This window comes from Mesoplodon densirostris, chromosome 3, assembly GCF_025265405.1.
Source record: "Mesoplodon densirostris isolate mMesDen1 chromosome 3, mMesDen1 primary haplotype, whole genome shotgun sequence".
In the NCBI taxonomy this organism is placed as follows: Eukaryota; Metazoa; Chordata; class Mammalia; order Artiodactyla; family Ziphiidae; genus Mesoplodon; species Mesoplodon densirostris.
Window position 1 is genome coordinate 61,762,928 of NC_082663.1, and position 576,716 is coordinate 62,339,643.

General features: G+C 42.0%; 6 protein-coding genes across 6 annotated transcripts; 5 read left to right on the top strand and 1 right to left on the bottom strand.

Moving 5' to 3' along the window:
- The first annotated feature begins 22,423 nt into the window (after positions 1–22,423).
- On the top strand, positions 22,424–318,652 carry IQGAP2 (IQ motif containing GTPase activating protein 2). Its single transcript, XM_060093062.1, has 36 exons — positions 22,424–22,741; positions 71,488–71,587; positions 171,961–172,117; positions 180,656–180,733; positions 184,402–184,478; positions 197,801–197,868; positions 198,194–198,307; positions 199,101–199,279; positions 201,749–201,836; positions 213,427–213,590; positions 216,632–216,792; positions 221,546–221,670; positions 229,461–229,624; positions 243,435–243,525; positions 249,047–249,214; positions 254,375–254,517; positions 256,584–256,754; positions 262,824–262,907; positions 264,033–264,104; positions 264,788–264,857; positions 268,460–268,668; positions 277,040–277,189; positions 280,474–280,637; positions 283,045–283,269; positions 284,502–284,642; positions 284,994–285,078; positions 285,714–285,946; positions 288,214–288,346; positions 295,418–295,520; positions 296,048–296,189; positions 306,629–306,716; positions 308,652–308,864; positions 310,668–310,828; positions 312,401–312,538; positions 313,607–313,715; positions 317,780–318,652. The coding sequence occupies exons 1-36, from the start codon at positions 22,696–22,698 to the stop codon at positions 317,891–317,893; spliced, it is 4,728 nt and encodes a 1,575-aa protein (XP_059949045.1). The 5' UTR covers positions 22,424–22,695; the 3' UTR covers positions 317,894–318,652.
- F2RL2 (coagulation factor II thrombin receptor like 2) lies at positions 232,158–239,675 on the bottom strand. The gene is made up of 2 exons (XM_060093063.1): positions 239,492–239,675; positions 232,158–235,238 (listed from the first exon to the last, which is right to left on the bottom strand). The coding sequence occupies exons 1-2, from the start codon at positions 239,562–239,564 to the stop codon at positions 234,166–234,168; spliced, it is 1,146 nt and encodes a 381-aa protein (XP_059949046.1). The 5' UTR covers positions 239,565–239,675; the 3' UTR covers positions 232,158–234,165.
- Positions 318,653–329,697: 11,045 nt separating the features above from the next.
- F2R (coagulation factor II thrombin receptor) lies at positions 329,698–350,219 on the top strand. Its single transcript, XM_060091764.1, has 2 exons — positions 329,698–329,994; positions 348,234–350,219. Exons 1-2 carry the CDS (start codon positions 329,907–329,909, stop codon positions 349,427–349,429), a joined length of 1,284 nt encoding a protein of 427 aa, XP_059947747.1. The 5' UTR covers positions 329,698–329,906; the 3' UTR covers positions 349,430–350,219.
- A 69,341-nt stretch (positions 350,220–419,560) lies between these two features.
- Positions 419,561–434,128, top strand: F2RL1 (F2R like trypsin receptor 1). The gene is made up of 2 exons (XM_060091765.1): positions 419,561–419,769; positions 430,662–434,128. Exons 1-2 carry the CDS (start codon positions 419,688–419,690, stop codon positions 431,771–431,773), a joined length of 1,194 nt encoding a protein of 397 aa, XP_059947748.1. The 5' UTR covers positions 419,561–419,687; the 3' UTR covers positions 431,774–434,128.
- A 25,951-nt stretch (positions 434,129–460,079) lies between these two features.
- Positions 460,080–462,458, top strand: S100Z (S100 calcium binding protein Z; the record flags this gene model as incomplete). Its single annotated transcript, XM_060094364.1, has 2 exons — positions 460,080–460,247; positions 462,287–462,458. Coding segments are annotated over 2 exons (339 nt in total), but the record flags the coding sequence as incomplete, so codon positions are not given.
- A 38,993-nt stretch (positions 462,459–501,451) lies between these two features.
- On the top strand, positions 501,452–515,075 carry CRHBP (corticotropin releasing hormone binding protein). The gene is made up of 7 exons (XM_060091766.1): positions 501,452–501,701; positions 502,062–502,155; positions 502,421–502,578; positions 504,025–504,235; positions 505,943–506,091; positions 510,536–510,653; positions 514,538–515,075. The coding sequence occupies exons 1-7, from the start codon at positions 501,621–501,623 to the stop codon at positions 514,693–514,695; spliced, it is 969 nt and encodes a 322-aa protein (XP_059947749.1). The 5' UTR covers positions 501,452–501,620; the 3' UTR covers positions 514,696–515,075.
- The last annotated feature ends 61,641 nt before the right edge of the window (positions 515,076–576,716 follow it).

Consider the following 576,716-nt stretch of genomic DNA (forward strand, 5'->3'; position numbering starts at 1 on the left):
GATGGAGAAGAACACAGCAAGATAGGGGTACACGGAGTTCCTGGAGCAGGGGTATGTGTGCTGATTTCAAATCAGATGTTTGGGAAGGTCCACGTGAGAGAGTGACGTTTGTGTCATTAAGGACACAAAGAAAATGAGGATTCCAAGAAGGAACCCACGCAGGGCCCTGGCAGACATGACAAGCCTTCCACAGACGTGGCTGTGATACTTGGTATTGGCGTGGTCAGCACCTAGAGTCACAGGGAAGCCAGGCCCTCTAGGACCTCACAGATGAGAGGGAGAAGCCTCCTTAAGGTACATAGTGCAAATGTATGATGCTTGGTTGAGTCCAAGAAGGAACAGAGCCCGGGGGGTATTTCAGAAGGGAACCTGAGTGCTGGCACCCATGCTCTGTCTGCTCCTGTCCCTGCTGTCCCAAAGCCTTACCAAGGGAGAAAGGATGCCGTGGACTTCCAATTAAGAATGGTCTAATTCAATGGGCCTTAACCTTTAGGCTGCGTCAGAATCACCTGCAGGGCTTGTTAAAACGTTCAGGTTGCAGGGCCCATCCCTAGTGGTTCTGATTCAGTAGGTTCAGGTGAGGGACCCAGTGATTGCATTTCTACCACTTCCCCAGGTGATCCTGATGCTGCTGGTCCATGTTCCAGGCTTTGAGCGCCTCTGCTCTCAATTACACTCTTATGACTTACTCTCAGCCCCGGCAATTTTGCCAGTGGCCTGCCTCCTCTTCTATTTTTCCTTCAAAGCCCAGCTTAGAGCCACTTCCTGGAGGAAACCTTCCCTGACGTCCCAAGGCAAAGCCCTTGGTGCCCTCCTCTGAGTATTTTCCCCTTAGGTTTTCGTGTCTAATTACTGCACTCACACCTTTTGGACTGTAAGCACCTGAGGACAACTTCTCCATTCCTACTACCAGGTATGTGTTCAACAAAACTTTCTAAAGTCCCGTCATGTGTTTCCCTGATGTTTATGAAAGGAAGGCTGTGCCGGGAAAGAATTTCAACTTGCTCCTGCCGCCCCGCCCGGGCTTCCCTCACCATCGAAACCCCGTCTCACCCGAGCTCCCTCTTTGCCCTGAACTTCCTGGTTCCAGCCGGTCCAGGCCCGCAGTTGAAACGACATCTGGCCATCAAGGAAGTTGAAATTCTTTCTCTGACAAATGCAGTTTGAAGTTTTAAGAGGGCTGTTTTATTCAGAGACTCAAATACACACAATCAGGCACCAGAATGGCAAAGTACGCACAGCTTGGCCAGGGGGTTGGGATACTCAGTGAGTGACCTTGGGCAGATCACTGGCCCCTTCATGTGTCAAAGGAGGGAGCTGGATTGAATGATTTCTCGGGTCCTTTCCAGCTCTCAAATTCCGAGATTACAGAATCTGAGTTCGTCTAGATGTTAAGCAAAGATAGCCAGACTTCCAGCAAGAGAGTGCCAAGTCTGTTGGGAAATTTGTCCTTCTTACAAGCTGTTTTGTAGTTTTATCTCTGCATGTGGAGTCATAGGAACTCCCTAAAGATTCCACGTGACAGACAGATCAAGGTAGGTGCAGGAGCAAGCTGTGGAACTAAATTGTAACACAGAAATGTACATAGATGGGGGTTTAAATCTTAGCATCACCACTGTGCGACTTTCAGCCAATTCTTTAACTTCTCTGAGCCTCGGTTTCCTCACCTGTAAAAAGAGAGCAAAAACAGTATCCACCTTAGGATTACTACGGGAATTAAGAGAAAATAATTAACAGCAAGGTTTGCACAGAGGCTAGGTCAGCAGGTATTAGCTCTCAGGGGCTTCCTCTGGATTGTTTCAGTCCATCTCTGCTGTCAGTTTGGCCCCTAAATGGGGAAAATATTGTGTTCTAAACCCCAAAGTCCTTCTGATGAGCTTCTGGTTACTCCTCATGGCCTTGCTGGGTCACTCATTCATTCAATTTATATTTATTGAGCTTTCCCCAAGTGAGCTTTTCTTGAAAGGCAAGAAGAATTGGCCCAGCTGGGTGGTGGAAGAGTTGACGATTCTGGGGAGAGAGGGAAATGAGTCTGGAAAAGTGAACAGGATCGTGTCACCAAAGGTCTGTGTCCCACCGTATGGACTTTAGTCTTAAACTTAGGACTTAGCCGAGGCACTGCAGGGTTTATGCAGGGGAATGGCAGGAGAAGCTTTCTATTTGTAAAGATCACGCTGGCTGTCATGTAGAGAACTGATGAGTGGAAGGTGGGGGAGGGTGGCAAAACTAGAAAAGTAGAGAACCATCCAGACATCACTGCCCTGATCCCACAGGATGATGGCTGAAGGTGGTGACAGAGGAGAGGTGTGGAGGAATTTGAGAGGTGTTCACAGTGTGCCATGTACAGCATGGCAATGAATTGGATGACAAATTGACAGAGAAGGAGGGATCAAAAATGATGCCTACAGGGCTTCCCTGGTGGCACAGTGGTTGAGAGTCCGCCTGCTGATGCAGGGGACACGGGTTCATGCCCCGGTCCGGGAAGATCCCACATGCCACGGAGCGGCTGGGCCCACGAGCCATGGCCGCTGAGCCTGTGTGTCTGGAGCCTGTGCTCCGCAACGGGAGAGGCCACAACAGTGAGAGGCCCGCGTACCGCAAAAAAAAAAATGATGCCTACATTTCTGGCCTGGGCACCCAAATGGATGCTGTTGTCATTACTGAGGTGGTGGACACAGGACAGAAGGGGCAGATTTGGGGTGGGGTGAGGGATGAAATCAGTTTTAGGAGACTTAGGGCATATGAAGCTGAGCGGAAGAACTGTTAAAGGTGGGGCTTACCTGACCCTATTCACAGATCACTGAGAAAGAACTACTAGAGGAAAAGGTTAAGGACGGGGAAGAAAAAGGGCCAGTGATCAGTGCTTCCAGAAAGCTCTGGAAGAGACCGAAAGGCATGCAACCTCGTGCGTGGTGGGAGGATGAGCCTTAGACAGGAGTGAGGCCCACCTCAGCTCTTGGGATGGAAGGAAGGAGGCAGCCACAGGGGTGCTCCAGGCCCCTGGGAGTCCTGCTCTTCCTCTCGCCCAGTGGTTTCTGACGCATTCAGTTGGTCCTCACTGTGTCCCTCAGCCAGCTCGTGAAGTGGTTCTATGAGTGGGGCCAACAGTACTTCATGAACCACCTTGAGCAAATAGGTGGCCTTGCATAAGTGACTCTCTGTGCTTCAGGTTTCTCGTCTGTAAAATGGAGCTGGACAACCTCAGAGGGTGGTCGTGAGGATTGCATGAAACTGTGTGTGAACGTGCTTGGGTGCTCAGAATAGCGCCCAGCCTATAGGATGCTCTTCACAATGGAAGCCAGTCCTCCCAGGCTTTGGATGTGTGCTGACAGACCCAGGGTTTACCTGGAGTGTTCCAGGCATCCTTCTGGTCAGAGGCCGGCTTCCTGTTTCCTCCCCTCTCCCCTCTCCATTAAATTCCTATTTCCAATTTTTGGTTCATTTGCAAAATCAAAGAAAACAAAGAAGCTGTGTGGTCTAGTGTGGGAATTCTCCAAGCTGCTCAGAACTTAAAAAAAATTCCTGGCCAATAATCAGAATCTCTGGGATTTAGGGATTTAGGGCCATGGAATTTGTATTTTGAACACTGGTCTGATGAAAAGAGCACAAAATTTGTAGTGAGTAAAACTAGATTTTAGTCCTGGCTCTGTATGTAAGAGGGTGACCTTGGGCACCTCTCTGAGCTTTCATTTCCTCCTCTATAAAGTGCAAAAAGTAAAACCTGTTCATAGAGTTGCTATAAAGATCATATAAGCTAGCATAAAGCCCTCAGAGAGCAGTCCAGTGCTATGTGGGTGTGTATGATGGTCTCCTTGTCTGAACTGGGAGCTGCCAGCCCAGGTGCGATTTGATGACTGAGCCCTCAGAAGCCCCCAGGGAGATGGTTTCCCAGAATCTGCCACCATAACAGCTTGACATGACAAACAAGAATGTTCTAACACATATTATTAGTTTTTCTACCATATATTATTAATAATGCTATTGTTACTAATAATTGCTCCTGTTAGGCGCTCACGGTGTGCCACCCACCTTGCTAGGGTTTATCTACACATTATCGCATTTAATCCTCACCACCACCTTATGAGCTGGTACTGTTATTATCCCCTGTGTACGTGAGAAAACAGATACTGAGACTGAAATTACTCACAGTGAAGGCTGGAATCACAGTGTGAATTTTAACCGCCAGCCTCACTAGCTCCCAGATGAGTACCTAATGGGTGTTCCTCTAGCCCAGCCCCTGTTCTATCCCACCCCACCCCAAAATAACTGAAACACGTGCATTCACTTCTCTCACGTAGTTGACTTTTTTTTTTGCGGTACGTGGGCCTCTCACTGTTGTGGCCTCTCCCGTTGCGGAGCACAGGCTCCGGACGCGCAGGCTCAGCGGCCATGGCTCACGGGCCCAGCCGCTCCGCGGCATGTGGGATCTTCCCGGACCGGGGCACAAACCCGCATCCCCTGCATCGGCAGGCGGACTCTCAACCACTGCGCCACCAGGGAAGCCCATGTAGTTGACTTTTAAACAGAGGGATTTAGGTGGGGGCCAGGGGCTGGATTGCTTTGCTTTTCGCATCATCTGATTCCCAGGAGCTTTCAGGAGAGGGACTGGGGCAGGAGGGTCTGACTACATGCCTCAGACCACCCGACACACACACACAACGTGGGGCCCATGTCTGCCTGCCCAGCAGAGCCCCTTCAGCTTCCCGCCTCTATCCGCAAGGCCTGCTCCTCAACCTAGGAGAACTTCCTGGAAATCAAACACCCTCCAGGAAGCAATGTCATCTTTCATGGCTGCAAAATTTCTCAGTGCCCTGGCTTCACAGGGGAGCAAACTGGCTTGATGGTGGAGCTCATGGAGGAGAGAGATGGGGACGTGCCCAGCCACCCGGACTTTGTACAGTCCCATTTTGAACCTGTCCACTTAAATCTCTTTTTACTGATAAGCACATGCACTGAAGCAAGCCGCTCCAATGGCCTGCTTCCAGCAAAGCAGAAGGTGGGGGGGAGCTGGGCTGCAGGGTGCAGTGGCCATGGGGCGGCTGCCAGAGAAATGCTGCTCAACATTGACCTCAAGGTTTAACCCTCTCCGCCCTGATGCCAAGGTGTAGCAGGAGCCACTTGGCCTGCCCTGGAAAAAGAGCCCCTCAGCCAGAGCCAGAAGTCCTCTGTGATGGTTCTCTCCTGGCTCACCATGCTGGTGGATACTGCCCCAGAAATTTCCCTTTATCCATGAAAAAAAACTATTTTTTTAAGTTGAAAAGAGAAGAACCAAATAAAGTTTTTACAAAGTAATTAGCTATATTCAAGTCTTGTAATAACCTATAACAGAAAAGAATCTGAAAAAGAACAGATACATCTATGTATCACCGAATCACTTTGCTGTACGCCTGAAACATTGTAAATCAACTATGCTTCAATTAAAAAAAAAAGATTACTTCATTACTAAGTATGGAATTTATTTTATTTAGTTTATTTTTTGTAAAAATTTGGGCTACATATTAAAGGAAAAAGAGTAAAATAAAAATAAAAACTAATTAGAAAAGCCTCTTAGGGCAGGTAAATGTGCAATTTTCTTATATGCAAATTAGGATGAGTTGTACAAAAGCAGGTTCGTTTACATATATGTCCTCATACAGCTTGCTAAGAGCTTTGCCTGCACTATCTCCTGTGAAGTGGGTTTTGCTTGACAGATGATGGTGCAGGGACTTGCCCAGTGTCACAAGGCTACACTCGCTTAACTGTTTTTCCAGACTTGTGCTATCTTGGCAAATATGGGGAAGGCTTGTGACTCTGATAAGCATCCGCTTCTGCTGGGAAATGTGCCTAAAAGGAATGCCTCAGAACAGTGGAAACTATCTGCTTTCTTTACCTGAATTCATTTATTCACTCATTCATTCAACAAGTATGAATTGAGCGCTTACACTATGTGTCAGCATGTTCTAGATGTTAGAAATAAGATGTAGCTCCTGTCAGGCCAAACACTAGACTGACATTGTGTAGAAGCTAAAACGTTATAAATGCCAGATTCAGCAAAACCTTCCCTGATGGATTTCATTTTCTCTTCATCATAGAAACTCATAGCACTGGTTTTCACTAAGAAATGTCCTTATTCCTACCATTTTCTGGCCTTGCTTTGGCAAACATTTATTTTGTTATCAATCCTTTCCAAAACCCACGCCTTCTTAACCCAGGTAGACTACAAACTCTTTGAGAGCAGAGGTATTGCACTTAGCCACTCAGTAAATAGGCTCTGATGTCCTGCAAATCATTTCTGGCACCTAATAATTTCCCTATAGAATCAAAATGTTCACACTTGGACTTCCCTGGTGGCGCAGTGGTTAAGAATCCACCTGCCAACGCAGGGTACACGGGTTTAATCCCTGGTCCAGGAAGATCCCGCATGCCGCGGAGCAACTAAGCCCAGCGTCACAACTACTGAGCCTGAGCTCTAGAGCCTGCGAGCCACAATTCCTGAGCCCGTGTGCCACAACTACTGAATCCCGTGCGCCTAGAGCCCGTGCTCTGCAACAAGAGAAGCCACCACAATGAGAAGTCTGCGCTCCGCAACAAAGAGTAGCCCCCGCTCGCCGCAACTAGAGAAAGCCCGCCCGCAGCAACGAAGGCCCAACGCAGCCAGAAAAAAAAAAAAAAAGTTCACGCTTAAGCAAATCATCAATTTTATTTTTAAGCATTGAGTTACATTCTGTCAGTTCTCCTATCACTTTTTTTTCTCCTGGATCTAAATCTGGACTGTGAATCCATGTGTGTGAGTGATAATAAATGATAAAACTTGAAATTAAGCTCTTTAAGTTTCCTGCTCCTGTAGGCCTAGGGACATTACAGATGTTTGCCAGGGACGCATTAGCTTTAGGAACTTGCTTCCAAATTCTGTGTTCATTTTCTCTCCCTCACTTGCCTCCCGCACTTCCTTCTCTTGCAGTCTCCCACATCGCAGTGTGATTTCTCCAAGTTCATACAGTGCCCTCTGGGCTGTGAACAAAGACTGGGGGACTCTGAGGGCGGTCATTGCCCCCTGCCTCTTGTTCCTGAGCGTTCCCAGGCCACTGCCATGTTCTTGTTTAAACCCAAGACTTGTTAAGTACTTCCTAAAGCTAGATGTTTGGAGAAGGAGAAGGAAAATCTGTCGGAACTAGACGAGCTGCCCGTCTGATGATCATAGTACAGAACCAATCTAGGGCCAGCCACGGGGGAGGGGGAAAGGCTGGGGCAAAACTGTAAATAAAGCAGCTCCTCTTCCTCGCCGGGCTGTGGGAGGGGAGACCCTGCCTGTCCTCACCTCGGCCACCCTCCAGCCTCGTGTGACCTTGGCACTGTACCTGCAGGACAAGGAGGCTGTGTGTTTCCCTAAGCAGTGCCTGGCACTTTGCCAGGAGGCCCAGCACCCCACTGGCCTCACAGGTGGCTCTGATGGGCTCAGTGCCCAATTCCCAGCCGAGGCAGACCTAGAGGGAGGGTCCTTGGCGAGAACCTCTGGAGATGGATATGGGGGTGCGGAGGCCTCCTCTCCTTTTCTGGGGGGATGTAACTGCTCCACCACCCTACCACCTAATTACAGCGTTCCAGTCTTGGGTGGGTCCCACTCTCAAGAAAGGACAGCAAACCCCTAGGCTGACATGACAGGCAGCTCACCTGTACACAAATCTCTCCACCTGGCCTGTCCCCCAGCCTAAATTTCACACTATGTACTCTTTCCAGTAGGTCCAGGAAAAACAGACGATGAGAAAATGAACGAGTGCCGTTGGAGAATGTGAGATGTAAGCATTGCATTAACTGGCCTGTAAGACTGTCCAGTTTGCTGATGCCACCTGGGAGCAGGCAGGGCTTTGAGAGACGGAGCAGGATCGGCAGGGTGAGTCTGAATGCAGGGGTGGGTCAGGAGATTCTTCAGCACCAAGTACTCACGACACTGTGGTGGGAAGAAAGAAAGGGGAGGAAGAGGTGGTGAGGCCGGAGCAAGCAGGGCCGTAGCTCTGGCTCAGCTGGGGGTTTGTGCCCCAGGTGAAGAGGCAGTGGCTGACTGCCGCCAGCCCGTGGCTGCTGCATGGGAATATGGGCCCCACTGGCCAGATTTGGGGGTTTTGAATTTTTATTTTAGGAGATGGGAGAAACCGACTGGCTTTTTTATATGCCAGCAACTAATTTAATAATTTTTAAACACTCGTGGGCCTGTACCGTACAAGCGAAATGAAATATCTGTGGGCCCCGTTTGGCTACCAGGGAAAAGTGAAGGAGGAGACTGCCCCGGGCCATATCTGCTTCCACGGCTGCTAAAACCCCACTGCTTGCCAGCCCTGACGCATATTATTTAACCAGCTTTTTTTTTTTTTTTTTTTTTTTTGCGGTACGCGGGCCTCTCACTGTTGTGGCCTCTCCCGTTGCGGAGCACAGGCTCCGGACGCGCAGGCCCAGCGGCCATGGCTCACGGGCCCAGCCGCTCCGCAGCATGTGGGATCCTCCCGGACCAGGGCACGAACCCGCGTCCCCCGCATCGGCAGGTGGACTCCCAACCACCGCGCCACCAGGGAGGCCCTAACCAGCCTTTCTTAATAATCAAACCCTTTCAAGCTGAGAGCCACGCACGGTACTGTCAGCCTCTTTACACCTCAGCTCCATAGCCTGACCTTGAAAACAATTCAATCCATTCTTTTCTCTTTTCCCTCTTCTTCCAGCTCAAACAAAACTAAACCACAAAGCTTCCCCAGGAAAGTTTCTCTGGAGAGGGAGCACTTAATTCTGGAGGAGACCTTTGCCTCCCAGATAGTCAAGAATGTTCCAGGCGGATCCCCAAGCCAGCAGTGTTTTGAACTTGGACAAAAGCCCTGAAGGAGCCTAGGCAAAGTATCTAGCCTAACTGATTTCCTTCTTTTGGTCATTAAGAAAAACTATTATACTGGGAGGGGCGAGGGGGGGTGTTGGGGGGAGTGGTATGCACAAAACCAAGAATGTCAGATCATTCATCTTCCAGACACCTTGTGCCTCCGTTTCCTCATCCATAATATTAGTGGAACAGGCCTCAGGCACTGGCAGTGGACTGGCGGTGGCGAGGCCAAGGTCTCCTAACAGCCTCCTACTTAGAGCACTTTCCTCTGTGGAGCTCAGGCAGGCCCTCTGGCAACAAGGTGAAATGGGTAACATTTGAATTCCTCAAGCTTCATGGCACCTCCAGTTACCTGATGCCCTGTAGTTGAACTCTGGATGCCCAGGGACACTTGAGTAAAAAATCCTGGTATTTTACTATGCGATACAGCAAGGTATGTGTCTATATACATAAAAAGCTAGAGAATATTATGGACATATGGACATCACTTATACCAAACTACATGAGGAATTTTTGCCCTTCTGTCTTTCTATAAAGGTTCAGAATGTACTAACCCTTGACTTTACAGACCACATCCAGCACTTCATGCTGAATGTCATTAAGTGTTCAGTGTTTGGAACTCTGTGCTCATCCTGACTTGGAAGCAAGTTTATTTATTCAGCATAAAAGGAAGTATTTGAACTCACAGAGTGTGATTCCCTGAAACTTTTCAAAGCAGCAAGACTGGATAGACAACTTTTAGGATAATAAGACATATTTCTCTGTTCTGAATACCCCTTTGCTCTCTTAACTAGACAAGTCTAGCTATATAGGAGCTCAACAATAAAAAGGACATGAATTTTAGCTAATATGGGTAATATATTTAGATGATAAAAATGAGCCTTTTCTTGCCTAAAATTCCCTTCTTCCTTCAGCTATTTAGTTGTGTTTTGGGGAGGTTTTTTCTGATTGGTTTTTTTTTTTTTTTTGGCCACATTGGGTCTTCGTTTGCTGCACACGGGCTTTCTCTAGTTGCGGCGAGCGGGGTCTACTCTTCGGTGCGGTGTGCAGGCTTCTCATTGTGGTGGCTTCTCTTGTTGCAGAGCACGGGCTCTAGGCGTGCGGGCTTCAGTAGTTGTGGCTCACGGGCTTAGTTGCTCCGCAGCATGTGGGATCTTCCCAGACCAGGGCTCGAACCCGTGTCCCCTGCATTGGTAGGCAGATTCTTAACCACTGCGCCACCAGGGAAGTCCCAGCTATTTAGTTTTGAACCATTCTTTTGTGAAACAAAACATGTAAACAACGTTTTTATGAATATCACAATTTTGCCTGGGTGGATAGAATAACTTTCCCCATCCCATTCTTAGTGCTTTGCCTGGGTTATTTAGACCTAGCTGGCCTTTTGGAATGACAGATTTGCATAAAAATTATAGCGAGAGGCAAATGGAACTGTACGTTGCTGATGGTCACAGCATATGGTTTCTATTCCTTTCTATCCCTCCTCAATGTTTAGCATGGTATCTGCCACAAAAGACGTGTCAGAGAGATTGTCAAGTATGCTGGAGAAATGAACAAGAGAAAAGTCTGGCAACTGCTTTAAGTACGGGATACATGAGAATTAGAATCAAACAACAGGCGAGCTGACAGGCTGTCTGTGAGCTGAACCCCCAGCTAGTCCAGCTCCGGGTGAGTCCTTCCTGCCTCTCACCCAAGTTTCATTTGCTGCAGTAGGGCTTCTTTCACAGATACTATTGCCAAGGCACAGTTTTGTCACGGTTCCCAACTCATTTTCCCCTCTCTAAGTGAGTATCGGGCTCTCCTGCTCCTGTGCTAAGAAGCTGAATGAATCTCTTAAAGTTCCCATCCTGACATGTGTTCCCCAAAACAGGTAACCATGCTGATCGCTTCTCTTTGGATTCTCCCCTAATACTTACAGCTTTGCAGAAATCACTTAAAAGCTGTTAATGGAGGAAGGACGTCGCACAGTGAATTCCATCAGAGCTCTCTTCTTCTAGGCCAGTAAGTGGAAAGCAGAAAGAAGGAAGCCAGTAAGCATCACACTCTGCCCTGAGAGAGTGTTTGGTTGATGCTCCACTCACCTCAACGACTCCCATGATGCCTATGTTTTAAAAATTTATTTATTTATTTAGTTTTCCTCTTCTGGGGCACAACCCATCATTCTTCTACCTTTATTTATGCAGCTTGCGTTTTTCCTGACCCCTCTCTTTTGCCCTGGTCCCTAGACATTGGAGCCATTAGAACGTTGTTGTTGTAACTTTTGCCCCCTATTGTAGTTCCTGGAGCTGGAGCCACTGCATGATGACCCGCTGTTACCACAAGGCTTTTCTCCAGCTGGATTCTCACCACCAGGTCCTGTCCACAACGGGCAGCTCTTAGGAAAGACAAATCCATAACTTTGCTTTGTTTCATGAGACTATTTCTGGCCGTTGAACTGGTTGGTTGGTTGGAATGAATGACCTTTTGCATTGAAAGCCAAGAGGCTCCACAGGGTTTTTCCTTCTCAGGGATGTCACGGTTGCCTCTCTATCTCTCTCTCTCTCTGAATTCCCTGCTAATGTTATATATACTTCTGTGATGCTACTGCTCTGAATGAGAGATATCGCAATGCAATTACTTATTAATTTACATATAGGTCCTCTGCCAAGGTTTAGCTCTCTGCCAAAACCAGGTGCTGTTTAAATGTATGGTCATTTGTCAAATACGGGATTTTACTTAACTTTCCCTTCACAATAGGGTTTGTTGGCATCAAAGACCCAGAGGGAGGCAAGAAATTGATTTTAGGACCCCAGTTCGAGGGAGGCAAGTGATGAGGATGCACCAAGAAATTAATTTTGGAGAGAATGGAGATTGAAGTTAATCATCCATTGATATGACACACGTATATTGGGTTCCTACTATGTGCAAAGCACTGGGTGTACGAGCAGTGAATAAAACTGGAGAGCTGTTAAACTAGAACAGATGATTTTTTTTAAAGAGCTCCAAGTCTTAGAGACCCAAAAAGTTTTTGAGGAAAGAATGAAAATTACCTGAAAATATTACTTTTATATAACAGCTCTTCTCTTTCCTTTTCCTTTTTTTTTTTTTTTCATATTTTAAAATAGAACTCTTATCACAGGCATCAGTGAAGCCTGATAGAGGCATCATAGGAGAAGAATCAATGCCAGTGCCCTCCTGGTGTAGATTACAGAGGAGGAGGAGAGGGGAAGTGTGACCTCTTCCCTTTGTGGGCCCTTGGCCACTAAATCCTGGGGATTTTTTTAAGGGACTGAACAACTTAATCAAGGGATATCAACAAGAGTAAAATTCCAAAACCTAATTTTTGAGGCCAAATATTAATACTATAAAACTGACTGAGAGCCTGCCACAGAATGAAAAAGTCATTGAGGTTTAAAAGTGTTATTTGTAAATTTGTTTACAAACCAATTAGTGCAAAAATCAGAAATAAAATCAAAATCAGCTAGGATTTTCTGGCCCATGGGAAGTTTAGCATCCTAGGTACCTCTTTGGTAATCTTGAAATGGATTTGCATGTGAATTGGGGGTAGATTTTCAAAATTTTGGTGAAAGGTTTTGTTGCTTATTGAAAAGGACTCTTCACCTAATGGACAGATCCTCTGTATAGCATTTACAGCTAAATGCTTTCCTTCTTTTTTGCAAGAGCACCTCATATAATTTCAATGAAACATTATTTTAAGGCTCCAGTTTATACTAATTAACAGATTTTCCAAGCAGATATAAACTCCAGACATTCAAAAGAGTTTAATTCACCACATTTAAAAGACACTTGAAGTTAACCTTATAGTTTGCAGAAGATAAATTCCTACCTCTGTCTATTTTGTTTAATTTTAATTCCTGGAATTTCCTCAGTTCTTTCTAGAGACTGCAGAATCCACTCGCAAAGTGAAAACAATTTAAGTTCATTTTAAGATAATTTAAATAAACGTTACTAGACAACGTGTAACACTTGGAGTGGGAAGAAGAGCTGAGAGTTTTGTGAAACCTCACAATAAACATTAAGGGTTTAAAATGACAGAACATTAAGCAGCGTTTTTTGTAGTGACTGTCCTGCCTTCCCACCCTCCCCCACTGGACCCTGTGGCTGATCAGCGGGAGGTTCCTGCCTTAAGCTTTAACAACACCATCCTTACTCTGCATATGTGGTCTTTGTTCACAGTAAATTCTCCCTACACTACAGAAGATGTGATCTGGTAAAATAACAACTGTGACACTCCAACATGCTTAGATTACGGACATTTTAGGGAAATGAAAAGAAGGTGCAATGAGCTGACTGTGTCCTTCCCCTCCAACACCCCAAATTCATTAGTTGGAGCCCAGTGTGATGGTGTGACACTATTTGGAGGCAGGGCCTTTAGGAGGAAATTAGGGTTAGATTAGGTGGGGCTCTCATGATGGGATTAATGCCCTTATGAAAAGAAAAGAAAGCAAAACCACAGGAAATCTCTCTCTCTCTCTCCCCACCTCCTCTCCCCCTTCTCCCTCCCTCTCCCCATCCCTGCCTCTCCCTCCCCTTCCCAGCATGCATGCATCAAGGGAGGGCCACATGAGGACCTAATAAGAAGATGGCCATCTGTCAACCAGCAAGAGGGCCGTAGTCATCAGGAACCGAATCAGCTGGCACCTTGATCTTGAACTTCCCCAGCCTCCAGAATCGTGAGAAACAGATGTCTGTTGTTTAAACCTCCCAGTCTATGGTATTTTATTAGAGCAGCCAGAGCTGACTGATTTCAGAAGCCTTCACAAGCCAGCTGGTTTTACTGACATGGCTTAGAAACTGTAGAGATCAAATGATAATCTTCATGTGTAGTAGGCAGACCCTATTTGTTGATGTCATCACTTGCCCAGACCCAAATAGATTTCTACTGTGATTGTCTTCATTGAACACCTATTGTATGTTAGACAAAGGTCAAATTCCAACTCCGTGAAAGCGCTCAATTTTTAGACTTTCAAAGTCTCTAGGAAGAAAATCCTAGCTTGGAATTAAACACATGAAAAATCAGCAGACTTTCAACAGCTATAACTTTCCACACTGCTATCTTCGACCCTCTGGGGTTACTTCTTTTATTTACTATCTGGGAACTAAAGTAGAAATCTGGGTACTCCAAGTGCTAACATTTTTTTTTTTTTTTTTTTTTTTTAGTCAGGAGAACAATAGAAACATAAATAGCAACTAAAGTAGTATTTGCTAAAGGCTCAAAGGAGCCATTGATACAGGATATTTGACACAGGAATTTAGAGGAGGAAAAAATGAAGCTAAATTGCAAGAAGTAAAAAATCAGCACAGGACTAGCCATTGACACAGCCCAGGTGAGAGATTGCACGGGAGTGGAGTGGTACTGGTGATGATGAGAACAAAGAAGAATGAAGAGACATTAACAAACAACAGAGATATTCACACACACACACACAAAACAACAAAAAACCAACCACCAAATCTTAGTGGCTGACTGGATGCTGAGGCATGATCCTGGAGGAATCCAGAAAGATTGAGATCGAAACCTCAAAAATCTAAGTGAGGGGCTTCCCTGGTGGCGCACTGGTTGAGAATCCACCTGCCAATGCAGGGACATGGGTTCGATCCCTAGTCCGGGAAGTTCCCACATTCCATGGAGCAACTAAGCCCGTGTGCCACAACTACTGAAGCTCTTGTGCCTAGAGCTTGTGCTCTGCAACAAGAGAAGCACCGCAACTAGAAGCCTGCGCAATGCAACGAAGAGTAGCCCTGGCTCACTGCAGCTAGAGAAAGCCTGCGCGCAGCAACGAAGACCCAATGCAGCCAAAAATAAATAAAGAAAATAAAGAAATGTATTTTGTTAAAAAGTCTAAGTGATTGGAAATGTTTGTATTAACAGAGTATGGCAGTCAGAGGAAAGATCCATTGGTAGATGGGAGAGATGTGGAATTGGTGGGTTCTGATTTTTTACCTGTTGAGTTTGAGGTGACAGTTGTATTTATAGTATGACAAAAGGCAGGCACTGGTGATATTGCCTCCCTTGCTATGGTATTCCTTGGTTCTCTATTGGTTTTTACACTTGGCCTCAGGCTGACCAGATCCAGATGTAAAGTTAACCCTTAACAAGCTGAGTAACTGACCTTTAGCAGCTGGTTGGCTACCGCCCCCAAAAAAGTTTTAAAATGGAGGGGACCCCACCAAAATATTTAAGCAGTGCTTTGTGAAAGTGTGGCAATTTCTGTTTACACAACAGACCAGACCTAGGGGCTACCCTCCCCCTATTCATGAAGTGAAGAGCTATCCCTTGTTGAGTTTTAACAGGAGAGCCAGGAGTCACTAACCAGTCCCCAAATAGAGAAGCTGGTCATCAGGAAATGGGTCCCAACAGCCCCTTAGGGGGCAGCTGAGTTTTGGGGTAGAAGCCACAATCCCTTCCCCAGATAGTAAGCATCTTTCTAGAAAGATTTGTATGTTTGCATATTCAGATTGCCACCATCAGTGTGTTTATCTCAGTGAGACTTTTTTTTTTTTTTTGGGGGGGGTAGGAGTTTATTAATTAATTTATTTATTTTTGCTGTGTTGCGTCTTCGTTTCTGTGCGAGGGCTTTCTCTAGTTGTGGCAAGCGGGGGCCATTCTTCATCGCGGTGCACAGGCCTCTCACTATCGCGGCCTCTCTTGCAGAGCACAGGCTCCAGACGTGCAGGCTCAGTAGTTGTGGCTCACGGGCCTAGTTGCTCCGCGGCATGTGGGATCCTCCCAGACATGGGCTCAAACCTGTGTCCCCTGCGTTAGCAGGCAGACTCTCAACCACTGCGCCACCAGGGAAGCCCGAGACTTTGTTTTGAAATAATGTAGATTTGCCTTAGTCAAGAAAATTAAATGAATCTGAATTTAAAAAACTGGTAGGGCTTCCCTGGTGGTGCAGTGGTTGAGAGTCCGCCTGCCGATGCAGGGGACACGGGTTTGTGCCCTGGTCCGGAAAGATCCCACATGCCGCAGAGCGGCTGGGCCTGTGAGCCATGGCTGCTGAGCCTGCGCGTCTGGAGCTTGTGCTCCGCAACGGGAGAGGCCACAACAATGAGAGGCCTGCGTACCGCAAAAAAAATAAAATAAAATAAAATAAAATAAATAAATAAATAACTGGTAAACCAACAAAAATATTACTTCTATTTGACTATAATAACAGAATGCTTGTTTCTTTTTTAAAAATATTTTGAAAAGCATTCCAGAGAGAGAGAGATTTTAACGTTTTAATTAATTAATTTATTTATGGCTGCATCAGGTCTTTGTTGCTGTGTGCAGGCTTTCTCTAGTTGTGGCAAGCAGGGGCTACTCTTTGTTGCAGTGCGCGGGCTTCTCATTGCAGTGGCTTTTCTCGTTGCAGAGCATGGGCTCTAGGCTGGTGGGCTTCAGTAGTTGTGGCACGCAGGCTCAGTAGTTGTGGCTCATGGGCTCTAGAGCGCAGGCTTCAGTAGTTGTGGCGCACAGGCTTAGTTGCTCCGCAGCATGTGGGATCTTCCCGGACCAGGGCTCGAACCCGTGTGCCCTGCATTGGCAGGCGGATTCTTAACCACTGTGCCATCAGGGAAGTCCCCAACAGCCGTTTCTGAGGTGCCATGAGCAAAAGCAGGGTACTGTGCATGATCCCTGCACGCTGCACCACCGAGGGGGTGGGCAGATCACCCAAGCCACCCTTTTCCACCTGACCCACCAATCCTCCCCTACCCTCACCCCATTTAAAGGAACTAGACCACCTTCCTCAGAGAGCGAGCAAGGGCACCGGTTTGTTGTTCTCGCTCTCTCCTGCTGCAGCACCAGGTCCCAACAAAACCTTGCCTGAATTTCTCATATTGCTTCTTATCAATTTCTATTGATTAAATAATCCAAGAGCCCATGTTGGTAACATAATGGGTGTCTTCATTTTCATTCTCTGATAGTCAAGCTTCTTTCAAAATATCCAACCTCTCCAAGGTCAGCTAGAAATTCATTTGCCTCTCATCTGCCAGTCAAGACAATGTTCCAGAAGCGGGTATAGGAGTCAGGCAAAGAAAATTAAAGCTAGGATTAAGCGCTACTGCTAAAGACAGATCAATCTGAGATAAGATAAAACATATTTGAAGTCATAGTTAATGGGAAATCATGAAGAATTTTAAAAAATGGATTCAAGACAACTTTACAGATATGTGGTAGAGCCCTTAGCCCTTTCAGATCTTATCTGAAAACCAACAGGGAATTGCAGGGGATTATTAGGAAAACTATAAGCAGAAATACTTCCTGGGCGCAAACTGGACCCCCAGGTCCCTAGTTCTTTGTGATGTCAGATAGATGATGGGGCTTCCCTGGTGGCGCAGTGGTTGAGAGTCCGCCTGCCGATGCAGGGGACGTGGGTTCGTGCCCCGGTCCGGGAGGATCCCACATGCCGCGGAGCGGCTGGGCCCGTGAGCCATGGCCGCTGAGCCTGCGCGTCCGGAGCCTGTGCCCCGCAACGGGAGAGGCCACAACAGTAAGAGGCCCGCGTACCGCAAAAAAAAAAAAAAAAAAAACAAAAAACAAATAGATGATGGTAATTTGGGGGCATTTATAGCAGTTCCTTTAGCATTCGCCTGGGAAAAGGGAACATGCATTTAGTAGAAGGTGACATGTTGAAATGTGCAGTTCAACTTATTAGCCTGAAACAGGAGACGGGTTTTTGTGCTGGGAGAAAAGTTTGGATTCAGGTAAATTCAGCGCTGCCCTTTACTGTACTACCTATGAGACTTTTTGAGTCGGTTTCTTCACTGTTAAATAAGAATAACCAGGGGCTTCCCTGGTGGCACAGTGGTTGAGAGTCTGCCTGCCGATGCAGGGGACACGGGTTCGTGCCCCGGTCCGGGAAGATCCCACATGCTGCGGAGCAGCTAGGCCCATGAGCCATGGCCGCTGGGCCCGTGCATCTGGAGTCTGTGCTCTGCAACGGGAGAGGCCACAGCAATGAGAGGCCCGTGTACCACAAAAAAAAAAAAAAAAAAGAATAACCAGAAGTTCTTCACAGAGTTGTTACAGATTGAAAGTTGCAACTATTCCTAGTATAGTGCCTCCTATATACCTGTATTTAGTAAATTCGTGATTATAACAAAATAATTAAGCAGCTACTATATTCCAGGCATTGCTGCAAGTCCTGGCACACAGCAGTGAAGATTTAGACCAAGTCCCAGCTCTCAGAAAGCTCATGTTCTACAGGGAGATGACAAACAATAAACAAATAATCCAGTGTATGTTATGTTAGATGATAAATGCAATTGAGAAAGTTAATGCAGAGTAAAGGGGATAAAAAGTGAAGGGGGCCACCTAGAATCAATGCTGCTTTCTCTTCCTCCTCATTTCCAGGCTACCCTGGGGATCATCTTCTCAGAATTACTGAAGTTCTAACTTTCTTAAACTGTGAAATGGAAAAAATAATAGTGGAACTGTGCATGGCTTTATTTTTTTAATAAAATTAAAGTTCAGTCTCTCCAAACTTTGATTTGTTTAGAATTTTAGAGCAAAGAGAAAAAGGCAAGATTGCCAAGAAGGCTTACCGATTTAACATTGATAAAATATTTGAAAGTTGTCCAAAACTATAGGCTTTAGTGAAGTGGAAAAGGACTTCACTGAAAAAAAAAATTTATGTATATAAAAACAAAAACATGTACCGTAGAAAAAGCAATGGGCAGAGGCACTCAGGAGACATGGAATATCGCTAAGGCTCTATTCTTCCTTAGCTGTGGAAATCATGCAACTTCTCTGTGCCTCTTTGTTTCCCTGGCCATAAAATGATGTGTAGAGGCCACCAGTTCTACAGTTATCCTCTACCCTGACATTACTACCTGACTTTTGTTTTTGAGAACTGAAACACTGACTGTTACATTTCTTTCTGCTGATTCTTTTGTATTTTAAGCTGAGGTTGGACTGTAAGGATTCCCTTTTTAGGTACAGAGTTCTCCTTGGCAATAAAATGCAGATCCCACTCCTGCTCAGCATCACTCTTTTTCTGGGACAGGGAATGAGTTAGAAAATGTTAACAACCCAAAGTCTCCTAGGACTTTGAAAAAGGCTTTAATGATTTCTTTCCTTTTTTTTTCTGTGGTATGCGGGCCTCTCACTGTTGCGGCCTCTCCCGTTGCGGAGCACGGGCTCCGGACGCGCAGGCTCAGGCTCAGCGACCATGGCTCACAGGCCCAGCCGCTCCGCGGCATGTGGGATCCTCCCGGACCGGGGCACGAACCCGTGTCCCCTGCATCGGCAGGCGGACTCTCAACCACTGCGCCACCAGGAAAGCCCCTCCTTTCATTTCTTCATGCCTCACTTCTTTGGGTGATGCTTTGAAAGCACATTGGTCACTATTGTGGTAAAAATGTTAAAATGATCAATAACATGATATTATTGGAAAATGACCAAATCATTTCAAAGGTGAATGGAATGGTGCATGCCAAGATCTTTACTCAAACATACTTTTAAAATCCTGTTTGATGCTCTTGATATGAATAATCTCTTATTGTTATAAAAACAAAATTGTGTTTTGTCAAACACCTCATTTCAAGTAGTTAGAAGGAGAGAGACCTCTGAAAACAATCATTTTAAAAATAATACTGCTTTAAAAATTGTTTTACCAGGTCTAGTAGTTTTCCAGTGTCATCTTTTGTTTTACATTAACCAAAAAAACACTTCTTGCTTTATTAAAAAGACATTTTTCACTAGATGGTGTCAGTTTTTGTTTTAATATTCCTGCAAGCACAGTCAGATGGCAAAGTAAGCTGGCACATTGCCTTGTATTTATTTGAATCACCCTCCAATGTCCAACCCTAAGAGAAAAATAGCCCAAAATTCTGCAGACAAGTTTCTTTTCTGAGATTCTGCAAAGAAGTGATCTGTGAGATAGTAGTTACCCAGTGAATGCAAACTGAAATCCCAAAGATTCATTTCAGCACTTGCAAAATAAATCAGGAGCATTTGCTTTTACAATTTCTTCTTAGCGTTAAGTTCTCCATAGAAACATTAGCCATGACAGAGCTTTAAAACCTCCCCAGAGCCTTCAGAGAAGAGCTGACCGGCTGGAACATGAACTTAGAACTACTCTCCTGCAGACCACCTATTTTTGCTTTAACCTTCACTTTCTACCATTAACAGATATTTACTCTATTTATTACATTTGGTGATATCTATATGTGTGGATGGCACCAACTTGTTTGTAGTAAAACTACCCCTTTATCACACTGGCGTCAATCAACCTCACTGAAGCTCTCCTTACTTCCCTCTTCTGCTTCTGCCAGAGCCCCTTCCACCAGGTATCAGCACCTCCCAGCTGCCCCACTCCGTCCTATAACCTGCTGCAAGAGTCCCCTTCCCTACACTCCCTTGCATCATGCAGCTCCCGTACCCCAAACCTTTGAGCTCTCAAATGCTTCTGTGATAATATCCCGTCCTCTTTGCCCATATTCAGTGTCCTCCATGATCTGATACCAGCTTCAAATCTCCCACCCTCAGCCAACCTCATGCCCCACCCCATTGTCCCTTGTCCTTGCCTGTCCTCCAGGAGTAGACATTCTCCTTCCAACTCTTCTTCAAGGTCTACCTCAAACCGTATGTTCAAACCCTATCACCTTCCTTGACCATTCCAGTTTACAGTGACTTTCCTAACACCTCTAAATATATAGACTACGCACTTTTTCTTTTTTCTTTTTTTTTTGTCTACACCGTGCAGCATGTGGGATCTTAGTTCCCTCACCAGGGATCAAACCCTGGCCCCTGCAGTGGAAGCTCAGAGTCCTAACCACTGGACCACTAGAGAATTCCCTAGACTACCCACTTATTTGGTTCCTAAATCATACACTCATACTGAAAATTGATATGTGTGAGCCTTAATTGTAGTACTTAATACATGGAATCATCGAGGTGAAATGAACTTGAGATATCTGATTCAACATGTCCGGAAACACAGGAAATTCCCCTTGAACATGCCCCTGTCTGGGTGAACACTGACTGACAGTGTGCTGTGCCTCAAAATGTGGCCATTTCACCTTTGAACTGCTCTTATAAAAAGAGGCATCTGCTTATTTATTTTTGGCTGTGTTGGGTCTTTGCTGCTGCGCGCGGGCTTTCTCTAGTTGTGGCGAGCGGGGGCTACGAGGGCTACTCTTCCTTGCGGTGAGCGAGCTTCTCATTGCTGTGGCTTCTCTTGTTGCAGAGCATGGGCTCTAGGTGCACGAGCTTTAGTAGTTGTGGCACGTGGGCTCAGTAGCTGTGGCTCGCGGGCTCTAGTGCGCAGGCTCAATTGTTGTGGCGCATGGGCTTAGCTGCTCCGCGGCATGGGGGAATCTTCCCAGACCAGGGCTCAAACCCGTGTCCCCTGCATTGGCAGGCGGATTCTTAACCACTGCGCCACCAGGGAAGCCCGAGGCATTTGCTTTTTAAGGGAGAAAAGCCCCACTCAGCCCATTCCAACCAGGGGAGTGGAATAGAAACTCCTTGCTCTCCCATCGGAAGACACTTCCCTGAGTCCAGCTGAGATGCCTCGTGTTTATTTTCTAACATTACAGGGGAACTTGTTAGAAATGCAGATTCGTGAGCCCCAGTCCAGACCCAACTGAACTGGAAACTCTGAGGGTGGGCCCCCAGAATCTGAGTTTCAACAAGTTTGAGAAGGACTGCAGCTCCCACGTGAAATGGAAACCAGCTGGCCACCCTCTATCTTTGCCGACTACAAAATGGTTAGTGTCACTACGCCGCCTTTTCTCCAACGAAATCATCTCTTATAACTCCAATTATTTTATTTAGCCAGCCAATTATTTTATTTAGCAACCCACACATTCCACATTTGACAAGCAGGTGAGGACACGGGTTTAGAAGAGTCCACATTCCTCCAGATCTTATCATTCTGAGGCACAAAGCGAAAAATAGCTCCAGGTGACTGCATGAAAACAAAACAACCCCCCCCCCCCCGCCCCGAAATCTTTAAAAACTGCCACAGGTAGTTTAATTTCCTTAAAAGCTAAGCCGGAAAAGGTTTTTGTGGTGTGCGACCCCAGCTGGGCTGGGCGACGGTTCTGTACTTGGGGGAGGGGAGCGGGCCCAAGGTGATCGAGGATGACTCGCAGTTGTGTTTTGAGTGGTTGCTCGGCGAGTGTTTATCTTGTCCCTCCAGCAAACACACACTCTCAGTTTCTGGTCATGAAAGGGGAACCCTGTATTTTGTAGACGAGGAGTCACAGAAGCAACGTTCGAGGGGAAAAAAAAGAAAAAAAAAAAAAGCCAAGGCGAATCTCCCCAGAGGAAAAGGAACCGCGCGCTGTTTGTCCTTCTGTAACTGAGCAACACCCTGGGCGGCTGGGGCTGGCTGTGTCTTCTGCGGTTTTTCTTGCTCTTCTCCGCAGAGGTTCACTTCCACCCTCTAAACGCTCCACAAGTGAAAAAGCAGGCGGGGCGGCCGCGGGCCCCAGTGGCAGGGGATCCCGGCCCAGGGCCCGTGCAGCCCTTTCCTCCAGCCGCGGGGCCGGACAGGGGCGGGTCCAGGCGGCCGGGCGCTGCGCCCCGCGCGCGGTAGAGGGCGCTGCGCCGCGGCGCGCGCTCTCACCGCGGTGGATAACGGGGCCGGGCTGTAGGAGAAAGGAAACCTGCCCGGGAGGCGGCGGCGGCGGCCCGGAGCGAGCGACGGAGGAGAGTTCACTTTTGCTCCGGTGTCAGCGCGCGGCGGCGGCAGCGGGCGCTGACGAGGGAGCACCGAGCGAGCGGGGCGCCCATCTCGGGGCGGCCAGGGGAGGGCCGCGAGAGGCCGGATACGAGCGCGCCGGCTGGGCGCGGAGCGGCGAGCCTGGCCAGCGAGGGGAGCCGCGGGGGGCGCGCCGCGTGCGGGCCCCCGGAACCGCGCAGGATGCCCCACGAGGAGCAGCCGTCCCGGCAGAGACCCCACTACGGCTGTAAGTGCGCCGGGCGCGCGGGGTTCCACCGGCCTTGGGGAGCTCTCTCCCTAAGGGAGGGTTGGAGAAACCGAGGGAGCCGGGTGCGCGCCGCGGAGGAACCGGAGGGCAGCGGCTGGGTGGCTGGCAAAGTTGGGAGCTGGAGTTGCAAAGGCTAGTGAGCGGCGTCCTCCCGCTCTCCCCACAAATTCCTAATCCCCAGCTGGCACCCCTATCCTCTACCCCGCACACCCCACCGTGGCGCGAGGCAGAGCTGGGTCTGCGCCCTGGGACACACCAAGTTGGGTGTTTAAGGGTATCAGGTGAGGAGCCCTCGGAGCTCCTGGACGTTGCCGGCTCGGGCCAGGGGGTGGCGTAAGGGACCCTTTTCTTCCAACTCAGAAGGGGAGGAAAGTTTGTTTGCTGCGGCTGCAGGTGGGCTCCGCAAGTAGTGTGCCCGCGCATTCTGCTAGTAGCAACGTCGGCTTTCCTGGAAGGGGTGGCGTCTCCTCCTACCCCGCTCCCTCGGGCTTCACCTGGGTCGCAAGAGCCAGTTCGGGCCCCACAGGTGGGAGTCCTTTCCGGCTGGAGCTGAAAGGGGCACCTCGCCCATCCCCCCCGTGCGGCGCGCGGGAGGATTGCAGCCGGGACAGGACGCGGCGCTGGGCTCCCCGGGATCCGGTTGGAGCCGCGTGACTTGAATGAGGTAGTGTCGATTACCCAGCCAGGGTCTACCCTCGGAAAGAGGTTGCTTTGGCGGATCTTGAGTGGATAGAGCCAGATTAGAACCAACCACGTGGCTTCATGTGCAGAGTTCAGAGTCTTTACCAAACATGTGTCAGGAAGTATTTCCTTTAAAACAGACAGAAAGTTGGCACGCTCTCTCAACAGGTTTGGCCCTGTCAGTGATCCCTGTGGCGGATCACAGGTTAATCTTTTGCCCAGGCTGGCCTTGGTGGCAGGGGTACCAGGTTTGGGTTAAGATGGTGAACCCTGCTGCATGTTTTGTGGTTTTGGCTGGTTGTGAGGGCCACAGGCTTGCCTAATAAATGGGAGTAGTCAACGTGCTCACCCTCCCTTTCCTCTCCGCAAGTCTTGGAATGAAGCATCAGAGATGAGAAGTTAGTTTTCCCAGGTGACCTTTTCTGTGTCAGCCAGTGAGGAGGCAGCCTGAGGAGTCAGCTGCAGCCTCTGTACTCTAGGGAAATGCGTTTAACACGTAACCCGGCCCTGCCCTTTGCAGCCTTAGTTTGCACTTTGCCTAACCACACAGAGGACAGGGTTCCCTGCGGTGGGATGTGCTCATCCAGAGTGGTGTCAACCATCTTCAGATAGGTGAAAGTCCTTTATGTGTCAGGCTCCCAGAATGTATGGTAGCTTCACTGTGTCAAATTATAAGATGGCCACAATGTGTAGAAACTAGGCGAGTATGAGTTTAAAAATGCGTTTTGATATCACATTTTAAACCATGATCTGTTTGGTGTGTCGTCCCTCACTAGTTCAGTGTGCTGGGCAAACTTACGGTGCATGCAGTGCATTAATGTGGCATTTCCATCTGTTTCCCTGCATGAGCATCTGTGATGGCGCTTGGTTTTCATTGAATGCACCTGTAGTTTTAGAGCGCTCTTAGAAGCGGCAGTCTAGGAGATTCAGATCCCACAAACATGAAGAGCATTGCACATCGGCACATAGCCACTTTTTTTTGGAAATTCTCGTCCAACTTTTCTCACGAGTCTGGTGTAATAGGTGATGTGCCATCTTGTTGGAAGTTATTTTGTGAGATGTTACTATAGAACAAAGATGAAATATTAGCTCACTAATGTAATTCTGCAGAGAAGATATGGAGAAAGGAAAAGGGTGAAGCTGCTATACTAATTTAGACGTGAGTAGAATATTATATTACAACCAGAGTATCTTTCTACAATCAAAACTAAATTTAATTGAAAGTTATGCATAGGTATGATTTGCAAAATCATTTTTGTGCTGTTGTAACAGACTGTGATGTATTTGCCAAAGGAATTCTGAAAACACGTTGCCACCATGATCTGTCAAAAGTTTTGTTCCAGTTACTTGAGAGTTAAAAAGACCAGCGATAGCAAAGAGGGGCTTTGTGAGGAGACTCGGATGATTTCACTCATCACTGATGATCCAGTCAGCATTTAAGTGGCTCCTGTGGGTCAGTAATCAATATGTCTGTGGCAGGAATTGTGGTTTTCTACCCTCTGCAAAACTTCTTTCCTTTCATGAGAAACGTTGTAAATGATGTGTTTCACTATTTGCTTCTCTTTAAAAGTGTAGCATAAGCCCAGCATGGGTGTGTTTATGTGTGTGTTGCAGGGGAAGGTTCTGGCTGATGCTCAGAGCTTTTGACTGATGCTCTGGTCTGCATGGTGAGATTTCTGAATCACCTGGTAACTGGTGTGTTTCGGTGGTCAACACGACTAAGCCTCTTATCCCTTTCCCAGTACTAGAAATTTAAGTTCTGAACTGTTAAATTCAGGTGTGTAAAACAGGATTGAATACATCTGTGTTTAGGGCAGCTTGGCTCTAACGGTCTATCAGTGCTTTCCTTTGAAGGCAGAGGGATGTATGCAGTGTTGCCCTGCAATGCTGTCTGTAATAGACAGAGTCAAGTCCCTCCTACATGTAGGAATGTTTTGGTTGAGCTTTTCAAAAGGTTCTTTCAGGTCACCAGCTAAAGTGTTATTTTAGTATGCTTTTTACTTTAATTACACATGCCCTTAGCCCAAATGACTTGTTTGGGAGAGTTTAAGCTTGTAATATCCAGTTTGTTGGAGAGTTGAGTGTTGTTTAAGGTGTTAGCGAACCCCTTTTTTCCTCTAGGGAACCATTGGTTTGCTTTTGCCGCCCACCTTCCACTCCATAAGCTTTTCAGCAGCTTATTTTATTTAAAAGGCTAGTATCCAGGCGGATCTAATGCTTACCAAGTCTTCATGGTAATCAAAAGAGAAACAAAGGCCACTCAACTTCTGATCTGAGTCAGGTAAGTCCTACAGGTTAGGCACTTAAGCGTGGGGTGTGGAATATAAGTTGGTGAATTTACCAAGTGCTTGTGTGTTTCATGTGCTGTTGTTATCACCTGCTTGTTATGACCTCTGAGAGGGCCAGGGGTTTTCCCAAAGCTGAAACCCCCGATACTGTCTCAAAACCACACAGCTAGCTGGTGACAGAGGGAGTTTGGAAGCCAGTGCTGTAAGACCCTGAAGCCTTTTCTCACTGGCTGTTGCCATTTGCATCTCTTGACTCATCAAACGGGGCTTCGCTCCTCCTTTCTCTCTGTTTCAGGTGTTTGTCCTGATTTTATCAAACTGCAGAAACCTGTAGCTGTTTGGATAGTGTGCTCTTTTAAAAGAAGATGGGTGGTATTCTCTCGAGTTTATTTTGCTTTTTTACCCCTAAGGAAAAGTATCAAAGAATACATGGGCTTTTTATAGAGTACATCTAGGCTTCATTAAAACATTCTGTGTGTATGTAGAGACATCCCATCTCATTGTGAGGCACTGGAATGAAAGAAAGGCTTTTCCATAATATAGCTGCATGCTCCAATGATTCCAAATAGGATAATTTGTAAAACACACTTTATTACATATACTGGCCATGCCTTAGAGTCTAGGGTTGATGAGAAATCAAGCGGAAGTTTGCAGTGGGTTGACTGACCAGTGAGCCGAGGCTTTTTCACTTTAGTGTTCCATTTCATTTTTCTCCCTTGAAAGGCAGAATGGCGTCAGTGAAGTGGCAAAAGCTTTGGTGTTGAGTAGATCCTAGTTTAAATCCTGACTTGGCCATTAACTGCCTGAGTAGCCTTGGGGTTTTCTCTTATACCTTGAAGGATGGTGTTTTCCATTCCTGTGACTGGCTGGTGTGGTTCCTGGCACAGTGCTAAACACATTGTAGTGACGTCAATCAATTGAGCACCTAACGTGTACAGCACATTGCGGATGAAGGAAAAATGACTGAGATGGTTACAGCTTTACAGCTTATGAGAGAATCTGGAAGATGAAGAGTAATGCCTATACTTTTACTAGTGTACTTCCAAGTTCTGTGGAAGTGAAGACATGAGAGTGACGGATTTGGGTGGGGAAATGTGAAGGCTTCATGAAGGTTGTGACCACGGCCTGGAGGGAGGTCAGAGGGAAAACTGAAAGGCGGTCCCCGTGTATTTGTTGCATGGGTATTTTGGTGGGGATGATGCTTAGGAGGTGTGGATAGGTGCTGTGGAAGGGAGGTGTAGCCAGAGGGGAATTTATCATGGAATCCTTTATTTGTAGGCAACAAAAGGCAGAGCTGTCCTAAGAGTAGCTTAATCTAGTCTCTCACTGAAGTATCTTGCTCTTCTTTTTTTAAACTTTTCATTAGATTTTATTGGCAAGTGACCTGATGGAGTGGCAAGAGTGGGTGTGCTTGGAATGCATGGGGTTGAAAAGGGCAGGAGGGTGGGTGAGGTTTGGGGATGTGTGCATCGGGGGGTGCCCTCTCTCTCACTGCTCAGAGGACCCTTCACCATGCTTCTAGGTTGGGGAATTATTTTTACTGCCAGGTTGGTCAGATAGTTCCACTTGGGATGGGCTAGAAGTAAATCATGATGATGCTTCTGGAACTGGTGGTATCCTACAAATACAAAGAGAGGTAGGTCTGGACCCTCACCAGATCCTAACAGACTCCAGCCAGGGAGACAGACAACTAACTCCAAACCGTTTCAGAACATAAATTCTCTGAAAACAGGTTAAAAAAAGAAAAGGTGTAGTTACAGCAGGGCAAGGATCTTGACAACGAAATTATCTGGAGGGTAGGGTTTCCTCTCCCTCTTTTTTCCCTCATACTCTCCATTACTTAATGGCAATTTTGACTTCTCAAATTTCACTGGCGATTTAGGGCAGTCACAGGAGAACATCTCAGTTGGGTTGAAAGTGGCTAATGCCGAGTTTCCAGTTCATTAGCAGGTCCTCAGATTGGACTACATTCTCACTGGACACTCCCTTAACTTTACAATCATGGGTTGTGCATGGCCCTTTTTTCCAAGGTGACCAAAGGCACTGACAGCTGTTTCTCCGGTCAGTGCAGTGGCTGTCCTGGAGCAGCAAGGGCTGTAGAGCATCACCTGGGAACCTGTTGGAAAGGCGAATTCCCTGCCCCACCCAGACCTCCTGAGACTGGCGGTGTGTGTGGGTGGGGTCCTACAAGGGCTTCTGATGCACTGCCCTAGTGCAAGGGTGAAAAAGCATTCCTAATACACAGATTACCCTCTCCACAGTGCTTGCAAGTTTTTGTCATGTAAGTAAAAACACGTGAGCACGTTACCAAATGCTTTATTTACAGTATGCCTTGTGTGTTTGATTTGAGCGCACACATGCATGGCATACAAAACCCGGCATTGATTTCTGTACAGGTTTGTGTTTATTTTATAGGATCTGTTTCGGTATGGCATTAAGGTTGCTTTTCTCCCTCTGGGAAACAAATGTGATTTAGAAGATAAAGTGCCAAATCTCCACTAACTAGGGGTTAAGTGACATCAACTCCCCAAGGATCTCTAGGGGGAGGTGGTGCTCTTTGGAGCCACTGGGAAGGCTGAGTGAGCTGGGGAACCTGTTTGTGGAATGAGGAAGGTCCCAATCCTGGCCATTCTGGACTTTAATCCTTGCAGGGCGGGGCCTGGACGATAAGGGTTGAAAGTTGTCTCTTCCCTCCATTTTTTTTATCCAGGACAACTTAAAGTGTTCTTCATTCATTCACAACTTTGAGAGCAGTTGAGTATGTTAGCAGAGATACTATTTGATAGGAATTAGTGCACCTAGGTCATGCCCACATTACAGAAAACTACTGATCTGTTTGTTTTTCTGTTGATTAAAGATAGGAGGACATTCCTCTGATTTCCGCCCCCCCCCCCCCCCCCGCTTAGGATCCCCAAAGAGGACTTTTAATTGTTCTGCTTTTTCCATTACTCCTGAATCTCTAAAGAAAGACATTTTTATATCATTTTTTGCACATTAAGGCAGATTCGTTCCTGATAATTTTGGCTCACTTCTCATTTTATTGCCAATACGAACGCAATCTTACATAACGTTAAGGCAGATCCTTAGTCATCTTCATATAAATGGACTTGATTTGCATGTGATTGAAGCAACAGATGTTTGAAATACATAAGTAATGCTTAGGTTCAGTACCTAGCTGGTAACCTGGAACCCAGGTACCTAGAAGACACTCAGTCAATATTTGCTGTTGTGACAGATTTTGCTTAAAGTGTCAGCACTGCACTGTTGGTCTGAATGAGGAACTTGTTTCTATTATCTGTCAAATTGAAGATAATCTCAAGAGTTTGACTGCCAGGCAAATATTTAATGTTGAGTTAACTTTGATTTCACCCTCTGTGGAACCTAGGCAAGTTATTTTAATTTCTCTGTGCCTCCGTTGCCACCCCTCTAAAGTGCAGATGGGAGTGCATGCTCAGAGGGTTAAATGATTCAATGCACATTCAGAATGAGTCTCCACAGTGCCCGCACTTGACTGGTGGGGGAGGGGTGGCAGTGGTATTGCCCTCATCTCTGCTGCCCCTTGCTTGTCTCCCCACCTCCTTGCCCTCTTCTCACTTTAACAGAAAGTGGATTTAAAATCTTGGCCCGGGCTTCCCTGGTGGCGCAGTGGTTGAGAGTCCGCCTGCCGATGCAGGGGACGCGCGTTCGTGCCCCAGTCCGGGAAGATCCCACATGCCGCGGAGCGGCTGGGCCCGTGAGCCATGGCCGCTGAGCCTGCGCGTCCGGAGCCTGTGCTCCGCAACGGGAGAGGCCACAACAGTGAGAGGCCCGCGTACAGCAAAAAAAAAAAAAAATCTTGGCCCCATATATATTTTTTTTGTTTTTTAAGTTGAGATATAATTGACATAAACATCCCATGCTTTCTTGAACGTATATACTCAACGGGAAGATAGTTATCTATATGGAAGTGGAGTCAGTCTATCAGTTTGGGTGGAGATCAAATTCTTGTTCATGTATACTTAAAAAAAAAACAAAACTAACGTGTTCTTTTGACTGTTAACAAATAAAGTTGGATGGTGGGTTGGATTTCTGCGCTGCATTGTTTTATCATCTTAAAAGTGGTTGCGGAATTGTCACTAGCATACCTGAGTGAGGAATTATTCTGCACTTACTAAGCAACCTGTTGTCTCATTTCAGGGTTAAGTTGATCATAGCTGCTGAGGCTGGTTTGAAAGCCCAAGGGTTCATGACACTATTGAGATAGGAAGGAGCTGCTTGAAATAAGTGTTAATCTTCATGCCTAATTCGGATTGTGGGGTTTGGCTTCGATGAGAGGGTCGTCCAGCCTTCTGGTCAACCTAGTACTGTGGGGATTTAGAAGGGGGTTGAGCAAGAGGAGGAGGAAGTGTGCTGGGTTCATTTGACATCCCTCAGGCCTTACTGCCTCTAGAAAGATAGTGAAACTTTAGGTTCATGGGCCAGTGAAGCTCAACTTAGAGGAATAATTGGGATATTGGAGCCATTGGATGTAGAGAATCTTGGCTGCTTCTTGTGTCCCCACGTTCAGTACTCATCCATTCTGCTCTTCCCCCTTTCTTCTACCCGGGTTTTGTTTTGTTTTGTTTTGTTTGTTCCAGCAAGTTTCATCCAAATGTTTCCTATCGACACTTCTCCTCCTCGCCTCCCCCAGAAGGGAGCATTGGGATCAGCCAGACTTGGCTGGTTCCTACCTGGGTCCCTGGGTATGTCGGTCGCTTCCACATTCTTTGCCTCGGCCCTGGGCTGACCAGGCAGGCTTCGCAGGGTTGGGGTAAGGGACCCGGCGAGATGTCAGTCACATCATCAGCCTCACGGAATATGAGTCCTCCGTTCACCTACCCCCTAAACTCTGCTCGCCCCGTATCAAATGCAGAGCCTTGCTCATATTGCACTCTTAGGAAGTTTTTCCGAGAAATGGCCATTACATAGCTAACACAAATAGGCTCTCACTTTCGTTCTGTTTCTACTAATGATTTTTATTTTCCAAAGGAAAAAAATATTCATTTAAAAAGAATGAGGCCTTCTTTCTAGATTAAAATTATCCAGTGCTGAAAATTACCTGAAATCTATACCATACTGCCTTAATCCTTGTCCATTTTTGTTTCCTTTATGCTTTTTTTAGGCCTCTTCCCTCTCCCTCCCTCAGTTTTTTTTTTTTTAAAGATTGAGGTGTAATATTTAAAGTCATAAAATTTAAAATATAAAAAAAAATAAAGAGAATGAATAAAGATACAGTTATCTGTCCATGAGAACCAGGGACACATGAGTCCTTTCCTTGCTTTGGCACTGATTCTGGGGACAGTTTCAGAGCTTTCCTCCTCAGTTCTGCAATAGAATATATGCTGTTGTCAGTTTGAATTGGCCAACAGTTTGGAGGATTGTGCTTACGTATTATTCTTCAAAGTAGACTCTGGTTGTTAAATTTGCACATTTGATTAGGTGAACTCTGAGAAAGAAATGGAACTTATTATGTGCTTCTGTGTAGTAGTTTTGAAATCGCTGAAAATGTGTACCTTTGATCTGTTGAGTAGGACAGACAAAATCCAGCAACCAAACAGGGAAGATAGACTTAACCTATGTACTCATGAATATCTCTAGAAGGTTATGCAAACATCTTTTTAGAGGTTACCTTTGGGGAGAGAGACTGAGGGCAAGGGTGAGAATATTATTTGAATTGTTTTTACCATGTATTACCTTTCAAAAAATAAAGCAAATGTGTTTTGAAAAATATTGTACTACATTGGGACTTCCCTGGTGGCACAGTGGTTAAGAATCTGCCTGCCAATGCAGGGGACATGGGTTTGACCCCTGGTCTGAAAAGATCCCCTGTGCCGCGGAGCAACTAAGCCCGTGCGCCACAACTACAGAGCCTGTGCTCTAGAGCCCGTGAGCCACAACTACTGAGCCCACGTGCCACAGCTACTGAAGCCCATGCGCCTAGAGCCCGTGCTCCGCAACAAGAGAAGCCACTGCAATGAGAAACCTGCGCACCACAACGAAGAGTAACCCCCACTCACCACAGCTAGAGAAAGCCTGCGTGCAGCAACAAAGACCCAACGCAGCCAAAAATAAATTAATTAAAAAAAACAAATATTGTACTACATTGGGACTTCCCTGGTGGTGCAGTGGTTAAGAATCTGCCTGCCAATGCCGGGGACATGGGTTCGAGCCCTGGTCCAGGAAGATCCCACATGCCGTGGAGCAGCAAAGCCCACGCGCCACAACTACTGAGCCTGCACTCTAGAGCTTGCGAGCCACAACTGCTGAGCCCACGTGCCACAACTCCTGAGCCCATGTTCCACAACTACTAAAGCCCGTGCTCCTAGAGCCTGCGCTCTGCAACAAGTGAAGCCACCCCAACAAGAAGCCTGTGCACCGCAATGAAGAGTAGCCCCCCACTCACCGCAACTAGAGAAAGCCCACGCACAGCAGCAAAGACCCAACACAGCCAAAAATAAATAAATAAATAATAAAAAATAAATTTATTAAAAATTGTACTACATTGGTGACTCTGAGAATAACATGGATAAAATAGAACAGCAATAAAATCCATGAGGGTCACAACTGTGTCTTTTGGTCACTGCTGTATCCCCAGTGTCTGGCATATAAGTCATTCAACATGTCAGCAGTAGTTCTTTCTAGGTAATGAGATAATGGGTGAACTTAAACAAAAAGTGTGTTTTCTTCTTCTCCAAAGTTTCTACTATAAAAATGTTTTTGTTTTGTTTTTTCAGACAAAGAAAAAAGACACTTTATTAATTTTATGTGCATAATACATTCTTTAGTTATTTTTTTAAAAACATCTTTATTGGAGTATAATTGCTTTACAATGGTGTGTTAGTTTCTGCTGTATAACAAAGTGAATCAGCTATACATATACATATACATATATCCCCACATCTCCTCCCTCTTGCGTCTCCCTCCCACCCTCCCTATCTCACCCCTCTAGGTGGTCACAAAACACCGAGCTGATCTCCCTGTGCTATGCGGCTGCTTCCTACTAGCTATCTATTTTACATTTGGTAGTGTATATATGTCCATGCCACTCTCTCACTTCGTCCCAGCTTACCCTTCCCCCTTCCCGTATCCTCAGGTCCCTTCTCTAGTAGGTCTATATCTTTATTCCCATCTAGCCCCTAGGTTCTTCAGAACTTTTTTTTTCTTTTTATATTATATATATGTGTGTTAGCATACGGTATTTGTTTTTCCCTTTCTGACTTACTTCACTCTGTATGACAGACTCTAGGTCCATCCACCTCACTACAGATAACTCAATTTCGTTTCTTTTTATGGCTGAGTAATACTCCATTGTATATATGTGCCGCATCTTCTTTATCCATTCATCTGTTGATGGACACTTAGGTTGCTTCCATGTCCTGGCTATCGTAAATAGAGCTGCAGTGAACATTTTGGTACATGACTCTTTTTGTATTATGGTTTTCTCAGGATATATGCCCAGTAGTGGGATTGCTGCATCGTATGGTAGTTCTATTTTTAGAGTTTTAAGGAACCTCCATACTGTTCTCCATAGTGGCTGTATCAATTTACATTCCCACCAACAGTGCAAGAGTGTTCCCTTTTCTCCACACCCTCTCCAGCATTTATTGTTTGTAGATTTTTTGATGATGGCCATTCTGACTGGTGTGAGATGATATCTCATTGTAGTTTTGATTTGCATTTCTCTAAAGATTAGTGATGTTGAGCACCATGTGTTTGTTGGCAATCTGTATATCTTCTTTGGGGAAATGTCTGTTTAGGTCTTCGCCCATTTTTGGATTAGGTTGTTTGTTTTTTTGATTTTGAGCTGCCTGAGGTGCTTGTAAATTTTGGAGATCAATCCTTTGTCTGTTGCTTCAAAAATGTTTTTATACTTAGAAAAGTTAGAACAGTTACCCTTTGCTACTCAAGATACAAAGTTATTGTTAGCTATGAACTTTGCCTTGAAAAAATTAGAGTCTGAAAAACAGGTCTGTTATTATGGGAAGGATTCAGTGGAGATCTAATTTTCTAGGGGGTGTGTGTGTGTGTGTGTGTGTGTGTGTGTGTGTACATGTGCACATGCTTGTGTGCGAGACAGAGATTGAAAGGCTAAAGTGTTGAGAGGTCCAGGATGCTCTAGTTGTTAAGCTGTTGTAGTTGGGATCGAGATGATGAGAGGTTGGATGAAAACCATAAAGATAAGCAAGGTGAAGTAGGGAGCGGTGATAGGCAAAAATCCCAGGTGGGCAGTAGCTAATCAAAGTTTTTAAAATTTGTGAAGGGAAAGTGTGTGGAAGCCGACTTGTAAAAGGCAATGAATCAAGAAATAGTGTTCAGGGCTTCCCTGGTGGCGCAGTGGTTGAGAGTCCGCCTGCCGATGCAGGGGACACAGGTTCATGCCCCGGTCCGGGAAGATCCCACATGCCATGGAGCGGCTGGGCCCGTGAGCCATGGCCTCTGAGCCTGCGCGTCCGGAGCCTGTGCTCCGCAACGGGAGAGGCCACAACAGTGAGAGGCCCGTGTACCGCAAAAAAAAAAAAAAAAAAAAAAAGAAATAGTGTTCACAGTGAAATAAAGGTGGTTGACATAAAAGCAGGGAATTATTCTCCTGACTCAGCAGAACTCTCAAGAGCCTTACCGAGGTAGACCACTCATTATTTTTTTTATTCAACAAGACGTGCTGGGTGCTGTGTGTATGATGGAAGTTACCCGGGGCTTGCAGACTAAATGCCTTCGGGTAAAGTGTGAGCAGAGCCTCATATAAGATGGATAAGAAACTTCGGAGTGTTCCTGAGCTGGAGATGGCATTTGCTACTTTCACCTCTCAAATTGGGAGGAAAACATTTGTGAACAGTGCACAGACGGAGCAAGATGAGTCTCCTCCTTGGAAGCTGCCATCATCCCCTGAGTTATGTTGTAAAACTGAGGTAGCTGGAATGGAAGTATTGTCACCCTGGAGGGATGAGAGTCATGGGGCACTGTGATGGCAAGGGCAGTGGCTAGCATCTGAGGGCTTAGGTGGAGGTGCCACTAACTGTATGGCATGGGGTGTGGCTTCTCTGAGCTTCCGTCTACACATTTGACAAGTGGGTTTATGTTTACCTCAAAAGGGGTGTGAGGTACGGGAGATGCTCTGAAAACTGTTCAAGTGTTATATATGGGGGGTGTGGGGTAATTTAGCTGCTTACGTGAATACCTCTTTCAGGTAGTCTTATTAGTGTTGAAAAGGGCTCATCACTCCATCGCCTACCTCAAAGGCAGTGCCACTTCAGTTTTATGACCTAGGCTGTTTTTGGACCCATGTTTGAAATGAGGCTTTTTTCCCCCCCTTCCTTCTCCAGTTTGAAAAGCAAAATTTTCGCTTTGGGTAGCAATATGTTTGAGATATAAATTTTCTAAATCTTAGTGTATAATCTTTGGCCAGATTCTTCCTTATCTATCTGAACATTTGTCTTACTAGGCAGTGTAAATAATGAAAACATAAGGGAATAGTAGGTGCCTCAAAGTTGAAAAGACATTTCAAGAGTGTCTTTGAGACCTCTGCTATAGGAGAATATTTCTTAAAGGGAAACTCTTTTATGAGACATGGGAAATCTACAATGGGGGGGCATAAAGCTTGGGACCCACTTGTTTCCTAGTCTGTTGATAGAGCTCATTTCCTTACAAAGTTGAAATGTTGTGGCTTATTTTTAAGAAAAGTAAGGGAAGGGTGGAAGGTAGGGCAGCTGGGATCATTTGGGACTGAAGAAATTTCCCAGGGCCGCTGGGTATCAACAGTGGGCCACCCTCTTAGGTTAATTGCACATCTTTGGCTGTTATACACGCCGTAATATCACATCTCGGTTTAGAGCTCTTTTAATTCCTAGTTGTCAACCTGACCGCCCATTATAATCTCCAGGGGAGCTTCACAAGGAAAACACTTGATTCCCTGGATCCCAGCCTCCAGATGTTCTGTTTATTTGTTTTGGGGTAGAGCTCTGGCATAAACATTTTTATTTTGTTTTATTTTTATTTTTTTTTTTACTTAAAATACTTTGGAGCCCTCAAAACCACAAAGAATGATACTTTGAATGTCCATGCCTTTCACTTAGCTTCACCAGCTGTTAACATCCTGCTGCACCGTTGCATCTGCAGAGACTCTGACAGCTTAGCCCTAAATACTTCACGCGTCTCACAGGCCAACAACAAGGATATTCTCCTCCACAACCCCATCTTCCGTACCACTGGTACCATGCATTCAGGTCTACCATCCACTTTTAAATTCTACACTAAGATTTTCCTCAGCTGTACTTTATAGCCATTTTTTTGGATCCAGCGTCCAGTCAAGCTTCTCACATTGCCTTTGGCTGTTATGCCCCCCTCAGTCTTGCCCAGGCTGGAACAGTGCTTCCACTCCCTTTTAATTCAGTGACATTGAATCCCCTAAGAAGCCCAGGTGCATTTCTTGGCATGAAAGCCTCATGAGTGACAACGTTTCCTCTCAGTACATCACATCAGAAGTCCACCATGTCCAACGTGGTACTACCAGAGATGAATAGATATTTTTAAAAATCTCCATAGGAGATTACAGTGTGCAGCCAAGGTTTGAAATTCATTGAATTAATTAAAACCCCTTTCTCTGTGTGTACATATGTTTGTCATAAAGTACAGAACATAAAGTTTACCATTTTAACCATTCTTTTTTTTTTTTTTTTTTTTGCGGTACGCGGGCCTCTCACTGTTGTGGCCTCTCCCGTTGCGGAGCACAGGCTCCGGACTCGCAGGCTCAGCGGCCGTGGCTCACGGGCCCAGCCGCTCCGCAGCATGTGGGATCTTCCCGGACCGGGGCACGAACTCGTGTCCCCTGCATCGGCAGGTGGACTCTCAACTACTGCACCACCGGGGAAGCCCTATTTTAACCATTCTTAAGTGTAAGTGCAGTAGCGTTAAGTGCGTTCACATTTTTGTGCAACCATCACCACCATCCATCTCCGGAACTTTTTCATCTTCTCGAACTGACACTGTATCCATTCAACAGTAACTCCCCATTCCCCCCTCCTGCCATTGCCTGCAACCCACCCTTCTTTCTCTGTCTTTCTCTGATTTTGACTACCCTAGATACATCATATGAGTGGAGTCATACGGTATTTGTCCTTTTGTGACTGGCTTGTTTCACTTAGCTCAGTGTCCTCAAGATTCATCCAAGTTGTACCATATATTAGAATTTCCTTCCATTTTAAGGCTGAATAATATTCTCTTGTACATATATACCATAGTTTGTTTATTCGTCTGTTGATGGACAGCCTGGGTAGTTTCCCTTTGGGATCTTGCAAATAATACTGCTATGAACATAGGTGTACAAGTATATACCTATGAACAAAAGTTTACTTCTTTTGCATGTATACCCAGACATGGGATTGCTCGATTGTATGGTAATTCTATGTTTAATTTGGAGGGAATTGCCCCACATCTCTCCCTTTTCAGTTAAGTGAATTGAAGCCTCAGAAGAATAAAATATCTTTGAGTTCAAGGGAGAACTCAGAATGCAGGCCTCTGGGCTCCTGTTCAGATTACCACCACAAGGGTATGTGTGGATCCATCTCTTCTTCATAGGGGATAAAGACCAATGTCTAGATGTGGCAAGATTTACTTCTTTGCAACCCCGGGTGGGATGCAGACAAGGGTTAGCATGTAGCATTTCATTTACATTATGCCATACAATCCTATATAGTGTCCTATATAGTATTACTCCATAGACAAGAGGTTGCCTTTGGACTCTGTAAGTAGTGCAGAGGGAGGTAACTGGTTGCCTCTCTGGGGTGTATAGGATTTTTTTATATATATAAATTTATTTACTTTATTTATTTACTTTTGGCTGCATTGGGTCTTTGTTTCTGCTCGCAGGCTTTCTCTAGTTGTGGCGAGCCGGGTCTACTCTTCGTTGTTGTCCACGGGCTTCTCATTGCGGTGGCTTCTCTTGTTGCGGAGCACGGGCTCTAGGCTCACAGGCTTCAGTAGTTGTGGCGCGTGGGCTCAGTAGTTGTGGCTCGCGGGCTCTAGAGCGCAGGCTCAGTAGTTGTGACTCATGGGCTTAGTTGCTCCGTGGCATGTGGGATCTTCCCGGACCAGGGATCAAACCCATGTCCCCTGCATTGACAGGCAGATTCTTAACCACTGTGCCACCAGGGAAGTCCTGGGTATATAGGATTTTAAAAATAGAGTATTGTTTTCATTTGTTAAGCTGGCTTCTCCAAATACAGTTAACCCTTGAAAACGTGTGTTTGAACTGCTCAGGTCCACTTGTATGTTTTTCAGTAGTAAATATTACAGTACTACATTATCCTCGGTTGGTTGACTCCATGGAAATGGAGGGACCGCCTGTAAGTTACATATGGATTTTTGACTGCAGAGGGTCGATGCCTCTGACTCCCATGTTCAAGGATCAACTGTATTAGCTGTGTGACCTGGGGCAAAATCATAACTTCCCTGATTCATGCTGTTCAACTGTAAAATGGGGATAATAATAGTAGTTAGAACTGAATGAGTTAATCTACATAAAAATGCTGTGTTTAGTACTGAGAAGGCCCTCAGTGCAAGCTATTAATATATCTCTCATCAATTTCAATGATGCTAGTTAGATAATTCCAATCATCCTTGGAAGTATTATTTGGAATGCTGATATTTTTAAAATGAGTTATTGAGTTGTACTAGACTTGGTGTCTCCATCTGGCTGTCTTGTGGCTGGCAGACAGAGGCTTCTAACATGGTGACTTTTACCCAGAGCAGAAGGTGGCAGGACCCTGTTGAGAGCAAGGGCTCTAGAACAACTGTGGACTGAAAGTAAGGGGAAGCCATTTCCTAAGGGTGAGTGTTGGTCATTTTTATACACTGCTGGGGCCATGGAGTCCAGAGTAAGAAAGTGTGTTTGGAGGATTCTGGCTTCACTGTCCCTGGCTTAAGTGGAGCCAGGACTAGACAGCCTGCTGTTTTGGAAGGCTGGTCATCCTTCGGCTCCCTGGTTGGAAATGAGCATTACAAGATCAGCAGTCTAGTTCCGTGTGACCAGGTTGTTGTCTCTTAATGATTAGTTTGGAATGCGTGCTGAGTATCACTTGTGGAGTTCCTAGGATTATTTAACAAGAGGGTTAGGGTTAGGCTCTGCAGAATAGCCTAGAAGTATTGAAACTGGGACAGTCCTATTTCACTGGAGGATCCTGATCTTAACCCTGGTCTCTGGTTGCTGTGCACAGCCCTGGGAGAGACATCCCATGGTTTTTCGTGCCTGCTCTGAGGGGACAGGACCACGAGAGGTGGGCATTGTGCACACAATTCTAAGAAGAAGGGACTGGTGTCTACCTTTTTCTGTCAGTTTTAACCTCTGATGATGCTGATAATAACAAACATATAGTGCTTATAGGTGCCAGGCGCAGCTCTGAGCACTTTCTATGAATCACCCAGTTTAATCCTTATGACAACGTTCTGAGGTTGGTAATATTATCCCCATTTTACAGATGGGAAAACTGAGGTACAGAGAGGTTAAGTAACTGCCCAAGGGCCTACAGCTAGTAAGTGGCAGCGTTAGGATTTGAACCCAGGCAGTGTAACTGCAGACATCGTGCCTGCTGTACCTGTTGGATACAAGTTAAAAAGTCAGTTTTGTGTACTTAGTACTATGGCTTCTGGGTAAAGCATTTTAGCCATTGTACTAGTTTCCTTTTGTAACAAATTAAAACAAGCTGTGTGGCTTAATGTAAGAGACATTTATTCTCTCACATTCTCTAGGCTAGAAGTCCAAAATCAAGGTGTTGGCTGGGCTACACTCTCTCTGAAGGCTCTGCTGGGAGGTCCTTCCCTGCCTCTTCCTGGCTTATGCTTGTTCCTGGTAGTCCTTAGAGCTCCTTGGCTTTTAGGTGTATCAGTCCAATATCTGCCTCTGTGGTCACATGGTGTTATCCCTGGGTGTTTTTTCTTCTTATAAGTCATTGTGTTAGGGGCCACCCTAATCTGTTGTGACTTCATTTTAATTTATTGCATCTGCAAAGACCCCATTTCCAAATAAGTTCACATTGTGAGATTCCGGGCAGACATGAATTTGGGGGGGGATACTGTGCAATGCAGTAGAGCCATTAAATGTGGGCAAAGGAAGAATTTCAGACATCTGAATTTTTTAGCACAGTGACTTTAGCTAGTCATGAACAGTGATGTGTAGGGAATTCCCTGGCGGTCTAATGGTTAGGATTCACTGCTGTGGTCCCAGGTTCAGTCCCTGGTCGGGGAACTAAGATCCCACAAGCATGGCATGGCCAAAACAAAACAAAGCAAACAGAAAAGTAAACAAACAAAAAAACAGTGATGCATATGGCCAGGGAGAGGCAGTGAGTTAGTGGGGTTGGCTAGTGCCTGCTCTCAAGTCCATGCTTGGTCATCACCAAAGCTGAGATATCATCACGAAAACAGATGAAAGAAGGATACGTGTAGAAGCAGCGGAGATCAAAGAAAGGATTTGGAAGCCTCAGAAGGCGGTGGTGCCTGGATGGGCACTACCTAGTGAGAGAAAGACAGCAGTAATCACAGCCCTGTTAGGAGCCAGAACCACATGATGATAATTTAAATTCTCTCTCAGTGACTTAAAATCTATTCAGCACATTCTGAATAAGAGAACTGGGAAGTGTGTGGTTCTTCTCAGAGATGTTTCTGTCAAGTTCACTTGGCAGTGCATGCAGGTTTAGCCAACAGTTAAGCAGAAAATAGGCTCGTTTAGAAGTCCTTTGATCAGGCTGGATGGCTGAAACATACATTGTTTCCAACATAATTTTTATGGCAACAGGACTTTCTGCCATAAACCCGTAACAAGTTTACAAATATCCACTTTCTGTTTTTTGCTGTGACTGATAAAATGTCGGAAGTACAAATGTGGAGCTTATCTGTAGACTTCGTGAAGGGCTTACACATTGTTTTTGGTGTATTTATATCCCTCTGCCTTCATCGTTCTTGTCCACTTTATGTTTCCTTTACCTAATTTCATTTCTTTGTATTTATACATTCCCCCCACATATCTATCTTTGTTAACCTGCTCAAATACTTTTAGGGAGAAAATGAGATGTAAGTGAAGTGGTCAGTTGACAAATGAGCCCCTTGGGCTAGTCTCTGCTCTCAGAGAGCTGACCTTCTGATGGGGGAGATGGCACAGTGTCTCAGAGCCCTGGTTCTCTCACTTACTACCATTCAGCTCTGGTTTCCCCTCCTGCAGAATGAAGGGATGAAGTAGTGGTACCTATCTGATGGCATCATGAGAACGAAAGGGGATGCAAATGTAAAGCACTTAGCACAGTACCTGGCACGTAGAGCGTGCTCAGTGGGTGGAGAAAGGAGCATTCCAGAAGAGGAGATAGTGTGAACTGAAGCCCGGGATTGATATGCCTCAATCCCATGCATGCAGGGCTGATTAGAGGGAAGGAGAGCAGAGTGGATGGCGTGTCTTGACAGCCACGAAGGCAAGGATTCTTAGACACTGAAGAGGCACGGACATTCGGACCGTTTTCGCTTCTTCCTCCTGAGCATTCCTTCTCATCTACAGTGACTCCAAGCCCGTGCCTGCCTTGCTATTTCTTCCCCTGTATTTGATCCATCTGGAACTTGTCCTAGCTTAGGGCAAGCCTCTTGACTGATTCCAGCAGAATTCCAGGAGAGGTTTGAAACTCATAACCCTGGTGACCAAGACTATTTTGAGAGATGGATCCTTCATTAAAATTTTATTGCTTCAGTTTCCTTTTTCTTCTCCATCCTCTTTATTTACTACCTTCTGTTACACATAAACTTTTGAAGTCTGAATAGCAGACAGCTGTTAATGTTGCCATTGGAGAACCACAGAAAACTTAAACTAGTTTTGAATGATGTGGAGAAGTGCTTATAAAATAAAGTGAGAGGGCTTCCCTGGTGGCGCAGTGGTTGAGAGTCCGCCTGCCGATGCAGGGGACACGGGTTCGTGCCCTGGTCTGGGAAGATCCCACAGTCCGTGGAGCAGCTGGTCCCGTGAGCCATGGCCACTGAGCCTGTGCGTCCGGAGCCTGTGCTCCGTAACGGGAGAGGCCACAACAGTGAGAGGCCCGTGTACCACAAAAAATAAATAAATAAAGTGAGAAAGCAGGATACACTGTGGTGAATTTAGAACTTAACTCTTGTGGGGGAAAGGACTGGAAGGAGGTACATCACACTGTTAACAGTTGTTTTAAGTAGAACTATGTTTCCTACTCCATAGTTTTCATTTCTCTTAGAGAGACCTGTAATCATTAAAAATGGGGGGGACCCCACCCACATTAGTTTTCATATTACTGCTTCTGTTTGTGAGATAAGAAATTCTTCCCCACGTAGAAACTGTTGGTGTGATGAAGTGAATTGCCAGTGAATCAGCTTGCTGGCCTGGCTTTTCTGCTCCCTTTTTCCCAAGCCTATGGGCTTCATCCAGCCATTTAGACCTTGTGGGTCAGTGCTTGTGTGCCACATGGAAACGTGTGCTGGTGTCAGGAGTTGGAGGATGGAATGAATTGGAATTAGAAGTTGTTGTGTAACTCACCTCATGGGTCAGATTGAGAGCAGGTTTTCCCATGGTCTGTGCCAATAAACTCACTGTTGAGACCCTCGAGTCACAAGATGAGAGTGTGTGTGCCCAGTTCTGAGTTTCCCTTCATCGGCGTCCAGTCATTTCCAGTGGGCAGAATTTCGGTCAGCTGGCGCATCACCAGCAAGGGCCAAATTAAGCATAATTGCACATGAGCTTAACTTTCAGGTCTGTGGCTTACTGTGCTCTGCAGAAGCATGCCAGGCCTGGAGCTTTGTTCTCCCTGGGAATAGCATGCCCAGAAGAAAGGTTACAGTATAATTCATCATCCAAACCTAGATACCTTTATGGGAGAAGAGGAATTCTAGTAATTATGCCAAGGCAACCATGTCAGCTGGGCCATTTCTGGGCACACGGGGACGTATGGTCCCCTGCCCAGTAGGATGGCTCTTTCTCTGTTCTGTGAAATGAACTTCGGTTTCCTAGACAGAGTCTTCACAGCAACCTTTGGAGGAGAGGGGAAGACAAAACTGTTGGAGAGGATGCCGGGGCATTCTAGAAAAGGGGAAGCAGTGTTCCTTTTCAGGAAAGTTGAGCTAAAAATAGAGCCCTGCCATTCAGCAGTGGCTTGGGTGCTTCAAATGCTGGGGTCCGTGCCATTGTTTCTTTTCTTTGCATTCCTGGTGAGTCCTGGCTCCTTTTCCTCTGTCATAAAGGAACCAGTCTGTGTGCTGACTCGTCTGGGATGCAGCCCCTTTAATACACGGAGGAGCTGGACCAGAAGATCACTAAGCCCCTTCCTGCTCTCACAGCCTGTGATTTTATAATAGGTGATCTCAGGCCTGCACTGCATGGGTAATGAGCAGGGGACAGGCACAGGGCCCGGCTCCTCATCCCTGGCTGTCACACACTCAGGCCAGCTCCTGTTGGAGGCAGGGGTGGAAAACCATTGAGTGAGGGGAGTACAGGCCTTTGACTGGGGAGTGGGTTTCTTGGTGGGGTGAACAGTAGGTGATGGGGGCACTGAGAGGGAAGAGGAAACGACACTGTAGATAATTCGATAGGTCAGGGCTTCTCAGCCTCAGTACTTCCAACATTTTTTTTTTTTTTTCTTTTTTGCGGTACGCGGGTCTCTCACTGCTGTGGCTTCTCCCGTTGAGGAGCACAGGCTCCGGACGCGCAGGCCCAGCGGCCATGGCTCACGGGCCCAGCCGCTCCGCGGCATGTGGGATCTTCCCGGACCGGGGCACGAACCCGTGTCCCCTGCATCGGCAGGCGGACTCTCAACCACGGCGCCACCAGGGAAGCCCTACTTTCAACATTTTTGACTGGATAATTCTTGGTTGTGGGGAGCTGTTCTGTGCATTGTAGGATGTTTAGTGGCATCCCCCACACGCTATATGCCAGGAGTGTTCCCAGTCACTTGTGACAACCCCAGATGTCTCCAGACATTGCCAGATGTCCCCCGTTGAGAATCATTACCATAGGTAAAGAAACGGAACTGTTTTATGGATGTTTCTTTTTGCATTGCTGCGTTTTGTTCTAGCCAAGCTCCAACTTAAGCTTTTGTAATACCATTTACTGGCCCAATTAGTGTTTGTGATGATAGGTAGTGATTTAAACGAAATAGCCTCACTTCCATGCTCCCAGATTTGGCTCTGAAATAAAGTGAGCTGAGCTCTCCCCCCTCCAACCCCTTTCACGAGTTCATGAATAATGAGGTCTTTCTGTTGGAAATGGGATTATGCTTTTTTCCCACCATTTAAAACAATTTTTTTCCGAAATTTCTACCATGACTAGTGTAACAGGTTTTTATACTGGCGAAAACATTACGTTTTAAATGAGGGTTCTCCAGCTCAGCACTTCTCACACTCTTCTGTGCATGTGCGTCCTCTGAGGATGGAGTAAACTGGGGATTCAGGCGGGCCGGGCTGGGCCTGAGATTCTGCGGTCTCACAAGCTCCCAGGTGATGCCCTCATGGCTGGTCTGCAGACCACACTGAGTAGTGAGGCTCTAATGAGCACCAACTCTTGACAGTTAAAGAAGGATGGGCAGATAGGTCCAGGAAGTTGACAGAACACTCTGAGCGGGGGCAGCCTAAGGCTTTTGGCGATCTGTTATCGAGGGGCTGCCCACAGACCTTTCTGTGCAAGAGATGTGATTGCCTGAGCCCATCTGTAGCCTTACAGGCTATCAGCCAGCAGGAGGACCAAGCCTTGCAGCCTCTTACCTGATGCTGTAAGAAGCAATTTAACAGGACAGCCCGAGACAGATGGCTGCACCCCCTGAATCCACACTGGAGGGGCAAGCCAGATCCAGAAAGGGAGCAGGTGGGGCTGCGGTAGACTCTGAGCTCTTTGCTGGCTCCCTGAATTTGGATTGAGCAGAGAGAGTCGCACAGGAGAACAGCCCCTCAGAAGGGCTTTGCCATAACTTCCCAGGTGCTCAGCTCGGCAGGGAGGACCGGCAGCCGGGCACATGCTCTCCTAGCACGGGAGGCTCTCCTGGGGTATTGGGCGACGTGAAGTGCAGTTGGTGCTGCTCGTGTTACCCTGAAACCATTGTTTCTGCAGGTCTGCTGGGACCAGGCAAGGCAGTGGGAGTGGGAGGTGGTATTGGACACTCTGGGAAGTGAGTAAAGCATTTCAAACTGGTGATGCAAAGGCAGGTACAGAGCCCAGGCCACCCGCTGTTCTGTGTCAGGAGTGGGATTTGGCTATCACTCTGCAAGTACAGACTGTCTTTACATGGCTTATTAATCCAACTGACTTTAAAAAATTATAGAAGTAATAAATTATCCTAGCAAAGAAACCTGAAACGTAAAGAAAAAGGCAAAATAATCTTTAATCTCATTACCCAAATACAACCATTGTGAGAGCATTTAGGCATTTTTCTTTCTCGTTTTTTTTTTTTTTTTTTTTTTGCTGTACGCGGGCCTCTCACTGTTGTGGCCTCTCCCGTTGCGGAGCACAGGCTCCGGACGCGCAGGTTCAGCGGCCATGGCTCACGGGCCTAGCCACTCCACGGCACATGGGATCTTCCTGGACCAGGGCACGAACCCGTGTCCCCTGCATCGGCAGGCGGACTCCCAACCACTGCGCCACCAGGGGAGCCCTCTTTCTAGTTTTTATTCCCCTTCTATATCTGTGTTTATTTTTTATTTGTTAAAATAAGAATTATGTTATTTGATGTGATATTAAAATCAGTTAACATTTCTGCTGAAGGGTATTAAAGTAAATTTGTGCTATTCATAATTTTTTAAACTAGAAGAATGCCAATCTATGAAAGTCTTTGTAGGAGAATTTAATTAAATGAGTTCTTATGCTCTCCGGAAGTCCAGAGATCCTGACTAAATCTTAAACCCCAAGTTTACTGGGGATTTGCATCTGAATATCTTTGCTCCAGCTGAATGAACAGTCTCTCTCTCTCTCTCTTTCTCTGTCTCCCTCCCCCCACCCCCCACAATTTTGGTGGTATAGCGTTTTTAACACATTTTTTAGTTCTTTCACAGCATCGCTCTAGGAAGAGAGAGTAACTTTCTCTAGTTTATATGTGAGGACAGGAGAGTTACAGTGATTTAAAGAGTAATTCAAGGCCCTAGTCCAGACCTCAATGTCTTTGCACTTGTCTTTATAGCAAGCAGTAATAGAATAATAAGATTTGGGATGAGAGAAGGGTCACCCACCTGAGTTAGACAGGCAGACCTACGTATACTGACATATTTATATAGTGCTCAATAACAAATCACCCCAAAACTTTGTAGAGTAAAACCACCACCATCTTATTATACTTACAGATTCTCTGAGATGGGAATTCAGACAGGGAACAGTGGGGATGTCTTGTCTCAGCTCCATTTACTAGACCAATCAATGAGCTTCAGTGAAAATCTCAACCTTCTGGGGGCAAGAACCACCTGGAAGTTTCTTCCTTCACATCTATGGTACCTGGGCTGGGATGACTGCAAGGCTGGACTCAGCACCTACAGGTAGACTCTCCTGGGAGTGGCTTGAGCTGCTCCCAGCATGGTGGCTGGCTTCCAAGAGGGAGGGTTCCATGAGATGGAGAGGAAACTGCGTGGACTTGTATAACCCAGAGTTGCAAGTCGGACAGCATCACTTCTGCCTGCCTCTATTGGTCAAAGCCGTTGCGAGCCTGCCCAGATTCAAGGGGGTGGAACACAGACCCCACCTCTTAACTGAAGAAATCAGAATGTATAGCCAATTAAAAACCACAACAACTATTTAGCCAGCACTACACCATGGCACTGATTAATAGAAAATTAACTTCCGTAGGAGTCAGCAAATCTGTATTAAAAAATGGGTTCATTGTAAACGGGAAAAAAAAGATGAGCTGTGTATATTGTGAAGAATTAATGAAAATAAGTGGAGTAGAAAAATTGAAATTAACCTAAGTACCTGGCAATTGGGGAGTGGCTTAAATAAACTAAAAACTATTTGTATTAGAAATACTGTGCAGCTTTTAAAAAGAACAAGGTAGCTCTCTATGGAATGACATGGCAATATGTCCATCTATTAAGTGAAAATTATTTACAGAAAAACATGTATTCAATGATCCATTGATATTTTAATATAACATATATATATATGTAAAAATTTAGGAAACAGTCTTACAGGAATTGCACCAAACTGTTGATGGGGGTTTCTAATGGGGATGAGAGTAGGACTTAGTTGGGTGTTAGCAGGAAGGAGAACTCACTTGTTACTCTCTATAATTCTATGATGTTTAAAATCTTAAATAAATATTCCTATATTCTTAGGGGTTGCTATGTGAGGCTTTAACTTTTAAGCTATATGAAACTTTACTTGGTAAACATCTGTAAGTTGGGAGAGGGAATTGCTTTCTTCCTGGACCTGCTTTCTTACCTTCCTTATATTGATGTTTTATTATCTGAACAGCTACAGCAGGTGTGGTATTTGCACAAGTGGGCACTAGTCTGCTTAGCATGCACTGTAGTTACTAGAGAGGTTTGAGAAAACCAGTCTTTTCATTGTTGATTTGTTTTGCTTTTTTTCTTTTCTCTTGACTGAGAAGTCTCCTCGGTTACTGCACAGTTCCTGAAATGTGTAGTGATTCCAAGTGACCTTTGTATAATGGCTTTAGTAGAAATTAAGAGTAGACATACTCATGTTGAGTTGAAACATTTAAGCTTCTATTATCTACCAAATGGAATTAACTATATTCATATAATCAAATTGGGGAAATTCAGTAGCATTAGAAAAGATTTATGGCTTTAATGGGATTTAAACCGATCTATATCTGAGCCAATATTCTGAGCTGGGTGTTTTTGGAGCATCACACACCTCTCAAGCTAATAGAACAAGGATGGAGAGCCAGGTCTATATTTTAAAGGGATAAGCCCTCTACTTATTTCCTGTGTTGTACAGCAACCCAGTCATACCTCAACAATGGTATTATTTCAAATAGTATCATAATGAGAGCTAGTAAGAGTGACTTACCCTGTGCCAGTGACTGAGCTGGGCTCTGGCCTGGCGGTGAATTATGTAGATCCTTCCTGCCCTTATGGCATTTACCACTGATAGAGACATCAAAGAAGTGATTAGGAGAGGATTGGCTCACAACACCTTTGGGCCGGGTGTTGATCCATCATGCTCAGTACCCTGGGAAGCAGACTATTATGGCAGCCATGTAGGCTCCCTTGCCCTCTGGCTTTGGGGAGATAAGTTAGGGTGTTTATTTGCTTTGCGCTCTCTCCTTCCCTAGGTTGTGGATTAGAGGTGGTGCCAGGTTCCTCTGCTGAAAGCCACAGTTCCTGTTGGGTGGCCCTCTCCTACTGCTGTTGTTGCAGCTAATTTCTTGCTACAATTACTCCCTCCTCTTTTTTTTTTTTGCGGTATGCGGGCCTCTCACTGTTGTGGCCTCTCCCGTTGCGGAGCACAGGCTCCGGACGCACAAGCTCAGCGACCATGGCTCATGGGCCCAGCCGCTCCGCGGCACGTGGGATCTTCCCAAACCGGGACACGAACCCGTGTCCCCTGCATCGGCAGGCAGATTCTCAACCACTGTGCCACCAGGGAAGCCCTACTCCCTCCTCTTGCCCCTTCATACACAGGGGCGGTGATGGCTCTCTGCTGTTGCTAGATCCCAGGTACCCTGCCATCCTTGCTAGTTTCCTGCAACTTGTTCATGCCTTTGCAAATAATGTTTTTATTAAACTCTTTACAGCTACCTGTTTGAGTACCATGTCTTCCTTCCTGTAGCCTGACTAATTAGATAACATCCCACTTTGCAAATGAGGGAGTTGGAGCTTAGAGATTAGTGATGATCAGAATCCAGTCTATTTTACGTCAAATCCTGATTCTTAAACTCAGTGCTTTACTGTTTGCCTACAGTGACTGGGAGATTCTTATTGTCATCCTCAAACTGAGGAGAAACCTGAGGGGAAAAAAGTCTGTTAGATAAAACTATGGAGTTATGAGGTTAAAAACCTAACTCTTGGGCTTCCCTGGTGGCGCAGTGGTTGGGAGTCCGCCTGCCGATGCAGGGGACGCGGGTTCATGCCCCGGTCCGGGAAGATCCCACATGCCGCGGAGCGGCTGGGCCCGTGAGCCATGGCCGCTGAGCCTGCATGTCCAGAGTCTGTGCTCTGCAACGGGAGAGGCCACAACAGTGGGAGGCCTGCGTACCGCAAAAAAAAAAAAAAAAAAAAAAAAAAACCTAACTCTTACACATTTAAATAAATGACATCTTTAGCTCCTAGTTTCTCATTACTTTCCTTTGGAATTGCTATCAGAGTCATGTTCTCACTCAGGAAGGAAAACTAATTTAATGGAAGCAGTAACACCTTCAATTGGCCACCTTATTTCTGTAGCTTGGCTCAAGTTGACTACCAGTTGTTTGCAAACATCTTTGAGGACCAAGTTTCAGGGTATTTCAAAGAAATAGGTAGTTGAGTTGAAGGACATTCCTAAAGAGGCATCTAAAAATGGGCTCAGTAATGACAGCCAAGTTGGAATGAACATAGAGCTTCTCAGGTGGTTGTTTTGAAGGACAGAGTATTGATTCTGTGTGTGATCCCTTGACTCACAAATACCAGAACATAATCATGTTACCTGAGTCTCATCTCGGTGTGTCCTGACTCTGTATTCATTTCCTTGACCTGCAGAGGACCTCGAGGCTGACTAGGATGACCAGGCTCAAGGGCAAGCCCCCCTTTATTGCCTTAAACCAGAGCTGTCTTTGAGGCAACACAGCCTAATGGTTGCGAGCTGGGTCCTCGGGCCAGACTCATTGGTGCCAATCCAAGTTCCACAAATGACCACTCTGTGCCTTGGTTTTCTCACTGATGAGTGGAAATGGTAGTACCTACCTCTCACAGCTCTTGTGAGGGTTAAATTCTGTGAAGGGCTTAGGAGAATGTCTAGCACAATTATATGAGCTCAGTCGTGGTTAGTATGTTTTTATCACTGTGGTCATCATCACCATCATCTTCTTCATCTTCACAGTCTGGGACTCTCATTGATTTCTTCCTCCCTTTGTGTAATCATTCTTATGTAGGTCTTGTCCGGCACATTTCAGTAAACTTGTTTTTTCCTGGAAAGAATACAGAAATTAATTCCCTGAAGTGCCTACTTTTGACAGGGTTGTGTCCAAGTCATGGAATATGAGGAAAAGACCAAAGGAGGAAGAAGGGATTAAAAACCTGGTGGGAGGGCTTCCCTGGTGGCGCAGTGGTTGAGAGTCCGCCTGCCGATGCAGGGGACAAGGGTTTGAGCCCCGGTCCGGGAAGATCCCACGTGCCGCAGAGCGGCTGGGCCCGTGAGCCATGGCCGCTGAGCCTGCACGTCCGGAGCCTGTGCTCCTCAACAGGAGAGGCCACAACGGTGAGAGGCCCACGTACCACAAAACAAAACAAAACAAAACAAAACAAAAAAAACCTGGTGGGAAAGGGAGCATGCTGGGAAGAGAAGGTACCACTCTAAGAATGCCACTTCTTACAAAGCCAGTACTTGGGACCCGGTGGGTCTCAGATGCATGTTTGGGTTGGTTTCTACTGGTTCAGTTGTTAACTAGCCAGGTACCCTTTGCCCTTCAGTCACTAACTTTTGTGCCTCTGTGTCTTCACTTGCAAAGTGTGGTTAATACTTGTTGCTTCCCTACCTTCTGGTTAACTTTGTGGACCGAACTGTTTCAGACAGATGCAAGTGAACTGTTGCATCCCTCTTGCACCTCACTAAAAGAAAGCAAGAATGAGAATCCCCTGTGTGCCAGAAAGACGGAGGGCATTCAGAGCCTGAGTGTTGAAGGGTGGTACATGTGGAATGAAGTTCAGGCCTAGGAGAAGTAGGGAAATGGCACTCAGCTCTCCCTGCATTAACGCCAGGAATCCAGAAGAGTGGTTCTACCCATGAAATAGGGAGTAGAAAAACCCTACCCATTGGCTAGGGAATGGCCAGGGGAGGAAGGGAAGGAACTGGCAAAAAACTGGGCCCCAAAGCCTGCATTACTCATAGATGAAGTTGTTGAATTCTTATCTGTGTGATCTGAGCCCCTCCGGTTGAGCCATGGACACAAAGTCGTCTAAAGCCAGTGGAGAAGACTAAGGGAGCTATAAAAGGGATTGGACTGTAAGGCTTTCCTTGATGATATATGTACTCTGTTTCTCACATTTTCTCTAGGGGCAGTTGTTAATTGTCTTCATCCCACCCTTCTGGTGAAAATAAAAACCTATGGTATGATTTATTAGAAGAAGTCTTTCTTAACATCCAACAGTCTGACCTCACTTCCTTGAATGAAAATGGTATAACAGTAAAACTGGGCTATAACATTTATAGTCTTTGTCATAATACAGACCTATGGATTGACTTAACCCCCTGAATAGCTCTAGTAGTGAGTAAGTAAACTGTGTGCATGCTGTATGTGTGTAATGGGGAGGGGAAGGAATGTGAATCCTTTCTCACACAAAGTAAACGGACCGAGTGGTGCAATTTTTGCATCACAGGGCAAGTCTGAGAACACACCTGGCCACTCCTGCTACCTTCACTTAAGATGAAGAGTTTTAACGTTGTGTGTAAACATCTCCCTACCCAAGTCACTACTGAACTGTAGCCCCTCTTTCTTCTTTCTCCTAAACTTAAAATCGTCTAACAATATGATTACGGGAATAAAGACCAAATTCATGCTACTTGAATCTAAAGAGACATACAATGGAAGATTAAATAAACCATGTCCTGGCTGAACTTTTTTTCTGGAAGGGGCTGTACAACGAGTGTGTCACCATTTATAGTGAGAAAACATACACAAGGTAATCATTTCCAGAGTTTTAAATCATCTCGTTATAGAACCTCATTTCAGTATAATAGTTATATGACTGGAAGCAGAGGTTTCTGTGGTAAAGAACTCTAAAGTTCAGCTTTGTCCTATTGTGTATATACGAGGGGACAGAACCGTATGTGGAAGAGCATGGGTTCTAGAACCACACACCTGAATCTGGCTTGCCTGGCCCCAGGGCCTTGGGCAAGTCCCCAGCTCTCTGAGCCTTGTTTTCCTTCCATGTAAATTAGGTCCTCTGTCTAACAGAGTTGTTAAGATCAGTAACTACATGTCAGGCTACTAGCACAAAGCCTGGTAAATCACTGCAGGACTCAGTATTCCATATCTGAAATACACCCAGGGCTTTGTCATAGAGCAGGTGATCAGCTGTAGACTCGATGGCTGGAGGTTTAGCACTTTGGGCAAACTCTAGTTTTAGAAGATGCTTGTATAAAATTTTAATCCTTTCTTGACATGTTAAAAAAATTTTTTTCTGGTCACTTTGATGTTTTTTTTCGCTTATATGTTGGTTTATCAAATATAGGTGTGGGATTGAATATAAAATCCACAAACAGATATAAACAAATGAGAAAGGAGGCTCTCTCTTACAGTAGACGACCTCAAAATATTGATAGCAGGGCTTCCCTGGTGGCGCAGTGGTTGAGGGTCCGCCTGCCGATGCAGGGGACGTGGGTTCGTGCCCCTGTCTGGGAGGATCCCACATGCCGTGGAGTGGCTGGGCCCGTGAGCCATGGCCGCTGAGTCTGCACGACCGGAGCCTGTGCTCTGCAACGGGAGAGGCCACAACAGTGAGAGGCCCGCGTAAGGCAAAAAAAAAAAAAAAAAAAAAAAATTATTGATAGCAGGAATAATGGAGTTAGAAAATCCTCAACAGATGCTAACACTGGTGGAGAAAGTTTTATGAGGAAAGGATATTTATCAGTACATAGTCACAAAGTGTCTCCCCCCAAATCACTTACTTATTACAAAGGAAAAAACAGTTAAGTGTTTAGTGGAGAAAGCTGGCATACATCATCTTCACCAAGTGATTGAAGGTAACATCACCCATATTGAGACAAACCAACCTCACATGCCTCCTGATTTGAGGCTGTGAAAAGCGTACAACTTGTTTTGCTGTGTGTTTAAGTGCAAAAGGTGCATAACCTGAATTGAATCATGAGGAAACATCAGATGAATCTAAACTGGTGGACATTCTACAGAATTAATGGTCTGTAATCCCCCCAAACATGAGATCAACAAAGACAAGGGCTGATAACAGTTCCAGATTAAAGGGGGCTAGAGAGACATAGCAGCAAAATGCATGGGACAAAGAGAAAGCTGTAAAAGACATTATTGGGACAGGTGGTGAGACTTGAATATAGACTGGGGATTGGACAGTAGTGTATCAGTATTAAATTTCCTGATTCAGATAGGTATACCAAGTTCATGTAATAGAATGCCCTTGTTCTTAAGAACTATACACAGAATTAAATATACTGAGAAGGAAGGTAGAGAAGCTGTAGCCCTAGGCCAGAGGGGTTCATGTTTGACATGACGTCCTCAGCTCTCTGGTCTGCTTTACTCTTGTCCCACTGTGGTATTGAGAGAGGTGTGCAGAATGCTGACAGTAAGGGAAAGGCATTTTCCTTGAGCAGAGGTGAAATACTGCGTACATTGTGAACGTCTCATACTTCATTACCTTTGGATGGATGAGTAACAGTGTGTGAAGAACTGGTGGGGGGACTTCCCTGGTGGCACAGTGGTTAAGAATCTGCCTGCCAATTCAGGGGACTTGGGTTCGAGCCAGGGTCCGGGAAGATCCCACATGCCACGGAGCAACTAAGCCCGTGCGCCACAACTACTGAGCCTGCGCTCTAGAGCCTGCGAGCCACAACTACTGAGCCTACGTGCCACAGCTACTGAAGCCCGTGCACCTAGAGCCCGTGCTCCACAAGAGAAGCCACTGCAACGAGAAGTCCACACACCGCAAAGAAGAGTAGCCTCCGCTCGCCGCAACTAGAGAAAGCCCGCGTGCAGCAGTGAAGACCCAGCACAGCCAAAAAAAAAAACAAAAACAAAAAACAAAAAAACCTGGTGGGAACTCTAGGAGCAGTGTTTGAGACCTGGATGTGATTGTTATTGACCTTATTAAGTACTTTATTTAGATCTTTATTTTTTTTTTAAACAACGTCCAAGTGGATGCAATTAGGACAAGAGCGTTTTAAATTTTTGAAAGTGTTTTTCTATAAATTAAGCTAATCCTAAACCATTAATACTGTTAAGGAGAAGATAGATTTTAAAGTACTCCTATTGGGCAGATAAGGAAGTAAAACCCAGAGAGGATTAAGTGACTTGCTCAAGGTGGTTTCTCCCAGACCTTGAACCTTCAACTGTATGACCTGGAAGTGGGTTCTTTCATAGATCATCAGTTCTATGTACTTTCTAGAAATAAAAGAAAGTATAAATACAAGAAATACAAGAAAGAAAACATCTCTTCTCTGCTCTAGTTTAGCAGTAGTTCTTGTCTTGAAAAGAAAATTAGACCCGAGAGATACCTTTTCTAATTTGAAATGCTTTGGTTCTATGAAATGGGTTGAAGAGGCTCAATTCGATTCAAGATCTGTGTCTGGTGAGCCCTCTAGATATTTCTGAATTCATCACTGCGAGGCCTAAGGGGTCCCGTGTCTTTAGGACTCTCCCAACGGTCTGTGACCAATAGGGTCTGCTGTTCTGTGCCTGTGTGAATTGATGGGTGAGTCCCCCGAGCCCAGCTGTCTGTCTTGCTGAGAAGCAGCGGAGCGCTGCTTAAGGGCGAGGTGAGGGAGCTGGAATGCCAGCCTGTGTGTCTCAGCTCTGCTGCTTGCCAGCTGTGGACGCTGGGCAAGGGTAATGATGATGACAATAATAATAACAGAACCTACCTCATAGGGCTGTGGATATTAAATGAGTTAACATTTGCAAAGAAGTGAGAACAGTGCCTGGCATATAGAAAGTGCTGTGTAAGCATTTGTTTTCAAATGTGATAAAATATACATACCATAAATCTACCATTTTAACCATTTGTAAGTGTACAGTTCTGTTATTAAGCACATTCATATTGTTGTGCAGCCATTGCCACCACCCATCTCCAGACCTTTTTCAGCTTCCCATTCAGTTTGGGAAACACTGTCCCCGTTCACCACTAGCTCTGCTTTCTCCCCTCTCTGCAGCCCCTGACAGTCACCATTCCACTTCTCGTCTCTATGACTTTGGTACCTACTCTATCTACCTCTACTCTAGATACCTTGGCTCATGCCAAGTACTTATTAAGAACCAAAGAACTTTGGGGTTTACACGCTGGAGTGTGTACAGAACAGGTTTGCTCAGTTTTATATAGAAAATTGGTGTAAACCTACCTTCCAAGAGCTATACTATACAGCTTGAATGTAGAACAGGCTTGGAGCATCCAGATGAACACGAGATGTGGGAAACAAGATGGAATGAGAAAGTTCTGGTTTCTCTTTGCCCAGCATTTTTTCCTCTTGACGTGCTTCCCTACTTCATGAGCACAATGACAGTGGGTGCTGTGCGCACCGATGCGTTAAGGGGGTCAGGTCACTGTGGATTACAGCGAGGGGTGGTGATACGGGGCTTAGCCAGACTCCAGCGCTGTGGGAATAGCGGGTGGAGGGCCTTGGACGAGATGCTTCCTGGGAATGACACCTCCCAGCTGGTTCTCAAAGCCAGCTGCACGCGTGCAGCCAAGCGTGAGCTGAGCTGGCGTCGACGCGGGGAGCTGTCCGGGGAGGCTGTCCTGCTGCCTGAGCCCTTCGCGCTGTGACACCCGGCGCCCTCAGGGTACACATGGCACATCTGCCTGGAATGCCAGTTTTACAAGTTTGGAGGCGGGGACTCCTTATATTTTAATACTGAACCACAGATCAGATGTGGAGTAGAATGCAACATGGATGATTCTTTTTAAGAGTGAATCTGAAATTAGACAATTCATGCTTATTGGGCTTTGAGTTGTGCCCCTACATGCTTCTCTTCACCCCCAATTCTTTCTGTGTGTTTACTCTCTTCTGCATTTAGGGTTATTTTTCTACAGAAGAGCTCATTAAATATGCAGTGTGGGAAGCCTAGGTTTGTGTGGAGGTCAAGAGAGGGCTCAGAAGGGTGGGCTTGCCTCTCCTGCAAAGCTGTGTTCTCCACCTGTCAGCTGTGATCTGGGACACGTGATTTAGCTGTCCCAAGTTTCCATTTCCACATCTGTAAAATGGGAATAATACCAGTGTCACAGGATCGCTGTGGGTTAAACACAGTAATACTAGTGCCGGGGAAAACTGTGTCGTGGAAGTACTCTGGTGGCCATGGAAATGTGGGTGTTTAGAAGCCAAAGCCTCACAGCGGCTTCTCCCAGACCCTCTGCTTGTCCCTCTCCCAAGTCATTTGTGTAGCAAGGCTTCTGTGTGCTGTGACTCTCAGGCTTCTTTCTTTTCCTTCTGGACCTCTTTTCTCTGCCCTTCATCCACCACCACCCCTGCTCCCCTTTCAGATGCCTCTTTTTCTTCCCAATGTGATATCAAGCGGGAGGGAAGGCTGGATTAGGGGCGGGTCTGGAGCTGCCCAAGACCATTCCAAAGGAGCCCACCTCGGAGGGCAAACAGCCATGTGGTGTGCTGCTTAAGGCTCTGACGTGTGGAGGCATCGGGATGGCAGTGGATGGAGCCCTAGGAGAGGGCATGGGGCAACAAGGATTTTGAAGAGCAGATCTACGGCTGTTTCTTTCTTTCTTTTTTTTTAATTGAAGTATAGTTGATTTACAATGTTGTGTTAATTACTGCTATACAGCAGAGTGATTCAGTTATACATATATATATATATATATATATATATATATATATATATACACACACACACACATATATATACACATTCTTTTCTTTACTATTTTTTTCCATTATGGTGGATCACAGGATATTGAATATAGCTCCCTGGGCTATACAGAAGGATCTTGTTGTGTATCCGTTCTCTATAAAATAGCTTAGCTCTGCTAACCCCTACCTCCCACTCCATCCCTCCCCCAACTCCCTCCCCCTTGGCAGCCACCAGTCTGTTCTCTATGTCTGTGATTCTGTTTCTGTTTCATAGATAGGTTCATTTGTGAAATATTTTAGATTCCACATATAAGTGATAGCATATGGTATTTGTCTTTCTCTGACTTACTTCACTTAGTATGGTGATCTCTAGTTGCATCCATATGGCTGCAAATGACATTATTTCATTCTTTTTTTTATGACCGAGTAGTATTCCATTGTATATATGTATCACATCTTCTTCATCCATTCATCTGTCAGTGGACATTTAGGTTGTTACCATGACTTGCCTATTGTGAATAGTGCTGCTATGAACATAGGGGTGCATGTATCTTTTTGAATTATAGTTTTGTCTGGATATATGCCCAGGAGTGGGATTGCTGGATCATATGATAATTCTATTTTTAGTTTTCTGAGGAACCTCCGTATTGTTTTCCACAGTGGCTGCACCAACTTACATTCCCACCAACAGTGTAGGAGGGTTCCCTTTTCTCCACATAGGGCTGTTTCTTGAATCTCCATCCCCGCTTCCCGTGGATGCAACTTTGCACATGTTCCAAGAAAAAACAAATCCTTGTTGACTCTGAATCCTGATGAATGGTAAAATAAGGAACTTGGTTTGAGTATTTAAATTAATAGTAAGTACAGTAATTTATGTCCCTGATTCAACAACTGATGCCAAATGCACTATATATGGAACGACATAGGAGATTATGTGTGTTATCAGGTAGATGTGCCAGGTTAACTTTGTTGAAAGAGCTTTTATTAATAGAATCAAACTCTGCCCAGCTCCTTAATGATGAGCTATCATCTGATCTTCCCACTGTCATCACATCAACTACACGGCTCAGAAACAGCTATACAACGTCCTGGTTCCTCTCAAGAAGTTCAGAGACTTGGAAGGGTGGGGAGGGGAGGAGTGGAGACTTGGAGGGCTGAGGAATGGGACAGGAGACAGAGTGCAAAGGTGCATCTTGAAAGTGCACATACAAAAAAAAAAAAAAAAAAATCTCATTTGGGGCTTCCCTGGCGGCGCAGTGGTTGAGAGTCTGCCTGCCGATGCAGGGGACACGGGTTCGTGCCCCGGTCCGGGAAGATCCCACATGCCGCGGAGCAGCTGGGCCCTTGAGCCATGGCCGCTGGGCCTGCGCGTCCGGAGCCTGTGCTCCACAACGGGAGAGGCCACAACAGTGAGAGGCCCATGTACCGCAAAAAAAAAAAAAAAAAAGAAAGTGCACATGCAACTTCTTCATGCTTCTTGTCTTCTCTAGTTGTGTTTCCCACCCAACTTTCTCTTCCCTCCCTCAAAACCTGACTTCAAACTCAATCTAGAAAACTGTGTCTGAGTAATCCTATCATTGAATACTCTCTTCTCTTCCCCTTGGCTTTTTTGTCCTTTGTCCTGTCATTAGTTGGCCCTTTTTCCAAAGGTTTTCTAAAATTTTCTCCAATGTTAAATGTTTTCTGTTAGATCATAAACTGTTAAGGGCACAGAATCCTTTCTCCCGCCTCATCCCATCTCTTCCCTCCACCCCTGACGTGTGCTGTGACTATTTAACTGCTAGTTAGAGATTTTGCTACTTACCAAAAGAAACACATTCTGTTGTTGTTGTATTTATTGGTTTTAATTATAAGCCACTTGGAAGGCATTTTAGGACTCTGCATCTCCATAACTGTCTGCCAGCATTTTGCACCTAACAGATCAATTGTATGAATAAGTTTCCATCCTCACTTGGCTTCATAAACGTGGGTGTGTCTGCTGCACAGATGCTAGCAGGGCTCTCCTCTCTGGAGTAGAAACAATGGCTTAGTTCTGAAATTGTATTCAGGTCTTCTAAGGAACTAGTGCTGATACCCAGTTTGGCTTTCTCCTCTCATCTACATCGGACCAGTGGTGCAAGGGGATTTACATATAGTACCATGGTCCAGTCCCCAGGCAGAAAAGAAATGCCAGGGGAGATCAGTTATTCATCTAAGTCCAAAGCAGAAGAGCATGAATTATGTTTAAGGTGGCTGCTGTCCTGGCTGCTCTATAAAGTTTTTTGAGCTTTGGACTAAAGAATTCTAATTTCTAAAAACTTTGGTGTTTTTCATTGTGTTTATAAATGCATCTATTTTTCTAAATTTGGGACCCTGTACTTTCTATGAGCAGTAGTTCTGCGTGTTAGAACAAAAAGCACACAACAAGCCAAAACCAAAATGTTTTCAGCTTTGTTGCCCAAGTGGGGTGAATTCTTTCCCACAAGAGAGCCGTTCCCAGGGTATTTTATCCACTTTCCAAGTAGTTTACAAAATCACAGTTTGTATACATTCTCTTCAGCCTGCAGACTCGATGTTCACTTCGCCCACTCTTGCCAACTCAACTCCCTTCCCGCATCGGCCATTCCAGTTCCTCCTGCCGCTCCCTGTATTGTTGACCGAGAAGAATAAAAATATGTTTGCTCTAATATAATAGGGTACCTCCAAAAGTTCAGTAAAAACTAAACAGAAGCCAAGAGTTGGTTTTAAATACAAACCAGCTCTGTAATCTATGCGCTCTGGGACCTTGAGCAAAACACTTACCCTATTTTAGCCTTGGTCAAGTGGAGGTAATAATACTTGTCCATCTCTCTGATGGGGCTGTGGCAGTCATATGATCTAATTGATGTGGTGGCACTTTATAAATGTCGATGAATTCTATGAGGCCAAAAGCTGGTTGGAGTCCTGCTCTTTGATGTTGGTGTCATCTGCAGCATTTTATGATTTCTCACAAATCCAGTATCCCACAAACCCTAAATCAGCTGACGCTGATTTTCATATTCTGTTTAAAAGCCAGAGACGCTTCTTGCTCATTAAAACTAGCCTAAACTGCTTTAGTCCAAAGTCAAGTTGAAATGAATTCTGTAGCCATGACTATATTGCCAACATACCTCCATTTGCATAGTATGATCCATCGGAGAGCTGAAGTTTTGGCGTGCTTTAAAAATTGACTGTCCTGGGCTTCCCTCGTGGCTCAGTGGTTAAGAATCCGCCTGCCAATGCAGGGGACACGGGTTTGAGCCCTGGTCTGGGAGGATCCCACGTGCCACGGAGCAACTAAGTCCATGCGCCACAACGACTGAGCCTGCGCTCTAGAGCCCACGTGCCGCAACTACTGAGCCCGCGTGCCACAACTACTGAAGCCCGTGCGCCTAGAGCCTGTTTTCTGCAACAAGAGAAGCCACCACAATGAGAAGACTGCACACCACAACGAAAGAGTAGCCCCCGCTCACCGCAACTAGAGAAAGCCCGCGCACAGCAACGAAGACCCAACGCAGCCATAAACAAACAAACAAACAAATAAATAAATAAATTTATTTTTTTAAAAACTGACTGTCCTGAATCATGTGTTCATTTACACTCACTAACAAACAGCATATGCTTGCATTAATAGTACCCTTCTGTTCTACATCCTAGCCTTCTGAGTCTGTTTTATTAAAGTCCTCTTCTAAATACACGTTTAAAGTCAGCTCCTCGTGTACCCCTACAATAGTGGGATGCCTCCATGTTGTTTCCTCGTTAATTACACAAACTTGTCTTTATGGACATTGGCCCGGGGGTTGCCTTTCTGGCGCAGAGCCATGTGCAGTTTCCACGTCCACCATCTGAAGTCACAAAATGAGTTGGCTGCTCTCTGTTGGCTTCCTTTTTCTTCCCCTGTACCAGGCTCTTCTTCATCCTTTTCGTCCTGTTGCCAAATTGTGCTCTTGTAAAGCATACCCGTGTTTTTCTTCTAGTTCAGCCTTGTAAGGTTTCACGTCACATAGGTCTGCCGCAGCCTCCTCTTTGTTCTCCAGCTTAGGTCCTCGTCTGTTCATTCCCTTTCACTGACCTCCATCCCTACCTCTTCTCTCTCGTGAGCTTAGCACACCTTCCAACAGAGTGTGGTGCCATTAATCATCTTCCTCTCCGCTGTCTTTGAACTTCTGTGTGTGTGTGTGTGTGTGTGTGTGTTTTACACAATAAAACTGACTAAATATCATGAATTTTAATGCCTGTGATTCTTTTCTAGAAGTTCAAATGGGTCAATTAGTTGCATGAAAGGTATCTTTCTCAATGAAACTGACATTAAGGTTTATTCCTCATCATATTTTAAACATCTTTCTGTAACTGAACATAAAAAAAATTTAATCCTTTCTTATTTCTGATATAATTACAGTAGTACACATCAGTGGTATAGAGCAGCGGTCCCCAACCTTTCTGGCACCAGGGACCGGTTTCACGGAAGACAGTTTTTCCACGGACGGGGGTTGGGGGGGAGGGGGGGAGGGGTGCGGGGGATGGTTCAGGTGGTAATGTGAGTGATGGGGAGCAGCAGATGAAGCTTCGCTTGCTTGCCGGCTGCTCACCTCCTGCTGTGTGGCCTGGTTCCTAACAGGCCGCAGACCGGTACTGGTGCACAGCCCAGGAGTTGGGGACCCCTGGTATAGATATTTGGAAAATGTGTAGGAATCAAAGTTAAGGAAAAAACTCCAGAGCCCTCCTTTTGGAAACAAGTGCTTTAACGTTCTAGCATTTCCTTTTAGGCTTTTTTCCCCCTTGATTGGAGTGCATATGATATACTCTTATATAATTATTATAGCAATATACACACATATATATATAAAATATGTATACGTGTGTGGAATTAAAATTGTGGTGCTTTTTAAAATTTATATAGCTTCAAATACATTCAATTTGCAAATTATATGGGAGATAGATGCTAAAGCAGCTAAGGGAGGGAAAAATTGAGTATAATCAATTATCCTTGGAAAAACTAGCTGATTATTGTCTTTACTATACATGTTTATGTTTTATATCTTATAACTAATTTAATGATTATATTAGAATTTATTAAATAATTAGAAATATATATGATTTTAAAATATTTTAAAAAAATAGTCATACAACAGCTTCATAGGGTAGATGGCATTATTCCCATTTTTCAGATGAGGAAACTGTCTAGTTAACTCTTTTATAAATAAATAAATATTTATTTATTTATTTGGCTGCATTGGGTCTTAGTTGCGGCGCGTGGGCTTCTCTCTTTCTCTCTATTTGTTGCATGCAGGCTTAGTAATTGTGGTGCACAGGCTCCGGAGTGCATGGGCTCAGTAGTTGCAGCTCACGGGCTCTCTAGTTGTGACATGTAGGCTCTAGAGTGTGGGCTTAGTTGCCCCATAGCATGTGGGACCTTAGTTCCCCAACCAGGGATCGAACCGTGTGCCCTGCATTGGAAGGCAGATTCTTCACCAGTTGACCACCAGGGAAGTGCCTAGTTAACTCTTTCATAACTGAATGTGCCAGTGTTATAGGCACCCAAAACCACTGCTCTTTTGTCTCAGCGCCCCTTTCCCTTTTTTAAAAATCAGGTATCTTTGTCAGTTTAGGCAGAAATTCACCTTTGGGGGGAAAAGAGAGGAAGTAGAATGGGGGAGGGTGCCTCAGATAAAATATGGTAAATTTTCTCAAATGCGTTCTCAGCATTTATTGACCATATGACCTTGTGTATGACGTGATGTATCCTGTAAGTAGCATCATTTAGTTTTTTGTTTTGATCTTGTTTCAACTCTTGCATTCCTGATAGGGTCTAACTTGGCAGTACTGAATATTATCTTAATATTTTTTCCTTCGTTGGACTACATTTGACGTTTCTGCATCTCTAAGAAATAAGCCTGTAATTTTACTGTCTATACTTTCTCAAGATAATAGCACTAATTGATGTGGTTTCCAGTAGGAAACATAAAGTCACAGAAATCTATCTGCTGATTAATGAGATATCAGTGATACCATTAACAACACCCCCAGAAGAGCCCAATGGCCGCGGGGCCAGTCATCAGACATTTGCATGCAGGGAGGCGGCAGGACTTGGGGAGGGTGGAAAGATCAGACCTTTGGAGTCAGAGTTCTTTCAGATCCCAATTCTGCCCCTGAATGGCCATTAAGATCTTAGAATTGCCTAAACCTAAATGACCGAACCTCTCTGAGTTTCTTTCCCACCAGAAAAGGGGAGATTCAAATTCCTGTCTTAAAGGGGGATAAGCGATAATAGATGTAAAGTATCTGGCAGGTAGTAAGTGATCATTATCTGTTAATCCTTTCTGCCTGCTACGTTTCATGCACTGTCACAAAGTGCTCGTGTGAATGAGAGAAAGACAACATAGGCATCTGAAATGCAGAGAAGACTCACAACCAAGAGGCTGTTTTGTTTTCTTGCACTTACCTTTGAACTATTTGTGGGTTATTATTTCTTTTCTCCTAATAGTCAAGGAAAACTTAGGCCAAGCTGCCCTATTCTATTGTCTTCTAAGACTCCCAGCTTTGTGGCAATACCCTCTGATATTCTGGGTTATTTGGAGTAGTTTCAGGGGACAGGGACAGGGTATTACCAGTGACTTGCTACTTCTTGAGAACAGCCCAGGAACTGTCATTACATAACCTGCTAAGTCTGTTTAACAGTTGTAAAATAGCATCATTCCCATGAAGTGTTAAAGTTTAGGTAAACATCTATGTCCTTAAAATATTCATTATCTGTAGAAAACAGGGAGAATCATTTTAGGACTGGTTGTAAATAATTTGGAGCATTTTTGCACTGAGCATCTTAAGCACAAAAAGTTGATAGCCAAGTGAGATGAGTTGAATTTCTTTCCCTTCCTTTAAAAATAGTAGAAGCTCATCCAGACTAAAGATTTTTATAATTCCTTCTGTAATTTTAACTCTTGGGGTTAAAAAGTCTTAAATTGGCCTTGGAAACTTGACACTCCATTCTTCCTTACTGAGATCTGTGTGGGGTGACAAAGTGTGTAGGAGCAGGCAGTGAGCAAATGGAATTTTCCCTGTGCCGACTTGGTAGCAAAAGAGATGGTTTTTGTCCCCAAAATGTTTTATTTGCAATTATAATTGACTACAGAATCCCAAATCTGAGAATCATTCCTTTTAATTCTTCTCCCAAATTGAGCAAAGTCCCTGACAGACCCCTCCCTCCCATCCCAGACTTCAGGTTGGCCCACCTTTGTATATGGGCCTTAACATCTACATGGTCTGCTTTGAGTTTCCAGATTACTAAAAAAAAAGAGACATTCTTGTTCACATTTGCCCAGTGGCCCCAAATTAATTTTACCCCCATGTGTGAGATGTAGAAGTGAGGTCCTGTTCTGAAAAGGTGTCCTGGGTTTTGAGATCCAGCCTTGTTAGAAACAGATGGCATCTTAGGCGCTCAAGTATGATCACATTCTTGGGGGGAAAGTTTGGGACCTTTTGTATCAAAGTGGGATCAAAGAACTCCTTTTCATATGTGGATCTTAAAGCTATGTACATTTAAATCATGTTTGCAGAAAGGGGTAAACTTTTCACAAAGCCTGAAATGTTTCTCGTTTTTTCTGAGTAGTTACAACAAAGAAGCTATCTAACTCTTCTGGGCCTTAATAACCTCACTTGAAAAAGGACATTGGTAGCTAATGCTTGTAAGGAAGCTGTGTAGTTGGTTGGTTACCCTTCTTTCCCCACCTAGGAAATTCTCTTTCTGATGCTGAACTTGAAGATTTAGGGCTTTAGAGGAGGTGGCCACAGTCCCTTAATGCCATATGTAACCTGAATATTCTCTGAAGTTGTGTGTTGATAACTCTGGAGAGTTCTTAGAAATGTATGATGGGGGAGAATTTCCAGGGAAGGTGTGGAGGGCAAGCTTCAAATTCAGTTCTCCTTCCCTTGGGATCTGGACAGTATGGCTGTATTACCATCAGGGCTTGGAATTAGTTGGACTAAATTTAGGAAGGACATAGCACCTCTGCCCGTCAAGCACAAAGATGAGCACGCCAATCAGCAGACTTTACTGAGCACCTACTATTTACCTGGCACTTTGTAGGGATGTGGAGATGGATGAGCTGTGAGCCCATGCACTCAGTGTCTTATAATTTCCATGGCTTGATGAAACCTTCAATGTCTTTAACAGGTGGAATGCAATCTCTATTGTTGTTTCATATTCTTTAGGGTGCCTGGGAATACGTTTTGGGTTGCTAAGGACTTCAACCCCAGGTTTGCCTATTTTTCAAAAGAAAATTCAGTTTAGGGAAGTTTGATCATGTGGTCCTTTAAGGCTTAAAGATTAAGTAGCTGCGAAATGCTTCAGGAAGCTGGTAGGAAGCCAGAATATATCACGGGTCAGTTTACTGAGTATCAGCTTACTGGAAATCTTGGACTTGGGGTTCTCTCATTTTTTGTATCCTACCCCTGTAACCTGCCCCAGTTTTAGGGTTTTGGAATCAGTTCTCTTCCTTGGGGTATACATCTCTGGTAACCATAAGTTCTGAGAGGGAGGAGATACCCATCTAGGTGTAAAGGCAGTCTGAACTCTTACAAGATGGTTCAGTACATGTTTGAATTGAATGACCTACCTGAGGATATTCAGGGTTCCTTACAGAAATTTTGAGTTACACAAAACAACAATGTGTCCATAAAATGCTAAACTATGGCATGTTTCTATGAATTGATGATTCACGTTATATTCTTAACCTGCTTTTTCTTAAGTAATACCGTTTTATAAAATGGAGATTCCCAACCCTGGTGTTGTGATTCTTGCCAACCTTCCCTCCAGTATATCCCTACTTACCTAAGAATCCTGTAAATATGCCAATGTTTTAGTTGTTTAACTCTAATAAAACCTTCATGAGGGACTTAGTGTGTCATCCTTGTCACCTGTGTCCAGTCCCTAGAACAGACTGGCACAAAGCAGCCACTGTAATATTTGTTGAACAAATGAATACATTTTAATACAAAGGAGATGGTGTCCTTGGTGTCCTTGTGTGAAGGGAGCTAGTAGAGTAGCTGAAGTGAACAAGTGACCACGCCAACTCCTTCATGAATAAGGTAGGTCTTGGGCTATTTTCCTGGTGGATTTTGTGGATGTCCTTTGAAAAATGATCTCCTTAGGTTCCTTCTGTCTCTAACCTTATAGTTCTATTTCAAAACCTTTTCTACAGACTCATTCTGTTCCTTAAACCTCTGAATAAACCCTATAATGCAATGTCCACAGAATGTGATTGCTTTACCATCTTTTAGCCAATGTCAGCTAACATAACAGAAAGTGTTTTGTGAGTCGCTAATACTTCAGGAAGTTGTTCTCCACAACGAACGTCCTCGTGTTTCTTAGGGTTCAAGGCAGCAAGTAAAGATGAACTTTAGAGGAAGTCTCAGTTAATCAGTTTGCTTTAAAATAAAAACAACTCTGAAGGCACTTCAGTGATCTTCCCTTGGGCTTGGCAGTGACAAGCGCCTTCCGCAGCTCATTCAGATTCAGCAGCAGCATGGCACTGGGCAAAGAGCAGGGGCTGAGGTGCTGAGGGACCTCAGTTCCAGCCCTGGCTCTGCCATTGACCCAGCAGTAACTGTAGGTGGGCCCTTCCCCTTGCATGACCCCCTTCTCCTCAATTGTAAGAAAGAGTTAGTTGCTATCTTCCAGGGAGTTGATGAAAAGCACTCAATAACATGGAAAAGTGCTTCATAGGCGATAAAGTCATGCTTAAGTGTATTCTTTTATCAGCTCCGTGATGGCTTTTTTTTTTTTTTTTTTGCGGTACGCGGGCCTCTCACTGTTGTGGCCTCTCCCGTTGCGGAGCACAGGCTCCGGACGCACAGGCTCAGCGGCCATGGCTCACGGGTTTTTTTTTTGTTTGTTTTTTTCTTTTTTTTTCTTTTTGCGGTACGCGGGCCTCTCACTGTTGTGGCCTCTCCCGTTGCGGAGCACAGGCTCCGGATGCGCAGGCCCAGCGGCCATGGCTCACGGGCCCAGCCGCTCCGCGGCATGTGGGATCTTCCCGGACCGGGGCACGAACCCGCGTCCCCCGCACCGGCAGGCGGACTCCCAACCGCTGCGCCACCAGGGAGGCCCCGTGATGGCTTTTTAAATGGCAGTGTCATCCATGCCAGTGGCTCTTATTAGAAGTTGCTAATTAGTAAATATTGAGTAACGCAGAAATATTTGCAGGCAACCTCTGTGGCCCAGAGGGATCTGCTTTCGTCATGGTTAAGACATTCTCACACTCGGAACCTTGGCTTACACTTTGACAATAGGTTATGAAGGAAGGAAGGTGAGACTGAAGTGTGTGTGGTCTCAAGGGCAGTAGCCAGGTATGTGGTCCAGTGGGCTGGGTCAGGAGGGAAGGAAGGGATATGTAAAAAGAAGCCCCATGAGGGAAAACATTTTTTGGTTTGTTCACTGCCCCGTCCCTGGTGCTTTGACTCATGCCTGGCTCATAGAATCTGTGAATTGAATCTGAGTCGAGTAAAGTCTACAGAATGGCGCTGTATTTGCTCCATCAATGACCACGTCCTTTATTCAGTGTAAATAGGCAAATAAAACTACCTCCCCGTAGATACTTTAAAGCCCATTTATTACTCTTTCCTGATAAAAGATTATATGTTCATCACATATTTGAATGGAGCATGCAGCCTGTGCAGGGAAGTGTGCTGCACACCGTGAGGACACAGATATGTCTTCTAGGAGTTTACTGTTAAACGAAGAAGTATAGGAGGTACTGGTACCAAACTCAAGGTTTGTGTGCCCCACGCACAGTGAGGCCAAACAAACCGAAACGTGGGAGTTTGGAGCAGAGAAGGGTTTATTGCAGGACCAAGCAAGGAGAACAGGTGGCTCGTGCTCACAACCCCCAAACTCTCTGATGGTTTTCGGGGAGAAGTTCTTATAGGCAGAATTGGGGGTGAGGGCTGCAGAGTGTGTGGCTTTCTTCTTCTTCTGGTGGTGAGGTAACAGGGTGGTGCTCTAGGAATCTTGTGCTCAGCCTGAAGTTACCATCCTCCACCTGGGTGGGGGCCTTAGTTCCTGTAGAAGAACTCAAAGATATATATGTTTTTAAATTTATTTATTTTATTTTTAAATTTTATTTATTTATTGTTTCTGGCTGTGTTGGGTCTCCGTTGCTGCGTGCGGGCTTTCTCTAGTTGAGGCGAGTGGGGGCAACTCTTCGTTGCGGTGCGTGGGTTTCTCATTGCGGTGGCTTCTCTTGTTGTGGAACACAGGCTCTAGGCACGGGCTTCAGTAGTTGTGCCATGTGGGCTCAGTAGTTGTGGCTCACAGACTGTAGAGCCAGGCTCAGTGAACTCAAAGGTATTGTTATATATATTCCTTGAGGAGGAACCGGGACCCTGCCCATCGCTGCACTAGAGTTTCTTTTCTGCTCCTTCTTTGTTTCTGCATTCCGTCCCTTCCCTTATTAGTAACTGTTTGAGTCTGTCCTTTGGTACTCAGGGAAGGTCTAGGAGGCTAAAATTTTTTTCCTGCAAACAAGGAACAGGGGACCCGGAAAGGATTTGTATCCGGGAGGCTCCCACAGGGTCCTGTCCGGTTTCAGTACCAGGAGAGAGGACAGTGTGAACAGGAATAGTCAGGGGAGACTTTGGGAAGGAAGTGGCCCTTGAGTTGAGCCTTAAAGATAGGTAGAGGGGCTTCCCTGGTGGCACAGGGGTTAAGAATCTGCCTGCCAATGCAGGGGACATGGATTCAAGCCCTGGTCCGGGAAGATCCCACATGCCACGGAGCAACTAAGCCCACGAACCACAACTACTGAGCCCGCATGCCACAACTACTGAAGCCTGCGCACCTAGAGCCCGTGCTCCGCAACAAGAGAGGCCACCACAATGAGAAGCCCGCACACTGCAACGAAGAGTAGCCCCCGCTCGCCGCAACTAGAGAAAGCCTGCGAGCAACCAATGCAGCCAGAAATAAGTAAATTAATTAAATAAATAAATTTATAAAAAAACAAGACAGAATTCCATCAGCTATGGCCAAAACGTTGCAGTGGCGATATAAAGCTTTGTGGGGAGAGTGTGTTTTAATTCAAATGTTAAGTCAGATCTTCTCTTTGGACAGGGTGATGTCAGAGTTTGAGGGCCCCCAGCAGCTCTGGGCTGGCAGGATGCTGCATGGCTTGTGGAGGCAGTTGGGGGGCAGAGGCCTGGGGGCCAGCGCTGCTGGTGCTTCCGTCTCCTTCTGGGTGGGCTGGTTGAGGCTGGAAGGAAGCAGCAGCCAAGAAGGAAGGTGGCAGTGAGAGTGACCCCACCTTTACCTCTGAGGAGGGCAAAATGACCAGGTGGACTCCGACTAAGAGTTTTCTATTGCTTGCAAGCTTTAACATGCTGAAGGCACCATAAAATGAAAATATTCTGTCAGAAATGGGAGGCAGTCTTTAGACTGAAATTAAAATGAGAAGCTGGTAGTCATGGGGGGTCCTGGGGGTTAACTGTTAGGAACAATGGAGATGGAGGATTAGCTGATGCTATGCGGGCATGCTGGGAATCTTCTAAGAAAACCCAGGATGAGAAGATCATAATTTCAAAGTATATTCATGGCAGGATGATGGTTAGCTCATTACTAAAGATTCACTGGAAGATAATTGTTGAGCACATATTTGAGTGCCCTCTCCATGCAAGGAACCACATAAAAGATGAAGCGAAAGAGTCGTTTCCTCTAAAGAATCCCCAGTCTGGAGAGGGAGATGTGACCCAGTTACAGTGGGGGCTTCCACGATGAGTGATATAATAGAAATGTGGACCAAGGCGCTGAGGACTGGGGATGGATTCGGACTTCGAGATCCACAGAAGTTTGCTCAAGAAGATACAGAGGTGTCACACACAGGCGAGACAGTGGCTTTCTAGACAGAGAGATGGTGGAGAGCAGAAGAACTCCAACTTAAAAGGGAGTGGTTTGGGCCTGGAACGTGGTGCTGCCAGGAAGGGTGGCTGAACTGTAGGCTTCAGGTAGGGGAGGGGAGAGAACGTGTTTTCTTCCTGAACTTTGTTCTGTAAGACGTGGGGATCCATCGAAGGTTTGGGGAGGAAGAATAGCATCAGTAGGACTGTATGTTAGAAAGATGCTTCTGGGGACAGTGAGGAGAATGGGTGGAGGAGGGGTGGCGACTGGAGGGCTGTTTGAGGACTGTCGCAAGAGTCCAGGGGAGAGATGCCAAAGGCCTGGGGTCTCCGAGTGGAGGTGCAGAGGAGGGTTGTTCGAGAGCTTCAGTACTTTTCCTAAATCTGAAAGCTCTCTTCTAAAGTTAAATCAGATTCAATTTGTTAAAAAAAAAAAAAAAAAAAAGAAAAGAAAGATGCTTTTGACAAATACGAATCTTTGTTGAGCCCTCTTGGTGTCGTTGGTGTAGGCTGAGGTCTCCCCGTTTTAAGGAATTGAGCCACAAGGAAACTTGGGAGTCGTTGGGCGGGGTGGGAATAGGGAAAAGGATAGTGATCCGTGTGGAAACTCCTGCTCCTTTGGCCCTGCTTTTGTTGTATACCAGCCTGTCCTAGTGCTCTTCCAGCCTCTCCTGCTGCTGCTTTTTCTTCCTCCCCCATAAACAAAGACATTTCCCAAAGTGCTGTACTTGCTTTTTCCATCCCATCCCAGTACTGCTAGCTTTAATGTTTCTGCTCTTCACTTGGGCAAATGGCCTCTCAGCCTGTTTGCTCAGAGGGTAAAGTGGGATAGATTATGCACCTGCCTCAGAGAGAGTTGTGAGACTTGAATGAAACACTGCATAGAAAACGCTGCCTAACCCTTGAAGGAAAGTAACTACTCAATAAATAAGCATCTAGTACATATTTCCATGCTTACGGTATTCCGTCATTTTTTATATTGACATAAATTTAATCTCCCCTTTCTTTTGAGTTCTTTGAGGGTTTGGTATTTTTTTTTTCGATCTTAAGTGTCGAGCACTGTACTTGCCCAGTAAGAGTTCAAAATGTTACTTCCTTTTGTCTGCCAGATTGATATTTCATATTCCTCATCAGTAGGGCATGGGGTTGGCCTTTCCTAGGGATGGATGGATGACCTTCACATCCTTTTCTCCTCTGCTTGGGACCAGGGGTCCCATTTATGGAATGGCTGACTGGAGCTGGCGGCTGGGGAACAAAAGAGCAAACACGGACGGTCCTGCCCCTCATGGCCACAGCCTTGCTGCCTGCACACATTGTCTTCGTTAGATGAGTAATCTAACAAATGAGAAACCACATTCATTTTACGACCATCAGAATGAAAGTTCAGAACTGAACAGGAAAAAGGGGGCCTTTGCATGAGGGAGGAGTGTTGTCGTGTAAATAGGCAGCTGAGAGTTGGCTGATGTGACTGTTGGCGGCTGTGGGGTACTGTTGAGCCCGCAGGCAGAGGAAGTGCAATCAGGAAACGGGGAAGCTGTACTCTACAGAAAAGCAAGGCTGAAGCATGGCAGTTTATAAACTAGGCTTGTGTTGGAATAAAGGTGTGGGCTTGGAGACTCTGCTCACTGGCTGTCCCCATGGCTTTTTTCTTTTGGATACCTGTTGACCAGGGAAAGTTAGCCTTGTAAAGACCAAGAGATAAATGAGGGAGGAACTTTAGTGACTTTGTCATCTGTAAAGTAGGATTTGGGTTGGATGAGAAACCTTAATTCCTTCTAGGAGTGTTAAAACACAGGTCCTTGTAGATTCTTTGTTCAACCCCAGAATTTCTAGGATGGTCCAAGCTGAGCCATTGGACCAATTCTACAAGCTTATTGAGCAAAGTTGTTGCTGGTAGACTGTCCTCTAATTGACTTGAGGCTGTCTGAATCCTGTGGCATCATGTCTGTGAAATCTGATTGCTATTCTCCTTCTATTATTTCATGTCAACTTGTACTTCAGTATTGCATTTTCTGTTAGAAATAATATAATATTGTAAAATCCAACAGCAAATCTCTTTCTGCGCTTGATGTTTCAATACCTCCATCTCTCATTATTCGGTGTTGAGCTGCATATGCGTTTTTCCTAGTTGGTCGTCTCATTATTTGATGAACACTGCCCTTAACAAGTCATGTGATGTTATCCTCTATTTCTAGCTATTGTGGACGATGAAAGACTCTCGGCAGAGGAGATGGATGAGAGGAGGCGGCAGAATATCGCGTATGAATATTTGTGCCACCTGGAGGAAGCCAAAAGGTAAGATTCAAACTTAGTCTATTTGTGCACCTTCTCTAGGAGATGAGCTTTGGAGTACTGTATTTTTAATAACTCATTTGCAGCCTTTTTGGTAGTAAGGTAATGGGAGAAGAACCACCTGTGTTTTGTAAATGGCAGAACTGAGAAAAAGTGGCTACCACAGCCATGGTCAAGGCACTAGGGAGGCAACTGTTCCTTTTTCTTCCTCAGAGCCTCCTAGGAAATCTCTAGGCAAATTGCAGATTATTTCAGAATTTCTCATCTCTCTGGCACGGATGTGGGGAAGCAGCAGAGACTTAAATCAACTTCCTTTTCCTCCAGAGCCTCCTTATATCTTTTCCCCAACTCTACCCCAATGATTATAATTATTACTACTCTTATTAATTAATGTATAATTATATATTCCTATATACCCAGTAGAAAAATAGCATTTCAGACTGAAGTCCATCGTTCACTAAACTGGTTTATGACAGCAATCTCCTTTTCAACCCATGGTTGTGCGACCACTTAGGATATGTTGTCTCTAAAATCACACTGACTCTTTCAGACTTTGTAGATTACAAGTCAATGTTGGGTTCTCCAAGGAGAAAGTGAAGATAAAGTATTTGCACTTAGGCCTCGGTATCAGGGGAATCAGAACTTTGTCCTTTGCTGGGTGCATACTGCAGTGCCCATATGCCATGGGTTAGATTCTGATTTAATGCTTTGTGCTGTGATCAAGCAACAGTATTGTTTCATGGACAGATATGTTCCAGCTCTTTCATCTCTGTAGAAAATAAACATTGAGTTAATGGTCATTGGTGTTAATTATCTCTGATCACTGATAAATAGCTACCTACAGAGCTAGAAGAATGAGGTTTCTAATCACTGTTTTGTAGAAGAACATTCAGTGACACATGCACTAATTTGGCCTCAAAATTGCTTAAATGGGGGTTTTCCAAGGTTGTTTAATGTTTTAACAGAGCCTTGTAGCTCTAAGCTCTAAAAGCTCAGTTTTTAAGGTTATTTAATGTGTCTGGAAGTTGACAGTTAGGTTGCAAGCCACTGAAGACTCACTGTCAGTCTAAGATTATTAAAAACATGCTTTTAGTCAAATTGTGGCTAAAGTTAGATAGGGAGAGGGATTCACAGACATTCAAAATAGACATGCTGGACTTCCCTGGTGGCGCAGTGGTTGGGAATCCACCTGCCAATGCAGGAGACACAGGTTCGAGCCCTGGTCCAGGAAGATCCCACATGCTGTGGAGCAACTAAGCCCGTGCACCACAACTACTGAGCCTGTGCTCTAGAGCCCACAAGCCACAACTACGGAGCCCACGTGCCACAACTATTGAGCCCGCACACCTAGACCCTGTGCTCCACAAGAGAAGCCACCGCAATGAGAAGCCTGCGCACTGCAACGAAGAATGGCCCCATTCTCTGCAACTAGAGAAAGCCCACGCGCAGCAACGAAGACCCAATGCAGCCAAAAATAAATAAATAAATAAGTTTACTTAAAAAAAATCAAAATAAACATGCTTTCAATGAAAAAGTTTAAGGAGAGTTAGTGGAAACTTCCTCCTGACACGCACTTTGCGTTCTAAGTTTTTGCCTCCTGGGTTCTACAAGTGGGGATCAGTGTCACACGGAGGGGAAGATGTGTGAGCGGGAGTTAGTAGACTGAATTTCCTGGCCTTAGGTCCACCAATTCTGAGCTCTGTGACCTTGGACAGGTCACTTAACTTGTCAGAACTTCAGTTTTGTCTCCCCTGTAAGGGATGATAAAGATATTACCACTACCTGCCCTACTTACTTCATGGATTTTTTTTTGTTTTTTCTTCTAAAAATCAACTAAGAAGGTGTAAGTGTTCTGTGAACTATAGTACCAGTCAACTGTATGGTGATAACATAAGTCATAGTTTTCTTCTGAATGTATCAAGATAGCTTTGAAGCTTGTCATCAAGAATTCTGTAGTTAAATTTTGATTTCAAAAAGTCAACGTAATGGACTTCCCTGGTGGTGCAGTGGTTAAGAATCTGCCTGCCAATGCAGGGGACATGGGTTCGAGCCCTGGTCTGTGAAGATCCCACATGCCACGGAGCAACTAAGCCTGCGTGCCACAACTACTGAAGCTCGCGTGCTAGAGCCCGTGCTCTACAACAAGAGAAGCCACCGCAGTGAGAAGCCCATGCACCGCCACGAAGAGTAGCCTCTGCTCACAGCAACTAGAGAAAGCCCGCACACAGCAACAAAGACCCAATGCAGCCAAAAATAAATAAATAAATTTATTTATTTTTTTAAAAGACAAAGTTTAAAGGGAAAAAAGGTCAACGTAACAATTAGCCCAAGTTCTTTGAAGAAAGTTTCCTTAGGAATAGTTTTGTTGAAAGAATAGATTGTAAAATACACAGCTTTTCCTCTAGGATTGTTTTCATAAATTTATCTTACAAGGAGAGGTTAAATGTAATATGTATTTATGAATCTTTTATTAATATCTGAACACTTGTTATGACTTTCAGGGAAGCTGTTTTTTGGTTATGGAGTATTTAAAAATTGCGTGGCTATTAATAGATATGTTTGCTATGATTTCAGAAAGCATAGTATACAGAATTCGATGGTCCTGAACTCAGGAAATAAATGAAGGGGGGAGTTAGTATTCAAAAAGTTATTTATTTGAAAGGGTTTATTGCCTGATTCTTTTACAATGTTAATGCCTTAGGAATTTATCATACCGGGTTTATTATAGTGCATGCACGTGTGTGTTCATGTGAGTGTAGTTGCCTTAGAATATTGAATTTCTACTGAATGGTACACTTAGAATGTGAAAGTTTAGCTAGGAACTGTTTCTTGTTTAAAGTTTCTTGTTTAAGCTGATCAAAGTCAGTTGAACTGACTTTGGTGCACTTCAAGTAGAGATGTATTGGGTCTGTCTTTGTGCCTCTATTTTTTCTTTCCAAGGGTGAGAACTGGAAGGATACCTAGCCTATATGTCCTGTAACTCAAAATTTTTTAAAATTCAGAATTGTAAGAGTCCAGTGTATCTTTAATTTTGGTTTTATTTCTTTCAAGATTCTGTGATCATTAATCTCAGACCATTTAAAGGTTGCTTCATTCAGAGGAGGATATCACTACCAACACTATAGAAATAAAAAGGATGTTGATGGAATGCTATGAACAGTTATATGCCAACAGATTAGTTAACCTAGATGAAATGTACAGATTCCTAGAAAGACACAAACTACTAAAACTGACTCAAGAAGAAATTTAAAAAACTGAATAGGTGTAAAACAAGTAAAAAAGATTGAGTCAATACTCAAAAAACTTCCCACTCTTCCAAAAAATGTAAGAGGAGAGAACACTTCCTAACTCATTCTGTTGAGACCAGTATTACTCTGATACCAAAACTAAAGGTACCTCAAGAAAACTACAGACCAGTATCCCTTATGAATACAAATACAAAAATCCTCAACAAACTCAAACTGAGTTCAGCAACATCTAAAAAGGTTTGTATACCATCAAGTGGGATTTATCCCAGCCATGCAAGCTTAGTTTAATCTAAAAATCATTCAATCGAGACAATTCAGTGGGGAAGAAAAAGTCTTTTCAACAAATGATGCTGAGACAACTGGATATATACATGCATAAAAATGAATTTGGATCCCTACCTCATACCATATACAAAAATTATCTTAAAATGGTTGTGTTAATCTAAATGTATGAATCACAACTGTAAACCTCTTAGAAGAAAACACAGCAGTAAATCTTTGTGACCTTGGGTTAGGCAGTGTTTTTGAGACTTGACACCAAAAGCACAAGCCAAAAAAAGAAAACTAGATAAATTAGACATCATGAACATTAAACCTTTTTTATTCAAAGGGATGCCATTAAGAAATTGAAAAGACAGCTCATGTAATGGGGGAAAATATTTGCAAATCATATATTTGATAAGAGACTTGTATTCAGAATATATAAAGAACTCTTACAACGCACCATAAAAAGTAAATAGCCTAATTTAAAAATGGGCAAAGTTTCAGGGCTTCCCTGGTGGCGCAGTGTTTGAGAATCCGCCTGCCGATGCAGGGGACACGGGTTCGTGCCCCGGTCCGGGAAGACCCCACATGCCGCGGAGTGGCCGGGCCCGTGAGCCATGGCCACTGAGCCTGCACGTCCGGAGCCTGTGCTCCGCAACGGGAGAGGTCACAGCAGTGAGAGGCCCGCGTAACGGAAAAAAAAAAAATGGGCAAAGTTTCTAAATAGACATTTTTCCAAATAAGATACACAAATGAACCATAAGAACAGGAGAGGTTGCTTAACATCAGTCATAAGGGAAATACAAATCAAAACCACAGTGAGATACCGTTTCATGCTAGGATAGCTATATTCAAAAAGAATGACAATCACAAGTTTTTAAGGATGTAGAGAGATTGGAACCCTCATACATTGCTGGTTGGATTGTAAAATGGTGGAGCTACTTTGTAAAACAGTCTGGTAGCTCCTCAAAAAATTAAATACAGAGTTACTATATGATCCAACAATTCCACCACTAGGTATATCCCCAAGAAAATTGAAAACCTATGTCCACACAAAAATCTGCACACAAATGTTCATTGAAGTGTTATTCATTAGAGCAAAAAGTGGAAACAACTCAAATGTCCGCCTACTGATGAATGGATAAACAGTGTGTGATATAGCCATATAATGAAACATTATTCAGCTATAAAAAAGTATTAGCAAATCAGATTTAATAATGTATAAAAAGAACTATATAAATCACAACCAAGTGGAATTTATCGCAGGTTTGCAAGGCTGGTTCAACATTTGAAGATCAGTTAATGTGCTTCATCACATCAACAGTCTAAATAAGAAAAAATCATGATTATATCATTAGGTGCAGAAAAAGCATTTGACAAAATTCAATACCTATTCATGATAAAAATTCTTAGTAAAGTAGGAATATAGGGAAACATCCTGAACTTGAGAAAGACTATTTACAAAAACCCTACAGCTAACATCATACTTCCTGGTGAGAAACTTGAAACGTTCCCACTAAGATCAGGTACAAGCCAAAGGTATTCCCCCTCATCACTCCTTTTCAATATTATAGTGGAAGTTTTAGCTAATGCAATAAAACAAGAAAGGGAAATAGAAGATATACAGATTGGAAAGGAAGATAAAATCTATCTTTGTTTGCAGATGACATGATCGACAATATAGAAAACCTGAAAGAATTAAAAAAAAAAAAAACCTGGAACTAATAAGCAATTATAACATGCTTGCAGGATACAAGGTTAACATACAAGTCAATTGCTTTCCTATGTACCAGCAACGAACAAGTGGAATTTAAAAGTAAAATACATTACCATTTACATTAGCATCCCGCAAAATGAAATACTTAGGTATAAATTTAACAAAATGTATACAAGATCTATATGAGGAAAACCACAAAACTCTGATGAATGAAATCAAAGAACTAAATAAACAGATATTCCATATTCATGGATAGGAAGACTAAATATTGTCAAGATAATTCTTCCCAGCTTGATCTGTTGCCTCAATGCAATCCCAATCAAAATTCCAGAAAGTTATTTTGTGGATATTAACAACTGGATTTTAAAGTTTATATGGAGAAGCAAAAGACCTAGAATAGCCAACACAATATTGAAGGAGAACAAAGTTGGAGGAATGACACTACCCAACTTCAAACTTAATATAAAGCTACAGTAATCAAGACATTGTGGTACTGGTGAAAAAATGGACAAATAGATCAGTGGGACAGAATAGAGAGCATAGAAATAGACCCCTGTAGATACAGTCAGTTGAACTTTGACAAAGGAGCAAAGCAATACAATGGAGCAAAGATGGTCTTTTTCAACAAATGGTGCTGGAACAACTGGGCATCCACATGCAATGAAATCTAGACACAGACTTTACACCCTTCACAAAAACTGACTCAAGTGGATCAGATCAACATGTAAAATTCAAAACTATAAAACTCTCAGAGGCTAATGATAAAGGAGAAAACCCTAGATGAACTTGAGTATGGCAATGGCTTTATTTATTTATTTATTCATTCATTCATGCATGCATGCTGCATAGGGTCTTAGTTGTGACGTGTAGGATCTTTAGTTGTGGCATGCGAACTTTTAGTTGCAGCATGAATGTGGGATCTAGATCCCCGACCAGGGATCGAACCCTGGCCCCCTGCATTGGGAGCACGGAGTCTTACCCACTGGACCACAAGGGAAGTCCCTGGCAATGGCTTTTAAGATATAGCACCAATGTCATGATCCATGAAAGAAAGAATTGGTGAGCTGGACTTCATTACGTTTAAAAGTTTCTGCTCTGCAATAGACAATGTCAAGAGAATGAGAAGACAAGCCACAGACTGGGAGAAAGTATTTGCAAAAGGCACACTGATAAAGGAATGTTATCCAAGATACATGAAGAACTCTTAAGACCCAACAGTCAGAAAACAACCTGATTAATATATGGGCCAAAGACCTTAACAGACACCTCACCAAAGAAGATATATAGATGGCAAATAAGCATAGGAAAAGATGCTCCACATCATAGGTCATCAGGGACATGCAAAATAAAACAACAACAAAACACCACTACACACCCACCAGAATGGCCAAAATCTGAACACTGACAACACCAAATGCTGACGAGGATGTGGAGCAACAGAACTCTCATTTGTTGCTTGTGGAAATGCAAAATTGTACAGTCACTTTGGGATATAGTTCTACAGTTTCTTACAAAACTAAACGCATTCTTACCATATGACCCAGCAATTGTGCTCCTTCTATTTACCCAGTGGAGTGAAGGCTATGTCCACACAAAAAGCTACATATGGATGTTTATAGAAACTTTTTTCATAACAGCCAAAACTTGGAAGCAATCAAGATGTCCTTCAGTAGATGAATGAATAAATGAACTTTGGTACATCCAGACAATGGACTATTATTCAGCACTAAAAAGAAATAAACTATCAAGCCATAAAAAACCACAGAGGAACCTTAAATTCATATTATGATGTGAAAAGAGCCTATCTGAAAAAGCTACATATTATATGATTCCAAGTATTTGGTATTCTGGAAAAGGTAAAACTGTGGAGACAGTAAAAGTATCAGTGGTTGCTGGGAGATGGATGAGTATAGAGGCACAGAGAATTTTTTAGGGCAGTAAGAATACTCTGTAAGATACCACAGTGATAGATAAATGTCATGATATATTTGTCCAAACCCATAGAATATATAGAAACAAGAGTGAACTGTAATGTAACTGTGGACTTTGGGTGATTGATACATCAATGTAGGTTCATCAGTTAAAACAAATGTTCCACAGTGGTGCGGGATGTTGATAATGGGAGAGACTGTGCATGTCTTTGGGGGCAGGAGGTATATGGGAAGCCTCAGTACCTTCCCCTCAATTTTGTTGTGAACCTAAAACTGCTCTAAAAAAAATAATCTTAAAAAACACAGGATGAAGTACTGATACATACTTACAACATGGGTGGATCTTGAAAATACGCTGAATGAAGGAAGCTAGACACAAAAGGCCACACATATTGTTATGATTCCATTTATATGAAATGCCCAGAATAGGCAAATCCATAGAGACAGAAGTAGATTTGTGGTTGCCTAGGGCTGGTGGGATTGGGGGGTTGGGAAGTGATGCTAATGGTATGAGTTTCTTTTTGCTGGGACCAAAATCTTCTAAAATTGATTATGGTGATGATTGCACAACTCTCTGAATATACTAAAAACCACTGAATTGTACACTGGAAAGAGTCATTGTATATATATCTCATTAAAGCTGTTATTAAAGAAAAGTTCCTTTGCTCAGCCTGGCTTGGAGAGGTCCTTCGTAAAGCTGTTGAATATGATTAAATGGTGTTTAGCAGATAAAATGCATATAGAAGGTACTCCAAACATACATGAGATGTCTAAACACCGTTTACCAATTTTTTTGTGAGCATCCACCGTGTGGATACAGGCACAATAGGGTCACTTTGGGAGATGGAGACCATACAACTAATAATTCTGGGCTCAAAAAAGCTCACTGCTATGAGGTTAAAGCTTTTACTCATGAGTTTAAAATTCCTTCCTTCACTTTTGTTTGCTTTATTAATCTCTCTGTATGTGTGTGCATGGGTATCTCCTTGTATCTAACCCACCATCCTCCTAAATCTCTCTCATGTATTCACCTCTCTATTCCACCATCAATCTACTGCAGGCTTCCAACATCACTTGCTAGATTGCTATAGTGGTCTCTGACTGGTTTCCCCACACCTCTGGTTGCTTTAGTCCTTTATCAGATGAATCTTTTCAAAATTCTGATTGGTTCAAAATCTTCCAGTGGTTTCTCAATACTCAGGATAAAAACCAAACTGCTTTAGGGACTCATAGGTTTCGCGTAGTCCAGTCCTTCCAGCCTCTCCAGTTGCATCATGTGCCCCATTCCCTATTGCTCTGTCTTCCAGCCACGTTGACCCCTTTTCATTTCCATGTTTTCTCCTACACGGGATGTTTGCATGTGCTGCTTCCCTTTCCTCATTATTGAGTGAGACTCTGCTCTGTCTTCAGATGGAAGCTCACTTTTTTCAGAGAATCCTTCTCTGACATCACCATCTGGGTCAAATACCCCAATTATAAGGTATCCGTGACATCGTGTCTCCCCCATATTTGAATGAATTACTTAATGCCCAGCATTGAATTTTTGTTACTAATGAGGATTGGTTGTATTCTGTTTCCTGTATGTTTTAGTTCTCCTGGGGTTAACAAGTAGGATATGAATTAGATTCATGGTAGACAGGATTCTAGATGATTTGGTTAGACTGTCAGCCTGGATGTCAAATTTGATATTTGTCTTGATGGAAGATTCTATATTATAGTCAGATGTGACCCACTGACCCACTGTCTAGTAGTTCTAGACAACTTAATGCCACTACAGTAAACTAGAAGATACCCAGAAAAGAGTATAGAGTATTTTTCAATGAATGAAGAGAGGAAGAGGTAGCTTGTGTATTTCAGCTGTGGCTGAAATTATTGCTCACAGTTTATAAAATGATGAAGTCTGTGCATAAAGACTTCTTAATTAAGTCTCAAAACACTAATATTAATGGCAATGAAGGAAAAATGAAAAACGCATATTTTTAGGGCATATCTCAAAAAAGAGAGATAACTGCTTTACAAAGTGGCTCTTCACCCTAGGAGGTGTGTTTCTCTACAGGCTAAAGGGTTTAGATGATGTCATGGAGAGCTAATCATAATGGTGGCAGGAGGGCAGAGGATGTCTGGCATATATATTCGTTATCCATGACTGTGTTTAGTCTCAAACTTAGTGACTTAAGCCACAGATTTTTTGTTTGTTTGTTTTATTTTTCTTTGTTTTTTTTTTTAACATCTTTATTGGAGTATAAATTGCTTTACAATGGTGTGCTAGTTTCTGCTTTACAGCAAAGTGAATCAGCTGTACATATACATATATCCCCATATCTCCTCCCTCTTGTGTCTCCCTCCAACCCTCCCTATCCCACCCCTCTAGGTGGTCACAAAGCACCGAGCCGATCTCCCTTCTGAGGGTCAGGAATCTGTGCAGAGCTTCCTGGGTCCCCTGGTTCTGGGTCTCTCACAAAGCTGCAGTCCTCTTGAGATTCAGGCAGGGCAGATCTGCTTCCGGAAGCGCACTTGGTGTTGGCAGCTAGACTTTGGGACTGAGGACCTAGTCCTCCTCGGCAGTTGGCCAGAGGCTTCCTTTGACATATGGGCCCTCCCTAGGGCAGCTCACACCGTGGCAGCTGGCTTCCATCAGGGTGAGCAAGCCCAAGAGCAAGAAAGGGCATGTACGGCAGAAGCCAGTCTTGTTGTAGCCTGTTCTCAAAAATGACATCCCGTAGTTTGCTGTATTTTATTCATTAGAATCAAGTTACTAAATCTGTCTTGTGTTCAAGGGGAAAGGATTACACAAAGGCATGAATTTAAGAAGGTGAGGATCACTGAGGGCCACCTTAGAAGCTGCCTTCTGCAGGGTGTGTACATAGCCTTTTGAAATTGACCCCAGAAAGGGTCAGTTTGTGTGTGTTTGGGGGGTATAGACTTTATTACTGTCAAAAACCAAACCAGGAATTAGATGATGACTTGGTCTAAATGATGATGGTACTAAGTTATTTATGCCTTGATGTTTTTGAATTGTGAGCCATTTTAAACTAAGTTGTTCCTTCCTCTACCATATTAAATAATACTAAATGGATTAAGTTTTCTTTTCAGGTAGGCCCTGAAAGCCAACTTGATAGCTTCTTTGCAGTGCGAATTTTGCTGAAATGAGGCAAACAAGTCTGCAATTTATATGGACTTTGAAAGTTCTCTCTGATGCCGGAAATCTCGCTGTTTAAATGAAAGGAGTTGCCTTTCCAAAAGAATTAATACTGCTGAGTAGATTTCATATTAATCTCTGCAAAATATATTTAAATATTGAAAATAAGTCTATTTTAAGAACTTCAGTTCTTCAGTTTTTTAGGACCACTGTGCAGAATTGAAGAAAGTGGGTTCTCTTTGGGGATTGAGGAAGGAAATCCAGCTGGAGCTGTTATGAAGGTCAGGGAATGGGAGAGGGAATCTTGGCAAGAAATGGAGAGGGAGTTTGCAAATTGCAGTTGAGCAAATAGTTATGAATGGGGTTGCTATTGTGTTTCCCAAGGAAAGTTCCTGAAATATGATATTTGTTTTTTAAGGAAAGAGAAAATGCATACAGATCTTTTGCTGTGCTTACTTTTTCTGTCTTACCTCTGAAAATAAACAAAGCGAAAAAGCCTTCCCTTGGTGATGGGCTTGTTTAGAAATATTATCTTCAAAGAGCTCTTTATGTGAGCCAAGCTGTTCTTTGTATTAGCGAGTCTGGGACAGTTTTGTATGTGCCCTGGAAAGGAAACAAAACACGGGTGTGATTCCTTTTGTGTCAATGCTTACAACTCAGATACCAAAAGGACACCTCATTGATTAGATCAAGCCTCAAGCTCTGGCCTTACCCAGTAGTGAGTTAGAGAATCAGCTTTGAAAGGAGAAATGTTACAAATGTTTAAGCAAGGGAGAGCCTGGTGTGTAGGATTGCTTAACTCTGAATATTTATGATTACATACTTTAAGAAAAGGAATCTATGGACTGGAGAATGCTTTAGAGAATCCTCTGGATTTCCTCTGCACTTTTGGACCTCACTGTCTTTATTCCTAGGGATGCTGCCCATGGCTGTGTTCATATACAATGCTAATAGAAATTTGGAATTGGAAGGGAAATATCTTTCTTGGTAATCAACTTACTGAGAGACATGTTGCTGCTGTATACAGAACATTAATGAAGTTTTAAGGAATTCCTAACTGCATTTTCAAACCATAAATAGCTTTCATGTTTCTATGGTAATTCTTCATTTCCCCCTTCTTCCTTGTTCTCTCCCTGACTCTGCCCTCACTTCTGCCATCCAGGGGGACAAGATGAAGGGCGGGATTGCTCCGTGCAGCTGCTGGCAGGCTGGTGGGGCAGGGGGCGCAGCTGAGTTGAGAGCAGGGGCCCTTCTCAGGGTCTGGCTCCTCCAAGGGGAGGGCCTGCCGCCGAGGACTGGTCTGTTTGGGGCTGCCTTCTAACCGGCTGGCCTCGGGAGTCATAGGCCAGAGAGACACAGGACCTTTTTTGGCAGGCCAGGGCTCGACCCAGCAAGGCACATCCCAACGGTAGGGAGAGGGAGTAACCTGTGAGAAGAAGGTTATGGGCGTAGCCTGGGTGAGGGTGAGGCTCAGTAGGCTGTCTCAGTGGAACCAGAGGAGATAGGGTACCAGCCAGCCCTGCCTGCCGGGGTGTGGTGCTTGTGGCTGAAGCCTCAGGGGCTGCCATCCAGCTGGGCAGTGACCTGGGATTGTGGAGCGGGAGTGGGAGGCACAGACATTAAGGTTATAAAGGGAGAAGCCATAGGGTTTGACAAGGGACTGGATTTAGGGAACAGAGGACACTGGGAGGTCAAATGCCTTGGGGCAGATCTAGACTCAGCGGGATTATCAGCCAAGCCTGGGGGGTTGGGACACAGGGTTGGGAGACTTTTGTTTTTAATTTCACAGATTTTGAGTTCTAACCTTGGGTTTATGTTGGATAAGTGCCAGTCAGGTGTGAACTGACAGATGAAAGCATAACTTCTCAGAGCGCTGATATTTTTAAATACAATTAATCAATATGAATCTTTTCTAGCCAAGGAGAATTTGAGCGACTGACATTTGATCCCAGAGTTCACATTTGTTTCTCAGGCTTTTTGAAGCTGGAGAGCTGGGAGGTGTTTGGAATTTTCCATGGTCTCCAACATTCTTTACTACAGGGGTTATCACGCTGAGTGTCCAGTCACCAGGCGTGGTGCCCGGAGCAATCAACTTACACAGGCTTATCCCCATTTTATAGGTGGAGAAACTGAGTCCTGGAAAAACTTAAGTAACTTTTCTAAGGTCACGGTTAACTGGCAACATAAACTGTATTCCAACTCAGTCTGTCTGACTTCAAAACCTGTGTGCTTAAAGGCTAACACTGTCTGACTTCTTTATTTCTTCATGTGTTTTGATCATATCTTAAGTTCAAAACCTTGGTTTGGGTTGTCTTGGTTTCTAGGTTCTATGTGGACTAGCTTTGTTCTCATTCTTTTTTTTTTTTCGTTTTTGGTCATGCCGCACAGCATTGTTCTTATTCTTGATGAGTTTTCAGTTCTTGAGTTTTGGTAGAATTAGCAAAATATAGCCATACATTGTCTTTCTGTTTCTCTTTTTCTGTCTCTTTTTTTCCTTTTTCTGTTGCTTACTTGTTTGTTTTGTTTTAACTGTGACTTCTACTAACAGTTTGTTCTGGGAGGAATTTACCTTGTATTCTCCCTCCCTCCCTCGCTTTCTTCTCTCCGGTCTCTTTTCTATCAGTCTTCTTAAAGTTTTAGTAGGAATTTGCACTTTTCAGTGATGCAGATTTTATTCTCTTCTCACTCAAGATAGTTTTGGTGCATCTTTCTTCTGGGTTGTGACTGGATTCTACATGCAACTCATCGCTTGTCTTTTTGGTTCTGCCACTGTTATGACTGGTTTGAAAGAATGCTTTGCTTTTTTGTTGAAACATCAAAAGGTATGAAGAGCAAACACTGCTGAGGTCTCTTCCTTCCTGTATGAATCTCACCACCAGATGCTGCCTCATGCTGTGATGCTTAAAAGTCATAGAACAGTGTCATCATTCAAGGCATAGAGGGACTCCAAGCAAGGCTGGTGGAGGAAAATATTGGTACAAGCTTGTTACACAGTGATTTTTTTTCTTGTCTCTCATTTGTAGGATGGTCTTTCACTGGCTTTTTGGTCTGAACATTTTTGCTTTCCTCTAAGAGTGCAAATCCTTACTTGGTATATGGGGACATTGAGGCACAGAGAAGTTCATCAACTTCATTCAATGGTAGAGTTAGTGGCAGATTTGGGATTAGGATAAAGGTCTCCTGGCTGTTGATAACTTTTCTCCCATGGTTCTAAGTCATGCTGATCAGAAAAATTATTAGTAGAAAGCTCAGTGGTGAAAATACACAGAAATAAAAATGAATATTAAGCTTATTGTTTGGTAAATTCATTTTGTTTGCTTTTAGTGAAACATTGAATTATTAGGGTGGGGGAGTTAGCCATTTGTACATTTTTGTCATATATCTTCCATTTTTGCTAAGAAATTCGAACCCATTTGGTGCTAGAAGAAGAATTCAAGAATTCACAGTTCTTGTCATTTCCATACTCTCCTCATTCAGTCTTACTTGGCTTAAGTGTTCATTGATTTTTTTTTCTTCAAATAATTTGTAATATCCAGCTGTTCCTGTCTCTGGTATTCCACAGGGCAAAAGTTGAGGCAGCTCCATCATCTGAGTGAGAGGATGACTTTGGACAGTGATTCTCAAATTCAGTTACCACCTGCATAAGGGTCACAGGGGTGCGTGTGTAAATGCAGGCTTCTGGGGTTTGCTCCAGACCCTGCAAATCCATCTCTAGGGCCCTGGAGTCTGCATTTTAACACATCACTCAGGTAACCTATAATGGAAAAGGATCTGAAAAAGAATATATGTACATATAGATGTGTGTATATATAACTGAATCACTCTGTGGTACACCTGAAACATTGTAAATCAACTATCCTTCAATAAATAAATAAACAAACAAATAAATAAAAATTCTCCACCACAGATTAAAAAAACCACATCACTCAGGTAAAGGTTGATGCACACTGAGGTTTGAGAGTTACACTCTCATCTCTGACTGATGCCACCTCAGCAGCTCCAGCTTTCCCACCCCTGCTCAGATGAAAAGAACATGGACATCTCTTCCTCTGTGATGAGATGGGAAGAGGAAGGGTATTGAGGGTAGTCATCTGCTGATGTAAGAAGGAGAAGGATAGGAGAATGGAGAAATGAAAACAGTTGCTGTAGAGAAAGTGATCGTGCATCAGCCAGGGTTGGATAGAAAGCTTGGGCAGTTTTGAAGAGCCAACTAAAGTTCTCAGTTTTCCTCATAGAGCCAGTCAGCATGTTCCTGTGAATTTTTCCAAGCTGAGAGAAGATGAACGGGGTAACTAGGCTCAGGGATTGGCACGTTGGTTCTGAGAAAGTCATAGAAACAGGGACCCCAGGGACTTCCTTGGCGGTCCGGTGGTTAGGACTCCGTGCTTCTGTTGCAGGGGGCATGGGTTCGATCCCTGGTCAGGGAACTAAGATCCTGCATGCTATGAGGTATGGCCCCCCCAAAAAAAAGAAAGAAAGAAACAGGGACCCCAGGGTGTTCGTGTGAGCATCATTGACATTGGGTAGCCTTGAGGTCCCAATGCAACAAGGAGGCTCGTGAAGCCAGTATGGGTAAGATGGAGGGCAGTAGCAAGAGTCAAGGAACTAGCTCTGATGAGGGTGAAGGTCAGGACCTAAAAGAATAAGGAAGTGGAGAAGTAGGTAAACAGAAAGCTACAGCCAGAGGTTTGGAAGCCTAGATCTTAAAGGTGGAGTATTCCTGGGTAGTGATAAGCTCCAAGGTGTGGTGGGGCTTGTGTGCAGTGTGAGTAGAATGGAGGTGAAATCTTTAGATGGAGGAGGAAATCTCTGAACTGTGCTTTTGGGTATTCCCAAGATCGTCCACCTTTTTTTTTTTTTTAATTAATTAATTTGTTTTTATTTTTGGCTGTGTTGGGGTCTTCGTTTCAGTGCGCAGGCTTCTCATTGCAGTGGCTTCTCTTGCTGTGGAGCACAGGCTCTAGGTACGTAGGCTTCAGTAGTTGTGGCACACGGGCTCAGTAGTTGTGGCTCGCGGGCTCTAGAGCACAGGCTCAGTAGTTGTGGCGCACAGGCTTAGTTTCTCCGCGGCATTTGGGATCTTCCCAGACCAGGGCTCGAACCTGTGTCTCCGGCAATGGCAGGCGGATTCTTAACCACTGTGCCCACCAGGGAAGCCCTCATCCACCTTCTTGAAGCCTCCAAACAGAGGTGGGCATGGGAGGTACACAGTGATTATGGCAAGAAAGGAAAGTTGTGGATCAGGATGGAGAAGAGTGACACGGTTGGGGCATGAGACAGGAGTGAGGTACAGGGAGACATCTTGGAACAGAGGTGATAGGACATGGCCTGGAAGAAAGTTCAATGGGAATGGTGATGAATGACCCTCCCTTCTTTGGTCCTGCGAGTTAAGGAAATTTGGGGAACCATCATCCCTGGTTTATGAGAGGTGGTATCGTGAAGGAAAAGCCAGATTGCCATTAAAACAAGTAGGTGGGGAAAGTGTAAACAAAAAGTTGAGACTAGAGGAGAATTACATTTTTATAACAGGTCAAGAGTTCCAGAGACACATCTGAAGGAATGTGTATAAATTAGATTAGAATAGATTGGGGGGGGTGTATAAAGAGGACTGCTTCGTAGGACTCAGTGAGACAAATGACTTACCTGAAACAGTGCTTATGGGTCAGCGTTTCTCTTGGCATTAAGCAGGAGACTGAAACCAACACAAAAACAAGTTCAGCTTTATTTAACTATGGTAGGGGCCCATTAGAGATCCTCTGTTGCTGATTTATTAATAATTCACTACTTGTGACATACACTTTAAGAAATGACTTTAACACCTTGTGACCCGGAGTAAAACAGTTTTACATCATGACCCCAGATACCCGTGTGAGATGATGTGCAGAAGTGTGCATGTCTGTCTAACTAAACAACAGAGATTCACAGAACAACCCTTAACCATCGGTATATACAACACACCCTGACATTTACTGTTCTGTTCTAATTCATTTTTTCAGAAAATGCTGATTGTGATCCACTGTGTTTGTCTCATGACACGAGCAGGGTTCACCCTGCAGCTGGACCAACATGCTTACACTTATCTTGAGCCTGGTTTGGTAACTATGAGGTTTGGTAACTATGGGCATCTCTTGGATGAAGAACACTGATCTTCTTTGTGTAGATCACACCTACAGCTTATTGTATTAATATGATTAGGGAGAAGCCGGGAAGTCTGATGAAGGTCTTTCCTGCTTAAAACCTTTCCTGGCTCTGTAGTACCCATGGAGTCGATGGGTACCTCCTGAGGCTGGCTCAGTGGCCCACACTTGTCTGACCCTTTGGAGACCTTCCCGTGGTGAGTCCTTCCCTCCTGGGTTTTGCCTTGGGTCCTTGTTTTGCTCCCATTGAACTCATTATAGTTGATGGTGACTTTTACCACCTGTTGTCCTTTGCTAGCCATCAGGAAGCTCCTTGAGGAAGATGTTCTTACTCCCAGTAGCCCTAATGCTTTGTACAGGGCCTGGCACAGAGCGGGTGAGGTTGGTTTACCTGTGTGAATGATGTAGTCATCTCAGGAGTCCCACGTTGGGATTCTTATCCAGTGTGATTTGGCATAGAGGAGCCTTGTGAGGGGCGCTGATTCTCTCCGTTAAATAGCTCTTGCTGGTAATTGATGATTTTCACTTCTGAATTGTATGGGTCCCTTTGGGGAACACAGACTAGCTGACCGTGCTTGGGCATTTTATTGTGGAGATGGTGGTCCCCACATGGTGGCACTCATGTGCGATATACACTGTTATCCACAGTTGTTCAGTGGTGCACGTGCCACACCGCTCACCGTTCTGGATTCTCTAGGACTGGGTGCTGCTCACCCTTCCATTTCCATGGGGCAGTTTTTCTAGTGGCTGCTGTGCACGTCGGATAATGGAATAGGAGTTTTAAAGGCCCTCTGTGTAGATAGAGCCCCCTGCCCCCACTCCTAACAATGCATTCTGCACAAATGGATTGAAATAGGCTTTTTGTGGATCAGCACTGCCTACAGTCTAAAACACACCAACAGGGCAGACTCAAGGATGAATTAGCAAAGGTTCAGCAAACATAAATGATAGATGGGGAGGCTCGGAAGTCCAGCAGCTGTGTCAGACAATAACATAAATTCATTTATGTGGTGTGGAGCTGTGTGTTGGTTTTGAGAAACTGATAGATGAAATAAGGACTAGTTGGAGCGTTATCGTCTTATTCCTGACGTGCCTGCCAGGCTGGATATAGGCAGAACAAAGGGGAAGCAGGCCCAGTTGGGGCTGGGAGGGGGAGGGGTGCAGGAGTGGCAGGGTTTCTAGTAGCCACATTAAAAAATCGACAGAGGGCTTCCCTGGTGGCGCAGTGGTTGAGAGTCCGCCTGCCAGTGGAGGGGACACGGGTTCGTGCCCCGGTCCGGGAGGATCCCACATGCCGCAGAGCGGCTGGGCCCGTGAGGCATGGCGGCTGAGCCTGTGCTCCGCAACGGGAGAGCCACAACAGTGAGAGGCCCGCGTACCGCAAAAAAAAAAAAAAAAAAAATTGACAGAAACAGGTGAAAGTAACTTTACTATATTTTATTTAACCCAAGTATATATAAAATATCATTTCAATATATTAATCAATGTACAACCAATACTGAAGTATATTATTGTCTTTTTTTTTTTTTTTCCCCCACATCTCAATTCAGACTAGCTGCACATTACATGTTCAGTGGACACATGGCCTAGGGGCCACCGCATTGGACAGGACAGGCTCTATACGCTTGGTGCTTTAGTCCACGGAGCTGGGGGCTCTGAAGGAACTTCTGACTATGCCAAGCGAAGATGAACAAGGGTGCAGAGATGTGTTTTGTGTACACTGGAAGCAAAGTAAAGGTTTCAGAGGGTAGAAACGGAGAATTCACCAGTGAAGCAGACTTGACATTTTTCTCCCTTAATTTCCTTCCCAAATTCACATTTATTTTTTTAATTGAAGTATAGTTGCTGTAAAATATAAGTTACAGGTGTACAATATAGTGATTCACAATTTTTAATGGTTATATTCCATTTATAGTTATTACAAAATACTGGCTATATTCCCTGTGTTGTACAGTATATCCTTGTAACTTATTTTATACATAAATGGATTGTACTTCTTAATCCCCTACCCCTCTCTTGCCTCTCCCCCCTTCCCCATCCCCACTGGTGACCGCTAGTTTGTTCTCTTTCGTTGTATTTTTTAGGTTCCACATGTAAGTGAGATCATACAGTATTTGTCTTCCTCTGTCTGACTTATTTCACTCAGCATAATATCCTCCAAGTCCCTCCATGTTGTTGCAAGCCCATATTCACATTTAGAACAGAAACGAACTTGCTAAGATACTTATAGGAATACCAAGTGGCGTGCAATGAATTCTCCCTTTCTTGTGTTTTTAGCCCCAGTGCACCTGCCTCACCTTTGCCCAGGACGAGTGGATAATACCATGACACCTGTGGTGGGGAGAGGTTGTGGAGGGAGAAGGGTGATTTCATCTTCTGCCTCTGATGGTCTCTTATTTTGTCCATGATGTTAAGATGGATGCTGATAAGGTGGTGATTGGAAAGTCACCTGTGGGTCAGCAGGCCTCTCTGGGGGAAGCAAATCCATGGTACTTTTGTCCTGGTCTCTTACTTAATGAAGGACTTAATGATGGACTGTAACAAAATTGGCCACCTTATTTTTAGACTCAAGAGTTAAATTAAGACCTGTCCACAGTGCTTAATATTACACGGGTGGTGATGGAGGGAGGAGGTGGAGAGTAAAACAAGCACTCGGAAGAAGGAAATAGGCCCAATATGGACACTTTAGTACCTGGGACTAGAAACAAAGTCTCTACTGTTGCAAAGGCCAGGAAGGATGCTCCCTCTCTATCCAGGCCAACATTTTCTTTTTTTTTTTTTTTTGCTGTACGCGGGCCTCTCACTGCTGTGGCCTCTCCCGTTGCGGAGCACAGGCTCCGGACACACAGGCTCCGCGGCCATGGCTCGCGGGCCCAGCCGCTCCGCGGCATGTGGGATCTTCCGGGATCGGGGCACGAACCCGTGTCCCCTGCATCGGCAGGCGGACTCTCAACCACTGCGCCACCATGGAAGCCCCAGGCCAACATTTTCTGAATTTTTTTTTTTAACAGGACAATTCATTGTGTACAGCTGCGGAAGCAACAGAAAATGCAGTCTCTTAGCTGTCAGAGCAGCATTATCTAAATAAAATTAGCAGGCTCAGTGTTTAATTTGGCCTTGACTGAAAGTCAGGTGTGGCGGTGACATGCTGACTTTGTTCTTCTCAAACAGTGTATAAACCAGAGTTGATTGCTTTTCCCTAGTCCTGGTTCTCGTAGCATCTGAGTGACCTTGAGCAAAGCACAGTCTCAATGTCTCAGCTTCCTTATTTGTGAAATGGGTCCAGGATACCGGTCACACCTACATCATAGTGTTACAAAGGGAAAAGCAGGCTGAAAGTCAAGCACTGTATTGGTGTAAATCATAAAGTGTTGAAACATGGAACAAAATACTGCTTAAACGCCATTGTTTATTACAAAAACATTTTCAGGAGTAGGAACAGCTGTGAATCAGGCATACCAACTTAGTCAAAGAATGTGTGCCTTCAGCTGCTTTTTATTGATGTTGTTTGCACATTTATTTCCTGTCTAGCATAAATAGAGGTGGAGTAGGTTTATGTGGGGAAGAATGAATATGTCTGGACAGCCTCGCCGTGGAATCTTCCTTCTGTAAACAGTATTTTCAGTATAACATACAGGCCCCTCTTTTATATCAGAGGGAGACTAGGAAATTGCTTTTTAAACCTGGAAATGCACATCTGGTGAATGACACCTTTTCACAGTAAAGCACCCATTGAGGAAAATACTTTGACCAATGTTGGCAGAGCAAATCCAGTTTTTAAACATCATCCTTAGCAGAAATATCATCTCCTTCAGCTGGAAAAATAAGGTGGTTAGAAAGTGTTGAGCCTTTCACCTGCCACCTCGGGCAGGGCTGGGAGTTAGCCGCCATCTCTTATAGGTAACGGGCAGCAGAGAAACTGGACTTCTTCAGGTCAGGTGCATATGAAAGGCTGCATGTTTTCTCCTTGTCACCCGGAGCACTGCAGCAGGACGGTACCTCTTCTGAAATCAAGCTCATTTAGGCTCACCTCCGCTCGCCCACTCCCCTGTAGATCAATGATACGTGTGCACCTCTCTTCCCGGGCCCCGGTCTTAATATCCTGTCCCCTTATGCTTGTCCTAATGCCTCTTCTCCCCACCCCCGACCCCTACCCCACACCAGCCAAGCAGAATTGAGGGGTTGAACAGAGGACTCCAAATAGGTAACTCCTTAGCCCCTCAGAGGCCCACCGGGAGGAGCCACAGGATGGACAACGATCAAGGGGAAAATAATAAAAGCTCTTCTATTCTCCTGAGAAACCTTCTAGAACTAGGTGTGGTGGTTATGTCCTTAAAGTAACTGAGGGCTGCAGTGTAGATAGAGGGGAGAAGCCTGCCTGACTCTGGAGTGTTAGGGGTGCAAGTTCTTTGAGGGCAGAGGCTGTCTCACTGGTCATGGTTACTTCTCCTGTCGCTCCATTGGACACCTGGTTTCCAGCAGGTTCTTGTCAAAGATGTGGTGGTTAAAATGACTCCCAGCTCGGACTCCAGATGTTCTGTTGGTTGCTTTCTTGGTTTAAAACCTAAGTTTCAGCTAAGCCTCAAAAGAGGCAAACTAAAACTTCAAACAACCCAAAATGGAACATGTAATTTCATGTGCTATAAAGGCTTAAGGGGGTTGCGTCACCCAGGTGCCAACATTGTCCTTGGTTTATAGGAATAATCTAGCCCAGCTGCCATTACAGATGTGGGAGGGGCAGGTGTGAAGGTCGCTCTGGAAATCCCCTCAGGTGGGGAGGGGTGTCTAGAGCGCTAACTGGTCTCTGTCCATTTGTTTGATGCTTTCCTTCCCAGTTCTGAGCTCTGCACGTTCATTCCCTTCCAGAGCATTCCCCCATGTCCGGGTACGGGCAGGCATCAGAAGAGGGAGGGAATTCTCTTCTGCCCCACCCTGTGAAGCAGTGGCTCAATGTGTCAGGCTTATAAAGTACTCTTCATTTTTTTTGCAATACGCGGGCCTCTCACTGTTGTGGCCTCTCCCGTTGCGAAGCACAGGCTCCGGATGCGTGGGCTCAGCAGCCATGGCTCACGGGCCCAGCCACTCCGTGGCACATGGGATCTTCCCAGGGCACAAACCCATGTCCCCTGCATCAGCAGGCTGACTCCCAACCACTGTGCCACCAGGGAAGCCCCAAAGTACTCTTAATTTTTAAAAATTGTTTTGATCTCTGCTTTCCCTTTAGCCTTCTAAGGTAGGGTGCTGATGGTCAAAGGGGCAAGAAAACCAAAGTAACTTTCAGAGCCCAGTTCAGAACCCAGTTCTCCAGATGATGATGTTTCCTATGTAAGTATCTTTTTGTAGAACATTTTGAGCTCTTTTGATATGTAAAGATTTATTAAATAACATACACACGTAGACACGTACAGCAAAACCCTATCTGTAATAACTTTGAAATGCTTTTACGTTAGTGATAGGTTCTGATTCCCTGTGGTGTAGTAAGGAAAGACTCTTCTTTTTGCTACATTTTAGTTGCATTGGGGAGTAAGCAAATATTCGAGTTTTCCCTGTTTTTTAGTGAAAACTGCCTAGTATTAGCATTTGCATGGGTTAGTTCTTAAAGCCCTTAGTAGGGTCCTAGTGTTTGGGGTTTTTATAGAAATCAATTCTCTGTGTAGTGCAAGCGCCCACTGGGGGGTTGAACGTGTTTCTAGTCATAGGAGAAATGGGCAGAGTTGGGTGTCAGAGCAGCTCTGGGCGGTCCCTTAACACCGAGCACCTCCCTATCCTCTTCGGCCAGGCGCTCCTGCTCGGCCCTGGACGTGTCTCCGGTGAGACAGCAAGTGTATACTATCGGGCACCTCCTGTTCTCTGTAGCTTCTGGATTGGGGCGTGCGAGGGGCTCATCTTTTCCAGGTGCGTTTTAGATATTCGACATACTTAAAGTACATTTTAACCTTGAATCTTAATTTTGAGTTTCTCACAGCCTAGCAGGAAGATTGTCCGTGATTCTCCCAGGATATACACTTTTTCTGGTTTTAATCTTTGGTGATACAGTATTTTTGTGACAATTTGGTCCTTAATATTTAGACTCACCTTTTTTTTCCTCCCCTTAAAAATCTAGCTAAGGCCAAATTAGTGAGGGTTGCTATGGTAACTTTGGAGAAGTTGAGAATGTGTACTAATGCAAAGACCGATATGCTTGAAGGGTACATTGCTTTTAAATGTAGAGGAAGAATTAGCTTTGGAATAAAGATATTCAGCTGAATCTTCATGGAAAAAGTTGACACCAACTAAAAATACAAAAGGTCTGTGGTTTGAATAGCTTATCATGGGAATTTTTAGCCATCTTTTAAATAAAATAAATCTCATGGTTATGACATGTTCGTCCGATACAGGGATAGCATCAGTTTAGATTCTGCTCAGGTCCCTAAAACATGGATTTACAATTCTGCCCAATTTATCCCCCTCCCTCCGTAGGATTTTACCCGTAAAAGACTAGCTTACCTTAGTTATGTTTCAGGCTTATATCAATATACTGCTTTATGTTGAGATAAACTCATATTTTCCCCCCTGAAACATCAATTTCAGCCCCTGTGGCTCAATTTTCAGAATATTAGATGCTTCTGTTTATCTTTGACTAGCTTTTGCTGAACACCTATCAAGTGATTAGGTGGAATTTTCCTAAATGAATATTTGCCAAATATCTGAAATTTTGATGGGTTACTGGTCTTGCAGCACAGAGAAGTATTACAATTCAGTTATTTTTGTTTTTAAACAGGCATTCCCTTAGTAGAATGAATGTTATCACAGCCTCAAAAGTGACAAACACCCATTTAAAAGAAGCTGATGATATATTTGAATATCATATAAAAGATGACTGAATTTAAACTTCCTCCAAAGTTTACTATTTGGCCAGTGTAACTATCCTTACAAGCTGTTATAAGTGATAAGTGAGCTGTTGCCTGCTGTTCATTGTTTTTCCTTCTCATACCTGTCTTAAGCACATTTTCTCACTATCAGGCTAATAATCATTTAACCTGGAAGCTGTCTGGAATATAAGATGTTTAATTTTTTAATTAGTCACCAGATTTTTATCTTACTGATAAAACACTGTTCCAGGCACCATGAATACAGTGGTGCTATTCTTATTTACCATGACTGGTATGTGTGTGTGTGTCTGTGTGTCTGTGTGTATTGGTATATAGTATTGTCAGGTGGAAGGCGGGGCAGTTAGTCTGTCTCGAAGACAAAGGTTTAACTTTTTAATATCATTTATTAATTAGGGTGGTCTTTTATTTATATACGTGTATGTAAATCTGAATGTGAGGATGTTGTACGTGGGCCGTTGAAGGGTTAGAATTGCTAGACTCTATCACGTGGCAGTTTCCCACCTCCCACTTCTCCACGCCCACTCCGGCCGCCCACATGGCACTGCGTGTGGCACTCAGGCAAGTGGGTGCTCTTTCTGTGCAGCGGGGTTGGAGAGTGGAGGACGGGATCTCTCCCTTCTGTAGTGTCAGAAAGAATCTCATGTCCTTAGTATACTCTGTATACGATTGCAGACTAGTTGAAGGGAAATTCAGTGAAAATCTTGATTTCCTCCTCCTCTTTGTGAGTTTTGTTGAGGTAAGCAAGGAGATAAGGAAGCAACTTAGAATGGGGATGGGGCAGTGAGGATATTTTTACAATAATGAACATTTTGCGGTTATATGGTATGTACCTGTGATGGCTGGAAACCTTACAGCTATCTTGGCTGGAAACTGTGTCCTTGATTCTGAGTAGCGTCATGCTCATCTGAAAACTAGAGTATTGTTACTGAACAAGGGGACAAAGAGATATTAGGTAGGCAGTTAGCTATGCCTGACTGCGCTGTACCTCCAGGCAGATGCTGGGTGTTCTGTGCGTAGCACACACAGCCCATCTCACTGTGAACAGTTGACCAGATTATTTAAATGAAGGGAAGGTCGGGCTTCCCTGGTGGCGCAGTGGTTGAGGGTCCGCCTACTGATACAGGGGACACGGGCTCGTGCCCCGGTCCAGGAAGATCCCACATGCCGCGGGGCGGCTGGGCCCGTAAGCCGTGGCCGCTGGGCCTGCGCGTCCGGAGCCTGTGCTCCGCAACGGGAGAGGCCGTGGCAGTGAGAGGCCCGCGTACCGCCAAAAAAAAAAAAAAAAAAAAAGAAGGGAAGGTCGAAGGTGCCAAGTTAGCATGTAAAGCGAGGCCTAAACTAGTCTGAAGACTAACAAGAGCAGCGTGTTTTCATTGAAAAGTGTGTGTTTTTGAAATCTGACTAGTACTCGGTAGTTTAAAAATTAATGGCCAGTAAGCGTAGGGACATACTTGGTGAGCCATTCACATAACTGGCTTCCTTATAATGGAAAAACGGAGCATGCCCAGACTCTTGGATGTAATAACTGCTGGTTGTAAAGAGCTTTATGGTTCATTTAGTCCTCAGAGAACCCCGTGGGGTAATACAAGTGGCTCTTGAGTTAGTTTATGTTCTTACAACAAAAGAGGGATCATCTAGCTCCCCAGCACTGGTTTATATGCCTGACTTTGTTCTCTGTTAAATTATTACCAATCCAGCCTTCTCATCTGTCTGTCAAATATGTCAGTCAAAACAGTCATCAGCTGGAAATATAGACATGAGTGTGCTATGTGATCCCTGAGCCGTCAGCATTCACTTGGCTGCTGATCTGTGAAACAAGCATAAAATTTGCCTTCATGGAGATATTGGGAAGGTAAAGAGAGAATTTAGGGAAGACGTGTGCTAGAGATGACAATAATTTACAACTATTTATTAACTTCACTGTGTATCTTTGGGGTGAATTTTACTTTAAACTTGTTTAAAAATTTTTTTGAATAATGTTGTAAATCATTGTAATGTTGTAAATAATGTTATAAACCAGTATGGGTGCACAGTAGGCTGAATAATGGCTCTCAAAGATATCAGGTCCTAATTCCTGGAACCTCTACATGTCCTGATATTCAGAAGAAGGGTCTTGGCTGTGACTAAACATGATTAAATTAAGGATGTTGAGACGAGAGATTTTCCTGGATTATTTGGGTCAGCCCTAAATGCAATCACAAGTATCCTATAAGGGAGACAGAAAGAGGAGATAGCAGCCATGCACAGAGGAGGGGACTCAGGTGATGTGGTCATAAGAATCTTGGTTATTCATAGTTCCCTTCTTTTCCAGAATTAAATGTATTTGACTTGGAGCTCTCAGAAAGTCCAGGATTGTCCCTTGTATATGAGGGCTGGGAATGGGGGACACCTGGGTTGGGGTTCTGGCGGGGGGCATGTTTGCCAGTCACTGGGTCCGTCTGTTCCCTACTCTGTCCTGTTGAGGGGGCGGCATCATGTGACTTCCTCGAGAACAGAAAACCCGAAGCTGAACTGAAACAGTGGTTTAGAAAACATGTTCAAACACTCCATCACATGGAACGTGTCCAACACTTTCAAACTTCAAAATGATGGCGCCATACTGGGGAGTCCCGAGTCGAGAGGGGTGAAAACTGTACCAGGAATTCAGGGTTCGGTGGAGTTACAAGGAGGCAGGAGTCCAGCCTCACATCGGGGCTCACCCTTCTCTAGCCACACGCCCTTGAATGATGACCAAACCTCTAATCTGTTTCCTAACTGAGGTGGGGAATAACGCCCATGTCACAGGACTGCTGTGAGGACTGGAAGTAACCATGGGTATGAAGACTGTGCTCACAGTTTGCACACGTTTTCCCCAGGGACTTGGTGTCTAATGCTTGTCAGTTCCTAATCCCATTTAAATTGTTACAAATGTGAGGTGAAAGGAAGGAGAAATTCTTGTGAGTAATGAGTTGACTCTTCAGTATCAAGCTATCCATGAGGCTAGTCACTGGTGTCTATCAATCACAGCTAAGGTCAACCCTTTACTCTTCTATAGACAGAGCATTCTTTTTAAGAATTAATGACTGATAACCTCTGGGGTGTGGGGAGGGAAGGGAGGGAATCTAAAGGCGTGCCTATCTCTTAAGATTGGCCTAAGGTGGTAGAGTAGGATCTAACTTAATAATCGCCCTACAAAGGAATCTCTGATTCTGAATCACAATAAACTAAAAGGTCAGCTTTCTGGAAGAAAATTTTGCTGGTCTGAAAACATTCCAATTTAGGGAAAGGGAAGAGAAACAGATTCAGTAATTCATCTTCCTGGGATTCATCCTATTTGTATAAAAGTCATTCTGGGGAACAGTGTGATGAGGTTTTACCTCCATAAGGGAGGTGTGAAGGGACAAGGTACAGGTTGCCTCAGAGGAAGAGGTTGTAGGTTTGCCCTTTCCCTGTTGTGTCAGACTAATCCGTCAGCCTATATTAGTAAGATTAGCCATCTGTTAGCTTCAAAAGCAGAGGCAGAAGTCTCTGCTTCCAGATTCTCTTTTCTTCAATAAATTTATTCATTTAATTTATTTATTTTTGGCTGTGTTGGGTCTTCGTTGCTGTGCGTGGGCTTTCTCTAATTGCGGCGAGCGGGGTTTACACTCTTTGTTGCAGTGCGCGGGTGGGCTTCTCATTGCGGTGGCTTCCCTTGTGGAGCACGGGCTGTAGGCATGCAGGCTTCAGTAGTTGCGGCATACAGGCTCAATAGTTGTGGCTCGCAGGCTCTAGAGCGCAGGCTCAGTAGTTGTGGCGCATGGGCTTAGATGCTCTGCGGCATGTGGGATCTTCCCGGACCAGGAATCGAACCCGTTTCCCCTGCATTGGCAGGTGGATTCTCAACCACTGTGCCACCAGGGAAGCCCCTCCAGATTCTCTTGGTGTGTGGGTTTGGGAAGGACAGCTGGGAACTAATAAATAGCACATACCTCACAAGGCCAGGCACTCAGCTAGGCTTTTACAGCCACTGTGACATCCAGTCCCAGCAGTCCTGTGACGTAGGCGTCATTCCACACTTCAGTTAGGAACTGATGTTAAGAGGTTCTGTAATCGTTCAGGGTCACATGACTAGACAAGAGTGACCCCTGAGACGTGAGGCCGTGCTTCCATCTCCTTGCTCTTCCACGGTGTCCTAAGCTCCTTTACAGCTTGGGCCTGACTGATACAGCTTCATCCCCGCTCCATCTTTGCCTCTTAGTGGCAGACTTGCAAGAAACCCACGTCTGAACAGTTTGACCTCTGGATAAGCTGTCCTGGAGAAGAAAGGCGCCTTCGTTCCAAACATCATACACAGTCCTCCCTGGGAGTGGCACCTGCTTCTGTGTTTGCTGGTTTAAACTGTACAGTTTTATCTACTAGCCCTCACTCTTGTTTTCTGCCACTTTCCAGGTCAGGAAGTAACTTTTAGTAGGAAAATGTCTTTTGCCAGTTGAGATGTCCTTTCACCTTTCTCTCTGGCCTCTTCCGTGTACAATTTCTGAAGATAACACTCTGCCTTGAGAAAATTTGGTTGAGCCCGTTAGGGGTTGAATCAAGCTACTGTTTCCAGAAGGATTATTTCTCAGCCCTATATCTCATGGCTCTTATCACCCCCGCTCCCATCCACATGCACACAGTCCACAGACGCACCACACATATACCCAAAGCTCTGCCACGCCACCTTCAAGATGAGTCACGGTGGAACGAGACTTGGTTAACCGGGCTGCAGGGACACTTCTTAGCTCTTCACATCCCATGTGAAGGCAGCTTTGTTGGCATCCCACCTTGGTCTTTCAACTGTGCGCCTCAAACTTGAGAGGGCTGCTTGGAAGTAACAGTGCACTCTAAGCAGTGTTTTTCATTGAAATGTAAATTCCCTTACACCCATTCTCTCTCTTGTAGAATTCCCAGGAAGAAAACAGGTTTTATGTTACAAGCGTTGAGGAGAAAAATTTTCTCCTCACATCTCTTTTTTTAAATATATAAGAAGATTGAAGATGATTGATTTAGGCAGCTCTGGTCCACTATAAAGTTTTGTATCTCTAACGACAATATAAAATATTGTCAGGAATTTTACCGTTATGGGATTGTTAGTAATTTAAGGGAGGAAAGATGACTTTGTACCTGGCTTTAATTCCTGAATTAATAAGCTACCATCACCCTGGAATGCCAATTTTCTTTTCAGTATCCACCTGTGAACTACATGAAAACATCGATCAAATAGTGATTTAACTCTTAAAATAACATAAATGCTGTGGGACTTAATGTCCTGCATTTGGAGTGCTTTTAGGGAGCATTATTAGGATTTGTAAGCAGTGAGGTGGACATGAAAGGTTCAATAATAACTGCATAAGACGTCAAAGCACCGCTCAAGTGACCAAAAATCTGGCCTCAAGCATAAAAAAGGCTGTAAGATAAAAGCTGTTTTGTTGTTGTTGTTATAATAGCCAACAGGCACTGTATATATTTTATGTCCTTTTAAAACTTTCCTACTGAATACTACTTTATTCCTCTTCTGACTTTCAAACCGGCCATTCCGTTTTAAAAATAGTATCAGATCTGTGTGGCAGAAAATATTTAAGATGCATGGATTACATTAAGAAGGCTCTGGGACCAAGGACTGAACAGCCTGGGGCATTTTCTTTAAATATGTTAGAAGTATATTCCTTAGCAGCCCTGAAAGGAAAAAATCCAGTAAAAGGAATATGACATTTAGAATACATAGCATTTGAGATTTTTATCTTTTACGTTTTCAGACCTTGGGTTTCTCCATTGGAAAGTTTTGATGGCATTATCACATATTTATGTAGTAGTGAGTATGGCGTGATTAGTATGTGCTTTAAAATGGTCTCACTTCCTTTACTTGCGCCAAGTTTGCCTTCTCTCTCGTGTGTTGTTCTTTCCGTGTAGCATGTCATATTTGTATAGACATGAGGAAACCATTCATGTTGTTTTGCTGCTTCCCTGAATGGTCAGCACTGAATCTGTATGTGTGTTTTAATTGTTTGCTAAATCTCGAAAAGTTTTGTTAGATGGTATATAATGGGAGAGACTAGGAAAGATGAGGGTTTTTTTCATATTTCCTTTGTGAAAAAGTTTGAAACAATACAGTTTCTGTGAGTTGTGTGAAATGTTACAGTTTTCTAGAGCTTTTCATCTCTTTGACAGGATGTGCGTGATCGTGTCTTACGATGTCGCTCATCTTTCCTTAACTGGGCTCCTTGTTTCCTGACAGGCACTTGAGCCTGGATGAGTCCGTCATTTATTCCGTCCCTTTCCTACTCTCTCCATGCCTCCTACCTTCAGGCGAAGTGAGCCAGCTCCTGGTGTTCTCTGCCTAAGTTGTGTGCCTCTGAATGCACTCTTCCCTGTGCTTGGAATATCCCTCCTGTGCCTTCTTATAACACTAACTCTGACATGTCCCTTAGGACATTTGAGCTGGGCCCTGGCCTCCAGAAGTTCACCCTGGTTTTCCCTTCCCACCTCCTCTTCGACCCCTAGAACACCCGATGCACTTTTTTTTTCTTTTAATTAATAGTAATCTTTTATTTATTTATTTTTATATTTATTTTTGGCTGTGTTGGGTCTTCGTCTCTGTGCGAGGGCTTTCTCTAGTTGCGACGAGCGGGGGCTACTCTTCATCGCGGTGCGCGGGCCTGTCACTATCGCGGCCTCTCTTGTTGCGGAGCACAGGCTCCAGACGCGCAGGCTCAGTAGTTGCAGCTCACGGGCCCAGTTGCCCCGCGGCTTGTGGGATCTTCCCAGACAAGGGCTCGAACCCGTGTCCCCTGCATTAGCAGGCAGATTCTCAACCACTGCGCCACCAGGGAAGCCCCCGATGCACTTTTGTCATCCTCCCTGACCTGGGCAGTCGCTGTCAGCTTGTGCCCGGCCATCCTTCCCCACTCCCGTGGCCCCGCAAACACACACAGAGCAAAGTCTGCAATAAGACGCAGCCCCATTCATCCCCTTAGTAACAACCTCACAAGAGCAGGTTGTTGATAAATACCCACCGTGGGAATCTGTTGAGGCTGCGAAAAGGGATTCAGAGAAATCTGAAATGTGTTTGGGAGTGAGGCCTTTGCTGTGCTGTGAGCATCGGGCCTCTAAAGTCAGGGGTCAGGGTAGTGTGACCCTGGGGACTGTGTTCAGGCTTGCTCTCACCTGCGTGTGAGGCTTGGGAGTGGCTCCTGCCTCCTGTCTTGTCCCCAGGGGGCAGGGTGGGAGCTGTCACCTTGTGGCAGAGGTCTGAGTGTGAAAGGGTGGTACTGGGATATTGCCTTGGATGAATAGGACTTTTTTAAGCTGGGGGGTGGGGGAGGAGAGGGAGGTGCACAAGGAAAAGATTAGCATTGAGAAAGGGCAAGGTATTTGGGCCAAAGGTTGCAGCAGAGATTTCCTGTTCTGGAATTAGTAGTGGGAGGGAAGGTGGCAAGGTTTGCAAGAAGGCAGTTCTAGAGAGCCTTGACTGCTAGGCTGACACGTTTCCGGGTTATCCTGCTGCACAGAGGTGTGTGTGTGAAGGTTTTGGATTTTGCAGTTTTAGTGATGAAAGGGGAGGGAGACTGTGGGCAGGGAAGGAGGCTCTTAAAATAGTCTAGGCAGGAGGCATCCCAGCCCAAGAAAACACCCGTCCACGCTCCACTCAGTCCACAAAACTGAGTCCTGTGTGGCGGGCAATGGGGATTCAAAGGTAAGTAAAGTAGGGTCCCTTCCCATGAAAAAGGTGTAAAAACCAAACCGTCTTAGTTGTCACGTGGGTAGTGAGAAAATGGCAGCCTAAAGGAGAATGCATGGGAGGTGATTCGGTTTCAGTTAACCGACAGGAGCTGCAGCCAGGCTGCAGGATGCTAAGATCACCAATGGCAGACTTGCCCTTTGTTCACTACAAAATAAAAATAATACCCTCTGTGTGCTGCCGTAGTATCTTCTGCCAGAAGTCTTCCTGGTGGTATCAGCTGTGGTCACTTTTAGCTGGTCTCTCCTCTTCTTCATCTCTTGCCACCCCCGCCCCCATACTATGTTCTCAACCTGGCAGCCACGATGATCCTTTGCAATTACAAGTCAGATCCTGTTATTCTCTGCCCCCAAAACCCACAGTGGCTCCCATCTCACTCAGATAAAAGCCAGAGTCCTTACAGTTGTCCACATGGCAGCCCATCCATTACCCCTCTGGTCTCATCGCCGCCTACGCTGCTCATTCCCCTCTGGCCACACTGGCTTCCTTGCCGCCCAGATGCTCCCCTTGAGGCCTTGCCCCTGCATGTCTCCAAGGCTAACCTCTCACCCTCTTGAAGTCTGCTCAGAGGTCACCTGACCATCCCACTGAAAGGTGCAGCCTATCCCCAAACCCCACCCTTGGCTCTCTCCATCCCCCTGACCCTACCCTACCTTCTTCTGTCCATGACACGAATTGTCTTCAAAGACGATACATCATTTATTATTGTTTTTATTATTCATTGTTTCTTGTCAGACCCTTCTCCACTCTTCTCCCCTGCCCCCCTTTAAAGGCAGGGATCTGCATCTGTTTTGTTAACTGATATATCGCAAATGCTTAGAACAGTGCCTGGTACAAAGTAGAAGCTAGTAAATATTTGTAGAATGCATTGTGCTCTATCTGCTGTTACTCATAGGCCTAGTTAACTTTCTTTTTCCTATTAAATAGGTTTTGGCTATGAGGAGGAATAGTTGACGCTGTCACAGCCTAAATTCTCTAGATGTTTTACCCAATTTTTGTTTGTCTTCAAATGACCCATTTTCTCTGAGATTTGTAGAGCAAAATTTTATGAAATACATACAATAATTCGAGAAGAAAATTTGAAAGCATCTTTTCAGATAAAAGAAATTTACTCCACAAAATCACGTTGTACCATAGACGATGTGTGATCGGCAAGGCTGAAATGAACTTCACTAGAAAAATCCAGCAGTGCTAGCAAATAAGCTCCTCCATTCCTCTGGCGTACGTTCCCTGGTTGCATTTCAGTGATTCCTGACACCAGTGATGAGTTCTCCCTCATACGTTTTAGGGAATATTTCAGTTACCCCTACAATTGTGTATGCCCCTTAACATTCATTTCATTACCTCTTTTTTTTTTTTTTAAACCTCTTAATTCTGGAACTAAACACACACACACACACACACACAAATGAAAAATAAACACATGCTAGCATACATGATGGGGAAATAATAATTGCATAAAAGGACCACAAGAGTTGTAGGGTTTTTGTTTTGTTTTGTTTTGGTCAGCTAACCTGTTTTTCTCCTATGCACACACATATTGACACACTCATACATACTTACTCTCCTCCTCCATCAAAAAAAAAACCTATTGAAAGGGGGCTTCCCTGGGGGTGCAGTGGTTGAGAATCTGCCTGCCAGTGCAGGGCACACGGGTTCGAGCCCTGGTCTGGGAAGATCCCACATGCCACGGAGCAACTAGCCCTGTGAGCCACAATTACTGAGCCTGCGCGTCTGGAGCCTGTGCTCCGCAACAAGAGAGGCCGCGATAGTGAGAGGCCCGCGCACCACGATGAGGAGTGGCCCCCACTTGCCGCAACTAGAGAAAGCCCTCGCACAGAAACGAAGACCCAACACAGCCATAAATAAATAAATAAAAATTAAAATATTCACAGCTTTAAAAAAAAAAACCTATTGAAGGAAATTCAAGAAATCATAATAGAGAACTTGGAGATGTGCAAAATTTTGGAAAGCTTTTAATTAGATAGTCTGACAGTTAACTTTCAAAGGTGAGTTGAGACCTCTTTAGATTTCCAGCTGGAAAGGTTCCATGAAGATGGTGAAAGTGGGGTTTTTTCCCCTCATAAATTGGAGTGTTTCTTGTTTCTAAGTGCTGTTTTTATACCTTATTGTATAACTCATTTCTCAAAGGGATAATGTATATCCAGGGGCAAAGATTGGTTTTGGGGAGGTCAAAAAATCTTTTTATATATAAAGAACAGATATACACGCAGTATGTAAATAAATATGCAGTCTAGCTATGGTATTAAAATTTCATGGGAGGGCAATGAGGAGGAAAAATCTATAAAGTTTCTGGGGGTAGGTGCAGTAATGAAAATATGGTTGTTGTTACACTGGGCTAACCTATCCTCAGAGGCACCAGCCTAGGGCCTGAATGTTCTGTTCCGGACTTCGTGCTTTTGCATGGGGAGAAAAAAAGTTGTTTTCGTAGTTGAGTAGTGAGCTGTGTCCAAGGGCCTGAGTCTGTTAGGCGGAGCACACGCTGATCCATTTGATCTATCAGGCGCTTTATGGTTGAAGGGACTGAATTGCTCAGGTTACCTTGCATCCTGGAGGACTGAGGGGAGGATTTGCTGAGGTCCCAAGGACTAGTAAGCAGGAGCAGAGTTGGGGATGTGAAAGGTATTGGAAATGTCTGGCGTGAGTTACGTTCCCTAGAAGCAGCACGTTCTTTGTTTTTTACTCTAGGCCTTAATTCAGCTCCCTTTGATCTCTTATGATTCTTCCCCTTTTGGTTTCTTCTTCTTACTCACTGGTGTTCTCCCCATTGCCATTTCAGAGTCCTGGGAGAGAGTCTAGACAACTAAATCCTGCATCCTCATTTGAGCAGAGCTGAAGGCAGCCCTGGGGCAGCTGCTGTGTCAGCCGTTGTTAGGTACTGGAGGGTGTCACACATGATTCGGCCATAGCTACCTGTGCCTGAGGAATTTCCTGAGGCCACTTCTCTGAGGGCTGTGGTGAGAATTCCCTGTGAACACAGCTTCTGGAGGGTGAGGTAGGCATCCTAAGGCTTCGCCTGCCTGATACTAGGCTTAAGTAACTGGCGTTGAGTGTTTAACCTAAGTGATCATCACTAAAGATTTTCCACTGGGGTTCCTTTCAGCATCTACTTGGACACAGAATTTGAAAGCTTGTCTTCTGAAAGCTTGTCTAATGGCTTAATATCAAGAAAGGAAAACTTTGCCCAGACTTTCAGTCTCAGAGATGACACTGACAGCTCAAATGGTCTCTCTCATGAGATGGATGGTTGTGTGAACCTTGAGGGAAGAGGCCATTGTCTTCACCTCTGTTTTTTCAGCACTTAACAGTGTCTGACACATGGGAAATTTCCAGTAAACTGCGTGACCTGTCAGGTGGTCTTGCACATGGAAGAGATGATTGGTAAATCTGAAAATTCAAAATCATCAAAGAGCAAATGCCACAAGCTTCTGTTTTATCTCAGGTCAGGAGAGTCCTCATCTTAAACTTTAGTTCTGCACCTTGATATTTATGGGGTTGCTTTTTTTTTTTTTTTTTTTTTTTTGCGGTACGCGGGCCTCTCACTGTTGTGGCCTCTCCCGTTGCGGACCACAGGCTCCGGACGCGCAGGCTCAGTGGCCATGACTCACGGGCCCAGCCACTCCGCGGCATGTGGGATCCTCCTGGACCGGGGCACGAATCCGTGTCCCCCGCATCGGCAGGCGGACTCCCAACCACTGCGCCACCAGGGAAGCCCTATGGGGTTGCTTTTTAAGAAAATGTTGTTGTTGTGGTTGTTTTAATTTCTGAGCATCAATTATGAAAGAAAAGATAGAGTAGAGGGAAAATTGCCACATATAAGACAAATATTAATCTCCTTAATATATAATATAAAGAGCCTTTTTCAAATAAATAAGGAAAGAACATTCATTGGAGCATTCTTTTTGGCCTACTTTAATAGATATTTCACATTCTAAAAAAAGTAAGCATATGAAACACTTTAAAATTCATTAATCAAAGAAAGGCAAATTATAAAAGCATCCTGTTTTACCTATCAGACTGACAAGAATTAAAACATTCATCACCACTGCTAGGGTTAAGGGAAACAGACAATCATACCTCTTATGTAGGAGTATAAATAATATATAACCTTTTGGGAGGATGTTTTGGCGACAAATATTTTTATGAGTCAGCAAATTCCTTCACAAGAATGTTTATTGCCACATTGTTTACAAAAGTGAAAAATTATAAGCAACCTGCATGACTTGGAATAAGTGACTAAGTGTTGTAAACAGAAATGATGGATTTCTGGATTTTGGGTCATTAAAAATTAAGTTTGTGAAGTCTAATGATATTGTGTAACTGAAATAGAATCATACCAAATAATATCTTCAGCATATGTGTTGTATTCAGAAAAATGTATATGAATTTTCTTTTTTTTTTTGCTGTATGCGGGCCTCTCACTGCTGTGGCCTCTCCCGTCGCGGAGCACAGGCTCCAGACATGCAGGCTCAGTGGCCATGGCTCACGGGCCCAGCCACTCCGCGGCATGTGGGGTCTTCCCGGACCGGGGCTCGAACCCGTGTCCCCTGCATCGGCAGGCAGACTCCCAACCACTGCGCCACCAGGGAAGCCCCTATGAATTTTCTTAATTATATTTATTGCTGTATCAAAAGTTATAGTTCTTTATACTTTTCAAAAGTTATTGAACTTTTATAAGTCAGTATCACTTCCATAATCGGAAAAAATATTTAATAATACAAAGCATAGTATATGGAAGTGTTAGCAAGTCTTAGTTACTTAATAGAATATGCATCACTAAAATGCCTTACTGATGACTTTTCTTTTAAAGGTCCTGCCCAGTGATTAAACAAGGAAAAGCAGTTTGATAAAATGCCCTTAATGTTAACATACACTGTTTTACAGGTTATTAAAATGTAAACAAATAGAGGCAGCATGGAACATTAGAAGAAGCAAGGACTTCTCAGTTAGATTGTCCTGGGTTGGGATCATGGCCGTATAGCTGCGGGACCTTGGGTGTTGGACCTGAAGTTTTCTCACCTATGAAATGAGTATCTTAATTGTCCCTGTCCTCCTAGGACTGCTGTGGGGAACAGTGAGGGTAGTGTGTATGAAGCACTTAGCACCGCGTGTGACTCAGTGCATGGTTGGCCCTTGTTAGGAGGAGAAACCTCTCAGGAGGGGGATAGTGTTTGCTTTAAGAGAACCAGATTTGAAAACCACTAATTAGAAAGTGCTTACTCACTCTAGAAAGAATGACTATTGTAATGGTGTATTAGTTTTCTATTATCCAAAGTTAACGGCTTAAAATAGCACTCATTTATCATCTAACAGTTTCTGTGGGTCGGAAGTCCAGCCGTGGCTTAACTGGGTCCTCTACTTAGGGTTTCTGGAGGCTGCCATCAAGATGGTGACTGAGGCCGAGTTCTCATAGGGGCGCTCAACTAGGGAAGCATCTACTTCCCTGCTCATGTGGTTGTTGGCAGCATTCAGTCTCCTGGGGATGTGGGATTCATGGCAGCTTGCTTCTTTAAAGCCAGCAGAGGGAAGAGAAAGGAAGATAAGCACAAATATGCTAGCAAGATGCACTCTTTTTTTTTTTGGCTGCATCGTGTCTTAGCTGCACACACAGGATCTTCATTGAGGCATGCGGGATCTTTCGTTGTGACGCGCCAGCTCTTCGCTCTTCACTGCGGCGCTCGGGCTTCTCTCTAGTTGTGGCGTGTAGGTTTTCTCTCTCTAGCTGTGGCATGTGGGCTCCAGAGCACGTGGGCTCTGTAGTTTGCAGCACACGGGCTCTCTCATTGAGGCGCGCAAGCTCAGCTGTGGTGGCACGCGGGCTTAGTTGATGTGCGGCATGTGGCATCTTAGTTCCCCAACCAGGGATCTAACCCGCGTCCTGTGCATCGGAAGGCGGATTCTTTAACACTGGACCACCAGGCAAGTCCCAAGATGCAGTCTTTTTTTTTTTTTTTTGGCGGTACGCGGGCCTCTCACTGTTGTGGCCTCTCCCGCCGCGGAGCACAGGCTCCGGACGCGCAGGCTCAGCGGCCATGGCTCACGGGCCCAGCCGCTCCGCGGCATGTGGAATCCTCCCGGACCGGGGCACGAACCCGCGTCCCCTGCATCGGCAGGCGGACCCTCAAACACTGCGCCACCAGGGAAGTCTTTTATAATGCAGTGTAATCACGGGGATGACAGTCTGTCACCTTTGCCTTATTCTATTGGTTAGAAGCAAATCACAGGTCCTGCTTGCGCTCATGGGGAGATTACTCTAAAGTATGAACACCAGGAGGGGGGATCATGTGGAGGGGTCTGTTGGCTATGAATGGTATTCACATTCATGTGTGTTGTGTGTCAAACTCAGAAACAAATGTACTAGTTTAGGAAATGGTTTGGTTCAGGAAGATACTGGCTTCTATCTTAATAACATTGATTGGAAAGCAAGATGAGGTTACACTGTGCTTGTTTAAGATGAACTGTTAAAGGCCGATAGTGCTGCCTTCTGCAGTTTGGAGCTTGAGGACACGGCTCTCTTCCTTGTAAACCTGGTTATCTGAGATCTTCCAACCTGGGAAGCTTTTCGGGGACTCAAGACTCACTATTTTGTAAGTAATGGGTAATGGAAATATCACTTCAAAGGTGATTTTTTTCATCTCTTCTAAAATGTAGTACTTCTTTCTTTTATTATTTGTGCAGTCTTCATAAGAAGTACTCATTTCAGTGAAAATAAACATCGCTTTGTCTCACCCAGATTCATTGTTGAGCTTTCAAATTTCGTTTGTTCTTAGATTGAAAAAAGCCATTTGTTTTGCTTTAACTTGGCATTTTCATATGAGAAGCGTGTTGCTCTGTTCTCTGCTGGCCCCCCCTCCTTATACTACCTCAGAGTTTCTATGATTAGTCAGCTCTCCTCTATATAGAAAAATGTCGATGAATAATGCTGAGAATTTTATGGGTATCATAAAAGCCCTGGGCTTCCCTGGTGGCGCAGTGGTTGAGAGTCCGCCTGCCAATGCAGGGGACATGGGTTCGTGCCCCGGTCCGGGAGAATCCCACATGCCATGGAGCGGCTGGGCCCGTGAGCCGTGGCCGCTGAGCCTGCGCGTCCGGAGCCTGTGCTCCACAACGGGAGAGGCCACAGCAGTGAGAGGCCCGTGTACCGCAAAAAAAAAAAAAAAAAAAAAAAAGCCCTAATGCCAGTGAGATTGCTGTTAGAGATGAGTATACTCAAATGCAAGATTGTAATGTTTTGGAGGTACACTCGTAATCCCGAAGACAAGGAAGGGTGATTGATCACACCCTTGACCAAGAGATAAGAAGCTCTGATGAATATCGGAACTTTTTTCTTGCTGTGAGCAGACATTCCAACCCCCATATGACAGTACTTCTAGTGGCTGCAAGTTGGAGACTCTGGAATATTTTATAACTTCTACTTACTCAGCATATCCTGAGTTGCTGACTGACCAACCTTAACGAGGTATTGTTAAGTCATGGGCCATCTCACAGTGTGGACCTCCTGTATGAGGAAAAACCAAACCTCGCAACTCTTACCAAAGAGACCATGTAGTCCTGACCATACACATTCTGGTTGTACGTGGTGTACGTATTCGAATTCAGAATGGAGAGATGCTTCAGCATTCTCTTGGGCCAGCTGTTTGCCAGAAGAACCGTGGATTGGATAAACAGGTATCTATACATTCCCATTTCTCTTAATGCCACATATTTGCTTAATAACTTTTCTGAGTGTTTTCGTATCTCTTCGTGATTGAATGAATGCATCCAAGTTGTGGAGATGAAGCAAATGGTCGATCCATTTGACAGATGAGGAAACTAAGGCCCAAGGACTTGATTTGCCAGGATGGTGTTACAGGAAGAGCCAAGGCTTCCTTGTTCCAAACCTCAGACACCTTTTATTAACCAACAGTGGTAAAGAGCACAGTTTGAATCCCACCTCTTCCACATTCTGACTTTGTAACCTTGGGCTATTACTAAACTTCAAAGCCTCCGTTTTCTCATGAAGGTAGGACCACCATCTCATAGGTTTTTTTTAGGGTTAAATGACAATTTATGCATTGTCCTGAAACCTAGTAAGCACTCAGTAAGTGGCAGTTATTGATATTTATGTTGGATTTGACACACTCCTCTTATTCTCACAATTTTGATGTTTGTTGGGCTTACCTGGTGTACCTCCTTCAAGCCCCCTGGATCTGGGTATTTGAAATCAGTGAAAGAGAGAACGTTGGTGAATTCTGAAGGTTACACTGGGAGTTGCTTGATCTCTGGGGTCCTAGGTCATACCCCCAAACAGGAGAGTTGTTGTGATATGGGATGAGAAGCTCTGAAGGCAAGATGATGAGCGGAGAAGAGCAGAAAAAGAGGATGGTGGCTTTCTTTTTATTATTAGGTTGAAATATAATGGATATAATAACATATTAGCTTCAAGTGTACAACTTAGTGATTTCATATTTTTATACATTATACTCCATTTAAAGTTACTACACAATAATGGCTATATTCCCTGTGCTGTGCAATATATCCTTGTTGCTTATCTCTTTTATACATAGTAGTCTTATACATAACTAGGGGGGTGGCTTTTGGGCAAACTCTAGGATTTGCTGTTTAGATATATTAGCAATTTGTTTAAAGAAAAATGGAGTAGGAATGGGTTTTAGTGTGGCATCAAAAAAAAGATGTGAATTCTGACCATGTGCCAGGGAACTTAGATTCTAATTTGCCACTAGTATGGGTAGCACAGTCATTATTGTGCTAACACAAGGAGACATCTCTCCTTACCCACTCTCAAAATCCACCTCGTGACACCGACAAATATCCCACTGTGATGAAGGCCGTAGCCTTTTCTGTGTATGCACAGGAACATTTCTCTTGGAACTTAAGCATCTGGGCCCTCACCTTGGCCCTCTGTCTTTGAATCAGAGAGAAGCTTTACCCCTTGATTTCTAAGCAGATGTACTCTTAAACCACATTAAAAGCATCATTGCCCTGTATCTGGATCTTCTCTTGTTTTCCTCATTCAAAAACAAAACAACCCCTTTAAGAGGAAAGATCCCTTTCCCTTCTTGCATGAGATCTGAGACATGTTGCAGAAAATAAAATTCTCTTGAGCTCTTTAAAATTTTAATACCATAGTATGTTATCTGTGCTGTCTTTTAAAAGCATGGCATCACACATGTACACACGCTCACCGGCATTTGATGAAAGGCTACAATTTCAAGATAAGACAGTATCAAGATATACAAAACAGTCTGCTTTCTAATGTAACTGAACTCATGGACAAGTTGATTAAACTTTCTAAGTTACCTGTAACGTGGGAATAAGAAGAGCTGCCTCACAGAATTGTTACTGAGACATTAAACTCACAGTAACAACTCAAATGTTAATTTCCTTAAAAAAAAAAAAAAAAAAAAAGCCAGGCGCCCTTGCTTTACTTTCTTCTGTTGCATGCCCCCACTTCCTAAATGTGGACAGCTTCTAATTAATTGAAGGTGACTGCAGATGCTGGTTAGAGTGGCTGCATTCGCTCACCTGGTGAGCAGTGGCCTGAGAAATGACGTGCCTTCTTCAAGTAGCTCGACTGTGTCTCTAGCCGAGGACTTGTCAGTGTAGCATTGTCATAACAAAACATTTTTTCTTATTATAGAAAGCTTAGAAAATGTAGACATGCATACAAAAGAAATTTCATTTACAACCTTACCTTATAGAAATAATACACTTTGATGTCTTCACCGCCTCTTTTTTTTTTAACTAGGTATTTTTGTGTGAAACACATCTTGCCCACAAAAGTACATAGAACATACGTGCACAGCTTAAGGAATATTAAATATGTGGGTGCCCATCACCCAGTTGAAGAGCTAGGACACTGCCAGTAACTTTGAACCCCTCTGTGCCTGAATCTTGATTTATTTCATTTTCCAAAATCAAGTAAATTCTATTCATGTAGTTTCATACTGTGTTCTTGTTCCTGCTTTATCGTAAGCATTTTCCTACGTTGTTATCATTTTAGGTTGCTTTCTTCTCTTTGGAGCTTAAAGTTATCAGAGATCACGGACTAGCCTTACCCTAATGATAATTGCTGCTGGCTAATATATGCCAGGCACCCTGCCTTAAATATTCATCTTATTTAATTTTACAGCACCCTATGAGCTGCCGTAGTTCCTCATTTTACTGATGGGGGAAACTGAGTTTCAGAATGTTTAAGTAAATCCCAAGGTAAGAGAATCAATGGAACTGAGCCCAAGTCTCTTGCCAGGTTCCTTGCCATTTCCAGCCCTGCCAGGCTGCCTTCTGGGCTCTATATTGGAAGTGCAATGCACGTTTAAGGAATTGGTCATTAAGCGTAGTATTTCTGCCTGATTCTAAGCAGGAATAACACAGATGAGTAGGCTCTAGATTTTAGATGGTGTGGTGCCAGAAAAAAAAAAAATAGAAACCAGGGCAAACTTCAACAAGAAAGGTGGATAAAAGAGGAGAACTTCTTGATAATCTGAACGGTAGTGCATGTAAAAGGTCTGCTTTTCTTTGGAGGTGCCTGTGGTGTTGGGTTGTCTGGTCATCGCCCCTCCTCCCATGCCACCCCCCACGCTGCAGCGGAGCTTTTATGTGCCGAGTAGCCCTCCTGCTGCGTTTTCTCCAGCGTGTATCTGTAATTATGGTGTGACCTGTGAGGGAGCTCGCCTCCTTTGCTTTGCCCATGGAGACGTCGCCCTGTCAAGTCTCAAAGGATGCAGTGGTTGCTATGGTTGCTGTGGCAGCGACAGTGTCGAGCTTGAAGTCTCAAAGTCGACTCGAAAGTCGGGCTGCTTCTGGGTAGAAAGAGCAGAGGCTCCATTTGGCAGAGATCCAGTTGCTTATTATACTCTGTAGGTGCAGCCGCTGTGCCATCCTTGGTTGTATGCCGTGAACTCCGAAGATGTGTATAGAAATAGAACGTGAATAAAAGGCTGTGTGTGTGTGTAGGCAAAAAAGCATTTTTCCCAGTAAATTACTTAGTTCTTGGCGTGGCAGTGTGGCTCTTGCTACATTTAGTGAGGCAGCCGTGGTTCAGCCCAACAAAGCGGTCATTTATGTAAACATCGCCTTCAGGTTTGCTACAGTGTCTTTTTGAGGTATGGAAATTCACTGCCTGGGACCAGTGAACAGCAAAACACTATTAGGATTTTTTCAAGTGGCCGTTAATGCCGACAGCCACCATCACTTGCTGAGAACAACAAAGAATTGGGGGAAGGCAGTCACCACTTGTATATATGTTTGAATTCTCACACTGTAGGTGTCCAGCCTAAGTGATGCTGTAATCAGGTTTAGTTCAGTTCATCATGCTTGAATTAAAACAGGCTTTTTCAAAACTTTGATTGAAACATAAAAATAGTTTATTAGGCCCTGACTTCGTGTCTAAGTAGGAAGTAAGTTGTTTTATTTTTAAAAGTTGGAGAATTTCAGAACACTTTCTTAGGAGAGGTTACTCAAATAGGATAAACCTAATGTGAAGTTCAGATTGACTTCTATTGCTTACTTTGTGAAACTTTTTTATTTTCTTATTTAAAAGTTTTTCCTTCATTTTATTGTGGTACAGGTTAACTTTTGATGCCATACCTTCCTATGTTGGCATGGAGTCTTAGTAAGTGAGGAGCGTCTCAAGGGTTGCTTTTGTTTCTAGCTAGACTGGTATTCTTTCATGGGGGGGCAGGCATTCTTCTGTTGATTGGTGCTTGTTGGAGGTAATTGCCTAGAATCTTGCGTCCCACAGGTGTGATTCAATTGCCAGGTTCTTTCTAAATGCCCTCCCAACGCTGCTGAATCCCTGAACGATCGGGGCTGGCACTGACTTCGGCAGTGGCCTTGACGTTTAGAGCGTGGTGTGACGACAGAGGAGCGTGCCTCACCAAAACCACGTCAGCATAATGTTCAGGCGTCAGGCTGAGTGCGTTCCTCCCAGCCCGTCCTCCCCATCCTTCCCTCCCCTCAGCCTGTGCCACTGTCTTCCGTTGGACAAGTCTTATCCTGGTGATGGGGGCAGGCTCAGCTGCGTGCCTTCGAAGTGTGCAAGGGCGAGGGAACTAGTTACTGTATCTCTCCACTGCTTGGGTCACCCACTCCTGAGGTCCTTTTTGCCGTCCTAATCTTCGTTACGACTACTGTTCTGCTGCCACTCTGCCCCCATTTGCACGCCTCTCTGTGTAGTCAACATTTAAATATTGAAAGTCTCAAGCCTCAGTGCTAGACTTACCTCTTTCCTCAACCTGTACTTTCTCTTTGTGGTATAAATGGTTGTGGGTGAGATTTCCTGATGACTCTCGAATGTAAATCTCCAGCCCAGGCCACTTCTCAGACCCGGATCTGTCACTGAACAGTCAGCACTCTGGGCCTCCGGGTACTGTTTCAAATGTTCGGATCGAAACCCATGGCTTTGAAACAGCCCTCAACTAAAACCTTCCAGCAACAAAGTCACAGGTTTGGTCTCCTCCGTGTCAGCTTCACATGGAAAACCACCGTCGTCCACTCCACTGCACAGCCGGGAGTCCCCACTTCTCTGTCTCCCTCACCCTTATCTCTTCAGTAGTGTCCACGTTCTATCCGTTCTGACTCATAAATCCCTATCCTTAATATGGCTCTAAAGACCCATTGTGATCTGTTTCTTGCCCCCCTCACTCATCTCCAGCATACCCTCCCCCCGCCCCTCCAGCCATACTGGTCTGGCTCTGTCCCTTGGGTGGACCCATCCCACCTTAGAGACCTCACACAAGCCCCCAGTCGCTAAAGTGCCCTCTTCCTGGCTACTGCCCACCATCCTTCTGATTGCACGTTAAGGGCCGGGTCCTTAGAGGAACCTTCCCTTGACACTCACCTGAGGCCCGCCTCCACAGTGTGAGTTCTTAGGGTCTGCGTGGCTCCCTCAAAAGAGATTTAGTCCCATAAGAATAAGGACCGTGTCCTTGCTTAAGGCATATGCTCAGTGCCTAGAGCAGGGCCTGGCTAAAGGTAAGCACTTGACAAGTACTTGGTTAGGGAATGAATGAATGCCCGCCCCTGTGCCAAACAATTTACATACGTCATCTCATTTTGTCCTCAAAACAGTGCTCAAATAGCTTAAGGAGCTTGCCAAGGCCACTCTGGAAGCAAGACACAGTGGGGAGTCACCCAAGTACAAGCTCTTTGTGCTCCCATCACTGGCTTTCTTGAGGAGGAAATGGTAGGTACCGCTGTTAGATTTTATTAATAACAGATTTGTGATGATAAAAGGACAAAGTAGCAGGGCTTTTTCTCACAGGGAAACTGAGGGGAGTGGGTTGAAGAGATGTGCTGATCTCCTTAGGGCAGTTTGTTGGTTTTTGTTTTTGTTTTTGTTTTGGCGACACTGCACAGCTTGTGGGATCTTAGTTCCCTGACCAGGGATTGAACCTTTCTGTATACAGACTTCTTCCTTCACGAGCTAAAGTCTTGCTTCCTTGCGCACATGGCGGATGATACTGCCTCATAACCACCGTGTGTGCAAGTTCTTCCAAGTTAAAATATTTAATAAAGCTAGATTGACAGCTCTTAACGTTAACCCCAGGTTCCCATGAAAGAGCATCAGATTAGCCCAGGTGTCCGTCCTATTTGATTTTTGTTGTTGTAAGAGGTGAGAAACATAGGGCCACGGAGGCCCACCATCATGTGGTGGCAGGCAGACATCTCCCGAGAAGGAGCTGCAGAAGCTGATGCCGGGAGGTCCCTCTGACTGGACTATGTCCCGAAGGGAAGGCAACATGGAAGTCATGGAGAGGCGTTGAGAAGCTGCTGCTGTGAGCTAAGGGTGCAGAATGGTCAGGGCTGGCGTGAGAGCAGCAGTACAGAAGTACAGGTATCTGAGCAACAGTATAAAGGCAGGTCAAGGCTTGGGGTTTGTCTACATGTGGGTATGAGAGAAAGGGAGCCAGATTTGTGGCTTGAACCAGGTGAAGAGGATGTTATCTTTCACTGAGAAGGCACAAAAGAAGAATAACAAGTTTAAGAGATAGAAAAAAAAAATAGAAAAAAAAATTCCACTTAAATAATAAGCTTGTGAAACTGTAGAATTGGATCAGCATATTTTGCTGTCAGACCTCTAAGTGACATTCCAAGTTCATTTTCAGTTGCTTCCTGAGGTGGTCCGTCCTCCAGAGTCACACTGGTTTATTCCTGATCTCTGGACTTGTAACTTTTGGTCAAAGTGCTTTCAGTTTCTTTCCTCTGTACCATTTTAGTTTTTAGCTTTTTAGACCCTGTGTAGTCACTCAAGAAATATTTATGGACCACCTGTTATGTTCCAAGCACTGTGCTGGACCCAATTTTGTTTCCATCTCTTGTAAACATTTCCTCACCCTTGCCCCTCTGTTCAGCAGCCCTCACACTTTTGCCAGGACCTGTCATTAGTTATGTAATGTGGTCTTGACTATGTGCAGATCCTTATTATTCAGTTAAACATGAAGTGAGCACAGCACAAGCAATGTACTAGGCTGGGAAGTTTAAGAATAGACACATTCAGTGCCTTGCGGTCTGTTTATACTACCAGCAACCAGACAGGAGTGGGCAGATTACTGGTGTGAAGTCAGCAAGTATCCAAAGTTTTCTGTGATCTGCTAAAGTGCTACAGGTTTTCAGGTTCCTGGACACGTCTGAGGTCTTCATATATTCTTGTCCCTAAGGAAATAAACTAAGAGACCTAGTGTTTGGGCAGGAGGAAGGACTGGTTTATTTCCTCTTTCTCAGTCACTTTTTCACCTTACCGCTTATCTAAGTACATCTAATTGACTGCCGGTAAATTTCTTGTTCCCAACATGTGAAAGCATTTAGCACTTAGCAATTTAAAATTGCTACTATCAAAAAAAAAAAAATGATACTATCTTTCCCCAGAAAGTAGTGGCAGGTATTTAGCTCAAGCATGAAGTTAGTGGAAAAAACATTGACCATCAAGCACACATCTATCTGCCCTATTTGGATTTGACCCAGTAGTTAAGACCTCTGGATTCTACAATAGACACAAACAGTGGTCTCCAGAATGAAAAGTGAAGAGAAAATATTAGAACATCTCTTTAAAATTTATTGCTTCTTAAAAGTTTCTTTTAGACAAAAACATAGACAATATTTTGGAACTGATAAATGATTATAGCAAGGCTGTAGCATACAAGGTTAATATACGAAAGTCAATTGCTTTCCTTGTATACCAGCAATGAACAAGTGGGATTTGAAATTAAAAACACAGTATCATTTACATTAGCATCCCCTCAAATGAAGTACTTAGGTATAAATCTAACAATATGTCCAAGATCTATATAAGGAAAACTACAAAACTCTGATGAACTAAATCAAAGAATTAAATAAATGGAGAGAGATTGCACGTTCATGGACAGGGAGACTCAATATCGTCAAGATGTCAGTTTTTCCCAACTTGATCTACATAGAGTCAGTGCAATCCAAATCAAGTCCAAGAAAGTTATTTTGTGGGTATCGTCAGCCGAATTCTAAAGTTTATACGGAGAAGCAAAAGACCTAGAATAGCCAAAACACAATATTGAAGGAGAACAAAGTTGGAGGACTGACACTACCCAACTTCACACTTACTGTAAAGCTACAGTAATCAAGACAGTGTGGCACTGGTGAAAGAACAGACAGATAAATCAATGGAACCAGAGCAGAGAGCCCAGAAATAGACCCCCATAAACATAGTCAACTGATCTCTGATAAAAGAGCAATGCAATACAATGGAGCAAACATGGTCTTTTCTATAAATGATGCTGGGACAACTGAACATCCACATGCAAAAAATGAATCTAGACACAGACCTTACACCCCTCACAAAAATTAACTCCAGTGCATCACACTTATATGTAAAATGATAAAACTCCTAGAAAATAACAGGAAAAAATCTAGATGACCTTGGGTTTGGTGATGACATTTTAGATACAGCACCAAAGGCATGATTCATGGAAAAAATAATAAGCTGGACTTCATTAAAATTAAAAGTTTCTACTCTGCGAAAGACAATGGCAAAAGAGTGAGAAAACAAGCCGTAGACTGGGGGAAAATGTTTGCAAAAGACATACCTGATAAAGGACTGTCATCCAAAATATATAAAGAACTCTTTAGACCCAGCAATAAGAAAAAAATGCCGGGACTTCCCTGGTGGTCCAGTGGTTAAGACTTCACCTTCTAATATAGGGGGTGTGGGTTCGATACCTGGCCAGGGAGCTAAGATCCCACATGCCTGCACACCAAAAAACCAAAACATAATACATAAACAATATTGTAACAAACTCAATAAAGACTTTAGAACTGGTCCACATCAAAAAAAAAAAAAAAAAAAGAAAAAAATGCCATAAACAGGCCAAAGACCTTAACAAACACCTCATCAAAGAAGATATATAGAAAGCAAATAAAGATATGAACAGATATTCCACATTATATGTCATCAGGGAATTACACATTAAAACAAGGAGATAACACTACACACATATTAGAAGGGCCCAAATCGAGAACACGGACAACACTAAATGCTGGCAGGGATGTGGAGCAACAGGAACTATCATTCATTGCTGGTGGGACGTCAAAATGGTTCAGCCACTTTAGAAGACACTTTGACAGTTTCTTACAAGACTAAACGTACATTTACCATACAATCCAGCTGTTCCACTCCTTGGTATATTTACCTAAAGGAGTTAACAGCTTATGTCTACACAGAAACTTTCACGCAGATATTTACAGAGCTTTATTCATAACTGCCAAGACTTGGAAGCAACCAAGATGTCAGTAGGTGAATGTGTAAATGAAGTGTAGTACTTCCAAACAATGGAATATTTTTTAATGCTGAAAAGAAATTAGCTATCAAGCTATGAAAATACATGGAAGAAAAAAAGAAAAAGACATGGAAGAAACTTAAAACTTACATATTACTAAGTGAAGGAAACCAGTCTGAAAAGGCTACATACTGTACGATTCCAACTATATGACATTCTGGTGAAGGCAAAATTCTGGAGGCACTGAAAAGATCAGTGTGATTGCCAGGAGTTAGGGCAGGTAAGGAGAGGTGAATAGATGGAGCACAGAGGATTTTTAGGGTGGTGAAAATACTTTATATGATACTATAGTGGTGGGTACATGTCATTATACATTTATCCAAACTCATAGAATGTACAATACCTAGAATGAACCCTAATGTAAACTGTGGATTTTTGGTGATAGTGATGTGCCAACGTAAGGCTATTGATTGTAACAAATGTACCACTCTGGTGGGGGAATGTTTGTACTGGGGGAGACTGCATGTGTTGGAACAGGGGAGATATATATAGGAAATCTCTGTGTCTTCTGTGCTGCTCTAAAAATAGTCTTTTTTTAAAAAATCAAGACAATATTAGTATACAGCAACAAGAGCAAACACTTATGTTGTTCTTTCTGTGTGTCAGGCACTGTTCTGAGCTCTTTACATATATTAGTTAATCCTAATAAAAGCCTTATGATCTCCATTTTACAGATATGGAAACAGGTGGAGAGATGTTTAATTACTTGCTAAAGCAGCCGTTAACCCTGTGCTGTAAATCACTTTGCTAAGCTGTAGTGTACATATATAATTTGTAAGTAAGTGTACTAAGGATACTTTTACTAGTAAGAGTATATGATCAGGAAGGTTTAGAGACCATTGTTTGAGGAGGTCAGATGCAGAATGAATAAGTGACCTTTCTTCATTGCTACTGACAAGCATCACCAAACAGTGGGGTTTGCCTGTGAACAGGATTTGGGAAGGGGGTAGGCTCTTCTTTTTTAGAGGAAGGGTCTTAACCATTACTGGATTATTAGGAGACAAAGAGAGGTAGGGAGGAGAGTGGAGAAAAAAACAGGTTCGATTATACATGTAAGATATTATCAAAATAAACCTTGGATGTGTCTGGTGTTTGAGAAATCACACAAAGGTCCAAACTGACCTGGAGAAGGAATGAAGGAAGAATGGCAGAGCACACAAGGGAAGGGGTACCCTGAGCACCAGTTTGTATTAGGATGGAAACAGGGCAGGGATTGAAGAAAGGGAAGACTGCATTGTGTGCCGATGCAGGGTGGACTTCAGAGCTCCTCCAAAAGCTACAGACCAAGTCCTAGAACTGAAGAAAGATCAAGTGGGATACATACAAATTCACAGGAAAGAAACTAAAAGCTTCTTAGTTACATGGACAAAGAACAGGCCAGTTCACAGAAAATTAATAAGCGTCCAACATGCTTAGATCTACAAAATGACTTCAAGCCAGTAAGATGCCTTTTGTACCTGTTAATTTAATAAAACAAAACACAAACAGAAAGCCTCCACCTGCACCTCTGCTTTAAGTGTCCCGATCCCCTTGCAGTTGTGGGGAACTCTTTTGATAAACAGTTTAGTTGCGTGTGTATATACACATGTGTATTTTAAAATATATGTAAAACGCCTTAATGTTTCTCTTTTTTTTTTTTTTTTTGATGTGGACCTTTTTTTTAAAAGTCTTTATTGAATTTGTTACAATATTGCTTCTGTTTTATGTTCTGTTTTTTTGGCCGTGTGGCATGTGGGATCTTAGCTCCCTGACCAGGGATGGAACCAGCAGCCCCTGCCTTGGAAGTTGAAGAGTTAACCCACTGGACCACCAAGGAAGTCCCAGTGTTTCTCTTTAAACTCTCCTTACACTCTTTTACAGAAAGCAGTCTCAGATTGAATAAATGCCACATGCCTGTCTTAACATCATTTATTATAGTGAAGGTTTAGAAATGATACAAATGTTGACCATATTTAAAATAGCCAGGCAGATATTACAAATGATGCTTAGAAGGACTATATAATAACACCAGAAAATGTGTATGATTATAAGGCTGAGTGAGAAAAAACAAGACACAATTGCACCTTATCGACTACCTCTATTATAGTACTTGTCACCTGGTGTTGAAATTCCTTGTCCTTACTTGACTGTCTTTCTACTTAGACTTGGGAATGCTCAGGGCAGAGATGGGCTAATTCATACTACAGTACGTGAGAATTGTATCTATAGTGCTTTGCCCATGTAGATACTCAATGCACAACAAATAATAAGCTTTCTCCCCATTAAGAGCTGCTAACAATTTTTCCTATCTTAAAATTATGGAAAACGGTATTTAGAGAGCTCCATGTTTACACTGAAGAGACTTAAATTATTCATTATGTATCTTTACCTGATTGAATGTTAAATGAAATCATTGATAAAAAATTTTTTCCCAATGTAGTGTTGGTAACTGTAATAAAGTGTCTGCCTTAAGTGAATGTATAGAGATGATTGGCGTATGGTTCTTTTATAGAAATGCTTAGGGCAAGAGCATAATACATTTCAGATCATCTCTAGGGTACTTTGGGGATGCATTCTTCTAATTCTCATTCCCATTGTCTGTCAGAGTTAGAAAGACAAATTATTTGAAGACAAACTTTAGTGGAACTTGACCATTAGCCAATAGATAAAATTTGCTATTATAGCAGAGAGTCTTGAATCCTATCCCGAGATAGTTGCTGGGTTACCCACAACATAGAGAGCTTAAGACAGGTTCAAAGTATGGAACTCACACTTTGTACAAGGCTTTTATATCATCAAACGGAAACTTACAAACCCCTAGGCAACCCTGGGGCTTCCAGGTTCCCCATCTCTCCTCCCTGCCGAGCAAACACATGCTAATCTTTCTGTTGTAGAAGCTAACCTTCCATTCCATGAAATCGAAATCTTTTCATTGCTTTCTTTATTGGTGACCTTTAAGAGATAACTTGGGCTTCTTGGTGTCAGTCTCTAAAGAAACCAAACTCTAAGGTATGTGATATCATCTATTGAATTGGGCAGGAAAAAAGCTCATTAGAACTGCAGTGAGACTTAGGCGCTTCTCAGATGTTATAACCTGGACTGAGGGTATGGTCATTCACAGATTTTTAGACTCACCAAGAATCTGTAAATCATAATTTTCATTAAAAAATGTTTTTCCTAATGATTGCAGTGTTTTGCCTTTAATAGCTATTTACTATGTATATGAGTTTTATAAAATGTTACCTTTGAACTCTCATAGCCTTGGCTAGTTCTGATGCTCCTTCATTGGTAGAAAATTTACAGAGATCATGAAACAATTAATAGTTACTGTTTATTGAATGCTTCCTCTGTGTCAGGCACTGTGTTAAATATTTTAGATATATTATCTCAGGCCTTTTAGCAGTCTTTTGAGGAACATGGTACTGTTCCCAAAATATATTTTTAAGAACTCCTGGGTTACCAGAGATTAGCTCGCTCAAGGTCAGAGCAGAAAGGGAAAGCTCTGCTACCCGGGTCTGTCTGCCATCAAAGCATCACTCTTAATAGGATGATGGTCTGGAACAAGGTAAAATCTAGCATATTAAGACACTTACATTGGTGGGTATGTGTAATGTGGGAATTCTAGGAATCCTTATAAAATAGATTTGTGATACTCAAGTTCACTTACTTTCCATCTTTCAAATAAGCCACAGAAGGATTATCTGCACAGTGGAAGTTAGTGGAAGCTGTTGAGCTGGTTGGTGTCGAAAAAAGCTAAGCCTGAAAAGGCTGCATATTCCAGCCAGACAGCATTCTGGAAAAGGCAGAACTGTGGAGACAGTGAGATCAGTGTTGCCAGGGGCTTGGGGGAGGGAGGGAGGATTTTTAGGGCAGTGAAACTATTCTGCATGATACTGTTAGGAGACGATATGTGTCATTATACATTTATCAAAACCCGTAAAATGTACAACACCAAGAGTGAACCCTAGTGTAAACTGTTGACTTTAGTTGATAATAATGTCACCGTGTTGGCTCATCAAATATAATAAATGTGGCACTGTAAGGCAAAATGTTAATAATAGGAAGTGGGGTGGGAAATCTCTGTTCTGTTCCCTTAATTTTTCTGTAAACCTAAAACCGCTCCCCAAAATAGTCTTCTTCTTATTTTTTTTTTAAAGCTAATCCTCAAGCCTTTCCCTCCAGTCTCAGGATTTTCTTCATTTTTAAAATTACTGACCTAAGTCCTAAAAGATCAGTCATATTTGAAGTTCCACTGTCCCTCACCCTGCACCTGATCTTTTTGCTAGCTCTGAGGATGAACTTTTCCATATACACTTTCTTTTTGTCCAACTGCCAGTCTGCTAGCTGCTTACATGTGGTCTACCCACTCTCAGCCTGTCCTACATGCTGCCATCAGATGAATCTTCCTGAAATGCAGCCCTGACTGTATCCCTTCCCTAGCCTCAAACCTTTTTCTGTGCCCCTCTCCCACTTCAGTTTCCCCATCATCTGCATCAGGTGGCCTGTACGCCATGAAATCTTGTTAGAAGCCATTGTTTGGGTTTTTTTGTTGTTGTTTTTTACATCTTTATTGGAGTATAATTGCTTTACAATGGTGTGTTAGTTTCTGCTTTATAACAAAGTGAATCAGTTATACATATACGTATGTTCCCATATCTCTTCCCTCTTGTGTCCCCCTCCCTCCCACCCTCCCTATCCCACCCCTCTAGGTGGTCACAAAGCACCGAGCTGATCTCCTTGTGCTATGTGGCTGCTTCCCACTAGCTATTTTACGTTTGGTAGTGTATATATGTCCATGCCACTCTCTCGCTTTGTCACAGCTTCATTGCTTGTTTTTTGAAATCAAAAGTGATCTCTGGCAGCACCTTGTTTATAATGTTTTGTTGACATTTGTTCTAATGATCTGGTACTAAACATTGTGTTGTACCTGCCTCTCTCCCCACCCAAATGGACCACATTATTTGATGGTAAAGACGATGTTTTGCCTCCACCATTGTTTGTGAGTCACTGCAGTGCTTTGAGTATAGTAGGCCCTGGAAGAATGCATTCAGCTGAATTCAGTGCATCTGTGTTCCCAGTCTCTTTATCCAGAGCCCCGCTGTTAGGTGAAATGAAAGAGAAACCCATTGCCCATTTGACAGGCAGTGTGATACACAGTGCAACAGCGGAGATGTTTCTGACATGAGAGTGTTGTATGTATTAAGTGTGTTAGATCACTGACACACTTATTTGGGGTTTATAGCCACTTCTTTGGCTGCCGTACTGTGTCTTAAAATGAAGAGCTTCAATTGGCGTTCATGATTTTTAACCAGCACATTTTGAACCAATCAAAAATTTACCCACATGCCTTTCCAAAAGAAATCCTTGTTCTATAATAAATGAGTGCCTTTGCTATCTTTCCTATTAGAAGATTGAAAATGATATTTAAACAATGCTTTGATAACTGTTTGCATTCTTTGAGAATTGAGGAGTCTTGTGACTATTTGCCAAGTAACTCTTCTAAAATTAAAAAAAGATTTTTTTACCTTTTATGGCTTACGTCCAGTAAAAGATTTTCAACTGAGTGAAAATGAATAGTCTCATAGGTCTTTTTCTTTATTCCAAGCAAAAGGTAGTGTGAGCTAGAAAGACTTAGTAGCTCAGTTATTGCCTCAACATTTAAGAGTTCAGCTTGAAGAAAATAGCTTGAGGGCAGAGATGAGAAGCAGATAAAGAAGTAGGCACTTATAGGACCAGATTTGTTTGTTACTTGCTTTCAAAGTTGTTTAAGCAAAACACATTTCAGCAAGCTGAATTTCAACTTGAGAGCTGTCCAGATGTTAGATGGCAGGTCTCCAGAGAGTGAATGTGCTGTGCTTTTAGAAAAATAGAGCCTTTTTTTGTCTTGTTTTCTTTCTTTTTTTTTTTTTTTTTAAATAAAGGTCAAGAGAGATATCAGCAGGAAAGTCAGAACAAGAAGTGGATTTAGAGATAGAAGTATTCTCACTGAGGAACAAGAGGGGGTAATCTTTTCTAAAAGAGATACCGTTTAATAAAAGTATGTAGGAAATGGGCTTAAGATTTTAGTTGACTGTTAATATAAATCAATAATGCAATTTGGCTGCCCAAAAAGTTACTAAAATATTAGGTTGTCTTAATAGATGTTTTATTGTTTTGAGGAAAGATAGGGTTAGGTTGTTAGGGTTTCAGGTGTTACCTACTTTTTAAGCTTTTGCATTTGTTTGACTCACAAAAATCATAACTTTAACAAAAAAGTAACTTAAGATATTTGTCTCTCTTCAAATTTCAGGTCTGTACTGGATTATAGTTGAATTAAAAGTTATTTCTTAATTCTCTAGGATGATAGAAACATTCATTGTAGAAACGGTTATTAGGGGAAGGGAGGACATATGTGAGATGGAAAGTTGTCCAAAGCATTCTTAGTGCTTTAAAACAGAGCAGAAAATAGCCATAGAAGATGTTAAGTGAGTGTTTGACATCTGTGAATTAGATCTTAGAACATTTTCAAATGGACTTACTTTGCCAGTGGTAGTACTCTATAGAGAAGAAAATTATGTGGTCCCTTTTGTTTGCCTGGTTGCTTTCCCAAGAAGAGTTGCTGTCTTACCTTGAAATTTTGTTTCCAGTGCCAGAAAACATTGTATTTTAAAAATAGGCAAAGATGCTTCCATTTGTAAATGCTTGTTTTTTTCTTTAAAAGAAGAAGAAAAACATACAGAAGGCAAGATAGTGGCTCCCTTTTCTGTGAATGTGGGATTCCTGAGCAGCTGAAGAGAGAGGGAACAGTTGATAAGACAGCTGGTCAAGAAAATGGTAGCCAAAAACCAAGTAATGGTGATCAGTCATAATTTCAGTGGTCTGTTTAATCTACCAAGGAAGATAAAGTAAGTTTTTTCCCCTGAGGCAGGTTAATGCTTGAAGGATATAGGAAATACATTAGGAATCTCATATGCCTTTATTCCAGAGTGTTTTTTTATTTTATATATCGCTGGAAGCATGCACAGATATGTGTCATCCATGAGATGTGATTTCAGGGAGGTGGGTACACGCTCACATATTCCTTTTGAACTTGCTCACTGTTGCCCCAAATTTAGTTCCCTCTAACTGGAGTCAACTCTTCATTTCATAATTATTTGATACAAGGTAAAACTTGCAAACAACAGTAATCAATTTACTTGGATTTACTCGGTTATAAGGAGGACAACTTAAAGCAGAGGTTTTCATTTCTTTTTACTTCACTGGAGGCGTTGAGGATTGGGGAAGCGAGTTGGGTTGCAATAACCAGAAGTTAGATCTATCGTTAACTAAATTGTGTGATCATAGAATTGTCCCTCAACTGGAAAGTGAGCTGTTGTAAGGGTTAAATTGGAAACCTATCTTAAGTTTCTAGTTCATAGTGGGAACTCACTAAAATGGTAGTGCTACACAAGCGGAAGCAATGATATAAATAGAGTTTGGCATTTCGACTTGGACATACGTTCACACAGGGTGATTCTGCCTGCTAATGCTTAGTAGTCATTGGACAGAGGTTATTTGGCCAAACTCATCTTGAATTTGTCAGCTACCTGTCAGAAACTATTGATGGAGTTGGGGGAACCACAGAAAAGATTCACTTAGAATATTTCCATCTGATTCACAGTTTTTAGGAGAATAATAAAAGTTCTTTGGGAGAGTTTTTAAATTTTACCTTTGAATTTAGTTAACCAAATGACATTTGGGTCCAGTGTTAATTTTAGTAGATTAAAATGATTGAGTTTCAGCTTCTTGGTTTACACATGTTTAAAACTTTGTGAAGCAGGAAATTCCTGTTAGAAATTTAATATTTTAAAACTAGGATCTATTCACATACCAGAGGACATAAGATAATGAGTCTACTATCCCAAGAAACCCGTTTATTATATCTTAAATTTACATATATTAAAATTCACTTTTTCGGTGTAAAGTTCTATAAGTTTTAATAATTGTATATGTTTGTGTAGCCACCACCACAATAAGGGTACAGAACAGTTAGTTACATTATCCCAAAAGTCTCCCTTGTGCTGCTCCTTTGGAATCAAACCCTCCCCCTACTCCTAACCATTTACAGCCACTGACTCATAGTTTTGCTTTTTCCAGGATACCATATGAATGAAATCATTAAGTAGTCTATGGAGACTGGCTTTCTTTTACTTTCTTTTAATTGGCATACTATATATATATATTTTTTTTTTTTTTTTTTTTTCGGTATGCGGGCCTCTCTCACTGTTGTGGCCTGTCCCGTTGTGGAGCACAGGCTCCGGACACGCAGGCTCAGCGGCCATGGCTCACGGGCCCAGCCACTCCGCGGCATGTGGGATCTTCCCGGACTGGGGCACGAACCCGTGTCCCCTGCATCGGCAGGTGGACTCTCAACCACTGCGCCACCAGGGAAGCCCTGGCATACTGTGTTTGAAATTCATTCATGTTGTTGTGTGTAATGATAGTTCATACCTTTTTATTGCTGAGGAGTACTCCGTGGTAGGAAGGTACCACAATTTGGAGAACACGTGGGATGTTTTTGGTTGTTGGTATTATGTATAGAGCTGCTGTGAGTGGTAGCGTATTGGTGTGGTTAACTGTTCTGCATTTTTCTGCTGCCTAATCTTATCAGGTGCTCTTTGGTGAAGTATCTGCTCAAATCTTTTGCCCATATTAAAAATTAGGCTTCTTCTTGTTGAGTTTTGTGACGTCTTTATACATTTTGATACCAGTCATTTGTTGGACATATGATTAACAAAATTTTTTGAGTCGGTAACATATCTTTTCACTCTCTTTAACAGAGTCATTCATAGAGTAAAAGTTTTTCATTTTGATGAAGTCCAGTTTATCAATTTTTTTTTCATTTTATGGTTTGTCTTTTTGGTGTCCTACCTAAAAACTTTTTTTTTAATTTATATATTTTATTTATTTATTATTTTTGGCTGTGTTGGGTCTTCATTGCTGTGTATGGGCCTTCTCTAGTTGCAGCAAGCGGGGGCAGCTCTTCATTGAGGTGTGTGGGCTTCTCATTGCGGTGGCTTCTCTTGTTTCGGAGCATGGGCTCTAGGCGTGCAGGCCTCAGTGGTTGTGGCACTTGGGCTCAGTAGTTGTGGCGCATGGGCTTAGTTGCTCCGCGGCATGTGGGATCTTCCCGGACCGGGGCTGGAACCCACGTCCCCTGCAATGGCAGGTGGATTCTTAACCACTGCACCATCAGGGAAGCCCCCTAAAAACTCTTTGCTTGGGGCTTCCCTGGTGGCGCAGCGGTTGAGAGTCCGCCTGCCGATGTTTGCAGGGGACGCGGGTTCGTGCCCCGGTCCGGGAAGATCCCACGTGCCGCGGAGCGGCTGGGCCCGTGAGCCATGACCACTGATCCTGTGCGTCCGGAGCCTGTGCTCCAAAGTGGGAGAGGCCACAGCAGTGAGAGGCCCGCGTACCGCAAAAAAAAAAAAAAAAAGAAACAACAACAAAAAAACTCTTTGCTTAACCCAAGGTCACAAAGATTCTCTCTGTGTTCTTTTCCCTAATAGTTTTGTACTTTGATGTTTTACATTTAGGTCTGTGATACATTTTAAGTTAACTTTTGCATAACATATGAAGTACAGGTTGAAGCTCATCTGTTTGCTTATGGATTTCCAATTGTTCCAGCATCATTTGTTGAAAAGGCTACTCTTTACCCATTGAATTGTCTTTGTACTTCTGTCAAAACTCAGTTGATCACATTTGCATGCTTATATCCTGGACTATACTCAGTTCCATTGATCTGTGTGTCTCTCCCTTTGCCAATACTACAGTAAGTCTTGACATTGCGTGGTCTGAGTCCCCTAGCCGGCTTTTTTTTTTTTTTTTTTTTCCCAAAATTGTTTTAGCTGTTTGAACCCCTTTGCCTTTTCATATGAAGTTTATTATTGACTTGTCTATACCTCAAAAAAATTATGGAATTTTGATTGGGATTGTGTTAGATCTATAGATCAATTTGAGAATTGACATCTTAACTATATTAAGTCTTCCAGTCTATGAACATGATAGGTCTCTCTCCATTTATCTAGGTCATCTTTGGGTTCTTTCATCAGTGTTTTGCAGTTCGTACCTATTTTTAAAGTAGAAACATTCATTGATTCTGATGGCTTTTTTTAAAGGCATTTCTTATCTTTCTTACTAATAAAAATTTTTTTTTAAAATTTGATTTTCCTTTGCTGCAGAAGGAACACCAGGAAACTCAATCATTATTCCAGATTTCCATCTTATTTAGTGCTGGACCTGGGCCCTTAATGATAGAATGTCCCCCTTGCCAGGGCATTGACCGCGTGTACCATTCACATGGATCAAGCCTGCTTCTTATAAGTTACAGCAGAGCAGTGTCCTTGTGTAACTATGTTCTCTTTCTCTCCTCTTCATTTAAAGTTACAGTTTCTATTTTTGGGGAAAAGCAGGCAAAATCTAATTTGTAATGGTTAGGACTAGTTGTCCACTTAAACAATAGAAAACTGAGTCATAAATTCTGTCTTCATAAAACTCCTCCATACTTTTGGAAAATGACTCATTTTTAGGCAGAGTCTGCCATAGATAGTTGCCAGAAAGTGATCTAACTTGGATAAGCTTGATGCTTTGTACAAGCTTCAGGGCCCCTTTAGAGAGAGCATTAAGAACTAGAGACCGTCATATGCACGTTTGTGTGCCAGGGTTATCAGTCCATCAACACAAGTCAATGGAGCATTAGGAATGTTCTAGTTCAGTTTTTCTCAAACATTGCTTCAGAATCACCTGGAGAGCTTATTAAAATAGAGATTGTTGTGTCCCACCCCCAGAGTTTCTGATTCTGCTCTGGGATGGGCTGGAGAATTTACATTTCTAACAAGTTCTAGGAGTTGCGAAGGCTGCTGGTTTGGAGACCGCTTTGAAAACCATTCCTCTGGTTTATCTGTCTGAGTCACTAAAAAGAATTGATAATTTAAAAAAATGCAGCCGACTGAATCTCCCTAAGATCTTCCATGTTTACAATGAAATCGTTCTCCCATGTGATGGCATGGATTTGTTCTCAGGCATCTTGGGTTATTAATGGGAACAGGAACTCCTCCACTTAGCTTCGTCTGTCACAAACACGGAGGCGAGAAAGAAGGCTGCGTCCTGGTGCGTTTTGCTCTCTTCTTTTATCAACCCAGGATGGGATAGAGCCCTAGAAATTTAACAACTTAATACCTTAAGATTCGGTCTCAGGTGCTCTTGCCTGTAGGAAGTGTAAGATGTTTGAATTTGTTTCTTTGACTTCGTCAAAGAATGTTATGCTAAATTTTGTAGGTTGGAAGCAAACTTAGTTTGGATATAGGGAGAAGAATTCAGTATTCAAAGGAATTTGCAAGGTAAACCTGTGATTCATTCTAAAATGTTTATCATTGCCTGAAAGGTTGACTACTACGTGCCTTGATAGAGCGTCCATAGTAGGGTAGAGTGGAAAAAGCAGTCATTAACCAAGGAAATCTGTGTTCCTATGTGCCTTAGACATCAATAAACTTAGACATCAATAAAAATAAATCTGTGTTCCTATGTGCCTTGGATAAGTCATTTAACTTATTTGAGTCTTTGGTCAGGAAACAGGAATTTGGGGAGCAAGTGATCTCTTAAGTTCCTTTCTGGCCTTGAGATTGTATGTTTTTATTGTTTCTATTTACTTCCAACTAAAGAAATGATGCCTTTTTTCCCTTGTACCACCATCCATTCCCATTATAAGTTGAATGCCTGTCTGAGAACTGTAATACCCTGACATAAAAAGGAGAGGAAATGTAATTAGCAAACTCATGAATTTCCTTTCAGTATTAATTTTCAAAGGAGGAGATTATTTGAACCGTACTCTGTGCTCTGTTCATTAGAGTTCTTGCCATATCAAATTTTTGCTATTTTGTGTTGAAATAGAGAATTTGCACATCTTTCTAAAAAGCATACACTTTTGTCTGCAGATGTCAAATAGACCAGGCGCAGCTGAATGAGAGGTGAAAGTGTAGCTTGCTGCAAGTATAATACATAGGGGAGTTTCTAATCACTTTCTGTCCAATCAGCTCTGCAATAATAGCTCAGCTTTCATCATGGAGCCCTGAATAGAATGGAAGAATCACCAGCAATCTATTCTGGAACCTACTTTTCTAAAGTGCTTTGAAGAGAAAAATGTTCATCTAGTAAGTAGTGAAGAGCTCCTGATTAGTAATTGCATTTCTTTTAATTGGCTTAAATTGGTATGATTAGGAGGAAACAAAGGTGGGGCAAAGACTCAGGATTTTAGAGACTTTGTTACATACATCCTGATTCAGATAGTTATACCTTCAGTGGGCCTATTTACCTGCTTTTTGAGGCAAACAAGATTAGATAGATCCCGAGTGCCCTTTGCCCAGTGATTTTTTTTTACCTATAGATTTAAGTAATCTTCAACTCAAGCAGGAACCTGCACACCACACCATCTCTTTAGGAGTCTGTAGATTGGGGCACCTGCTCTGAGGTGGGTGTGAGCCTCGTTGGGTCATTTACTCTGGGGGGTGGGGGGGGAGGCAATAAGGCATAGGATAGCCGGCCTGCTCTCAGATGCACCTTGGAGTCCAGCAGAATTCTGGTCTTGATAAAGTGGGGAATTAAATAGCCTTTGGAGTTGGATGAAACACAGCACCTTAGCTGAAAGCCTGACTCCCAGCCTGTACCCAACTTTGTTATTATCTATGCTATGTGTCCTAAACATTTTTTTCAAAACTCACAAAGTTGGGCTAATTGGTAAAGCCATCTGACAGTCTCTTCATAACAAATCTAGAGTCCCTGCAAGGGCTCCTTGTTGGTGCCGTTCTCCAAAGGCATCCTGTTTTGGGGAATTGATTAATACCGATCCAATGACGTACAAACCACAACTCTGTGATTATGGAAAAGCAGAACTGAAGGCAGTGTTGACCAGTCAAGCCCACATGTCCGGGCAGAATGGAGGCCACCATTTCTCACTCTGCTTTTAACACGGAACCACAAAGAATCTCTTTGTTAAGAATCAGAAAACACAGTTAAACAAGCTAGAGGAAGAAATGATATCATGGCCCAGTTGAATCAACTAAGAAATATTTTTTTATTAAAGATTCTTTACCCTTGTAACTGCGGCATTCACATTCTTGTGTGTGTTGAGTGGAAGATTCATTTGAAAAGAAAGTTAACATAAACGGCCTCATTGAAGCGGTAGGGACAATTTTGCAATATAAGACTCACTGTTAAAAGTGTGAGATATGTTATTCTTTCCTCCTCATCTTCTCAGGTCTATGGTAACATCAGGACAATGACGCCCTGTGATTGCACACTAACCTATCACAAATGCATGCCTTGTGCAAACATAGTCAGCAAGGAAGCTCTCTTTTCCTCCTCCTTATTTCCAACGAGGAAACCCACGCCTGTCCATTATGTGTGTGAGTCTGGTGTGTTGTTTCGTGAGACTACCCTGAAGTCTGGACCTGGGGGAGGGCTGTGTCTTTCTTTGCATTTTCAAGTATGAGAGAGATGTTACCTGATCCTTAGAGAATCTTGGCGGCTGTCTAACAGCCGTCTCTGGATTCGTTTACTGTTGTTCCATAATACTGCTTTTTTTGGTTTTAACCAATTGTTCCATTGTTTGCTGATGGAAATGGTTTCATGCTGGCAGGTGATTGTTCGGCAGTTCTAGGATTTCTGATACATGGAGTACTTGTGTCATTCTTCATGTCAGCAAAATAAGTTGGCTTTTGGCCCATGATACTTAAAGCTAATTTGGGACTAAAAATTTGGAGCCGTGCAAATTTATAAATATTCATGCTACTTAATAGGAGACAGTGCCTTAGTTGATTTAATGGCTGAATCTTCAGTGAAAGATTTTTTTAAAAAATTCTGTGTGGGAAACCATTTCAAGACTGTCTGGGAAAGGAGGGAACCAGGGGAGAAAAGAGAGTGAGGCAGGCAGGGTGGGGAAGTGAAGAGAGATGTAGGCTCTGGGGTCAGAGCAGGGGTCCTTAGGGTTTCTGTATGCGAGGAGCTCCTTTAGCAGTCTGAGAAGTCTGCGGAACTCCTCTCAGAATTATGTTTTACTTGAGATACATAGGACTACAAAGGAAGCCAACTGTACTGAAAAACAGTTATCAAAATATTTGAGAAAACAAATATGTGATAGAGTAGTATGTGCTTCTTTACTAATGCACAAAGAACTCTAGTGGTGGATCTAATGACTTCTCGAATTTTTAAGTTGTGATGAGCATAAATAATATTTTGAAATTAACCGCAACTGTAAAGTGATATGAAAATATATTTATTGGTGACAAAGTCAAGTTCTGCCAGTAACTACTGTGGTTGGTTGCTTGTATTCATAATTGAAGGAAAATGCTAAATTTCAGGTAGAAGTGAATGAAAAGTAAAATGTAATTCTTTTCCTGTCCCAGTCCCCAGACCAGAAGCCAGTGCTCAGATTAAGATCCCTCTGGTTAGAGGAACTTGGCTCCAATATTAACTTGGCCATTTACTGGCTGTGTGACCTTGGCCAAGTTAACGTAACCTCACACAGTGTGTTTCCTCATCTGTAAAGGGTGGATAATACCTACTTTGTAGAGTCAGTGGCAGGCTTCAGAAGAACATGGCTAGCCCAGCTCCTTGTGGAAAGATGGTGACTTGAGGCATGATGAACTGGCTTTCTTTTAGCAGTTATATTATAAAATGAATTTGCTACACCTGCTGACAGGTTGGGGCAGACTTTCCACTAGGGAAGGAAGCTAGAAACACAGATGATATCAAGAGCAGAAAACTCCTTTTTTACCTTTAGATTTCTTAAGGGTTCTTGACCCTTAAGGGGTGAGTTATGGTAAAAGGTGAAGGAGAGAAGGCATTATAAAATATTTGAGAAGGATTCTATTAGGAAGTGTCGCCCTTGCCTTGTGATCCGAAGTCTTTGCTTACAAAGAAATAGCTTTTTGCTGGTTGTAAAGATTTTAACTAGAAGTGGCCTTGCCACCCAGCCCATTTAGGCACCAGTACCCCTGATGACTGATTGGCTGAGGGTATGAGCATGTCTTGGCTGCTTCTAGAAAGGGGAGGTCTACTTCCTTCTTGGATCATACCTATACCTGCAGAGCCCCCCAAAGTCTGGTTACTCTATTAGATTCTGGTTTCATACATGAGGTATGGTCTAGCTTTATTACTTGAGGAGAAAGTCAGAAGCGTGGACACCCTGGTTTTGTATGACCATTTTCTTAAGCAAACGTACCTCTAGGGCACAAGGGTGAGTTCTTTTTCTGGCAGGCCACAAGCCAGTCTATGCATGGTCCCAGTGCCGGGTAAGCCTCCTTTTTCTCTGATGGCTTTAAAGGCAGGAGACCGTAGCGTTTGATCTCTCCCTTCGGCTGGGGCGTGAGGTCTGTGAGGCAAGGCCGTTTGAGTTTCCCTGTCCCTTGGGTAATACTAACACCCCATTTAATGTCTTTTTCATCAAAACCAGATTTGTCGTCTCACTTATTTCCCAGTGTCTGGCCAAGATAGTGATCTTTATGAAAACAAACTGGCAGTAACTCAAGCCAGATAAGAAGGGATAGCTTCGCCTCCGCAGAAGGAAGCTGTTAAAGGGAACAGATGGAGACAGTGTCTAAACGGCTTCGAGAAGGTGTGCGCTTGCTTGTCTCACAGGCGCATCTTGTCTCCCGAGGACTGTTGGGATCAGAAGAGCTGCAGGAACCCGAGGCCTTCCCTGTCCCCGCCAGGGACCCTCCATCCGCCCAGCCCTTCTGACCCTGGATGCCTGCAGTTGACCTCTCCTGCTCTTCTGTAGCCTTCCTTATGCAGAAGCAGGAGTGAGGTATAACGAGCAAATACAGTCAGCTTTACCTGGTATGTTGAGAAAAACAAGATTTGCAGTTTATAGACAATTAGCAAATACATTGTGCATAGAATACTGATTTTCAACATATAGTAATTTATTAAATCACCAAGCTGAACACCCCAATTCTCATGTTAATCTCTGAAGGTATAAATAGGACTTTAGGAGGCCCCAAGGCATTGGCTATCGTGGTGGTCATTTCTTATTACTAACCAGTTTCCTGACTGCATTATGGGTGGTTAGCATTCTGGGCAAGGGAGGGGAGGAAGCAGCTCATCTCTTTTTTACTCTTGTCTTGTGTTACTCTAAACTTCAAAGTACCTGGGCTCATGCTTTATCATGTAGTAACTTGCTAACTCACCTCCTTGTCTCATGGTTTTCTTTCTTCTGACCCAAACCTGTCCAATCAGAAGGAAGATGGTATGTTCCCCAAAGGCTGCGTTCATGATGTCATCCTCTTGTTTAAAAACCTTCCCGTTGCTTCCCTATCAAGTTTCAGCTTCTCTTGGCCCTCAGGTGATGTCCTTTTATCTTAGTCACCTTGTTCTCTGATCACCAGTGTAGATCGTTGTCCTCATTAAGGTGTTGTTGTTGTTTTTTTTAGTGTCAGGTACCCCTTGTTCCTTTCTGTCCTTTCACTTGGGGGATTTTCTCTCAGCCAAATTCTGTCCATTCTCGCAGACTCAGTTCTGGTTTTTTTTCTTCCTTCCTGGAGCCATGAGATCTTGGCCCATACTGCTTCACCAGCATCCTTGCATCCCTCTCTCACTGCCTCTCCCGCGCATTTGGGTTATTTGGTAGATGTGGTTTTATATTGGTCTTGTGTTTTTTCACATATGGCTTATTTTCCCAACAAGTTAAAGCTCCTCAACAGAGTGGACTCTGCACTATTTAGTTTATATATTACAATTCCTAGCAAATCACCAGCACACAGTCAGTGTTCATTAAATATTTAGAAGCAGGCAAAAGGTGCCACAAGTTAGACATTTTTGTAGCATGTGAACTGTTAGTTGTTAGGTGATAGAGCCTTGATGTGGTCACCAGCATTGTGTGTCTGTTTTACAGAAGCAGAAACTAAATTTTTCCCTACCTTACTCGGCGCTGATCCTGGCTCAGGGAACTGATTCATAAAAATCAAGCTCAAGTTATTGATTGCCCATGTATTCATTCACAATGAGAAATCTAACTTCTGGGCCACTGGAGTGTCTGTGTCAGCTGCTCAGCACATCCTTTCCCTTGTGGCAAAGTTTCCAAAAGGTTGCTCTAGGGCCACGGATAACGCGTTTGAAGCAGCTCCGAGGCCCTGGTGTGTGCTCTCTAGACTCAAGGGACACAGTGCCGTGTTCTTGTTTTTCAGTTTCCTGTCTTCCTATAGAAGACTCTTTGCTTTCAGGAATTTAAGGGCTGATCTGTAGACTTGGGAGTAAAGCCTGGTCATGTGACGTTCTCAAAGCCAGATTTGATTTGCTGGAGAAGCAAAGGGAAGGTAATTTAGACACAAGCAAAAGCACCATCAAGAGGCTTTGGAACAGAATTGCCCAAGATGTAACTGGGGATGTGACGCGATGAGATGCAAGGATCAGATGAATGGTATCACTGAGCTGAGAGAATGCGTGATTCTGAGAGCAAGGGAGGGGACAGTTCCGAGGTGGCAGATGGGAGTGTTGATTGATGCTGAGGGGAAATCGGAATGTTGAAAGCAAAGTATGACTGATGCCTGATTAGTTTCTTTATTTTGTTGTTCCTGAAGCTGATTTGGCTGATAATTTACATATGAATAAGGGCTGTTGTGAATAAGAAATCTTCAAACTAAATTAACTGAATAATTACTACATGGGACTGTACAGTATACAGAATAATATGTATAGGCATAAAATGCTTATTTTTTTAAATTCTTATTTAATCTTTTTTTTTTTTTAATATTTATTTAGTTGCTCCGGGTCTTAGTTGCGGCTCTTGGGCTCCTTAGTTGCGGCTCTTGGGCTCCTTAGTTGCGGTATGCAAACTGTTAGTTACAACATGCATGTGAGATCTAGTTCCCTGACCGGGGATCGAACCTGGGCCCCCTGCATTGGGAGCGTGGAGTCTTAACCACTGCGCCACCAGGGAAGTCCCTAAAATGCTTATTTTTAAAGTATGATTTAATATGAAATTCATAATAATCTAAACCAGTAGAAGCTGTGAGGGATTAATTCCCAGGATACTGCTGATTGTCCTTTTACCATTGGTGACTATTTTAACGAGCTGAGAACTATGTATTTATTAGGAGCTTCTTTGTTCCATGGACAATGTAAAGGGGTGTTTTGAAGTGGTGTGAGCCTGGGAAGTCTGGTTGAATAAACACTAATTGATGGGCTGATATAGAAGGGTTTGCCATCTCTGAGCAGCTGATAATCACTCAAACGTACAAAAGAAGCTGAATGGTAGCTCTTTGCTACTATCAGCAATGATGTTTGCCTGATGCACATGGGAGGATAGAGAGGTCAACTGGTCTAGAACAGAGTCTGGCACACCTTTTCTGTAAAGTGTCAGATGGTTTTGAGGGCCATTGAGTCTCTGTTTAAATGACTCAACTCTGACCCGTAGTGTGAAAGCAGTTGTAGACAATACGAAAACAAATGCACGTAGCAGGGTTCCAATCAAATTTTATTTATGGATACTGAAATTTGATTTTCATGTAAACTATGAAATACTGTTCTTTTTTCGAAGTTTTCCAACCATTTGAAAATATAAAAAATAGCCTTGACCCACGGGCTTGTAATGTACCAGTATCTGGTGTATAACATAGGATATGGGTTTAGGAGAGAAATGATACAAAATACAGGCTGCTATAGGTTTGCAACAGGGTGAAAGGGAACTTCATCCACCCTTTTGGCAATTGATAGTCTTGAAAACAAAAGTCATTTTCAAAACCCATGATTTTCTTAGCTGGTTTCTTCAAAGTGATTGTCAGCTTTGCTAAGGTGTTTGATCTATAATCAAAGTACTGTTTTTCTCGGGGGATTTCACAGGCTGTGGTTTAGTACTAGGTTTCTCCTGTTTCAAAACAAACTGTGTATGTACACAAATATGTTTATTTGTGGGCGCGCCCACACACACACACACACACACACACACACACACACACACAACCACACCCACATTGGAGCACTCTTTACCGGAACAACTTCAAGTTCTTCTAATCTCCTTTTTCATTCACCACTCTTGGGGTTCTTCATTCTCTAGGTGTTAGTTTATTTCTGGATGTACATCTTAGTTTTCTTAGTTTTTCTGATGAAGTCCTGTTTCTTCCTATTCTCACTGCCAGAGGAAACCACAAAAAGGATTTCTTAAAATAAAATTAAGAAAACAATGTAACTTGAACTGTGATTCTTGTCTGCTTTGAGAAGAATCAGAGTTTGAGGTCCATGGTTGACATACAAATCCCAGGCGCAGAATTCGCTCAAATGGGAGCATGCGGTAGAAAAAGCCAAAGAATGACATCCGGACATTTACAAAAGAGCCCAAGGGTGTGCTTGTGTCCTGATAAGCAGAATTATTGCTGATCCAGGGTTAGTAGATTAAGACTGACAGATGGACTTTATTCCTGGGAACCGTGTCTTTTTTAAAATGCATTTAATTATTCAAGGAATATATGAATATGTCCTTTGTCTTTTAAAATAATAGGAATAAATTGAATTTTCCATTTGACACTGCCCGCCCCATACTACTTCTCTCCCTAGAGGCAGCCACTGTTATCAATTTTTGTGTCTTTCTAAACTATTTTGTACGTGTTTATGTACATAATTGTTCATAAACTGTTTCTTTTTCTTTTTTTTTTTTTTTTTTTTTTTTGCGGTACGCGGGCCTCTCTCCCTTGTGGCCTCTCCCGTTGCGGAGCACAGACTCCGGACGCGCAGGCTCAGCGGCCATGGCTCACGGGACCAGCCGCTCCGCAGCATGTGGGATCCTCCCGGACCGGCGCACGAACCCGCGTCCCCTGCATCGGCAGGCGGACCCTCAACCACTGCGCCACGAGGGAAGCCCCATAAACTGTTTCTTAATGTACTAAATCCATGTGGATTGTAATCAAAATTGCTTTTTCTTTAAATGTCGTGGAGAACACTGATGAGCATCTTTCTTTTGCCACGCTTTACTTAGGATGGGGGTGGGAAGATGGCCAAGGGGACAGTAACATCTTTATGTAGTGAGAGGACCTCCATTCTGTAGGCCTGGGTTAGAGCGGACTCTCTCGTGGGGTGCTCTTCAAGGGCCCCATCCCTTTCTCCCTCTCAGCCCTGGGCACCAGTGGTCCCCCATCCAGTCCTGCCTCCTGAGGTTACGTTGCCCCTCCGGGCAGCCCTAGAGGTCTGGACCGAAGACAAGCCCCAGACTGGCTCATTCTTGCCTGTGGTCCTCCCTCCCCTGGCCCATGGAAACATGTCACACTCTTTGCTCCGACAGACTCTGAGAGGATGAGCCAGTCCTAATGCAGGCACAACTTTCCTTCCTGCCCTGGCCACCAAGAGAGCCAGCCCCCATCTGTCATGTTCTAGGTGCCCTGGGTAGGAGTCAGACACCAGCTCCACGTGCTCCCTTAACTGTGGATGGATGACTCCCATGAAACTCACCATCTGGTCTCATTGAAAACCCTCTTGTGAGGCCACGAGGTGATATTCCCACCCTTGTTCTGGTGGGCAGATGGGGCTGAATGGGGGGTTTCACGGCAGCTCTTTCCAAAGAAACCCTCCCTCAGATCTCTCTCTGGGCTCTCATTATGGGAGAGAGACTCAAGTCTGTTTTTTTGTTACCTCTGTTTGACACGTTTTCCAGGTGGCCTGTTTGATACCCCACTTTGCTATCTGATATTACTAGTGTCTGGTGGTATAGTCAGAACTTCCAGTGAGCATCCCGATTACATGGATCCGCTTCTTCCCTAGAGACGAGGGCCGTCGTTGGATCATAGTGGTTGTGTGATGGGGGGCCGCCAAATTGCTCACCAGTAGGGTCTCAGGTACCTGCCACACACTGGCCAACACTTCATTAAGTTGATCTTTAAATTTTTTGACAATATTTTAAAAAATATTTATTTATGTTGGCTGCGTCGGGTCTTAGTTGCGGCACGCAGGATCTTTCATTGTGGCAGGCAGGCTCCAGAGCTTGTGGGCTCAGTAGTGGCCACACATGGGCTTCGTTGCCCCACGGCATGTGGGATCTTAGTTCCCCAACCAGGGATAGAACCCACGTCCCCTGCACTGGAAGGTGGATTCTCAACCACTGGACCACCAGGGAAGTCCCTGACAATATTTTTTTAAACTTTTTAAAACATTGAAGTATAGTTGATTTACAATATTGTCTTAGTTTCAGGTGCACAGAAAAGTGATTCAGAGATATATATATATATTCTTTTTCAGATTCTTTTCCATTATATGTTATTACAAGATATTGAATATAGTTTCCTGTGCTATACAGTAGGTCCTTGTTGTTTATTTTATATACAGTAGTGTGTATCTATTAATCTCAAACTCTTAATTTATCCCTCCCACCCCCCTTTTCCGCTTTGGTAGCCGTAAGTTTGTTTTCTAAGTTTCTGACAATCTCATAAAGAAAAAAACCTATCTCACTATTTTCATCTTTTTCTTTACTAGGCGGCTCTTCTTATGTTTATTAGGCATTTTTATTCTTCTTTTCTATGAATTGCCTCTTAATATCCTTTGCTCAATTAAAAAACATGTCTTTTTGTAAAAAATTGATTGGTAGTTCTCTGTATTTTCAGAATACTAATCCTTTGTTATTTGGCAAATATCTTCTCTAAGCCTGGCCTTGTCTTTTAACTTTGGGAAATTGGAGTACATTGAAGGCACCATAAATAATTTTCCTCTGGAAGACTTTTTTTTGTTGTGTCTGGCTTAAGAAGGCCTTCCTTCTCCAAGGTTATAAGCATAGTCCCCTATATATTCTTCTACAGAATGCTTTCATAGTTGAAATTTTTTAGTGTTAGAGCCTTAATCCATCTGGGATATTTTTGTGAGCAGTAGGACTCTAACTTAATTTTTCCCCCCCAACAGAGAGCCAGTTCCCTCAACACTCTTTTTGTGAAGAGCAGCAGCATGTTCTGTGGCCATTGGATTAAGAGTCTTCAAAGAGCTAGTTAAAGACGATGGGGTGGGGGGAGAATGACAGGTTCTTGCTAAACATCCTAAAGGTCAAGATTAGGTGGCTTTTCCGTCCAGAAGATACTACTTTTCTGGAAAAACTCCTTGTAGCAGTAGACGCCCAAGATCCTGTGACTAGTGTACTGTCAGAGCATTTAAATAAAGATAGAACTAAAATCTGAGAGCCTCTGGACATTTATAGCTCATGAGAAAAACCATTGCAGGCACCTTATTCATAATTGTCCATTTCTTTTTAAGCAAGGGCAGTTTTTATTTAAACATGTTCTGTGTGAATCTTTTTTTTTTTTTTTTTTTTTTTTTGCGGTACGCGGGCCTCTCACTGTTGGGGCCTCTCCCGTTGCGGAGCACAGGCTCCGGACGCGCAGGCTCAGTGGCCATGGCTCATGGGCCTAGCCGCTCTGCGGCATGTGGGATCTTCCCGGACCGGGGCACGAACCCGTGTTCCCTGCATTGGCAGGCGGACTCTCAACCACTGTGCCACCAGGGAAGCCCTGTGTGAATCTTTTATCAGCTCTAATAGTTAACTTTCTTCAAAGAATGTATATTAGATATTCTTTTTTTTTAAGTGAGCCCTTACTTCACCCCCATTAATACTTATAAAAAATTTATGATTTTATTTTTTGGGGAGCAGTTTCAGGTTCACAGCAAAATTGAGCAGAAGGCAGAGGTTTCCCATGTACCCCCTGCTCCCACAGATGCACAGCCTCCCTCCTTATCAACCCCCCCACCAGCATGGAACATTTGTTACAATGTGTGAACCTACACTGATTCATCATAATCCCCCAAAGTCCATAGTTTACACTACGATTCATTCTTGGTATTGCACATTTTATGGATTTGGACAAGTATATAATGACATGTATCCATTATTATGAGTACAGAGTACTCCTATCGGAGTATCATTCAGCATAGTCTCAGTGCCTTTAAAATTCCTCTGTGCTCCACCCATTCGTGCCTCCCCTCACTCCCACCCCCAACCCCTGGCAACCACCAATCTTTTTATTGTCTCCATAGTTTTGCCTTTTCCAGAATATCATGTAGTTGGAAACATGCAGTATGTAGCCTTTTCAGATTGGCTTCCTTTGACTCTGTACTATGAATTTAAGGTTCCTCTATGCCTCCTCATGGCTTGAGAGCTCATGTCTTTTTAGCACTGAATAATATTCCACTTTCTAGATGTACCACAGACTGTTTATCCATTGACTTCCCGGAGGACATCTTGGTTGTTTCAGAGCTTTGGCAGTTATGAATAAAGCTGCTATAAATTTTTGTGTATAGGTTTTTGTGCGAACATAAGTTTTCAGCTCCTTTGGGTACGTACCAAAGGGGTGCAGTTGTTGATTGTGTGGTAAGAGTATATTTAGTTTTGTCAGAAACTGCCAAATTGTCTCCCAAAGAGGCTGTACCATTTTGCATTTCCACCAGGAAAGAATGAGAGTTCCTGTTGCTCCACATCTTTGCTAGCATTTGTTGTTGTCAATGTTCTGGATTTTGGCCAGTCTAATACATGTGTAATGGTACTTACTGTTGGTTTAATGAGCATTTCCTTGATAACATGTGATGTGGAGCATTTTTTCATATGCTTATTTGCCATCTCTAAGTCTTCTTTGATGAGGTCCCATTAATACTTTTCAGGTTGTTTTCCCAAAACCCTTTGAAGTTGTTTGTGAACACTGTATTTAAGAGGTCAAGGATGATCAAAAAGATGCCTTTAAGGCTCAATTAACCTGATAGGAAGAACTTTAAAATTGACCTTCCCTAGGTCTCCCCATCATTGTCCCTGGTTTCCTAGTTACATTGAGGCTCATTGTCCTTGACATCGGGAAAGTAGCTGAAAGCATAGTGTGAGTAAAAACCGTATTTCCTAAGAATCCTAAGCCTTCATAAATCCCTCTTGTGTTTCTTTCACAGTATCAAAGCCAGTAATGATTGTTGGTTTGAATCCAGAATTTTTGCCTGATTTTATCTAAATCCTTGGACATAGAGAGATTGAAATATTTGTCCCTAGGGCAGAGAGGACAGCAGGTGCAAAGGTTAGGAGAGGGAGTGGAGGATGGAACATGCTAGAAGCTAGAACAAGGCCCGGAAGGCAAGGAGTGGGGTGAGGCTAAGCAGCAGTCAGGGGCTGGAGCTCAAGGCAGTGGATGCCACTGAAGGGTTTTCAGCACAGTGACAAGATCAAGCTTGTTCTAGACAAGATCTTTGGCTGTGTGGAGACAGAGTAGTGGTGGGCAAGAATGGACCCGGGGGAAAAAAAAAAGAACAGTTTAGGAAGCTTTTGCAGTGATCCAGGTGAAGGATACTTGAATACTTTACCTTAATTGGGTTTGGAAACATAAAAATATTGCCATCTTTGTTTTTTAAAGTAGAATAAAAGCCCTGTAAGCTACAAGTATTTTTTTTTTCCCTTTTGTTCAAATCTCAGTGCTGTTAAAAAAAAAAAATCAGATTTGTGCAGGACCAGTTATTTGGTTAGCAGGGCCTACCACAGAATGGTAATGTGGACCCCTTGTTCAAAAATTAAGAATTTCAAAATGGTGACAGAGAGCATTAAACCAAATGTAGGGCCCTTGTCTTTTGACTGTCTTGGGTCTGTGAGGTAGTAAGGCTTGAGTCAGTGCCCAAGAAGCTTCTCTCCTGGCCTGTTCCAGTAAAAGGCTGGTGGCTCCTGTGGTACGGAAAGCAGGGCAAGCTTGTGTAGCTCAAAGTCCTTGTTAATCCTAACTAGTGGTGACTGATAAACTGCAGAGACTGTTGGAAGACAAATGGATAAGTACTATGACTAGATGAGGTAAATAGGAAAGGTGGTAGAAATTAAGAATCTTTGTTTTATTATTTTTATTGGCTGTGGTTGATGAAGACCTAACTAAGAAAAGTGAAAAATGCTAACTTTACATCTGTTCCTTAGAACTATTTCTTACCCATATATATCCCTTTAACTGGCTTTCTCTTTAATAGTTTTGGGGACCACTGGTTTGGGCAGAACGTTTCCTGCCAAACTGTGGTTTAAAAAAATTTTTTTTAATTTTTTAATATTAGGAATTGGTGGGATACAGCTTCTAATGTCAATTTTAAACATTAGGACCCTTCTTCATTTATTAGGTAAATTAATAAATGGTTTGAAAAACTAGCTAAACTTTTCATTAGAGGTATCAAATTTTTATAGTTCTTGAACTATGAAAATTGAAAGCATAATGCATATACATATATATACGTTTACCTGCTGATATCACAGAAGGAAGAATAGTGGCTGTGGAATTTGATAATTTGAGATATTCTGAAATTGGGTGCTGTCATTTTTATTTGTATTCTGTTGACTTGCTGAGCTCTGTACTGGAGATATCTTGAGGGCAAAGTTTGAGAACACCTTTAAAGCATAGCTAGGAAAAAGAGCTTATGCTGACTCAACCAAGTCCCTTTCAGCAATTTTCAGTGACTCAGAGCCCTGATATTTGCATAGTGATTCAATCAGCAAGAAGATTGGCTGCTGAGATAATTTGGTTCTGGTAAGTCCTCCAGTTAATGCCTTTAAAAGGTTAATAAAGGCCTTTCCTGAGTAGTGTACAGTGCAGTGGTTTCTAAGGACTTTGGATGCTCTAAAATGCTACCTGTAGAGGTGGGTATTAAGGCGGGTATTAAAGTATTCTCTCAGAGAGTCCCATAAGGCCAGTTCTGGACAGTTGACATTAAACACTGCAAAATTCCAAAGCGCAGACAGCTTGGCAAGTTTGAGTTCTGGTGCATTCTGTTCAGAACTCGGGTTTTTTGTTTTTGTTTTTTTTTCAATAGTGCTTTTGTCTTTCTGCTAAAGGTCAGACTGCCCTTGTCTAGTACTGGTGTTCCTTTGTGAGCGTTCGTAGGAAAGGGGGTGGACATATTGACTTAGTTTTTATATTTATAATAACCTATCACAACATCAAATTTTATAGATTCAAAAATGTAAATTAAAATGTTTGCATTTTTAAACTGCTGGTGAGCTGCTACCAATGGGACGTTTGTAGCTCTCCTCTTGGTGCTTTGGTCGAGTGGGGGAGAACTAGCATGAGTCTGTTAGCGTCAGGCTTAGTTAGAATCCGGGTCCCATCATTTGGACCATTGATGTAACACTCAGATTAAGTAACCTCTGTAACACAGGGGTCCCACCACTGCCTGGCAGACCTGGTGGGTAGAGTACCTGGCGTATCGCCTGCCACATAGTGGTGGTTGCATACACGGTAATTCACCTGGTGCAACACCTAGGAGAAAGGGTGAGGTTGAGCGCATTGCCCTTCTCTTCCCAGGGCAGCAGGGGTCGACAGAGGCCTTTAGTTGAAGCCCATTGCTTGGAGAGTGACAGCGCGGAGCCCACAGCTGACTCGCGCCTGCCTCGAGCTGGAGTACAGTCCTACTGTACTGTTTTTCAACTGCACACAGTGTATTTAGGGAGAGCTTAGAAGTTGTGTGTATTTAACCCTACTGTTAGTGTGGCTGGTCTCTTCAGGAGCCTCACTCAGTTCGTTGCGGGTAACAGCATGAAATGGCTTTCATTTTCTCCAGGCACTGCTTCCACCTCTACTCTTGTCAAATCCCCCTTCCCCTCCCTGGATGATATACTGGGCTTATGCTTTCATTCCTTAGTCTTTCTAAACCACCCAGGGACTTCCCTGGCGGTCCAGTGGTTAAGACTCTGTGCTTCCAACTCAAGGGGGCACGGGTTCAATCCCTGGTCAGGGAACTAGGATCCCACATGCCATGCGCTGTGGCCAAAAACAAACAAAACAAAACAACACCTAATCTCTCTCCTATCTGATTCTAGCTCCCTGCTCTCTTCTGAGCTCTGGCTCCTCCCTGTGACAGGGAACAGGGAGCAAGGGTCTAGCAGCTGTTGAAAAGGTGTGTCCCTCTGGTTTGTTCTGGTGCAGGGAGTCTCTGCGTGGATCGCGCGTGGGGCTCTCCGGGTCTGTGCTTAGCTTCACCCCAGCCTTCTCTGCACAGGACCTGTCCAGAGGGGCGCAGGCTCTCCCTCTGTCATTGCTAGGTGCTCCTGCCCTGTTTGCACTCCCAGCTCCTCCTTGGAGTCCAGTGTCCTGCTGTCTGGCCCAGCAGCTGCCTGGCAGCCCTAGGGCTCCCGCCCTGCTAACCTCAACACTCCTGCAGAAGGAACTGTGCAAACCACGAGGGTCCCCGCCCACCCAGTCCAGGTGTCTTAAAGAACTGGAATGGAGAGGGCACATCCTACCTTGTTTCCTGGTGTACTGCACCTGGATCCCTTTAAGCTCTGCTTGTGTGGGGCTCCTCTTGTCGGCCTCCCATCTTCCAGAATCTCTGTGCCTGTGTCTGTGTTGACGGGTGTCCCCTCAGTCCAGGTTATGGATGCCAAGTTCTCCCAACTCCCTAACATGCTCCATTCTGCCGCAATGCCAGCCCAGGGTGAGCCTGTGGGTTCTTCTGTAGCTCAGCAAGCAGCCAGACAAGGAACAGTTACCTTAGTCTCTCCTAGAGATTCTCTTAGAACCTCTCTCGTCTCCCTAACTTGTAGGGGAAGCAGGTAGGAGCCTGCACTAGAAACTTGCACTCCCCATCAATTATTCTTCCATGCTTTGGGGGCTGGGTGGAAGGAAAGGCTGTGGTCAGCTAGTAGGACTGGTCCTGTGACCTCTCGGTAAGCAGCAGGGTGGGCAGTGTCTGTATATACATGTTCATGGCTTTCTAAGTAGGGTACTTCACCCCATTGTCCTCAGCTGTGGGCCTTGGCTGTAATTCTAAGAATAAGGGGGAAAACCCACTCAACTATATCTTTATATTAGTAATGTTCTCTTTCTGTAAACACCTGCCATCTAGTGCCTGGGATGTTCCTCCCATGCATCCTTTCCTGCAGAGCCAGGTTCATGCTTACTGGTGCTTGTAGAAGGTTTGAGTTGTAGGCTTAAATATATCTCACTTGAGGAAGGTGCTGTAGGGGGTCTCCATGGACATTGCTATGGTGTAAATATTTCCCAAATTCATACATTGAAATCCTAAGGCCGAGGTGATGGTATTAGGAGATGGATTTGGGAGAGGATTCATTCACAAGAGTGGAGCCTTCATGAACAGGGGATTAGTGTTGTTACAAAAGAGACCCCACAAACCTCCCTGGCCCCTTCTGTCATGTGAGGACACAGCAAGAAGGTGCCGGCTATGATCCAGGAAGAGGATCCTCACCCGACCATGCTGGTGCCCTGGTTTTGGACTTGCCAGCCTCCAGAACTGAGAGACACATCGTTTTAATTAGCTATAGGGATAGGAAGTTCAAGGTTCTCCAGGTTTTCTTCGGTTTCAATCTACTGACTCCTTGCTAGCAACTGGGATATATAAAGGTGTGTTCTGCTGGAGAGATTATTTGAATCACTGCTGCTGCTTCACACTCACCTAACCAAGGGACCGTCAAAATAATCTGACAGTCTCACTTTACACAGTAGAGCTGACAGTTAGGGGTGACTAAGCGCCTTCCTTGTATATTTGTTCAACACACACAAGAGAGAAAAGGGCAACCACCGGAGGTGTGTGAGTGAAATGGTGAGCCCTATTTGGGGAAAATTAATCTGACGACAGCATGTACGCTGGATCATCTGGGGAGCGGGTGCTGGAGGTATGGAGCCCCTAGATCAGAGGTCAAAGGGCCTGAATAGGGTAGGTGGCAGTAGGAGTGGAGAGGAGAGATGGAGAGTTGATGGAAGCCCATAGCTGATTAGGACGGGAACAGGAAGGGACGCTACAGTCTCGATCTGGGATCCACGAGAAGAGAGGGTATCCTGCACAGAAATAGGGAGTTAGATAGAGAAGACCAACCTGAGGGTGGGGAAGATCAGGGCCACCACTAGCCTATACTGCTTGTGTGAGAAGGAAAAGGCGTCCCCTCCTCCAGACACAGGGCCTGGCCAGTGGAGCACAGGCTGGTCCCCTGGGCCAGGATCCTTCGCTCAGTGTGGCACCTGTGCAACCATATGCTGTGGCCCTGTGGAAGATCCCCGAAGAGCAAGGAGATTCTGATAGTCACAACCCTCCCTTAGGGCCATAGAAGGGGTTGGTGGTTGGGAGTAGAGGGAGATGCTTGTCCCTGAATTGGTTGCTGAGAAAGCCAGCAGCTAAACAAGGCCCCTCCTCTTGACTGTCTTCTCTATGTATATTCCTATTATTCTTTCTTTTTTAAAAATTGTGGTAAAATATATATATGACAGAGAATTTACCGTTTTAACCATGTTTAAATGAACAGCTCAGTGGCATTAAGTCCATTTACAGTGTGGTACAACCATCACCACCATCCGCCTCCAGAACTGTTTTATCTCACAATCTTGAATCTCCACCCATTAAACACGAACTCCCCATTCCTGCCCTACCCAACCCTGGCAGCCACCAGTCTTCTTTCTGTGTCTATGAATTTGAGTATTCTGGGTACCTCCTGTAAGTGGAAGGATACAGTATTTGTCCTTTTATGTTTGGTTTATCTCACTTAGCACAGTGTCTTCAAGGTTCATCCATGTTGTGGCTTATATCAGAATTGTATTTTTAAGGGGGAATAATAATCCCTTGTATGGATATATACCACATTTTATTTACTCATTTGTTGATGGACACTTGAGTTGTTTCTACCTTTGGGCTGTTGTGAAGGTTGCTGCTATGAACATTGGTAGACAAGTATCTGAGTTCCTGTTTTCCATTCTTTGGGGTATTAATCCAAAAGTGAAATTGTTGGATCATACATACTTCTGTTTAACATTTTGAGAAACCACAGAACTGGCTTCCACAGTGGCTGCACCATGTTACATTCCCACCAGTAATACTTGAGGGTTTCACTTTATCTGTATCTTCACCAACATTCGTTATTTTCTGTGGGTTTTTTTTTTTAATTCTTTTTTTTTTAAATGGCCACCCTAATGGGTGCGAGGTGATATAGCATTGTGGTTTTTAGTTGCATTTCCCTAATGTCCCTATTTCACTTTTATGCACTTCTTCTACTGTATTTTTATCATAAATTTAATTATTATGTAAACATAGGGCCTTGCCTTCTTTTTTTGCTTTTTTAATGTTCTACTTTTCAAGATCATGCTGAGAAAGAGCAGCTGTTAACCCTATAAATTCATGCCCAACCTTTACCCATCTGAAAACATACGGGGCCTATTTTCACTTCCCTTTGAAATGTTACAAAAGTTTAAGATGCTTTTCATTAGACATGCAGGGTTTATTTTTTAATTAGTTCTGAGCGTTTAAAAATCAAGAGCTCGGGCTTCCCTGGTGGCGCAGTGGTTGAGAGTCCGCCTGCTGATGCAGGGGACACAGGTTTGTGTCCCGGTCTGGGAGGATCCCACATGCCGCGGAGCGGCTGGGCCCGTGAGCCATGGCCGCTGAGCCTGCGTGTCCGGAGCCTGTGCTCCGCAATGGGAAAGGCCACAACAGTGAGAGGCCCGCGAACCGCAAAAAAAAAAAAAAATCAAGAGCTCGTAAAAACCTGAATTTCCCACTTCTGAGGAAATCCTGCAGGTAGGGCGCCCGCGATCCAAGTTCCCACAAAGCAGCAGAGTAGCTTTGGAGTAGCTCCAGCTTGCCCCTTGGCAGTACCTTCCTCATCCCTACAGGCATCTGTTTGCAAGCCCTTCTAGAGTGGATTTTCTGAGGCTAAAGTCAGCCTGGATTTATTCCAGTTTATGTTAATAATTTAGGTGATTAGAAGTGACTAATACTTCTGCTCTGACTAGCTACTTAATACCTCCACTGATGCTTTCTCTCCGGGTAAGTTCGGCAATCTCCTTGTTGTCTGTCCTTGCATGCCTCCAGCCCCATGGGGATAAGTCCTGCCAACAGATTGGTCCCTATTAGTTAACTGTCACTTTACATTTGAGTGTTTCTTCTTAGCTGCAGCTATTTGAAATTGTGTTTCTGTGTGTGCAGGAGGCACACGTGTTTCTGTGTGTGCAGAAGGCACACGCGCTTTCTCCTTCCGTGTGTTTCCACCTCGTTCTGAGTTCCCACTTACTGTTCTTGCCCACTGGTGATCCTACCAAGAAATCTGCTTTTCACCTATGCAGGGGCTCGATTTATATTTGCGTGTGTGTGAGTGTGTAGTAGTATTCTATGATATGCTAGAATTATGGCTCAACTCATAAATATAGTTTATGTCTGTGTTCTGGAAATACAGCTAGCAATGCCGGTAAATATTAGATTGTAAAGATGATAGCCAGTCGGCTTCAGATACTGTGTCTCACAGATAGTCGGTATTGGAAGGTGCTAGATGAGGCTGCCATGAGAGGGAGGCATTGTGAAACCCAAGCCAGCCCCAGAACCCCCTGGCTGCATGATTTGTGATTGCACAGAGCTGACTATACTGTCCGTCAAGCCACATTTCCTGAAACCTAAGAATGCCAGGGTGTTATAGTGTTCTCTTGTAACCAGGTCCTGTCCCTGAAACCCTTTGCGTGACTCTCCTGGTGGTTTTCATCCTGTCTCTCTGTCTCTCTGTGTGGTCACTAATGACTGCATTGAAGGTGAAACATTTAAGTGAACTTGGTGGTAGAAGAAGAGAATATGTCTGGGTGCTTTAGGCTGACTTGCCTCCCGGCCGCCACTTTCTGAGTTTTCTCTGTAGCTCTCTTGGCCATTTCTCCAGGCAGCCGAGCTGGAAACCTTGTTGTTGGTTACTCAGTTAGTCCCTGTGATTTGTGCTTCCCACCAGAGGGGGGAGACAGTGGTGTGTGTGCTTCCTGCTTTTCAGCCAGTTTCTTTTTTTTTTTTTTTTTTTTTGCGGTACGCGGCCTCTCACTGTTGTGGCCTCTCCCGTTGCGGAGCACAGGCTCCGGACGCGCAGGCTCAGCGGCCATGGCTCACGGGCCCAGCCGCCCCGCGGCATGTGGGATCTTCCCGGACCAGGGCACGAACTCGTGTCCCCTGCATCGGCAGGCGGACTCTCAACCACTGCGCCACCAGGGAAGCCCTCAGCCAGTTTCTCTTTGTGTCCATCACTCCTTACCTGTCTGTCTACTTTTTCCTACATGGACATAATATTCAGCTATAGAGTTGGAGTTTTGATTTTCTTACTACATAGAAGTTCATTTTTTTGGCTTCTTCTTGCCCTTTCCCCTTAAAAGTTCCACTTGTCTGTTGCTTTTTCCCCAAGGTGGGTGGGACAAGATTGTTTATTATTCCTGTAGACTTGCATTCCCCCCCTTCCCCCGTAAGGGTTTGCCACAGAAAGAAGTTGTCTATTTCGGATGTCAGTTTTAATAGAGAACAATGATGAAATTGTGAGACGAGCGAAATGGTACTTAATTATCTGTCTGGAAACTCTTACACTTCTCAAAGGCTTTCTCAGTGAGAACTCACTGTGGACAGCACTTAGGGTGCTCAGTTCCAGAACATGCTGTAGGGGGGGTTCCTGCAGGCGCTGCTTTCTGGCAGGTCCAAGGCAGTGCTGGCCTGGTGGACCCTCTCCTCCCACTTCCTGCTTTGAAGGCCACTCTGCCCCAGGTAGCCGCTGTTCTGACTCAGGAGCTAGCAAACAGTAAAGAAGCTGACTTCTAAGAAAAGAACGTTAGTTGAAAACAACTTTTTAACATGCCTTGTTAAGGTGTAAGGATTCTGGAGCCCCCAGTCCTACCTTTGGATCAAAGGTGCATCTCTACTTCTCGTAGCCAAGAAATGTAGGGACTCAAGGGTGGGGACAATTTGACAGAGACAGCAGTCCCCGGCTGCCTCTGGTCCCGAGAAGATATTCTGAGTGGCAGGGCTCTAATTAATTATTAAGCTACATATGAAATCAAGGAAATACAGAGCTGCTTCGGGCTTCGCCGGGTCAACGGGATTTGGGAGGAAAGGTATCTAGCTCCCGGAAGCTGGGATCGAGCTTAGAGAAGAGGGCTCGGTTGGCTTCTTACTGGTTCTGGTATAACTGGAGCATTTTCTCCTTAAGCTTATTTTGTAATACGATATGTACAGAGTGAGCGCTCGCTTAAGTAGGTGCTTTAAATATTTTATTTGGTCAAGGTAAAGGCAAAACCAGAAAATATAAAAGACAGAAACCACTAGAAAAATTATATCACAAAGCACCAACATCTCTAATATACAAAGGACTCTTAAAACCTGAGGGGCAGAAGGAGCCACCTAGTAGATAAATGAGGAAAAGACATGAACAGTACAAAATTCTAAAGGTCTGAGAAGAGAGAACATAGTGGACATTACATCCTTTTTCTAACCGGTTCTACTCTCCAGTTGTAGCCACTCTTGCCAGTTTCTTTTGTAGTTTATAAGGGATCATTTCTGAGTAGCTACATATGGTTATATGACTACATTTATAATTATACAGGCATATATTACTATACAATTGTTATACAATTTTATAACAAAATTATTTGCACAACTGGCAACATGATTAAATCTTTTTCAGTAATGATGATTTCCTGCAGCCTTTTAGTTTTGTTTTAAATAGAAGGAAAATTAGAACCTGGGGTGGAAAAGAATGGCTGTCATATAAAGAAACTACTGTTTTGGAGCGTGGGACATGTCCTGGAGAGGAAATGTCTAGTAGCCTAAAATTGTAGCAGTTTATTCCAATATCTTCAAACTGTGTGACTGGCCCTGCTTGAGGACATCAGGTGCAAAGGTTGAGCCAATCACACTCTGCAGTGGTCTTACTGGTCACAGGGTGGCCACTGGTTTGTCCTGGGCCCCTACGAGTTACTTCCTTTTTTCCCTAGTTCCCTCCCTCCCATGGGCAACCATTCGACTATGTATAAAATGCATCATTTAGGCCTGTATGTAGTCTTGTAATGTACCTCATCTTGTGGGTACCTATTTTTTTTTTTTGTGGGTACCTATTTTTAATAAATGGAAATTCTATGGCTGTCTCCTTCTGTTTGAATTTTTTCCCCTAGGCTCTGAAAGTTCCATCCTTGTTGGTAGATGTGCATCTGGTCTGTTGCTACCTATTCTCGTGTGGCACAACTGAGGTTTGGAAAATAGTTGAATTAATTGTGGTGACTTTTAGCCTGATTTTTCTTTTGTCTTAATTTTTATGACAAAAATTTCAAAAAAAATGAGGGAACCTTAAAATTCCACCAACCTAGTATATCAACTTTCCCAAATTTTTCATATGCAGACATACCTGATATAGTTATAACAAAAAGCACATATTTTTGTATCATTGCTTGATTCACTTTACTACAGCAACATTCCCTCCCTTTTGCTAAGTTGTCATACATTTTACTGGCTACGTGTTTCATCTGTATTATGTACCATAACTTCACAATCTCTTCTGTGAAACAGTGTTTTAATTGTTTATTTTTTAATATCACTGCAGTTAATATCCTCATGCATACAATTGGTCTTTTATTGTTGCTTTAGTTCTCATATGTTATTTAGCCATGATAGATGCCCAGTAGGGGATTATGGAGTCAAAGAGAAAACTTGTTCTATGACTTATGATGCAAGTTGCCACATTCTGTCTCTCACTCTATTCCCAGGAATGAATGCAAGTGTCTGTCTTCCATTTACAACATCCTTTTATTTTTAGGGTGTCATACTTAGAGCTGTTGCCATAGGAATTGATTTATCAAGTGCCACAGTGGTCAGAGAAATAAGGAACTCCAGGTTTTCTGACTTGAGAACACGTTGGGGAAAGCACCATCTGCTACCTGTGTAGCGCATTCTTTCTATCCCGCCATCCCTCCTGGCACTGAACGCAGCCTTGCTTTGATCATCGGTCCTTCCTCTCTCTGTGGTCGGGATTGTCCATAGCCAGTTGGTGTGAAGCCCTGCTTCAGTATTGCCTGGGAAGTGTGTGAACTGTAAATACAGACACACATAGGAAAAGAGTAGTGCTTGAGATGCTTCTGCTAACTACTCCTCATCCATTTCCACTGAAGGGCTGTGAAAAAGTGACTGGCTGCTTATAAAGATTGTGTACCAGTGAGGAGGAGTGGGAGTGGAGAGGGGGAGGCATTTGCGAGAACATATGTTGGATTCTCTCTTTTTTTTTTTTAATTTTTTTTTGCGGTATGCGGGCCTCTCACTGTTGTGGCCTCTCTCGTTGCGGAGCACAGGCTCCGGACGCTCAGGCTCAGCGGCCATGGCTCACGGGCCTTACCAGGGAAGCCCAGGGGATCATTAAATAATGAACATTTTAGAACACCAAGAGAATTCCATAGCTAAAGCCAGGTCAAATTTCAAAATATAAGACACATAATTGGTCAAAACAGCATCCAGGATGAATTTCCCTCCTTCTCCGATTCCCTTTAAACTACAGGTATCTTGTGCTCAAAGTTAACCCTTTTCTGGCAATGGGGAATAAGACAGAGATATGAAGGCTGGTTCTTCTAGAGACTAAAAGATCAAAAAAGAGTAGCTCTTAGTAGTAGTCGAGTACAGCAGGAGAAGACACAACTGGTAAGTTTAACTGTGAGAAACGTCATTTTAGTACCTTATCAAGAGCCCCTTCCTCCCCTAGCTGTGTCCTCTGCCCAGCCCTTCCTGATTTCTCCCACCCCCACTAGCAGCTGTACCAAGGAGGTGACAAACAGGGACCCACTAGATGCCATCAATCATTGTCACTAAGAGGAGAATGAAAAGAACCCAACATATATAGGGCTTCCCTGGTGGCGCAGTGGTTGAGAGTCCGCCTGCCGATGCAGGGGACGCGGGTTCGTGCCCCGGTCCGGGAAGATCCCACATGCCGCGGAGCGGCTGGGCCCGTGAGCCATGGCCGCTGAGCCTGCGCGTCCGGAGCCTGTGCTCCACAACGGGAGAGGCCACAACAGTGAGAGGCCCGCGTACCGCAAAAAAAAAAAAAAAAAAAAAAAAAGATCCCCTATTGAATATTTGGTTAGGAAGTAGGAAAAGGCTGTAAAAAGGCAAGGGATGTGGTAAATTAGCTAAGTTTACAGTGATCTTATTAAGCTTGTTGCTTGCATTTTCCTGCCTACGTTGAGGCAAAAAATGTCTAAAAGTGCAAGAACAGTGATTATTTTGTGGTTAGATCATGAGCACAATGCAGCCAAACCCAGGAAGGAGAATCTGCTTCATCAAGTCTTCAGTTGTTTGTTAGGCCAAAATTTGTGTGGAAGCCTCCAGTGAGTGTTGATTTGGCAGGAAACTCCTGCCCAGTCCTTCTGGTTCTTTCTTCTTTACTTTGCTCCCAGCTCATGGTTACCATCCAAAATGGAAGGTGCTTTGCACGGCAAATGACCATGACAGCCTCCTCTGCCCTGTAGCACGTTCTAAGGAAGCCAGGTAGACAGAGTCCAACTTTTGAGTTCAGGTCTCCAAGGCACTTTGGTCCGCTGGTTTTACTGCAGGGTGTTGTATGCCCCAGCGGTCTCCATCCAGCGAACTATGCATCTTACACGTTCATATCAGCACAGCCAGGGTGCTTAGGTGCTTAGGAAAGATGCTCTTTGGAGAACATGTGGTATCGGGTGGATCCTTTGGAACAGTACACTTTAAACTGACGCTCACCTGCCTAACTCCTTTTTCTTCCTTTTGATCAACATTTGTTTTTTGAACACCCATTGCACGCTGGGTACTTTTCTACCAGGTGACTCCACAGATGGTATCTGTTTTAGTTCTCATGACATCTCTGTGAGGTAGCTGGTGTTGTACCTAATCTTTGAAAAGGGGAAACTGTGGCCCAGGGAAATGGTTGCACACTAAGGTAATCACGACTAATAAATTGCAGAACCAAGTTTGAAGCCAGATTTTTGAGAACCCAAAGTCCAGTGCACAGCTGCACCCCATAGACACCTCTGAAAGTGACAGCAGCCTCTTCAGCCATCCCAAAAAAGATGTTCACCTTCATCTTGATTTATAGCACCTCGCTTTGGGAAAACAGAGTCTATGAAGATCTGAATTGGCCTGTTTTGGTTTTAGAGAAGCCTCCACTGTGAGTTTCCTCTTAAGAAATGAACCTTCCTAGGCAGGTAGCTTAAGCCCTGTTCACTGAGTTCATCTTAGACAATTTGTCAGAGCAGAGAAGAGTGTGGCAGACACGTGTGCTATGGAGGTGACAATCTGGATTGGAATCTCAGCCTACGAGCTGTGTAGCTGTGAGCAAGTTGCTTAACTCTCTGAGCCTCTCTCCTTCCCTGATAAACGGGAATCATACCGATCCCGTCAGGTTAGTGTGAGAATACATTCATGTAAGTGCCAAGTGTCAACTAAGTGCCGAGCAGCGTGCTAATCACATGGGAGCTGCCGTCCTTTGTGGTTGGCATTATCAGGATCGAGGGTGCTCCATTAGAGTGGAAACCTGGCTTGGGAACATGTATAAATCTTTGTAGAGCCCCTACAAAATACCATTTAAACCCCTAACTTGTGTAAGACAATAATAGAATGTGTGTGTGTGTTGACAGGGGCTGGTGGGGTGGTGGGAGTGGAGGATGGCTTGGATTAGCCACAGGGGGATGTTGCAGACTGCCACGAGGAGAGAAGGCATGTTGGAAGTAGCAAAATCCTGGCTTAGTTGCAGCCCCATGGAAGTGTGCGTGGCAGACAAATAGTGCTGAAGGACAGATGGGAACAGTGACTTGTGTTGGCAGTTGGGCAGAGTGGTCCTGGGATATAGCACTGAGCAGTAAAAGCTATGACGTCTACTTCTCAAGGTGTTTATTATGTGCCAGGCACTGTTGTGCTTTCTTCCGTCAACTCACAACAGCCCTCTGAAGCAGGACTATGACTATCCCCAGCGTACAGATTAGGAAACTGAGACACAGACAAGTTAAGTCCGTTCCCCAAGGCACACAGCTGGTAAGTGGCAGAGCTTGGGTTCAGTCTCAGGCCTCTGCCTCCAGAGTTTGTGCTTTGAACCATTGCACTATATGCCTCTCAAAAGACAGGCAAAGTCCTTGCTCTTACGGCGTTTACATTCTAAGTAGGTGAGTCTGTCAAACAAATAAATATGATATAATCTGCCAGGTAGTAAGAAATACAATGAAGAGAAATAAAATTGGGTGAGGAGTTTTAGAGGATGATGGGGGTTGATGGTTTAGCTAGTGTATTATTTGTTTGGGCTGCCGTAACAAAATACCACAGACTGAGTAGCTTAACCAACAATTTATTTCCTCATGGTTCTGGACGTCCAAGATCAAGGTGTCTGTGGAATTGGTTTCTTCTGAGGCTTCTCTCCTCGACTTGCCAATGGCTGCCTTCTTGCTGTGTCCTCACTGGGTTTCCTTCTGTGCGTGCCCAGCCCTGGTGTCTCTCTTTGTCCTAATCTCCTCTTCTTATACCAGTCATTGGATTAAGTCCTCTCCAAATGGCCTCATTTAAACTTAATCACCTCTTAAAGGCCCCTTCTCTGGATACAGTCACATTCTCTTGTACTGTGTGGGTTAGGACTTCAACATGTGAATTTGGAGGGGACACAGTTCTGACCACAGCATTCTGCCCCTTTCCCCCCCAAATTTCTGTCCTTCTCAGAGACAAAATGCATTCATCTACATCCCAGAAGCCCCCAAATCTTAACCCATTCTAGCATCAACTCTGAGTCCCAAGTCTCACCAAAGTATCTAAATCAGGTGTGGGTGAAACTTGAGACGTGATTCGTCCTGAGGCAAAAATGCCTCTCCGGCTGTGAAGCTATGCAACCCAGAAGTTTTGTGCTTCCAAATTACAAAGGAGGGACAGCCATACAATAGACATTCCTATTCTAAAAGCGAGAAATTCGAAAGAAGAAAGGGGGTGATGGATCCCAAGGGAGTCTAAAAAGTAGCCGGGCAAATTCTGATTTTAAGGCTCCAGAACAATCCGCTTGGTGGTCTGTCCTTTGGGCTCACCAGGCTGGTGGCCCTGCCTTCCAGACCCACAGGAACCCAGGAAGAGACAGCCTTGCCCTTTAAGAAGGAGCCAGTCTGGGCCTGTGGTGGGAGTGGTAGCCCTCTCAATCTCTGAATCTCCTTCGGGGTCATTCTTCCCTTATCCTGATGGATAACACAGCCAGAAAGCTCTATTGTCCCATCCCCTAGAATCCCAGAGGTCTGACAGCCTTCCTTCACTGTTGCCCTGTCTTTGTCCCCTTTAGTCTAAATGAGCATAACCCCATCCCTATTCCTGACTTTCGCTGAGATGGCTGATTAAATCGATGAGTCACATTCTTTATGCAGTGATTGTCTAGCTGCACCCTCTGTGTTCTCTCCACAACATGGTTTCTTATTTTTTGCAGTATTGATAGCCTGTGAATTTTCGAAATCTTCAAGTTCTGGGGTTTTTTTCTGTTTTGGTGGTGGTGTTGTTTGTGTGTGTGTGTGTGTGTGTGTTTTGCTTAAGTTCTTCTTCAATTTCTCTCTCTACTTTTGTATTTTACTGTCAGCAGCATGGGATGATCTAGGCTGCATTCTTGATTTGTTAATGTTTCATTTATTCATTAATGAGGATTCCTCCTTTACTTTCCAAGCCTTAAAGCCAGGCTGTTAACATGGTTAGAGGTACGTGAAAAAGATAAATATACTTAACATTTTCCTTAAGAGGGAATTTTATTGGTTATGTGTCTCAACCCATATGCTTTAAAAAAAATAAAAAATTTAGAGTGCCTTTTTGTCTTTTCCTGCTTCCACGCCTCATGACAAACTACCATTTCCCCGCCTATACCCATACCCCTGTCTTCATCAGTGTTCTTTTAATGTTTGCTACCACAAGACTCCATTTTGGCTCAAGTGCTCGGTGTAATCAGCAAACAGCCTCTTGCTTTCTATACACTGGAAAGAGACAGAAACTTTAGAACACACTGGATTTCATTGTTTTCTATTATTGAAAATACATGTTTATGATAAAAAATTAGGATACAAGAAAAGATGAAGAACCTTACCAACCCACAGGGAAAACCACTGTTAATATTTTGCTATATGTTTCCAGTCTGTGTATATTTATTTAAATATATATATAATTTTAGAAATAAAATTATCTTACTATACAATTTTGCATCCTCTACTTTTCTCTTAATTTACCCCCACTATTTTTCCATTTTCTTAAATATTCTATGAAAATATCTCAAGTGGCTGTATAATATTCTGTGCAATGGATAAGCATTCTTTTTAGACGCTTACATTGTTTACAGTTTTTGCATTGCACACAAGTCTTGAACCATAGCTGTATTTAGTAATTTATATTCACAAAGTAAAATATCTGGGCTGTATTCTAAGTTTCCTGATGTAGTCTTTCAAGAAGCAGTATAATGAGTTGGTTAATGTGCAGATTTCAGAGTGACATTTGGGTTCAAATTGGGGGGGGCGTTCAAATTCTTTCTACTTATATATGATCTTGGGCAAGATATTTCATCTTTCTTGATATCTGACTCGGTTTTTTTTTAAAGATAATAACTCATTGGGTTATGGGAAGAATAAATAAAACTTTTAAAGTTCCATTCCGTAAACTAATAGATGTGCAGTAATTATTTATTATTATATCTCCGATCGCTTTCCAGAAAGTTTGTACCAGTAGTTTACAGCTGTTCACACATACTGGGGAGAAGATTGTATAGCTGACAACCTACAGGCCGGATTCTAGACACCAGTGGAGGGCATAAAACATTGGAAGATTCCAGGGAGGTGTGACTTATGGCTCCTCTCACGTTCACCCTTGGTCCCTGGATACCAAAGTCTCCACGGCTCTACATTTTCCTGCTTAAACATTTCTTTTAAAGCATATATAATTCTGTAATCCCCACTTAGGCATTGGCTATCCTGAATACCTTTAGCTTTTTGTTTTTTCCAGTATATGAGTATTATTCCAGAAAAAGCTTTAAGTCAAAGTACTGTTAAAGCACTATTAAATATTTAACACTTGAACCACTTGAACTAAGGTATCAGCCAAAAACCGTAATACTGAACATATTAGCTGTTGTTTCTCTCTCTCTCCCCTCCCAACCAAAAGATGAAGCTTATGACCAGCCTTTTGCCTAATGTGCAGAGTAATGTTAAAAATAAGTACATGTTTTGGGTTTCTTTCTTTTTCTCATTTATGTATGTATGTATGTATGTATGTATGTATTTTTTTGGCTGCATTGGGTCTTCGTTGCTGCGCGTGGGTTTTCTCTAGTTGCAGCGAGCACAGGCTTTTCTTCATTGCGGTACATGGGCTTCTCACTGTGGTGGCTTCTCTTGGGGGGCACGGGCTCTAGGTGCGCGGGCTTCAGTAGTTGTGGCACACAGGCTAAGTAGTTGTGGCTCACGGGCTCTAGAGCGCAGGCTTAGTAGTTGTGGCACACGGGCTTAGTTGCTCCGCGGCGTGTGGGATCTTCCCGGACCAGGGATGGAACCCTTGTCCCCTGCATTGGCAGGCGGATTCTTAACCACCGCGCCCATGTTTTGGGTTTTAAATTTTTTATTTTATAGGCTTTATGCAATGTCTGCCTATCTAGAAATTTTAATACATATACATATATATATGTAGATATATATATATATATCTACATATATATATATATATTTTGTATTTGTGTTTCTGTATATGCCAAGCCAGCTGTCGCTCCAGGTATATTCTAATATCAGTATGATACCTCCTAGGTAGATGATTAATTGGTCCAAACCTAAATAGAAGTACAGTAAATATCTGATTGGTACCTGGAGTTAGGAAGAATTATGAAGAGCATATATTTAAGCAACAGTGTAGTCTGTGAAGTAATTAACAAATTTTTTTCAAAATTTCTTTCAAAATAATTTTCAGAAGTTAATCAGACATATCACAGATTGGGCTACAAAGTTTGCAGGCATTCTTATATCCATAAATGCCTCAGGCCATTCCACTTATTTCTATTTTCCTTGTCCTATGTTTAAGAAACATAGAGGAAGAAGGGTTAAAATAATGCATTAAATGTCATTTTCTAAGAAATAACTCACCAAAGAGATTCTTGGAAAAATTTGTCTAAAGAGAAGGGAGGGACTTCCCTGGTGTTGCAGTGGTTAGGAATCCTCCTGCCAGTGCAGGGAACACGGGTTCAATCCCTGGTCCGGGAAGATCCCACATGCCATGGAGCAACTAAGACCATATGCTACAACTACTGAGCCTGGGCTTTAGAGCCCATGTGCCACAACTACTGAGCCCGCAAGCCACAGCTACTGAGCCCACGTGCCACACCTACTGAAGCCTGCGCACCTAGAGCCCTTACTCCGCAGCAAGAGAAGCCACCACAATGAGAAGCCCACACACCGCAAAGAGTAGCCCCTGCTCACTGCAACTAGAGAAAGCCTGCACGCAGCAACGAAGACCCAGTGCAGCCAAAAATAAATAAATAAATTTATTTTTAAAAACAGATAGATAGATAGATAAAAGAGAAGGCAACCATGTGAGTGACATCTGGGCCCCAGCTATCTGCTAGGTTCCATACTGGTGCTGTTTCATTTAATCCTCCATAGCTCCTGAACTAGTGGCATGCTAACATCGGTGAGAATATGAGACTTACTGCTTAGGAAACTGAGGGACTTTGCCTGATTCACCACGTGGAACCAGGTCTGGAAAGTACTTGATGCTCAAAAATATTAATTGGATTAATTAATCTGTCAAGGTTACACATCTGGTGATTAAATAGCACAGATTCAAACTTGGGGACATGCTAATAATAATTGTGGTTAATGTTTGCCAGGCTCTTACTGTGTGCCGGGCACATGCTAAATATATTTTACAGATTCTCATTTACTCCTTAAAAAAGCCCTCCAAGGGTAGATAGTTTAAGTATCTTTATTTTACAGAGAAGTCACTGGTATTATGCTAGAACTAGGATTTGAACTCAGAAAGTGTGAGCACAAACGCCATGATTTTAGTCACCAAATTGTACTGCTTTTATCAGTTACCTGTCATTTCATCATATGAAATATTACCAAGTGATTTGGGAAAAAGGAGTTCCATGGTCAAAAAGATTGGGGGGAAACATTGCGTCAAAAAGTAAACTTGGTTCCTGACTTCAGGAATTCTCTGAGCTTTCAGGATGCTAATGCAACTTATGAATCCTCAAGAGAAGACATAGAATGCAACATTTTCTAAGTTCATTTGGCCCTCTTTCCCACCAGGACAGTATTAGCATCTCACTGAGCCAGTATTCTGTGGAACACAGTTTGTGAAATGCTTGCCAAACTCGACAGAGGGTTGCTGTATCATCTCCTTCTTAAAGAGGAGAATGAGAAAGAGGTCCTCAAAAGCCTGCTCCGTGCCTGTTAGTCTTGGAGTCATATATTGCTTCTTTTCATGGTATTGTAAGTCTGTGTTTTAAAGAAAATAATTAGCATTATTTTAATATTTCACATCATTTTCTCATAGTGAACCAAATAAATTTTATATGAGAGAAGGATGGGGGCCCATGGATGCCTGCCTCAGTTGTACAGTGTGTGTTTTTCTACATCCCTGTTCCCCTGAGCTAATTAGGCTGATAGAATTGTGGTGACAGTTTGTTTTTGTTTTTTAATTGAATATAGTTGATTTACAGTGTTTTAGGTGTATAGCAAAGTGATCCAGTTTTTTAATATGTGTGTGTGTATACTGTTTCAGATTATTTTCCATTATAGATGACAAGATATTGAATGTAGTTCCCCGTTCTATACACTAGGTCCTTGTTGTTTATTTTATCTATAGTAGCACGTATCTATTAATCCCAAATTCCTAATTTATTCCCTCCCCTCCTCGTTGTGACAGTTTTGCCTCAGCCTCCAGTGAACGGAAAGGTTTACCATGAGAACTTAATCTAACCCTGACTTCTGACATTTTACTTCTTATTGGCACAAACGGTGACCAGTTACACTGTACACATAAAAATATCTGGTCATGGGGGCTTCCCTGGTGGCGCAGTGGTTGAGAGTCCGCCTGCCGATGCAGGGGACATGGGTTCGTGCCCCGGTCCGGGAAGATCCCACATGCCGCGGAGCGGCTAGGCCCGTGAGCCATGGCCGCTGAGCCTGCGCGTCCTGAGCCTGTGCTCCACAACGGGAGAGGCCACAACAGTGAGAGGCCCGTGTACTGCAAAAAAAAAAAAAAAAAAAAAAATCTGGTCGTTGTTTTTATTCTTTTGTAAAATATTTCATATGCTGATTTTCAAAATGTTTCAGGAGAGAAATTGACCTGTAGTACTTGAAAGTTCACGGATTAGGGCACTACATTAAAACAGGGTTTGTGCAGAAAAAAACACACTTTCTGTTTCTAGGCCAGCAGCTCTACTTTGGGGACATTTATTTCATACAGTGCTGTATGATAGAGACCAAGATTTATAGTTGGAGATTTCCTGAATAACAACTCAGATAGCAAATGCCTCAGTGAAACAACTTTCTGTGCTCTGCAAAGCAAAGAGTAGCACAATAGAATGGATGGTTTGTCTCCAGATTTCTGTGGGGTGGTATTTTGGGTTTGGGTTTTGTTTTGTTTTGTTTGTTTGTTTTCGGTTCTCTTGCAAGACAAAATGACATTAATTATTTTTCTTTTTGGCTTTAACCTAAAATTGGAAAAATTTCACCCTTCTCTCCCCTTCATCCTTCTCCCAGTATCCTCCCCTGCCACACACCCCTCCTTCTCCCAGTCTCACTTGGAACGGACCTGGTACTTTTCCACACAGAGCTACTTATAAAAACCATCTCAACTCAAAAAACAAAACACAAAAAACAAATTTGAAGACAGTCTGCTTGAATGATAGAAAGGAAATTCCTTTTACCTCCATTTTGTTGTGCCTGATAAGTGATTCAGATTTTCCTTCTGCAGAGAGAAGAGAACGCAAGCAATACTAATACAAAAGAGTCCCATTTCCCGCCCCCCAAAAGGAAAATGAGGTTCTGCGACAACCTTGAAGATGCTCATAAGGAATAGCTTCACCTCTGGTTTGGGATGAGATGTTCACATATTGGTGTTGAGGTTCAGTACGAGCAATCAATGGAAGGAACAGGGAAGAAGCAGTAAATGTGAGGGCAGCAGGAGGAGACACAGTCCAGTTCTGGTTTTCTGTGGGTTTTCAGGTCAAATTAAAGACAGTCTTTTTAACCAATGGTGCTGAGACAACTGGATGCCCACATTCAAAAGAATGAATTTGAGGACTTCCCTGGTGGCACAGTGGTTGAGAGTCCGCCTGCCGATGCAGAGGACGCGGGTTCGTGCCCCGGTCCAGGAAGATCCCACATGCTGTGGAGCGGCTGGGCCCGTGAGCCATGGCCGCTGAGCCTGCGCGTCTGGAGCCTGTGCTCCGCAACGGGAGAGGCCACAACAGTGAAAGGCCCGCATACCGCAATCAATCAATCAATCAAGAAAGAAAGAAAGAAAGAAAGAATTTGGACCCTTACCTCTCACCAGTACAAAAAATTAACTCAAAATGGATAAAAGATATAATAAATATAAGAGTTAAAACTATGAGGCTCTTAGAAGAAATCATAGATATTTGTGACCTTCAGTTAAGCAGTGGTTTCTTAAATATGACATCAAAGTACAAGCAAAAAAAGAATGGATAGATGGGGGACTTCCCTGGTGGTCCAGTGGTTAAGACTTCACCTTCCAATGCAGGGGGTGCCAGTTCAATTCCTGGTTGGGGAGCTAAGATCCCACATGCCTTGCAGCCAAAAAACCAAAGCATAAAACAGAAGCAATATTGTAACAAATTCAGTAAAGACTTAAAAAAAAAAAAGAATAGATAAATGGGACTTCATCAAAATTACAACCTTTTTGTGCTTCAAAAGACACCATCAAGAAAGCAAAAAGACAACCCACAGAATGAAGAAATATTTTCAAATCATGTACTTGATAAGGGATTTGTATACCAAATATATAAAGAACTCTTATAACTCAATTATTTAAAAAAAAACCCAGCTAAAACATGGGCAATGGATTTGAAAAGACATTTCTCTAAATAAGATATGCAAATGGGCAATAAGCACATAAAAAGATACTCTATATCATTAGCCATCAGAGAAATGAAAATCAAAACCATAATGAGATGCCACTTTGCATCTACTTAGGATGGCTATAATCAAAAAGACAGCTGAGTGTTGGCAAGGAGCTGGGGAAATTAGAATCCTCACACAGCACTGATGGGAATGTAAAATGTTGCAGCTGCTTTGGAAAAGTCTGGAAGTTCCAAAAAAGATTAAACATAGAGTTACCTTATGACCCAGCAATTCTACTTCTAGGTATACACACAAGAAAAAGCAGAACATATGTCCTTGCAAAAACTTACACACTAATGTTTACAGCAGCATTATTCACAGTAGCCAAATAGTAGGAAAAACCCAAATGTCCCTAAACTGATAAATAAAATATGATATATATCTATACAGCAGAATATTATTCAGCAATGAAAAGGAATGCAGCACTAATATATCCTACACAATAGATGAACCTTGAAAACATTATGGTAAGCGAAAGAAACTAGTCACAAATGGCCATGTATTTTATGGTTCGATTTATATGAAATGTCCAGAATAAGCAGATCTATAAACAGAGAGTAGATTAGTGGGTTGGAAAATTAGGAGTAAATGGGGAATATTGTAAATGAGCTATAGGGCTTCTTTTCGGAGTGATGAAAACGTTCTAAAATTGTTAAGTGATGGTCTCACAACCCTGTGACTCTGCTAAAAGTCACTGCATTATACATCTTAAAAGAGTGTATGGTGTGTGAATTCTCTCTCCATAAAGCTGTTATTAAACACAACAAAATCATAATTAGTGTCGTACAGAATTCCATTTATAATTTTAGACTCTTGGACTAAAACTCAGCTCAGAGTTTTAAGTGACCTGTTCCAGGGTGTCCAGCTAGTGATTGGAAATCCAGACTTCCTGAACATCAGGCCAGTTGTTTTCTGTATTGTGATTGCGACAGGGAGTTTGACCCCAACAGACCATAAAAATCACACTTAATGAATTTTATTGGTTTGCCTGGGTAACACTAGCTTTGTAACAGATAAGCCACTGAGGCTGAGGTTAGCAGTAGAAATTTAATTCTTTTTCAGGTAAGATTCAGTAGCTTAAGGCAAGGATGAGGGGGTACAGGAGGCTCTTTACCACACAGATAACCCAGGTCCCTGGGTTACTCAGGGACCCAGGCTGATGGGAGATCTTCCATCTTCTCTTTCAAGGTTGCCCTGGGCTTTAGCATCCTGCTAGCAGGCGGGGGGAGGGGAGAGTGGAGGCTTTTGAGACATAGATCCAAAGGATATTCAGCCCACGTGATGACTGGGTACTAGTTTAGAAGCTTGCATATCATGGTCCCTGCTTCCCTGTGAGGTAGTTTAACACCCTGAGAGCAGTGTTAGGGAGCCAGCCTAGCTGGTTATTCTGGGGCAGAGTTTACTGACTGTTCCAGAAGAATGGTCTTGCTATCATCAGTCAATCTTCATTGATCATATACTGACTAATAATTGATAAGTTTCCAAGCTGTATATTATGAGGAGACTCTTAGAGATCCTGCCTTGCCAGAGTTCTCGAGGAGGTGACCCCATTTAGACAGACTCTAAATTTGCCATACCCAGCACCCATTTACAACAGCACCCGCAAGACGCAGCCGAGGCTGTCTATCACTTACAGTTGTGAGGTAGGTGACTGACAAAGAGGGAGTTCCAAGGGAATAAATGTAACCCTAGGATGTTTACTCAACTTTGACGGCGAATGTACTATGCTCTGACCTTACACTGAAGAGTGAAAGCGTCTGCATCTCCAAACCATGGGGCCTTTACTCCTACTCTGGAAAAAGCCTGGAGTGTCCTGTTACCACTTTTATTTTACACTAGGCTGTGAGACTGCTTTCTTTTGTTTGAGTCGTGAGAGTTAAAAATTGGAATTTGAGGGGCTTTTTGAAAAAAAATTTTATTGAAGCACAAATGATTTACAGTGTTAATTTCTGCGGTGCAGCAAAGTGATTCAGTTATACATATACATATTCTTTTTCATATTCTTTTCCATTATGGTTTATCATAGGATATTGAATATCCTGTGCTATACACACAGGATTTATTCATTTATTCATTGTGGTTTATTCATTCTGTATGTAATAGTTTGCATCTGCTAATCCCAAACTCCCAATCCATCCCTCCCCCACACCCCTCTACCTTGGGAACCACAAGCCTATTCTCTCTCTCTTTTTTAAAAAATAAATTTATGTATTTATTTTTATTTGTTTATTTTTGGCTGCACTGGGTCTCCGTTGCTGTGCGTGGGCTTTCTCTAGTTGCGGTGAGCAGGGGCTACTCTTCCTTGCACTGCACGGGCTTCTCATTGCGGTGTCTGTTCTTGTTGCAGAGCACGGGCTCTAGGCACACGGGCTTCAGTAGTTGCAGCACGCAGTCTCAGTAGTTGTGGCGCACGGGCTTTGTTGCTCCGCGGCATCACAAGCCTATTCTCTATATCTATGAGTCTTTCTGTTTCGTAGATAAGTTCATTTGTGTCATACTTTAGATTCCACATATAAGTGATATCATATGGTATTTGTCTTTCTCTTTCTGACTTACTTCAATTTAGTAAAAATTATAATCTCTAGGTCCACCATTGTTGCTGCAAATGGCATTATTTCATTATTTTTTATGGCTGAGTAATATTCCATTGTATATATGTACCACATACATATTCTTTATCTGCTTATCTGTCAATGGACATTTAGGTTGCTTCCATGTCTTGGCTGTTGTAAATAGTGCTGTTATGAACATAGGGGTACATGTATCTTATTGAATTAAAGTTTTTTCTGGATATATACGCAGAAGTGGGATTGCTGGATGATATGGCAACTCTATTTTTAGTTTTTTGAGGAACCTCCATGCTGTTTTCCATAGGGGCTTCACCAATTTACTTTCCCATCCACAGTGTAGGAGGGTTCCTAGAGGAGCTTTTTGATGTCTTTCAATTAGTAGCTCTATGGCCTTGGCTTTTCTGGGCCTCAAATTAGCATCTGCAAGTGGTGATCCTAATAGCACCTTTCCTTATGGGGTGGGCTCGAGGATTAAATGATAATCCCCTTCAAGTATTAAATCCAGGTTCTAGAATAAAATAGTGCTAATAACCACTAGTTACCATCGATGGTAATAGCATTTTCTTTTGACTTTCAAGGTAGTGAAACATCGATGCCTAATGTTGCAAAAATGCTACATTTACAAGTCATTGGCAGTGTCCTAAAAGATGTTATGATGTAACTGTGATGCTTGGAAAACGTTTTTCTCAAGCAGTCAGAATCTTTCGTTTAATAACAATCTGTTGGGTGCCCACTATCTGTAAATACATTTCCAGGACAAAGGGATTATGAAAAGGAAGGAGAGATGGCTTTTGCCTTTGAGTACTTCATGATGTCATATGCATTAGCAATGGCTACATTTTAATTAGGCTATAGTTAACCTAAGTTTTTAGAATAGTTAGTGTTTTCAGCCAACTACACATATATTCTAACACAGACAAAAATTAAGGTGATTATCTTTTTAAAAAGTAAGCCCAGGGGCCTCCCTGGTGGCGCAGTGGTTGAGAGTCCGCCTGCCAATGCAGGGGATACGGGTTCGTGCCCCGGTCTGGGAGGATCCCATGTGCCGCGGAGCGGCTGGGCCCGTGAGCCATGGCCGCTGGGCCTGCGCATCCGGAGCCTGTGCTCCGCAACGGGAGAGGCCACAACAGTGAGAGGCCCACATACCGCAAAAAAAAAAAAAAAAAAAAAAAAAAAGTAAGCCCAAGTCTAAAATATCACACTTCAGAGTTGTTTTTATTTTAGCTTCCTGCCCCTTGGTCCCAAATGTCAATTTATCTCCCCCACTCCTACTACAAATTGTCAGTTTACCTCTCTGCCACCCTTCATACATCTACCCCTGATTAAGGGATTATTATAAAGCAGTTATATACTGTTGTGTTAAAAACAATTTTGCACGTTTTTTCAAGATAATTGTTTGAAAACAGGTTTGTTTTAATGTGAAGTAGCATAATGCTGTAATTTGTAGTTTATTTAGATTAGAAACTTGGTCTAGTGCAGTGGCTTTTAACTTGGCCAGATTTTTATCAAAAAGGCAATGTTGGGCTTCCCTGATGGCGCAGTGGTTGAGAGTCTGCCTGCCGATGCAGGGGACATGGGTTCATGCCCCGGTCCGGGAAGATCCCACATGCCGCGGAGCGGCTGGGCCCGTGAGCCATGGCCGCTGAGCCTGCGCGTCTGGAGCCTGTGCTCCACAACGGGAGAGGCCACAACAGTGAGAGGCCCGCATACTGCAAAAAAAAAAAAAAAAAAAAAGGCAATGTTGTTATTGATTTCTTACATTTTAAAAAATTCATCAAAGGGGTTTCCCTGGTGGCGCAGTGGTTGAGAGTCCGCCCACCGATTTAGGGGACACGGGTTCGTGCCCCGGTCTGGGAGGATCCCACGTGCCACGGAGTGGCTGGGTCCGTGAGCCATGGCCACTGAGCCTGCACGTCCGGAGCCTGTGCTCGGCAACGGGAGAGGCCGCAGCGGTGAGAGGCCCGCGTACAGCAAAAAAAAAAAAAAAAAAAAAAAAATCATCAAGACTTTGGTACTCTTACGTTTTTTGAAGCCCTTGTTGGTTATGTAAAAGCAAACTTGTCATCTCATTTTATCAGTTCCTTGTTCTCCCAGTCCCCCCAGTCCCCCCTAGGATGTTAGACCTGGGAGAGACCTTAACATCCCATCCTTCTCATCTCCTGCCCCTTTAGCAGAGGAGAAAAATGCGGCCCAGAGAGGTTAGGGGGCATGCCTGGGGTCACACAGTGGATGTGGAGCTGAGTCCTCCCTCCACACGGGGCCCCTCTCCTGGCTGGGATTATTCTCTTTCCTTTGACCCCCTCCTGCACTTTCTAAGCTGTCACCAAGTCTTGTTACCGTTTCCTTGAAATGCCTCTTGTTTTCCTCCCTTCCCATTTCTTCCTGTCTCATCCAGTCCCTCAACTCCTCACAATGGGAAAGGCTGACAGAGCGCTTTATCTTTGGAGCATCCATCATACAAGATTACTTTTCTCTAATTACCAGTGTCAGCCTGTCACTCCTCTGCTGCGAAGCTGCCAAGAGCTCCCTGCTTCCTGTGGCAACAAACGTCATCACTTCTCTTACGCCAGCTCCTTCAGAACCTCACTTCACTATGTGTGCTCAGCTTTATTCCTTTCTTCCCATGAACCCCAAAGGCCCAGAGTCTTCTCTGGGTTTGCTCCGTGAAGCAGCCATGTTTCCTTTATGGCTTTAGTATGTCCTGTTCCCCAGCTCCTAAGCACTTCCCCTGCCTTTCCAAATACTCCCCTTTTCTAGGCCAAATCCAGATCCCACCACCTTCTCATTGTTTTCTCTATTACTCCAGTGATAATCCAGTGATCCCCTTTATTCCCCAACTTTTTCTTCTTATGCACTAACATGTAGCATTGGGCAGCATAGCCTCTCTTACATGGCTCTCTGGTTTTTCCCCACAATTGTGTTGCCTTCTCAATTATGTTTAATGCTCTTTGAAGGCAGGGCTTATGTTTATGTTTTCCGCATATACTCCACGTTTTGCATTGCCTGAATAAGTGGTCAGTAAATACTCCTTGCTTATTAGGGACTCTTTGAGCTTTTAAAAGATGTTGGCCAGAGCTGCAAGCAGTTGAGACGTTTTACAGTGTTCACTGCTTGGATCAGGATCAGTTGTTAATACTGCAGAACAGCCCTCTCCCAACTGCCAAGTGTTGATGGGATCGGCGCTGTTGCTGTTAATGATCTTCTGCTGGGACTGGTTATATAGGGGTGGAGCTCACACTCATAGTTGGTGATTGGGCGGTGGGTTTGTGGCAGGGAGGTGACAGCTTGCACCCCTGCCTCTTGGGTCTTACAGTAGGGAAGGGTTCTTCAAGAATGGATAAGGAAGCGCATTATTCTCTGAGCTCCACAGATTCTCAGCACACCAGTGTGAAATGGGAACTGGCCTGGCTCCCCTCCCACTGTGTGTTTTTGAGCCAGTAATGACCTTGGTGCTCTCTTTTCTACAATACTGGCACAGTGTCCTAAGATTTAATCTCATCTTTTTCAGAATCCAGTAAATAGCTTCCCCCAAAAAGGTAAGCATGCTGTAATAAGTTCCTGGTATTGGAAAAAGGAATGTGTCTTATTTAAAGAAGACAGCGTCTGCTTTCTGAATTTCACTGTCCCTTTTCCATGCTTCCTACCTTTCCTGGTAGTCATTTCCAGACTGAGGCAACTGCAAATTTTACTGCACCTGGGACTACACTCTCCCCACAGCATAACCCCTACAAGAATGTCCTCCACTAAGGGCTCATAAACTTGGAACTGTTTTTTTCTGTAATGTCAGCAAGACTCATTCCACCCATACAAATATGGTTTGGCCTTTTTCCTCTTTGGCACAAAAGAGAATTGGCAGAGACTCTGATAAAAGTGAAGTTGACAAGCTCTGGCTTGGAAGTGAGTTCAGTGCCTCTGGGCTTGTCATCCCCCTTGTTCTTGTGTGTTCTGAATTTTTGTCCCACCCAGAAAGTTCTCTCTTCCCATCTGTGATACCTAAAGATGTTTCACATCCTGCTCCCTTTGTTAATGTCTCCATCACAGGTAGTAAGATACTGCATCTCTTCAGTTACAGAAAGTTACTGAACTGGAGTCACCTTAAGGTTTTTTTAATCCCTTTAGGTGGATGGAAGTCTGCTTAGTTGAAGAATTGCCACCAACCACTGAACTGGAAGAAGGGCTCCGGAACGGAGTTTACCTTGCAAAGTTAGCCAAGTTCTTTGCCCCCAAAATGGTATCGGACAAAAAGATCTATGATGTGGAACAAACACGTTATAAGGTAACTGAGATCTAATTGGTTCTGGCCTCCAGCTCAAAGTGAAAGTTCAGTCTTTCCCTTCCTTTCCTTTCTTTCAGTGTTTCTATAAGGATTTTGTGGGAGATGGGGTGTGGGGAAAGGGGATGTCCTTGGTCTTTTAAGCCTGTAAATAATCATTCCTGAGGCAACAGCAATTTTAAAAGCAAAGCATTTTTCTATTTCTGGTCTGAGGCCGAGAGACCTCTGCTTTGTGGGGCTTCCCAACTCCCACCCCCGTTGTGCCTTCATGGAGGTCATTTTATTAGCGCCAGTAACTGTAAGAGTGGGGGCGCCTCTACCCCTCCTTTTTTCACCATCAACACAGTTTATTACTCCCCTTGTTCTCATCAAGGAATAAAGTACCCAACTGGGACTTGAACTTGTGGCCCTACAGAGTTAGGCCCAAAGTGATTTAAAAAAAAAATTCTGATATTGAATAGTCAGGAACTCCTTTCCCTTTGGTGTTTAAAACAAATTAAGACTACCCTTTTTGTATGCAACTAGTTTTAAGAATTAGTTCATGGCTAATTTGGGAAGGCATATGGGTGAGAAAACCAAACCAAAATAAATGCCAATCTTGTATTAATAAAAAAAATTCTGATATTTTACAGACACATGTTTAAGTATTTTCAGATAAAGTGATACATCTATGATTTGCTTCAAAATAACTGGGAAGAGGGTGGGCAGATGATTCAAGACTGGCCATGAGTTCATAGTTGTTGAGATTAGATGAGGCATGCAAATGAGTTCATTATACTATTCTGTCCAATTTTTATGGTTGAAATTTCCCATTAAAAAGTGAAGGAGGAAAAAGTAAACACCAGCCTGAAAGACCCCTTCATTATATGTGTCTTCAAAAGGGAATTTTAAAATTTGTGCTGTTGGGGCTTCCCTGATGGCGCAGTGGTTGGGAGTCTGCCTGCCGATGCAGGGGACACGGGTTCGTGCCCCGGTCTGGGAAGATCCCACATGCTGCAGAGTGGCTGGGCCCGTGAGCCATGGCCACTGAGCCTGCGCGTCCGGAGCCTGTACTCTGCAACGGGAGAGGCCACAACAGTGAGACGCCGCGTACCACAAAAAAAAAAAAAAAATGTTTGCTGTTCCCTCCTGGAACATGTGATCCGTTCTCCACTTCGGGTCAGGGTTTCTAAAGCTTCTTTGAAACTTGATTCTTTATTTTCTTAATATATTGTATTTGGTTTTTTATATCAGTATTTTTTATCTGCAGGTTTTCAAGTATCCTTAAAAGTTATTTCTCTTAAAATTTCAAGGGTAACATTAAGTAGAGTTGAAAATGGAATGATTTTCCATCTATTGCATGTCATACTACCCTTCAGTTGTTATTGAAACAAAATTTATTTCTAAAATGTGTATATTGAATTCAGAGCAAATGTTTGAGTAATGGTTTATGCTAACAGTAGACAAGATGAATTGACATCTTTTTTGACAACTCTCTTTTCATCATCTAGCCTAAAAGGGAATTGAGCAAAAGTTTCTACCTTGAATAACATTATGAATAAAAGTGTTTGCATATCTTAAAATAAGTTTGAGTTTATTAAGTCATGTGTTTATTAACTCTAGATGTTTCTCCCTAGAGTAAGTTTTTGGCCTTTTGTAAGATTTAAGTGAAACAAATGACTTAGCCGGCCAAAATTAAAGGGTTTTTTTTTGTTTGTTTGTTTGTTTTTTGAGGAATACTTTAAAAGTTCAGAAAAGCACAGTAAAAAATAATTTGTATCCCCTTTGTCACAAAATAAATGAACATTTATCCACATTTTAGAGCACGATTTTTGTTTTATTTTCATTACTGTAATGGTAGTTACCAAGATAATAATAGCCATGTCGATTTTTTTTTTTTTTTTTTTGCGGTATGCGGGCCTCTCCCTGCTGTGGCCTCTCCCGTTGCGGACCACAGGCTCCGGACGCGCAGGCTCAGCGGAGATGGCTCACGGGCCCAACCCCTCTGCGGCATGTAGGATCTTCCCGGACTGGGGCACGAACCCGCGTCCCCTGCATCGGCAGGCGGACTCTCAACCACTGCACCACCAGGGAAGCCCCAGCCATGTAGATTTGATGATAGAGTTAAAGTGTAGTTGGCACCAGGCCTCCCTGGAAAGGGATTGTGGGTATTTTGTTTTGATGTGTGGATCGTGAGAATCAGGCCAGAAAGACAGACCTTTAGTGAAGGTGAGACTCAGAGCAGGGGGTGGGCTGATTCTTCCCTCTCCTGGCACATTATACACCTTGAATATAGGTGTCTCTTCCCAGTTCAGCCGTGGACCCCCTCATGGCAACTTAAACAGGTACTGTTTCCTCCTGGCATCAGAGATCCTATTATTTGAATCAGTAGCAGCTTCTCTTTGGGATGGGGATGGGGAAGTGATGCCAATTTCTTGTTAAAAAATAAAATACCTGTGGCGCCTAAGCAGATGATGACATCCCTGAGCAAAACATCGTGACAGAGGGAGGTGTTCTGTGTTGCTGTCGCCTGTGCCGTCAGGCTCCCACTGGGGTGCACAGAAGAAAGGGTGCTAGGAGAGGCATGGAAAGGAGGGCGGTGGTAGATGATGCCAGCTGTGACGTGGGAGAAACATGGGACAAATGGAAACTACCCCTCTGTTAATTCACTGGAGAAAAGAGGCTTTTCTAAAAAAAAAAAAAAAAAAAAAAAAAAGAGGCTTTTCTTTTTCTCCTTTTATTAAATCCTTGAAAGTGTCCTTGAATGGAAATTGTCAGTGATTTGCCATGTAATCATAAGTTTGTTTTTTTTTGTTTTGTTTTGTTTTTTTTTTTTTTGCGGTATGCGGGCCTCTCACTGTCGTGGCCTCCCCCGTTGCGGAGCACAGGCTCCGGACGCGCAGGCTCAGCGGCCATGGCTCACGGGCCCAGCCGCTCCGCGGCATATGGGATCCTCCCAGACCGGGGCACGAACCCATATCCCCTGCATCGGCAGGCGGACTCTCAACCACTTGCACCACCAGGGAGGCCCCATAAGTTTTTATTTTAAGGCCGTTTCATTTCTTCTACAGAAATGAAAGGGGACCAGTATTAGTGGGCAGGAGACTTAGCTTCCCGTTCATGTGTTCTTCAGGTCTAAAGCCCGTCACGTGGTCCTTTCTAAGGAGCACTAAATCACAGGACTGCGGCAGAGACTTTGAAACACAAGGGAACACTTGCTAACCTAGGCCCGTCTCTTGATGTACCATCTGGAAACCATGAGTTCAGTGAGCCTGGGTGCTCGCTGAAGGGTCTGCCTGGACTGCAGCCATAAAATATGACCCACCTGTTGGGCAGGGTGTCCCCGAGGCAGAAGCTCTGTCCCAAATCTCAAGGCCTCAGCTGGGGCACTGATGATGGCTTTGAGCTAAGTAGACGGGAGCTTTCATGCTGCCCCATCCTGTTTGTCTGCCAGCTTATGTGCAGCCTTGGCCCTTCATTAACTTAGGTTTAGAAAGATATGCTAGGTATTAGCGTTAAACCTTCCAGTGATGAGTATTGTTTCCCTGACCATTCCCACCACCCCCCTTCCAGGTCTGAGTTGCATGATCACGCCATGCACACAGGGACACACCACGGTGTACTGTACTGATTATTTTGTCATGAAGGCACGAACTGTGTGTGTGTCCTCTGTCATATCCTCAGTGAATGGTGCAGGTTCTGGCCCATAGGGTGTGCTAGGGAAATAGCTGTTGGGTGAAGGAACGAATGACAGTAGTTCGTAGTAAGCCAAAGTGCCCTGTTTCTTGTCTTCTATGCTTTATTCAATACTTCATTCAATATTTACTGAAACTCTTCCTCTAAGTGTGATGCTCAAACTTCCTGTGGGACCCCCTGATGGGTGTGTGTAAAAATGTCAACTTTGGGGCCCCATCCCAGACTACTGAGTCAGGCAGAATCTTAAGCCAGGGACCCAGGAAGCTGCATTCTTAATAATCACCCCAGGGCTTCCCTGGTGGCGCAGTGGTTGAGAGTCCACCTGCCGATGCAGGGGACACGGGTTCGTGCCCCGGTCCGGGAGGATCCTACGTGCCACGGAGCGGCTGGGCCCGTGAGCCATGGCCGCCGAGCCTGCGCGTCCGGAGCCTGTGCTCCACAACGGGAGAGGCTACAACAGTGTGAGGCCCACGTACCGCAAAAAAAAAAAAAATCACCCCAGGCAGTTTTTTTCTTATAGTCTACAAAGGTTTGAGAACCACTGCTTTAATAGGCAGACACACATTAATATAATACATTTTAATAAAGTTATACAGAAAGCAGGTAAAATTGTCCTAAGATAGAAATACATAAAGGATAGAACTCAATTATCCATACAGTACTTATTAGTACCTACCATGTGGCAGCCACTGTTCCAGGCACCAAAGGCAGAGTGGGCAGCAGGAGAGACATGATTTCATGGTCAGTTGGAGAGACAGACTGTGAGTAAAATAGACAGTTGTGAATTGTGATAAGTGTATGAAGGAAGAAATGAAAGCCAGAATTATTGACAGATAGCCATGGGCTTCTCTGAGGAGACATTTACTCTGAGGCTGGAAGAATGAGAGGAAACTCGTCCGTGTGGAGAGTTAAGGGTAGGGAATGGGGAGGATGGTCCAGAGAGAAGGGACCCGTTTGTGAGAAGCTCAAGGAAGAAAAGAGCTTGGCCAAGTTGAGTAGCTGAAAGTTTACAGTGAGGGACAGTGGTAAGAAATGAGACCAGGAGGGAAGCAGAGACAGATTACTCAGTGACACATGGAGGACCTAAGTACAATGAGTGACTTCATCCTAAGTACGGGGGAAGCTGTTTCAGTGTTGGCAGAGACATCATGGTACAGTATGTGCTTTAGAAAGATTTATCTGCTGCTATGTGGAGAACACATTGGAGGGAGGGTGGACGTGCAGGCAGAGTGCGTGAGGGGATTACTCAGTCCAGGTGACAGGTGACAGTGGCCTGCAGAGACAAGACGTGAGTGGATTCAAGAGGGAAAACAAAGGGTGAATCCTGGAAAGGGGCTGGAAATGGGTGGAGGGCAGTGAAGAGAAGACAGCTGGGTAGATGGTAGGAGCCAACCAAGAATAGTGTGGTCAGTTCTAAAGGGGGTTGGGCTGGTAAAGAAGCCAGGAAGGTTTCCATGGTGGGGCTTGAAGGATGAATGTTCCCAAGCCAACTAGGATGACCAAGAGAAAGAGGAGGAGGAGGAGGTAGGAGGGGCATTCCTTGGAGAGGATTCAGTCTGATAAGGCTCAAAGCCAAAGAACACTAGTACTCTGGACAGTGCATTGACAGTTGCAGACGTACAATAAACGCGCATTGAACATTTAGGTGGGCCTTAGACAGGGAAAGCATATACATAGTGGTCAGTAGTATGAGCTGTAGAACCAAAACACCTCAGAATCTGGCTTCGCCAGTAACTTTGCCTCTGTGAGCTTCAGTTTCCTCCAATGTAAAGTGGGAAATTAGTAACAATATCAACCTTGTTGAGAAATTGTGAAGAACAAATGTGATCTATACAAGGCGCTTGGCCCAGTGCCTGCCTGACAGAGGTAAGCACACTATAAGTGTTACAGGTGTTTGTTCTGAGGCTCCGTGAGCAGTAAATTGACCAGAATATTTGGACTTGAAGTCAGGGAATTCTGCAAGCTAGTCTTGACCCAGAGCTCAACAAGTTAGGTCAACTCGAGTGTCTTAAATACTTAGGGCATCAGTTGCCTCATCTATAAAATGAGCAAATTAGAAGAATTACTGGTTGTAAACTACCTCATAGTTCTAAAATGCTTTGATCCTAATATGTAAGAAGTTATCATCCAAAGAAGACTTACATAATACCTCATCTATTCAATTTAAACTGCAGTAATCTTTTTGGCTGGTGCTGTAGTAGCTCAGCAGTAGAAAATCAGCATATACTCTCTAGTGTAATACATGAAAGAAATTAGGTAGATGTACAGTAACAGCCCTTGGCCAAGTTATGACTATAGACATACCACCTCGCCTAATATATTAATATTAGTATAGGACTGGTGAAAAAATAGACAAGCTATAAATGGTTATAGTGGACTAAGATTATTTTGAGCCTGTTTGGAAGATTGTTTTTGTTTTAATTGAAGTAAACCTGGTAGATTGAAGATGTTAATGCAGTTCGCTCACTGAAGCTTACTTCTTAAATATGCAGGCATGGACCATAAGGTTCTGAAGTCAGCATTCCTCAGGTGTTTAAAGCGGACGAAGGATTTAAAATCTATCACTCGTTTACCGTAGAAATATGACTCTGATAACCACCCTTTCCTTCAGTGCCTCTTACATGAAGCGCTAAACCTTTTTCTGACCTTACAGGTGAATAAAAGTTTCAAGCCCAGTCTTACAATTACAATAACTAACATTTATTGCATTTTAGGTGTACTTTGCAACTAAGTGTTAATATGTGTAAATCTCATAAAATCCTCAACCCAAAGAAGCATACCATTCCCTTTTGTAGCTGAGGAACCAAGGTTCAAAGAGATTTGTAACTTTCCTGAGGTTACCTAGCTAATGAAACCACTAAAGGGATGGGATGTTTTTGTTATATAATTTGGATTGTTGAAGGCTATCAGCCAAAGACTCTCAGAAACCAACACAAAATTATATTTATTTAAATATGATGTGCCAAGAAAAAATGCATACCCACGGAGCTATAAGGAAGAGAAAATAGGAGCTTAGTGGAGATTTGAGCTTGTACTGGGTGATTCTAATAAGGATTTAGGGAAGCAAGGATCGTTGCAGTGTTGTCAGGAAGCGCGATCGGTTTGGTGTCTTGGTAATTTTTATCTAGGAGGTGAGAATATTGAATAGGGACCAGATTGTCATCAGTCAAGAAATAATCCGCCCGTCTTAGTTGGAAGAGGGTAATGCTTAGTTACTTTGTGGTGTTGAGGTCCTCTGCCCTGACGTGATTGAGGATTATCTCCACTTTGTCCCTCCACGGTTGCAGAGTGGCCGTGTCTGAGGTCGCAGAGTGGCCGTGTCTGAGAAGTGTTTGTATTCTGCAAAAGTTGATGCGTAGTTACCCTCAGACACTACCACCTGGCTGTTAACTGTCCGGGTGCTTTCTCTCTCTTTATTCTTTTCCATCCTTCCTCTCTTTCCATACACTTCCCCCTCCCTCGAGTTATTTCATAGTAATTAACTAATCTCTTCCCTGTGAAGAATAATCCCCTGGTCATTATGTCCTGCCCTCTTCCCTGGGGAGTGTTAGCACAGGAAAGCTTTTAAGATCCACAGAGACCTAGTGTTGAATCCCAGCTCAGCCCCTTAACAGCTGTTTGACTTTAGGCAAGTCACTTCATCTTTTTGGCCTAGATTTCCTCATCTCTAAAAAAATGAGAATGATAACTACCTTGCAGGGTGTTTTGAAAATCAGAGATAATTTATGTAAAGTGCTTGACACACACAGTCCAATCTTAATAAATAGTGGCCACTGCCAAAAGCACGTAAATATTTGTCAAATGTTAATTAGCTTATACTTCATAATTCCTTACAGCAACAAAAATACTTTCTGTTAAATCAACTATTAGATTGTAAAAGGTCACGAAAGATGACCCTTTTTCCCTTCACAAAAGAGAAGAGCTAGACTTTCTGAATGAGATGATCTACCACTGGGTGTTAGTTATGATGAAACTTGCTGTCGTTACTTCTTATTTTATTTGAAATGAAAATAAAATACATAACATTACGGTACACATTTAACTAATGAAATATATAAGATCATTTTAAAGCTCACAGTGGTTCATTGCCTGATTAAACTTCATGAGATGGCAACAAGAATACTTTATTTATGCAGAAAATAATGGCTGGCTGATCAGGACTGTTAGGAATGGAAAACATAGCCTATTTTTATTATATGAGTAGAAAAAGGTCTTGTAAAATATTTCCAGTGAAAGTTGATTTCTTGTACAAGGCCAAGATTAGAATTAGATTATAGAAGGAATAAATACTAAAATTAGCTCTGAATCGTGGGGTGCTTTTTGTTTTCATCTTTGCATTTTTCTACATTTTTCAGGCTTTTTACACAAATCGTACTACATTCATGACCAGAAAAAATGGTTTGGCAGAGCCAGAAACCACCAAAAAAAGGCATTTAGTCTTCTAAAAGTCCTTTTTTTCCTGAAGTTACAGTCCTCTCAGCTATGGTTGCCACAGTCTTGACATGGTGTGTATGTGTGTGTGCACGTGTGCACATGCCCATGTATGTGCACATGTGTCTCATTAAACATCCTAAGGCACGCTAGACAGAGAATGGTCTTTGAGATTCTAGTTCAGAATTACCTCAAACGTGTGCATTCTGGGAACTGGGACGGTCCATCCCAAATGGTTGGAGTGTTGCTGAGATAGTGTCATCTCCTTTATTGGATCTCTGGTTGTTTTATGTGAGCGTTCATAACACGATTCTAGGAGAAAGACAATTGAAAGCATCCTGCTAATGAAAAAAGTTATTACTTTTTTGACTCACTGTTTGTGCGTTCCCTTCTTTCCACTCCCCCTCCCCCAACCATCACCCATCCTCACATTAGAAGTCGGGCCTTCATTTTCGACACACGGATAACACCGTCCAGTGGTTAAGAGCGATGGAGTCTATTGGTCTACCCAAGGTAAGCCTGAACTGGGAAGACAAAAGGGGTAATGCAAACACCTCACTGTGGAAAGGAATTTAGCAGACTGGGGTACGTTAATGCAGCAAATGTCCTATTGCCTCAGAAATGAGAAATGTGAGAACTAACAGAAATATGGAAAGGCCTATAAAAAGTAACATATGGCAAGAACTCAGATTGAGAGCAGCCAGGTGAATGTGTGTATAAATTAAACAAGGTATAAAGCAGAAACGGACACACCATTGTAAAGCAATTATACTCTAATAAAGATGTTAAAAAAGAGAAAAAACCCACTTAATATAAAAATTAATTAATTAATTAATTAAAAAAATAAATTAAACAAGGTCAGAGCAGGCTTTGGCTGGTAGATAGTTGACTTAGAAGAGCCACCTTGGGGCTTCCCTGGTGGCACAGTGGTTGAGAGTCCGCTTGCCGATGCAGGGGACACAGATTCGTGCCCCGGGTCCGGGAGGATCCCACATGCCGCGGAGCGGCTGGGCCCGTGAGCCATGGCCGCTGAGCCTGCACGTCCGGAGCCTGTGCTCTGCAACGGGAGAGGCCACAACCGTGAGAGGCCTGCGTACCGCAAAAAAAAAAAAAAAAAAAAAAAAAAGAAGAGCCACCTCCCTTTTTTTGTTGCTTTTTATACTTAAGATTCCAAGTCTCATTGTATCCATATATATTGTATCACTATAAATCATCATTATAAATTTATTTTGATAAAGTATTATTATAAATCATAGTATCACTTTAAATTTTACTGGCTAGGGGGTTAGAGCTCTTACTCTTGAAATAGATCTCCCAAATAAAACTCATTCAGCAAATATTCAGAACTTGTTAAAAATTCAAAGAGCGGGCACCCTTACACCTGTGAGATATATAGACAAGTGGAGGAAATGAAGAAATAATTACATGTGATAGAAATTGTAGAGCTATTTCTTAAACTTCTTGTTTTGAAATAATTTTAGAATCACAGGAAGTTGCAAAAATAGTACATCTTTGTGTAAACTTCATTCAGCTTCCCCTAATGGTGACATCTCATAACTGTAGTACAGAATTAAATTGACATTGGTGTATTAATGTTAACTAGACTCCAGATTTTATTCAGTGTTCACCATTTTTATATGCATTCATTTGTGTGTGTGTGTGTGTGTAGTTCTATGCATGAATAGATTTGTGTGACCACCACCACAATCAAGAAGCAGATACTGCAGAGAGATTGGCCATTATATATAGCATCCCTTCCCCAGCCCTGTCTCCTGGCAGCCACTAATCTATTCTTCATCTCTATAGTTTTGTCATTTTGAGAATGTTATAGAAATGGAACCATACAGTAGGTAACCTTTTGAGATTGACTTTTTTCACTAAGCATAATTCACTTGGGATCCATCAGGTTTCTATATGTACCAATAGTTCCCTTTTTTGAATTGCTTAATATGTACAGCTACTTTAAAGAAATGATTTAAGAGTGGTCCAGCAAGGGTATCAGCTACTGACTTATTTAGACCTATGTTGTTGTTCTTATTAGTAATCCAGGTTTGCAATTAAAAACACACCCCACAACGAAAACAAAGGACTCCTTCATGTAAATTATGAATGCCTTTTTTTAATACATTTGTGCTAATACCTGTTTTAACTCAGTTCCTTTTTTCTTGCAATAGTCAATGTTGATCTATTTTATTTTGCCTTTTTTAATCAAACTACTTTCCCTTCTAAAATGTTGAAAACATTGAATAGTGTTCCTTTCTGGGCAATAGTTATAACAGAGAGTTCATGTTTATTTCTAAACTGCAATTTAGTAAGTACTAACAGGGTGTTGAGTGGTAAACAGATTAATAAAGACACATTCAAATGCAGTTTTTCTGTATGAGGCAGCATATGTTAGATTAGGATAGTTTCGTTATGATTTAAACCTTCTCAAATTGTGTGTATGTTGGACCACATTTATTTTGATTTTAAGCCAAACAAGTGATCCATGTAACAGATTCTATTTTAACCCTGATGTTTATTATGAAATCAGTGATACATTACATTGCAGGAAATGAGAGGCCAACAGTATACTGAATTGACTTTGATATATTAATTAATTCCTTCATTTATCAATATGAGCTGCCTACCCTGTGCTCAGTATCATGTTACACATTAGAGTTACAATGTTGTAGAAAACATTTCGGTAAACTATAAATTGATCCCATCTTCTATAAATTGAAGAAGAAGACATATTCATAATGATTTTCCAGGAGAAATATCAATGTAAAAGGTTCTTGTTTAAAGAAGAGAGGGAGAGTTATAGTGGTCCTCTGCTTACATAGTAGAATTTTAAACCTAGTCATATTCTTCTGAATTGGGAATCCTCTTCTCATTGATATTGTAACAGCAAATGTATTAAAGGAAAGTTGGAAAGACCTTTGCAATTTCATAAGCTACAGATATTTCTGTAAGCACTCAGTGACTGTACATTTGTAGCTCAAGAAGCTTTGCTTTTCTCTTTTCTTAGCTTTTTTCAATGTCCAGTAGAAAATTGTGCTTGAGTATCAAGTACTACTATATGGTACATGTTTTAATTTTAGTTTTTATGTTAAATTTTATAAAATATTTACTGAAAGCAAGTAATGCCAACAAGCTTATCTTAATCTCAGAAGCTTCAATCCTAATTACTCATTTTTGGTGCCCCATTCTGAAATCTGTTTCTTATTAGGCTTTTAGTTTCAAGCTCAAGAAGGGAATAAAGGTGTATTAAAAGTTTTAGTGTTCAGACTTTTCAGTCTACTAACTCCATACATAGATGGTTATCCAAAAGAAGCAATCAGGTGCTCAGAAAATGCAGGGATATTTATTGTAGTGACTTATAATAGGGACAAAATTGAGGGTAAAAAACTGTTCAACCCTGGAGAACTGGTTATAATTATGGTTCAAAAATATCAAAGAATCATATGCATCTATTTAGAAATAATGTTCTTACAGAGTAATGAAAGGAATGGAAAACAGTCATGTTCTATTAAGTGTTAAATAGGTTTATAATACATGCAGTTTGGTTTTTAAACACTCACATACATAAACATAAAAAATCAGAGACATACAGAAAAAAGACTGGAAGAAAATATACCAAAATGCTAATAGTGACGATCTGGAGGTGGGATTATAGGTATTTTCCTTTCATACTTTATCTCCCTTCCAGATTTTATTCAGCGAAAATGGATACTTTTTTTTTTCTGCTTAAAGTAATACATGCATATGTGTGCATTGTATGTGTGTACACGCATGTCTACAGAACTGTGTAGCCAAGTTCTTAACAACGTAATAAAATGCTTTCAAGAGGACACCCTTCTCTGGGCAGTCACAAGAGTGACTCTGATACAGAAAGCAAAGCCTACACGGGCTCATGCCTTGTGCAATGAAACTGCTACCCAGCCCTGTGGACAAAGCCTTCTTGGAGTGGCTGACTGTGAATCCCCCACTCTCCTGAGCCACTAGGAGGCGCTGTCAGGCAGGGGACCAGATGCAGTGATTGGTCTGCATGAAGAACAAGATGAGGCACAACTGGAGTTTCCTCTTCATTTAAATAAATATAGAACAGCAAGGACAATCAGAGTAGGGTCGTTTGGGAGAGTTAAAGTAATTGTGAAAAGCAATACATAATAAACACATTTTCCCCTTTTGTTTTCCAGATATTTTACCCAGAAACAACAGATGTCTATGACCGGAAAAACATACCAAGAATGATATATTGCATTCATGCACTGAGGTGGGAAAAAAAAATACATTTGAAGTCTAGGAAGTAAATTTAAATAAAACCACAATTTCAGTTTTGAAAGAGAGCTCTTTTTTTTTCAAGTTTTTTTAATAATCTGAACTTCTTTTTAAATTGAGTTGTTACAAATTTGCTGGTATAAAATTAAGGTAATTGTCACATAAAAACAATACTTGAACTTGAAAAATATTTTTCTGTTTTTTTAATCCATTTCAAAATAGAAAACCAGAAAATGAATGAAAGATCTGTGAGTATAGTAAGGAGAAAATTTTAATTGAAATTTCTAGGAATCTGATAATAAGGTGCTACCATATTCTTCAGTTATGATCTACTTTACAAATATAGCCAAAATGCATCAAATGAACAGCTTTAATAGTCATACATTTGGTTTTCATACTCTTAAAATCATTAGCTTGGCTCAATTCTTAGCATAGATTAATGGAAATCACTCTAAAAAAGTCTTTTGAACTTTCGTTCACTAGAACTTGTACCGTAAGGGTAAAGAAGAAACTTAGAAGTTGCTTTAAATTAGTCAAATCGCGATACATTCATTTTTTTAAAGCAATTGTTTGATATCTTAATTTTTTTAAATATTGAAATTCTACGAGTCACAGATTGTTTCTTACTTTATTGGCCTGGGAGCAATGTGATTTTTAGATGGTAAAAATGATTCTAAAAATCCAGTTTGTGGCTGTTGTCTTGTGTGTACACAGGTAATGGCTGGAAGGCTTCATGTCTAATTAAATTTTAAATTTCTTTTAGAACATCTGCCTTGTGTTTATATCACTAGAAGTCATTTTCCTGGCACCATCTTCAGCCTAGAGGTTTATATTAACTTCTTCCTGGCTTTCTTCCTCTCTAAAGGAGAAGATTTTTATAATAATTCATTACAATGCTGGCTTACTAAAGAATTTCGATTATATTAAATAATTTGACTCTCCCACCCCATCGGTCCTTACGAGATTTCTTTGGAAGACGACAGTTGCTTGAAATTCAGACCAAATGTAGGTGCCTATTCTGTGATTTCCTTTTACTCTAGTAATTTAGGACAACTGGGAAAAAACGGCTTCTATGCCTGCCCCCTCATATGTGGCTAGTATATCATTATTCCAGCAGGTTTTCTAAAAGCTTTTTGTGCACAAGTGCTCATTTTGAGGAATATTATCAAATGTGTTGCCCAACATGCTTGGTCAATGCTTTTCAGTGCCTAGAATCATCACTTGACACTTTGTGACCTGCTAAGCCAGCCATTGGTTAATCATTATGGTATCCATGCATCAGGGTGCTAATCTCCAAATCCGTAGCCTGCTCATGGGTGTCTTCTGTAAGCTAAAATTGATTTCCTGCAGTGGACACCTGGGGTGTTAATGTAAGCAGCTTATAAAGAAATGGTGCGCTAAGTTCCTTTCTGGTGATGTCACTGTTGTAAAGAAGTTACAGAGAACAGCACTGAGACTTACAAATGTATGCCTGCCATAGTTTTAACAATGGCTTGAACAGCTTGGTAAACAAAGAAAAGGCAACTTCCTGCTTTCTCTGACAGTTTTTCTCAGGTATTTAGTTACTCATCCTGGAAGTCTCTGTTACTGGAGCAGATTCCTGCTGAATGTTATTCACCAGATCTGAATTTAAGTAGGAATTTTAAAAGTAGGATCTTGAAAAGCAATAGTCTCTTAATGAACGGCATTCTCTGGGAGACTCTCCTTCACTTTTCTCTGTTCTAAACTTACTGTATGGCTGCTCCTTGACAGGGAACGGAGAAGTCTCAGGTGTATCTAATGTTTTTTTCTATCAAAACGTTTACCTATTCAGTCAGTTACTCAGACGAGGCTGATATTCTGCTCTGTTGGGCCAGACACATTTGGAAGCTGGGTGGCAGAGCCATTTCATAAGTACAGTGGGTTTGGCCTCACTGCATGATTAGAAGTGGTGCTGAAAATGAACAAAGACATCCTCAGCCGTTATATCCTGGCTGCAGATACAGCAGTGTTGGTGGTGTAGAGAGCTGGCATTACCTGCCAGGGAATTAAGCAGGTCAGAAGTTCTGATTATAGATCAGGAGCCAGGCAGGAAGATCCTCTGCCTTCCTCCTGCCCCAACCTATGGGCCTGACTTGATCTACAGAGTTCACGCCTGGCCCTGCCAGCTGGTCTTCTGTTCCCTGTCTTCTTTTTTTTTTTTTTTTTTTTAACACCTTTATTGGAGTATAATTGCTTTACAGTGGTGTGTTAGTGTTCCCTGTCTTCCTGATTTGGGCTTAACAACCTCATTAAGATGCCCTGGGTTCTTGCCCTTGCTTCCTGCTTGTGTCTACTTTTCCCTTTTCCTGCCTGCCTCACCTTTTCACTTGATTTCTAACCCCCGTGCCCAGGCCTGCCATTCATCACTCTCTCTGTCAGTTCAGCTGGGTGTTCTCAAGCGCAGACTCCAGCCAGTGTTAGCACAGCGGCCCCGCTGGGAATCCTGAAGCTCTGCCTAATGTAGAGACTCACCTCAGAAATGAGTGGCCTCATGCTCTTTTCAAAGAAATGTTTATCATCTTTTCCTTATTTAAAGTAAAAAATATGTTCATTGTAGAAAACATTGGAAAATTTGAAACTGAGTTCCCCTAAAACCGAGTTCTTCTGGCAAGTTTATGATTAACCTCTCTATCTAAAACTTTATTTCCTTTCTTATCCTGCACGTGTTCCCCCTCAAGATTGAGGAGTCTCAAAGAAAAGGGTGGATTAAAGCTGAGCAGGACCCTCTGGGGCCTTCCTGGGTACAGAACCCCCTTCATGTCCCCTGTCTCTTGTGGACAGAAAAAAAAGACTTTAGTTTCCTAGGCCTTCCCCCAGTTCCAAAGAGCAGGCTCAAGTAGTAAATGATTAGGACAGGGGACTCCTAGTTCCTCCTGAAGGGATATAGATAACAATCTGATGCATATCTCTGAGTTCTGCAGAAACTAAGACCCTCACCCAGGTAGAGGATGGTGACTACATGCTGAACATGAGCATGTAGACCTCAGACTGGTTGGAACCAGAAGGCTGAGATTCCCAGAGCATCACCCTGTTACCTCACCACCAACCAATCTGAGCAGATCCTGCATTCTAGGACCCTCTCCCCAAACATTGTCTTTAAAACCCTTGCCTGAAAGCCATCAGAGAGTTCGGGTCTTTTGAGCACAAGCTGCCCATTCTCCTTGCTTGGCCCTGCAATAAACCTTTCTCTGCTCCAGACGCTGACATTTCAGTACCAAGTGACAACGACTGTTTGTAACTATTTTGGTGTTCTGGACTTAAAAAAATATATATGGCATGTTTTTCTTTTGTGTCTTTATTTGGAATATTTAAAGCCTTCACAATAAAAGGAGCCACCTCATGGAGTGAGAGCCTTGCTAACGAGTTACTACTAATTTTTTTCTGTCTGGAAGCCATGGAAAAGAACACTTTTTGCCTGTTATTTATTGCTCAATGTATTAAGCAACTGTTAAATGTTTAAACATTATATAATTGAATTCCTTTAAATTATTAAATTTAGTAGATTGCTTTCTTAAAAAAAAATTTTTTTTTGATGTGGATCATTTTTTTAAAGTCTTTATTGAATTTGTTACAATATTGCTTCTGTGTTATGTTTTTTGGTTTTTTGGTCACGAGCCATATGGGATCTTAGCTCCCTGACCAGGGATTGAAACTACACCCCCTGCATTGGAAGGCAAAGTCTTAACCACTGGACTGCCAGGAAAGTCCCAGTAGACTGCTTTTTTGAACACCTCAAATACCTTAAAACACAAGTAAAATGCCCAGATACATTATTACAAACTTACTACACTTAAACCTATCCTAAAAGATCCATACTACAGGTTTCACTCGTATTTTTGTTATTTATCCACTAATTTTTTTTAAACAGGAAGCTTGCTAACCTCTCATTTTATTGTTATTTTTATTTATTTATTTTTGGCTGCTCAGGTCTTAGTTGCGGCACGCAGGATCTTTCGTTGCGGTGCACGGGCTTCTCTCTAGTTGTGGCATGCGGGCTTAGTAGTTGCGGCATGTGGACTAAGTTGCCCTGCAGCATGTGGGATCTCAGTTCCCCAACCAGGGATTGAACGCACATCCCCTGCATTCTAAGGCAGATTCTTAACCACTGGACCACCAGGGAAGTCCCTCCACTAATTTTGACTCATCCTAGGGCTATAATATTTTGATACCTACCCAGAGTTCATATGGTTACCAGAAACAGAATACCTCTTCAGACCTACCCAGGTTACAGATCTGGTTTCTAACCAATCAATTGCCAGTCAGAACATGGTGCCAGTTCGGGTTCTTCTCCTAAGGTGAGTACAGCCTTGGTCACCAGGCATCAGACTCAACTTGATTTGTGAAATCAGCCAGACCTTGTCATTTTTCTGTATATGGCTTTCAGGTAGGTTTTTGTTTTTGTTTTTGTTTGCGGTGCACGGGCCTCTCACTGTTGTGGCCTCTCCCATTGCGGAGCATAGGCTCCGGACGCGCAGGCTCAGCGGCCATGGCTCACAGGCCCAGCCACTCCACAGCATGTGGGATCTTCCTGGACCGGGGCACGAACCCATGTCCCCTGCATCGGCAGGCGGACTCTCAACCATTGCGCCACCAGGGAAGCCCTCCGGTAGGTTTTTATTTACCATTCAGTCTCCACCCGCTGTCATCCAGAAATGATTTTCTTCCATGTCTTACTTGGCCAGTGTTACATAACCCATTGTCCTGTCATCATGATGTATTGGCCTGGTGTGTTAACATTATTAAAAACTGATGCATGCCTTTTGAATATTTTCTTGAAATTAGTTGGGCATTCTAGAGGTTCCTCCCCCAGGAGATGAGGGATGGACTCTGCTTGATGCTCTCTGGGACCATTTGGCTGATAGCATTTGGGATCCTGTTTCTGGATCCTCTTTCTGCTTGGCTATTGAGTGTGACCATCAGTGCTGAACCCTCTTTTCATCTGGCTATTTTTGTCACCACCTGTGCTCCTCAGTCTGTTCTTATCTTGGGACACTTCCGTGGTTTTCCCGACTGTTTGGCTTACTCAGAGTTCCTGGTCTTTATTCTTTCTTGTAGTATAAATAGTACAAAAACAAGCACATACTTATACACTATAGACAGACATAGAAAAAACAAAGCACCTGTATTTTAATGACACTTCCCAACTTATTAAAATCCATACAAATATTATGTGTGTCTTATTTTATCTCTGTATTGCAACTTCCTTTTCGTATACTTCACACCATTCTCCTTTGAACACAGTTTTGAACTCCAGGCCTTTCTCAGATCTAACCAAGATTAGTGTCTTCTTTTTTGATGAACCAGATTGCTTCCATTTTGTCCTGGGACCTCTTTCTGGCCAGCTCCTTGGTCCTTGTAGCTCTGTCTCTTACATTTCTTTGAAATATCCTTGCTTTGTGGTCACAAGAGGATGTTCCAATCCTGCCCTGATTATTCCTGCCTTAAGGTATAGAATCAGCTACCCTTCAAGGATTCCTTTTAAGGTCATGTGTTTCTAACAATTTTCCTAGCTTAACGGATGAGGGTTCTGGATTCTGCTTTCTTACTGAATAAAGTTTGACGGTTAAGATTCTGCTACACTGACAGCAACAAGGTAAAGGCATGCCTGCCTCCCCTCTGGGTAAGGATGACTGTTTCTGCTGCAGATTATGTGGCTGCTGTCCAGTGGTCATGTTTTCAAATGCAGCGAAGATACCCAAATAGCACACCTTCGAGGCTTGACTTTGTGAAAATGGCTGTGGCAGCCCCACTTCTGGTTGGCCAGCTGTTCCAAGTACCCTGACTGTTTTGTGAAGAAGACCTCCTCTACCAGGTCTCCCACAAGGTCAGGTGGCTGCTTTGCTAACCAGGTTGCCTTTGAACCAGTTCCTCAGATACAAAGTTAACGCATATGTTTTCTTGTCTTATACTCCCTTCCCTTGGGACCCTTTTCCTGTTAAGAAACCAGTTGATGCCTTATACCAGATTGCTTGCATCTCAGACAGAGAACATATTTGCCTTTATGAATAGCTTCGTAGAGATAGTTCCTTAACCCCAAGGACAGACTGTAATCCTGTTTTCTCAGGAGGGAGATCTAGAGGTGGCAGGACTGGGGATTAAGGTGAGGGAGGGCAGCTGCACCTGCCATATCTTTCAAAATTCTTTCCACTGTTTGTACCATCTTCTCTCTCCCTCTTCCTATCCCAATTTAGTATTATGGCTCTACCTTTCCATCCTACTAAATTCTAAACTCTTTGAGGCTGTACACCATGTCTTGTCACCTAACACAGCACATGCACCATTGATTCCAACTTGAAGTCTCTGGAGTTTGTGTTTTTAACCTTTCACTTGGTTTAACTGGACTTATTTTTCTATGATAAGACTGCCTCAAGGTTCCCTTTACTTTTTATTGAAAGTTAGGTATAGAACGCTGGATTTTGACATATTAATAGGGACACATGTGACTGTAAGATGGAAACATAATTTTGTTCTGTGGGTAAAACCATTTAAAACATGGAGTCAGTAAGGGGAAATAGTAAAAGATTCTTAGTGTTGAAAGTGGGGAAACCACTGTGATAGGTTATTAATAAGTGGTTTGTATGAAGACTTAAGTACCAGGATAATAGCAATAATAAAAACAAAGACTAACACTTACTGAGCTTTTAATTACGTGCCTGGCACTGTTCCAAGTACTTTACGGGTATAATCTCATTTAATCCTCACGACATACGTTTTCTGTACACACTGCTATTAGTCTCATTTTATAACCACAGCAGGTGAGGCACAGAGTGGCTGGCCAAGGTCACACAGCTAGTGGCAGAGTTGGGATTCACACCCAGGCTGTGTGGCGCCAGAACCTGCACTGTTACTGAGGCCGCCAGTCATTGGCCTCAAAAGGGAGTCCAATATTTCCAGACTACTTAGAAAATGAAAAGAACAGTGGCATCATACTTGTACTTCAGCACAGGTCTCTAAACTGTTATATTTAGGATATTTATAAAGGAAGAATCCTAGAACTTCAGAACTGGAGGGACCTTGGGATGTTGAGTCCAGATCCTTCATTTCACAGATGAGAGAACTGAAGGATTAGGTTATGTGACTTGCTCAGAGTCACACATTGAGATCTTGCCAGTCTGTGGCCAGGATACAGGGCTTGACTCCAGTTCCGTCTTCTTTCTGGTCAGCCATGAGGCTTTGATTTACAAACATTCATCTCCCATGTGATAGCATAAAATGAACTACGTATGATGTGCTCCAGAAAAGTTGAAATAAATTCAGCCTCTGCCTTTTATGTTTGTATTTTATTACTGTAGCACCTCTTAATGTATATATTGAAAGTAGTAGAAAAAAACTCTAATAGGTTTGTGTGTATGTGTGTGTGTTTTACTTTCTTTATTGCTTCCCATACTTGAACTGATATTATCCGTACAAATGGAAGCACATGGGCCAGTGAGGCTTTTGCTGCCTTAGGGCAACCCCTCTGTAACTGGCCTCTCTCAGCAACACAAATGTACTGTACCTTTAGTGTGATAAAAAGCTAGCTATTTCACACCAAGTGCTTTCTTATACATGGGAAGCAGTGGTGACATTAATTCCTCAGCTTCCTTTAGAATGCTGTCAGCTTCTTTGTGTTGCCCATTAGGCACTAAAGCTGCTTAATAAATTCAGCATTGAAGAGCTCCAAGAAATTGGTGATTGGGCAGGCTTCTTTTTTATTTTTACGACTAAGATTCTGGATTTCCTATATACTTCAGGTAATGAATTCCCTCATTTGAATTTAAATGCTTGGGAAGGAGTGGGCTGCTATTGCTGATTCTTTTCATCATGGGAATACTGAATAAGTTCAGTTTCCTAAGTAAACATTTGCCCCTTAGACTAACTTGCTTAGGAGCACCTCCCACACAGATTCAGTATGCAACTCCCACACTATGAAAAGTCATCTTTTCAAACTTCAATCTCAGAGATAAAGAAAATGTTGAAATCTTAAGCCAAATAAAAAATACACATTAACATTTAAAAAAACATTTTTGGTGAAACTGTGTAAAGGCAAATGAGATTTCTACCTGATCCTGACTAGCTTAGGAAAAGCTGATTTGAGGTAAATCGAACTCAATTTTTCTATTCAAAAGGTAACTAACTTCTCAGCTCCACCTTGTGGTAACTTTTAGTTAAACCAGGATGTTTGCTTATTGTGAGATTTACATTATACAGCATACAATTATACAGCATACAATGGAGAAGTAAAAAGTATAATCAGAAATAGTCTTCTAATTTCTTTAGTCCCATAGGGGAACATTAACACTTTTGTTAGTGTAATTAATTTAGTTCATATTACCAACAAACCTATGTTTTGTGGAAGACTAAATACCTTTATTTTAGGGACAGCACAGTAGAGTAAAATATTTTTTGTACAGTAGATATTCCATAAATAATAATTAAATGAATGACCCGGTAAACAAAGGAGATGCAGTGGAAACAGTTTTGTCAAGATATTTGAGCATGATTGTCTTTCTCTTTACAAAACTGACATGAAATGACTAAAGAAGTAAGTTTTGTTTTGTTTTTTTAATCATCTGCAGTAAGAAAGAATGCTATCCATTGATCAGAAAATTAGATAACCCTTGACAGAAAGCAAACAGATAGGTTTGGATTGACTGAGAAATAAGACAGAAGACCACAGCCCAGAAACCACTGAGCCATTGCAGCAGAGCTCGGAGCTGCTGTGGGGTTTGCTCCAAGCAGAGATGGAAAAGGAGAGCTCCTAAGCTAGCATAATTGGGCTTAGACCTGCTGAGCCCTCTGATCCTTCCCTAAGGCAGCAAGTGTAGTTGCTGATGGCAGGGTAGCACACGAGTACCCAAGGTAGCTAATGACTGCAGGAAGACACAGGGAACCCCAATCTAAGAAGACAAGACACCGGGCACCCTCTGGGCATCAGCCCCGTTGTTCCCCTACCGTCTCCCTAAGGCTGGCTTCTGTCATGGGGACCTGCAATCAACAGTGACAAGCAACAAGTCAAACCTTAAGATTTCCCCAAATCAGGAAATACCAGACATTTGAAGTAAACCAATGCTATGAAAGAGGAATTACATTCAACAAACAGAACCAACACCCAAGAAACAAATGAAAATAGTAAAATATGTGCACTTAGTGAGTCATTCATTTTATCTATTTAGCAAATATGCTTATACATAGCAAAACCAAAGATAAAACTAAGAAAGGAAAATTGGATGTAGATTAATTTAGAAAAGAAACTAATAAAATTTAGTCATCTAAACTTTTGGTGCATAATATGAAAATTTTAAAATGCATCTAGGGGACTTACCTGGTGGTGCAGTGGTTGAGAATCCACCTGCCAATGCAGGGAACGCGGGTTTGAGCCGTGGTCCAGGAAGATCCCACATGCCACGGAGCAACTAAGCCCGTGCACCACAACTACTGAGCCTGCGCTCTAGAGCCCGTGAGCCACAACTACTGAGCTTGCGTGCCACAACTACTGAGCTTGCGTGCCACAACTACTGAAGCCCACGCGCCTAGAGCCCGTGCTCCGCAACAAGAGAAGCCACCACAGTGAGAAGCCCACGCATGGCAACGAAGAGTAGCCCCTGCTCACTGCAACTAGAGAAAGCCCATGTGCAGCAATGAAGACCCAAATGCAGCCAAAAATAAATAAAATAAATAAATTTATTAAAAAATAAAAAATGCATCTAAAATTCTAGATTATCTTAACATTACATAGGTGGGGAAATAGAAGTAGAAATATATTAAGGATAGTAAGTATTCATTAGCTTAGGCTTTGATGCAAGGATAGAAGTTTAAAGTATGTTAAAACTAGCAGAATATTAATGCAATACACATCATAAATGCACACATATATAAAATTTGTCAGAAGACATTTTATGGATGTCTCCTAGTTAAATTTTACTGTCACATTTTCAAAGTTTTTCCCATTGAATTATTTTTATTTATTTTTTGTCAGTTCAGTTGTTTTTTTTAAATTTAGTTGTAAAAGGGAAGAAGAAACTACAAACTACAGGTACTGTGAAAGAATGGAAGTAATAAAATGATACATTTTTGATAATTTATGGATCTATTTTTATTTTTTCAAGTATGGCTTGATTTTATTTTCCTAGAATTCTTTTGTAGCTTTGCCATACCTGTCTGTTTAATTCTGTTGAATTTTGTCATTCCTGTTACTAGAAAGGAACGTGTGACTTAGCTTGACATTTTATTTGTTCCACATGACATGAGTTCCCTTTTACCTGTAATATTTTTCCCATGTGATAAATAGTGAATTGGTTCATAAAATATTATGGTCTTGGAAATGTCAGCATACTAGTTTTAATTACAATGACTTTTTTGGCATGAACCTTTGGTAGTAAAGTCTTTAGCGGCTGTATAGTTTTATATCCTTGACAATCTCTAAAGACCTAGAATTTGAACTAAGGAATGGGGGCTTCCCTGGTGGCACAGTGGTTAAAGACTCCACCTGCCAAGGCAGGGGACACGGGTTCGAGCCCTGGTCCGGGAAGATCCAACATGCCACAGAGCAACTCAGCCCATTCACCACAACCACTGAGCTTGCGCTCTAGAGTCCACGAGCCACAACTATTGAAGCCTGCGCACCTAAAGCCCATTCTCCGCACAAGAGAAGACACTGCAAGGAGAAGCCCGCGCACCGCAACAAAGAGTGGCCCCCGCTTGCACAACTAGAGAAAGCCTGCACGCAGCAACGAAGACCCAACGCAGCCAAAAATAAAATACCTTTTTTTTTTTTTTTTTGCGGTACGCCGGCCTCTCACTGTTGTGGCCTCTCTCGTTGCGGAGCACAGGCTCCGTGGCCATGGCTCACGGGCCCAGCCGCTCTGTGGCATGTGGGATCTTCCCGGACCGGGGCACAAACCCGTGTCCCCTGCATTGGCAGGTGGACTCTCAACCACTGTGCCACCAGGGAAGCCCCAATAAATTTTTTAAAAAATAAAAATAAACTAAAGAATGTATCCTTTCTAGCTTTGAATGATGAATACATAATGTCTGTTTTACATTGAATGACTTTCAGAGTCTAATATGTTTTTCCCTTGTGAATAAGATATGAATATCATATTGGAATTAAGTAGTAAAATTAAAATTACCATATGTTTAAAATGTCATTTGTTCATTGTCCTTTGGTTGTGGTTTTGAGGGAGAAGAGGGGAAAACCAGAGAAAGGTAAATCCCCCCAGAAAACAATCTTGAAAATTCAAAAATTCATTAATATGCATTTCCTGGAAGAAATGGAAATTGCCAAATATGAGAATGAAAAATGCTTACCCTTACAATGAACAAAGTGTAATGTAGACTTAAATGACATTTTTTGGCTACCGATAGGTAAGGTTTTCATTGATAGAGTTGGGTGCTGTTAAGGGGACAAAGAAAATGGCGTTTTCATGGATTGGTGGTAGAGTGGGGCCGTGCCCGTCACCTGGGTCTTAGGTTCAATTAAACATTCAGACTCTCATGAGTGCCTGCCTTATGTCACATTGGTTAGCAGATGCTCAGAAGGATAGAGCCAGCCAGGAAATACAACCTGCCAGCAGGATAGCATCAAGTATTTGCTCTTCAGTGAGAGGCTTCCCAACACCCCATGTAGTTGTCCACACAGCCATCTAGAAGCTGTTCTCTTTGGTACCCCAGGTGATAACTTGGGTGCGAAGGAGTGAGACTCATATTGGTAGTTGCAGAAGGCTCCCCGGCTGTAAGCCTCAGTCCCCAGGAGCCAGGATCTATTGCAACAGCTCCATAGCGTGGCTTCCAAGTTTCCTGCAAGAAGTGTGCCAGTTATAAGAGTCACTGAACTTAGGAACACCTGACATGTATATTTATGATTCCTTCTAGTCAAGATGAAATTTCCCAGTCAGGGGTTGTTTTTCTCCTAAGCCAACAATTTTGTTTATAGGGATTTATGTGATGAATAAGATATATGCACAAAGGTGTATCTATATATGTAGGTTCACTGCAACATTATTTGTTATAGTGGATAATTAGTGACCATCTAAATGCTCAGCAATTGGTTAAGTAAATTATAGTACATTCATATTATAGAATACTATGAGTTTATGGAACAGATATTTCTAGAAACAACAGTAAAAGGATTTATATCAAAATATTTAGTGTTTAACGCCAGGTGGTGATTTTCTATGTATTTTTTTAACCATGGATCACTAATTTTTAACTTTGATCACATATTGCTTTTCTAAGTGATTATTTTTCTTACAGATGGTCAAAAAATTTAATTTCAATGCATGCTGCTTACACTGATTAATCATTCATTTTAAGAGTTTTCATTCCATTAAGAAGGCTTGATCTTGAACTCCTTTAATGAAATTTTATATTTTATAAACTAAGATCTATCTCACATCAACATCTGAAGTGAGTCTTGAAGTACTTCAAACCGTCAAGATCATTCTCTGTTCATTTTCCCATATATGTTATGTGTAATTCTAACTTCTTATTAAATCTCCTAAGTTATAAATCTGTCAGAACTGATATTAAGTAAATACAGAATTTTTTAGTTGGGCTGTAGAATTAATCTTGGGGGCTGGGAAGGTTAAGACAAATATGGATCAGAAACAATGGCTCAGTGATGAAGTGAAAAGTCATATAACCATATATTTTCATCTTTTTTGATAGAATTTAGATGTCAGACTCCACCTTCTTTTGTCAAATTATGGGCACGTTGGGGACCATCATTGCTTCCTATTGAATTTTTTTTAAATATGTACACTTTGCTCTGCATCTTCCATTTATTAATATATCCACATCGTGGTTTGTCTTTAACATCATTCCATCCACCAGTAGTCTTGCTACTCTATTTACTGTTTCAGAATGTATAAAACAAATGTTTCCTCAAGGGTTATATGGTACTTGGAGGCTTATATAGAAATGAAAAGGAAAATATAATTTGAGCTATACTGTAAACAAAATAAAATCATGTGTTGATAATATCCAAAGAAATGTTTACTGCTTTTGTTACTTGCTGTTTTGTGTTAATTGTGTTTCTTTTTCTCCCTACAACTGGGTGATTAGGTTAGTTGGCCCTGTGGAAGTGCTGTGTACTACAGAGGACCAGTCTTTGGGACATTGACTGGGGTTCTAGTCCTGGTCCCACTAGGGACTGTGTTACCTCGGGACTCAGTTTCCTCATCTGTAAGATGAATGGATTAGATGAGATGATCTCTTCGGTGTTTCTCAACTTAAAAAGCCCTTAAGATTTACGTAATTTCTAGCTCTAAGATCTACATGATAAAGTTTCTGACAGTGTTATGGTTTCTCTTTCAGTTTGTATCTGTTCAAACTAGGAATTGCACCCCAGATCCAGGATTTGTTGGGCAAAGTAGACTTCACAGGTACTATTCCTTATCTTGATAATTTTTTACAATATGGTTATTAAGAAAATGTAGCAATGTTTTTTTTCATTTCGATATTATTGATTCCCTTTTTTTTTCTTATATTGATCAGAGGAGAAAACTTGCTTTTTATCTTGTTTATACTCTACTGGGTTTCTGTTTCCCCACATTTGTGAAATGAGAAACCAAAGCTGGCTTCTTCCTAAGGTTCTTGTTTAGAACTGACCCCACGTTCTTGATGAAGACATTTCTTAACACAAATATATTCATTCCTGCCTCCATCTCTGTGGCTTTCATTGATTTTTTTGTTGTTGTTCTTTTTCAGAGGAGGAAATCAGTAATATGAGAAAGGAGCTTGAGAAATATGGAATACAGATGCCATCTTTCAGCAAAATAGGTGGTATTCTGGCTAATGAACTGTCCGTGGATGAAGCTGCACGTAAGTCTACTTAAAATTCAAACTTGCCAATGACGTGAGACTTACCTTTTTTTTTTTTTTTTTGCGGTACACGGGCCTCTCACCATTGTGGCCTCTCCCGCTGCGGAGCACAGGCTCCGGATGTGCAGGCTCAGCGGCCACGGCTCACGGGCCCAGCCGCTCCACGGCATGTGGGATCTTCCCGGACCGGGGCACGATCCCGTGTCCCCTGCATCGGCAGGCAGACTCTCAACCACTGCACCACCAGGGAAGCCCAAGACTTACCTATTCTTGATTTTGGTTATAAGATTTTGGTTATAAGAAATAGAATATTTAGAAGATATTATAAGCACCCTAAAATTTTTTATTATATGTATTATAGATGGTTAATTTGAGCACATCAGAACATAACCAAGTAATTAACTTTGGACTCTAGACATCCACTTGTGTAATGTGATTTAAGACATTACAGAAATGTCTTCATTCTCCAAAACATTTCTCTGCTATGTCCTTAAATTTCAGTGGCAGGGAGTCTTTCCGTGTCAACCCATAGTACTTGATTCATTTTAGACGTTCAGTGCAAGTCGAATAAATGAATAGGCATTACATAACAGACACCGAGACAGGACCCAAGATAGATGGGCAGGTGGGGAGGTTGTCAGAGGGATGCTCTGTGATGTGTCTGAGGTCTCTTTTTTGAATGCTTTATTGGACTCCAAGAAAGAAAGTAAAACTGCTTAAGTTCTGCAGGGCCAGTACACCTGCCCATGTTGTCTTTTGTTGATAAAGTTCTTTTTTTCTCTTTACTTTGCAGTGCATGCTGCAGTTATAGCCATTAATGAAGCTATTGAAAAAGGAATAACTGAGCAGACCATTATAACACTAAGAAACCCAAATGCAGTTTTGACTTTAGTGGATGACAGCCTTGCACAGGAATATCAGAAGGAACTCTGGGAAGCCAAGAAGAGAAAAGAGGAAAATGCAAGGCTGAAGGTATTCAATGAGATTCTGAGTGATCAATACAGTAATAAGCATAGTTATGCATTGCTAGTTTGAAAAAGCTGTAATGTTGCAAGAGATTTTATTTTTTTAATTTTATTTATTTTTGGCTGCATTGGGTCTTCGTTGCTGCATGCGGGCTTTCTCTAGTTGTGACAAGTGGGGGCTACTCTTTGTTGATGTGCGCGGGCTTCTCATTGCAGTGACTTCTCTTGTTGCGGATCATGGGCTTCAGTAGTAGCAGCACGCGGGCCCTAGAGCACGTGGGTTTCAGTAGTTGCGGCACATGGGCTCAGTAGTGTGGCACACGGGCTCAGTAGCTCTGCAGCATGTGGGATCTTCCCAGACCAGAGATCGAACCTGTGTCCCCTGCATTGGCAGGTGGATTCTTAACCACTGCGCCAGCAGGGAACTCCCAGCAAGGGATATTTTTAAATTCGCTGGCTGTGGTCTCTCTAGCCACAGGCCATTGGTTTGGGTGAAATGTAAGGGTTAAAGAAGACCATGCACTCCATAAGGAAATTAGGTTTCTTTTTATGATGAATATTACAGGTCACAAGGATGGAAGGTCATGTTGAAAACTTACCTAGGGCCTCCCTGGTGGCGCAGTGGTTAAGAGTCCGCCTGCCGATGCGGGGGATACGGGTTCGTGCCCCGGTCTGGGAGGATCCCATATGCCGCGGAGCGGCTGGGCCCGTGAGCCATGGCCGCTGGGCCTGCGCATCCGGAGCCTGTGCTCCGCAACGGGAGAGGCCACAACAGTGAGAGGCCCACATACCGCAAAAAAAAAAAAAAAGAAAAAAAAAAAAAAAAAAAAAACTTACCTAGAAGGTGTAGAAGGAGCAGATAAAGATCTTCCCTTGTTGGGTGTCACCAACCTTGTATTAGCCGACTTACCTTCAGATTTATTACTAGAGGCTAACAATTGGGTGTGGTGAAGTTTAGAGAAGATGTTTTTGAATCTACTTTCCTCACATTTTCCCCATAGCTTCCCCTCACATTTGAGTAAGTGGTTTCTCTCCTTGACAAGGCAGCCGGCTCCTGATCCTCACTTCATATATCCCACCTCCTGTCTTATTAAAAACTTTGCACTCTGAGATTCCACTTCCTCGCCAACTTTCCTCTCCTTCAACTCTTGCCATATCAGCTTCAGCTCTATTACCCAAAGTAACCCATTTATCCTAACCTTTTCTCAGTAGGTGGCTTCTGCCAGCATCGGCACACTTGCCTCACGCTGCCCCGCCTGCCTTCTATGCTTGTGGTTCTCTTCTGCATCTTTTAATGTCTCTGCCTATTCCTCCCTCCAAATATAGGGATTCTTCCAAGTCTGTCATTGAATCACTCCTCTCTCTGTTCTTCCTCCATTGAGCTCATGCACTTGTTGAAGAAATCAGCCGTCAGCTTGATACCAGGCCCCACTAAAGCTCCTCCAGATACCTTCATCTCTGTGTCCCGCTGGCTTTGCTCCCCACCGCATCAGAAGGGTGCTCATCTTCACCCTGCCTTTCTCCTATGCATGCCTCTTGCTGACTTCCCTTTGGAATGACTCCCACATTGTTTCAGAACTCTTTTTATGTCCCCCATGTCCCATCCATCACTGTCTTCTGCCTTTTCTTGACAGGCTGACCTCCATCACCTACCTTCTAGTTTCACCGCCCTTGCCTCGGCCCTGCCCCTCCTGACCTTGTCTCAGGGCTCTCTCAGCACCTTCCCCATGGGTCTCCCTGCTTCCTATCATTCTCCAGGCCAACCCCTCTCAGAGCTAAGGTTGCAAAATTAATCTTTAGCTACAGATCTGATGTCATCCCACCAGAAACCTCCCCTGATTCCCTACTGCAGGTACAGGCCCTTCTGTTGGCGTTAAAAGGCTCCAGGATTCCCAACCTACCTCCCCATCTTTTTGGCTAACCCTGGACACACACTCTGTGCTCTAGCCCGACATGCCAAGTTTCCCACCTTTGTGACCAAATCCTGTTGTCTACATCCTGCTCTCTCCTCTCCGCCTTGAATATTACTCTCTTCCTTCAGGCCCTCCTCAACTGTTGTCTCTTCTTAAAATTTTCTTTCCAACCAAGTATGTACTTCCCTAGAATATATTTTGTTCTGCTGTGTATATTTGTTATTTGTGTTCTTGATTTTGTTAGACTGAATCAGATGAAATTGCCAATAATCATCTGGTTTTGATCTACAAAAAAATGGCAGTATCAAGTGGTCCAACCTAATGTTTTGCACATTAGACAATTAGGCTTTTACAGAGAGTCACTGGGTCTGTTGTTCATCTTTGTAACCCTTGCCGGCATAGCTAACCCTAGTGCCCTGCACAGATCAGGCACTCTTAAATGCTTGTATTGAGTTCACATGAATATTAGCAAATGGTTTTTAGCACTCTTTAAGTTTTTGCTTTTGAATATCGAGCTTTGGAAATATTTAACTTCAGGAATCAATGAAGCCTTTGTTTTGCAGAACAACTGTATTTCAGAAGAAGAAAGAGATGCATATGAAGAATTGCTGACACAAGCAGAAATCCAAGGCAATATCAATAAAGTCAACAGTGAGTAACAGATCATATGAAGGAAATGGATACTTCTAGAAGATGCAAATTTTCCTTATCCAAATCTCAGCAAAACTCTTAACTTCCATCGTAAAAGTGCCTGATATGATGAAAAATCCACTAAAAGTCAGTGTTGCTCTTAATTCTGGTGTGATCATCTGCCAGTTTTCCATGGAGCTTTTCTGGCTGTCTTGTCCCCAGTCCATGCAAAGTATCTCAAAGCATCTTGAAGCTAGTTTGACTGTACCTTCCTGTTTCATCATAGGTACAGCATATATCATATTTTGGACCTGTCCCTTATTGGGCTAATCTTAAAGGTTATTTAGTAAAGATTATGAGTTAAAGATTGTCATTCCTTGCCCATGGTCATGTTATGGCATTCGATTGGAACCATAAAAGCTATTATTGACACCTCTGCTTTTTATTACTTCCCAGTCAGTCTGTAGTTTGTAAGAATTGTTTTCTTACAGCTTTTGTAGCTTTGGCGCAAGTGAATAAGACTTGACAGGCCTATAAATCACATGATGGCAGGTTTGAATCCCACATCCCTGAGACTCTATGGAGTCACACAGGACAATTCTCCTTGGTACCTTGTTGTGTGACTATAAAGAACAGAAAACTTGGGTAATTAAAATAAGTATATGCAAGTTTATATACATTAATTTCTTTATTAGTCTTTTCCCTCTCTCTAATAATATTTATTTTCACTTGAGGCAGTAAGGAATTCTCTTTGGCATTTATGTCCCCTAGGTCAACCTAAATAACCCATATATACCCAAAAAACAAATACATCAAAGACCAGTTAGCCCATGTAATTTAATAAAACATCTGAACCGTCTGCCAAGTTTAAATCTGGGGTGTCCACTAATTCCAGTAGTCCTAAACCCTCATCGTAACCTCTTAGATAAGCTTTGAATGTTCTTTATGGCTCTTACCACCTTCAAGGAAACGCACACCTATAGGTGTTACCCAGGAGTTCACTCCTAAGTTGCTGGTAGAGACATATTTTAAAGGCTTCAAACAGTGATCAAGGAGGCCCAGAGAAAATTGATAGAAAGGTCTAGGAGTTAACAACTGAGTGGGTTTGAGAATTTACCTCCATTTACAGCTGTGGAGAGTGCTAGGATAACTTTTTTTTAAGGGAACACCTTGACGTTTTGAGATGTGTGTTCCTATTCTTTTATTCTTATTAAATTTTGAACATGTTGGTGATGATACATGAAGCACAGTTTCAAGTTTCTCTTTCTGCTCTGTTTGAAAAGTGAGAATTTCATTATGCTTGGCAGAAATGAATTACAGGAAGAAACTAATATTGCCAGCAATACCTCTGAGGTTCATAAGCTTAGTGGGGAAATGGTTCCATAGCTTTGTGCCAACCTTTGTTTTTGAAATGTTTATAACCACTAAAATCGATTTCTTTTTCATGTTAAATAAAATGCCTTATATAACTGTTTCAATACTCTACTAAATGACATAATTTCCTGACCACAAATTTGATGCCAAATAGACTATACTTTTTTTTTCCACTTTTAAGTAAGAGTCATGAGATGATCTGCCCTAATGCATAACCAGCTAAAATTATGAAGGACGTTGCAGTGTTTAATGGCTTTACATGCTTAGAACATGATTATTCTGAAGGTTTTGATCTCTCCCCATTGGAAAATTTATGGTCCAGTAATACTAAAATTAGTCTTGAAAAAAATCCTCTAAAGCATATTTTAGCCAGTGACATGACAATGAGACAATTGTATGCTTTAAAATATGTCAGTGTAACTACTTGACAAGCTTTTCCTCAACCATAGAGCTTATTATATTATAATGTTAAGATGTCTACACTTGTAGCAACCATGGTAATGACAGAGGTGAAAACTTCGATGGTAATATCACGAAATCTGTTGTCAGGGGCTTCAGGTTTGTTTGAACTGCAATCATTTAACTTTGGGGTTTGGTACATGCATTTCATTCATTTTATATATTCTGTTAAGATTAGGGCTTGAAATTTTGTTAAATGCAGAGTGTAAAAGAGTGGTTAAGCTTACTTTATTTTTTTAGAAGAAATGGTTCCTTAAGAGTGTTTTAAAGGATATAATTTTCTCTCATAATATTTTACCATCCAGTTTTCCAAACTCATATAATAGAGTTTTCAAAGGTGAAGCAAGATCCTATTCAGAGTAATCAGAGACACAACTGCAAGGCCTTGGATAGCTTTAACAGAGCAGCAAACACGATAAACAATCGCTGACCTTCCTTTCTGGAATTCTTTCATTTATCATACTAGTTCTAAGAATAGAGGGCTTCCCTGGTAGCACAGTGGTTGAGAGTCCACCTGCTGATGCAGGGGACACGGGTTCGTGCCCCGGTCCGGGAAGATCCCACATGCCGCAGAGCGGCTGGGCCTGTGAGCCATGGCCGCTGAGCCTGCGTGTCCGGAGCCTATGCTCCGCAACGGGAGAGGCCACAACAGTGAGAGGCCCGCATACCACAAAAAAAAAAAAAAAAAAAAAAAAGAAAAAAGTGTTTGGGTCCTTAGGGTCTTATTCTAACTTTTTCTAAAAGTGTAAATTTTCTGGGGTGTGGCATGAAAGGTTGCATTAGTTGTATTTCCTGCTATTAAATGATGTGTCTCAGTAGAAAAGTTATTGAGCATAGCTCCTTGTGAATATAGTTAGAGAAGATAAATTGTCATATGTTAAAAAGGGTTAGAATAACCTTAGCTGTAGTCTAGTCATTTATTAGGGAGACAGACTAATCCTTGAAAAGATCTACAAATCTATGGGTCTGTGTTATTTCTACTACCCTGAAGCCTTCTTTATAGGGCAAAATCCTGCTGGTTCTGTCCAGTTTGCTCTTGCCTGGTGCCAGAGTTCATCGCTCATTCTTCTATTTGGTCAGCAATTCCATTTCTGTTTTCTGGAAACTATGCTGAATTTACTGTTCCAAGCACCCTGCATTTGGTCACTAAAATTTGGGTCTTTGTAATCTAAACATTATAACTGGTAGAGACATCACAGAGCTTCTGGTTGGATCAGATGATGTAAACCAAGGCATTTCTGTGATCAGGGCCTTTTTTTTTTTTTTTTTTTTAAGGTTAAATGATACGGTAGTCTCCCCCTTATCCACAGTTTCATTTTTTGCAATTTCAGTTACCTGTAGTTAACTGCAGTCTGAAAATATTAAATGGAGAATTCCAGAAATAATTCATAACTTTTAAGTTACATGCTGTTCTGAGTAGCATGATGAAATCTTGCACCATTCCACCTGGCATGTGAATCATCACTTTGTCCAGTATATCCTGCCCTTTAGTCACTTAGTAGCCATCTCAGTTACCAGATTGTCTGGTACCACAGTGTTTGTGTTCAAGTCACCCTTATTTTACTTAATAATGGCCCAAAAGCTCAAGAGTAGTGATGCTAGCAATTCAGATATGCCAAAGAGAAGCTGTAAAGTGCTTTCTTTAAGTGAAAAGCTGAAAGTTCGCAACTTAATAAGGAAAGAAAAAAATTGTATGGTGAAGTTGCTAAGATCTAGAGTAAGAATGAATCTTCTGTGACATTGTGAAGAAGGAAAAAAATCTGTGCTAATTTTGCTGGTGGACCTTCAACTGTAAAATTTAAGGCCACTGTGTATGATAAGTGCTTAGTTAAGTTGGAAAAGGCATTAAATTTGTACAATAAAACATTTTGAGTAGGCAGCATCAAGATGGCGGAGTAGGAAGACCCTGAGCTCACTTCCTGCCAAGGACACACCAAGACTACAACAACATATAGAACAACTCTCTCTGAGAATAACCTGAGGACTAGCAGAACAGCTCTTATAAAATTAAGGATAGGGGCTTCCCTGGTGGCGCAGTGGTTGAGAGTCCGCCTGCCGAGGCAGGGGACACGGGTTTGTGCCCCAGTCCGGGAAGATCCCACATGCCGCGGAGCGGCTAGGCCCGTGTGCCATGGCCGCTGAGCCTGCGCGTCCGGAGCCTGTGCTCCACAACGGGAGAGGCCACAACAGTGAGAGGCCCGCATACCGCAAAAAAAAAAAAAAAAAAATTAAGGATATAAAGGAAAAATGGATAAACAACAAGGTCCTACTGTATAACACAGGGAACTACATTCAGTATCCTGTAATAAACCATAATGGAAAAGAATATGGAAAAGAATATGAAAAAGAATATATATATGTATGTATACGTATGTACATACATATATAACTGAATCACTTTGCTGTACAGCAGAAACTAACACAACATTGTAAGTCAGTTTTAGTTCAATAAAATAAAATCCTTTAAAAAAGGATATAAGGGAAAAACCACATCAAGACAAGGAGGAGGGAAAGAGAAGTGATCTGGTCTGCACCCATACCCCCAGTGTGTGACCCACAGATGGAAAGGAAGGTCACAAACATGGAGGTCCTCCCTAATGAGCAAGGGCTTCAAGCCCCACATTGGGCACTCCAGCCTTGGGGACCAGCACCAGGAAGATGAGCCTACTTAACTGCTTTTTGAAAACCAGTGGGGCTTACTACCAGGAGAGCCAGAGGGCTGTTGGAAACCCAGACACCCTCTTCAAGGGTTCATGCACATACTTACTCGCTCTGAGTGCCAGCACAGGAACAGCATATTGAAAAGTGCCTGGTGCTCTGTCCAGCCTACCAAGGCTGCACCAGCATGCCCCCTAATCTAACTCTGGCTTCAACATATACAGACTGCATCGGAGCACTCCTACATAAGGGCACACCTTGAAGACCAGGAGAGGTACCTGTTTTGCCTAATTCATAGAGACAAACACAGAAAGTCAAAGAAAATGAGGAAAATGTTCCAAATTAAAGAACAAGGTAGAACCTCCAGGGTGGGAGAACCCTAATGAAGTGGACATAAGTAATTTTTATGATAAACAGTTCAAAGTAACAGTCATTAAAATGCTCACTGAACTTTGGAGAAAAATAGAGGAACACAGTGAAGCTTCAACAAAGAATTAGAAAATATAAAAAGAATCAATCAAGCTGAAGAATATAATTACTGAAATGAAAACTACATTAAAGGGAATCAACAGCAGATTAGGTGATACAGAAGAACACATAAGCATCCTAGAAGACAGAATAGTGGAAATCACCCAATCAGAATATCCATAAGACAAAGTTTTTAAAAATAGGAATCGTTTAGGCGACCTTTGGGACAACATCAAGTGTACTAACATTAGCATTATAGGGGTTTAGAAGAAGAGAAAGAAAGGGACAATGTGTTTGATGAAATAATAGCTGAAAACTTCCATAACCTGGGAAAAGAAACATATCCAGGTCTAAGAAGCCCAGAGAGTCCCAAACAAAATGAACCCAAAGAGATCCACACCAAAACATGTCATAATTAAAATGGCAAAATTTAAAGATAGAGAATTTTAAAGGCAACAAGGGAAAACAAAGAGTCACATTTGAGGGAACTTCCATGAGGCTATCAGCTGATACTTCAGCAGAAACTTTGCAGGCCAGAATGGAGTTGCATGATATATTTAAACTGCTGAAAGGAAAAACAAACAAAAACAAAACAAACAAAAACCTACAACCAAGAATACTATACCAGGCAAAGTTATCCTTCAGAACTGAAGGAGAGAGAAAGAGTTTCCCCAATAAGCAAAAACTAAAAGAGGTCATCACCACTAAACTCACAAGAAATGTTAAAGGATCTTCTTTAACAAAACAAACAAAAAACAAAACCAAACAAAAAACCCAGCAAAAACAAAACCAAACAAAGGCAATAATAAGAAATAAGAAAATACATGAAGGGAAAAATCTCACTAGTAAAGGCAAATACATTTGACCCTTGAACAACACAGGATTAAACTATGTGGGTCCACTTATACATGAATTTTTTTTTCAATAAGTACATTCAGTACTACATGATCCGAGGTTGGTTGAATGCACAGATGTGGAACTGTGGATACAGAGGGCCGACTATGGGACTTGAGTGTCTGCAGATTTCTGTATCCACGGCAGGCCCTGGAGCCTTCTCCCATGGATACCAAGGGACAACTGTATATGGTAAAGGCAGTGGATCAACCACTTAAAAAGCTAGTTGAGGGTTAAAAGGCCAAAGTCATAAAATCAACTATAACTACAATAAGTTATTAAGGGATACACAAAAATATGTAAAATATGACATCAAAAACAAAATGTGGAGGGGAGTAAAACATGTAGAGCTTTTACAATGTATTTGAATTTAAATGACTAGAGCTAGAGATACATTGAGATCTATATATATATGTATGTATACAAACTTCATAGTAACCACAAACCAAAAAAAAAGATAAAGAAAGAAGAGAAAGGAACCCAAACATAACACTAAACAAAATCATCAAACCACAGAGTTTAAAAGAATAGAGAAGAACTACAAAAACCACCAGAAAACAAATAACAAAATGGCAATAAGGACATACCTATCTATAATCACTTTAAATGTAAATGAACTAAATGCCCCGATCAAAAGACATAAGGTGGCTGAATTGATTAAAAAAAAAAAATCCCCATCTATTTGCTGCCTACAACAGACTCACTTCAGAGATAAAGACAACAGAGACTGTAAGTGAAGGGAAGGAAAAAGATATTCCATGCAAATGTAAATGGAAAAAAAAGCAGGGGTAGCAATACACATATCAGACAAAATAGACTTTATTTATTTATTTATTTTACAACTTTATTGGAGTATAATTGCTTTACACTGGTGTGTTAGTTTCTGCTTTATAACAAAGTGTATCGGCTATACATGTACACATATCCCCATATCTCTTCCCTCTTTTGTCTCCCTCCCTCCCACCCTCCCTTTCCACACGGGCAGGGGGAAGGGTAATCTGGGACAAAGTGAGAGTGGCATGTACATATATACCCTGCCAAATGTAAAACAAAATAAACTTTAAAACAAAGATTATAACAAGAGATAAGGAAGGATGTTACATAATGATAAAGTGGTCAATCCAAGAGGAGGATATAAGATTTAAACATATATACATCTAACATAGGAGCATCTAAATATATAAAGCAAATATTAACAGACATAAAGAGATAAACTGACAATAATACAATAATAGTAGGAAACTTTAACACCCTACATACATCAATGGACAGAACATCTAGACCAAAAATCAATAAGGAAACAGTGGCCTTAAATGACTCATTAGACCAGATGGACTTAATAGATACCTACAGAACATTCTATCCCAAAACTGCAGAATATGCATTCTTTTCAAGTGCACAGGAAGCATTCTCCAGGACAGATCACATCCTAGGCCACAAAGCAAGTCTCAGCAAATTTAAGAGGATAGAAATTATATCAAGCATCTTTTCTGACCATAATGGTATAAAACTAGAAATCAATTCCAGGAAGAAAACTGGAAAAAACACAAACATGTGGATAGTAAACAACATGCTACTAAAAAAACCAATGGGTCAGTAAGGAGATCAAAAAATAGCTTGAGATGAATGAAAATAGAAATACAACTTGCCAAAATTTATGGGTCATAGCAAAAGCAGATCTAAGAGGGAAGTATATAGGAATACAGGGCTATTTCAAGAAAGAAGAAAAATCTCAAATTAACAACCTAAGTTTACACCTAAAGGAATTAGAAAAAGAAGAATAAACAAAGCCCAAAGTTAGTAGAAGGAAAGAAATAACAACAATCAGCGTAGAAATAAATGAAATAGAGACTAAAACAAAACAAAAAAAATGCAATAGAAAAGATCAGTGAAACTAAGAACTGTTTTTTTCAAAAGATAAACAAAATTAATAAACCCTTAGACTCAATCAAGAAAAAAAGGCCCAAATCAATAAAATTAGAAGTAAAAGAGAAGTTACAACCAATATCACAGATATACAAAGAATCATAAGAGAATACTACAAAGAATTATAAGCCAAAGTGGACAACCCAGAAGAAATGTATAAATTCCTAGAAACATAAAATCTTCCAAGACTAAATTAGGAAGAAAAAGAAAATCTGAACAGACTGATCACTAGTAATGCAACTGAGTCAGTAATTTAAACAAAAACAAAAACTCCCAACAAACAAAAGTCCAGGATCAGACAGCTTCACAGGTGAATTCTACTGAACATTTAAAGAAGAGTTAATACCTGTCCTTCTCAAATTATTCCAAAAAATTGAAGAGGAAGAAACACTACAGATTCATTCTATGAGGGCAGCATTACTCTGATACCAAAACCTGACAAAGACACTGCAAAAAAAGAGAAGATTACAGGTCAGTATTCTTGATGAACATAGATGTAAAAACCCTCAACAAAATATTAGAAAACTGAATTCATCAGTACATTAAAAGGATCATACATGATGATCAAGTGGAGTTTATTCCAGGGATGTGAGGATGGTTCAATATGCACAAGCCAATCAACATGATATACCATATTAACAAAATGAAGGCTAAAAATCACATGATGATATGCAGAAAAAGCATTTGGCAAAATCTCTCAACAAAATGGGTGGGGAGAGAACATACCTCAACATAATAAAGGCCATTTATGACAAACCCACAGCTAACATCATACTCAGTGGCGAAAAGCTGAAAGCTTTTCCTCTAAGATCAGGAACGAGACAAGGATGCCCATCTCACCACTTTTATTCAACATGTATTGGAAGCCTTAGCCACAACACCGGATAAGAAAAAGAAATAAAAGGCATCCAAATTGGAAGGGAAGAAGTAAAACTGTCACTATTTGCAGGTGAAATGATTCTACATATGTAATACTCTAAAAACTCCACCAAAAAACCATTAGAACTAATACATGAATTCAGTAAAGTTGCGGGATACATTAATATACAGAATCTGTTGCATTTCTATGCACTAATAATGAACCATCAGAAAGAGAAAACAAGAAAACAATTTACAGTTGTATCAAAAAAATCTAATACCTAGGAATAAATTGAACCAAGGAGGTGAAAGACCTGTACTCTGTAAACTAGAAGACATTAATGAAAGAAATAATGCACAAATAAATGGAAATATATTTCATTCTCATGAATTGGAAGAATTAATATTGTTAAAATGTCCATTCTACCCAAAGCAATCTACAGATTCAATGCAATCCCTATCAGAATACCCGTGGCATTTTTCACTGAACTAGAAAAAATAATACTAAAGTTTGTATGGACCTACAAAAGACCCCAAATTGCCAAAGCAATCTTGAGAAAAACAGCAAAGCTGTGTCATCCTCCCTGGCTTCAAACTCTACTACTATAATAATCAAAACAGTACGGTATTGGCACAAAAACAGGCACACAGATCAATGGGACAGAATAGAGAACCCAGAAATAAACCCATATACATATGGTCAATTAATCTATGACCAAGGAGGCAAGAATATACAACAGAGAAAGACAGTGGTGTTGGGAAAACTGGACGGCTACATGTCAAAGGATGAAACCAGGCCATTTTCTCATGCCTTATACAAAAATAAATTCAAAATTGATTAAAACTTAAATGTAAGAGCTGAAACCATGAAACTTCTAGAAGAAAACATAGGCACTCTTTGACACTCTTTGACATTGGTCTTAGCAATATTTTTTTGGATCTATCCCCTGAGACAAGGGAAACAAAAGCAAAAATAAACAAATGGAACCATATCAAACTAAAAGCTTTGGCACAGAAAAGGAAACCATTAACAAAACGAAATGGCATTCTACTGAATGGGAGAATATAGTTGCAAATGATATGACCAGTAAGAGGATAATACCAAAATACATAACGAACTCATACAACTCAGTCTCATAAAACAGCAATCTAATTTAAAAATGGGCAGAGGACCTGAATAGGCATTTTTTCAGAGAAGACATACAGATACCAACAGGTACATGAAAAAATACTCAGCATTACTAATGAAAAGGGAAATGCAGATCAAAACCATGATCAGGGATCAACTCACATCTGTCAGAATGGCTATCATCAAAAAACAAGAAATAACAAGTTGTGAGGATGTGGAGAAAAGGAAACCCTGTGCACTGTTGGTAAATATAAATTGGCACAGCTGCTATGGAAAACAATATGGAGCTTCCTCAAAGAATTAAAAATGGAACCTACACAATTGCACTCCTGGATATTTATACAAAGAAAATGAAAACACTAATTCAAAAAGATACATATACCCCAATGTTATTGTAGTATTATTTTAAATAGCCAAGATATGGAAGCAACCTAAGTATCCATCAACAGATGAGTGGATAAAGATGTGGTGTATATATATACAATAGAATATTACTCAGCCATAAAAAAAGAAAGAATGAAATCTTGCCATTTGTGACAACATGGTGGACCTGGAGTGTATTATGCTAAGTAAAATAAGTCATACTGAAAAAGACAAATGCTGTATGTTTTCAGGTATGTGTGGAATCTAAAAAACAAAACAAATGTATAAATAAAACAGAAACAAAATCATAGACACAGAGAACAAACTAGTTGTTGCCAGAAGGGAGGTGGATGGGATGGGAGAAATAGGTAAAGGGGACTAAGAGGTACAAACTACCAGTATAAAATAAAGAAGTCATAAGAATGTAATGTACAGCACAGGGAATATAGTTAATAATATTATAATAGCTTTGTATGGTATATAATCTGTAAAAATATTGAATCACTATGTTGTACAACTATAAATAATATGATATTGTAAGTCAACTATACCTCAATAAAAAAAAGATATTTCGAGAGACCACTTATGTTATTATAATTCTTTTTATTATTAGTTATTGTTGTTAATCTTTTTACCTAACTTATAAATTAAACTTTATCACAGGTGTGTATATACAGAAAAAAACCAGTACATAAATGGTTTGATACTATCCATGGTTTCAGGCATCCACTGGGGTTCTTAGAACCATACTAACACGTGGGACTACTGTGCTAACACAGAATTATGTAATCATATGAATTCTGGTTGTAATATTTTTTAAAACATAATCTGAAATTATTTTTCCCTAAGAATCACACTTTACAGAACACAAGAGATGAGAGCATGTTTGGAGAACTAATATTTGGAGAACTAATAACCATTCCATATCAAGCAGCAGTGTGTCCGAGTGCCTCCTGTGGGTTTCCCATGGTGCTGATTCAGAGGGAGGATAGAGCCATAGGGCAAGTCCTTGCTTCTCTAGTCTTCACGTGTCTTTAATCTCCCTGGGGAGGCAGTGCTTACACACAAAGAGCCGTAAAGAGCAATGCCTGCAGGATGCACATGGCCCAGCTCTAAATACTGTGGCAATTCCCAAAGTGTGAAGTCCTCAGGAACTGGAGCACTGTGAAGGCTTCATGGAGAGATGGTTCCAAAGCTGGTCCTGAAAGGAAGGATTCTGTAGGGAAGTCACGCTAGGCAGGAATGACTTCATAACTCCAGCTCTATCAACGCTGAGGTTCTTTTAGGGACTAGCTGCAAGGATTAGAGTGACTTCCAATTACAAGCTACCATTTCCAAGGCTTTGCTTACCATCCAACGACAGCTTTTCAGAGTACATGGAAAGTAACTACTTAGGTTCTAATCCTTGGATATATGGGCTGGTTGGGTCAGGCTGCAGTGGGAAAGGCACAGGTTCTGACAGAATGTCACTCTGACCCTCAGGGCTGGCTGCAGTGGACCACATCAATGCTGTTATTCGGGAAGGTGACCCTGAATCCACACTGCTTGCACTGCAGAAACCAGAGGCCCAGCTGCCCACTGTTTATCCCTTTGCTGGTGCAATGTATCAGAATGAACTTTTCAACCTCCAGAAACAGAACGCCGTGGTAAGTCAGAGGAGACTCCAGGTACGGAGATGTTAATTCTGAGTCCTAGCAATGAGGAGTGCTGTTGAGGAAAGGTGAGTGGGAGTGTAGTGTCTTTAACTTGTACCAATCCCTGGTCTCATTGGCCTCCCTGTACCAATTCCACAGCCACCTTCCCCTTTAACTCCTGCTTTTCATCTCCTTAAAGAATCTGAGAGCATAGGTGGGAAATGTGGGCAGGGCTCTACACAAATACACATTGAAAACTAGTTGTTCTCATTCTCTGTGTGATTTTTGAAGAACTTGGGATAAGTTAATAACCATATTGAAATATTTTTAAATATCTAATGTTTTTTGATATAGAAAAATAAGCTCTGAATCTGCATTTCTAGAAATCTGCAACCAAGAACATTAGCACCATGGTTTGATTTTTGTCATTGTGTGCTCCTTGCAATGCTAATAGTATTAAGCAGTACTAATCATATAAGGTCACAGTAAATAAGAACATATGCACTAGTACAGGATTAAGCCAAACAATGCAACAGAATGAACAGTACTAGAAGCAGCACCAAGAATTTCCTATATGAAAGAGCTAATATTTCAAAGACATGGGGAAAACAATGAAATCCTTAGAAGTATTTAACCATGTGGGAAAGAAAACATTACCTCACTACACATAACAGAATAAATTGCTGGTATGAAAGGTTAAGCGTAAAAAATAATTTAAAAATTAAAATTCTAAGGAAACATGGAAGGACAATGGATCTGAAAAGCAAAAACAGTACTGCTCCACCAAAAAAAAACAAAAGAGGAGGAGGCCAAAAGCATAAACAGGCAATTCACAAGTATACCGGGATGTTTCACAGTATTATCTATAGTTCTGAGAAGATACTACAGATATCTTCTATATCTATATAGAAGATAAACCACGCTTAACTAATAACAGATTACACACCCTACTGTTAAGTGGAAAAAATGAGATTGAAATATATAGCATTATCTTGTTTTTTAATAAGAAAAGAAAAATAATTAAAAAATGAAAATCTCTATAAATGTTTGCATGAATTAAAAATTAATAAAAGTAGGGGCTTCCTTGGTGGCTTAGTGGTTAAGAATCCACCTGCCAGTGCAGGAGACACGGGTTCAATCCCTGGTCCGGGAAGATCTCACATGCCGCGGAGCAACTAAGCCCGTGTGCCACAGCTACTGAGCCTGCACTCTAGAGCTCATGAGCCATAACTACTGAGCCCACATGCCTCAACTACTGAAGCCCATGTGCTCTAGGGCGCACGTGCCACAACTACTGAGCTCACATGCTGCAACTACTGCAGCCTGTGCACCTAGAGCCCATGATCCACAATAAGAGAAGCCACCTCAATGAGAAGCCCGCACACTGCAACAAAGAGTAACCCCCGCTCACCGCAACTAGAGAAAGCCCACGCGCAGCAACAAAGACCCAATGCAACCAAAAAACTTAAAATTAAAAAAAAGTGTCATTCTTTATTTTAAAAAAAATTAATAAAGTGTATGTCACTAACGGGCTTGGGTAGTAAGGTTTGTTTTCTTATCCTGCTTATTAAGACATGATTCTATAAATAGAAAGATACTAGAGTTGACCCTTAAATGGGTATGAACTGTGCATACCACTTATATGTGGATATTTTTCAATAGTAAGTACTACATTACCAAATGATATGCAGTTGGTTGAATCCAGGGATGCAGTACCTCAGATACAGAGGGACAGGTATATGGAGGATTAATTATATGCAGATTTTGAACTGCGTGGAGGTTCAGCGCTCCTAACCCCGGTGTTGCTCAGCGGTCAACTGTATTTTGTAATAAAATAAAAATAAGTTATTTCCTTAAGCTGCACGTAGGTTCTCTTGATATTATTGTCCCTGTTTCTCTAGCTTTGAAGCCCAAGGCTACTTACACTCTAGCACATTCACCCCTTTTTGCTTTATTTGTCCTTATCTTTTTGGCTGTGTACCACTTTAGATATTTGTGGTGAATCTCCAGTGATTCCATTCTGCTCTTTACCTGTAATTTGATACCTTCCTTATATGTTAAACTCATAGTTAATGTAAGGTATGTGGATAAAATTTACAGGTTCCCTATAAAAACCCTTCTTCCCATTTGCTTTGGAACGTAAAATTGTGCTTTGTTAGTCTAAAACCAATTTGCTGAGAGATTTCTGTGGAGAATCAGCTATAATGCATTTTAATATAAACATTATATTATATATATGAAATATATAATATTCTAAATGTAAAGATAGATATCAGGGTTTTAAAAAGTTTGTTTTCATGCTCCCTCTATGTTCCTTCAGTATTATGGAAGAAATAACCCTTTTGAAGTTGGGCCAAGTCAGTATAAAATGGTTAAAGGAAGACAACATTGAAGGGGAAAAGTGTTCTGTAATCTGAGATGTACTTTTTAAGTAAACCCAATCCTTACTTGCTTTTCACTAAGATTTACCTCACATTTCTTCAAATATCTAGACCTTAGGGTATGTTTAAAATTTTCTACCCATTTATAAAAACGTGACTTAGACTAACTTTTTGGAATTAGAATCAATATTCTTGGCTTAAAGACTTTGATTTACTTTTCTGGGATTATCATCTTTAGGTGAAATTCTCCCCTTTTCCTTACCCTTAGTTCAAACTGAAAATCATTAGCTATACTAATATCTTACCTTGCACTTGCAGACAGTAACAATGTTATCTAATCTTTGGCTTCATTATTTGGTAAGATTGAGCCTGTTAGCAGCCAATATAAGAGCTGTGAGTAGGAATCAGCTATGGCAATGCAGATGTTTGTGGAATCATAACTGAGGATTGTAATTAACTCAGTGCCCAAAATGATCATCTCAGGAAAACCCAGAAGCCATTGACCTGTTCTTTAAAGCCAATGAAAGATAGGTGATCAGGGAGCCCTCTTTGTCCTGGGTTCTTACAATCTTTGACTTTTCTTTATTCTTTGAAGCGTACATTCTGAACCCCCATCACATACACGGGCTGTGTAGATTTGGGGATCTTATACTGCCATATGTTTTCCAACAGAACTACTTGGCCCATGAGGAGCTCTTGATTGCAGTGGAAATGCTATCTGCTGTAGCTTTACTAAACCAGGCCTTGGAGAGCAACGATCTTGTGTCTGTGCAGAATCAACTCAGAAGCCCAACAATGGGCTTCAACAATCTGGACGAGACATACGTGGAACGGTAAGGGAACATTTTCCAAAACTCCTTTCAATGCAGAAATATGTATTTGGTAGGTCTCACAAATGAAGGATTTGTTCCTTCCTGAAGCAATCTATATACCCATGCTTATTTTCTTGAAAGCCAGTCTACTTTGTTCTGAGAGTCCTAATATTCAAATCCTTCTTCACAGTGTTCCTTTTAAAGGAACAAAGAGTCTAAGGAGGATCATCCTATGGTGGTTACTGACTGTCTTTGTCATTAGCAAAAATTATTTCATAGGCTAAAAATACATGTTGAAAGCATACCTTCCCTTGGGCTTCTTTTGGAAACGACAGAATGTAGAAGAGTTGGAAACAACTTTATAATCATCCAGTCCAATTTTCTTGTTTTACTGATGAGGAAACTGGATCTGGATTTGTGGACCCAAAGTAGGGCAGTTGGGCCCCAAACCCCATTCTTTTTTTTTTTTTTTTTTAACAACTTTACTGGAGTATAATTGCTTTACAATATTGTGTTATTTTATGCTGTATAACAAAGTGAATCAGCTATATGTATACATATATCCCCATATCCCCTGCCTCTTGTGTCTCCCTCCCACCCTCCACATCCCACCCCTCTAGGTGGTCACAAACCACCGAGCTGATCTCCCTGTGCTATGCGGCTGCTTCCCACTAGCTATCTATTTTACTTTTGGTAGTGTAAATATGTCCATGCCACTCTCTCACTTCGTCCCAGCTTACCCTTCCCCCTGCCCATGTCCTCAAGTCCATTCTCTACATTCTTTTGACGATTAAACCAAAGGAATCCTGAGACCACAGTGGATCACAGACGTGGGTAACGATCTCAACTTAGTGTCTTTTATTTCATGTTCCTGAAATAAACTACTAGATAGTATTGTTGATAGAATTATAAAACACTATAGCAGATCTAGAGAGAAAATTAAGGGGCGGGAATAAGGAGCCCATTAGAGATTAAGTAAGACAAAAGCCCAAGTTAAAATGAGTGAATTTCCATCTTGGATTCTTGTGACCACCAGGGGGAGATGTCTGCATAGATCTTGACAAAAGCACTGTTGTCAAGATACTGGTTCTGGAACTGCTGAAATAGGTAATTCTCATGGGTCACGTACAGTTGTACAGGAAAAATTAAAAAGACTTGTAAGACTTTTTTTTTTAATGGTGTTTGACCACTTGTCTATGTAGAGAATGGCCCAAAAGTAGTAGAACAGTGGCTTTTCCTTGGTTTTAGTCATCTTGGAAAAACTGATGCTCTTACACTACTTAAATTTGACCACCTGTTCCTATAACTCCTCAGAGTTTATTTCCAAGGTAATTTATTCCTACCTCCACTGTTTATATTAATGGCACTATCCTCTCCTCCAAGCTTAGAAACTCGAGTTAACTTGAGTTTCCCTCTGACCCTCTGTGAGGCACCCTTGTGCTGTGAATAGCCTGCTCACTTTTCTCCCTGACAGTAGCCAGTATGTGTGCACAATACCTCTGCATAATGTTTCCCTTTCCCAGCAACCATCTCATTTAGACATTTTACCTTTGCTTTTGTAATAACCTCCAAATTGGTCTTACCCTGTCTTTTCTCTTCTCATTCATTCTTATGTAACTAGGCTTTTTTTTTTTTTTTTTTTTTTGCGGTACGCGGGCCTCTCACTGTTGTGGCCTCTCCCGTTGCGGAGCACAGGCTCCGGACGTGCAGGCTCAGCGGCCATGGCTCACGGGCCCAGCCACTCCCCGGCATGTGGGATCCTCCCAGACCGGGGCATGAACCCGTGTCCCCTGCATCAGCAGGCGGACTCTCAACCACTGCGCCACCAGGGAAGCCCTGTAACTAGGCTTTGCTGCTCTCTCAGTGCTGGAGACGGCAGAGTTGGTCACTCCCTTATGAAGCCTAATAGTCTAATGAGGCTTGTTGATAAAATAATTATCAAGACACATATGGAGCATCCCTGGCCACTTCCCTCTAAATGACAGTACCCCCCTCCCTCCAAATCACCCATTTTGATTATCAAAAATCCTCTTTTCCCATCCCAATTTACAAATAACCCATTAAGGAAATAGTCCCAAACCCCATTTGAGAACCAGTTTTATACCTGTGATTTTCAGCTGGGGCCACAGATAGAGCTTCAGAGTGCAAGTATTCTGTATGAAACACTTTTAAAAATTGTGTTTGTTTAAATAGTCTTTTAAAAATTTCATTTAAGTACTTTCTGGGTCACCTGGGTGACCCAGTACCTACATGAGATTCCAGGGCCCCCTTTGGTTCTTGTATTGAACATTCCAATGGCCCCAAGTGATTTTTCACAGCCTCAGCGTTTCAATTTCCATGTCAGCTTTTAACCCAGTTCTTGGAAGCCCAAGTTGCCAGGTGTTCAGGTTTAAGGAACACTGGGCCTCTCCCTTATGTTTGTACAACTTCTTCATAGTACAGAGGTGCTGGGCAGGGCCACCTGGATGAATTCTTACAAAGTCTCTACCAGTTTACCATGGCTTCTGCCCTTGGGGCTGTGTTTTCCCAGAAAGGTTCTTTTGTTCAGTTCTCACAAGAGTGACATAGGGTTGGCATTGGTTCTAGGCATGCACTGTTCCCAGATTAATTGTTCTAAAATGTAGCTCTGTTTATAATGCTCCTCTGTTTGATTGTCCTCTGTTCTTATCTGAATTAACCCTCAACGTGGTGTTCTGCCCTTTGCTCCAGCTACACCCCTCCTTGTATTTTACACTTCAGCCAAGATGGATCTGAACACTCTGTTCATTCTGGCTTATCTGCTCCTGCGCATGCTCCTCTCACCACCAGGAACATGGTGCCTATCACCCATCTCCTCCTGGCACAGTACTGGAGCTTCCAAGCCCTTCCTGCCATAGAGGATGCTTCCGTGAACTATTTGCATGCTTCTCCCACCCCAGCTAATGTCATCTTTTCTGAGAACTAGCATGATGTGGTTAAAGGAACATAACCTTGGAGCCAAAAATATCTAAGTTTGACTCTTCCTAGCCGGGCCCCTTTCTGTTCATCTATAAAGCACAAAACAAACACACACAACAAAAACACCTACTCTGCATCTGCCTATGGAACTATGTTGTGTTATTCATAAAATTTTTCCCTTTGGCTAGTATTTATTCATTTCTGAAGAAATGATAGGTGATTGTGGGTTTTGTTTTTTTTTCTGTGTTCATCCTTAAGCTTTTTCATTTTATTCCCATTGGGTCATCATTAAATGTCAGACGTGAAATGCCTGTAAGGATTTTGCACTTTCTTATAGAATGGTCCCCATCTATAAGGGATGCTAACGAGTGCAAGTTGCCATTTATCCATATTGTCACTGTGGTTAGTATTATTTAGTATATATTGCTACTAGTAAGTATAGAAGAGTATTTTCTTAGGTTTATAACTCTTGATACGATGAAAATCTCACACAGGACACTGAAACAATTTCAAGCCTGTGTTTGGTGATGCCTTGTTCAGGCACAGAGAATGAATCATCTCCCCCACTTCCCATTCTGAATGATGTTTTTCTCTCCCAAGCTACACTCAGTAGAAGACACCTTAGTGTCATCTTGGAGCAGGCAGAACTTTGAGAAAATCTGTCACAATGAGAAAACAATTATAGACTCAATGTGATCTTACTTCTTGGAACCTCTACTGTTAGCAAATCCATAGGTTCTATTCAGAAGTCATACTGCAGAGTGAATCAATATGTACATAGAGGATTGCTCTTTATTTCCCTGGTGTAAAGATGCACAAGCAAATTAAACTATTGAGTTTCTATACTTCGGGCTGGAATAGCTCGCTCATGTTAGCTTATGGTTGTAACATTGGTTCTGTAGTTTTTAAATGGGGAAATTGATGATTGAGAAATGAAAGTTTCTTAGTCATGTGTCAAGGTGGATCATCGTTTTTTCCTAAAATTTCTCAAGACAGGAAAAATAATCAGAGTGTTGACCAAACTCTATTTTCCAGAGGGCTGCACAGAGTGAGAAGGGTCAGGGATCAGATTGAGGGGAGAGAATGTAATGGCGGTGAGTGGACCCAGGAGAGAGGTGGAGAGGAGCTGCTGTGAAGCCTGAGGAACGGGCAGGTGAAGAGGAAACTAGGATGTTCTGGGTCCACTGAGGCACCACCTCTTCAAGAAAACAGGCAGTGAAGATGTGTGTTATTCAGCAAGGTTTCTGGAACTGCATTTGCTTTTTATTTGATTTGTCACTGGAGTTATTAGGCCACAAGGTAACCCAGCTGTGTTAGGGTTACAGTTTAAAAAAAAAAAAAAAAAGCCTCTCAAGGCTTGGATTTAGGGAATGAACGAGAAAAAAAAAAAGGGACCGTTGATGGACAGATTAGGAACCGTGGTAATTCCGAATTTTAGCCCATAATGCTCATCTGGAGACTAAGCAGAACTAAGACATACAAAGGGAAGGAAAAATAGTTACTAAAAAAAGCAAGTAATTTCACAGAGTTAAGAACGTTGAGGTTTTTTTGCTTGAGTTAAGTGCAAGATTGGAATTTGAAGAACTTTCATTAAAAAGCATTGGTACCTAAAAGTAGTTTTAAGGAAAAAAGAACACCCTTAGTCTAAGTGAGCTTGGTGTATGCTGACAAAGCCGCACAAGACAATTTTACTTGCCTTTATCCTGTTGGTCTAACCTCCTAACATCACATTGAGTCACATGTGTCAAACTTAAGATGCATGTCCAATTTAAGGTGCATAACATGAACAAAGAATGAATGTCTCTGATTAGTATCATGCTTGTTTTCTCTTCTACAGTTACGCAAATGCACTACTCTCCATTAAACTGGAGGCCTTATCCCAAGGGCAAGATAGCTTAAGCTGGAATGAAATTCAGAATTGTATTGATATGGTTAATATTGAAATTCAAGAAGAAAATGACCGTAAGTATGGAACAGTTTCCTTCTCTAGTTATAGTGGGAGAACAAGGTAGCTGGACAAAACGGTCCTGTACATCAGGGCTGCCCTAGAGCCCTGTGAGAACACTCTGCCCTGACAAGTCTGTCTGTATTTATATGTAAATGTTATGTTTGCACTACTGTCCCAACATGTTATAAACATTACAAAGCAAACAGAAGACATAAAAGGATAGAGTAAAAGTACATAAATACAAGCCCTAATATCTTTCTAGTTATTGGTACTTGAAAGATGACTGCTGTAAATAACTCAGCTTTTTAAGCACTCAACTTTATTTTGACCTTTCACGTACATGGGCGTTTTTCTGAAATATGACACATGTTCCTGCCCTATGAAGAAATTGCAACACAGTCTGACTGTTGTTTTATGATCTCAAATCATGGTGATTTGCTGTGTTTCTAGAACTCAGGAGCTCTGAGCATGAAAGTGGACAATCCAAGAAGATGTGCGCTGAGCCGTGCTTTCTTGAATGTCAGCTTGCTTCCCTGTCCTGCCTCTTACTTATAAAAACAGGGTGACGAATGGGAAGCTCTGTAACTTAGGCGATGAGTATAATTGCTGCTTTGTGACCACACGACCTTCTGCTGCCTCTGCCTTTTCTTTCAGTGAGGCATTTGGGGGTCCCTGCCTCAGATGTCGGACACATCACCCACTTGGCTCTTTTCTGGCATGTTGGCTTGGGAGCTGGTGGTTCTTGGCAGATGTTAGTCACGAGGGAAGCACTGATTTAAGCAGATGTTCAACATCATCAGTGGGGGTGGCGTGGGGGACGACACTGGTGTGTGTGTCCGCTAACAAAGCTCAGGTCCCCAGCCTCCTGCCATCCTGCCTTCCTCCTTGATCCTCCCCAGCTCCACACTCTCAGTCTCCAGCGATGGTTTGGGTGCTTTGGCTAATGCCACTCAAGGGTTGGCAAAACACAAAATCATGTTCCATCTTTGTTTTCTAACTTTTCCCTTATTCTTTGTGACAGCGTGCACAATCCAGGTTTGCTTTGGTGATTTATGTATGTCCTGCTTATACAGGTGAAAGTGCGTTAATTCTCAGTACTGAACAAGTGTAGTTTTACTCTCATTCTTGACATTGACAAAGGGGTACGAGGAAGGACCTGCCATTTTTTGTCCCAGATTATCAGGTAGAGCCTTTGCTTTTACCAGGAAAAGAAAAACAGTATCATGTGTATAACTCTGAAAGAAAGTAGTCTTTTGTAGGTGAATTTTTTTTTAAGCAAATAAGTGACTTTATTTATTTTTTAAATATTTACTTGTTTTTTTTTTTTTTTTTTTTGCGGTATGCAGGCCTCTCACTGTCGTGGCCTCTCCCGTTGCGGAGCACAGGCTCCGAACGCGCAGGCTCAGTGGCCATGGCTCACGGGCCCAGCCGCTCCGCGGCATGTGGGATCTTCCTGGAACGGGTCACGAACCCGTGTCCCCTGCATTGGCAGGCGGACTCTCAACCACTGCGCCACCAGGGAAGCCCCTGTAGGTGAATATTTTTAAGCAAAAATCTCTTTGGATTTGTATGGCATTTTTCTAGGTAACTGTACTACTAAGTTGTTCTCCATGGGACATTTCACACGGCCATTGTCACATTTATTTTAACCATCTCAGCATGAAGCATATATGCCATAACCATATATGCTTTTAGAGGCTAATTTTAGAGGCTAATATTTTAGCCTCTAAATAGTAATTTTAGAGGCTAATATTTCCTTTCTAGAATTCGGGGGACTTAATATAAAAGATTTAACTTCTCTCTGTTTTGGTTTGTTGTTTTGTCAAAATGGGGTATTTTTGTTGAAAGTTCTTGAATTGTTGAGTTTGATATCATCTGTTTAGGTAATTGCTTTAACAGCTAAATTAAAATAAATATACCATGGCGAGTAGGCCCAAATAGCACAATATAGAAATTAAATCATCTGAAAGAGCTGAGAACTTTTCATGGTCATCTTGAAAGTGCATTACTCTCCCCATCCCACCCCTGCCACACACTCCAGAATCTAATCCTATGTCTGAATTGTGGTGTGGATGAGATATGTAGCTAATGGGAAATGATAAATGTGGAAGGTGAATTGAATGGAGAAGCTGCTAAATGCATTTCCTTAGATTTGAATGCTTTGCTGATTTCTTAGTGGAAAGTTTACTTTTCCCAGTTGAGCCTTAGAGGAGTATTATTTTAACCAGGTAACTTAGACAAGGAAGTTTTCTTCCTGTGAATTTTTGCTTTTTAAATTTGGTAGGTACCATTCTTTGTGAGTTACCTCATCTTCTGTCTCAGATACAAGACCTCTAAGGCAATGCCCACTCTCTCCTTGGACTAGAATGTTATAGTATCACATGATGATTTAAATCAGTGGGCCATGAACTGAGGCTCAGCAATCTTTGCTCAAATGGGATTTTCTCTTTATTTTTAAACAGAGGAAGTGATGCAGATGGACCCAGGGGACTTATGGGAAGGTTTTTCAGCTCCTATGAAGTCATTTACTATGACATCAGCAGCTTGTGTTCTTAGAAACACACCAAAAGCTTAAGCAGGTGATTTCAATCAAGTCAGCAGGAATGCACTCATTCCCAGGTGATCAGCTGTTAGGAACACACATTCTCTTTCTTAGATGTAGTTCTGTAAAGATCATTTTGGGATGGGATGTTTAAAAGTATTTAGAACAGTTAACCCAAGGAGGTCAACTGATATAAGGGGTCAACTGTCATTTCCAGAGAATGATATAAGTATTCCATGCTCTCCAGTGTATAAATATTACGGGGTGAAATGATAATACTTTGTATGTGGGTAGTACTTAGACTTTCTCAAGTTCTTCCAATGTTTTGAGATAACCTAACTTGCATGTTAGAGAAGTATCTTTGCTGCTTCTTCCACCATATTGGAGTATTATAGTCTGAAATAATTTCTAGACATTTTAGATTGTCCCTTTTCTCCTACAGATTTTTTCATTCTTAGCAATGGTCTTTATGGGGTCATTCATTCAGGAGATACTTAGCTAAATATTTTACTTTAATTTGAATGTCAAAATGAAGATACCTCTTAAAAATTAGAAGTATGTATTCTGTTTCATAGCATATCACATTTGTAGAGTGGCTTCTGATTGTTTTTGAAGAAAAATAACTGACAAAATGAGATAATGTTTGGCTTTAAGTATGTTTATTTTCTAAGCTTACTGCTCATTAATGTTTAGTTTCTTTATTAATTCTTGTCCATGAGCACTCACTTGGGAAGCGGAAGCCCTCTGTTAGTATGTGAATGTATGTGTGTATGTATGTGTACACATGTGTACATATATCCATGAATAATGCACCCGTACATACATACACTATAGTATTTTATGACTGGATGATAGTTTATTTTTAAGAGTAAGGTAATATTGAGAAGTGACCTCCAAATAGATCCCTTGTACTAGACTTTGAAAAACTTTTCCAACTGCATGGCTTGGCTTCTGTGCTTTTCATTCCTGGACCTTACAGTCTAAGTCCTAAGATCCTGTATGTAGTAGAGATAGTAGAAGGTTAAACTGGTGGATATGCTTATTCATCCTTCGGTATACATCCATGAATTAGGGTTCCAGATGTAATTTTACCAGCCCACATTAAAGAATTTGTGACATTAATTATCCACACTTGAACCTTAAAAATATCCCCAAACATGCATGACTTTGTTAATTTCTATGGAGCCGACCTACACTTGACAGCCACATGTGGCTATTTTAACTAATTAAAATTAAATACAATGTAAAATGAAGTTCTTCAGTCATACTAGCCACATTTTTTTAACATCTTTATTGGAGTATAATTGCTTTACAACAGTGTGTTCGTTTCTGCTGTATAACAAAGTGAATCAGCTATACATATACATATATCCCCATATCTCCTCCCTCTTGTGTCTCCCTCCCACCCTCCCTATCCCACCCCTCTAGGTGGTCACAAAGCATCGAGCTGATCTCCCTGTGCTCTGCAGCTGCTTCCCACTAGCTATCTATTTTACATTTGGTATTGTATATATGTCCATGCCACTCTCTCACTTCATCCCAGCTTACCCTTCCCCCTCCCTGTGTCCTCAAGTCCATTCTCTGTCTGCGTTTTTATTCCTGTCCTGCCCCTAGGTTCTTCAGAACCATTTTTTTTTTTAGATTCCATATATATGTGTTAGCATACGGTATTTGTTTTTCTCTTTCTGACTTCCTTCACTCTGTGTGACAGACTAGGTCCATCCACCTCGCTACAAATAACTCAATTTCATTTCTTTTTATGCCTGAGTAATATTCCATTGTATATATGTGCCACATCTTCTTTATCCATTCATCTGTTGATGGACACTTAGGTTGCTTCCATGTCCTGGCTATTGTAAATAGTGCTGCAGTGAACATGGTGGTACATGACTCTTTTTGAATTATGGTTTTCTCAAGGTATATGCCCAGTAGTGGGATTGCTAGGTCATATGGTAGTTCTATTTTTAGTTTTTTAAAGAACCTCCATACTGTTCTTCATAGTGGCTCATATTAGCCACATTTTAAATGCTCATTAGCTGCATGTGGCCATATTGGATGGCCCAGAACATTTTCATCATCACAGAACATTCCACTGGACAACACTGGACTATACTGACCTTGAAAGTCACTCTGCTAAAACTATAGGGAATTGTTTGGTTTTGAACTGTCTCTTTGGTGTTCTTTAAAGAGTGGTGAAGTAGAGTAAACCAAATAATAATGTATATCCAAATCTCTTTGCACTTCCGTTTTCTTTTCTGTACATCTCTACATTAACTTCTTCCAGCTCTGCCATGCTATGGTTCCATCATCCAGTACTTTGGCATTATTATGTAAGTGAGGGTTACACTAGAAATGAGCATCTCTGCTGCTACTTGTATGTCCTATTATCTCCCCTTTTTATAACAGCTTTATTGAGATATAATTCATATACCATAAAAGTCACTTTTATTGTGTTTTTATGGTAGTTTTTTATGTATTTAAAAAATTGTGCAACCATCACTAGTATCTAAATTCAGAACATCTTCATCACCCCAAAAAGAAACTTTATACCCGTTAGCAGTCACTCCCTTTCCCCCCTCCCCCCAGCCCCTGGCAACCACTCATCTACTTTTTTTCTATGGATTTTCCGATTCTGGATATTTCATATAAACAGAGTCATGTAATGTGGGGCCTTTTGTGTCTGGCTTCTTTCTCTTAGCGTAATGTTTTCAAGGTTCATCCATGTTGTATCATGTATCATTATACTTCATATTCCTTTCTAGGTCAAGTAATATTCCATTCTAGGGATATACATTTTGTTTATCCAGTCATCAGTTGATGGATATTTGGGTAGTTTCTACTTTTTAGCTATTATAAATATTGCTTCTATAAAGATTCAAGTATAAGCTTTTGTGTGACTATATGGTTTCAGTTCTCTTGAGTATATACCTAGGAGTGGAACTGCTGGATCACATGGCAGTGTATGTTTAATATGTTAAAGAACTGCCTATTTACCAAGGTGACTACCATTTTCCATTCCCACCAACAACGTATGAGAGTTCCAATTTCACCCCATCTTCACAACACTTGTTATTGTCTTTTTTAATATAGCCATCCTAGTGGTTATGAAATGGTATTTCGTTGTGATTTGGATTTGCATTTTCCTAATAACTAGTGATACTGAGCACCTTTTCATGTGCTTATTAGCCATTTGTATATCTTCTTTAAAGAAATACCTGATCAAGTCCTTTACCTGTTTTAAATTTTTTTTCTCTTTCTGTTGAATTGTTAAGAGTTCCTTATATAGTTATTATGCTTGTATGTCAGATATATAAGTTTTTTTTAATCAGATACAGGACTTGGAAGTATTTCCTCCCATTCTATAGATTGTCTTCACTTTTTTTGAGGGTGTCCTTGGAAACATAAAAGGTTTAATTTTTATTTATTTTATTTATTTTTGGCTGCATTGGGTCTTTGTTGCTGCATGAGGGCTTTTCTCTAGTTGCAGCGAGTGGGGGCTACTCTTCGTTGTGGTGCCCGGGCTTATGGCTGTGGCTTCTCTTGTTGCGGAGCATGTGCTCTAGGCTCACGGGCTTCAGTAGTTGTGTCACGCGGGCTCAGTAGTTGTAGCTCGCGGGCTCTAGAGCACAGGCTCAGTAGTTGTGGTGCACAGGCTTAGTTGCTTCGTGGCATGTGGGATCTTCCTGGACCAGGGCTCGAACCCATGTTCCCTGCACTGTCAGATGGATTCTTAACCACTGCACCACCAGAGAATCCCAAAAGGTTTAATTTTTTTTTTTGAAGTGTAGTTGATTTACTGTATACGTTACAGATGTTTAATACAGTGATTCACAATTTTTAAAGGTTATATTCTCTTTTTAGTTACTTTATGAGATTGGCTATATTGCCTATGTTGTACAATATACCCTTATAGCGTATTTTATACATAATAGTTTGTACCTCTTAAAGGTTTAATTTTTACAACATCCCATGTATTCGTTTCTTTTTTTTAATTTATGTTTTTAGTGGTCACAGGTAAAAAGTATTGCCTAACACAAGACCACAAAGGTTTACTCTTAAATTTCTTCTAAAAGATTAAAAAGTTATATTTTAAGCTTTTATGTGTAGGTTTATGATCCATATTGAGTTACTTTTTATGTATGATGTGATGTAGGGAGTCCAACTTTATTCTTATGCAGTGGACATTCAGTTGTCTGTGCCATTTGTTATAAAGACTGTTATTTACCTGTTGCATTGTCTTGGCACCCTTGGTTAAAAATCAATTGACTATATGTGTAAAGGTTTATTTCTGAACTCTAAATTCTATTCCATTAATCTTTAAGTCTGTCTTTATGTCAGTACCTACAGTATTAACTGTAGCTTTGTCGTAAATTTGAAACTGGGAAGAGTCCTCCAACTCTTTTTTTTTTGTTGTTGTTTTGTTTTGTTTTGTTTTGTTTTTTGTTTTGTTTTTTTTGCTGTACGCGGGCCTCTCACTGCTGTGGCCTCTCCCGTTGCGGAGCACAGGCTCCGGACACACAGGCTCCGCGGCCATGGCTCGCGGGCCCAGCCGCTCCGCGGCATGTGGGATCTTCCGGGATCGGGGCACGAACCCATGTCCCCTGCATCGGCAGGCGGACTCTCAACCACTGCGCCACCATGGAAGCCCCAACTCTTTTTTTTTTTTCTAACATTGCATTGGTTATTTCTTGATCCCTTGCATTTCCATGTGAATTTTAGAATCAGCTGGTCAATTTCTGTTTAAAAAAAAAAAAAAAGGCAGCTGGAATTTTGATAGGGGTTACACTGACTCTGTAGATCAATTTGAGGAGTACTGCCATCTTATTAATACTAAGTCTTTTGATCCATGAACATGGGATGATTTTTCCCTTTATTTAGGTCTTTTTTTCCAATGGTGTTTCATAATTTTCAGTGTCTGTGTCTCATCCTTGTTTTATTAAATTTATTCCTAAGTGTTTATTCTTTTTGTAATTTTAATGTATTTGTAATTGGAGTCTATTACAGAATTTTTCCTTAACTTCATTTTCAGATTGCACATTGCAAGTATAGAAAGATACAATTCACTTCTGTACATTGACCTACTATGTAAGCCTTAGCTGTACTTGTTTATTAGCTTTTGCAGTTTTTGTGTGTGTGTGTGTGTGTGTGTGTGTGTGTGGTTTCTTCAGCCCCCGTTTCTAACTCAATCTTTGCTATAGGTGATTTGAGAAAACTTATAATGTACTATGACTTAAAAGGAAACTTTTTTCCTTCATTTTCTAGGAGTTGTAGCTGTGGGGTACATCAATGAAGCCATTGATGAAAGGGATCCTTTGAAAACCTTAGATAGTCTGCTGTTACCCACTGCTAGGATTAAAGATGTGGACCCAGACTCTGCCCAGCACTACCAGGATGTTTTATACCAGGCTAAAACACAGAAATTCGTGGTAAGTCTTAGTAGGTGTGTTTCTTTTAAATTTACAGACCAGGTTGGGGACAGAGGGGCAAGAGGGAGGATTTTTTTTACCCATTTTTCCTAAAGCTCATAATTTGCTTATCTATGTATGGATCAGATTACAAGTTAATAGGGCTGTTATTTTCCTGGTGTCAAACATGAGGGGGAAACTAGCTCCAGAGCTGCTGACTGCTTCTACTCTTTCACTAAAAATGCACTTGTGGGTGAGTTCTTGTTCACAGTCCAAGTTATTGGATATTTACTGAGCACACACTGTATTCATGGTGCAGTATATGGCATCTGGTAGGGGAAAGGGGGATCCGAGGAACACATGATACCATTTTGAATATTCTGTTCTTATCCTCAAGATGCTTAGAAAGTTACTAAGACAGTGGGCATTCTCATATAGAATAGTTAAATAGCAGTAGAGGTGGGTATGTGGCCAAATGTCAAAACGAGGAATGCCCAGAGTGATTCAGAGATGGTTGGGATTTCTGTGAACTGGAGCCCTAAGGTAGGTTGGTGTGGAGATAGAATAGGAGCTGCTCCTGAAGGGTAAGGAAGAGTTGGTTTGGTGAGTGGGAAGCAGGATGATGCAGGCAGGTAATGGCAGGGCTAGATGGGTACCAGCTTGGTTTGTTCTAGGCACAGGAGGAAACTGACCTGGCCAGGTCCCACTGAAGAGCAGAGGGCTTTATCTGGCGGCAGAGCTTGTACTGTTGTTGTGAGACATCCCACAGATATTAGCCACTATTGGAAGAACTGAGTGGAGAGGAAGACCTGTCACCTGATGCTACCTGGGACGTAACCACTTGTGGCTTGAATGCCAGGCCAGTGACTGGAAGAATGAGACTCAAACCTGACCTCATGTCTCCAAACCCCTGGGGAGGAGAGTGGACCCTGTCAGCAAGGAGGACTGGGCCGCCCCCTGCTGTTTCCACTGATGTAGCTGTGGCTGTAGCACGTGACACAGCATTGAAAGCTAAAGGTATTAGCTTTGGAGACAGGCACCATTCAAACCTCGGCTTTGCCACAAATTAGGTAGAGATTTTAGTCAAGTCACCAAAAGTCTCTGTGCTTCAGTTTTCGCATGTGTAAAATGAGAATAATAGTACCTACCTTATAGGATTACGGTGAGGCTTAAATGATTATGTAATATAATAAATGAGTAATATATATTTATATTTTTACATATTAACATATAATTACATTGATTATAGTGTGTGTATGTATAAGTGTAGAGCATTTGACATGGAGCATGTCACCCCCAAAAAGTGCTGAAATAATGTAGCTAGTATTTTTTGTGGGCACTTCTGGCTGCCACACAGGTCAGTGGGTGGTGAGTGATGTCTTTGTCACAAGGTCTTTACTCGACACAGGTTTACTTTACTCTGTTCACTAGTTGAGATCTTCTGGGTGCAGGATAGAGACAGACCTGGGTTTCTCTCTGCCAACAGCCACATGGGTGTTTGTCGTTAAGGTGAAGCTAACTCCACAAACCTTTTATAGGCAAGCAGTGGAGGTCCCCTCCTGAGCATCCCAATCTAAAGGCTCTAGGTCAAGATGGAATTCCACAGCACCTCTCCAGGGCACTCAGAAGCCTTGCTGGTGTCCATGCTGTGCCTCCTCTCTATTGGGCATCCTTCCTAAGTGTGAAAGAAGTTTTTTAATAGTGTAATTAGAACAGGGAATATGAGCGTAGGGATCTGAGTTAGAGCTCAGGCATTAAACCACTTTGGGCCTATAAAATTAACGTGAACTACATTGACAATAATTAAGGGATTAAAAACATTGCAGTAAGCAATGAGTCTGGTTTGGTTAAGTTGCCGATTTTAAACACACTTCTCTTTCTCTACCCATTCATTTTGAAACTTTGTTTTCTCAGCCCATTCTCTTTCCCTGGAAAAAAATCTGATTCTGTTATTTGGTGGGGTCTCTATTTGCTTTTTAACCTCTGCTGTTGTGATACCTGGAAATTTTCAGTTGTTTTTATGGGGCTGTTTCTGTGCTTTGCTTTCCAAAGGTCTAGCCTTGGAAAATAATAGAAGAAAATTACATTACTGGTATTGTCAATATAAAGTAAAGCTTGTGCCAAAGTATACAGCCATTAAAAGTCACGATGGATAACATCTTAATAGAATGCTCAGTTTTATCAAAGATTGAGGACAGTGGTGTAAGTTGGTGAGAATTCTTGGTCCTCGTTAACAGTATTTCAAGTAGAACCTTGTGTAGGCACCAAATTCCTTCCATCTCTTGAGGGGAAAGGCTGAGTAGTAGGCATGTTGGCATACACTTAACAGAGAACACACTTTCTGGGTGTATTCACTAGAGGCAGTGAATTGTCAGCTATTTTTAGTTTTTTTATTTTTTTATTTTTTTAACATCTTTTTTGGGGTATAATTGCTTTACAATGGTGTGTTAGTTTCTGTTGTATAACAAAGTGAATCAGCCATACATATACATATATCCCCATATCTCCTCCCTCTTGCATCTCCCTCCCACCCTCCCTATCCCACACCCCTCTAGGTGGTCACAAAGCACCGAGCTGATCTCCCTGTGCTATGTGGCTGCTTTCTACCAGCTATTTATTTTACACTTGGTAGTGTATATATGTCCGTGCCACTCTCTCAACTTCGTCCCAGCTTACCTTTCCCCATCCCCGTGTTCTCAAGTCCATTCTCTACATGTGAGCTATTTTTAAATTGAAGGCTTTGCTTTAGAATTTTGGAAGGTATATGAATTATACACCCCCAAAGTTCTCTTTTCCTGCATGCATATTTACTGCATAAAAATTAAGTGTGCTTTTAACAAGTGAATAGTGTTGTATTTTTTCTGTAGGTAAAACTGTCTTACAGTCTATGACTTTGTTTGCAGAAACCAGTTTCTTCCATTGAAATTTTGGGCATCTTGAAACTTACTTGAATAGTTTTTCTTGCTTTGCTTTAGTGTTTATTTTTACTCTTCACATAACCACACAGATACTGTAAATGGCCTGCATGTGCATTTTTGCATTTTTTTAATCTGAGTCCAATGAAATAGGAAACTCTGCACACTCAAAAATAGACATTTAAAATGTTTTTTTATTGTTTTGATGGGCACTACAAAGTATATGGTCAATGCACATTCCTACAGACTTGAAAATTCATCTCACAATCCTTCATGCCCTTAACCACTGATATTCCACCTTCTGTCTAATCTCTAAACTAAGGGAAATATAGTCGTTTCCCTACAGGAATGTACTGGGCATTTATAACAAAATATATTTCCCCATTAAAAACTAGGTATAAGGACAAAAATAATGGAGTCATTATTTTAAATTTATAAATGACCTCATGAATATATCCTTAGCTTTCTCTCTCTTTTTTTTTTAAATATAGCCAACCAAAAATAATGTGCCATGTCATACAGAATACCTTGTCTTCTCAGTATGAATTTAATTGGCTTTCATGCTGTTTAGATACTTTGGGATTTTATTCTTTCATTCATTCAGCCACATGATGTGCAAAGCATGGAGCCTGGCTCCACAGACCCTGGGAAGACTTGGGCCTGGCATTGCTACAAGAAGCTTAAGGAAGAGGACAAGCCCCTTCTCTACTACACATGGTGCTTAATAAGTGCTTATGGAATTAATATTTGTATATAAATGAGCCCTATATAAATGCCATAATAAACATACCAAAAAATGCTTTGAAGGTTCAGGTGAGAAAAATGAACTCTGGCTAGAGAGTCAGGGAAGAATGGTCCTTTGAGGACTTTGAGGGATGGAAAGAATTAAGGCAAACATATTAGAAATAGCTTTCCGGTTAGTGGCAGGGGCCAAATAAGGAGAAGTCTAGATCACAGCAAAGCAAGAAGCTCGGCAGGTGCCTATATCACATGCCAGGTTTTTGGGGAAATAAAGTTAGTGTTAGCCTGAATGCTAAGCTAAAGATTTATAATTCCAAAGCAGTGAACGGTCAATGGAAGTTTCTGAACTGGGGGTTTTGAGTGATGTATTCAAACTGGTATTTGAGGAAGATTAATCTGGCAGTGGACTGAGAAGTGGAGGATAGGCTGGCAGTGACGAATGGTTAGAAAGCAAAGGTGGGGCTAAGATAACGGACCCTACTGAGAGACATTACACACATAGAATCAGCTGATGAGACAGCCACCAGCATGAGAGCTGAAGGAGGCAGAAGAATTACAAATGACCCCAGACACTAAAACTGAGATCTTAGCTCCCCCCGTGCTGCACCCTCGCCCCCTGTTCCATCCTTCTCCTCCAGATCATCTAGAATAGAAACCTCTTAGAAGTAGGGAAGATGGAGATTTAAAGAACTTGAAGTACCAGTCAGGCAGGTAGAGAGATCTTTTCTCCTGAATTTTCATTCTTAAAATACTGATAGGGTTTTTTTAAGTTACTGTTTATATAATGTTTTATTTTGAAACACCATTTCTTAGGGGCTCACAAATGGAGCTAGAGAATAGAGGTCCTTGCAATATACATATGTTATCCCAAGAGTGTATGTTTTCACACATAACTTTCCTTGTTCTCTAAGATGATTTCACCATTGTAAGGTAAGCCGTGGAGTGATTCTTGACTTTTGACATGAGAAAATAAAGGAATGGATCTAGGCAACTATTCAAGCTACCAAGGCACAAAGCTATGAGATAGGTGAAGTATAAGCCATCGGCATTGTTGTAGTAGTAGTTTGCGTGGTGAATAATGAGTAAGATGTTGCTTGGAGCAAAGCAAATGGTAAACACCACAAGAATGAGGAGACTCGCCTTAACATACCACAACCACCTACGATCTTTTGCATTAAGCGTCCAAATGATGGCTGTGTAGCAGTAGATAATGACCAAAAATGGAATTAAGAATCCAAAGAATGCCAAGGAGATGAAGTAGTAGAGTTGGAAGGGAGATGAGGACTCGCATGTGTTGTGGACATCATGGCAGGTGGTGATGTCCTGCTGGACAAGATAGTACTCCTGCTTCAGAATGAAAAATGGCAGCATATATAAGAAAACCGTTGTCCACACCAATCCACACGTTAGCAAGGCATAGGTGCGCTTGGGCAGCCCCCGGTAAGTGAAAGGATGGACAATGGCCAGGTAGCGGTTGATACTGATGCAGGTGAGGAGCAGAATGGAACAGTACATGTTGCCATAGAAGACGACTGTGGTGGCCCGGCACATGACCTCTCCAAATACCCAGTTGTTCCCATTGAGATGGTATGCTATTCTAAAGGGCAGTGTAACACAAAGAAGAAAGTCTGCAATGGCCAGGTTGGCGTAGAAGACGTTCATACGGATGGATCTGGTCCTGAAGAAGAGCATCCACAGGGTCACCACGTTGGCTGGCACACCTACTACAAACACCAGGATGTAGATGGCAGGTATCAGTCTGGTACTTAAAGAGCTGCTCAGGTACCTCATGGTAGCATTATTCACATGGAGATTTGGAACACTTTCTTCAGGGCACTTAATTTTTACAGTTGTGGTGGTTCCTGTCCAGCCTTCTATGGCAGAAAGGGGGAACTCTTCAAAAGAATTCGGGGGAGCTCCATGGAAGGTCTTAATAGGTAAGGTTGGCTTTGCCAAGTTGTCTGCATCACATTCCATGCCTGTAATTGAAAAGAAGTATTAACATATGATTTGTTGCTGAGTCATATCTATGGTTCAGGAGACAATAAAACTAGATGTCTTATGCTACATAATTTCTGTAATGATAGAATTTAGGGTCATTTTTATTTTAAAAAATCATTATAGATCAGGTAATCAACAGGAATGCATTTAATGTATATCATATGCCCCAGCAGCATGCTAACCCATGCAGGAACCCAAACTAGATGACAACTCCTTGTATGTAAGGAGTTTGTAATATTGATACTATAAGAGGAAACAAAAATAGCACATCAGACCATTATAGGCTAACGTCATATTGATTATAAACTGTATAGACTGTATAGGTTATAAACTTTTCAGGCGAGAGTTAATAGATTTAGATGTTGGAGCAAAATGTCAAGGAAAAGATGAACATGAGCAAAGATGAGCAAGGTTCATAAAGAGGTGGAATTTAATAGAAGAATAAAATTCTGGTGGGTGATGAATGGGCAAAGACATTGTGTAGGCTGACATGGGGTCTGGAAATATCAGATGAGTTGATTCAACAAATGTTTATTGCATATTTATATGCCAGTGATACCCAGTTTTAAATCAACGCCATCCCTGTCTTCAATTCTCAGACTAATGGAGAAGATGCACAAAAACACATTCTTATGCAAGTAAGGTGCATCTGACAGATGAAGTTGAAAGAGTAGGTTACAGCCAAATCTCTGAAGGGCCCGTAAACTGTACTAAGAAATCATGTGCCCATTCACAGATGCTGGAGCTGTACACAGACAAAATGATGAACAGAGGAATGGCCGTTGAGGTAGGCAGCATGATGGCTCCCCAAAGTTTCCATCTGCTAATGCCTAGAACCTGTAAATATGTTACCTTCTATGGCAAAAGGGCCTTTTGCAGATGTGCTTCAGGGTCTTGAGATGGAATGAGTATCCTGGATTGGTCAGTGGGCCAAATGTAATCATAAGACTCCTTATAAGAGGAGGAGGAAAAGGGTCAAAGTTGGAGATACTGGAAAATGCTATGCTGCCGGCTTTGAAGGTCGAAGAAGGAGCCACAAGCCAAAGAATGCACATGCTTCTAGAGGCTGACCAGAGCAAGAAAACAGATTCTCCCCTGGAAACTCATTGCTGACACCTCGATTTTAGGACCTGTGACCTTCAGAAATACAAAAAATCTGTGTTTTAAGCCACTAAGGTAGTGGCAATTTGTTACAGCAGCAATAGGAAACTAATATAATCATGATTTGATTTGCGTTTAAGATGACTTTGATGACAGCGTAGAGAATAGACTAAAAGGGTAAGAAATTAGAGGCAAGGGGGTCTGATTTGGAGGCTACTGTAGTCATTTTAAACTCAAGTTGGTGGGTTACAGAGCTAGAGCAATGGCATTGGAGAGGTAAAGATGAACACGTGAGACTCTAACAGAGGCTCAGAGGGACTTGGCTCTGACTGGCTCTGGAAACGGTGCAGGAGAAGCAGGAAGCAAAAGTGACTGGGAGGTTTGTACTCTGGATGTCTTGGAGGAGAGGCGGATGGAGCATGGGATGGGGCAGGGGGACTGAGGGTGCAACACAGGGAGAAGCTAAGATCATAGTTTTGAGTATTCCTGAGTTTGAATTGCTGGTGCAATATTAGAATGTAAAATGTCCCATGACAGGTTAGAAGACTTAAATGTGGAGTCCAAAATCTCAGGAGCCCAAATGAGAGTTATGGGTTTTTTAGTCTGCGTGGAGACCATACTTTGATTTAGTGCTTGAATGCCCTAGGGAGAGATGTGAAAAGAAAGAACCCAAAGGCAGACTTGAGGGGAAATGCCAGATTTTAAGGGGAAAGGAGACAAAGGAAGAAAAATCAGAAGGGGAAATTGATAAAATGATTCCAGAAGTTGGAAATGAGAAAAGAGAAAAAGAGGATAGAAACAAATTACATACTATAAATATTTGGCTCTTACTGGCATGTTGATACTAATAATCGTAATTCATGAAAGAGCAATTTCAAAGACAAAATAAACCTTAACACTCAAACCTGCTTTTCACTGGGTAATTTTCCGTAAGTTAATCCTTGACATGTAGAGAAAGTAGATTCTCTCACATTTCTAATGTTACCTTAAGATGAGCTTTTATGCTGAATATAAACCTACTACTTACATCGATTTAAAATGCCATTGCTCTGCCAGTTACCTCTTTTCACGCGAGCTCTGAATTCCTACATGTTGAATCCTTGAGGTTAGTATTTAGTAACCTGGCTGTTGTTCAAAGCCAGTTTCTCTTCCTGCTTTAATCTCTACCAGTTCACCCCCGGGTGAAATTGAAACCTCCCTCAGAACCTGGAGATTGCACAAACTGAATCTGGGATGTAACGCAGAGGGAGAGTGTTGCTGAACAAGCAAGGATGAGGAGGTGTTCAGGTGTCCTTCAGGGAAGAAAGATTAGAGAAAAGGAAAGAAAACGGGGAAGTGGCATTCTTCTGTGCCAGTGTGTAGTTGTGGACTTAGAAGGCATGTTGTGTGACACTTGAGCACAGCCACTCAAATCCTGCTGCTTACTTTGGTATTTTGGAAAATTCTTGCATCTGACATCACCCAAAGAGAAGCACCTTTCCAGACAGGCACAAAGCTGAAAAATGTGGGCTGAAAAACATGCTATACGAGTTATGTCCCTTCAAGATCTGAGAAGAGAGCTGTTGAAACCATAGTGTTTGTCACTTTTCAGAAAATTCCAGTGTTTGAGCAAGACATCATACCTGAAAACATGCTAAACAGTGACTCTGTGAACAAGCCTTGATTCCATTTCCATGAGAATTCTGGCTCTTTTATTCCTTAGGGCCTAGTTTTCCTTAAGAAATAGTACTTGTTAAATTACATATATATTTTGTAATTTATTTGAGTTTTTTATACAGGTTTATATGGCATGATGTTTCTGAAATGTTTTTCAACCTGAGAAAAGGCCTTGGAGAGGGACTGATGCCCAAAGGGAACAGACTTCAGCCACTAAATAACGGGGTTTTCCTTCACATTTCTCCCCAACCCCTACTGACGAAAGCAAATTCACTGCCTTTCACTTTGTCACCTTTTCTTAAAAATAATTTTTTAAACTGAAGTATAGTTAATTTACAGTGTTGTGTTAGTTTCAAGTGTACAGCAAAGTGATTGTTTTATATACCTAAAATATATATTTTATATATATTCTCTTTCAGATTCTTGTCCATTATAGGTTGTTATAAGATACTGAGTATAGTTCCCCATGCTCTACAGTAGGTCCTTGTTGTTTACCTATATTATATATAGGAGTGTGTATATGTTAATCCCAAACTCCAAATGTATCTCCCCCACTACCCCACTATCCCATTACTTTGTCACCTTTTAAATTCCCCCCTTTTCACGTCCACCAAACCCCACCAGCACCTTGAAGGAACCACCTCCCCAAACCTCTTTTCGTTTGCTCTTCAGCTTCATTTTGGTTCATCCACTCACAGAAAGAGCACCCACTCATCTGTAAATCTCAAACGAGCTACTGCTCTCTGCTGGTTCTCTCAGCGCTGTCCTTCAGCCACCTCAGTGATTCCAACAATCAGTGTAAGCAGCATTCCTTTATAGAGCCTTGTTTTTTTAAAATTTTATCCCACCCTCCCCCCACCATTGTCATTTCTTCCCTTCAGCTTTCCTGTTCCTAAAACGTTGGCTGGGGTAGGACCCCAACAGTAAGGGGGTTGTGGATACCCCTATCCCAAATTGATTACTTTTAGAGCAAGCAGGAGGTTACAGGCTAACATTGTATTGAGTGAAACAGGAAACACATATTTCTTTTGGGAAACACAAATTCATTAGCATAACTGATTACTGAAAGCAGACCGCTCCATCTATCAGGGAGTATTCTTGTTTCCCGCATTTGTGGCTCACCAGGAGGTATAAACATAGGATTTTTTAAATCTCTTTAAAAAATGTTATCTTTGCCAAATCAGAGGAAATTCTTAGAAAATCAAAAACTTTTAAAGAAAACTGATTCTTCACTTCATTGTAGAGATCTAACATCTTGACTATGCCACAAAATTTTAAATATCAGCAGAGAACACTTAGTCTTTGACGAGTTTGGAATAGTGAACAGACTACATCTCTTCAAGTCCATAATTCCACCTTTTAATAACTAAGATTTGGGGGTGCAATTTGAGTGAAATGTAAAAGAGATTAGATTCAGTTGACTCTTGGGACACAAACCAGCATTCCCACTCTACCCCATAAGAAAAGAGCTTACCACTTTGACAGGAAGCAGGTGACAGAAGCAGTGCTCCAACAGCTACAAAGATGACAGCTTTCATCTTGATCATCTGAGCCCCGTTTCTCAAATGTTTAATTAGGGAGTATGGTTTCACTTCGGTTCCATGTGTTGGCACCAGTTGGAAACCTGGTTCTCTCTGTAGAAGCGTGTTCTCTGTGCTCTGCGGACAGGAAGCCTGCCAGGGTCCTCTGCAGGGAAAGGGTGTGACAGCACTCATGTTTCAGTGTGCATGACTCAGCCTGAGCCTCTGGGCACGCTACGTTATCCCCGGAGAAAGTCACTGAATTCCTCCCTCTCCCTCCTAGTCCATTCTGGAGAGAAGCTGTAATTCCCACCCAGTGAACTTATATGCATTGAATGAATGCCCTTAAGAACGGTCCTTGACAGAAGTAAGCTGGAAACAGATGCTGAGCAGCAGTTAGATTTGAATCTGTCCCATATCTCATTTTTACCCAGTTTAAAAATGAAGTTCTAGAGTGTCATTTCTACTTAGTGATTGAGCTGTCAGAAATTATCCTTTCCTTTATCCTTCCAGCTATTTTAGATCTTAATTCTTAAACTCATTACATAATGGTAAGCTAAATGAATCATGGAAAGCAAACTTTTTTTAGGAAGTTAACATTGTTTTAAGCTCTTGATTACTTTGAAAATTCTCCTTCAGTGTCACATTAGTCTGAATTTGTCATCAATGCTTGGCCAAAACTTGGTTTCATTGTGTTTTGTTTTGCCACAGCTAAACATATTCTAAGCCATTCAATAATTCTATAGGGTCAGATAACTAGGGACCCCCGTCCAAAAATACTGTTTGATTAAACTAAAACCGTAGTACAACATTAAAACACAGAGGACTCCCTTTATCCCATGGGTATTGGTGAGCAGCTTTACAGTGAGCTTTTTTTTCTTAACTGTGGTAAAATGTACATAACATAAAATTTATCATCGTAACACTTATGAAGTGTTCAACTTAGTAATGTTAAACACATTCACATAGTTGTTTAACATATAAGCTTTTATGTGTAGTTATGTTCTGCAGGATATAATTTAATATGTAGCAAAAAAAACTGCATTATAACAAATTTTCCTATAATTAACGAAACTTAAATGCTAAGCCAGACAACCCAATAGCCTGTTGACTATAAAAATGCAGCAAGGGGCCTCCCTGGTGGCGCAGTGGTTAAGAGTCCGCCTGCCGATGCAGGGGATACGGGTTCGTGCCCCGGTCTGGGAGGATCCCATATGCCGCGGAGCGGCTGGGCCCGTGAGCCATGGCCGCTGGGCCTGCGCATCCGGAGCCTGTGCTCCGCAACGGGAGAGGCCACAACAGTGAGAGGCCCGCATACCGCAAAAAAAAAAAAAAAAAAAAAAAAAATGCAGCAAGAATCAGAAAATGCAAATTTCACAAGACTTAAGGTTAAGGAATAAGGTGGGAGAAAATGGATCTGTGTAAACTTTTCACATCTTGGTTGAATGTTACCACACCAAGAATTTTACAATCAAAACTCAGTGTTTAATACTTCAACCAAATAATATATGGTAGCACAAACTGATATAGAATGCTATTTTATTGCAGAAATAATAACCCAAAACCACAAAATATTGAAGAGAAGTTACTTTTTTATTTAAAATTTTCTAGGAATCATCTAAATTCAGGAATTTATTACTTGATTTTCAGATGGCCTACTTTCTGTTGACTTAAACAGTCTGTAACCCATATGTTGAACCTGGATGTTTAGCTGGAGATAGAGTCACGGCCATCCTGTAAATATCCTATTTCCAGTCTTCTAGTGAGCAGTTGAAAGGGAGACCTTACACTTGTAGGATTCAGTTTTTACTCTTGGTTTTACATTTAATTCTAGCAACCTTTCCGTCTGTGGGTCATGATTTAAACTGTTGACTTAAATTCTTTTGATTTGCCAAGTCTCTCTTGGGTTTAGCTTACAAAACTGATACTTTCAGCTTTGAAGTGGGATTGTAACTTCCTTCGCATCTGGGTAAAATTTTGTACGGTACATCTTCAACACTGATAAGTTATGAAGGAATTTGGTAAATACCCTTCAAAAAAAACCTGAGAAAAACAGAAATGAACTTGTGTGGAGCTTAGTTTTTAGGCTATACCTTGGGGAGTGGTTGGGTTCTCTTTGGCTCAGAAGCAGAGAAAAAAAATACTTTCTATTCCCGTCTCTTCATTCCTCTTCTAGTTTTCAACTTCCCATCTTACTTCTTGTTTGAACCTTCCACATCCATTCTCCCCAAAAATGGAAACTCTTATTAACTGATGGTTCCCATGTGGCAGATCTAGCTAAAAGTGATTGTGGAAGCAGGAACCAAGCCTTCCTCAATGGTCTTCATTAGTCTGGAGGTTACAGGATGAAATAGCAGATATTTTGTCTCATTTTCAGAGCCCTTTCCACATATATCATCTCCTGTTAGCCTCTGCGGGAAATAGGGTTGAAACCTGCCAAAGAAGCTGGTGAATGTTATTCCTCCTTCCTGCCCCCCATCCTTCTTGAGTCCTAAATGATGGAGCTGGTTCTCCATGGTTCCAATGACCTACCTTCTGTTCATTCACAGTCTTGCTTCAGGCTCTAGTACATGACACTTACTCCTACAAATAGGCTAATGCTCCCACTTTTTAAAATGAAATGTCTCATATTCTCTGAAAATATTTAATTTCTACTGCTAACAAAATTTACTTGTAATCTTAGACAAGTTTATATGAAACGCAGTTGCTGTCTGAAAGTCCTATTTAATTACATTATATCAGCACCACATTTGGAGTAAGATCATCAGAATCAACCCAAAAGTAAAAAGCAGTAAAGATAACTCGATACCTTTTTATTGCTGCTACCACTTCCTTCCTGAAACGATCCTTAACGACTTGGTCTTTTCTCCGCCTGCAACTCAACACTCCTAATATAAATTAATCTCTTCTTGGCTCTTTCTAGATTGTGTATCTACAGGTAATATTGCTCTGATCACATTGTATTATAATTATATATTTTTTCTTTTCCATTATGGTTTATTACAGGATATTGACTATAGTTCCCTGTGCTATACAGTAGGACCTTGTTGTTTATCCAATAATTATAATTTGTTGATGCATCTTTCTCTCCTGCTAAACTGTTGGCTCCTTGAAGCCCATCACCATGTTTCTGTTTGGATATTTTTGTTCTTATATTTGTCCCTGTGTCTGATAAAATTCAAGTATCATTGTTTCCCACAAATGGAAAGTATTTCCATGGCACCCTGGGCCACCTTGGAAACCACAGTTACTGAGTGATTGGGAGAGAGAGTATTTGATTGACTAAGGTAGCCAGAGAAGGCTTTTTTGGAAGAGGTGCCATTTGAATTAAGGCCTGAATGATAAGATGAAACCAACAGCCATGCAGCTGAGGTAGAATGATGTGATCTGAAGGAGGCTGGTGTGAAAATCTGAAACAGTGAGTAGAGAAGAGTGAGGTAAAGCCAGAGGGGTCGGCAGGGCCAGATCATCAGATCCCCACAGTTCATGGGAAGGGAGTGTTGTTTCCTTCAAACTGCTGGGGAAAACCTTCTAAAGGAGTTTAAATAGAGGAATGACGTGATGATCCGTCCCTTTTGGAGAGATCTTCTGGTCCTCTGTAGGGGACCACTGTGGTGAAAGGCAAGCTTGGAAACAATGAAAGCAAGTAGGAGATCGAAGCAGCTGTCCAGTGAGAGATGATGGGGGACTGGACTAAAGGGGTGGCCGTGGAGAAGGGAGAAGTGGTCCAATTGGGAGTCTGTTTCATCGGTAGCTTGTACAGTTTGTGGCTGTGCTGGGTAGTTGCTAAGTAAGGGTTTGTGGAGATTTTAATAAAGTGGCTCCTAAAAAGCCGTTATTAATTTTGTTTCATCATCATTCACTGTTCTTTCTTTTATTCTGTGACCCTATTCTCAGGACCCTCAAAGTGCTTCTAAACTTCTTTGGCTGGATGAGATACAGCATGCGGTCAATGAGGCCAACAAGGACATGGACAAAGCAAAACGATGTAAGCCCTCACCTCCTTCTGCTGGCCGAACTTGCCTTGCTTGCGTCTGGTTATGCCCCTCAATTTTTATTTTAATTCCTAATTTTTTTAAAGTAGACCATTTTTAATTTCTGAAAAGATATGGACTCTCTTACCAATTTTAATTCTTGAATGCATATTTATACAAAAATAAGATTGATCTGTTGCACTGTTTTTAGCGGTTAGGTACTATCTCCAGCAAAATCTGAGATTGTTGCTGAACAAAATCCAGAAAGCAAAAAATAATTTCTCAACTCTTAAATTTGTAGTGTAATCAAGTCCTTTTTTATCTTGATCCTTAGAAAACTAGGCCGTTTCTGCTTATTAAATGCCTTCCATTGCAGTAGTCAGGGTTTTCCAAAAACAGAGCAACATATATTTTTTTCTCTAGAAAAAACAGAATTATATATATATATTCCGTTTCTCTGGAAAGTATATAGTATGTGTACTATCTACCTATCTATATACACATATATATATAGAAAGAAATAGATTTATTTTAAGAAATAGCCTCATGCAATTGTGGAGAGGCTGGCAAGTCCAAAATCTGTAGGTCAGGCTGGCAGAGGCCAGGGGACAGCACTTAATCGCCAAAGACAAGTGGGTGTGGTTATTATAATGGACGGCTGAGTCGAAGCAGTAATTAGGAAAATGTGACTCACAGAGACCTATAGAATTTGCTAATTGATCATGGTGTTCCTAGAATTGAAATAGACAGAGAGTCTACTAAGCTCTTACTTGATCTGCACAAGTGGAAGAAGAGTTCTAGGTCAGGTGAATGTAAGTAAAAAAACAGAAAGTCATGGTCCCTCCATTAGTTCCCAGACTTGAGCTATTTACAGATCCAGAACCCCCTGAATGAAGGATGGGCTGGGTCCCCTTGGGAAAGGACCCTGCTACATTACCAACATGTTATACCCTACTGTGGTGACTGTGCTGGGAGGAAAGGACATAATCAGACGTTTCAGAGATTACTGGACACTGACTCTGAACTGACACTAATTCCAGAAGGCCTAAAATTTCACTGTGGTCCACCAGTCAGGGGAGGGGCTTATGGAGGTCAGATGATCACTGAGGTATTGCTAAGGTCCATCTCATAGTGGGTCTAGTGGGGCCTCAAACCCACCCTAGGATTATTTCCCCAGGTCCAAAATGCATAAATGGAGTAGACATACTCAGCAATTGGCAGAACCCACATTAGCTCAAATGATAGTTGTCCTTTTTTTTAAGCATCTATTTTCACAGAAGAATAATAAGAAAATTCACATGGCAATCTAAAATAGCATCAAGATTGATATGCTAGGGACTTCCCTGGTGGCATAATGGTTAAGAATCTGCCTGCCAATGCAGGGGAAACGGGTTCAAGCCCTGGTCCAGGAAGATCCCACATGCCACAGAGCAACTAAGCCCATGCACCACAACTACTGAGCCTGCGCTCTAGAGCCCGTGATCCACAACTACTGAGCTCGTGTGCCACAACTACTGAAGCCCATGTGCCTAGAGCCTGTGCTCTGCAACAAGAGAAGCCACTGCAATGAAGAGTTGCCCATGCAGCAACGAAGACCCAACACAGCCAAAAATACATAAGTAAATAAATAATAGATTTAGTTTTTTAAAATATTGATATGCTAACACTCTACATATATAAATAACCTACATAAATTAAGATCCTAAAGGTGCAGTTCATTAATCTCTCCATTCATGACATAATTAGAATCCATCCTGTTATATCAAGTCATAGTCTTGCTCCAGAGATGTGCTTTTAAACATCACAGGCATCTGTAAGGAACATCTGGTTTTTATTTCCTTAGCCTGGAAAAATATGTGTATTTCTCCAACATGAATTTTTATACCCTTAGGATCTTTGAAGTCTTTCCATTCTAGCACTCTAATCCTTTTTTTTTTTTTTTTAATAAATCGTCATGTGAGCTTCTTGCTTTTTTATTTATTTATTTATTTTTTAATTCCTGGTTGCGCTGTGTCTTCATTGCTTCCCCGTGGGCTTTCTCTAGTCGTGGTGAGCGGGGGCTACTCTTCATGGCAGTGTGCAGGCTTCTCATTGTGGTGGCTTTTCTTGTTGCGGAGCATGGGCTCTAGGTGCGCAGGCTTCAGTAGTTGTGGCACGTGGGCTCAAGTAGTTGTGGCTCGCGGGCTCTAGAGCGCAGGCTCAGTAGCTGTGGCGCACGGGCTTAGTTGCTCCGCGGCATGTGGGATCTTCCCAGACCAGGGATCGAACCGTGTCCCCTGCACTGGCAGGCGGATTCTTAACCACTGTGCCACCAGGCAAGTCCCATCTAGCACTCTAGTCCTTAAGAAACAAAATAAAATTGAGTTGTGTACACAAGAGATTTAAATTTATATATAAGACGGAAGGCAGCCGTAGTTTGAAGAAACACTTTAAAGAAATTAGATTATCATACAGGCACTCAAATAGCCTAAAAGGGTTATGACTTTTCTCTTAAAGATCAAACCAGTTTGGAAGTTATTTTATTCCTTTTTATTCTATGTTCTGCTTATATTTGGCCTGCGAATGTTAAGTTGATCCTCTTGAGACTCAACGTTTCTATCTATTATGAATATAAGAAATTTTCTCGAACGTGTGATTCTTTACTCCACACTTGCATATTTAAAATCCTTTCTTCTACTTCTGTCTTATCCCTTGAAAGAGTTGATACAGTGTCTTCTATGATATATAACAACAAATAGATGTTCTGAAGATAAAACCATCTATATTCTTATACTGAGTTGAGAATTTTCCAGTTTTATCAACAAGGAATTTAATCTTACTTTTAAAAGCATTCTTCATCCTTTGTGTGAAGACTTAAAAACAGATTCTGATCACATGTTGCAATTATCAAACCCACTCCCAGATAATTTGATAAAAGAAAATGTGCTGACCCATGTATTTTACCACAGGCAAGATTTAAAAGGGCATAGTAACTCAAGACTCCTTCGTTTTGGCCCAATGTCCATTTTCACTGGAGCATCCTGCTTTCTTAAAGTAGGTTTTTCTCCATTTTTGACTCCTTAGAGCAATGTTTTTCAGCCTTTTTCCATTACTGCACCCTAAGGAATCTTTCTAGCCTTTTTTTTTCGATGGTGCTCTTTACCATGACATTTTAATACCACAGATATATTGTCTACCTCTTTATGTGCCATGTGTAGATCTGTGCTTTTATACATAAAAAGATTTTTTACTTTCTCCTCCTAAGAACCCACGTAAAGCAAACATATTTTCGGATCTCTTAGGAGATTTGGGGGAGGTTTTCTTCATTTGTTCCATAGCAGAAACATACCTGACTTTCCAGATATCATTTAATATCTGTCATTCTCAACTATCTGGAACTTAATTACAACGCATAGATTAAGAAAAAAGCAAGCAAAATGGCTGTCTCAAAGCCTGTGTACTACAACTGATTTTCTCAACTCAGTGGGGACCACCTGGACAGCTACTTTGAGCCTGTTTGTTTGTTTGTTTGTTTATTGTGGTACGCGGGCCTCTCACTGTTGTGGCCTCTCCTGTTGCGGAGCACAGGCTCCGGACGCGCAGGCCCAGTGGCCATGGCTCACGGGCCCAGCCGCTCCGCGGCATGTGGGATCCTCTGGGACCGGGGCATGAACCCGTGTCCCCTGCATCGGCAGGCAGACTCTCAACCACTGCACCACCAGGGAAGCCCGAACCTGTTTATTCTTATCTTCGGCATAAAGCTAATCTCTTGGTTGTATCTCTTCCCAGCTCAGAAGCCAGGACCTACCATTAGGTGTTTGGGCTGCCCCATGCAGGCACTCAGACAGGAGCAAGAGGTGATAACTGACAGTGACATTAGAGGAAAACTAAAAAGAAGAGGAATTTGAGGCCATTTAGTGCAGGAGCAAAGCAGCCCCAACACCTCCATAAGTCATTGAAGTTACCACTCACCGTATTACAGCACAGTATAATTTTAATGACATGAAGGACTCTTCTGGCAGCTCTCGGCAAATGTTAAGCGCCTGATACGTACTAGGGACTGTTGGTACAGTGATGAGCAGGATAGAAACTGTTCTGTTAGGGTTTTTACAGGGGCTTTAGATTTTCGTGGCGCATGATTCTGTTAAGATGAAGGTTGGCACCTAAAGGAGTCAGCTTCAGTTATCTGGAAGATTAACCCAGGGACCCACTGCTTGCACATCAATACATACATCTGCAAGAAATGTATGCCCACGTAATATCCATCTTTTAAGGAAAACAGCATTTCACTGGGTTCGATGAAGCTGTCGGATGTAATTCACGTGAGGATCCTTTGTCATTTCCTTGTTTTTTCCACATCTCTCAGACCACAGACATCTCCAACACCAGTACGGCCTTCTTCTTGTTCTGCAAAGCTTTCCTGCAGAAGAGGAAAGGGGGGCACCTTACCCGTTCCCATTAACTTTATATGTGAAAGAACCTACTGCTGTAGCTTTAGTTCAGCAACAACTGGAGTTGGCTGTGGGAGGTCTTTATTCTTCACGTGCTCCTTGAGATTTGCATGACGTGGACTCATGGCTGTCGAAAGTCAGACTCTGTTTTTCTTACCACGTCAGCCTTCACAGTTCTATGCACGTGTGAACATACTTTGATGACAGCAATACACCATTTAGCATTTGTATGGCAGAGTTTGACGTGTGTTTAAAAAGAAAGAAAGAAAAAAAATCCATCTCTCTCCTCTCTTTTCATCAAGATGTTTTTTCATCTAGAGAGTGTTTAACCTGTTTTCTTCCATTTTTTTTGTTCTGCCTTGCTAACTCAGTACATTTATAGGTTGTGAAGACAGTAGGTCCATTGGTTGGGCCAGAATATCCTTACCTGGAACTAAAATAGATGATAAAGGATTCACCGTGTTAACTTTCTTGAGGCAACCAAGAGTCCAGTGAGGTTTTATTTGTGGGGAGAGGCAGAAATATGAAATGGGATAACATGCTTTCTAGGTCTAAATTGGTTCCAGAATTAAGTTTCTGGACTCCACTGCACATATCCACGAGCTGTGCCTGTTACCGTTCTAGAACATTCATTCAGGTTGCTAAGGACAATCTTAAAAGTATACTTTCACTATACCAGAGAATTTCAGGATTTCTGTGGCTTGGATAGCATTTTACTTGTTCTAAAATAAATATATGTCTTCATAAAGCTAGTTCTCAAATACAGATTAGTGACCTGCCTAAGGGCTGCATATCTACTGTCAGTATGTGTGTGTCCCCCCCCCATTTCACAGATCACCATGGTGAGCAGAACCTAGTACCTTGATATCACACAAGAGTAACCAGGAAATACTGCGATTTTTGATAAACAGTGCTCCTATGGGATTTTATTCCTCTTAACAACCTGAGCAGTTGGTGACTCTCTGGGGCATATGTAGTACATACTCTCAAAGGGTAAACAGGTTTAATACCAATGCATTCCTAAAAGGTTGAATTATATCTTTGCATGCCTCTAGGGTGAGTAGAAGATAACGATTAACAGAAACATTTATTTTTCATTTCGCAGGGGTTACACTGGTCGTTGATGTTAATCAGTTTTTGGAGAAGGGAAAGCAAAGTGATATTTTGTCTGTTTTGAAGTCTGCTGTTGGTAATACAAACGATATCGTGCCCGAATGTGCTGACAGGTACTATGACACCCTTGAGAAGGCAAAAGAGCAAAAATCTAAAAGTGGTAAGCTTCTTCATCATTTAGCACAAATTAAATTGGCATTTTGAATATGATGGTTTCTGTGGTATTGTGTTACCTTAATTTTAAGACAGATAATCGCTTTCAAATGGACGTTTCTGAAATGTTTATCATCTCTGGCAAAGGAAATTTTTTAGGTGTTGCTTTTCCTTTTTTGTCTCTTGGAAAGCTGTGATTAACTTTATGGCTGTGTGTGGGTGCCATATACTTGAGAAAATACAGTATTAAAGGAGACTTTACAGAAAGTAGGGCAGATATAGGGTAACCTCCTCAAAGACATCTCCTGCTTTCCTTTAAAAGAGTTATTGTCTTTCTCTCAAACCTTAATCCTTGTCCTTTTGCCCCAGAGTCCCCATGCTTCTAAAGTGGAGTTCTGATAGTGTCTGTCATAATGAAAGAGTCATATCCAAGTGTATGGATCTTGGAAATAAATACTGGAATCGCTTCTCAAAAAAAAAAAAAAAGAAGAAGACTTTGCTTCCTATAGATCTTGCTGTTGAGCCATCCCTCTAGTGGTACAAACTGATTTTTACACTAATATTTCTCTCCATCCTTTTTGAAACAAATGACACATTATTATACAATATGAAGTGGAAGTAAAAAGTAATTTTGAAAGTACAAAATAAGCAGCAAATTGGTCTTGAAGAGCCTTGGCATATATTTATGCCTGTACAATCCAATGGCAGATCATGAAATATTAGCTGTGGAAACTGTGTTTTAGATCATGAGTTTAAGACTCATTTTTCAGATTTAGAAAATCACCTTAATGACATTTTGGACAGAGGGAGAAAATGACAAATCCAAGGAGATTAATTTTTGGCAGAGATAATCCATCATCTCTTTAGTAGATTTTTGTTGAGCACTTGCTATGTCCTAGTGTCAAGGATCAAGGTGTCTCCTGACTCTTAGGCTGGTATTTACTTGTACCACATGATGGGTCATGTACATAGTACTTTTCATCTTTAGGAAACTGCTGTGACGATATATGGCCTTAGAAGTGGAACTTAAGGAACAAAAAAAAAATTTTATTTTTTTTTAGTTCACTGGAAGTCTGTCCAAAAGTACCCTATGTACTTCCTTGTAAATTAGTCTGATGTATTTCTAACTTGGGAATTCTACCCTCCAATTCCGCAAATTTTCTGTTAATGAAATGGAAATGGGACTACTGGCCATCCTCTCCCACTTGGCTCCTGACCACACTTGAGCCTCTCTCTGTTCCCTTCACAACCCTTCATCAGGAGTTACTGTAGTGCCCCTACCTCATCCTTTATGAGGAAAGAATTGTACAACTGTATTTATGCAGGGGTGAGTTCCTAGAGATGACCCATCATAATTTCAAAATCATCCTGGCCCAAACTTAGTTTTCTATCTTCTTTTCCCTAAACTTGCCTACTCCTCTTCCCAAGTGCCATGTCCTGGTCAGTAAAGAAAAAGTGTCCCGAGGTAGCCAATTTAGAAACCTAGGAGATACCTTAGATTCATTTTTTTCTGGAAACAAAAAGAGAGTTGGGACTTTGTTAGAGATTGTGTTGAAGCTGTAGATCAATTTGAAGCATATTGCCATCTTAAAAATATTAAGTCTTCTGATCCATGTACATGGTATGTCTTTGCTTTTAATTAGGTCTTTAATTCTTTCAACAATGTTTTGCAGTTTTCAATGTATAGGGCTTGCATTTCTTTAGTTGCATTTATTCCTATGTATTTTATTAATTTTGATGCCATTGTAAATGTTGTTTTCTTAATTTCACTTTGGGGTTGTTTATTGCTCGCATATAGAAATATAATTGATTTTTTTATTGAGATATATCACATACCATAAAATTCACTCTTTTAAGGTGTGAAATTCAGAAGTTTTTAGTTAACACTAAAAACACCACCAGTAGTTAATTTGCCTTTTAATAAAGGATATGTTTCCTTATAATAAACAAAGCCCTTACCAATTACCCATTGCTCCCCACCCCCAACTTTCAGCCCCAGGCTATTGCTAATCTACTCTCTGTTTCTCTGATTTTGCCTCTTCTGGACATTTCATATAAATTAAATCATACTGTGTTTGGCTTCTTTCACATAGTGTAATGTTTTCAAAGTTCAACCATGTTGTAGCACGTATCAGTTCCTCATTTCTTTTTATGGCTGATCATATTCCATTGTATGAGTATGCCACATTTTGTTTATCCATTCATCAGTTGATAGAATTTAGATTTTTTTCCTCCAGTTTTGGCTATCCTGAATAATACTTCTGTGAACATTTGTATACAAACTTTTGTGTGGGCATATTTTCATAAAATTGATGTGTGTATATTGATTTTGTATCCTGCAACCTTCCTGGACTCATTTATTCTAATAGTTTTTTAGTGGATTCTTGGGCTGCCACCTGTTGTTATAAATAAAGTTTTATTGTAATTCAGCCACACTCATTAATTTACATATCATCTCTGCCTGCTTTCATGCTACAGTGGCAGAGTCAAGTAGTTGTATGAGAGACCTGTAGCACACAAGACTGAAAATATTTACTCTCTGGCCCTTTATAGAAAAAGATTGCCAACCCCTGTTCTAGAAGGAAGAGGAAAAACTTTCTAGCCAATTAAAGACTAACTTTCATTCCCAATAGAACTGTGAACATTGTTTGGGGGAGTGAACAGGTTGACTTATTCTTACTCTTTCACCTCTGACTCTAGGATGTCTATTTTTTCCCAAACAAGCGTTCACTCTTTGGTAGATCGCTCAGCCTTATCGTTCAGTTTAGGTCTTATATAGGTATGATTTTGTCTGGAAGGCATCTAGAAAGTATGCTTCCTTATAGAATGCTCTCCACCTCTTAAGTCACGGGTATCTTTCTCTTGTATGGTTCCTCAAAGGCCTGTAATTAGTCTTTTCCCTAAGTAACAAACCAACTGCATTTCTCCTATTCTGGAGATGCCCTCCTCAGCCTTTGATCTGACTCTAAACTCATACTTGATGTGAAAATTATAAAATTCTCTTTTTCTATTATCCACTGACATCCCAACTCAAATAACCCTTACAGTGCCAATGTGGTTGTCTTTTATTTATTTATTTATTTATTATGTTTATTTTTGGCTGCATTGGGTCTTCGTTGCTGAATACGGGCTTTCTCTAGTTGCGGCAAGCAGGGGCTATTCTTCGTTGCAGTGGTGTGTGGGCTTCTCATTGCGGTGGCTTCTCTTGTTGGAGAGCACAGGCTCTAGGCGTGCAGGCTTCAGTAGTTGTGGCACGGGGGCTCAGTAGTTGTGGCTCACAGCTTAGTTGCTCCGTGGCATGTGGGATCTTTCTGGACCAGGGCTCAAACCCGTGTCCCCCTGCATTGGCAGGCAGATTCTTAACCACTGTGCCACCAGGGAAATCCCAATGTGGTTGGCTTTTAACCAACTAAGAACTTTTTACTTCTCAGTTCTTATGAAAATAAAACATACCCATTTTCACCATCTTTATTTGCTTCCTTTCCTTCCCACTGAGAGAGTTGCCTTAAAAAGGGTTTTCATTCTTCTGAAAGCACTTGTGAATCTGACAACTGTTGGTGATTGAAAATAAAATGATTACTTGTGATCATCCTAATTTGACTATATAATATATTTTCTAGTAGACCAGCATTTCTAAACAGATAACAACTGCCTGACTGCCCATTTGAAGAGAGATATATCTCTGTTCCTGGGCATTGACAGAGCAGTTGAGGGGCATTAAAAACCAAGTAAAGAATCAACACACAAAACCAAACAAAGATTCAACACACATTAAATCAACACGCCTTAAAATTATCTCTGCTTAGATATTTGAATCCATTTAATTATTCTTTGAGGAAATTCAGTCAAATTTTGATTTACCTGTAAAGGCAATTGGTCTAATGCCCACTTGGCAGCAGTTGGCTTAGCTTGGTCAGAAGTTTCTGTTTTTATTTTTATTGTTGTTTTTAGCTCTCTGTTCTGGGACAAGAATCATAACCATTCAACAAAATAAAGATTGCTAAATAGGAAGTATAGCCCATAAATTCGGGAGATATTCTTCTTGGCCAGTTTAAGGCGTGACTGCCATAGTTGTGTTTTATTTTTTTCTAGTATCCACCCCACGCCCCACCCCCAAAATTAAGTTCTTTCAACATTTTTTTTCTGTTTTTGTGTGGTTGTGTAGAGCAAGATGAGTCAGAGGGACCAGGAATTTTCCTTTTCCCTGCTTAGTGACCTCAGAGGTTGTGTATGCCATTTTGTGCTTTGAATAAAGTTGTCTGCAAAGATGAGTCACTTCTGCTTTGGTTTAATGCAGATCATTAAATAATGGGTTCTCGGGACTTCCCTGGTGGTGCAGTGGTTAAGATTCCGCCTGCCAGTGCAGGGGACATGGGTTGCATCCCTGGTCCAGGAAGATCCCACATGCTGCAGAACAACTAAGCCCGTGCGCCACAACTACTGAGCCTGTGCTCTAGAGCTCAGGAGCCACAACTACTGAGTCCATGCTCTAGAGCTCAGGAGCCACAACTACTGAGTCCGTGAGCCACAACTACTGAAGCCCATGCGCCTGGAGCCCGTGCTCCACAACAAGAGAAGCCACTGCAATAAGAAGCCCATGCACCACAACAAAGAGTAGCCCCCGGTCACCGCAACTAGAGAAAGCCCACGTGCAGCAACGAAGACCCAACACAGCCAAAAATTAATTAGTTAATTAATTTTTTAAAATAATAATAATGGATTCTCCTTAAATAATGGGTCATAGCCCTTGTAGGTCACTCGTTTTCAAAGAAGTTGCTGGAAGCCTTTCTAAACAAAGACAGTTCTTCCTCATCAGTCTCCCCTGTCTCCTTGTGTTGCTATTCACATCTACCTGGGGTATCCATCCTTGTTTGCTTTTCCTTCTTGTTGGCCATTTGCAACCCTTTTCATCCTCATGAAAAATTTGGTATGCAGAGCCAGCATTAGACATTACTCTCTCCTCCTTTTTCTTTGGCTTAGCAGGGAGCTGCCATTGAATACATGGAATTCATTCCATTTTAATGAGTCCTTGCTAATGATTTTAACACACTATCTGAATGTTTGGTGAAAAACATATTCATTCAATTAATTTACTTATTGAAGAAACTACATTAATGTTGAAAGTTTCCATGTTCCTCTCTGGAATTTAACAAACCTTTTTCTTTAGTGTCTACTGAAGGTTCGTGGCTCAAACTCAACCTGCAAGAGAAATATGATTACTACTACAACATCGATTCAAAAGAGAGTTCCTGGGTCACACCTGACTCCTGCTTGCTTAAAGAATCATGGCTCATGGGAAAAGAAATTGAGGTAGGAGGTTGGTGTTTGATGGGAAGGTGTACTATATAAAGATAAGTGTGATGGCTTTTCTACTTTTGAATCATGGAATTGATGGGAAGAACTAATTTATTTAAAGACTGGATAGGGAGTCAAGTCTTCATGAACTACAGTTGGATGTGGCTGCATGGTTACTAACTTTTAGAATGTTTTCCGTATGTCAGAGCAACACCAAACAGAACTAGGGGAATAAAACTCTTGCAGCTTCTTTAGGATGACAGATTATCCTAAGAAATCAATCTCCAGGTTTTCCTTGACATCAAAGCTCAATTAGTGGTAATTCCTTGGTTGTAAGTATTCAAAATGTCTTATTTCTTTCCCCCCAACCTCAACCCCTAACAAAGATACATAGGTCCATTAAAGTGAATAATGCTTCCCCAGGAGAAATACTCTTGAAGGAATGTTCACCAAGATTGCTTTGGACTTGAGACCAAAGGTTGGACCTGGAAGATGTGAAAATTGCTCTTTGATCCAGGCATTGTATGTGTTTAAAGAGAAAATACTTCTAATAATTGAGTTCCGTCTTGAAAAAAATAGAACTCACAAATGTAGATCTTATAGAACGGTTCACAGTCACCAGCATCAAAGATACTGCAGGGTAGCAGTATTGTGGACAGAATCACGGGTGCGGTATTTACCAAAACTCGGAGAAAAAACTGTGGCTTGGGGATGACAATGCCACAGAAATCCTGAATGACAAGAAGGTAGTGAAAAACATATTTATTAACTAATTTCAAATGTGTAAAGTTCCCAGAGTTTATAGGAAAATGGCATTGTGGAAATGAACTATTAGTGCTGCTTTGTTGAAAAATGAAATTATGGCCAGTATTTAAAAACCGTATGCTCTCATTGAAAGGATATGTCAAACTGTGAAGAAGCAGCATTGAAGGGTTAAACTCAGAGCCAGAACTGCTCGTGTGGCATCCAAAGATGCCCTAGGTATAACTTTGTGAAGTGGAGTATCAGGATTAATAAAAAGTGGAGGGTCTATGCTGTTAAAAAAAAAAAAAGAATTCTAGTCAATCTGAAATTACTGAATTTATTCAAGAATGTACATATGTCTTCTTAAAAATATTTATGCATCTTTTATATGGTTTCACTTTTAATTGTTTAAATTAACCATCCACTGAGTCCAGTCACACTGGATAAGAGTCGTCTGCCATAGAAGCGAGTCCAGTCTTTGCTTGCGTCTCTCAAAGAACATAAAAGTAAACCCAGTTCATCATCCACATGAAGACTTCTCACAATCCCCCTTCTTCCTTTTTTTTCTCATTCATCTAGGTTTCCCTGTCTGCCCTCAATAGCACTTATCTTTCCTCTCCCACCGCCTTTTCTTCTGCTCCAAGTCTTTTATTTTCTCCCGAGTTTATTTTGAGTTTTCCCCTACTCATTTCAGGGATCTGCTTCCTCTGGCCTGGGCAAGAAAAGCCCAAGGACTTCATGGGCACTGCAGTCTTTCCTCAGGAGAGGGAGGAGGTGATGCATACTCTTCCTGTGATCATCCTTGTCTCTTTTACACTCTGAGGAGATCAGGCCTCTTGCCTGGTCCCTGCCAGCATCATCTATACACCTCTACCTCCAAATCCTGAGACCATTCAACCTCATTCTCATACCATCTTAGCATAAAGTTCAGAGGATTCCAGAACTGTATCACTAGAGAGAAGCTGAGCCAGTTCATCCCTCGGCTCTGGTCAGATCTTTTTTTTTTTTTTTTGCGGTATGCGGGCCTCTCACTGTTGTGGCCTCTCCCGTTGCGGAGCACAGCCTCCGGACGCGCAGGCTCAGCGGCCATGGCTCATGGGCCCAGCCGCTCCGCGGCATGTGGGATTTTCCCGGACCGGGGCACGAACCCGTGTCCTCTGTATTGGCAGGCGGACTCTCAACCACTGCACCACCAGGGAAGCCCCCAGATCTTTTTTACACCAAGCCAGAAAGAGCTATGCAGATCATTTTCTGAAAGATAAAATTTCCAGAAGCTGTTCTCTATGCTCCTTTCATCTGATGTGTGAAGTGTAACCATAAGAAATATCTCTTTCCAGGACATTATTGAGGAAGTTACAGCAGATTACATTCGTGAGAAGATGTGGTCCGCTACCGAAGATATGCTTCTGCGCTTTCAAGCCACAACCTCAGGACCCCTCCTTAGGAAAGAGTATGAAGCTAGAAAATCATTTTTGTATGAACAAGAAGAGCATGTGACCAAAGTACAGGTATGTGAGTTACCTTCCACTCGTTACAGAAAACTGTCATTCCATGAAAATGTTATTTGATAATAGGACAGTCAACTACCAGCATTCTAATAAACAAATGTGACTGCAGATTTTGTCCTTAATCAGTGCCCCTGAGTCTACCTTATTGAAGACTCCGAGATGGGAAGAATGTTGGATGATTTTTCACCTGTGGTCTTCTGGAAAGTATTCAGGACACTGTGAATAGTCAGAGTCAGGGGAATACCTGAGATCAGAGTTGAAATCCTGTTTCTCTAAAAAGGCGGATATCCTTGTGTCACCTACTGTCTGACCTCAGGCGCTTTTGAATTGGTTTCTTAGTGGCTAGTGGATGTTGAGTGGCGTCTGAGTTTCTATGCTCTTGTAGCCTAAAGAACAGAATAGCTCATGAAATAGATGTAGCATCTCTGAAGCTATCTTCCCTCTTATATAATCTCCTTCTTCATTCAGGCCTGCAAGAGGCATCCTCATTGCCAACCTTTTTCTTCTTAAGCTTGCATGACTTGTCCGAATGTTCTGGTTGGCAGGAGAGGAACTTGCTAGATTTAGATGTTTCTATTCTGTGTTCCCCTAGCATCCTCTCTCAGCCACCACACTGGTTTCCAAAAGGCCGTGTGTTTGTTCCTTTTTCTGTATCCAAAGTGATACTGTTATTGATGGGCAGAGTTTGGTGGCTTTTTGCTTTGGCCAGTAACTATTAAATTTCCGAAACTGAAAGGTTGTAAGTTGAAGGGCTTCTCTTTGGTGATCATTGGCGTACTGATCTGCTTCCCCACCTAACTATAATATTGTGCAGGGCAGAAGATGAGTTTTAAAACTTTTGTATTCTTGTGTCTTGCATATGATAGGTGCTCAAATATCTGAGTTTGCTCAGAGCTTAAGATGTTAGAAGGCAGGAATGATTAATTTTTTTAAAGAAATTTCTTCTATAAGCTTGATACTCAGGCTTCACTGGTGGTGCAGTGGTTAAGAATCTGCCTGCCAATGCAGGGGACACGGGTTCGAGCCCTGGTCCGAGAGGATCCCACATGCCGCGGAGCGGCTAGGCCCGTGAGCCATGGCTGCTGAGCCTGCGCTCTAGAGCCTGCGAGCCACAACTACTGAGCCCGCGAGCCACAACTACTGAAGCCTGTGCACCTAGAGCCCGTGCTCTGCAACAAGAGAAGCCACCCTAATGAGAAGCCCATGCACTGCAACAAAGAGTAGCCCCTGCTTGCTGCAACTAGAGAAAGCCCGTGCACAGCAATGGCGACCCAATGCAGCCAAAAATCAAATAAATAAAATGACTAAATTAAAAAAAAATACTTGATACTCAAAGGATTTTTCTAGGTGAACCCGTAAGTTTTCCAGTTTATTCCTTCTTTAAATAAATGGTAGACAGAACACACAGGAAGTGAACAAAATCTTAAGTATAACATCATCTACACTGATGCTGAGGCTCTATTTTTGCACAAAATTCGAAGAGTGTTAGCCAGTGTGACACAATTTGGACCAACCTCAAGCTCTCCAGTCTGCCCAGAGCTGTGTTATAGTTGGAAGACACTCTAAAGAGCCCTCTAGTATAAAATCCGCCCGATATTAGGACCTAGGGCTAAAATCATGAGAGAGCTGGGGAAAAGACAGAAACAGTCACCTGGAGCCTTTCCTCCCCACCTCAGTGGAAGCAGCAGTATTGAAGAAGAAGCCATTACACTATGAAGTCACCCCGTGATGACTTCTTTCCCCCTGCTTCTGACAGTTTTCTAACAAGGAGGGCATGAGGTCTAAAGTCAGGCTATAGCCTGGAGATGAATATGGTCTGACCCAGAAAACCAGAAGACCATGAACCAAAGGGCATCATGCTAATCTCATTTTTTGCCGAAGTGGCTGATTCATTCCAAATTAGGGGAATGATGTCAAATCTGAAGATTTCTCCTCTGTGGAACAGCTCAAACTTCTTAGCTGGTTGCATCAACCCCAGACAGAGTAGTCTCAATAAATTCAGAGAAAAAGCTCCCAGGCTGAGGGCAACCACACCCCAGCTCCACTGTGCTACCACCGACAGTCTCCTCCCAAGGAACTAGATATGGTACAGAGAGTATATGTCATCAGTAGCCAATCCTTTGTCTCAAGTGCTTAGGGGACAATTCAGAAGGTGGCCAAGTAAACACAGAGGAAGGTAATGAGAATCTATTATAACCATATTATATTTGAACAGTAAGAAAGCCCTGATAAAAGGGCCAACATTTAAGAAGAGAGCTGGAAAAAAATTTCAAACAAAAATGAAAATTTTGTAGCAAAAAAAAAAGAAAAATGGATATAAGTTGTAAACCATAGGTTAACATCTAAGGATTCTCATATTCCAGGAGACAGAAGAAATTTTTATACTGAAACTGCTTTATGCTTTTAAGAAATTTAATAAGATGCATGGACTTAATGAAACAAGACAGCTTGATAAAATGAAAAGATAACCCATAGCTACAGAGAGGAAGAAAAATGACATCCTAGAATGTGAATGAACTTATAACTGCAGAATGTAGAACAGACACTGAAAGTGATTGAAACACGTGGAGAACTTGAGAAAAATCACAGAAAAAGCTAAGAATAGTTGACTTAAAATACATTTTCTCATCTGAAGATGATAATACCCATTTTATCGCAGGGTTGTAGGGATTAAGTGGGATAATACACATAACAGACTTTGCCCAGTATGCAGCTATTAAGTGCTCAACAAGTGTTCGAAGTGATGAGGCGGTAGAGATTGTGACTCAGAGGGCAGGTAGTGGGGACCCAACATCCAGGTGGTTGGATGGCCCAGGAAGAGATCAGAAAAATCAAGACAGGATAAAAGAGTTAGCTACAATATTTTTTCCTTGAACTGAAGAAAGCTGAAATGCTACTTTGTAGGAAAAAGCATAATAGTGAAATAGCAAAACTTAGCCCTGAGAATTACTAAATTATTGAACTTCAGGTCAGAGAGTGCCACAAGCATTGGGGCAAAGAAAAAGAAACAAGCTTCTCTGAAGCAAGTGCAGGTTGTCAGGAGCTGTGGCAGAATCTGGGGCTGGGAGGAAAGGGTTGACCTGATGGGACAGTCCTTCATTACATTGTTTGAATGTAACTGACTACTCTTGCAGGTTGCGGGATTGTACCTTTAAGCAGAGTGGGAAAAGAGGTAAATATTTAGGGTTTTCTTGGCTAACAGAGAGATCACAGAATTTGTGCTTCAGAAGTTGGTAATTGAATATTACTATCCTGAGTGCCCAATTATCAAGCGAGGCAACCAATGTAGCAAGCCAGATTTTCTAGAGATTGACAATTAGAATCTATAAAATAGAGCAGTAACTTCTGAGGTCTAGGTATCTTGGGAAACTCCTTTGTTACAGCTGAATTGCACAGAAAATATATTTATGGTAACAAAAAACAAAAAAACATGGCTATTATAAATTTTCACACAAGTTCTCATACCAGTCGAGAGAGATGGATGTTTTTGTAAACGCCTTGTCTCTAATTGTTTATAAAAAGCTGCTTCTAAATGGCTTTATGGTTTAGAATTTTGTCTCCTTTTACATTTTTATCAATAGCTCCTTCCTCCCAACTTTATACCTATAATTGTTTTTAATAAAGAGCCTCTAATTAGAAGAGCCTGCAGTCTCTGGGCCTTGCACAGGAGTTGTGCTGTTAGCACAGAATGAGAAAAGCCAATCCTGATGAAACTAAAACTTACAAACTAAAAAAGAAGAATGTTAAATTTTGACATAAAATAGGAAGCCTGTAGTACTCTGCTTCTATCTACCAAAACTTCAATACCCAGCCAAGTTGCCTTGGTTTGGAAAGGTAGCAATAAAAATATAAATGTAGATTCCAGAAAAATCTACATTATCATTAAAGGGATGAAATACAAAATGAAATCTTCAGGAAAGTACTGTTGGTGAGCATTGAATCCTTAGGACATTAAAAACAGTACAAAATGGACAAGTGGGTTCATTCCACCAGTGCAAACATGCTTCAATATTAGATCTTCTGTTACTACAACAGATTCCTTATCCAGAATCTTTGAGAATCTGAGCTAATAGAGACTAATAGTGTTTCTGGAATTGAGATAATTCCAAAAAAGCAGAATGAGAAATTGAGCTAATCACAGTATCTTGGTTGCCTTTCAATTTGGATCAAGGAATGGGATGTATAATATTATTGGCACATCTGCACCTCTGTGCTTTAAAACAGTGTTAGCCACAAAAACACGAGTCACCATTGAGACCCATCATGACAAATAAGTTACTAGTTAGATTGCCATTAGTATGAGTGCAATCACACTTTATCACCATTTATTTGTCAATATTCTGTTCTCTACATATTTTCGGTATTACAAACAATGCTGCAACAAATATCCTTATATATTGTTTTTCTACACAGGTACTTATATTTCCTTAGGCTAGGTATATTGAAAATTAGAAACACTGGGTGAAACGCTAAATAATTTTAAATTTGATACTGCTAAATTCCCTCCAGAAAGGCTATACTTTTTTGTACTTTTCCCAACCCCTACTCCCCATCTATGCTTTTATTCCCCTCACTACTTGGCAATGAGTGATGTGACAACTTTCCCAAAATTTCTCAGACTGACATTCAAGGCTCTCTCAAGCTTAGAGCCATCTCACATTTTTTGTAGAGGTTCCCAATATTTGTAGAATTGTGTTCTGTGGTTCCCTCTTTCAGCCAATTCAAGCTACCTTCTCTCTTCCAAGATCCCTCATAGTTTTTGACCCATATGCCTTCTTGTTTTCTAGCACTATGGTGGATTGCTTTAAAAGCGTATTTGTAAGATGTTTCCATTGGGGGAAGCTGGATAAAGGGTACATGGAACTCAATGTATTACTGTTGCAGCTTCCTATGAGTTGATAATTATTTCAAAATTAAGTTTTTTTAAAAAGCATATTTATCATTTCTAGGGATTTAAATTGAGAGGGAAAGTCTGGAGCAAGTACTCAGTTGGGTACTTATTCCATCATGACTGTTTTGTTTTGAATCATTACCAAAAAGTATATTATTTTTTAAATGGCAATAAAATTCCACATACCTTTTTAAAAAGAAGGAATGAGGTAGATTGATATATGCAGATGTGAAAATAAATTTATAAAAAATAACTTGAACAAACAAACAGAAAAAAAACACTTGATTTTGGGGAATTCCCTGGTGTCCCAGTGGTTAGAACTCGGCGCTTTCATTGCTGTGGCCCGGGTTCGGTCCCTGGTCAGGGAGCTAAGATCCCGCAAGCTGCACTGCGAGGCCAAAAAAAAAACTTGATTTTTTTTTGTATTTGTCCTTTTTAACACAGAACTTGTATTTCATTTCTAATCTGAAAAACAAAATCAGAGAATTGGAGTGAATTACAAAGATATGTTTCAATAAAAAGATTCTCAAAAATGAATTGGAATAAACTTTATAACAGCTATGGATTTATCATTCTAAAGATACCAGTTTGTGTCCACTTCTTGCAAATGTTTCCTGTAAAAGTTCTCTTTGATGGCGATAACCTTGTAAAGCTATGTTGATGAAGCCTCATTAAACTTTATGTAAAAATAGATGCAATAATAAAAGATCAATCACAGTACTCCTATTTTCAGGGATCCAGAGTCATCTTCCTTTTCACTCTGGATCACAGTGGCCCACTTGTTGGAGGAAAGCTAATTACTAGTCATTATTTTGAAGCACCTTATATTGTTACCAAATAATACCAGCACCCAGTTGATCTGTTTGTATGTTTCAGGGCAATTCCATATTATTATCACTTCTTATCACCCAGGGCCTTGGTAAAATTAAACTTTCAAACCGGAAACTGGGCTTCCACCTGGTAATTCCTTTCCCAAACTTGGGGCAAGCCTCAGGTGTGAGCTGGTATGCTCTGCCCAGTTTAATGCCCACCCCTAGAGATGGTGTCCAGATGAGATTTGGAAGGGAGGATCCCTGACATTGTCCCAACTCAGTGTCTCCTGAGATGTACTCCGTCCTTGCACTTTCTAAAATAAACTGTTACATGTAAGTAATTCTGTAACTCATTATTTTCCACAGGCTTTTTGGAAGGGACATAAACAGCGGGCTTCCTATATGCACAGGCGACAAATGTTCATTGATAATATTCCTTCTGTTGTGAAGGTAAACATCCTTTCCTACCTTAGTGCTTGACTTAAACTTTTCCCTTCATTTTCGTTTTGCTTCTAGAAGACAGACTATGTTTGAGCCTTGACATTAGAAGCAAGTCCTGGGTTTGAGTCATACCTCCACTACTCACTTAGCTGATCATCTTCAAGCAAGTCCATCAAAACACTCTATTATCTCTGGTCCTTTATAATATATGCTCTAACAAGTCCAAATTAATTATTTAAATTCTGGAGGAAACCCAGTATTATTTTATGGTCTTCGCTAATAATGTTTAGAATGCTCAAAATTTAACAGTGCAAACCTTATTTGTAACGCAGATGCAAAGCCAATGACAAGAGAAAGTAGAGCTAAGTTAGGGCCTGTATTTAGGTGGTGGGCTGGTCTAACCCAGCTTCCCACCAAGACTGGTTGCTCTGAGCTTAGAGAAAGAACACGCATTGGAGTGCCCACTGTCTCAGAGCTGAAAACTAAAGAACTGTATGGCAGTGAACTTGTAGAAACTTGGAAATCCAGATCAGAGTCACAAGAGTGGGACCGGAGAGAGATGGGAATCAGATGAGATTTGTTAAGACTTTTTAAACTGTGAGGACAAAGAATGACATGGTCTAGACCCCTTGTGCATTACTAGCTCCTGAATGAAATGTCCTTTGCACACCCTGGAACACATGCTTATTTGCTCAGAAAACCATGGGTCACAGTTGGTCCCTCGTGAGACCTCTTGAAATGTTTTCCTGTAAAGACCTAAAGAATATTCGCTGCGTTTAAGAGATGTGGGAAGCAACCCTGAACTTAGTTTCATTTGATCCCCTGACCCGTGGCAACTCTCAGCAAAATGCCTTGCCCGCTTGGCTTTTACTTACTGAGATTAAAGCAAAATAGTACAAAGAGCTACATTACCTTCCCCACCATAACGTGTAACATGTTCTGAACCCCTAGGAGAAAAAGCAACGAAGGAAGTAGAAGATGAAGATTAGGCTTTAGATGTTTATTAGTTGGTAGGCTGCTAATTTTTACTTTTTTATCAAATTATCTATCAATATTATTTTTAAAAGACTCCATAAAGAGATATGAAAGGTTATCTGGTAATTGCCTGGATTTCTCTTTTTAACTTATTTTTAGATTCAGTCCTGGTTCCGGATGGTAACAGCACGAAAGAATTACCTCTCACGACTGCAGTATTTCAGAGATCATGTAAGAGACACGCATGTGGATTTTTATCCTGGTTGAGAATGAACTAAGTGAATACTTTGTTGAATGTTAGCATTGAATGATTTTTATTAAATGGTGGAAATGAACACTAGGAGGAAAAAATAGGTTTTAGAACTCAATGTGATACTATTTGGACACTTCTTACATTTTTTTATTCAGAACTTAGGTTCAGAGTGAGACTTCACCATTCAGAACTGGAAAGGAAATGGGTGAGAGAAAACTGATGTGGGCTAGTAATGCCAGGGAGAAAAGATTCAACTTTCCAACATTACTTGTAAAGTGCTTATTACTGCTAACCGAGTAATTTAAATAAACACCCACAGGAGGAATATTTTTAGGATCTTTGAAGAATAGATATGTGAACATAGATTGGACCAACTAAATTTGGTGGTAAAATTCTTTGCCCTTTTTAAATCTCTATATTTAAACGGTCGCTTTGCAATCTTGTTTATATTTTAGCTAACTGTTTATATTTTAGCTAACTTATCTGCCCCTTTCTTCAAAGAGAATGCAAAAATAAACATTGACTACACCACATCTAAATACTATCAGTTCTAAATAGTGTCCCTTTTGAAAACGCTGTTACTTTTAAATAGTTCTAAATTCTAAAATAGTGGAGTAGGTGGGACTCTGGGAGGTTGTGACTGGTCTTATTTTTTTCGCAGAACAATGAAATTGTGAAAATACAGTCTCTATTGAGAGCAAACAAAGCTAGAGATGACTACAAAACATTGGGTAAGTGGGAGCATTCTGAGACAAAGTATCCCTTATTAACCAGGCAAGGACAAGTTATTTCCATCTGAGTCACTTCAGTGGCTGCTTCAAAAACAGAGGATGCCCGTTACTTCCAGTAGATTTTGACCATCTCAGGCCCCAGGTTCTGAACCAGTACACAAAGGAAGATGTGATGACAGGAAGTGGGCCTTTCTATCTAAATGGAGTGGGGTAAATGCAGTAGATGTGATTTCTTCTTCAAAAGGAATGGGCTGCATGGGGTGGGGGGATAAAGTAGGAGTTTGAGATTAACATATACACACTACTATATATAAAATAGATAATCAACAAGGACCTACCGTATAGCACAGGGAACTATATTCAATATCTTATAATAACCTATAATGAAAAAGAATATTAAAAATATATATATACATATACATCTGAATCACTTCACTGTACACCTGAAACTAACACATTGTAAATCAACTACACTTCAATTTTTTAAAAATGGAGTTGGCATAAATGCTGATTTTTTATATTAAATTTGAGCTAGAGGCAGGAATCTAATGCAAAAAGCCAGAAGATAAACTTAAATTTGAATACTGTTTATTACCTAGCCTGTGATTTTTTTTCCTCTCATTTTAATTATGAAACATAGTCGTATGAGAAATTTGGAAATACGAATAAGAAGGGAAAAAGCACACAGTTTCACCTCCCAAAGATAACTACAAACATCTTCCTATAATTTCATTCTGGACTTCTCACAGTACCTATGGTTTTTTAAATCGTCTTCCTTATACTAATAGTATATGCCATTTGTAGAAAGTTTGAAAACAGCAAAATAAAATAAAAATCACCCAGAAATAGCATTTACATTTTGTGCTGTCTTTTTCAGTTTCAGCTCTGCATACGTTTGTCATTCTGTTGTTGTTGTTGTTTTTACATAGTGAAGATCATTCTTTATATGCTAAATTTTTAACATCCTTACTATCACAAGAACATGTGATAAAGAGCATGTCCTAGATTAAGTCTAGAAGGGCTTGCTGATAAGTTTATTAGTACTGCCTAAATTCTTCAAATATTCAGGTCATTCAAGATTAGTTTTGAGAGGGCAAAACAAATCAGTGTGTATTTTAGTAATGAAAATGGCCATTATGTTCTAACTGCCTTGTTTCTTACTTTTTTTCTTTTTTTTTTTTTGGAGGAAATAACTGTTCAGTAATGTTCCTAGCACAGTGCTACTAAGTAGTTTCACCAACACCCTTTATTGTCAAAAGTCTGTCTGAATTATGGAGTGAAGTGTATGGCCTAAGAAAGATGCTTCCCTGGTACTTGTTAAGGAAAAGTATCCGGCAGCCTCAGAGGCCAGGTTCTGCCTCAAGCCCGTGGAATCTTCTGGATACTACCTCATTCTACTAGATTCCAGAAGCCAGCATGCAAACTGAGGGAGGAAGGGTCCCCAGTCTTTCCAATGCCATACTGCTCCACTTTGGAATTGATGAGATTCGTCTCTTAGTTGGTAGACAATCTTTAATTTTTTATAAGGAAGCTGAATAGGGGGTTTGTTTTCTGAGCACTAACACACTAAAATAGGTAATTTAAGGATAAGTTTTCCAAACAAACACAGGCTGCTTTTCGTTTCCTTCTGGGGAACATGTTTTTGTGGGGGTTGTGATGATGCTTGTTACTTGCTTACTTTTTTTTTTTTTTAACTTACAAAGATAAAAGAAATTCCAGTTTAAAAATCTAGGTGATTTCCTGTTAAAGCATAGAAGGCAGATAGAAAATATGTTAGTGAATAAATCAGATCAAAACTGCTCTGGGTTTTGGCAAATAGGGTGGCTTTGTGGTAACTGAACTGTAAATTTTCATTTCTTTCTCAATTCAGCATCTTCATAAAACAAAGGCATTTTTTTAAGCTGAAAAACAGATCACTTTTATTAGTCTGTCATGATTCATTTTCACCCATTCCCCCCAGAGAGGCGCTGAATGCATTCAGGTTTAGAAGTTGCTGGAACCGTAATGTGGCCACTTGTAAGTGCTGACTGTTCAGTTGTGTGGTTTCCTGAAATCAAAGTACCACAAAGTGGTATGAAGATATCATGAAGATGCCAAAAAGCCAACTGTTGGTAGAGGAAATATTACATTTGAGCCATAATAATTAGTAAGACTAAAATATTAATTTGTTTCTACCAGGCCTGTTAGCACATAAACTGATACACAGTTCTTCAGAGCCAGGAGAGAGAACTTTAGACACAAATGCGTTGGCTTATGTTCTCTCAGCTATGTGAATGAGCTCTGGTGTGTGCCTCAGGCTGTTTCTGAAATGGTCATGTCATCAGCAACATCTTTGCTGAGATAGAAGGAAAATAAATTCACGTATGCTTCAGTGATCAGGAAGAAAAGGGTCCCTAATCCAAGGTAACTTGGAATCTAGTGGAATATGAGGCATTATTATCCAGTAAATTCTGAGCCTGGAAGCAGAATTGGACCTCTGAAGCTTCCTAAGGCTTTTCTTTGACAAGTACCAATAAAGACCATCAGATGGGGAACAACAGTAATACAGATGACTCTAGATTTGGTTGTTCATGATGAGTTCAGGCTGTTAATTGTGTTGTTGGTTGAACTCTGTATTCCTTAAGTGCCAAAATGCCACACAACTAAACAGAAGTATAAGGAAGCTTGAGTAGGGCCTTGGAAGTAGAAGAGAGGATGGTTACTGAGGCCGCCACAACTGGACTGGGCTCTCTCAAGTCATCTTTTTGTTGCTGTGTCTAATCATTCAGCATTGAAGGTCCAGGTAGTTTCTTCTTAGAGTTTACCCAGAGCAGATCTCATTACACACCTTAAAAAAATTTTCTTTTTCAAAGTCGCAGTGCAAGAGAATTAAAGCACAATTAAGGTTCAAGGCACTAAGGGAAAGCCCTTGTAGAATTTATATAGATATTCCTCTCAACAACTGAGCCTGGTCTCTTAGGTGCTGAATGCCCTCCCTGGTCCATGCTGAAAGGACAGGGACCCAATTCAGTTTCTAAAATTGCTTCATTTCTGCCAAGTAGAACATGTGTTCCAGTTGTCATTCTGTTGGCTCCTGTTAGACCTTACAGTTCTCCCTTGACTGACCTTTTCTAATTCACCTTTCACCTAATTCCTGCTCCTTCCCCAAGGTCTTTTGGGCTGGGCAAACAAAAAACAAGAAACAAAAAATCCTCTTTCTGCTTCCTGCAGCAAGAACAGAAATCTCTTATCTGGCTCAGCCACAAGCTCTTAGAGCCGGGGCAACTCACGTTAGCATTCTTTCCCAGGTTCCTCATCAATAAGACACTGATAGATAGAACTATCTCCTCAGTGCGTGGTCCTGGGAACAGCATGAGAGAGGGCTGATAAACGGGTGCTAGACGAGGAATTAGTGAGGCCCAACCTTATCAGTGGCGTGCATTTATTTATATGATCCCTTTCCTCGTCCAGATTTGACATGAGGCAGGATGATTCACTCTGGAGACCAAGCACGTCCATCGCTCTACTTTTCTGTCAATGCTTTATTTAAAGACCTGATTTCTTTCCTACTGATGATCCGTTCAAGCATGCCCAGTTAAAGCACACCTTTCCTTTCCTTGCAGTTGGCTCCAAAAACCCGCCGTTAACAGTAATCCGCAAATTTGTACACCTGTTGGACCAGAGTGACTTGGATTTCCAGGAGGCGCTGGAGGTAGCACGATTAAGGGAAGAAGTGGTGACCAAGATCAGAGGCACTCAACAGCTCGAGAAAGACCTGAACCTGATGGACATTAAGATTGGGCTTCTGGTGAAGAACAGGATCACACTGGAGGTCAGTGGGGTTTGTGGGACTGTTGGTTCCCAGAAGAGAGAAGACAGTCGTATATTTGCCCACAACTCTCTGGTCCAGCTAAGTTCCTTTGGAGTCCAGAAGGAGTGGCCCAAAGTTTATTTACCATTTTCATGACCACTTTATGGTCTTAGACCTGCAAAATTCTGTGCCCCCCTTTTATGACATTTGGTAAGACTTCTATACCATTCTGAAAGGAAATTTATGTGAAATAAAACCAACTTACATATGTACCTTCATAGCAAGGCTAAGGCCTTTCTATAAATATAAAAGAGAAATTCAAAGAAATTAATTTATAGTAAAAATACATATTTCAATATGAAAATACATGGGCCTGATGCCATTAGATGTGATAAAGTTACCAGAGACTTGGGCCTCTTCACAGAATAACCACAGATTGAGAGAGCTACAGATGAGACTGGTCAGGTGAGTGGTGGAACTGGCCATGAGTTCTTTTTTCCAAAGTGGAGAACAACTGTTTGTAATAAGCCCTTGAACAGCAAAGTGTGGTCTTCCTCCACCCCCCACCACTTGACATGGAATTGCCGTCCTAGAAAATTAAGTTTATATTAAAATTGTGAGGATCTATGTTGTGCTTATATGTAAAATGATTAGATTCTAGGCTCAAGCAACTACGCACAGAATTTTGAACTACGTGAGTGACCAGTGGGACATTAAAAAATCCAGCCATGCGAGATGTGGACAGTTATTTACACAGGACCATCCTACAAACTGCAGGACAGCAGAGCATCTGTCCTCCCCAGGCCCCGCTCACTGGAAGCCAGTGGTATCTCCAATCCATCAGATGTTAGCCCTCCCCCCTGCACATTTCCAAAATGACCCCCTACAGAGTGGCATTTCCCTAATAATAGCCTCCAAATAAATAATGCTGTAGTTCTGTATCTGTGAGAAACCTGCCAGTGTCAAAGCTCCCCAAAACTATGTGAAAAGTGTCATTTTTACCCAAGAAAAGGAGATTTCCAGGGTAAGACCTCTCTCCATGTCCCTGTTCCCATGCCACGTCAGTTTTCAGAAAACCAACAGGGCAAGGCAGGGGAAGTTGACCTTCTGGATGCCCTGAGAAGGCTACAGTGGGTCAGAGGTAAAGAGCCAGCTTCTGGTGTGGTTCTGGAAAACTACCAGGTGAACAGGCACGGGAGGCTACCAGCTAAGTGGACATGGGAACGCCTCACTCTTGTCTCCGGCCCTCACAGAGATACCAGCAAAATAGTGCCAAGAAAATAAGGAAACGAGAGCAACTCGTAAGACAGGAAATGATCATCTTTTCTAAATATTAAGGGAAAAAACTACAAACTTAAAAGTTCTGCTTTTAACTCTATTTTCATTGTTTTATCCAGAAAAACAATAGTACTTTAGTCTTTTAAAAAAAAATAATGTGGGGCCTCCCTGGTGGCGCAGTGGTTGAGAGTCCGCCTGCCGATGCAGGGGATACGGGTTCGTGCCCCGGTCTGGGAGGATCCCATATGCCGCGGAGCGGCTAGGCCCGTGAGCCATGGCCGCTGGGCCTGTGCATCCGGAGCCTGTGCTCCGCAACGGGAGAGGCCACAACAGTGAGAGGCCCACATACCGCAAAAAGAAAAAAAAAAAAAAAAAAAAAAAAAAAAATGTGTTTGTATTGTTTGATACATATGAAAACTTTTAAAGTATAATATATTCCAGAAGGTCCTTCAGAGAATGCCTTTTATAGCTTTACACTGCTGTTTTACCCTACTCCCAAAAAGTTGTAAACAGGAAATGCCTTGCCTTTTAAAATAAAGGCTTAGTTGCAAAAGAGTAGTAGAAATATGTAGCTTGTGGAAATACAAACATGGCAGATTTTCATATCTTCATGAGTGTTTAAAATTTTTTAAAGCATTACTAATTGTTAGCATTGTGAAACAAAGTTAATTTTTCGGCTTATATTTTCAAACACCAAATATTTATCAAACACTGATTAGAAGTTAAACTAATGATTCTCAAGGACGTACTCTTTTATCTTATTAATAGTAGCATTTTTGGTTTGATGATAAGAATAGTGCAGTTGAAGTTTTATTTACAGTAGCGAAATAATGGGGAACAACCCAAACCCGAAAACAACAAACAGAGGACAGTAGAACCAGTCCGACATGTATATTACACGGCCACTAAAAATAACGTTTCTGAAGAATATTTAAGGGCAGGGGAAAGGGTTGCAATATAATGGAGAAGAAAATAGTACCTAAAACACTATGATTTCATTTATTGTAAAAAATAGATATACACTTAAGCTAAAAGAAAAAAATTAAGCTCTTTTTCTTTGCATGGTAGAATTAACCATATATATATATATTTTTTTAACATCTTTATTGGAGTAAAATTGCTTTACAGTGTTGTGTTAGTTTCTGCTGTATAACAAAGTGGATCAGCTATACGTATACATATATCCCCATATCCCCTCCCTCTTGTGTCTCCCTCCCACCCTCCCTATCCCACCCCTCTAGGTGGTCACAAAGCACCGAGCTGATCTCCCTGTGCTATGCAGCTGCTTCCCACTAGCTAGCTATTTTGCATTTGGTAGTGTATATATTCCATGCCACTCTCTCACTTCGTCCCAGCTTACCCTTCCCCCTCCCCGTGTCCTCAAGTCCATTCTCTACGTCTACGTCTTTATTCCTGTCCCGCCCCTAGGTTCATCAGAACCTTTTTTTTTTTTTAGATTCCATATATATGTGTTAGCATACGGTATTTGTTCTTGTCTTTCTGACTTACTTCACTCTGTGTGACAGACTCTAGGTCCATCCAACTCACTACAAATAACTCAGTTTTGTTTCTTTTTATGGCTGAGTAATATTCCATTGTATATATGTGCCACATCTTCTTTTTTTTTTTTTTTTGCGGTACACGGGCCTCTCAATGTTGTGGCCTCTCCCGTTGCGGAGCACAGGCTCTGGACACGCAGGCTCAGCGGCCATGGCCCACGGGCCCAGCCGCTCCACGGCATGTGGGATCTTCCCAGACCGGGACACGAACCCGTGTCCCCTGCATCAGCAGGCGGACTCTCAACCACTGCGCCACCAGGGAGGCCCTGTGCCACATCTTCTTTATCCATTCATCTGTCAATGGACCCTTAGGTTGCTTCCATGTCCTGGTATATATAGTTTTTAATTTTTTTTAACAATGAGCATATGTTGAGAAAAAGGTTTAAAGGGAAGTGGCTTAGTTCTTACAGAGCAACTCTAGCTCTCTCTAGTAACCATGTGTCTTACACTTCTTTTAAAATTGGCATTCTTTCTGGAAACCTCAGAAAGTCAGTGGGCGAGTGAGTGAAGTAGCTAATATTGGTTTTAAGCAAAAGAAGAGGTTTGGAAATGGAGACAGACAGCTGAAGTAGAAGTTTCTGGGAGGCATAGGGAGGAAGAAAGGTCTAGATTCAAAGTAGCTTGAAGGAAAACCAAAGTAGAAATTGAAAATAATCTTGAATTGCTAAAATTCCTATTGATGGGTGTGTCATATCATGTGAGTGCAGACTTGTAGGCCAGGGCTATCTGTAACCCAGGATTGAAATTTATTGTATTGCTTAATTAAACTTCTTTGCTGCTTTATGAGCATATTTCCTTCCTTAACCTCTCTAAGCCTTGTTTTCTTCACTGGAAAATGTGCTAAGTGCCTTACGTGGATTGTTTTTATCTTCACAGAAGCTCAGTAAGATTGCTATCATTAAGCCCATTTTATAGATTTAAGGAAACTGAGTCTTAGAGAGGTTAACCTGAGCAAGGTCACAAAACTAACTGTGCTTTGCAGATACTCGTATTTTTATGACTCCAAAGCCCAAGCCCTTTGTCGTAGTCCACATCTTCTACAAAAGTGCGTATACTCTAGCACATTACCTGCATGCGGATATTCTGTTACCAGGGGGAGGGAAAAGATGGTGGCAACTAAGGCAACATTGAGATGTGGGAATATTATGAACAAGTTAAATACTGTTGCTCCTTCGAACCAGTATTCCTCAGATGTTCAATATTTATTGATAAGAATAGAGGACATGGGCCTCCCTGGTGGCGCAGTGGTTGAGAGTCCGCCTGCTGATGCAGGGGACACGGGTTCGTGCCCCGGTCGGGAAAGATCCCACATGCCGCGGAGCGGCTGGGCCCGTGAGCCATGGCCGCTGGGCTTGCGCGTCCAGAGCCTGTGCTCTGCAACGGGAGAGGCCACAAGAGTGAGAGGGCTGCGTACCGCAAAAACAAAACAAAACAAAAAAAAGAATAGAGGACATGAGATTTCTATTAATAAAAAGCATATGCCTCTTGGGGCTTCCCTGGTGGCGCAGTGGTTGAGAGTCCGCCTGACGATGCAGGGGATACGGGTTCATGCCCCGGTCTGGGAAGATCCCACATACCGAGGAGCGGCTGGGCCCGTGAGCCATGGCCGCTGAGCCTGCACGTCCGGAGCCTGTGCTCCGCAACGGGAGAGGCCACAAGAGTGAGAGGCCTGCGTACCGCAAAAAAAAAAAAAGAATAGAGGACATGAGATTTCTATTAGTAAAAAGCATATGCCTCTCTTTGGAACCCCTGTCTGGGTTGGCCTTTGTCCCCCTCTTCAAGCTTTCCAAGGCAAACCTCCATTCACACCAGAGCTTTTGTGAGCCAGGTGTAATTTCACAGGGAAGACAGAAGAAGGGCTTATCCCGTTGAAGCGTGCTGCTCTGTACTTGGATCTCCAGCAGACAGACGGTTCCCGTGGCACAGCTGCTCGCTCTCCTCTCCCTCCCACTTCCCCTCCAGGGCTCAGCATTTGACTCTGCTCTTTCCCTTCCTCCAGTGCTCTTCCTGTGCTGTCTTCACCAAATCTGTTAATAATGCGAAGGAACTTGGTTCTGCCCTAGAGTTTGCTTACCACCCCACCCTCTGTTCTCTTCTGTATATGTCAAAAACATTACCCTAAAGATGAAGTCTGCAACATAACAAAGGAATAGTCTCCAGTTTCCAGAGCTATTTCCATTGCAAGTAGTTGGGGGACATCGGGGGTGAGGGGGGCCAGTGATGGGGAGGTTAAGTACCAAGATTTTTTTTCTTCCGTATATTTAAAATCAAGATAATTAATTTATTCCATATATTTGGGGGAATTGAATCTCTACACATCACCAGTTATCTGAAGAGGAGAAACCTGGGTTAAATGGAACCGTAAGCCAGTTAGTCTAGTGATGTCTTAGGACTTCTTATAGATACAGGTATCAGGCCACCGCCTGCCTAGACTTCTCCTGAACCTCCGTCTGGAGGTAACTACGCTTCCTTTCTTCATCTTGAATGTGATTTATATATTTGTGAAATAAGGGGGGAAGTGTCGCCTTCTTAAAATTTTTGTAGAAATGAAAATCAAATTCCTCCTCTTTCCCCACATAAACAATTAGGGGAACAGAAGTAAAGGATTAAGTCAAGTTACCCCTCTCTAAGCTGAGAATAAAGAAGAATAAATTCATAGACCTTGAAGGCAATGGATGTAACCACATAGAACTATCTAATCTCAACACTCCAAGGGTTGTTTTGGGGTTTTTTTTCCCTACCTATGAGCTGACCCCAGCTATCGGAGAAGGGGGTGCTGGGGGGTGAATAGATTTGGAGCTTGTCCTGTACGGTGGTTCTCATCCACAGGGATAATTGGAAATGGGGACAGGCACATTTTTTGTTGTCAAAATGACAGGAGTCCCTACTGGCATTTGGTGGAGAAGGGCCCAGGATGCAAGATGGACAGCAGTGCATGCACAGCAAAGCATGGTAGTGCCTGAAATGCCCGGAGGGCCCCCCTCGGGACTGGTGGTGGAGAATCCTGATACTGGCTGCAAACAGAGTCCTCATGTGGAGGCTGGGCTAAGAGCTCAGGGAAGCAGATGGAAGAAGTTTTAGGAAAAACAGCTTTCTTGCCACCTATGCTCTGGGACAGTGACCCAGTGTTCGGTGGCAAAGGAGGCATTCTAGAGCTGTGGCTTTCATGTAAGTCACGTGCCATTAGTGAGTCATGAAATCAATTTAGTGTATCACTTCAGCAGATTTTAAAAATGGAATAGAATAAAAGCAAGTTGAAACTATCAGAGTGCGTTCCAGTAGTAAGAATAAGCATCCTTTCGTATAGTGTGTGTGGGTAAGTTTGCCAATAAAAGACATAAAATGTATTTTTTACTGTGGGTTTCTGTAAAAATGTTTGGTAGATCCTTATCTAAACGATCTACTCTGGTTCATGAGCCTTTAAGCCCCTGAAGGGGACATAGCAGCCTCAGTGACCTCTTGACAATGTTTCCAGCCACACATTTTCCACATTTCCCTGTAAATAGTTAAAGGAGCATGATTGGGAGGAAAAACCCTTAACTTTGTTAAATATTTAGAGGCTTCTCTTCGCTTCCATTTCTTTCTTTCTTTTTTTTTTTTCTGCTTTATAACAAAGTGAATCAGTTATACATATACATATGTTCCCATATCCCCTCCCTCTTGCGCTTCCATTTCTAATTTCTACATTGCATATTTTTTGCAAGTGCTTCTATAGTTTCAAAAGATATAATTCATTCTTTTAAAAGTTACAGTTTAGTCGTGTTTAGTATATTCCCCAAATTGTACAACTATCACTTCTGTCTGACTCTAGAACATTTCATCACCCCAAAAAGAAATCCCAAAGAAACTGTTCTGGAATTAGATTGTGGTGACAGTTGCACAACCTTGTGACTAGATGGGACACCACGGAATTGTACTCTTTAAAAGGATGAACTGTATAGTAAATGAATAATATTTCAATGGAAAAAATAGCCATATTCATTAACAGTCATTACCTATTCACTCCAACCCCCAGCCACAGCAACCTTTGGTATACTTTCTATCTTGATAGATTTGCCTGTTCTGGATATTTCATATTAATAGAGTCACACAATATGTCATCTGTTGTGACCACCTTCTTTCACTTAGTGTAGTGTTTTTAAAGTTCACTATTTTGGAGTAGCCTAAATCAGTACTTCATTCCTCTTTACTGATAAATAACATTCCATTGTGTGGATACACCACATTTTGTTTGCCCATTTATCAGTTGATGGACACTTGAGTTGTTCCCTCTTTTCAGCTGTTATGAGTAATTCTGCTATGAGCATTCATGTACATGTTTTTCTGTGGACGTATGTTTTCAGTTCTCTTCAGTATTTACCTAACAGTGAAGTTGCAGGGTCACATGGTCACCTGTGTTTAACTTCTGAGGAACTGCCAAATAACTGTTAATGTTGAGCATCTCTTTATGTGCTTATTAGCCATTTGTAGGTCGTCTTTGGGAAAATGTCTGTTCACATTCTTTGCCCATTTTTTAATTGGGTTATTTGTCTTTTTATTTTTGAGATGTAGGAGTTCTTTATAGTATATTGTGGATACAAGTCCCTTATCTAATGAATGATTTGCAAATATTTTCTCTCATTCTATGGGTTTTCTTTATTGATAATGTACTTTGAAGCACAAAGGTTTTCATTTTTATGAAGTCCGCTTTATTTTTTTCTTTTGTTGCTAGTGCTTTTGGTGTCGTATGTAAGAAACCATTATCTACATGCACAAAGATGCATGTACAAGAAGGCTCCCTACACACTCTGAAATAGTAATAAAATTTAAAGAAACTTAACTGTCTATCAAAAGGAATATGATTAAATAAATTATCACACACACAACCCTAAAAGAAACCATTGCTTAATCCAGGGTAACAGATATTTTTGCCTAGGTTTTCTTTTTTTTTTTTTTTTCTTTTTGCGGTATGCGGGCCTCTCACTGTTGTGGCCTCTCCCGTTGCGGAGCACAGGCTCCGGATGCGCAGGCCCAGCGGCCATGGCTCACGGGCCCAGCCGCTCCGCGGCATATGGGATCCTCCCAGACCGGGGCACGAACCCGTATCCCCTGCATCGGCAGGCGGACTCTCAACCACTGCGCCACCAGGGAGGCCCTTGCCTAGGTTTTCTTACAAGAGTTTTATAGTTTTAGCTCCTACATTTAGTTCTTTCATCTCTTTTGAGTTAATTTTTGTTTATGGGATGAGGTCTGACTTCTTTCTTTTGAACCTGGATATCCAGTTGTCCCAGCATCATTTTTTGAAAAGATTATCCTCTCCCTATTGAATTGTCTTGGGACCTACATTACATCCTAAGAACAAATGCGTACAGCTTTGGAGAACAAATATTACAAAAGCCAAACTCACCTGCAATTTGGATTTTCTTAATTTCTTTAACATTCTCTGTCCGTTTGTTTCTTCGTGAAGGAAATGTGGAAAATTAATCTTTCCGACTGTGTGTGTCAGGGTGTCTGAGAAGGAAGGAGGTAAAGAGTATCAGCATAAAAAGTAGTAATTTCATAAAAATTTTTTCCAGGATGTAATTTCACACAGAACAAAACTGAATAAGAAAAAAGGTGGAGAAATGCAAATACTGAATAACACTGACAACCAAGGGATCAAAAGTTTGAGTAAGGAGAGAAGAAAAACACTGGAAACATATCAGCAGCTTTTTTATCTTTTACAGGTGAGAACAATTTCTTTCACTGTGAGTTTTGGGTAAATGCTGTGTCCCTGTTGGTGTTTTACAGTAGATCTTGTTCCATGCTAAGGCTATAATAGTTTACATGTTCTGAGCACTATTAAGTACCAAGTGCTATTCTAGGTGCTTTATATACATTATCTCATTTTAATTCTTAGTACAACCCTGGGAACCATCAAAAAATAATTTACTGATATTCCTGTATTACATGTGAGAAAACTGAGACACGGCCAGTAAATGGTAAAGCAAGGGTATCGGGACCCTGGCAGTTTGACTTAAAACTTCAGCCACACTCTTCATGACTACATTATACTGCAGTTATCGGCAGAAACAGTATAAATCTAATAATAACATAAGCAGATGCTGTCAAACATGAAAAAATTAAAGTAACTGTATGAAAAACAGATCTGTACCAGAACCAGACTGCCTTTCTTTTGAGGAAGGAGCCAGAGAGTTTGGATTAGGGAAATGGGATGCCTTTTTTATTTCATTATTTCCATGGCATGACTGTGATCTAAGTGAACAGTAATTTTCCATTGCTTCAATAGTGTGGGTGAGAACTAAGCTGAACTGGTTACGGCTGGATTCTGTCTGGTGGACTAGTTTTTTGTTTGTTTGACCATTGATCAACCTCATCCGCCCACCAGCACGTACAATCAGTCCCAAAGGAAACAGTGAGCGATAGTGAGAGATTGAAACAAAGCCTCCCCTCGGCAGGAAAACTTTCCCAAAAAAGGTGGATCAGCAGTTCTTCCTTGAAAGTCAGGTGACCCTGGGGCCGCTGCTGGTGGCCGTGATTCCGTCAAGGCGTGGAGATGCTTGAATCTTTGCTTGAGGACGTCGCTGGCATTAGGTGCACAGAGAACACATTACCCAAAATATAAATGAGGTGTGGCTAGCCGCGCTGAGAGAAGAGACGTTAATTTTGGTGGAGTTGAGAATTCTCTACTTAGAGTGGAGAACAGGTGTAGTACTCCAGATGTCCACCATGTGGCAGCATAAAAGGAAGAATGTTAAAACAGACTTGTCCATGGAATCCAGTGCTTAACAACAGCTTCCTTTCCAGAAAGAAAGGGGGCTCGCGCTAGGCAGGGAAGGTTTTTTGTCTGCTGAAATTAGGTTAATAGGCATCCACCAGTTAGAAATTTAATTTTAAGCATTTATCTTTTTTAAAATTAATTTTTATTGGAGTATAGCTACTTTACAACGTTGTTAGTTTCTACTGTACAGCAAAGTGAATCAGCTATACGTATACATATATCCCCTCTTTTTTGGATTTCCTTCCCATTTAGGTCACCACAGAGCATTGAGTAGAGTTCCCTGTGCTACACAGTAGGTTCTCACATTTATCATTTTTGACATCCATGAACTTCCAAGTGTATGAAGCTTCTTTAGGATTTAGTTTTCTATTGTTGGATTTTGATAGAATTTGTGTCATTTAGGAAGGTGAAAATTTAGTCACTGGCCTAAGATTTGTATAGTTTACCCTGTTACGTAAGTGGAGGCTCATTAATGGGAAGGAGAAAAAGCATAGGAGCGTGTTTAGAATAATTCCACAAGGTTTATTCCCTAAACGATCCAAAACTGATAGAACCAGAGCATGACCATTCAGTTGTACTGAGTGAAGTGTCAAAAAATCATTTATTTTTCTTCACCTTTTCTCCTGTCTGCTTTGGAGACATTAACCCAAGACCAATGAGGAAGCTATAGAAAAGCAAACGGCGTGGATCCCTTTCGCCTTTGGAAATTCTTAGCCAAAGTAGCAGGTCAGCTAGTATAGGTTTTGCTATGGGCTTGTCTCTTCTGTATGAGCCTAAATTTAAAGTTTTTAGGTCATCTGAGAGGAATGAGGCTTCTTCGGCTTTAGAGTAATTTTCCTTTCTCAAAAGCCAATATGCTTAGTGTGGGAAAAGAATCACCCCAGAATGCTAAGAAAAAGGTTGTCCTGAGCTGCTTATTCATAAAATTTCAGCCAGTCATTATGAGCTTGAAAGTTAAATCTAAGTGGTAAACTAAACTAGAATTAGGGTTTTCTTAAAATTTTTAAAGCCAAACTGCTTGAGACTCTTAAATACCGGTTTCCATGTATGGAAAATTTTCTTTTCTCATCGGAAGGAAGACGAAGAGTAGGACTATCAAATTTCTCTGTCACCTTAATCTTATATTTTTTCTTCTAACCTCCATCTGGTGTAACTCCTTCAGAAAAACCACATTACCACGAAGACTGATGCTACATCTCTTGAACTCCATCCTAAGCTGAGCTACATGTCAATTTTTTAAAATTCTTGTCCATCTTTAAATTTGTTGTTTTTTTTTTTTTTTTTTTTTTTTTTTTCTTTTTGCGGTATGCGGGCCTCTCACTGTTGTGGCCTCTCCCGTTGCGGAGCACAGGCTCCGGATGCGCAGGCCCAGCGGCCATGGCTCACGGGCCCAGCCGCTCCGCGGCATATGGGATCCTCCCAGACCGGGGCACGAACCCGTATCCCCTGCATCGGCAGGCGGACTCTTAACCACTGCGCCACCAGGGAGGCCCAAATTTGTTTTTAACATAAAGAGATTCTCTCTTCAGACACGAGGTCTAACAGCCACCCCCCTCTCTCTTCTCTTCTTTTTATCTTAGCCTTCTGGGGTGATTCTTTTCCCACACTAAGTATATGGGCTTCTTGTCAGGTTCTTCTGGCACTTCCCCCATGAACTATCCTGACCTTCACCCCTCTGTTCAGCCTCCCTGCCTCAGTCCTACCTTCTCATGCTTTCTAAAACATCATGGCCATCCCACTGTCTCCACATATAAATGTATCCTTTTCTTTTTCTTTCTTGTCTCAGAATATGGGATGTGTTTCCTTCTATTCATTCATCAGTCCTTCTAGGACAGTCTATCTGGCTCAGCCCTTGGTCCCTTCTTGCCAGTCTCTTCGGATACCAGATCTATCAGCCACCCCCCGCCTCCTGTGTTTCTGCAATAAATATTACTGTGTGGCTCCAAATGGTGTAGAGTGTACATAATACAATTATACTCCATTAAATATGTCATGATATAGTATATAAAATTTAAATCCTACCATAACTTTCTAGTATAACTTCCTATAGTTTAGTATTGGTATTACCTGCTACCTTTTAAAGTCTTAATATGTGCCAGATACTCTTCTATATGCTTTATACATAATAAGTCATTAAAGTGCAAGGAACTGGGGACTCCTCTCTGCTTTTAATAATATATTAACATATAGTTTTGTGGGGGGGTGTTTCTTCTTCTCACTTTCCTTCAGACAAATCCTCTGTACCTCGCTAAGCTGATTTTCCAGATGCCACAGAACAAGTCAACTAAATTTATGGATACTGTTATTTTCACCCTATACAATTATGCTTCCAATCAACGGGAAGAATATCTACTCCTCAAGCTTTTTAAAACTGCTCTGGAGGAAGAAATAAAGTATGTATATAAGTATATATGTAAAAATACCAATACCTTTTGTTAGTGGTGGCTATCTCTGATTTACTAAAATAATTTTAAAGTTATTCTTATAAGTTATTTATACATATTAAAATTATCAAATTTCTTGAGAAATTGCCACATCGTCATAGATATATTCAGGTACAGCTTTCTCCCAGCAGTGATATGTTTTCTAATGCTAAATTCACTCTTGATTTTGCAAGTGTACAAAGCTCTTTGAAAGTCAGTGAGGGCTTCCCTGGTGGCGCAGTGGTTAAGAATCCTCCTGCCAATGCAGGGGACACGGGTTCGAGCCCTGGTCCGGGATCCTGCATACCGTAGAGCAGCTACACTTGTGCGCCACAACTGCTGAGCCTGCGCTCTAGAGCCCGCATGCCACAACTACTGAAGCCCATGCACCTCGTGCTCTGCGACAAGAGAAGCCACTGCAATGAGAAGCCCGTGCACAGCAACGAAGAGTAGCTCCCGCTCACTGCAACTAGAGAAACCTCGTGCGCAGCAACGAAGACCCAATGCAGCCAAAAATGAATAAAATAAATAAATTTATATTAAGAAAAAGTCAGTGAGAAAACCTAATTAAAATTATGTGAGTAGTAAAGCCATAAACAGATGAGGATAATGATCTCTGCTAAATAGTTTTTCCTTCTTACTGGAATTTAAGCTGCTGCTAATTTATTTTTTACTCAGTTAATGTAAAAAATATGTAGGCAGCTATAATGAATTGGGGGGGGAACCCATGAGAAATGCCTTTAGCCAACTAGATGGATCTTAACTGCCTTCCTTACTTCTGGATCCCTTAAACGATGCTAATCCTATAGGTCTCTGAAGCTATTAGCCAGGCACCTCTGCCCTCATGCTGTCTATAAGGCAGCATGAGAAATAGGATTCATGAGAAATAGCAATGCTATGCAGTAGAATAAGGTAAGTAGTAAGTGAATGATAAGCACAGTGTAACAGAGCAGAGGGATGGAAAGAAAAGTGCCAATACAGTCAATCGATAAAGATTGTATGGAAGAGAAAGGAGTTGACCCGAAACCTTGAAGAATATCTACAGTTTTTTGGGGTTTTTTTGGCTTTTTTTTGTTTTCTTTTGTTTTGTTTGCGGTACACTGGCCTCTCACTGTTGTGGCCTCTCCCGTTGCGGAGTACAGGCTCCAGATGTGCAGGCTCAGCGGCCACGGCTTACAGGCCCAGCTGCTCCGCGGCATGTGGGTTCCTCCCGGACCGGGGCACGAACCCGTGTCCCCTGCATCGGCAGGCGGACTCTCAACCACTGAGCCACCAGGGAAGCCCTATCTACAGTTTTTATAAAAAGAAATGGAAAAGGGAAATAAGGCACTATGGTGATAGAAACAGTATGGGCCAAGGGGCAAGAAAGAAAGTAGATTAGTCTAGCCAAGAGGTGACTTAATTAGTGACCACCAGGAAAGTAAGGTTGGGCCAGATCATGGGAGACATTGAGTATAGGCCCAAGTGCTGAGGCTCTTTTTACTTTCTGGGAAGGTGTGCAAAGTTTTTGACGTGACCACATTGAGTTTTTAGAAGATTGATCTGCTAGCCACATATGAGCAGGGTGAATTGGAGCTACACAGTTCAGGGAAATGGTGGGGGGCGGGGGCATGCATAGGAAAAAGGCACAGATTAGATTTTCAACACTGAGTTTGAGTTTTAGGTGTAGAACATGTGGGTGAAATATTTCCAATATCCAGCAGAATATTGGAAATTCAAGGCTAACTCCAAGGAAAGAGACAGGGAGCATCCTAACTTGTATACCGTCACCCGGTATTATTATTAGTCTAGGTCCATTTTTAGTTCATTCCTGCCTTCTAGATTGGAATTAAAGCTGAGAAATTATTTTTAGATCCTTAAATTTCTTGAATAAGTCATCTTACAAATGATAGCTTCCTTTTTTTAAAAATAAAAATAATAAATGGGGGATTCTGAGACCCACTTTATTAATGGACAGTCAGTCTTCCAATAGCCCTGATAAATTAGAATCAGGACCTGCATTGTAGATCCTGCTCTACAGGCCCTGTTACCACTGCAAACCTTTGGCCAAATAGGTCAGGCATGTTGTCTAGTGATGGAGGCAGATAGAATGGTCATACTTAGAGAGAAAGCTTTGCCTTAACTTCCCACAAGTTTCAGACTCAGAGGTTTTATTACAAAAGACAGCATGTGGGCCATGTCCACCAGAAGTCTCCTTTGGCTCAGGTGTGCTCACCAAATAGAGATGGGAGATAGCTTCCATTTAAATCACACCGTCTTTGATCTTCAATGGAGAAAAATACAGCCCCCAAAGCCCTTGCCCGCCGGAGAGAATATACACTGTTTAAAACTCTATCCATAGAGGCAAACCATTTTGTTTGGTCTGGGCCTTTTTTAGGTCAAAGGTGGACCAGGTCCAGGACATAGTTACTGGGAACCCTACAGTCATCAAGATGGTCGTCAGCTTCAACAGAGGTGCCCGTGGACAGAACACACTGCGCCAGCTTCTGGCTCCGGTGGTGAAAGAGATCATTGATGACAAATCCCTGATCATCAACACAAGCCCCGTCGACGTGTACAAGGCCTGGGTGAACCAACTAGAAACACAGACTGGAGAAGCCAGGTAGCAAAGCCTGGGCGATGCTGGTTTTCAGTCATGTTTTACGATCATTTTTATGTGTATATTTATACATACTCTTAAACTCTGTTAAGCTCTGTTAAAAGAACAAAATTCACTGTGCACAGTCAGCTTTCAATCTAAGATGTTGTTACCTCCCTTAACATACTCATGCAGGCCACATTCTTGGACTCTTGCTCATCTTAAGCAGTACATGGTATTTTCAGATTTCGGTACCAGTTGATTCCCAAAGCCACAATTTCTGTAGTTCTCTCCCTTCGTTTTTCTTTGCTATTTCTAAACCTAGGCCTAGACCTAGACATAGACCTCTTCACCTGATAATACCTACATTTTTTTTTTTACAGTTACCAAGTGAGTAACTTGAACATGTAAGCCTCAACAAGCCAGGTGGGATTGGCTTATTCTAGGTAGCGGTCTGTTGATCCAAGCAATCCCAGCTTTTAATTTCCTGCAAAAGGACGCCATGTGAAATCATTAAGATATGCACAGAGAATTACATGGGTGGTTATCACAGCACTGTTTGTAATCACAAAAGTTGGAGAAGGTCAAAATATTTAGCTTTGGGGAATCTGTTAAATAAATGTTTATATAACATAATCGAGTAGTAAGTAACTATTTGGAATGGTGGTATAGAAATATATTTGTTGCCTGGGTAAACTGTTCATAACATAGTTCTTGGTTGTAGTTTGGTACAGTGACTCATTTTCTGCATCAAAAAAAAATGCATGTATATACACACACGTAGGATCTATACGGGATGTGTATAGACATGAACTGCATTACACCCATATACACACATGCGTAGCAGAGGACCAGAAAGTTATACACTAAAATAAGGAAAAGTAGTTGTCTCTGGGGTCAGTATTGTTTTCTTGTCGGCTTATATGCAAATTTTTCTGTAAAGAACCTACTGCTCTTTATAATTTAAAAGAGAGAGGGGGAGAGAGAGAGAGAAAGTTAGCTGGGTCTACATTACCTGGGTCTGCCTGTTATTTTGCCAGAAGAGCCCAAATGGAGAGCCTGGAGTCACCCTACTGTCCTGGTGGCAGAAGGTTCCATGTGGGTTCTCCCCTGCCCCAAGCAAACATTTTATCATTGGAGTTGGTGGGCAAACTCTACTTCACGATACAAAGCTTGATGGTAGAACCAATGTGGCAAGGATACACATGCTTGTACCTAAGCCCCCAATTAATCAGAAGCCCTCATTGTGGTTTCAGCAACCTGCCTTACGATGTGACCACAGAACAAGCTCTGACATACCCAGAAGTGAAAAACAAACTGGAGGCATCCATCGAGAACCTGAGAAGGGTCACCGACAAAGTCCTGAATTCTATCATTTCTTCCCTTGATCTACTGCCGTAAGTTGTATATGTAGTAGCTTTAACTTTCTTCGCTAGAAGTTCTTGAAATACTATGTAAAATAAACCCCTGTAGTGAAGATAGGAGTTTTCCTCATATTGCATTTACTAGTTTAAAAGTTTGCCAACATTTGCACTTTAACTTCATAACTGTTCTCCAAAGAGGGAACAGTACAAAACAGCGCTCAGGTATGATCATCCATGGCAGTCCTGTGATTCCGTTACCATCTCATTTTGTGTTTAATTTTTAGGAAAACTGCTTGGCTTTAGTTGACTGGAACAATTGCTGTGTGTTTCTTCCTCACTTAGCCTTTTTCCATTATTTTCTTTTGTCATCTGTTTTCCATGTAGTTATGGACTGAGGTATATAGCCAAAGTACTGAAGAATTCGATCCGTGAGAAATTTCCCGATGCAACAGAAGATGAGCTATTAAAGGTAGATTTTCAAGGGTGATCTCACCATAGCTTCTCTTGGGGGTAGGAGCCAAAATTACCAACACACCATTTTGTAAAATTTTTCCCCTTGTATGACTTTTTTTTTTTTTTGTGGTACGCGGGCCTCTCACTGTTGTGGCCTCTCCCATCACGGAGCACAGGCTCCGGACCTGCAGGCCCATCGGCCATGGCTCACGGGCCCAGCCACTCCGTGGCATGTGGGATCTTCCCAGACCGGGGCACGAACCTGTGTCCCCTGCATCGGCAGGTGGACTCTCAACCACTGCACCACCAGGGAAGCCCTGTATGACTTTTTATAATAAGCTACAATTCTTCTGTTCTAATGGCTCTCAAGATTATTGTTATGAGGTTAATTGGGAGCTCTTATACATTATTGAGGCTCTTTATATTAGAGAATTTGGGGGGGACAGTAGCATATTTTCACCAAAAATAATTTTAAGTATAATTAGTAATATGTGATTATATTTACTACCTTTACTTAACTCCTTGTTAAGATTCAGGTCGGAGAATGATTTGCTGTCTCAGGAAATGTCAGTTAATATTAACTTTTAAAAAACCCTCCAAACTCTTGAGTTTTCTCTCTCAAAAATAGTCTTTTCTTCTACATCCCTCCAGATTGTTGGAAATCTCCTGTACTATCGGTACATGAACCCAGCCATCGTCGCCCCAGATGGCTTTGATATCATCGACATGACAGCCGGAGGTCAGATAAATTCCGACCAGAGGAGAAACTTGGGATCAGTGGCCAAGGTCCTTCAGCATGCAGCCTCCAACAAGCTCTTTGAAGGAGAAAATGAGCATCTCTCATCTATGAACACTTATTTATCAGAGACGTATCAGGAGTTCAGGTGAGAGGTATCGTTACCTTTGGAGAAACTTGCAGGATGGTGGGCAAGAGGAATGTGTGTTCAGTGCCCAGAGCTGGGCTTGGGGGCAGGAACCTCAGGGGGCTGCATGCATTTCTTGTACTGCTTGTTGCTGTGGGGAAAGAGGAGGGAGGCCGAGCAGGCCGGTTACTTCTGTCTGGTGTTCCCCATCCCCCCACCACCCCCAGTGCCCCTGTTACATTGAGTCATCCCCATGTGTATGATTTCTGCTATTGACAAGAAGAAATATTTAATCTTCTTGGTACGCTATAGGCTTGTAGTACTTAGAATTAAAGAAATCAAAATAGCTAACTTCTGCTTTTCTGAACTTAAAAAGAGAGTATCATTTTGTCCATTCAGGAAAAACTTGACTTGTTTGCATCAAACAATAGTAGGAAACTGAGTATTTGCTTTGGGATGGTTGGGAGAATCCAGCTTCTATGTTTGTTGAGGATTGTGTGTGAATATGTTCTGTTCTGTTCTCGAACATCTCTTAAATATACATGTAAGACTTAAAGTCTATTGACTTTATAAGCTCTCCAAATTGTATCATTAATCATTCCAAGGGGATACGGGAGGAGGATGAATCTAGCAGGAAGATTCACTCACCCTGAAGCTCTCTGAGGAAGCACGTTCATCTTGGCGTTCGCTTTCTCTTTTCTGCCATTCAGCCAGTCATACAAGTATGACATCTATGTGGCCTCTTTCACGCCTCACTTGGAAAATGATAATTTCCCATTCCTCAGTTTTCCTCTAGATTAGTGATTTATCTGTTGACAAAGATAGTTCATGATCATTAATCTCTTTCTGGAATTTGTGGCCTCTTGTGAGAAATTTTCCCCAAAGCCTCTTATTATGGGAACTCTTGATTTTCTCAAGCTGCTAATTTTAGGTCTCCTCACTGACTAAAAAAGTTACATCCGGGGCCTCCCTGGTGGCGCAGTGGTTGAGAGTCCGCCTGCCGATGCAGGGGATACGGGTTCGTGCCCCGGTCTGGGAGGATCCCATATGCCGCGGAGCGGCTGGGCCCGTGAGCCATGGCCGCTGGGCCTGCGCATCCGGAGCCTGTGCTCCGCAACGGGAGAGGCCACAACAGTGAGAGGCCCGCATACCGCAAAAAGAAAAAAAAAAAAAAAAAAAAAAGTTACATCCATTTCTCACAAATCCTTATCTGCTATTAGAGCCTCTTTTTACTTCCTTTTTTCTCAGGTTATTCCTACCAAACATCTAAGTTTCCAACTCTTCTTCATTTAAAAGGAAATAAAACCAAAAGCCTCCCCTCATCTCTTATATTCATCTATTTTTTTTCTCTTCCACTCATATTAATCCTTTGTGTTCCTCAGCAACCATGAAAAATTATAACTAAAAAAGTGCAGGAAGGTCAGTTGTCATGTGGGAACATGGCTGCCTGCCATTTACCCTGCCCCGGCCTTGGGGTGGGAAGGCACAGGTCTTTCTGGTGTACAAGCCTTGGGTGCCCTTAGGAGATACACCAAGGATAATTTCAGGCATATGAAACATTTGCAAATTTATAGAATAAAATATCCACTCTACCTGTGCAAAGAATCCCTCCTAAACCATGATCGCAGCACACCTGGCGTTTCTCCATCTCTCTGTTGAAATCTGCTGTAGCTTAAAATAGCAGACTTTTTAGAGTCTGAGCACTGGTGGAAGGGAGCCTTGTATGTATCTGTGTGTCTGGTCTTAACAGCCTTTCCAGCCAGCAACTGCTGTCTGGATCAACTAAGAGTAGAGTAGGCTTAACTTGAATTTTTGTCAAATTGGTAACAGAAACTCTGAAAGGGTGTTGAAATCCCCAGGAGTTTGTGCCAATTAAAGTAGCAAATTTGACTAATTGCTTTTTGGATTGTTTTCTCTAGGAAGACTTGATTCTTAGATCAGGGAACATCAGTACTGACATTTTTGTGTAGATTTCAGGGGGCATTTTTAAAATCATATTTTTTAAATGACTTGCCCATAGTTTGATTACCTTGGGTCAGTCACAGGGCCTGAGGCCCTAAATGCTCTGTCTGTTCCTTTCTGAGGACCTGGGTCCAACATCCGGAAACATGGACTCGGCTTCGAGGTCCAGAGCCTGCCTTGGAAGGTGCTGGAACAGGTCCCCTGAGGTGTGCAGTAGAAAACAAAGCACTAGCCATCACTGAAGATTTCCTCACCATTTTGATAAAGTCATTTTATTCACAAATTTGACTCTGTCTTAAGACTTTTGGTTTTTTTTCCTTTTTTAGGAAGTATTTCAAAGAAGCATGTAATGTCCCTGAACCAGAAGAAAAGTTTAATATGGATAAATACACAGATGTGGTGACAGTCAGCAAACCAGTCATTTATATTTCAATTGAAGAAATCATCAGCACACATTCAGTAAGAGAGGTTGGAGGAGGGTCTTAGCAATGGACACGGGGTTCAAACGTCTGCTCTTGAAAATGTTTAGTTTCTACAGGGTGTTACTGTAAGCATGTGCTCCTACTTATGTTCTCAACCTAAAAAAAATTTGACCCTTATTCATTGACTAATCTCCTTTTCCCGAACAGGAAAAGTTTACTTTTGACATGATACATGTATTCCCTGACTCTTGTGCCTTAGGAAAACTCCGTCTCTCAAGCAAGGAAAGTTTATTTCTTCCGTGATCCAGTTACAGTCAGGTGGTGAATGTGCAGTTTAAGCCCCGAACCCGGGCAGCCCTGATATTTTCTCCACCCACCAGGGTCACACTGCCTGGACCCCAGAGTCGGTCTCTCCCCCTTTCAAGAATTCTCTTCGCATTTCTCGTAATTTTCTGGGAAAATGAGAATGCTCCCTCTCTTCTAATGTTGGGACATAAAGAGGGACGGGATTAACAGGCTGCTCCAGGTTGGGGAAAAGAAGACATACACCCCACACCCCAGCAATAGCCGCCCACAAAGAATCGCTTCTGTTGTTCTGGAAAACCCCATTTCTTAGAACCAGGCACTGTCAGTCTGCTATGTCATAATGTCTCCCTCTGGTTCACGTGCAGACATCACCACCATCAACCATTAGCCTGTATTAGGTGCATTTTGAGGGCAGGGCAGTTTTCTCGGCATGGTGAGGGTCTTTGTTTGTTTGCTTAAGATCAGAGCTTATTTCCCGAACCAGCTAGGTTCTTAAAGCATAACCTTTTCAAGAACAGTTCTGGACATGACTACTCCAAGCTAAGTCCTGAGGACATGCGAGAAATCCGCCCAAGACCTCCAAAATCAGAACCTGCATTCTCACAAGATCCCAGGTGACTCAGATACACACTGACGCTCAAGAAGCCCTGGTTAAGGATGGACCCAGCTTCAAATGATACACACAACTGGCGGAAAGCACGGCAAATACACAGCTCTTAAAGGGCCAGCCCCTCCCCCCACCAAACCAGATATACTAACAAGCGGCAAAATTGGCTGCTCAAAATTTCAGTCTTCATTATTAAACTCTTTTAAGTAACTAAACTTGATTTTATTTTATTTTTTAATTTTATTTATTTATTTATTTATTTATGGCTGTGTTGGGTCTTCGTTTCTGTGCGAGGGCTTTCTCTAGTTGCGGCAAGTGGGGGCCACTCTTCATCGCAGTGCACGGGTCTCTCACTATCACGGCCTCTCTTATTGTGGAGCACAGGCTCCAGACGCGCAGGCTCAGTAATTGTGGCTCACAGGGCCAGCCGCCCCACGGCATGTGGGATCCTCCCAGACCAGGGCTCGAACCCGTGTCCCCTGCATTGGCAGGCAGATTCTCAACCACTGCGCCACCAGGGAAGCCCCTAAGTAACTAAACTTTAAATATGAGTTGGAAAGAAAGATTGGATCTACTTTTGATTTCACTCTTTCAGGGTTGGGACAGGGAACCTCCTTGACATTTGCAACAAGCTCTCCATCAGTGTTTTCTTTTTTTTTTTTTTGAGGTACGCGGGCCTCTCACTGTTGTGGCCTCTCCCGTTGCGGAGCACAGGCTCCGGACGCACAGACCCAGCGGCCACGGCTCACGGGCCCAGCCTCTCCGCGGCACATGGGATCTTCCCGGACCGGGGCATGAACCCGTGTCCCCTGCATCGGCAGGCGGACTCTCAACCACTGCGCCACCAGGGAAGCCCTCCATCAGTGTTTTGAGTGACCCTAAACAAAAGCAGATCTGAATGACCAGCTGAGGGGGGAGTGAGTGTGTTGATTAAATAAAGAGGCTATACTTGTTTTCCCTATATATAAACACCCCAAATCACCAAGCAATCACATCCAGTATATGCACCACTTGCAAAAATAATTTTCTAATGAACAAGTAGACTCATTCATAGTTGAGCCACAACCCATTTATCTATTTTTTATGGCACATTTTTCATTTCAAAAAGATGTCCACACATTGGCTGCACATGTGCTGAGGGCAATAGCCACATGCAGGAAAAGTGAGGGATTCTTTCCCAAGGAGAGCTGAGAGACAATGTTACTGTATTAATTTAGACTGTTACTCTTCAAGGAGAAATAGTCTGTTCCTTTTGTTAACAAGAGTTGAAAACAGAATCCAATCCTGGGAAACATAACTTGTAACCCATTTGGAATTCCATCATGTGTGATGTTGGAAGCAGATGTAATAACATGGGAGAAATGTAATTGCAGGGAAAGACTGTCCTTGTTTACTGTCTGTCTCAAGTGAGGAGGTGTCTACATGCAGACACAAGCACGGCAGCAGCACGACTTGCCACTCCTGTGGCCGCATACTTGTCCCTTGTTCTCTAAGGAACATGTAGAACATTAGCTCTTTAAGGAGACATTTTCAGGAAATTTTGATGTTCTGTCATTATCAGAATAAAGAGTAGAAGCTGGCTGCCTAAATCATCCCTTCCAGAGACAGCAGCCCATCAGCTGTCCCATCTCTTCAGAGAACTGGAACATAAATTTATCCATCTTGCTTATTTTGTTCTTGTCTCTGACTTACCTTACCCCAAAATATCCTGTGTACTACTTCCAGATTTCACCATGTCTTTCTGTCATCTGTGTTATTTATATAACATCTTTCTTTAAATCTAACCATAGTAGAAAAACTAGCATGTCTTACAATGGACAGACCTTTAAAAGTAGTTGAATATAGTTGCTTCCTTGAAGCTATGCATCTGAGGCCCCCTCTCCCTCTCTTAAAAACCCAATTTGTAAGTATCAGGGAATGTTAGGGAAAATTCAGCATTAAACAGATAACTCTCTCCTTCACTAATCTTAAAGATTAAAAGAGAATGGAGGGGGGCTTCCCTGGTGGTGCAGTGGTTGAGAGTCCGCCTGCCGACGCAGGGGACAAGGGTTCGTGCCCCGGTCTGGGAAGATCCCACATGCCGCGGAGCGGCTAGGCCCGTGAGCCATGGCCGTTGAGCCTGTGCGTCCGGAGCCTGTGCTCTGCAATGAGAGAGGCCACAACAGTGAGAGGCCCACATACCGCAAAAAAAAAAAAAAAAAAAAAAAAAAAAAGAGATTGGAGGGCTTCCCTGGTGGCACAGTGGTTGAGAGTCCACCTGCCGATGCAAGGGACACGGGTTCGTGCCCCGGTCTGGGAAGATCCCACATGCCACGGAGCGGCTGGGCCCGTTTGCCATGGCCGCTGAGCCTGCGCGTCCGGACCCTGTGCTCCGCAACGGAAGAGGCCACAACAGTGAGAAGCCTGCGTATCGAAGAAAAAAAAAAGAGAATGGAAAAGGAAGTAATCAAGGCAGTGTTGTACTGGCATAAGGATAGACATACCAGTCAATGAGATAGAACTGAGAGTCTAGAAACCTTCAAATCTGTAGTCAATTTGTTTTTGACAAGGAACCAAAACAGTTCAGTGGGCAAAGAATAGTCTTTTCAACAAATGGTTCTGGGACAACTGGAAATCCACATGCCAAGAATGAAGTTGTACCCTTTTCTTCCACCCTATACAAAAATGAACTCAAAATGGATCAGAGACCTAAATATAAGAGCTAAAATTATAAAACTCTTAGAAGAAAACATAGGAGTAAATCTCTGTGACCTTGGATTAGGCAATGGTTTCTTAGATATGACACCAAATGTACAAGCCACAAAAGGAAAAAAAAACAAAACAAAAAAACAGATAAATTGAACCTCCTCAAAGTTGGAAACTTTTGTGCTGTAGACATTGCCATCAAGAAAAGACAACCAAGGGAATGAGAGAGAATAATTGCAGATAATGTATCTGTTAAAGGACTTGGATCCAGAATACATAAAGAAAAACTACACCTCCATGGTGAGATAAATAATCCGATTTAAAAATGGACAACTATACATCAAATGACACAGTGAACACAGTGAAAAGGCAACCTACAGAATGGAAGAAATATTTGCAAATCATATACTGTATCTGATAAAGGGTTAATATCCAGAATATGTAAAGAATTCTCACAATTTGACAACAACAAAAAGCAGCCCAATTTTAAAATGAGCTACAGACCTGAATAGACATTTCTCCAAAGAAGATTTAGAAATGGCTGACAAGCACATGAAAAGATGCTCAACATCACTAATGACTAGGGAAATCCAAATCAAAACCACAGTGATTTTGCCTCATTGTATAATAGAGACAGCCTATAAATCTATCATTTGGTTTGGAAAAATAAAAAAATAAAAACACGAGATACCACCTTACACCCATTATGGCGGCTACTATAAAAACAAAAACAAAAACCGGAAAATGTGTTAGCAAAGATATAGAGAAGTTAGAACCCTTTTATACTATTAGTGGGAACGTTAATTGGTACAGCTGCTATGGAAAACAGTATGATAGTTTCTCAAAAAAATTAAAAACAGATTCACTTCTGGGTATATACTCAATAAAAAGAGCCAAAGAGACATTTGTACGCTCCTGTTCATTTCAGCATTCATCATACAGTAGCCGAAAGGTGGAAATAACCAAGTGTCCCTCGACAGATGATTGGATAAACAAAATGTGGTACAGACATACAATGGAATATTATTCAGCCTTAAACAGGAAGGAAATTCTGATACATGCTACAACATGGCTGATCCTTGAGGATCTTATGCCAAGTGAAATAAACCAGATGCAGAAAGACAAATACTGTATGATTCCACTTATATGAGGTACCCAGAGTAGTCAGATTCAGAGAGAAGAAAGTACAATGGTGGAATGAGGAGTTGTTGCAGAATGGATACAGAGTTTTCGTTTTGCCAAATGGAAGAGTTCTATAGATTGGTTGCACAATAATGTTAATGTACTTAACACTACTGAACTATACACTTAAAAATGGTTAAGATGGGGCTTCCCTGGTGGCGCAGTGGTTGAGAGTCCGCCTGCCGATGCAGGGGACACGGGTTCGTGCCCCGGTCCGGGAAGATCCCACATGCCGCGGAGCGGCTGGGTCCGTGAGCCATGGCCACTGAGCCTGCGCGTCCGGAGCCTGTGCTCTGCAACAGGAGAGGCCACAACAGTGAGAGGCCTGCGTACCACAAAAAAAAAAAAAAAAAAAAAAAATGGTTAAGATGGTAGGTTTTATGATGTGTATTTTACTACAATTAAAAATAAAAACATAAAAATAAAATTTTTAAATGGGCAAGCGATCTGAATAGAGATTTCTCCAAGGAAAATATACAGTAGCCAATAAGCACATGAAAAGATGCTCATCATTATTAGTCATCAGGGAATGCAAATCAAAACCAAAATGAGATAACTTCACGCCCACTAGGATAGCTAGAATTAAAAAGTCATGTAATAATAAATGTTGGCAAGGATGTAGAATGACTGAAACTCTCATATACTGCTGGTGGAGATGCAAAATGGTCCAGCCACTTAGGAAATCAGTTTGGCAATCCTAAATGTTAAACAGAGTTACTATGTGATGAAGCAATTCCTAGATATGGGCTCAAGAAAAATGAAAACATGTGCACAAAAAAACTGGTCCATGACTGTTCACAGCAGCATATTCATAATAGCCAAAAACTGGAAACAAATGTCCATCAAAAGATGAATGAAGTGCGATATATCCATATAATGGAAACATTTTGGGGGGATAAAGAGGAACAAATGCATACTACAACATGGATGAACCTTGAAACCATCATGCTCAGTGAGAGAAACCAGTCACAAAAGGACACACATTGTATGAGTCCACTCATGTGAAGCATCCAGAACAGCTAAATCTATAGAGACAGAAAGGACATTAATGGCTTCCAGGAGGAAGGGGTAATACTGGGGAGTGACAGCTAATGGGTACACAGTTTCTTTTAAGGTGATGAAAATATTCTGAAATTAGATAGTGGTGATGGTTACACAAGTTTTGAATATACTAAAAACCATCATTATCATAGGTTTTAAATGCGTGGATTTGATAGTGTGTTAATTGTATCTCAATAAAGCTGTTGAGAAAAAAGAGATTAAAAATGGAAAAGACTAATTTTATTATATGATTCAGTGTTTTGTAAGTTAGTTACTCAAAACAACTAAAATTAGATTTCCCATCACCAGGGATACCAGTCCCACACTTTGGAAACATTGTTTTAATTTAACTCTAAATGAAAACAAGAGCAGCTGTGTTTTCATAGCTGTGCCCCCAGAGTTACTATGTTTCCTCTAAGACCTGGCAAACACCCAGCAGTGTTCCCCTTAATCCATTTTTGGAATTCTGAAAGGAAGAACCAGCTGGTACATCTAGGTCTCAGGCCAAGGAATCATATGGGCATTTCTGCCATCCATACCCATGAAAGATCTTCAATGCCAGACAGATTGAAATAGCTAATAGTGGTGATTTGAAAAAATATATAGTGTTTGATTACTGAATAATTTTTCTCTGAAGAGATATGGAAATGCCCTTACAGTTTGCTACCGTATTAGCCAAGAGACTTCTGTGTTGTTTTAGACTCTTTCGCCAACTTTGACTTTTTTTTTGCTTTTTTATTGATGTCGTTGATTTACAATGCTGTGTTAGTTTCAGGTGTACAGAAAAGTGATTCAGACTACTATATATGTAGTCTTTCAGATTCTTTTCCCTTATAGGTTATTACAAAATATTGAGTATAGTTCCCTGTGCTGTACAGTAGGTCCTTGTTGGTTATCTATTTTATATATAGTAGCGTGTATATGTTAATCCCAAACTCCTAATTTATCCCTCAACTTTGACTTTTGTATAAAATGGAGGGAGCACAGGATTTAGGTGGAAGAAGGCTGCCTCTTGGCAGATCTTGCAAGATCTTGCTGAAAGAGTGTTTATGAACACCTTTCACAAAACTACAGTTTCTCGATGAAGAGTGGACACTTGCCTCTAAGATAAAATGCAAGCTGTGTCTCTCTGTGGTCTCTAATTTTAATATATGTCAGACTTGTATTTAAGGTTCAAACAATATCAGGAAAAAGTTATCATGAAAAACTGGGAAGGGAGCTATGTAAATATGGTAGCCATTGAGAACTGACTTTTATTTTTGTATGTGTGTTGCTTTCTATATAAAGCTCCTGTTGGAACACCAGGATGCGATTGCCCCTGAAAAAAATGACTTACTGAATGAACTTTTGGAATTGCTGGGAGAGGTACCTAATGTGGAATCTTTTCTTGGTAAGGGCTTCTTCCCTCTGGTTTGTATTTGATTGGTTGGTTGGATGGTTGGTTGGTTTTCCTATCCTAGATCAAAAAATCTTTTTAATTTAATACTTAAGTTTATTTAAAGGATAACTACACTAGCCCCTTCCTACATGAAGGATTCTGTAATTCTTAGTGTGCTAGATTATCAAACAATTTGATACTCTTGAAGCTCTAGATACATCAAAAAGGATTTGTCAACCATAAAGAAAGAAAAAGAGCGAAATTTATTAGACGTTCCTTGCTATGTTCTCCAGTGGTGTCTTTTATTAACAGTTCTCTCCTTTAGTAATTTTTGTCAAATTTTGAATATTGATGTCCTATGCTATTTTAATGTTTAATTCAGAGATTTTTTAAAGTGTATTGGAATGTGTTTTCTTCTGAGGACCATGATCTCCTGTTCAACTACCGAGCCCATGTTTCCTACAGAACCTTTATCTTACATTGTTGATGCCACTGTCACAAGCAGTGAATTGGAAAAATAACAATATTTTATTCTACAGGGGAAGGAGCTGTTGACCCCAGTGACCCTGACAAGGTAAACACACTAAATCAGCTTGCAAAGACTGAGATTTCCCTTTTCCTGACCAGCAAGTACGACCTAGGGGATGGTGAAGCTATAGATGGCCAAAGCCTCATGATCAAGTAAGTTTGGGGCTTAAAGAGCACATGTCTCCAATTCTGCATCTTAAACCATGCAAATTCAAATAAGGCGAATTCCTCAAATAATCCATTTTAAAATATCTAAATATTGAAATACATTATGTTTATCCATCAAACATCTAACTAAAGAATAGTAGACTCTTTGTAATTTAAGAGGGAACTAAATATCATGATACTTTCTTAAAGCCTATCTTGTTTTGTAGTTTTCCTTGTAGTAATTTGATTCCTTTCCTTTAAGAAATGATTAACACAGCTGGTGAAAGACCTCAGGTAGCTGAAAGGAAATATCTGTTTCAGTGGTCAAAAGAATAGTCAAGGGGCCTCCCTGGTGGCGCAGTGGTTAAGAGTCCGCCTGCCGATGCAGGGGATATGGGTTCGTGCCCCGGTCTGGGAGGATCCCATATGCCGCGGAGCGGCTGGGCCCGTGAGCCATGGCCGCTGGGCCTGCGCATCCGGAGCCTGTGCTCCGCAACGGGAGAGGCCACAACAGTGAGAGGCCCGCATACCGCAAAAAAAAAAAAAAAAAAAAGAATAGTCAAGGAAATACCTTGAACCTAATTTATTTTCTGGTATAAAATGTTAACGTAAAAGGCACACACGATAAGACATAATGCTATCATCTGATTTATTAGACACCTTGCCTACTAAACTAAGCCTGGATATCTTGACCAACTTTGATTTTATTTATACTCAATTTCTTGTTCTCAAAGATTTCAAACGAAGCTTTCCAACTTTTAGTTAATACTGTACTTTTTCTGTCAAGGCCTCGTGGACATTCCACATCGGTCCTTTATATACAGGGTAAGAAAGAATGATCCATCACCATAAATTGAAACGCCATAAACTAAAGGCAGGTGCTCACCAGACAATACAGTTTTTAAGAACTAATATAACCAAAAGGATTCGTATTAGCACATTAGAACAGTTGTACATTGGGGTGAGGTGGAGAATGGAAATGGGAAATGGGGAGAAAAGGAAATAAATAAGTATTTAAACAATACTTCACACATGACTTCCAAGGTACAGGCCCTGAACTCTGAGGTTGTTTTCATTTGCGACAGAAGCTTTCTGTTCTGCCACTGACATGCTTTAGACAGTACTCATTTCTAGTTGATTTTTTCAAGATATTCAATCCCATGAAAATGGCAAAAAAAACCACAAAAAAAACCTTAGTGTGCTATGTTGCAGTATGTACATATGTGCTTCTACTAGGCTTGTTTATTTTGTGCTCCGATTATCTCTAAGGATCTGTTTGTTCACGTAGCCAAATACTTGAGTATCTACTCTGTGTCCATGGCACTTGTCTTGAGGCTGAGGACACAGCGGTGAGCAAGCCATTAAGGGTCCCTGCCTTCCGGGGGTCTGCAGTCTGATGGAGAGCACAGCTCACCTGAGGGACCCAAGACAAGCTGCAGGACTCCTACACAAATGTGACTTCATAAGAGTTGAGGGCAGTTCCTTTAAACTACTGATGATGAAGTCAGATTGAACTTGCAGAGACAGCTCAGGACAGGGCAACAGAAAAAAGGGGAAAAACTGTGGAAGCTGCTCCCTGGGTTCCTCTGAGCATGCGCCAATTACAAAGGTAACTGGAAATACAGATCCTGTGGTTCCACCATGCAAATTAAATTAGGCCAGTTGTCCTGTGATCTCATAAGCTTTGTCCTTTAGAAGTAAGAGGAGGAAATTTTTTCATAATTAATTGTGTCTGTTACTTGAACACCATTTTCTAAATGCAGTCAGCTCAAATGTCTGCATTAATGAATGGAGATCATGATTTGGGTAGTCTAAAATATCAAATAGTCTGAACATCGTGTATATTTATACTTATTTCTGAATCTGAATCTCCATGGTTCTGTGAATGTTTGGAGTGCACATTTCAAAAGCAAAACCATGAAAGTCAGGTGTGTTGGGCAGCAATGAATGCCTCTTAGCCAGGAAGGCCTGGTGCATTGTGCTACTTGCCTCAGCCCTTGTGTGGCTCCCTCCCCACTGTATGCTAGAAAAAAGTACTGTCTACTTCTTTAATCACCATTCCAAGTAGAGCCAGCCAGTGGTTTTATTTATTTATTTACTTACTCTTGTATTTTGTAGTAAAATACACACAACATAAAGTTTACCAATCTAACCTTTTAAAGTATATAGTGCAGGGCTTCCCTGGTGGTGCAGTGGTTGAGAGTCCGCCTGCTGATGCAGGGGACACAGGTTCGTGCCCCGGTCCGGGAAGATCCCACATGCCGCGGAGCGGCTGGACCTGTGAGCCATGGCCGCTGAGCCTGTGCGTCTGGAGCCTGTGCTTCTCAACGGGAGAGGCCACAACAGTGAGAGGCCCGCGTACTGCAAAATAAATAAATAAATAAATAAATAAAAATAATAATAAAGTATACAATTCAGTGGCACTTAGTACATCCAGAATGTTGTGCAAGCATCACAACTATCTAGTTCCAGAACATTGTTATCACCCCAAAAGTAACCCTGTATCCATTAAGCAGTCATTCCCCAATGACCCTCTATGAACTTGCCTATTCTGGAAATTTCATATAATGGAATCATACAATATGTGGCCTTTTGTGTCTGGCTTCTCTTATTCAGCATATTTTTGACTGAATAACATTCCATTGTATGGACATGCCACATTTATCATGGACATTTGGATTGTTGCTACCTTTTGGCTATAGTGAATAGTACTACTGTAAACATTTATATACATCTTTTTATTTGAATACTGTTTTCAGTTCTTTGGGGTATACACCTAGGAGTGGAATTGCTAGGTCATATGGTAATTCTGTTTTGAGGAACTGCCAGACCTTTTTCCACAGTGGCTACACCATTTTATATTCCTACCAACAAAGTATGAGAGTTTCAATTTTTCCATAATTCACCAAAATTTATTTTCTGTTTTGTTTATTTTGTTGTTATAGCCATCCTAGTAGGTATGAAGTAGTATCTCATTGTGGTTTTGATTTGCATTTCCCTAATGATTAATAATGTTTCCCTAATGATTAATAATTAATAATGTTTCCATGTGCTTGTCAGCCTATCTTCTTTGTAGAAATGTCTATTCAAGTCTTCTGCCCATTTTTTAGTTGGATTGTTTGTCTTTTTGTTGCAGAGTTGTAAGAGTTCTTTATATGTTCTGGATGGTAAACCCCTATCATATATATGATTTGCAAATATTTTCACCCCTTCTATGGGTTGTCTTTTTATTATTGAAGTATAGTTGATTTACAATGTTGTGTTAATTACTTCTGTACAGCAAAGTAATTCAGTTATATATATACATTCTTCTTTTTAATATATTTTTCCATTATGGTTTATCATAGGCTATTGAATATAGTTCTTTATGCTATACAGTAGGACCTTGTTGTTTATCCATTCTATATATTAAAGCTTATATCTGCTCCCAACCTCCCACTCCATCCCTCCCCCAGCCCCCCCACCCCCCCGCTCCGGCAACCACCAGTCTGTTCTCTATGTCTGTGATTCTGTTTCTGTTTCATAGATAGGTTCATTTGTGTCATGTTTTAGATTCCAAATATAAGTGATATCATATGGTATTTGTCTTTCTCTTTCTATGTCACTTAGTATGATACTCTCTAGTTGTATCCATGTTGCTGCAAATGGCATTATTTCAGGGCTGTCTTTTTATTCTCTTGGTAATATCCTTTTCTGTAGAAAAGTTTTTTAACTTAATGAAATGCAGTTTATCTATTTTTTGTTGTTGTTTCTTATGCTTTTGGTGTCATATATAAGAATTCATTGCTCAATCCAAGATCATAAGGATTTACTCCTGTGTTTTTTTCTAAAGTGTTCTATAGTTTCAGCTTTTTTTTTTTTTTTTTTTTTGCAGTACGTGGGCCTCTCACTGCTGTGGCCTCTCCCGCTGCGGAGCACAGGCTCCGGATGCGCAGGCTCAGCGGCCATGGCTCACGGGCCCAGCCGCTCCGCGGCATGTGGGATCCTCCCAGACCGGGGCACGAACCCACGTCCCCTGCATCGGCAGGCGGACTCTCAACCACTGCGCCACCAGGGAAGCCCTAGTTTCAGCTTTTATGTTTAGGTCTGTGATTCCTTTTGAGCTAATTTTTGTGTATGGTGGAAGGTCGGGGTCCAACGTTATTCTTTTGCATGTGGATGCCCAGTTTTCCACCACCATTTCTTAAAGAGACTATTCTTTCTCCATTAGATGGTCTAGACACTCTTGTCAAAAGCCAATCTACCATACATGTATGGTTTACTAGACTCTAAATTCTATTCCATTGATCTATATGCCTATCCTTATGCTAGTACCACACTGCATTTATCACTGTAGCTTTGTAGTAAGTTTTGAAATTGGGAAGTATGAGTCTTCCAAGTTGTTCTTTTTCAAGATTCTTTTGGCTACTTGGGGTTCCTTGCAATTCCATGTGAACTGTAGGATCAACTTTTCCATTTATATAAAAAAGGCTATTGGGCCAATGTTTTAATAGATTCAATAATTTACCACTTTCATAGGTCTCTGGGGTCTAGAAAGCCTTCCTCTGGGCATACTTCGATATCCTGCTGTTAGCAGAGCCCTTCACTAAGCAGCCCAGTGGATCATCGTGGATAACAACTTGAAATGAAGACTGACCAAGTAGCCTTCTCCAAAAGTGGAATTTGGGTATTGCCCAAAACAGTCAGTAGAGTTTGCTCCATGATGTTAGGCTAGCCTTCCTTCCAAATACATTATACCCTAAGTATATATTTCAAAATCTTGATACTAACAGATAATTATAAAATGTGTCATTGACAAGGAGCTTGGAGACCATCTAGTCTGAGTCTTTATCTCTGAGGTGAGGAAATTAAATTCTAAAATTATGGAAAGCAAGTAGATGGGCACTGACATGCTTTAAATTCATAGGCCATTGATATTCCATTGATAGATGCTTGGAAATACTGATTTGAAAACTCTTATGGGGATGACTTTCTTCCAAGCTAATAAACCAAATTCCTAACTCAAACATAAAATATAGTTCTTGAGACTCTTCATTAGAGAACCAAATTTAACTGAAATCAGACAGTGCCTTTCAGAAGTTACTAAGAAGTGGACAGTCATGGAATGCAGAGCTGTTGGGGATAAAAATAACTGGCTTTTCTCTATCAAAAAACTATTTTGCCTCCTTGTTAAATAGGTTGTGTTTTTAACTTTCAAAATGCCCCCTTATTATTAATTGCAAAATCACTAGCTTTCCAGGGATAAGTAATTCATCTTCATGAGGGTCCCTGAATAAGGCACTGTTAATCCTTATGCTTGTAAATTTAATTCCATGCTAGTGTCATAATTCTTAATAATTAGATGAGGATGAAGATGATAATAATACCAAACACCTATGTAGTGCTTACCATGTACCAGGGACTGTCCTATGGATATGGATATAGATAATAACAGATAACAACATGTATAACATAACAACAGGCGTGAGTCATGTAATACTCTCAGCAACTCCAAGAGGTAGAGCTTATTACCTGGGTTTTATGTAAGAGGAAACTAGGCACAGAACAGACAAAACCCTTTCCTGGTAGTATAGCTAGTAAGTGGGGCATAGGTTCAAATCCAGACAGTCTTAAACCTTTCCGGGCCTACACTCTTTTTTTTTTTTTTTTTTCTTTTTGCGTTACACAGGCCTCTCACTGTTGTGGCCTCTCCCATTGCGGAGCGCAGGCTCTGGACGCGCAGGCTCGGCGGCCATGTCTCACCGGCCCAGCCGCTCCGCGGCATGTGGGATCCTCCCAGACCGGGGCACAAACCCGTGTCCCCTGCATCGGCAGGCGGACTCTCAACAACTGCGCCACCAGGGAAGCCCCGGGCCTACACTCTTGATCACAAGGTTTTACAACTTGAGGGCAAGGTCACTGTCCTTTGCACTCTTAGGGATCATAGAATAAACAATAAGAATGATAGCAGAGCAGTTATTGTATACCTGATGCTGGGGCATTGCTTCCCAGGCCACAGAGAAGGAATGACATAGAGTAAGGGACATGAAGACACATGGTGGAATAGGAAGAAACATTCTATTTCTGTTTCCTTTCCATATCTTTATGGAATAGGGAGCCTCGGTTTGGGCTATTGCCATTTTGCTAATTTTACCAAGCATGGTGGTGCTAAAAGGGCAAACGAACAAAAAAGCCTGGTTGAGGAGTCCTAGGGAGACCTGGGATTACAGCCCCAATCTCACACATTAGCCATTGGACTCTGAGCAAATCACTTCCCCATTTGTTTCCTCATCCATCAAATGGAGACGAGGGGAGATGATGGGAAAGGGAGGACTCTGGTGAGTAAAAGATGAAGTCACACAGTGACACCTTATAAATTATAAAGAACTGTACAATTGAAAATCTCTCTTGGGCTTCCCTGATGGTGCAGTGGTTAAGAATCCGCCTGCCAATGCAGGGGACACGGGTTCGAGCCCTGGTCCGGGAAGATCCCACATGCCGTGGAGCAAATAAGCCCGTGTGCCACAACTACTGAGCCTGCGCTCTAGAGCCCGCAAGCCACAACTACTGAAGCCTGCGAGCCACAGCTACTGGAGCCCGCATGCCTAGAGCCCGTGCTCTACAACAAGCGAAGCCACTGCAATGAGAAGCCTGTGCACCACAAAGAAGAGTAGTCCCCACTTGCTGCAACTAGAGAAAGCCCGCGCACAGCAACAAAGACCCAATGCAGCCAAAAATAATAAATAAACTAAAAAAAAAGAAAAGAAAATCTCATTATAACTTATGATTCAACTTATAGTATGTGATCCTTTTGGCCTTTATTAAGCTTGCTTTTCTATGAAAGTATGTGTGTAAGTAGACGGCATTATAGATGGCTTTTATTCATACTTAGCTGCCTGAGTGCTTAAGTCGTCATCTCTTAAGAATTTTTTTCCTATCACATAATTCAGTTTAGGCATCTATCGTCCCAGTTGCAAGATTTTCTTGCTTTTAGTCCAAGCTGGTATGAGCAGTAAATGGCTAAGGAGATATTCGAGGTCTGGTGATAAAAATGTATAATCATGTTATTAGAATTTTAAACAATTGGAAATATATATATATATTTGTGTGTGTGTGTGTGTGGTACACGGGCCTCTCACTGCTGTGGCCTCTCCCGTTGCGGAGCACAGGCTCCGGACGCGCAGGCTCAGCGGCCATGGCTCACGGGCCCAGCCACTCCGCGGCATGTGGGATCTTCCCGGACCGGGGCACGAACCCGTGTCCCCTGCATCGGCAGGCGGACTCTCAACCACCGCGCCACCAGGGAAGCCCTGGAAATATTTTTTAGCTTCCACAAACACCAATTCCTTTTCAACCTTGGGCACACTGTAAGGCAGATGGCAGAGGGGGAGGCTCAGGAATGGTCCTGGTCAGAATTTGATAACAGACACCCTTTGAGTACAATGGCCAAACCTGGGGGACCACACCAGTTTACAAGCACCAGGCGGTCTCATTCATTGACCATGGGATTTGAGCAGAGCTATGATGAAGAAACTCCCTGGTGTATTTCTTTTTTTCTTAACTTTCCTAATTCAGGGAGGGTGGCAGAGTTTGGCCAGCCTGTCTTACCTATTATATGAACAGCCATGGGGCCAAAACTTGAACCAGTTGATTTATGCTGGTCAGACCATATCTAGACTATTGTGTTTGCATTAGGGTGGGGGAGGGGACATGTCTTAAAGTCATTGGCAAACTGAAATGTGGGCAGGACTGGAAACTCTCTTTAACTCCTATTGTGAAGAGGTTTCAGGAACTGAGAGGTTTCACTTGGAAAAAAGAGAAGAGGGGATGGAGACACAATTCTGGCACTCTCTGCAGGTTGATGAGGGGCTGATGATGAGGAAGGGGAAATCGACTTGTTTCCTGCAACTCTAGAAAATAGGATGTGACCTTCTGTAACGACTGAACCTCTTAGGTCTTAGCTGACTCATTTGTAAAATCAGGGATTGGACTGTTGCCCAAGGTCCCCCTCAGTGCTGATGTCCTGTGATTCACTGGGTCCAGTGAGTGGGCCGTACTGGAAGGCAGGCCTCTCAGAGTGGGCTTCCCATTTAAGAATGGGCTGTTCCAGTGCTGTGCTTGCCAAAAGAGATTAAATGTCAGCCACACAGTTACTTTAAGATTTTCTGGAAGCCACATTTTTAAAAGAAACAGGTGAAATTAATTCTAATGTATTTATTTACCCCAATGTATCCCAAATGTTGTCATTTCAATATGGAATCAGTGTAAAAAAATTGTTAATGATACATGGTACTTTCCTTTTTTTATACTGAGCCTTCCAATTCTGGTGTGTGTTTTGCCCTTAATGCTTATCTCAGTTTGAACCAGCCATGTCTCAAGTGCCCACTGGCCACCTACTGACCAGTGGATGCCATCTTGGGCAACACAGCTTTAGTGACCATGGGAGTGCTGACCACATGTCAGACCCTAGAGAGAGGCTTTACATGCATCTTTCATTCAGTCCTGAGAGATTCCCATTACCTAAATGAAAAAAAAAAAAAAAAAACCCACTCTAGGGACTTTATAATTTGCACAAGTCCACACACCTAGTAAGCAACAGGAACCCTGACTCAACCTTAGATCTGTCTGACTTAGTGCTCTTAACCATTAGGCATGCCACAGGGTGAGGTACTGAATTCCCTGTCATGAAACTGGATGGTTATTTACATGTAAGATGTCTGGGGTAGAACTTTGGCAGTGGGTTCCAGCGGAGGCCTGACATAAAGTAGAATTTCAAGAGAAAGGCTGTGTGAGCAGTTTGTCCTCCAGCCACTCCTGAACAAATAAACATTCTTTGTCCCTAACAGGGCATACTTGAGTGACCTTGGTCATTTTGGTCATCAGATAGCGTCTCTAAAGAGTCGAGCTGGGAGTTTCCTGGAAGCATATATCGTCAGTCATTCCTAGAATATTAGTTCAAATAAGAGACAGTCACTGTATTTACATTTGTTAAAATCACCCAGAGCTTTTATTTTTAACTCGATGTTCCAGCTTAATGCATTTATAATGATGATTGGAGGAGGGAGATGTGTGGGACAGAAACGATAGATACTTGGCTCTCTAAGCCTCAGGAACAGGGCCGTCTCCCACGTGGCTGTAATGAGCTGTGTGCCCACCTCTGACTCTTGGGGGAGCATTTCTCTGTGCATTCCCAGACAGCCTGTAAATCCCCAGCAGCGAAGGGTCATGGGCCAGAGGAAATGGTTGTGATCATTCTTCTCATACAGACTTGAAATAAATCAGAAAGGAGAAAAAGAATGGTTACAGATGGTTTATTGGATTTTATCCTGTTTGCAAAAATAATATATCTGGAATTCTCTTTGAAAGTTTCTTTCCTCTTGTCCTTTGGGAGCAGTCGCCCCAATGCTTCAAAACATAAGCAATGTTTTATTTTCATTTTCCAATTTTCATGCCATGTGAACATTTTCTGCTGTAGTTGAGGAAGAAATTCATCATCCAGTGATAACATGTAATGCCTTGGAAAGAACTGAGGTTCAACGCAATGAGACTGAAACTTCAGAGGTTGTTGGTTAGACCTGTTTGTAATTTAAGGCAACTTCTGTTTATGTTCCCCCCCTACTTTTTTTTTTTTTGAAGGGACTCAATGTCCAATAATGTTCCCGCTTATGTAAAAGGGAGCACACTTGACCATTTGCCTTTTATGTTAAAATCTTTTTACATAGTTCCATAACCTGATCTTTAATTAGTAAAGGGTGGCTGATTACCCTAAAGAACACATATGAAAAAAAATAGATGGTTTTAGCACTAACAGAGGGGTTTTCCAGCTCTTGTTACCGAGCAGCTCTTCAGTTCTCTTCCACCCGATGGGTTCGTCCCGCCATCAGACCTGAGGCTCCCAAACACCCATCCTCCTGGCTGCTGTGTCATCCAGCAGCCAAAGCCTCCACAGCCCACACAGGACTTGGGCTCCCACTGGCCTTCACAGTGTTTCATAACCTTCTCAGAGCAGGAAAGCCAACAGCTTCTCTGGCTCCTAAAGGCTTATGATGTTTTCAACAGGCTCAGAAGTTTAAATGTTACTAAAGTTACGAAAGGGGGACCTTTCCTACACCCTCCACAGTTACAGGCCAAATTATCCTTCCTTCTCGTCAAAAAGTAGTCTCAGTCTAAAAAAGAAGAACAGGTACTTAGATAAGGAATCTTATGACATACTTGTGCCCATGATACTGACACTATAATCTGACAGCATCAAGCATATAAAACCCAGACTTTGATTATGAAGCATTCACAAACTTTGGGGAGCCTTAAAGCAGACGTGGTGAAGTTCTGTGAGATGGCTTTATTTTAAGGGATTCTCTTTGAGGCTTCATCTCTGTAGGTGCTCGTTCACTCCCTTGGGAGATGCAGATTTTTGTGCATTAGGACTGCTGTCTGAAAGCCTGTCTCTCCTTTCTATATTTTGTAAGGACCAAAAAGCTGATCATTGATGTGATCCGGAACCAACCAGGGAGCACACTGTCAGAAATCTTAGAGACACCAGCAAGTACAAAACAGGTAATTGGCCTCAAAGTGTAAAATAATAAGTACCTTTGATATGAGTTGATTTTGTTAACAAATCTTTGTGCCACATGTTTACTGTTATCTCAGAGAAACTGTATCTGACACAGTTTGGAAGTAAGGAATTCAACCGAGTTCAGCTATATGTAAAATCCATGGAATATCAATGTAATGAAATAGAAAAATGCAGCACTGAATTTATGCTGAATAATTTTGTCCTAGACTAGGAAGATAGTTCTGGGTCTTTCAAAGCCTCTGAATGTTCATTGTAAACTTTGAACAGTGAGTGTAGGAAACAAAGGAAAAGAAGAATGGACTACTTAAAAATGAAGACTGTATTCATTGCAGTGGATGGGCAGATAAGTCACTTAAGAGATCGTTCTGGTCGACAGGATATAGAAAAATACCTTTCATATTTTATGTTTTTGCTAACTTGAAGAAATGAAGAAATGTCCCACACATTAAAACTGTTTTCCAAATGCTTCGGAAGCAAACGTCTTGAGTCCATTAGGTCAGAGCACCATTATCCTGGTGTAAATAACTAAAGTTTATTAAACTTTAATAACAATCTTGCAATAATCTTTTTATCAGCATCCTTGAAAGTGCATCATTATTTAGTTCGTTCTGAATTAATTTCAATGACATTGCTTTAGTTTCAATAATTGGCACTCCCTAAACAAACGCTAAAAAAATTATCTATTTAGTTACTCTTAGCTGGGCTACATGTAATTTCCTGAATCATTCTTAATTTAATTAGTTGCCAAGAAATCATTCTGTCACAGTTTTTAATAAAAGTATATATATATATATATATATATATACATATATATAATGTCAAGTTATCTGATGTTAATGTGTGAATATTTTTAAACAAGGTGGGTAGAATATTTTACTAACTGAGTATGAGAATTTTAATTCTTAATGAATATTTTATTTTTCCCCAAATGTAGCTTAATCACTAAGAGTGCAGACTTCCGAGATCAAGTATAGCTCTGTAACTCCTAGCTCTGTAACTCTAGGCACTTAGAAATATTTCTATGCCTTGATTTCCTCAACTGCAAAAAGGGAATAATAATAATAGTACCCAATTCAGGAATAACTCAGTTAAAACATGTTAAGTGGGTAGAATAATATCTGATACATATTAAGTTCTCAACAATATTGGCTGCTACTGTTACTGTTTACTGCTGACCTGGTTTACTGTTACTGTGTCCATAAAGTTGATCTGTCATTTATATTCTTAGACTTTGTCTACAGTGTCAATCAGTTGTCTGGCACTGTGACATGGGAAGATCACCAGTCTCTTGTTATTACTGGTTTTTTGAACAAACTATCCAAACTGTCTTGATTCATTTATTTACTTATCATTTATTTGGAAACTTATTTTGTGCTAGAATACTCTTAATTTCCTTTGGTTCAAAGAAACCCTGCAGGTTTTTCAGAGTCGGAGGTTTGAGAATGATTCCCTTACCAGAACAAAGCCTTTACAGCTTATGAATCTCCGTAAATATGGCTGATGTTAGAGTTCAGTTCAGGGTTCTCATGGCCACGTTTTAATGGATAATGTAGTTTTAGTTTCCTCATCTGGACTCTCCTATCCAAAACTGATATCTTTCCATCCAGAGAATTATAAAATATCAGTTATCCCTGATAATATGTCCATTACTAAGGTAACTTGTCATCTTAGCAATAAAGTAGCTATTTAGAATTTCGCTCAAAGTAGGCCTGCCACCACTGCTATGTTTCTCAGAAAAACAAAGTAATTCCTTCCCAAAGACCTACTTCAAAACCCATGAAGAACGTATTGTAATTCTGTCTCTGGACCTTGGCTCGAGGACCTCTTTCATTTTGATATTAACTTGCCTTGTACAGCTTCTGAATCTGAGATTAGGGCATCAGAGATAAATCAACATCTTGATATTCCCTTTCCAGGAGTTAGATCATGCCGCAGACATGGTGAACCGTGCAGTTTTAGATTCCAGGACTCCCGAAGACATGAAGCATAGCCAGGCTATGGTTGAAGATGCACAGCTGCCCCTTGAGCAGAAGAAGAGGAAAATCCAGAGGAATCTTCGGACATTGGAACAGACTGGACACGTGTCATCCAAAAATAAATACCAAGACATTCTCAATGAGATTGCCAAGGTTGTTGGAAAGAGTATTCTTTCTCCTTTGCTTAGCAGACATGTGTTAATCATTGGTCACACACATGCTGGGACTCTGAGGTGACATGAGGAATTCATAGTTATATACATATGGTTCCTGTCCTCCTCAATATTACAGATTTTTTAGGTTTCAGAGAAGTTGATGACTTTTCATAAAGAATAATCACAACTCCCCCAAGTCATTAGAAGAGTTGAAACACACCAGACATAAATGCTTAGGAAATGTAATAGACAAGTTTCATCTATTGCTTTAAACAATACCTACTAGTTTTAAAAGTGACCCTTTTAGGAGAGTTCTCTCTTGAGTTGTTAGTTGTCATATAACCCAGTTGCCCATGGGACCTGCCACTGAGATGGTACCTCTGTGTCCCTGAGAATTTTCCTCTAAGCAGTTTGGCCTGAATGCAGTTCAGACTTAAAAGTTAGTTTCTGTTTTCTCCTCCCGTATTTTGACAGTTGAGAAACTTCCTGAGAAAAGGATATCAAATTAGTGCAAGGAAACATCGCAGGAAAAGGCTAGATCTGTTTGCCAAAGATAAGGAAGTATATATTTTGGGTTAAAAAAATTTTTTTTTCATTCTTTTTATCCAAACATGCAAATTAAAATGGGTCTGGAGGTTAAGGACAGTTACATGATCAGAAAAAAATAAATTTTCTTAACTTCTCGGAGGGAAATGCACTCAGCTTCATTCTTCCACGGAAAGTTATGGTCAGTTTGGGCAGTAGGCTTATTCCTCCCAGCCTGAGTGCCTCAAGGGAAGTAACGTTTTTTTCTATAGCTCTGGGGTGGAAAATATATCTCTTAGGGAATGTGTAGTAGAGAAATTGATGCTTTTGTCTGGAAAAAGAAAAAAGCTATCATGAAGGCATCCCCCCAAAGATTCTACTTAATGAAGAATTTTTACTTAAGAAGGATGTCTTTGTCTGTCTTTGGATTCCTAGAGGAATGTTTTTTAACTGTCCACAAAGGAAAAATAATATTAAACAGGCACCATTTTCTTAAATGAAACATTTTTTTAATTTACCAATTAGAATTACAAAAAAAAAAAAGAATTGTGTGTCTGTAAGTTTAAATATAACGTATCTCTTATAAGCTGTAAGCAGCTTGGTCAACTTTATGTTCTAGGAACTCTATTTAAATCCAAGTAATAGTTATCCACGTTGAATTTTTTCAGTGAACCTTGAGACCCCAGTTGTTTTTGCAAATCTTGAGAAATATTTTTCAGATTAAAAAGTGTTTTGTTTTTTTAATTTCTAAAATAGGGGATTCTCTGGCAGTCCAGTGGTTAGGCATTCTGCACTTTCATTGCCGAGGGCCCAGGTTTGATCCCTGGTTGGGAAACTGAGATTCCCACAAGCCGTATGGGGCAGCCAAAAAAAAAAAAAAAAGAAAATGAATGTAATGATGAAATGTAACCCTTTTCAGGGTAAAGTATTCTTCAAAGTAGAATGTTTAAACTATTCTGAAGAAATTTTCTCCTGCTAAAGTCTTCCTTGTGCCCTTTTAAAAACACTATTTCTCCTTGTACGATTAATCTCAAATTGCTTCTCTGCTTTTCCATCCACCTTAGCACCTCTCTTAAAATGAAATACAGACACTCCCAGATCTAAAGTAAAAGGGGAACACTTTGGTGTTGAGGGTTTAAAATGAGGTGACTAAAGTAAACTCCAGCAGTCACAAATAGTGATTTAGTACTAGATATTCCTCCTGTCCCAAATGGGCAATATCATAAAGCAAACTCCTGCTTAAATCTCATACCATGGCCTTTCCTTGTTATTTTAGGATATTCGAAATCAAAGAATCCATCGTCAGCTTCGAAAAGCTGAATTGGAAAAACTTCAACAGACCCTGAATGCACTTAACAAGAAGGCAGCATTTTATGAAGAGCAAATTAACTATTATGACACCTACATAAAGACTTGTTTAGACAACTTAAAGAGAAAGTAAGTTGAAGTCATATATTCTTTTGTAATGTCATGATATATATGGGGTATCCATTCTTTTCCAATCCTGGGCTGTCGGGTTGGGTGTGGTAGCAAACTTTTGCTTTATTATATAACCAAAAGCTAGAATCTCAATTTTATGGTTTGCCACTGTGAGCTAAGAAGTCAGGAGTGAATTTAGAAACATGTTAGTTCTCTGTTAACATTGGCATTAAAGTAGTTTACCCTGTTGTGTTTCAAACAAGTAGCTTTAAACACTTGGGGAAGCACTTTCATTATTCCTTCTTTTTTAGTCAAAGGTGTGTTTTAAACACTATTATTAAAAAAAAAAAAGAAAAAGCTACCCTTGGGGATGTTAACAATAAACAGTTTTTATATACTTGAAAATGTTAGGTAACACCAGGTATTTGCTATTGCACAGCACAGCTTAATGATTTTAAATTACTTGTTTTAAAAATTACTTACACAAAAGACAAAATTTGTCAGTTCTCTATTATCCATTAGCATACATATCATAGATTTTTTTTCACAATATAGCTACTTTTAATGAGTATTCTTTGCTCATAATTACTCTTATCAATAGACTAAGGTCAATACTAATCAAATTTTAATTACCCATTTAAATACATAATTCAGTATTTTTATGTAACCCTTGTAGTCAAATTGACACTAGAAAATGGTGCTATATGGAAAAATCAATTGCATTAATCATAGATTTGATGAAGGAATATAACCAAATTTAAATCTCATTTATCTGTGCCGCACTAGTTCTGAATTTTAATTCATTTGCTTGCAGCCTGTAAATTACCTTTATGCTATTCCTGGGAGGAAAAAAGTTGGTAAAGCTAATATTTAGTAGAAATAAGCTTGTCAGGGGTTTTCTTTACATATTTATTGCAACTCCGACAAGGCATTTTACAACCTCTGCAGTCAGGTGAGCTAGATTGGGATTCCCTCTTACATTGTGTGATCTTGAACCAGTCCAGTGATCTCTGAAGCCTCAATTTTCTCATCTTTAAGAGGGAATTGGGAGTACCAGCCTTACAAGTGTTGTTATGAGAGCTAAATGAAATGATACAGAAGAAAGGAATTTATTTCAAAACACTATGGCAAGGTTAATTTTGTAAATGTGAGGCACTATTTAGAAAGCACTTGGAACAGGGATGGCCACGTACTATTTGTTAAATCAATTAAAGCACTCCTAGTGATACCTTTCTTTAGGAGTGTGTACGCAGTTTATGTTATGACACCTAAGCTGCTTGTGAAATGACTTAATCGAGCCACATGGTTCAATATGCCTGAGACAGCAAAGTACAAGTTTTATGAAACATATTAGTCTGTAATTCAAACCTGAGTCACATCGAAAATAGCTTTTCCTTAAACAGTTCAGTAGTGAGATTGCACTGCACCGGGAAGGTTGTCGCCGACTATCACACAATATAAAGTTGCCCAAGTTCCATATAGTGGGGGCCAGGTGTGGACAGTGGTGTGCCCTCTGTTCTGGTGATTGCACTGCCAGGAACGTCTGAGTTTGCCATCTTCACGACGGATGGTCTGTTCTTGTTTTGTCAGAAATACTCGGAGATCAATTAAACTTGATGGAAAAGGAGAACCCAAAGGGACAAAGCGAGCGAAGCCGGTGAGGTACACCGCAGCAAAGCTGCATGAGAAGGGTGTCCTCCTGGGCGTAGACGATCTTCAGATAAACCAGTGAGTGGCACCGAAAATCTGCACAAAGCACACCCGCCCTCTAATCCCTCCCATCAAATCTGACTCCCACTTCAGTTTCCTGTGGCCTTTGAAGGAGGCTTCACTTGGTCTGTCAGGGCTTCCCCTTGCTTACAGATGACAGGAGAAAACACATGTATTGTAATCTCTAGTCTTCCCATAAGGCCTGGAGCATCTGGTGTTGCTGGTCAGACTAAGTGCTGACCGAGTGATTGTACTTCCCGTGGCTTAGCCAGCATGTTGGGATTTGCCAGCCTCGCCTCTCCCTCCAAAAGAACTGAGTCATAGCAGTGAGAAAGAAAAGCTGCCTTTTGGTCTTGCTCAGTGAGAGTTGTTTACAGTTGCAAAACGGTACCTCTCCGATTTGAAAGCCATGGACTGTGTGCTGATGCCTGGGTCAGAGCCACTCCAGCAGTGTGCTACTACTGTGTGTATTTGAGGTGGAGGAGAAACCCTCCTCTGAGCCCCACACCAGGCACTAAATGGGTTCGCCATTTTAAAAGGACTGTAAGTCCTGTGCTCCATCCCTCCCTTTTCCGATGGAGGAAGCCGGATTCACTGCGTGTACTCCTCTGTAACTCCGGCCTCCTCCAAGGCCTGGCTTCTCTTGCATTTATCCCATCCAACCTTCTCTTGACGGAGACCAACTCAGAGAAAATGCTTCTTCCCCTTTGAAGTTGCTGTAAAACTAATCGTCTAAAATGCTCAACTGGCCTGTCAACAGTATAAGTCAACATTTATAGTTCTGTGAATCTCATATAGTTTCAACTGTATATGATGCTGTTTAAGAGCAAGGACAATATTTTGCATTTCTTTTGGAACAAAGCACCTACTTCATTGCTCCGTGGGCTGCAGATCTCAACACGAGCCATCAAACCTACTTCCAGTGAGCCAAACTGGGGACTGATGGTGGGAGATTTGGGGTAACTTCCTTAGAATTTTCCCAGCAGGCTGTTCACTAGGAATGGTAACTTAGGAGTCCATTAATTTGTTTCAGCTTTAAGCGTATATTTGCAGTTCCACATGTGTGAATGGTCCTTTCTCCACTAGGTTTAAAAATGTTACATTTGATATCTCATCTACTGAAGATGTGGGCATCTTCGATGTCAGATCAAAATTCCTGGGTGTTGAGATGGAAAAGGTGCAGCTCAATATTCAGGTAAGCTGGGATTCCTGCAGATTGGGGTGAGTTTTATAGTGGGGGTCCTTCTTGGCTTCTCTGGACTGCATTCTTTTTTTTTTTTTTTTAATTTATTTTTATTTGGCTGCATTGGGTCTTCGTTGCTGCGCGCGGGCTTTCTCTAGTTGCGGTGAGCGGGGACTACTCTTTGTTGCAGTGCACGCGCTTCTCATTGCGGTGGCTTTTCTTGCTGCAGAGCATGGACTCTAGGCGTGCAGGCTTCAGTAGTTGTGGCACATGGGCTCAGTACTTGTGGCTCACAGGCTCTAGAGCACAAACTCAGTAGTTGTGGCACACGAGGTTAGTTGCTCCGCGGCATGTGGCATCTTCCCGGACCAGGACTCAAACCCATGTCCCCTGCGTTGGCAGGCAGATTCTTAACCACTGTGCCACCAGGGAAGCCCCTGGCTTGCATTCTTCATGACAACAATGAAATTTAACAGGAGACCAATGCCAGCCTTATTTGCCAGTATTACTTTAAGTGTTGATGATTTTTTTAAAGCTATGATTTTCCAAATTATTGGAACTTAAACTGCTTTTAAATGGTAAACCATAGCAGTGAGTTTTTCTAAGCTATGTTTTCATTTTGAAGCTTAGAGAAAAGAATAGTATATGTAAAAGTATTCAGAGCTATTAAGTAAAGGTTGGAAAGTTTCCTTTTCTTAGGAAATTGCATTTCTTCCTAAGATAGCATATACCCAGGGTTGGAACTTTCTGGATCTCATTTCTCCTTCTTCCCTTTTTCCTTCCTAGAATTATTTTTGCATCAGTTTCTTAAATTTCTTTGTTAACTATTTGGGATCACAAGAAAGAAAGACATTGTGCAAAACAGATATCTGTAAATAGAAAAATGGTATTTGTAGTCAGAATTACTGCTATTTTCTCATAAGAACCACATTTAAGCCAAATATACTTGAGCAGAAACTGAGAAAACAGTTTATGTGCCACCAAAAAAAAAGGAGGGAGGGTGCAAGTAAATGTTTATCTACTCCCAACTTAATCCTTGCACAGAATCAATTTAGAGATGTGATTGAGTTTTCTTTTTTGATATGATTGAGTTTTTAAATGGAAATAACACCTATTTACCTGGGCCCCCAACTACTTGTAAAACTGTTCCCAGGTATTCTGCATGTATCTACATGGAACATCATGATAAGCCACTGGGAATGGTGTAAGTTCCAGCCTCACTGCCTCCCTAGCCTGTGGCTGCGATCAGTGCAGTTACACCTCCACCCCTAACCCATGGGATAAAATACCAGGGCCCTTCTTTTCTGTCTAGCATTCCTTATAAGCCTAAAAAAAAAAAGAGAGAGAGCTAAATGGGTTTTATAAAGACACTGAGATAATGGAGTAAATTAGAGTTAAAAGAGAAAATTGAAGATATTATGTAATTATGAAAAGTATACTTAACGGTATTATTTTCTTGTTTATTTTAAATGTCACTAAATGTATCCATCTAAAAATTTAACTGAAAGTCTTGAGTTACTCTGTGGAATACTTAGATAAACATGGGAAGAGAAAAGAGTGTGCTTGCGGTGATATGCCTTGGTTAGTGATTCTTCTGTAGCAAAAACATATCACGTGATTGCCAAGAAGGAAATGATCCAAGCCCAATAAACAGCAACTGAACAACAGATGAATCACAAGTGACCAGGAGACACCTGTTTAGAGAGGCCTCAGGAATTCCACAGGGCTTCCTTTTAACACTATGCAAACACCAAGCTTCACTTGCTCCTTTGTTAACAGTTCCATAGTAGGATTAGCTGTTCACACCATTCATTTAGACACACAATTGTAAACTGTTACTCCTTAGCTGTATGCAGGTGGCTCTTATGCTCCAGGTTTTTTTCAGTCATTGACATATCATCAGGACCAGCTACATAATTTGCAGGGCTCAGTGCAAAATGAAAATGCAGAGCCCCTTACTCGAAATTGGTGAGAATTTCAAGATGATGCCAGCAGAGCATTAAACTAAGTGCAGGGCGCTTCTTCTAATCATGGGACCATGCACAGGTCGAATGCCCACAGAGCCAGCCCTGCATATAATAGCTGTCAGACATAAAGTCAGACTTATCTTTTCACACAATTTATGGCTTTCAGACAATCCTAATATGAAGCAAATTACCAAAGAGAAATGTGACGGCCAGGTCTTTAGTGTGAGCCAAGGACTTTGTTTCTAAGAGGACAAAAAGGGAGATTTCTTCTAACATTATGCTTCTAGGTTTTCTTCAGGCCACTCTTTGCTCAGTTCCTGAAGATGATATCCTAATTATATCCTGTAGCCATGTACATAACAGGAAGGTGTGAGTTACGTGAAGATGTGCTGCTTATATAAATAATGGCCAGTGTTTATGGAGGGCTGCAGTGTCGGTATTCTTCCTTTCCCAGATGAAGAACTGGGATTCAGAGAGCATGTTATGGAAGGGCCACTGGGATCCAAACTCTTCATCTCTCTACACTACTGCCTCTCTCACAGGATTCCAGTTGTTCCTGACCAGACACGAGTGGCTTACAAAGTGTTTGCAGACTTCTTGATCTCATATGCCCAGTAACACGCCTATGGGGTTGGCAGTGTCAGCCCCAATTTACACACAAGGAAACAGAACCTCAGAGAAGTTATATGATGTTGCAAGGTTGTAAGATAGCAAATAGTGGAGATAAGACTAAAATCTGGTCTTTCAACCGCAGGTGCAATCAGAGTTCCTCTGTTCCCCATGGGGGGCCCAGCTAATTGCCCTCCATACGTGATTCCTCCTCAATTTAACCATATTGGCTTCGTTCTTTTCCAAGAGTCTTTGACAGATGTTGCCTTTCCCAAAGGAAAAGTGAATCTCCACTACGCTTTAATAGGCAAAACCATTCTTGATGAAAGAACTTCACTTCCCTGTGGAATTTCCATCCCAGAAGCATATCTAAATAATGGAGGGGTTTAGTTGAGTGCAGTTGGAGATAATTGAGAAAGTAGAGCAGGAAGCTGGCAAGAGCCCAAGTTCTCTCAAAGAAGACTCCAACTTCTGCAGGTGGCCTTGCTTGTTATAGACACAAGGCATCATCATCGAGAAGCAAGAAATTTCCAGAGCTAGAAATAGGAAAATGCGACCTGGGTATGAGTCTAGGGCAGTTCAGGAATGATACCTTCTATCTGGGAAAGCCCCCCTGTCCTGTGTTGTTGTAAAATGTTACTGCTTAGTCTCATGCATTTGGCTGGTGTGAGCCAGTTATTAATTTATAAACGAAGGAAATTTTATTAATTTTTCTTTGTTTATACAGCAGCAATGAAACAGAATGATAAACTTACTTGAGAATGAGGAACAGAATACAGGAACAGAAGTAGTCTAGATCGGAAGGAGTTGCTTTGTACACTGGTCTCCAAATTTCAATCTCATAGTTTTCCTCAGTAAATAGATCATTTCTCCGTATTTCTCTATATTTATTTATTTATAAAGTATACATGCTCTTGGCACTTTACTCAAAATCTACTTTATAAAATACATGGAAAATGTACATGCTTAAGAAATGAGGAAAAAATAAAAATAGGAGTTCTAATATTCTTTTTCCTCCACTTTAGAAAACCCTGGCTCTTCTAAAGGATATACCTCATCTTGCTGTAACATTTGTGTCTTGAGTTTTTCAATTATAATTAAACTTTTAATTATATGTCTAATATTAACGGTAATGGTTTTCTCTCATAAAGTCCTTATCAATTCTAAAAATCTGTTTTCTTTCATCAAGGTGAGTGATTCTCAAACTATGGCACCCAGACCAACCATATCATCATCCCTTGGGAACTTGTTAAAATGCAAGTTCTTGGGACCCACCCCAGAGATCCAGAATCAGAGATTCCTGGGGGTAGGGCCCAGCAATCTGTTTTAACTGGCCTGTGTTTTTAAACCAGGTGATTCTAATTCACACTGAAGTATAAGAATCCCCACCGAGGTCCTTAGGTCAACCGAATCTTATTGTTGTCAACAGTCTTCTAGAATGTGTTTTAAATGTGGGAAATGTCAAATTGGAGATGTGATTGATGTTCCTTACAATTTCAGGATTTACTTCAGATGCAGTATGAAGGAGTAGCTGTGATGAAAATGTTTGATAAGGTTAAAGTGAATGTAAACCTTCTCATATACCTGCTGAACAAGAAATTCTATGGGAAGTGAAGTGCCTGAAGAAATCTCATGGATTCTGTATCATCTGGATTAGGAAGTGAATCTGTTTAGTATTTTTGTTTTTAAACATGATTGAAATCACTGCTTATAAACGTGTGATTTTTTTTTTAAAGACCAAAACTGTTGCGAAGAATGTACCCATGTGCCTTTTTGATAATCCGATACTGCAGTAGAATGATACACAAAATGAATTAACGTAAACACTGCCACATTATACTGTGGTGCAGGTACTCTGATTTAAAACTTTGGATATTCTGTGATTTGTTTTAAAGTAGGGAGAAAATAACTTTAGCTGATTAGGGACAAATGTGTAAACCTATTTTCCTATAAAAATTTTTTTAAATGTCCCATTTGAATACTGTAAGTCTTCATAGGTTTTTTTTTTTTTTTTTTTTGATCTGTGGAGAAATGGAACCTGAATTATTTGTAATGAGTTATTTGGAGAGATACTTGGTTCTAAGCCCCACCTTCTGGGAGTTATCGATTTTAAAGAAAACTTTTGTGCAATTCAAAGTGAAGTTTTTATAAGTAATTGAAAGTGACCGTACAATAACACTTTCTGTATAAAAGTATATATTTTATGTGATTTATTCCTAGTAAATGAAGTGCACTACTGCCTCATGGTAGAGACTCTTGGACCCAGAGCCTCTCAGTGACTAAGGAACAAGGTGGATAGAGATCATAGGCCTCACCCCACCTCCACCCCTCACAATTTATTTGAATATTTCAATTGTGCCTCTCAATTTTTTGTAATGCAATAAAATCAGTATCTGGATGGTTTTTAAATGTATTCTTTGAAAATTGTTTTATGTAAAATAAATATTACTGAATTACATTAATTTGACTTCTGTCTGAATAACTCCAAATCATTTAGTGGGTAGGAGAAGGTTCTTAGTGGGACTTTTGGGGAAAAGAAGTACAGTTGACCCTTGAACAACATGGGTTTGATCTGTATGGGTCTACTTACACATGAATTTTGTTCAATAAATAACTGTAAAAAAAACATGAATTTCTTTTCCACATCTTTTTATTTTTGATATCTGGCATTAATAATATGTATAACATCTACAGTGTTTTATATCATATAAGACGGTATTAATGTAGGTACTGGCAGATTTGTTTTATAAACAGATGAGATGAACTTACAGTATTGATAAATACAGTGCAGTACTGTAAATGTATTCTTATGATTTTCTTAATAACCTTTTCTTTTCAGTAGCTTACTTTATTGTAAGAATACAGTACATAGTACATATAACATACAAAATATATGTTAAGAGTTTGTTATTGGTTAAGACTTTAGGTCAACAGTAAGCTATTAGTAGTTAAGTTTTGGGAGAGTCAAAAGTTACAATCAGGACTTCCCTGGTGGCGCGGTGGTTAAGAATCCACCTGCCAGTGCAGGGGACACGGGTTCTAGCCCTGGTCGGGGAAGATCCCACATGCTGCGGAGCAACTAAGCCCATGCTCTGCAGCAAGAGAAGCCACCGCAGTGAGAAGCCTGCACACTGCAACGAAGAGTAGCCCCCGCTCGCCGCAACTAGAGAAAGCCCGTGCGCAGCAAGGAAGACCCAACACAGCCAAAAATAAATAAAAAATAAATTCTTTAAGAAAAAATTATACTCAGATTTTTGACTGTGTGTGGGGGGTGGCACTTCTAACCCTCACGCTGTTTAAGGGTCAACATCTACAGCTATGCCATTAGCGTATAGTTTATGGGGAGGAAAAGTAATTTTCCCTCTACCCTTCTAAGTTCTTGGCTGAGACCTCCCCCCCCCATAATAAAAGATAGATTAACAGGAGAAAAACAGAGGTTTAATAACACATATACCTCCTATATACATGGGAGACACACAGGAACTATCTGCCTAACTATACCCTCACTTACTGTGCTTTGCCTGCTCACCCAAATGGCCCAAGCCACCACCTTATTAAATACCATCTCCAGCTAAAGGCAAAAGACGATGGGGGGAGCAGTTAGGGAAGGTAATCAGGCAAAGCAGAGTAAATGCGGGTATAGTTATGCCGATTTCAGTCTCTGCCTTTTCCACTGATAAGAGTTTCTAGAGATTTAGTCACTCTTCTCTTCCTTGTTCAGAGAAGGAAACACGCTTAACGAATGGAGATTTCCCTTATAAACATACATGTCTTTTAAAAGAGTGTAACTTTACTTGGTTTTCAGAGCTTCTCCTATATCTGCTGTTTTTCAAAAATAACCAGCTCAAAGTAATCCTTCTACCAGAGAGGCATGTTGTGGGGATGGCAAATTTTCCCCTTCAAGAGTGAGCTGCTGGGACCAAGAGATCCAAAACCCTGTGGCTGACACAAGGTAGAAGTTTGTTTTCTCAAAGGTAGGTGAGCAATCCCACAAGTTACCAGGGATCCAAGCTGGCCAGTTGGCTCTGTCCTTGTCACTGATTCCTGGCTGGCAGGAAGGGGGAAAGAAGTCCGGGGCAAGTCGTTTTGTTTCAAGCTCCATATGTTATTTCTGCTTACAGTCCTTTGGTCAAAACTTAGGTCCATGGGGCTTCCCTGGTAGCACAGTGGTTAAGAATCCATCTGCCAGTGGGACACGGGTTCAAGCCCTGGTCCAGGAAGATCCCACATGCCGCCGAGCAACTAAGACCGTGTGCCACAACTGCTAAGCCTGTGCTCTAGAGCCCATGAGCCACAACTGCTGAGCCCATGTGCCACAACTACTGAAGCCCACACGCCTAGAGGCCGTTCTCCTCAACAAGAGAAGCCACGGCAGTGAGAAGCCCATGCACCGCAAAGAAGAGTAGCCCCCGCTCGCCACAACTAGAGAAAGCCCACGCACAGCAACGAAGACCCAACACAGCCAAAAATAAAATACGTAAATTAAAAAAAAAAACAAAAACGTAGTTACATGGCCATGACTAGCTTCAAGAGAGGCTGGGAAGTAAAGTTCCTAGCTAAGTCATGTGCCCAATTAAAACCCAGGGGTAGAGAGGGAGGTGGTTCTATTTGTAAAGAAAGGGAACAGTGATACCTGGGGACCAATCAGCTGTCTCTGCCACAACAGTAATCCAGACTCTCGGGCTGGACCCCCCTCACCCCAACACTTTGTATTCTGTTCATTCATTCAACAGGCTTTATTTTCCATGGAGGTTACCCAGTATTCAGAAACAGTTCGCTTATGCTCATCTGGCACACTAAACTTGAAGGTAAGCCCGACAGAATTTGGAAAATTCAAATTTTAAAAGAGTAGAATCTGCTACTTTAATGATTGTTTCAGGCTTATACAGATTTTTGACAGAGGTAAATACCTTGAAACAGTGTTGTCTTCTCAGCAGTTTGTAGATGTGTGTGGGGTGTGTGTGTGTGTGGGGGGGTTTCTTAATGCATTACCCTTACTACAGGCTTCTGTAAAAGGAATCAAATAAACATACAGTAAAGCTTCACCTTGAGAATAAACCTCCCTGTACCCTACAGCTAGCATTAGGTGAGGAACAGGAACTGGTACGAGGTAGGAGTTACATTAAGCTTCCTTCTTCATGCTCTAGGAAAGACTTTTAGTGGAAGTGTACAGGAAGAGCCAAAATTACGGAAAGATGTTTGGAGGTAAAAGCCAACCTTTCACAGCCTCTCAAAAAGGGGCTTGTCTTAAATTACCTTTACTGATACTTTGTCTTTTTTTGGATTCTGTCTAGGGTCACTCTCCCTTCAGACTGAAGAACTTCTTTAGTATGTAAGATGGCTAACAATAAATTGTCTCAGTTTTTGTTTATCTGGAAAAAAGGCGGGGGGGGGGGGCTCGTCTTAACTTACTCCAACACTGAGTGACATGCTTGAGTGTTATTTTTATGGAGAAAGATCTATCATCCTCAAGGAAAGCTGTGAAATTTTTTCTCTCTGTTGACCCCCAAGATGAGGTTATTGTTGAAGATATTACCAACCGCTTCTTTTTTGGGATCTTTAAGGGACATGGATGAATGAGTGACCCAGAGAAGGAGGCATATTTTGGGGTGGCATATTCTGCTACCGTTCACCAGCTTCCTCCCCAGGGCTCGTAGCTTTTCTTACTCATAGGAAGAAGGGGAAAAAATGGTTTTGCTTTTTAAAACACGTAGCAATTGAAACACTAACTTCATTTTTGCATAGCTGACTCCTGTATTTTGATGTATGTTTGATCATGTTACCACTGTAACAAAAATGATTTTTGGTCTGGAACGCTGAGGGGGTCCATGCCTGCCCCAAACTCCACTTTTTAGCACCTGGAACTTAAAAAGGCAAAAAGGTATTAACAGGGCTCTAACTACTCTCAAAGAACGTGCTCTAGTGATTTCTAAGAGAAAGCAAGCCTTTGCATACTTTAATATTCTGGAAGTTTGTGAGGAAGAAAGAGACCAAATCAGTGAGATCACTGTCTGACATGACATACGTTAAAAAAAAAAAAATTACAAGCCCAAAATGGACTCATTCTCGCTCTCCACCCCCATCACAGCAAAGCAAGACTTGATTGTAGTTTTAACCCCGCCCAGAAATGTGACCTTTAAAACAGTCACTCTTAAATTTCTGGATCAACACTATTGAGCTAATCTGCATGATAAAGACCCCTGCAGTTCCCTTCCTCCAAAAGAAGATGGCCTGGCTTGAAACAAATCCTTTCTTTTCTTTTGCTTAGGGCTTCTTTCCCCACCCTCCACCAGCCTATAAAAACCCCCTCAGTGTGCCTTTCTAGTTGTTACGTGGGATGATGCCTGATTCTTGCATCTTTCAATAAAGCCAATTAGATCTTCAAATTTACTCAACTGAATTTTGATTTTTAACACACATCTCCCTTATGTCACTGAAAGACCAGAACCATGATGTATATGTTGGTGTATGTGTGTGTGGTCAGCACTAATTAGAGGTGCTGTTCATGACATAATTTTTACAACTTGGACGGTGGTTAAGTAGGGGTTTGTGGTACTCCTCAACATTCCAAGAGGCAAACCACAGAACTCTGAATAGTGGAAGTTGTCTCTATTTTGAGAAATTCTGGTGAGTACTGGGTGGTCTAACTGCTGATCAGCTTTTTGAAAAATCCATTGCCTCTATTACTGAAACCAGGACTTAGTAACAGGTTAAAATAGAGCCTTCTAAGTCATCCTCTAAGCTCCAGAGGACAGAGACTGTTACAGTCACTGCTGTATGTCCAGAGCCTGGCAGTGACTTGAAAATGGTGGGGAGGTAGAAACCCAGCATTGGATCCTGCCAGGGGGTTGAGAAGGAGAGAGACCACCACCACCTCTCAGGAGTCCCAGTATGGCTTTTGGCCCTTGTATAAATGGGACAGTTACTGATTGTCTCAGTTTAACAGTGCATATGCTCTCTTCAAATAAAATAGCTCATACAGATTGTCTAGGTTGCCTCACTGTTGTTTCCTCAGAGTATAACATCTCTTAGCTAAAATATATTGGAAGGTGTGATGGTTAATTTTATGTGTCAACATGGCCTGGCAAAGGGATGCCCAGATAGCTAATAAGATACTATTTCTGAGTATATCTGTGAGGGTATTTCCAGAGTAGATAAGCATTTGAATCTGCAGACTGAGTAAAGATTACCCTTACCAGTGTGGACAAGCATAATCCAATCTGTTGAGGGCCCAAAAAGAACAAAAAGGTGCAGGCAGGGGGAATTCTCTTTCTCTCTTCTTGAGCTGGAACATCTGTCTTCTCCTACTCTGTGACATCAGAACTTCTGATTCTCAAGCCTTCAGACTCTGGGACTTAACACCAGTAGTCCCCCAGTTCTCAGGCCTTCAGTCTCAGACTGGGAGCTATACCATCACTTGCCCTGGTTCTCAAGCCTTTGGACTCATTGAATTATACCACTGCTTTCCTGGTCACCAGCTTGCAGACAGCAGATCATGTTGGGACTTCGTGGCTTCCATAACCATGTGAGCCAGTTTCAATAATAAGTCTCCTCTTACATACATCTCTGTGTATCCTATTGGTTCTGTTTCTCTAGAGAATCCTCACTAATACAAAAGGGAAATGAAAAGATATGAGAAGTGAAAGATATTGAGTTCACCTTATATAACTTGAACAAGTTTCTATTGTTTGCTTTTTAACAGATACTGGATTTGACCTTTTACTAGCACCCCAAAACACAGGGATAGTCTACCATTCTGTCCATGGTATAATTGGTGGAAAAGCATTGTTGACCTATTATAAAAGTTTAACTTTACTTCTAAACCCAAAATACCAATGCAGGTTTGTATCAACAAAAGGTGGAAACAGGACTTTTGTTGGTTAGCTTGTACTGTGATTACAGATCTACTGTTTGCTTTAAAAACAAATGTAGAGGGGCTTCCCTGGTGGCACAGTGGTTAAGAATCTGCCTGCTAGTGCAGGGGACACGGGTTCAAGCCCTGGTCTGGGAAGATCCCACATGCCACGGAGCAACTAAGCCCGTGCACCACAACTACTGAGCCTGCGCTCTAGAGTCCGCGAGCCACAACTACTGAGCCTGTGCGCCTAGAGCCTGTGCTCTGAAACAAAGAGAATCCACCGCAATGAGAAGCCCCTGCACCGCAACAAAGAGTAGACCCCGCTCACCGCAATTAGAGAAAGCGCAGCAACGAAGACCCAATGTGGCCAATAAATAAATAAATAAAATTTATTTTAAAAAACTATAGAGATATCTGCACAAAATCTGGAGAATAGCACACCTAATTTGAATACAACTTGATTTCATTTCGTAGAAGCCTGGATATCACCACCGTTAGCTTCCAAAAGGAAATTACTAAGGCAAGTTTTTGGGATATAGTGTTGTCCTCAGAGGGCTCCAATCAGGGGAGGAGTAACTGGAATAGCTGAAGCAGGTAAGTCATCTAATGGGTTTAAACAAAACTGCTTTCATAGGATCTTGGGATTAAAACTTTCAACATTTGGTTAGTACATTTGTTTTAAAACACTACTAAATACCAAAAACACTATGAGAGGATAGCTAGTGACTCATTTTGGTGCCAGACAAGTTCAAATAGGGGAAATGAAAACTGGGAACCAGTTATTAAGTGGTTCCAATATGAATGACACTGCAATGATGAGATTTCATTTCCAAGGGATATTGACATGTTAGGTAGCCATCTCTGGTTGGGTCAATTTTCTACTCCAGGGAACCTGCACGTATTTGCTTTAAAACCAGCAACAAAAAAGGTTTTGGTATGGGTAACATGGAACAAAAGAAGTAGAGAGATTGATATCTTTTTCAAGAAGCCCTAAAGAGCACACAAATATTACAGGAACTTTTGTAGAGAAAACAGAACATCATCAACAGACCATAACACAACATTGGAAATTAATCACAAAAAAGCCAGTCAAAACTTCCAATAACTTACAGATGGAAGAAGATAGAATGAAGTTGACAAAATATTTAGGCCTGAATTGCATATTTGAACATATCAAAACTTGCAAAATATAGCCAAAGTGGTCATTTCAGGGAGAAGAAGTGAAAATTAAGCTAAGCAATCAGTTCAAAAGGTTAGGATAATTAAGAGTAAATCCAAAGAAAGAAGGAAAATTTTAAAAACCTGTGTGAAAATTAAGGACACTAAAATTAAGCAATAAAAGCAACAAAACAAAAAGGTGAGCATTAAAAAATGGTCATTTCCAGAGCTTCCCTGGTGGCGCAGTGGTTGAGAGTCTGCCTGCTGATGCAGGGGACACGGATTCGTGACCCGGTCCGGGAGGATCCCACATGCAGTGGAGCGGCTGGGCCCGTGAGCTGTGGCCGCTGAGCCTGCGCGTCCGGAGCCTGGGCTCCGCGGCGGGAGAGGCTGCAGCGGTGAGAGGTCCACATGCCGCAAAAAAAAAAAAAAAAGGTCATTTCCAACCTTTGGCCAGATTCATCAAAGGGGAAAAAAAGTAAAAATAAGTTATATTAGGAATAAAAGTGAGGCCAAAACTACAGATAAAATAGATACCTTTAGAAGAATAAAATGTGGTTATATAATACAAAGAAATATCAATACTATAGTTTAAAAATTTTAGATATACAGGTATCTAACAGGTAAATCTAAAAAAATGCAAACTGCAAAAGTATTCTTAGAGTATGTTACTCTTCGTGTAAATATTTAAAACACAAAACAATACTAAGAAAAAAAAATTGAGGGAAACACAAATGTACTAAACTAAAAGTACAAAAACGTGGATGAGAAAGTTACTCTTCCAGGCAGGTAAAAAGAATGGAATCAGAAAAGGGAAATGAAAAAGCTTAAAAAATTATATATATATATATATATATATAATTAAATGCCATGGGTGTTATATTAGGCTCTGTAGTTTTCTATGCTTGAAATATTGTGTCATTTAAAGAAAAGCAATACAAACTATATGGAATCCAGTTCTTTTTCCCTCTCAAAGCAGTGGTTTTCAAAATGTGTCCCCAGCAGCCTCAGCATCACCTGGGATCTGGTTTAAAATGCAAATTTTCAGTCCATTTCCCAGACCCACTGAATCAGGAACTCCGGAAATGGAGCTTAGCACTGGGATTTAACAAGTCTTCCCAGTGATTCTGATCCATGCTAAAGTTTGAGAACCCTGTCTTAGAATATTGTTACTCAAAACTTTGGTCTGGAAACCCTCAGACATTACCATCACCTGAGGGTGCTTGTAAAAGTGTAGAATCTGATGTTATAGGTCTTGGATGGAGCCCAGGAATCTGCACTTGTGCATGTTAAAAGTCAAAACCACTGTTTTGTTTTTTTGTTTTTTTTGTTTTATAACACCTTTATTAGAGTATAATTGCTTTACAATGGTGTGTTCGTTTCTGCTGTATAACAAAGTGAATCAGCTATACATATACATATATCCGCATATCTCCTCCCTCTTGCCTCTCCTTTCCACCCTCCCTATCCCACCCCTCTAGGTGGTCACAAAGCACTGAGCTGATTTCCCTGTGATATGCGGCTGCTTCCCATTAGCTATCTATTTTACATTTGGTAGTGTATATAAGTCCATGCCACTCTCTCACTTCACCCTTCCCCCTCCCCGTGTCCTCAAGTCCATTTTCTACATCTGCGTCTTTATTCCTGTCCTGCCCCTAGGTTCTCCAGAAACTTTTTTTTTCCAATTCCATATATATGTGTTAGCATACGGTATTTGTCTTTCTCTTTCTGACTTACTTCACTCTGTATGACAGTCTCTAGGTCCTTCCACCTCACTACAAATAACTAAATTTCATTTCTTTTTATGGCTGAGTAATATTCCATTGTGTATATGTGCCACATCTTCTTTATCCATTCATCTGTTGATGGACACTTAGGTTGCTTCCGTGTCCTGGCTGTTGTAAATAGAGCTGCAATGAACATTGTGGTACATGACTCTTTTTGAATTATGGTTTTCTCAGGGTATATGCCCAGTAGTGGGATTGCTGGGTCGTATGGTAGTTCTATTTTTAGTTTTTTAAGGAACCTCCATACTGTTTTTCACAGTGGCTGTATCATTTTACATTCCCACCAATAGGGCAAGAGAGTTCCCTTTTCTCCATACACTCTCCAGCATTTATTGTTTGTAGATTTTCTGATGATGGCCATTCTGACTGGTGTGAGGTGATACCTCATTGTAGTTTTTATTTGCATTTCTCTAATGATTAGTGATGTTGAGCATCCTTTCATGTAACACCACTGTTTTTGAAGGTAAGTTCACTTTCTAGTGGCTGCTCAACTAGCAATCCACAAACTTTAGAGAACACTAAAGTGAGGAAGAAATACCTCATTCTGTTCCACTCTCCTCCTTTGTTCTGTGTATTGCAGCCCCACTATAATGGATACTTTAGTTAATGTGTACAAAGAATTTAAGCATTTCATTCTTTCAGCAGCCCTCTTTTTGTACATTCTGTTCTAATAATGAAGCAAAAAAAAAAAATTCCTTTTACACTTTACAGTTTTAGAAAATGGTTAAAACATTTTCCAGCAATGAAACAGATAAAATTTAAAAGTATAGTCAGAGTACTCCATTCTTAAGGCTATACATACATATACACTTGTATGTGATTACAATTTCTTGAATGATGGACAGAAAATTTTAACAGTGGTCATCAAGCAGATGTGGTTCTTAGAAGGGAAGGCTGAAGATACTTTTACTTTTCATTTTATATCCTTGAACTGTTACAATATTTTGCCACATATATTAATTACTTTTATATTTTTACCCTGTAGTTGATGGATTCTGAGATGTTTAAACAGTCTTCGTGTTTAAACAGTCCTGCAATTGAGATGCATCTTACAAGCAATGGTATGTCACAGTTTAATTGGCACCATTGTTTTTCTTGCTTGTGGTACATAAATCAAAGTGACGTTTTGAAATCAATGGCGTCTTAGGGTTGATAAAAAAATAAATAGTATGTTGATAGAGAATGGAGAAATATCTAATTTTAATGATTCACATCTACTCTTGGATATGTTTTCCTCCGAGAATTGAATAAGAAATTTTTTAAAAAATTTCTGCTGCTGCTCGCATTAATGAATTGGGTTATTCGGTAATTTACTGAGCAACTTCTATGTACAACAAGATGCTGTGCTCTGAGGATGATGAGGGGGAATACAGGGAAGAACGAGATGGTCTCTGCTGTATTTTCTCCACTGGTTTAAGTGTCAGGGCTCTCCTTGGGAAATGATACTGCGCGAAATTCCCTTTTTAAAAAGCTTAGAAACCTGACCAGTGACTCTCAATAGCAGTTTATCAGACCCAGGGTGCAGAACACACCCCGACATCTGGGAGGAGAAGGGGCTGCGGGTAAACTTTCCCAGAAACGGCCCGTTGAGGGGACCCATTTCCCTTTGCGGTCTGAAAGACGCGCTCACTAGATATTCTCTCTAAACAAAATAATCTGCGGGCTCCTCCCCGCGGAGCCTCAGCCGCGCTGTCCCCCAGGGGGCCCTCAGCCAGAGGCTCGAGTGCCCTCCCCCTCTTGACTTGAATTTGGCCGAACTCCATTGAACTCGGGTCGTAGCGTCCAGAAAGTGTGAGTTACCTGGGCACTTCGCCCTCCGGGCATCCCGCTCGCAGGAGGCGCCCGAGTACTGCCCGGCGCGCGGGGAAAGCCCAGCCCGCCCGCCTTCCGGAAAAGGCCGCACAGGTGGATGCGCAGCGCGGCTGAGAGCTCTAGATAGAGGGAGAAAGTTGCAGCCGTGCCCGAGTGCGAACGCGGAGAACCTGTTCTTGGTACCGGATGATTGTATCCACTCGCAGTCGTTGTGTCGAAGAAATAAGTGCCCGACGTATGAAATATCTAAGTAGCGAAACAAAGGGAAGCGAGTAAGAAACATCAAGAATTCTGTTGAAAGCTAAGAGCCCCTTCTCATCAGCAGGAAACCCTGTCTCTACAGTATAAACTTTTAAATCCACTATCCCCAAATTACAAAAACACAAGTCACTTTCAAACTTGTAGCTGAACGCCGAATTTTCAAATGCGGCGCATTGCTCGGCCTGAGGTCCGGCCCGAGGGCAGGGAGGGGCGCATCCCTGATCGGAGGTTCTCTGCCAAAGTCTTTGCTCCCTGAGTGCAAAGGTTCCCAACAGACTAAGTTACTGGTAGCTTCGCGGGTCCAAGGCGAAGGCCAAGGAAACAACGTCTCAGGTGCAGGGCAGTGTCTAGCAGCCGGGGCGCGCGCGGGGCGGGCGGCGTACTGGGAGAGAGAGCCGGCTAGGTCGCCGAGCCCCGTGGGTGGCCTGGCGACTGCAGACTGACCGGCGGGTGGCGGCCGCGTCGAGGCGCACACTCGCCGCCAGGGGGCGCCCTTTCCGGCCCAGCGGCCGCGCAGCCCGCCCCCGCCCGCGCCCAGCGCCCCTTGTCCTGACCAGCGCCGGCAGACACGCCGAGCAGCCTCCTCCTGCCCAGCGGCTAGCGCTGTGTCTGCCCGCCCCTGCCGCCCTCCAGGCTCTGCGCGAGGAGGGCGTGGAGGGACAGAGCGTGCGGCCCGAGCCTCCCGGCGGCGGGGCCCGTCTCCCGGAGCAGCGCCGCACCGACCGCGCCGAGCGCCCCGAGCCTCCGGACAATGGGGCCGCGGTGGCTGCTGCTCGTCGCCGCGGGGCTCAGTCTATGCGGCCCCTTGCTGTCGGCCCGCGCCCGAGGCCCCAAACCAGGTGAGAGTTGCCCCCGGCATTCCCTCCCTGTCCCCACCCCCGGCCCCGCAGCCCGGGCCTCCTCGGGAATGGGGCGGGAGGAGGAGGGACGCTGCTGCTCCGGGACCTAGTGGGTGCCCCTGACTGCGCCTTCTGCCACAGCGTCCCCCGGGAGCCAGACGGGCGTTCGGGCTGAGATCGGAGTCTCCCCAACTCATATCCAGGTGGGGTGCCCGTCCCACCCCTCTGCGGGCTCAGCTGATGCCCCTTTGCACTGGGTTTTGGAGGATGCAGCCGGCCCCGCGGCACGGTTTTGGATATGGAGGAGGAGCGGGGTCGGATTTTCTTGGGGAAGCCTGCGGGACCTCGTTGTATTTGTTGTCACTGTGTGGCCTGTTTCTCCCAGGACCACCCCATAAAGAAAGGGTTTCACGTTGCTCCACCAATAAACGTTCCGGGTTTTTCAAGACGCGGTCGAGAACCGCTCCCGCTGAAGTTTTGTCTTGTTGGAATTGTTTTTCTTGCACAGTTTGCAGGCCAGGAAAGTGGTGTAGAGAAAAGCTTAGTGCCTTGGCCCGCTTAGTAGAAAACCACAGGCCTTGTGTGCAGGAGGCGGTCATGGTGCGGGATGTTGGGTGCTAACAGGATAGCCACGAGGCGGTGGCGGCGCTTGGGAGGCTTTGTTTGTTTGTTCTCTAGAACCCAGTCTTCCAAGCTGGCTTTGTTTGTTTGTTCTCTAGAACCCAGTCTTCCAAGCTTCCAAGTGAGTTGAGGAAAGAGATCCCCTCCTCAGAATCCGGCTCCCTCAGACACTATGGGATGAAACCATTTCAGTTTCTGATCTGCTGGGAGCAGGAGGTTTCTCACCTGGAATACATTCATTACTAATAGTGTGTATTTTTAAGTATCTGACTGCTTGAGCAAATAAATATATTTTCCAACCTCTTGCTCTTAAAAAGGCAGGGTGGAGAAGTTGCTTTTAGCCTGTAAAAACCCTAGTTAAAAAGGGAGGGGGGGCTTCCCTGGTGGCGCAGTGGTTGAGAGTCAGCCTGCCGATGCAGGGGACATGGGTTCGTGCCCTGGTCCGCGAGGATCCCACATGCTGCGGAGCGGCTGGGCCCGTGAGCCATGGCCGCTGAGCCTGCGCGTCCGGAGCCTGTGCCCCGCAACGGGAGAGGCCACAACAGTGAGAGGCCCGCGTACCGCAAAAAAAAAAAAAAAAAAAGAGGGGGGGGGGGAAATGTTTTTATTTCTTTGTAGCAATAGTACTTTGTAAGCTTTCAGCCCCCTTTTTTTCACTCAGAAACAAATTCTAGCTGTTTTTCTTATTATCTGTGAAAGACTGTGTACTCTATTGTTTTCACACCAGAAGGAGTGTAGGCGTATGGAGATTAAGAGGTGACAAGAGACAGCATTTTCCCTGCTCTCCATGTTTGCTCAGGGTGAGTTTTGAGGTGATGCTTTTAGGAACACTAAGAGGCCCACATAGGAACCCAAAGATTTTTGGCCTGTGTTAGCTAGAGAAGTCAAGACTGCTGTTTCTGCCACACTTCTTACTTTTTCGTCACCCCGAGTGGGGCGTGCTAGGCTGCACAGAGCTGGCACAGGCAGAAAGAGAACTGAATGACATTGGCTGGTTTATCTACACTGGGTCCTGGGACCACTTTGGGAGGGAGAGAAGAAAAGAGGATGAGAGAAGAAAAGGAACTCATGTTAAGTGTCATATTCTGAGAAAAAAAAAAGTGCCATATTCTGGGTCAAACCCTGGGCCCGGAGGCATTTTCAGTTCACGTTATCTCATTTCACCCTCTCAAATGTTTACCCCCTTTTGCTGATTCTGAAATTAAGTCTCAGAGATGATGCACCTAAATTCCAAATGGAGGAGGGGGTCCTAGATGCAAGGAATAAGTGGGGCTTTGTCTTTGGAGTTTTAAATCACTAATAAAATCAACCAAAAATAGGTCTGCTTTTTATTATCACCGCAATTTTTATTAGCACCCGCAATTCTGAACAATGTCTGTCTTAACCAGCTCTATGCGATGTGAGGAGCTGAGAGACCCCAGCTGTAGGAAATGCCTCCAGGGCTGGCCCTGCCCACCAGTGTGAGCTTTCTTGAAGCACTCTCGGGCTTTTTGTCCCCCCACTCATTTTGGCATTTCCTGCATTGTCACTTTGTGAGTATGTCATCTCCCAGGCTAAGGTTATAAACCTCCGTTTACCCCTGTGTAGTCTAGAACAGATATTCACTCAGCAGATACTTGTTGAGAAATTCCTAAGTTCATTAACCAGTTTACATTCCTTTGTCCAGGCAATTTAAGTGAGATGCTTTCATCAAAGAGCGACAGTGTCCTAGAGGTGATGTTCATAAATTCTATAAAGATCTGGAGAGTGAAAGGTACCAGAACAGCTGATGGTGACTGTGGCAGAGGGGGTTGGATGGGAGATTCTGTGTACTGCCTTCCTACCCACAGGGTCAAGCTCAATTCCCTAGCATACAGGGAGGTGCCCCTTCCCTTGCAGGATGGGTCCCTAGCCTTGTCCAGCCTCCCTTATTACAGAGCCTCCCCTATTACATAACCTGTTACATTACCTGTACTTCACCCGGCCCCCATCCTCTAGTTCAACTTCCAAGGTAGAACTTTCTCTGGCTTCTGTCCCCTGGCCACTCCCTCTGGCCAAAATGCCCTTCCCACACCCCACGTGTTCACATTTAATTAAAAACAGCCACCTGATATCAAGAACCTACTACAGCCAACACCCTGCTTAGGTACACGACATACACTACTATACTTATTCCTCTAGCCGCCCTTTGAGTAGATGTCATCCCCATTCTACACGTAAGGAAACTGAGGTTAAGTCACAAGTGCAATTAAGTGGAACTGGGATTTGATCACAGGCCTTTCTTTCCTAAGTGCAAGCTTTCTCTACCACCCAATGTAGAGAGGAAGCCATCCAGACACCCCCCCCACCCCCGCACCCTGGCCGACAGCAGAGAAGTAATCCTGCTGTGCTTCCCAGAACCCTTGGAAGGCAAAGTCTGTGCCCCCTTGGCTTGGGAGCCCATGCACAGAGGTGTTTAGTAAACATGGATGCATGGATTGTGGTATCCTGCCATTTACTTTCTGAAGCAGATGATAAGGCAGTCTACGAATTTGATCCCTATCATGAATGTGCCAGCTAATTGGCTGTTACTGAGAGGTTGTGGTCTTCAGCCCAACAAAAGACACAAAACTGGACAGTGATGCTGCTTTAAGCCAATCAAAAACCTCTGAAAGTCAAATTTCTTATGAATCAGCAAGTACTTTTCTACACAGGGCATATAGCCAATATTTTATAATAATTGTAAATGGAAAGTAACCTTTAAAAATGGTATGAAAAAGTAAAAAGATTAAATTGTGACAAAAAGAATTAAAGAAAAATAATTGTATAAAACAATATAAAATTGTACTATTGAGCATATGACCTAGAAATGTAACATATTTGACAATAACAGTGCAAAGGAGGGGCATAGAAGGAAGCTATGTTGGAGTTAGGAATTGACACTAGATGGCAATTTGAATCCACAGAAAGAAATGAAGAGAATCAAAATGGGAAATAAGATTAATATCAAAATAAACTCTATAAATATAAAACTCAATTAATTAATTAAAACTGAGGTGAAATCTACATAGCATAAAATTAACCTTTTTTTTTTTTTTCCTGCGGTACGCGGGCCTCTCACTGCTGTGGCCTCTCCCGTTGTGGAGCACAGCCTCCGGACGCGCAAGCTCAGCAGCCATGGCTCACGGGCCCAGCCGCTCCGCGGCATGTGGGATCTTCCCGGACCGGGGCACGAACCCGTGTCCCCTGCATCGGCAGGCGGACTCTCAACCAGGGAAGCCCAAATTAACCATTTTTAAGTATACAATTTAGTGGTATTTAATACATTTACAATGTTGTACACCTACCACCTCTATCTAGTTCCAAAACATTTTCATCACCTCAAAAGGAAACCCGGTCCCCATCAAGCACTCAGCCCTCATCCTCCCTACCCACAACCCCTGGCAGCTACCAATTTGCTTATTGTTTCTCTGGGTTTACCTCTTCTCCATATTTCATATGAATGGAATCATACAATGTGTGGTCTTTTGTACCTGGGGAACTGTATCCCCTTTACTATGGGATACTCACAAAAACCCCAGAAGCATCATTAGGAACCACGGCCTTGGTTTACTTTTGACTGTGATGCTAGCATCAAGGGCTCACAGTTTCAACACTGAGCATTTTCTGTTTGTTTCCCTATTTTGTGGTTTCTTTCATGCTGCCTTTCACCCTCTCATGCTTATGCCTAAAACTGTCAGAGTAGATAACTCTCTAGATTGAGCCTCCCCCAGACACTCTCTCCCACATTGACCTTGGGATGAGGCTTGGAAAAACCCAGGAAGTTACGCCTCCTTTTCCTCCATCCCAAGGCATCCAATGATGTTTTGCCACGTAAAAGGCCATTACCGGCCTTTATACGTTTATTTGCTTTCAAAAGAACCCGCTGTTGGAAATAACAGGAATAATATGAAATTTGCACTTCAAAACACATGTATTGAACTTTAGGAAAGGACATAATCTAATCTCATCTATTTATATTTCAAGTCTGTGGTGGATTAGAAGTCAGGTATTATGGTATATTAAAGGAGTGCTTTCCAGTATTTTCTTTTTTGCTAACCAGCAGTAAGAACTGTAAGAAATACGCTTTACATGATGACACAGTTGCTGCTTATGTGTGCAATAAATATCCGTGGGCAATCATACTGTATAGTGTATAGAAACAAAAGTTTTACCAACCAGTACTCACCTTTACCACATGCTATGCATTCCAATATTTTCTACACTATTCTATCTTTTAAAAATCTTATTACAGTCCTGTAAATTGATTTCATAAGCACTGTCAATTCTCTGCCATCATTTAAAACCTAGTGCAGGGCTTCCCTGGTGGCACAGTGGTTGAGAGTCCGCCTGCCGATGCAGGGGACACGGGTTCGTGCCCCGGTCCGGGAAGATCCCACATGCCGCGGAGCGGCTGGGCCCGTGAGCCATGGCCGCTGAGCCTGCTCGTCCGGAGCCTGTGCTCCACAACGGGAGAGGCCACAACAGTGAGAGGCCCGTGTACCGCAAAAAAAAAAAAAAAAAAAAACCTAGTGCAGCAGGTGCAGTGCACTGTTCTGCAGTTAGCAGAACTGAAGTACTTTTTGGCTTTACAAGAAGAGCTGCTTTCCAGGAAGTGCTGTTTATGATGGTTTCTATCATATCTAGAACATAATTTGTTTGAGTTCAGGTTTACAAACCTCAGTAGAACTTGGGTGGGGTTGGAGCGTGGAGACAGCTTGGTTCCGGGAGAATTGGTGATTAAAAACATCCTTTACTGTGAATTAGTTTTCCTTTCAGCACGTCTTGGAGAGTAGAGAGCAGTGTTCCCAGGACACTGGGCTCAGGGCCTGTAACTCTGGCTGGAGAACAGGCCTGGAGGAAGCGGGAGAGCCAGGGAATCAGAGTCCTTCCCAGAGAGGCCTGCTAGTGTTCTGACCCCACGAGTCAGGCCCTGGCCTTCAGGAGGGGACCCACACACTTCTTAGTGCCTGCAATGGCCTTGGGTGCACTGACATTTACATTTTCTGGTAGCCTTTACTTCCTGTAACCTCTGCTCTCCCAGCTTACCCCCCGGTTTGCTTTCCTATGCTCCCTGTGGAGTCCCTGCTCCAGAAGGTGGGATGGGAGGAGAAGCAACCTCAGATACTGGCGATCTCTTCTTCACTCTGCAGCCAGTGTTTACCTTATTCTACCTTTAATTCTGGCTTTTCTGTAAGAGGTTTTTGTTCACTTACTTGCTCTTACTCTGCTGCAACTGGGACAATATTTTAAAAATTTGTTTCTCTGTTTAGTCTTTGAACATCTCTTTACTACATCTGTCCTGTGAGGACTGGGTTGTTGGCATGTGGCTGGTGTGTCACCAAGGTCAGCAGGACTCCTGATTCCCAAACAACAGCTGTGCACATCATCAACTGAACTTATACATTCACATGGCCACGTCCTGCCTTCTATAGTTCAAAAGGGTGGGTAGATTCGTTTGGTGAAATGCTTAGAGAAAAAAAAGTAGTACTCTTTTAGGAGGAGGTCCTGAATTCACAACTTTTTTAAAGAGACAGGGTAAGGTGGTGTGGTTCAAAGGGTATGAGCTTTAGAACCAGGCAGATCTGGATTCAGATCCCAGCTCCTTCACTTCCTAGCTGTGTGACGTTGGATTAGTTACTTAGCCTCTCTGTGCCTCCATGTTGTCCATAAAATGGGGGTTATAATGCTTATCTCGTAAAAATGTTACAGTTACATGAGGTAAGTTAAGCGAAGTACCTGGCACATAGTAGGTGGTCAACAAATGTTAAGTGTTCTTCATACACCAACTCCTCCATATTCCAGAAAAACCTTGGAGGAGTTGGTATCAAATGAATTCTCTCAGTGTAAAACTATGTTCACACAAACATTCAAGAACTTTTTCCCCCTCAAAACTAAGACAAAAGAAAAACAAAAGCAAAAACTGTTGTCCTTAGTTTTTTTTGTTTCCTTGTTTGTTTGTTTTTTATCCCTCCAATTGTTCTACGTTCAATCTTTTTTTCTTTTTAATTTTTGAATTTTATTTTACTTATTTTTTTATACAGCAGGTTCTTATTAGTCATCAATTTTATACACGTCAGTGTATACATGTCAATACCAATCTCCCAATTCATCACACCACAATCCCCACCCCCCTGCTGCTTTACCCACTTGGTGTCCATACGTTTGTTCTCTACATCTGTGTCTCTATTTTCGGCCCTGCAAACTGCTTCACCTGTACCATTTTTCTAGGTTCCACATATATGCGTTAATATACGATATCTGTTTTTCTCTTTCTGACATACTTCACTCTGTATGACAGTCTCTAGATCCATCCACATCTCTACAAATGACCCAATTTCGTTCCTTTTTATGGCTGAGTAATATTCCCTTTTATATATGTACCACATCTTCTTTACCCATTCATCTGTCGACGGGCATTTAGGTTTCTTCCATGACCTGACTATTGTAAATAGTGCTGCAATGAACATTGGGGCACATGTGTCTTTTTGAATTGTGGTTTTCTCTGGGTATATGCCCAGTAGTGGGATTGCAGGATCATATGGTAATTCTATATTTAGTTTTTTAAGGAACCTCCATACTGTTCTCCATAGTAGCTGTATTAATTTACATTCCCACCAACAGTGCAAGAGGGTTCCCTTTTCTCCACACCCTCTCCAGCATTTCTTGTTTGTAGATTTTCTGATGAAGCCCATTCTAACTGGTGTGAGGTGATATCTCATTGTAGTTTTGATTTGCATTTCTCTAGTAAGTAGTGATGTTGAGCAGCTTTTCATGTGCTTCTTGGCCATCTGTATGTCTTCTTTGGAGAAATGTCTATTTAGGTCTTCTGCCCATTTTTGGATTGGGTTGTTTGTTTTTTTAATATTGAGCTGCATGAGCTGTTTATGTATTTTGGAGATTAATCCTTTGTCTGTTGATTTGTTTGCAAATATTTTCTCCCATTGTGAGGGTTATCTTTTCATCTTATTTATGGTTTCATTTGCTGTGCAAAAGCTTTTAAGTTTCATTAGGTACCATTTATTTTTCTTTTTATTTCCATTACTCTAGGAGATGGATGAAAAAAGATCTTGCTGTGATTTATGTCAAAGAGTGTTCTTCCTGTTTTCCTCTAGGAGTTTTATAGTGTTCCATCTTACATTTAGGTCTCTAATCCATTTTTTTTTTTTTTTTTTTTTTTTTTTTTTTTTTTGTGGTACGCAGGCCTCTCACTGTCGCGGCCTCTCCCGCTGCAGAGCACAGGCTCTGGATGCGCAGGCTCAGCGACCATGGCTCACGGGCCCAGCCGCTCCACGGCATGTGGGATCCTCCCAGACCGGGGAACGAACCTGCACCCCCTGCACCAGCAGGCAGACTCCCAACCCCTGCACCACCATGGAAGCCCTCTCTAATCCATTTTGAGTTTATTTTTGTGTATGGTGTTAGGGAGTGTTCTAATTGCATTCTTTTACATGTAGCTGTCCAGTTTTCCCAGCACCACTTATTGAAGAGACTGTCTTTTCTCCATTGTATATCCTTGCCTCCTTTGTCATAGATTAGTTGACCATAGGTGCGTGGGTTTATCTCTGGGATTTCTATCTTGCTCTATTGATCTATGTTTCTGTTTTTGTGCCAGTACCATATTGTCTTGATTACTGTAGCTTTGTAGTATAGTCTGAAGACAAGGAGTCTGATTCCTCCAGCTCTGTTTTTTTCCTTCAAGGCTGCTTTGGCTATTCGGGGTCTTTTGTGTCTCCATACAGATTTTAAGATTTTTTGTTCTAGTTCCATAAAAAATGCCATTGGTAATTTGATGGGCATTGCATTGAATCTGTAGATTGCTTTGGGTAATAGAGTCATTTTCACAGTATTGATTCTTCCAATCCAAGAACATGGTATGTATCTCTATCTGTTGGTATCATCCTTAATTCATTTCATCAGTGTCATAGTTTTCTGCATACAGGTCTTTTGTCTCCTTAGGTAGGTTTATTCCTAGGTATTTTATTCTTTTTGTTGCAATGGTAAATGGGAGTGTTTCCTTAATTTCTCTTTCAGATTTTTCATCATTAGTGTGTAGGAATACAAGAGATTTCTGTGCATTAATTTTGTATCCTGCAACTTTACCAAATTCATTGATCAGCTCTAGTAGTTTTCTGTTGGCATCTTTAGGATTCTGTATGTATAGTATCATGTCATCTGCAAACAGTGACAGTTTTACTTCTTCTTTTCCAATTTGTATTCCTTTTATTTCTTTTTCTTCTCTGATTGCCATGGCTAGGACTTCCAAAACTATGTTGAATAATAATGGTTGAGAGTGGACAACCTTGTCTTGTTCCTGATGTTAGAGGAAATGCTTTCAGTTTTTCACCATTGAGACTGATGTTTGCTGTGGGTTTGTCGTATATGACCTTTATTATGTTGAGGTAGGTTCCCTCTCTGTCCCCTTTCTCAAGAGTTTTTATCATAAATGGGTGTTGAATTTTGTCAAAAGCTTTCTCTGCATCTTTTGAGATGATCTTATGGGTTTTTTTCTTCAATTTGTTAATATGGTGTATCACATTGATTGATTTGCATATATTGAAGAATCCTTGCATCCCTGGGAAAAATCCCACTTGATCATGGTGTATGATCCTTTTAATGTGTTGTTGGATTCTGTTTGCTAGTATTTTGTTGAGGATTTTTGCATCTATATTCATCAGTGATACTGATCCATAATTTTCTTTTTTTGTAGTACCTTTGTCTGGTTTTGGTATCAGGGTGATGGTGGCCTCATAGAATGAGTTTGGGAGTGCTTCTGCCTCTGCAGTTTTTGGGAAGAGTTTGAGAAAGATGGGTGTTAGCTCTTCTCTAAGTGTTTGATAGAATTCACCTGTGAAGCCATCTGGTCCTGGACTTTTGTTTGTTGGAAGATTTTTAATTACAGTTTCAATTTCATTACTTCTGTTTAGTCTGTTCATATTTTCTATTACTTCCTGGTTCAGTCTTGGAAGGTTATACCTTTCTAAGAATTTGTCCATTTCTTCCAGGTTGTCCATTTTATTGGCATAGTGTTGCTTGTAGTAGTCTCTTAGGATGCTTTGTATTTCTGCGGTGTCTGTTGTAACTTCTCCTTTTGCATTTCTAATTTTATTGATTTGAGTCCCCTCCTTTTTCTTGATGAGTCTGGCTAATGGTTTATCAATTATGTTTATCTTCTCAAAAAAACAGCGTTTAGGGGCTTCCCTGGTGGCGCAGTGGTTGAGAGTCCGCCTGCCGATGCAGGGGACACGGGTTCGTGCCCCGGTCCGGGGAGATCCCACATGCCGCGGAGCGGCTGGGCCTGTGAGCCATGGCCGCTGGGCCTGCGTGTCCAGAGCCTGTGCTCCGCAACGGGAGAGGCCACAACAGTGAGAGGCCCACATAACGCAAAAAAAAAAAAAAAACAGCGTTTAGTTTTACTGATCTTTGCTATTGTTTTCTTTGTTTCTATTTCATTTATTTCTGCTCTGATCTTTATGATTTCTTTCTTTCTGCTAACTTTGGGTTTTGTTTGTTCTTCTTTCTCTAGTTCCTTTAGGTGTAAGGTTAGATTGTTTATTTGAAATTTTTCTTTTTCTTGCGGTAGGCTTTTATAGCTCTAAACTTCCCTCTTAGAACTGCTTTTGCTGCATCCCATAGGTTTTGGATCGTCGTGCTTTCATTGTCATTTGTCTCTAGGTATTTTTTGATTTCTTCAGTGATCTCTTGGTTATTTAGTAACGTATTGCTTAGCCTCCATGTGTTTGTGTTTTTTACTTTTTTTCCCTGTAATTCATTTCTAATCTCATAGTGTTGTGGTCAGAAAAGATGCTTGATACGATTTCAATTTTCATAAATTTACTGAGGCTTGATTTGTGACCCAAGATGTGATCTATCCTGGAGAATGTTCCATGCGCACTTGAGAAGAAAGTGTAATCTGCTGTTTTTGGGTGGAATGTCCTTTAAATATCAATTAAATCTATTTAGTCTATTGTGTCATTTAAAGCTTCTGCTTCCTTATTTATTTTCATTTTGGATGATCTGTCCATTGGTGTAAGTGAGGTGTTAAAGTCCCCCAGTATTATTGTGTTACTGTCGAATTCCTCTTTTATAGCTGTTAGCAGTTGCCTTATGTATTGAGGTGCTCGTATGTTGGGTGTGTATATATTTATAATTTTTATATCTTCTTCTTGGATTGATCCCTTGATCATTATTTAGTGTCCTTCCTTGTCTCTTGTAACATTCTTTATTTTAAAGTCTATTTTATCGGATATGAGTATTGCTACTCCAGCTTTCTTTTGATTTCCATTTGCATGGAATATCTTTTTCCATCCCCTCACTTTCAGTCTGAATGTGTCCCTAAGTCTGAGGTGGGTCTCTTGTAGACAGCATATATATGGGTCTTGTTTTTGTATCCATTCAGCAAGCCTGTGTCTTTTGGTTGGAGCATTTAATCCATTCACGTTGAAGGTAATTATCGATATGCATGTTCCTATGACCATTTTCTTAATTGTTTTGGGTTTGCTGTTGTAGGTCCTTTTCTTCTGTTGTGTTTCCCAGTTAGAGCAGTTCCTTTAGCATTTGTTTTAGAGCTGGTTTTGTGGTGCTGAATTCTCTTAGCTTTTGCTTGTCTGTAAAGCTTTTGATTTCTCCATCGAATCTGAATGAGATCCTTGCCAGGTAGAGTAATCTTGGTTGTAGGTTCTTCCTTTTCATCACTTTAAGTATATCATGCCACTCCCTTCTGGTTTGTAGAGTTTCTGCTGAGGAATCAGCTGTTAACCTTATGGGAGTTCCCTTGTATGTTATTTGTCGTTTTTCCCTTGCTGCTTTCAATAATTTTTCTTTGTCTTTAATTTTTGTCAATTTGATTACTATGTGTCTCGGCATGTTTCTCCTAGGGTTTATCCTGTATGGGACTCGCTGCACTTCTTGGACTTGGGTGGCTATTTCCTTTCCCATGTTAGGGAAGTTTTCGACCATAATCTCTTCAAATATTTTCTCAGGTCCTTTCTCTCTCTCTTCTCCTTCTGGGACCCCTATAATGTGAATGTTGTTGTATTTAATGTTGTCTCAGAGGTCTCTTAGGCTGTCTTCATTTCTTTTCATTCTTTTTTCTTTATTCTCTTCCGCAGCAGTGAATTCCACCATTCTGTCTTCCAGGTCACTTATCTGTTCTTGTGCCTCAATTATTCTGCTATTGATTCCTTCTAGTGTAGTTTTCATTTCAGTTATTGTATTGTTTATCTCTGTTTGTTTGTTCTTTAATTCTTCTAGGTCTTTGTTAAACATTTCTTGCACCTTCTCGATCTTTGCCTCCATTGTTTTTCCGAGGTCCTGGATCATGTTCACTATCATTATTCTGAATTCTTTTTCTGGAAGGTTGCCTATCTCCACTTCATTTAGTTGTTTTTCTGGGGTTTTATCTTGTTCCTTCGTCTGGTGCATAGCCCTCTGCCTTTTCATCTTGTCTATCTTTCTGTGAATGTGGTTTTTGTTCCACAGGCTGCAGGATTGTAGTTCTTCTTGATTCTGCTGTCTCCCCTCTGGTGGATCTGTTGTCCTTAGTTTTTAGTGGCAAGTAAATGTGCATAAAATATTTGCTTTTCTTTTTCTTCTTTTTTTTTCTTTTTTTTTTTTTTTTACTTTTCATTATGGAAATTTTCAAACATACCAAAAGTGGACAGTATAATTACCCCCATATGTTGTTTTATCTGTACCCTCACTTTCCTTCTCCCCAAGTGGACAATTTTAAAGCAAATCCAAGATATTGTATCATTTTATCCATAAATGCATCAGTATATATCTTAAAAATAAGAACTCTTTTCTTCTCATAACCACAATACCATTATAACACCTAAAAAATGGACAATTTCTTAATATCGTACTATTCAGTCGGTGTTCACATTTTACTGGTTGTCTCATAAATGCTTTTTGCAGTTGATTTATTTGAATCAGGATCAAACGAGGCCCACTGTTGCATTAGGTAGATGTGTCTCTTAAATCTTTTAGTCTGTAATGGTTTTCCCTCTCCTCCATTTTCAAGGCTGTTTGTCAGAGAAACAAGGTCATTCGTCTTCTAGACTTTTCTGGATCTGGCCAGCTGCATCTTGTAGGGGTGTTCAACATACTTTTCTGTCCTCTGTGTTTCTGTAATGTGGTCCATCTGGAGGCTTAACCTGAGCCAAGTTTGTTTTTCTGCAAGATGACCTGAGCAGTGGTGCTGTGTACACACCTGTTTCATCACCTCAAGATTGTCTCTCTTTTTGAGATTTTAAGGTTACTCATTGGACTCAGGTGTTGTCAGGTGATCCAGTTTTTAGAAAGTTCCCTATCACCTATCCTTTCACCTAACGTTTTTAGCAACAACTGATGACCATTGTACTAAATCTTATTTCACTAAGAGCTTTAAGATGCGTTTCTACATCTGTTACTGTTTCTGTGTTTATGAGCTGGAATTATTTTATAAAATAGAAATTTCCTTCATTGACTATTTGGTTTCCCTGAAATATTTTGTTTATAGAAAAGGCAAGATAAATGCTTGAATCTTGCCTTTATTTACCAATTTTCAGACTGGGTCCCCACATTTCCTCCAAAAGTGACAAAAAAGGTTTTATTTTCCTTTGAGCATCGTTATGAACTCATAGATCTTAACAAATATGACATATTTCCAGTGTTTCCATTCATTTCCATCATTATTCTTTTAATGATTTTTGGCCAATGGGGAGCTCTCTTTGGATCAACTTCAGAGTCTTTCTGACCTGACCCGAATATTCTTTGAAGACGTTCAAGACTCCTCTTGTGTCTTTCTTCCCCCCAGATCTGGAACCAGCCATTTCTTTAAGGAGCATTTCTTTTCATGGTGTGCGATTGCATTTGAGACAGTGGAGTATTCCTGTAATGTTGCTGTTTTCTGCTTGGAGTTAGTATGTTTCCATCATTTTTCCATCGTCCTCTTTATTTCTCTTTAACCTGTAGTGTTGAGTTACTCGTGGAGAAATGCAGGGTACATCTCTCCTGCTCTGTGTGTGAATGTAGGTGAGGTCCTGGGACTTCTGCTTTCTTAATTCCCCAAAAGCATGAGCCTTATAGGCCAGTGCTCTGAGTCAGAACCAAGGCTGGCATGTTGTGGGAGGATGAAATGGTATAACTTCCAGGATCACATGGGACCTTAAGAGAGTATCTGGTCACCACTCTGCTTCCAAGGCCAGATCTCGTCAAAGTCAGAAAAAGCACTGTGCCTGACTAACTAATTTTTTAAAATCTTCAGAGTTAGAGTCCACATTTAAGCTCATTAGCAATACGCTATGGTCAACAACAAAATTACTCTAGAGCCATTTTAGAGAAACCTAAATTAAGTGAAACTTAGCAACAAGTATGAGAACCAATTTTAGGACCTGACTTAGTTGTTTTTTTTTTTTTTAACCATAACTTAAGAATAAAAACACAGATGGGTTACAAGAGCTTTTTGTATGCTGACAGGCACTTTCTCCTTGACCTATGAGTTGGGCTAGGACTAAAGGAAAAGCAAGATACCCAAACTCAAATTTCAACCTAAGGGGCTTGAGCTAGTTGGATTTATCTAGTCACCTGGAATTGGTTTCGTTCTTTCTTTGATGTTGGTATATAGTTAAACAAACAAACAAAATTTGCTGACATTCTGTAATCCCATAAAAGCCAAAATATCAAACCTATGGTGGCAAGAAAATGTGATACCTTAGGTAATGATATTTAATCAAGGGATTATACATTCCTCCTGGGCTCCAGCCTATAAAATGTCATGTTCCAGTGGGTATAATGTTTCTGTCATAAACACCATACTGCCCAAGAAGGCCTAGCCAGGGAAGCAATTTTTGAAAACAAATACTCATTCCCAAAGTACTAAATACAGAGTAAAGCCTAATGAGAGTTTAATTTTCAGACCAAGTGATGGCATCTAAGAGCTTAGTTATGAGTGTTCAGTAGTTTTCAAGAGGTGTCACTACTCTAGGTCATGTCCTGATGCTCACGTGTGTGTGCACACATGCGTGCCTGCACTTTTCTCCCTTCCATGCGTGACAGGAGTCCTCATTCTGGCCAGGTCCCCAAAGCTACAGCAGAAAGTCATGTTGTTTTAAGGTTCCTGTGGGTCAGCATTTTTGAGGACACATATCTTTGTGGCCTTAAAATGCCAGAACTCATTCATTCTTTTCTTCCGCTTCCCACACATTCTTGACCTCGAGGGTAGCCTCACTTCCAACAGGGGCCGTTGTACCAGGGTCAGGCCCCCATGTGACTGTATCAAGGTGCACAGAGTGAAATAGATGCTTCGAAAGGGGAAGGAAGTGATACTTCGGGAAAAGGTTGATAAACCAAACAGTGCTAAATGTTTAGGAAGGGAAGAGGAACAGATTCCATTATAATTTAAAATGATTGAGGATGAGCAAAAAGCAAACCACATTGAAGTGATAGGGGAAGAATAATAATTTCTTACACTGATTAATATTTGAAGTTTACAAAGTGAACATATATCCTATTTAACATGTGATACTCCTGGCTGCCAGATTTGTAGGCCAGACAGGTATTGGGATCCCATTTTAATGATTCTGAGACTGAGTTCAGAGCAGTTAAGTGACTCCTGGTAGAGCCAGTATTAGAATGCAAATCTGTGATTAAAAGCCAACTTAAGGTCCATACCTACCACATGTGGGGCAGGGTACTGGACACTCAGAGTTAAATAGGAACAGTTTCCTACCCTTGGGGAACAGTCTAGCTGTATATGTGTACTCAGAGGCTCATCACTGCAGATTTGTTTTTTATTAATTTTTATTGGAGTATAGTTGCTTTACAATGTTGTGTTAGTTTCTGCTGTACAGCAAAGTGAATCAGCTATATGTATACATATATTCCCACTGTTTTGGATTTCCTTCCCATTTAGGACACCACAGAGCATTGAGTAGAGTTCCCTGTGCTATACAGCAGGTTCTCATTAGTTATCTATTTTATACATAGTATCAATAGTGTATATATGTCAGTCCCAATCTCCCAATTCATCCCATCCCTGCCTTCCCCCCTTGGTATTCATACATTTGTTCTTTTTTTTTTTGTGGTATGTGGGCCTCTCACTGTTGTGGCCTCTCCCGTTGCGGAGCGCAGGCTTAGCGGCCATGGCTCACGGGCCCAGCCGCTGCGCGGCATGCGGGATCTTCCCGGACCAGGGCACGAACCTGTGTCCCCCTGCATCGGCAGGCGGACTCTCAACCACTGTGCCACCAGGGAAGCCCCATACATTTGTTCTTTACGTCTGTGAAAGTGATACAGATCACTGAAGATTTTTTGTTCTTCCCCTGTGACAGATCTGCCAGATTACCCCTTTACCCTCAGGGGACCCACTCATGCTCTTGCTGAGGTCATCTGACCTCAAGCTTTCACAACCAGGCCCTGTTCTACTGTGTATCGGTTGGTGCTACTCTAGGTTTGCTTTTCATTTTGGAAATAGATGCCAATTTATTCTATTTTATTTTCTAGCTCTAGAATTTCCATTGGTTGGTTTCGTTGCTATCTTCTATTTTTTCATTCATTTCAATGAAATCTTTTTCTTCCCTTCATTGAGCATAGTTGCAACATACCCTTTAAAATCCTTATCTGCTAATTCCAACATACGGGTCATCTTGGGATTGGTTTCCATTGATTGTCCTTTTCTCTTGAGACTGGGTCACACTTTCCTGATTCCCTTTATATCGAATGATTTTGAATTGTCTGCTGGACATTATCCTACTGTAAAGACTCAAGATTTTGTTTTATTTCTCCAAAGAATGTTGGTGTTTTTGCTTTAACAGGCAGTTAATTTGGTTGAACTCAAACTGCAAACGTTTCCTCTTGAGCAAGAAGTTCAAATAACACTTCCGTTCTTTTAACACATTATTGACCCGGGGATTTTTGCAGAAACTAACACCTGTGGCCAAAATACATCTCCAGTCAAAAATGTGTTAACTCTAGCAGAGCTGCTTCACATCTTCCTTTAGTGCGCAGGTTCTATAGTCAACCCAAGCCTGGGGCAGAATTTCCACTGGAATTTGGTGCTCTCTCTATCCCTCTCTGAATTTTTCTTTTCTGGGATTCTCTCCTCACTTTCCAGTGATTGTAGGTGCCCTGAACTCTGTCCTCTGGTTCTTCAGGCAATAGAGACTATGGGTTTTCTATCTGAGTTTCAACCATCTTTTGTGGCACTGACTTTGGCCTTCTCTCAAGCCAAAAGCCACTGAAACCCACCGGTTGCCATCCTTTCTTTGAAGATCCATCCCTCCCCTCCCTGACATGACCCTGTGAACCTAAATAACTTCAGGTCATTGATTTGGGGGGGGAAAGGGATCCAGAGTTTGTAATTTTTTGTAATTTTTGTCTAGGGTCTGGTAGGACATTACAGAAGCAGAACTATCTCTTTTATTGCATTATGCCTCTCTGTGTAAGTTTTTGTTTGTAGGAAGGTTCCACTACTGAAAAATAAAACTGAAAGCTTAAAAATCCACTGTACTTACCCAATTTCCAGCCAGTTTTCATTCCTCTAACATCACTTCTGAGTGACGTGTGTATCCAGCCTTTGTGGCCAATGCCTCCAGGGATAGAAACCTCATCCTTTTCCCCCTGTGGTTTCTCTCCCCGCTCCTCAGCTTGCCAAGGCCTAGCAAAAGCTCTCTGTCTGAGTCTCCTCAGTGACAGAATGTTAGCAAAGCTCCTGCGAAGGAAAAGCTGGTTGAGTTCCAGCAGCTAAGTGCTGCATTTCTTTGATGAACATTTCAAATGGATGTTTTTGGTGGAGGAGGGTAGTAAAAGAAGGACGTTTGCAACTGACTTCTGGTTGATACTCAAAAGAGCCTGGTTGGCCTGGCATCTGCCTGCATGCATGTGGCATTTTGGAACTGAGCTGAGGAAGGCCACTGGCCTAGGACATCTGCTCCACTGGCCCGCTGAGGAAGGAGACAGGAAGATGATGGTGTGGTAGGTACCTTGTGGTTACATTAGACGATAACCTGAGACTGTGGCTTGGACCCAAACATGACGGGAGATTTGGGACGTTCTACTGTGTAAACAAACTGAAGCTAGTAAAGGAAAGCTACTGTCACACGGATAACGGTCATGGAAATGGGTGCCCTCGGTCCTACTCAAGTTCACCTGTAGCTCCGTAACCTTTAAGATGTTCCCTCAACTTTCCATGTGGATTTTTCCACAAGGAAGAATGGATTTCAAGGGGTGGCCACAAGCTAAATGGAGAAAATGTATACATGCAGACATACGGACGAAAGAGAAGTCACATAGCCTGGGAGTGATTTGTTTATATAGACAGTGGCTCGTATAGAAAAGAAGTCACGGCTCTTTTCTTTCACATCACGTCCTCAGCCTTTCCTGATGTCTGCAGATCTCTGAAAGTGTATCGTTCACCCCATATCTCTGAGGAGCAGCATTTGAAAAGGGTTTGCTGTGCCAGAACAAAATGTGGTACACTACTTTGAGTTAGCTAATTCCCTGATAAAGTCTGTGATCCCCTTGTGTATCACCTGCTCTGTACCACCCACTCTCCTAGGAAGAAGACAAAAAGCAAAAGTAAAGTGTACTCTCTCCTTGTCTCTTTTGCCTTTTTAATTCATTTAAAAATTTTTACTTTTCAGAGTCAGAAGCAACAAATGATACTCTGGGTCCCCGGACATTTTTTCTGAGGAATCCCAATGATATATTTGAACCAATCCCACTGAAGGAGGATGAGGACCAAAATGAAAGTGAATTCACAGAAGACAGATTAAGCTCCGGCAATAGAAGCAGTCCTCCTCAAAAATTACCCACCGTGTTCATCTCAAAAGATGCCTCAGCATATCTGACCGGCACCTGGTTGACTGTCTTTATCCCCTCCGTCTACACCGGTGTGTTCCTCGTAAGCCTTCCTCTAAACATCATGGCCATCATCGTGTTCGTCTTGAAGATGAAGATCAAGAAGCCCGCTGTGGTGTACATGCTGCACCTGGCCATGGCAGACGTGCTCTTTGTGTCTGTGCTCCCATTTAAGATCAGCTACTACTTCTCCGGAAGTGACTGGAGATTTGGGTCTGCCATGTGCCGCTTCATCACCGCTGCATTCTACTGTAACATGTATGCCTCTATCATGCTCATGACGGTCATCAGCATTGACCGGTTCCTGGCTGTGGTGTACCCCATGCAGTCGCTCTCCTGGCGTACTCTGGGGAGGGCTTCCTTTACCTGTCTGGCCATCTGGGCTATGGCCATCGCGGGGGTGATACCTCTGCTCCTCAAGGAGCAGGCCACCCAGGTCCCGGGGCTCAACATAACCACCTGTCACGATGTGCTCAACCAAACGCTGCTCGAAGGCTACTACTCCTATTACTTCTCCGCCTTCTCTGCAGTCTTCTTTTTTGTGCCGTTGATCATTTCCACAGTCTGTTACGTGTCTATCATCCGATCTCTTAGCTCTTCTGCGGTTGCCAACCAGAGCAAGAAGTCCCGGGCTTTGTTCTTGTCAGCTGTTGTTTTCTGCATCTTTGTCCTTTGCTTTGGACCCACAAACGTCCTGCTGATTCTACATTACGCATTCCTTTCCCATAATTCCATGCCAGAGGCTGCCTACTTTGCCTACCTCCTGTGTGTCTGTGTCAGCAGCATAAGCTGTTGCATTGACCCCTTGATTTACTACTATGCTTCCTCTGAGTGCCAGAGGTACCTCTACAGTATCTTATGCTGCAAAGAAAGTGCAGATCCCAGCAGTTATAACAGCAGCGGTCAGTTGATGGCAAGTAAAATGGACACCTGCTCTAGTAACCTGAATAGCAGCGTATACAAAAAGCTGTTAACTTAGGAAAAGGGACCGACAGTGAGTTAAAAAGAAAATGTTAAAAAAGCAAATAACCTGAGGATTCTACTTAGTCCCTGACAAAAAAGTATTTACCTTACCATCTACAACAACAAATATATGATTTACATGCCTCCTTATGAGAGCCATTAAGGTACGTAATATGATCGCCAATCTGACTATGTATCAACATGAAAACAAAGTTTTACATAAAAGAGATTGAAAAAAATAAACCAAAATGTCAACTAAGGATAAAATAATATTAAGTCCTTCAGTCTGTCTTAATTGGACCCTATTTACAAATGTTTTGTTCAATAAATTACTCAAATCAGATTTTTTTAACATTAATTATGTCAGTCGGATTAGAAATGGCAGAAGAAAATGGAATTGACTTTGAAATCCAGGAAAATTATTCTCTATTTTCCATTCACTTTTCTTAAGAGTTAATGAGATGATTTTACAAGCTATGATGAGTATCAAGTACAGAATATCCTCATGTATTTGAGAAAATAATTTGAAAATTAGATTGAATTATATCTTTTTTTCCTTATGAAAAAATGTTGGCATTTTAAACAAACAAAAAGAGTAGAAAGTTGTAAGGCAAGTGCTTACCTATTTAAAAGAGCAAATTGTTTCCAAATGCCATAGAATGATTTACATAAAAGTATGTCTTGTAAGTAGAAGCTAACATTGTTTTTATTAATTTAGTTACGATATTCATTTTATCCAACTTAGTGGAGATATACTGTCATTGTTCATTCATTCTGTTTATATTAAAATACCTCTGACTTAATAAGGCTCATTACTGTATTATCAGTATGTACTCATAAAATATTACATCACTGTTTTTATGTTCTTTTTTAAAAAACTGTATGTAACCTCTATTAATAAACCTGAAAGTTTGCTTGGTATCTTGGTTTGGAATAAGATTTTATTGTATCTTTAGAGCCTGTCAGGAAGGCCAGTCTAAGGATTTAACTGAACAGTGGTTAATGAAGAGGTGATTTGCAGAGGCATGGCCAGGCTTAAGGGAACCAACAGGAGCTGGTGAAGCACCCCAGGGACTAGCAATTAGGGAAAGCTGTTACCACCCCAGGCCTAAAATGAGTGGAGGAGGGAATACACAGACCTCCTCTCCCCCCACCCTCTGATCTCTTGCTGGTGCCTCCCCATTGCTCCTGATTTTAACTTACCCCCAGAGGTCAAGGGAACCTGGGTGATGGAGCCCATAAAGGTCAGCTTCTTGGGGCACAGAGAATGAAACTCGAAGAAAAAAAAAAGCACAATCTCTACCAAAGGCATTGGGTGATTAGATTTCTGTGTCTTTTTTTAAAAATCCCTTCTTAGGAAAATTCAAGGTTATGTCACTGAGAACATGCTCAGATTCCTGGGTTATGAGTGTCGTGGATAGAGTCTGCAGTTGTTTTTTTGTTTGTTCTTTGTTTTATTGGAGAGTAGTTGATTTATAATGTTGTGTTTGTTTCAAGTGTACAACGAAGTGAATCAGTTATACATATACATATATCTACTCTTTATTTATTTATTTATTTATTTATTTATAATTTTTTTTTTTTTTTTGGCCACACTGTGCGGCATGGGGGATCCTTAGTTCCCCGGCCAGGGCTCGAACCTGTTCCCACTGCAGTGGAAGCCCACAGTCTTAACCGCTGGACTGCCAGGGAAGTTTCTATCTTTTTTAGATTCTTTTCCCATATAGGCCATTACAGAGTATTGAGTAGAGTTCCTTGTGCTATACAGTGGGTCCTTATTAGTTACCTATTTTATATATATTCGTGTGTATATGTCAATCCCAATCTCCCAATTTATCCCTCCTCCCCCACGTCCTCTGGTGACTATACGTTTGTTTTCTAAATCTCTGACTCTGCAGTTCTTTCCTAGTGAAGAGAAACAAATTAAATGTCAGAGGATACATATGTCGAAACTCAAGGAAGGGCCACCCTTGAGTGACAGTTCTTTGCCATCTAACACTACCTGGGGCAGAGAGAGGTTGGGGAATTAAAAGCAAAGTTACAAGTACCTCTGAGAGCTGAAAAGCAACCCAAAATTCTGATAATGTTCTTCTAAGTTCATAGTCGGCAGAAAAGTTATTTCAACTGAACAAGAATTCTGTTAGCACACAGAACTTTTAAGTTAACACACAAGCTTAAGTTTCTGAGGCCTGGAGTCTCCACAGTATTTCAGAAATGGATGTATTGAATGAAGTCAGCGCAGCTCATGACCACCAGAAAAACAGGATTCCCACTCTAAACAGAAAGTGACCTTTAAGTTCTTTTGTTGTTATTTTTCAAAATATGTTTGAAATCAAGAAACAAATTTTCTTAACACAAAAAACCATGTTTTTTCCACCAAGTCAAAAATAGGATTTTAAAGGAAATGGAATTCTTGACTTAAATACACACATGGAAAATTTGAAGTTATACTTTTGAATTTAAGAAATTAAGAGAAATGTCGGCATGTCCTTCAGGAAGTCTTGAGCTCTGAGAGCAAATGGAAAAACTTAAGCAATGTTTATGATGAAGCTTTTTTCCTGAGGCCTGGACCTTCCGCTAGTAGCTTCTCACCTAGGTGCCATAATGAAATTTACTGGGAAAGTCACCAATAGTAGTTTCCTGGCAGAACTGGCCCAGCTGTGTGGCTGTTCCTTTCAAAATTGCTAGACCAAATGTGCATGGAGAATAATGAACCGCAGGATGAGCTGAGTGTGATTTGTGGAGAAGGTGCAGTTAAGGAAGCTGTGATCTGAGCAGAGACAAGAAATGCTCCAATTCCATGATCCCCAGAGTCCTTGAGACCCTTTCAGGAGATGCACGGGGTCAGAACTCTCTTAAGACTACGATAGTGTTTTGGTCTGATTCTCTCACGAGTATACAACTGCGTTTTCCAGAGGCCGGGTGACATGTGGTAGCACAACAGACTGAATGCGGGAGCAGATATGAAAATCTGACTCTTCCATTTAGCCAGCCATTAAAGAGATTTGCCAAAATAAAAACCAAGGTAATTCTCTTCATGAAATCACTGTTTTGGGGGAAATTTTTCTTTGTGAAAAATATGGTATTTTTGTTAACATGTAATGGATTTGTCATTATTTTTTAAATTATTTTTTGTTTTTTTATTGAAGTATAGTTGATCAACAATGTTGTGTTAGTTTCTGGTGTACAGCAAAGTGATTCAGTTATATTGATACATATATTTATATTAATATATTCTTTTTCAGATTTTTTCCACTAGAGGTTATTACAAGATATTGAATATAGTTTCTTGTGCTATACAGTAGGACCTTGTTATTTATTTTATGTATAATAGCTTGTATCTGCTAATCCCAAACTCCTAATTTATACCCCGCCAACTTCCTTCCCCTTTGGTAACCACAAGTTTGTTTTCTATGTCTGTGAGTCTGTTTCTGTTTTGTAAATAAGTTCATTTGTATCATTTTTTTAAGATTTCACATGTAAGTGATATCATATATTTGTCTTTGGCCGACTTCACTTGGTATGATAATCTCTAGGTTCATCCATGTTGCTGCAAATGGTATGATTTCATTCATTTTTATGGCTGAGTAATGGGTTTATTGTTATTTTTAACTGAAAGAAATATTTTCAGGTATTCTCCATTTTAATGTCTAATATGGTAAATAGAAGCAGGGGTTTGCTGCTAAACCCAATCTCCAGAAAAAGAAAAAAGGCTCTGATATGTAGCATTTGCCACTTTCCACGGTGTAAATATTACCTCTGCTGCCAATTTCAAGCTTCTGATGGTTTAACAGTTGGCTTGAAAAATTCCTGAATATTGAATTCTCATGAGCTTGTACAAGCTGATTCCAGCACACCACTGGATATAACCTGCATAAACAAAAACTCTTTGGGGGGCCTCCCTGGTGGCGCAGTGGTTGAGAGTCCGCCTGCCGATGCAGGGGATACGGGTTCGTGCCCCGGTCTGGGAGGATCCCATATGCCGCGGAGCGGCTGGGCCCGTGAGCCATGGCCGCTGGGCCTGCGCATCCGGAGCCTGTGCTCCGCAACGGGAGAGGCCACAACAGTGAGAGGCCCGCATACCGCAAAAAGAAAAAAAAAAAAAAAAAAAAAAAACTCTTTGGGGTCCTCATAATTTTTAAGTGTATTAAGGTGTTCTCAATCATTTTTAAGTGTATTAAGGTCTCAAGAAAATTTGAGAACACTGGTCTTATGCAAGATTTCTCAACTTTGTCACCTTCAAGAAGCATGGAAACTGGTCATATGATAAAGAACAAAGAGGTAAACAGTTGGTTCGCAGCTATGGGCCACCGTATTGGGTTTCTGGCAGCCTCACAGCTGAGGGGATCATTATCTTGGAGTAACAGAAGTTGATTTCAGGCAGCAGGTCCGGTGTGGCCTGGTGAATGGAAAGTTTTGCATGAGGCCTGGTTTTCAGCCAGCTGCTATGACCCACCTGTGGTGGCATCTCTATTAAGAGAACAGCAAACGCCATGCTTCTTGTCATGGGAACTGCACATTGGTCTTCTGGAAACAGAAAACTAGACGTCAGATTCAGCAGCATCTTGAATTCAGATAACATAGTATGTTTCTACCCAGCTGGCTTGTCATCACGTCAGGAAATGATTCATGAACACTAGAGAGTTAGCTTTGAAAGCTGCATTTATAGTAGCCTGACGATGTCGGGGTGGGTGGCAGAGCCAGTCAGGCTGTTGTGCTCATCTTAATAACCACAGAATTGGGCCATTTTAGTGTGCTGCTGTGCGACCCATGCTGGGGAGTGAGAACATGACTAAGGCGGGGATTGTCAATACTGAGATTCATTGAACAGCAGAACTTCAGTTGTGTGTGTGTGTGGTTTTTGTTTTGTTTTGTTTCTGTTTTTCAGCTCTGCAGCATGTGGGATCTTAGTTCCCAGGCCAAGGATCGAACCCGTGCCCCCTGCAGTAGAAGCACAGTGTCTTAACCACTGGACCACCAGGGAAGCCCCAAATCTTTACTTTTTTTTTTTTGGTCATGCCATGGCATGCAGGATCTTAGTTCCCCAACCAGGGATTGAACCCATGCCCCCTGCAATGGAAGTGTGGAATCTTAACCACTGGACCACCAGGGAAGTCCCTGTTTTGTGTGTTTTTGATGTTTCATTTCTTATCATGAGATACCTAGTTACTCTTGGAACTGGCCAAAACAAAGTAAAAGAAAAAAATTTTTTTCAGTGTTTCTCTCTCCTCCAGGAGCTGATTTTGGGGTTTAAACATAAAATGTAATGGTTAGGAAGCATGAAGTTTGAAGACTTCAAATTTTAGAGAGTTTATCAATTCTGCCTTGTTAGAAGGAACTTTTGGAAACTTTAAGTCAGTTCTCATCTCTGGCTGCACATAGAATCACGGGAGAGCTTCTAAACAATTCTAATGCCCAGTCCCTGCTCTCTGAATCAGAATCTTTGGGGGCTGGGCCTGGACATCCATATTGTATTCAAGCCCTTTATGAGATTCTGATGTGTACGCCAGAGTTGATACCACTGCTTTAAGAGTGCCTCTCAAATTTAACATGCATTCAGATTATCTGGGCGTCTTGATCGACTCCAGACTGTTGGAGTAGGTCTAGGATGGGGCTGTGAGTCTAACAAGTTCCCAGGCCATGTTGACATTGCCAGTCCTTGGAACACTTTAAGTAGCAGGGCCCTGAGACATGACCCTGAGGCAAAACTGGGCCAGCTCAGAGGTCCAGACACTCAGAAAATTCAATTCTCATATCCTTAAAATCACTCTCTCGGGCAATTTTTAATGTAGCAGTAGGATAAGTGCTTAATTAAAATTTGCCTTAGGTGATATCTATCTTGCTGTATATTTTCATTCCTCGTGGGCTTTTTTCTAAGAGGAAAGATAGCTTAAAAGTTTCTAATCTCATACATAAAACCATCTCATAAGAGGCTGGACGTTTAGAGTGGTGACACCCCCGCCCCCAACTCTCCTTTGTAAAGATAGTGCCCCGCAGATAGCAGCAGCGCCTGGCTACCAGAAAGCAGATGTGCATATGTTTCTTATCTCTGTGTCTGGCTGAAAAATAGTGACCTCAGGGACATGCTAAGGGTGCTAGTCAGCATCAGGAACTTCAATCTTGATGGTGCTGGAATGAGCAGCTTTGGAAATCCTCAGGCAAATGAGTCAGCCCAGGAGTCATCCTGAGGGGAGTCGTGACTGTCACGAAAAACAAAGAAGAAAGGAGAAAACAAAGATTTAGGAAGCCAACTCTGAGAATGTATATTTGTGGCACATACAATAAATCTGGCGTAAATTCTCCATTATAGAAGCCCTCTTACAAGTTGATAAAAAAAATACTAAATGGTGAAAGAGGAATTATAATTTGTATGGGAAAAATGTTGGGTCTCATCAGTAATCAAATAGCTACAATTTAAAACAAGATAGCACTGGCACCTATCTAATTAGCAGTGATTTTTTTTTTCTATGATAGCCATAAACAGCCATAAAAGGAAGCATGGAAGGAAGGAAAATATAAATACCAGCAAGGGTAAGAGAATTCTGATGGACATGCTTTAGGAGAGCAATTTGACAAAATGTTGTCACCCTTAAAATGTACACAAACTTGGACCCAGTTGTTTGCTTCTGGGAAGCTATCCTTAAGAAATAATTATAAGTAACAAAAAAATAATAGACTTCTAGTTTATAATAGCATCCTTATTTGCATATCAGTTAAAGGCTGGAAACCTTCTAGATGCTGAACCCTAGAGGACTGCTTTCCCAAGACTATTACACCCATTTAAAATGATATGTATTAATTGTATATAATGGCATGGAGAAGCGCTTATAATACTTAATTTTTTTAAAAGCAAGATGCAGTGATGTACATGCAGTATGAAACCAGCACTATCGGAGGAAAAAACAGATTCATGTGAGATCTATTAGCAAAAGCTGATGACCAAACATTTAAACTTGTGTTTGGAGAGTTGGGCTACTTTTTTCCTTTTATGGATTTCCTCTTTCCTGAGTATGTACTACTTCTCTAACAAAAAAGCAATCCACATTAAAACAAAACAAAAATCAGATAATCAAACAAACAGAAAAACAAACCCGATAACCACATTCTTTATTCTCTTCCCAAGGTGTAAAAGGGTACAGAGCTTCCTCAACTATACTTTTCTTTCTTTCTTTTTTTTTTTATCTACTATAATTTTCGAGCAAATACTCTTGACCATCTCCTAGCCACAATTAGTATTTCACACCTCAATATGTTATTCAAGAAGGAGATGAAAGTGTTAGAAAATTCTATGATTCTACACCTACATTTGACATGTTCACAATTCTTCCATACTTATCTTGTGGAACTCTAGAATTCTCCAAAACTTGAAAACATAAAAATGTCTTTAGCCAGACTCTGAAGCCAGCAATGTCTTTATTTGTCCCCCAAAGCTACCAGAATGTTCATTGCAGCATTTTGTTAACACACATAACCAGAGCTGGACTTTTTCCTCTGATAGACTATATTTACACCAAAAGAGTTGCACATTTATTTTCCTCTGGAATTTATCTTTCCTCTTCGATAACTTTATTTTGACTTATTTTGTTGCATAATTATGTTAGTCTTCTTATTCTTAAAATGAATTTATGTATGTAACCCACGTATTATTATTATTTGAACAATTTGATTAATTCTTCCATAAGCTCCCTTTAAACAATTGGGACTTTATTTATTTAACTTACTTCTGCTTTCCTTGACCCAAGTTTTGGGGTCCTGAATTTCACTTATTCCTTTTTTTTTAATAGCTATTGAATTAAATGATCACCTACTTACGGAGAATGAATCAGGCACCCACAGGCTCATTATTTTTGTACAATGAAGGCAGCATGAGAACCACACAGTAGTGAATATGCTGAGTGTTTCTCAAAATGAAGTCCACGAAAATTATTTGAACTGCTTGTAATAATATAGATTTTTGGGCCCCCTCCCACGCCTACAGTCAGAATCTCTGTGATGGGACCTGGACCATTTACATTTTAAAGAAGAGGCAGGGTTGATCCTTATGCACAACAAACTTTGAGAACCACAGAACTAGTGGTTAAAATAATCTCTGACCTAGTATATTTTGTGGTCAGCAAGCAGGAAATCCCAGTGTAGCTGTTAAAATGCTAACGTTTTTCAGAATTATACTGTAGCTTAGCACATCTATCTACAGAGTTATTGGAATGTCAAGATTCTCTAGATATTTCCCCCTAGATAATTGGCTCTAAGTATCTGACTATATCCGGTAAAAGATTTAGCCTTACAAATAATTTTCCCTGTCATTAACTTTGCCTGTATGTACAGAAATGTGTGCCTCTTCCTGTAGAGATACTCAATGCTCTGTGTTCATGTAGGATTTTTAGTGCATTTTTTTGAATAGGTAACACTCATGTAGTTCACATTTCCAAAGAACAAGAGGAGGTCCAGGGAAAATTCCCCTCAAACCCCTGTCATTTCCTCAGAGGTAACCACAGTTAACAGCTTCTTAAGTGTGGTGTTGGATATATTTACAAAATAATTTAGAAACCTATTCTCTGTTTTAGGGGGCAAAAGGAGAGTATACAGGAGGCCATTTTATTTTTATTTTTTTAAATTATTTATTTATTTATTTTGGCTATGTTGGGTCTTCATTGCTGCGCGCAGGCTTTCTCTAGTTGCAGCGAACGGGGGCTCCTCTTCATTGCGGTGCGTGGGCTTCTCATTGCGGTGGCTTCTCTTGTTGCGGAGCACAGGTTCTAGGTGCACAGGCGTCAGTAGTTGCAGCACACGGGCTCAGTAGTTGCGGCATGTGAGCCCTAGAGTGCACAGGCTTCAGTAGTTGCGACGCGTGGGCTCATAGTTGTGGCTTGCAGGCTCTAGAGCACAGGCTCAGTAGTTGCGGCGCATGGGCTTAGTTGCTCCGTGGCATGTGGGATCTTCCCAGACCAGGGATCGAACCCGTGTCCCCTGCATTGGCAGGAGGATTCTTAACCACTGCACCACCAGGAAAGTCCCAAGAGGCCATTTTATTTTTAAATTGTATCTGTGGGTTTTAAAAACTCCTGTTGATTTAGAGATATCAGTCAGGTACTGGTAACAAACCACACAAGACCCCAGAGGCACATAATAATAAACATTTATTGCTCATGCTCTGGGGTACTCAGATAGTTCTGCTGACATGTCTGGGCATCTCTTAGCTGATGTAGGAAGGCCTCGACTGGGTTGACTGGGGTGAGTTAATGTGCTCCACTGTCTCTCACCTTCAAGCATGATGGTCCTGGCACATTCTCATAGCAATGTCGGAGGAGCAAGAGAACACAAAGAACATCTCAAGGTCTAGGATCGGAACTGGTACATTCACACACTAGTCACATCCAAAGCAAGACACAAGGCCATCCTAGACTCAAGGGGATGGAGAAATATGCACTGCTTCTTTAGTGAGAGGAATTTCAGCATCACGTGGCAAAGGCGTAACTATAGGGAATGATGAAGAATAGAGGCCGTGATTGTAATCTGCTGCATTGAGTGTCCAAAAGCTCATTATAATAATGATCCTTAAAGAAATGGCTTAGTATCCAAGTACTGTACTTTTATAACAACATAGCCATGATTTCTGAGGGTTTTCAGTTGTTTAAATGTTTTTTAATGTCAACAGAAGGATTATAAAAATATCTCAAAGGCCTGGGTCCTAGACTCAGCTCCATCAGCGTGTGTCTTACCACTGTCATACATGAAATGAGGAAAAGATGAATACTGACCCTAGGGGAATGTTTAAGGAAACATGAAATATAACGCTTCAAGTCCTACCAAGGAAGAGCAGCATTTCAACTGAAGATATGCTCTTAAATACCTGACTTCCTCCAGTAAGGGTGCTGAGGTACCAACAAGCCACTTCAGGAAAAGCGTGTGATTAAGTATGGTTTTTACCCTTCTGTGTCAACATGTTTTTTGAGATTATTTTTAGTGTTTCAGTACTGATTTTAATCTTTGGATTTTTAAAATCAGAGAAGTCATGCTTGCAAAGTGACCCTTAAGAAAGATTTATGAAGAAAATGTCAGGGGTGACACTGGCTTCTCCTTCCCATTTCAGTTGTTATTTTGCTTATTTTAATAAATAAACTTTTTTTTTCTTAAGATAAAGCTGCCTCAGATGCTATCAGTAGCCTCATTCAGATGTAAAAAAATATATATAACCTTTTAACTAGAATTTTCAAACACTTTAAATATGCATATGGAATTATTTAGACATTTAACATTTCTTGGCCTAACCACATTTAGTCCCACTGGTGGCATGTAGTAACCAGAAGAATGAAGCAGTTCTCTCTGATAGGAAAAGAGAGGTAGTACTTGGTGATACTTCATGACTAGGCTATAGTTCATGGAGTCTAGCTATGCACGTAACAGGTTGGAACCTGTTTTATAGGTGTGGAGATAAGATTTGGCCATATACTAGGACTTGACGGGACAGGATAAGATTTGGCCATATACTAGGACTTGACGGGACAGGATAAGATTTGGCCATATACTAGGACTTGACGGGACAGGATAAGATTTGGCCATATACTAGGACTTGACGGGACAGGATAAGATTTGGCCATATACTAGGACTTGACGGGACAGGATAAGATTTGGCCATATACTAGGACTTGATGGGACAGGTCTTTTCTTTATAAATTGTTGCCCACTGACATCAGGTTGCGGTTCCCAGCACTCTCCATATTCTAAGATACATATAAACTTACACAGATAATGCTGTATACATCTTTCCTCTCCACTTTGTCCTTTCCCTGTATATTTGCCCCTGATGCGTATAGGCATAGTTTAGGATCCATCACTGGTGGCCCTCTGAACTCAGCCGGAGGACGTCAGAGAAATTTTCAGATGGAAAGAAGGATGCCCTGACAAGGGTATTCAACAGCTGAAACTCTCCTACATTTTGCTGGTGGCAAATGTATATAAAATGGCACCATCTCTTTGGGAAAAAGTTTAGCAGTTTCTTAATAAAGTTAAACACACACCTACCTTGTGACCTTGCAATCCTACTCCTAGGTATTTGCTCAAGAAAAATGAAAACATATTCCACACAAAGACTTAAACAAGAATGTTTATAATAGCTTCTTTCATAGCAGCCTTAAAACTGGAAACAACCCTGGCTTCCCTGGTGGTGCAGTGGTTGAGAGTCCGCCTGCTGATGCAGGGGACACGGGTTCGTGCCCCGGTCCGGGAAGATCCCACATTCTGCTGGGCCCGTGAGCCATGGCTGCTGAGCCTGCGCGTCCGGAGCCTGTGCTCCGCAACCGGAGAGACCACAACAGTGAGAGGCCCGCATACCGCAAAAAAAACAAACAAACATAAAAAACAACTGGAAACAACCCAAAGGTCTATCAATAGTTGAATGGATAAACAAATTGTGATGTAGCCATACAATGGGATACTACTTGGCAATAAAAAGGAACAAACTAGTGATATACTCACCAACATGGATGAATCTCAAACATATTTTGCTGAATGAAAGAAGCCGAAAGAGAAGAGTATATATTGCATGATCCTATTTACATGGAATTCTAGAAAGTGAAACTAATCTATAGTGACAGAAAGCAGATCAGAGGTCCCCTGGAGTTGGAAGTGGAGGGGAGAATTGACTGTAAAGGGTCAAGACGGGGTGATAGAAATGTTATGCATTTTGATTGTGGTGGTGGTTACATGGATGGTTACATGGCTGTTACGTGGGTGTATATTTGTCAAAACCCACTGAACTGTACATTTAATATGGGTGCCATCTATTGCACATAAATTATACTTCAGTAAAATGGATGTTTAAAAGAAGAAAGTCCTGACATCACTAATCATTAGGAAAACTTAAATCAAAACCACAGTGAGATATCACTTTACACCCATTAGAATAGCTATAATCGAAGAAGAGAAAATGTTATTTAAAATATCAAAATTAAAATGCAAGGATGTAGAGAAATTGAAACACTACTGCATTGTTGGTAGGAATGTATAGTGGCCATGGAAAACAGCACGGTGGTTCCTCAAAAAATCAAACACAGAATTACCATATGATCCAGCAATTCCACTCCTCAGTGAACTATAATACCCCAGAGAATTGAAAGCAGGGACTCAGATATTTGTACACCCATGTTCATGGCAGCATTAACTACAATAGCCAAAAGATGGAAACAACAAAATGTCCACTGGTAGATGAACGGATAAACAAAATCATTCCATTGTATGAATGGCATATACATACAATGGAATATTATTCAGCCTAAAAAAGGAATGAAATTCTGATACATGTTACAACATGGATGAACCTTGAAAACATTATTCTAAGAGAAATAAGTCAGACATAAAGGACAAATACCATGTGATTCCACTTATATGAGGTACCTAGAGTAGTCAAATTCATAGAGACAAAAAGTAGAGCAGTGGTTATCTGGGGCTGGGAGAAGGAGGTATGAAGACTTACTGTTTCATGGGTATTGAGTTTCAGTTTTGAAAGACAAAAAACTTGTGTGGTTGATTGGTGGTGATGGTTGCACAACAATGTGAATGTACTTAATACTAATGAACTATACACTTAATATGGTAAATTTTATGTCTTGTATATTTTACCTCCATAGGAAGAAAGGGAGGAAGGAGGAAAATGATGCCCCCGTGAATAGTGCCTGTCCTGGGGCAGAACTGGGCCAATGCACAGCTGACTCTCAGACCCCACCACCTTTCCTCAAGACCACCCACTGAATTCTCAACAAACGTGTCTCATTTTGGAAACAATTTACTCTGCCAGGCAAATGAAAGGGACTTAGTGGAATGGCATCTGAAGGATGAGTTGGGGCTCTCCAGCGAGAGAAATGGAGCGAGAACAAATGCTCAGAGGTGCGATCATACCTCCTGTTCTCTGAGAACTCCAGTAGCCTGATGGTGCAAGAACAAAGGGCACACACTGAGCAGTGAGGAGATAAAGTTGGACTATTAGGGTGGGGCCCAAGAGGGATCTTGAGACTTATACCAACAGTCGTTTGCCTTTATCTCAGGGCAGCAGTGAGCCTTTCGGTGACTCTGAGCACAGTGTTGAGGTATGTGATCTGAGCTAAGAAAGATGGCGGAGGGGAGATGGGCTGGAGAGGACAAATCAGGAGCAGGGTCGGGGCGCCGAGTGTTAGGAGGTCCTGCTCTTCCAGAACTGCCCCCAGCCAATGAGACCTGAAGCTCTTGGTTTATCCCAGCCAACTGCAAACATTTTACACTGTATGCCATTTTGAGAAACATTAAGATCTCACACCCTCTGAACATCCCAGAAATTTCAATATAAATTCCCTTTGATGAAAAACAAATCAAAGCAATTCCTAATGAAGAATATCTCTTCAGGGCTTCCCTGGTGGTGCAGTGGTTGAGAGTCCGCCTGCCGATGCAGGGGACGCAGGTTCGTGCCCCGGTCCGGGAAGATCCCACGTGCCACGGAGCGGCTGGGCCCGTGAGCCATGGCCGCTGAGCCTGCGCGTCCGGAGCCTGTGCTCCGCGATGGGAGAGGCCACAACAGTGAGAGGCCCGCGTACCGCAAAAAAAAAAAAAAATATATATATATCTCTTCAACTCTACCCTTTCCAGTCTCTGATAGACTGTCCTTCCTGCCTTCTTACTCCGACTACCTAGCCAACTGGGAATCATTATTCTACAGCAAACCTAAGAGGAAATGCCACTTAAAAGGTCACCTGGGCTATGAGGGTCACTTTAGACACGTCTTGTTTGGACTAGAGCCTCCTTGGGCTCTCAGAACTGTCGCAGGCCCTGGCAAGCCCCCATGCTAGCAATGACTTCCATTCCTTCTGGATATAAGGGCTGTCAGCTTAGGGAACGTACATACCTGACCAGCTGGGTTCTATCTGCTATGAAGCTGCCCCTGCCTCTCTCCTCTCCATTGTTTCCCTAGTGTGCCCGCCCATGAGAATCACCTGGGGGGCGTGTGAAGCACGGAGAGCCCCGGGCATCACTCTGGAGATGCTGAATCAGGAATCAGAGCCAGCACCTGGAAGCTGTCTGCTTAGCTCGTGCTCCAGGTGATTCTTAGGACCAGGCACGTTTGGGAAAGGCTGTGAAGACTGCCTGTTCTGCTGGCAACTGTGGCTACCACCCTGAGAGGAGGAAGAGATTCATAGCACAGCAGATGCCCGAGCCTCTCTCCAGGATGGTAACCGGCTGCGTGTCCCTGAGACGGGACAAGTGGGCCCAGCCAGGCTTCCGCAGCACTGAACCAGACCCAGGCCTAAAGGGCGCTCATCCCTGGCAGCTTCCTGCTGCCCATCTTCCCCTCCCCCTGCCCCACCACCCCCCGGGATGGACAGCCAGCAGCTCAGCAACAGGGGCCGTGGGGTTCTCATCTCCATCCAGCTGACACCTGAAAGCCGGGATCCACAGAGCCGGGAGAAGCACACTCCGCACAGAGAAGGTTTGTGCAGGCTTTCTTTTAAAGGGAGCCTGAGGTTTTTAGGGCAGTTTGCTAAGCCTTAGGAGACACCTGAATGCTGTGGACCTAACTGTTTTTTAAAAAATATTGTTTGATTTGGGGGCTGTGAGAATTCAAGGGAAAATGCCTGGTTGTCCCTAAGTAGTCTATGAGCTGAATTGCTGGAAGAAAGAGGGAAGGAAAAAGGGAAGGAGAAGAAATACTTGTGTGTGTGTGAATGAATATGAACATCCAGGGAAAAGGTGGGTGGTTTTTTGATGTAGACCTCATTTCTGAGCAATATTGGAGCAGAAGTCTTGTTTCAAATACATGAACGCTCACATAATTGAAGCTTACCTTTCTACGTTAGTGTAGATTTTTCCGGAGGCAGATCCTGAGACAGGGTGCAAGTACAAATGGTTTATCTGGCAAGTCCAGGGAGCACCTCTAGGGAGGTGGGGAAATGATGAGGATGAGACAACAGCCACCGAAGGGCACGCTGTGAACCTAGTTACCACAGAGGGTGCCTGGAGCTTAAACCATTGGGGAAACTCTGGGAGACTGTGTAAATGATCCTGCTTGAGGGGTAAGGGAGCTGATGTATTCATATACCAGCATCTGAGGGTTATTTGTTAAGCGCTGCTCCCAGGGTGGGGTGGGGGGGTGTTTATTCCCTGTCACTTTTTGACTTCTGAGCAGGACCACATTCAGGAAAGTGGCCTTCTGGTTTCAGAAAAAATCCTCAGTGCAGATGTGGACAGTTGAAAGTCAGCCAGAGGAGGATAATGAATCAGTGAGCTTCAAGGAATGTGAGCAGGGCACTGACAACATCAGCTGCATTGTATTAATCCCCACACTCATTTTAGCCTTCCTGAAAAACTTTTTAAATTGAAGTATAGTTAATTTACAATGTTGTGTTGGTTTCAAGTGTATAGCAAAGTGATTCAGTTATATATACATAACTGATATTTTCAGATTTTGGTTTTGGTTTTTTGGCTGTGCTGTGTGGCTTGCGGAATCTTAGTTCCCCAACCAGGGATTGAACCCAGGCCCTGGCAGTGAAAGCACAGAGTCCTAACCACTGAACCACCAGGGAATTCCCAGATTCTTTTCCATTATAGGTTATTACAAGATATTGAATATAGTTCCCTGTGCTATCCGGTAGGTCCTTGTTGTTTACCTATTTTCTATATAGTAGTGTGTATATGTGTTTAGAGTTAACTCTGAAAAGCAAGTGATGGGACTGTGGGCTCTGAGAGCAGACTCCACAGGCAGCCACAAGAAGAATTCATTTAAATGAGACCTAGACTCTTTCTTTTTTTTCTTTTTTTTTTTTTTTTTGCGGTATGCGGGCCTCTCACTGTTGTGGCCTCCCCCGTTGCGGAGCACAGGCTCCGGACGCGCAGGCTCCGGACGCGCAGGCTCAGCGGCCATGGCTCACGGGCCCAGCCGCTCCGCGGCATATGGGATCCTCCCAGACCGGGGAACGAACCCGTATCCCCTGCATCAGCAGGCGGACTCTCAACCACTTGCGCCACCAGGGAGGCCCTTACACTCTTTATTTATGTAAGAAATTTAAACACGGATCTCATTAGCACATGGGTCATTTGCATATGGGTGAGTTAAAACCATGGACGTGAATGAGATTGCACTGGGGGAGAATGTAGAGCAAAAAGAGACAATATCAGGGCCAGAATTGGGGGTGGGGGGATATTTGCATTTAAGGGCCAGTAGAAGAAAAAGGAGAATCCATAGAGGAGACCAATAGCCAGTGAGGAAGCAGGCAAACCAGAAGACACTAGTGTTATAAAGACTAGGGAGATAGGTTTCAAGGGAGGGTGTCAAATGCTCTAAGGGCTCAGACAGGATGCCATCCAGGAAAAGGCAATACATTGGGCCAGGGAACGCGGGTTATGATGCCCCCAGGACCTATGAGAGCAGGGCATGGGAGGTAGGAATGGGGAAGTGAGGGTGGAGAAAAGGAGGTGACCCGTCTGAAAGGAAGGACAGGAGGTGCTGGAAAAAGACACAGAGTCTGGGCTTCCCTGGTGGCGCAGTGGTTGAGAGTCTGCCTGCCGATGCAGGGGACACGGGTTCGTGCCCCGGTCCGGGAAGATCCCACATGCCGCGGAGTGGCTGGGCCCGTGAGCCATGGCCGCTGAGCCTGTGCGTCTGGAGCCTGTGCTCTGCAACGGGAAAGGCCACAACAGTGAGAGGCCCGCGTACCCGAAAAAAAAAAGACAGAGTCTAATTTAGACTATAATGTATTTTAGGACGAAAAAGGTCCCAACCAGTTTGTGAAAAGAAAAGGAATGAAGACCCAGGAAAGCAGGGAGGATTGAAGGAATGAGGAAATAGCAGGACTGCAGGAGGAAAGGTTAAGCCCTGAGGAAGTACAGAGGGGATCTGAGGAAGGAGTATCTGTCTGCTCCTGCCCTCCAATGCACCCGCCCACACAGGCCCGGCCCGGGAAGATGCCGCAGGCGTCCCGCTCTGCTTCCAAGAGTTTCTCTGGGCCTCCACCGCCTCCCTCCCCTTCCGGGTCTCCTCACTCCTGGTTGTTCTGGTTTCCTGACTCTCCCAGGGCCCCATTTTGGCTCCAAGCCTCACAGCTTTCACCATCAGCTCAGCCACAAGGGTTCGTAACCTAATGTAGGGGTGGCTCTCCTCGTTTTTCGTTTTGTCGTTTCTCCTGGAAACTCCACCTTCACGCCACCGCGGAATCTGCTTGCCACGTTCCTGAGTGGGCAGCACCCGAACGTCACGGGCTCGGGCCTTTCCTCAGTCACGCTGCCGCCTAGCTCCTGCCCGGTGTGAGTGTGGGGCTGGGGCACATCTGCTCGGTGGTGACTTCCCCGTGAGGGGCCCTTCCTCAGTGGGACAGGAGGACCCTCCTGTAGTCATGTATCTGTGAGAGGGACGGTGGCAGGGGAGGGGCCCGTGGAGAGCCTGGGGACCAGGCTTCCTTGACAAAGGGCTCCAAGCGCCCAGCTGGGGCTGGAAACAGTAATTAGGAGTTTTCTCCCAATGCATTAAGAAGGAAACTCCAGGGCTTCCCTGGTGGCGCAGTGGTTGAGAGTCCGCCTGCCGATGCAGGGGACACGGTTTCGTACCCCAGTCCGGGAGGATCCCACATGCTGCGGAGCGGCTACGCCCGTGAGCCATGGCCGCTGAGCCTGCGCATCCGGAGCCTGTGCTCCGCAACGGGAGAGGCCACAACAGTGAGAGGCCCGTGTATCGGAAAAAAAAAAAAAAAAAAAGGAAGGAAACACCAGCATGGGAATGTGGGGTAGGATGGAGTCCTGGGTGGGGACTAGCCAGGCCGGGGCCCTGGGTGGACTGGGTATGAGGAAATGGAGGGGTTGATGAGAGCATTAAGTGAGATGGTCGCCATAGAGTGCAAGCAAGTTAGAGAAGGAAAAGAAGCAGGAGGGGCTGACAGGCCAGGAAGATGGGCGGGAGACAAGGGACATGGGTGGTAAAGCCGGGTCAGAGAGGAGCTCTGATGAGGAAGCTGGAAGGAAAAAGCCAAACACCTGAGAATGTGAACAAAGAAGGCAAGAGTTCCAAATTCCAGAGGTGGAGCTGCTTGGGGACATGACAGCGTGGCAGCGTGGCCACAGGAGGGCGGGTGTTGAAGGGGAATTGAGGTAAAGACCAAACAGCAGGGAGGAATCAACGAGCTGGGAGGCTCGGCAGGTTGTGGGTGCGCGTGGGAAGCGGTGTGGGCAGCGGTTAACGTTCTTCACACACCCAGGAACCACACTTTGATGTTCACCTCCATCTTGACTAGTCCAGTGTTTTGGGGCAAGTCACTGAAGGTCATTGAGCCTTGACATCCTCATTTATGAAACAGGGAACATAATCCCAGCACTCACCACACTGTCTTGAGGATTAAAAGGAGAAGATATCTGTAAAACACAGCACCTGGCAGACAGTAAGATACAATAAATATTGCTGTTTGTACTGTTAGTGCCCAATAGAATAAGAAACAGCAGTTAAAATTTTCTCCAAGCGGGGCTTCCCTGGTGGTGCAGTGGTTGAGAGTCAGCCTGCTGATGCAGGGGACACGGGTTCGTGCCCCGGTCTGGGAAGATCCCACATGCCGTGGAGCGCCTGGGCCCGTGAGCCATGGCCGCTGAGCCTGCGCGTCCGGAGCCTATGCTCCGCAACGGGAGAGGCCACAACAGTGAGAGGCCCGCATAATGCAAAAAAAAAAAAAAAAAAAAAAAAAAAAAATTTCTCCAAGGATATCTAAGAAAATTACAGTGGATATTTTTGGTCACCAGCCCAACATGCATTCTTCTTTTTTTTCTTCCTAACAGTTCTCTGATTTTTATCTTGTTTTATGAAGCTGTATCCGCCCCACGCAGCCTGTGTGTTTCAAGGAAGTCTGACCCCACCCCCAGCCCCTGGAGTGGGCCTGATAAGTCTAAAAGTCATCCAGTACCCTGGACCCTGAGGTTATTCAGGAATGGACACATGCCCTGATTTGGACCAATGACACACAAGGGGAGGTATTCAAAAAACTTCTGGGAAAGAAGTTTCCTGGATTTGAAAAAAGAAGAGGTGTCCTCTGTTCCTCCCGATGTTGCACTGACTAGATGTAAAGGCTGTACTTTGGTAGCTTTCTTCCAGTTTCATCTTTGAAAGACTAAATAGAGCTTCAGTCGTGATTGTTTTCAAGCTTTAAAGAAGCACAAAAGGAGGCCAAGGATTTCCAATACGCTGCTGCCCTACAAACCCAAGGATAGAGACAGGAGCTGTGTCGAATGACTACACAAACAGGTATTTCCATACATTTCAAACAGAAAAAGAAGGTGAAGTGTGAGGGCCAAGGTCGGATGTGGATTCAGTTTTGTGGGTGTCTGGAGGTGAGCACCCCCGTCCACCCCTGCTCTCTTCATTCTTCCCCAGCAGCAACTGAGCATAGCAGTGGTAGTAATGAGTGTCCACCAGATGGCAGGTGGTCAGCCTCTCCCAGAATCCTGCTTCTTTCAGGATAGAGGACTGACCTCAGAGACCAACTAGGGCAGAGTCCCCTTTAATAGGGAGTTTTGACAATTCAAGGCCACATGTAACCAATCATTGATAGATACACCGCCATGACAAGTCTGCTGGCGCTCGGCCAGTGTTGTTCGCTCTATCCCATGCTTGTCCTGTAAACCAAACTGGGCCCATGTTCAAAGAAGCTAACCCACCTTCCCACTGGCAGCAGGAGCTCCCCAGAATTGCGTTTTCAAAGCCTTTTTTAAACTGGCATTTTAAAACTACACTTTCAACATTTTTTTAAAAAAGTAAAATACAAAAAATTGAGCAAATAGAATAATCCTGGGCTTACATGTTTTTATGTTTTCAGATAAAGCTTAGTGATTTGAATTTTTAGACCCCACTAGTAAGAAGACTACCTTCTGCCTGTAGAACGAGACGACCACTTAAATGCTGGTATGTGCATGCATATGCACACTAAATTAAAGTGCTATCTATCTGCCTGAGGATCTCTGTAAAGGCCCATGATTGAGGCCATGAGATGACTGGTGTCAGAATGACCCAGAAGTCGGTTGCATCTCACTCCAGTTCAGAGGCAAAGGGTTTAGGGTCAGATCAAGAATCAGCCACTCAAGGATATGATTTATTTCATCCTCCTCCTCGCTTCCACTAAGACTTGTAAAACCACCTGGAAGGAAGGAAGAGAGGCAGGAAGGAAAGAAAGACAGAAGGAAGGGAGAGAGGAAGAGAGCAAGATAGCAACCTTTGTGAGGTGAGACTAAGCTCCTGACAGATGAGACCTGGGCCTGGAGGTTTTGTTTTATAAAACACTTCACACGCTTTGCACTTGGTAAACTCTCAAGGTGTCTATTCCTCTGGGAAACAAATGACAAAGCCTCAAAAGAACCCAAGATCCGATCTCCTTTGTGACACCCCCGAAGAGCTCTATCTCCCACTATTATGCAGCTTTTGTTGAAACTGATCACCAGAGCTTTTAGTCCCTCTCCACCTGATTCGTGACAGGATAAAGGCAGAGTTTCAAGTTGCACATCTGATGGTCTCAGGCCAAGGGAAGATAGTGCTAACACAGAAAGCTCTGCCAAGACTTACTTTTAAAGCCATGAATTTCTGTCCCACAAACTGCCACTTGGCTTTCTCTCAAACCCAGAATCTGGGTTTGTTCATTTTGTGCGTCTAGGGTGACAGGGAGATTGATGTTCACCTACTTGGTTTTCTTTCCTCATACAAAGGACCTTTCTAGAGTTGCTCTGGAGCCACACTGGGTGTGCGTGGAGGGGTGAGTCTTGCTTGAGGACTGCCGTAGTGAACATGAGCTTTCAAAATTGCCACTCATTCCATTATTAAGACCTGAGCAGTACCCAAAATGCCACCACACAAAATACAAGAGTGACTGACTGTCCAAGGAGCGGCTCATCCACTCACGGGGCAGAGCAGAATTCTCCAAAAAGACACGCATGTGACCCAGAGGTATTACAACCTGGGCACCACAGCCCATTTTCAGTTTTTCAGTTTTTTCACACCAAACCCAGCAAGCTTTAGCAAAGCTGATATCACTTGTCTTCCTTGACCTGCATCTGATAGGGCTTTACCTTCCACTGACAAAGAGGAGTCTTTCCCCCAGACAATTCAAAGAATTTCTTCATCACTCAGCCCAATTTTCCCCCTCTTGACAATGCAATGTTTCACATTCTTAAAGAAGCAACATGCTTTTCCATTTCACTTGAACCCCCTGTGGGTGTCGATCCTAATTTCCTTATGGGTGCCAGTCCCAATTAACTTATGGTGACATTGCGAAGTGTTACAAGGGTCTAACAAGGATAACAGAGGGCGGGGTTCCCTGCTGGGTCAGGGCAGGGCTGAGGCTGCACTGCTGCCTTTGAACTTGCGAATGGGACCAGTGTTGCCTCCGTCACCAGGTAGAAGCACCAGGTGCAGAAGGGGTCCTCGCTGTTGTAGTGGTCGTGCAGCTAAGCCTCTGGGACAACTCCCCTTCCTTTCCCCAACTCAGCTTCCTAAGGAAGAAAGGTCATCAACAGAAAATGTAGTGGATGTATAATTTATGTCCAACTTCACTGTGTTTATTTACTAATTAAATTAATATGACCTGGTGGCCCCACCCTACTTGGAGTGAGAAAGTCTGTCTTTCCTCCCCAGTCCCTCCCCTGGATAGGTCCAGGAATCTCAGGGGTGCCCACTCAGTCCTAAGGGGTCAACCCCAGTCACTGTCAATGCAAAGTCTGGTCTTCTACCAAGGGCCCCATTCCCCGTGGCTCTCCCTGCTCCCCGTTAAATGCAACCAGGGACAGGATCAGGGGAGCTTCAAGCATCAGCTGCCCACCATGCCCAGAACTACCCTCTACTTCCTGATCCCCTAAACAAGCTCCCTCAAATAACAACCCAGCAATGGCTAATTCCTTGCTAAAAACATTTTAAAGGAAAAGAATAACAAGGTCTCTTCTATATACAAAATACGTTATACATATAGACCAGAGTTTCTAGAAAATCTTGAGGAAAGCATGCACCTAAAATGTTGGCTGGAATTATTTTTATTATAATGATACTTTCACAAAAGTAAGTATAAATATCTCATGCTTATCCAATGATAAAAAAAAATAAACACAAAACTAAAATAGCCAAATTCAATTTAATAGTATTGATGTAACTTGTCAGATGATGTGGATTTTAATTGAAACTAAAATTCCACTTTGAGTAGTAATTATAATAATTGCCGACATCTTCTAAGCAAGTTCCTGGCCAAAGTACTTGAAATGACTTTGTTCATTGAACCCCACAATAGCTCCAGCAGACAGTACTACTATTTTTCCCATATTACTGAGAAAGACAATGGGCCCAGAGAGGTTAGATTAATTTCCTGAGGAGATTCATGTAAGAGGGGGCAGAGTCAAGCTTTGAACCCAGGATGTCTGACCCAGGGCCTCTACTCTTGACAGACTCTCGTGTTCTGGGTATTGGCTGCCATGGCACAGGTTCCTGTTGGAGCTCAGCCCATCTGTACTGCCATGGGCCATGTGGTGAGTCTGTTCTCTCTCATGGCTCCAACATGCCCTCTATTGGAACCATGTCAGAGCTTTCATTCATGCAGCTTGCCCTGGCATCATTTGGCATAATCTCATCATCTACACATTAAGTTCCCCTTGGATCTTCTCTCATTTACTCCAAAATCAGTTTGGAGCCTCAAATCAAAACACAGAGAGAGGGAGGACCTTCAAGATGGCAGAGGAGTAAGACATGAGATGACCTTCCTCCCCACAAATACATCAAAAACGCATCTACACGTGGAACAACTCCTACAGAACACCTTCTGAATGCTGGCAGAAGACCTCAGACTTCCCAAAAGGCAAGAAACTCCCCACGTACCTGGCCATATGTCTGACAGGGTCTTGGTGCTCTGGCCTGGTATCAGGCCTGAGCATCTGAGGTGGGAGAGCCGAGTTCAGGACATTGGTCCACCAGAGACCTCCCGGCCCCACATAATATCAGTTGGTGAGAACTCTCCCAGAGGCCTCCATCTCAATGCTGAGACCCAGCTCCACTCAATGACCAGCAAGCTCCAGTGCTGGACACCCCATGCCAAACAACTAGCAAGACAAGAACACAACCCCACCCATTAGCAGAGAGGCTGCCTAAAATCATACTAAGTTAACAGACACCCCAAAACACACCACTGGATGCAGTTCTGCCCACCAGAAAGACAAGATCCAGCCTCATCCACCAGAACACAGGCACCTGTCCCCTCCACCAGGAAGCCTACACAACCCACTGAACCAACCTTACCCACTGGGGGCAGACACCGAAAACAACGGGAACTACGAACCTGCAGCCTGCAAAAAGGAGACCCCAAACACAGTAAGTTAAGCAAAATGAGCAGACAGAAATATGTAGCAGATGAAGGAGCAAGGTAAAAGCCCACCAGACCAAACAAATGAGGAGGAAATAGGCAGTCTACCTGAAAAAGAATTCAGAGTAATGATAGTAAAGATGATCCAAAGTCTTGGAAATAGAATGGAGAAATACAAGAAAGGTTTAACAAGGACCTAGAAGAACTAAAGAGCAAACAAACAATGATGAACAGCACATTAAATGAAATTAAAAATTCTCTAGAAGGGATCAATAGCAGAATAACTGAGGCAGAAGAATGCATAAGTGACCTGGAAGTTAAAATAGTGGAAATAACTACTGAAGAGCAGAATAAAGAAAAAGAATGGGGCTTCCCTGGTGGCACAGTGGTTGAGAGTCTGCCTGCTGATGCAGTGGACTGTGGGTTCGTGCCCCAGTCCGGGAAGATCCCAAATGCCGCGGAGCGGCTGGGCCCATGAGCCATTGCCACTGAGCCTGCGCGTCCGGAGCCTGTGCTCCGCAACGGGAGAGGCCACGACAGTGAGAGGCCCACGTACCGTAAAAACAAAAAAACAAAAAAAGAATGAAAAGAATTGAGGACAGTCTCAGAGATCTCTGGGACAACATTAAATGTACCAACCCTCTAATTATAGGGGTTCCAGAAGAAGAAGAGAAAAAGAAAGGGACTGAGAAAATATTTGAAAAGATTATAGTTGAAAACTTCCCTAATATGGGAAATGAAATATTCAATCAAGTCCAGGAAGTGCAGAGTATCCCATACAGGATAAATCCAAGGAGAAACACACCAACACACAAAACAAACACACATATTAATCAAACTATCAAAAATTAAGTACAAAGAAAAAATATTAAAAGCAGCAAGGGAAAAGCAACAAATAACATACAAGGAAATCCCCATAAGGTTAACAGCTGATCTTTCAAGAGAAACTCTGCAAGCCAGAAGTGAGTGGCAGGACATATTTCAAGTGATAAAAGGGAAAAACCTACAACCAAGATTACTCTACCCAGCAAGGATCTCATTCAGATTCAACAGAGAAATTAAAACCCTTACAGACAAGCAAAAGCTAAGAGAATTCAGCACCACCAAACTAGCTTTATAACAAATGCTAAAGAAACTTCTCTAGGCAGGAAACACAAGAGAATGAAAAGACCTACAAAAACAAACCCAAAACAAGAAAATGCTAATAGGAACATACATATCGATAATTACCTTAAATATAAATGCATTAAATGCTCCAACCAAAAGACATAAACTGGCCGAATGGATACAAAACCAAGACCCGTATATGTGCTGTCTACAAGAGACTCCACTTCAGGGACACATACAGACTGAAAGTGAGGGGCTGGAAAAAGATATTCCATGTAAATGGAAATCAAAAGAAAGCTGGAGTTGTGACTGCCTGGAGGGGTGGGATAGGGAGGGTGGGAGGGAGGGAGACGCAAGAGGGAAGGGATATGGGAACAGATGTATATGTATAACTGATTCACTTTGTTATAAAGCAGAAACTAATTTTAAAAATGGCAAGTGTAAATGGGAGAAGCAACCTAAAAAAAAAAAAAAAGAAAGCTGAAGTAGCAATTCTCATATCAGACAAAATAGACTTTAAAATAAAGACTATAACAAGAGACAAAGAAGGACACAACATAATGATCAAGGGATCAATCCAAGAAGAAGATATAACAATCGTAAATATTTATGCGCCCAACATAGGAGCACCTCAATACATAAGGCAAATGCTAACAGCCATAAAAAAGGAAATGGACAGTAACACAATAATAGTAGGAGACTTTAACAACCCACTTTCACCAATGGACAGATCATCCAAAATGAAAATAAATAAGGAAACACAAGCTTTAAATGACACATTAGACAAGATGACTTAATTGATATTTATAGGACATTCCATCCAAAAACAACAGAATACACTTTCTTCTGAAGTGCTCATGGAACATTCTCCAGGATAGACCATATCTTGGGTCACAAATCAAGCCTTGGTAAATTTAAGAAAATTGAAATCATACCAAGTATCTTTTCTGACCACAACGCTGTGAGACTAGATATCAATTACAGGAAAAACCCTGTAAAAAATACAAACATATGGAGGCTAAACAATACACTACTAAATAACGAAGAGATCACTGAAGAAATAAAAGAGGAAATCAAAAAATACCTAGAAACAAATGACAATGAAAACACGATGACCCAAAACCTATGGGATGCCGTGAAAGCAGTTCTAAGAGGGAAGTTTATAGTAATACAATCCTACCCTAAGAAACAAGAAACATCTCAAACAACCTAACCTTACACCTAAAGCAATTAGAGAAAGAAGAACAAAAAACCCACAAAATTAGCAGAAGGAAAGAAATCATAAAGATCAGATCAGAAATAAATGAAAAAGAAATGAAGGAAACAATAACAAAGATCAATAAAACTAAAAGCTGGTTCTTTGAGAAGATAAACAAAATTGATAAACCTTTAGCCAGACTCATGATGAAAAAAAGGGAGAAGACTCAAATCAATAGAATTAGAAATGAAAAAGGAGAAGTAACAACTGACACTGCAGAAATACAAAGGATCATGAGAGATTACTACAAGCAACTCTATGCCAATAAAATGGACAACCTGGAAGAAATGGACAAATTCTTAGAAAAGCACAACCTTCTGAGACTGAACCAGGAAGAATAGAAAATATAAAGAGACAAATCACAAACCCTGAAATTGAGACTGTGATTAAAAATCTTCCAACAAACAAAAGCCCAGGACAAGATGGCTTCACAGGTGAATTCTAGCAAACATTTAGAGAACAGCTAACACCTATCCTTCTCAAACTCTTCCAAAATATAGCAGAGGAAGGAACACTCCCAAACTCATTCGATGAGGCCACCATCACCCTGATACCAAAACCAGACAAAGACGTCACAAAAAAAACCAAAACTACAGACCAATACCATTGATGAACATAGTTGCAAAAGTCCTCAACAAAATACTAGTAAACAGAATCCAACAGCACATTAAAAGGATTTTACACCATGATCAAGTGAGGTTTATCCCAGGAATGGAAGGATTCTTCAATACATGCAAATCAATCAATGTGATACACCATATTAACAAATTGAAGGATAAAACCCATATGATCATCTCAATAGATGCAGAAAAAGCTTTTGACAAAATTCAACACCATTTATGATAAAAAACTTCCAGAAAGTAGGTATAGTAGGTATAGAGGGTATTCAACATAATAAAGGCCATATATGACAAACCCACAGCCAACATCATTCTCAATAGTGAAAAACTGAAACCGTTTCCTCTAAGATCAGGAACAAGACAAGGTTGCCCACTCTCACTGCTATTATTCAACATAGTTTTGGAAGTTTTAGCCACAGCAATGAGAGAAGAAAAAGACATAAAAGGAATCCAAATCGGGAAAGAAGAAGTAAAACTGTCACTGTTTGCAGATGACATGACACTATACATAGAGAATCCTGAAGGTGCTACCAGAAAACTACTAGAGCTAATCAATGAATTTGGTAAAGTTGCAGGATACAAAATTAATGCACAGAAATCTCTTGAATTCCTATACACTAATGATGAAAAATCTGAAAGAGAAATTATGGAAACACTCCCATTTACCATTGCAACAAAAAGAATAAAATACCTAGGAATAAACCTACCTAAGGAGACAAAAGACCTGTATGTAGAAAACTATAAGACACTGATGAAAGAAATTAAAGGTGATACAAACAGATGGAGAGGTATACCATGTTCTTGGATTGGAAGAATCAACATTGTGAAAATTACTATACTACCCAAAGCAATCTACAGATTCAGTGCAATCCCTATCAAACTACCAATGGCATTTTTCACAGAATTAGAACAAAAAATTTCACAATTCGTATGAAAACACAAAGGACCCCGCATAGCCAAAGCAATCTTGAGAAAGAAAAATGGAGCTGGAGGAATCAGGCTCCCTGACTTCACACTATACTACAAAGCTACAGTAATCAAGACAGTATGGTACTGGCACAAAAACAGAAATATAGATCAATGGAGCAGGATAGAAAGCCCAGAGATATACCCACACACATATGGTCACCTTATCTTTGATAAAGGATGCAAGAATATACAATGGAGAAAAGACAGCCTCTTCAATAAGTTGTGCTGGGAAAACTGACGGCTACATGTAAAAGAATGAAATTAGAACACTCCCTAACACCATACACAGAGATAAACTCAAAATGGACTAAAGACCTAAATGTGAGGCCAGACACTATAAAATTCTTAGAGGAAAACCTAGGCAGAACACTCTATGACATAAATCACAGCAACATCCTTTTTGACCCACCTCCTAGAGAAATGGAAATAAAAATAAACAAATGGGACCTAGTGAAACTTAAAATCTTTTACATGGCAAAGGAAACCATAAACAAGATGAAAAGACAACCCTCAGGATGGGAGAAAATATTTGCCAATGAAGCAACTGACAAAGGATTAATCTCCAAAATATACAAGGAGCTCATGCAGCTCAATATCAAAAGAACAAACCCAATCCAAAAATGGGCAGAAGACCTAAATAGACATTTCTCCAAAGAAGATATACAGATTGCTAACAAACACGTGAAAAGATGCTCAACATCACTAATCATTAGAGAAACACAAATCAAAACTGCAATGAGGGGGCTTCCCTGGTGGCACAGTGGTTGAGAGTCCGCCTGCCAATGCAGGGGACGCAGGTTCGTGCCTTGGTCCGGGAAGATCCCACATGCCGCGGAGCGACTGGGTCCATGAGCCATGGCTGCTGAGCCTGCGCGTCTGGAGACTGTGCTCTGCAACAGGAGAGGCCACAACAGTGACAGGCCCGCATACTGCAAAAAAAAAAAAAAAAAAAAAAACTACAATGAGGTATTACCTCGCACCAGTCAGAATGGCCATCATCAAAAAATCTACAAACAATAAATGCTGTAGAGGGTGTGGAGAAAAATGAACCCTCTTGCCCTGTTGGTGGGAATGTAAATTGATACAGCCACTATGGAGAACAGTATGGAGGTTCCTTAAAAAACTACAAATAGAACTACTATATGACCCATCAATCCCACTACTGGACATATACCCTGAAAAAACCATAATTCAAAAAGAGTCATGTACTACAGTGTTCATGGCAGTACTATTTACGATACACAGGACATGGGAGCAACCTAAGGGTCCACTGACAGATGAATGGATAAAGAAGATGTGGCACATATATACAATGGAATATTACTCACCCATAAAAAGAAACGAAATTGAGTTACTTGTAGTGAGCTGGATGGACCTAGAATCTGTCATACAGAGTGAAGTAAGTCAGAAAGAGAAAAACAAATACCATATGCTAACACATATATATGGAATCTAAAAAAAAAAAAAAAAGGTTCTGAAGAACCTAGGGGCAGGACAGGAATAAAGACACAGACGTAGAGAATGGACTTGAGGACACGGGGAGGGGGAAAGGTAAGCTCGGATGAAGTGAGAGAGTGACATTGACATATATACACTACCAAATGTAAAATCGATAGCTAGTGGGAAGCAGCTGCATAGCACAGGGAGATCAGCTCAGTGCTTTGTGACTACCTAGAGGGGTGGATTAAGGAGGGTGCGAGGGAGACGCAAGAGGGAGGGGATTTGGGGTTAAATGTATATGTAGAGCTGATTCACTTTGTTATACAACAGAAACTAACACACCATTGTAAAGCAATTATACTCCAGTAAAGATATTAAAAACAAAACAAAACAGAGAAATGTGGGCCCAGTGGCCTTTGCCTGAAACTCAATTAATGTGGTCCTTCCAACCATCCTCAATATGCATGTATTATATTATTTTTAAAAGATTATTATCAATATGAAAATATGATATTCAGGTATTCTTACAGAAAAGTAATCCATCTGTGCACTTCTCTAATATTAAAGACATCAGACTACTATTATTCCGTACCTTTTATAATATCTGTAGTTCTTATACTATTATTTGTAGCTGTTATGTGATGGCCAAAAATCGTTGATCTCAAATAAGATTCCATGCCTAAATAATACGAAAATTCTAACAATCCTCAGTCCTTGCAAGAAAGGTAGTCTCTGTGAGAGACTAAACATTGCCACTTTTTTATAGTCATGATTACCTTATTAAAACAGAATTCTGTTCAAACGAACAAATTATTAGAATTAAGGATAAAAGGGTCCTGTGATTTGTAAAGACCTTGTTAATTTATGGCATTATTTATTCCTCACTGGCTTTGCAGTTTATTGGTAGTAAGTATAAATGCTTGTGTCTGTTTTACTCTTGGAAATTATGGACTTATCAGGAAGGGGAACAATGGTTTTTCTATAAAGAGTGCCATTCCAGGAAGCTTATAGATTAATAAATGCTTGTTCTGAGAAATAATCAGGGGTGTATCCTCTGACTTGTGGGAGGCACTCCCTCCTCGTATACTTCTTTTTCAGCCTTAATCATCAGTTAATGCTTCCATAATTCTGAAATATCCAAAGGACCTAGTCAGGTTTGCAAAACTGCTGTATAAATATGGCGTCATTTGTTTCTGTGTATTTAGCAAAACAGAGTTGGACTTCCCTGATGGCACAGTGGTTAAGAATCCACCTGCCAATGCAGGGGACACTGGTTTGAACCCTGGTCCAGGAAGATCCCACATGCCGCAGAGCAACTTAGCCCGTGCACCACAACTACTGAGCCTGCACTCTAGAGTCCATGAGCCACAACTACTGAGCCTGCGTGTCACAACTACTGAAGCCTGCAAGCCTAGAGCCTGTGCTCCACAACAAGAGAAGCCACCACAGTGAAAAGCCCGTGCACCACAATGAAGAGTAGCCCCTGCTCGCCACAACTAGAGAAAGCCTGCACACAGCAACAGACCCAATGCAACCAAAAATAAAATAATAAATTAATTTTTAAAAATATTAAAAATTAAGGCAAATAAAGACATTTTCAGAAGACAGATTAAGTTTACTTACTACCTACACTTTCTTAAGAAGTTACTTGAGGATGTTCTCCGGCAAAAGGGGAGTAATAAATAGGAAAATAGGTAGGAGATACAAGCAGTGGAGGAACCAAGCCAGGATTAGAGATATGCAAATTCTTAAAGTCTTTGGGCTGCAAGAATACCATCAAGAAGAAAAGACTGGGGCTTCCCTGGTGGCGCAGTGGTTGAGAGTCCGCCTGCCGATGCAGGGGACACAGGTTCGTGCCCTGGTCTGGGAAGATCCCATATGCCGCGGAGCCGCTAGGCCCATGAGCCATGGCCGCTGAGCCTACGCGTCCAGAGCCTGTGCTCCGCAACGGGAGAGGCCACAACAGTGAGAGGCCCGCATACCACAAAAAAAAAAAAAAAGAAGAAGAAGAAGAAAAGAGTGGATTCCAAGCAATATATAAAAATAAGCTAAGGGAAAAAAACTCGTGGCAAAAACATGTTTTTTTCTTTCATAGAGATGCAGTTAGAAACTCCAAAAAAAAAATCTGCACAAGAGATTAATAATTCTAATATGAAGCAAACTAAATTGTAACATGATCTTGAGCAATAATGGAGTATAACAAAAAAATATTTATGCCTCAATGCTAGATATATTCTCTCATAGTGGCATAGGGAATATGCCATTGCATCTAGAGAGAAGGAAACAATCATTGCTGAAAGCAAAGAAACTTGGCTTTTCTGTGAACAATATATACATAGTCATAATAATATAATTGGTTTACTGATTCTCAGTTTTTAAATGCTACCTAACAGGGATAACTTGATGATTATAGAACAGAATTAAAATGTGATTAGCTTTGATCATGTTAAAGTGAAGATACATCTGGCAGAGTTTGAGAGGTGGAAAGATGAGGGAGAGTGGAGATGCTAATATTCTTATTCTACATTGTAGAGAGTCTAGAGTTTGAGTCTTAAATGGATGGAATAAGAAATAGAAGTTAAAGTGTATTATTTAGAATTATAAAAATAACCAGTTAAAATCATCTGAAACAGTAATATGGCTATCAATGAAATTTGAGGAGAGGGAAAGGAAAGGTGAATTTAGTATAAGTGAATGAAATTCTAATCTCTCATTGTTAGAAATCAATAGAGACTTTCTAAAGTGAAGAATCAAGAAATAGAAGTTTATGGTGGTAACATCCAGAAAAACTAAGACCAGATATTGTTAAAAAGTGATCATCTCTGAGGAAAGATAGGAAAGAGGGAAAATAATTGCTTTTTCTTAAAACCTTTTCTAACTAGTATTTGGGTTTTTTCCCTTTTAACTGTGTCCATGTATACTTTGATTTTCTTGGAAGTATAATTGACTTACAATATTATATTAGTTTCAGGTGTATTACATAATGATTTGGCATTTGTATACATCACAGAATGATCACCACAATAAGTCTAGTTACCATCTGTCACCATACAAAGTTATCACAATATTATTGACTGTATTCCCTATGATGTACATTACATTCCCATGACTTATTTTATAACTGGAAGTTTGTACTTCATAATCTCCCTCACCTATTTCACTCATCCCTCCACCCACTTCCCCTATAGAAACTACCAGTTTGTTCTCTGTATCTATGAGTCTGTTTCTGTTTTATGTTTGTTTGTTTTGTTTTTTAGATTCCACATATAAGTGAAATCATATGGTATTGTCTTTCTGTGTCTGACTTATTTCACTTAGCATAATACCCTCTAGGTCCATTCATGTTGTCACACATGACAAGATTTCATTCTTTTTTTTATGGCTGAGTAGTATCCCATTGTGTATATACCACATTTTCATCCATTCACCTATGGATGGACACTTAGATTACATCCATATCTTGGCTATTGTAAATAATGCTGAAATAAACATAGGGGTATATATATCTTTTTAAATTAGCGTTTTTGTTTTCTGTAGAAAAATACCCAGAAGTGGAATTGCTAGATTATATGGTAGTTCTATTTTTAAACTCCATACTGTTTCCATAGTGGCTGCACCAGTTTACATTCCCACCAACAGTCCACAAGGGATCCCTTTCTCAACATCCTCCTTAACACTTGTTACTTGCAGTCTTTTTAAAAATTTTTATTTATTTTATTTATTTATTTTTGGCTGCATTGGGTCTTTGTTGCTGCGCCCAGGCTTTCTCTAGTTGCAGCGAGCAGGGGCTGCTCTTCATTGTGGTGTGCGGGCTTCTCATGTGGTGGCTTCTCTTGTTACAGAGCATGGGCTCTAGGCTCTCGGGCTTCAGCAGTTCTAGTTTGTGGGCTCAGTAGTTGTGGCTCATGGGCTCTAGAGTGCAGGCTCAGTAGTTGTGGCGTGCGAGCTTAGTTGTTCCGTGGCATGTAGGACCTTCCTGTACCAGGGATCAAAACCATGTCCCCTATATTGGCAGGTGAATTCTCAACCACTGTGCCACCAGGGAAGCCCTATTTGCAGTCTTTTTGATACTAACCATTGTGACAGATGTGAGGTGATATCTCATTGTGGTTTTGATTTGCATTTCCCTGATGATTAGTGATACTGAGTATTTTTTCCTGTGTTTGTTGGCCATCTATAGTCTTTTGGGGAAATGTCTATTCAGGTCCTCTGCCCATTTTTTAAATCAGGTTGTTTATTTTTTTGATGTTGATTTGTATATGCTCTTGGTATATTTTGGATATTAACCCCTTATCAGCCATATCATTTGCAGATATCTTCTCTAATTCTGTAAGTTGCCTTTCATCTTGTTGATAGTTTCCTTCATGGTGCAAAAGCCTTTTAGTTGAATGTAGGCCCGTTTGTTTATTTTTGCTTTTGTTTCCCTTGCCTGAGGAGACATATCCAAAAAAATATTGCTAAGATTAATGTCAAAGAGCATACTGCCTATGTTTTCTTCTAGGAGTTTTATGGTTTCAGGCCTTACATTTAAGTCTTTAATCTATTTTGACTTTATTTTTGATTATGGTATGAGAAAGTAGTCCAGTTTGATTCTTTTGCATGCAGCTTTCCAGTTTTCCCATCACCGTTTATTAAAGAGGCTGGTTTTTTCCCATTAGTCTTGCTTCCTTTGTCATAGATTAATTGACCATATAAGTGTGGATATATTTCTGAGCTCTCTATTCTGTTCCATTGATCTGTGTGTCTGTGTGTGGCAGTATGGGCTACCAGTACCATTCTGATTTGATTACTGTAGCTTTGTAATATAGTTTGAAATCAGGGAGCATGATACTTCCAGCTTTGTTTTTCTTTCTCAAGATTGTTTTGGCTATTCAGGTGTGTGTGTGTGTGTGTGTGTGTGTGTGTGTGTGTGTGTGTGTGTGTGTTTCCTTACAAATTTTAGAATTATTCTAGTTCTGTGAAAAATGCCATTCACATTTTGATAGGGATTGCATTCAATCTGTAGCTTGCCTTGGGGAGTATGGTCATTTTAACAATATTAATTCTTCCAATCCATGAGCACAGTATATCTTTCGATTTTTTAGTGTCATCTTCAATTTCTTTTATCACTGTCTTACAGTTTCCTGAGTACAAGTCTTTTAATTCCTTGGTTAGATTTATTCCTAGGTATTTCTTTTTTTTTTTTTTTTGATGCAATTCTAAATGAGATTGTTTTCTTAATTTCTCTGATAGTTCACTGTTAGTATATAGCAATGCAACATATTTCTGCTTATTGATTTTGTATTCTACAACTTCATTAAATGTATATATTAATTCTAATAGTTTTTTGGTAGCATCTTTAGGATTTTCTGTATTTAGTATCATGTCACCTGCCAGACTGACAGTTTTACTTCTTTTCCAGTTTTGATGCCTTTTGTTTCTTTTTCCTGTCTGATAGTTGTGGCTGACTTCCAGTACTATATTGAATAAATGTGGCGAGAGTGGGCATCCTTGTCTTCTTCCTGATCTTATAGGAAATCATTTCAGTTTTTCACCATTGAGTATGATGTTGGCTGTAGGTTTGTCATATATGACCTATATTATGTTGAGATATGTTCCCTCTATATGCACTTTGTTGAGAACTCTTATCATAAATGGATGTGGAATTTTGTCAAATGCTTTTTCTGCATCTATTGAGATGATCATATGATTTCTATTCTTCAGTTTGTTAATATGATGTATCACACTGGTTGCTTTACAGATATTGAACCCTTCTTGCATCTCTGGTATAAATCCCACCTGATGTTGGTGTATGATTCTTTTAATGTACTGTTGAATTTGGCTTGCTAATATTTTGTTGAGAGTTTTTGCATCTATGTTCATCAGTGATACTGGCCTATAATTTTTTGTGTTTTTAGGATATCTTTGGTTTTGATATCAGGGTGGTGCTGGCCTCATAGAATGCATTTTTTAATGCATTTTGAAGTGTTCTTCCTCTGCAATTTTTTGAATAGTTTGAGAAGGATAGGCATTAACTCCTCTCTAAATGTTTGGTAGAATTTACCTTGAAGCCATCTGGTCCTGGACTTTTGTTCTTGGGAAATTTTTTGTTACTGATACAATTTCATTATTGGTAATTGGTCTTTTCATATTTTCTATATCTTCCTGATTAAGTCTTAGAAGATTGTGTGTTTCTAGAGATTTATTAATTTCTAGTAGGTTGTCCATTTTATAGGTGTATAATTGTTCATAGTAATCTCTTGTGATCCTTTGTATTTCTGTGATATCGGTTGTAACTTGTCCACTTTCATTTCTGATTTTATTACTTTGGGCCCTCTCTTTTTTTCTGGCTAAAAAAGAGATGAGTCTGGCTAAAGGTTTATCAATTTTCTTTATCTTTTCAAAGAACCAGCTTTTAGTTTCATTGATCTTTTCTATTTTTTTGGTCTCTATTTCATTTCTTTCTTTTTTTAAATTTATTTATTTTACTTATTTATTTTTGGCTGCATTGGGTCTTTGTTACTGTGTGCGGGCTTCCTCTAGTTGCGGAGAGTGGGGGCTACTCTTTGTTGCGGTGCACAGGCTTCTCATTGTGGAGGCTTCTCTTGTTGTGGAGCATGGGCTCTAGAGCGCAGGCTCAGTAGTTGTGGCACATGGACTCAGTAGTTGTGGTTCACAGGCTTAGTTGCTCCATGGCATGTGGGATCTTCCCAGACCAGGGCTTGAACCCATGTCCCCTGCATTAGCAGGTGGATTCTTTTTTTTTTTTTTTTCTTTTTGCGGTATGCGGGCCTCTCACTGTTGTGGCCTCTCCCGTTGCGGAGCACAGGCTCCGGATGCGCAGGCCCAGCGGCCATGGCTCACGGGCCCAGCCGCTCCGCGGCATATGGGATCCTCCCAGACCGGGGCACGAACCCGTATCCCCTGCATCGGCAGGCGGACTCTTAACCACTGCGCCACCAGGGAGGCCCAGCAGGTGGATTCTTAACCACTGAACCACCAGGGAAGCCCTATTTCATTTATTTCTGCTCTGATCTTTATTATTTCTTTTCTTCTCCTAACTTTGGGTTTTGTTTGTTCTTCTTTTTCTAGTTCCTTTAGATGTAAGATTAGATTGTTTATTTGAGATCTTTGTTGTTTCCTGAGGTAGACTTGTAGCGCTATAAACTTCCCTCTTAAAACTGCTTTTGCTGTGTCCCATAGGTATTGGATCATTGTGTTTCCATTTTTGTTTGTCTCCAGGTATTTTAAAATTTCTTCTTTGATTCCCTCTGTGGCCCATTGTTTGTTTAGTAGCATATTGTTAGCATCCTCATGTTTGTGTTTTTTTTTGTAGTTATTTTTTTGTACAGTTGACCCTTGAGCAACATGGGAGTTAATTCATGTATAATTTATAGTCAGTCCTCCATATCTGCAGTTCCTCTGCATCTGCAGATTCAACCAACCACAGATCATGGAGCACTGTGCTATATACTATTGAAAAATATCTACATGTGTAAGTGGATCATGCAGTTCAAACCTGCATTGTTTAAGGGTCAACTGTAGTTGATTTTTTAAAATAATTTTTTTTGTGGGGGACTGCATTGGGACTTAGTTGTGGTATGTGGGGTCTTCATTGAGGCACAGGGGATCTTTCATTGAGGCACAGGCTCTTCATTGTGGCACGTGGGCTTCTCTCTATTTGTGGCATGCAGATTTTCTCTCTCTAGTTGTGGCGCACAGGCTCCAGGGTATGTGGGCTCTGTAGTTGTGGCACACGGCCTCTCCCATTGAGGCAGGCAAGCTCAGTAGTTGTAGCATGCAGGCTTAGTTGCCCCGCTGCATGTGGGATCTTAGTACCCTGACCAGGGATTGAACCCTCATCCCTTGCATCAGAAAGCAGATTCTTTACCACTGGACCACCAGGGAAGTCCCTGTAGTTGATTTTTAGTCTCATAGCATTGTGGTTGAAAAAGATGTTTGATATGATTTCAATCTTCTTAAATTTATTGAGACTTGTTTTGTGGCCTAGCATGTGGTTTACCTTTACCCTGGAGATACTTGCATGTGCACTTGAAATGGGTGTGTATTCTCCTGCCTGTGGGTGGAATGTATGCACACACACACACATACACACACATACACACAGTCCATTTGGTCTAATGTGTCATTTAAGGCCAGTGTTTCCTTACTGATTTTCTGTCTGGATGTTCTGTCCATTGATATAAGTAAGGTGCTAAATTCCCCTACTATTATTGTGTTACTGTCAGTTTTTCCCTTTATGTTTGTTAATATTTGCTTTATATATTTAGATGTTCCTATGTTAGGTGCATAGGTATTTACAATTGTTATATCTTCTTGTTGAATTGATCCCTTTATCCTTATGTAATGTCCTAATTTGTCTCTTATTATAGTCTTTGTTTTAAAGTCTATTTTGTCTGAAATAAGTATTGCCACCTCAGCTTTCTTTTTGTTTCCATTTGCATAGAATACCTTTTTCTATCCTCTCACTTTCAGGCTGTGTCTTAAGATCTGAAGTGAGTCTTTTGTAGGCAGCATATATATGGGTTTTATATTTTTAATCCATTCAGCCACTCTGTGGCTTTTGATTGGAACATTTAGTCATTTACATTGAAAGTAATTATTGATAGGTATGTACTTATTGCCATTCTGTTAATTGTTTTTTGGGTTGCTTCTGTAGTTCTTTTTTGTTTCTTTCTTCTTTTGCTCTCTTCCCATTCAATTTGATGACCATCTCTAGTATTATGTTTCAATTCCTTTCTCTTTTTTGTGTGTGTATCCATTATAGATTTTTGGTTTGTGGTTACCATGAGGCTTGTATAAAGCAATCTATGTATATACGTGATTATTTTAAGTTGATGGTCTTTTAAGTTAGAATACATTCTACCAGCCCTGCATTTTTACACCCCCTCCAACATTTAATGTTTTTCATTATATTTTATACCTCTTTGTTTTATGTATCCCTTAGCTACTTATTGTGGATATAGATGATTTTTATTACTTTTGCATTTTAACCTTCCTACTGGCTTTATAAGTGGTCAATCTGTTACCTTTACTGTATGTTTGCCTTTACCAATGAGATTTTTCCTTTCATAATTTTTATATTTTTAGTTTTGAGTCTTTTCCACTTGGAAAACTCCCTTTAACATTTCTTGTAAAGCTGTTTTTGTGTGTGTGTGTGTGTGTGTGTGTGTGTGTTTTTTGCGGTATGTGGGCCTCTCACTGCTGTGGCCTCTCCCTGTGCTCCGGATGCGCAGGCCCAACGGCCATGGCTCACGGGCCCAGCTGCTCCGCGGCATGTGGGACCCTCCCAGACCGGGGCACGAACCCGTGTCCCCTGCAATGGCAGGCAGACTCTCAACCACTGCGCCACCAGGGAAGCCCTTGTAAAGCTGTTTTAATGGTGCTGAACTCTTTTAGCTTTTGCTTGTCTATAAAACTCTTTATCTCGCCTTCCAATCTGAAGGATAGCTTTGCCAGGTAGAATATTCTTGGTAGTAGGTTTTTTCCTTTCATCACTATGAATATATGATGCCACTCACTCCCTTCTGGCCTGCAAAGTTCTGCTGAAAAGCCAACTGATAGCCTTATGGGAACTCCATTGTATGTAACTAGTTGCTTTGCTCTTGCTGCTTTTAATACTCTCGCTTTATCTTTAATTTTTTGCCTTTTAATTATAATGTATGTTGGTGTGTATCTCTTAAGGTTTTTCTTATTTGGGACTCTCTGTGGTTCCTGGGCCTGGATGTCTGTTTCCTTCCACAGGTTAGGGAAATTTTCAGCTATTGCATCTCCAAATAATTTCTCTTCCCCTTTCCTTCTCTATTCTCCTTCTGCAACACCTATAATGTGAATGTTAGTATGCTTGATGTTGTCCTAGAGGTCTCTTAAACTATCCTCATTTCTAAAAATTCTTTTTTCTTTCTTCTGTTCAGCTTGGGTGATTTCCACTACTCTATCTTCCAATTTGCTGATCCATTCCTCTGTATCATTTGATCTACTGTTGATTCCTTCTAGTGTATTTTTTATTTCAGTTATTGTATTCTTCACCTCTATTTGGTTCTTCTTTATATTTTCTAACTCTTGGTTAAAAGTCCCACTGTGCTTCATCCATTATTCTCTCGAATTCATTGAGCATCTTTATGACCATTACCCTGAGCTCTTTATCAGTTAGATTCCTTATTTCCACTTCACTTAGTTCTTCTTCTGTGATTTTGTCTTGTTCCTTCTTTTGGAACATACACCTTTGTCTCCTCATTTTGCCAATTCTCTGTGTTGACTTTTATATATTAGGTAGGTTGGTTACATCTCCAGGAGATGTAACCACTTGGAGAAGTGGCCTTGTGTAAGAGACATTCTATGGGGCCCATCAACACACGTTCCTCTGGTCACCAGAGTTAAATGCTCCAAGAGTGTCCCCTATGTGGTCTCTGTGGGCCTTCTGTTATGGTGGGGCTGACTACAGTGGGGACACTAGTAGGTGGGGCTGGCTGTGTAGCCCTGCCTCATGAGGTGGCTGCTCGCTCTTTGGTGGGTGGGGCTGGGTCCCAGGATGGCTGGCTTCATGGCCCGGGGAGTCCTGGGACTGGTACCAGCCCACTGGTGGGCAGGTAAGCCCCTGGAGGGGGGACTCCAAAATACTGCTTGTCAGCACCAGTGTCCTCGTAGTAGAACAAGCTCCCCAGATTGCTGCCACCAGCATCTGTGTCCTCATGGCAAGTTCCTGTTGCCTTCTGCCTCTCTGGGAGGCTCTCTAAGATAAGCAAGTGTGCCTGACCCAGGGTCCTTTCAAACTACTGCCTTTGCACTGGGACTTGGAGTGTGTGAGATTTTGCACATGCCCTTTAGGAGCAAAGTTTCTGTTTTCTACACTCCTCTGGCTCTCCCATACATAAGCCCTGATGGCGTTCAAAGCCAGATGTTCTAGGGGCTCATCGTTTCAGTGCAGGACCTCCAGACTGGGGAGCCCAATGTGGGGCTTGGACCCTTCACTCCTTGGAGAGAACCTCTGAAGTTGTGATTTTCCTCCTGTTTGTGGGTTGCCTACTTGAAGGTGTGGGTCTTGACTATGCTACGTCTCTGCCCCTCCTACCCGTCTTGTTGTGTCTCCTTTTTATCTTTAGTTGTGGAAAATCTTTTCTGCTAGTCTTCAGGTTGCTCTCATAGATAGTTGCTCTGTAAACAGTTGTAATTTTTGTGTGGTCCTGTGGGTAGGTGGGCTCAGGGTCTTCCTATTCTACCATCTTGGCCACACCCCTCCCTACTTTGAAAATTTGTATATAATGGTTGAATTATGGCTAACTACTGGCAATTTGACTTGTACGTCCAACTTCGAAATTACTATGGTCATTGCCTTTAAGTATTTAGGTCAATAAATTATAGCTTTCTGCTTATTTGATTTCACAGCACAGTTATGAAAATCACCCAGAAAAAGTGATGCATAGCTTGTGCTGGCTTCTTAATGGAATAAAAATAAATTTTGCTTTGAATTCTTTATAACTTCCCATAAGGAAACTGGTGACATTGTGGGGTCCTGAGTGTACCCTGAAGTCACCCATGCACATGTGACACAGTGGGAATTACCCAGACTCCTGGACACCCACTCCCAGCTAGGGAAATCACCAGAGTGGGCAAAGAGCAGAATGAGCATGTGGGGCCCCCTACTGTCCTGCTGGCAGACTGCATCTTCCTGGGCTGCACTCCAAAGGGAAAAATTTTAAAAAGGCTCTAGGTGAAGGTAGTGGCTGGAGAAAGGGGACTCCACTTGGATCACCATGTGTATTTGTTTACATATTTTAATCAATAAATATGATTTCCAAAATTATTTATATAGCAATTTGGGTAAAATTTGAATGTGGACTGGATACTAAATAATATTTGAATATTATTGCTAATGTTCTAATAATGATACTGTGGTTATGTACAGTGTCCTTATTTTAGGAGATGCATGCTGAAGTATTTAGGGGTGAAATATAATGTCTGCAACCAATTCTCACATGGCTTTTTCTCTCATTCAGAGTTAAAGCCAAAGCCCTACAAGGCCATTTTTCCACTGAAATCCATTCTCACCTTCCGTAATGATTGATTTGTGGTTGGGAAGTAGCTGCTCAGCCCAGGACTACACTTCCCAGACTCCTAGCAGTTAAATGGCATACAGTACCCACTTTATAGTTTTAATAAGAGCGTTGGCTTGTTTGTTTTTCCAATCTAGCCACTAAAATTGTACTCCAGAGCAACTGTAAGTTGGTGCTTACAGGCTTACAGGCTCTAATGTGGAGAGTGTCATTTGAAAAGTATTATTTTGTTTTTGTTACCTTTATCAGTTTTTTCCTGATTGTAAAAAATTCGAGAATTCTAAAAGAAGAAAATTAAAATACCCATAATTCCATCAACCTGATTTAAAACATTAACACGTGGCCAACGACCCACCCCTCTCTTGGTCTGCTGGCCAGATAACAATGGAGCCCCTAGATGGGTCAATTTGGATGCCCAGCAGGTGCTTTGAAAAGCTACTGATTTAGGCTAAATTAGGAGGACGGGCAAGGAGTTGCCTTGGAGAAGCAAATAGGGGTGGCAGGTGGAACTGTAAATCGTTCTCTCCTCTGGACTTCTTTTCTTTTTCCCTCTCCTTTCATGACTTCCAACGCTGGGAGCCATTTTCAGGGTGAGCAGAGGAATCTGTGGAATGTTCATTTGTTTCTATGATTTGCCACAAGCAGAATTTGTTTTTTAAACTTGAATATCTAACTCTCTCTTAAAACCCCAACTTAGTATAAAAGCTATGCTTCCCACTATTTGCAGTAGCCAAAAACTGGAAACTCAAATGCCCACTAAAAATAGGATGGAGAAATAACTGGTGGTATATACACAAAATGGAATGGTATACGGCAGTGAGAAGGAAGGAACTATAACTGCAAGCGACCACATGGGGGAGTCTCCCAACAAAACAAGGAGCAGAAGAAGCCAGAGACTATGATTCCACTTACACAAAATTCGGAAGTTAGAAACAGACAAAACAAATCATTCCTCCTAGAAGTTAAAACAGTTGTTACCCTTGTGGAGACCAATGACTGGAAGAGACCCTGGGGGTGGGGTCTTCCAAGATTCCACGGTGTTCTCTTTTTGATTTGGACTCTGGTTATATGTGTAATCTCACTTCGTAAAAATTCATGACACTGCATATGTGCATTTTTTATAGGTAAATAACACATCAACAATTTTACATACATTTAAAAAAATAAGTATATGTATACAGTTAAAGGCGGGACTCACTATGGGAAATAAAAAAGATTATTACATCACAGAGAATTTTATAAAAGCTTTCCAAAGTTCAGAAACACACACACACACACACACACACACACACACACACAAGTGGGTGGGGAGAGGGAAATCTTGGTAGTAAAATAGATTAAAAGGTCCCCACTTGTGGAATGTGAGTATGATTTAAACAAAAAACAAAAACAAACCACCCTCAACCCTCAGGAAAGTGGAAGGAAGCAGGTTTGAGGAGGAAGAGGAATTTGCAAGCAAGAATGACTCACCCAAGAACACTGACAATCCAGCAGTGTCCTTTGTCATCTGGACTCTGAACAGAAGTCTGTGAAATTACTCTACAGTGCAGGAGAGTGAGGGAGTGTGCCCTGGAACATTACTCTCTCAGATTGGTTTCTTCCCTGTGGTAGATCAACACTTATATTCCACATATACTCCCAGTTCCCACTTGAAAATGGTCCATATACCACTTGTGATTATTACTGTGATTCTAACATCCTTCAGATTGGGTGCTAGGTCCATATTGCCAAATCTTGTCAGAATCTAAAGCAGCAGTACTTTGACTATAATGTAAATCAGAAGCCTTTGGGGAACTTCTTAAAAACACAGATTTCTTTAAGCAACGATTCTGATTCAGTAGGTCACAGGTGAAACCCAAGATCTTCATTGTAACAAACCTCCCCTACCTGCCCTCCCCCATCTGCTGAAAGATTCTGGATTTTATCCTAGGCAGTGTGGTGATGGTTAATTTTATGTGTCCGCTCGACTGGGCCACAGAGCTGGAGATATTTGGTTAAACATTATTGAGGGTGTTTGTGGAAGAGTTTAACATTTGAATGGATAGACTGAGTACAGGAGATTGCCCTCCCCAGCGTAAGTGACCCTCATGCAATGCATTGAAGGTGTGAATACAACAAAAAGGCAGAGGAATGCAGAATTCACTCCATGATTGTCTTCTAGCTGGGACATCAGTCTTCTCCTCTGGACCCAAAACTCAGATTCGAACTGACACCATCAGCTCTCCTGATTCTCAGCCCTTCAGACTCACTCAGACTGGAACTACACCGTCAGCAATTTTTTTTTTTGCCACACCACATGTCTTGCAGTATTCTTAGTCCCTGACCAGGGAATGAACCCGGGCCACAGCAGTGAAAGCGCCGAGTCCTAACCACTGGACCTCCAGGGAATTCCCACCATCAGGTTTCCTGGGTCTTCAGTTTGTTGACTGCAGATCTTGGGACGTCTCAGCCTCCATAACTGTGTGAGCCATTTCCTCATTACATATCCTCTTGGTTCTGTTTCTCTGGAGAACCCAGACCCATACAACTGTGAATTGTAAAGATTCCGGATCTCTGTTATGTTCCTCTGAGGTTCTGGATGTTTGGTTTAGCGGGCAGTTAACCTGGCTGAACTCAAGCTCCAGATTCTGTCTTCCTCATGGTGGCCAGCAGCTGAAATTCCTCTTCAATTTTTAAAATTTGTGCTTGACATACACTATCTTTTTTGTTACTCCTAACAAACCTTAGGAAGTAAATATATTTTCCTCATTTTACCGACAAGGAAAGGAAAGCTCAGAGAATATTTGTTAAGTTGTAGAGCAGGAATTTAAACCCAATGCTTTTTCTAATGCTTTTGGATTTCAGCAAACAAGTTAAGTGTTCTACTTACCTTTGCAGCCAATTAATGTCAGTTGAAGAAACCAAAGAATAAAGGCCCTCCAGGTATTGGGCTCGAAGATTGCCACAGTGCAAGTGAATTACAGTCAAAGAGCCCTGGGCGATGGCGGCAGGACCACCTGGATACTTGGCTATTTGGCATCAGCTGCCAGCCCCACAGGTAAGGTGTTTCCACCCAGGTATGCAGTAATGGCAACACAACGCTGTGATGCTATAAAGAAGGAAGCTCCGTGACCCCAGGATAGCACACCTGGCAGGTGACCTTGCACAAGATCACATGGCCACTAATCGCCTACCTCATTCTAATGACCACGACAGAAAACAATCAAAGTGTTCTCCTCCCTGGAGCTGCAGAATCTCCATTGCAAACTAGCCCAGCCCTTCCCTTCTCCACTTGCTCTGATCTGGCTCTTTTCCACACTGCTTGAGGCACACAATGCCACTCTAATCACCTTCTTTCCTTTTCTGTTTTTTTTTTTTAATGACAAAAGTAACACATTAATTTTATTAAAGACACAAAGGATACAAAAAGATAGAGGACAAATGTGAAAGTCCCTCATTCCTCCTCACCACTCCCCCAGCACTCTATTCTTCTTGGTTCCCTTTCTGTACATACATAGACATGTAGGTAGATATGCATCTGTAGCTTGTTTTTTGGAAGGCATTTAACTGTATTCTATGCCTCCTTCTGCAATCTGCATTTGTCATTCACTGGAATGTAGTTCTCGGTGTTGTAAATTTGTGGGGTCCTCTGATGTAGTCATACGTATGCATTTACATGATGAAGTCCACATTTATATATACAAGTTATTTCCTTTAATAATTTATATTATTTTATACACAAATAATTATATATAATTTCCCCTTTATATTGTATTGGCCTTTTAAAATTATATAAGTAGGTAAATTATTGATGAATTTCATTTCAGGATAGGAAAAAGGGCATTACAATATTTTTTAAAAGGGTCATAATCCAATAGTTGAGAACTGTACACATTTCCTTCTTTTTAAATTCTGCACAGTAATTCATAACATGAAGGCACTTTTTTTTTTATCACACAGACATTTGGGTGTTTCCCAACAGTCCTGCCACGGACATCGCAGACCCTTACCCTCATTGCCTGCATTGTCCTCAAGTGAGAATCCTCCCCTTGAGTGAAAGAGCTGCTTTGGAGCTGGCTGTTCCTAAGTCAGGGAGGGCATGTGGTTACAAATAACAGAGACCAACTTGGGCTCACTTCAGCAGAAAAGAAATGCAGGGTGTTCAGTAGTAGCTCACAGAATGGATAGGACCGTGGGAGAACCCGGATGGAAAATTGAGCAGGAACCCCAGGAGGTGAAAGGCGGAGGGAGAACTCAGCCAGATCCTGCCGCAGCAGGAGCCCCGGAGGGAGACTGCTGCCACTGGACGCTGGTGGGCGCTGCTCCTGACCCTTGACGCTGCTGCCTTGGAAATAATCTCCAGGGGCTTCCCTGGTGGCGCAGTGGTTGAGAATCTGCCTGCCAGTGCAGGGCACACGGGTTCGAGCCCTGGTCTGGGAAGATCCCACATGCCGCGGAGCAACTAGGCCCGTGAGCCACAACTACTGAGCCTGCGCGTCTGGAGCCTGTGCTCCGCGACAAGAGAGGCTGCGATAGTGAGAGGCCCGCGCACCGCGATGAAGAGTGGCCCCCACTCTCCGCAACTAGAAAAAGCCCTCGCACAGAAACGAAGACCCAACACAGCCATAAATAAATAAATAAATAAATAAAATTTAAAAAAAGAAAGAATTTCCAGTTCTCCAGACATCCCTGTGCCGCACCCTCAAAAGTCAGAGCCCCTGAGTGAGAATAACTGATTGGATGAACCTGTGTCATACGTCAGTGCCCTGGCTGCCAAGGAAGAAGAAAAGGGACTAGCTGGGCCTCCCACCATTCCGCCCACCAGCTCGCAGGGTAGAGTACCTCCCACTGCCCCACATTTCCTTAGGAAGCTGGAACCCATGCCAGGAGGGCCACCGCGCCGCGGGAAGGAATTAGCAAGCAAGGAAACACTGAACTCTCTTCTCCTTCCTCTAGATTTGCTCTTTCTTATCTTTCTCCACCAACCTTTTCACGTAGATACAAACTATTCTGTGCGTTGTGAGAAGCAGGGAACAGAAAGTGTGGTGGGCTGAATAATGGCCCCCAAGATATCAGACCTTAACCCCTGACACTTGTAAATGTTACTTTCTAAGGAAAGGGAGTCTTGGCAGATGTGATTAAGTTAATGTTCTTGCCATGGAGAAGTTATCCTGCGTTTTATCCAGGTGGGCCCTCAATGCCATCACAGGTGTCCTTACACAAGAGAGGCAGAGAGAGATGAGACTCTTACAGAAGAGGAGCCAGTGATGTGACCATGGAGGCAGAGGCTGGAGTGATGAGCGCACAGACCAGGGAATGCCACTGGCCACCACGGGCTGGAGGAGACAAGGAACAGATTCTCTCCTAGAGCGTCCTCAGGGGGAACCGTCCTGCCGACACCTTCATCTCCAGCAAGGGGTACTGATTTCAGGCTTTTGCCCTTCATAACTGTGAGAGAATGTATTTCTGTTGTTTTAAGCCTCCGAGTTTGTGGTAGTTTGTTATAGCAGCCACAGGAAACTCATACAGAATTTGAAGAAGATATGAACGTATTCGTATCTCTAAAACAAATATTCATATCTTTAAAAGAAAATGGAAGGAAAGGAGAGAGAAAAGAAAAGAAAAGGAGAGGAAAAGAAAAGGAAGGAAAGGAGAAAAGAAAGAAGCAAGGAAAAGAGGGAGGGAGGGAGGAAGGAAGGAAAACAGAAAAAAGAAAAGAAGGAAAGAAAAAGGCAAAAACCAAGCCAGGCCGTTGGTGAGCTAAGGAATACAGCAGCGTGAGTCATCTATCACACAAAGGAGTGAAAGGCAAAGAAATTAATCCTGCAAACCATTTGTCTTTTGCAAATAAATTCAGGATTAGAATGGGACAGACTGAGTAACACGGGCAGAAGTAATACGTCTGCTAATCCATCTAAACAGGATTATAATCTCCTGACAAATACAGCAGGAGGTACTCCAGGAAGTTTGTACTTCTCTCCGGCTGAGATAATTTTTTTAAAAAGAGAGAGAGAGAGGGATGCAGGCTAAATAAACTGGATGACTCAGGAAATGAATTTGTTTTCCCGGTAATTGCTTCCTAACATAACGATGATGTGACTATTAGTCATTCCAATAGCAGTTCCATATAGACAGCAAATAAGGTAGAACACAAAGTCTGCTCCACCCACAGCGATAACTCTGGTGGGAAAAAGTTCCCCATGTAGCCCACGGAACTGATGTGGAGCTGCTTTTTTGTCAGTGACGCTGTGAAAAACCCTGAAATTGGAGTGGATGGAACAGCTCTAGACATTTGCTTCCTGTTGTGTCTTTCTGCTGCTGTGAAATGGGGCACTAAGGTAAAGCAGACGTGCATCTGGGGAGAAAGGGTGCCAGGAGTGTGATGTCACTGGCAGCCAATCAGAACCCCTGCTTTCAGCCTCACAGGGACTTACAAGGCAACAGGACTCAAGCACTGAAAGGCCTTTGTCTCTAATCAAGGTCAGCCTGGATTGAGCTCCCTCTGCGTGCTCAGGTGGTGCTGGCAGGCCACTGCAGGGGGCAAAGGAGTCGGAAAAGACTCAGAGCCTGCTCCCCATCCAGATGTACAGATAAAACATACCCAATTAAAGAGTGATGAGAATGAAACACATGAAGAAGTATTATACTGACCTGATACAGGGCTCAACCCCACGTGCTTAAAAATCTGCAGATAGGAGGGACTTGCCTGGTGGCTCAGTGGTTAAGAATCCGCTTGCCAGTGCAGGGGACATGGGTTCGAGCCCTGGTCTGGGAAGATCCCACATGCTGCGGAGCAACTAAGCCTGTGCGCCACAACTACTGAAGCCCATGCGCCTAGAGCCCAAGCTCCGCAACGAGAAGCCACTGCAATGAGAAGCCCGCGCACTGCAGTGAAGGGTAGCCCCCCACTCGCCACAACTAAAGAAAGCCCGCGCACAGCAACGAAGATCCAACACAGTCAAATAAATAAATAAAGTAATTAATTTTTTTAAAAATCTGTGGATAGGAATAAATATATTCTTTTCATGAGTTAGCATGTGGTTCCCAGGCTTTGAGAAAGGTGGCTTTAGACATGGGCTTGTTCTGCTGTGGGACTTGGCTGTTTAATCAGTGAATAACTCACTTATGTGCACAGCTTTGTGCTAAAGACCCAGAGGAAATCTATAGAATCCCTGATCCTAAAGGCCAGCTGGGAAAATTAGACAGCCAAGCGACATCAGTACGCAATGCAATAGAAGCAACTTATGTCCTCCTGGCTGTTGCTGCTGTAGGGGTTCATTTATTTATTCAACTAATAGTTATTTTTATTTTTTAAAAATGTTTATATAATTTTTAAAGGTTACTTTCCATTTACAGTTATTACAAAATACTGGCTATATTCCCTGTGTTGTACAATACATCTTTGAGCCTATCTTACACCCAATAGTTTCTACCTTCCACTCCCCAATCCCTGTATTGCCCCCTCCCCTTCCCTCTCCCCACTGCTAACCACTAATTTTTTCTCTATATCTGAGTCTGATGCTTTTTTTGTTAAATTCGATAGTTTGTTGTATTTTTTAGATTCCACATATAAGTGAAATCATACAGTATTTGTCTTTCTTTGTCTGACTTATTTCTCTTAGCATAATGCCCTCCAAGTCCATCCATGCTGCAAATGGCAAAATTTTGTTCTTTTTTATGGCTGAGTAGTATTCCATTGTATACGTGTATACCACATGTTCTTTACCCATTCGTCTGTTGATGGACACTTAGGTTGCTTCCATATCTTGGCTATTGTAAATAATGCTGCTATGAACACTGGGGTGCATTCAACTAATAGTTATTGAGTGCCTGTTTGGTGCCAAGCACTCTTCTGGGCACTGGGATACAGCAATGAACAAACCAAACCCAATCTCTGCCTTATAGAGCTTACATCCTAATGTAGGGTTTGGAAAAGTCAGACACATTTGAGATACTACTAGACACCGAGGGGGAGATCAGATTTATGAGGCTGGAGCTCAGGGGAGAGACCTGGGCCAGAGTTCAGAGAAGGGTGACCTCCGTGTGGGCTGGGAATGCTTCAGGGAGCAGGTGGCTTGCATGGGGCCTTGAAGGATGGTCAGAATTTGGAAGGACCAAGAGGAACTGGAGAGAATTTTGGAAGCAGAACAAAGTGACCGAGAACACAGGAAGGCAGACACAGAATGACTGAGTCAGGATGCAGGGGCCAGAGGTGGGAGAGGTGAGTTGTTGGAGGAAAGAGGGGAGGGTCAGGCTGGGGAGGGCTGGAAGGTCAGGGAGAGTTTGGTTTTGTGGCACTGGCTTAGCGCAAATGTGGACAGTGAGTGCAGGTATGGACAGTGAGGAACCAAGCGACACCAAGTTTCTGAAGCCACTTTGACTAGTTCTCCTCCAGCAGCCCCAGCCCCTCCCATTTCACCCACTGCCTTGTTTCCCCACTTCTCTGCTTTTCATCAGTTTCCCTTTCTGATTCATTTTATTCATCCCCATCAGTCTTCTTCCTCTTTCCCCTCCATACGTTCTTTGAGGTTCCTTTCCTGCCCCTTTTTATTTATTTGTTTATTTATTTTTAAACCACTTATAAAGCAACTCTTTTATTTTATTTTTTATTTTTGGCCACACTGCCCGGCATGCAGGATCTTAGTTACCCGACCAGGAATCGAACACACACCCCCTGCAGCGGAAGTGAGGAGTCTTAACCACTGGACCGTCAGGGAAGTCCCCTTGCCCCTTTTATTTTATTCTTACCTCCCTACATCCCATAATGAATGAGAAAAAATCAGTAAAGCAAAAAAATTATCCTGACCAAGCAATGATGGGAGAGACTTCCCTGGTGGCGCAGTGGTTAAGAATCCACGTGCCAATGCAGGGGACACGGGTTCGAGCTCTGGTCCAGGAATATCCTGCATACCTCAGAGCAATTAAGCCTGTGCACCACAACTACTGAGCCTGCGCTCTAGAGCCCGCGAACCACAGCTACTGAGCCCGCATGCCACAACTACTGAAGCCCACGCACATAGAGCCTGTGCTCCGCGACAAGAGAATCCACCGCAGTGAGAAGCCTGCACACCACAACGAAGAGTAGCCCCCGCTGACCGCAACTAGAGAAAGTCTGCCGGCAGCAGTGAAGCACACAGTGCAGCCAAAACTTAAAAAAAAAAAAAAAAAAAAAAGAATGATGGGAAAGGAAGGGGTTGGTTCAACCCTTGACAGAGAATTAGCTTTGTGTTAATTCTCTCAAACTGAATAGGATCTCCCAGGCCCCTGAGCTCGCCTTTGTGTGTGATGTAATCAGATCCTAAAACACAACCTCGGAAACAGCTGCTCTTTTCAAAACACGAAGAATATATGTTAAGACAATAGACATGTGAACTTCATTGTTAACTGTGCAGAGAGAGGAATGTGAGAGAAAAATGCATATGAATCAGTATACTGGTGTTTTTGAAGTTGCCTTAACAGTCTTATAAATTATATTCTTTGTGTGTACAGTTCAGATAAGTTTGATCTTGTATTATAATTAGTGAAGGACTTAGTAGGAAATGCATGTTTCCTCATGCTTTATTTATTTTTTTCCTCTAAAAGTAAAGCAAGCTCATTCAAATATACTTGGAAAATACGGAAAATAATAAGGAAGAAAATAACCATCAACTATTCCATCATTCAGAGATGATCAGAATGAATCTGTTTTTGCCACACAACAGCCAACTTCACAATCTAAACAGTCGACAGCAAAAACATTAATTTTCTCTTTCCTGGGTCCAGTGCGGCTCTGGGTTCTCATCTGAGCTGGGCTGGGCTTGGGTTCAGGCTGAGTTGGTTTAAGTCTGATCACCTGCATGTGTCTCCTCATTTTCCTCAGACCAGCACCTACCAGGAGATATTTTTTTCCCCATGGGAGATCACAAGAATGCAAGAGGGTAAGAAGAAAAACATGATGCCTCTTGAGGTCTTCACTTGAAGCTAGTGTAGTGGAACTGCCACTCACACTCCATTGGCCAGAGCAAGCCATGTGGCCGAGCCGATGTGGATGGGGTAGAGAACGGCACCTTGCCTGCCCTAGAACACTGTACGTTACACAGCAGGTAAGAGTGGAGATCTACGGTTATCATACTGGTGTATTTCCTTCCAGGCTTTTTTATGCATACTGTGCATGGTTAAGTAATTATATAAAAATAATCTTATACCTTTTGCATTCATTGCCTTTTCCCTGTATTCTCCTCAACTTCCTCTTTCAGGTTCATCTTCTTCATTCCCACCTGTCTTCTTCCTCTTTCCCATCTGCTTCCTCCTTCCCTTGCCCTGAAGCTTCCCTTCCTGGAGCCCCCATATTTTATTCTCCCCCTGGGTCCCCTAGTGAATGGAAAAACAAATGAAAAAATCAAGGAACTGACTTATTTTTAATTTAGAAGGATAATGTAAGAAATCTGATCACTGAATTCAATAACATGCTGGCAAAATAGTAGAGATCTCCTAAACATCTGGTGTATAACCGGCAAGTAGAAAGAACTACATTCTTCTGGTGCCACATTTCAAGGTTAAGTGGGCAGTGGGCTTACCAGTATTACCACTGTTGGTTGTTGGGTTTTCCTTATTTTGTGAGTTAATAGGTGAATTAATACTGATCTACAAAGGTGGACCTGAGGGTAAATGCATAACAGTAACGTAAAGGCAAATTAGGAGAAAGCAATGATAGCAGCTTAGCAAAGCTGAGTCAATATCAATCCGATATTCTGCTGTTTTAGAAACAGTAATGATGGGGAATTCCCTGGTGGTCCAGTGGTTAAGACTCTGCGCTTCCACTGCTGGGGGCCCAGATTCAATCCCTGGTTAGGGACCTAAGATCCTGAAAGCTGTGTGGCTTGGCCAAAAAAAAAAAAAAAAAAAAAGAAAAGAAATGATAGAAATGCTGTTGCACTAGACAGCAATATATACATATATATCTAGAATAAATACATAGAAAATAAATAAGTAGGCAGCCCTAATAAAATCCCTCTCTTAACCACAGAAAGCAGCCCATCTGTCAAGTGGATTAGTTCTAAATATGTTAGTTCTAAAAAAGAAGGCAGTCACTCCCCCTCCAAGTCAGAAGGATAGTCATCTAGATAGCTGTTACATATGGGAGATGTTTAAAATAAAGATGTCACAGAGAAGACTGCACTTGCTAGTGCCCAGAGGGGGATAACATACAGATATGGGTGCCCTAGGCAAGTTACTTAACCCATACTTTGAGCATCAGTTTCTTCATCTATAAAGTGAGGAGGTTGGATAAGGTCATTGGCTTATTGTCACTGAGCATACAGTGTAAAGCAATGTGCCTGAGTTGGGTGTGTCACAGAGAATGGGCAGGAGATAGTCCTGGACCTCATTCATTCATTCAGTTGGTCAGTCAGTCCCTTAATGCATGGCTCTTACTCAGTGACAGACATTGAGTATACAGCAGTGAACATAATAAATACATTCTCTGATCTGACAATCCCCATTCTGATGAAGGAGACAGCTAAGCAGGCAATTATAAACCATTAAGATGCATGTTATAAAAGGGAAATTGAAGGATGTTATGGATAAAAGAGAGATAGCTAATAACTCTAACAGGCATTGTGCCAAGGTATTCATTTCTCAAATAACTGTTCACCCAGTCTTATAGAAGAGAAGAGTGAGGGGTTAGATCACAGCTTTGCAAACCTTAAAGTTCTATGAACTGCCTTTGGATCTTGCTAAAATTCAGGTCCTGATTCAGCAGATCTGAGATTCTGCATGTCTAACAAGCTCCCACTCTGAACAGCAGGAGCCGGAGAGCTTGGGTCCTCACCTAAGGTCGCGCCCTGGGGATGGTCAGTGCCAGGTTCCCAGCTTAGCTTCAGTCTGACCCCAATGCCTGTGCCTTTATCACCTCTCAGAGATCATGCCCCAAGAGCTCTTGCTGCTCTAAAATTCTGATTCCCGGGACTTCCCTGGTGGCATAGTGGTTAAGAGTCCGCCTGCCAATGCAGGGGACACAGGTTCGAGCCCTGGTCCAGGAAGATCCCACGTGCCATGGGGCAACTAAGCCCGTGCGCCACAACTACTGAGCCTGCGCTCTAGAGCCCGCAAGCCACAACTTCTAAGCCCGTGAGCCTAGAGCCCGTGCTCTGCAACAAGAGAAGCCACTGCAATGAGAAGCCCGAGCACTGCAGCAAAGAGTAGCCCCCGCTCACAGCAACTAGAGAAAGCCTGCGCACAGGAACAAAGACTCAACGCATCCAAAAATAAATAATAGAAAAAAAAATTCAAAAAAAAAAAAGAAACTAAAAAAAAATAATTAAAAAAATTAAAAATAAAATTCTGATTCCCATGCGAGGTTAGTTTGAGAAATGCAAATAAAATAATAGCAATAGAAGTTTGGCTTTTTCTTATGCCCCAGCTACCCCCCAACGGAGGAGTAGTTGGGGATGTCTGGGCACTCCCTCAGGGAAGGGGACACTCCTGGCACAAAGCAAGCTTCTGTCACCTGTGTGACACTCAAACAGGTCCCTTCTGTGGCCTGGAAGTGTTAAAACACATCCGCTGGTGGCCCGGCCCTAAGACCTGCCCCAGAACTGGAGCAAATGAACAAAGAAGTTGTCATAAAAATAATCACATATTGAGCCCTTAACTGTGTGTCTGGCACTTAACATTTAATTCTTACCATAACCCTAGGAGGTGAGACTATTATCATCATCTTCACTCTGCAAATAAGGAAACAGAGGTTAAATAACTTACCCGAAGTAACACAGCTAGACAAAGGCAGAACCAGCATGGAGAACCAAGGCCGAGCCTTTTTGTAGGCTTATGCCTTATGTAGCGTTGCTTCTAATTAATCATTCCAGCTGATTAGGAAAAGAAGGCAGCTCTGGGCCAAAGGGTTCCTTTACACTCTCCCACACAACACACTCCCATCAGCTATGATGACTTACAAATACCTAATTGTTTATGAAACCATATATGAAATGCCTACCTCTCTTCCCTAACCCTAGTCTGAGAAAATGACCTGCCAAGTAGTAAAAAAGATACAGCTTTGGGAACCATGAATTAACTCGTAATTAGAACAACTTAATGCCTCTCTGTTCATTCTAGGCCTATTTGTTTATGATCCGTGCCTTCCAGGAACTTGAACTGTCATTTAAGAGAGAATTTACATATATGACAGAATTAGAAAATAAAACACAGCACCACATAAAGTTGTAAATCATATCAAAGGCTTAAACTGTGAGATAATAACAGCTGTTGTTCATTGATCATGATCTATGTGCTTTCTTTTTTCTTTTCTTCTGTGGCTTTCATTAAACCTTCCCAACAGCCCTCTGAAGGAGCTTATTATTATCCCTATTTTATAGATGAGGGAACAGATGCTCAGATAGACAGTTATTGGGCCAAGGCCAGACAGCTAGTAAGTAGGAAACCTGGGTTTGAACCAGGAAGTCTGACCCAAGCCCTTACACCCCACCGCATCACCACATGGCAGTGCTTTACGACCTCTCTCTCAAACCAACCCTCCATGCAGCGTGTCTGCCAACAGGGGACAGATGTGCATTGCTTGGAATTATAAAGAAAGGCCTCATGAAGAAAATAGTATTTGATGAAACTTGTGCCGATACATCAACCACAACTTACATTTATCAACCATTGAGTACAGTATTAGAATGTTGTAAATAGACAATAAATACTTTTTGAGCTGAAATATTCTGTTTAACTAAGAGTTAGCTATCAAAGGATAGCTGTGTGTGTGTGTGTGTGAGTGCGCATGTGTGTGTGTGTGTGTAGAAATGAGAGGGTAGGGAATACTGGTTGGAGAGCATGGCATGAGCAAAGCTTTGCCAAGAATAAGCTCAGCCTGTCTCTGGGAAATTGTGAAAAAGCCAGCCTGTCAACAGTGGAGAGTTCATTCAGTCATTCAGCAAACATTTCTCGAGTACCTACAATATGCCAGGCACTGTGTTAGGTGTTAGGGGTACAAAGATAAGTCAGACACAACCCCAGCCTTCAAATGCTTCACAGTCTTGGTTGGGGGGAGGGGCTTGTTGGGGAGGAGACAGACAGGTCCTGATGGGGCCACATAAGCTTATAAATGGCTTAAGAAGGGTCTGGTAAAGAGCCAAGGGTGCAAAGAGGGAGACCCGGTGGGGAAAGGGAGAGAGAAGTTGAGCAAGGATGGTCAGGCCCCTATAGGCAGAGATGAAGAGGGCAAGGGTGGGGGGGTAGGCGGGGGAGGGTAAGAAGATCCTTGGCTGCAATACCCTCTGGTCATTTCAGTGACCCCCTGAAGCCTGGCCGGACTCCTCTGTTACACAAGCACACTCAGGCCATGAACAGATGCTTTCAGACATGATCCTTTTGTAAGATTAACAGGGCAGCTGTTTTCTGTGTTTTCAGGCGACTTCCAGGAAACACTTCTGTATACGCTTTTCTTTTAACTCCCAGTGACCTAGTTGTAGAAAGAAATAGGAAAACTAGTCATGCTCCTAACATTTCTGCATAAAGAAAGTTTTCTTCAACATCAGAAGTCGCTCCGTAAATCTTCTTGGAGCGTCTCCATGGGCCACGTGGTGTCCGAGGTGCTGAGGATACAGCGGTGAACAAAATCCCTGACTTCATGGAGCTGACGTGCAAGTGGGGGCCACAGTCACAGCCCCCAAACAACACATAGATATGTGAGGGCGTGACATGTACAGGAAGAGAAAGCAGGGTAGGGGGCGGGGTGACATTGGGGAGGGCCATTGTGAGGAGGACATCAGGGGAGGCCACAATGACAAAGTGACAGTGGATCAAAGACCTGCAGCGGGTGAGGCGGTGAGTACATGGCTCAGTCATGGTGGGGGAAGAAGAAACCCAAGTGGGAGAGTGCTCAATGTATTCTAGAAATAGCAAGGAGGCCCCTGCGGCTGGAGCCAACCAAGAGAGGGGAGAGGCCAGGAGCTAGACTCTGCGGGAGGGGCTTTCCTCTGCCTGAGACGGGAGCCTTGGAGAGTTTGAACAAAGACAGTTCAGGGTCTGGTGTCCTTTTAAAGGATCACTCTGGCTTTTGAGTGGGAGATAGAATGCTGGAGACAGAGTGGCCAAAGGGAAACCAGTAGAAGACTATTGCGACAGCCCAGGTAAAAGAGGGTGGGGATTTGGGCTAGGGTGGCAGCAAGCGGAAGTTGTGAGATGCGATCTTATTCTGGAGATTTTGAAATCCAAAAGGATTTGTTGATGGATTGGATGAATAGTCAAGGATGATTTGAATTCTAAGGTTTTTGGCCAGAATAACTGGAAAGAATTACTAATTAAGATGGAGAAGATTTCTTGAGGTTAGAATACGAAAGTTTGGTTTTGGACATATTAGTTTGAGATGCCTATCAGGAGGTTCAAGCCCTGAGTTCAGAAGAGAGGCCAGAGCTGGGGACCGTAGTTATTAAAGTGAGGATGGTAATTAAAGCCACGGGACTGGGTGAGATCACCAGGGCATTGAGGGCAGGTAGAAAAGAAGTGTGGTCCTCAGGGAATGCCAGTGTATGGAGGAGGACCAGGGAGGGGAGGAGGGGAACCAGGAGAGAGTAGCATCTTGGAAGCAAATTGCTGCTGAGAGAGGAGGAAGCTAAGGACTAGGGTCAGCCCTTGGATTTGGCAATGGAAGGTCACTGGGGACCTAGACAGAAACCTGTTTAGATGGAGCAATGGGGATGGAAGGCTGGTGTTCCCATCAGGGTTCAAGGAAACACGTGGGAGGAGAGGACAAGGTAAGAGTGCACTTCTCTTTTAAGGAATTTTGTGTAAAATGCAGCCAAGAATGAAATTGGAGAGAGATCAAGAAGGAAGACATTATTTCATAGTTTTAGGCAGTGGAAACAAATGAGAGGAAAAATTAACCATGCAGAGGAGAGGAGTGGGGATTGATGGAGCGATGTGTCCTGAAGTTGTTGAGAGGGGATGGGACCCAGTTCATAGGTGCAGGGGTTGGTGTAGATGGGGGTGTGGGCAGTTCACCCACTGTCAGAAGAGGGAGGGCAGAGTACACGGCAGGTAGATGCATTGGTGGAACATGTGAATGTTCTTTGGTCGCTTCTCTTTTCTTCCTGCTGTTTGCGTGTAGTAATGGTGCTCTGTTTTCATCAATTCTAAAATGCAATTTTTTCATATTGTAGCTTCTATGAAGTATATCTTGGAGTATATCTTAAAATCAATGGAGCGTTTCATTGTTGGTTTTTATTCTTTCTCGGCGCTACATACAATATAGATGACTTGGATTCAGTGAACATCACTATACTTTGGTCCCCACTAGAGTTCTGCACTGGGGAGGGCCAAGCAGGGTCCCGCAAATGTTGATTGCTTTGTGAGTTGAGGGGGAGATGTCGACATTTTCAGGAAGAAACTTTGGGCTGGAGCCAGCTCTCTGTTACACATGCGTCCAGCCCAAGCCTCTGCAGAAGGATCAGGTGCCTGGAGAGCAGGGGAAGGAGGCTGGCTCTCTGCCCACAAGCCACAGTGCTATCTGGGATGCTGACTGTTTTCCCCAGGGGAGTGTGGGAGACCGAGGACACTTGGCCCACACCTGAACCTGGGCAGACACTCCCGACTCAGAGACCAAACGCTTCCTCCAAGTAAATAAGTTCGGGGCCCTACATCCTGTGCGGTGAAGACAAGGAGAAGTCCATGGGTCTGAGAACAGGGAACTGTGTCATGGCATAGCTCCAGGGGTCACTTTGGTTTCGTTGACTGCTAGCAGCTGTGCCTTTTATTGCTTGCGTGGGTGGAGCTGGAGCTGCAGCCTTCATTCTCTGTAGTGGGGAGTCTAGGAAGGGTTTGAGAGGGTCCCTTTATCCAGAGAGTTGACTGTTTACTATATGCTGTGCTAAGCACTGGATGTACAATAAGCAAATCCAGACAGGGCCTTCCTCTCAGAGCATATATCTAGTCAGGGAGATCCATTAATAAAATAATATCTATTTGGGGGTCTTCCCTGGTGGCGCAGTGGTTGAGAGTCCGCCTGCCGATGCAGGAGACACGGGTTTGTGCCCCAGTCCAGGAAGATCCCACATGCCGCGGAGCGGCTGGGCCCATGAGCCATGGCTGCTGAGCCTGCGCATCCGGAGCCTGTGCTCCGCAATGGGAGAGGCCACAGCAGTGAGAGGCCCGCGTACCGCAAAAAAATAAAAAAATAATAATATCTATTTTGGGACTTGCCTGGTGGTCCAGTGGTTAGGACTCCACGCTTCCACTGCGTGGGGCACGGGTTCGATCCCTGGTCAGGAAACTCAGATCCTGCAAGCCACTAGGCATGGCCAAAATAATAATATAATAATAATAATAATATCTTTTTTTTTTTTTTTTCTTTTTGCGGTATGTGGGCCTCTCACTGTTGTGGCCTCTCCCGTTGCGGAGCACAGGCTCCGGATGCGCAGGCCCAGCGGCCATGGCTCACGGGCCCAGCCGCTCCGCGGCATATGGGATCCTCCCAGACCGGGGCACGAACCCGTATCCCCTGCATCGGCAGGCGGACTCTCAACCACTTGCGCCACCAGGGAGGCCCAATATAATATCTATTTTTAAAACGTTAAAGAAACTATGTGCCAGGACCTGTTCTAAGTATTTGATAAAGATTAACTCCCATAGTTTGTACAGTAATGTAAGAACCCGGTGCTATTACTATTAGTCCTGCTTTACAGATAAGAAAAACTCAGGCACAGAGGAGTTAATTATCTTGCCCAAGGTCACACAGCTCATAAGAGGTGAAGTCAAGATTCAAACCCAAGCAGTTTTGCCTAGAAGTCCTAGCTCTTAACGGGTGAGGCCCTGCTGCCTTTCAGTTATTTTATCTAGCTCAGTTACTCAGAAATAAAACTCCCTCTGGAAATGGAAATGAGGGATTTTAGCATCTGATAAACCTTCCTTGAGGCCTGTTTGGGGAGCCTGCTGGGCATGGAGCAGTAAGCAGTTTGCAATGGGCACTTGTGAGATATCTTGAGCTCTGGGCTTCTCTTCCTGTCTTCCTCTCCCAGCTCTCTCCTCTGTTGCCTTCTCCACCTCCTCCCCGCATAGCATCTCAGATGCTTTCACATGGCTTTACTGTTGGGGGCCCCAGGTATGTTTTTTCTTCGACCCGTGCAGCTGCAGTGTCATGGGCTAACTCAATCTGGCAGAGAACCCTGCCCAAGAGAGGCCCCAGTCTTTGTGGTGCTGTCGGGGAGGAGGGGCAGGGAGAAATAGGAAATCAGATAGATTTTAAGAACAGAAGCAGTTCTAGGGGACTCCCTGGCGGTCCAGTGGTTAAGACTTCGCCTTCCAATGCAGGGCGTACAGGTTCGATCCCTGGTCAGGGAGCAAGGATCCCACGTGCCTCGTGGCCAAAAAGCCAAAGCATAAAACAGAAGCAATATTGCAACAACTTCAGTAAAGACTTTAAAAATGGTCCACATCAAAAAAATCTTTTTAAAAAAAAAAGAATAGAAGCAGCGCTAGACCAAGACTTTGTCTACCCAGGGGCAGTGGCATAGAGTCCTTGCAAAATCTTGTCTCTTCCACTGGCTAGTTCAAGGGGCTGTGAGATATTCAGGACTCGACACTATCACTATAAAATTGAATGTTCCTTCACACTTTACCAAAAGCCCTTTTACTGTCCCGATCTCCTCTGGCTCCAGCAGCAACCCCGGGAGGGAGGTATCCCCGGGAGGGAGGTATTCCCGGGCGAACACAGCCAGCTCCCAAAAGGTCTTCAAAGCCACAGTTAGCTTGGTGGATGCTGAAACCCCAACTCCAAATGGTGAGTCATTTGCATTTCTAAAGTGAGTTTCATTTCAAAATAACTGGGGCCTGTAGAGCTGACAGGACGGAGCTGGGATTCTTTGTGCTTTAAACTCCATATTCGTCCACTCCATCTTTTTCCCTCTCGGAAGAGCAGGACAAGACAGTTGCACATTCAGTGCCTGGTTGCAGTTCTTCGAGAACCAAAACCTGAATCCCTGGACTCACCTACGTGCCATCCTTGGGCTCCAGAGCCAAAAATTGGCCTGATTTTTCCCCTAAGAAATAAACACCTAATTTCTAATTAAAGTGCAAAAAATTCAGGGAACCTTCTGGAAACTCAAGTATGTAGTGTTACTAGGGATGCCTCTGCTATCAGATTATGAGTTTGGCATCTGTTTCTGAAACTGCTTCTGAAACATCCTATTTCTGACAAGAAGACAACACTAGTCTCTATTCTGTAAGACGGAGTGAGGGTTAAGTGAGGTAATAATTGAACATTTCCTGTGACAGTAATCTTTTTCTTTCCCAAATTATTATGCTTTCTATTGAGTTGGCCAAAATGTGCGTTCAGGGTTTCCGTAAGATGTTATGGAAACACCCGAACGAACTTTTGGGCCAACCCAGTATACTGGGCCAAAGATAGAAGTAGCTAAGAACTTGGGAAGTTTTATAAATAGGATGACTTTGGGCTTTAGCTGGGATAGCAACTGGATTCAGCCCCTTCTTAGGGTCCAGGAGGTAACTGGATTCTTGAAGTCAGGCTGACGTCAGAGCAATTAGGCTCCCCGCCCCCGTCCAGCCCAGCAGGCTGAGCACAGCTCTAAAGGCTCTGTGGGTGTTCTGCTGGCACTTCCTTCAAATGCTAATGACAAGCTCACAAATGCTAAACAGCAGGACCAAACTAGTTTCTTCTGCCCCGAGCAGCTGAGAATTATGGCCTCACTCTAACCCCAGATTTCCCAGGCCCTCCTCCCTCTACGTTCCCACCAACTGTGCTTAAACTGCCAGGAAATAACTTTCTGGGCTCACAGGCTCTCTGGGCCTCTGTCCCGCCATTTGTCTTTCATAGCAAATCCAAACACCCCTGGCTCTCCAAACCCCTTCCTCTCCTCACCAGCTTCCCACAGGCCTTTGGGTCTCTGCAGTTTCACCAGGGATCCCAGGCAAACAGCAGCTTCCTACCAGCCTCTACCAAGCATATAGACTTCCAGTCTGGCCCTGCTTGAGGGCTACAACTTCTTCTTAGCTGGTGGGGCTTGGCCCCTCGTACCACCACACGTTTTCACAGCCCCGAATGGGGGCACACGCTGGTCTCAGTTCCTTCTCCAACATCCCTGACTGGTTTTGTAGGTGCATCTGTCTCATGCGCCTGGTTACTTTGTGAAACTGTAAGATCCTGGGCTGTTAGGAAGTGGCTCTGAGGTCTCTTCCTCTCACCTGTATAGTCTGCCACATCTCCAGGACGAAGGTCTAATCCTGCTGGGTTGTAGAGGCAAGACCTTTAGTTGGCTAGGGATTATGGGATGTTTTGTCTAAAAACAACATGATTTATGTAAGGTCGGGTATAATATGATCTTTCACTGTGGTTAGACAGTAAGAATCCCCAGCCTAGGTTTAGTGCTGTCCTGGTTTCCAAAGGACTTTTATGCACATTTTCTTATTTCATTGTCACAAACACCCTGTGGGTGGAACAGCTATTTCATATAAGAGAAACCTGAGACTGAGAGGCCTCACTGTTTGCTTACTTTCTGTCCTGTAGCCAATAAGTACAAAGGACTTTGAGGCAAGTCTCCTACTGCAGCCAATATACTCATTATAGTAAAGTAACTCTGCTAAACACGCATCTATGTAGAATTTGTACAAATATTGACTGGTTGTGTGCTTAGATTATGCTTTAGGATCACAGCTCCCCATCTCTCAGGTTCTTCTCACCTCCATGAACAATCCTTTCCCCTACTCTGCTCCTTGAGTGAATAAATATTAAAATCAGGGCAGGATGACCACATTAATAGAGATTTTTTAAAAAGTAACACTCATTTCCAGTGAAGATGTGAAGAGATGGACACAGATACAGTGCTGAGGGGACTATGAATTGGTACATTGTTTCTGAAGGGTAATCTGATAATAATCATTAAAAGCTTTTAAAATAAACAGAATTTTTTAAAAATAAATTTATTTATTTATTTTTGGCTGCACTGGGTCTTCGTTGCTGCATGCAGGCTTTCTCTAATTGTGGCGAGCAGGGGCTACTCTTCATTGTGGTGCGTGGGGCTTCTCATTGCAGTGGCTTCTCTTGGTGAGGAGCACGGGCTTGAAGTGCGTGGGCTTCAGTAGTTACAGCATGCGGGCTCAGTGGTTGTGGCTCGCAGGCTCTAGAGTGCAGGCTCAGTAGTTGTGGCTCACGGGCTTAGTTGCTCCGTGGCATGTGGGATCTTCCCGGACCAGGGCTCGAACCCGTGTCCCCTGCATTGGCAGGTGGATTCTTAAGCACTGTGCCACCAGGGAAGTCCCAAAAGAATTTTTCTGATGTAGGAAATCCACCCATCTATAAAAATATTTTGCCTCAAAAGCATAGTCTGAGACTGCAGGGAAAAAATGTATGTATCAGAATATGTTTATCTCTGTTATTTAAAACACAACAACAAAACCCTAAAATAATATGGGTAGTCTATAACAGGGTAAATAAGGATCTACTGAGAAGATGAAATATTCTACGGTAACCAAAAATGGTGCTGTGGAAGAATATTTAAGACTTTGGGAAGATGTTCCTATGTTGTCAAGTGGGGAAAACTAAAAAAACAGTTAGGCAATGTAATCTTAATCTGGTTTTTCAAAAGATAGCTCTAACTAGGAAGACGTAGGTCCAGCTGTTAAGAGCAGTTATCTCTGGATCCTTCCTTCCTTCTTCTTCCCCTCCCTCCCTCCCTCTCCTCCCTTCTTTTTGTATTTTCCAGTCTTTTTTACAATAAACTTAATAAGTATGTGTTGCATGCGTAATCAGGAAAGAGAAGCATTTCTTCTTTAGATGAGGCTCTAAGAATGAGCCCCTGCAAGTGGCGGGTGGAGCTTGTGGTAGAGACTGGAAACAAAGAAGAGGGAACAACTAACTAGTCTATGAGCAACCAAATTGGAAAACAACTATATTCTGGGATTGAATGTCTTTTTCTTTCTTTTTTTGGCCACTTATCTAAAGAGAATAGTGTAAGAAGAAAAGTCAGCAGTTAGGCTTCTTTAAAATTGGGCTGGTGGTTTTCACTCCTCGTGGTTAGACCAGGGGAGCTCTGGCTCCTTCCGACACTAAGAGCCTCTCTGGAGAGGAGCTGAGGTGGCAGGTGTGTCCTTGGCACTGCCCTCTGGTCCCCCAGTCAGCCTGGAGTCGCCCCACGCTGGACTCCCTCGCTCCCCACTCTCTCCACTCATCTCAGAAGCATTAGTTTACTTCAACTCATCAATTAGAGCTGGAGGGGCCCTTAGAAGCCCTGGGGCATGAGGAAGGGAGGCCCCCAGGGGTGTCCCACTCACCCAGCATCTCTCAGCTCGGCAGCAGTGAAACGGGGGTGTCTGGGGGATGGGAGACAAAAGATTGGAACCGTAATGCAGGTGTCTCGGCTTCCCAGAGGCTTGCCAGACCCAAAGGAATAATTTCAAGTGATAGTATTTTTAGGCATTAGCCACCAACTACTGTTTAGGCTTATGATCTTCGGGTTTTTTTTTTTTTTAGATTTTTTTGTTTCTGCCATTCAAACAATTGGGGGAAATAACTTTAAGGAAAAATGTTACAAGGCTTTCAAACAGGGCTGCAGGGGGCGTTAGGCCATGCATTGCTGGGAAGAGTGTAAACAGAGAAAGGCGGCCCTACCTCACGTTCTGAAAAGGGGTTACTCGAGGGGGGGCAGAACTGGCATCCATACCTCATGAAGAGCTCGGTGATGGCATCTGTGCCAGTGATTACTTAATGAAACAAGCACATGACGGGGCTGAGGCATGAGAGCCATGATTATGCCACATGGTGATTAAAAAGACCGGGTTGACTGGTGGGCTGAGATGCTCATGTCCGCGGCATTTGTGGTGGGAGTGACTCTCGTCTCCTCCCATTTTCTTCTCCCTGTTTCTTCCTCCTATGACTCCTACCTGATATAGTCTTTTCTCTTGGCCCCAGCAAAGCCACCCTGTCAGTTTCGGTGATGTGAAGATAGGGCTGAGAAAGGATGGTTTAACCTTCAACGCCCTCAGGACCAAAGTCCAAGGGCTTTTTCATGGTAAACAGAAGCCCTTCCTAGGTGAGTTCTGCCTACTTTCTAATTTTATCGCTGGCCACTTTCCTTCACACTCTCTTGGTTTCCACCACAGTGTTCCCCAAACATACCACACTTTCATAACGTGCTTTCTCTTGGGGGCCTGTCTCTACCCCATTATGCCTGGGATAACAGAAACTGTCTAGCTGTCTACTGAACTCCTTTTTTCCCCCTTCCTTCTGGGCACGTAGTCTCCCTTGCAGTGAACTGTGACCATGTGCCTGAGTTCTGGTCAATGGAATATAGAAATGATTGTGCGCCACTTTCAGGCCAGAGCTGTGGAAACCGTATATGCAGAATCCTTCCTGCTCTTTCCTTCTGTAGCGCCCTTGAAAGCCATGAGGTGAAGATGGCAGAGCCCCAAGTTGGGAGAAGCCTGGCTCATTTATCCCCACCTGGAGGAGAACCTTCCACCAAACTTAGACTTGGATTTGGCTTTGAGTAAGAAAGAAACATCTATTTCAGTGAAGCAACTAAGATTTGGAGATTTATCTGGAGATTTATTTATCACCTGGCGAACTATTCATCCTTCAAAGCCCTCTTCAGATGCCCCCTCCTTCAGGAAGCCTTTTCTGATTCCCCCAGGTAAGCGTCATCCTTTCTCCATGTGTGCGTAGCCCTTCAAAGATGCTTCACTCACCGACTCCTCCCCCTCAATACTTGACTTACGCATCTCACTTCACATTTGACCAATGACACAGTGGAGGTAGAGATACGGACCTTTGTGATCCTAGCTTCTAGCAGAGTGAGTGAAAGATAGTAGGTGGACAATATGTAAGAATTAATTCATTCACAAGTATTTGTTGAGCTCGTTCTATGGACTAGGCATTGTTCTAGCACTGAGAACACAGCAGTAGACAAAACAGATAAAAATATCTGTCCTCTACATTTTATAGGTTGGCTTTTGCAGTGCTTTAGACATTTGCCTTTCTGCATTTTAAGAAAAGTGATTTAGGGCTTCCCTGGTGGTGCAGTGGTTAAGAATCCACCTGCCAATTCAGGGGCCATGGGTTCGAGCCCTGGTCCAGGAAGATCCCACATGCCGCGGAGCAACTAAGCCCGTGTGCCACAACTACTGAGCCTGCACTGTAGAGCCCGCGAGCCACAACTACTGAGCCCGCATGCCATGACTACTGAAGCCTGTGCACCTAGAGCCCGTGCTCTGCAACAAGAGAAGCCACTGCAGTGAGAAGCCTGTGCACCGCAACAAAGAGTAGCCCCTGCTTGCTGCAACCAGAGGAAAGCCCACACGCAGGAACAAAGACCCAGTGCAGCCCAAAATAAAATAAATAAAATTTATTTAAAAAAACAGCAGAAGGAAACACACACACACACACACACACACACACACATAAAAAGAAAAGTGATTTAAACTGGGACTTAGATAATAAATAAAATTTATATTAAAAAAATACAAGAAAACACACACACACAGAAAAGTGATTTAAACTGGGACTTAAATAATAACATTTAAGACCTTATAGAGATAAGTATATCAGAGGCAGTTGCCAGTGCTAGATACTGTTACTCTCTAAATACTTTTAAAAATGCCACAAAGTAAAAAACCAAAAAACTCTGTACTCATGGAGCTTACATTGCAGTGGAGGAACTAGATAATAAATAAATACATGTAGAATATCAATCTGGCAATCCATGCCATGGAGGAAAATAAAACATAGAGGGAGGATGGACAGTATAGGATGGGAATATAATTTTAAATAAGGTCTTAGAAGGCCCCACTGGGAAGATAGCATTTTAGCAAAAACCTGAAGGAAGTGAAGACTGAAACTATGTAGGTGTTCGAGGGAAAACCATTCCAGGCAAAGGTATGGCAAGGGTGTGTGTGTGGCTGGAGCAGAATGAGTGAGGGGAACAGAAAAGATGAAGTCAAGGAGGTTGTGTATGGGAGGTGGGGGAGGGCAGGATGGCTTTGGCTTCTCTGCAGAGGGAAGTGGGGAGCTACTTCAGTATTTTAAGTGAGGAAGCGACCTGAACTGATGCACAGCTTAACAGGTTCAGTCTCACCGTTATGTTGAGAGAAGACTGTAGAGGCTTATGGGTAAAAGGAGAGAGACAAGTCACAAGGCTATTGCAATAATCTAGGCAAAAGATAATGGTAACTTGAACCAGGGTGGTATTTTGGATCTATTTTCAAGGGCGGATTCGCTGATGGATCAGATGTGGAATATAAGAGAAAGAAGTCACAGATGTCTCCAAGATTTTTTTTGTTTTTTTTTGTTTGTTTGTTTGTTTTGTTTTTGACTCCAAGATTTTTGATCTGAGCAACTGGAGGGATTGAATTGCAATTTAAGGAGATGGGAAGACTATGAGAGGGGCAGGGCGGGTCAGAAATGTAGTTTTGAACTTATGCTTGATACGCCTACAGTCATGTCTAAGTGGAGATGTTGAGTAGCTGAATGGATATGTTGTGTCTGGAAAGGAGAAATCTGGGATAGAAATACAAATTTGGATGTTGTCAGCATAAATATGGTATTTAAAACCACAGGATTGGATTAGATGACCAAAGGAAATGAGTGTATATTGAAAAGCAGTCCAAGGACAAACCCACAGGCACCCTAGAGTGTAGAATTCAGGACAGTAAATGAGAACCAGAAAAGAACCAACCCCTTCTGAGTTGCCAGGGAGACAGGAGGAGAATCAGGAGGAGAATCAGGACAAGAGTGGTCCAGGAAGCCAGGTGAACATAGCATTCAAGAAGGGAGCGAGGTCAATTATGCCAAATTCCACAGTCGGGTTGAGTAACATGAAGACTGAGAACTGATCAAAGGATTTACCGTGTGAAGGTCATTCCTAACCTTGTCCAGAATGAGTAAATGAATGTCACTTTTCCTCCATCTATATTTGCCTGGGACCCAAGAGTGCAGGGACTAAGTCTTTTTTTTTACTCAGACATGGGGACTAAGTCTTTGTTTCTCCAGAAAGAGTTTGATGAGTTTGATAAATGACTGTAGGAAGGATTGAATGAAATGGGTTTTCCCTCAGGGTCTGGCCTCCCCCAGTTCCTACTTTATTTTCCTTAGAGCGGTAGAGGGTGAGAAACTGCACAAAGTTCCCAATCCCTGAAAGCCAGACTATCTGGAATTGCCTGTGGTTATTTCTCTGTACTGTTCCGCAGGGCCATAAAACACCCCAAGCCCTTCAGGGCAAAGGAGTCAAGATCTAAAAAACAAATACTCTAGTCCCAAAGTCACAAGAAAACATCTGCAAACTGACTCAAATGAATGTAGTCAGGCCACTGGGAGAAACCGCATTCTTGAGATCATTAACTCATGGCATTGTTCAATAAAATATGTTCTTGGAAATTTTGATGATTCAGGGCATAGTTCCATAAAATACTAATAAAAATTTAAGTGAAAACAGCTGGATGTTGATGCATTGTTCTCTGGAAAGAGGAAGATTGCCCCTTGGGGCAGTCATTCTATAGTTGCTACCATTTCTTATTTACTATATGTGAGGAACTGTGCTAAGAAGTACTTTATGGACATTTAGCAAACTGAATCTTCATAACCAGCCTATAAGAAAGGTACTATTATCATCCCCAGATTATAGACATAATAGTTACATATAACAGCTGATGAAATGGAGGCTTGGAAAGATTGAAGGGATGTCTTGGGATTGAGTATCTTCCCTATTGAAGGACCCTCAGTAGTGACCTGATCCCCGTCAGGAGAACTGTCTCCTGGACAGGATGAGGAAGGCCCTGGTGCTGCTTCTAGAAGGCAACTTTTCCAGGGAGGAAAAGAGGGCCCAGGGGTGTGATTCTGGGACACAGCATCCTGAGAGCTGAGGTGCAGGTAGGGGGTGTAAAGAAGACTCCTGAGAGAAAGGAAGGAAACAAAAACACAATCACAGTTTATTTTATCCTCAGGCACATCTCAACTAAAAAAATATCGACTCCATTTTTTTTCTTTTTCGCACCACAAGGCTTGTGGGATCTTAGTTCCCTGACCAGGGATTGAACCTGGGCCCTCGGCAGTGAGAGCACAGAGTCCTAACCACTGGACCACCAGGAAATTCCCTTGGCTCCATTTTATAGGTAAGGAACTTAAAGCTTCGAGAGGGTAAGTAGTAATTTCTCTCAAGTCACACAGATGTTAGGAAGGGGGAAGGCCAGAATTTGCCCACAGGGTTATACAATCTCAAAAGCTACGCTCTTACCACATTTCCAAAAGAACTCCAGACATAGCAATGAGAGATTCTTAAGAGATGGGGCTACTGAAAGGCACCCGTTAAAAAGAATGATCTCATTCACTGGACAGCTTTTCCCTGGCCCCTCTTTTCTGTGGAAGCAGTCCACTCCTGTTATTCAGGGAGCAATTATTCCACACTCATGGCACATCCAGAGCCATTTGCTTCTCTTCCTTTTCAACCATTTACTTTCCTGCTCCTGTGAGCTCTGTCAGGGCAGAGGGAAGAGGCAGAATGCTAACCCTCCACTTACGTTAATTTGGGGAAATATCTTATTGGGGATATGGTTGAAACAACTGGCTAACATGACATTTTATACAATTTTGTCTGCCTGAATTATCTGGGACCCCCACTGGTTTGTTAATTGGTCCCATGGTAGGTTCAGCAAGAGGTCACACACATGACACAGGGCCTTTATCAGAGGTAAGCTCCATCCTAGAAACTCACAGGGCCAAGATGGTGGCCATTCAGTTTATGGCTGTTCAATAAATAATCATGGTCACTGGCAACTGACTCAGCAAACTTTGGTCTTCAAGGAAGAATCATGGACTCCCAGGACTCAAGCCCCTCAAGAGGCTACCTGGACTCACCCAATCTGACCCCTGATCCTGGGAGGGAATTCCCTCTCCAACCTGCAGGACGGATGCCCTGGTCCTTTGCTGTAAGCCCTGCAGTGACCCAGCCCTTAACCTCACCAGGCAGCCCCCAGGACTGGGACCAGGGGGCCCTGTTTTTATTTATTTTTTTACTTATTTATTTATTTACAGCAGGGGGCTGTTTGTTTGTTTACGGCCATGCCTGGCGGCTTTCGGGGATCTTAGTTTCCCCACCGGGGATTGTACCTGGGCCACGGAAGTGAAAGAGCCGAGTCCTAACCATTGGACCACCAGGGAACTCCCCCAGCGAGCCCTGTTAAAAATCTCTTTCTACATTGAGCTGAAACCAGCCCCCCACTGTGGCTACTACCTAGTTCTGCTCTCTGGAGCTAGTCAAAACATGTCTAATCCTCTTCTACATGCTAACTCTTCAAGTATCTCAGGACAGCACTCACGTTTCTCTTCTCTGCTCCTCCACTACCCAAGAGTTTAAATGAATTACAGTACACTTTATTTTATCTTTTTAAAGCAAGTAAAAAGACATTACCAATATAATGAAGGACCTGTGCAGCGATCCCCAGTCTCCCACTTCTTCTCCCCACACCCCCTCTTATATATTTCTGCATACATACATACATACAGGTGTACATACTGCTTATATATTTCTTTGGACTGTGGGATCCCAATGCAGAAAAGATGCTGGTGGGAGCATTTATAGTGCAGTGATTAATAGAAGAAAGCAGAAGTCACAGACTAAAGTTTTCTTGTGATGAACATTTACAAACTGTGTCTACCAACTGTGTGACTGTGGGCAATTTATCCAACCTTTCTCAGTTCTATTTCCTCATCTGTAAAATGGTAATAATAGTTAAACTTATTGCGCGGGTTGTTTTGGGATTAATCTAGACTGTGCTCCTAAATCATTTATACGCGGTACTTCAAGTAGCTGTTACAAATGTTTTCTCCCTCACCACCTCACAGACTGGGAAAGGGGCCTAGAAGGGGGTGAGAGTATTACTAGGGGTCACAGCTAGTTAACATCAGAGCGGAAACCTAAACCCAGATCCCTGATTACTCCGGTTGGCCGGGACCCCTTCCTGCTCCCCATCGCGTTCGCGGGTGTCCGCAGACGTCCATCCTGCCAATGCAGATTAGAAGCTCACCCCTCATCCCACAGTGCCCACGACACTGGGAAGTCTCTACCAAGTACCGACGATAACTGCAGCGAGCTCGGGTCTTGGCTTTTTGCCATTTAGGAAAGGGGAGATATAGGGATGGACAACGCTGGCTGGCTCCCTAGGAGTAATTAAAGGTTAACGGTAGTTTTCGGCCTTGCGATCTGAGCGTTCCAGCCGTTTGCATTCCGATACAGCTCCTTAGCGGCTGGCGCCCCTGGGGCGGCGGAGGCGGGGCCACAGCGTGCGGGCGGCGGCCGGGGGCGGGGCCGGGGCGCCCGGTCTTCGAACCGCAGAGCCGAGCGTTGCGTTCCGGCCCCGGGGCGTGGCGTCGCGCAGGTATGTCGAGCTTCTCGAGTTTCACTGAAACTTTTCCAGCTCCGGTGAGGCGTGCGCAGAGGCTCCAATTAGGGGCAGGTGGGAGGGTGGCTTTCTCTCCTAGCGGTGAGTGGGACTCTGAGTTTCGAATCGCTGGCAGCGAATTCCCCGCCCGCCGGGTGTCAGGGCTGCTGGAAGGATGCGAAGCCTGAGCGCAGCGTGGCTGCTGGGGGGCGTCATCCTGATGGGGACCTCTGCCTCCTGCAATCGCACCGTCCTAGGTGAGAAATTGGCCAAGGAGGGCTCGTGCGGCTATGGAGCGGGGGTCCTGGGCACCATGGGCAGGTGGGGGAAGAGGGGCAGGTGCGCGAAGGGTGTTCTGCCGCCGCCGCCAACTCCTCCCGACATCCCGCAGTTTCCTCTCGGCGGCTTTGAAGGGGGATCCCTGCGCCCGGGGAGCAACCGGCTGGGACAAGCGGGAGAGGCTGAAGTCTACGGAGGGGAAAGGGAGGGAGCGGAGTGCTCGCTTCTACGGAGTACCCAGAGGGCTTAGCCTCTCGGGCGTCGGTGGGTTTCTTCGCAAACACGAAAATCCTTAAGGAACATTTCGCACACCCTTGAGACTCTTCCGGGCTGGTCCTGCGGGACCCGCGGAGTTAGCGAGTTGATGGCTCAGAGCGGGGTGGTGTGGATGGGAGCCCGCGGCCTGGGAACTTTCTGCCTCGCTTTTTGCAGCCTCCTTCAACTTTTGGAGGCCACTCTTTGGGGTCGGCCCACGGCGTTCCAGACGCCCCCGGGGCCTGCAGCTCCTCTGGCACAGGGCACAGCCGGGGTGTGGAAGTCAGGGCCGGACCCTGCTGGGTTCTTGGGGTGACGAGCGCTCACCCCGAGGTTTAGGCCAGTTGGGCGGATTAAGTGAATGGAACTTCTTCGACCCTGTAAAATTCGACCAAGTGACCTTACGGCCCTGGTTTTCCCCGGCCTTCAGTGCCATGCTGGCTGCGGCTCAGGTCTGTAGGCCGGAGGCTGCCCGCCCCAGGAAGGGAACAGCACGGGAGCCGTCCCTGGCGGCGCTCAGGTGCCAGTTTGTACGCCGCAGCCGGGTTCCACGGGTGTGCTGCCCTGGGTGTGCTCGAACTTGTTCGGCTGCGGGTGAAGCCTCCCGGGCTGAGCAGGCCTCCGTGGGCGTAGGCGCTGTTAAGCCTGGTATGGCACTGCTGTGATGCTAAAGGACGCCCCGCTGTTTGGGGCAGCCAGGGTAGCCTTAAAAGGGAAGTTTTAATTTCCCTGCGAAATTTGCAGACCTGTTGTAAAAGGCAGGTTCTCACTTTTATCCTCTTCATAAAGACATTGTAAAAGAGCAAGTCACTGTGAATTTGAATTAGACGGAAGAATGTGATTCTTTTCCCTTTGGAGTTACAGCAAAGGGTATTTTGGTGGATACTTGGAAACTGCACCCCTGGTACACATTTTATTGACAGCATTACCGAATGTAAAATAGTTGGCTGGCGGGAAGCAGCCGCATAGCACAGGGAGATCGGCTCGGTGCTTTGCGATGACCTAGAGGGATGGGATAGGGATGGTGGGAGGGAGGCTTAAGAGGGAGGGGATATGGGGACATGTGTATGCATATGGCTGATTCTCTTTGTTGTGCAACAGAAACTAACACAGTATTATGAAGCAATTATATTCCAATAAAGATGTATTAAAAATTTAAAAAGCAAGAATAAAGGCATTTATTTATTTACAGAAAGTACTGAAACTGTGATGCACTCATGTCCGTTTACCCTTATGTTTTAAACATAAACTTAAAATTTAGGAGCAAAGCTTAGTATGTGCAAACATTTTTTAAAAAAAAATATGTGGATGTTGATGATTCATCTGTTTTATGATTCAAATGGTTCCTATAGGAAGCTTGCCCGAGTGTCTGGCTTGTTCTTGTTTACAAAGTGAGGGGCTGGAGCTGGGGGGATTCCTGAAGTATAAGGGGGACTTAACAACAACAACAAAAATCAAGTTACTTGTTAACCTGAAGTATTTAATATTGCACTTTTTTTCCCCTCCACATATTTTTACTCCTTTGCAGGGTAACTGTCCTAAAGGGTCAGTTAAGTAACAGCGAGACTTTAGGTAGATGGAGCTTTCCTCACAACTTGAAGCTAGATTGATTTTGATTAAGAAACAGGGCATCACCAGTGTTTCTGCCCTTTAGCACCTGTCTTTGCTTACCCTCTTCGGTTCGACCCTAAGGTGTGCCCCTCAGTTTGCAGCAGGACACATCCTAGGTTTGATTTTTCTTCCCCAAGGTTTTTCCCCAAAAGACTGCCTTATGGAAGGGAACTCAACCTAGAGTGTAACCTTCTCGTTTTACAGATACGGGCCACTGAATTGAGTGAGGGGCAAGGAAAACTGTCCATCAGCCTCTGCTTTCTTTCTGATCACAACAGTAATCGATAGTTATTTCTGTAAATATGTTTCATCTGTCTCCCCACCAGATCACGTACTCCAGGAGGCCAGGGACCCCTAGCGGCACCTCCATCACCACGGTCCAGCACAGTCTCATTCCCTAAAGGACCTCAGTAAAATAGCAAATGAAGAATGAAGTGAAGGGACTTGCCCAGAGTGACCTGGTGGTTGACGGCAGTTCAGCATTTAAGTCTGCTTCTTTCAGGCACTTACTTCTTTCCACCATGTCACGAACCTGAGAAGTCCCCTGTAATGCAGTCATTCCATTTTTCTTTTGGAGACTGAAACGTGTGGTTTTTTTGTAATTGTTTTTTAATTATACAAGCTGTATGTGATCACTGTAAAGGAAAAATGAGTCCAAAAAAGGGGTTGCATTAATTAAATCACCCTCCATATCCAAAGCACTGCTAACATTTTGGTTTCTAGCCTTTCTCATGCTTTCATACATCCGTGCATAAAATACATATTCACAGAGAAATTTTTTTTGTACAAGTATGTGTTTATATAAACATCAGTAGCATATCAGTAAATATAAAACATTTTTAATGACTCTAAAATGTTGTCAATGGATGTATCATAATTTTTAATTGGTCCTCTATTGATAGACACATGGGCTATTTCCAGTGTTTTGTAATAAGAGAGAACACATAGAACATGAAGATGGGACTTTAAATTTGTGTTTGGTCACCTTCCTGGCATTGTAGTTACTAATTAACCTTGATAGGCAATGTTTTAGTGAAGTCTGTGTTTGTGTTTCTTATGGTTTTATTAGCTGGACAAGTGTTGAGAGGAAAACAGTTCATCCTGAAAGAACACGAGAAAGTTGACTAAAGTTTACCTAGAGAAGGGGTACCGAGCAACTGAAGCTTTTATTTTTTTTGATCTGTGCTCCCAAAGGTCGGAGCAAAAGAAGATTCGGGGTGAGCAGGATAGTAGGGGAAAGAACACAAGAGGAGAGTTTAAACAAATAAAGTAGCTGCTCTGTACTTGCTTTGGTTGGGAGGGTGGGCAACAGGTGGATGCTTAATATAACAAAGAACAGGTAGCGTTTTTAAAGTTAGAAGTTTTCCATGCATTTTGTCCCCGAAATTGTACAAATCAGAAGAGTTAAAAAGAAAGAGAAACATCCCCTCTTCTCTCCCCTTCTCTCCCCTCTTCACTCTCAACAGACTTCTCTATGCAGAAATATATGTATTTTGTAACAATAGAAGGATCATACATTAAGTCTACATAAGCAGACTTAAATGCTGAACTGCCGTCAACCACCAGGTCACTCTGGGCAAGTCCCTTCACTTCATTCTTCATTTGCTAACTGTAGTACATTCTGTCCTACAGTTATTTTTTTTTTAACCTAGTAGATCTATTCATGGTCAGTATAAAAAAAAATCTGTCCTTACTTGTGTAGAGGGAATATTATTCATTGTATAAATGCCATAAATTATTGAACTAGCCGTTTTTGTTTTTCGATGGTCATTGAAACTACCATTTTTGTTTTACCATGGTAAACAATATTCTAGTAAATATTCTCGTACATAGTGTTTTTGTGCACTTTAGCTAGTATATGTGCAGGACAAATTCCTAGCAATAAATTGATGAGTCATAGGGCAAGCCCACTGAAAATTTTGATATTTTTGCCAAATTGCCCTCCAAATAGATTGTACCAATTTATACTCCTTTGAAAAAGTAATCCAAACAACATAGAGGGGTGTGAAGTAAAAAAAGTAAGTTTCCCTCCCCATCCATTTTACTCTATAGAGATGGTTGTTGTTTATAGTTTAGTGGGTATTTTTCTAGACTTCAGATTTGCAAACAAATTATAATTTTGTTATATAGATGGAAGCATATTATTTTGCCAGTTGTTTTTTTTTCAATGGACATATTGTGACTATCTTTCCATTTCAATGCTTATTAAGTAGTGTAGTGTCTGCTATTAATGCTAGGGACTGTGCTGAGGATATGGTAAGTTAGGAATGGTGGTTGATGAATGTTGCTTATTTCCTGTTTGTTTGTAATTGGGGTGGGGGCATGCTGCCTTGAGCATCAGCGGGTGCGTATTCTTGTGTACTTGGGCAAGTATTGTTGATTACAGGTCCCAAATGGAGAATGCTTTTGTATGTTTAAACCTTTTACATGTGTTTAAACTTCATATGTACATTTAACTTCATCTTCACTCTCTAAAATAGAAATGATTTTGTCTGGTGTACAGATGGGTTATAGAGTCGGAAGCTGGAATAGCATCAGTTCTAGACAAGTTCTGTAGTTGGGGTGACTGGGATAGGATGCTGTACGAGGTAAAAGTCTGTGCGCTGTGCTGAAAGGGCTTCAGGGAACTTTGAGCAGCATCTTGACCTTTACCAGTGTTAGAACTGCCCAGTGTTATACCAAGCAGCATGCTGCTCGTGTGCTCTGTCACTGGTACAATGAACATAGCTAATACGACTGGTATTTCAGATTGAGATCATTCAAGGTCGTATGTTGGAATATTCTCAGGAAATTTTTCTTTCTCTCTCTCTCTCTTTGAACCCTTCCCTAACTTTTTGTAGTATTTCTTGGCTCTCCCCCGCCTCCCCTTTATTTTAGTACTCTTATTTAAAATAGATTTTTATCTGTCTTTACATGAACCTTCCTGACCTGGCATGAGTTTATTTTTATGGAAAACTTTAGACATGTGAAAGTAGAATATTACACTGAATCCCAGGTACCTCTCACTCAGCTTCAATAATGATGCCCCAGCCTCCTTCCTGCCCTCCTTCCTGTGTTATTCTTTAACAGCTTTAAGATATAATTTGCAGACCATACAATTCACCTATTCCAGGTCTACAATTCAGTGCATTTTAGAGTATTCACAGTTGTCTATCCATTACCACAATCAACTTTAGAATATTTTGATTACCCCATAAGAACATCCCACTCCCCACCCCCCCGCTCTTAGCCATCACCCCCCAATTTGCCCCATTCCCCAGCTCCTGGCAACCACTAATCTACTTTTTGTCTATGGATTTCCTATTCAGGACATTTATTATAAATGGAATCATACAATACATATTCCTTTGTGACTGACTTCTTTCAAAAGCATAACCTTTTCAAGGTTCATCTGTATTGTAGCATGTATCAGTTTTTCATTTCCTTTTATGGCTAAATAATGTTCCATTGTATACGTATACCACATTTTGTCTACCCATTCATCAGTTGATGGACATTTTGTTATTTCTTCTTTGGGGCTTTTATGAATAATGCTGTTACAAACATTCCTGTATAAGTTTCTGTATGAACACGTGTTTTAATTTGTCCTGGGTGTATACTTAGGAGTAAGAATTGATGAGTCATATGGCAACTCTATGGTGAGCCGTTTCAGGAACTGCCAAATTATTTTGCACAGTGACTGCATCACTTTACATTCCCACCAGCAGCACCTGAGGGTTCCCCTCCTTGTGTTATTTGGAAATAAATCCACATATAATTTCATCTTAAAATATTTCAGTATGTATTCATAAAAGATGGCAATTTCCTTTTCAAACATCACCACATAATAACCACTGACAAAAATTGGGTAATATAATCAAATACTGAGTCAGTGTTCATATTTCTAATTGTTTCATAAGTGTCATAAATACTATATTAATAGTTTGTTTGAATCAGGATCCAAACAGGGTCCACACATTATATAAGGTTAATATTGTCTTTTAAGTCTTTTAATTTATGAGCCCTACCTCCACACCTCTTTCTTTTTTTTTTTTTTTTTTTTTTTTGCGGTATGCGGGCCTCTTACTGTTGTGGCCTCCCCCGTTGCGGAGCACAGGCTCCGGACGCGCAGGCTCCGGACGCGCAGGCTCAGCGGCCATGGCTCATGGGCCCAGCCGCTCCGCGGCATATGGGATCCTCCCAGACCGGGGCACGAACCCGTATCCCCTGCATCGGCAGGCGGACTCTCAACCACTTGCGCCACCAGGGAGGCCCCACACCTCTTTCTTGGTTTTTGCCTTGTAATTTATATTTTGAAGAAATAAGGTCCTTATCCTGCAGCAGTTTCCACAGCCTGGATTTTGCTGATGACATTCTTATGTTATTTAACATGTCCTATTGTCCCCTTTTTTTTTTTTTTTCTTTTTGCGGTATGTGGGCCTCTCACTGTTGTGGCCTCTCCCGTTGCGGAGCACAGGCTCCGGATGCGCAGGCCCAGCGGCCATGGCTCACGGGCCCAGCCGCTCCGCGGCATATGGGATCCTCCCAGACCGGGGCACGAACCTGTATCCCCTGCATCGGCAGGCGGACTCTCAACCACTTGCGCCACCAGGGAGGCCCCTGTCCCCTTTATTTCTATTAATTTGGCAGTTGAATCCAGGGGCTTGTTCAGATGAGGGTTCGTTCGTTCGTTTGCTTGTTGCAAGATTACTTCATAGGTACTTCTTCCCTTCGGAGGCAAATAACGTCTGGTTATCATGTTTGTGATGTGGGTAACTCCGGACAATCAATGCTTAGATTTTCTTCCCTTTTATAAAGCAAGTTATGTAATTTTTTTGGTTTGTTTTGGTACCAAGGGAAAAAATTGAGTCTTTTTGTGGTAATTAGAAAATCTTGGTGGCTCCATTCTGCAGAAACGCAGTCTGACTCATTGACTTGGTCTCTGGTGGGCTGTTTCTGGGTTGGGTGCCCCAGCTCTCTGAATGGAAGAGTCTTCAGAACAGGGGTCCACTGTCCAGTCACCATCTTTGCCACACCTGCCTCTCCAGAGAGCCGGTAACCGCTTTTCAAACCAATGGAGAATTTATAGGATTCTCTTACACCTCTGAAAGTCTTCCAGAACATGTTAATATTAATACCAATAAATATATAAATTATTAGAGGAAGGGCTAGTTCAAAGCGGGGGTGTTAAAATGGTCAAATTTTACATTTAAAATTTTCTTTTCGGGGCTTCCCTGGTGGCGCAGTGGTTGAGAGTCCGCCTGCCGATGCAGGGGACACGGGTTCGTGCCCCGGTCCGGGAAGATCCCACATGCCGCGGAGCGGCTGGGCCCGTGATCCATGGACGCTGAGCCTGCGCATCCGGAGCCTGTGCTCCGCAACGGGAGAGGCCACAGCAGTGAGAGGCCCGCGTACCGCAAAAAAAAAAAAAAAAAAAATTCTGTTTGAGAACAAACGTGTGGAATCCGCACAGGTTAGGTTGGTCTCAATAGACTCCAGCGCGTAACCTCACGTCGGTCTCCGAGGCTCAGTGTGATCTAGGGGTTAGAACCAGGGAGTCTAGAAACGGACTGCCTTGGGTTCAATCCTGACTCCCCTACCTAACAACTGTTCAGCCTTGGAAAAGTTACTCCGTTTTTTCAAGCTTCAGTTTATGCATCTAGAAAATGCAGCTCTAATAATAGTACTTCCTCATAAGGTGTTGTGAAAGTGAAGTAAGCTAATACACGTGAAGTGTTGAAAGCAACGCTGGACACACGCGGGTGCTTGTTGGTATTAAGGTGGTTTTATTTTGCAACCCTAAAGTTCAGGCATCTCTGGCAGCAAACACTTTCACCATTACAGGCCATGCTGAGACGAAGCAGCTGACAGAAATGCTACCCAGCATCTTAAACCAGCTTGGCGCAGACAGTCTGACCAGTTTAAGGAGACTGGCTGAAGCTCTGCCCAAACAATCTGTGGATGGAAAAGCACCACTTGCTACTGGAGAGGATGATGATGATGAAGTTCCAGATCTTGTGGAGAATTTTGATGAGGCTTCCAAAAATGAAGCAAACTGAATTGAGTCAACTTCTGAAGAAGATAAATCTTGAAGAAGTTACTGGGAGCTGCTATTTTATATTATGACTGCTTTTTAAAATTTTGTTTATGGATCTGATAAAATCTAGAACTCTAATATTTTTAAGCCCAAGCCCCTGGACACTGCAGCTCTTTTCAGTTTTTGCTTATATACAATTCATTCTTTGCAGCTAATTAAGCTGAGGAAGCCTGGGAATGAAGTTTGAAACAAAGATTAATAAAGTTCTTTGCTTGGTAAAAAAAAAAAAAAAAAAAAAAAAAAAAGGGTTGTAGGGTTGTTGCAGGGCTGTACTCCTGGAATCCCCTGCCGGCGTCTGTGTGGTTTGGGTACTAACTGGGCCAGGCTACAGCTGTTCTAAAGACATGAGCTGGGCTCTTGATTCTCCTTCCTTTCCTTCATCGGTAGGGTAGGGCTAGCTGAGCTTTTCAATCCACCCCAGGTGCTAGGTCCAGGGCTTCGCCAGGGACCATGGGGATAAGGAAATTAGGAATTAAGGGTAAAGGAATTAGGACAGTCCTGGAATTAAACCTGTAATCTCACACAGCGACTCTGGCCATTTTGGCTCCTGGAGCGAGTTCCACAGACATTACCAGTCTATAAATATGTCGTTACTATTCTCTTGTGCTGTGTAACATCGGTCACTCTGCTAAACTGGTTGCGAAAAACATGTATAAGTGGGTCATGAAATCAATGTAGAAGGTGGTGACTGGATTTTATAAGAACGGAACAGAATACAACAGAAAGTATTAGAGTGTACCCTGCACAATAAGGCTAATTATTATTTTGTGAAACCTTTTTTCCATTATGGTTATGTGTATCAGAACTGGGTTACCATATAGAATATGTTTCTTACTGTGGGTTATGGTCAAGCTTTGAAGAACACTGTAATATGTAGGAATATTATTTTAATTTTTAAATTTAAAAATAATTCATGCTCTTTTGAAAAAATTATAAAAGAAATTGGAAGAAGAGATGAGTCTGTTCCTAAGTGTACTAACTTCCTGTGGCTGCCATAACAAATTGCCATGAGCTGTTGTTTTCAGTTAGTAAGAACTTATTTTCTCACAGTTCTGGAGGTCAAGAGTCTGAAATCAGGTGTGGGCACCTCTCAAGGCTCTAGGGGAGACTCCTTTCCATGCCTCCTCCAGCTACTGGTGGCTGTTGGTATTCCTTGGCATTCCTTAGCTTGTTCCTTGGCTTTACTCCAATCTCCGCCTCCATTTTCACATTGCTTTCTCCTTTCTGTCTTCTTTCTCTCTCAAATCTCCCTCTGCCTTTCTCTTATAAAGACAATTGTCATTGGATTTAGGGCCCACCTGGATAATCCAGGATGATCTTCCCATCTCAAGATCCTAATTGCATCTACAAAGCCCTTTTTTCTAAATAAGGTAAGGATCACAGATTCTAGGGATTAGGACACGGACATCTCTTTTGGGGGGCTACCCACTCTGCTGAATGAAAAGTGAAGTATTGATCTCTACACCCTTTCATCCTCCACCTACCCTAATCACTGTCACTTCTTAGTAGGGAAGCCTTAAGAGAAGTGAATAATCCTGCTGAACATGGGCACAAAGGTAGGAGAGGAAAAAATGATGACTAAACGTACAAATTATCAGATAAACTTGTGAGTAGTTTGAACATCCTCCCTGGCATACTGTAGTGCCATGGTGAAGGACTGCTCTTCCCCAGAATTAAAGTCAGATCCTTCCATGTCCTCACGTTGTCCCTCACGTTCATCTGCAGGTCCATGAGCACTTCATTGGCATAGGCTGGCTATGCCATTGGTTTGTGATTTGTAAAGTTTAATTCATAATATGGGGATGAGAGTGGAAATTGTTAAAGCTTGCCATGTTACTTGCTTAAAAGTCAGAATACAGATTTGTCTGAACAGAAATCATGTACCTATCCGTCCAGTGACCTTGAGGCCGGAAGGCTTGCCTGCCCTCTGGCTTCCATGGGAAAGTCTCCAAGAAGCCCACACAGAAGTGGGGGATCCCTGCCCACGGCGGAGGCTGTCCTTGTGGCTGGAGAGGGACTATCTCTGTGCTCCTGGGAATCTCACCGTGTTGGACTTTGGGCTAGGGAGTGACAGGCCAGGCTGGATCCTGTCTTATAGCCCCAAGGGAGATAGATGGCCATGATGAGAACAGGTAGGAACTAATGAGTGTGGACAGTTTGTAAAAATAAATTGAAATACTGTCACTTTTTTCGAGATTCATAGAAATCAATGTTATATTCTACACATACTTCACAACCCTCCCATAAAAAATACCTACTGTAGGGCTTCCCTGGTGGCGCAGTGGTTGAGAGTCCGCCTGCCGATGCAGGGGACACGGGTTCGTGCCCCGATCCCGGAGGATCCCACATGCCGCGGAGCGGCTGGGCCCGCGAGCCATGGCCGCGGAGCCTGTGTGTCCGGAGCCTGTGCTCCGCAACGGGAGAGGCCACAGCAGTGAGAGGCCCGCGTACAGAAAAAAAAAAAAAAAAAAAAAACCTACTGTAAAAAAAAAAAAGCAGCAAGCAAACAAATCCAGACCATAGAAATCCCAGTATTTCCATCACCCAAAGAAAGCACCCATAAGTATTTTGTGTACTCCTCCTCCTGTCTTTTTCCTTTCTCTTCTTTCGCACAGCACAGGAAGCTTTCTTCAACTACACTGCTCTGGAGAAAGGCAGGGCTGCCATAACATGCTGTGCTATCCATGCCAGTTCTCTCTCCATCCCTTTCAGTTCATTCTGCTTCTTTTTCTCCTCAGCTGCTCTCCTCCTTTCCTCTTCTGCCCAAATGTTCAGGTAACTGTAGCGCTTAGCAGCCCCATCTTGTCCGTGACCTTCCCACCGGCCCTTCTGTCTTTCTTTAAAGTGATTTTATTTGGACAAACCAGCATTTCTGTGGAAACATTGATTGCTGTAATGACCCTCGTCTGCCTTGCCTTTCTTGCGCAGGAACCAGTAGACCCTCTAAAGGAAGAAGTCTCATTGGTTATGTTGATAACTCACCTCAGGTCACTGGGAGAGGAGCAACAGTGGAACCAGGCGTTTCTGTGGATGAGTTTTCTGCCTCTGTCCTCACTGGAAAACTGACTACTGTCTTTCTTCCAACTGTCTACACGATCGTATTTGCGGTTGGTTTACCAAGTAATGGCATGGCCCTGTGGGTCTTTCTTTTCCGAACGAAGAAGAAGCACCCTGCTGTGATTTACATGGCCAACCTGGCCTTGGCGGACCTCCTCTCTGTTATCTGGTTCCCTTTGAAGATTGCCTATCACGTCCATGGCAACAACTGGATTTACGGGGAATCTCTCTGCAAGGTACTCATTGGCTTTTTCTATGGCAACATGTACTGCTCCATCCTCTTCATGACCTGTCTCAGTGTGCAGAGATACTGGGTCATCGTGAACCCCATGGTGTACCCCATGAAGAAGGCAAGCATTGCCCTCAGTGTCTCCCTGGGAATATGGCTGCTGATTCTGCTGGTTACTATCCCCTTATACACTGTGAAGCAGGCCATCTACATTCCAGCCCTTAACATCACGACCTGTCATGATGTTTTGCCAAAGGAGGTGTTGGTGGGGGACATGTTCAATTATTTCCTCTCTCTGGCCATCGGAGTCTTTCTGTTCCCCGCCTTCCTTACGGCCTTTGCCTATGTGCTGATGATCCGGACCCTCCAATCTTCTGCCTTGGATAAAAACTCAGGAAAGAAGAGGCAGAGAGCCATCAAGCTCATTGTCACTGTCCTGGCCATGTACCTGATCTGCTTCACTCCTAGTAACCTTCTGCTCGTGGTGCATTACTTCCTGATTAAAAACTGGGGCCAGAGCCACGTCTATGCCCTGTACATCGTAGCCCTCTGCCTCTCCACCCTCAACAGCTGCATTGACCCCTTTGTCTATTACTTCATTTCACAAGACTTCAGGGATCATGCAAAGAATGCTCTGCTTTGTCAGAGTGTCCGTACTGTAAAGCAGATGCAAGTATCCCTCACATCACTTAAATTCTCTAGGAAATCCAGCTCTTACTCTTCAAGTTCAACCAGTGTTAAAACCTCCAATTGAGTTTTCTAGCTCCTCGGGTGGAAGTTATGTAGGGGGATTTGGAACCTGATTAACATTATGGGGATGCTTCTGTTGTTTCCCAACCAAGTGGGTTTCACCACATACCATGTATATGCAACACCTCTCAGGATTGCTGGGAGCTTCCCTGTTTGCATAAGGAAAGTCCCCCAAATTAACATAGATGTCAGTTTCAGAATTCCTCTACTCAGGTGCTCTTGGAAACGGAACTGATGGAAGCAGACTTTTCAGAAGGTGGAGAAAAGACAGAAACCCAGTGATTTGCAAAGACTAGTATTGGCGTGAAGACTAAGTTCTTAGCTAAAACTACATTTTACATCTGGGGTCAGTCACAACCATGTTAGGGCTTCAGGGCCCTCAGAGATGATTGGTCCAATTGACTGGCTTTAAGGATAAGGAAACTAAAGAGGTGAGGCAGCTGCCCAGAATCAGGTTTCCAACCAATGGCAATAAGTTAGGACTGGACAGTTTTGAATGGTCAGTGGGGTTCTTGTACCACCTCATCAAAATCCTTGTGGATCCTGTTGAAAAATGCAGATTCATTATACTCAGGAATCAGAGCTCAGAATCTGGGGACAGGGCCCAGGAACTTTCATTTTAACAAGATTTTCATGCACTCCAAACTTTGGGAACTATTGGTCTGGGTACTGCTCCGACTTGACAAGGGGCCATGGCAGTTTTTGAAAAGAGAAGCAAAAAGAATGTTGTGTGTCTCTTTTATGTTCAGCTTATAATGAATTCTGTTTGTTGACTCATTGAGACTTTCAATTATTTATCAATCCTTTGAGCTTTTGTGTATATCATTACCACTTCAGGGAAAATACAGCAAGGATTTTAAATGTAGAAAAATAAATTTTGTGTAACTCTTTTTTTTTTTGCGGAACGCGGGCCTCTCACTGTTGTGGCCTCTCCCGTTGCAGAGAACAGGCTCTGGACGTGCAGGCTCAGTGGCCATGGCTCACGGGCCCAGCCGCTCCGCGGCATGTGGGATCATGCCGGACTGGGGCACGAACCCATGTCCCCTGCATCGGCAGGCGGACTCTCAACCATTGCGCCACCAGGGAAGCCCTTGTGTAACTCTTTACTGACTTCAATAAAATCTTCAGGTTGTCTGAATAATAGATTGTTTCACAACTAGGAATAGTGTTTACCACTTAGTATTTTAAAAAATTATTGTTGGACTATTTATTGCCAGTTTTGTTGACTTGTTATCAAATATGAAATTATAAAACTGTCACTGGGTTTGAACCACATCTGTTTGGAAAAGAACTTCTGAAATAGAAGTGATTTGCAATGTGTTTAAAGAGGTACTTGACTCCAAGCTGACTTTATACAACTGGTGTATTTGTGACCTTTTAAAATAATTGTTTTATTGTATGATTGATTTATAAATAACACATGACTGATTTATCTCTTTATCTAACTTATCTCTGAATTATGTGGCTTTTGCCTTCATTTTTGTTTTCGAGGGAGGGAGTGAGAGAAGGGAAGCAAAGGCATCACTCTTCTAAGAAGAAATGTAAGTGATTCTCACATCTTATTTTTTACGTAAATAGGGCCATATTATACACATTGCTCTGTGATAAGTGTTTTTCTTTTAACCACATTTTAGAATTCTTTCCACGTCTGCATCTATGAATTGACCTCCATTTTTAAAGGATACAGACTACTTAATATTTTGGATATATTGTGACGTTTTAGTCATTTAGTTATTTCCTACCTATGGCTCCTGAAATTGTTTCTCTCTCTCCCTGTTTTTTTTTCTTCCTCTTTTAAAACAGTGCTGGGCTTCCCTGGTGATGCAGTGGTTAAGAATCCACCTGCTAGTACAGGGGACACGGGTTCGAGCCCTGGTCTGAGAAGATCCCACGTGCCACAGAACAACTGAGCCCACGTGCCACAACTACTGAGCCTGTGCTCTAGAGCCCATGAGCCACAACTGCTGAGCCCGAGTGCCATAACTACTGAAGCCCTCGCACCTAGAGCCTGTGCTCCCCAACAAGAGAAGCCACCACAATGAGACGCCTGCATGCACAGTGAAGAGTAGCCCCCGCTCACCACAACTAGAGAAAGCCCGCGCACAGCAACAAAGACCCAACGCAGCCAAAAATAAAATTAATTAATTAATTAACTAGTTTAAAAAACAAAAAAGTGTCTCATTGAACATCTGTGTGTAGACATCTTTGTGAGTATTTCTGTAGGATGAGGTCCTGAAAGTAGAATGACCAGGTCAAAAGTTATCGATGCCCATTTAAAATTTAGGTAACGCTTGCCAAATGGCCTTCAGTAATTTATACTTCTACCAAAATGTATGTTTGCACCTATTTCCTGAAATGCTCATCCATCAATCTTCTTTTTTTTTTTTTTTTTTTTTTTTTGCGGTGCATGGGCCTCTCGCTGTTGCGGCCTCTCCTGTTGCAGGGCACAGGCTCTGGACACGCAGGCTCAGCGGCCATGGCTTACGGGCCCAGCCACTCCGTGGCATGTGGGATCCTCCCAGACTGGGGCACGAACCCGTGTCCCCTGCTTCGGCAGGCAGACTCTTAACCACTGTGCCACCAGGGAAGCCCCATCAATCTTTTGAAATGTTACCAATCTGATAGGAAAAAATCTCATTGTTATTTTAGTTTGTATTGAAGCAGCACAGCTTAGTGGCTGCCAGTCAGGGCTGAATTCTGACTCCATTATTTCTTTGTTTTGTTTAACTTAGGGAAGATGCTTCTCTGTGCTTCAGTTTCCTCATTTGTAAAATGAGGATAATAGTATCTTATAGAGTTATTAGGATTAAATGTTTGGCATATATATGCTCATAAATTTTATGTAGCATTATTACTGTTACTCTCTAACTACTGATGTCATCTCATTTCTGATTTGCCCCCTTTCACTTCAGTGCCAGATACACCCTCCCTGCCTTCCTTGCAGGCTCTGCTTTCAGTCTCATAGCAGGCTGTCTCATAGTGGGGTTCCCATTTTATAGGTGGGAAAGCAAAAGATGGTGGACACAGGATAAAAGGGAGAAGAAACAAATGGCTCTCAGGGGCCCTGCAGGTGGTCTGTGGGCTCATCCCATGGAAAACATTTGTTTGGTATTTGCTATTTTTTAAGTGATTTTTAAAAATTAATCAATTATTTATTTATTTTTGGCTGTGTTGGATCTTTGTTTTTGCGCGCGGGCTTTCTCTAGTCGCGGTGAGTGGGGGCTACTCTTCGGTGCAGTACGCAGGCTTCTCGTTGCGGAGCACGGGCTCTAGGCACATGGGCTTCAGTAGTTGTGGCACGTGGGCTCAGTAGTTGTGGCACATGGGCTCTAGAGCGCAGGCTCAGTAGTTGTGGTGCACGGGCTTAGTTGCTCCGCAGCATGTGGGATCTTCCCAGACTAGGGATCGAACCCATGTCCCCTGCACTGGCAGGCGGATTCTTAACCACGCGCCACCAGGGAAGTCCCTGCTATTTATTTATCATTATTATTATTATTTTTTTTTTTGTGGTACGCGGGCCTCTCACTGTTGTGGCCTCTCCCGTTGCGGAGCATAGGCTCTGGACGCGCAGGCTCAGCAGCCATGGCTCACGGGCCTAGCCACTCCGCAGCATGTGGGATCTTCCCGGACCGGGGCACGAACCCGTGTCCCCTGCATTGGCAGGCGGACTCTCAACCACTGCACCACCAGTGAAGCCCCCTGCTATTTCTTAATTAGTCATTTTTATCATACATGCTGATGGTTAAAAAAATCAAACTGAATAAAAATATATAAAATTAAAAAAATTTACTTCTTTGCTACTCATGCCCATTCTTATTTCTCAGAGGGAACTAATTTTTATAATGTATAGAAAATATATGTAATATGTATGTTATATGTATGTTATACTCTTAAAATAATATGTATGTGTATGTAAATACATATATGTGCATGTATATGTCAACTTCTAAATCAGTTCATATGGATCTTCCTCATTATTTTCAGTGCCTAGGTAGTATTCTGTGCACAGGTGATCATAACTTAATCACTACCTATCGAAGAAGTATTTTTCTTGGTTCATTTTCACCAAGTCTGTGAATCTACATTAAAAAGTGTAAAAAAAAAAGATTTGAGAAATAGAATCATGAGTGTTTGTTTGCTAAAGCAAATTCTTTTCCAATCATGTTTGTTTCTTTTCCCTTTGAGGAGTGGCTCACAAAGGTCTTGTTCTACCTGAATCAGGCCCCTGACGGGAGGGAGGAGGAACTCTGAACCTGAGCTTGGAAGTGCCCTGGATGTTCTTGTCTTTACTCTGTGCCCCCAGTCTTAGTGCGCTCTGATTTTTCTAAACTATCTGAATACTTGAATGTTGCACTCCTTTGGCTCCATTGACTGAAGGAGAGCTCTCCTAATTTGAAAGTGAATGTGGATTGTCCCACTGTGCGGGACACATGTTAAACTGGATTGATTGGAGTTGTTTGGGCATTTCTCTGTATGTCATTTCAGTTGTTTGTAGCAGGAGTTTCAGAGGTAATTAATTTCCCAGTTATCAAGATTTCATAAATCCTAGGGCTATAATCTCATCAGTATGCACAGTTTACTGATTACAACTTTGTTCCTGTAGCTTTAACCCTCTGGAGGCCCTTGGAGGACTGGAATGTATTATCAAATCAAAGGTACAGTTCATCATACTGTTCCCTGGTCTCATCGATTAAAATCATGGGTCTGCTGAAGAGCTTGGATGTTGTCTCTTTTTTTTTTTTTTTTTTCCTTTTGCGGTATGCGGGCCTCTCACTGTTGTGGCCTCTCCCGTTGCGGAGCACAGGCTCCAGACGCGCAGGCTCAGTGGCCATGGCTCACGGGCCCAGCTGCTCCGCGGCACGTGGGATCTTCCCGGACCGGGGCACGAACCCGTGTCCCCTGCATCGGCAGGCGGACTCTCAACCACTGTGCCACCAGGGAAGCCCTGGATGTTGTCTTAAAAAGCGAACTTTCTGATTTCACACTAGTCAAAGGCATGTGTCTAGTCCATTCCCACTCCTCATTCTGAAGGGGAAAAAACCAGACCCTGAGGACCCTCTGGTCCTCCATTTTATCCAAAGCCTTGGAATGTCACTGAGATGGTTGTTTAAATGTAAATAATTGGAGTTACTCAGGTCACACTTTGGAAATGCCTTTTTTTGAGGAAGAGTGTGATGAATTCTGTGGTTTGGGTATGAGCTGCCTTTGCCTCTACCTGTTGGTCAGCCTTTGGAATATTTCCCAGTGTCTGTCTTTATTGGTGAGAAGTTAGGCACAACCAGTTCTGCACCGCCTCCTGCAGAAAACACAGCCCTAGCCTGTGGGCTCCACAAACTCTAGTTAAGCCATCAGCACCCAGCAAGTGTGAGTGGTTCATTCACTCATCCCACAGTTATTGCAACATTATTGCCTTATTAAATGCAAATTTAAATCAGGATTCCCACATGAGCAACATTCTAACTGTGGGATTAATGTTCTCGGTGAAATTAATCAATATTAAAAAAAAAATCCTCCAGTATTTGGGTTAATGGAAAGCCTTTAAAGAAGAGCCTATTCTAAAGCCAGGTCTTGAGAGTGGGAGAAAGTCAAGGAAAACAAAAGGACAAGAAGGCTTAGGAAGGGCCATTATTGTGGCTTCTCTCTTAATATTGTGATGCTTAAACCTTTCAAAAAATAAACCTAAAAATTATAAAAGTAATAAGTGGTTCTTGTAAATAAATCTGAGAATATAAAAGCATATACTGAAAAGTGGACCCATTCACATCAGAACCTAGTTACTCCCTTTGTGCATCCTTTGAGGTATTTTTTATGCATGAATAAGTATAAGTACCTATATGCTTTTTAAAAGTAAAAGAGTTATACTATGTATGTTATTTATGCATAATCAATTTCCTCAAAACTTAGTGGCTTAAAGTAACAATAAACATTTGCTAATTGGCGCAGTTTCTGTGGGTCATGAACTGAGGAGCAGTTTAGCCATGTGGTTCTTGCTTGGGATCTCACGAGGTGGCAGTCATCTGAAGGCTTGACTGGGGCTGGAGGATCCACTTCCTGTGTGGCTTCCTCACAGGGCTGGCACGTTGATGCTGGCTGGTGGCAGGAAGCCTTGGTTCCTCTCTATGAGGGCTTCTCCACAGGCCTGCTCAAGTCATCTCATAACACGAAGGTTGGCCTCCCCCAAAATGAGTGATCTAGAGAGCAAGGAGGACCTGCAATGACCTTTAGAACCTAGCCTCAGAAGTCACACCATCATCTCCACCTTACTCTACTGGTCACACAGACTAACTCCAATTCACTTTGGAAGGGGACTACATAAGAGCATAAATAGCAGAAGTCGAGGATCACTGAGGGCCATATTGGAGACTGGCTACCACACTTTATATGAACACATCTTGGACATTATTTCCATATCAGCATTTAGAGATTGACCTCATTATTTTAAATGGTTGTATCCATTGTATGGATATACTATATAAGGAATCCTCCAGCTCTTAGGTTGTTTCTAGTTTTTTGCTATACTTGTATTGCTATTCAGGCAATCTTTGGGTGAATATCTTTTTATATATTTGCATACTTGTTCATTCAATTTCATTTCTTCCACCATGTACTATGTGCCAAGTCATGCTCAAGGCAGTGAGGGATATTGTGGAGAACAAAATAGACAAGATCCCTGTTCTCACTGAGTTGACTTTCTGATTGGGCAGAGATCAGAAATAAGAAAAATATCTACTAGTAGTAAATTTTAAGAGAGGGCAAATGCTAAGAATACTAGGGTTTCAGGGAAGGTTTCAAAGAAGGTGAAATTTAAGTTGCAATATAAAGGACAAAGAAGCCAGCCCTGGGAGGATCCCAAGCAAGGGCTTCATGGGAATGGGTGAGGGGAATAAGAGTATGAACAAATAGGTTGGAGAGACAGGCAGGTGCTGGGTAACTGAAGGGATTTGTAAGGGAGTAAGGAGCTTGACTTTCCTTCTAGGTGGGATGCCATAGGATTGTCTTACTGATAGTCACTCGCTACCACAGGATATGGATTATAGAAGGGCAAGAGGGAAGCAAGAACAATTAGGGAATTCCAGCAACACAAGCAAGAGATGATGTCAGCTTGAATTCGGGTGATGATAGAGAGAAGGGAACTAATTTGGGCTGCGTTTTGAAGGTAAAGTCAACAGATGTGAGGAAAAGAGAAATCTAGGAATCGAAGATCATACTTAGATTTTTTCTCAGTGGATAATGATGAAATAATTAGGTGTGAGCAAGTTTGGAGTTTGAAAGTCAAGAGTTCTGTTTTGGCCAGGACATCTTGAGTTTGAGATGCCTGTCAGACATCCAAGTAGAACCGTTGAGTAGGACATTTGGATATCTGAGTCTGGAATTTTCAGTGATCAGGGCGAGAGATCCAGATTTGAGTCTTTGCCATATCACTGGCACTTTTAAAGTAAAGGACTTAGATATTCTAGGCAAGAGAATAGATGAAGAGAAGGGGGCCTGGGACAAAGGCCTTTGACACTTAAAACTTTTCAAGCAGAGAAGGAGCTAATAAAAGAGACTGAGAAGGACTGGCCACTGGAGCAGAAAGAAAGTCCAGAGAATCTGTTTTGGGGGAATCCAAGGTCATGAAGGAGAGAGGGGTCAATCACAGGAAATATTACTAGAGGTCAAGTGAGATAAGAACAGAGAAGTGACTATTGGATCTTATCACATGGAAAACGTTGGTGACCTTGACAAGACCATCAGTCTCTATGGTGTGGTGGGGAGAGAGAGGAAGCCAGAAGTTTCAAGAAAGAATGAGAAGTAAGGAAGTGAATGCAGTGATGATAGACAATCCTGACAATCCCGTACAGCAAGTTTAATTGCAAAAGGGAGCAGAGGCATGTGGGGCAAGAGAGGCACTGGGAGTGATTCTGTTATCTTTTTTTTTTAAAACATTTTTTGGCCACGCCACGTGGTGTGCAGGATCTTAGTTCCCTGACCAGGGGTCGAATCTGCACCCCCCTGAAGTGGAAGTGGGTAGTTTTAACCACTGGACCACCAGGGAAGTCCCTCTGTTATCTTTAGAATGTGGTGATGGGAGTGATCCAGTAGAGAGCAGAGAGATACTGATGGTGGGAGAGACTTTGGATATACTGTATTTCTAGAAGTAGAATTCCTGGGTCAAAGGGTATGTATCATTTTGATCATGATTAATTGCCCTATTGAGATGGCATACCCGTTTACACCCTTGTCAACAGTGTGTGAATGTCTTTGCCTCACACTGTTTTAAACACAGAGTTTTCACAGTCTTAAATATTTGCCTATCTAAACTTCACAAATTTTGAGTGTAATGGTCATGCAGAGCTATGAGCACCTTGGGAGAAAAGAAAGTGTCTTTCCTCCTTTACTTACTTTGGGCATATTCTTCTGCTGATCTTCACTACGAAAGCAGTGCCACTTGAAAGGTGCTAGCTTTGGGGAAATTTGGTCCCATTTCTCTTTGTATTGTCTCTGAGAGGAAACCTAAAGTATTCTTCTGGGTGGGTTGCAGAAATCTCCTGTTCCATTTGGGACCTCCTTTGTTCTAGAAAGTCCTCTATCATTCCTTCACAGAGAATAGGAGGGCATGGCTGCAGCCCATTCACCTGGTACCTAATAGCTTGGAGTCTGAGCCCTGGGCCCTGGCCAGCTCACCTGCAGATGAGGGATTAATTCTCAGCATCGCCAGGTCTTGGCTGTCATCTGAGTACCTTACTCCAGCTTCAGCATGTAGCCTGGGGTGAATGACTTCAGTGCATAAAAGAGTTTAATTAGAGCTTCTATGTAGCACTGGCTAGACTTAATTACCTAATCCCGAGAGAGTAGTTTAGCCAACATCTTGTGTTCTGAGCTCTTTCAGAAGCTACCTGGGCACTTGGAGGGGACTGTATCTAGTTCTTATTGGTGACAAGACAAATTTTCCCTCCAACTAAAGATTTTTGTAGGTGGGAGGTTTTGTTTAAAATATAGCTGATTTATCAGAATTTATGGTTTAAAAAGAATTGCAGGGCAAGGAGGGAAATGATAATATTTATTCCAATGATAGTTTCTGTTCATTAAAACTAGAATCCTTTTTTTTTCTTTGCTTTTTAAAAATTTAATAATTATGGAGAATTTTGTACCCACACAGAAGATGACTGAATTGTATAAGGAAGCTCTAGGTCCATGTACCCATCACTCAGTCCCAACAACCATCAACCCTTCAATTCTGCCCCATTCAGCACCGCCCCGTTTATTCTGAAGCAAGTCTCAGAAATCATATTATTTCACTTGTAAATGTTTCAGTGATTCTAAAAGAAAAGGAGTTTAAAAATCATACCTTAAATATAAGCAATTCTTTAATATCAACTATCCTGTCAGTGTTCAAATTTCTACTTGTCTCAAATGTCATACTGGGTTTTTTTTTTTTTTTTTTTTTTTTTTTGTGGTATGCGGGCCTCTCACTGTTGTGGCCTCCCCCGTTGCGGAGCACAGGCTCTGGACGCGCAGGCTCCGGACGCGCAGGCTCAGCGGCCATGGCTCACGGGCCCAGCCGCTCCGCGGTATATGGGATCCTCCCAGACCGGGGCACGAACCCGTATCCCCTGCATCGGCAGGCGGACTCTCAACCACTTGCGCCACCAGGGAGGCCCGGTTTTTTTTTTTTTTAAAGGGCGTATGCATTTTGTTTTTTTTTTTTTTTTAAAGAAGATGTTGGGGGTAAGAGTTTATTAATTAATTTATTTATTTTTGCTGTGTTGGGTCTTCGTTTCTGTGCGAGGGCTTTCTCTAGCTGTGGCAAGCCGGGGCCACTCTTCATCACGGTGCGCGGGCCTCTCACTATTGCGGCCTCTCTTGTTGCGGAGCACAGGCTCCAGACGCGCAGGCTCAGTAGTTGTGGCTCACGGGCCTAGATGCTCCACGGCATGTGGGATCCTCCCAGACCAGGGCTCGAACCCATGTCCCCGGCATTAGCAGACAGGTTCTCAACCACTGTGCCACCAGGGAAGCCCGTTTTTTTTTTAGTTAAAAAAACCCCCCTAGAATCCAAATAAAGGTCACACGTTGCAATTGATTAATGTCTTTTAAGCCTCTTAATTTATCTTTTTTTTTTTTCCTTCTTGCAATTTATTTGTTGAAGAAAAAACAGGTTATTTGTTGGGAGATTTTCCCACAGTCTGGATTTTGCTAACTGCACTCCATTGGCAATTTAAAAAGCCTACTGCGGGAAAGAAAAGGCTCTTTTGACCTAAGAACTCTGATTATACATCCGTTCATTTTGCACTTTATGGGAAGCAACTAGGAATACTAAAATCCTTATCACTTTGCTCTTCTATGTAGGGATTTTTTATTTTTATTTTTTGCTGTACGCAGGCCTCTCACTGTTGTGGCGTGTCCCGTTGCGGAGCACGGGCTCCGGACGTGCAGGCTCCGGACACGCAGGCTCAGCGGCCGTGGCTCACGGGCCTAGCTGCTCCGTCGCATGTGGGATCTTCCCGGACCGGGGCACGAACCCGTGTCCCCTGCATCGGCAGGCGGACTCTCAACCACTGCGCCATGAGGGAAGCCCCTATGTAGGGATCTTAATGTGCTCCTAAGGACAGGGAAGAGCAGGCCCCAGGCCACTGTCCATGTCTGGCTGGCTGTGCCTGGGAATTCCACTCTGACAGGACCCATCATTAACTGACAGTGTGGACGTTTCACATGTGCCTTCTGCTGCCACACATTCATTCTGGCCTCCCCAGAATGTCCATCATTCTTTAAATCTACAGTTTGGAGCTTTTAATTTTCTTTTTTCAGGCGGACTGGAATAGTTATTTTAGAAAGAGAGATGTTTCAGTCTCCAGAGCCTATCCTGGAGTTTTTTCTTTCAAGATACTCTTGTGTGTGTTGGACCTTTTCCGACCTGTGTCTGCCCCTCTCTTTTCTTTCAAGTGGTGATTCTCTAGGCCAAGAGCCATCTTAGGCCCAGGGCTGCTGGTCTGAGGAGAAGCATGAATGGCTTCTGCGTCTTTTTGGGAGTGGTATTCAACTGGCATCTGGGAAGGCATGAGCAAAATTAAATAAAATCTCCTGAGCAGATCTAGGGAGGCCAAGCCACACCTTGAAGATTCTTCTGGATCTTTCAGCTTGGACAGGAATATGACACCTGAGTGTCTAGAGGTGATGTGGGAGTGAAGCAGGAGACCAGGATGGTCACAGGAGCCAGAAGGAAACTAACTGTGCAGGGCAAGGGGCCCATCAGAAGCCCAGGGCTCTGAGCCACTATCAGCCCCTCCCTCGTGTTTCTCTCTCTCTCTCTCTCTCTCTCTCTCTCTTTCTTTCTCCTTGTGGCCAAGGTAATCAGGACACCTTTTACACAGGAAGCCCCATGGTAACCACCCTCTGACCTTTTTCTTGTCCTACCCAACCCCTGCGTTATGGCCCAGAGTTCTCCTTCCTCGAACTTCAACCTCTAGAGTTAGAAACCAGAATCTTCCACTTTTTTCTTTCTTTCTTTCTTTCTTTTTTTAACCTTAAAGCTGCCTTCTGGGGAGATGAGGTAAGGAGAATGCTCTTATCTTGATTTCAGGGGGTGGAGATGACAAGCTTCCTCCAGAGAGCTAATTCTGGAGCCCTGGCTGGGAATCATCCAGGTCTCAGGAAGTCTTTGTGGCTGTGGAGTCCAGACTCAGGGTGTGGCAGGTATGTTGTTTGTTATCAGGAGACAAAGCAGGCAGAGCTGTAATTTATGACTTAGAGCCCATACATCTCTGAGTAAACAGAATGCGAAGGCTCTGAGTCTCCCACGAAACTGCTTGAGATAGACCCACCCCACCAGCGCCCCCCAGTGGTAAAGAGCAAGTACTCTGGAGCCAGATGAACTGGGTTCAAATCCTCACTTCACCAACAGTGACTTTGGGAAAATTACTGATTTCTCAGTGCTTCCGATTAATGAGCTGTAAGACAGGGCTAGTGATTCTTCATATGATTTCTGAGCATGAAATGAATGAATACATTTAAACTGTCTAGAATGGTACTTGGCCAGAGTATGTGCTAATATTAGCTACTATTATTTTCCTTTAATCCAGTTCCTGTGCAGGGACAGGGGAAAGCATGAGGTGATATGGGGACACTAGGAGGGCTTGAACATTCGAGGGAGCTGAGGGGTGTCAGGGAGGCTTCCTTGGAGGACTAATGCTTGAGCTGGGTAACTGAGCATCCCAGGAGCAGCGTGTTATGTGTGGGGCAGATGGGCAGGTGAGATGGGTAGGAGCACCTCACAGAGCTTAGGCTTAACCTGGAAATTGTGGGGACCCTCCATGAGGTTAAGGTAGGGAGACGGTCAGGTGTGCCTCCCAGCAGCTGGTGAAGGCTGAGTTTGAAGAAAGGTAAAGTGGGTGCAGGAGGTGAGTCTGGTCTCTTACAGTAATTCAGGCCAGAAATGGCAAGGGCCTGAATCTCCGTGCTAGGGTTGGAGAGGAGGGGATGGGAGACTCAGGAGGTAAAGCCTAACAATGAATGAATGAGAGGAGGAGGGACCAGAAACAGCATGACACTCAGGTTTCTGGCTCATGCTATTAGGTGAATGCGGGTGTTGCTGCTGACTGAGACAGTAAACAAAGGAGGGGCCATCTGGATCCTCCAGAGGAGGAATGAGGGGGTAAGGGAGTGAAAATGTTCAGTTCAATCTGGTGTGACTAAGGCACCTGAGATGCCTATGTGCTGTCTAAGGGGAGATGTACTGTAGTCAGTTTATTGATACTCTGCTCTGTCCCAGGTAGAATTTAAAGTGATATATAAGGATACATAAAGTAGAGGCAAATATTATCAATTAAGTAGAAGTGAAAGAAGAAAAACAAGAGTAGAATGTAAAACTGAGGAAGGAGGGAGGTTGATACAAAATACACAGCAGAAAGCAGAAGTCACAAGCTGACTGGATTGAGCTGAACTCTACTGTTTGTGTTGTCCTGCAGTCTAATGTTTCTCTGTTTATTTTTGGTCGGGCTTTTTGAATTTTGCTTTTTGGAGTGTAGTCTTAAAATCCAGGAGTTCCCCAAAATTAGGATTTCTGGCTTTGTCTGAAAATATTGGAAGTTCTCGGAGCTCTGAGCCATATTCTAATGTGGCAACAATTATTTGGATCTAAGGAGCAGTCACCGTTCTTTTTTTTTTTTAATTTTTTTATTAGCTTTCTTTTTTGTCTTTTTGTTTTTTATACAGCAGGTTCTTATTAGTTATCAATTTTATACACATCAGTCCCAGTTGCCCAATTGAGCACACCACCATCCCCAACCCCCCAGCGGTTTTCCCCCCTTGGTGTCCATACGTTTGTTCTCTACATCTGTGTCTCAACTTCTGCCCTGCAAACTAACTCATCTGTACCATTTTTCTAGGTTCCACATACATGCATTAATATGTGATATTTGTTTTTCTCTCTGACTTACTTCACTCCGTATGACAGTCTCTAGATCCATCCACGTCTCAACAAATAACTCAATTTCTTTACTTTTTATGGCTGAATAATATTCCATTGTATATATGTACCACAACTTCTTTATCCATTTGTCTGTCAGTGGGCATTTAGGTTGCTTCCATGACCTGGCTATTGTAAATAGTGCTGCAAAGAACATTGGGGTGCATGACTCTTTTTGAATTATGGTTTTCTCAGGGTATATGCCCAGTAGTGGGATTGCTGGGTTGTATGGTAGTCCTGTTTTTAGTTTTTAAAGGAACCTCCATACTGTTCTCCATAGTGGCTGTATCAATTTACATTCCCACCAACAGTGCAAGAGGGTTCCCTTTTCTCCACACCCTCTCCAACATTTATTGTTTGTAGATTTTTTTTTTTTTTTTGCGGTATGCGGGCTTCTCACTGCTGTGGCCTCTCCCGTTGCAGAGCACAGGCTCCGGATGCGCAGGCTCAGCGGCCATGGCGCACGGACACAGCCGCTCCACAGCATGTGGGATCTTCCCAGACCGGGGAACGAACCCGTGTCCCCTGCATCAGCAGGCGGACTCTCAACCACTGCGCCATCAGGGAAGCCCCTGTTTGTAGATTTTTTTTTTTTTTTTTTTTTTTTTTTGCAGTACGTGGGCCTCTCACTGTTGTGGCCTCTCCCGTTGCGGGGCACAGGCTCCGGACGCGCAGGCCCAGCGGCCATGGCTCACGGGCCCAGCCGCTCCGCGGCATGTGGGATCCTCCCGGACCGGGGCACGAACCCGCGTCCCCTGCATCGGCAGGCGGACTCCCAACCACTGCGCCACCAGGGAAGCCCTGTTTGTAGATTTTTTGATGATGGCTATTCTGACTGGTGTGAGGTGATACCTCATTGCAGTTTTGATTTGCATTTCTCTAATGATTAGTGATGTTGAGCATCCTTTCATGTGTTTGTTGGCAATCTGTATGTCTTCTTTGGAGAAATGTCTATTTAGGTCTTCTGCCCATTTTTGGATTGGGTTGTTTGTTTTTTTAATATTGAGCTGCATGAGCTGCTTGTATATTTTGGAGATTAACCCTTTGTCAGTTGCTTCAATTGACAAATATTTTCTCCCATCCTGAGCATTGTCTTTTTGTCTTGTTTATGGTTTCCTTTGCTGTGCAAAAGCTTTTAAGTTTCATTAGGTCCCATTTGTTTATTTTTGTCTTTATTTCCATTTCTCAAGGGGTGGGTCAAAAAGGTTCTTGCTGTGATTTATGTCTTAGATTGTTCTGCCTATGTTTTCTACTAAGAGTTTTATAGTTTCTGTCCTTACATTTAGGTCCTTAATCCATTTTGAGTTTATTTTTGTGTATGGTGGTAGGGAGTGTTCTAGTTTCATTCTTTTACATGTAGCTGTCCAGTTTTTCCAGCACCACTTATTGAAGAGGCTGTCTTTTCTCCATTGTATATTCTTTCCTCCTTTATCAAAAATAAGGTGACCATATATTCATGGGTTTATCTCTGGGCTTTCTATCCTGTTCCATTGATCTATATTTCTGTTTTTGTGCCAGTACCATACTGTCTTGATGACTGTAGCTTTGTAGTATAGTCTGAAGTCAGGGAGCCTGATTGCTCCAGCTCCGTTTTTCGTTCTCAAGATTGCTTTGGCTATTCGGGGTCTTTTGTGTTTCCAATCAAATTGTGAAATTTTTTGTTCTAGTTCTGTGAAAAATGCCAGTGGTAGTTTGATAGGGAGTGCATTGAATCTGTAGATTGCTTTGGGTAGTAGAGTCATTTTCACAATGTTGATTCTTCCAATCCAAGAACATGGTATACCTCTCCATCCATTTGTATCATCTTTAATTTCTTTCATCAGTGTCTTATAGTTTTCTGCATACAGGTCTTTTGTCTCCTTAGGTAGGTTTATTCCTAGGTATTTTATTCTTTTTGTTGCAATGGTAACTGGGAGTGTTTCCTTAGTTTCTCTTTCAGATTTTTATCATTAGTGTATAGGAATGCCAGAGATTTCTGTGCATTAATTTTGTATCCTGCTACTCTACCAAATTCATTGATTAGCTCTAGTAGTTTTTTTGTAGCATCTTCAGGATTCTCTATGTATAGTATCATGTCATCTGCAAACAGTGACAGCTTTACTTCTTCTTTTCTGACTTGTATTCCTTTTTTTTTCTTTTTCTTCTCTGGTTGCTGTGGCTAAAACTTCCAAAACTATGTTGAATAATAGTGGTGAGAGTGGGCAACCTTGTCTTGTTCCTGATCTTAATGGAAATGGTTTCAGCTTTATACCATTGAGAACAGTGTTGGCTGTGGATTTGTCACATATGGCCTTTATTATGTTGAGGTAGGTTCCCTCTATACCTACTTTCTGGAGTTTTTTTTTTTTTTAATCATAAGTGGGTGTTGAATTTTGTTGAAAGCTTTTTCTGCATCTACTGAGATGATCATATGGTTTTTCTCCTTCAATTTGTTAATATGGTGTATCACATTGATTGACTTGCATATGTTGAAGAATCCTTGCATTCCTGGAATAAATCCCACTTGATCATGGTGTATGATCCTTTTTTTTTTTCTTTACGTGGGCCTCTCACTGTTGTGGCCTCTCCCGTCGCGGAGCACAGACTCCGGACGCGCAGGCTCAGCAGCCATGGCTCATGGGCCCAGCTGCTCCACGGCATGTGGGATCTTCCTGGTCCGGGGCACAAACCCGCGTCCCCTGCATCGTCAGGCGGACTCTCAACCACTGTGCCACCAGGGGAGCCCGTATGATCCTTTTAGTGTGCTGTTGGATTCTGTTTGCTAGTATTTGGTTGAGGATTTTTGTATCTATGTTTATCAGTGATATTGGCCTGTAGTTTTCTTTCTTTGTGACATCTTTGTCTGGTTTTGGTAATAGGGTGATGGTGTGGATGGCCCATTTCTAAGGGGGCTCATCACATGTCTGACAGGTTGGTCCTGGCTCTTGGTCAGTTCTTTGCCACATGGGTCTCTCCATAGGGCTTCTTGAGTATCCTCACAACATGGCAGCTGACTTCCCCCAGAGCCCATGATCCAAGAGCAAGTAAAGTGGAAGCCATGGTGTCTTTTATGCCCTAGCCTTGTCAGTCACACACAATATCCTACTAGTAACACGGGTCTGCTCCATTCAGTGTGGGGAGAGTCTACACAAAGGTGTGTACCAGGAGACAAGGATCCTTGAAGGCTGGCTACCACTGTAACTTTGCAGAGAATGGGTATGGTTTTATCTGACAAGGGAAGTATAGTTGTTGGACTTGTTAATAGCTAGTCCTGACAATAAACTTGAGCTAAGGTTCAGGCCTGTGGCATGGATGCATGCTACTTGCCCAAACACATTCTACCTGCTTGCTTTCAGTATAGTCACCATGACTGCCTAAGGTTCAGGCTGCCTTGTTTGGCCCAAGAATAAATTTGGGCAACTAACAAGCATTCATGTTCTCCTTGTTTGCCATCAGTATAAATAACTCGGTTTCACTTTCTATTTGCAGTGAAAGAATTTCCTTAGCTATCTTCTCCTGTAATTTATCTCAGTGTTTAACAGCCTTCATGTTAGGTTTTTTTTTTTTTAATATTCTTTTAATATCGTTTAAGTTACTTTTCTTCAGTTGATTGCATCAGTGACAAAAAGCAAGTGGCAGCTTCTTCTCTAACAAAATTCCTCCATATACTCAATCCCATGAAGTTACTTCTTTTCCTCTGGTGAGATAATTCCAGTTTGGTTAAACTTTTTCTCATGCTGACAGGGATGGGGATTGTGTGTGTGTGTGTGTGTGTGTGTGTGTGTGTGTGTGTGCACTTTTTATTAAGGAAAATTTCAAGTGCATAGAAAATAGGAAAGTAGAATACTCTAAAGAACTTCCATGTACCCAGCACTCACCTTCAACAGTTCCCTGACTCATGGCCAATCTGGTTTAATGTCTTTTCTACCCACTTCACCATATCACCTACCTCCCACCCACTGGATTCTTTTGAGCAAATAGCAGAAATCTTCTCGTTTCAGCCAGGAAAATAGATGTTTGACTTGTGAAAAGGAAATGAACATTCAAACTCTTGCCTTTAGAATTCTTCTTCTTTTTGATGCTCAGCTTTAGTCTGTGGGTAAAAGGCAAGATAAATGCCTTTAATTCAGCGGAGAACTCAGGGGTGTAAGGACATCATTTAAGGGAGAGAGAAGGGAAATTCTCCTTTCTGTAATTGTTGGGGCAGAGACATCTGACTTTCCTGGTGAGAATGTGTGACCAAGTATCTAAACCTGTTTTTCTGGATAGCGAGGGTGAGGAGAGGAAGTGTGGCTCTCTTTGAAGTGACTCCAGGGACCTCTGCTCTCACCTTATTGTCACCTTGTTTCCTGAAGGATGGGAATCCCACACCAGCCCACTCACACTCACTGTTGAACCTTAAACTAATTTTGGAATAAAAATTGTTTTAAAAGGAAAAGGAGCTTCAGAGCCATTTAGCCCAAGGTTGTCATATCCCTCCAGTGCAGAAGGAGGCCCAGTTAGGTCATGTACCTTAGGTTTGGTTTAGTATTTAATAATCTGTAGTGTATTTTTCAGTAATATTTTGAGTATTTGTCTTGAATTATATAATCTCTTACAGACTCTATCCAGCACTGGGTAAATACTTGCTACCTAATTGTGTGTGTGAAAAGGGCTTTATAAACTGGAAAGTGCCTTAGGAAAGTCTGTGACTATTATAGCCAAGTCAGTATTTGGGTGGTTCAAATGCTTTGTCAACTCTATGATTTTTAAAACACTTCATTTTTTTGTTATGAAAGTAAAGTATGGCTATTACTGAAGATTTAAAATTACCAAAACCAAGAATAACACAAGCAGAAAGAAAAAAAAACCTTAAAAAAAACCTGTTAACATTTTTGCATATTTCCTTTATCTTTTCTTATGCATGTATAAAAACATAACATGATAATTTTGAATCTAGAATTTTATATGCTAATTTTACAATTCAACACTTTACCTTTAAAGACTTGCCTAGGGACTTCCCTGGTGGTCCAGTGGGTAAGACTCCACGCTCCCAATGCAGGGGCCCCGGGTTTGATCCCTGGTGGGGAAACTAGACCCTGCATGCATGCTGCAACTACGAGTTCTCATGCCACAGCTAAAAAAAGATATCCTGAATGCCGCAACTAACACCTGGAGTAGCCAAAATAAATAAATAAAAAATATTAAAATAAAATGAAATAAAATAAAGACTTGCCTAATATGAAGATAGATTATAATTTTAAACACTGTATAATTACAATTGATGTTTTAATTGAAAAAGCAATTTAACAGCAACATTAAAAGTTTTTAAAAATTTGTTTTATTGAAGTATAGTTGATTTACAATGCTGTGTTAGTTTCTGCTGTATAGCAAAGTGATTCAGTTATACACATATATATATATTTTCATATTCTTTTCTATTATGGTTTATTACAGAATATTGAATATATTTCCCTGTGCTATATAGGAGGACCTTGTTGTTTATCCATCCTATACATAATAGTTTGCATCTGCTAATCCCAAACTCCCAGTCCATTCCTCCCCAAGCCCCCCTCTCCTTTGGCAACCACAAGTCTGTTCTCTATGTCTGTGAGTCTGTTTCTGTTTTGTAGATAAGTTCATTTGTGTCATATTTTAGATTCTACATATAAGTGATATCATATGGTATTTGTCTTTCTCTTTCTGACTTACTTCACTTAATATGATAATCTCTAGGTCCATCCATGTTGCTGCAAATGGCATTATTTCATTCTTTTTATGGCTGAGTAGTATTCCATTGTGTATATATACCACATCATTTTTTTTTTTGGCGGTACGCGGGCCTCTCACTGCTGTGGCCTCTCCCGTTGCGGAGCACAGGCTCCAGACGTGCAGGCTCAGTGGCCATGGCTCACGTGGCCCAGCCGCTCTGCGGCATGTGGGATCTTCCCAGACCAGGGCACGAACCCGTGTCCCCTGCATCGGCAGGCGGACTCTCAACCACTGTGCCACCAGGGAAGCCCTATACCACATCTTTAAAAAATTTTTTTATTTTATATTGGAGCATAGTTGATTAACAATGTTGTGTTAGTTTCAGGTGTACGGCAAAGTGATTCAGTTATACATATACATGTATCTATTCTTTTTCAAATTCTTTTCCCATCTAGGTTATTACAGAATATTGAGCAGCATTCTCTGTGCTATACAGTAGGTCCTTGTTGGTTATCTATTTTAAATATAGTAGTGTATACATGTCAATCCCAAATTCCCAATCTATCCCTCCTCCCCACCCTTCCCCCTGGTAACCATAAGTTCATTCTCTAAGTCTGTGAGTCTGTTTCTGTTTTGTAAATAAGTTCATTTGTTTCATTTTGTTTTTTAGATTCCACATATAAGCAATACCATATGATATTTTGTCTTTCTTTGTCTGACTTACTTCCCTTAGTATGATAATGTCCAGGTCCATCCATGTTGCTGCAAATGGCATTATTTCATTCTTTTTAATGGCTGAGTAATATTCCATTTTATATATGTACCTTATCTTCTTCTTCTTCTTTTTTTTTTTTTTTTGTGGTACGCGGGCCTCTCACTGTTGTGGCCTCTCCCGTCGCAGAGCACAGGCTCAGCGGCCATGGCTCACGGGCCCAGCCACTCTGTGGCACGTGGGATCTTCCCGGACTGGGGCACGAACCCGTGTCCCCTGCATTGGCAGGCAGACTCTCAACCACTGCGCCACCAGGGAAGCCCCCTTATCTTCTTTATCCATTCATCTGTTGATGGACATTTAGGTTGTTTCCATGTCTTGGCTATTGTAAATAGTGCTGCTATGAACATAGGGGTGCATGTATCTCTTTGAATTGTAGTTTTGTCCATATATATGCCCAAGAGTGGGATTGCTGTGTCATATGGCAACTTTCTTTTTAGTTTTTGAGGAACCTCCATATTGTTCTCTATAGTAGCTGCACCAATTTACATTCACACCAACGGTGTAGAAGGGTTCCCTTTTCTCCACATCCTCTCCAGCATTTATTGTCTGTGGACTTTTTAATGAATGGCCGTTCTGACTGGTGTGAAGTGGTACCTCATTGCAGTTTTGATTTGCATTTCTCTAATAATTAGTGATGTTGAGCATCTTTTCATGTGCCTATTAGCCATCTGGAGAAATGTCTGTTTAGGTCTTCTGCCCATTTTTTGATTGGGTTGTTTGTGTTTTTTTGTTATTGAGTTGTATGGGCTGCTTGTATACAGTAAGACAACTACACACAAACGAGTTCTGTTTTGAGAGCACATTCGTAAGTCCAATTTGTTCGTTAAGTCCAACAAAGTTAGTCTAGGTACCCAACTAACACAATCAGCTATATAATACTGTACGGTAATAAGTTTATAATACTTTTCACACAAATAGCACGTAAAAAACAAACACAAAAAATAAAGAAAACATTTTTAATCTTACAGTACAGTACCTTGAAAAGTACAGTAGTACAGTATAACAGCTGGCATACAGGGGCTGGCATCAAGGGAACAGGCAAGAAGAGTTACTGACTGGAGAAGGGAGAGGAGGTGGGAGATGGTAGAGCCAAAGGATGGTCAGCAATAGAAGGAGGGCAAGCTGTAATTTCACTCATGCCTGATGTTGATGGCACAGGTTCTGGTTCCTTGCTGGATTCAATTCTATCTACCCTCTTGAAAAAAATGATCCAGTGATGACTGGGTAGTAGCTCTTTTTTTCTCATCATAGATGACATGATAGCACTGGATTGCATTCTGAATGACTGCTGCAGTCTTCATATACATTCTACATTCGGGTTCTGTGCCTCAGAAACTAACAGTGCCTCCTCAAGTAAAGAAAATCCCTTGCCATTTCCTGAATCGTGAATCTCTTCAGTTCTTCAGTTACTTCTTCTTCCTCTTGTCACTCTACTCTCTCAATTATTTTCACTTTTGTTTCCTTCATTATCACTTGGTGCTTCTTAGCAGTACCAGCTACATCACTGCTGCTTTTACGCTTGCTCCAGACATCAGGGCTTGAAATAAAGATACTGTACTACTGTACTCTATACAGTACTATAAAGTACACAAAAGCACAACCACTTGTAGAGGATGCACGCACATGCCTATGTACGCCAGACACGTGAACTAACTTACGTGATTGGACATGCGAACGCATGTTCACATCTTTGAAAGTTCGCAACTTGAAGGTTTGTATGTAGGGGACTTACTGTATTTTGCAAATAAAGCTCTTGTCAGTCACATCATTTGCAAACATTTTCTCCAGTCCGTAGGTTGTCTTCTAGTTTTGTTTATGGCTTCCTTTGCTGTGCAATAGCTTATAGGTTTGATTAAGTCCCATTTGTTTGTTTTTGCTCTTATTTCTATTGCCTTGGGAGACTGACCTAGGAAAACATTGGTATGATTTATGTCAGAGAATATTTTGCCTATGATCTCTTCTAGGAGTTTTATGGTGTCATGTCTTATATTTTAAGCCATTTTGAGTTTATTTTGTGTATGAAGTGAGGGTGTGTTCTAACTTCATTGATTTACATGCAGCTGTCCAGCTTTCCCAACAACACTTGCTGAGACTGTTTTTCTCCACTGTATATTCTTGCCTCTTTTGTCAAAGGTTAATTGACCATAGGTGTGTGGGTTTATTTCTGGGCTCTCTGTTCTGTTCCATTGATCCATATGTCTGTTTTTGTGCCAATACCATACTGGGTTTTTTTTGTTTTTTTGTTTTGCGGTACGTGGGCCTCTCACTGCTGTGGCCTCTCCCATTGCAGAGCACAGGCTCCAGACGCGCAGGCTCAGCGGCCATGGCTCATGGGCCCAGCTGCTCCATGGCATGTGGAATCCTCCCGGACCAGGGTACGAACCCATGTCCCCTGCATCAGCAGGCAGACTCTCAACCACTGTACCACCAGGGAAGCCCTACCATGCTGTTTTGATTACTGTAGCTTTGTAGTATTGTCTGAAGTCTGGGAGGGTTATGCTTCCTGCTTTGTTCTTTTCCTCAGGATTGCTTTGGCAATTCTGGGTCTTTTATGGTTCCATACAAATCATTTTAGGATTATTTGTTCTAGTTCTATGAAAAATGCCATGGTAATTTGATAAGGATTGCATTGAATCTGTAGTTTGCTTTGGGTAGTATGGCCATTTTAACAATAATCTTCCAACCCAGGAGCATGGGATATCTTTCCATTTCTTTGAATCATCTTCAATTTCGTATATTAATGCTTTATAATTCTCAGCATGTGTCTTTCACCTCCTTGTTCATGTTTATTCCTAAGTATTTTATTTAATTATTTTTTGATGTGATTTTTTAAAGGGATTGTTTTTTTACTTTCCCTTTCTGATATTTCATTGTTAGTGTAAAGAAATGCAACCAATATCTGTATATACTCTTATATCCTGCTACCCTGCTTAATTCATTTATCAGTTCTAGTAGTTTTTGTGTGGAGTCTTTAGAGTTTTCTATATATAGTATCATGTCACCTGTATATAATGACAATTTTACCTCTTCCCTTCCAATTCAGATATGTTTTATTTCTTTTTCTTGTCTGATTGTTGTGGCTAGGACTTCCAATACTATGCTGAATAGAAGTGGCGAGAATGGGCATCCTTGGCTTGTTCCAGATTTTAGGGGGAAGGCTTTCAGCTTTTCACCATTGAGTATTATGTTGGCTGTGGGTTTGTCATAAATAGTTTTTATTATGTTGAGGTATGGTCCCTTTATACCCACTTTGGTAACAGTTTTTATCATGAATGGATGTTGAATTTTATCAAATGCTTTTCCTGCATCTATTGAGAAAGAATTTTTAAATCATCCATAATTCTATTAAATAACTATTAAAACTATTTTCATTTTCCTTCTTTCTATATGTACACAAATTTTCCATTGTAGCATACATATGATTTTTATTTTACTATTTTCACTTGTTTTGCTAAAAAATTCTTTTTGCATCTCTGTAGCCTTTTTTTTCTTTTGCATTTCTGTAGTCTTTATAATTCTACTTTTAAATGGCTACATGGTTTAATTTTTTTGTCAGACAAACATGGATTTGAATCTCAGTTTGCTATAATCTACTTATGTGATTCTGGGAAAGTTTTTTCTTTCTTTTTTTGAAGTGCTTTATTGAGTTATAATTGACATACAATAAACTGCATGTATTTGAAATGCAAACTTTAAGTTCTGACATGTATATACCTGTAAAACCATCACCACAATCAAGATAATGAACATATTCATCACGCCCAAAAGATTCTTCCTACCCTTTTGTAATCTCTCCCTCTTACCCCATATAATTATTTTAGACTCACCCATGTCATTGTTATGAAAGTGACAGAACATTTGAACCAGGTTACTTAAAAAGACAAAACTGGAAATGTTGGAAGGAGACAGCTTAGCCTCCTGTATGACTCTGGCCTGGCCTCAGAGGCAGACCCTCCTAGGAATCTGTGGCAGGCTCAAGCACCTTTAGGGTGTCAGTCATATCCCAGGTAATATTGATGGCTTATTTTTCACATATTTCCTTTTTTTCAGCCTCCATGGCCAAAGCCCCACTTTCCAGCAGCTCTGCTCTTTTTGCCTCCCACTTGTGGATTTTCAATAGCTTTTTTTTCTCTACAATAGTCCTTACTTTTAAACTCTCCCATATCTGATATTTCCATTTCTCTCATTCTTTGCATGCTATCTTGTATGTGAAGTTATAGCTTTTAGTCCTAAGGATTATGACACACACCAGAAATTGAAAAGTAAAACTGTAATTAATGACTCATAGAGCAAATAAGGTGCTGCTGGAGGACCCCTCTGGGCTATGAACAGGTAAGTCTCCCCTGCCCGCCCTGGGATTTCCTGTCACCTGTAAATTTGTGTCACTGGCCTGACAGGGTCCTCTTGAGACTTTTGACATTATCTTTGTTTCTGAAAGTCTCCTGGAGGGCAGAGGCTGGGGCTGGCTTACAACACAGACAAGTTCCTGAAGAAGGACCATGCTCGATTTACAGTATCAAGCACACTCTGGGAATTAGAGGGCTTCCAGATGCAGTCCTGCAGCCTGACACCAAGGGGCAGCACATACCAAAGGAAACATCTAGCTCTGCTAAAGCCAAGCAGAAACCAAGCAGAAACCACCTTGCTTTTAAACCCCAAGAGCAAAAGCACACAGAGGCCATATTCTCATCTCTCGAATCAGATTACAGCATTACAGTTTTAAATATCTATTAAGAGTTTTGCTTGCCAACTGAATTTTCCAAGAAGTTAATTTGTTGTTGAACATGATTTAAATATAATACTGCTGAGACCCACATACTCTGTAAGACTTACCCATTTTAGTGCATTTATAACTTCAGCAGCTTAACCTGAAAATAGTTCCAAATTCACACTCTTTCTATTCTTTTAAATGACTGTTGTCTGTCTGTCTCCTTTTCTTTCATGAAGCAAATTTTGTATGTGGAATAACGGCAATCAAATAATTCTTTGGAGAGTTAAACCAGACAAGGCTCAACTCTTTGGTGAGCTTAGTTTCCCTCTCTGAGGCATTTGTTCATTAATCCATCCATCAGCAAAGATTTCTAAGCATTTCCATCACATGCTTGACCCTGTGCTAAATGCTGTGGAGTGCAAGGATGAATGAGATATCAATTCTGCCATCAGGGGACCCATTCAAAGTCTAGAGAGTGGGGAGTATGTGGGCAGATGAAATAAAAAAGTGATTACAGGAATGTGTGATAAGTGCAATGATAAAAAAGAAAAAGAGATGCTCTGGGGGACAAGTGAGAACAGAGGTGGGCACCTATCAGGGTGAAGGTTGGGGAGTGGGGAAGCTTGCAGGAAAACTTCCAAGAGGAGATATTTGAACTGAGCCTTGAGGAATAGACAGAATTAGCCTTCCAGGCAGTGGGCCCAGAATAACCAAGGCAGGGAAGAATGAGAGAGCACAACATTTTGGTCAGTTTGTAGGCAGGTCAGACCTTTGAATGCCCAGGAGTGTGGGTATTGATTTGTGTTTTAGATAAACTACTCTGACAGCAAAATGGAGCTCAGAATGGAGGAGAATAGTGAGTAGAGAGAGCAGTAAGGAAGCTACCACAGTAATAGAGACCAAAAATTACCAAGTCCTGAAGGTGGTGAAGAATGGAGAGAAATGGATAAGTTCAACTGATTTTTTTTTTTTTTTTTGCGGTACGCGGGCCTCTCACTGCTGTGGCTTCTCCCGTTGCGGAGCACAGGCTCCGGACACGCAGGCTCAGCGGCCATGGCTCACGGGCCCAGCCGCTCCGCGGCATGTGGGATCTTCCCGGACCGGGGCACGAACCCGTGTCCCCTGCATCGGCAGGCGGACTCTCAACCACTGCGCCACCAGGGAAGCCCAGTTCAACTGATATTTAAAAACAGTGCCAGATGCCGGGTGATGGGAGCAGCTGGATGACAGAGCTGGTCAATACAGCAGGAGGAGCAGGTGTGGGTGTGGAGAGGGCATGGGTTTTGCTTTGGTCCTAACCAAGTTTGAGAAGCTTGTGGGACACTCTGGTAGGAATGGGGTCCAGCAGGTGGTTGGATAGTGGTTTTGGAGCTTAATAGAGAACTCTGGGCCAAAAGATATGGTCTGGGGAGTGATTGAAATTATAGGAGTAGCTGAAATCGCCAGCGTTTAGGAGTTGAAGAAAGTGCATTCAGAAATGGGAGACTCAGGAAAGTGTGTTCACAAAGCTATAGGGGTGTTCTTGGAGGGAAGACCCTACATAAAAAAGACGTCAGCATTCCCTGCATTCTCTATCCTTAACACAACCCCAATACAAATAGCAATGAAATTTGCTAGGGCAACGTTCTTCTCCTGTATTTACACAGGACCTGGCATAACATCAGTGCCTGACAAATATTTCGTGACTATACGTAGGGACGTGCATCCAGTGGAATAATATGCAACTTCAGTGAAGAATGGGGTAGATCTATATGCTGATATAGTAAGATTCATATGAAGTTAAAAAAACTAGGTGCACACATGTTGATGCTGTTACAGATATATATATATTTAAGGATATATATATATGTAATGTTATATATAATTATATAAATGATAAACATATCTTTTTTTTCTGTAAGGATAATAATAGCTGGTACATACAAAGCACTCGGTGTGTTCCTGGCACATATTTTAACTCATTTAATCTTTTCTGTTGGGTAGCTACTACTGTGATCCCGTTGATACAGATTGGGAAATGAAGACACAGAGTGTAGGTGACTAGCCCAGGATCACACAGGGGCAGAGGGGAGAGCTGGAGCCAGGCAGTCCGTACCTTCTACCACCGTGACCTGCTTCTCACGCAGGAAAATGTTCACCTAGAAGGACGAGGGTGGGGAATGGTGGAGAGAGAATTTTACTTTTATTTCATACTCTTGAGTATTTAAAATATTATTTTACCATGCACACTATACTCCTTTAATCATAAAAAAAACCAATTTAAAAATATTTTTGAGAATTGGGCTTAAGGTATAAGCTGAGGACATCCCTGGGGACCTCTCCGGAGGGTCCAGTAGGCTGCCTCGTAGTAAGATGGAGGAGGCAGGCTGGTCGAGGACACATCCCAACAGGCTTGTGGAAAGGAAATACAAAGGAGACACTGGTTTGCTTTCCATATAATTAAAGTTCAGCCCTGAGAGCACAGCCAGCATTTAAAGCACAGCGGCCAGTTTCTGGCTTTGGTTTTTCCAGTGACTTATTCTTTGTTAAGTTTCTCTCACTTAGAAATCCCCCGCTGTGGATTCCTACATGCATGGCTTCTAGGGCTTCATTCCATGGATTTCAATTTTTTAGTTTTTGACTAGGCAATACAGTCCTATAACTGAAGAAGTTAAAATCAGTTTAAAAGGGGTAAATGAGAAATCTTACTCCCAACCGCTCTGTTTCCACCTTGGCCCTTATAGCTACTACTTCATTTTTTTTTAACTTTCTTTGGTAACCTTTCAGTGATTCCTTAGACAAATTCAAGTATATATACACATATATATTCTTAGCTTTATTTCTTTCCTACACCCCCAGGGTCGCTGCTTTGTTCCTTTTTAAATTGGCACGTGGAGAGCTTCCTCTTTTTTTTTTTTTAACAGCTATACAACTCACTGTCCATTGGGTTAGTTTAGCGAGTCTGCTCTGAGCATATTCCCTTGACCTTGCTGTTGGCTTTGCTGAGGAGTCTCCAAGTTTGAACCAGTGTTTCTTCTCTGCTCCTCTATTTTTAGAGTTCTTCCCAGTCATCAGCTTCCTAGCAACTGACTGCATTTGTACCCACACTCTCCGTAATGAGGGGTAACCGAAGCCTTCTCTTTCCCTCTTTGCCTTCTCTTTCAGGGCACACAGTGGGGGCCAGCCCTTCCTTGATGGCCCATGGGGCAGCAGCTCACACCTGTTCCTTCTTGTGATTAAGAACAGACTCAGTTACTTCCACTTGAACCTCTTGTCTCTGCCAATTTTCATCTTCTTGGGAACAAAAGTGCTGGGGTGAAACCCCCGGGTATATATGCTTATAGTTTAATTGTAAACACCTGTTGACAGAGCCCTGCACTGGCTGAACAGGTATGAAGTTACGTATTTCCTTCCTCTTTTTGTTTATTTTTAATCTGTGTTTATCATGACTCTGTATTTGTTGTCTGATTACTAACTTCCAAACACTTTGAACCGGCTCCGTCGTTGGGGAGTGGGGATTAGGGAGGAGAAAAACTCACCCACAAAGATCTCTGCGGCTTGCTCTGGATGGGCAGAATGCTTGGTTAATTGATGATTATCATGGTTTAACAACCATCACCTGGGGCGTGGGCTGACCTGGGGATGGCAATATTCCGTTTTAATGAAGGCGTTGATGTTTCCCCACCCACTTATCCTTCACAAATGTTTTTTCCCTGGCTTTGGTGGCCTGCCCTCGGGTGGTCCCTTCTGCTGCCCACACGCCCACCCAGCTGGAGATTGCCATGGACACCATGATTAGAATCTTCCACCGCTACTCCTGCAAGGAGGGGGACAGGTTCAAGGTCAACACGGGGGAGCTGAAAATGCTCCTGCAGCGAGACCTCACAGAATTCCTCTCGGTGAGTCTGGCTTTTCTCCCCATCCAGTCGAGGGGGGATGCGGTGCACATTCAGGGATAGCCTCCACGTACACCACCAGCTCCTGTGTCCTGCCACACATTGTATAATTCCTTTCGAGATTCTAAATACAGGGAAGCAAACACTAGAGACCTTTGTCTTCTGTGTCTGTAGGCGTGTGCGCTTTTCTATAGTGCCTAGGGTTAGGGTTTTCAGTGTTGGAAATTATATTTGAGGCTTTTATCAATTATTCAGTGTTGTAGTACAGCAAAGGTATAGCTAGTTATACTAGGAGTTATAGTTATAACTAGTGACACAAGTTATACCCGGAGCTCTGTCCTGCTGTCTATAAATGAACAAATATTATGTTTAGGGTCAGAAATGAAACCTGGGGTACTTTATAATGGGATGGCAAATTTTCTAGTGAATAACAAATACCAGGTGAGTTTGTCAGCCAAGAACAAGCTGATTGGGATTGACCGAAAGGGTGTGTCTGGCCAGTGACCAGTTGGGTAGCAAATAGATTGACGTCTCAAAACAGCCAGAAGTTCAATAAAACCACACGTGAAACCTTACAATGGAGTGTTTGGAGCCTGCTCAAGAAAATGCTCGCTCTTGTGTTTCTGGAGTTGCCCTGAATTGATTTTAGCACGTGTAATAGCCTGGCATGATGTTATTCTGCCCAAACCCTGTGTTAAGACGATAGTAATTATAATTATGACACTTTTATCTCCACGCTCTATGGGAGAAGCTTAAAGTAAAAATTTTTAACATACAATACCTTTTCAGTAATTTTAAGAGTCCCTGAGAACATTTTTCTTTTTCAAATTCAGTTTGGCTACTGTATTACATAACATTTAGGATAAAAAACTTGGTAGGCCACACTTGGCACATTGATTTATTCAAGTGAAATGTATAAGTGTTTTTTTTGCGGTACGCGGGCGTCTCACTGTTGTGGCCTCTCCCGTTGTGGAGCACAGGCTCCGGACGCACAGGCTCAGCGGCCATGGCTCACGGGCCTAGCCGCTCCACGGCATGTGGGATCTTCCCCGACCGGGGCACGAACTCGTGTCCCCTGCATCGGCAGGCAGACTCTCAACCACTGCGCCACCAGGGAAGCCCTATAATTGTTTTTGATTGAGTTGATTTTGATCAATTCAATTTCAATTTCCAACCATTTAATGGTTGGCAGCTAATGAGAGGACAATGGGGAGTTCTTGGAGGAAGTGAATTATACTTTTGGAAACATTTCTCATCAGCCTCTTATCATAGGAAAGGTAGGTGCTTCACCGCCCCACCCCTTCTGAACCCTGATCTCCTCAATGGGCTCCTTGCTTTCCTTTCCACCTAAAAAATGGGATCATCCTTATAAGATCTACCCTTTATTGGGTGCCTCTGTTTTGTTTTGCGACACACAAAACAGGTTGCCAGCTAAAATATTATATGACCCATGCAATATTTGGGACATAGTTATACTAAAAAAAGTATTCATTGCTCATCTGAAATCCACATTTAATTGGGCATCCTGAATTTTTATTTGCTAAATCTAACAATGTGGTGCTAAGCACTTATAAAAGCGTGTTGAAGTAGCCCCCAGATTTGTGGGAGACATTTTTTTCCTCGTTTGATAAATTAGGACATTTTAAAATGTTAAGTGATTTGCTCCAAGTCCCATTGTTGGTAAATGGCAGAGTCACTCACTATCCCCCTTTGGCTTCATGTCCCCCTGACTTCCTCCCCAGGCCCTGGCCCTCAGCCTGTCCAGTAAATGCATTTTCATCAGCAGCAGCTCACTTTGATGTGCTGCTGTTTGCTCCTCTTGGCGTTTAGGTCTGAAGATTATATGGGGGGGGGGGGCAGAAGCCCAGACTCCTTTAGAATGTGTGCCTGGTTCAAACCTCCCTGCAAATAGGCTCTTGGAAATTGCTTTAGATGCTAAAAATGGAAATGCAAACTTTACTGTAGATAAAAGGAAAATACGATTTCAGTTGTCATTACGAACGTCAGAGCCTGGGAGTTAGAAATTTTCTTTTTCCTTTTAGTGTCAAAAGGAGTTGGTTGATAAGATAATGCAGGACCTGGATGCCAATAAGGACACTGAAGTGGATTTTAATGAATTCGTGGTCACGGTGGCAGCTCTGACGGTTGCTTGTAATGATTACTTTGTAGAACAATTGAAGAAGAAAGGAAAGACAAGTCGTAAGCTAATCTAAAGGCAGAGATATATCCACAGTGATCTACCGACTGTTCATCTATACCCTCCAGATCCATAGTCATAGTAATGCCATTTATAGCTATAATATACATCTAATTCGTTGCTAGTATTAGTAAATGATGCATACCTTAGTATATGGACTTTAAATAAATATTCCAAATTTTATATGCCCTTGAAATTTTCCTATATATATATTTTTTTTAATTGAAGAATAGTTGGCTTACAATGTTGGGTTAGCTTGAGGTGTACATCAAAGTGATTCGGTATCTATTCTTTTTCAGATTTTTTTCCATTATAATGTATTACATGATATTGAATACATTGGGTTGGCCAAAAAGTTTGTTCAGGTTTTTCCGTATCATCCTACAGAAAAACCTGAATGAACATTCTGCCCAACACAGTAGTTCCCTGTGCTATACAGTGGGTCCTTGTTGTTCATCTATTTTATATATAGTAGTGTGTATCTATTCATCTCAAGTAAAGATGTTATATACTTTTTTTGTCTGTCAAAGAGAGAGCATCCCAGAAATTTAGCTCTTTCAAATGAGACTAGAACTCAGCGAATTTCTCAGACATTCATCATCCTTAAATTGTACTTTGAAATTATCCTATTAAAGAAATAGAGTGGCTCTTGCACCCTCTTGTGATTCTGCTTGAAGACGAAGCTGTGAGGGTCTGTAAGCAGAAAGGCTGATAAGTGGAAGGAAGTGCTGGCTTTTGCAGTGAGTTAGCTCAGGGAAGGGGTAAGTCCAGGACGAGGTGCTCAAGCCAAGAGAGTGCGGCCAGCAACCCTTGGGGGGCTGGTGTAGAAATACCTCCTTGTCCCTGGGGTCAGGTGATTCTGAGGCAAGTGTCTTAACGCCATTTCCCAGGGCTTCCCCTGGGCTGAGCTTCTGTGGCCCCCGGGGGAGGAGGCCTTGGTCTCGCACCTGCTCTGGGCTGCCTTCCCTTCCTGGTCTCGCTGTGAAGCCCCACCCATGTGTCCTGCATCTCTCAAACTACTTGTGTCAGGGTCTGCTTGGAGGAAACCCAAACTGTGACAGATCCTTTGCAGCGGTCCCCAACCTTTTTTGGCACCAGTTTCGTTGGAAGACAGGTTTTCCACGGACGGACGGGATGCGCGTGGGGGTGGGTGGGGGATGGTTCAGGCGGAAATGCGAGCGATGGGGAGCGGCAGATGAAGCTTCCCTCGCTTGCCCGCTGCCCACCTCCTGCTATGCGGACCAGTTCCTAGCAGGCCACGAACTGGTCCCCGTCCGCGGCCCGGGGGTTGGGGAGCCCTGCTTTGGAGAATTTAAGAAAGGGAATGGTGTGATTATATTTATAATTTTAAGTGCTTATCCCAGCCACCGTGTGAACAAAGGGCTAGAGAGAGGGCAAGTGTGGAAGAGGGTGACCTGCTAGGAGGCCGAATGCTGTGGTCTGAGGGAGAGACGATGGTATCTCCGGCCGGGGTCTGAGCAATGGAGATGAAGAGAAGCAGTCGAATTTGCTGTCTTTTGGAGGTGGGAGTGATAGGACTTGCTGAGGGACTGGTAACCAAGTGTAGGAAAAGAGAGCAGTCCAGGACGATAGAACGGGTACTGCTATTGCCTATCTGAGTCCATTCTACCTTTCTTCCATATATCAGAGCACTGATTTGTGCAGGGTGGCAATGTGCTTAGCTAAAAAGCCGTATTTCCCAGCTTCTCTTGTATCCGAGGTAGAGCTTGTAACAGTTCCAGGCAATGAGAGATAAGCAGAAATCTATTAGGAATTTCTGGGAGTGTTTTGCTCTTTCCTTATAGGCTCTGTGCCTTTCACCTTGTTAATTCCTTCCTTTTCTTTCCATTGGCATGTGAATGTGAGGCTGGAGGTGGGGCTGCCATCTTGCGACCATGAGGACGGTGAAGAAAAATGATAGAAGGAGCCGGGACATTGTTAGCTTAGGGGGACCAGTGCACAGCTCTGGTCTGCCTGCCTCTGGTCCTCTTATTATATGAAAATAAACAAACAAAAAGACCCTGCTCTCTGGTTAAGGTGGATTCTGTTAACATGCAGCTGAATGCAATCCCTAATGTTTAGATTTTTGGTCAAGCAAATGATGCAGTTTACTAAATGGGAAAGACTGGGGTAGGAGGGGCTTTATGTGGGGACATTGAGGGGAATAGCTCTGTTTGAAATCTCTATTGAACATCTAAGTGGAGATATCATATGTGCAGTTGGATATATGATCTAGTCCAGAGCTCAGGGTAAACAGGGAACGGGAGATACAGATTTGGGAGTCATTAGCATCTAGATGGTATTAAGCCACAGGACTAGAGGAGCTCACTTAGGATGAGAATGTGGATAGAGAAGAAGAAAGGTCCAACAGTTAGCTTTCAGCAGAAAGAGGAGCCAACAAATGATACACCAAAGGCATAGTCAGGGAGTAGAAGGAAAACCAGGTAAGCGCAGTACTTCAGAAGCCTAGGGGAGAAAGTCTCTGGAGAAGGAAAGAGGGTGAAATCCACTGAGAGGAGGAGTAAGTTGAGAACAGAGACCTGACCTTTAGATTTGCCAGGGTAGAGATCATCAGTAACATCAAGGACCCTGATCAAAGTGATTCTGCTTACAGAGGTGCCTATCTCCCTATCTGGCTGATAGTAGGTGCTCAGTAAATATTTAATAAACAAATAAAAGGATCTGCCAATTGTTGACTTTCTAGTGCTAAGATCTGTCATTTTGTTCTTTAAATAGGATTTTTGTTTGTTTGTTTGTTTCCCTTAAGCCCATTCTGAGCAGATAGGACAGAGAGAATTTAGAGGTCAGAACGTTCTAGAGAAGTGTATACCCTTGGTATTTATTTACTCCTATCTGCCAAAATGTTGGAAGAAAAAATGAGAAGAAAATATTGAACACTTTTTTCATAGATGTTTAGGCTCTTTTCTTATAAGCAGGCATATTAATTATGGAAGAGAAGGTCTGACTATTTCTCAGGGACCTTTAAACTTTTCATTTAATTTGGTCCAAAGTTTACATATTGAAAAATGGGCCACTAAATCATGAGAAGTAAATCCAAAAATTTCCTCATGTTCTATTCAAGGAAGGACATTCTCAACAGAGAGAAATAAATGGAAAAGCAATGTTCATTTCATGGTGTTTCTAAAAATTGATGAAAAGTTAGGAAAAGCAATTTATGTGTCAAATTAGATTTCAAATGAGTAAGAATTACATGATGTACCAAAAGCTCTTTTCTAGTAAAGGAGAGGCTTTCTTTTGTGTGTATGTGTTAGGTACTTATAATAAGTTTGTAGGAGGCAAAATTGATTATTTCTTCTGCCCAGAGGCACTGGCCTTGCATTCGCTGGAGCTTAAATCAGCTTTAAACAATATTCAAGGGCCATCTCTAAATTAGCACATTCTGATGTTTAACATTTTCTCAATGTGGTTATTGGAAGACAAGGCTTATGGAAGACAATAGCCTACGTCTGCTTGGGGCCCTGGGCTTGAGATATGGCTGACAATACAAACAGCTAGAAAGCATTAAAGAAAAACAAAAACCTTAAGTTTTAATTTTGAAAACAGATTTTGTTTTTCCTTAAGAATCATGGGGTTAAGGAAGGCTTTACAGAGACAAAGAAATGGGGCAAGGATATTAAAGAGAGAACTTGGGCAAAGTCATACAGGTATGAAAGAACAGGACATGTTGGGGGGAATGCTGTTGTTTGGGGCACCCTAGGGTATGGGGTGTAGGAGAGCAGGAAATGGGGCTGGAGAGGTAGACAGGGCTCAGAATCAGAAAGGGCCTTGGGTGTTAATGTGAGAAATTTGAAATTTATCCTGAATGTTATGAGAAACCATTGTAGGATTTTATGTATTTTTTTCTTATTACTTAGAGCAGTTTTTATGTTTCTAAATGTCCCCCTAAAATATTTGAATCTTTAAAACAGTGGTTTTGAACTCTAACTTCACATTACATTCACCCAAGGTATTGCATAAAAATATAGATGAATATAAACTCCACCCCCACTAAGATTCTGATTCAATTGGTCTGGGAACAGGACCCAGGAATCAGCATTTTTAAAAGAGCACCAGGTGATTCTAAATGCAAACAGGGTTGAAAATCACTCCTTTTTTTTTTCTTTGTGGTACGCGGGCCTCTCTGCTGTGGCCTCTTCCGTTGCGGAGCACAGGCTCAGCGGCCATGGCTCATGGGCCCAGCCGCTCCGCGGCATGTGGGATCCTCCCAGACCGGGGCACGAACCCATGTCCCCTGCATCGGCAGGCGGACTCCCAACCACTGTGCCACCAGGGAAGCCCGAAAACCACTCCTTTTTATGGTGACTTGCTTAATCAAGTAATCAGATCAACTTCTGGCTGAGAAGTGTGCAGGACAATGGCTGCTCCAACTTTAATGTGTGTGAACCATCTGGTGATCCGATTCTGCATCAGTAGGTCTGGGCTGGGGCCTGAGGTTCTGCATTTCTAAGAAACTCCTAGATGTTGACGGTGCTGATAGAAATGATCTAGGCTCTAGGATGAAGAGGAAAGGGTCGGAACAAAAGTATGGAGGTACTGTTTTGGAAGCAGGCACCTGTAGAATAGTTCTTGCTGGGGAATACTCCTTTTGGAAGAACATAAGACAACACAAAGCATTAGGCACAGAGAGGGCTGGGGGAGAGGTGGAAGCAACCAGGAAGGAACATTCCCTAAGGCCCCAGGGGAGGGGGAGGAACAGTCTGCCACCGGATTGCCTTGTGTTGTTACTGAACACAAGTTCATGTGCCCAAAGCACAGTGAGGCCAAACAGAAACTTCAGAATTTGGAGCAGAGAAATGTTTATTGCAGCGCCAAGCAAGGAGAATGGGTGTCTGGTGCTCTAAAAAACCCCAACCTCCCCAGTGGTTTTGAGGACAAGCTTTTATATGCAAAATTTAGAGTGAGGGCTGCAGGATGTGTGACTTTCTTCTGATTGGTTGGTGGTGAGGTAACAGGGTGTTGCTCCAGGAATCTTGTGCTCAGCCTGAAGTTACCATCCTCTACCTGGGTGGGGGCCTTAGCTCTGCAGAAGAACTCAAAGATATTGTTACATATATTCCTTGAGGAGGAACCAGTATCCTGTGCTGTAGTTTCTTGATTTTTGCTACTTTGTTTTTGCATTCCTTCACTTCCCTGATTAGCCACTGTTTGAATCTGCTCTCCTACACCTCATACTCTAGGGTGCCCCAAACCACTGGCATTCTCTCCAACAGGTCCTGTTGCTTCATAACTTCTTATTCTGCAAATAAGAAATGGGGCAGGGGGGTAGACACAGAAAGGCTTTTGTATCCAGGAGGGCCCCACAGGATCCTGCTCAGATTCAAGGTCAAAGGTCTTGGACAAGTTATTTAACTTCTTTAAGCCTCATTTTTCTGGCATGTCTCAACTCTAGTGGCTCACCTATATCAGTCGACAAGGAACATATTGATCTTTGGGATCCCTAAGCCCCACCCCTGTCCAAATGAACCAGAAAGGAGGAAAGGGGTAGGTGAGCATTTGCATTGATAGCAAGCTCTCTCGATGGATATTATGTACCCTCAACTTGCAGAACTAGAACTCTGGTGGTTAAAATAAGATAGCAAGTGCCTGGAACATAATAAGTGCTCAATAAGTGGTAACCATGCGGGTGAAGATGGTGGTAACGGTGACACGTGAGCGCTTCTGGTCCAGCCTCGTTCTGCAGCTCATGGGTTTTATCCAACCTTCTCTCTCAAGTCGGTGCCTCCGGCTGCCTGCCACCAGAAGAGGCTGCTGTTCCCCTTGAGTTCTCCCACTTTCTCAGAGTTTCTTTTCAAGAAATGGAGCACTATGCAGTCATTACACATGTGTTTTCAAAGACCATTGACTATAATGGAAAGTGCCTAGTATATAATATTTACTTTAAATAACAGTGTGTCTGATATGGTCCCAATTTGGTTTAAAAAAGTGCTATAGCGTGAGTTTTTAAGATACTGCTTTGTTTCTAGTTGCAATTTTTATTTTTCTTTATTCCAATCAAGAGGAGAAAGACTTCCTTACAAAGGGAAGGCCTATGATGGCCTGGAAATCAAAAGTTGCCTGAAAACCACTTCCTTTTCTAATTTTTGTTTTCCAGAGCTTGAGCCATTAAGGTAATTATGTGAGAGGTCTCCAAGGAAAATGTCAGGAGAAGGGGAATTATCCCAGAGGAAAGGATTTCCCCTGAGCTCTGGAGGAAAGAAGGCGGTTTCTGGTCCCCAGAGTAGTGCAGGCCTCAGCAATTGAATGGCCTCTCCCTGGAATCCTCTTCTAGGATTCCCATCTCCTCATCTTCTTTGATATAGATCACCCACTGGAGGAGCATGATCACCTAAGGGTGCACTCGGGGTTTCTACCATCACCTTTTGCAAGTTTTACATAGGTTTCTCCAACTTTCCTTTGGAATGTAGTGTCTATTATCTTGAGGCTTCAGCCAATATTCTAACATCCGGGTATATGCCTAGAAAAGAGCCTGGAAGGAAACCTACCGAAATATTTACTGTGGATGGTGGCGTTATAGGTGATTTTGATGTTTTCTTTATAATTTTATCTAATTTCTGATGTTTCAGCAATGAACAATAATCAGAAGAAAGTGATGTTATTTATTTTTATGAGAGGATTCCCACTACTCTGGCTTTACATGCTTTATTCCTCCCTTATGCGCCTCTTACCAACTAAAATGACTTTTTGTCTGAGACCACTTCCTCAGCCCCGCTTTCCTTTTACAATGTCCTCTTTTGTATTGTCTTACTTGTCTTTCTAACCCTAGCACCTAGCATAGCACCAACATATCAGAGAGTTAAGCACATGATCTTTGACATGAACCTACCTTGAGAATGCCAAGGATTTTCTTTGTTCACATCATCACCATTATAAAGATTTTCCACTGGACAGTTATAGCACTGACCAAATAACAGAGCCCCCTTATTGACAGAGAGCAAATTATCATGTGCTGGACCCTGGAGTTCCACAGGGATAAGCAAGAAACAATCTTTTTAAAGGGGTTATTGACAAGCATCCCTGCTAGCAACTCCCAAGTGACAGAAATTTGGTCATCAAATATCACGTAGTATGAGCAAACAGTTGAAAGTTAAGGCCCAAGAACATTTTAAAATCCCTGAAATGTACCTAAGCAGTTTCAATTTTAGAGGTGCTCTTTCCATACAACATTAACATATACTTATATAAGTGTACTGATATTGGCCACAGATGCATCTGACATTTCATTCATTAGGTTGTATTAAAGATTTTTTTTTTCAGGGGAAGATAAATTAAAAACACACAAGAAACATCCCTGGATTTTTCCTTAAAAAAGAAAAAAAAAGGCTGTTTTTTTCTCATACCGCCACCCCAACCACCACTACTCCCTCCCAGCTCCTGGATGCCACTGATTAGTTTTTTTGTTTCTATAGTATTGCATTTTCCAGCAGGTCATATAAATGGAATCATGTGGTATATAGCCTTTGAGTCTGGCTTTTTTCACTTAGTGTAATACGTTTGAGATTCATCCCTGATATTGTGTGTTTCCAATAGTTTATTCCTTTTTATTGCTGAGCAGTATTTCATTGTATGAATCTACCATGATTTGTTTATTCATTCACCAACTGAAGGATATTTGGATTGTTTCCAATTTTGAGTGACTGTGAATAAATCTGCTATAAATATTGGTGAACAGGTTTTTCTATGGACATAAATTTTCATTTTGCTTGTACCTAAGCGTGGGATTCCTGGGTAGTAAGGTATTATGAGATTTAAATTTTTAACCTTTCTAATAGTTGTGAAGTGGTATCTCCTGTGGTTTTAATTTGCATTTCCTTAATAACTAATGATGTTGAACATTTTTTATATGTATATTTGCCATCTATATGTCTTCTCTAGTAAAATATCTGTTCAAGTCTTTGGCCCATGAAAAAAGTTGGGTTGTTTATGTTTTTATTTATTTATTTATTTTAAAGATTTATTTATTATTTATTTTATTTATTTTTGGCTGCATTGGGTCTTAGTTGTGGCACGCAGGATCTTCGTTGAGGCATGTGGGATCTTTTGTTGTGGCATGAGTGTTTTCTCTTCTCTAGTTGTGGCACGCAGGCTCCAGGGTGCGTGGGCTCTGTAGTTGTGGTGCGTGGGTTCCAGAGCACGTGGGCTCTGTAGTTTGCAGCACGCAGGCTCTAGTTTAGGCGCACGAGCTCTGTAGTTGTAGTACATGGGCTTAGTTGCCCCGCAACATGTGGGATCTTAGTTCCCTGACCAGGGATCGAACCCACGTCCCCTGCATTGCAAGGCGGATTCTTTACCACTGGATCACCAGGGAAGTCCCCTAAGTTTTTGAGTTTTAAAAGTTCTTTTTAAATTTTAATTTAAAAAATTAAGGTATAATTTACATATGACATTATGTTAGTTTTAAGTGTATAGCATAATGATTTCGTATTTGTATGTATTGCAAAATGATCACCACAATAAGTCTAGTTAACATATATTACCATACATAGTTACACAAAATTCTTTTCTTGTGATGAGAACTTTTAAGATCTATTGTCTTAGCGATTTTCAAATATACAATACAATATTATTAACTATAGTCACTATGGCTTATTTATTTTATTATTTTATTATTTTATTTTTTGTGGTACATGGGCCCCTCACTGTCACGGCCTCTCCCCCTGCGGAGCACAGGCTCCGGAGGCACAGGCTCAGTGACCATGGCTCACGGGCCCAGCCGCTCCACGGCATGCGGGATCCTCCCAGACTGGGGCATGAACCCGTGTCCCCCACATCAGCAGGTGGACCCCCAACCACTGCACCACCAGGGAAGCCCCTTTATAACTGGAAGTTTTTACCTTTTGACCACCTTCACCCATTTTTATACTTCCTAAATATAAGACCTTTTTCAAATATGTGTTATGCAAATATTTTCTCCCTTTTCATTCTCTTGACATTGTCTTTCACAGAGCAGAAAATTTTAATTTTGAAGAAGTCTCAGATTTATCATTTTTTTTAAAATTTTTATTTTTGGCTGCATTAGGTCTTCATTGCTGTGTGAGGGCTTTCTCTAGTTGAGGCGAGCAGGGGCTACTCTTTGTTGTGGTGCATGGGCTTCTCATTGCGGTGGCTTCTCTTGTTGTGGAGCACAGGCTCTAGGTTCACAGGCTTCAGTAGTTGTGGCTTGCGGGTTCTAGAGCTCAGGCTCAGTAGTTGTGGCACATGGGCTTAGTTGCTCCGCGGCCTCTGGGATCATCCCAGACCAGGGCTTGAACCCATGTCCTCTGCATTGGCAGGCAGATTCTTAACCACTGCACCACCAAGGAAGCCCTATCATTGTTTTTTAATGGATCATGCTTTTGATATTGTATCAAAGAAGACTTTGCATAAGCCAGTGGTTTTCAAATGGGAGACAACCCACCTATCCTGAATATTTGGCAATGTCTGAAGACGTTTTTGATTGTTATGACTGGGGGTGGGGGTGCTACTGGTGTCTAGTGGAACTAAGGATGCTGCTAAACATCCTACAATGCACAGAACAGCCCCTCACACAAGAATTATCCAATCCAAAATGTAAATAGTGCTCAGGCTGAGAAACCCTGGCTTAACTCAAGGTCAAAAAGATTTTGTTCTTTTACTTCTTTTTTATTTTTAAGAAATTTTTGTAATGTTAGATTCTACATTTAGGTTTATGACAAATTTTGTGTTAAGTTTTGTACATGGTGGAAGATATGGATTGAAGTTCTTTTTTATTTTTTGGCATGGATGTTCAATTATTTCAGTAATATTTGTTGAAAAGACTATCCTTTTCCCATTGAACTGCCTTTGATTACATATGCATGGGTGTATTTCTGGACTTTCTTCTGTTGCTCTATTGCTTATCTTTTCCCTAATACTATATGGTCTTGATAACTTGCTTTATATTAAGCCTTGAAATGAGATGGTCTGAGTCTTATAATTTTATACTTCTTTTTCAAAATTGTTTTGCTATTCTATTTTATCACATTCTTTTTGATAGCAGCTTTTAGAGGTCCACTGAATACATATTTGAGTTGTCAAATGGCCAACCATTAAATTCAATATTTGGCCAAAGATGAGACTAAAGTTAAATAATACCACCATAGAAAGAGAACTTCCAATATAAAAGAAAAAATTCAAGCTTTTATTTTAAAATGTAATTATTATTGTCACAACTTTATTATTAAAAGTTTTGATAGTCATATTTTACAAATTAGATATTATATTGTAGTGATAATAATTTCTGCACAGTTAGATTTGCTCTTGCAGTGAATAAACTACTGAGAGCAATCACTGAAAAAGCTATAAAAAAAGATATACTCAAAAAACTGTAGGTTAATCAAGATGGAAATCTAAAAAATATTCAAGTAACTCACAAAAAATATAGGAAGAAGAAAAACAGAGAAATTAAAAACACAGTGAACAAACAGAAAACAAAAAATAAAATGATAAACTTAAGCCCTAATATCAATAATTACATTAAATGTAAATGGTCTAAATATGACAACAAAAACATAGAGATTAGCATAATGGATTAAAAACATAGCCCAACTATATTGTCTACAAGAAACTCATTTCAAATGTAATGTTATAGCTAGATTGAAGTAAAAGGACAGAAATGTTATATCAAACAAACATTTATAAAAGAAAGCAAGATTGGCTATGTTAATATCAGATAAAATAGACTTCAGAGCAAACAAAATTACCAGAGATGGAGAGAGAAATTACATAATGATAAAAAGTCAATCTATCATGAAGATGTAGCAATCCTAAATATATATGTACTAACAAGAATTACAAAATCTATGAAGTAAACACTCATAGTACTAAAAGGAGAAATAGACAAATTCACAGTTATAGTCGAAGACTTCAACACACCTCTCTCAATAATTGATAGAAGAAGTAGACAGAAAATTAGCAAAGATATAGAAGAAATCAACACTACCACCAACCAACTGGATCTAATTGACATTTATAGAACACTCTGCTCATAAAGAGTAGACAATACATTCTTTTCAAGTGCCAATGGAACATATACGAAGGCGGACCATATACTGGGCCATTAAAAAAAAATTAAACACATTGAAATCCTGAGAAGGGTTCCCTGAGCACAATGGAAACAAACTAGAAATCCATCGCATAAAGATAACATGAAACTCTCCAAACACTGAGAAAGGAATCAACATACTTCTAAATAATCTATGTGGCAAAGAGGAGGTCTTCAGGAAAATTAAAAATATACACTGAACTGAATGAAAATGAAAGTACAATGTATCAAATTTATAGGACACAAATAAGAAGTCCTGAAAGAGAAATTTATAGCACCAAACCCTTACATTAGAAAAGAGAAGCATCAAATCAGTTTCTCACAATTTGTATAAATCTGTAATTATCTCAAAATAAAAAGTTTAATTATACATAAAATACACATATAAATATATATTTACATACATACCTTCTTTATTGCACTTTATTGTGCTTCACAGATATTGTGTTTTTGACAAATTGAAGGTATGTGGCAACTGCATGGAGCAAGTCTATCAGCAGGACCATTTTTCCAACAGCATTTGCTCATTTCATGTCCCTTTGTCACATTTTGGTAATTCTCATAATATTTCAAACTCTCTCATTATTATTATATTTGTTATGGTGATCTGTGATCAGTGATCTTTGATGTTATTATTGTAATTACTTTGAGGCACCACAAACTATGCCTCTATAAGATGGTGAACTTAATAAATGTTGTGTGTGTGCTGATTGCTCCACCAACTGGCCGTTCCCCTGTCTCTCTCCCTCTCCTTGGGCCTCCTTGTTCCCTGAGACACAACAATATTGAAATTAGACCAATTAATAACCCTACAATGGCCTTAAGTGTTCAAGTAAAAGGAAGAGTCATACATCTCTCACTCTAAATCAAAAGCTAGAAACGCTAAGCTTAGTGAGAAAGGCTTGTTGAAAGCTGAGATACGCCAAAAGTTAGGCCTCCTGCACCAAACAGTTAGCCAGGTTGTGAATGCAAAGGATAAATTCTTTTTTGGTTTTGGTTTTGGTTTTTTTTTGCTGTATGCGGGCCTCTCACTGTTGTGGCCTCTACCGTTGTGGAGCACAGGCTCCGGACGCGCAGGCCCAGCGGCCATGGCTCATGGGCCCAGCCGCTCCACGGCATATGGGATCTTCCTGGACCGGGGCACGAACCCGTGTCCCCTGCATTGGCAGGCGGACTCTCAACCACTGCGCCACCAGGGAAGCCCCTAAAGGATAAATTCTTGGTGGAAGTTAAAAATGCTACTCCAGTGAACACACAGGTGATAAGAAAGTGAAACATCCTTATTGCTGATATGGAGAAAGTTTTAATGGTCTGGATAGAAGATCAAACCAGCCTTAAGGAAACAATATTTCCTTAAGCCAAAGCCTAATTCAGAGCAAGGCCCTAACTCTCTTTGCTTCTATGAAGGCTGAGAGAGGTGAGGAAGCTGCAGAAGAAAAGTTTGAAGCCAGCAGATGTTGGTTCATGAGGTTTAAGGAAATAAGCTGTCTCTATAACACAGCTCAAGGTGAAGCAGCAAGTGTTGTAGAAGCTGCAGCATGTTATCCCAAAGATCTAGCTAACATCATTAATGAAGGTGGCTATGCTACACAACAGATTTTCAATGTAGACAAAGTAGCTTTCTACTGAAGAAGATGCCATTAGGACTTTCATAGCTAGAGAGAAGTCAATGCCTGGCTTTAAAGCTTCAAAGGATAGGCTGACTCTCTTGTTTGGGGCTAAGATAGCTCGTGATGTTAAATTGAAGCCAATGCTCATTTACTATTTTGAAAATCCTAGAGCCCTTAAGAGTTAGGCTAAATCTATTTTGCCTGTTCTCTAGAAATGGAACTAAGCCTGAATGACTGCACATCTGCTTACAACATGGTTTACTGATATTTTAAGCCCATTCTTGAGATCTGCTGCTCAGAAAAAAAGATTACTTTTAAAATATTACTGTTAATTGACAATGCACCTGGTCACCCAACAGCTCTGATGAAGGTGTACAATGAGATTCATGTTGTTTTCATGCCTTCTAACACAACATCCATTCTGCAGCCTATGGATCAAAGAGTAGTTTTGACCTTTAAGTCTTATTATTTAAGAAATACGTGTCATAAGGCTATAGCTGCCATAGACAGTGATTCCTCTGATGGATCTGGATAAAGTCAATTGAAAACCTTCTGGAAAGGATTCACTATTCTAGATGCCACTCTGACCATTCATGATTCATGGGAAGAGGTCAAAATATAAACATTAACAGGAGTTGGAAAAAGTTGATTCAAACCCTCATGGATGCCTTTGAGAGGTTCAAGACTTCAGTAGAGGAAGTCACTGCAGATATTGTGGAAATAGCAAGAGAACTAGAATTAGATGTGAAGCCTGAAGATGTGACTGAGTTGCTGCACTCTCATGAGAAAATTTTAAGGGATGAGGAGTTGCTTCTTATGGATGAGCAAAGAAAGTGGTTTCTTGAGATGGAATCTACTCCTGGTGAAGATGCTGTGAAGATTGTTGAAATGACAACAAAGGATTTAGAATAAAACATAAACTTAGTTGATAAAGCAGCTTCAGGGTTTGAGAGGACTGACTCCAGTTTTGAAAGAAGTTCTGCTGCGGGTAAAATGCTATCAAACAGCATCGCATGCTACGGAGAAATTGTTAGTGAAAGGAGGAGTCCATCAAGCTATGTGGCAAACTTCATGGCTGTCTTATTTAAGAAATGGCCACAGTCACCCCAACCTTCAGCAATCACCACCCTGATCAGTCATCAGCCACCAACATCAAGGCAAGATCCTCCACCAGCAAAAAGATTATGATTTGCTGAAGGCTGAGATAATGATTAGCATTTTTTAACAATAAGTATTTTTTGTCCAAGAATTTTATTTTATTTTAATTTATTAAATTTTTTTGACCATGCTGCATGGCCTGTGGGATCTCAGTTCCCCGAACAGGGATCGAACCCTGCACTGGAAGTGCAGAGTCTTAACCACTGGACTGTCAGGTAGGTCCCTGAATTTATTTTTAACAGCTGCCTTTTACAGAATTGAATATCTTTTTTTAATTTATTATTATTATTTATTTTTATTTTTATTTTTTTTGTGGTACGTGGGCCTCTCTCTGTTGTGGCCTCTCCCATTGCGGATCACAGGCTCTGGACGCGCAGGCTCAGCGGCCATAGCTCACGGGCCCAGCCGCTCCGCGGCATGTGGGATCTTCCCGGACCAGGGCACGAACCTGCGTCCCCTGCATCGGCAGGTGGACTCTCAACCACTGCGCCACCAGGGAAGCCCCGAATATCTTTTTTTAAATTATTTTTTATTAAAGTATAGTTGATTTACAATATTTCAAGTGTACAACAGTATTTTTTAAAATTTATTTTATTGAAGTATAGTTGATTTACAATGTTGTATTTCTACTGTACAGCAAAGTGATTCAGTTATACATATATATATACATTCTTTTTCATATCCTTTTCCATTGTGGTTTAGTCACAGGGTATTCAATATAGTTCCCTGTGGTATATAGTAGGACCTTGTTGTTTATCCATTCTATATTTAATAGTTTGCATCTGCTAATCCCAAACTCCCAATCTATCCCTCCCCCACTCCACCCACTCCTTGGCAGCCACAAGTCTGTTCTCTATGTCTGTGAGTCTGTTTCTGTTTTATAGATAAGTTCATTTGTATGATCTGGTCAGGGACTCTGGAGCTGGGGAGAGAGACGCCAGAGAAAACTAAGCAGAAAGCTTAACACCCGAATTTGAGGAACAGGCTAAATGCCAGAGATGGAGAAAGGACAAAGTAGGTCCTAGGACAAGAGAAAGATGAGGGGGCTGGATGAGGGGGGCTGGAGAGAGAGCAGGCTGATGAAACCAGACTGACATTCTCTTCATATCAAGGCAGTAGAGACAGCTTTTCAAAATAGAAAGGAAAATATTCCCCCTGAAGAGATGCAAAGCTATCTGGTTTGTGCTTTTCCTTATAAATTTTCATAGTAAATACAAGGATTAGGTTTTCTCTCTCCCATCTTCCTGTCTTTAATCTCCTGTTGTTGTTCCTCTGAATGTTTTATTATTGATTTCGTTGTCTGTGAGTTAAGACAGTATCTTTACCACTTAGTGGCTGGGACAACCACCCCATTCAGTCTGTTTATGATTCTCTTAGGAGTGTATGGCTTTAAGACTTCTGCTGCTTCCTTCTTACACTAATAGTAGTAAGAGCAAGACAATAGGACTCAAAGCAAAGATGCTGACCCACAAGAAATGAAATGTGCAATTACGTGTCCCTTTTTCAGTGGAGTTTGAATCCCTCAGGTCTTTTCTGAAGTTCTGGGTGAGATGTATTCTAAAGCCCAAGTTCCTCATCCTGGCCTACAAAGCACTTGGGATTTGGCATTCTACCTACCTCTCCACCCTCAACTCACACCGTGTTCTCCAAAGCTTCAGCCCACTGGCCACTTTCTGGGGTTCAAGTGTGCAATCAAGGGTGCCAAACTGTGCTCTCCCTCTGCCCCAGGTCCTCATGGAGATGGCTCCTTCTCATCTTTCTCATCTCTGTTCAGATATTGCCTCCTCAGGAGGGCCGTTCTGATCTCTTATCTAAAGGACTCCTCCCTCAGTCATTCTTGGTTCTTTTTTCTTGTTTTATTTTCATTGAACTTCTAGTATTTGAAATTATCTGGTCTATGGGTTTGATCATTAAGTGTCTGCTATGGATTAAATGTTTGTGTCCTCTCAAAATTCATATGTTGAAGCCCTACTCTCATACCATATGATGGTATTTGGAGATGGGGTCTTTGGGAGGTAATTAGGTCATGAGGGTGGAGCCCTCATGAATGGGATTAGTGCCCTTGTAAGAAGAAACAGGAGAGAGATTATCTCTTTTTCTCTGTGCTGTCTGAGGACACAGTAAGGTAGATGTCTGTAAACCAGAAAGAAGGCCCTCACCAGAACCCAACCATGCTGGCACCCTGACCTCAGACTTCTGGCCTCCAGAACTGTGAGAAATAAATATTGGCTGTGTAGGCCCCCAGTCTATGGTACTTGTTAGAGCCCAAATTGACTACAAGGGTCTCTCCTTACTGGCTTACAAGCCCCAGGAGAGCAGACCCAAGTAGGCCTTGTTTACTGTCTGGAATGTAGTAAATACTCAAAAATGATGTATTGAATGTACTGTGAATGGTGAAAAGTTCCAAGTCTCGAAAGGTCAGCCTGCCCCATCCTTCCCTTTACATTTTGATCCTTCCTGGCAACAAACTAGGCCTCCACAACCTCTCTCAGACACAACCGGGCTGCCTGCAAAATCATTCAACTCAAAGGCTCAGGAAGCTAATGACCATCCCAATGGTAGCTTAGGTTCTTGAAGAAAACTGCTGGAAAACTATGAAAGAAAATCCAAAGAGCGTTTTGGAGAAAGAAGACATGAGACAAGGATTTGAGTTTCAACATGTGAAATGACACACATAGAAAGGGGCAAATTGGGAGTTGAGGACTAACCTTCATTCAGGTCAGGCCTTGTCCCCTTGACTTACCCAAGCGGTGGTAAGCTTCTCAACAAGCTTATGAAGTAAGATTTAGTATCCCCACTTTACAGGTCAGGAAACTGAGGCTCAAAATGCTAAAGCAATTTTCTCAGGATCAAATAGCTAATACATTGCAAAGCCAGGGTTCAAGCTGAGGTCCGGCTGACTCCAAGCCTGTGTGTGTGTGTGTGTGTGTGTGTGTGTGTGTGTGTGTTTCCCATCCCACACCCCTGCCCTCTCTGCTCTGAGGACATGGGGACCGGAGGGAGTGCTGACATTACGTAGATGTTCGAAGATGCATGGAAACTGGATTGAAGAACACCTCCCGTGCTCTCAGCATCTATACTGATTTCCAATACCCTTTAGAAGCACCTGAGTCAGAATTGCCTCCTCTATTTTGAAACAAAGGGTCTAATCCACTGTCATTTTTACACAGTAGGGACCTCTATAAATGATAACATTTTGGCCCTTCAATTGCAAAGGAAACAAGGACTGTAACTGGGCCATCAATAATCTCCCTGTGCAGAGAAGGTGGACATATAAGCAGCAAAAAGATGCCTGAAATTTCATTTATTTATTTATTTTTATTTATTATTTTTTTTGATTTGCATTTCCCCGATAACTAATGGTGTTGAGCATCTTTTCATGTGTTCGTTGGCCATTTGTATGTCTTTGGAGAAAGGTCTATTCAAGAGCTTTTCCCGTTTTTCTAATTCATTCTTTTTTTTATGTAAATTCATTTATTTTTTTAATATTTATTTTTGGCTGCATGGGGTCTTTGTTGCTGCGCGCAGGCTTTCTCTAGCTGTGGTAAGCGGGGGCTACTCTTTGTTGTGGTGCACGGGCTTCTCATTGCGGTGGCTTCTCTTGTTGTGGAGAACAGGCTCTAGGCATGCGGGCTTCAGTAGTTGTGGCGCACGGGCTTAGCTGCTCCGCAGCATGTGGGATCTTCCTGGACCAGGGCTCGAGCCCGTGTCTCCTGCATTGGCAGGCAGATTCTTAACCACTGCGCCACCAGGGAAGTCCCCCTGAAATTTTAGAACTTGATTGTTTCCCGAGTAATCTTTTACTTGGCAGAATTAAATGTAAGTGTTGTTGTGCTTGTGCCTTCTGAGCCCATTTTGAAAATGATAATGCATCTTCAGGGTGGGAGAGAGAATCCTTTGTCCCTCCTGACACATTTTACACAGTAATAACAGAGGCTTTATGGGGGAAGGGTGAGCCAGGCGGGGGAAGCTACTTAGAGCCTCTGCTTTCTTTCCAAATTACGCTGCAGAGAGTAGCGAGCTGTCAAAGCCACACACAGCTTCCACTTCCCCATCAAAATTCTAGAAGATGATTTGCAGGTGGAAGCAGCTCAGGCTGCGTTGCAAACAAGGGCTCTTTTCATATCCAGATGGAGCTCTGTAACCCTCTGCAAACTCCCAGCATCACTTACTGGGCTGGAAGTTGACTATTTGGCTGGCTCTTGTGTTTACTTCACTGTTAGAGTCTGAGCCACCCGTAGGAGGAACTTACTATCAACCTTGTTGATGGATGTTGCAGAGAGAAAATTACAGGGGGTCAGATGTGGAATGAAAGTTCCTGGCTGAACAATGCTCCCAACACATAGAAAAAGGTTGGTCTTTGAGTTATATATCCATCCCAGACTTTTACATGGCAGGGAGAAGAAAGGTGCATATTGTGCTTTTCTTTGCTGAAAAAAATTCACAAGTGAGGCTTTGACGTGTGTGTGTGGGTGTGTGTGTGAGCCCACCTCACCTGGAAACCTCATTACTAATTCCCCCCCCCCCCACCGCTGAAGGAAGGACGTGCGATTAATGATTAATGAGAGCTATCAGGAACAGATGAAAGGAAAGGAGACACGTGTCAACCTTTATATGAAGAAGCAAATGGTAATAAAACCATCTTGGGCGTCAGCATCCTAAGATGCTACTGGTACCCGCTGCTGGCCTACTTTTCCTATAACAGGGCAAGGCATTTGTGGTAAAGACATCATTCTACTACCCAGAGTAGTTTTATGTTTTAAAATCAGAAATCTAAGAGCTGGAGAAGACCCAGCGAGCTCCAAATCCAGTGTTTCCTAAACTTGGGCAGAGCGGAGTCATCTGTGAGGCCCAGCCTGGACTCTTCCAGCACTGGCTGGGATCTCTCTGTTGAACAACTCTCTGCTGGGTCTTGAGCTTGGGCACATCTGGGGACATGACTAGTGCAAATCTGCATTTAACCGAGGAGGAAACTGAGGTCCACACAAGTGACACACCCGAGGGCCTCTGGGCACAGCAGATCCAGGACTGAACTCAGCTGTGAAGCACATCAAAACCCAATCTAACTGAATTTCCATGGTGAGTAGGCACAGATCTTGCAGTGTGGGCCTCAGGGCCACAGAGTTGAAGATTTGGTTGTTTAGGGCAGGAGGCAATTTGGATCAACTGTCCTGTTCATTCTGCACCAGGAAGCTCTGTACTGAGCTCCTGACACCCTAGAAAAGATACCATCACCTGGTTCTGAAGGCTCTGAAAATGCCTGATTAGCATGTCCTCTGGAGCTACTTAAACTTTACCTTTAGGTCATCACTCTGTGTAATACCTTGGGCTCTGTACTATTGATCGCTGGGTCTGACTCACCGCTGATATTTTTGAGCAATTGACCATTACTTCAGGTAAACGGGGGATCCAGGGAGAAGAAGGGGTTTGTGGTCCTGCAATTTCCTGGCAAATATTACCCATCTGGGAGATAGTTGAGGAGTCCACTGGGGAAGATATTTTTAAAATACAGCCTGGCAGACTTTTTGTGGAAATTGACACCTCAATTAATTCGGGAGAAGTCCAGAAGAGTTAGGATGGGGTGAAGAACTTCCGTGCCTCAAGTTGGGGAGCCAGGGGAATGCTGAACAGGTCTGCACACTTTTCAAAAAAGCAAAGAAAGTCTGATCTAGCCTTGAAGGGACCCCTTTGGGTCCACTCAATGATTATTTGTAATCTGTGATAGAGAAACCTTGTAGACTGAGTTCTATTAATGTGTTTTCTGCCTAAGATGTTAATTTAAGGTAGAGACATTCATTCCTTTTTGTTATTGTTGTTGTTGTTGTTTAAACCTATGGTTTCTGCATTTATCCTAGAGTCATAAAAGAATCCCCAAGCTTATAAAACTCAATTGATGTTAACGTATTTTTGCACATAGATATATGGCATTTGTTTTGAGGTGGAGTCAAGAGACTGTTCTGAAGTCAGAGTTTTAAAACATGTGGATTTGAAACCTATGGGCTTGCTAATTGTAAATAAAGAGTAAGGTAATAGAGCCCATTAAACCTCCAGTTTACTCAGTACTTTTGCTTCTTGCAGGGACAATGGCATTTCTTGAAGAGTGATTTGTGGGGAGCTTGAAAAGCTCTCCAAGCACAAATTGATACCTTAAAGTCAGACAAAGTGATTCATTCTCTTTATGGTTAAGTGCTGAGCCTCTCCTTGGCAATTCAATGAACTCCTGAGAGAGGGAACACACAGTCTGTAACTACACTTGAGTCTATTTCTCCATGCAGAAAAAAAGTGGAGGCAGGAAGTAAAGTTTGTTGAATTCTGTTTTGTACCTGGTAGAGATATAAAGCTTCTGGTATATGATCTCAGTTAATCCTCTCAACAACTCAAAAATTAGGTAGGATTATCACTACACAGATTATCCCCAGGCACAAGGATGTGAATAAATTTCCCTGAGTTGCACAGGTAGAATCTGGAGTTGTCTTAGTCAGCTCAGGCTGCTATGACAAAATACCACAGACTGGGTGGCTTAAACAACAGACATTTATTTCTCACGGTTCTGGAGGATGGAAGTTCAAGATCAAGGTGAGAGCAGATTGGGTTCCCCGTGTGGGCCTACTTCCTGGTTCCTAGACATCCGTCTTCTGACTGTGTCCTTACATGCCTGGGAGAGAGAGAGAGTTCTGGTCTCTCTTCCTCTTCTTATAAGAACACTAATCCCATCATGGGGGTTCCATCCTCATGACCTCATCTAAACCTAATTATCTCCCAAAGGCCCCACCTCCCAATACCAACTCAGTGGGGGTTAGGGCTTCAACATATAAATTTGGAAGGGACATATTCAGTCCATAATAGGAAATGTCCTCACTTCCCGCCTCCTAATGAGCCTTGGCAGGGATTGGAGAAGTGCTGTAAAAAGGACCAGATGGGTAGGGAATCTGAGAACGCTGGGGTTGCAATTAAGAGGCCACTGATTGTGGAAGCCTAGTTCCCAGAGGCAAGTCTTGAGAATGAGATGAGATCACTTATAGGGAAGAAAGAAAATTTCTTTTCCTCCTTTTTCTTTTGTACACCTAACTTGTAGTGTAGGGTAAAATTTGATGTCAGTATGTACACACTCACATTCACACATATCTATGGAGCAAGATACAGAGGAATAGAATAGGATTAGAGTCTACAACAGTAGTTAATCCTGGAAGGTGAAATTGTAAGTTATTTGATCTGTTTTTCATTTATCTGTAGTGTTTACTTTTCTAAAATAACCTGTTTATTATTTGTGTATATATAAAGTTTATACCCCAAATCCTCCCAATATATCTTTTCACAATTTCAGCTGTTTTTCAAAGGTCACTTGTGTTGCATCTGTGTATTTCAAAACAATAGGTTGTAAATTCAAGCATTTAATGTTAACTTTTGTTTTTCTCCCCACCAAATTGATATGAGATTTGGCATTGTTGGTGGTTTGGTTTTTGTGCAAGACTGACTAGTTGTTTTGACATCTTATAGGCACAACCTAAGTGATATAATTTTTGTTCAGTTGGAAAATAAATGTTTTTCTGAGCTTTCCCCTAGGCTATCAACAACATGAGATTTTGTGCACTTATAGTGACAGGACAGAAGGGAAAACTGCTTATGAAATGGAAAATGTAAAGTTAGGAAAACTGAGCCCACTGGGCTGCCCACTTATCCACATCCCACAGAAGAATGACTTCATTACCTGTTTCAAAGAAAAGTTATTTATTTATTCATCAGCATTTTAAAAATAAAAATTAAATGAAACTAGACTTATTTTTTGCCAGTAAGGTTTGTGAAGAAAGATTAAAATAAAAAAAAACAGGAAAAGAAAAGCCTTTAATTATTTTTTGTAACATTTAAAACTTAAACAAAATGGCTTATTATCAGGGGGAGCTAAAACTAATTAGAAATCAAAATTATATTTGCTTCATCAATGTTAAAATAAATCCAAGGGAAAACAAAGAGGCACTTTTGTCTTTAAATTTAATTTTGTGTAACAATCTTAGTTCTTGCTGTTTGCAACTGTGGGAGTTTACTTTAAAAGAAAGTCTAAGCATGTATTTTGTAAAAAATCAACAATTTGCTAAGTTTTCTATAGAAGTGAGATGACTCAAAGGGGAGGAAGGGAAGAGAGGGCCTCAGAACAGACAGGTGAAGTGAGAGCAATCCCACTACTGGGCATATACCCTGAGAAAACCATAATTCAAAAAGAGTCATGTACCACAATGTTCATTGCAGCTCTATTTACAATAGCCAGGACATGGAAGCAACCTAAGTGTCCGTCGACAGATGAATGGATAAAGAAGATGTGGCACATATATACAATGGAATATTACTCAGCCATAAAAAGAAACAAAATTGAATTATTTGTAGTGAGGTGGATGGACCTAGGGACTGTCAGACAGAGTGAAGTAAGTCAAAAAGAGAAAAACAAATACTGTATGCTAACACATACATATGGAATCTAAAATAAAAAAGAAAAAGGTCATGAAGAACCTAGGGGCAAGACGGGAATAAAGATGCAGACCTACTAGAGAATGGACTTGAGGATAGGGGGAGGGGGAAGGGTAAGCTGGGACAAAGTGAGAGAGTGATAGTGTATATATGGACATATATACACTACCAAATGTAAAATAGATAGCTAGTGGGAAGCAGTCGCATAGCACAGGGTGATCAGCTCGGTGCTTTGTGACCAGCTAGAAGGGTGGGATAGGGAGGGTGGGAGGGAGACGAAAGGGGGAAGAGATTTGGGGATATATGTATATGTATAACTGACTCACTTTGTTATAAAGCAGAAACTAACACCATTGTAAAGCAATTATACTCCAATAAAAATGTTATTTTAAAAAAAAAACAACAGCAGCTCAAGACCAGCACCCTTGTTGGGATGACTCAGAGAAGCCAGGCGAGGAGCCGGGTGGCAGTGGGGTCCCCAGGGCGAGGCTTCCCCTCTCCTATTCTCTGCTGCGTTGCTGGGTAGCATTCTCACCTCCCCCAGGGACGGCTTGGAGAGGAGAATGTGGTTCTGATGCTGTGTTTCCTTTGGCAAAGAGCAGGGAGACCCCTACAGGGTGTGAGATAGGCTCTTCCAGAAGCAGTTGTAGAACTGGGGCAGGTGGGGGTGGCCCCTGGACAGTTTGAACGCACCCCAGAGAACAGAGACGTCGCTGATCTGATCAAGCCTGGGCGATACCTGATAAGCCTTGATATATAACGACCCCATCTCCCACCCCGCTCAGCCCACTGTATGACCTGTTGCCATGTATGGGAAGGAGCACTCAGGTGGTACCGCCCTCTGCTGAGCTTTTGCTACATGCCAGGCCCTGTATTAAGTAAGCACTGTTCATAACATTATCTCACTCGAGATTCACGGCAACCTTAGGGAGCAGGAACGATTCATACAACTCGTCAATTTATTTGTTCTCATTCTCTTATGGCCACACCTTTCTTTTCATTGTGGTGAGATATACGTAATGTGAAGTTTTTCATTTTTAAGTGTACAATTTAGTATATTACATACATTCACATTGTTGTGCCACCATCCCCACCAACCATTTGCAGAACTTGTTCATCTTCCCAACCTGCAACCCTGAACTCATGAAACAAAAACTCCTCCCTCCCCCTCCCCCCAGCCCCTGTCAACCACCATTCTACTTTCTGTCTCTATCATTTCCCTATTCTAGGAACCTCATATAAGTGGAATCATATAATACTTGTCTTTTTGTGTCTGGTTTATTTCACTTAGCATAGTGTTTTCAAGTTTCATCCATGTTGTAGTATTCCTATTTAATTTTATTTTATTATTTATTATTATTTTTATTGAGATATCATCAACATAGCAGTGTAAATTTAAGGTGTACAATGTGCTAATCAGTATCCCCGTTTTATAGACTGGGGAACAGAGACTTATATTAAATAACTTGCCCAGGGCCATAGGGGGAATAGGTGGCAGAGGAAGAATTCAAATCCGATGTCACACTCTGAGATCCACGCTCTTAACCATCCTTGACACAAGTGTTTCTCCAAATGCAGACCATAGACCACTACATCAGAATCACCTTGCACACTTAAAAAATGTAGCTTTCTGGCCACACCTCCACCCCGAGTCCTACAAAATGATAATCTTTGTATTTTTACTAAGCTCCTGAGTTGATTCTTATGTAAAACTAAAGTTTGAGAATTCCTTCATTCTTCCTTATTGAAAATAGAACTGAGAAACGATGGTGGCGGAGAAAAAGAAGCCATAATAATGAACTCAAGGCTAGGTCATCTCACTAAAAGGGAGAAATAAGTAAACAAGACTCTCAGAGTTCTGAAAGCCTACATATTCTGTGGGGTCTCCTGGAGTGATTTCCATTGTGTCCACCCATATCTGTTTCGTGACCTTATGACTTATCCTTTCAAGAAGGAAAAAGATAAATCTCTTGTAGTTATTCCATATTTTTCATTCCCATTTTTATGGATCATGTCAACGTATATTATGTATGAAAAACAAACCAGCTTATCATCAGTGCTGTGAAAATGTAGCATCCTGATGTGTGGCATAAGAAAAGGAAGATACCAATGATGAGTTAAGAGGCTAGCAAACCAAAGCATAATGTAGCCAAAAGAGACATCATGTTTAGTGTGGGACTGAAAACTCACCTTCAGAAAGACTTTCACCTTGAAATCTGGTGATGTGTGGAACAGATGTTTTAATTTACCTAAGGTAATTTGCATAATCAATTTAACATGTGGCTTATCAAACCTGCCAAAGAGCAGGTGACAATATGGAATTAATATGATTGCTAATTTGACACATCATTGAGATTAATTTGACCTTTCTTGCTCTCAGAATACCCAGAGGTCTTTACAGACAGGAATAATGTGCTGTGAGCTGCCATGTGTAGCAACCTGAAATCCACCACCCCAGTCTCAGAAATAAAGCAACCACTTGGCTTAGTCTGGCCTCATGCTTCTACTCCTTTTCTTTCAAACTCTCCTCTAAGTTGAAAAGAAGGCAGTGAGTGAGTATTGTAGAAGACATCAGAGTGTTCATGAAAAGCAATTGATTTATCTTTCCTCCAGTACTATAGATCGTACTATCTTCTCCCTGGTCTGTTGATGTATCCTTGATCCCAGACTTAAAGAGATGTCACCTTTGAGAATCCATGGTGAGAATCCATTTAAGTCTTTAAGATGATGCATTGGTTTGATTGCAATAGTAAATTATTGGAAATAATAGAAATGTTCACCAATAGGGTATTGGTTAAATAAAATATCATGCCAGTTGAATGTATACAACCATTCAAATGATATGGGAAAAGTATATTTAATAACATAAAAACATGTTTGTGATATGACATCAGCAGATCATATCATAAAATAGTATATGCTCTATAATTTATTTATTTTATTTATTTTTTTAATCTTTATTGGAGTATAAATGCTTAACAATGGTGTTAGTTTCTGCTTTATAACAAAATTCATCAGTTATACATATACATATGTTCCCATATCCCCTCCCTCTTGCGTCTCCCTCCCACCCTCCCTTATAATTTATTTTTTATAAGGAAAATTATGAATACATCTCTCTGGAAATATAAATACCAAAATTTTAATCATAGTTATATCTACATGGTAGGATTCAGGGTGATTTATGGGTTTTCCTTTTTATTTATCTATATTAAAACATTTTTTTTACCATGAACATGTATTTTGTGTGTAGTACAGAAAAAAAATTAATTTTTTTTTATAATTGGGAGGTGAGGATGGAAGATTGAACTTAGCATCCAATTTCACTGTCTCCCAAAACTCCATTAAGTTTCCTATAAAACACACACACTTTGGAAGCTAGAAGGCAGATATAAGTACGGTAACTGCTTTGATTGGCTAGAGAAGGCCTAATCTCAAAGCAAGCAGTGGGGAAAGCTATGGACCAACCTGCTTTATGCTGCAAAATCCTCCCAGGGATTGCTGCTGGGACTGAGTGTAGAGGGAGGGGATGGGTGGTGAGAGCACCAAGTAAAGAGCACTGGGAAAAGCCATTTGAGAGGCTGCTGAATCTCCAAATACAGTTTCTCATCATTTGTCATTCCTCAGCCCTAGAGCCTGTTACCCATCACTCTCACAGAAGTTTAGACATTTATTATCTGGAGAGGGTCTCTGTACTGTGGACACCAGGTGGAAGTCTGAGCACCATACCAAAAACAGAACAAGAAGAGATCTTATACTCACCAAATGCTGAATGCAGAGCCCTTCCAGGTCTTTTCACTTGGCTCCAGAACACCAGCAACCAGATTCCTACCCTTCCAGATAAGAGACTGGAAGAGGCTTCTTTACAGGCTACATTTATGCTTGCTCCTCAAAATTCCAAAATTAAACAGTGTATCACTTAGGCTTACATATGTAGGTGATATCACCAAAAGAGAAGTAAGGGAATGAATACTCTTGCTCCCTATGATTGGGAGGAAGGGGCTGCAACTGGGGTAGAATCCTCGTAGTTTTAATTTCTTAAACCAAGTGGTAGAAATATGGGTGGTAATACATTTTATTATTCTTATTTAGACTCTCTATGTACATTTTATACACTCTTCTCTATGTATTACATATTTTACAATTCAAAAAAGTTGGTGCTACCCGAGAAGATAGTTCTAGGATGAAGACTAAGGGGGAGCAAAGCATGACCTCTTCCCTCCCTGTGTTTTTCCTCTTTCTTCTTTTCATTCCTATTTTGTTTCCTCTAATCTCCCATTTCCTCTTTCTAATTTTCTCTCATTCTACCTTAGATCTCATAGTCACACCACAACAGCCTTCCTCTGGGAACAAAAGTTTGTAGATAGCTCTCAACAAAATTTAAAAGATATTACACATTTTTTCTCCATGATTTTTATTCCCTAATACTTTTAAAATTGAGGAAGAATTTATATATGATAAAACATACAGATCTTAACTGTACAATTTGATGAGTTTTGAGAAAACATATACACCATGTAACTGCCATCCCAATCAAAATATAGAACGTTTTCTTCCCTCCAAGAAACTTCCTCATGCCTGGTCAATCCCCCACCCCTAGAGACAAACACTACTCTGATTTCTATCACCATAAAATAGTTTTGCCTATATTAAACTTGATAGCCTGTACTCTTGTTGTGTCTGGCTTTTTTTTCCTCTACATAATGTTTTTTAGATTCATCTATGTTGATACATGAATCAGCTTTTTAGCTTTTCTTTTTATTGCTGAGCACTTTTCTATTACATAAATATGTTACAATTTGCCTTTACAATTTTAAAAAATGTTGTTGTCAGGTTTAAAAAATTTTAGTCCTTCAATGGATGTGAAGTGGTACCTCACTGTAGTTTTATTTCACATTTCCTGATGAGTAATGATGTTGAGCATCTTCCCACTCACTTGTTGGTGACATAGATCTTCCTTTGTGAGGTGCCTATTCATGTCATTTGACCATTTTATAAATAGAATTGTTTTCTTTGTATTATTGGTTTGTCAGATATCTGAGTTAATACTTTATCCCATTCTGTGGCTTGTCTTTGCATTTTCTTAATGGTATCTTTTTTTTTTAAGAATTTTTTTGATGTGGACCATTTAAAAAGTCTTTATTGAATTTGTTACAATATTGCTTCTGTTTTATATTTTGGTTTTTTGGCCATGAGGCATGTGGGATCTTAGCTCCCAACCAGGGATCAAACCTGCACCCCCTGCATTGGAAGGCGAAATTTTAACCACTGGACTTCCAGGGAAGTCCCTTAATGGTATCTTTTGATGAGCAGAAATGTTTAATTTTTTTTTTTTTTTCTTTTTGCGGTATGTGGGCCTCTCACTGTTGTGGCCTCTCCCGTTGCGGAGCACAGGCTCCGGATGCGCAGGCCCAGCGGCCATGGCTCACGGGCCCAGCCGCTCCGCGGCATATGGGATCCTCCCAGACCGGGGCACGAACCCGTATCCCCTGCATCGGCAGGCAGACTCTCAACCACTGCGCCACCAGGGAGGCCCAGAAATGTTTAATTTTAATGAAGTTCAACTTATCAGTTTTTCTCTTATGGTTAGTGCTTCCTATAACCTAAGAAATATTTGCCTATCCCAAGGTTGCGAGAATATTTTCCCATGTTTTCTTCTATATGCTTTAGGGTTTTAGCTTTCCTGTCTATGTCTGTGATCCATCTCAAATTAACTTTTGTGTGTGGTGTGAGGTAGGGATCAAGTTAGTTTTTTTTTTTTTCCCATATAGATATCCAGTTGTTTCAGCATCTCATGTCTTTAAACTGACAGAATGTGCCTTTATACCTTTCTTTGCTTATCATGCAAAAAGAATTCTAAATCAAACCTGAAATCTTGTGATACATATCTTTGTCTCCCACATCCTGCTGCTGCCCTAAAACATAGCCAATAACTTTTTTTTTAAACATCTTTATTGGAGTATAATTGCTTTACATTGTTGGATTAGTTCCTGCTGTATAACAAAGCGAATCAGCCATATGCACACACATATCCCCATATCCCCTCCCTCATGCATCTCCCTCCCACCCCCTCCATCCCACCCCTCTAGGTGATCACAAAGCACCGAGCCGATCTTCCTGTGCTATGTGCATAGCCAATAACTTTAAGTGCAAATTATTATGTCCCCCAGACAATTACAAATTATTTCCTTCTTTAGAATCATATATTTCAGATTTAGGGAGAAAAAAATTTTTATTTTAATTTTTTTGAGATTTATTTTTATTTATTTATTTTTGGCTGCATTGGGTCTTCATTGCTGTGCATGGGCTTTCTCTAGTCGTGGTGAGCGGGGGCTACTCTTCATTGTGGTGTGTGGGCTTCTCATTGCAGTGGCTTCTCTTGTTGTGGAGCATGGGCTCTAGGTGAGCGGGCTTCAGTAGGTGTGGCTCGCAGACTCTAGAGAACAGGCTCAGTAGTTGTGACTCATGGGCTTAGTTGCTCCACGGCAACTAAGTTGCTCCTGGTCCAGGACCAGGGCTCGAACCTGTGTCCCCTGTATTGGCAGACAGATTCTTGACCACTGCACCACCAGGGAAGCCCCAAGAAAAAAGATTTTGTAAGGAAAAATCTTTTTAGTTTTTCTTTGACTCTGCCTTTCCAATGGTTAAGATATTGGGTTGGCCCAAAAGTTTGTTTGGGTTTTTCCATGAAATCTTATGGAAAAACCGAAATGAACATTTGGGCCAACACAATACAAAGAAAATCAACTGTTGAGTTTGGTGCTGCAAATTTACATCTATCATATAAAGGGTGAAATAATATGAAACAACATTGTGGTTTAACTCATTTTTTTTCCAAGTCTTCAGAATTGGTATCTGTCCCTTAAAAAATCAAGTTTACCTAAAACCAAAAGAATAAAGTTCCAAAAAGAAAAATAGGGGAAAATGTCAAATAATGCAGAGATGTCAAGGAACAATGGAAGTGACCTTTAGATGTAAAAATTAGGAGTGACCTAAATGAGGGGACTTTCTGCAGGATGGTGGAGGTGGAAACAAGAGGAGCACGGGAAGCTGAGGGAAAAACAAGACTTAACAGGGATGAATAGAATTAAGAGGCAATTTTCTAAGAGACAGAAAGGAGGAACCAATAAATGTTGGAGATAAAATTTCTTTGGGTCTTGCCTGGCAAATATCAAATATATTCTGATGCTAGAAATCCCATATATGAATGCTTACTTTTTAAAAGAAATTTTATTTTATTATTAGTAGATAATATTTTAAGAACATTTTTGGATTTACAGAAAAATTGAGCAGGTAGTACAGTTCCCATATATCCCACATACAGTTTCTTATATTATTTACATCTTACATTAGTATGGTACCTTTGTTACAATTAATGAACCAATTTTGATACATTATTATTAACCGAAGTCCATAGTTTTTTCATATTTCCTTGGTTTTCGCTTAATGTCCTTTTTCTGTTCCTGGATCCCATCCAAGATACCACATTACATTTAACTGTCATTTCTCCTTAGGCTCCTCTTGGCTGTGACAGTTTCTCAGACTTTCCTTGTTTTTGATGACCTTAACAGTTACAAGGAGTACTGATCAGGTATATCAAAGGATGTCTGTCTATTGAAATTTGTCTAATGTTTTACTCATGATTAGACTGGGTTATGGGTTTATGAGAGGAAGATCACAGAGGTAAAGTGCCATTTTTATCACATCATATCAAGGGTACATACTAGCAATGTGATTTATGAAATGACTCTTGATGTTGACCTTGAATTGGCTGAGGTAGTGTTTATCAGGTTTCTCCACTTTAAAGTTACTCTCCATCCATCTCCTTTCTACACTGTACTCTTTGGAAGGAAGTCACTATGCACCGCCCACACTTAAGGAGTGGGGAGTTATGCTCCCTCTCCTTGATGGCAGCATATGGACATAAACTATTTGGAAGGCTTCTGCATGGGAGATTCGTCCCTTCTTCCCATTTATTAATTTTCCAATCATTTATTTATATCAATATGGACTCAGGGAACTTTATTTTGTACACTGTTATAATCCAATAATACTTTATTTGTTTTGCTACTCAAATTGTTCCAGTTTTAGCCATTGAAAGCTCTTCCAGTTAACTCTGCATGTTTACTTTCTAACCTAAAGCTGTTCAGTTCGGTTTTTATACCATGAGATTTAAAAGCAGGAATGGGATCTACAGTATAATTATTATATTGGCAAAAACTGATTTCTTCAATATTAGATGGCCTCCTTCCCTTTAAATGACTTAGAGGAATCTTGTTCTCTTTGCACATTAGTAATGATTAAAAATGGAAAATGTCAGCATTTTAGAGGGAGCAGTGTTTGTTGATTCTTCATACATAATTCCAACAGCCATCTGATAAGAGCAAGCTGGTTTCAGGGCTGAGGCACAGGGTTCAGTCTCTCCAAGGCTGATTAGCATCTACTGTCCAGCCACTCACTATGCCCTACAAGCTGAGCTTGGCACCAGCCAGCTTGGTTTTACAGATGTTGACTCAGTCTAGAAGTAGCTGTCTGGGCACAAGGGCATGCCTTGAAGATAGTGATTCAGCTCAAGGGCTTCAAAGACAAAGGCTGTCACAGAGCTGGGACACTTGGGGATCCCAAGTCAAGGCCTCAAAAATGTATTGATAGATTATAAATGGAAAGGGCCTTGCTATAGACTGAATGTTAGTGTCCCTCCAAAATTCATATGTTGAAACCTAATCCCTAATGTGATGGTATTTGAAGATGGGGACTTTGGGAGGTAATTAGGTCATGAGGATGGAACCCTCATAAGTGGGATTAGTGTCCTTACAAAAGAGACTGCAGAGAACTCCCTTGCCTCTTCCACCATGTGATGACAGAGGAAGAAGACAGCTGTCTATGAACCAGGAAGTAGGTCCCCGCCAGACACTGAATCTGCCAGCACCTTGACCTTGGAGTTCCAGCCTCCAGAACCATGAAAAAAAAATTTCTGCTGTTTATAAGCCACCCAGTCTGTGGTATTCTATTATAGCAGCCAGAACAAACTAAGACAGGCCAGTATTGGTTATTTTTCCTATATAACACATCACTCCCAAACTTAGTGACTGAAAATAACAGTCATTTATTATCTCTCATGGTTCCTATGTGTTGGGTATTTGGGAAATACTCAATGGGGTGGTTCTGGCTTGGAGTCTCTCCTGATTTGCAGTCAAATGGTGGTTGAGAACTGGAGTTGCCTCGAGGGCTTCTTCAGCCACATGTCCACGACCTGGGCTGGGATGATCAAAACCTCTGCGGACTAAAACAGCTGGGGCTCCCAGGTGTCTCCCTCTATCTCTGTGTGGTCTCTCTACATGGTCACTCCAGCATGGCAGCTTCATGGGAGCTGGACTTCTTACATGGTATCTCAGGGCTACCCCAGGAGAGGGAGAGAACACATGCTGAAGGCATGTTGCCTTTTTCTAATTTAGCCTCAGAAATTTCATGGTCACTTTGCCAATTTATTAGAAGCATGTCACTAAGTTCGGGCCATATCCCCTCCCAGTCCTGTGGCCCAGGAAGCTGGGTGACAGCTCCTCCCTGCTATTAGTCCTGGGACAGTGCACCCTGGTGATTTCCCTGCACGCTGACCACACCTTTGTACCATCCTTGTATTAAACGCTCCGCAAATTACCCCCTTGTGAGCTGCCATCTGTTTCCTGCTCTGACATTGACAGTTACACCCATCTCCCTCTTAGAGATGTGGTGGTGACTTGCCCAAGTTGCCAGTCAGTGATCTGGGGCTTGGGATACCTAATCCAGAGCCGTTTTGTTTCCACCCTATAGCTACTGCACATGGAAACCGGAATAAAACCCCTGAAATCCTTGATTACTCCCACAGGGTGTTGCTTATGTGGAGCTTCACAGTGCTGTGCTGAGCCTGAAGCAAAAGGAAGAATCACTAAGACCACTGGTGTCTTTATCTAAGACTTTGACATTTTGTTTATCCTGGGGGGTTTTTTGGCATCAGTTTTCCTTTTAAGTTTTACTGCATCATACTATTTATCATGATGATGAGTTTTTGTGCCCCAGAGTGCCCTAACTGCCCTGCCTGAGTCCCAGCCCTGTCCCCTTACTCCTCCCCACTTTTCTCACTGCCACTCCACACAGCTGGCCGTGGTCTTCAGAGCCGACTCCAGGAACTGTTTCAGCCCTTCCTCCCTTCCCTTTCCTCAGGTTTCACATTCCCTGGTTGATGTCACATCGCTGAATGTTGAGAGCTAACATTTGAGTGGTGACAGTTCTTTAATTTGTAACTAAATGGGAAGAGCAGAAGCCCCTTTTGCCATCTGCCTTTAGGTACCAGCCAGGAGTGCCAGGTGTGGGTGTGTGTGTGCTCTTGCTCAGGATAGAGATGGATGAGATGCAGAAGCAGGCTTTCAGGATCCTACCTTTAGGGTTGAAGACAGACATACTAAAAGTCGTGACAAAATATGGTAAGGGCTTTCAGGTATATATATAAAACGTTATGAGTCTAGAGCAGCTAAATCTGTTGCTCAGAGTGTGTGGAAGGAAGGATGCAGGGGAGGGGGGAAAACAAGGGAGGGAGGGAGGGAGGAAGGGTTGGCAGAGGGGAGGACCAGGCTGGCTGCTGCCAGGGGTCCGATAAAACTCAGCTAAGAAGGCACGGCAGATAGCTCACCGCTGCGTTGCTCGCTTGCATTTTTCTCTATTGCTTTCCTTATTTAGAACCTCTGGTGTCACTCCACGTAACTGGCAGACTTTTCTCCTTTAGATCTATTCTAAGGCACTAAGAAATGAGCCTCTTTACACTTCCTTTGTCTTCCATCAGAGAAGAGGCTGATGTTATGTGCCCATGCGCGTCACCACTACCTAATGACAAACACACCAGTTCTGGACCCGGCTGTACTTTTCCCTTTGATGCAGGCAGTGAGGGATTACTAAATGGCATTTCATTATGATCTACTGGCTAGATGTTAGTCATGGCATATTTTAGAGTAAGCCCAAAGGGAGCTGAGATAACAATGTCACTCCAAAGTCAAGGATGCCGTTGCACAAACATGAGCAACCCCCAATCTCCTTCGCAGTTATTGATCTGCCAGCATCTTGCTTTGGCCTGTGCCATCTCACTTTCTGCTGCTCGTAATTTTAAAACCTAAAATATAATTTGGGGGGTGAATGTACAGGGTTGCTGTCTTTGAAGCAGGATTGATTACCTGGCTGGATAGAGAGAGGTCTTTTTAGCCTAGACTTTGTTTCTGACTCATTGTGATAATCTGGGCACATCATTTAATCTCTCTTCTCTCCTCCCATCATCACTGTTTGTTTGGAAGTCTTGCCAAATCATTGCTTTCTTATTCCCAGTATCCCTAAGGCTTAGCAGAGGATGTCATTCAATAATCCCTGATATGGAATCAAATATTATTCTCTTTGGGTAGTTCCTAATTATCTTATCTTCTGTTTCTGCTTTATAACTTCAACCTTCCCCTTTCCTCAATCTTCTCAATTTCTCTACCCTCTACCTTTCAATTTTTCTCTCTGTTGCAGCTAAGCCACTATCCAGTATAATGCACCATCTTTAATGGGGCCCATTAGCTAGTTTTTGAAATGCAGTTCTGTAGTTTTCAACTTATTTCTCTCTTTGTCTAACTATGGCTTTTAAAGTCTGTTAATGTTCTAATATGAAGTCATTCATTCTAATGTAATAATAATATAAAAAACATATCCTACACATGCATTCTTATAAAATTATCATTAGAAGGAAAGCCCTAGTGATAAAGACATATAATATCATTGGTATAATTTAATAATATCTACACTTAAGGTTATCCTTTCTGAAGGGCACATAATATTTAATTCCTATACAGGCATACCTCGGAGATATTGGGGTTCAGTTCCAGACTACTGCAATAAAGTGAATATTGCAGTAAATTGAGTCATAAAAATTTTTTGGTTTCCCAGTGCATATAAAAGTTACGTTTATACTATACTGTAGTTTATTAACTGTGCAGTAGCACTATGTCTGAAAAACAATGTACAGAGCTTAGTTAAAAAATACTTTCTTTGGGCTTCCCTGGTGGCGCAGTGGTTGAGAGTCCGCCTGCCAATGCAGGGGACACGGGTTCGAGCCCTGGTTGGGGAAGATCCCACATGCCGCAAAGCAACTAACCCGTGCGCCACAACTACTGAACCCACGTGCCTAGAGCCCATGCTCTGCAACAAGAGAAGCCACCGCAATGAGAAGCCCACGCACCACAATGAAGAGTAGCCCCTGCTCTTGAAACTAGAGAAAGCCCACGTACAGCAACAAAGACCCAACACAGCCAAAAAAACCAAAAAACTTTCTTGCTGAAAAAGGCTAATAACTGTCTGACAATGCAGGGTTGCCACAAACCTTTGATTTGTAAAAAATACAATATCTGTGAAGTGCAATAAAGTGAAGTGCAATTAAATGAGGTATGCCTACAATAATTCCCAGTGTAGATCACCATTTTACAGGTGAGAAAACTTATGATCAAAGAAGTCATTGAACCAGGGTTTTTGTTTTTATTTTGTTTCTCTATTTTGAAGACACCTATTATTTTGTGAATCCAGCATTCCTTTTTTTTTCTGGGAACCGCATCTCCCTTCTGCATTCATATGGCTGTCATGAGAACAGTCATGTAATGACTGGATCCAATCCTCTGGCCTCTGAGCCTTTTCCCACTAAGTTTGTGGACTGGGGATTATGAGTACATTGGATCAGAGTATTTTTATTTGTCTAAGGGTAACTTGTAAAGCTAAGGCATTACCGGTGCCTGGTTTACCACCACAAAAGCTACAGATGTTGGGAGAAGGCAGCCTGAGACAGAGAGACTGGGAAATAGCTCCTGACTCCTGTTTTCTGCTCAAGCATTCTGCCAGCCATCCTGATAATAACTTCCCCTTCAGTTCCAGTTCGCTATCAGTCACTTGCAACCCCCAAAAGTCCTAAGCTCTATTGACTGCTGGTCGTCTTAACCACATCAAAGGGAGATAATGGATTTGAGTTGAAAGTCACTGACATGTGAGAGTTTCATTCAAAGACCAAGTTATACTAGTTCCCCCAAGGAACTAGTTTAGTTTCTTCCTTCCTGATCTCAAACACATCAGAAAAAGAAAACTTATGTATTAAAAATAACTACGTTAAGAGAATGGACTTAAGGACACTGGGAGGGGGAAGGGTAAGCTGGGATGATGTGAGAGAGTGGCATGGACATATATACACTACCAAACGTAAAATAGATAGCTAGTGGGAAGCAGCCACATAGCACAGGGAGATCAGCTTGGTGCTTTGTGACCACCTAGAGGGGTGGGATAGGGAGGGTGGGAGGGAGACGCAAGAGGGTGGAGATATGGGGATATATGTATATGTATAGCTGATTCAATTTGTTATAAAGCAGAAACTAACATACCATTGTAAAGCAATTATACTCCAATAAAGATGTTAAAAAAATAAAAATAAATAAAAATAAAAAGGGTTTTGGGAGGCATACCTGATTAGGACATAGTACAGAAATCATCTTCAGGAATATTTTACTGAAAGAAAAGTCCTTAAGGTTGTGAACATCTAGAAAGATGAGTTGTATTGATGCTGTCCTTAACTAGTTACCCAGGGAGCTTGTGAGTAACCATTTGTTCCATGGACAGTTGGGAGTAAAGATATTTTATTAATCTGATTTCCAGTGTTAGGATTTCACGTTACTACAAAATTCTGTTGAGCTTAGGGAGCCTTTCTGCAGGTGTTATTAACCTCATTTCGGACTGAAGAAAATTTGGCAGAACATCCTGAAATAAATCAGCAGCGCCGCAAAGAAAAAGATCGGTAAGAATTTCTCTCCTAGGCTAACTCCCTCTTTTACCAGATACTGTGGGTTATCTAAATTAATCCAAATGATGACTCTCCCCCACAGAAGAAGGAAATTAAAACTTTAAATCAACCAAAAAAAAAATAGCTACGTTGAAAAAATAGTGAAATTCATTCAAACAGCAAGTCATCTTGAAAGAAATGGAAAACTAGTTTTTTTTTTTTTAGTTTTTTTTAGTGCCATTGTGGTGGGTCATGTGACCCTTTACTGAAAACTAGTTTTTGGTGGTGGTGGTTAACTACAATGGGCTATATTCAGTCATCTTTATTTCTTAAAGAACTCACTCATATGTCCCATTTCCAACATTTCAACATACCACTTGGGAAAGGGAAAAGGAAGATCTTCTAGAGCAGGTGTTGCTAATGTTCTCTGTTCAAGTGATTAACAAAGGAAAAATTGTACTATTATATGTAGGGAATACTTAAGGGAATCTTAAGACAGACTCTAGAGCAGAAAGAGATTTGGGATTACATTGTCCCCTTTCTGCTTCAGACACCGCAGTGTGTAAGCCTTGGCAGACTCCACAAACTTGCACTTGGCTCTCATAATCACGTCATAGGCCCTGTGGATGACAACAAAGTCCCTCTTTATTGCTGCTTAGAAGTTGGCTATGTGCACCTCTTCAGTCTCAGCAAAATTTTAAAATCCCACCCCTGCCATGTTCATGGATTGAATATGGCTCTGTATCATGTGGTCACCTTGACCTTCAGGCTTAACACAGTGACAATTTGCTCTGGGGCTTTGTGAAAGGAAAAATGTCTTACCTAATGAAAAGGATGTCTTAACCCTTCCTAACAATAATTTAAGATCTAAAATATACTGATCAGGGATTGTATTAACATCAGTATGGGAGAGGCTGTCTAGAAAAACATGGAGAAAAACTAAAATGTGTGCAGAGAATGGAGGTGAACATATGAATAATTTCCAACCAGCATGCTTGGGGACTCTGAGTTAACTCAGAACACATTTCAAAATAATCAGTTTGTTTAAACAAATATTAAGCTAATTGTTTGAATGACTAAATTGGTCCATGAAAATAATTTTTCTCCAGACATAGCCCTAGTTACTGTCCAGAAACTTTTTCTTCTAATCCAAATGGCTCTTCCATGCTCTCACCCACTTTTAATACTTCTGCCCACAGAGAATGGCTACCTTCTTCTCTTTGTCCTCCAACTCCATCTTCTTGTTATTCCCCTATAGGTTCTAATTTTCATCCTTTAGTTACTCTTATTTAAACAAAACAAAACAAAACACGGTTTCCACTGACTTAGTAGATATTTGCCAAACTGGTGAAAAGAACACATGAATATCCCCACCTAGGATTTGGTAGGAATGAAATTCTTTTTCTACCATAGTTTGTGGATTGTTTCATAAAATAAGGTGTTACCCCTCTGTCATCGTGTTTCCCCTCATTTATCCCAGCTCTTTCTGGAGACAGGCCTGGCATGTGTGCAGTTGAGGTTAAGCCATTTGTTTTTCTCTTTTTTTTATTCCTCTCAGGTTTCTTTATACCCTCTCTAAAATTCAGACATCTAAAGAGTCCCAGGATGGGGAGAAGGACATAGTGGCCAGTGTTTATGACATTTGGGTGCCCTCTCCTCTCATGCTGTCTGTGGTCTGAGGACTGTTTACAAAGTTGGACTATGGTAGGAAGGCCTCCAGGTTAAACAATTAAGAGGCAGCTCCTTCAGAGCTCAGAATTGTCTTAAATATGAAAATATCAAGTTCTGACACCACTAGACAAATGGCTGCTTCATTCTGAGTATTTATAAACTAAATATAGAACTATTTCCTTGAGTCAAAACCCTATATGATGGTCTTATTATTTGGAATAATTTTAATAGCAAAGAAAGCTATGGGTAGTAACCATGTTTTCTGTCGGGCAGAAGTAAAAATATGATTTTTTAAGGATTTATAGCGGCCTTGCCCAGCGCAGAGATTGGAGAGGGGTGGGAAAACTGAAAGTGGAGATCTTCATATTTCCCACAGTTTTGGACATAAAGGAGAAGCAATTCTCTTCTCATCTAATCAGCAAAGATAAGGTTAACTTATTCCTGTATCGCTAAGTCATTTGTTTAGCCCTGTAAATTCGCTGATGAGCCGTTTTAATAAAGCTTCTCAGCAGGTCCTTCTACCAGAGTATGAAAGTAATCCAGGTATTCGAAGGCGTGAAATGGAATGACTCCATCTTTCAGTGGTTCAGATGGATGATAAGGTCATGGCCACGGTTAGCTGGCCCAGGGGTGTGTCCATCCTATATACATTCAGGCTATGTGACAGAGCTCAGCTGAAATCCAGGAGTCCATGGACTCCAGAGCTAGCTTTCTATTAAGGAAAAGCTTACAAGAAACTGGACCAGGATAAAGCAAAGATCAAGGGACAGAAAGAAAGCTTGAATTACATGATTGCAATAGTCTGCGAAATGAGCTTCTCTTTGGAGCTGAAAATGCCTCAAGTTGCTTCCTGAGAGGCATGAGCAATTGCATGAATACTATATTCTCTGACAATTTCCAACATGGTTCCATTTAAGGTTATGTGACAAGTCTGTATGATAAGGTGGTGTGTGTTTGGGTATGCCTGTGTGTAACACTGTTACTTGGCTTTGCAAAACCAAAAATTCCCTGCATGTCCATGGGAGAGGATAATTCAGCGTGTGGCCGGCCAAGTAAAATGCCATCCCTTATTTTCTATCCTTGCTTCATTCTTTCTCCCACATTTTAATTCACTAAGTTGTAAGTGTCTGAAATCATTCTCAGTGAATAACGCTGGACCACTCGGAAAGTTTGTGGCTGAGAGCTGGACCCTCGTCATCACCAAGCACTTTGTCACTGAGACAGAGTAACCCATGGTTACTGAGCTCAGATCAGTTAAGGGGCAGAGAGCCTCCCCTCCTCACTGCTCTATAAAAGAGACCCAGCAAAGGGACCCTACCAGCTTCTAGCTCTCAGCCTGCGGGAGCGCGTGGGAAGCAAAGCCCAGACCTGCGGAGCAGAAAGCTCCAGCTGCAGAGGCAAGGCCGGCATGGCTCCCACTTTCAAACTTCAGTGTCACTTCATTCTGATCTGCCTGCTGGCTCTAAGAGGGGAGAGCCGGTACCTGGAGGTGAGCGATTTCCCGGTTGACCCATCACACCTTCCTGTGGTGAGTGTCCAGCCTTGGGGGTGGGCAGGCTGCCTCTGCTCTCAGACATGTTGTGGTTAGCTCTTTCTTCCGCATTTACTGTGCCCCCTCTCTCCTCTGGTTTCCCCTGGGTCTTCCTTCCTGCCTCTTCCTCCTTCCCTCTGGTCCCTGGGCATACCCTGGTCTGATGGGAAAGGTATAAACCTTCCCGTCTTCTCCGGACCCGGGAGACATTGACCCGGTCACTTTATTCTCTTTGCCGCGGGGCAGGGAGGGTGCCTTGCTTCTGGTCCCCTTTCCCCCTCCTTGAACTTTTGCGGACTGACTTATTTTCCTGGCCAGCTGCGGGAAGCTGTGGACCACGACCCTTTCCTACTCTTAAGCGCCAACCTGAAGCGGGAGCTGCCGGGGGAGCAGCTGTACCGTCGCGCTATGCGTGAGTCGGGGCTGCCTGGCTGGCGTCCGTCCGCGGGCAGCGGGGAGGTGGGGATTGTTGAGGACCGCGGGGGGCGCAATTCCCATCGCTAAGGGTCAGTCCAAGGAGGCGCACTGGGGCGAGATGGGGTGACGCACCCGGAGCACGGGAGCGGGGCGCAGCCGAGGCTGGGAGTCAGGGCGCGAGCGGAGAGGGGCTGCCCCGGGTGCCGCCGCAGTGGCTGCAACCCGGGACCTCCAACCCCGCTGCCCTCCCACCCCCCCAGGGTGCCTGGACATGCTGAGCCTCCAGGGCCAGTTCACCTTCACCGCCGATCGGCCGCAGCTGCACTGCGCCGCCTTCTTCATCGCAGAGCCCGAGGAGTTTATCACCATCCACTACGAACTGGTCTCCATCGACTGTGAGAGCGGGGACTTCCTGAAGGTGAGGCGCCCCCGCCAGGCGCAGCCCCAGCCGCGGGGCAAGGGAGGGGTCATGGCGGGGACGCTGCGCCCTAGCGTGGAGAGCCGGCGACGCTCGTAATTAGATGCTGCGCTGGTGCAGGAGTGGGAGAGGCGCAGTCCGGGACCCCCGCGCAGCGCGAACCTTCGCCCCACTCCCAGAAGGGCGAGTGCCTTGGTCTTGCAGTGGTTTAAATTCATCCCTGTGCGCTCTCGGTCCCGGGCGCTTCCAAAGACTAGAACTCGTGGCGCGAACCACTGTGTTGCAATCTGGAGCAGATGAAAAGGGGTACAAAGCAACTAGTACGAGCCCTCGGGTCCGCCGAACCCAAGGTCCTGATTAGAAGGCGACCTCACATGTCTGAGATCTGAGCCCGCCTTGCTCCTCCCGGTCCCTTTCTCTGTGGAGCTGTTTCAGGCTCCCAGACGCTGTCTTCAATGCCTGGGTGACCTGATTTTGGAGCAGAAGGGCACTGGCTGCAGGGAAGGTTGCTGAGCAGGAATCTAGTCTGAGGCAGGTGGGAGGCGTGGATAAGTCCCCCAGCCTCACAACATCCCCACTCCCAATTCTCCATGAGTCTAACGGGTCAGCTTGGGATGGCTGCTGGACTTCTCCAGTTCAGTTAAAATGAATATGATTAAAATCCCAAAGTGGAATTATTTTGGAACCTGTCAGTTGCAATAGAAGAGGAGTGATCTGGTGAAATAATTTGTAGCTGGTAATTTTACTAACGTGAACTAGGTTGGACTCATTAAATTGGAGACCTGTGGTGATTTTAAGAGTAAAGTCAATAATAGACTCTGACCTTTTGTCCAGCCAACTACAAACTTCAACAAGTGAAGGAAAAAATTCCGAACTTGCATACCAGCCATTATCGTCTAAGTGTTAAAGTAGCTCTTGATATTTTAATACGTGATAAGAGTAAAAAAATGAGGAAAATGGGTGTGTATAACCATCCGCAGGGAGGTAAAGTTGCTGCTCCAGTTTTTCCTCTTGCTATTTTTGAGAAATTTTGTTCATATTTTAATGAGGAAAGAGAAAAACTGAAACCCAAATTATGTTCCTGTGGAATTCTTCTGAAAGTAGGATGTGTGGAAAATATGACCAACACAAAAATGTATATCGTCTGTAGTTTCATTTACCAAGGTGGCTGAAATGATAAAGTATAAGAAAGTTTATTTACTTTGGAAATGTTAGAGTTTATAAAGGGGAAAAAAGCAATAATTAAATAATAATGCGACTTGCAAACAACCCTCACAGTCAAAATATATACAAATAGAAAGCACGTGTGCAGGGGGGTGTAGGCTGTCTATTCCTCACTTATGACCGAAGGCCCATGGCTGGATAACCTTTTCCCCCTTTTCAACACACCTATGACTTCAGGAGTTGATGAAAGTGATCATCTTTGTCTGTATTTTTTGTTGGAAGGTATTTGATGGTTGGATTCTCAAGGGGGAGAAGTTCCCCAGTTCCCAGGATCACCCTCTCCCCATGAGTGAGCGGTACATAGATTTCTGTGAGAGTGGTCTTAGCAGAAGGAGCATCAGATCCTCCCAGAATGTGGCCATGATCTTCTTCCGGGTCCATGAACCAGGAAATGGGTTCACGTTAACCATAAAGACAGATCCTAACCTCTTTCGTAAGTGGACTTCATGTCTTCTTAGTTGGAAGGCAGGACTTGGGGGGAGAGAGTGTCAGTTCTGCTTTTCAAGGGTAGCATCATTGCACAGACTTAGACGTTTGAAGTGAGGAAGGATTTGAATGGAAATTCTTTTGTAATTAGAAATGACCTAAAGGATATTTCCAATTCATTATTATGAAAATCAAATCAGTTTTTAATTTATTTACCAGGCTAGGTAAGATACTAATTTATGGTGGCTAGAATTCTATTTTTTCTCCAGTCTTATTCTGATCTCCTGAGCTACTGCAATGTATTCAGTGACAAACTTTAATCTCTCCAAGTCATTCCATTGATCTGGATAAGCTTGAGGGATCAGATATGAAGTTGCAGTCTTACAGATATTTAGGTGAAGGCTGAAAGACTACATATCTGGGATGTGTAGACAGATTTCATGCCCTGAGCAGAGGGTTGGACCAGAGGACCTCAACATTGCCTTCTGAGTCTGAACCCATTGCTCTAATTTAGTTCATTTCTGTGGATACACAAACAGATGCTATAAAGCTGAATAGCCCAGGCCTAAAACACATTATCTTAATCAGAATGAGTTCATTCATCTGTTTATTATTTCTTCCCCATTAAGAGGAAAATGTTTATAAAAAATCAGGAAAACATTCATTTTTGGTTGCATACAATAGTATTACTAACACTTCATGTGGTTGAAGAATGGGGCCTACCTAATCTGCCAAAAAATAATGTACTGACTGATCTCCCAAATTTTGTTTTTAAAAAACAAAAAAAATTTTTTTAAAGAAGCCCCCCAAAAAGGCTGTTTCTGAGGACTGGAGCAGAATAACACTAGAGGACAACAGGAACTGTTTCTCCTATATCCTGTTTGGTTAGAAATCAGAAACCTTCTAGAATCATCAAGGAATTTCAGTTCTTTTTGAAATTAAGTGTAATTAAAAATATAAGATGGAAGCAAAAGGTAGTTCTGACATAGTCTGATCAATCAGAAACTTTTGTCCCATAACTGGCCAAAAAAAGTACAAACTCTGATGCTTCTAGTTTCATAGCTAGAAGAATAAATTTATTGTAAGTCTAGTCTTGAGATACAAAACAAAATTTCAGAAAGTCTTGGGAGTAGATAAACATTTAAAATTTACCTATTAGTCAACTTATCACTTAACACCCAGGAAATATTTATCAGACATAAGCCTGCTTTGTATTTTTCTCAGCCTATTTTGTAACTAGTTTAATGTTTCCTCACTTTATTATCTCAAAAGTAGCATATAGCTCCAAGTTCAGTTAATAAAGGTTTCAGACAGACAGGGTTTGAGTTCTGGCCTTACCTTTAAGCCTTGATTCTTCCAGACTCCCAGCTTGAACTTGGACCCTAGTTAATGAAGTATTCCTAGAGCTTCTACCAGCTAGTATTGTTTGGTTGGTTATTAATTTATGTCTTGTGAGTGTTATAAACAACGTGACCCCCTGAGATTACGATTAGAAGTCCCCTTGCAGTCAGGGCCTCCTGACAATGTCCATACGTCACTGGTGCTTTTTATTCCCCAACTGCTTCCTTTCTCCAAATCACCTTTGTGATAAGTACTCTCTTCAGGGCCACAAGCCCCTAGACCACGAATAGGAGCTTAGAATAAGGATGAGATAAATTTCTATAAAAGCCCAGCATACCAAGCAGTGAAAATGTGATTTTGTTTTTCTACAAAGCCTGCAATGTCATCTCCCAGACCCCAAATGGAAGGTTTACTCTGGTCGTGCCACATAAGCATCGCAACTGCAGCTTCTCCATAATTTATCCTGTGGTGATCAAAATATCTGATCTCACCCTGGGACACTTAAATGGTCTGCAATTAAAGGTGAGTTGCTTATTTGCTTCCCAGTCACTTCCTAAGACCTCAGCTTTATCAGAGCAAAAGTAACTATACAGGGCAAATGTGGATGAACTGGTGTAGTATGTCCTTCTGTTTGGCAGTTAGATCTCAACATGAGCCTGCCCTCGCTGCTTTAATAAACTCCTCTTCTATTTCCGTTATGCTGCAAGTTGCATACTCAGGTGCCTCTTCTGACTACTTGAATACTTTTCTTGTGATGTTAGAAATGTTTTCAGTTGGCAAAGTTGTGACATATAATTACAATTGAACTCTCTTGTACTTGCCTCTTTTACAAAAATTCTCTCCTAGCAGAACCTAGTGTGAGTCATCTACACAGCTGTTTTTCTGATTATTGGAATTTTCTTTTGACACGAAGGAAGTATCTCATTGACAGACTGTGTTATGAAAGAATGCTAAGCATAGCATAAAATACAAAACTGGATTTTTATATTGCAAAATACAGTAAAGTTCTGAAGCGTTTTTTTTTCAATTACATTTAATTCCATACATTTTGCAACAAAACATTAGCTGAGACTCCCCATCAACTTTTTCCCCCGTGAACTTCTGTATGGATTTTACAATTAATGCTGAGCTTGACCACATTTATTTGCACTGGTAGCTTGTTTCCTTTGAGTCATCCTCATTTCCTTTTATGTTCTCATATGCCTAGGTTAAGACAGCTCGTGCATTTGCTGGCATCAAAGATAGTCATAGTTCCTCATCAGAAAGATTGCAGTGAAAACCAAATAAATAGGACTAGGGCTGAGAAAAGCAGTAAATCCAATTTCCTTTAAGCCCTAAATTCATAGGCCAGTGCCTATTTTTTAAAGTTGAACCTTAGTGGAAGAATAATCCTTTGATAAAGGCCAGGATAGGTGGATGTCTTTGGTTTAGCCGTATAGGCTTGAAATCTTTTTTTTTTTTTTTTTTTTTTTGCGGTACGCGGGCCTCTCACTGCTGTGGCCTCTCCCGTTAAGGAGCACAGGCTCCAGACGCGCAGGCTCAGCGGCCATGGCTCACGGGCCCAGCCGCTCCGCGGCATGTGGGATCTTCCTGGACCGGGGCATGAACCCGTGTCCCCTGCATCGGCAGGCGGACTCCCAACCACTGCGCCACCAGGGAAGCCCTAGGCTTGAGATTTTTTGTATGTCATTCTTGATGTTTAATATAGAAGATGGTAAGTGTGATAGATTGAGAGATCTGCACTTTAGTTATTTTTGGCTATGAGGAGTAATCTTGGTGCTTACCACTTAAAAAATGTGAAGTCTGCAGTGTTCTAGGTATCTATTGCTTTACAAAATATTTTTTGAGTGCTTACCATGTGTAAGGCGTTCTTCTAGATGCAGGAAATTAGCAACGAACAAAACAGGCCCTACTCACATGGAACCTGTATTCTAGTGGGGTGAGACAGGTGAAAGTATAATGTATTCCAAATAGTGGTGAGTGCCCTACAGCAAATGAAGCAGAGTGGTGGCTGGGGACAAGGGGGTAGAGTGAGGGGCAGACAGCTACTTGAGATGAGATGGTCAAGAAAGAAATCTTTTGAGAAGGAGACATTTAAAGTGAGATTTCAGTGATAGGTAAGAAGGAGCCAGCAGCCACAGGAAGAGCTGGGGACAGAGCAACAGTAGTGCAGAGGCTCAGAGGCAGGAATGGGCTTGCTGAGTTCTAGAAATGGAAAGAAGGAAAAGTAGAGGGGGAGTGGTATCATACAGCATCAGGCAGACAGGCAGGGCCAAGGGGGTGGAGAGCCCAGTGGGTCATATTAAAGAGTTTGAGTTTATTCTCAGTGGGAAACCACGGAAGGGGTTCAGGCAGGAAAGTGACATAATCCATTTGATTATGCTCAGGTGGGGTGAGAGTGATTGGGAATTGCTGGCCTCATGACCAAAGTAATTGACAAAGTCCACGAAGGGAAGGAGACGATTACCTAAAGGTCATTCTGGCTTCCATGAATGATGATGAATGGGCTGTAGGGGCCAGAGTGGTGCAGCAGTGCACCTAAAAGGCCATTGTCATAGTCTAGGCAACAGATGAGAGTGACTTGGTCCAGGGAGATAGAACCTCAACAAAGAAATCTCGGGGGTCACTGTTGAGGAGCTGAACCCCAGAGGTCCCTACACAACTCAGCTTCTGCCGTTGTTTATAAGAACAGCTGAGAGGTTTGGAAAGAGGAGAGAAAAGTCACTGAACGCCAAAAAGTACGTGCTCCCAACCTCCTTGTTTCTTGGTTTTGTTCCCTTCATTTTAGCTTCCATTTCTTCCCAACTTCTTATTTCCCATTTCTCTCTCCTGAGCCTGACTTTTCCCCTTCACCTCCTCCTGTGAAATTTGGAACCTATAGAACCAGGTGGAATGTTTAGTCTTAAGACATGTTCCCCCTGGACACCCTCTACTCAAGGGAAAGGCAATCACATTTTTTTCCCTTTACCTCTAAATGGCTTATTCAACTCTTCATACAAGAAAATGAGCCCTGTACACAGTGGGGCTAACTAACCCTCTATTTCATCATTGATGAAATTACGTGTAAAATACCTAAGCATAGAACCCAGCACAGAGTAGGTGCTTTAAATATATATACCCACACCTGCTTCCTTTCATTAGTCAAAGAGTTGCTGTTGTATTATTTTCTATTGGTTGTTTAGTTCCAGTTGCACTTCAATATCTTCCAAATGTTGGACTGTGTGTGCTTATGTGTGTGTGTTTTACATTCTCTGTTTTATATTTTGGTCCCTATGTAGCATGGTCTATCTGTTTAGCTTCTAAGCACCTTGCCACATTCCGCTAGACCCCTTGACGGCTATGTCTCAATGAAGAAGAGGATCACAGGCAAAACTGGCTGTATAATTTATGGGGGGACAGTACAAAATGAAAATACAGGGGCCTTATTTTAAGATTATTAGGAATTTCAAAATGGTGACAGCAGAGCATTAAGCCAAGCACTAGGCCTTGTAAGCGTGAGCCCTGTGGGCATGGGTGGCATGATCACAAGGCCAGCCCTGATCACGGGAAATGGGCTTCCCAAACTGTGACATTTGGGGCTGAGAGGGGGTCTGCTTTGTTTGCGTGGGAAAGTGAAGCACAGGAATTGCTGTGGATGACACAGTGTGGAAAAGATGAAGGGAAACAGAAAAAGGGGGTTACAGTGCATCACACAAAGTCTTAAGACTACATATTTATTTTGAGTAGCTTGAAATAAGTTTATTTTAGTTGGAAGGAGAAAGTTGATGGTAACTCTAGCTAATTTGAGCCCCAAATGAGGGGTCTCTTCTTTTTTTTAATATTCTTATAACTAGTCTAAATCCTTATCAGTAGAAAGGATAAGAATTGTCTCAATAGCGGAAATAGTCTTTTATAAAAGAAGAGGAAGGCTTCCCTGGTGGCGCAGTGGTTGAGAGTCCGCCTGCCGACGCAGGGGACGCGGGTTCGTGCCCCAGTCCGGGAGGATCCCACATGCCGCGGAGTGGCTGGGCCCTTGGGCCATGGCTGCTGAGCCTGCGCGTCCGGAGCCTGTGCTCCACAACGGGAGAGGCCACAACGGTGAGAGGCCTGTGTACCGAAAAAAAGAGGAAAATAGGTAAGTTGAAGAAAAAACTGATGTGGAAGCCCTATTTATAAAAAGTCTGACTGCATGCATTAAGAAACTCAAATAATTCATTGTGTATGTCCAAATGATTTAAAAAGCAAAGCATTTCCAGATTCAATTTTCATATATTGTATATGGAGTTTACAGATTCCAATTTCATCATTCTAGTCCTTGACCTTATAAAAAAATATTTTTTTAAATGCACATTTTTTTTTTTTTTTCTTTTGCGGTACGCGGGCCTCTCACTGTTGTGGCTTCTCCCGTTGCGGAGCACAGGCTCTAGACGCGCAAGCTCAGCAGCCATGGCTCTCCGCGGCACCTGGGATCCTCCTATACCGGGGCACTAACCCGTGTCCCCTGCATGGGCAGGCGGACTCCCAACCACTGCGCCACCAGGGAAGCCCGCACATACATTTTAAAAAAATGATTAGTCAACCGATTTAGAAAAGCAATTCCTATGATTTTTTTTTTCTTTAAAAATCTTACTTCCGGGCTTCCCTGGTGGCGCAGTGGTTGAGAGTCCGCCTGCCGATGCAGGGAACACGGACGGGTTCGTGCTCCGGTCCGGGAGGATCCCACATGCCGAGAGCGGCTGGGCCCGTGAGCCATGGCCGCTGAGCCTGCGCGTCCGGAGCCTGTGCTCCACAACAGGAGAGGCCACAACAGTGAGAGGCCCGCGTACCGGGAAAAAAGAAGTTTTACTTCCCAGAGTTCTGGATGTTAAATTAAATGGCACTGCAGGATGTCTACAGCTGACTGAATTCACCAACTTGCCATTGGTCCAATGGTTTGACTTCCATAATTGGTTTAAATACACCTTCCTCTGCTGCTTTATTCTCTTAGAAGTCCTCAGCAGGTTGTGTGGGAATAGGAGATTTTGTGGAGCTGCTGGGAGGAACTGGACTGGACCCTTCCAAGATGATGCCTTTAGCTGATCTCTGCTATCCTTTTCACGGCCCTGGTAAGATATTTCTTTGATTATTATTTATGTGCCTATTAAGATTGTTTCCTTAAATAAAATGCCTCAAATTTTTTATACATGGGAGGGCAAGTTCCACCAAAATAACTTCGATTTTGCACATTGAGCAAGTGTCAGGATTTTGCATTTGAGCCTAGAACACAGTATCAAGAATGCATGACCACAATATCTGACACTGGGAGAAAAACTTATGAAGTAACAAGGTTGCGTGTTTAAGGTTTGCCCTAGGTACGACTATGAAAAAGACAAAGCTTTTTGGTTCTGTGTTCTGTCCACCTTCTTGAAGGTCCCTGCTTTCCTCCTCTTGAGACTAAAGATTTTACTGACTGAAAACCGTAGTTCAAATAGTGGATGTATCGTCAATTAGTAATAGTATAAAAATGAAGTAATATCTAAATAACTTTACCATACATATGTATGTGTGTGTATTACTCATAGTAAATATTGATACATTAGAAGGTGATGCGCTTTATCAGAAATTCTCAGAACTGCTGAATTTCCCCAACTTCTAGCAGTAAAACCAGCCTCTGAAAGACCACTGCAAAACAGAGGTAAATTCTGAGATCTAAAAGTGGTCACGGGTAATAAAAGACCTGGTTCTCACCAAACAGAATCAGGTCTTCTTTGTTATAGATCAGTGAAGCTTTTCCATTTGATTATGCTCGGGTGGGGTGAGAAGGGTGGGAATTGCTGACTAGTGACCAAATTAATTAACGAAATCCAGGTGGGGAGGGAGAGGGTTACATAAAACATTTCTGTAAAGGTCACTCCTATATCTGTACCTCTGATGCAGGAACCAGTGATTATCTTTTAAGAGACAGAAGTCAAACAGAAGAACAGTCTTTCATCCCTTACCATAGCCCCCTTCCTCTTTTGTAAGCACACATCACTAACCAACTAAATAATGAAGCTGCAAATCAGACAGCCTTTTGATCAGCTGTTACCAGTTTTAATTAAAGCCAGGTCTGCCAACCAGTATTTTCTCTCTCTGAGCTAATGCTGGGAACTTAATAAACAAAATCTCTCTGAAATAGAATTAATGTACACAGGTAAAGGGAAAAGATTTCTAAAAGCCCACTTTGCTAAAAGCTTGGGGGTTAGTTTATGCTAATTTACACTTGAGCCCTAGTTTAAACCAGTGCATCATGGCTTCTCTGCCTTTGTGTGTGCTCTCAGAGGCACTGGATCCTTCCAGGCTGATGGAGAGCACCTGTGAGGAGCTGCCTTTGAGCTGGGTAAAAAGATTAGATTAAGAACTGAAGCACACTCATGCCTTAGAATTTAGATAATTGAAGCCATAGTAATTTTGGTACATGAATTATATGACTTGATTTCAAAGGGTGTGACTAAGGCCAGAAAACCACTTTTGACTGTATTATCTAGATAATTGAAACCAGTCTTAAGATAATGTGAAGGCTTGAATTATCTGACTCACTAGTTCACTTTAGACTTCACTTTTTTCTTTAATTCACTATGTTTTCATGAGCCCCTCTTAAGTCGTTCAGACAGTGAAGAACTCTTAGGTATCCTGCCCTTTACAATGGATTGTGTTAGGAATTATGTCAAATAATAAATGATATGCGCATTAACTAAAGGAAATAAGGCACATTATGTAGATTAAAGTTCAGAGTAAGATCAGAAAAGAATGTCCTTGCAAACAATTTAAAGAAAATTAGGGACTTCCCTGGTGGCGCAGTGGTTAAGAATCTGCCTGCCAATGCAGGGGACACGGGTTCAAGCCCTGGTCCCGGAAGATCCTACATGCCGCAGAGCAACTAAGCCTGTGCACCACAACTACTGAGCCTGCACTCTAGGGCCAGGGAGCCACAACTTCTGAGCCACGTGCCACAACTACTGAAGCCTGCATGCCTGAGCTGTGTTCCACAACAAGAGAAGCCACCGCAGTGAGAAGCCTGTGCACTGCAAGGAAGACCCAACACAGCCAAAAATAAATAAAAAATAAATGAATTTATTTTAAAAAATTAAAAAAATTAACTTTGGACTTCCTCACAGAAGCTTAGCCTAGACTCCCTGGTGCTTATATTAAAATAATTATAGGGTTTCTATTTATTATGTCTCCAAATTGACTTTTACCTTAATAACTATCTGGCTGTTTTACTTCATTTAAACGCAGGTGCATGTTTGTGAAGTACCTGTTATACAAGGTTAATAACATTTCTCAGAATTTAGGCCTTATAGAGACAACGTGGGGAAAAAAAGATTGAGAAAATTAAAACAGCAGAAAGGATTATTGTAGGGCAGATAAATCTTGCCTCAGGAACCAGATTGAGGCTGAAGAAATAAAATAAAAGTAATTTTTAATAAAAATGCTGAGTTTCACAAAACAGAAACAGGTACAGAGAACAAACAGATGGTTGCCAGAAGGGAGGGGAGTGGGGAATGAAAAGAAAAAAAAAAAGGTAACTATGTGAGGTAATGAATGTTGATTAGCTTGATTATGGTGATCATTTCACAATGTATACTTATATAAAACCATCATGTTGTACACCTTAAATATATACAATTTCTGTCAACTATACCTCAATAAAGCTGAAAAAAAATTTTTGAAGAATGCCTTAAACACACACACACAGTTTCAGTATATAACTGCTCAGGCACATCTGTATTAGAAGATACATAAATGTTGCCAGATGCTTATAAAAATAATGAATAAGATTGGATTTAAGAGAAGTAAGGGTATCAAAAGCCATTCCATATAAGAAGTACAGAAAAAAATTAGAGATAAAAAGTACAGGTGAACAATAGAACAAAAATGAGTATACTTAGTGTATGTCTAAACCATGCAAATGATATTTTTGTTTATATGTAAAACAGAATTATTACTGAGGCTCAGAAAATAATAAATAGGTGATATTTTTGGTCTGCATAAATGTCCCGCAATACACTCCATCCTTCAGCCCTGACCACTAAATGCCACTTGCACCCCCAGATATAACCAAAAACTGCCTCTGCAAATTTCCAACCTGTCCCTAGAGGGCAGCACTGCCTCCACTGGGGACACAACTAGAGCAAAGGTGCAGCAGGTCGGATGCTTGCCTTCATCTGCCTTCACCACCAAAGCTTTGCAGGTAGGAGAACGTAAAAAGCATAAGAAGAGGGCTTCCCTGGTAGCGCAGTGGTTGAGAGTCCGCTTGCCGCTACAGGGGACACGGGTTCGTGCCCCGGTCCAGGAAGATCCCACATGCCGCGGAGCGGCTAGGCCCGTGAGCCATGGTCGCTAAGCTTGTGCGTCCGGAGCCTCCATAACGGGAGAGTCCACAACAGTGAGAGGCACGCGTACCGCCAAAAAAAAAAAAAAAAGAAAAAAAAGCACAAGGAGATATCTTCTTACCTCTTTGCAGCCAGTTTTGTCTGACTAACAGTGTTCTTGCACATGAGGAGAAAGGCTGAGCTTAATTTCACTATTCTACAATTAATTATACAGTTGACCCTTGAACAACAGTGGTTTGAACTGCGGGGGCCCACTTATAGGCGGATTTTTTTCAATAGTAGATACTACAGTACTACACGATCCTAGGCTGGTTGAACCCGAGAATGTGGAACCTCGGATCTGGAGGAACCGTGGATCTGGAGGGCAGACTATAAATTATATGCAGATTTTCGCCTGTGGGGAGGGTCCTCACCCCTAACGCCCCACGCACCCCCCACGTCGTTCAAGGTCAGCTGTACATTATAAGAATGAGAACAAACACGTTTCAGCTGATGGCAGATGCTTGGTTTGAGTACGCGAGAGGAAGCTACATCCCCTTGCTTTCTTCGTGTTTAAATGATCTCGTGGACAGAAATGGTTTGACTGTGTCGTTTCTAACCTGCTGGGAAACTTTTACTTTTTCCATGAATTATAGCCCAGATGAAAATTGGCTGTGACAACACGGTGGTGCGCATGGTCTCCAGCGGAAAACATGTAAATCGTGTGACTTTTGAATACCGCCAGCTGGAACCATACGAACTGGAAAACCCGAATGGAAACAGTATCCAGGAATTCTGTTTGTCTACTCTTTGAATAACCAAGCAATGATTTCCATACTGCTACCTAAGGGAGTTTTTAATGGCTGTTATATATGATTTTGATGAGCAGCTAGTTAACAACCTTTCATACCAGTCAGTATTCCCAACCTTGAGCACATATCACACACACTAATTTTTGTACCTTGCTTCTTTTTCATTTGTAAGATATAAATGACCACATAGCAGAAAATAAGCCCTCCCCCAGACCCCAGTAGAAAGCCAGTTTCCAGTAATTCTTTGATATGCTACCAACCTGAACTGGTAAGACAAGTGCAAAGAAATGTGCAATAAAAACTTGTATCTCAAGGGAAAATACTACAAAGAAATAAAAATGTTAGTGTTCGTATCAGTTTTATGACAGAAAACGCATGTCTGTGTGTACCAAAGTAGTTGCATCTATTTATTTTCTGCTTATTATTCTGTTTATAGTAGAGAATAGTTGTAGCTAGTATTATTTATTGATTTGTAACAACTTGTTTTTAACAAACATTTGTAGCATGTAAAACACTTTGCATCCGTAAATCCAAACATGAATAAACTTATTCAGAATGTTGGCACCTCAACATCCTGCTTTGTTTTCCTGAGTAGTTCCTTCCCTTATTACCATTAGAAAATAATGTTCTCAGGTGGTACAGCACCAAATGCTGAACTAAATCATTTTAGACTTCTTAGACCTCCAAGAACCCTGGGTCGTTAAGTAGGATTATTTAGGGCAGAAGGTAAAATTGCAGTGTTTGAACAAACAACACTAACCAATTGGTGGTGATAGGGAAGCAGGATGTGGGGATCCCTCTTCCACTGCCCTCCAAGAAAACTGAGAATACATGTCTTTGTCACAGTAAAGAATGTACTTTTCAACAGGGACAACAAAGGCCTTAAACTCTCATAGACACAATTTGCAGAAACCTGAGTACTTTTTTGGTACTGAAGGCAGTTTACTGTTGACTGAGCTTTGTCCACATTTGGCTTGAGACCAAGCAAGTGGTCTGTAAAAGACACCTTGCGGTCAAAAATGAGGTCCTGAGGAACAAAGGAAATACTCCTAAGTGAATAGTCCTCTTTACTTTGAATTAATGGATAGAAGCTGCAAACTGTTCCATAATTAATGGCTTGATTCTGATTCCCCAAACATATTTAATATAATTTTATAATGGAATGCACTGGAATCCCATACACTGGGCTTGTTAACAAAATCTGAAAACCAAGCAGAAAGAAAAATAGTTGACTGAAAGTGCTAAAAATACCCAGGATTGAGCACAAATTTTGTTTCAGTAGGTATTTTGGAATGAGTGGGTACTTCAGCAAATGAATGAATAAATGCCTGAATGGATAGATGGATAAATGGCTGGGATAAAGGCTGGGATGAATGAATAAATGTCTGAACACACGGCTATATAATTCCTGACTAGTTACATAAGATGCTGGATTTCTTATTTTATAGAAAATAAATTCTGTGTAGTTGAACCCTTTTATCTTTTTCATAGTCTCTTAGCAACCAAAGAATTAATGCAGTCACATATCACAATCTGAAATTTCTGGTTCTTAACCCTTATGATCCCCTTATGCTGAGTAGAGAAAATAAGTGGTCTGAGGTTAGGAGGCAAGTGTTTTTACCATGGAAGTTAGGACAACTTGCTTTTGTTCCTAAGGGACATTTTGCAAGCTACTTAGCCTCTCTGCACTAAAATGGGTGGGACTCTGGTCCCTAAGGTTTCTTCTTATTCTGCAGTCATTTATTTGTAATATACGAGACTTCAGAGCTTGTTATTGCATATTAGTGTACATTCTTTGAGAGGAAGTGAACTGTCTGTGACTTATTCTTTGGAGATCCATGACTTAGTCTTCATTCCAAAAGGATAGGACAGCTTTCTGGAAACAAAATGGTAGATGAGATCTCTGGAGGGAAGTGCAAGAAAGTGTCTTTGCTGACACCTCCTTTAAGCAAGCAAAATGTGATATGAAATTTTGGCCAAATTTGACTTTCTAAAAAAGTCAGTATGCATAGTAACTAAGGTGATCGATTCTGTAGCCAGACCTCTTTGAATCCCAGCTCTGCCACTTACTTGAGCAAGTCACTCATAAGTCTGTATTGCTCAGTTTTTAATCTGTAAAATTGGAGGAAAAAAGATTTTTGGCAAGATTAAGTGGTTAAATGTATTTAAAGCCCCAGAACTCTGTCTTGTATATGTCAGTTGTCACTTTTATTATTATTTCTCACTTGTAAGCAAATATGCTGTCCCAGGTCCTCCCTACTCTGAGAGGGCCATTTGCTTTATGCTCTGAAGGGTTTGTACTGATTCAATTGTCCTGTTTTATCCCAGGACATTGTGAGGAAGATAGGGTTAGTTAGGGTTGTTTTCTGGGACCCAGAAGCAGAGTAAGGTTACTGGTAACATTTGAGGGTAGGTCATGGCAGGGCTTAGCAGGTTCCCATGTGCCTCTCCTCCCAGCTGACCCTATCTGTAGTCTCTGAACTGCTCCAGGACCAATGCTGACCTCGGACAGGAGGAATTTGAACAGCTCTTGTCCACCATGCTGGTTACGAAGGAGTCACTGCACAAATGATCTGCCTTGACTGTCTACCCTTGTGCCCAGGCCCCATCTCTATAATATTCCTAGCTCTTGGTTATTTCATCCTAGCTCTTATCTGACCCTAATCTTATCCTCCACTCCAAACCCCACATCTTCTAAATACTAAATGAGTGACGTGGCTCTACTACTGATCACTGAATTCCCAAATTCCTGCTGCTTCCATGTCTGAAATTCTGAGTATGTTTGCTCATAGGTTTTATGTCACTGTGCCCATCCCATCCTCTGGACACTTTTCTGTCTCCTCTAAGCCTGCCTCTTCTGCCACTGTCTTCCAGCCTATTATGTGTGGAATACATTGGTCTGCCTATGATATTGGAGTTTCTCCCAGTATCTAAATCATCATGCCTTCTTCATCTCCAACCTCTTTCTGGCACTGCTGCTTTCAGTTAAGAGAATAAGATAGAAATGCATTTTGTTCACCACAAGTTATACTTCTACCTCCTGAGTATGCAGCTAGACTACATTTTCCAACCTCCCTTACAGTTAGGTTTTCTGTGACTGAATTTTGACTGAAGGAATGTGAGTAGAAATGATGCCCAACCCTCATATGATCCTCTGTACTTTCTTTCTCTTCCCCCATCTGTTGGTAAGATACTGAGGTTCTAACAGAGGATTCCAAGTTCATACAAGGAGACAGAGCCATCGGATGCAAGGAGCCTGGATCCTGCTTTGTAGTTTTTTTTTTCCCCTCAGGAAATATATTTGACATAGGACAAATTTTTGTGACAAAGATTCTTCCAGATCTCTCCCAACTTCAAACTTTCCTTTCTTGCTATTTTAATAGGGAGGCAACATTACCAGAGTTTGCCTGCAAGGTAGACTCTTCATGAAAGAAAAATAAAGGTTTGATGGACAGGGTCTACTTGAAGGCAGTTCGTTTATGTGCTTAACAAGACCTGATAGAGAGTTGTGGATATGAGCTCTTCTTATGGGGTGATCACATGAAATTATATCTGAATACGCTCATCTCTGTGCTGTGGAGTATTTCAGAAGAGAGAAGCAATTTTGTATGTTCAAAGAAGCAGACTGAATGGTCTCAGTTTTAATAGGTCATTTGTAATAGATTACCATCCATTTTTCTCTTTGCGTTTAAAAGTATTTTCTTCATGTGTTAAGACAAACTGTACAGAGAAAGAAAAAATGGATAAGAGAAAGAAGCCTTGGTTAGAGGGTTAGAAAATGTTGTGAAAATCAGGGTCTTCAAATTGGACTCTGGGTTTTGCTCTTGGTAACAACAGTGTACTCAATCCCTCTGTGCTGAAAAACTGAAAATGAGAAGTGTTTTGTGCTTTAAGGAGAAGACTTAATATCAATACTAGGACATACAGCTGGATGAGTTAGACAGAACTGTGATTTTTGTAACTAGATGAGTTATCAGATATTGGGGTTTCCTAGTAAGAAGATGGACTCCCCCCTCCCAACTCCCCTCCTCTCTCCAGTTTTCTGAAATATAAAAAATGTGTCCTGTGCTATTAATGATTCAGAGGTGATCAAGCCAGCCAGGCCAAGCAAAGTAGATGGCTGCCTATGTGGTGTGATTTGAGGGACAGTGAAAGACCCACTTGACAGAAAATAGCACCAAAATTCACACCCTCATAATCCTTGTTCTTTTTTTCTTTAAGATGTATTTTTAATTAAGCAAGTAATTCATGAGTACTTTATTGCATTAAAACATTCAGACCATACAGAGGTAACTAGTTAATGAAGTGACTTCAAGTCAGTAATTAATTAGACTATACAAGGTTTCGCTAATCGTTATTACAGGACATAGAATTAGTAGGTGAGCTTTGAATAAAGGAGACTGTGGTGGGTGAAATCAAGAGTATGAGGTACTGAGAAGAAGACAGACTCAGAGGAACGTACCATTGAGGCTACTGGGAAGGCCAGTCAGGAACTGATGAAACCACCACCTTGCTGAGAGTTTGCAGGGGAGGCAAAAAGAAAACTTGCAATGGAGTTGGCTGTTGTCAAAGATAAACTTTGTGGCACTTCCTCAGTTTTGCCTGCGACCAGCTCAGGAGTCACTCTTGCTTGTGTAGCATGGATGGGACCAGAGATACAGCTTTAGAGACAAGATCTAGTCCTATGAATACAGGCGTCACAATGGAGGGGGAGGAAGCCAGACTTCGGAACCAGACATGGGGTTGAGTTCTGATTCAGCCACTAACCACCTGTGAGCCCTTGATTAGGTCCCATTTGTTTATTTTGTTTTTATTTCTATTGCCTTGAGAGACTGACCTAAGAAAACACTGGTATGATTTATGTCAGAGTATGTTTTGCCTATGACCTCTTCTAGGAGTTTTATGGTGTCATGTCTTATTAAGTCTTTAAGCCATTTTTGAATTTATTTTTGTGTATGATGTGAGGGAGTGTTCTAACTTCATTGATTTATGTGCGGCTGTCCAGCTTTCTCAACCTACTTGCTGGCTAGACTGTCTTTTTCCCATTGTATAGTCTTGCCTCCTTTGTTGAAGATTAATTGACTGTAGGTGTGTGGGTTTATTTCTGGGCTCTCTATTCTGTTCCATTAATCCATATGTCTGTATGTCTGTTTTTGTGCCAATATCACACAGTTTTGATTACTGTAGCTTTGTAGTATTGTCTGAAATCTGGGAGGGTTATGCCTCCTGCTTTGTTCTTTTTCCTCAGGATTGCTTTGGCAGTTCTGGGTCTTTTATCATTCCCTATAAATTTTAAGATGATTTGTTTTAGTTCTGTGAAAAATGTCATGGGTAATTTGATAGGGATCGCATAAAATCTGTAGGTTGCTTTGGGTAGTATGGCCATCTTAACAATATTACTGTTTCCAATCCAAGAGCATGGAATATCTTTCCATTTCTTTGAATCATCTTTAATTTCCCTTTATTAATGTTTTGTAGTTCTTAACATGTAAGCCTTTCACCTCTTTGGTCAGGTTTATTCCTAAGTTTTTATTTATTTATTTATTCTTTGGTACAATTTTAAAAGGTATTGTTTTGTTTACATTTTACATTCCCTTTCTGATATTTCATTGTTGATGTAAAGAAATGCAATCGGGGCCTCCCTGGTGGCGCAGTGGTTAAGAGTCCGCCTGCCGATGCAGGGGATACGGGTTCGTGCCCCGGTCTGAGAGGATCCCATATGCCGCGGAGCGGCTGGGCCCGTGAGCCATGGCCGCTGGGCCTGCGCATCCGGAGCCTGTGCTCCGCAACGGGAGAGGCCACAACAGTGAGAGGCCCACATACCGCAAAAAAAAAAAAAAAAAAAAAAAAAAAGAAATGCAATCGATTTCTGTATCTTAATCTTGTATCCTGCTACCTTGCTGAATTTATTTATCAACCACTAACCATCTGTGAGCCCTTGAGCAAGTCACCATACCTCTCTGAGCATCACCTCTCTCACATGCAAAGTATAAACAGGAGCACCTACCTTTTTAATGTGATAGTTTCTATGAAGTGGCAAACACTATTCTAGGTACATGGCAGATGCTATATATATGTGTGTCCCTTTCCTGGAAAAGTTGTTTATTGGTCAAGACTTTGGTAATATAATTTCATCTTAAATGCTGTAAAGAAGTGCTACTTAAAGGAACTAAGAGATGGTTCTTTTAAGTGAAAAGAATTTATTTGTAAAAATAAAATAGCTGGCTGTTTTTGTAACATCAAATTGTTATTGATACATATTTCTTCCTTGAAATGGCCTTACTGCTACAGTATTTACTCATCAGTTCATTGAAATGTGGTGGTCCATTTGCAAATTTCATAGTATCGTAGCACCACCTTGCCATCTGCTCAGTGAAAGCCAGTCTTCCACCCATCGTGTCCAGGCTTATTAACAAGAGCCTCTACGATTCTTCCCGCTCCTGGACTTGCTGGTGAAAAGCAACTTGCTTACATTGAGTGCCCCTTAAGGGACACTGAAATGCCAACCTCAGGGTAAGGGTAGGAAGGGGTGAGGCTGGTATAACTTTCTGTAAAGCTACAGGTTTAAAAACAAAACAAATAAACCAAAACCAAAAAAAAAAACCCTATCTCTAAGACGGGCAGACGTTAAGAAAATGTTTGGCTTTATTCTTAATTCAAGTAATAATAAAAGGTAATATTTATTGAATACTTAATATGTTCCTTGCACTGTTCTACACACTTCTCATGAGTTAGGACATTTAAACCTATCTCCGTTTTATAGATGGAGGGAGAAACTGAAGCAGAGAGAAGTAAAAGGGAGTCGTGTCAAATCTACTGAAAGCAGTAGAGCCAGAATGCAGACTCCAGTGATCTGACATTAGAGCGTGCCCACTTTACTATTGCACCACCCTCCTGGAGACCGTTACTAGAATAAAGTATGAAACACTGCTGTCACAGAGAGTTTCTGCCAGCATAGTGACATTGAAAACTTTTTGGTCCTTATTCCTTTTGAACACACCATTCAAAGTGACTTTAGGGCATTTGAGGATATTATAACAAATCAATCCCAATCCCAATTCCAATTCTCAGAATGGCTAAATGTGATGGCTAATTTTATGTGTCAACTTGGCTAGACCATGGTACCCTGTTACGTATTTGGTTAAATGCTTGTCAGGATGTGGCTGTGAAGGTATTTTTTAAATGAGATTAACATTTAAATCAGTAAACTTTGAGTAAAGTAGATTCTCCTCTGTAATATGGATGACCTCATCCAGTCAGTTGAAGTTCTTAAGAGAAAAAGATGGAGGTCCCCTGAGGGAGGGGGAACATCCTATTCGTTCTGTTTCTCTGGAGAGCCCTAACACACTAAATACTACTTTTTTTTCATTTATTTTATTTAAAAAAATTTTTATTTTATATTGGAGTATAGTTGATTTACAATGTTGTGTTAGTTTCAGGTGTACAGAAAAGTTATTCAGTTATACATATACATATATCTATTCTTTTTCAGATTCTTTTCCCATATAGGTTATTACAGAATATTGAGTAGAGTTCCCTGTGTTATACAGTAGGTCCTTGTTGATTATGTATTTTATATATAGTAGTGTGTATCTGTTAATCCCAACTTCCTAATTTATCCCTCCCCCTCACCTTTCCTCTTTGGTAACTATAAGTTTGTTTTCTAAGTCTGTGAGTCTGTTTCTGTTTTGTAAATAAGTTCATTTGCATAATTTTTTTAGATTCCACATATAAGTGATATCATATGATATTTGTCTTTGTCTGACTTACTTCACTTAGTATGATTATCTCTAGGTCCATCCATTTTGCTGCAAATGGCATTATTTCATTCCTTTTTATGGCTGAGTAGTATTCCATTGCATATATGTGTGTGTGTGTGTGTGTGTGTGTGTGTGTGTGTATACCATATCTTCTTTTTTTTTTTTTTTTTGCGGTACACGGGCCTCTCACTGTTGTGGCCTCTCCTGTTGCGGAGCATAGGCTCCGGACACGCAGGCTCAGCAGCCATGGCTCACGGGCCCAGCCGCTCCGCGGCATGTGGGATCCTCCTGGACCGGGGCACAAACCCGCGTCCCCTGCATCGGCAGGCGGACTCTCAACCACTGCATCACCAGGGAAGCCCTACCATATCTTCTTTATCCAGATGGACACTTAGGTTACTTTCATGTCTTGGCTATTATAAATAGTGCTACAATGAACATTGGGGTGCAGTATGTTTTCTAATTATGGTTTTCTCTAAATAGTACTTTTTTTTCCCCTGAAAATTTTTCCCTTGTATCCAGCCATAATGACTGTAAGCAAAGCTATTGCTAAATCCCTGCTTACTAATGAAGGGTCTGAGGTGCTCATATCTTTTCTCTCTTACATAGTCCTCTCACAGTCACACTGACTTCATATACAGGGGCACAAAAGGGCAAAGGAGTGGGTGCCAGCAGATTCATTAGCACCTTCCCCATATCACTTTGGTCTACTTACCAGAGAACCAGGTGTTGAAGGTAGCAAGGGCCAAAATAAAACACAGCCCTCACCCAAATAAACTATGTCTGGAAAAGAAGTCCAAAATAAAAATGGCTCCTGGATTTCATTGTCCCATTTTTAGGAGGAACTGTAGAAAGAACAGCCAACAGTTACACAGAAACTTAAGATTTTGACTACATAAATTCCAAGCAATATTCTATTTATAACCAGCACTAATTAAATATTATCACTTAACCTTCATGATTAACAAAGGTTTTCCAGCTAATGTCAAATTTCAGGTGAAAGGCTTTTAGCCTCCTTCATTTTTTTCTCAATGAAACCAATTTGGAAAACTTTCAAAGTGACATCTTTAATTGGAAAGCACTCCCTTGTGCATGGATGAACAGTGTGTTTCCTCATGTCACTGATAAAATGTGCTCTACCCAGGGCTGCAGAAACATCTGGAATATAACTGTGTAAAGGGCAAGAGCAGAACATTATGGGGGGAAAAGCTCAGATTGTTTTTTAAAAATATAATAAATTTTAAAAATGAAGAGTCAGTAAAATATAAAGCTCAATGGATGGGTTCAAAAGATTGGGCAAGCTGAGAAAATCAGCTCTGAAAGAAGTTAAGAAGTGTGAAGGACAGAATAGGAGACACTGGTGTACATCTGAGAGGGTCATTGGATGGTAGGTAGGCACTTTGTTTCTCCTCATTATAAATGATGAAGTTTCTCAGATACCTTGCAGATATTTTTTGTTATTTTCTATCATTTTTTAATTGAAGTATAGCTGATTTACAATGTTGTGTTAATTTCTGCTGTACAGCAAAGTGATTCAGTTATATATATGCACACATTCTTTTTTTTGTACTCTTTTCCATTATGGTTTATCATAGGGTATTGAAAATAGTTCTCTGTGCTATACAGTAGGACCTTGTTGTTTATCCATTCTATACATAAAAGCTTACATCTGCTAACCCCAACCTCCCACTCCATCCCTCCCCCAACTCCCTCCCCCTTGGCAGCCACAAGTAGGTTCTCTATGTCCGTGAGTCTGTTTCTGTTTTGTAGATAGGTTCATTTGCATCATATTTTAGATTCCACATATAAATGATATCATATCATATTTGTCTTTCTCTTTTTGACTTACTTCACTTAGTATGATAATCTCTAGTTGCATCCATGTTGCTGCAAGTGGCATTATTTTGTTCTTTTTTATGTCTGAGTAGTATTCCATTGTATATATGTACCACATCTTCTTTATCCATTTATCTGTCGACAGACTTTAGATTGTTTCCATGTCTTGGCTATTATGAATAGTGCTGCTCTGATCATAAGGCTGCGTGTATCTTTTTTGAATTATAGTTTTGTCTGGATATATGCCCAGGAGTGGGATTGATGAATCATATGGTAATTCTATTTTTACTTTTCTAAGGAACCTCTACACCATTTCCCATAGTGACTGCACCAACTTACATTCCCACCAGCAGTGTACAAGGGTTCCCTTTTCTCCACACCCTCTCTAGCATTTGTTATTTACAAATAACAGACTATACTAACAGACTTTATTAATGATGGCTATCATTAAAAAGTCTACAGACTTTTTAATGATGGCCATTCTGACCAGTGTGAGGTGGTACCTCATTGTAGTGTTAAGTTGCATTTCTCTAATAATTAGCAATGTTGAGCATCTTTTCATTTGCCTATTAGCCATCTGTACGTCTTCTTTGGAGAAATGTCTGTTTAGGCCTTCTGCCCATTTTTTGACTGGATTGTTTGTTTTTTTCTTGTTGAGTTGTATGAGCTATTTGTACATTTTGGAAATTAAGCCCTTGTTGGTCACATCATTTGCAGATATTTTTTCCCATTCCATAGGTTGTCTTTTCCTTTTGTTTATGGTTTCCTTTGCTGTGCAAAAACTTGTAAGTTTGATTAGGTCCCGTTTGTTTGTTTTTGTTTTTATTTCTATTGCCTTGGGAGACTGACCTAAGAAAACATTGGTATGATTTATGTCAGAGAATGTTTTGCCTATGATCTCTTCTAGGAGATTTATGGTATCTTGTCTTATATTTAAGTCTTTAAGGCATTTTGAGTTTATTTTTGTGTATGGTGTGAGGGTGTGTTCTAACTTCATTGATTTACATGCAGCTGTCCAACTTTCTCAGCACCACTTGCTGAAAAGGCTTTTTCTCCATTGTATATTCTTGCCTCCTTTGTTGAAGATTAACTGACCATAGGTGTGTGGGTTTATTTCTGGGCTCTCTGTCCTGTTCCATTGATCCGTATATCTGTTTTAGTGCCAGTACCCCACTGTTTTGATTACTGTAGCTTTGTAGTATTGTCTGAAGTCTGGGAGGGTTATGCTTCCTGCTTTGTTCTTTTTCCTCAGGATTGCTTTGGCAGTTCTGGGTCTTTTATGGTTCCCTATAAATTTTAAGATGATTTGTTTTAGTTCTATGAAAAATGTCATGGGTAATTTGAAAGGGATTGCATTAAATGTGGATTGCTTTGGGTACTATTGCTATTTTAACAATATTAACATTTCCAATCCAAGAGCATGGGATATCTTTCCATTTCTTTGAATCATCTTTAATTTCCCATATTAATGTTTTATAGTTCTCAGCATATAAGTCTTTCACCTCCTTGGTCAGGTTTATTCCTAAGTTTGTTTTTTTGGTGTGATTTTAAAAGGTATTGCTTTTTAAATGTTCCCTTTCTCCTGTTTCACTGTTAGTGTAAAGAAATGCAACTAATTTCTGTATGTTAATCTTGTATCCTGCTACCTTGCTGAATTCATGTATCAGTTCTAGTAGTTTTAGAGTTTTCTATATATAGTATCATGTCAACTTTGTAGATTTTTAAAATAGTTCTCGTGAAAATTACTGTTTCAAAAAGTGATCTCATAAAGATGCTGTGAATAACTGATCACTTCTATTAATTAAATGAATGTAGGTGAACAAAGTAGTAATTCAGGGTAACCCCTCTGCTATGGATTGAATGTTTGTGATCTCCCCAAATTCATATGTTGAAATGAATCCCCAGTGTGATGGTACTTTGAGGTAAGGCCTTTGGGAGATGATTGGGATTAATGCTCTCATAAAAGAAGACCAAGAAAGCCCCTTACCCTTTCTGCCATGTGAGGTTACAGAGAAAAGATGGACATCTGGTAAGTGGGACCTCACTAGACACTGAGTCTGCCAGTGCTATGATCTTGGACTTCCCAGACTATAGAACTGTGAGAAATAAACGTTTGCTATTTCTAAGCCACCTGCTCTATGGTACTTTTGTTATAGCACTGGTACTTTTGTTATAGCAGTCAAAACAGACTAAGTCACTCTCTCGGGCCTGATTCATCTGCTACTTCCTGTTGTAGTCATTTTGTTTTGTTTTGTTTTTTCTTAAGTAATCTGGTGAAGTACTTCAATTCCTCATTTTATTTCTTTATTATGTAGATTTTAATTTAACTGATTCTCAAATTGTTGCCCTCACACATTCTTTTAGTTCCAGAATTGATGTCATCTTTCTACAATAGTAAATCTAATATTTATTCAGTGTTTATTACCTACTACTGGCCATCGTGAAATGGTTTACATCTATTATCTAATTTAACCTGACAACAATCCAGAGAGGTAGGTAGTATTATTATCTTTATTTTACAAATTAAGGAACTGAGGAGGAACAAGGTTAAGATACTTACCCAAGGTCATACAGCTACTCATCCATAATGGAAAGAAATTCACATTCCTTGGTCAAGGTTAATTCTCGGTGGGACTTCCCTGGTGGTGCAGTGGTTAAGAATCCGCCTGCCAATGCAGAGGACACAGGTTCAAGCCCTGGTCCGGGAAGATCCCACATGCTGCAGAGCAACTAAGCCCACGTGCCACAACTACTGAGCCTGCGCTCTAGAGCCCGCAAGCCACAACTACTGAGCCCGTATGTCACAACTACTGAAGCCTGTGTGCCACAACTGCTGAAGCCTGTGCACCTAGAGTCCACGCTCCACAACAAGAGAAGCCACCACAGTGAGAAGCCCACATACCATAAGGAAGAGTAGCCCACGCTCACCGCAACTAGAGGAAGCCCACACATAGCAACAAAGACCCAATGCAGCCAAAAAATAAAATTAATTAATTAATTTTAAAAATATTAATTCTTGGCAACGATGACCCATCTCATTCCTAATTATCAATCATTTTAAAAATACTGTCTGTTTTACGGTCCCATCTCACCTCTTTCATTACGACCCATCCTGTTCTATCCTCCCTCCTCCCAAATAAAAAAGTCCAAAGTCTGAGAAAAAATATATAGATAATTCAATGGGTTTGTTTTTATTATTTGCTTTTCAATGGAAGTACTGGGTCATTTCCTCATTTTTCATTTCATTACATGTAAGGTCTGGCTTGTTGTATTTCATATGTCAGGAATGAAGGAAAGTCCTTCAAACGTGGTGTTCTGGCTATCTAAACATTTTCGTAATGATACTTGTGTCAAGGTTTAGACAACGAATTCATTGCTGTGATGAATAGGAAGCAACGGCATGACCTTGTGTCCTGACTAAAAGAGACAAAGCTTGCTTTTGGCCTTTTCTTTGGCAATGTTTCCAGGCGGTATTTCTAGGCCAAAAGCCTCCTCCATTTGGTGCTTCTGGAACATGGCTCCTGATTCACAGATTGCAGTCTCTGAGCTGACTGGGTGAGCTCAGAATCAGAGGGACAGGTCTCCTAATCTAGACAAAGTACCAGAGAAGCCTGGGGACAAAATACCTGGCACAGCCTGGAGACATTTTCTTATAAATTTAGCCTAAATTGCAAGCCTTATTCTTAACTGCAGAAAACAGTGACTCTTTTCCACTTTTTTTGTGAAATCTTATCAGGCCGCCAAGGCTAATAAAAAAATGTTGTTTCAAAAGAGAAACGCCTTATACACAGCTGCTGGCTGTGTTATTATTTGAAGGGAAGTTAAATTTGGCAGTGCTTCTTAAAGTATAACATGAATATGAATCTCCTGGGGATCAAAGGTCAAATTCTGATTCTGGGGTAGGACCTGAGACTCTGAATTTCTAACAGTCCCTGAGAGATGCTGATGTTACTGGTCCATGAATTATGAGGGTATAGGGACCTGTATGGGGGAAGAAGCTTACCTTTCAGTATAGTTGGTTTATTTGTTTTTGCTTTTCTTGAGGCCTGTGCTAAATAATAAAATCTACCTCCCTTTTTTTCCTCCTTGTCACTTGTGTTTGGAGAAACACAACGGAAGGAGCAAGCTGTAACTTGTGAACAGCAGACACATTAATAAAAGAAAGCACCAGAGGGAGAACCCATGACCAGCTTGTTGCCATGACACCAGGTTAATGACACCGCAAGGGAAGAGTGATTCTCCCTGGAGCTGGTATCAAGTGACACCATCTTAATTACTCATGGAAAAGACTGCACTGCTTCCAGCAAACAATTATTTCCTGATCGATACCCCTGTCTTGTTAAGGATGCTTTCTGACCATTTATAACCAAACATCTGATATACTTTCCCTGAGAGGGAGACCCACCCTCTCAGTTATCTCTACTCAGCAGCAGCCACAGCCCAAACGACACACAAAAGCTTCTACATTTAGCTGTTCTGAATTGTTTGAAACTACTCATTATTTGTTCTGCTTCAGTGACTTTTGACTATAGATGGAAAAATAAGAAGGGCACACAACTTCCCTTTCAGCAACTTGTCTTATGCTTGTGGGTAAAGCCTTGCGTGGGGGAAGGGAGGAAGGTTGTCTTAGGGTCTCTCTGAGGCATCTTCCTGACCTCGGCGGCTGCCACTCTCCCCTCCTCGCACGCCTGTTCACTTCACTTTTGGTTGTGGCCCAGGGGACTCACGGACTCCTGTCCCGTCTGATACCTGGCAGGATATGTGTGAGGAGGGCGGTGCGGCTCTCACTTCCCCTCTTGCTTCTCTCTGTTACTTCCTTCCATAACATCACCACACTGAGCTGAACATTTTCCTGCATGTAGCAGGTTAAATACTGTCTCCCCGCCCCCCCCCCCAAATTCATGTCTACCAGGAACCTCAGAATGGGATCTTATTTGGAAATAGAGTTTTTGCAGATGTAATTAATTAAGACAAGGTCACATTAGGTTAGGATGAACCCTAAATCCAATCACTGGTGTCCTTCTAAGAGCAAAGGACACACAGGGAGAAGGCCATGTGACACTGGAGACAGAGACTGGAGTAATGCAGCCACAAGTCGAGGAGTTCCAAAGATTGCTGGCAACCACTAGAAGCTAGGAAAAGACAAGGAAGGATTCCCCTCCTAGAGCCTTCAGAGAGAGCATGGCCATATCAGTACCTTGATTTCAGAGTTCTAGCCTCCAAAGCTGTTAGAGAATAAATTTCTACTGTTTGAAGCCCCCCAGTTTGGGGTACTTGCTATGGCTGCCCTAGGCAACTAACACAGTGAGGGAAATTAAAGGAATTAAAAGGTATGCTGGAAAGAATTTAAAACTGTGGAAAGTATGACTTCTTCTACACTCTAAAGAAAAAATCTCTGAGAATTAAGGCCTTCATAGGGCTCCACCATTTCCCCACCTTACTCAAGGTTCAGGTCAGGGCTTTGTATGGGAGCATCTTCTCCAAACCTCCACAGTTCAACTCTGCCATCCAGCTCTTGTGAAATCTCATGCACTACCATTAGGGATTGGTTTCACCCTAGGACTGATTTCCCTTCCCCCACAGTTTATGATAATAACCCCTAGCTGTGTTTTCTCCTAATTCTGAATTATCCAGCCCGGAAGCATACTATAGGGGAAGGGCTTCCAGCAGGACCGTCTAGAATGAGCAATGGTACATTAAACTTATTCAAGCTCTCCTTCCTGTGGAAGCTGTGGACCTGCCCCTGCTTTCTTTTGAGTGTTCGATGTGTAACTCCGGGACTGCAAATGTGTTTGTGTGCGCCTGTATGCGGGCACACACACACCCCTCCCTAGGACACACACCCATTCTCAAATACAATACAATCCAGTGGAGGAAAGAAAGTTTTATAACTGCTTCATATTTAGCAAGGCCCCCCGTCTGCGGTGGGGTTAGAACTTTATATGGTGGAACCATTACTATTACTGTGTAGATGGAGATAATGGGGGTGTTTCACCTTCAAGCAGAGGATAAAAATATCAGCCTCATCGGGCATTTTTGGCACTGAAGAAAGGGAGAGAAAATCCCTGTGGCCATTCTCTGTCTCTTAAAATCATAACATTTCCATTTTCTTCTAATTAAAACAACGAAACAACAACAACAGAAGAGAGTTCTGGCACAAAGAATGAAGCCAGCACCGACTATGGCTGATCGTAAAAGAAGAAAAAAAGAAAAAAAGGAACTGAATGGAACAGAAACGAAAGAAAACGACATCTGAGCTCTGGGCTGCAGAAATTGCACCTAAACTATGAAGAATGCCTAGTTGCTCACTCTGTCTCTCTCCCTCTCTCTCTTTGGAATTCTGACACTTTAGCTGGGTTTCCTTGCTTCCAAAAAAATGAACGGCTTCTGACAAGAGAGGTTTTTGGAAGAAAGACCTGCTATTGGTGTTGAGGAAGATTGATTCTCCTAATTTATAATCAAGGTTTTTTTGTGTGTTGTTTGAGCTCAAAATTCATTCAAATAGACTTTCAGAGTTTTCAGTTGATTAAATTGACTCCGTAAAAACAATCCTGAGTGTGTGTCTTTCTGCTGTGCTAATCTTTTTTTTTTTTTTTTTTTGCGGTATGCGGACCTCTCACTGTTGCGGCCTCTCCCGTTGTGGAGCACAGGCTCCGGACGCGCAGGCTCAACAGCCAAGGCTCACGGGCCCAGCCGCTCCGCAGCACGTGGGATCTTCCCGGACCGGGGCACGAACCTGCGTCCCCTGCATCAGCAGGCGGACTCTCAACCTCTGCGCCACCAGGGAAGCCCTGCTGTGCTAATCTTAAACCACTTTAAAAACTTTTTTTTATTAGCATAAATAATGCAGGTTGATTATCAACAGATAAGAAAAATAGGTGTGCAAAATAAAGGAAAATAAAAGCATATAACAGCATTGATGCAGGAATAACTATGAATATTATTACTAATATTGCTAATATTCTTCCAGGCTTTTTCTTTATTTACAAATATTATTAATGTGTTAAAGATGGGATCACACTATATTTTCTGTTTTCTAATCTGCTTTTGTTCCTAAGGTATATTTTGTAAATATCTCCCTTGTCAGTAAGTGTGCTTCCATATTGATTTAGTCGACCCTGTAGTACATTTGTACAGTGTCAAGTGAGCTGGAACTATATTTCCCAGAATTTCCTTCACCATATGGCCCTGGTTAGAGTTGGTCACAGGAGAAATTTATGTGAGTGGAAACTGATGGATGGTGGAAAAGCAGCTACAGCTGTTTTGTTACATTGTGAGGTGATCTGGGACCAGGTGCTCCTACAGGTCCCACAAACTGTCACCAATCTGCTGGTTCACTTGTTAGTGTGGAGTGACACATGGCCTTCAGCAACTTTGGCTCCTTTCGCGTCTGTGAATCCTGAGACAGTTGTACGTGCAGCTCCGTGTTGAAGGGCAGGAACTTACCCTGAAGGTTATCTGCATCTTTTTTTTTTTTTTTTCTTTTGTGGTACGCGGGCCTCTCACTGTTGTGGCCTTTCCCGTTGCGGAGCACAGGCTCCAGACGCGCAGGCTCAGCGGCCATGGCTCACGGTCCCAGCCGCTCCGTGGCATGTGGGATCTTCCCAGACTGGGGCCCGAACCCATATCCCCTGCATCGGCAGGCGGACTCTCAACCACTGCGCCACCAGGGAAGCCCGGTTATCTGCATCTTTAAGATTGAGAGACAGATGTGGTGTTCAGGTTGTCATCTTTGAATTTTGGGTTATTCTCACAGGTTCCAGTTTGTCCATCTGTCCATCTAAGACTGCTTAGCCACCTCCCACGTTGCCTGATGTCTCTACTGTGGTTCTGTTTCTCCTATCGAACAGTAATCAGTCCAGAATTTGGTACCAGATGTGAGGTGTCCTTGTTACCTATTGCTGTGTAACAAAACATCCCAATGTTTACTGGCTGAAAACAATAATTATAATCATATTGTTAACTCTCCTGGCTGTGGGTCGGGCATTGGGGAAGCACCCAGTGGGGTGGGTCTGGTTTGGTTCTTGCTTTTAGATTTCTGCTAATAATTTTCTCAAGGCCCTTCTGGTTCCACCCACAGCCCAGTCCCAAAGCCAATGCCACTTGCTTTAGGGTTTTGTTATGGCAGCATTCAATTTCCAGCCACTGAATTCTCTGTTTGTCTATCACTGGCTTAAAAATCACCCCAAAACAATAATAATCATTATATTATCTCCCACAGTTTCTGTGTGTAAAGGATTTGGGAAGGACTCAACTGCCAGGTTGCAGCTCAGCGTCTTCCTACGGTGGCAGTCAGATGATAGTTGGAGCTAGAACAGCAGGGGGTGGAGCAGCTGGGGACTGGTCAGGCATCTCTCTCTTCACTTGTAGTCCCAGGGCCTCTCCCCGTGGGCCCCCTCACAGCATGGCAGCCTTAGAGCATTCTATGGAGGCTGAAGACTTTAACAAGTAACGCTGTGAATAAGGCACACCTTTAATTACTTATTTTATTTTTTATTTTATTTTATTTATTATTTTTTAAATTAATTAATTAATTTATTTATTTATTCATGGCTGTGTTGGCTCTTCGTTTCTGTGTGAGGGCTTTCTCTAGTTGCGGCAAGTGGGGGCCACCCCTCATTGCGGTGCGCAGGCCTCTCACTATCGCGGCCTCTCGTTGCGGAGCACAGGCTCCAGACGCGCAGGCTCAGTATTTGTGGCTCACGGCGCTAGCTGCTCCGCGGCATGTGGGATCTTCCCAGACCAGGGCTCAAACCTGTGGCAGGCAGATTCTCAACCACTGCGCCACCAGGGAAGCCCTATTTTTTATTTTTATTTTTCTTGGCCGTGTGGCATGTGGGATCTTTCCCTGACCAGAGATCAAACCCGTGCCCCCTGCATTGGAAGCACAGAGTCTTAACCACTGGACTGCCATGGAAGCCCCATTACTTAGTTTATTTTTGTTTCAAGAGTATAATATCTTTTCTTCCTTCTCTAAGGCTATATTAATAATACTATTTTTTTAGTTCTCAGCTCCTTCCGTAGTTTGTTTCCTCCAAATTTTTTGTTTGCTCCCTTTCATAAGTCTCATTATTTTAATTTACATCTCTTTAATTATTAATAAGGTTAAACCTTTAAAAGCTGCTTATTGGTCACATGCATTTCTTTTTCCTTTTTGAATTGCCTGTTCATTTCTTTTGCCCATTTTTCTATTGCAGTGATTGTCTTCTTCTTAAAGGTTTTATTTTATTTATTTTCTTTAATATTTATTTATTTATTTAGCTGTGCCAGGTCTTAGTTGTGGCATGTGGGATCTTTAGTTGGGACATGTGGGATCTTTAGTTGCAGCATGCAGGATCTTTTTTTTTTTTTTTTAGTTGCTGCATGTGGGATCTAGTTCCCTGACCAGGGATTGAACTCAGGCCCCCTGCATTGGGAGTGTGGAGTCTTAACTGCTAGACCTCCAGGGCAGTCCCTTAAAGGTTTTAAAGAAAGCTTTATATGCAAATGACACTAAATGTTTACATTCATATTGTAGATATTATTCCTCCCTATAGTTGTCATATTTTCCAAACTAAAAATTAGGATAGGGCTTCCCTGGTGGTGCAGTGGTTGAGAGTCCGCCTGCCGATGCAGGGGACACGGGTTTGTGCCCCGGTCTGGGAAGATCCCACATGTTGCGGAGCGGCTGGGCCAGTGAGCCATGGACACTAAGCCTGCGTGTCCGGAGCCTGTGCTCTGCAACAGGAGAGGCCACAACAGTGAGAGGCCTGCGTACCGCAAAAAAAAATAATAATAAAATAAAATAAAAATAAAAATTAGCATAAATGCTGTGTAAAGAATGTTGACCTGATTTACAAAGTATGTATATAAAAATATTTACCAAAATCTATAAAAATAAGTTATAATAATTTGTCTTTAAAGAAAATAATAAAAATTCCTGAACTAACTGTTCTGAAAACCACTACCTATAAGATAATGGCTCTCAATCCTGGCTGCACATTAGAATCATTTGGGGAACTTTCAAAAGTATTGATGTCTGGTTCCTACCCACACCAAGGATTTCTCTGGAGATCTGCAACCAGGGTTGGAAACCTCTGATGTATATCATCAGTCCTGTTGATCAAGGTAGACTTCTTGTGGGTACAGATTCCCTCATGGAAAACTTGGATCAGAGCACTGCATGTGAGCTTGCCTTCCTGGGCTTCTTCTGAACCAGCCCTCTTACTGAGAGGTCACAGAAAGTCCACGTGTTCATACGTGTCTCCTCCTCCCCTGCCACCACCAGCTGCCTCGTATTCTGAGTATTATCGTCAGTCCTTAAGGGCTGTTCTCTTAAGAAGTAGGGCATTTGCATTTAGCTAAGGCATCATGTTGCTTGGAAGAGTAGTACATCGGCTACCTAATTCCTTACAATCCAAAGTGGGGTTTGGACCAGCAGGCCCTTAGGTCCCACCCCAGGCCCAGTGAATCAGAATCTGCCTTTAAATCAAATTTTCAGATGACTCATAGTCACATTCAAGCTTGAGAAGGGTGAATATACAGGGAATTGTCCACCAGGGTGTAAGCTTCAGGAGGACAGGGACCTTGTCTATCTTGTCACAGGAAGGACTTGCAGTAATATATGTTGAATTATGAATTTCATTATTAAAGGAAGTTAAACATGTTATATAATATGAGTCATATAATATGGATCAACAGGACTTTCTTTGGGTGCCATAATGCCAGGCAGAATCATATTCTGGATATATTTTATTCAATGTAGCATGATATTTATGTATGCTGTATTAGTATGATTTAGGTTGCTTGGCACACATGCTGTGCTTTAATAGGTATAGTAACTTATTACTGCTGTTTGTATTTATTTTAACATTCCATAAAAGACTCTCATGTAACTTATTTCATTTAATCTCTACGGTGTATAAGGACTTGACTCTATGAATCAGGAGAATTAGGGTATCTCCACTTAGTACATGAGCAAACACAAGATTGAGAGGTTTGTAGAAGGCTTGATAGTGAGTTAATACCAAACTAGAATTTGCACTCAAAACCCCAAAGTTCCTAGTCTACGGGCTAACCACTGAAGGCTTAGAACTCAGCATTGTGTAATACTGATACTGCAGGAAGAACATGAAAAAAATTATAATAATGGGTAATGCAACTTTTTCATTTAAAGGCATTTCCCCTAGTTTTATACATTGCTACTTTTTGTTTTGAGTTAACAAATTAACGTTTACAGTAAAACTCCCAAGTGAATATTGACAGTACAATCCTTTAAAGATTTCCTGAAACAAAATTTAAAATAAAATCTTACTGGGTATTCATCAGAGAGCTAACATGAAATTGTTTTTCCTTTTATAGCTCTATATCTTTGTGAGCTTGGAAGGAGAACATATTCTATTTTATGGAACTGTCACTTTATTTTTTGCATCAGAAAATAAGCCTTCATTTCTTTTCAATGGCATTCAGAATTATCTCTGATCCTGTAATTTACTTCTTAGTTCACCAGAGGATATTTGCAGCAAAGCGAACCTCAGAGATGGTTGTTTAGGATAACGTTTGACATTAGAGGTGAAGTAGATAAGAGGCATTTGGAGGGAATTAATGACAATGTGATAAACTCTTATAAATGATCCCTTCCTCACCTATTTTTATACAGGAATGTCATTAGATGCATTCAGCTATCTTGTTCAATAGACTTTATTGTTTAAACCCAACAGTGAGAACTGTTTCATAGTTGTCTTTACGTCCCTCAGAATTTTGTACCTGATTACTTTGCATTTGATATGAGTTCCACAAAGTTGTTTAATTGAATCACTCAATTGTATTGTGACACCCCATATTTATATTCTCTAGATGAAGACCCCCCAGAAAACCTACAACAATAATGATAAACACTATACTGAATCCAGATTCTTTAAACTATCTTCAAATAGATTAAAATGGGGCATTATCAAACTGTAAATTTCACTTCTGCAAAGTCTGCCCTTAGAGTGAACACCATACATAACATCCTAGCACCATTTTTTCCCCTGGAGCTTTCCCCATCCCTCCCCTCTTGGTCTAAGTAGAAAGACAATAAATTTGGACATGGTGAATGGGTCATGCACCACAGATCTGGATGTGTTTGATTCTGGAAATAAGTGACAAATGTAAACCAAGTTTTACCTGAAGAGACCTGGAGAGAAAAAACAATCATTTCTATATACTGAGAACTTGTAGGTATAAGGTGCTGCCCTGAATTCTTTATATATAACAGGCTCTACTATCACTGCCTTCTATTTACAGATAAAGGAAACTGTGACATGGAACTACTGAGTAGCCCTCCCAAGCTAGTGAGTGGCAGGGCTGGGATTGGAACTCAGGCTATCTGACTCCAAAGTCATTACTCTCTGTGCTATGCTGCCTCTTCAAAATGATAGTTAACCTTTCCTTTTCTTATTCAATGAATTAAGACCCCCCCCCCCATTAGGACTAATTTGTCCTGCATCCCATTCCCAATTCGCTGGATAAACTTATTAATAAAACCTATCATTAAAGCCCCACCCTAAAGTTATCATGGGAAGCAAAGAGTTTAAGGGATTCCAGTACCAATTAGCTTTCCCAAATAGCATATATTTTTAGCTGTGACTCTGGAAGGCCAAAGATTGATGCTAATCACCATGATATTGGTGATCCAAGATGTTTCTGAACAAGTGGGATGCTCCGTGGGTGCCCAGGCAGATGGTTTCTCTTTTCTGGATCTCAATGTCCCTGTCTGTATAACAGGGATTTTGGATTATGTGATGGTCAATGTTCCTTCCAGGCCTACACCACCTACCTCAGCTTATTACTGTTTCCTGGGCATGTGAGTGGGCACCTGACTCCCCAGGGCTCCATGATATTCATCTGCAATTCTGGGCAGCTCCTGAAGCGAGTATGAAGGATAAAAATGCCAATAAAGCAAAACATATATGTAGTGACAAAGCCTGACACAACTGATGAAAAATAATGCAAAGAAACTTCATGAAACCCAAGCAAATAGATGAATGATGTAAGCATTTGTTGGTCCTCCTTGGTGGGACAAATGAAATGGGTATCAGTATGGTAGGACAAAGCCCGTTGTAGGCCTTTGTCAACGACCTTGAGGAGTGCTGGCTTCTACTCTTTACCAGGGTATCAACATTTTCTATACAATAAATACCTGTAGAGCATCTAATATGTGTCAGGGACTGTTCTAGGCACAGAGGATCATGTATGTCTTTGTTCATTTGGGCTGCTAGAACAAAAATATCATAAACATATGTTTATAGCTTATAAACAATAGAAATCTATTTCTCACAGTTCTGGAGGCTGGAAGTCCAAGATCAAAACAGTGGTAGATTCCATGTCTGGTGAGGCCCCAATTCCTGGCTCATAGATGGCCTTTTTTTCACTATAACCTCACATGGACGAAGGGGTGAACTAGGTCTCTGGGGTCTCTTTTCTAAGGGTACTCATCCCGATCATGAGGACTTTGCCCTTATAAGCTACTTACCTCCCAAAGGCCTCACCTCCTACTACTATCACCTTGGGGGTTAGGATTTCAACATATGAATTAGGGGGTGGAGAACACAAACATTCAGTCCACAGCAGTCTAATAAACAAAACTAAGATTGTTGTCCTCATGGAGTTTATGTTAATTTTAGAAGGAGCTACCCTTTGTCCTTTTTGTTCAGATGCTTTTTGCTTTTTCAGTCCTCTTAGGGGTAACATGTGGGAAGCCACACAGAATGAGGCAACAAAAGTATTACCAAAAAGTTGCTCCAATTCCCTGACCATCTAACGGCACTGGAGAAACCTGAGATGGGATGCGCCTGAGGTGAGGTCCTGAGGCATATAACAGGTAAACGTCTGCAGTGATATGGCTCCATGTTCAGCTTGAAAGCCTTTTTCCTCCTACAATGAAGTGGTGTGGAAATATGAATTTTTTAAAAACAATGGTCTAAGATATCTTAAGTCCAAAACACCACTCACCTCAGAAGGTGCAGGCTGAGATTCCTCTTGGTTTTTCTCCTTCTCAAGTGATCGCACATCATCTGCCTCCCTTCCCACCTGGGCTTCTAAGGACCATTACATTCTTTTTTTTTTTTTTTTTTTTTTTTGCGGTACGCGGGCCTCTCACTGTTGTGGCCTCTCCCGTTGCAGAGCACAGGCTCCGGACACGCAGGCTCAGCGGCCATGGCTCACGGGCCCAGCCGCTCTGAGGCATGTGGGATCTTCCTGGACCGGGGCACGAACCCGTGTCCCCTGCATCGGCAGGCAGACTCTCAACCACTGCGCCACCAGGGAAGCCCGGCCATTACATTCTTGCCCTGTCCTCCCCATCATGTCTTTTTTCCTTTCTGCTATTAAATGGAGCCGACTGTACTAGAATGTGCAGAGAATAAGTAGGCCTCCAGACTTCCCAACTGCAGAGTGGTGGTCAGCAGTGCAATGAAAAGGAAACAGTGGATGGCAATTGCTGTCCAGAAACACTGGCTGATTTTAACAGTTGTGGACCCTTCTCCTGCTACAGTGATGGTCTTGTGCCTGTGTTTGTCAAGGACTACAGTGTTGTCCTTGGACTCTCTCTGGTCACATGCTCCAGACCAGCAATCTGGGGTCTGACTTTTTTTTTTTTTTTTACGGTATGCAGGCCTCTCACTGTTGTGGAGCACAGGCTCCGGACACGCAGGCCCAGCGGCCATGGCTCACGGGCTCAGCCACTCCGCGGCATGTGGAATTTTCCCAGACCGGGGCACGAACCCATGTCCCCTTCATCAGCAGGCAGACTCTCAACCACTGCGCCACCAGGGAAGCCCCCTGACTTCTTAAGTGTAGCTGAACTCGGGGGAAAACTGCTGGAGACTTTGATTATTCCAGTTATTCTTTAAATAATTACTGTCCTCCATTTTTCTGAATATGCTGTATTCCAGCCATCTGGACTGGGTCGCCCCTGCCTCTGAGCTTGTGGCTGAGCTAACTCACTGCAACCACCAACTGGGATGAGTTTGACTCCCTGAGGCTTCATCATCCTCTCCCAGCTGCTTTCCTATGCAAGTGTGAGCCCTTTGGGCTTTGCCAGGGAAAGAGCTTCAAAGTGTGGTGCTTACCCAGTTCTAGGATCTAGAAAATATGCATCCAACAACACTTCCCCTTGCCTGTCCCCACACCCTAGGGCAGGGGACGAAGGAGTTTGGGATGGAGGATTGGGCATAAGAAAGTTGTCTTCCTTTTCAAGTAACCGAGTGATACAACCACTCAACCACCTGCAGGATATGACTCAATGCAGGAAATTGTGACACTTGCCTTCCATGCTTCTCTCCTCAGAGCTGTCTGCTGTTATCCAGGGCAATAAGCTGCACCTTATTTTCAAATCCCTCCTTTACCTTTACGTAAATTCAATGTCTCGGTTCTCATTCCTTAGGACTCCGCCTGCGTGACAGCAGTGGGGAGCGGGTCGTAGGTGACCACCTATGAGTTTATCATGGGAGTGGGTGTCAGCAAAACAAACAAAGGATCTGTACTTCCTTATCCTGATTACTGTCAAATTAGGATTCTGAGATGTAGATGACCACGCAGCTGGGGGTCAGAGATGCCAAACGTGTCCCTGAAGAGGCTGCTATTTATTAGATAGTCTGAAAGAATCTTGTTTGAGCTGTAAGGCCAGCCTCGATGTTTGCTTTTGAGAAAAAGAAACATCTGATATGTTCAGGGAGTAAGGCAGATTTGTTATCCTAACATCATGCAGCTGGTAATAGGAATCATTTAAGCCAGTATCTCAGTCATCACTGGAAGTAGATTCTGAAGCTTCTCCATGGAATATTTTGAGTCAGTGATTCTGAGGTGGGCCTGGGAGTATGCATTTTTCACAAGCTACCCACCTCCCTTCCCCCTGACTCCAGGGAAGTGGAGAAACATTTTTTTTTGTTGTTTGTGTATTTGTTTGTTTATTGAAGTATAATTGATTTACAATGTTGTATTAATTTCTACTGTACAGCAAAGTGATTCAGTTATACATATATATTCTTTTTCATATTCTTTTCCTTTATGGTTTATTACAGGCTATTGAATATAGTTCCCTGTGCTATACAGTAGGACCTTGTTGTTTATCCATTCTATATATAATAGTTTGCATCTGCTAATCCCAAACTCCCACTCCACTCCTCCCCCAACCCTCTCCCCCTTGGCAACCACAAGTCTGTTCTCTGTCTGTGAGTCTGTTTCTGTTTCATAGATAAGTTCATTTGTGTCATATTTTAGATTCTACATATAAGTGATATCATATGGTATTTGTCTTTTTCTTTCTGACTTAGCTTGGTCTGATCATCTCTAGGTCCAAGAGAAAATGTTGATTTAAACCAGTGGTTATCAAACTGTAGCCTGCACCAGAATGATCCAAAAGGCTTGTTAAAACACCCCTACCCCCAGACTTTCTGATTTGGGAGGTCCTGGTGGGGCTTGAGGATCTGCACTTCTAACAAGTTCCCAGGTGACGTTGATGCTGCTGGTCCAGGGACGACATTTTGAGAAGCACTGATTTAAACAACCCAGTTTCTCTTTGGGGATCCTTTGCTTTGAAAACCCTGTTACTGCTCTGGTAGGTCGGTAGATCGGTGGGAAGAGGCTCGGGTTGTGGGGTGTGGGTGTGGGTGTTGAACTGTTTGTGGTCTGGGAGGTGAGGAGCTGTACTGGATTCCAAAGATGCACTCCGCAGCGACTTCTGGACTTCATGGCCCTCTCGCCACAGCTCCCTCCCGTGAAGGCTTTGAACCAAGCAAAGACTGCTGAAGTAGGAGCCATAGCTGTCGTAGTTGGAGCATTTTCTGCCTATTGCCTTTAATCCACCGACCTCCATGGGGGTCACTCTTTGCCGCCTGTTACCAACATCATCACATTTGTGTTGCCTACAGTTGTCAGGTGCTCTCAACGGTATCTGATTTGCAATACAAGAAAAGATGGTTTAATGAAAGAGTTAGCTTTTAATGAGAGTCCTGACTTGCTGAAACCACAATTGCATAATCCTGCTTGAAATCATAGCAGCAAATACATTGTAAAATTCTACATATCCAAAAACTCCCATTATATTCAAGAATCTTTTAAACATTGGTTGCCTGAGGGAAGGGGAACTCTGTAGCTAAGGTGGGGAGGAAATTTTTCACCAAAACCTCTTTCATGGTTTGAATTCTGAACTTGAACGAACTCTTAAAAAGATAAATCTTGGGCTTCCCTAGTGGCGCAGTGGTTGAGAGTCCGCCTGCCAATGCAGGGGACATGGGTTCGTGTCCCGGTCCGGGAGGATCCCACATGCCTCAGAGCGGCTGGGCCCGTGAGCCATGGCCGCTGAGCCTGCGCGTCCAGAGCCTGTGCTCCGCAACGGGAGGGGCCGCCAACAGTGAGAGGCCTGCGTACTGCAAAAAAAAAACAAAAAAACAAAAACTCAAAAAACAACAAAACCAAAAACCCCCTCTAACATTGCACCGTGGCACTGACTGGAATAAGCAACAGTAATCCAGCTCCATGTGTTTCTTTAAGTTTTTCGTTTATTTTTGAATATGGAGTCCATTCACATGGTTCAACATTTTAAAAATACATACAAACAGATACAGTAAAAGTGTCCTCCCAACCTCACCACCCTTTTAACTGAATTCTTATCCTGCATCCTCATGGCTAACCACTTTTATTAGTTTCTAGTAGATTCCTTGTAAAATTGTTCTTTATGGAAATACAAATACATATATGTTTTTGTTTTTCTCCTTTTCGCATTTTAATAATATGTCCTAGGGCTCCTTCCATATCAGATTAGACAACTTCCCATTATTTCTCTAGTCACAGAGCATCCGTATTTACTAGTATTCCATACTTTGTTTAGCCATAACAGTGGACATTTGGGTTGTTTCCAAACTTTTGTAATTATCTGTTCCTTCTTGCAACATTAAAAAAAATTGTTTTAAGTTGTATCAGTCGTCTAATTCATTTGCTGATGAATGTGAATGAGGTCTTCCCATGCCAGCCACCGTCCTGGGTGTTCCTGGGGAGCCAGGTGAATGGGGTCCCTGGAATACCCCACCCAACACACTGTACTCATTTATCTCCTTTAGTCCCCACAAACACCTTAGGTGGTAGGTACTTCTTGTGTCTCCATTTCACAGATGAGAAAACTGAGGCTTAGAAAAGTCAAATAACTTCTCTAAACTTCTCCATGCATCTGGAAGATGGCCGAATTTGTATTTAAATCTTGTTTATCTGACTCCATAGTCAGATCCTGGGATTTAATTAATTTAATGTTAATTAAAATCTTACAGTACTTTTTTCCATTGGTATCTACACATTGTTTTTCCAGGAGAAAAGAAGCACTGATTCATTATGACTCTAATCTCTAAATGTTACTTAGGTTATAAATGTAACATTCTTCCCACGATCATTCAATTTTCTTTTTTCTTTTTCTTTTTTTTTTTTTTTTTTTTTTTGCGGTAGGCGGGTCTCTCACTGTTGCGGCCTCTCCCGTTGCGGAGCACAGGCTCCGGACGCGCAGGCTCAGCGGCCATGGCTCACGGGCCCAGCTGCTCCGCCGCATGTGGGATCCTCCCGGACCGGGGCATGAACCCGTGTCCCCTGCGTCGGCAGGCGGACTCTCAACCACTGCGCCACCAGGGAAGCCCTCAATTTTCTTAATTTCAATAATAAGCAATGTGTTAATTCCATGAGGTAGGGACTGACTTGCTCCTCTTTGCTACCGCTCCTTCTCAGCCAGCAGCTGGCAGGACAGGCACTTAGTGGGTTAGATGGTCTCTTTCTCTTTGATTACCTAAAAGTATTCATCTCCCTGCTGCCCCACAGTGGGAGCTGTTTGTCCAGCACTTGGAGCACTTCAGAGGACAATGTTATGGGTGCATCTAACCATTTTTACTCTCAGAGACTTTTCTGGAGAGTGGTAGTGTGATTTTTGCTGTCATTAACATTCTACTCACTCTGAATCGTGGTTGTATTTGGGTGGAGGAACAATGGTAGTGAGGTTTGCTCTGCGTACCTAAGTTTTCTTCAAAAATCTGTATCCTTTTAAATAAAAGTTATTTTGCTAATTTTTTAAATTTTAAAAGAATTGCATCGATATGGTCAGAACTCAAAGAATATTGAAAAGCATAAAATAGGAAAAATTAAAGTTCCCTTTCTACCCACCCATCTAGTCAATCTGTGCCCATCCCCACCACTGCATTCCATTTCTCAGCCCATTGACAGTTTCTTGGGTATCCTTTCAGAAATGTTTTATGTGTATTCAGAATATATATGAAAAGCTGCAAAAATTCCAGCAATGGAATTTAACCAATCAATCAGGAATTGCCTAATCAGCACTAGTTAGGTCCTCAGCTTGATAGACCCCTGCCATCCCCTAAGAGAGTACCCGTGCAACAACCAACCTGATTTTTTTGCCTAGTATAACTTCCTTGTTCCTGCTGCCTTCTGCCTGTAAAAGTCTTTCATTTTGTACAGCTCCTGGGAGCTCCTTTCTAGCTGTTAGATTGGATACTGCCCAATTCATGAATCATTGAATAAAGCCAATAAGATCTTTAAAATGTACTCAGTTGAATTTTTTTTTTTTTTTTTTGCGGTACGCGGGCCTCTCACTGTTGCGGCCTCTCCCGTTGCGGAGCACAGGCTCCGGACGCACAGGCTCAGCGGCCATGGCTCACGGGCCCAGCCGCTCATGCGGCATGTGGGATCTTCCCGGACCGGGGCACGAACCTGTGTCCCCTGCATCGGCAGGAAGACTCTCAACCACTGAGCCACGAGAGAAGCTCCGAATTTTGTTTTTTAACGGTGCTTTAAGAGGATCTATATGAAATTGGCGCATGGGATGGATTGAAGTGGAGGAGAAATTCCTCCAAGGAGAGCAGTTAGCACATTATTGCTGTAAACCCAAGTCAAGGGATAAGAACCTAGACTAAATCTATGGGAATGCAAAGAAAGGGATTAGAGGAAAAAATTGGTGCTTTACATGGAAAAACAGGCTTTGCACGTATGATTAAGGTTAAGGACTTTGAGATGGGAGAGTATTTTGGGTCATCCAGGTGAGCCCAGTGTAATCAACGAGTCCTTAGAAACAGAGACGTTTTCCTGGCTGTGGAGCGAAGAAGACACAACTATGGCAGAATGGTCAGAGAGATGCAATCTTGCAATCTTGCAGGCTTTGAAGGTGGAGTAAGGGGGCTACAAGCCAAGGAATGTGGAACGCCTCTAGAAGCTGGAAAAGGCAAGGAAATATAGACTGTACTCGTGGATCTCCGGAAAGGAACAACCCTGTCGACACCTTTATTTTAGTCCAGTGAGACCCACGTTGGACTTCTAACCTACAGAACTGTAAGACAGTACAACTGTGTTTTTTTCATTGTGATATAATTGATATATGACATTATATTCATTTTAGGTGTACAACATAATGACTCAATATTTGTATATACTGTGAAATGATCACCACAGTAAGTCTAGTTAACATCCATCACCAAGTAAGTAGAATGGACAGGTTTATTGTTAGTGATTGAAAAGGACTCAGCACTGTGGAATAAACCCTAGGTGTGCTGCATTCACAACTCTTAGCTGCTCTTCTGTTCATACCTCCATTCCATTTAGTTTCATTCCTTGGAACAGGAAAATTCAACCTTGAATAAATTGCTACAGTTGCCATCCCACTCAGTATTATGCATATCAGAAAATGATCCCAGTCCTGATGTTTTACCACAAAACATGTATTCATTTAGCATTGGCAAAATGATAAAGAGGATTACTGAACCTCTTAACTGAGGAGAGCAGGATGAGCAATAAAGCAAGCATAGGGTGAGCCGAGGATGTGGTTACTGGATGTTCTTATAACATTGTTGATACTCCGACACACTCATCTGCTAATCCCTGTAGCTATTTATTTGTAAGAGAACATTCATTATCACAATCCTTTGGACTCTGACGATTTTGGTAATCATCTATTCCATTTGCATCTTCTTTTTCACCATGCAGTTGAGCTCTAGGACAGAGGAAAATTTGCAGCAGAGTCTGAAATCGAGCAGAAAAGGTTTGTCTCCGTATGAAACAATTGGATAAGCAGGGGAAAGAATGCAGCATGTGTGCCACTAAGTAACAACTAGTCCACTGATGGGATGTCAGTGGTGTGATTTGGTGGCGAGATCCTTGCCTCATCAACAGTCACTGGTCTTTCATTGTCACTGCCTCTTGCTCTTAGTCACTTCATCCCAGATGGAATCCCCAGGATGAAAAAGTTCATCTTCCTTCTTCCCCAAGGCTGGTGGCCATGCTCTCTTGTCCCTGAACTAGTCTTCCATGCATCTTTGCAGCTTGTTTGCTAGCCATCTCCCCACTGTTTATGATAAGCTGGGCATTTTGGCTCATGTGATGAGAAATATATTTCATCCATTAAATGACAATACATCCATATATTTCCTGATGAATGCATAATGGCAGACATCTGCAATACAAGAGCTCTTCTGTGATAAAATTACGCCTAAAACTGTTGAGGAGTGAGAGCATAAAGTTTGTAGTTGGTTTAAGTAGAAGACAGGATTTAGCTCTGCTATTGGAGATCCTCAGCTTGGCTTGGGTGTGGTACTGCGGCCACACTCCAAAGCATCTCCTGACAGATGAATGGGTCACCTTCTCATTCTGATCCTCTGTTTTGTGGTTGTCAGTGTCTCGCCAGCACTCGCTGCCTCCTGCCCCTGTTTACCCACAGAACCTTGTTTGTTCTTTTCCTGTATCTTTCATTCTGCCTCTGAGTTAATTTTGGTTGCTTATATGTGTGCTTCTACTACTACTAAAATTAAGTCTTTGACAGTAGAGAAGTAGCATATATATTTAAATCTCTCTCAGGACATAGCAATGATCTGTGTACATAGTAGAAAGATAATAAACACTTGCTGAGTGTTTTTTGAGTGAGTAATGGTGGCTGAACTAAGTGTTAGTTTTCAGATTCCTGGAGTACCACGTACTTGTTCTTTTCATTTCTTTCTTTAAAGTTTTATTAACTAATATAAGCTAATTTAAAAACCTAGGAACTATACTCAAGTGAAAATAAAAAGGAAAATTACCCATTATCTCTCAACCGTGTATAACACCCATACATATGATGCTGTTTATCTATCCAGGCTATTTTCTATACATATGTAAACATATATAGAAATGGGATCCTACTACATAATTCTTTTTAACTAAAAACCTAAAAAACTAAAAAGTGGTATTTTAAACTAAAAATATGTAATCTAAATGCACTTAAATACAATCACTATATCTCTGTATTACCATTTGACAGCTGCAGAGCATTTCATGGTATGGATGTACTTTGTAGTTCTACATTTGTATTACTTCCCAATTTTTGTCTTCACAAAGCCGCTAAAATCTTGTTTCTTGGCTTCCGCTGTCTTGTTAGCTTGGGGCCCACCCATCAAAGAGACCCGCAATGTCTTTTTTTTTTTTTTTTTTTGGCTGTGTTGGGTCTTCGCTGCTGCACGCGGGCTTTCTCTAGTTGCGGTGAGCGGGGGCTACTCTTCGTTGTGGTGCGTGGGCTTCTCACTGCAGTGGCTTCTCTTGTTGCGGAGCACGAGCTCTAGGTACGTGGGCTTCAGAAGTTGTGGCACGTGGGCTCTAGAGCGCAGGCTCAGTAGTTGTGGCGCACGGGCTTAGTTGCTCCGTGGCATGTGGGATCTTCCCGGATCAGAGAACGAACCTGTGTCCCCTGCATTGGCAGGCGGATTCTTATCCACTGCGCCACCAGGGAAGCCTCACAATGTCTTATGTGGTTGCAGCAACCCTTAACTCCATCATGACCTGGGAGTATTTTCTGGTGGCTGGTTGCACAGGACCTTTTTTGTATCCTTAACAAAATTGTGTGGGATACAATAAAGAAAACTGTACTTATTAAATCTGCTTCATTCTTTTGCTGTATGGATGAAAATGTATCTGAGAATATACTTAAAACTTTAAAATGACCAAGCCTATATCATCTGGTATTTGACTAGAATTCATTGTCTATAGCAGTGTCTTCAAACTCCAGGTTAATTGTAAAGAAACATGAAACAGTGAACACCAGTAAAGAAACACTGATGAAACTGAAATCAGTCCAAACGAGTAAGACAAAAAATGAAGATAACCTTGTTACATGGGAGTTCTGTAGAATGCTCAAAAATGTTAATGGCTCCATACTAGCTTTTCTTTCCTTTTCTCCCCCCTCTTTGAAAGAGATCATCAGTTAGCCTGTGTAGTATTTTACATAGAAAACCATAAAGCACATTCTCAAAACCTTATTTTGAGTCATTGGTTGATGGAATCAAACTCCTCTGGTTTTCCTCACTGCAGGTCCACAGCCAGGCCAGGGTGGAGCTGGTGATGGTGACCATCAATAAGCCCTTACACACATCCCCCTCCCTGTTACAGAGAAAACTTCCTATAGACACAGTTAAGGTCAAGAGTTGAGGATTATGGCAGTCATGTACTTGAAACATGGCTTGCCCCAGGCCTTCTGGATTTTGATATCCAATTACCAAGAGTCAAATAAGATCAGGTCACACTAAACCAAATAAAAGAAATAGCCAAAGGCAAAACGTAATTGAGAACATTTAGGAAATGACACAAAGTATTTAGTAAAACTGTAGAGGTCATTGATTCATACTTTATGAATTTAATTCTATAGGCACATAATATATTAAAGAAAAGTACCGGGTCTATGATTACCTTGTGTTTCTGACATTTTACAGACCTTGAGATCAGATATGAGCACTCAATTTGATCCAGTGCTATGTACTGCTACTGTAATTAAGACCTAACAAAGTGAAAAGGCTTCTTTTTTATTTTTATTTTTTTCTTTTTTTTTTTAATTTTACAAATTTAATCAGTTATACATATACATATGTTCCCATATCCCCTCCCTTTTGCGTCTCCCTCCCACCCTTCCTATCCCACCCCTCCAGGCGGTCAAAAAGAACCGAGCTGATCTCCCTGTGCTATGCGGCTGCTTCCCACTAGCTATCTACCTTACGTTTGGTAGTGTATATATGTCCATGCCGCTCTTTCACTTTGTCACAGCTTACCCTTCCCCCTCCCCATATCCTCAAGTCCATGCTCTAGTAGGTCTGTGTCTTTATTCCTGTCTTACCCCTATGTTCTTCATGACATTTTTTTTTCTTAAATTCCATATATATGTGTCAGCATACAGTATTTGTCTTTCTCTTTCTGACTTACTTCACTCTGTATGACAGACTCTAGGTCCATCCACCTCATTACAAATAGCTCAATTTCATTTCTTTTTATGGCTGAGTAATATTCCATTGTATATATGTGCCACATCTTCTTTACCCATTCATCCGATGATGGACACTTAGGTTGTTTCCATCTCCGGGCTATTGTAAATAGGGCTGCTATGAACATTTTGGTACATGTCTCTTTTTGAATTATGGTTTTCTCAGGGTATATGCCCAGTAGTGGGATTGCTGGGTCATATGGTAGTTCTATTTGTAGTTTTTTAAGGAACCTCCATACCGTTCTCCATAGTGGCTGTACCAATTCACATTCCCACCAGCAGTGCAAGAGTGTTCCCTTTTTTCCACACCCTCTCCAGCATTTATTGTTTCTAGATTTTTTGATGATGGCCATTCTGACTGGTGTGAGATGATATCTCATTGTAGTTTTGATTTGCATTTCTCTAATGAGTAAAGATGTTGAGCATCCTTTCATGTGTTTGTTGGCTGACTGTATATCTTCTGTGGAGAAATGTCTATTTAGGTCTTCTGCCCATTTTTGGATTGGGTTGTTTGTTTTTTTGCTATTGAGCTGCATGAGCTGCTTATAAATTTTGGAGATTAATCCTTTGTCAGTTGCTTCATTTGCAAATATTTTCTCCCATTCTGTGGGTTGTCTTTTGGTCTTGTTTATGGTTTCCTTTGCTGTGCCAAAGCTTTGAAGTTTCATTAGGTCCCATGTGTTTATTTTTGTCTTTATTTCCATTTCTCTAGGAGGTGGGTCCAAAAGGATCTTGCTGTGATTTATGTCATAGAGTGTTCTGCCTATGTTTTCCTCTAGGAGTTTGATAGTTTCTGGCCTTACATTTAGGTCTTTAATCCATTTTGAGCTTATTTTTGTGTATGGTGTTAGGGAGTGATCTAATCTCATACTTTTACATGTCCCTGTCCAGTTTTCCCAGCACCACTTATTGAAGAGACTGTCCTTTCTCCACTGTACATTCCTGCCTCCTTTATCAAAGATAAGGTGACCATATGTCCATGGGTTTATCTCTGGGCTTTCTATCCTGTTCCATTGATCTATCTTTCTGTTTTTGTGCCAGTACCATACTGTCTTGATTACTGTAGCTTTGTAGTATAGTCTGAAGTCAGGGAGCCTGATTCCTCCAGCTCCATTTTTCGTTCTCAAGATTGCTTTGGCTATTCGGGGTCTTTTGTGTTTCCATACAAATTGTGAAATTTTTTGTTCTAGTTCTGTGAAAAATGCCATTGGTAGTTTGATAGGTATTGCATAGAATCTGCAGATTGCTTTGGGTAGTAGAGTCATTTTCACAATGTTGATTCTTCCAATCCAAGAACATGGTACATCTCTCCATCTATTTGTATCATCTTTAATTTCTTTCATCAGTGTCTTATAATTTTCTGCATACAGGTCTTTTGTCTCCTTAGGTAGGTTTATTCCTAGATATTTTATTCTTTTTGTTGCAATGGTAAATGGGAGTGTTTTCTTGATTTCACTTTCAGATTTTTCATCATTAGTATATAGGAATGCCAGAGATTTCTGTGCATTAATTTTGTATCCTGCAACTTTACCAAATTCATTGATTAGCTCTAGTAGTTTTCTGGTAGCATCTTTAGGATTCTCTATGTATAGTATCATGTCATCTGCAAACAGTGACAGCTTTACTTCTTCTTTTCCCATTTGGATTCCTTTTATTTCCTTTTCTTCTCTGATTGCTGTGGCTAAAACTTCCAAAACTAGGTTGAATAAGAGTGGTGAGAGTGGGCAACCTTGTCTTGTTCCTGATCTTAGTGGAAATGGTTTCAGTTTTTCACCATTGAGGACGATGCTGGCTGTGGGTCTGTCATATATGGCCTTTATTATGTTGAGGAAAGTTCCCTCTATGCCTACTTTCTTGAGGGTTTTTATCATAAATGGGTGTTGAATTTTGTCAAAAGCTTTCTCTGCATCTATTGAGATGATCATATGGTTTTTCTCCTTCAGTTTGTTAATATGGTATATCACATTGATTGATTTGCGTATATTGAAGAATCCTTGCATTCCTGGAATAAACCCCACTTGATCATGGTGTATGATCCTTTTAATGTGCTGTTGGATTCTGTTTGCTAGTATTTTGTTGAGGATTTTTGCATCTATGTTCATCAGTGATATTGGCCTGTAGTTTTCTTTCTTTGTGACATCCTTGTCTGGTTTTGGTATCAAGGTGATGATGGCCTCATAGAATGAGTTTGGGAGTGTTCCTCCCTCTGCTATATTTTGGAAGAGTTTGAGAAGGATAGGTGTTAGCTCTTCTCTAAATGCTTGATAGAATTCGCCTGTGAAGCCATCTGGTCCTGGGCTTTTGTTTGTTGGAAGATTTTTTATCACAGTTTCAATTTCAGTGCTTGTGATTCGTCTGTTCATATTTTCTATTTCTTCCTGAGTCAGTCTTGGCAGGTTGTGCATTTCTAAGAATTTGTCCATTTCTTCCAGGTTGTCCATTTTATTGGCATAGAGTTGCTTATAGTAATCTCTCATGATCTTTTGTATTTCTGCAGTGTCAGTTGTTATTTCTCCTTTTTCATTTCTAATTCTATTGATTTGAGTCTTCTCCCTTTTTTTCTTGATGAGTCTGGCTAATGGTTTATCAATTTTGTTTATCTTCTCAAAGAACCAGCTTTTAGTTTTATTGATCTTTGCTATCGTTTCCTTCATTTCTTTTTCATTTATTTCTGATCTGATTTTTATGATTTCTTTCCTTCTGCTAACTTTGGGATGTTTTTGTTCTTCTTTCTCTAATTGCTTTAGGTGCAAGGTTAGGTTGTTTATTCGAGATGTTTCCTGTTTCTTAAGGTGGGATTGTATTGCCATAAACTTCCCTCTTAGAACTGCTTTTGCTGCATCCCATAGGTTTTGGGTCGTCGTGTCTCCATTGTCATTTGTTTCTAGGTATTTTTTAATTTCCTCTTTGATTTCTTCAGTGATCACTTCGTTATTAAGTAGTGTATTGTTTAGCCTCCATGTGTTTGTATGTTTTACAGCTCTTTTCCTGTAATTGATATCTAGTCTCATAGCATTGTGGTCGGAAAAGATACTTGATACAATTTCAATTTTCTTAAATTTACCAAGGCTTGATTTGTGACCCAAGATATGATCTATCCTGGAGAATGTTCCATGAGCACTTGAGAAAAATGTGTATTCTGTTGTTTTTGGATGGAATGTCCTATAAATATCAATTAAGTCCATCTTGTTTAATGTATCATTTAAAGCTTGTGTTTCCTTATTTATTTTCATTTTGGATGACCTGTCCATTGGTGAAAGTGGGGTGTTAAAGTCCCCTACTATGATTGTGTTACTGTCGATTTCTCCTTTTATGGCTGTTAATATTTCCCTTATGTATTGAGGTGCTCCTATGTTTGGTGCATAAATATTTACAATTGTTATATCTTCTTCTTGGATTGATCCCTTGATCATTATGTAGTGTCCTTCTTTGTCTCTTCTAGTAGTCTTTATTTTAAAGTCTATTTTGTCTGATATGAGAATTGCTACTCCAGCTTTCTTTTGGTTTCCATTTGCATGGAATATCTTTTTCCATCCCCTTACTTTCAGTCTGTGTGTGTCTCTAGGTCTGAAGTGGGTCTCTTGTAGACAGCATATATATGGGTCTTGTTTTTGTATCCATTCAGCCAGTCTGTGTCTTTTGGTGGGAGCATTTAGTCCATTTACATTTAAGGTAATTATTGATATGTATGTTCGTATTCCCATTTTCTTAATTGTTTTGGGTTCGTTATTGTAGTTCTTTTCCTTCTGTTGTGTTTCTTGCCTAGAGAAGTTCCTTTAGCATTTGTTGTAAAGCTGGTTTGGTGGTGCTGAACTCTCTCAGCTTTTGCTTGTCTGTAAACATTTTAATTTCTCCATCAAATCTGAATGAGATCCTTGCTGGGTAGAGTAATCTTGGTTGCAGGTTTTTCTCCTTCATCACTTTAATTATGTCCTGCCACTCCCTTCTGGCTTGTAGAGTTTCTGCTGAGAGATCAGCTGTTATCCTGATGGGGATTCCCTTGTGTGTTATTTGTTGTTTTTGCCTTGCTGCTTTTAATATGATTTCTTTGTGTTTAATTTTTGACAGTTTGATTAATATGTGTCTTGGTGTATTTCTCCTTGGATTTATTCTGTATGGGACTCTCTGTGCCTCCTGGACTTGATTAACTATTTCCTTTCCCATATTAGGGAAGTTTTCAACTATAATCTCTTCAAATATTTTCTCAGTCCCTTTCTTTTTCTCTTCTTCTTCTGGAACCCCTATAATTCGAATGTTGGTGCGTTTAATGTTGTCCCAGAGGTCTCTGAGACTGTCCTCTGTTCTTTTCATTCTTTTTTCTTTATTTTGCTGTGCAGCAGTTATTTCCACTATTTTATCTTCCACCTCACTTATCCCTTCTTCTGCCTCAGTTATTCTGCTATTGATCCCATCTAGAGTATTTTTTATTTCATTTATTGTGTTTTTAATCGATGCTTGATTCATCTTTAGTTCTTCTAGGTCCTTGTTAACTGTTTCTTGCATTTTGTCTATTCTATTTCCAAGATTTTGGATCATCTTTACCATCATTATTCTGAATTCTTTTTCAGGTAGACTGCCTATTACCTCTTCATTTGTTAGGTCTGGTGGGTTTTTATCTTGCTCCTTCTCCTGCTGTGTGTTTTTCTGTCTTCTCATTTTGCTTATGTTACTGTGTTTGGGGTCTCCTTTTTGCAGGCTGCAGGTTCGTAGTTCCCGTTGTTTTTGGTGTCTGTCCCCAGTGGCTAAGGTTGGTTTAGTGGGTTGTGTAGGCTTCTTGGTGGAGGGGACTACTGCCTGTGTTCTGGTGGATGAGGCTGGATCTTGTCTTTCTGGTGGGCAGGTCCACGTCTGGTGGTGTGTTTTGGGGTGTCTGCGGACTTTTTATGATTTGAGGCAGCCTCTCTGCTAATGGGTGGCGTTGTGTTCCTGTCTTGCTAGTTGTTTGGCATAGGGTGTCCAGCACTGTAGCTTGCTGGTCGTTGAGTGAAGCTGGGTGCTGGTGTTGAGATGGAGATCTCTGGAAGATTTTCGCCGTTTGATATTATGTGGAGCTGGGAGGTCTCTTGTGGACCAGTGTCCTGAAGTTGGCTCTCCCACCTCAGAGGCACAGCACTGACTCCTGGCTCCTCAATTTGGGATGATTTGTTGTCTATTCATGTATTCCACAGATGCAGGGTACATCAAGTTGATTGTGGAGCTTTAATCCGCTGCTTCTGAGGCTGCTGGGAGAGGTTTCCCTTTCTCTTCTTTGTTCTCACAGCTCCTGGGTCTCAGCTTTGGATTTGGCCCCGCCTCTGCGTGTAGGTCGCCGGAGGGCGTCTGTTCTTCGTTCAGACAGGACAGGGTTAAAGGAGCAGCCTCTTCGGGGACTCTGGCTCACTCAGGCCGGGCGGGAGGGAGGGGCACGGAGTGCGGGGCGAGCCTGCAGCAGCAGAGGTCGGCGTGACGTTGCACCAGCCCGAGGTGCGCCGTGCGTTCTCCCAGGGAAGCCGCCCCTGGATCCCGGGACCCCGGCAGTGGCAGGCTGCACAGGCTCCCGGAAGGGCGGTGTGGACAGTGACCTGCGCTCGCACACAGGCTTCTTGGCGGCGGCAGCAGCAGCCCCAGCGTCCCACGCCCGTCTCTGGGCTCCGCGCTTTCAGCCGCGACTCGCGCCCGTCTCTGGAGCTCCTCCACGCGGCGCTCTCAATCCCCTCTCCTCGCGCACCAGGAAACCAAGAGGGAAGAAAAAGTCTCCTGCCTCTTCGGCAGCTCCAGAGTTTTCCCGGACTCCCTCCCGGCCAGCTGCGGCACATTAGCCCCCCTCAGGCTGAGTTCTTGCCGCCAGCCCCAGTCCTCTCGCTGCGCTCTGACCGAAGCCCGAGCCTCAGCTCCAGTGCCGCCCGCCCCGGCGGGGGAGCAGACAAGCCTCTCGGGCTGGTGAGTGCCGCTCGGCACCGCTCCTCTGTGCGGGAATCTCTCCGCTTTGCCCTACCCAGGTATGTGGGGAGTTTCTTGCCTTTTGGGAGGTCTGGGGTCTTCTGCCAGCGTTCAGTAGGTGTTCTGTAGGAGTTGTTCCACGTGTAGCTGTATTTCTGGTGTATCTGTGGGGAGGAAGGTGATCTCCGCGTCTTACTCTTCCGCCATCTTACCCGGAAGTCCCGAAAAGGCTTCTAACAAGTGTGTCATAGAAAATGCTGTGATTCACCGACCAAGGATGAATTAGAATACTGGAAATATGTTGCCAATTCCTTTGCCATTAGAGCAGACTGAACTGTATAAAATAAATGCATTATCTGTTATTTATGACTCAGGTGTAAGATTTCTCTTGGTAAGTGAAGAAAATCTTTATATAACTGTTAATCTAGTATCAGGTGTTTTACAGTAGTAAAAAAAAAAAAAAGTGTTGATATTTTACAATTTCTTGCTGAAAGAAGCCCATAAAATGGAATGTCATTGTTTCTTGGGACAGACCCATCCCAATTCCTATACCAACTTTTTTTTTTTTAATCTTTATTGGAGTATAATTGCTTTACAATGTTGTATTTGTTTCTGCTGTATAACAAAGTGAATCAGCTATATGTATACATATATCCCCATATCCCCTCCCTCTTGCGTCTCCCTCCCACCCTCCCTTTCCCACCCCTCTAGGTGGTCACAAAGCACCGAGCTGATATCCCTGTGCCATGCAGCTGCTTCCCACTAGCTATCTATCTTACATTTGATAGTGTATATATGTCAGTGCTACTCTCTCACTTCATCCCAGTTTATCCTTCCCCCTCCCTGTGTCCTCAGGTCCATTCTCTATGTCTGTGTCTTTATTCCTGTCCTGCCCCTACGTTCTCCAGAACCTTTTTTTTTTTTTAGATTCCATATATATGTGCTAGCATATGGTATTTGTTTATCTTTTTCTGACTTACTTCACTCTGTATGACAGACTCTATGTCCATCCACCTCACTAAAAATAACTCAATTTTGTTTCTTTTTATGGCTGAGTAATATACCATTGTATATATGTGCCACATCTTCTTTATCCATTCATCTGTCGACGGACACTTAGGTTGCTTCCGTGTCCTGGCTATTGTAAATAGTGCTGCAGTGAACATGGTGGTACATGACTCTTTTTGAATTATGGTTTTCTCAGGGTGTATGTCCCATAGTGGGATTTCTGGATCATATGGTAGTTCTATTTTTAGTTTTTTAAGGAACCTCCATACTGTTCTCCATAGTGGCTGTATCAATTTACATTCCTACCAACAGTGTAAGAGGGTTCCCTTTTCTCCACACCCTCTCCAGCATTTACTGTTAGTAGATTTTTTGATGATGGCCATTCTGACCCGTGTGAGGTGATACCTCATTGCAGCTTTGATTTGCATATCTCTAATGATTAGTGATGTTGAGCATTCTTTCATGTGTTTGTTGGCAATCTGTATGTCTTCTTTGGAGAAATGTCTATTTAAGTCTTCTGCCCATTTTTGGATTGGGTTGTTTGTTTTTTTGATATTGAGCTGCATGAGCTGCTTGTATATTTGGGAGATCAATCCTTTGTCAGTTGCTTTGTTTCCAAATATTTTCTTCCATTCTAAGGATTGTCTTTTCGTCTTGTTTATGGTTTTGTTTGCTGTGCCAAAGCTTTGAAGTTTCATTGGGTCCCATTTGTTTACTTTTGTTTTTATTTCCATTACCCTAGGAGGTGGATCAAAAAAGATCTTGCTGTGATTCATGTCAAAGAGTGTTCTGCCTATGTTTTCCTCTAAGAGTTTTATAGTGTCCGATCTTACATTTAGGTCTTGAATCCATTTTGAGTTTATTTTTGTGTATGGTTTTAGGGAGTGTTCTAATTTCATTCTTTTACATGTAGCTGTCCAGTTTTCCCAGCACCACTTATTGAATAGACTGTCTTTTCTCCATTGTATATCTTTGCCTCCTTTGTCAGAGATTAGTTGACCATAGGTGCGTGGGTTTATCTCTGGGCTTTCTATCTTGTTCCGTTGACCTATGTTTCTGTTTTTGTGCCGGTACCATATTGTCTTGATTACTGTAGCTTTGTAGTATAGGCTGAAGTCAGGGAGTCTGATTCCTCCAGCTCCGTTTTATTCCCTCAAGACTGCTATGGCTATTCGGGGTCTTTTTTGTCTCCATACAAATTTTAAGATTTTTTCTTCTAGTTCCATAAACAATGCCATTGGTTATTTGATAGGGATTGCATTGAATCTGTAGATTGCTTTGGGTAGTATAGTCATTTTCACAATATTGATTCTTCCAATCCAAGAACATGGTATATCTCTCCATCTGTTGGTATCATCTTTAATTTCTTTCATCAGTGTCTTATAGTTTTCTGCATACAGGTCTTTTGTCTCCTTAGGTAGGTTTATTTCTAGGTATTTAATTCTTTCTGTTGCAGTGGTAAATGGGAGTGTTTCATTAATTTCTCTTTCAGATTTTTCATCATTAGTGTACAGGAATGCAAGAGATTTCTGTGCATTAATTTCGTATCCTGCAACTTTACCAAATTCATTGATTAGCTCTAGTAGTTTTCTGGTGGCATCTATAGGATTCTGTATGTATAGTATCATGTCATCAGCAAACAGTGACAGTTTTACTTCTGCTTTTCCAATTTGTATTCCTTTAATTTCTTTTTCTTCTCTGATTGCCATGGCTGGAACTTCCAAAACTATGTTGAATAATAGTGGTGGGAATGGGCAACCTTGTCTTGTTCCTGATCTTAGAGGAAATGCTTTCAGTTTTTCACCATTAAAATGATGTTTGCTGTGGGTTTGTCATATATGGCCTTTATTAAGTTGAGGTAGGTTCCCTGTATGCCCACTTTCTAGAGAGTTTTTATCATAAATGGGTGCTGAATTTTGTCAAAAGCTTTTTCTGCATCTATTGAGATGATTATATGGTTTTTATTCTTCAATTTGTTAACAGGGTTTATCACATTGATTGATTTGCGTATATTGAAGAATCCTTGCATCCCTGGAATAAATCCCACTTGATCATGGTGTATCATCCTTTTAATGTGTTGTTGGATTCTGTTTGCTAGTATTTTATTGAGGATTTTTGCATGTATATTCATCAGTGATATTGGTCTGTAATTTTCTTTTTTTGTAGTATCTTTGTCTGGTTTTGGTATCAGGGTGATGGTGGCCTCATAGAATGAGTTTGGGAGTGTTCCTCCCTCTGCAATTTTTTGGAAGAGTTTGAGAAGGATGGCTGTTAGCTCTTCTCTAAATGTTTGATAGAATTCACCTGTGAAGCCATCTGGTCCTGGACTTTTGTTTGTTGGAAGATTTTTAATCACAGTTTCAAGTTCATTACTTGTGATTGGTCTGTTCATATTTTCTGTTTCTTCCTGGTTCAGTCTTTGAAGGTTGTACCTTTCTAAGAATTTGTCCGTTTCTTCCAGGTTGTCCATTTTGTTGGCATAGAGTTGCTTGTAGTAGTCTCTTAGGATGCTTTGTATTTCTGCAGTGTCTGTTGTAACTTCTCCTTTTTCATCTCTAATTTTATTGATTGGAGTTCTCTCCCTCTTTTTCTTGATGAGTCTGGCTAATGGTCTATCAATTGTTTTTATCTTCTCAAAGAAGAGCTTTTAGTTTTCTTCATCTTTGCTATTGTTTTCTTTGTTTCTATTTCATTTATTCTGCTCTGATCTTTGATTTCTTTCCTTCTGGTAACTTTGGGTGTTGTTTGTTCTTCTTTCTCTAGTTCCTATAGGTGTAAGGTTAGATTCTTTATTAGAGATTTTTCTTGTTTCTTGAGGTAGGCTTGTATAGCTATAAACTTCCCTCTTAGAACTGCTTTTGCTGCATCCCATAGGTTTTGGATTGTCGTGTTTTCATTGTCATTTGTCTCTAGATATTTTTTTATTTCCTCTTTGATTTCTTCAGTGATCTATTGGTTATTTAGTAGCGTATTGTTTAGCCTCCATGTGCTTCTGTTTTTTACATTTTTTCCCCTGTAATTAATTTCTAATCTCATAGCGTTGTGGTCAGAAAAGATGCTTGATACAATTTCAGTTTTCTTAAATTTACTGTGGCTTGATTTGAGACCCAAGATATGATCTATCCTGGAGAATGTTCCGTGCATACTTGAGAAGAAAGTGCAATCTGCTTTTTTTGGATGGAATGTCCTATAAATATCAATTAAATCTACCTGGTCTATTGTGTCATTTAAAGGTTCAGTTTTCTTCTTTATTTTCATTTTGGATGATCTGTCCATTGGTGTCAGTGAGGTGTTAAAGTCCCCCACTATAATTGTGTTACTGTCAATTTCCTCCTTTATAGCTGTTATCAGTTGCCTTATGTATTGAGGTGCTCCTCTAGTTGGTGCATATATATTTATATTTGTTATATCTGCTTCTTGCATTGATCCCTTGATCATTATGTAGTGTCCTTCCTTGTCTCTTGTAACATTCTTTATTTTAAAGTCTATCTTATCTGATATGAGTATAGCTACTCCAGCTTTCTTTTGATTTCCATTTGCATGGAATATCTTTTTTCCATCCCCTCACTTTCAGTCTGTATGTGTCCTCGGGTCTGAAGTGGGTCTCTTGTAGACAGCATATAGATGGGTCTTGTTTTTGTATCCATTCAGCCAGCCTGTGTCTTTTGGTTGGGGCATTTAATCCATTGACGTTTAAGGTAATTATCGTTATGTATGTTCCTATGATCATTTTCTTATTTGTTTTGGGTTTGTTTTTGTAGGTCCTTTGCTTCTCTAGTGTTTCTCACTTAGAGAATTTCCTTCAGCATTTGTTGTAGAGCTGGTTTGGTGGTGCTGAATTCTCTTAGCTTTTGCTTGTCGGTAAAGCTTTTGATTTCTCCATTAAATCTGAATGAGATCCTTGCTGGGTAGAGTAATCTTGGTTGTAGGTTCTACCCTTTCATCACTTTAAGTGCATCATGCCACTCCCTTCTGGCTTGTAGAGTTTCTGCTAAGAAATCAGCTGTTAACCTTATGGAAATTCCCTTGTATATTATTTGCCATTTTTCCTTGCTGCTTTCAATAATTTTTCTTTGTCTTTTAATTTTTGCCAATTTGATTACTATATGTCTCGGCGTGTTTCTCCTTGGATTTATCCTGTAGGGGACTTGCCGCACTTCCTGGACTTGGCTGGCTATTTCCTTTCCCATGTTAGGGAAGTTTTCGATTATAATCTCTTCAAATATTTTCTCGGGTCCTTTCTCTCTCTCTTCTCCTTCTGGGACCCCATAATGTGAATGTTGTTGCGTTTAATGTTGTCCCAGAGGTCTCTTAGGCTGTCTTCATTTCTTTTCATTCTTTTTTCTTTATTCTGTTCTGCAGGAGTGAATTCCACCATTCTGTCTTCCAGGTCACTTATCCGTTCTTCTGCCTCAGTTATTCTTCTATTGATTCCTTCTAGTGTAGTTTTCATTTCAGTTACTGTATTGTTCATCTTTGTTTGTTTGTTCTTTTTTTTTTTTTTTTTTTTTGTAGTACGTGGACCTCTCACTGTTGTGGCCTCTCCCGTTGCAGAGCACAGGCTCTGGATGCGCAGGCTCAGCGGCCATGGTTCACGGACCCAGCCGCTCCGTGGTATGTGGGATTTTCCCAGACCGGGGCCCGAACCCGTGTCCCCTGCATCGGCAGGCGGACTTTCAACCACTGTGCCACCAGGGAAACCCTGTTTGTTTGTTCTTTAATTCTTCTAGGTCTTTGTTAAACATTTCTTGCATCTTCTCGATCTTTTCCTCCATTGTTTTTCCGAGGTCCTGGATCATCTTCACTATCATTATTCTGAATTCTTTTTCTGGATGATTTCCTATCTCCACTTCATTTTGTTGTTTTTCTGGGGTTTTATCTTGTTCCTTCATCTGGTACACAGCCCTCTGCCTTTTCATCTTGTCTATCTTTCTGTGAATGTGGTTTTTGTTCCACTGGCTGTAGGATTATTGTTCTTCTTGGTTGTGCCCTCTAATGGATGAGGCTCTGCTCTGTAAGAGGCTTGTGTAAGTTTCCTGATGGGAGGGACTGGTGGTGGGTAGAGCTGACTGTTGCTCTGGTGGGAAGAGCTCAGTAAAAGTTTAATCTGCTTGACTGTTGATGGGTGGGGCTGGGTTCCCTCCCTGTTGGTTGTTTGGCCTGAGGCAACCCAACACTGGAGCCTACCTGGGCTTTTTGGTGGGGCTAATGACAGACTCTGGGAGGGCTCTCGCCAAGGAGTACTTCCCACAACTTCTGCTACCAGTGTCCTTGTCCTCACGGTGAGCCACAACCACCCCCGCCTCTGCAGGAGACCCTCCAACACCAACAGCTAGGTCTGGTTCAGTCTCCCCGGAGGTCACTGCTCCTTCCCCTGGGTCCCAATGCGCACATTACTTTGTGTGTGCCCTCCAAGAATGGAGTCTCTGTTTCCCCCAGTCCTGTCGAAGTCCTACAATCAAATCCCACTAGGCTTGAAAGTCTGATTCTCTATGAATTCCTCCTCCCGTTGCCAGACCCCCAGGTTGGGAAGCCTGACGTGGGGCTCAGAACCTTCACTCCAGCGGGTGGACTTCTGTGGTATAAGTGTTCTCCAGTCTATGAGTCACCCACCCAGCAGTTATGGGATTTGATTTTACTGTGATTGCACCCCTCCTACCATCTCATTGTGGCTTCTCCTTTGTCTTTGGATGTGGGGTATCTTTTTTGGTGAGTTCCAGTGTCTTCCTGTCAATGACTATCCAGCAGGTAGTTGTGATTCTGGTATTCTCACGAGATGGAGTGAGAGTACGGCCTTCTACTCTGCCATCTTCTTTTTCATTTATTTCTGATTTGATCTTTAAGATTTCTTTCCTTCTGCTAACTTTAGATTTTTTCTTCCTCTTTCTCCAATTGCTTTAGGTGTAAGGTTAGGTTGTTTATTTGAGATGTTTCTTGTTTCTTGAGGTAGTATTGTATTGCTATAAACTTCCCTCTTAGGACTGCTTTTGCTACATCCCATAGGTTTTGGGTCGTCGTATTTTCATTGTCATTTGTTTCTAGGTATTTTTAAATTTCCTCTTTGATCTCTTCAGTGATCTCTTGGTTATTTAATGTGTATTATTTAGCCTCCATATGTTTGTATTTTTTACAGTTTTTTTCCTGTAATTGTTATCTAGTCTCATAGCACTGTTGCTGGAAAAGATACTTGATACAATTTCAATTTTCTTAAATTTACTAGGGCTTGATTTGTGACCCAAGATATGATCCATCCGGGGGAATGTTCCATGAGCTCTTGAGAAGAAAGTGTATTGTTGTTTTTGATGGAATGTCCAATAAATATCAATTAAGTCCATCTTGTCTAATGTGTGCTTTAAAGCTTGTGTTTCCTTATTTATTTTCATTTTGGATGATCTGTCCATTGGTGAAAGTGGGGTGTTAAAATCCCCTACTATGATTGTGTTACTGTCAATTTCCCCTTTTATGGCTGTTAGCATTTGCATTATATATTGAGGTGCTCCTAAGTTGGGTGCATAAATATTTACAATTGTTATATCTTCTTCTTAGATTGATCCCTTGATCATTATGTAGTGTCCTTCTTTGTCTCTTTAATAGACTTTAAAGTCTATTTTGTTTGATATGAGAATTGCTACTCCAGCTTTCTTTTGATTTCCATTTGCATGGAATATCTTTTTCCACCCCCTTTCTTTCAATCTGTATGTATCCCGAGGTCTGAAGTGGGTCTCTTGTAGACAGCATATATATGGGTCTTACTTTTGTATCCATTCAGCCAGTCTATGTCTTTTGGTTGGAGCATTTAATCCATTTGCATTTAAGGTAATTATATGTGTGTTCCTATTACCATTTTCTCAATTGTTTTGGGTTTGTTTTTGTAAGTCTTTTCCTTCTCTTGTGTTTTCTGCCTAGAGAAGTTCCTTTAGCATTTGTTGTAAAGCTGGTTTGGTGGTGCTGAATTCTCTTAACTTTTGCTTGTCTCTAAAGGTTTTAATTTCTCCATCAAATCTGAATGAGATCCTTGCTGGGTAGAGTAATCTTGTTTGTAGATTTTCCCCTTTCATCAGTTTAAATATGTCCTGCCACTCCCATCTGGCTTGCAGAGTTTCTGCTGAAAGATCAGCTGTTAACCTTATTGGGACTCCCTTGTATGTTATTTATTGCTTTTCCCTTGCTGCTTTTAATATTTTTTCTTTGTATTTAATTTTTGATAGTTTGATTAATATGTGTCTGGCCGTGTTTCTCTTTAATATGTGTCTTGCTGTGTTTCTCGGGTTTATCCTGTATGGGGCTCTCTGTGCTTCCTGGACTTGATTATTTCCTTTCCAATGTTAGGGAAGTTTTTGACTATAATCTCTTCAAATATTTTCTCAGATCCTTTCTTTTTGTCTTCTTCTTTTGGGACCCCTATAGTTCGATTGTTCATGTGCCTAATGTTGTCCCAGATGTCTCTGAGACTGTCCTCAATTCTTTTCATTCTTTTTTCTTTATTCTGCTCTGTGGTAGTTATTTCCACTATTTTATCTTCCAGGTCACTTATCCGTTCTTCTGCCTCAGTTATTCTGCTATTGATTCCTTCTAGAGAATTTTTAATTTCATTTATTGTGTTGTTCATCATTGTTTGTTTGCTCTTTAGTTCTTCTAGGTCCTTGTTAAACGTTTCTTATATTTTCTCCATTCTATTTCCAAGATTTTGGATCATCTTTACTATCATTATCTGAATTCTTTTTCTGGTAGACTGCCTGTTTCCTCTTCGTTTGTTTTTACCTTGCTACTTCATCTGCTGTGTGTTTCTCTGTCTTCTCATTTTGGGTAACTTACTGTGTTTGTGTTTGGGGTCTCCTTTTCACAGGGTGTAGGTTCGTAGTTCCCATTGTTTTTGGTGTCTGCCCCAGTGGGTGAGGTTTGTTCAGTGGCTTGTGTGGGCTTCCTGGTGGAGGGGACTGGTGCCTGTGTTCTGGTGGATGAGGCTGGATCTTTTCTTTCTGGTGGGCATTGCCACATTCCGTGGTGTGTTTTGGGTTGTCTGTGAACTTAGTATGATATTAGGCAGCCTCTCTGCTAATGGGTGGGGTTGTGTTCATTTCTTGCTAGCTGTTTGGCGTGGGGCATCCAGTACTGGAGCTCGCTGGCCTTTGGGTGGAGCTGGGTCTTAGCGCTGAGATGAAGATCTCTGGGAGAGCTCTCACCGATTGATATTACGTGGGGCCAGGAGGTCTCTGGTAGGCCATAGTCCTGAACTCGGCTCTCCCCTCTCAGAGGCTCCGGCCTGACACCAGGCCGGAACACCAAGATCGTGTCAGCCACCCGGCAGAGATCTGCCTTGGAGGATGCCACGCAAGCTGCTCACAGGAGGTATCTCACCACAGGCACCCCCCCCAACAAAAATGCCTTTAAAAGGGTGCTGGGGAAGCTGCTGGGTGCTACTGACTACTGTTTACTGCAGAAGCCAGGCACTGGACAGTCTGCATGTGCTGAAGGAGGCTGCCTGTGTCTCCTATACTAACTTTTTTTTTTTTTTTTTGCGGTACGCGGGCCTCTCACTGCTGTCGCCTCTCCCGTTGTGGAGCACAGGCTCCGGACGTGCAGGCTCAGCGGCCATGGTTCACAGGCCCAGCCGCTCCGCGGCATGTGGGATCTTCCCAGACCAGGGCATGAACCCGTGTCCCCTGCATCGGCAGGCGGACTCTCAACCACTGCGCCACCAGGGGACTCCTATACTAACTTTTAAGTGTGCTGCCATTTAAGTCTCAAGCACTGCAGTGTAATTGGATTTATTTACATTTTTTCAGACCATATTGGGACCTAGAAAATTCTATGAATAAGAGGAATCACCATTTTTTCTAAAGATTATCTCTGTTGAAGGGAGGTTGATAGTGCATTGACTGTGGGTCAGAATCACACACTCTGTCACTTATGAACTGAGTGACCTTAGAAAGGTTACTTAACCTCTCCAAGCCTCTGTTTCCTCATGTATAAAATGGGCGTAATAGTAGTATTGGCCTCAAAGGACTTGTAACATTTTAATTGAAATAATTGTAGGTTCACAAAAAGTTGCAAGAGTAGTACTGTGAGGTCTCTTGTATATATCACCTAGCTTACTCCAGTGTTGACATCTTATTTAAATAGTGTATTATCATAACCAGGAAATTGATTGGCACAATACAATTAACTAGACATTCTTACTCAAGTTTCACAAGTTTTTACATGCATTCTTTTTGTTGTTGTTGCTAGGGCTTTGCATAAATATCTATGGTATTTTATCACATGTACAGATTTGTATAATTACCACTATAATCAATATACAAATGTGTGGATTAAATACAATTACATATTTAAAGTGCTTAGCATGAGACGTAGCATATAGAAGGAACTAATTAAATGTTATTATGATTATTAGAGGAAATCAGATGATCTTGCTGATCAGTGCTTTCTCATTTGATGAGGTAATTGGGTGGTTGACATAAATGGTATTTTAGAAGCTAGAAGCAAGGCACTTTCCATTAATCATGCTTTAAATTTTTTTCTGTATTTTATAATGCTTTGACATCTTAGGGCCTTGAGGACCTAGGGATGTGGTGCTTTTCCCAGGATTAGCTAATTCCTAGAGATAGCAAACAACTTGCCTGTGAGGTTGTCTTTGAATAAAAGCCATCCACCCATCTGACTCTTTTCATCGGACTCCTGATGTAATTTTCCATCCATTCCCCCCGCCCCCAACTCCAACAACCTATTCCTTGGCTATAAATCCCTCCTTCCTCTTGTATTTGGAGTTGACCCCCATTTCTTGCCCCTACTGCAATAGTCTTGGCAGCTACACCTATAGCAATAGTCCTGAGTAAAGTCTTTCTTACAAGTGTCAGAATAATTTTTTCTTTAACAACCCCCAGGCTCAGACTATTCTAGACAACACTAATGTGCACTTCCCAGAATTAAGGGACCCTTGTCAGGGTCTATTTCATTGCCTGGGGTGAACAATGAGGGGACCAAATTAAAGGGTATCCAATTTCTCCTAATTTATCTTTGCTGTTCCTTAGATGAAGAAGAGAAAAAAACACATTCTTAGAGGCAGTAATATTGGTACATGGAAAAACTTCATCAAAGAGTTAAAATAATGACCATAATACCCCAGTAATCATTTTCACTTATGCAATAAAGTTAACTTAAATGAGGATTCTAAGATGGGGTCATACTTTTCAGATAGATGACCTGCCCCCAGAGCCCTGTGCTTTTCCAATGGTAGCACTTAGGCACTATGTTCCCATCACCTCTTGTCTGAGCCTAGGATCCTCCAGGGCAGGGACGGGGTGGGGGTGAGGAGTAGCCCACAGAATCTGGATGATCAGAACCTAGAGAATATTTTGGCTCCTTGGATATACAACACCTACCAGAAGTTAGTTCTTGCTCCTGGAACCTTTTGAAAATATCAATGCTTTATTGCCACCTTCTGGTCAAAATGTGTCTTATGTTATTTCTGCAAGTCATTAGGTTTCAGTAAAAAGGATTTGACAGAAGTTAAGTCCCTGTCAGGTCAGCAATCCCACGGTGGCAACCAATATGGACAGAATATTATATAATTGTTGAGAAACTTTCCAAGGATGTGCATGCATATATATGTTTATTTATATCACACACAGAAATGAATACTATTCTGAATCTGTAAGGATATAAAGGCAAATAATTATAACTTAAATTTCTAAAAGTGTTTTTTGTTTGTTTGTTTGTTTGTTTAAGTTTACAAGGTGCTTTTGCATTTGGTCATTCTATTAACTTGAGAAGCAAGTAGGAATGGAATGATTTTTAAAGCAATCCCATAAGAAGATAGGGAATTATTAATGTGTCCTTAAATTTCCTTGCAAATATTTGTTTTACTAATCTTTTAAACTTTTTAAGAATGATTCCATGTATACTTTTTTAATGTAATTTTAAATTAATTAATTAATTAATTTTTGGCTGTGTTGGGTCTTCGTTGCTGCGCATGAGCTTTCTCTAGTTGTGGCAAGTGGGGGCTACTCTTTGTTGCGGTGTGCGCGGTCTTCTCACTGTGGTGGCTTATCTTGTTGCGGAGCATGGGCTCCAGGCTCATGAGCTTCAGTAGCTGTGGCACACAGGCTCAGTAGTTGTGGCTTGTGGGCTCAGAGCGCAGGCTCTGTAGTTGTGGCGCACGGGCTTAGTTGCTCCACGGCATGTGGGATCTTCCTGGACCAGGACTTGAACCTGTGTCCCCTGCATCGTCAGGTGGATTCTTAACCACTGAGCCACTAGGGAAGTCTCTCCATGTGTACTTTTTCATTACCAAACTCACTTTTGCACTTAAAATATAATTCTGTTTATTAAAGTGACATGAATTTTATGAAAACATCTGTTGAATAGAAAAGAACTCTAATAATCAACTAACAAATGTATATATGTTAATGTTTTATGTGTCACCTTCAATTGATGATGATGCAAACATGTGGAGAACAGACGGCATATGGTTAAGAGCACTGCCTCTAAAAGCAGATGGTCTGAATTTGAATCCTGGCTCTGACTCTTACTGGCTGTTATCTTTAAAGAAGTTACTTAATCTCCGGCCTTTGATTTCCTTATCTGTAAAATGGAGGTGATGTCATCCATAATAGTACCTATCCCACAGGATTGTGATGAGAATTAAACTAATTAGTATCTGCACAGTGCTTAAAATAGTGCCTAGTACATAAATGAATTATTTTTGTAAAGCAATTAGAACAGTGTCTGGTACATAGCAAGCACTATGTAAGTATTAATTAAATAAAACAATAATAGAAAATGATTAATATTCACTCCAAACTTATCATGTGCCAGGTTCTAAACTTAGCACTTGGCACACGTTATTGTTTTTCATCCTCCTACCATCTTGTGTGAAGGATTCTATTATTTAGTTTCCATTTTACGTGGAAACTGAAACACAGAGTGCTTAAGAAACTTGCCGAAAGTCACCCAGCAAATATGTAGCAGAGCTCAGAATTAGGTAACCTGCTTCCATCTAAACATTGTTATTTTACTACCCCACTTATGTCCCCATTGCATTTAAACCTTTTCACTAATTTATCAAGTTAATTCTATACTAGTTGTCCTCTGGAACCCAAATGAGCTCCTTAAGCACCCAATTTTGTCTTTCTCTTCTAGGTTTTTGGCATATATTCAGATGAGCCTTAATTAGTTCATAACTGTTTTATATCTAGATATAATTAATGCCAGACAGAATACCATGGCTATGTTTAATAAAATCTGATGATAGTAACAAGATTGTTAGGCTCACAAACATTCTGTCTTTTCTCTTCAGGAGACTGTTTCAACAAATTAGTACCATTGATTAAATATTCATTCATTGTGGTCTCACATTAAATCCTCATGAACTAAAGCAAGGTGAGAAGTAGATATATTTCAATAAAATGATAGGATCGTAGACAAGCCCTTCTTTGAAACAGCAAGAGGGCAAATATGTATACTTGTCATTCTAATGTTTCCTTTGGTTAATTTTAATTTCCTTTTTTATACTCTTAAATAGTTTTAATTATTACAAGAGAATTGTCAATAACTATTACTCTATCTTGGGGAAAAAAGTCAGGGAGAGAAGCTGAAGGCTCCTCCAGCATCAAGATGGATTCATTCAGACCCCCAACCCAAGTATAAGTGTAAGATGTTCCCCATACTCACTCCACTGGGGGTCTAGTCCAGACCCCATCAGTCCTCTTCTTCTCCTTTGTGTTCATGAGTTCAACGGTGTCTTGGAGGTGTGGTATGCATTGGGCAGCAGATAGGGGAGAAGGGGTTGTTTGCATGTCTTCCTAGGCAATCAGTAGGGGAGGTTGCTGGAGGAATGAAGTCCTCATGGACCCCAAAGGAGGACAGTTGTCAGAGTCCCCTAGTGAAGGTAGTAGAGACATTCCCTTGAATGAAAGCAAGGCAAACCACAGGTGATGGCTCAGTTCCAAGCAGATCCCGGGCTCTGAATCAACAGCCCTCATGGAGGACCTATCTCAGATGCATCTGCCCAGCTCTTCCAGGGTAATCCCCTCTCTTTCTCGCTGAGCAACTTTTCCTGGCTCCCAACCCAGCCTCCAGCCCCGTGGTTCCTCTTTCCTCCATCCTCTTGTTTCCTTCTGGTCTTAGGAAAAACCTGTCCTCTCGTTAGCTCCTTGCCTTCTCTAAGGACACTTCTTTCTTTCCTTCCCCCAGCTCCAGTCTTGTGTTCCTTTATGATGGACTGATGTGCGTTAGACTCAGAACCCACTCCTTTCCCTTATCCTGGACTGATCTTCAGACTTTTCTAAGAATCTAGGGGAAAATCACACTATATTATCATATCACTTATAATTGTGACAACATTTTAACATTAGAAATATTAAAACATAAATTAATAAAAATAAGCAAATATAAGTATAAACTATTAATTTTATATATTGCTATATAATGATGAGGATATTAAAATAGTCCGAACATTCCTATCTTTTCACACTTTTTATTCAATTTAATTTTTTTTAATGAAGTATAGTTGATTTACAATGCTGTGCCAATCTCGAGCGAACTTGGCTGCTCCAGGGAGAATGCCTGAGCATGGAAGAATTGGGAGAAAGGTTTTGAGCATGTTTTGGTTCCCTAACAAGGAAAAAGTGTTTATTCTGTCCCAGTTGTCTGTTTTGATTCTCTAGAAGAAAATTTCCTTTGCTATTTTCTTAAATCTAATTAGTGGAAACAAAGACCTTGTTGCAAGACTTCCCTTACTCTACTTTCTTTGACAATCTTTAGTGCTTCTTTTAAATATAACTTCCATTACATTTAAAGACTTGTAGTTCTATAAAATAATTTGCCTTCAGTGGATGATATGGTTCTATGCTGGCAATCTCATGTTATGAGAAGCGTGTTAAACCATACCTTCTGAAAGTTTTCAAGTCCATTTGCCTTAAGCACATTTTAACTAAATGTTAAACTAATGTTTTATGTTAAATGTTAAATGTTAAATGTTAAATGTTAAATGTTTTATGTTAAATGTTAAATGTTAACTAAATGTTTAGGTTAACTACCTAAACATCACATAGGAATTTAGAAATGCTAGAATTACAAGTGATTTCTTTTTTTTTTTTTTTCTTTTTGCGGTATGTGGGCCTCTCACTGTTGTGGCCTCTCCCGTTGCGGAGCACAGGCTCTGGATGCGCAGGCCCAGCGGCCATGGCTCACGGGCCCAGCCGCTCCGCGGCATATGGGATCCTCCCAGACCGGGGCACGAACCCGTATCCCCTGCATCGGCAGGCGGACTCTCAACCACTGCGCCACCAGGGAGGCCCACAAGTGATTTCTTGACGAATGCCTGTCTCCCCTACTAGACTGTAAATGACAATGAACTGAATCTATTTTCACTCACCATGGTATGCCCAGAGCCCACCACCGTGCCTGGCATGTAGCTGGTGTTCCATACATATTGGTCGAACAAATAGATGTTACCCTATTTTGCCTTTAAATCCTCTCTTGAAGATTTTTTGCACATTTTAGAAATAAGGATGAAGAAGAATATTGGCAGAACCATATTAAAGACTGGAACAGTTGTGTTGAGGATTATGAAGGATAGGGAGAATAAGAAGAAAGTGAAGAGTTGGGGATTCTAAAGTCAAGCTTGGGCTCAGTGGAAAGAGCCAAGTGCAGAGTGCTGCATCTTGTATGCTGCATGAGCATACAGAGTGGCTGTATGCTGATCACATCTCATGCTGGGAGGCGGTGGCACCATGGAAAAAATCACATATCGCCAATGTTTCACATAACTTTCTTCGATTCGTAAACTCTGTAAGTTCCACAGTTCTGCACCACTCCAGCCATCGGTATATAAATTACTTGCGTTTTCTCATGCACTTAATGCTCTTACTGTTCAATTCAGCAAGCATATACTGAACACTTGCTATCTTGGGGGTGTGCTGGTGGTGCTCAGTACACGGGTGTTCTGCTTACTACTCATTTTTAATAGATTTTATTATTTTAGAGAGTTTTACGTTCACAGCAAAATCTACTACTCATTTGTAAAAGCCTGAATCAAAGTTACCTACAAATGTAACAAATTCTAATTTCCAAATGAACCCAGGTAGCAAACAAATGCTACACACACACACACACACACACACACACACACAACCAGTCAGCCTCCTCTTTCCACCATGGATACAACTTCTATACACCACTTCTCGGTTAATATTTACCAAAGTGAAAGGAGAAAAGTCAGAAACTTCAAAACACACCAGGAACATTTTTCTCTCACACTGGCTGGAAAAGAATCCACAACAATTTCTTTGCCAAATTCCTAGTAAGTTTTAAGGTATTAATTGCTGGACACTTGTCAATTAATTAATCTTTGACTTCTGGAGAAAAGGTTGGAGGGTATAAAACTTTCATCTCTGAGCCAATTGAAATTTTTAACTGGAAATTTTCCCAGGCCAGTCACAGAGAGGAAAAACAAAAGATGGTCAAGAAAAAAACTACATATCCTCAAATCTTCCATCGCTAACCAAAACAGCACCAAGAATTAAGTTCTTAGCTTTAGTATCATTTTATTAGCAATCATTTCTTGAGTTGAAACTCTTACAAAGTATGTCTAGAAACTAGTGTACTAAATGTTTTACTCATTAAAATTTAGGTTATTAAAACTTATTAAGACATCTAGCAAAGTAGATGAACTACTCTGCATAAAAATAACCGTCATTTAGAGATTACATTTGGCTCAATGAACTTGAAATCCAACCACGGTGACTTAATCAAAAGGGGTTTATTTTTCTCCCCAAAGAGGAAGTCCAGAGATAGGCAATTCACAGTGTCAGTCATTAACATCCCAGGATCCTCCTATCCTTCTGGTTTGTTTTCCTTCGAATGTGGTGTTCATTTTCATGATTGCCTCATGGTTACAATATGGCTGCTCCACCTCCAGCATAATATCCACTTTCTGGGTAGGGAGAATAAGAATAAAGAGAAAGGCAAAGGCAAAAGCCTGAGTTTGTCCTTGTCTATTGGAAAGCAATGGCTTTCCCAGGAGACTTGCCTCTCCTCTAGACTTCTACTTACACTTCTTTGGCCATAACTGTGTCACATGGTCACCCAGCTATAAGGAAGTGTAAGAAATACAGACTTTCAGTTAGGTGTATTGATACCCTGAACAAAATTTGGGTTCCCTTGTAAGGAAGAAGGGAGAATGGCGGTTGGATTGACAACCAGCAGTGTCTGCTACAAAAACACTTTTAAAAATTGAAGGCAGAAAGGGTTTGAGTCCCAGGAACTTTGGAGGCAGTGAGAAAATGAATGAATTTAACATTGTAAATAAAAGTTTCTTACAAGCTCAAGCTCAGGACAAGGATATTACCTATGTTTCCACCAATGGGCAGTTAGACATAGTTCAGCATAAGCTGGCTTGAGTGATTTTTTTTAAAGAATTATCTAGTCACCTTCCCACTGAAAGGCACCAACTAGCAATGAACCCCTCAAAAGAATTTAACAATGATGCATAATTGGAAATTTTTGTATTTGTATCCAATTTTAATGCCAACAACCTAATGAGGGTCAGTTGCATTCAAAGTACAGTTCAAATAGCCAAGTAATTTTTTACATATCCAAACTTTAACTTGTATCTCTTAAGCTGTTGAAGGGTAATCATTTCCTACTACCCAGAAGCTTCTTGCATCCCTTAATCTCTCCTCTTCCTATTCACCCACACACTTTGTTATATTTTACAAAAGTATCAATCCACAATAGATTGGAACTTTTTTTAATGATCCACCACCACTGAGTTTGAAAAAGTACTGCCCTAGTCTAAAGGGTTGATTTTTGCATCTTAAAGGTCTAGAATGGGTCTAGTGGAGAGAGACTCTCCTTGGAGAGTCAGCATTCTCCACATTAGGCATGTGTGATGGGTGGGGGCAGCATGGGGAAGTTTACAATATAGTAATCTTTTTACTCATTACACAATTATACAATGAAGGCGCAAAGTGTAAGTATTTCAGTTGGGGGTGGAGAAGATGGGTGTGCCTAGTTTCCTTTGGCTTCCTTCCTTTACCATCACTCCAGGGTTTTAGTGTTACACCCACCCATTCTTTCCTTGGGTCTCCAGGGGGAGGAAACAGTTAATGGGCAATTGACCAGAAGTAATACAGAGCAATAAATCAGAACTACTGAAATGCTATGGCTCCCTAGATATTCTTGTGTGATATCAAATAGCAGGATCAGACAGGAGAGAGTTGGCTACCAGATTCAACATAAATTATGACAGGTGAGTGTTCATTAAATATAGAATTGATGATAGACTAAAAGAAATTGGATATAAATCAGGTTTTAGTTCATTGATAGTATTCTTCGGTTGTGGAATACAGGTTTCCCTCACTATCCGAAAGTAGAGCAGGCCTATGTAAACTTTCTTAAGCCAAGACTGCATAAAGCAAAAAAGCAATTACTGTTAATTTAAATGGAAAAATGTGAGTGTTCCCAGACCCAAAAATAACCTACCAAATCATACCACATAATATATAAAACCTAAAATAACACGAACATATGGTAAAAGCAGGAGTGATATGATAAATACACAGGCTGGATAAAGTAGAAATAATGTATGGTACAGTGTAGTTTTCCTTATCAGAACCGGGAAGACAGTAAGCACACTGGAAGGCAGAGAGGTAGTGATGATGGTGTGTCAGGCTGAGTCATGGGAGGCTGGGGAGGTGGGAGGTAGAGGACAGGTAGGAGGGAGAGGAAGACAGTCACCTATTAAGATCTCATCACCATCTAAATCCATCAGGGCAGACAAGTCACTAACATCTCCACCTTCTGTGTCTGCCTGCCTTGATGTCTGCTGTGGCTGATGTGGAAGACTTGAAATATGACAATGGGCTTGACTGCTTAGCCTCATGCAATAGGCTGTCACAGAATTCTTTGTAGGTACTCAAAACATCCTGCAAAACTGCCCTAAACCTACGTGCCCTTTCAAAATTAAAGTCATGCTTTTCTGCAATCACTGCAGCTCTGCCAGTCAGGGTAAGAGCTCACACAAGTGCTTCATGGTCGGTTCCTGGATGACCCTCTTCACCTGTCAGCTGTGGGTCATGGAATGCCAAAACCTCTTCAACATCATCTTTGCCAACTTCCACAAACACAGTCACTTTTGCAGTATTTATTGTTGTTGGTTCAAAGTCTTAAAATACTTCACTGCTTCGGGACACAGTGTCCTCCAAACGCCATTTCTCCTCGAGACGGTTAACCTATCAAGAGCATCTCCAAGGTTGACGATTACCAGTTTTATATTGTAGCCTTTCCAAATCTCTCATAAAGATGCTTCAGAGTTGCCCTTTCTGTCAATGGCACTTACAATAAAACACATCACATTTTGTATAGAGTAATCCTTAATTGTGGCTATCAGGCCTGGGTCACACGGTTGCAGCAATGACATTGTATTCACTGGTAAGAACACAACACAAATGTTACTGCCATACTCGGTAATGCCAGGTGGGTAAGCAGCACAATTATTGACAATCAAAAGACACCTATTATCATGGTTATTTTCTCTACAGTATTTTTCAACAAAAGGACTAACATATCCACTCATGTACTCAGAAAAAATCACTTGGGTATTCCAAACACTTGGATGTGAATGAAACACAACAGGAAGTGTATTCTTATCAATGCCTTTAAGTGCCGTCGGGTTTTCTGAATGGTACCCTAGTAGAGGCCTAAGGACAGCATCACCAGTGGTGTTAATAATAGGCATTAGCATTAACCTGTCCTTCAATGCTTTGTGTCCCTTAGCCTACTTTTCTTGTACTGAAATTAATGATCTGCTTGGCAACTTTTTCCAATAAATTGCTGTTTCCTTGCAGTTAAACACTTGCTTATACAAATAACCACCTTCTGTAGTTATTTCCTTCAGTTCTTCTAGGACCTTTTTTTGGCAGCTTCAGTATCAGCTGAAGCACTCTCTCCAGTAATCTTTAAGCTATGAAACTCCCCTAGCCTCAAAAACTGATCAAATCACCCACTACTACCTTTAAATTCCACTTTTGCAACATTTTCACCACCATCAACCAGTGCTTTCTGTTTCAGCTTATTGAAAAGACTGACTGATTTCTCCTTAGGTGTAGGATAACTTAACTGAATGCTGCACTTTGTACACTTTGCTCCTAGCAGAACCAATAGTGACTTCAGCAGCTTTGAAGAATCTCTCTTTCTGGGTGCAATTAGTACAAGTGGTGGACGCAGTCAAGTTCGATGCACACACAGTGTCTATTTTGTTCACCACGATCAAAACAATTACATCCAGTTTTATACTAAGCACAACATCCTACGAGCTCTCTTAGGCTTTTCTGATACCTTAGGACACATCTTTCTAATGGGTGCACAAAATAAATGGAGATAAAGAACAGACGTTCACAGTTCAAAGCTGTGGAGGCTGATGCTGAGATGCTGAGGGTAGTTCTCAGGAAGGAGCTTGGTGGTGCCAAGCTTGCTGCTCTGGGTGCTGCAAAACAAATGCTGAACACTATTTTCAGCTTTTGCCTTTTTAAATCAAAGTGGAAGTCCTCTCCAGATTTCTTTTGTTAGCAAAAACAGGTATCCGTAGAAGCAAAGTGGTAAAACTCAAACTGTAGAAAAACGGGGGATACCTGTATCCTAATAACTCAGTGCTTGGGCTCCAGCCTGCTGAAACTCACAGGCTCCTGGAATGGCTTTAGATCAGGTTAATATCTGTTATTGCTACATGCAAAATGTCCCCAGCTCAGTGGCTTCAAACCACCACCATTTATTATTCCTCACAAATCTGGGGTGGTACGGGGCTGGCTGATCTCTGCTGGGATTGCGAAGGGTCTGAAGATTTCCTGGGGCCTCTGTCGGGCTTAGCTAGAGTATCTTAGCCGGAACAGATCTGTTCCATGTGTTATTTATCCCCCTTCTGAGACCAGCATATATGCCTAGGTGTGTCCTTCTCATGGCAATGCCAGGAATCCAAGAAAGCAAGCAGAAATACTAAGGCCTTCTGAGACATGGGCTGGGAACTGGTCCACTGTTCTGGCACATCCCCTCATTCAACCTGCCAAAGCAAATTACACAGCCAACCCAGATTCAAAACTGGAAGGGAGGGCCTCTATAGTTAAGGAAACCACAAAGTCCCATGGCAAAGGCTGTGACTCCAGGATAGATAAAGAAGTGGGGCCATTAATGTGATTTCCACAGCATCTACTACAAGTGATAATCAAAGGGCTGAAGATTAAATTAGATGTAGGGTTTACTTGAATCATTGCATAGATAAGAACAGCTCTATTATTGACTAGTGATACATATATATAGAGAGAGTTAAACTTTTTCAAACAAAATCATAAAATCAAGGGGAAAGAGAAAGGAAAAGAAAGACAAATTAGAAAACAATGAAAGGGGAAGGCGGTGGCAGTGTTGGTAAAAACAGGACTCCGGAGCAGCACCTGAAGCACACAGGTACAGTGAAGAGGATGTAATAATGCAACCATAGAAATGATTTTTCTAATCGGAACCATTGTTTTTAAACAGATGTCCCATAAAAACCCAAATTTCTGGCTTTCCTTGAAAAATCAGAAGCTCTGTAACACTGGGTTCACATTCCCACGTGGGCTCACAGTTCTCCAGAACTGAGTAGTTGCTGCCCTATGCCCTGTGCATTTATTTGCTTTATCTCCTTAGCCCTTGGAGCCATTTGTGTTTGCTTTACACACTACTTCTACAGCCAGATCTGTTTCTTAAGCTTCAGACGGGCTTCTAGAATGCTCATGACTTACTGAGCATCTGTACTGGATGTCCTGAAGGAACCTCAAACTCAATATGGTCAACAAAATCAAAACTAAAGCAACTCTCCTCTGTGTAACATACTCTTCTCCAATGGTCCCTACCTTCTTTGTCCAAGCTAGAAAACTATCCATCACTTTGACTTTTCTTTCTCTAAAATACGAGAAAAAAAATTTTCATTCACAATACAACACCAGAGTGCCTAGGAAATACCTTAGAAAGAATGCCCAAGACCTTTTACAGAAAAAGTATGAAAACTCTATTAAGGGACAAAAGAGAATGAATAATTTGAACAACAACAACAACAACAAAAAGAATGTATGTGGATGGGATATCTTAACAATGTAAAGTTTTATGCTATTTCTTCCTGAATAAATCTATATATTCAATGCAATCTTAATAAAAATTCCTTTGGATTTTTTGAGGATCTCAACAAACT

Bases quoted from the DNA above. Each gene is read 5' to 3' on its own strand.
- IQGAP2 (XM_060093062.1), top strand. From the start codon at position 22,696: ATGCCCCACGAGGAGCAGCCGTCCCGGCAGAGACCCCACTACGGCT. The intron at 221,671-229,460 runs GTAAGTATGGAA...TTCATTTTCTAG, and splicing joins AATTCAAGAAGAAAATGACC to GAGTTGTAGCTGTGGGGTAC. The intron at 308,865-310,667 runs GTTGTTGGAAAG...TTGTTATTTTAG, and splicing joins TTCTCAATGAGATTGCCAAG to GATATTCGAAATCAAAGAAT.
- F2RL2 (XM_060093063.1), bottom strand. From the start codon at position 239,564: ATGATCAAGATGAAAGCTGTCATCTTTGTAGCTGTTGGAGCACTGCTT. The intron at 235,239-239,491 runs GTAAGCTCTTTT...TTTCAATTACAG, and splicing joins ACCTGCTTCCTGTCAAAGTG to GCATGGAATGTGATGCAGAC.
- F2R (XM_060091764.1), top strand. From the start codon at position 329,907: ATGGGGCCGCGGTGGCTGCTGCTCGTCGCCGCGGGGCTCAGTCTATGC. The intron at 329,995-348,233 runs GTGAGAGTTGCC...TTTACTTTTCAG, and splicing joins CGCCCGAGGCCCCAAACCAG to AGTCAGAAGCAACAAATGAT.
- F2RL1 (XM_060091765.1), top strand. From the start codon at position 419,688: ATGCGAAGCCTGAGCGCAGCGTGGCTGCTGGGGGGCGTCATCCTGATG. The intron at 419,770-430,661 runs GTGAGAAATTGG...TTTCTTGCGCAG, and splicing joins CTGCAATCGCACCGTCCTAG to GAACCAGTAGACCCTCTAAA.
- CRHBP (XM_060091766.1), top strand. From the start codon at position 501,621: ATGGCTCCCACTTTCAAACTTCAGTGTCACTTCATTCTGATCTGCCTG. The intron at 501,702-502,061 runs GTGAGCGATTTC...TTTCCTGGCCAG, and splicing joins GGGAGAGCCGGTACCTGGAG to CTGCGGGAAGCTGTGGACCA. The intron at 502,156-502,420 runs GTGAGTCGGGGC...CCACCCCCCCAG, and splicing joins GCTGTACCGTCGCGCTATGC to GGTGCCTGGACATGCTGAGC.